The sequence below is a fragment of the Anomaloglossus baeobatrachus genome, chromosome 1 (genome assembly GCF_048569485.1).
Source record: "Anomaloglossus baeobatrachus isolate aAnoBae1 chromosome 1, aAnoBae1.hap1, whole genome shotgun sequence".
Lineage (NCBI taxonomy): Eukaryota > Metazoa > Chordata > Amphibia > Anura > Aromobatidae > Anomaloglossus > Anomaloglossus baeobatrachus.
The window spans coordinates 562,760,304-563,311,155 of NC_134353.1; the positions used below are offsets into that span (position 1 = coordinate 562,760,304).

The 550,852-nt window shown below is 45.8% G+C and overlaps 1 protein-coding gene across 5 annotated transcripts; it reads left to right on the plus strand.

Annotated features, from left to right (window-relative positions):
* The first annotated feature begins 118,992 nt into the window (after positions 1-118,992).
* Positions 118,993-387,406, plus strand: MPDZ (multiple PDZ domain crumbs cell polarity complex component). Of its 5 annotated transcripts, none has more exons than XM_075316964.1 (51): positions 118,993-119,126; positions 141,406-141,442; positions 152,350-152,516; positions 156,180-156,398; positions 159,159-159,298; positions 159,491-159,704; positions 162,514-162,642; positions 165,526-165,735; positions 168,789-168,903; positions 169,069-169,157; positions 172,689-172,878; positions 186,406-186,495; positions 201,065-201,150; positions 206,089-206,235; positions 214,661-214,831; positions 217,284-217,379; positions 219,250-219,438; positions 232,583-232,792; positions 235,580-235,696; positions 238,520-238,675; positions 239,038-239,370; positions 242,127-242,247; positions 261,056-261,254; positions 267,914-267,955; positions 272,505-272,609; positions 285,126-285,218; positions 285,364-285,541; positions 287,380-287,490; positions 288,679-288,762; positions 290,775-290,870; positions 291,762-291,833; positions 296,571-296,724; positions 300,155-300,351; positions 302,249-302,340; positions 305,793-305,883; positions 308,175-308,255; positions 311,325-311,417; positions 313,625-313,699; positions 313,914-314,094; positions 314,974-315,119; positions 319,170-319,253; positions 321,249-321,442; positions 322,887-323,034; positions 338,759-338,866; positions 345,482-345,578; positions 354,681-354,721; positions 363,072-363,194; positions 374,599-374,703; positions 376,217-376,329; positions 384,387-384,510; positions 386,701-387,406. In XM_075316964.1, exons 2-51 carry the CDS (start codon positions 141,427-141,429, stop codon positions 386,845-386,847), a joined length of 6,579 nt encoding a protein of 2,192 aa, XP_075173079.1. In that variant the 5' UTR covers positions 118,993-119,126; positions 141,406-141,426; the 3' UTR covers positions 386,848-387,406. The 5 variants fall into 5 exon arrangements, with proteins under 5 accessions (XP_075173079.1, XP_075173088.1, XP_075173098.1 ...); XM_075316973.1 differs by having other exon boundaries at positions 338,759-338,845; XM_075316983.1 differs by lacking the exon at positions 235,580-235,696.
* Positions 387,407-550,852: the final 163,446 nt, after the last annotated feature.

Genomic DNA, 550,852 nt, shown 5'->3' on the forward strand with positions numbered 1-550,852 from the left:
CTTGTCTGTACTGTAATTGTCGCTCCCCAAAAAAACCTGTTAGTAGGTTATTATTGCGTCCGTGCTTGGTTTTTAAAACCGCACGTGTGTGCCTGTTGGTGGCAGCGTACAGGTGCACTGGTGTGCGTTTACCAAACTATTATATAACGCACAAGTGTAGTGTATAATACACGTCAGTCAGCAGTGGCTGATAGTGTCAGAGTTCTTAATTTTTGCTCCTAAAACCTGTGTTAGGTTATTATTGCGTCCGTGCTTGGTTTTTAAAACCGCACGTGTGTGCCTGTTGGTGGCAGCGTACAGGTGCACTGGTGTGCGTTTACCAAACTATTATATAACGCACAAGTGTAGTGTATAATACACGTCAGTCAGCAGTGGCTGATAGTGTCAGAGTTCTTAATTTTTGCTCCTAAAACCTGTGTTAGGTTATTATTGCGTCCGTGCTTGGTTTTTAAAACCGCACGTGTGTGCCTGTTGGTGGCAGCGTACAGGTGCACTGGTGTGCGTTTACCAAACTATTATATAACGCACAAGTGTAGTGTATAATACACGTCAGTCAGCAGTGGCTGATAGTGTCAGAGTTCTTAATTTTTGCTCCTAAAACCTGTGTTAGGTTATTATTGCGTCCGTGCTTGGTTTTTAAAACCGCACGTGTGTGCCTGTTGGTGGCAGCGTACAGGTGCACTGGTGTGCGTTTACCAAACTATTATATAACGCACAAGTGTAGTGTATAATACACGTCAGTCAGCAGTGGCTGATAGTGTCAGAGTTCTTAATTTTTGCTCCTAAAACCTGTGTTAGGTTATTATTGCGTCCGTGCTTGGTTTTTAAAACCGCACGTGTGTGCCTGTTGGTGGCAGCGTACAGGTGCACTGGTGTGCGTTTACCAAACTATTATATAACGCACAAGTGTAGTGTATAATACACGTCAGTCAGCAGTGGCTGATAGTGTCAGAGTTCTTAATTTTTGCTCCTAAAACCTGTGTTAGGTTATTATTGCGTCCGTGCTTGGTTTTTAAAACCGCACGTGTGTGCCTGTTGGTGGCAGCGTACAGGTGCACTGGTGTGCGTTTACCAAACTATTATATAACGCACAAGTGTAGTGTATAATACACGTCAGTCAGCAGTGGCTGATAGTGTCAGAGTTCTTAATTTTTGCTCCTAAAACCTGTGTTAGGTTATTATTGCGTCCGTGCTTGGTTTTTAAAACCGCACGTGTGTGCCTGTTGGTGGCAGCGTACAGGTGCACTGGTGTGCGTTTACCAAACTATTATATAACGCACAAGTGTAGTGTATAATACACGTCAGTCAGCAGTGGCTGATAGTGTCAGAGTTCTTAATTTTTGCTCCTAAAACCTGTGTTAGGTTATTATTGCGTCCGTGCTTGGTTTTTAAAACCGCACGTGTGTGCCTGTTGGTGGCAGCGTACAGGTGCACTGGTGTGCAATTTCCAGAAACTTTGATATAACGCACAAGTAGTGAATATACACGTCAGCAGTGCACAGCATTGCAAAATGCGCAAGGGCATTGGCAAGGAACAAGGAAGTGGACGTGATGGTGGTGCAGGCAGAGGCCGAGGTCGTGGGCAAGCTCTAATTTCGCCACAACAAAGGGCCACATCTAGTCGCTCGCACGTCCTGTCCCAAATTCTTGGGGACCGCAGCAGTACACCGCTCTTGAACCAAGACCAGTGTCAACAGGTTGTTAGTTGGATAGCGGATAATGCTTCCAGTCAGATTGGCACCACCACAAACACTCTGTCTTCCACACGGTCAAGTGTCAGTAGCCGTGATACTGCACCGCACATTTCTGAACCTGATCCTCCTTCCTACCACCAGGCTGAGTACACGTCCTCCTCGGACATTAATGATCCCACACTTGGACACTCGGAAGAGCTGTTCACGTTTCCATTCACACATTCTGGCCTCTCGCCAGCTCATATTGAAGTGGGTCATGAGGAGATCGTCTGTACAGATAGCCAAATATTTGAGCAGCCACGTTCTCACGAAGTTGGCAACGTGTCTCAACAAGTGGTGGACGATGATGAGACACAATTGTCAGCAAGTCAGGAGGAGGAGCAGGGTGCGGAAGAGGAAGACGACGTGGTGGATGATCCAGTAACTGACCCAACCTGGCAGGAGGATATGCAGAGCGAGGACAGCAGTGCACAGGGGGAGGGAGGCGTAGCATCACAACAGGCAGTAAGAAGCAGGGTGGTGGTCCCAGGCAGAAGTCAGGCAACCGTTCCCCGTAACAACACGACGACACAAGGTGCCTGTACAAATGTTAGGTCTTCACGAGTCTGGCAGTTTTTTAAGTTGGATCCAGATGATTCAAAAAAGGCCATTTGCAACACCTGCCGTGCCAGCATCAGCAGGGGTACCAAAACTAGCAGCCTGACCACCACCAGCATGATCAGGCACATGTCAGCCAAGCACCCGACTTTGTGGGAAGTACAACAGAGTCGAGGAGCAGTGCTTGCTGATGTCACTGCTACGTCTTCGCTGGTTGTGCATGCGAGCCAATCCTCTGTCCATGCTGCCTGCGAACAAGCCTCCTCCACTCCTGCACCTGCAGTTGCCTACGCAGAAAGAACACCATCATCAAGCACGTCCTTGTCCCAGCGCAGCGTTCAGTTATCCATTCAGCAAACCTTTGAACGCAGGCGCAAATACACTGCCAACACCCCACATGCCACAGTTCTAAATGCTAACATTTCGCGACTGCTTGCGCTGGAAATGTTGCCTTTTAGGCTGGTGGAGACAGAAGCATTCCGTGACCTGATGGCGGCAGCTGTCCCACGTTACTCGGTCCCCAGCCGCCACTATTTCTCCCGGTGTGCCGTCCCCGCGTTGCATAACCACGTGTCACAAAACATCACACGTGCCCTGAACAACGCTGTTTCACCCAAAGTCCACCTAACCACAGACACGTGGACAAGTGCTTGTGGGCAAGGCCGCTACATCTCGTTGACGGCACACTGGGTTAATATTGTGGAAGCTGGGACCCAGTCTGAGCGAGGGACGGAACACGTCCTTCCCACACCAAGGTTTGCAGGCCCTACCTCAGTCAGTGTTTCACCCACACTCTACAGCTCCGGAATGTCATGCTCTTCAGCCTCCTCCTCCTCCTGCGCATCCTCATCCACTGTGCCCTCCACACCAGTCACAAGCTGGAAGCACTGCAGCACTGCCTCGGCGAAGCGGCAACAGGCTGTGCTGAAGCTAATCTGCATAGGTGACAAACCCCACAATGCAGAAGAGCTGTGGACAGCTCTGAAACAGCAGGCAGATCACTGGCTCACACCTCTGAACCTAAAGCCAGGAAAGGTCGTTTGTGACAATGGCCGGAACCTGGTGGCGGCTTTGAGGCGAGGCCAGCTGACACATGTTCCATGCGTGGCCCATGTGCTCAACCTCGTGGTTCAGCGGTTTATAAAGTCATACCCAGAGCTGTCTGATCTGCTGGTAAAAGTTCGCCGCCTGTCTGCACATTTTCGAAAGTCACCTACTGCTTCAGCCGGCCTTGCCGGCTTTCAGCGCCGTTTGCATCTTCCGGCTCACAGACTGGTGTGTGATGTCCCCACGCGTTGGAATTCAACTCTGCACATGTTGGTCAGGATATGTGAGCAGAAGAGGGCAGTTGTTGAGTACCTGCATCACCTAAGCCGTCGGGAAATGGGTCAAACTCCACACATAACACCTGAGGAGTGGAGATGGATGTCAGACCTATGTACCATCCTCCAAAACTTTGAGGACTCCACCAAGATGGTGAGTGGTGATGACGCCATTATTAGCGTCACCATACCGCTACTCTGCCTTCTAAAACGGTCCCTTTTGAAAAACAAACATGATGCATTGCAGGCGGAGCGCGATGAGTTGCAGCAAGAAACAGTAGTGGGTGTGGGTGATAACACACAGCCCAGCCTCGTCTCATCACAACGTGCAGTGGAGGACTATGACGAGGAGGAGGATGAAGACATGGAGCAACTCTCCGGCCAAATTGAGGATATGACATGCACACCAGTCATATCCTCGATTCAGCGTGGCTGGCCAGAGGACAGGGTAGATGAGGAGGAGGAGGAGGAGGAGGAGGAGGAGGACAGCATGTTCAGTCATCTTGTTGGTCAGGCTACTGAAGTCCTGGCTGTTAAGAGTCTGGCGCACATGGCTGACTTTATGGTAAGCTGCCTGTCTCGTGACCCTCGCGTTAAGAACATCTTGGCCGACAATCATTACTGGTTGGTAACACTGTTAGACCCACGCTACAAGGAGAACTTTTTGTCTCTTATTCCCGTGGATGAGAGGTCAACCAAAATGCAGCAGTTTCGGAAGGCCATACTCACGGAAGTAGGCAAAGCATTCCCCTCACAAAACGCTAGCGGCATAGGTCAGGAATCAGTGGACAACCGAGGCGTACAGCCGAGAGAGGCACAAGTCCAATCCGCCAGAGGTAGGGGAACAGTCTTTAAGATGTGGGACAGTTTTCTCAGCCCCTCACGTACCACAGCCCCTGAGGTGCGGGGTAGTGCCACAAGAAATCCTAAGTTTGCCCAGATGCTGAAGGAGTACCTTGCAGATCGAACAACTGTACTCCGACATTCCTCTGTGCCTTACAATTATTGGGTATCCAAGCTGGACACGTGGCATGAATTGGCTCTCTACGCCTTGGAAGTCCTGGCCTGCCCTGCTGCTAGCGTTTTGTCAGAGCGTGTTTTTAGTGCCGCAGGTGGAATCATTACAGATAAACGCACCCGCCTGTCAACTGAAAATGCTGACAGGCTGACTCTGATAAAGATGAACAAGGGTTGGATTGGGCCAGACTTCACCACACCACCAGCAAATGAGAGCGGAATTTAAAGTTTGCCATGTACCTCCACTCACCCATGGGTACACTTCTCGACTTTGGATAATCGCTGGACTGCTCCTCCTTCTCCTCATGCGCCATCATGATGACCGTTACAATAGTTAGGTCTTTGTTTCAGGTATACCCCCAGTGGTAAATTTTTTCGCCCATTCTTTGCAGAATGGACATTACAACGACAGGAGACCCGCTCCTTTGCAATGGGAACAATGTTTTGAGGCCCTCATGCACGTCTCTACCCAGGGACAACGTGGAGCCTCCCAATTTTTGGCTGCCCTGCCTAAGGGCTATACTGAAATACACCCACTTCCTTAAAATGGACACTTAATGTTTTGAGGCCCTCATGCACGTCTCTACCCAGGGACAATGTGGAGCCTCCCAATTTTTGGCTGCCCTGGCAAAGGGCTATACTGAAATAGACCCACTTCCTTACAATGGGCACTTCAGGTTTAAAGGCCATCATGCACGTCTCTACCCAGGGACAATGTGGAGCCTCCCAATTTTTGGCTGCCCTGCCTAAGGGCTATACTATAATACACCCACTTCCTGACAATGGACACTTAATGTTTTGAGGCCCTCATGCACGTCTCTACCCAGGGACAATGTGGAGCCTCCCAATTTTTGGCTGCCCTGGCAAAGGGCTATACTGAAATAGACCCACTTCCTTACAATGGGCACTTCAGGTTTAAAGGCCATCATGCACGTCTCTACCCAGGGACAATGTGGAGCCTCCCAATTTTTGGCTGCCCTGCCTAAGGGCTATACTATAATACACCCACTTCCTGACAATGGACACTTAATGTTTTGAGGCCCTCATGCACGTCTCTACCCAGGGACAATGTGGAGCCTCCCAATTTTTGGCTGCCCTGGCAAAGGGCTATACTGAAATAGACCCACTTCCTTACAATGGGCACTTCAGGTTTAAAGGCCATCATGCACGTCTCTACCCAGGGACAATGTGGAGCCTCCCAATTTTTGGCTGCCCTGCCTAAGGGCTATACTATAATACACCCACTTCCTGACAATGGACACTTAATGTTTTGAGGCCCTCATGCACGTCTGTATGCAGGGGCATTGGTGAACCTCACAATTTAGGACTGCCCTGGCAAAGGAAAATACTACAAAGACTCACTTCCTCAAAATGGGCACATTAGACTCAAGAGGCCTTCATGTACGTCTCTTCTCAGGGACATCGGAGTGCCACACAATGTTTTCACGTAAAATCTTTCATGTATTGATCTCAAAAAGTAACATACACCAGATCTATCTCACTATTGGGTATGTGCCCTTAACATTTCCGCCATGAAAAATCATTTTGGGGTCATTTTGGAAGGTTTTCTGGTGAGTCCGTAAAAATGGCGTAAAACGCGGACAAAATTGTTCACAGCTGTGACTTTTGAGTGATAAATGCTTCAAGGGGTCTTCCCCATGCTGTTGCCATGTCATTTGAGCACTCTTCTGAGACTTTTGTGACATTTTTAGGGTTTCTCCATGCTGCCGGGAGGTCATTTCACAAAAATACTCGGGTCTCCCATAGGATAACATTGGGCTCGTTGCTCGGGCCGAGTACACGAGTATCTTGGGAGGCTCGGCCCGAGCTTCGAGCACCCGAGCTTTTTAGTACTCGCTCATCACTACTCCTCATGCCTTTCTTCCCACACCAGTGAGGCTCCTAGGGGTTTACCACCTTTGGTCTGTCCCACGAGGAGGTCTTGCATGGGGGCAGCCATCTTCGTGTACCCCTTGATGAAGCGACGGTAATACCCCACCAGGCCCTGGAACTGCCTCACTTCCCTCACCGTGGTTGGCCTCGGCCAGTCCTGGATGGCGGTGATTTTCTCAGGGTCAGGGGCGACACCTTCTGCACCAACCACATGCCCTAGGTACTGCACTCTGGGTTTCAGCAGATGACACTTGGAGGGCTTCAACTTCATCCCATATTTAGCAAGGGACGCGAACACCTCGGCTAGGTGCTCCAGGTGGGCTTCATATGTCTGGGAGTACACAATCACATCATCCAGGTACAGCAAGACGGTCTCGAAATTTAGATGTCCCAGACAGCATTCCATCAGCCGTTGGAAGGTTCCAGGGGCATTGCACAGCCCGAACGGCATGCTATTAAACTCGCAGAGTCCCATAGGGGTGGCAAATGCAGTCTTCTCCAGGTCTTCTGGTGCCACAGCCACCTGCCAGTACCCACTGGTGAGGTCAAGGGTGGAAAAGTAGTTAGCGGTTCTCAGCGCAGCAGGGATTCCTCAATGCGGGGCAGAGGGTAAGCGTCCTTATGCGTTATCTGGTTAATTTTTCGGTAATCCATACACAACCGCATGGTGCCATCCTTCTTCTTAACCAGTACCAACGGGGCGGCCCAGGGACTACAGCTGTCCCTAATAACCCCTGCCTCCTTCATGTTCTTCAACATGTCCTTGGCACATTGGTAGTGTGCAGGGGGAATAGGCCTGTACCTCTCTTTGATAGGGGGGTGCCCAAAGGTGGGGATATGGTGTTGGACCCCTTTAATCTGCCCAAAGTCTAGGGGATGTTTGCTAAAAACTCGCTCAAACTCCCGTACCACCCGGTATACCCCTTCTTTGTGATGTGTAAGGGTATCATCAGTGCCTACGTGTAGCTGTCGGCACCACTCTTCTAACTCCCCAGGGGATGGGTGAGCGCTGGCAGCAGGTGGTGAGGTTGGGGGAACGGCCTTGCGGATGGTGTGGGGATCCAGAGTGAGTAACTTAGCAAGGGTAGCGTACCGGGGAAGCCTGACTTCTTCCTCCCCGCAGTTCAGCACCCTCACGGGCACTCTCCCCTTCTTTACATCTACCACCCCTCGGGCGGCCATTACCGTGGGCCAGTGTTCAGAGGGCATGGGTTCTATCATGGCGGGGTAGACTCGCCCCTGGGGCCCTACCGCTGCCCTGCACCAGATCATCATCTCACTCCTGGGAAGTACAATCAGAGGGGCAACATCCATCACTCTCACCCCACCAATCTCTCCTCCTGTCGAGTTCACATGTTGGCGGTACATCAGGGCTCGGATCTCACGCTGCACAGCTCTCTGTCGGCTCCCCGCTGCCGTGGCGGCCAGCTGCTGCAGTAGGGTCAGCACGTCACTCATACAGTGCTCCATCACGTTAGTCCCTAGCACTACCTTCAGGTTATGATCACTGGGTTCATTCATTATCACAATCATACCCTGGTGTTGCAGTTCAGCTCGCCCCACAGTCATGGCCACTTGTTTGTACCCCACTTGGGTCAATGGGAGTCCATCAGCAGCAATCAGTGTTATACTGGCGTCTGGGGGAGCCAGTTCGTCTTTTCCCCAGTACCGTTGATACAGTGTGTATGGTATAGTGGTTACCTGTGATCCAGTGTCCAGGAGAGCCATCACCGGTATGCCGTCCACGGCCACAGGGATGATGGGCCGGGCCCCGATGTACCGGTCCCGCCAGTCTGGGGGGCCATGGGGTTCTACTCCTGAGGATTGGCCCGTGGCCCCAGGGGTTGCTCGTTTAACGGACACCGTCGGGAGTAGTGACCGGGTTTGCTGCACCTGTAACAGATTGGGGGTCCATACCGTGAGTCATTGGCCCTTCTCCGCTGCATCCAGGGGACGTCCTCAGGGCTGTCGGCGAGTTGCATCTTCACCGGGGCCTGGGATCTGGTCAGAGGCTGGAGTACGGCGAGGATATTAGCGAGGTCCCCATCCATGCGGTGAACCTGAGCAGCGAGTTCTACCATCATTCCGCTTGGGGCTGCAGGTACTGGAGGTGCTGGTGGGGTAGGGGCCACCACGACGGGAGCAGTCTCAACCGGCCATGGGGCTGGCTCAGGGGCTTCAGATGCGGGGGGTTGCAGAGCTTTGATGGCCCGTTCCTTTAACACGGCAAAGTCCACATCAGGGTGTTCTAGGGCCCACAGCCGAAGTTGTTTGCAGTCCTCTGAGGACCTCATCCCCTGCACAAACTGCTCACTCAACATTTTGTTGCTGTCCGCACTGTTGATGGTGTCCACCCGCTTCAGTGTGCGGAGTGCGGCTTGCAGGCGCAAGGCATAGTCCCGAATGCTATCCGCGGGCCGTTGTCGGCATTGATAGAACGGCATCTGCAACTCTGCCTCGGTACGGGTCTCAAAGGCAGTCTGCAGCTTCTCAAAGATGGTGGCTACAGAGGACCGGTCCCGCTAGGCCCAGGTCTCCGCCTCTTGCTCAGCCGCGCCGGTTAGCTGCCCCAGCACTAGCGCCGCACATTGCTTATCAGTCAGGGGGTACAGTTCCAGTAGCGGACTAAGCTTCTTCCGGAAGACATGCAAGGCATCAGGTTTCCCATCGTACTGCGGTAGCCAGGCAGCTCCGGGCACATAGGGCAAGGAGAACGGCATCACCTGAGCGAGAGCTGGGGCCGCGGCACCCCCCGCCAGCGCGGCCGGGACCTGGGCAGGCCCATTCCCATCTACGGGTGCCCCCGCGACTGCGACAGCCGCGTCTCCAGCGGCTTCGTCGGGCACAGACATCTTGTTTCCGTCCCCCTTAGTCTCTTTCCGGCTCCTCCTCTACAGGGGCAGGGTTTGGGCCTTCGCGCCTCCACTGCTCGAGGAGACGCTCGAGCGGGAACTAGCGTTGCAAATAGTGAGCTAATAAAGTAATGGATTCCTGTAAAAGAACGTTTTGCGTTTTTTTTTTGTTTTTTTTTAATGTTTCGCCGGGAAAAGGAGATTTGCGGTCGGGAAGAAATAGAGAGAGAGGTGACCGCAAATCCCCTGAGTGACTTCAGTGAACCGCGTGATCAGCTGTGCCATCACTCAGGTGACCCACGGCCACAGCTGCAGTCCTCCACCTGAGAGCTGTGTCCGCGGGTCACCTGAATGAGGGAACAGCTGATCGCGTGGCTCACTTCAGTTGCTGCGTGGAGCTGATATCGAGCGGTCGTGTTCTACTGCCGCTCCTGTCAGCTTTGTGTAGCAGAGCTGAAAGCGTCGTGGGACCTCTGTGGATTACGTCGGACCTGGAGGGGTATTTGGGGGTTTAATAAAGTGATGAAAGAGAGGGGGTTTTTGTCATTTATTCCAAATAAATTATTTTTTCGGATGTATGTGTTTATTTTCTTTAACTTACAGGTTAATGATGGAAGGTATCTCGGGGAGACGCTTACCATGATTAACTTAGGATTTAGTGGCAGCTATGGGCTGCTGCTATTAACTGCTTATTACCTCGATTGCCACCGCACCAGGGCAATTCGGGATGAGCCGGGTACAGTCCTGCGACTGTCGCATCTAACGGATGCGGCAATTCCGGTCGGCTGCTGGCTGATATTGTTAGGCTGGGGGGCTCCCCATAATGTAGGGCTCCCCTTCCTGAGAATACCAACCTTCAGCTGTGTGGATTTATCTTGGCTGGTATCCAAATTGGGGGAGACCCCCCCCCCCCCCCCCCCCCCCCCCCCCCCCCCCCCCCCCCCCCCCCCCCCCCCCCCGTCATTCTTTTTAAAAAAATATTTGTATATATACTGCACGATATAGACCTGCCCCACCGGCAGCTGTGATTTGTCGCAGTGAGAGAGCTGTCACTCAGCATGGGGGCGGGTCTAACTGCAAGCAATCATAGGCGCTGGTGGGCGGGGGAAGCAGGGAATACGAGATTGAATAATGAGCGGCCGGCATTTTCAAAAGAGGAAAAGCCGCTGGAGCTTTGTGACAGCCGTGCAGTGCCGTGCCCGTGATTGGTGAGTATGAGAGAGGGGGGAACAGTGGTGAGAGAGACCAGGAGTGATTTTAAATGATTTTGATCATTCTGCTGGACATGCTGAGCATGCTCAGTAGAACGTGACGGAATTTGTCAGCAGATTCCGCTGCTTAGCGCATAGCGGTGGAATCCACCACCATAGACAATCATTAGACACCTTGGCGGATTCCAACGGAATCTGTCAATGTGCGTTATTTTAACGACACAAAAAACGCTACATTCCCTCCGCCCGACGCTGCGGCAAATTAACGACTTAGCGTCGTCCAGCGGATGCAACGCAGACACTTGTGTTACAGTACGTCGTCAATACAAGTCTATGGAGAATAGCGCTGTGCGTTAACGGACTGCGCTATTCTCCATAGTGGCAGATTGCGCTGAACGCAAGTGTGAAAGCGCCCTTACCCCGCATGGGGGCACATGTCAGGATGGTGGCTGCACCATGATGGGGGCACATTCCAGCATTGGGCCACATCACAGCATCAGCATATTTTTACTTAACTTTACACTGTTCATGGCCTTCTTTCATTACAAGCCATGGACATCATTAAACATTAGACTCATCTATTAAAACTGTTTCTTCTGTTGTTTCTCATTTTAAAACCAATAAACAATTATAAGAATACTAAATTAAACATAGCCCATCCAGTCCATTCATTACCTTATTATTCAATCTGCTAACCTACATACACATTCTAGACTACCCGATACGTTAGAATCGGGCCACCTTCTAGTATAAATAGAAAAGTAATATAAATGTAAAGAAAACTTTTTTGTAGAAAAACAGTCGTAAAAACAGTCAAATTAAAATAAATGTTAAAAAAAAATGTTTGTCAGTGTTCAAGTCCTGGAATTCCTTGTCAGATGACCTGATCTTTCAAGAACATTTGTGGGGTCGTTATTCTGCAGTATACAGACTTTTGATGTGAATGAGAATTTGTCTGAATAATAGTTTGGTATCTGAGTGATCAAGTCCTGGATTTAATTGTGAAACGGAGTAAAATGTGTTTTCTGATGAAAATATTCTCTATTAGTTGACCCATAAAAATTAATCTCTACTGGGCCCACTAGATAGAAAATATCAAAATAAATTATTTGAAAAAAAAGACCCTGCCACACAATTCAGTGTAATTCGTGTAAATTTAATAACTACGAGATGTGTGGTAGTTTTCAAAACATGAGGAAATACAAAGGCCTGGTGGGATGGGCACATTGGCAATAATACTGGGAATCACTCCTCCTGCCATGCTTCCTACAAACCCAGCATCTTTTGGGGGATACTTTTGGGTGGGATAGGAGGTACAGGGAGAATAAAACCAAACTCTGAAAGTCTCTGAACACTTTCAGACTTGAAGGCTGCCTCCTGTAGGAATCAAATAAGAAATGCTAAACAATTTTCTCCTGGTACTGGAGGAAAGTGAGCGCTCCTTGTGATCTTTAGAACAGGACAAAGCTGTGGATGGTAGCAATGTTGTAATGCTCACTGCTGGTGAGGGTACTGAGCAAGAGTGGACTAACTGGATCACAGGGGAAACCCTGGCTACCCTTTAGTGAGATGGGCTTAAGTAAGCACCCGTCACGATGCAGAATGCAAGGTGCCACTCACAGGGCAGTAACCGGGACTGTGGCAGCTGAGTGGAGCAGGGAGACTGCAGGAGAGGTAGAAGAGGCACAACAGGACAGAACAAGAGGCACAGTCTGGATGGAAAAAGACAGGACAGGTATAGGTAAGTACAACTTCCTGCATGGGTCATCAGGCTCAGGTCACCAGGCATGGAACATCAGGCTCAGGACATTGGACACAAGTGCAGCCAGGACAGGATCTCAGGAGGAACTTCGTTGATTAAGGTCCAGGTCATCAGGCACAGCACTTTGGTCATCTGGGTCCAAGTAATCAGACATGGATCACCAGGCATAGGACATCGGAGACAGGTGCAGGATAAAGGCAGCTACCAGGCAGACAAGACAGATCCAGGGAAACAGACAGGACAAAATCAGCATAGAAGAACTGGTTGCATGCAGGACTGGTGCTGCAGGCTGAAAGACCAGAGCAGATAGGCATGCCAATACATAGCTAGGATCACATCTTAACAAATTGCTCTGGCGCCTTCTGACAGAGGTGAGCCTTAAATATCTGGTGCCTCCCTGTGATAAGGTGGGGACACCATAGTAAGGTGTCCATGCCTCCTCTTAAAGGGACAGTAAGTGTGCACGCACACCGCCTAGGCTGAAGACCAGAAAACCCCATTTAGCGTGCCCAGGACCTGGGACCTAGGCAAAAGCTGGGGACCAACATACATATGGTCATCCACGGGTGTCGAGATGGGGGGCCTCCAGCCTAAAAATAGCAGCTCGCTACCACCCAGTATTGTTGCATCCTTTAGATGTGACAATCTCGGCACTTTATCCTACACATCCTGGTTGCCCTGGTGGGGTGGCAATTGGGGTAAATAAGTGCTGTGAGCAGTGATGTCACTCAGTTTATCTGTGGTCACAGCTGGAGGTTCCCATGATACTTAACCTGTGACTGCAGGTAATCTGACCTCAGTTGACCTCATCTAACTCAACCTCACCTCAGGTGAACTCATTCAGTTCAAAGAGACCTACATCTCCTGGCAAAAAAATGCATTTTTTTGTCAAGAGATGCAGGTATGTATACACCAAATTCCTGCACCAATACTGCATGTCCAGGCAAAAAATGCATCAAAACAATGCAGTGTTGATCCAATATTTTTCCAGGAGATGCAGATTTGGTCCTGAAATTTATATACTAATTCCTGCACCAAATCGGCATCCTCTGACAAAATAATGCATCTCAACACGATGCAATTTTGATGCAATATTGATGTGGGTTTTTTGCCAGGCGATGCAGATTTGGGACAGGAATATGGTGTGTAAATTTCAGCACCAAATCTGCATTTCTTGGCAAAAAAAAATGAATAAAAATGGTTTTAGCCTCGTTTCGGTGTAGTTTTCTGCCACAATATGCAAATTCGGTGTAGAAATCTGGTGCAGACATATCAGCACCAAATTTGCATCAATACCGCAACAAAATCGTATCGCATTTTCATGAGATTTTTTGCCAGAAGATGTAGATTTGGTGCAAGAATATTAGTGTATAAATTTCAGCATCAAATCTGCATCTCTTTTAAAAACTCAGCGGTTTTCTGCCAGGAGATGCAGGTCAGATTGAACTCAGTTCACCTAAGGTGAGGTAACTGAGATCAATCAGTTCACCTGAGGGGAGTTTTCTTATGGTCAAAAGTTGGGTACTGTGGGAACCTCCAGCTTTGACCGCACATAAACTCAGTGAAATCACCACGCACAGCTGCAGCTCAGTCTCTGCTTGCAGCTGCAGCAGGCAGTTATGTTCTGTGCCAGCATGCTGTGACTGCAAGAGGATGTAACAGAGCTCAGGATCATCGTGGGACCTTGAGTGGATTACATCGGACCTCGGTGTTTTAGAGGCTAATAAAAGGATGAAAGAGGGTGGGGTTTTTTGTATTTTATTTTAAATAAAGGATTTTTTTGGTGTTTGTGTTTGTTTCTTTTTGCTTACAGATTAGCAATGGAGGTGTCTCACAGATGCCTCCCATTACTAAGCTAGGCCTTAGTGGCAACTGTGAGCTGTCATTAACCTCTTGTATTACTCCGATTACCACCACACCAGGGATGAGCCGGGTAAAGTGTTGGGATTGTTGCATCTAATGGATGAGACAATTCTGGGTGTCTGTGGGCTGTTATTTTTAGGCAGGGAGGGCCTATAACCATGGGCCTCCCCAGCCTGCAGGCTTTATCATGGCTGAGTATCAGATTTGAAGTGGACTGCATGCCATTTTTTAAAATTATATATCTAAATGATTAGAAAAGCTGCATAGGATTCTTCTTATTTTGATACACAGCTAGGATAATGCCCATGGCTAGGGGCTGCAGTCTGTAGCCGTATGCTTTATTATGGCTGGGTATCATAATCTGGGGGGACCCTACGCCTATTTATTTATACACTATAGATAAGCACACATAGCACCTGTGATTGAAAGCAGACAGACACGCTGTCACACAGGGTGAGGGCGCAACTGACTGCAACGACTCAGATGCAGGGACTGCCGGTGGGCGGTGGAAGCAGTGCATATGCTTGAAGATAATAAGCAGCCCTGGAACTACAGTAGAGTGAGCGGGTATCAAAATTAAGGGGCCACATGCTGTTTTTTTAAATTATTTATATAAATAATTTTAAAAGAGCGTGGGATCCCTTGTATTTTGATACACAGTCAAGATAAGCACACGGCTGCGGGCTGCAGCCTGTAGCCATATGCTTTATCTGTGCTGGGTATCAGTATTTGGGAGACCCTTTGCAATGTTTTTTTATTTATATATTTTTACACTCCATTAGGGGACCCACACAGCGTGTGTGATTCATACCAATCAGAGATGCTATCACATAGGTTGGGGGCACAGCCTGAATGCAACCAATCGATGATCCATGGACTGTCGGTGGGCAGGGAAAGCAATAAATATGAATGAGGGTTAATGAGTGGACCCAGAAGCAATGTGAGAGTGGCGCAGGAGACTCGGTAAATATAACTGTCCTGCTTTATTACTTATTTTCTTTCTTTTGCAGCCTTCTTAGCCCTTACTTATACCAGACTCCCTACCCCTTACTGACACATACGTTTTACCGGTACCTCCCATTGACTTCAATGGTGTTCAGATATGTTGGTCAAGCTGTTGGCGAAAACTGGGATTGTCGGTGAACATAAACCGAACGGAATCTTGATAGATTCGATCATCTCTAGTTCTAAATGGTAACATGGAAGATTTGAAAAAGTTCCAGTGTTACAAGTTAGCAATGTAAACGCATAATATTACTGAATTTAGTATAGTTATTTACTTTAATACAATTTGAAACAGGCAGCTCTTCCGTAAACAAGTAATAGGGAGCCCCGCATCAAAAAATAACATGCTGCTTGTGGTTCCAACATTATACAAGCTCAGACACATGACTAAGTATAATGTTGGCTACAGCAACACTTAGAAGCATCTATTAATTTGAGTCAAAGTGTTTAATTAGATGTTCTAAACAATCGGAAAAATAAAATGTGTAGTCTGCTTCTCTGCTGCCAAAAACATTAGTAGACCATAAAATGGTTATTTTGTAAACAGGTTTCACCAATATTTCTCTAAAAAAAACAGACTGTAAAAATTACCAACAAAATCCCTTACACCCCTGCTGTGAACAAGGAATATTAATGTTTAAGCGGCAATAAAACTTTTCTAACACATCATTCACATTTTCCTGTGGGTGTGTTCAGATTTACGGCCATTCTATGTCTATTCATCTTCGCATAAGTGGCCAACTTCGCATTATTTCTGGGGAGTTGCTTAGTGACTGTACTTTAATCATTGCCCGAGTGGTGCTAAACACTTTTAGACAGGAACCTGGCGGGTAAAGGGTTGACTCAAAATGATGCGGATTTAGAAATATTATGATAGACAACAGAAAAGAATAAAAACATGTGCAGTAATGGAATACTATATGATATCATGCATTATGAGATCATTTTTCATTCTTTCTTTCCTATCATGTTTTTAGGCTAATTATGTTGTTTATTTTTCAGTTACTTTTGGAATATATTTAATTCTCATGAATATTCTCACAAATTCATATGAAAGTTTGTTGCAATCAATTTAATCAAAAGTGTTTGATAAAACTGCAACTGTGGAAAATCCTTAGTTATGACTATGGTTTGCCCATGTTGGTAGAGCCAATCTACTAGAACATCGATGGGCACAGCAGCCATTGCATGTTTGACCCCAGGGTTCTATTATTTATAGTCTACAAAATGGTAGAATTTACATAAAAACAATTGGTTTTCTTTCCATATAGTTAGCTTTCCAGTATCCAGTGGACACTGGCTCCCTAGTGATCACCATGCAGCTTTTATATTGGCTACTAGTATGGAAAGAATTCTAGGCTCTGGTAGTAGTAGTCACTAATTCCTTTATGACATGGAATTTGAGGATTAGTTTCTGTGCAAAATACCTTTCACCCTTCTGAGTGGGGCCAGCCTTTAGATCTGCATTCCTTTATAACATTCGCGCAGCAGCTCAATAGACCTGATCATGTTGGCACTCTACTGATTTCTATGATCTTGTATGCCATAGGGCAGTTTAGGTGCACAAAATGTCTGTACTCGAAGATGCAGGAAAATATATGTTATGGAATTTCACTATAATTAAGGAGAATCTGTCAATATGTTTTTGCTACCATCTGAGAGCAGCATGATGCAGACACAGAAACACTGAATCCAACAATGTATCACTTAGATTACTGGGTGCAGCAGTTCTGACAAAATCAGAGTTTTTAGATTTAGCAATGCAGCAGATCTGAGAAAGCTAAACCCGCCCACACAAGGCTTTCTATCTGCAAGGTCTTTAGACAATGAGCTGCTAAGTTCTCATGGACCAGCTGGTGTGACACTAGTCACTACTCATAGCCCAAGCCTTGAGGCTGGGTAGTCAAGAGGTCCAGGTCAAACACCAAGAAGGTACATAATACACAACCAGGTGAGACAGGTCAGGTCACGGCTCGAGGTCAAAATTCCAGGGAAAAACAGAGCTGTAAATTCCAATGGTAAACAGAGCCATATAACTACATGAGGTATTCAATAACTTTATAAATTGTGTTATTTATCTTAGATTTCTAAATTTAGAGTTATAGGATGTTTTTGAGCTCCCTTGTCTCTCTATGGCTGTCCACTTGCTCCCCTGCTGTCTCCTTCTACTGGGGTGTGCACACACCTCACAGGTCTCCTGGGAGTGCACTTACAGTGCACGCGCAGGTAAAACAGACAACTGTGGGCTACAATTATCAGCTGTCTCCTTTACCTTAGCTAGTTATCAAAATTAGAGGGGATCCCATGCCATTTTTTTAATTATTGAAATAAATTATTTTTTTCAAACTTTGTGGGGTCCCTATTATTTTTGATAACCAGCCAAGGTAAAGAAGCTGGTATTATTAGGGTGGGAATGCAAATGGCTATTTGGTCCATCCCAGCCAAAAAATAGCAGTCTACAGTCGCTCCAGGAGTGGCACATCCATTAGATGCGCCAATTTTGGTGTTTGCCTGTCTCTACCATATATTGGATGTGCCACTTCTGGGGCAACTGCGAGCTGCTATTTTTAGGTTGGGAGGGGCCCTTCCACCCCTATAATACCAGCCATCAGCTGTCTGCTTTACCTTTTTTAAAATTATTAATTTAAATTAAAAAAAATTGTGTGGAAACACCTCTATTTTTGATAACCAGCCAAGCTAAAGCTGACAGCTGAAGGTTGCAGCCCACAGCTGCTGCTTTATCTGTGCAAGTCATCAAAAACAGGGATTTTTTTTATTTGATGTCCGCATTTATTTGTAGGGCAATTTCCCTCATTTTCCTTCCTTTTCCTGACCCCTGGCCCTTACTACAACCATTTTACTTCACACAAGTTAGGACCTCTATTGACTTATATAGGGTTTGGGGTCTGGGGTCAAGTTCAGATCTAGTCGGAGTCCCGAACCAAACTTTTATTTAAAGTCTGGCTGAACCTGGAGGACTCAAACTTCCACAGGTTAGCGCATCTCAACTCAGGAGCTATTATTCATTTACAGGAGCATTATCAGTTTCCTATGCTACAGAATTGTAATGTATCTGTGGTGCCCCTGAGGCTTCAGTCGCCACAGGGTACTGCATCTCATTTAAGATGTAGTACTCCTTCCGGGTAAGAGGAGGTTAATCACTGGTGTTTTTTCACTTACACAACATCCAGTCAGTGAGTCAGCTAATTACACAATTCAGGAAGCAAGCCAGCCTGAGAAATTCCTGGTTGTTGGGACTGGTGAGTCATCAGAAAAGGTGTTGCACTGAGGGAATTGGAACACACAAACAGTTTTATTTTAGAATAGTCTGAGACTCTGAACAGCACGGTTGCAGGAGAAAGTGCTTGAGAGCTTCTCCTGCTTGAATCGGGCAGACTGGAAAAAGGCGAGAGGCAACTGGTGGAGCTAGTGAGACAGAGGAGAACATGATAGCTGAGGTCGAGCCTAACCGTTCCCACAGTGCCAGCGCAGTCAGGGTGCAGAGCCCTGAGGTAGGACATACTCCGTTAGACTACCAGAATCTGCAAAGGATGGGGATTTCAAGTCCCATCGCTCACCACCCATTTTCCCGGAGCACACATAGTATCCGGGGTTGGGATTGTATTTAGGCCTCAAGGCGAGGGTCCACGACACTTGCATACGGGATGGGACACTTTACAAGAACACCGGGGTCCCCAAGTTGCTTCAAGCCACAGGGATTCACAAGTAAACAAAGAGGAGGAAGGTTTCACACTCCACAGACACCGGAAATTGCTTCTGATTTACCCGGATCGGCTGGAGCCCATCGCGGCAGAGAGCAGCACCTCCGGGCCATCTTAATAACTGTGAGTAAAAGAACTTTGAACCGCAGCCCCGGTGTCGTCCTTGTCATTACCAACGCTGCCGCCCCATGCTTCGGAGCCACCGGCCGTTCCCACCACCCTCATTTCCCTGGGGCCCGCTCCACCTGCGGGGAGTGAAACCATCTTTGCTGCTACTACCATCCACCCAGGAGGACAGCGACAGCAGCGGCGGATAATCCTTGGCCGCGTACCGCAGGTGGTGTCTTGACAAACATCACCTTCTTAACCCCCCTTTTATTGTGGATACCTCGGGACACGAAACCAGGCCAGGCCACCCGTGACATCCCAGAGACCTGACACATCACCGGCCTGACGATGAGTACAAGGTAACAACCAAACCTCTTGCCCCTGGGTGCTACATATCCGTAAACATCGGATGCTATACTGTGGTTCTGCATGACATCTAATCTTATTCTTGCACCTATCTGATTTCGGAGTGAAACTGTGGCATGATGTGCTTTTTTTCTCAGACAGATTCTGATGGGTTCTATTGAATAGTACTCGTCCAATTTGTATGCTTGTGTGATCAGGCTCTCACTATGACATTCAGCAATGGAGGAGAGACAACAAGAAGACAGGAAAAAAGAGTTAAAAATCCAAAGGTGGAGTGGCGTTTAAGACACCACCATGTGAAAAAGACGTGAGAGACAGGTGGGTCCTGGAATTGGAAGACCTTACAGGGGTTACTTGTGAGTGAGAGTCCTGGAGGCTGTATTGTCTGAGAAATTGTTACAAAGGGGGTGGGAACTGTGTATTGGATCAGTATAGAAGCTCCAAAATAAGTTTAGCAAAATATTAACTGTTTGCCCAAAGGCCTTAACATAGGACGGAACAAGACTCAAATTAGCAAAAGAGAATATAGGATGTGTTAGTAGCACAGTGGCATGCGCTAAGAGTAACCAGTCTGTAGTAACAATTCACTTGGTAATAGTGATGAAAATAATTAAAGTGCTACTGTTCAGAAGGCTGTATGTTTATGGTACAAATTATAGTTAAAGAGGTTGTTACACTTTTAATCTTCACCACTCCTCTGCTTCCCAGCTTCCTGGTGGGCAGTGCACTCCTGAATGACAGTTGGCCCTAGCAGCATATGCTGAGCCAATGGCTCAAAGTGTGAGCATTCAAATGCTGCTAGCAGAGACAGTTCTTCCTCTACAGCATCGGTGAGGTGCGGAACTGAAGATGGCCAAAACACAGCTTTAGAAGAGTACTTGCAAACTGCATATGTGGCACCCCTGAGGCTTCAGTCGTCACAGGGTACTGCACCTTTGGCTGAGGTGCGGTATTCATCCCGGGTACGGAGGAGGTCATTGCCAGTAACCACCATAATCCACACAACACACAGTCAGTTCCCTCCCACTGAGACTGGGTTAGATTAGGGCCCTGGAGTTGGCCATCACAATGTATGGGACCTCCTGCCCACTAGTTAACTAACCTGGGGGGAGGAGCTTGATCAAGGGGGAGCAAGGCGACACACAAACACAGACAGAGAGATGCAGACAGACAAGGAATGTGGGAGGAGTGGAGAGAAGACAGTCGCTGAGGAGAGAGCTGCGCCATAGCTCCCCCAGGAAAGAGCAGGCAGCAGGATCCAGAGCCCTAGGCTGCGTGGGTACTGCATGTCCCACCAGCAGAATCCGTGGGGCATGAGATTGCAAGTCTCCTGGCCCACACAGTGCCCGGGTGACAGCAGCATATTAGAGCCAGGAGCCGTGACAAAAGAGCGGCACCAGTAAAGGACTCGTGCTGCCTGCTATACGGGCAAGAACCAGAGCCAATACAAGACAGAGGGTCTCAGCATAGCTTCAAGCCGCAGGGACCCACACATCACAGCGCAGGTAGGAAGGACTCACCGAGAGAGAAGCACCAGCTCTGACCCCCAAACTATTCGGGATCGGCTGAAGCCCATGACAGTGGGACCTGGCACTCCAGAGACGGTGATACTTGAGTGAGTAAAAGAACTTTGACTGCAACCCGTGTCCTCCATTCCTTCCTGCGCACTATCCTTGCATTAGCTGCACAGCAGCAGGAGACTACTACTCCCGACATCCCTAGGGCCTGAGCTCTGCCTGTGGAGAGCTGCACAAACTGAGCTGTGCTACCATCTGCCCCAGAGGACACCTCACACAGCGGCGGCTCCTATACAAGCCACAAACCACAGGTGGTGTCATGAATACAAATTCTATTTCCTTCATCCATCTTTATTGACAATGCCGGAGTCACGGAACTGGGTCAGGCTGCTGTGACATACTACTCCCTACACCGGCCCAGTGACGAGTAACTCCCCTAGACCCCGTGGGCGCATCACATAGCAAACAGCATGTAAGCGCACACTTCTTTTATAGGAAACAAACCAACTCTGAGGTGTGTGGTAACCTTGGCAATTTAGCAAACCCTTGACAATGATGCAAACTTGCTTGTTTTTATGACCACGTTTTAATTTTACCAACTTAATAAGATAAGACAACCCCTTTTAGTGCTATAACCAAATTAGAGACTAGATTTGACTGTATTACTAATGCTTTAGTGTATATATAGTGTGTCCACCAATATCCTGTCCACCACCATTAACTTGAGAACAGCAGCAGCTATAGGTATAGAAGTGATGTCTAGGTATAGTAAAGTAGCCATGCGCTACACAATGAAACCACCTATAGCGCCACCTGGTCGAAAACAACAGAGTTAGCATTTTTATCTAGAAAACGGAACGAGATAGAGAAAAAAAGTGAATTACAAAGTTGTAGGGCATCATCAATTCAATACGACTTGACACCTTGCATACAGAAAAGCTATGTTATGAAACCCATGACCCCCCCAAAATATTGAATGCTGTCACGCATATGGAGCTCATTTAGCTTTAATGCTGCAATACACATCTGGACTCTGGACAGCATACTGTATCTTGCTGCACGTTGTGCAATATGGTAGGTGACACGATTGCACAAGCATCTGTGATATGTCATCATAGGTCCTGCAATGTTGGTGGAGGGGTCGCATAAACCTGCTGTTTGATGTGACCTCACAGAAAGAAGTCCAATGAGGTCAGGTCAGGTGAGTGTGGAGGCCACTCCATGCAGCCACCATACCCAATGACTTATAGCAAGGTCTCCATGAGGTATCCCTTCACATCCACAGCCTTGTGAGTTTTCCACGTTCTAATCATAGCATTTCTGTATGCAAAGTGTCAATTCGTATTGAATTGTTGATGCCCTACAACTTTGTAATTCATTTTTTTCTCTATCTTGTTCCGTTTTCAAGATAAAAATGCTAACTCCGTTGTTTTAAACCAGGTGGCGCTATAGGTGGTTTCATTGCGTAGCACATGGCTACTTTACTATACCTAGACACCACTTCAATGCCTATAGGTGCCGCCATTCTCAAGTTAACGGTGCCGGACAGGATATGGTTGGACACACTGTATAAATAATTGTGCAATTTAAATATAGATTATTTTTGCAATGGGAATATTGAAAAAAGCAATTTTTGGCTTCATTTTTTTTTTATATTTTTTACTTTTCCTATTTCAAAATAACATGTCGAATGAATTCTCCCCCCATGCAGAGGAATGGGTTAGAAACTAAGGTAACAGGACCCAAAATGCACCGCTCCAGTGGGTTAGGTAACTAGCTCTGATGACCACTTCCACAAGAATTGTTAACTTTTTCAACAAAAAACAACATTTAGAAATGTCAGACCCAAGAATAGTCATGGAAACTAATATAGCTTAACTAGATTGTGGGTAATTTGGCTTAAATTAAGGTGTCCAACATCTGACATTTAACCTAATGGAAAGTAAAAAGACACTATTATAGATAAGATTATATGTCTGGTGGTTTTTGAGTCTGTCATGCAACAAACACAGCTTGCAACAAAACTGATGGTGTAGTGGCCCGGTCCAGATTGTGTCTGTTTCTTTAAGTACATTCACTTATATGTAATATTATGCTATATGTTATAAGTAAAGCATTTTTCATTTGTTGTGTTCTAGCACCATCTACTGGTGAAAACTGTAAGAATCTGAAGTGTGCATTGGGTGTTATCCTATTGGCCAGTTCTTGGTCACATGGCTCAATAGGTGGAGCTATTCTCCAGCCTCTGGCTAGCAAGAACTGGAATGTGCGGGTTCTGGCTGAGTCTCCTCTGAGGGCAGACATTATGTGGAGTTTCTCTTCACCACAAGACTCCTACTAGGCCTGAGGCCTAGAATTTCATCATTTCCTGACTTTTACAGCCAAAATACTGAAGGCTTCCTATCCTGAATCCTCACTGGCCAGATATACATTGTGCATCTCTTCAGGCAGTGGGGCTTTCTGATTATATACAAGACCCTACTGCACGCAGATTGGGGAAGTTTGAGGGTCTCCCACCCCACTGCAATATTAGTGGCTTGCATGCCATTGTCCACGCACCAGTCCCTGTAGCGCGCTGGCCAACTGTCTACATTTGCTTACAAGTACTGCTGTCACGCTCCCGGTGTCCCAGCAGCTCTCCTTACCTACTGAGCCGGTTTCACCATCCAGGCACCGCTCCGTACCCACTGATCCGGTCGCACCTGCATTGCACCGCTCCGTGCTCACTGATCCAGTCTCACCATCGCTCCTTGGTCACTGGTCTAGTCCATGCGTCCATCGGTCACGCTTGCCGCTCCCGCTCTTGCTCCCCTGAGTCCTGTTCCAGGTCTCAGGAGTCTGACTCTGACTGATGCCTCTGTATAGGACTGGGGCGCGCCCGCTCACCTGGTCTTATGGGCCCAGCACTGCTGCAACAGGAAATGACCTGAGGCTGTACTGGGCATATAAGACTGGCCTTTCCATGTGGGCGGGGCCTGATCATCGCTTGTGTTTCTTTGCTTTGTCTTGTGAGCTAGGTGCCCAGGTTCTTTTGTTCCTGTTTCCTGTATTACTGCCTTAAAGTACGCTGTGACCCTAGTGACCTGGTCCTGTCTTTGCTTCCTGATACCTGCACCTGTTCCTGTACTGTCCGATGGGACTCCATGACCCTGGTGACCTGGTTCTTCCCGTTCCTGCCATGCTAGTGCTCCAGCTACCGTGTACCCTGCGCTCCAGGTGGGGTGCTCGGCCCAGTGGATCCACCACCTGGGCCTACCAGTCCTCCCCTGCCCTCACAGTATGATCAGGCCATGGATTCCGCTGAAGCACAGAAATCAGAGCTGGCTGAGCTGCGCCAGGAGCTGGCGCAACAGCGCGAAACCCTGAACTGGATGCTGAAGTTCATGACGTCCGTGGACCACCGGTTATATGCGCTGCAGACCGCCGCCTCGTCTCAGTACACGCAGCAACCAGTCTCCAGGTCTGAACCAGTTGTCTCCACGGCCTCGTAACTTTGCCTTGCTGCTCTACCTCACTACGCAGGGGATCCAAAGTCCTGCCGAGGCTTCCTGAACCAGTGCTCCTTGCACTTCCAGTTGCTCCCGCACTTGTTCGCCTCAGACCAGGCCAAGGTGGCGTTCCTGATGTCACACCTGGAAGGTGAAGCACTGGCCTGGATTAACCCCCTGTGGGAGAACGAGGACCCCATGACCACCGATATCAAGGAGTTCCTACGAGCGTTCCGGGGCACCTTCGACGAACCCGGACGAACTACCGCAGTGACCTCTATGCTCCTCCAGCTACGCCAAGGGACCCAAACAGTCGGCCAGTATGCCATACAGTTCCGCACGCTCGCTTCGGAGCTGGGCTGGAACAATGAGGCCTTAACGGCGGCCTTTTGGGAGGGTCTCTCTGGTCGTATTAAAGACGAACTCGCCGGCCATGACGTTCCACGCACCTTGGACGCTTTGATTTCCCTGGCCACCCGGATTGACTTCCGTTTTCTGGAGCGTGCCAAGGAGGTAGTCCGGGAGAAGCGACCACCTCGCCACGTCTTGCCCCCGCAGAAACCTACCGCACCCTCGTCCAAGTGGACCGTCTGACCCAAGCCAAGCAACGCCGTGCAGAACGGCTCGCCCGGGGCCTGTGCTTCTATTGTGGAGACGGGTCACATATGCTTCGAACATGCCCTGAGAAACCTGGTAGACCCCAGGTCCAAGGGATGGTGGGAACCGCCATACTTGCCACCGGAATCCCTTCAGTCCCAGTTAAACAGACGGTTCAGGCGACGACAGAGGGGACCCGGTTTTCAGCAGAGGCCCACATCGATTCCGGGGCAGCAGGCAACTTTATCCACCAGAAACCCCTCTGATTCGCCTCCGTAGACGGCAAACCGCTCTACGAGCCTGTCCGGTATACCATCGAGCCCGTGAACCTCCAGGTTGGCACTTCGCATACAGAGACCATCGCCTTCTATGTGATCCCGAGATGGCTCCTGAGCTCCTGTTGGGCCTGCCCTGCCTGAAAATCCATGACCCTGTTATTAGTTGGCGCTCTGGTGCGATTACCCGCTGGAGTCCCTTGTGCCACAAAACCTGCTTGCAGCCTGTTCCTCAGCCCCTGGCACTTGACTCAGTCAAGCTGCAGGATCCTGGAGAAGAGACGACACTATCCAGAGATGTTCCACCGCCCCAGGCATCTGAGACTTTGATTCCACCGCCTTCTGGAGTTGAGACTTTGAATCCACTGGCTACTGAGGATGAGACACTGTCCTGTACCCGGTCCGAGACGCTCGATCCGGTCGTCCAAGATTCCAGACCTGCTTCTGACTGTCCTTCCCTTTCCGTTGCTTCCCTTGCCGCTGACATGGATTCCCCGATACGGGACATAGTGGCCATGAAAACGGTCCGGGGTAAGCAGTCCTTACTGGTCGATTGGGTAACTTGCGGTCCTGAGGCCCGATCCTGGTTGTCCCGGAAGTACGTTGTTGCCTCTCTTCGGTGCGCCTTCATGTCCCGGCCGCGGAGAATGGCTTCAAGGGGGGGACTGTCACGCTCCCGGTGTCCCAGCAGCGCTCCTTACCTACTGAGCCGGTTTCACCATCCAGGCACCGCTCCGTACCCACTGATCCGGTCGCACCTGCATTACATCGCTCCGTGCTCACTGATCCAGTCTCGCCATCGCACCATCGCTCCTTGCTCACTGGTCCAGTCCATGCGTCCACCGGTCACGCCTGCCACTCCCGCTCTTGCTCCCCTGAGTCCTGTTCCAGGTCTCAGGAGTCTGACTCTGACTGATGCCTCTGTATAGGACCGGGTCGCGCCCACTCACCTGGTCTTATGGGCCCAGCACTACTGCAACAGGAAATGACCTGAGGCTGTGCTGGGTATATAAGACTGGCCTTTCCATGTGAGCAGGGCGTGATCATCGCTTGTGTTTCTTTGCTTTGTCTTGTGAGCTAGGTGCTCAGGTTCTTTTGTTCCTGTTTCCTGTATTACTGCCTTAAAGTACGCTGTGACCCTAGTGACCTGGTCCTGTCTTTGCTTCCTGATACCTGCACCTGTTCCTGTACTGTCCTATGGGACTCCATGACCCTGGTGACCTGGTTCTTCCCGTTCCTGCCTCGCTAGTGCTCCAGCTACCATGTACCCTGCCCTCCAGGTTGGGGTGCTCGGCCCAGTGGCTCCACCTCCTGGGCCTACCAGTCCTCCCCTGCCCTCACAACTGCCCGTTTTTGAACTAGCAGTGAAATTAACCCCAGGACTCAAGGTCTGTACAATATTATTATATTTACCCTCAAGCTCCAAGAGACTCTGAACCTGCTTCTAAAAGCATACCAGTATTAAATCTGAAACAAACTGTGCTCTTAAAGCTCCAAAACCCTAATTGCACTTCAGCATTCAACTCCAAGCTGTATTTGCCGTGGCCTACCCACAAAAGACTGTGAAACATACTGTATATTCCGTGTTGTTTTCCTTTGTTCCGGCTGTATTAAAGCAACTGTTATCCCCAAGACCGTGTCTGTGGACTGTCCATTCGCTGTGGATACTGTGTGGGGGTTGATAGCAGGGAACATCAGGGCCTTGTAGACCACCCAGGGAACACGGCCCCTGCACCCTCGTGCCAGAACAGCAACTGTGACATATAGAACATTTGAGGTCCTCTGTCCCTGGGCCCTTACAAAGGTCGAATTTGGCGTCACGAACAGGATCATTTCTGTGTGCCTATCTTCTCTTACTGCACTACAAGTCTCAGCATTGCTCATTAACATCTATCTTGCCAGTGAAAACTGCCAAATACTGTTTCCTGTTATATGCTGGGGTTAACAGCTCCTGCACTAGCTCTTCTACTCTCCTGCCTTCCAAGTTACTCAAAGAAGTGCAAATCCTCATTCACAGCAGTGCTATATTTAAGAGGGGGAGCCTTCCATCTCAGAGACTGTGTTGGTGCATAATAGTGCATCCCTTAAAGCTACAATGTCATTATTATTCTTAAAGAGACAGTACTTGCATCATCACCAAAATGTCTCAACCTCTTCATAATGACCAGGCCGAGTCTGTTAACTCTGTATCATCATCATCAGCTAGTGCTCCAGTGGAACGGGCTAATGCCGCCAACCCAGTTCCAGCCCCTGTCATGGCTACCAATATGCCATTCTTCATTGGAACTTCTAGTCTCCCAAGCTACAGAAGAAATCCTCATACACTTGCTGGGTTCAAAGAAAAGATGATGTATACTCTTGAGCTTTTCTCACTTTCTCCCCATCAGCAGGTACAACTTCTCCTGGGACAGCTTGATGGACCAGCTGCTGAGGAAGTCCGTTCCTGGCCATCTACCGAGAAAACCAATGTAGAACAGATCCTCACCCGCCTGAGAAAAGAATTTGAACGCCAATCACCCACCGAGGTTCATCTCAAATCTTACAACAGACGTCAGGGACCAGGTGAGACTCTTAGGGACTACGCACTAGCCCTTCAGTCTTCCTACAGGGCTTTATAGCATATAGACACTATAGATACTGCTGCTGCAGAAAACATAATCACTGACAGATTCATAGAAGGTTTGGACTCCAGGCTAGTACAAAGTCAACTCCGCATGCTGGCAGCACAAAATCCAAACATGACTTTCTTAGACTTTAAAGCTCTAGCCCTGCGACTAGTGGCTACTGACTCACCTTGTACCAGCTATGCTTCTGCGCCTCGTTCCTCAGACCTTGCTGCTGGAATTTCTACTGTATCTCCTCTTTCACCTGTTTCCCCTATGCAGGCCACACAGTCTGTGCAAGCCCCTACTCTCATTCATGCACCTCCTACCACGGATGCACTTGTCCAAGTCCTTGTATCTGTATGCCAAGCCTTAAAGGAGCTAAAAGGCCAACCCCCTGCATCATGTGAATCATCTGTAAACCGGACATTGTCCCCAGAGCCATGTTCTAGTAGGCCAAGTCCTGATAGGCCCCCTCCTGGAAGGCCTCCATCTGGTGATTGTGTGTACTGTACTTATTGTGAGCGTCTTGAACACTACAAGTATCAATGTTATAAGTTAAATGGGCCACCCCCAAGGCCAAGGGCCGCCCCTCGGGAGGTGAATCCAAGGGCCCAAAGGGACCATGACAATGGATTTCCCGGTTCATCTCCAAATGCCCGTATATAACCATATGGATCGATGGTGTACCTCTAGAAGCTTTAGTGGACACTGGTTCACAAGTCACCACAAATGACCGACAAGCCTTTGAAAAGAATTGGGACTTTAATCTCCTGAATCCAGTGGGTAAAGCAAAGTTAGACTTAATTGCAAGTAATGGTCAACCTATTTTCCAGATAGGCTACTGGGAACCTACAATCCAACTTGGTGATCGCAAGTTACCAGGCCAAGGTGTAATTGTTACTGAGGCTGAGGGAGATACAACAGCAGTAGTGTTAGGCATGAATGTCATTCGCCATGTGTTTACTGAATTGCTCGCTGTCTTGCATGCTTCTCTCCCTTCTGCTTCTCCCCCTTACAGGCAAGCTGTTCAGCGGACTATCAAAGTGCTCTGTGCCCAACAGAAGTTTGCCAACAGTAAAGGTGAGATCTGAGATCACCGACGCACGACCAGTTACCCTGTCAGCCAACAGCGAGACTCTAGTCTGGTGTCGAACTCGATTAGGCATTGACAACGAGGACTATGTAGCTCTTCTTGATTCCATCCAGATTTAAAGCCAACCCCTGTTAAAAGCTGCCAGAAGTATTGTCACCGTCTCAAACAGTAGAGTACCAGTACGGCTAATCAACCTAACTGATGCGCCCATTGAGCTATACAAGTTTAATTCAGTTGCTCAACTGTATAGCCTTGATCCAGAAGACATCCTAGATGAAGAGACTCTTGCTCATGAAAAGTCGTTAAAAGCCACTCCCAAAGGCTCTAATACACCCACTACCTTCTGGTGGAATGAACTTAATGTTGGAGATGCTAACACTCCTAATGAATACATCAATGGCATAACTAAACTTGCTAAGCAACACAGCCAAGCTTTCAGCAAGCACCCTCTTGACTTCGGCAAGACTACTCTGATCCAGCACAGGTGATCATTCTCCTATCAAGGAAAGACATCGTCCTGTACCTCCTGCTAACTTTCAACAAGTAAAGAAGCTGTTAAAGGAGATGAAAGATTCTGAAGTCATCTGAGAAAGTCAAAGCCCGTGGGCTGCACCCATCGTTCTGGTGAAGAAGAAGGATGGTAACATCAGATTTTGTGTCGACTACCGAAAGTTGAATAACGTTACACACAAAGATGCCTATCCTCTTCCACGGATTGAAGAATCCATCACAGCTCTTGGCTCAGCTGCATACTTCTCCACTCTCGACTTAACCAGCGGTTACTGGCAAGTACCCGTGGCTCCTGAGGATAGAGAGAAGACAGCTTTTACCACCCCAATGGGACTCTTTGAGTTTAACGGTATGCTGTTTGGGTTATGCAACGCCCCTGCTACTTTTCAGCGACTCATAGAAAGATGTCTTGGTCACCTCAACTTCCAGAGCATTCTGTTATATCTTGATGATGTTGTCGTATACGCTCGCACTTATGAAGACCACCTATGCCACCTTGCAGAAGTATTCCAGGTACTCATTGAACATGGCCTGAAACTAAAACCTTCAAAGTGCCATCTGCTCAAGCTGAAGGTCAACTACCTTGGTCATGTTGTAAGTGCTGAAGGTATCCAGCCTGATCCTGAAAAGATCTCAGCTGTGAACAACTGGGACGCCCCAAGAACCGTCAAAGAAGTCAGAAGTTTTCTAGGTTTTGCGGGCTACTACCGCCGCTTCATACCTCATTTTGCGCAAATAGCATAACCCCTTACAGAGCTGCTACAGGGTTGCCCTAGATAAAACTACGACAGAAGACTTCCAATTAATTGGTCTGAGCGACAAGAAACTGCCTTTCAGATGTTGAAAAGTCTATTGACTTCACCTCCAATTCTGGCGTACCCTCACTAGTGCCTTCCTTTCCGTCTCTACACGGATGCCAGCTACCAAGGCCTTGGAGTGGTACTATCACAAGTCCAGGATGACAAAGAGAGAGTCATTGTATATGCCAGCCAAAGCTTGAGAGGTGCAGAGAAAAATGATAGCAATTACAGTTCGTTCAAGTTAGAGCTACTAGCTCTTGTGTGGGCAGTCACCGAGAAGTTCAAAGATTACCTCGCTGCTACACCCTTCACAGTTTACACGGACAATAATCCTCTCACTCATCTTAGTACTGCACGGCTAGGTGCTCTTGAACAGAGATGAGCTTCAAGATTGGCGAACTTCTGCTTCGATATTAAGTATTGCAGTGGCAAGATCAACATCAATGCTGATGTGTTATCCCGCTTGCCCGAAGGAGAAGAGCCTCCTGAGGAAGATCTGTGGGAAGATGTTGAGATGCCTCCCTTCTATCAAAGGTTTGCTACACAGAATGCTGTTGCTGCTACACAAACTGATGAAGTTCCTCAACAGAAACCTGTCCTATTCCAAGATCCATCGAGATGGCAAACTCTTCAAAATGAGTCTCGTGTCCTAGGTGAGATCTATGATTACCTGACTACTGGGAGAATACCTGTCAGACGACGCAGAAGATGTCTTGATGTTGAGCTTAATTGTCTCTGGAGAAAGCGCAAAAGACTCTTCATTCAAAAGGGCTTGATCCTGCACAATACCCTAGACCCGGTTTCAGGTGAAAGGCTACATCAGATTCTAATCCCACGGCGAGATGCCAGAATTGTTTTGGATGCCTACCACGACCAGTCTGGGCACTTTGGTGTGCACAAAACTGAAGCCACCATACGCAACGCTTCTATTGGATTGGGATGTGGTCAGACATAGAAAATTGGTGTAGTGAATGTCCAGCCTGCAACCTCACCAAAGTCGGTAAGAAAGATGCCAGAGCTCCTCTTCATCCAATCCATTCTCAGAAACCAAACGAGTTAGTCGCTCTTGATCATGTGACGCTAGCACCAACTCGTGCAGGCTACACGTATGCCTTAACCATCATGGATCACTATACTAAGTGGGTTGCTGTTGTGCCAGTAAAAGACCTTACAGCTCGGACTACAGCTATAACCTTCTACCATGAATATGTGAGACATTACGGTTGCCGTGAAGCAGTTCTCACAGATCGTGGATCTGCCTTTGTGTCACAATTATTTCAAGAACTCTGCCAATTCCATGAATGCAAAAAGCGGAGAACAACCGCCTATCATCCCCAAGGGAATGGACTCTGCGAGAAAGTCAACCAGACCTTCATCAATATGCTGCGAACAGCATCTGTTACCAAACAAGCTGAATGGCCTCAATTGCTTGACGAGTTAGTGGAAATCTACAACAATACTGTCCACTGTTCTACAGGCTACTCACCATATTATCTGATGTTTGGAAGATAAGGTCAGCTCCCAAAAGATCTATCTCTTGGAATCCAAGTCCCTGATGTGATTAATCCCCTGCCAAAAACTGATTGGGTCTCAGAGCATCAGCGAAGAATACATGAAGCCCAACAGATTGTTGATTACCGCATGGGTGAAGCTCACCGTCAACAAGAAGAGAGCTACAATCAAAGATCTAATGCTTCCCCACTTCAAGTTGGAAACAAGGTATGGCTAAAGAAGTACCACCGTACAGGAAAACTCGATTCACTCTGGGAAACAGAGCCATACACAGGTACAGCTATCCCATATCCTGAGTCAGATGTCTATGAAGTGAAGAAACCCGGAATGGCCTCTCAGACGGTGCACAGGAACCGCATGAAGCTATGTACCAAAGAGGATCTACTGGTGACGTCATCACCTCCTCCACAAGTCATGCCGGTCTACACACCAATTCCTGCAATGGAAACACCAGCCAGACAACCTACTGTGGAAGAGTAACTCTAGAACACTCAATTTATCCTTCCATGCTATCAATATGTCCCTGTCTCAGTTCCTGCTCCAGTTGCTGCTCCTCTGACAAATTCACCTGAGCCAGCAAACAATATCATTCCTGCTCAAGAGGAAGATCAAGTGTTGAGGCGTTCAGAGCGAAGCACAAAAGGAAAACTTCCAGCCCGCTACAGAGACTAAAAGGTCTTATCCTTTTCCATGAGTATATAATCTTGTGTTTGTTTATTTATTTAGCTGGATAGTCAGTTTAGTAATGTTTAAGCCTCTGCACCTGGGTAATACCAAGCACCTTGTATATTATTTGCACAATTTTCTGTATACAGCCATGGACTTATGGACTGTTTGTTACCACTAAAGTGCCTTTCCAGAGCCTTTCATATGGACGATAGCATATTGCGGAAAGAGACTATCTCATATTGGCACTACCACATTCATATTTTGCATTTGTTCATTGCCTATTGTTCTTCCGTCTGGCTGCATATTATTGCCTTATTGTTACTGTGCCTTACATATTTCCTTCGTTTCTTAGCAGTCCTCCACTCGCACAATCGCCGAGGACGGCTCACCTTCAGAAGGGGAGTATGTAGTGGCCCGGTCCAGATTGTGTCTGTTTCTTTAAATACATTTATGTCACGCTGTACTCTAAGATGTACAATAGCAGTACAGCGCAGTAATGTGGGACTGAGAGGATTCCTGAAACTATCTGAGAAGGTAGTTAGCTGGTAAACCACTAGGGGGCGTAAAAGTGGAGGAAACGTATGAGCAGGGAATTCAATAGCAGAGGTAATACTAGTCAAGCCCACCAGATGGCAGTAGAATCGTCAGAAAGCTGTGTCACAACATGAGGTCTTGTAAGTAAACAAGGGCAAAGTCTAAACGTAGTCAGAGGGAAGCAAATAGTCAGTAGCCGGGAAATCAGAGCCTAGAAGTGAGGGGGAGTGGGAACACAAGACAGATTTAAGGCAAACAGATAAGGAACGAACAGGGAGACAGCGGGAGAGACACTGATGGAAACAGACAACAGAGAAGGCTAACAGGTCAGGTGAATACAGAGGTCAGGAGGGGGGCAGGGCAGACAACAGGTCACTCAAGAGCAGAACACAGCAGAGCCAGAAGTATCACTGGCGAAGTCCAAGAGAAACAGTGCCCTAATAAAGCATCCTGACCTCCAGAACGAGGCAGAAAGGATTAACCCCTAACGTGACCTGCATCAGAAGTGAAACTAAAAAAAAGGCTCAGCTCCAGCTGAGCCAGGAGTCAATCATGACAATTTACTTATATGTAATATGTTATATGTTATAAGTAAAGCATTTTCCTTTGTTGTGTTCTTGCACCATCTACTGGTGAAAACTGTAAGAATCTGAAGTGTGCCTTGGGTGTTATCCTATTGGCCAGTTCTTGGTCACATGGCTCAATAGGTGGAGCTATTCTCCAGCCTCTGGCTAGCAAGAACTGGAATGTGCGGGTTCTGGCTGAGTCTCCTCTGAGGGCAGACATTATGTGGAGTTTCTCTTCACCACAAGACTCCTACCGTACTAGGCCCGAGGCCTAGAATTTCATAATTTCCTTACTTTTACAGCCAAAATACTGAAGGCTTCCTATTCTGAATCCTCACTGGCCAGATATACATTGTACATCTCTTCAGACAGTAGGGCATACTGATTATATATATATATATAAGACCCTACTGCACGCAGATTGGGGAAGTTTGAGGATCTCCCGACCCACTGCAATATTAGTGGCTTGCATGCCATTGTCCACACACCAGCCGTCCGGTCCCCGTAGCACTCTGGCCAACTGTCTACATTTGCTTAGAAGTACTGCACATGTCTGAACTAGCAGTGAAATTAACCCCAGGATTCAAGGTCTGTACAATCTTATTATTATATTTACCCTCAAGCTCCAAGAGACTCTGAACCTGCTTCTAAAAGCATACCAGTATTAAATCTGAAACAAATCGTGCTCTTAAAGCTCCAAAACCCTAATTGCACTTCAGCATTCAACTCCAAGCTATATTTACCGTGGCCTACCCACAAAATACTGTGAAACATACAGTATATTCCGTGTTGTTTTCCTTTGTTTCGGCTGTATTAAAGCAACTGTTATCCCCAAGACCGTGTCTGTGGACTGTCCATGAGCTGTGGATACTGTGTGGGGGTAGATAGCAGGGAACATCAGGGCCTTGTAGACGACCCAGGGAACACAGCCCCTGCACTCTCGTGTCAGAACAGCAACTGTGACATATAGAACATTTGAGGTCCTCTGTCCCTGGGCCCTTACAAAGGTGGTTCTGGTGCTCTATTCCTGTACTGATGGTTCTTGAGCCATATTCCTGTTCTGATAGTGTTTTTTGTGATCTATTCATATAGTGAAAGTTGTTCTTGAGTAATATTCATGTAATTCTGATGGCTCTTTTAAAGCTTCAGCTCATCTCTGCAGACTTCTCTCTGCTTCGGCCTTCTGCAACACATCCCGCCACAATGACCTGAAAAATAAGAGGATTATTAAAATGCCTTCTGCATAAAAATATCTGTCCATATTATTTATATAAATAACCTATCTGCCTTTCTGCCCTTATGAGCTAAACCAGCCCTGTCTGCCTTAATGAGCTATAAACAACACACTATCTTCCATTATAAGATATAATCATCACACCATCTGTCCTTATGAACAGTGGCCTACAGCATAGCTGGCTGTCCCCTCTTCACTGTTTTCCTTTTACATTTTATATTCTATATCTCCACACCGTTCAACCACCATACTAACCTCTTCCCATACTGTGCCCCCATTTCATGCTACCCTCTCTCTATGTCCATTCTGTGCCCTCTATTTGCCCTACTGCCCACCATGCTGTCTTCTTCAAACCGTACCCCCTCCTCACACTTCTCACTGCCTGCTGCCCAGTACTGTCATGTCCCTCCCTGTACATACAGGCATGGTCAAATGTGTCAGTCTAGGTTAGAGAGTGCTGAGAAGCCACTGGGCCCACCTGTCCAAACAGTCTGCCGTGCAGGTTGGTCACTAGTGGCTATAAAACCTTTTCCCCTGCAACTCCAAAACCACAGCATTTTAGAGTAAAACATACATGACTGAAATAGTACTGCTAGTGTGACGCCCTGGACTATTAGGTCGTCACAGGGTATTGTGCAATCTGCCCTTCTGTGCAATATCCACCTCCTCCTTGGTTATGGGTCCCCAACTATGGTGTTGCCAAAACCAGCTAATCAAAATCCTAGGAACACTCTGCACCACACCCACCAGACACGCCAGTGGATGGCCTGAGTGGAATAGGGCCGCCCACTTGGGGAGTTGGTAAGGAGAGGTCCGGAGTAGGCCTGTGTAGTGTTGGAGGTGAAGGAGAGAGGAGGTCAGGAGCTGGGCTCCTTGGAAGTAAATAGGTGGCAGACGGTGGTCTGGGCCTGGCAGGAGCTGGACTCCCGGTCGCAGGGGATCTTGACAAGGGGCACGGAACTGTCGAGGAGGACAGCTGGCGGCCTTGTACCATCACCAGGCTGGGACCAGGGCACAACGGGGTACGTGGACCCTAGGTCAGCGAGTATCTTCAGGCAACCTGACAATTCACCCGACAAGAATGGAGCCTTCAAGATCCGCTCTCCACCCGCTCCAAAATCGGGATACTAGCGCAACGAGGGTGATAGGACTTTCCACTCAAACGGTCCAGGAAATCCCAAGCGTGAACCCTGAGAGCAAGCTCCCACAGTTAGCCACACTGGGGAGCGGGAACCGATTAGTTTCAAGCTACCAGGGCCAACTAAGAAGTAGACTAAGTGCCAAGGAAAAGGTCACAGATCATCAGATGGCACCATTGAGGACGGGACCCAAAACAAGCTCCCCTTGACAGCAGCGGTGTCCAGAACTTTGGCTTCTCAAGTTGTCGGTGTCAGCTTTATGGACTAAGTGAGTACTCAATTGACCCTTTCACCCCAACGGCACTCCCCAACACCATCATCGAGTCCCGGGGCATCCCCCCTACTCGTAGAGGGGTTAAAACACCTAGCTGCCCACTCCATCGCCCCCGGGTACTCCCAGCTGCAGCGGTGGTACTCCACCTTACCACACACCACAGGGGGCGTCACGAACTTCAAATACACCATCCCCTGTAAATACCCCCTTTATTTGAGTGGCTGTACGACCCCCGGGTCTGGACGCCCCTCGAGCCACCGCGGATCCGGATCTGAGCAGCCCGGCTGCTGACGTGGGGATGGCACTCTAGTGTCTGGTACATGCAGCTTGTGGAAAGGCCAGCATGAATCAGCTGTCAGATTTTTCTTAAAACCTAGTACCAAAAGCCATAAATTTGCAGAATTTAGTCCAACAAGAGTTGGGGGTGTGAAAAGAACAAACATGCAACTATAAATCAGAGTAATTCTATAAATACAAGTGCATCTCAATAAATTAGAATATCATCAAAAGTTAATTTATTTCAGTAATTCAATACAAAAAGGGAAACACATGAATTATTTAGAATCACAAACAGAGTGATCTATTTCAAGTGTTTATGTCTGTCAATGTTGATGATTATGGCTTACAGCCAATAAAATCCAAAAGTCATTATCTCAAAAAATGTGAATAATTACCACAAAACACCTGCAAAGGCTTCCTAAGCATTTAAAACGGTCTCTTAGTCTGGTTAAGTAGGCTACACAATCATGGGGAAGACTGCTAACTTGACAGATATCCAGATGATAGTCATTGACACACTCCACAAGGAGGGTAAGCCACAAAAGATCATTGCTAAAGATGCTGGCTGTTCACATAGTGCTGTATCCAAGCATATTAATGATACAGGTAATTGGTTTTTTTTTCTTACTGCACTATTCTATGTCCTGTTGTGTATAAATATGTGACTCTTCAGATTTTGTGTTATACCATGCCTGATGAAGAGACCTGAGTAGTCTCGAAAGCTTGCTATTATTACCATCTTTTCAGTTAGCCATTAAAAGGTATCAACCACTGAGGACTTAAGTTCTTTTAAACAATTTTTTAGCATATTAATGGAAAGTTGAGAGGAAGGAAAAAGTTTAGGAGAGAAGAGTGCATAAGCAACCGAGATAACCGCAGCCTTGATAGGATTGTAAAAAAAAGATCATTAAAAATTTGGGGGAGATTCATAAGGAATGGACTGCTTCTGCAGTCAGATCTTTTAAAGTCACCACACACAGACGTATCCAGGAAATTGGCTACAAGTGTCGCATTCCTTGTGTGAAGCCACTCATGACCAATAGACAATGCCAGAAGAGTCTTACCTGGGCCAAGGAGAAAAAGAACTGGACTGTTGGTCAGTGATCCAAGGTGTTGGTTGTTTTCAGATGAAAGTAAATTTTGCATTTCATTTGGAAATCAAGATCCCAGAGTCTGGAGGAAGAGTGGAGAGGCCACAATCCAAGTTGCTTGAGGTCTAGTGTGAAGTTTCCACAATCAGTGACAGTTTGGCGAGCCATGTTATCAGCTGGTGTAGGTCTACTGTGTTTTATCAAGACCAAAGTCAGTGCAGCCGTCTACCAGGAAATTTAGAGCATTTCATGCTTCCCTCTGCCCACAAGCTTTTTGGAGATGGAAATTTCATTTTCCAGCAGGACTTGGCACCTGTCCACACAAGCCAAAAGTACCAATACCTGGTTTAATAACCACAGTATGACTGTGCTTAATTGGCCAGCAAACTCACCTGACCTAAACCCCATATGGAATCTATGGGGTTTTGTCAAGAGGAGGATGAGAGACACCAGACCCAACAATGCAGATGAGCTGAAGGCTTCTATCAAAGCAACCTGGGCTTCCATAACACCTCAGCAGTGCCACAGGCTGATCGCCTCCATGCCACGCCGCATTGATGCATTAATTCATGCAAAAGGAGCACCAACCAAATATTGAGTGCATTTACTGTACATACAGTACTTTTCAGTAGACCAACATTTCTAAGTTTCAAATAATTTTTCCAGTTGGTCTTAGATGCATTCTAATTTTCTGAGATAATGACTTTTGGGTTTTCATTGGCTGTAAGCCATAATCATCAACATTAACAGAAGCAAACACTGAAATAGATCACTCTGTTTGTTATGACTCTATATAATGTATGCATTTCACTTTTTATATGAAATTACTGAAATAAATTAACTTTTTGATGATATTCTAATTTATTGAGCTGTACCTGTATGTAGTGGCCTAATGGCTACAGTGACAGGAGTCACAAGGGCAAAATAATATAAGAGACTGTAGTAGCTTTTCTTAGACCCATAGTGACAAATGTTTGGAAAGAGCCATTAAAGCACCAGTCCAGCATTGTTGCTTTTTTTCAGTGCTGGTGTGGCGCTTCAAATTTAAGTCCCCTACCCTTTTTCTTATACTCACCTTCTGGCGGCTTCATCCCTTTTTGGCTGTGCGTGTAACTTCTGACAGGCCACAAGTCAGAAGTTACATTACAAGCTCTCATTGCAAGTCTATGAGAGCGAGAATGAGGCTCTAATAGGGTTAAATTGAGTTGTGACCTTTGGTGCGCTCCATGAAACACTGGAGCTGCGTGCAGGTCACAAATCTCAGGAGACCGACCAGAATGACACTGAAAAAAAGATGAAGACAGTGATAGGTGAGTATAAGACAAGGGATAGGGGACTTACATTTAAAGTACCACTCTCGTGTTCAAATAAAAAAAAAATTGAGTGGTGCTTTAAGCATTTTAGAAGCTACCTGACTTCCTGAAGGATTTGTGGTGTTATGTAGAGAAAGTCTGGTTCCTAAGAGACTGTTAATTTTGCTCTGACTATTGTTTACTCACAGTATTATCGACCAATTGTGAGAGCAACCATTAAAGAAGCACTCCTAGAAAAGTTTTTATCTTCTTAATATATTGAAGTAATCATATTATAAATCACTGTGATAAATTTGCCCTTCGACCCAATTAATGCATCTGTTTTACATTAGGTCTATGGCATCACAGGATTAAAAAAATGACTAGCTGAATCCTTCTAAGCACTATGTAGAAACAAAAAAATCAATTTTCCCGTCATGAGTTACTGTAAAACTCCCTGCCAGGTGGGAGAAGGGAGCAGATTGGTCAGGAGTTGAAGAGGGGAATGATTCATGCAGGGAAAAGAGATTTCCTGTTTCTACATAGAGCAGAGAAAAGAGAAGCATTTACTGGGTAGAAATGCAAAATAAGCAACTGTAAGCACACAGTGCAATATATTATGATGACTGCAATATATTAGAAGGAAAAAACTTTCATGAGAGTGCTTCTTTAAGCCTAAAATGCTAAAATAACAGTTACCATTATGATAATTGTGCATCTCTGTAAGAAAAAATGAAATTCTATATTTCTGCACCAACTCTTTACATTTTTGCAGAGCAAAACCCCCCTGACAAGTCTTTAAAGGGAACCTGTCATGTGGAAACATGTTATTAACCTGCAGATATGGGGTTAATTTGCAGGTTAATGACATTTTAAATGTGCCCTGCACCTACACATTAAATGTCGCTGCCAGGAGGAAAAGTACATTAATTTTCCTGGCAGCATTACGGTTTAAGTCATGGTGGTGGTGCCAGTGTGAGTTCAGTCGCTGCTCTGTGTGCTCAGAGCGATGGCTGTATCCATGGTTCCTGCACTGAGTGATGGCCACCTAGCATTAGAGGAAGTTGTCAGTCAGTGCAGGAGGTGCGGTTACATACTCAGAATGGTGACTGAATCCGTGCCGGTGCCACTTCCATGACTAAAACCAGGAGGACTAAAGTTCATTTCCTCCCGGCAGCAAGGTTTAAAGGGGTTTTCCACTAATTTTTCACCGCCTTGTCATATATCATAGCTCTTTAAAACAATACCTTTTGTAATATACTTGGATTAGATTATAGCTTCTATGCGCACATTTCCATTTCCATAGGGATCACATAGTACTGGATTGTTATGCAGATTCTTCTTCCTCCTCTGATACTTCCTTTTCTGGCATAGAAATCAGACTAGATGAAAGGAAGTTGTCACTGGGCTCCTGATGGTGGGTGTGGACATTTTTGAAGAATGACAGCTGCCTGAGCATGCATCCTGAAGACACAATTATTCTGCCTCACACAATTTGGGTTGAATGTTTCATTCAGCAGTACAGCAGAGGCCTACACTTTTGCTAGTAAAGTGATGTGATCCTCATTTCAAAAGCAAGGATTTAGGTAATCCAATCACTAATGTGGGCAGCTGAAGAGCACAGACATTTGCTTAACAAACATAGTGACAAGGCTGAACTTGCCATCTGGAAATTGCCAGATGGATTGATACCTATCCTGAGGCACTCTGACACTTGGTATCTCCCAATATCTTCAGCAGCGTAGGGTGGAGAATGGAGGAGGCATGCTAAGTGCTGGCTCACAGGCTACTGCAATGCATCATGGAACTTGTAGTAATAGAGCACAGTAAGCCTGTGGACAGGAAATGATCGATGTAAACATCAGAACAGCAGCTGACAAGACACCAAGTGATACTATCTGCATGATAAAAGGTTTATATTACTATAATAAGAATATGGATGCATTTAGGAGCACATAATAGCATGATTGATGAATAAAAAAATTAAATGAGTTAGGGTAGTGGATAACTTCTTTAACTCGTTAACAACCAAGACATAACTGTACGTCCTTTGTCACCTATCTCCCAATACCGCAGGCTCCAGCGGTAACCAAAGCCCGCGGTAATCCTCGCACATGTTTGCTGATGTGATCAGCAGACATGTGAGGCTAACAGGCGTAGGTAGATCGAAGATCTGCCTGTAGGTCTTAACCCTTTAGATCGCACTGTTCCCTGCTGCCATTTTTCCCTTTAATTATTTTAAAGTGGTTGTCTCACTTCTAATGTCAGAATCCAGAATGGTTAGTTTTTATTACCCTGCAGTGGTTCTTACTTGAAGATGATTTTCTAAGTTAGTTAAATTCAGCCCATAATCTCTGCTAAAATCTGGCAACTTTTATTTTGTATCAAACCCTGAGATTTTTATAAAATGTTTCCTCGGGTCTGAATTAACTGTTTTTCTCAAATCCGTAACATTGTTCAAATTGCCTTTTGTTACACATTTTCAGAACCTCTCCCCCTTGCATGGTTTCCCACCCTAATGCTTAACCATGGATGTTTGAACTTGGATTAATGTTTATACAAAATATTCCATTTTCTAATGTTTGATTCCGAATATAATATTGTTTGCAATACCCATGACTTTTAGAATATCTATTATATAAAACCATTAGATCTTTAAAATTCAGCTCATAAAATGCTTTTAAAAAAAAACCCTTAATATTGCTGAGGCACTGTAAATACTAACCAGCTGTAAGGAGACGTAACAAAATCCTTGAGGCCCTATATAGGGGTAACAGGAGCTGTGTGAGACTGATCCAACACATGCAGAACATCAAACTTTATCTTTGCAGCAAATGAGTAACGGATAGCAAAGGAAGGAACATGAACTTATCCTCAGGACAAAGTCTAGATTAAAAGCAGGCTCCTGAACAGACAGTATCGGAAACAATAAAGTTTCAATGCTTTGTGAGTAGAGTAATGCAAATGACATATTTATTACCTAATGTTGCTAAGTAAAGATACTTAAAACAAATATTAGGTACTGGATGCAATAACAGTGCCAGGTCTATACATTTCCTAGAGGATAAAACAATTATTTCTAAGTTATAGCTACATATCAGAAGCAAGTCTGTCACCATTCTCCGAGAATAAAGTGGAAATGTAAACGTAGATAACAAATTACAAAAATGTTAGCAAATGCTCATCATTTACATTGTTCAAAGTGGGAACTCCATTGAGAACATTTTTCATAATATTTTTTATTTATATAGCTACGACATATTATAAAGCACTTTACAAATTTGAGGATCTTTAAGAATAAAGGGGCTTTCCACTTTACAGTAGATTTCAAAAATGATTTTTCATATATAACATAACAAACAGAGGCGGGAACTCACCCTCCCAGGTCTGGTTTTTCGCTCTTGCTTTTGTTTCCATGTATTGGCTGCAGAGGTGATGCGCACTGTCGATGTGACATAGCTGCTGAGGCCAAAAAATTATCCACAAAAAAAGACTAGTGCAACAATGGAGAGCTGGCAATAGGACTGGAGAGGGTATGTACTTGCTCTGTTTGTTGTGTATATAAAAGCGCTTTGAATCAACTATTCTTAAAGTGTATACCCCTTTAAAGGAACACAGTGAAGCATTTATTTGGCATGTTATCTAATCTGACAAATGTGAAACTTAGAAAATTGATTTCTTCTCAAGGTTCCCAGTATTACTTTATATAGCAAACTGCAAAAAGACTAAAACGGGGTTTCTCATGTCTACCTTCAGCAGCAAACGTTCACTGGTCACTCTGCTTCCTGGGATGGGACTGAAGGGAAGGGCATTTGACAACACCCTTATAAAGAATCACAGTTTGGGCCAATGTCATAGATTTGTTACTGATCTGAACTCCACACCCTCCAATACAACTAACAGAAGAAGTATTTCTGCCTCAACAGTATCAGATGAGTGCCACATCACTAAAGCTGACTGGATGCAGCCAGTAGGGTGCAAAGAAAAGAGCAAAAAAATGCACCCCATGGTATTCTGAAAATTGCAACAAATACCTATACCTACAAAACCCCCATCTTTTTTGGATACTATTGTCCCAAAATGTTCTCCTCTGTTCCTTTTCTGGAGGAAGTTATACCAAAATTATTTGGCATGAACTTCTCTTTATGGCGGGGTGCACTTCATGCTTTTTTCTACACGTCAGTAGCTCCCCACCCTCTGTGTTGGCGTCTGTGATTAATAATAACCAAAAAGGAAAATATAGCCAAAAGGACACAAATTAATTTTCAAATGCAAAGATATTTATTGATTAGAATTTTTTTTTAAAATCGTAAAAGGCAAGGAGAAAAGTAATGAAAAAAGTGCCAAAGAAGCACCACAAAGCTCAGCAAGGTACTTGTAAGCAGACAACAAAAATTGATAATAAATGTGGGTATAAAGGTATAATATGAACCTCAACAGACTACTAGAGAATATTTGTCCCCAATCTGGGTATAATCAATATATTCCTATGGATGAAATACTGTATATATACAGTATCTCAAAAAGGTTGTATAGAGGGTAAAACCCACAATTAATTCAAATGAGCCAAAGATCTGCTAATATATAACTAATATAATATATAACTTACATGGCACAAAATACAGGCATCACAAAAACAGAGACTCAGAAATCCCACAGTGGGGGTAAATACCTAGGTGCCACTCCCAGGGTAGGAGACCGGGACAGTGGCAGCTGAGCAGGCCAGGGTGACAGCTGGACTAGGGAAGCAGAACACAGAGCAGGAATGAGCAAGATAAGTGTACCGCCCCTGTGTCAGTAGCTGGGCTGCTCGGCTCCGGATCCATGGTGGCTCGAGGGGCGTCCGGACCCGGGGGTCGTGCGGCCACTCGAATGAAGGGGGTATTTACAGGGGGTGGTGTATTGAGAGTTCGTGATGCCACCCGTGGTGTGTGGTAAGGTGGAGTGCCACCGCTGCAGCTGGTAGGGGGATGCCCCTCGACTCGGTGATGGTGGAGGGACATGCCGTTGGGGAGGAAAGGGTCACTTGCATACTCACTTAGTCCATGAAGTTGACACCGACAACTTAGTAAACCAAAGTGCTGGACACCGCTGCCGCTGAGCTGAGGGGGAGCACGTTTGGATCCCGTTTCTGCAGGTGTTGCCTGTTGATCTGTGACCTTTCCCTTGGCACCTTGTTCTCTTCTAGTTGGTCCCTATCGCTTGAAACTAATCGGGTCCCGCTCCCTAGTGTGGCTAACTGAGGGAGCTTGCTCTCAGGGTTCACGCTTGGAATTTCTTGGACCGTATTTGTGGAAAGTCCTATCCCCCTCATTGCGCTAGTACCCCAATTTTGGAACGAGTGGAGAGCGGATCTTGAAGGCTCTGTTCTCATCAGGCGAACTGTCAGGTTGCCTGTAGCTACTCCCTGACCTAGGGTCCACGTACCCCGTCGTACCCTCGTCCCAGCCTGGTGATGGTACAAGGCTGCCGGCTGTACCCCACGACAATACTGTGCCCCTTGTCACGATCCCCTGTGACCGGGAGTCCAGCTCCTACTAGGCCCAGACCACCGTCTGCTACCTAGTACTTCCAAGGAGCCCAGCTCCTGACCTCCTCTCTCCTTCACTTAAAACACTACTCTCTCCCTCTCCTGACACTCCTGACCTCCCCTTAACCAATTCCCCAAGTGGGCGACCCTATTCCACTCAGGCCGTTTACTGGTGTGTCTGGTGGGTGTGGTGCAGAGTGTTCCTAGAATTTTGATTAGCTGGTTTTTGACAACACCAATGGTTAGGGACCCATAACCAAGGAGGAGGTGGATATTGAACAGAAGGGCAGATTGCACAATACCCTGTGATGACTTGATAGGCCAGGGCGTTACATAAGCACCTGCAGACATCAGTCATGAGACACCAGGAGTTGGACTTCAGGCATGGGTCCACAGTCATAGGTCATGGACATCGGGTCAAGCTCCAGACATCGGGCAGAAGTCATCAAATATCGGACAATGAGTAAGGCTCCAGACACCAAGCAGAAGTCATCAAACACTGGACATTGGGTACAGCAAGAACGGACCACAACAAGGCAGTGCAGGCACGAGCATGGACTACAGCAGAGTGATGTCGGCACAGCAGGTACATCCAGACTTCAGGTTATTTAAAACACGACTTTATTCACAGGACACAGAAGGACTTTGAATACATAACACGGCAGGATAACAGGTAACACAGCAGGATATCAGGGTACATCACATGGCAGGAACACAAATACAGGACGTAGGACCAGGCTGGAGTACAAGGGGATTGCCAGTATACTGAACTGAGGAACAGAAGACCCCAGCCCTTCAGGAATACATGAAACAGGACCAGGCTAGAGTTAAGGGGGATTGCCAGCATACTGGCCTCAGGAACAGAAGACACTAGCCCTTCAGAAGGAACACAAACAAAATGATACAAAATGCTCTCTACCTCCTATCAGGGAGAGGAACCTTAAATAGCTGGTGCCTCCCAACAATAGGCTGGGTACACCTTAGCAAGGTGCGCACATCTCCCTATAAAATATGAGGAAGTGTGCACGCGCAGCCCCTAGGCTGGAGAGCAGGAAACCCCACACAATATGTGTAGAGCCTGCAGCCTAGGTGGAAGCAGAGCCGACCATCAGGTGGGCATCCACCAGCAAACACAGCCGGGGACTGCACTTATATGCGACGGAGGCAGAGAAGAGGGTAGCAGGTGCACTGCACAAGGTAAAGAGGGACACCAGCATCCCTAGTATGCTGGCATGACAGATAAGCACATGGCTGGGTGCTGCAGCCTGTACCCATATGCTTTATCTATACTGGGTATCATAATATGGAGGGACCCTATCAAATGTATTTATTTATTTATTTTTACACCACTATACATATGCAGACAGAGTGTGCGATTCCAAGTGGTAAGACATGCTGACACACAGGGTGGGGGCGCAGTCTGACTGCAGCCAATCACAGATGCCCGGACTGCTGTTGGGCAGGGGAAACATTGTATATGTATAAAGGATAATGAGCAGCCCCGGAAATACTGTTACAGCCACGCGGCTGGTAAGTATAATGCACTTCTAATCCCACTAGCCCTTTCTACCACCATTTTAAACCACATGATTCGGTTCTTCATAGACTTATATGAGGATCAGCTTCCGGTCAGATATCCAGGATTAATTATGGTCCCCAACCAAGTTTTTTTAAAAAAAAAAAATCTCGTTGTACCTGCCAATCCCAGATATCTGCAGGTTCGCCCATCACTAGTCATGACTATGGATACCTAAGCTGCAGTGCCTTGCACATGAGGCAAGAGTCATAGCTAATCAAAAGAACTATACTATATTTCTAATTGGAGGTATTTGCTAATATTATTAGTACACTTATTACATATTGGGATAGGATCCTGGAGATAGGAATACCTCTTTAAGCTCGATAGCCCAGTCAGCATTTTTCAGGGCTTCACATGAAAGGCCCAATAAAGCCGTATGGAAAAAATAAAAAGTAAACAAAGCCTAATATTGGCATATAAAATGGTAGTCCTACTAACTTGTGCATTGTGTGTTTCATGCAAACAGCTTAGCTCTTTTACACATGTGGAACTACCTTTCCATTTGAAGTAACAGAAGGTCATTGATGTCCAAATTGGTTTGAAAACTTGATTTTTTCTCAATAAGTGAGGATTTCAAACATGGTCTCCACCTATAGACATCCTGAGAATTTGACATACATAGAGGAAAATCCCTTTAAGTCTTGTTCTTGGATCCATGGAATCTTCGGACATAAAGGGTGCTTTACATGCTGCGACATCGCTAACGATATATCGTCGGGGTCACGTCGTTAATGACGCACGTCCAGTGCCGTTAGCGACATCGCAGCGTGTGACACCAAGGAGCGACGATCAACGATCGCACAAACGTCAAAAATCGTTGATCGTTGACACGTCGCTCCTTTTCATAATATCGTTGGTGGTGCATGCCGCTGGTTGTTCCTCGTTCCTGCGGCATCACACATTGCTATGTGTGACACCGCAGGAGCGACGAACATCACCTTACCTGCGTCCACCGGCAATGAGGAAGGAAGGAGGTGGGCGGGATGTTCCGGCCGCTGATCTCCGCCCCTCCTCTTCTATTGGACGGCCGTTTTGTAACGTCGCTGTGACGCCGAACGCAACTCCCTCTTGAAGGAGGGATTGTTCAGCATCAACAGCGACGTCGCAGAATAGGTATGTGCGTGTGACGCTGCCGTAGTGATAATGTTCGCTACGGCAGCGATCACCACATATCGCAACAACGACGGGCGCGGATGCTATCACTCACGACATCACTAGCAATCGCTAGCGATGTCGCAGCGTGTAAAGCACCCTTAAGATTTGAAGATTATGAACACCTTTCTAAATTGATTCAATCCAAAATCTCTTGCACAAATGTCCATTGGTTGAGTTAAGACACTATTGATTTAGAGTATATAAATAGTGAATAGATCAGTTTCAGCCTCTTGCTCTGTACAATATATTGAATAACAAATCTGGAATTAGCAAAATAAGTATACCATTAATATATTATTCATACAGTCATATTTCATCTTCGGGGCATATAAAACACAAATTTCCAATAATGTAATGTAAAATATTCGCTTCCAGACATATTTTTGTTTGAAAAGTCTATCAACTCATTTTTCTGCCAAATGTTTGTAGAAAAAAAAAATTGCTCTCTTTCCTTGAAAGCACCCGAGGGATGTGGCATTTAGAATTATTTGCATGCTAAATATTGAAATGAGCGATTTACATATCCAAACAAAAACTAAGGATCTTGATTCACAAGATCTGGTGACAGTAATGACATGACATGTTATGACAAGATTGTGCTCTCTCAAGCTCCATATATCTAATACGTGTAATATCTCACTCATGCCATCCAGCAGCGATCTTCTAAACATCAGTGCAATAGACTACTAACAATTAATATGTATAATTGAAAACATAAACGACTGTAATTTACATGTATGAGACACTGGATATAAAGATAAAAGGTAAAGTAACAAACATTAATATACTTGAATCCAATGTCTAATGTCTATCTTTATTGTCCTGAAGAGTGCCTAAAGAAACAGAGAAGGAGGGAGATTAGCTGAAGTGTCAACTTTGCGTGTCCTTGGGCAAATTGTATTGAGGAAATTGATGAAAACTACTGTGTAGGGAAAAGCTAGTTGTCACAAACCACCGGGGGGGTCACTCAGAAATCCCCCGCGCTGGCTACCAGTACGTCACAATCGGGGGGTAACAAGTGGGGGTCACCCCTCCTTTATACCTCCCGACCGACAGACAGAGCACGTGACGCGCTCTCTAGCGCCCCTCTTATAGTCAGGCCAATTATGGAATTGCCCGACAATAAGCAAGGAGGCCGCTATACTACTTATGCCGATTATTGAAGGGTCCCCGGTGAGAGTAGGGTATATATTCCCCCGACCTCCGCGGGCGGAATATATAAAATCTCCCCGAATCTCACTGGCCTCCCCACAATAATCCTTGGCACAACTCGCTGCCACCAACCGATTTACGGTAACTATTAGCCGAACACACAGACGTGGGATTCAAGATCGAGATAACAGAACAGCCCAAGATTAATTATATAATTTAATCAGCCTAAAGCACACTAGAAACTACAATATATACAATAGGGAATCTACAGAATATACATATGTCAGAGTACAGTTACAATCAAAGCATGGGTTACAAACAGGCATACACAGTTCCAGCAGTTACCTTGTTGCGTCTGGCCACAGGGGGGCGCTGTACCCAGGTTTCTAGGATCCTTCCCACAGATGTTTCCTACACGTGCCCCCAGCGAAAAGAACCTTGGAAAATGGCCGAAGTAGGGTTATCAACCTGGGCAAATCCAGGTCCCCTCCTACCTTCGTGACCTCAGAGGGAGCACTGCTCCACCCCTGGCTGGAGTTATGGACAATCCACAACATGGAATATGGGCCATAACTTTGCCTGGGAGCGTCGTAGGCGGACGCCAATGCTCTCATTGTGATAGTTATGAATTTAGCCACAGAACGAGGGGACTCATGACCTGTCTGCCAGTTCCCCATTGGCTGATATCACGCCTGGGGCATTTCCCAATGTCCTGCTCCCATAAAAAGGGTGTGCCAGCATCATCCGCATGCGGAGACACCATTTTTATGGTTGCCATATTTATCGGAAATATGGCTTGCGAGATATGAACCATTTTTTACTGGAGTCGTTCTGTCTGGCTAGTTCCATAGCCTTGCTAATGAGATACAACTCTTGTTACAGGGTGACGGCAGGGAGTCATCCTGTGTCCATTGTTCCCACACCACCTCATCTCCATATCACAGGAGATGGCCATGGGATTTGTTGCTAAACCAGTTGTGTGAAGGAAAGGGGGGGTGACACCAGGAGAGGGCTTCCTGACATACTTGAATATCATGATTTATCGTCATATCTCCGGATTTACCTCACACCTCCCCCCTTTTGAGGGCGCTAGGGGGCAGCACACTCCGGTGTTCCCCCGTGCGCCCGTCCGCGACCTCTCCTTGTCGGGACAGCCCGTCTGCGTTACCGTGGTCACGGCCCCTTTTGTGGCGAATGGTGAAGTTGTATTGCTGGAGCGCAAGGCTCCATCGCAACAATCGCCCATTCGTCCCAGAGACGGTGTGCAACCAGCTGAGGGGATTGTGGTCCGTCTCCACGATGAAGTGGCGCCCGTATAGATAGGGTTGCAGACGCTGCAGGGCCCACACTATGGCCAGGCACTCCTTCTCCATTGTGGAATAGGCCACTTCCCTCGGTAACAGCTTCCTGCTCAGGTACAAGACTGGGTGCTCTTGGCTCGCAGAGTCCACCTGGCTGAGCACCGCACCGAGGCCGAAGTCACTGGCGTCGGTCTGTACTACAAACGGCCGCGTGAAGTCGGCTGCCTGTAGCACGGGCGGGCTGGACAGGGCGTCCTTTAGGGCCCGGAAGGCTGTCTCGCAGTCCATTGTCCAATCGACTGCAGAGGGCAGCTTCTTCTTGGTGAGGTCCGTCAAGGGCTTTGCCAGGCTACTATAGCGTGGAACAAACCTCCTATAGTACCCGGCGGTCCCCAAGAAGGACATCACCTGCTTCTTGGTCCTGGGGGTGGGCCAGGATGCGATGGCCTCCACTTTCTCAGGCTCGGGCTTCAGTGTTCTCCCGCCTACCCGGTGACCGAGGTACTGGACCTCGCTCATGGCCAGCTGACACTTTCCCGGCTTGATGGTCAAACCTGCCCGGTGGATCCGCCTGAGCACCTGTGCTAGATGCTCTAGGTGGTCCTCCCAGGTGGGACTGAAGACGGCAATGTCATCTAGGTACGCGGCCGCGTACCCTTCAAGTCCCTTGAGCAGGGTGTTGACCATCCGCTGGAAAGTGGCAGGGGCATTCCTCATCCCGAATGGCATCACCGTGGACTCGTATAGTCCAAATGGGGTAATAAAGGCAGAGCGTTCCCTGGCCTTGCGAGTCAGGGGGATCTGCCAATATCCCCGGCTCAGATCCATGATGGTCAGGTACTGAGCCCCGGCCAACTGATCGAGCAGGTCATCGATGCGTGGCATTGGGTACGCATCGGCGACCGTGACAGCATTGAGCCCCCTGTAGTCCACGCAGAACCGAGTGGTTCGGTCCTTCTTAGGGACGAGGACTACAGGCGAGGCCCAAGCGCTGTTGGATGCCTGGATCACCCCCAGCTTCAGCATCTCGTCAATCTCCTGGCGCATGTGTTGCTGCACCTCCAGGGAGACCCGATATGCTGAACGCCGGATCGGGGGATGATCCCCAGTGTCCACGTGATGGACAGCCAAGTCAGTCCTTCCGGGCTGGTTGGTAAACAACCCCCGGAAGGGGTGTAGGGTGGCCCACAGCTGGGACCGTTGGTCCTCCAAGAGCTGGTGGCCAACCTCCACATCCTCAATGGATCCGCCTGCCCTAACCTGGGCTAGCATATCCAAGAGGGTTTCCGCTTCTCCCTCCTCGGGCAGGTTGCACACGGGGAGCGCACATGCCTCCCGCTCATGATGTGCCTTCATCATGTTCACATGGAAGGGCTTCCGCCTTCCACGGGCAGGGTCCAGGGTGACCAGGTACGTTACAGGGTTGAGCTGCTGGTACACGAGGTATGGGCCTTCCCAGGCTGCCTGAAGCTTGTCCTGTGGTACGGGGACCAGTACCCACACCTTTTGACCCACTTGGTAGGTCCTCTCACAAGCGTTCTGGTCGTACCAACGCTTCTGATCGGCCTGGGCTTGAGCCATATTGTCGTGTACCAGTTGCGTCAAGGCCTGCATTTTGTCCCGGAAGCGCATGACATACTCGATAACCGACACTCCAGGGGTGGCCAAATCCCCTTCCCAAGCCTCTTTCACCAGAGCCAGGGGGCCCCGCACACGTCGCCCGTACAGGAGCTCAAACGGTGAGAATCCTGTTGAGGCCTGTGGAACCTCCCGGTAAGCAAATAACAGGTGTGGGAGATACCGCTCCCAGTCACGCCCATGGGAGTCGACCAACATCTTAAGCATCTGCTTTAAGGTGCCATTGAACCGCTCGCACAGGCCATTAGTCTGTGGATGGTACGGGCTGGCCACCAGATGTCGCACCTGGACCTGCTTACAGAGGGCCTCCATCAGCTGGGACATGAATTGGGTCCCCCGGTCAGTGAGCATTTCCTGGGGAAAACCCACTCGGGAGAAAATCTCCAGCAATGCGGTGGCCACCTTGTCAGCCCGAATGGACGACAAGGCCACTGCTTCTGGGTACCGGGTGGCATAGTCCACTACCGTCAGTAGGAAGCGTTTCCCGGAGCTGCTGGGGATGGCCAGCGGGCCGACCAGATCCACAGCCACCCTCCTGAAAGGCTCATCGATGATTGGCAGAGATACTAGTGGGGCTTTGGGGCGTGGCCCCGCCTTCCCCACTCTCTGACAGGTTTCACACGAACGGCAGTAGGCAGCCACATCGGCCCCCATTTTTGGCCAGTAGAAATGCTGGTTTAACCTGGCCTTGGTCTTAGCGATCCCTAGGTGTCCGGCCATCGGAATCTCATGTGCGATCCGCAACAACTCCGTCCGGAACGGATAGGGTACCACCAACTGTCGGTCCCTGGGCCACGCCTCCGGTGAACCCTGCTGGACCGTGGCCCGGTACAGCCGTCCTTGGTCCCAGACCACTCGCTCCGGGTCCGAGTCCGAGGGAGGCTGTGCCGCCTGCTCCTTAAGAGCTTTCAGGCTGTCGTCAGCTTCTAACGCTGCCTGAAACCCCTGACTAGATGTGGCCAGAATCGACGAGACTGTCACATCTTCAGTCAGTACCCCGGGACCTGTGTCCTGGCCTCCACCTGACTCGGCTGCCACTTGGTCAGAAGGGGAAGAGCTATCGGACCTCCGGGAGGCCCCTTGGCTTCCAGCACTCCCACTGCGGGTGACAGCGGCCACAGCCGCTGCGACCGTGGGTCGTGCCTGCTCCTCCTCCGTTCCTGACCAAGTCGCCGGTTCAGGCAGACCTACCTGGCTTCCTGACACCCCGGTTGTGGGGGAACCATGCACCGAGATCTTACCTGGGAGCACTTCCGCTCCTGGACCGGCCCCAATCTCACCTGCCTGTTCCCCTCCTGCAGCAACAGAACCCCGCTGTGAAATCTCTGGGGACCCCACATTTGCTGTGGTAGCCCCCACCCCACACACTGGTCCTCCCCCTGCAGCACCCTGCTCTCTGCTTATCCCTGCAGAGGGCAACAGATCCCAGCTCACAGGCTGATTACTTGTAGAGGCATTGTCACACCTTTCTCTGACCCCCTCCCCTGTCACAGCTGCAGCTGAGTGTGTGTCTATGGTGTCTATGCAAGCAGAAATATCAGAGTTCACTCCCTCCTCCCTTACATCATTCATAGATAACACATTAACATTGTCCGGAGGCATGTCAGTACTGGCTGAAGGTTCAGCCCTTGGTTGGGGCCCAAACTGGGAGGTTATCTGCCCCAAATCTGTCCCCAGTAGCACGTTTGCAGGGATCCGATCAGTTACCCCCACCTCCCTCACCCCTCGCCCTGCGCCCCAGTCCACATAAATGTCAGCAACAGGCAGCGCCGGGTCAGTGCCTCCAATCCCGGAGACAGCGAGGGTTTTTCCAGGGATCAAGTCTTGGGGGGACACCATCTCAGGCCGCACCAGAGTCACCTCCGAGGCGCTGTCTCGCAGTCCTATGGTCACAGACCGGCCGACGGTGACAGGTTGGAAGCTGTCCAGGGACCTACCACCACCCCCACCCACACAATACACCTTGGGCGGCCCTTGGGACGGGGACGGAGCCGGGGCCTTGGGACGCTGAGGGCACATGGCCTTGAAGTGTCCAGGTAGGTTGCACTGGTGGCACCGTCTTGGCTCTGCCACGGGCCTGGAGAGGGGAGTTGAGGGGGACACCCCCTGCAGTCTAGGGGCAGGTGGGGCAGTCGCAGAGTTCATCTTACCCCCTCTCCAGGTGCTGCTGGTGGCCGCTCTCCTGGCCTCAGGGGCCCGGTTGTTGGTGTAGTCATCGGCAAGGGCAGCTGTAGCCGTGGACCCCTTTGGCTTCTGGTCTCGGATGAACTGGCGGAGATCCTCAGGGCAGTTCCACAAGAGTTGCTCCGTGATGAACAAGTCCAGGATCTCCGGTCCGGTGGAAAGCTGCAGGCCTTGGGTCCAGTGGTCGGCAGCTCGGGCAAGTGCCCGCCGGTGGTCAGCCCAGGAGTCCTTTGGTCCCTTCTGTAGGCTCCGGAACTTCTTGCGGTAGGACTCTGGAGTGAGGTTGTACTGTTGGATCAGGGCCCGCTTGATGGTGTCGTAGCCCTGATCTGCCTCAGCAGGCAAGTCCCCAAGGATATCCAGGGCCTTACCCCTTAAACGGGGGGTCAGGTATTTGGCCCACTGGTCCTTGTCCAGATGGTGCTGCAAGCAAGTCCGTTCAAAAGCAGTCAAGAAAGAGTCCAAGTCTCCATTCTTCTCCAGCACTGGGAAGTCCTCAACACGGACCTTTGGAAGTTTGGTGTCTCGAAGGTCACGTGTGGCTGATGAGGGCCGAAGCTGAGCTAGCTGCAGCTGGTAGTCACGGTCTGCCTGTCGCTCTCGCTCTCGCTCTTCACGCGCTGCCTGCCGCTCTCGCTCCGCAGCCTCACGCTCTGCGTGCCGCTCCGCAGCCTCAGCGTCACGCGCTGCCTGCCGCTCGGCCCTGCGCTCTGCCAGGAGTTCCTTGTAGCCCTTCTGGTCTCCAGCCTGGAGAAGGGCCATAGCCATTTGAAGAAGGCTATCCGAGCCTCCCAGGCTCGGTGGAATGGCACGTGGTGATCTGCGGCACGCTGCGGAGCCTGGTGATTCACTGTCCATTGCAGAGCGGAGGGCTGGCATCTGGCTCGTTGAGGACCCTTGGGTGAGCTGCTCCTCATCTTGTCCAGCAGTGCCAGGTTGTGCAATGTCCTCTGCAGAGCTGTTTTCTGGCGTCGAGCTCCTGGAGGACTCGTGGGCAACCTCCTCATTACTGTCCACAGCACCGTCCTCCCTCTCTTCGGCTCCTGCCTTAGCATTGGCCAGTTGCATAGCTCTGCTCCTGGTGCCATCAGCCATTCTTGCAGACTTTTGGTCACTGACACAGAACTGACACCTGATGCCTCCACACACCTTACAGTATCTGCACTCTGACACTCTAGTGTTGAGCTGGTCTGAAGACCCCAGCAGCCACAGCTGCTGCAGGCAGTCTTTAGTGTCTGGGAGTATGGGTCTCACACTCACACACACTATTATCTCGATCCCACCGCTTGCCACCAATATGTCACAAACCACCGGGGGGGTCACTCAGAAATCCCCCGCGCTGGCTACCAGTACGTCACAATCGGGGGGTAACAAGTGGGGGTCACCCCTCCTTTATACCTCCCGACCGACAGACAGAGCACGTGACGCGCTCTCTAGCGCCCCTCTTATAGTCAGGCCAATTATGGAATTGCCCGACAATAAGCAAGGAGGCCGCTATACTACTTATGCCGATTATTGAAGGGTCCCCGGTGAGAGTAGGGTATATATTCCCCCGACCTCCGCGGGCGGAATATATAAAATCTCCCCGAATCTCACTGGCCTCCCCACAATAATCCTTGGCACAACTCGCTGCCACCAACCGATTTACGGTAACTATTAGCCGAACACACAGACGTGGGATTCAAGATCGAGATAACAGAACAGCCCAAGATTAATTATATAATTTAATCAGCCTAAAGCACACTAGAAACTACAATATATACAATAGGGAATCTACAGAATATACATATGTCAGAGTACAGTTACAATCAAAGCATGGGTTACAAACAGGCATACACAGTTCCAGCAGTTACCTTGTTGCGTCTGGCCACAGGGGGGGCGCTGTACCCAGGTTTCTAGGATCCTTCCCACAGATGTTTCCTACACGTGCCCCCAGCGAAAAGAACCTTGGAAAATGGCCGAAGTAGGGTTATCAACCTGGGCAAATCCAGGTCCCCTCCTACCTTCGTGACCTCAGAGGGAGCACTGCTCCACCCCTGGCTGGAGTTATGGACAATCCACAACATGGAATATGGGCCATAATTTTGCCTGGGAGCGTCGTAGGCGGACGCCAATGCTCTCATTGTGATAGTTATGAATTTAGCCACAGAACGAGGGGACTCGTGACCTGTCTGCCAGTTCCCCATTGGCTGATATCACGCCTGGGGCATTTCCCAATGTCCTGCTCCCATAAAAAGGGTGTGCCAGCATCGTCCGCATGCGGAGACACCATTTTTATGGTTGCCATATTTATCGGAAATATGGCTTGCGAGATATGAACCATTTTTTACTGGAGTCGTTCTGTCTGGCTAGTTCCATAGCCTTGCTAATGAGATACAACTCTTGTTACAGGGTGACGGCAGGGAGTCATCCTGTGTCCATTGTTCCCACACCACCTCATCTCCATATCACAGGAGATGGCCATGGGATTTGTTGCTAAACCAGTTGTGTGAAGGAAAGGGGGGGTGACACCAGGAGAGGGCTTCCTGACATACTTGAATATCATGATTTATCGTCATATCTCCGGATTTACCTCACACTAGTGCTTCCCATAGCAATCAGATTCTGCTCGTTCAGCACTGGTTAGATTATGTAAGACCACAGAATCTACTAAAAACAACACCTTTCCTTTATTTCAGTCTTTAGAAATGTTCTTTTTTGTTACTGCTACTACAAGCTTTATTGAAGCTTGAAAAAGAAAGAACTTGTGTGTTTGAAGCAGGTACCACCTTGGCTAATAGTGCACACATCATATCAAAGTGTAAACAGCAGAAAATAAATACAAGTAGAATAGATATATTACAAGTAGAGTTGATCAAATCCGCCAAAATCCGGAACCGGCGTATCACTGCCGGATTGAAAAAAAAATCCGGATCTGCTTCAGATTCCGGTGCCCATATAAGTCTATAGCCTGCTTTACACGGTACGACCGATTGTGCGATTTCACAATCGATCGTACCCGCCCCCGTCCTTTTTGCGTCACGGGCAAATCGCTGCCCGTGTCGCACAAAGTTAGTAAACCCCGTCACACATACTTACCTCTCGTGCGACCTCGCTGTGGGCGGCGAACGTCCACTTCCTGGAGTGGGAGGGACGTTCGGCGTCACAGCGACGTCACACGGGCGCCGGCCAATAGAAGCGGAGGGGCGGAGATGAGCGGGACGTAAACATCCCGCCCACCTCCTTCCTTCCACATAGAGACGGCGGCGGCCGCGGGAGGCAGGTGAGCTGCTCATCGTTCCCGTGGTGTCACACGGAGCGACGTGTGCTACCACGGAAACGATGGTCAACTAAAGTAAACGATATTATGGAACCTAACGAGCAGTACCCGACTCACGATTTGTGAGCGATACTGCGTCGCTAGGAGGTGTCACACAGGCCGGCATCGCCAGCGATGCCGGATGTGCGTCACAAAAACCGTGACCCCGACGATCTATCGCACGATAGATTGCCTGGTGTAAAGCAGCCTTATGGGGATCAGAATCTGGAGATTAAAAATGTTTGTGGAGGGGATAGGAGGGTAGGAGTGTGCGTGGTGTACTCACCTGAGGCTGTGTCATGGCAGAAAACTCCTTTCGGGTCACGCTTTTCCCTTCTGGAGCCGACAATTCAATAGTCATTGTTTTGCCCGCCCACCAGCATGTGTAATTGGTTGCATTAGACACGACCCCACCCTGAGTGGCAGCGTGTCAGCTGACTGCAACCAATCACAGGCGCCAGAACGGCCGGTGGGCAGGGAAAGCAGTGCAAGTGTCTGCGGGTCAGTATTGTTAATGTGCATATCTTTCAGAAACACATGCACGCTCCTGTCAGAAGTGTGCGCGGCTATGCCGGTGATGCGGCTTTTTTTTTTAATTTAAATAAATTTAAAAAAAAAACGACGTGCGGTCCCCCCTAATTTTCATCTCCAGCTATGATAAAGCCGGCTGGGGGCCCGCAGCCGCCTGGTATTGCCGCATCTATTAGATGTGACAATCCCAGAGCCATACCGGCTCTTCTTGATTGCCCTTGAGCGGTGGCAATCTGTGTAATAGGGGGTTAATAGCAGCACACAGCTGCTACTAAGCCCTAGGTTAGTGATAGCACAGGCATCTATGAGATACCTGCATCACACTAACTTGTAACTGAATGTAAATAAACACAGACACAGAGAAAAATCCTTTATTTGGAAGGAAATACAAAACGCACACCCTCCTTCACCTCTTTATTAATCCCCAACACCCTGTAGGTCCAGCGTAATCCACACAAGGTCCCACGCCGCTTCAGCTCTGCTATATAACACAACCAGCGTCCAAAGAGCACGACCACAGGTTGTGCAGACAATGACTGAGCCGCGATGATTGCAGGGCAGGCAGATACTGTCACCGGCTAGGGGTGCATGTGCCTGCAACCAATCACAGACAAGAGGATGGCCGGTGGATGGGGAAAACACCGAAAGCTGTGTGTATACAATGCACAGTACAGGAAGTGAATGCGCGACCCGGAAGCAGTGTTCCGCCATGACACCGAGTCTCGGAAAGTATGAAACGTTGTTTTATTTCTGTTTTTCTTTATTTTTCAATTATTTTTGCCAGTGCCAGATCTGGATCATGCACCCAGAATCCTAAACCTGGAACTGGCACCCAGAAATCTTTGAAACCACACGGATCCGGATTTTTAGAGTTCGGATCCGCTCAGCCGTAATTAGAGAGAGCAAAAGAGAGGGGTGTTCAATACTGCGCCAAAAGATCACTGGGACAGATGTTTAGATTAATGTATCTTTATTTTCATCCAGGTCTACGCGTTTCAGGAGCCACTGCCCCCTTCCTCAGGACCGTCAGGAAAGACAAACATCAAATCTGTCCTGGTGGACACCAGCATACAGATAAATAGACAAGATGACATCATGATACCACCCCTTCTTAAAAAAATGAGCGGGAAAAGACAGTGCAGAAGCTGTCCAGAATGACGTAATCAATGTAACTTCAAAAGATAAAATTAAAACACAACTGGAATACTATGATCAGAAATGACAATAAAAATGCATATATTAAATAAAGGAAAAACAATAAAATTTGAAAAACAAAAAACACGTATATATATATATATATATGTCCATCCATATATACATTACAATGTGCATGTCTATCACTATGTGTACCTTTTACATATGAGTATACCATCAACAGGAGAGAGTCACGAACCCACTCCTGTCGGGTGTTCAGATAATCACTAGACATAGGCAAGATAAGTAGGAGGCTTAAACCAGTGTAGCCACCTCTGTGTGTTATATATTATTATCTGAACACCCGACAGGAGTGGGTTTGTGACTCTCTCCTGTTGATGGTATACTCATATATAAAAGGTACACATAGTGATAGACATACACATTGTAATGTATATATGGATATACATATATATATTTTTACACACATTATGGAACACACACGTGTTTTTTGTTCTTCAAATTTTATTGTTTTTCCTTTATTTAATATATGCATTTTTATTGTCATTTCTGATCATAGTATTCCAGTTGTGTTTTAATTTTATCTTTTGAAGTTACATTGATTACGTCATTCTGGACAGCTTCTGCACTGTCTTTTCCCGCTCATTTTTTTAAGAAGGGGTGGTATCATGATGTCATCTTGTCTATTTATCTGTATGCTGGTGTCCACCAGGACAGATTTGATGTTTGTCTTTCCTGACGGTCCTGAGGAAGGGGGCAGTGGCTCCTGAAACGCGTAGACCTGGATGAAAATAAAGATACATTAATCTAAACATCTGTCCCAGTGATCTTTTGGCGCAGTATTGAACACCCCTCTCTTTTGCTCTCTGTTATCTGCCGTTTTGGGTGGCTGCAGCCTTTGATCAAACTCTACATTCGATTACAGTGGTTGTGACTTTCACAACGATATATGGTGAGTAGTTTCACCCTCCTCCCACCCCTCACATACTGGGGTAAGACCCTATATGCGCTTTCTTTCCACAGCTTTCTCGTCTAAATCAGTTCTAATTACAAGAAATGATTATACAGGTGTGCAAAATCCGAATTTACAAAAATTGTTTCAAATTCACCGATTGCTATGTTTTCTTATGTCCTGATTTAAAAAAAAACACATCTGTTTTTAACCATCATGCATGGATCTTGCAAAAAAAAAAAGTGAAATGACATACAAGTGAGATTAAAAAATGTACACAATATTACATGTATCAATTTATCGAACAATCATTATTCAACTTCATTGGAAATTATTTTTTGAGCCTCTTCCTTTTCTCTTCAAAGCTTCTCTTGATACCTTTTCTCTTACAGAAGGCCTGTGGTTCTTCTCTGTGAAAGTTCCAGCAGTAGTCTTCCATCAACTTCACGTTCCATCTACTTTGGTATCCTTGTTCCATCTCCTTGATATCCTGATGAAATCTTTCTCCTTGCTTTTTGCTTACAACACTAAGGTTTTCAGGAAAGTAGTCCAAATGTGAATGTAAAAAATGTAACTTCAATTTCATCAGACAACCCAAGGATTTAAAACGTTTCAGCATGTTCTACATGATGGACTTAAATTTTGGATCTTTGTTGTTACCTAGAAATTTCTTCATAATTTCTTTGAGAAAATCCTAAGCCTTTTAATCACCAGCTTTCATTTTTGTTTTGAACACGTCATCTTTCATGAGTTTCCAAATATTCAAACCCACAAAAACGTCTTGTTGAAGTTTTGCTTCAGACAGTCCCTGAAATTTGGTACACAGGTACTTAAGTCTCTTATTCTTTCGATAGAGCTTTCACAAACTGATTCATCAGTCCAAGCTTAATGTGGAGCGGTGGCAGGAGAACTTTAGTGGCATAAGCTATACTTTTCCCAACTATGTTCTTAAGTCCAGGTTGCAAAGATGTAATCGCTGGCCAACAGAGTACATTTTAAGAAAAGTGTGGAAGGAATTCCTTTCTATTTTTTTGGAAGCCAATGGAGTCAGTGTTTATGGAAAAAAAGTAAAAGATGGCGTTTTTCAATATTTTTTACCGAGTTCAGCAATCAAAAGTATATAAAGATCATGTCTTACTTTTCAAACAACTTTACTCATGCAGACTTGTGTTAATATAAGCCAATAGAGGTGAATGAACCTTTCAAAATTCAAATTTGCCATGTTTGGTGACGTTTCGAAAGGCAATAGAGATGTAAGAAGGATTTGTAGTTGGAATAGAAATTTGAATTGTTTTATTATTAATATAGCTTTAGAAAAGGGAGAGAAACAAAATGTTTGTACTCCAAAAAAGATTAATACATTAACCCCTTCACAACCGAGGACGTACCGGTACGTCCTAAATCATGAAGGGGTGATCACCGCCAACTGCTGTGGTGAGCCGGCAGTGATCCCTGCACATGTCTGCTGATTTGAACAGCAGACATTTGCAACTATCAGGCGCAGGTGGATCCATGATCCACCCATGCCTGTAAACCCCTTAGATCGCACTGTCAAAATGTGACAGCGTGATGTAAATAGCCATGACAGGGAAATTGCCTTTCCTTGCTGGCATTGGAGGCCCAGTGACACGATCATGAAAGCCAATGGTTGCCATGGCAGCGATGGGTCATGTGATGGTTCCTGATGCAATCATGATGTAGTTACTGTTACAGACAGCAGAGCAGCAGCTGTAACAGGAAAGCAACATTTCTGCTGATCAGAGATGTGCAGCTCTGATCAGCAGAAATGACAGAAATGAGTAAGTGATCAGATTGATCCTTATTATAACCTAGGGGGACTAGTAAAAAAAAAAATTTTAAAAAGTTTTACGAAATTTAAAAAAAAGTTCAAATCATCCCCCATTTGTCCCATTGAAAATTAAAGGGTTAAAAAATTAAAAAATATACACTTATTTGGTATCGCCGCATTCTCAAATGCCCGATCTATCAAAATATAAAATTAGTTAATCTGATCAGTAAATGGTGTAGCGGCAAAAAAATTCCAAACACCAAAATTACGTTTTTTGGTTGTTGCAAATTGTGCACAAAATGCAATAACAGACAATCAAAATGTAGTATTTGCAGCAAAATAGTTCCATTAAAAATGTCAGCTCAAGATGCAAAAAATATGCCATCACTGAGCCTTGTATTCCAAAAAATGAGAACACTACAGGTCATGGAAAATGGCGCAAAAAGTGTGGACATTTTTTTGGACAAGCTTATGAATTTTTTTAACCCCTTAGAAAAAAGTAAACCTATACTTGTTTGGTATCTACAAACTCATACCAACCTGAGGCATCACACCGACACATACGTTTTACTGGACAGTGAACATGGTGAATAAAATACCCTAAAAACAATAGCAATCTTTTGCAATTTTTTCTTCATCTGGAATTTTTTTTGCTGTTTTCCAGTACACTCTATGGTAAAACTCATGGTTTCATTTAAAAGTAAAACTCATACTCCAATAAACAAGATGTCATGTGGCAAGATTGATGGAAAAATAAAAGTTACAGCTCTCGGAGGAAGGGGAGCAAAAAGCAAAATTGAAAAATGGAAAATCGCCCGGGGGTGAAGGGGTTTATTAGTTATAGATTCTCTGCTGCAGCCATCTACCCTTTCTCTCAATCCCTATGGATACAACTGAGTGTTCAATAATTTTCCCTTTTCTGTCCTTAGTAGTGATGCGCGGATCCATACGTTTTCTAAAGTATTTGAGTGCCGGACCTGGGCCCAAAGTTCTCAGGGTACCCTGGCTAATCATTGGGGTCCAGCAACTTGGGAAATAAAAAAAAATAAAGGAAAAATAAAAATAACATATTCACTGCTTTATCGGGCTTTATGATGGCTGGGTATCAAAATTGGGGGGACCGCACGCCTGTTTTTTAAATTATTTATTTCAATAATAATAAATAAATGCCTTATGTGGTTCCTCTTATTTTAATACACAACCAAGATAAGCGCATGGCAGGGGGCTGCAGCCTGTAGCCATATGCTTTATCTGTGCTGAGTATCATAATACGGAGTGACTGGATGGCAAATTATTTATTTATTTTTATTCCACAATAGTGACACGCAGACCGCGTCTGTAATTGAAAGCAGTCAGACACTGTCAAACAGGCTGGGGGCGCATCTGACTACAACCAATCAGGACTGTTGGTGGGTGGGGGAAGCAGTATATATGCGTGAAGGTAAATGAGTGGCATCAGAAGAAGAATAAATTGCCCAAAAGCAGTTACAGCCGCACCGGAGATTTAGTAAGTATAGCGTGCTTGTGCTAATCCTCCTATTTCTTCTACCACCATTTTTAAGACCTAGATTTTAGCCCCCATAGACTTATATGGGGATCATCGTACAGCCAGGTATCAATTCCGGGCAGGAACCATTTTTTTTTTTTGTTAAAGTCCGGTTTTCCCACCAATTTTGAATATCTGCGAGTTCTTCCATCACTAGTACCTATGTGAAATGAGCTGTGCACTCTGACATCCTATACCTATACTGTAAAAATATAAAATAGTGCTGCTGGGATGTCGGCTGGCAACTCATCTCAGGGAGAACATTGTGATCAGCAGTCCAAAATCGGACATGGGCGATTAACATCTCTTCCAACGAGGCGCACACATACACATTAACCTGTCAGACAAACCTGTCTTTATTGACAGGATACTGGCAGACAGGAGTCTAATATGTATGTAGACCTTCACTATCACACCTTAAGTTATTTATTGAACACATTGTGTGTGAACATTCTGGAAAATAGTTTCCGAGTTGGAGACTCAGCTTGTTTCCATATTTTGGAAGACATTCAGCAATAAGATGAAAGTAGAATTGTCTTTTACAACTGCTTACCATCCAGGAGACCAGTGGTCAAACCGATTGAGCTACTTAAGGCCGGTTTCACACATCCGGCTTTTCGCCGGTTTACCGGATCCGGCGCTCTCCCGTACAGACAATACAGTACAGTGACAGCGCTGTAACTTCCGGGTCACATGCGCCGGTCACATGACAGCATGTGACCGGCGCTTGTTGCGCTGTCACTGTACTGTAGTCACTGTATGGGAGAGCGCCGGATCCGGTAAACCGGCGAAAAGCCGGATGTGTGAAACCGGCCTAAGCAGTTTCTGCAGTATTATATCTCTGACCATCACTCTGATTGGTTGAAATATCTGAATTTGACATGAATAATTAGTATTAGGAATTCATTAAGACTTCTCTATTCTACTGTAGTCTTGGATATCGTCCTTGCTTTTGTTCTGATCCGGGCTGACAATTAGATACTCCAGAGGCCAGCAAACCTATTATTTATATTGGCTGTGTCATAACCCATATTGGTTAAGATAGTCCCCCATGATTGGCTCTGCTAGGCCACAAGACGGAGAGCTGCGGGGCTTGTTTTGTGATATGTGCAGAGGTCTTTGTGATTGTGTGCTATCAGCCTTCTGCTTTATCATGGTGTTACCCTTTATTGTGATAATTAAATGAACAATAAGTAATCTCTGCAAATCAAGAAATATTATTCTATGTGAGGGGGAACATAGTGGAGGGTGTGCACCACAAAAGTGGTGTGAGCCTGGATATCTACTCTAGCACTTGTAGTGCCACAAGGCTTATTAGGACATTCCAGGGACAGGTTTTACAGATAGCTGGAGAGCTGGGCAGGTCTGGCTATCCACATACCTCCACCTATGTGTATGTCTCAGGCCTTTAAAATGGTGTCAATCTGTTTGGAACATGGTCGGTGTGTGGAGGTGTTGTGATACCTCCAGGAATGAACCTCTGAGAGGAGGTTGGATATACTAACCGGGGTCAGTGTGAAGAGGTGAGAAGGCCTCCTGTGAGAAGTCTCTATGCTGGGACTTACTGGACTGTCACTGAAGTACTATATTTGGGAATGTGTCTATTTTCCTGCATTGAAATGCCGTTTGTTTTCTGTACCTGTGGCATGCAGCATGGGCGTTTTACACAAAGTGCCTCCTGTGCCTACCTCAATGCAACTAAGATGCAAGCACAGTGAGTACCCCCATCACAGGGGGAACATGGTGGCTCAGTGGTTAGCAGCTTTGCAGCACTCGGGTCCTGGGTTCAAATCCCACCATAGACCACATCTGTAAGGAGTTTGCTTGTTCTCCGTGTTTAATATTAGCTGCTCCAAAATATAACTGTTCATGAAATGTAGATATAACAAAATGTATGTTCTAAATTATTTTATTATTACATTATTGTATATTTTGTGAGTGGGGAATACCACTTAGCATACTGGTTATTAAAAAAAATTTACTTTTTGTATTGGCATAGCATTTTTCTATTTTATTTTGATAGTATGCTAAAAATTGTCTAGTATTGTAAAACAAGACACCATAATTCAGCAATTGAGTATGTTTATATAGTAAAATGTCATCTACTTATGCAGCTGTTTTACAGCTTTATACCATGTTGTACCACATTTACTTATTATAATATTTATCTAAAAATAGACATGGAATGGAAGCAGCACCCAAACATGGCATAATTCAGATGTGAATGTAAATGATATTAGTGTATTATAATTCTTTTATAATACGACATTATAATAAAATGTTTATTTAGCATAATGACTTAGGACATGTGTTTGATGTAAACAGAAACACAGCTGCTAAAAACAGCATGAAAGCAAGACTGGGTAAATCCTCAACATTACCAGGGTATGGAATGCATAGAATAGTGGAAACAAAATATCTGATATCAATCTATCTCACACTCTCAGACGTCAATTTTTCATACACTTCTTCTATCACATACTGTATATGTGACGCCCCTGGACTAATCAGGGCGTCACAGGGTACCGCACCCTCTTTATCTCTTAGTGCAACCCCCCATGGTTCTCGGTTCCCAACCTATAGTACTGCCTCCATCTGCATCCAAATCCCAACCACACCTCACAAAACACCCTGTCAGCCACACCAGTGGGCTGCTGAGCTGGAATCAGGCCACCCACCTAGGGGTCAGGCAGACTGGTGGGAGGGAAGTAGAACAGTTGAGTGTTAGCCCTTGAGTAGTGAGGAGCTAGGGGAGTGTGTGGCTCCCTGGGTGTTAGAGGTTGGGTTGCAGACGGTGGTCTGGACCCAGAGGAGTCAGAGACCTGGTCGCAGGGTATTGAGGCTGGGTGCCTAGACCTGGTCTTTGAGGACGGTCAGCAGCTCGAGTCTAATAACCGGTCCGGGACCGAAAGCACGGCGGGGTACTGGACCATAGGTCGGGGAGTAGCTTCAGGCAACCCGGCAATTAACCTGCTGGGGATAGTGACTTTATGGACTGTCCCCAAGAGGCTTAGAGATCAGGGGCACTAGCGCAATGAGTGGGATAGGGCTTTCCAACCCACGCAGCCCACAGAAATCCCAAGCGTGAGCCCTTGACAGCACAGCTCCACTACCAACAAGCGGGGCCTGGACAGCTATATGCCAACAGGCCACCAGAACACTTCTAATTTGTGCACAGAGGCAGGCTCCGGACCACCCAGCAGTACTATAGGGGATGGATACCCGGATGGGCTCACCCAAGAGGGCATCGGCACCCAGAGACTTGGTTTACCTTGTTGTCAGAGTCTGCTTTTCGGTCACATCATCAAAAACACAGCCTGAGTGAGTACATGGTCTTTCCCTGCTTCCAACCAGCCCTGCTCTCCCCTACACCACCATCCCACCATCCAGAGTCCCTGGACCTCCACTACCCATGGAGGGAACGTCACCTGGCTGCCCCGCTCCATCTCCCCTGGGTAATCCCATCGGCAGCGGCGGTACTCCCCTTACCCCAAACCACGGGTGGCGTTACAAACTCTTATCCCCTGTAAATACCCTCTTTACATTTGAGTGGCCGCGAGCCCCCGGGTCCGGAGACCCTCGAGCCATAGCAGCAACCCCCGGATCTGAGCGGCTCGACCGCTGCAGGGGCGACACATATATTCTGTATATTCCCATTTCCTATGACGCTGTACCTCCTGACAAAGTCGTTTACACAATGAAACGCACGTTGAGGCTGTATTTCTGTGTGTTTTTTTATAATAGGGCTAACTATAAATTTTCTGCATGATGATAGCAGGTAATTTATGAAGTGCAGTTATACATGTACAGTCAAGGACCATTTAACGGGTTATTTATACCTAATATATGATTCAGATATCCAGGGATGGTTTTAGACAAAGTGGGGCCCTGGGCAAATTTTTAAAGTGAGGCTCTAAATGCTCATATATTGCATATCACACTCAAACATTTAGGTTACATTTACATATACTGAGTTCAGACTGGTAAATGAGCGCAATCAAGAATGTTCAACTACGGTATATAAAGCTCTAGCAAAAATTAAGCGACAACTGCAAAATTGTCAGTTTTTCTGATTTTTCTCTTTATAGGTATATTTTTGAGTAAAATGTAAATTGTTCTTTTATTCTATAAACTACTGACAATATGTCTCCGAATTTCCAAGCAATAAATTTAGTATTTATTTTCTGAAAATGAGATATAGTCAAAATAACAAAAAACAATGCATTGCTTTCAGACACCTCAAATAATGCATTAAAACATGTTCATAATCATTTAGAAACAACAATACTAACAATGTTTTAACTCATGAAGAGTCCAGAAATCAATATTTTGTGGAATAACCATGATTTTTAATCCCAGCTTTCATGGTTCTTGGCATGCTTTCCACCAGTCTTTCATACAGGTTTTGATGTGATGGTCCTTCATCCACACATTGATTGACCTAGCTGTGTGGCATGGTGCATTGTCCTGCTGGAAAAAACAGTCCTCGGAGTTGGAGAACATTGCCTGAGCAGAAAGAAGCAACGTTTTTTCCAGTATGCGGTTGGATTTCATTTGTCCTTCGCAAAGTTTAATCTGCCCAATGTCTAGAGTAAGGTAATCTTCTCTAATGAGTCTAAGGGTACCGTCACACTTTAGCGACGCACCAGGGATCCCACCAGCGATCTGATCTGGTCAGGATAGCTGGTGCGTCGCTACATGGTCGCTGGTGAGCTGTCAAACAGGCAGATCTCACCAGCGACCAGTGACCAGCCCCCAGCCAGCAGCGACGTGGAAGCGATGCTGCGCTTGCAGGGAGCCGGCGTCTGGAAGCTGCGGACACTGGTAACCCGATATTTACCTTGGTAAACAGCGCACACCGCTTAGTGCTGGCTCCCTGCACTCATAGCCACAGTACACATCGGGTTAATAAGCAAACCTTTGCTTATTTACCCGATCTGTAATACGGCTACGTGTGCAGGGAGCAGGGAGCCGGCACTGGCAGCGTGAGAGCTGTGGATGCTAGTAACTAGGTAAATAAGGTGGTTACCCGATGTTTACCTTGGTTACAGCTTACCGCAGCTCTCATGCTGCCAGTGCCGGCTCCCTGCTCCCTGCATATTCAGATTGTTGCTCTCTCGCTGTCACACACAGCGATGTGTGCTTAACAGCGGGAGAGCAACAATAAAAAAATGAACCAGAACCAGCAGCGTGTGCATCGAGCAGCGATATCACAGCAGGGGCCAGATCGCTGCTCAGTGTCACACACAGCGAGATCGCTAACAAGGTCACTGCTGCGTCACAAAAAACTGTGACTCAGCAGCGATCTCGCTAGCAATCTCGCTATGTGAGAAGTACCCCTAATTTTCAGCTTTGCCCATCACCTGGTCGTCTGGTCGTGTAATGGTTGTGTTGTGTGCGTGTGCGTGTGTGTGTGTGTGTATATATATATATATATATATATATATATATATATATATATATTTATATATATATATATATGTATATATATGCACACACATATACAGTGCTGGCCAAAAGTATTGGCACCCCTGCAATTCTATCAGATAATACTCAGTTTCTTCTTGAAAATGACTGCAATCACAAATTCTTTGGTATTATCATCTTCATTTAATTTGTCTTCAATGAAAAAAAATAAAAAGATTTGTCATAAAGCAAAATTGGATATAATTCCATACCAAACATAAAAAAGGGGGTGGACAAAAGTATTGGCCCTGTTTGAAAAATCATGTGATGCTTCTCTAATTTGTGTAATTAACAGCACCTGTAACTTACCTGTGGCACCTAACAGGGGTTGGCAATAACTAAATCACACTTGCAGCCAGTTGACATGGATTAAAGTTGACTCAACCTCTGTCCTGTGTCCCACATTGAGCATGGAGAAAAGAAAGAAGACCAAAGAACTGTCTGAGGACTTGAAAATCCAAATTGTGAGGAAGCATGAGCAATCTCAAGGCTACAAGTCCATCTCCAAAGACCTGAAAGTTCCTGTGTCTACGGTGCGCAGTGTCATCAAGAAGTTTAAAGCCCATGACACTGTGGCTAACCTCCCTAGATGTGGAAGGAAAAGAAAAATTGACGGGAGATTTCAATGCAAGATTGTGCGGTTGGTGGATAAAGAACCTCGACTAACATCCAAACAAGTTCAAGCTGCCCTGCAGTCCGAGGGTACAACAGTGTCAACCCGTACTATCTGTCGGCGTCTGAATGAAAAGGGGCTGTATGGTAGGATACCCAGGAAGACCCCACTTCTTACCCCGAGACATAAAAAAGCCAGGCTGGAGTTCACATTCACATTCACATTTTCTGAATGTTCACATTCAGAAAAAAAATTCATATTACTAAATAGGATAACTGAAGTGAGCACTGATATATATTGAGTTCAAGCCAAAAAAATTATCTTATTTAGTAATATGAAGTTTTTTTCCGAATGTGAACACAGCTCCGCCCTTTTTTGCCATGTTTTTTCCATTTCCTATATAAGCAAGTCCTTGGTTACCCCTCTCCACCCACAGCAGTTTTTAATTGCAATGAGATGACACACAGTTAGGGTCACAGAGCTAGGGACCCCAATACAGAGATATACTTTGACAAGGTTTTGGGGCTCAGTTACATTGATCAATGCGATTGCTAAATATCTCCTTTTTCCTAATATTCATGGCAGGTATGCATTTCATTATTCACACTTTCAAGTTAGCAAGTGGCATTTTTCATTCTATGCTTCAATATTTTCGGTATGCTTATGGCATTATACTATTATCTAAGTTTGATGTGCAGCCTTATCCTTATGTATTTTTTTTGGCTTGCACTCATAATATATATTAGTGCTCACTTCAGTTATCCTATTTAGTAATGTCTCTCTATCTCTGTCTCTTTATCTCTGTCTGTCTCTCTAATCTCTGTCTCTCTCTCTTTCCCTGTCTCTCTCTCTCTTTCCATCTCTCTCTCTCTCTCTTTCCCTGTCTCTCTCTCTCTCTTTCCCTGTCTCTCTCTCTCTCTTTCCCTGTCTCTCTCTCTCTTTCCCTGTCTCTCTCTCTCTTTCTCTCTCTCTCTCTTTCCCTGTCTCTCTCTCTCTTTCCCTGTCTCTCTCTCTCTCTTTCCCTGTCTCTCTCTCTCTTTCCCTGTCTCTCTCTCTCTCTTTCTCTGTCTCTCTCTCTTTCCTTGTCTCTCTCTCTCTTTCCCTGTCTCTCTCTCTTTCTCTGTCTCTCTCTCTTTCTCTTTCCCTGTCTCTCTCGCTTTCTCTTTCCCTGTCTCTCTCTCTCTTTCCCTGTCTCTCTCTCTTTCCCTGTCTCTCTCTCTCTCTCTCTCTTTCCCTGTCTCTCTCTCTCTTTCTCTTTCCCTGTCTCTCTCTCTCTTTCTCTGTCTCTCTCTCTCTCTCTTTCCCTGTCTCTCTCTCTTTCCCTGTCTCTCTCTCTCTTTCCCTGTCTCTCTCTCTCTTTCTCTTTCCCTGTCTCTCTCTCTCTCTCTCTCTCTCTCTTTCCCTGTCTCTCTCTCTCTCTCTTTCTCTTTCCCTGTCTCTCTCTCTCTTTCCCTGTCTCTCTCTTTCCCTGTCTCTCTCTCTCTCTTTCCCTGTCTCTCTCTCTCTCTCTCTTTCCCTGTCTCTCTCTCTCTCTCTCTTTCCCTGTCTCTCTCTCTTTCCATGTCTCTCTCTCTCTCTTTCCTTGTCTCTCTCTCTCTTTCCCTCGGTCTCTCTGTCTCTTTTCTGGCTGCATTGTGACGCCAACATTCCATTTAAGGGCGTGGCTGCGCATTCTTCTGAAGTTCTTGTTGCACTGTGGCTCCCAGCTCCATTGACTTTAATGGAGGCAGGTTTTTTGGCGAATAACTGTAAAGTATGGGGTTAAAATTTCCCCTCAAAACATAGTTTATGACCTTCCCTGAGTCAAATGGAGTGTCTGTGCAAAATTTCGTGATTGTACTTGCGGCGGTGTGAATTCCTTTAGTGGACATGCATACATACATACATATACTCAGCTTTATATATTAGATAAAGGATTTTTTGGTGTTTGTGTTTATTTACTTTCACTTACAGATTAATGATGAGAGGTCTCTCACAGACTCCTGCCATGATTAATCTAGGACTTCGTGGCTGCTATGGCCTGCCATTAATTCCTTATTACCCCGATTGCCACCGCACCAGGGCATTCGGGATGAGCCAGGTAAAGTCCCGGGACTGTCGCATCTAATGGATGCTGCAATTCCGGGCGGCTACTGACTGATATTTTTAGGCTGGGGGGGTTCCCAAAATCTCAGCTTTGAGGCTTTATGTTGGCTGGGTATCATAACTGGGAGGGACCGAACCGTTTATTTAAATTATTTATATATTTTAGTGTACAATATAGACCCACACACTGGCGGCTGTGATTGGTTGCAGTCAGACAGCTGTCACTAAGCTTGTGGGTCAGTCTGCCTGCAACCAATCACAAGGAGAAGCAGTGAATATGAAATTAGGCTAATGAGCTGGTGCAGTTAATATGTATGTGTGCCGCCCCCGTGTCAGCAGCCGGGCTGCTCGGATCCGGATCCGCGGTGGCTCGAGGGGCGTCCGGACCCAATGGTCGTGCGGCCACTCAAATAAAGGGGGTATTTACAGGGGATTATGTATTTTTAAAGTTTGTGACGCCACTCGTGGTGTGTGGTAAGGTGGAGTACCACCACTGCGGCTGGGAGTACCTGGTGGCGATGTAGTGGGCAGCCAGGTGTTTAACCCCTCCACGGGTAGGGGGGATGCCCCGGGACTCGGTCATGGGAGACAGTTGGGGTGCCGTTGGGGAGATAAGGGTGACTTGCGTACTCAGTCAGTCCAATAATGCTGACACCGACAACTGTAGTAAACCAAAGTTCTGGACACGGCTGCCGCTGAGGGGGAGCACGCCTTTGTCCCGTTTCCGTTGATGTTGCCTGTTGATCTCTGACCTTTCCCTTGGCACCTTGTTTCTCTCTGGTTGGTCCCTGTAGCCTGAAACTAGTCGGGTCCCGCTCCCCAGTATGGTTAATTGAGGGAGCTTGCTCTCAGGGTTCACGCTTGGGATTTCTTGGACTGGGTGTGTGGAAAGTCCTATCCCTCTTGTTGCGCTAGTACCCCAATTTTGGAGTGGGTGGAGAGTGGATCTTCAAGGCTCCATTCTCGTCGGGTAAATTGTCAGGTTGCCTAAAGCTACTCCCTGACCTGGGGTCCACGTACCCCGTCGTGCCTTGGTCCCAGCCTGGTGATGGTACAAGGCCACCGGTTGTCCTCCACGACAGTGCCGTGCCCCTTGTCACGATCCCCTGCGACTGGGGATCCACCTCCTACCAGGCCCAGACCAACGTCTGCTACCTAGTAGTCTCAAGGAGCCCAGCTCCTGACCTCCTCTCTCTTTCACCTCCAACTCTACACTCTCTCTTTCTCTGACTGACTCCTGACACTCCTGACCTTACCTTAACCAACCCCCTAAGTGGGCGACCCTATTCCACTCAGGCCGTCCACTGAAGTGTCTGGTGGGTGTGGTGCAGAGTGTTCCTAGGATTTTGATTAGCTGGTCTTTGGCAACACCATTTGGTTAGGGACCAGTAACCAAGGAGGAGGTAGATATTGCACAGAAGGGCAGATTGCACAATACCCTGTGACGACCTGATAGGCCAGGGCGTCACATATGAGCCTAATGAGCAGGTAGGGAAGAAGAATGAGAGGCAGCGGGAGAAGTATGACAGCCGCGCTGTGATCGGTGAGTATGAAGCGAGAGAGAGAATAAGTGGCATAATACATTGACATCTTTGTTCCCAGAAACCAAATGTGAGTCAGAAATGCATGCAGACATATTCTCCAGGCTCTCCCCATTCTCTTTTATCACTTTCCCATCCATTTCAGCCTTTTCCTCAGGCCCCCAGAGCTGTCGGTTGAGTCCAGCAGAAAATTACTCGCATTTCCCATTGACTTGCATTGTACTCGCTATTTGGAATGAGTACACATATTACAAAGTACTCGTTACTAGTATAGCGATTATGAATATTATGGTACTCGCTCATCTCTAATAATAATACACCTTGTATTCTTTGCTCTTATGCCTTTCATACTCTCTATATGGATCAACATATACTCATTCCTTTCTGATTGTAATCTCCTCCTCTACAGCTTCATACACATGATTTTATATTATTATTCTAATATCACGTAAATATTTTGTATATAATCTTTTACTAATAAAGTGATTTAATATCACCCATTCCCTGTAGACTGTGAGCCCTCACGGGCAGGGTCCTCTCTCCTCCTTTACCAGTCTGTTATGTACTGTTAATGATTGTTGTACGTATACCCTCTTTCACTTGTAAAGCGCCATGGAATAAATGGCGCTATAAAAATAAATAATAATAATAATTATTTGGCTATATCTCTGATCTATTCTCTGAACGGTTCTACAACGTATTCTGTGTCTTTCACGAATGCAACGTGTAACCATTATTTTCCATGTACTCATGCGGACAGTGCATCCGCAAAAAAAATCAGGAAGACGTCCATTTTTTTTATATCACGGATATCAATAATCCATAGGCACAAATGTATTTTCTCCATCCAATCAGAGTTTCATCAGAATTTGTTCAGACCATTTTATAAGGATCTGGAAAAGAATAAAAAAAGGTTTCTCCATTCTTTCAGTCAGTGACAATTGATTGCACTAGGATGTCATCTGATTATTTTCACAGACCCATAGACTTGAATGGCGTAGTATAGTCCAATTGTTGGCGGCAAATTGTGAATACTGCAATTTTTTTTTTCTTGGTTCAAGGAAAATAAAATCTGACGTGCCCTGCCTCCTTGAATAACAATGGTCAGAGTGCGATATAAATGTTTTTTCTGCTCGAGCCCCTATAAGTCTATGGGTCATCCATCTGCAATCCATGTGCCATCCATTTTTAACACTGTAATGGATAGAAGTTTTGCTATAATTGGGTGCAGAAGAAAAAATCATTGATGGTAGAAAAATACACACTGACCAAATAGTGATGAAAATCTGATCCAAAAAACTGAATGCATTTTCTTCATGTTAGAGAAAAATCACTGAATGAGTCCTAACTCATATCTACCTATCTAGAGGCCATCTACAAACTTACCTGCCTTCTGGGGACCAACACATTAGCTTTTTTCTCTTTTAGCCTTTTTTCCCCCAATGATAAGTGGGACCAAGTGTGTTATACTGATCCCCCTGCTCTCCCGAGATAATAAAGCTTGCTCATGCATGTTAATAAGTGACTTGGGACTAAACACATCCAACTGAACAAAGTTTTGACCAACAGATATTGTGTTGCCCCCAAGTATTGCTATTCTTTCTTCATATTAAAAAAATAAAGTAAAAAATAAATATGTTCTATCCAGTTTTATTGACTTACAGAATGACTTGACCGTTTTGTTCAGCACTAATTTGCATTAAATTGTTATGACATTGATGTATTTATTTTATAATAATGATACTGTGAGGTTTTATTCCCGTTCAGAAGAAATTATTATTATAAACAAGTACAAAATGTTAGAAGAGGTCAAGTTCTTTGGAAAGTTTTTTTAGTGCACAGAAAGGTCTTGTGAGTGACAGTGCTGACACCTACTGGTACGGCAATAAGACTATACCATGTATTGTGCAGCATTTTATCAAATGGCAAGGTATGAAGGAACCAACATGGATTTCAGCTTTTATTTTACACAAGTTATATCATAAGCAGTTAACAAAAAACCCATAATATATTATTCTATTTTTAGGTATATTGTTGACTTTTCTACTTTGCTTTTTTTAATAGTAACTATTAGGCTATGTTCACACTAGAAAAATGATTTTTCTTAAGAAATTTCTTAAGAAATTTCTTAAGAGTGCACCTGTGTTAAAAAACGCACCAAAAACGCACCTGCGTTTTTGCCGCGTTTTCGGTGCGTTTTTGGTGCGTTTTCGGTGCGTTTTTGGTGCGTTTTTACCGCTGGTTGCTCCCTGCGTTATTGTGCCAATTATCTATGGCAAAAAACGCAGTTGGCTGCAGAAAAGAAGTGACATGCTCATTCTTTTTCTTAAGAAAATCTACTGAAAGAATTTTCTTAAGAAAAAAACGCAGTGTGTGCACAGCTAATTTTTTTTGCCATAGGTTTTGCTGGGGAATGTCTGCAGAAAGGTTACAAGAATTTCTCAAGAAATTTCTGCAGCAAAAACGGACCCAAAACGCAGGTAAAACGCAGGTAAAAAACGCAGTGTGTGAACATAGCCTTAGTGATGATCAAATATGCTGAACTAAATTCTTAAAAAAAATATAAATGTCTACTTATACTGTCAAGCAAAAGGGTAATAATTAGGGATGAGTGAACCTGAACTGTAAAGACTTTACCTGCATGTCTGGTTCCTGTTTAGGTTTCTCATCCGAATGAAAGCCTGCAGAGCAGCCAATCAGCATGCTTTTCTGATGTGGGCACTTCTGGCCCCATCACAGCCATGAGAAGTATTGGCATTAATGTGATTGGCAGGCGAACAACTGTAAAAAAAACAATGACGTGAGCTCACACCCTATTTTTGATAACCAGCACAGGTAGAGCTGCACTTACCGGCTGGAACTCCCAATGGTCTGCTTTACCGTGGCTGATTATTAAAAATACAGAAGATTCCACTCGTAGAGGAGGGAGTCCTGTCATGGGTGTGTCATGCTTGACAGACAGTCCTGTTGTTTCCAGCTGAAGAAGGTCACAGTGATTGGCTGCACAAGCTGCTCTCTGACATTCCAATTTTCCTTGCTTGTGACTTATCCCTTTCTCTTTAGGAACCTGAGGATTTTTTCACCTTTGCAGCTGTTAATCTTCAGCAATTCCCTTTGTCTTTAAATACCCTCATTCTCTTTACTCTGTGATGATAGGTCTAATACCCTTAACAAGTCTGTTGATGCTGCATTTCCTCTCCTTTAGTTATCTGGAGATAAGTAATTTGTTTACTTACCTCTGTGGGTATTCCCTGTGTGTTCTATTAGAGCTTAGTGAGGTTGACTAAAGCTGGTGTCACACATAACGACGACGACAACGACGTCGCTGCAACGTCACCATATTCTGTGACGTTGCAGCGACCTCAACAGCGACGTCGCTGTGTGTGACACATAACAACGATCAGACCCCTGCTGCGAAATCGTTGCTCGCTCCTGAATGCTCGAAGTCATTTTTTGATCGCTGCTATCCCGCTGCGCCATGCTGATAAGCTGATAATCCTTGTGTTTGACACCGCAGCAGCGACGCTACGCTACGTCTGAAACCACACAACGACCGTCGACGTCGCTATGATCGCTGCTCCGTCGCTGCTTTTTCTAACATGTTTGACAGCTTACTAACGATCATCTATGGTCGCTGCTACATCACAGAATATGGTGACGTTGCAGCGACGTCGTTGTCGTCGTCGTTATGTGTGACACTAGCTTAAGCGCTCATCTCATCTGTTCCCTACTTAAGGCCTATTTTAGGGTCGGCCAGGGTCAGGTGTCTGGCTCAGTGCATAGGTGCATTTTTTATCTAGGAAGGTAAGGCAGGCCAGGTCCAGTGGTAGGTTTGATCAGGGGTCACCATCTCCCCCTTCCCTAGAGACAGGGTTCCCCCTTCCCTTTTGCCAACCGCTTGGTACTTCCCCATATATAGCGTGACATTAATATCCTGGAGGGTCAGTTAAAAAAGCAGGTGATGCCATTTGGATTAACCAATGCGTCTGCAGTATTCCAGCATTTTGTTAATGATGTGTTTCTCATCTGTTAGGAAAATTTATAATTGTATACATTGATGAAATTCTCATAAACTTACAGGATTATGTGTCTCATTTGGAACATGTCAGACAAGTATTACAAATTCTCAGAGTGAATAAATTGTACACTACCGTGTTTCCCCGATAGTAAGACACCCCTGATAGTAAGACGTAGTGGGGGTTTTGGGGGGGTCGGCTAATGTAAGACGTACCCCGAAAGTAAGACGTAGTAAAAATGTATTTATTTTTTTTCCTCTTTACAGTACAGTTACAGCGGCCGAGCGCTCAGCTGAGCAACCTGACATGCCGGCGGCCGAGCGCTCAGCTGAGCACCCTGACATGCCGCCGGCATGTGACAGCTCTCAGCTGAGAGCCCTGACATGCCGCCGGCAAAACGCTCAGCTGAGCGCCCTAACATGCCGGCGGCCGAGCGCTCAGCTGAGCACCCTGACATGCCGCCGGCATGTGACAGCTCTCAGCTGAGAGCCCTGACATGCCGACGGCAAAGCGCTCAGCTGAGCGCCCTGACATGCCGCCGGCAAAGCGCTCAGCTGAGCGCCCTAACATGCCGGCGGCCGAGCACTCAGCTGAGCAACCTGACATGCCGCAGGCATGTGACAGCTCTCAGCTGAGAGCCCTGACATGCCGGCGGCAAAGCGCTCAGCTGAGCGCCCTAACATGCCGGCGGCCGAGCGCTCAGCTGAGCACCCTGACATGCCGCCGGCATGTGACAGCTCTCAGCTGAGAGCCCTGACATGCCGACGGCAAAGCGCTCAGCTGAGCGCCCTGACATGCCGCCGCAAAGCGCTCAGCTGAGCGCCCTAACATGCCGGCGGCCGAGCACTCAGCTGAGCACCTTTGACATGCCGCCGGCATGTGACAGCTCTCAGCTGAGAGCCCTGACATGCCGGCGGCAAAGCGCTCAGCTGAGCGCCCTAACATGCCGGCGGCCGAACGCTCAGCTGAGCACCCTGACATGCCGCCGGCATGTGACAGCTCTCAGCCGAAAGCCCTGACATGCCGACGGCAAAGCGCTCAGCTGAGCGCCCTGACATGCCGCCGGCAAAGCTCTCAGCTGAGTGCCCTAACATGCCGGCGGCCGAGCGCTCAGCTGAGCACCCTGACATGCCGCCGGCATGTGACAGCTCTCAGCTGAGCGCCCTAACATGCCGGCGGCCGAGCGCTCAGCTGAGAGCCCTGACATGCCGCCGGCAAAGCGCTCAGCTGAGCGCCCTAACATGCCAGCGGCCGAGCGCTCAGCTGAACGCCCTGACATGCCGCCGGCATGTGACAGCTCTCAGCTGAGAGCCCTGACATGCCGCCGGCAAAGCGCTCAGCTGAGAGCTGACACATGCCGGCGGTCTGGCGCTCAGCTGAAAGCCCTGACATGCCGGCGGCTTAGCACTCAGCTGAGAGATGACACATGCCGGCGGTCTGGCGCTCAGCTGAGCGCTCGGCTACCGAGAAATGTTGAAATGTTGCAGTAATGTTGTCCGTGGTCCATCAGGACCATGGACAACATACAAAATCACACAGCCTCAGTGCCCTCATGTGCAGCCGCTGGTGGTTAAGTTTCCTTAACTTGCGGTACACTTAGGGCGCAATCGCGGCAAGTCCCCATACGGTACATTGCATGGAGACTTGCTGCAATTGCTGTGGGATTTTTTCCAATATAAGACATACCCCGAAAGTAAGACATAGTGGCACTTTTGGGGGTAAAAAGAAAGTATGACACTGTCTTACTTTCGGGGAAACACGGTAAGCTAGAAAAATGTGTGTTTGCTGTTCAAGAACTTTTGGGTTACATTATCTCAGCTGCAAGTTTTCAGATGGATCCATGAAATTACAAGCTATTTTGAAAATGGAACTGTCCCGAGAACTTTGAACCCCTGGAACATTTGTTAGATTTTCATAATTATTACCGAACATTTATTAAGAATTTCTCTGCTTTAGCAAAACCACTTACTGACATGACTAAGAAGGGTACGGACTTCCCTAGATCGACTCAGGGTACTTTATATGGTTTTGACTGTTTTAATAAGTGCTTCACGACGGCACCCGTATTGATGCAGCCTAATGTATCTCAACCTCTTATGATGGATGTAGATGCGTCAGAAGTGGGAGTGGGAGCTGTTTTATCTCAAGAACCATATCTTGGTAAACTGAGTCCATACATCTTATTTTCTAAGAAATAATCTATGATGAAAGTTACGATATTTGTAACATGGAATTACTGGTGATTAAGTTAGCGTCACTTTTTGGGAGGAGCTACTCATCCTGATACAGTAACTACTGACCATAAAAACCTCCTTCACCTTGAGTCGGCTAAACGTCTTAAGGGTGCATTACATGCTGCGAAATCGCTGACGATATATCATCGGGGTCACGTCGTTAGTGACGCACATCCGGCGCCATTAGCGACATCGCAGCGTGTGACACCAAGGAGCGACGATCAATGATCGCAAAAACGTCAAAAATGTGTGACACCGCAGGAACGACGAACATCTCCTTACCTGCATCCACCGGCAATGAGGAAGGAAGGAGGTGGGCGGGATATTCTGCCTGCTCATCTCCGCCCCGCCTCTGCTATTGAGCGGCAGTTTTGTGACGCCGCTGTGACGTCACTATGACGCCGAATGCACCTCCCTCTTGAAGGAGAATTTGTTTGGAGGTCACAGCGACGTCGCTGAAAAAGTATATGCGTGTGACGCTGCCGTAGCAATAATGTTCGCTATGGCAGCGATCACCAAATGTCACACGAACGACGGGGCGGGTGTTATAGCGCACTACATCGCTAGCTATCGCTAGCGATGTCGCAGCGCGTAAAGCACCCTTAACACTGAGACAAGCTTGATGGCCTTTATTTTTTACTACATTTACTTTTTTGGTTACTTAGCGCCATGGTTGTAAAAGCATTAAAGTCAACGCTTTGTCAGGGAGTTTTCTGGAGGGAGGATTCCCCATCCTTCAGAAGGGAGTGGTGGTGTCAGCACTCAGTACTGATGTGCAATCTGACATTGCTAAGGCTCATGGTGATGTGCCATCTGGGTTTCCAGTGAGCAAGTGAACATGATTCTGTCCTGGCTGCCCACCCTGGGGTCAATGGTACTCTGGATCTCATATTGCATCGCTTTTGGTGGCCCAGACTCAGGAGGGATGTGGTATCTTATGTGTGTGCATGTGCTACCTGTGGGGATGTTTGTAGCCTTTGAGTGTCCACAGTCAACCTTTGACAGATATTACTATGGACTTTATTACGAATTTAACTTGCTCTGCTGGTAATACGGTTATTTTGGTGTTGGATAGGTTATCTAAGATGACAAATTTTATTGCCTTACTTTTGTTACCTAATGCTAAGACTTTAGCCCAGATATCTATTTGTTAGATTGTCAAACTCCAAGGAGTCCGCTCTAATATTGTCTCTGATAGAGGAACTCAGTATATTGCCTACTTTTGAGAGATTTCTGCTCCTGGTTAGGGATGAAACTATCTCATTCATCAGGGTTCCACCCTCAAGGCCCTGTCACACACAGAGATAAATCTGCGGCAGATCTGTGGTTGCAGTGAAATTGTGGACAATCAGTGCCAGATTTGTGGCTGTGTACAAATGGAACAATATGTCCATGATTTCACTGCAACCACAGATCTGCCAAAGATTTATCTCTGTGTGTGACGGGGCCTTCATTCTAATGGGCAAACTGAAAGCGTGAATCAGAATTCGGCGCAATATTTGCGTTGTTCTGATTCAGGTAATCAGAAGAGTGGTCCTTGTTCCTTCCTCTCACCGAATTTCCCAACAATAATCACCGCCAAGAATCTTCTAGTAGATCTCATTTTTTGTGTGTATGGTTGTCATCCTCAGTTTTGTATGTTTTAGGAGTGGCACTCTAAGGGGTAGCTGGGTAGGGAGGACCAATTGGTCTCAGCATAATTTGCTACCATGCGTGACATGGGTTCTAAGTGTAAACATACAGCTGACTTTAGACGTGTGCCTGGTCCGGACCTGTGTGTGGGTGATCTGGTGTGGTTATCTACAAGAAACATTAGGCTTAAGATACCTTCTCTGAAGTTAGGATCTCGGTTTATTGGAGAGTACAAAATCACAGCAGTCATTAATCCAGTTGCTTTCCACCTAGCGTTATTGGCATCTTACAAGATTCATAATGTTTTTCATAGATCCCTGTTAAAGACATATGTGGATTCGGGAACCCCTCTTCTCTTACCTCCGTCTCTGGTCTTAGTTGATGGGTCATTAGAATTTCAGGTGTCCAAAATCTTTGATTCTCGTTTTTTTCTGATCTTTTTAGTATTTGGCTCATTAGCAAGGTTATGGTCCTGAGGAGAAAACTTTATTGCCTGGGTACGATATTCCATCATCTCCATCCTGAGAGAACAGGACCTGAGGGTCCAGTGGCCCCTGTTTGAGGAATGGGTACTGTCACACGAAGTTAAGCACAAACTTCGTCGACTGTCATGGAGGCATTGGACTCTGTTCAGATTACAGATCCCGACACGCCACCTGATGGTTTCTTTGGTGTCTGGGATCAACAGGCAGACTCGGGTATCGACCTGTTGTGTGCTGATTAAATAGGCAGGCTAGCAAGAGTTAATCTGTTAGTCTGCTTGCTCCTTTAATCACATGTTGTGGGGAGACCTATCCAGGGTCGGCCTTAGCCTGAATGTTGCCCTGTGCAAAACTGCCCTTTGGTACCCCCACCCTACTAATTTTTTTTTACCAACTTTCCCAGGACACAAACGAGGGCAGGAGGCCATTTTTTTTTCATACCCTAAGAAAATTAATCTCTTCAAATGTACAATAAACTCCTCCAGATTTGTGCTGGAGAATTTGCATCTCAAATTCACATTAATGTAACCACGTCTGATCTCGTTCTTATAGGGGGTCTTTTGATTTCAAACATTTATGCCGTATCCTTGGATATTACATTATGGATGGTACATGCAGATATCACCAAAGGGGCCACATGTATCTGGGGAATGAGGCGTTGATGCTCTTCATGTAGAGATTGTGGACAATCAGTGCCAGATTTGTGGCTGTGTACAAATGGAACAATATGTCCATGATTTCACTGCAACCACAGATCTGCCAAAGATTTATCTCTTTGTGTGACGGGGCCTTCATTCTAATGGGCAAACTGAAAGCGTGAATCAGAATTCGGCGCAATATTTGCGTTGTTCTGATTCATGTAATCAGAAGAGTGGTCCTTGTTCCTTCCTCTCACCGAATTTCCCAACAATAATCACTGCCAAGAATCTTCTAGTAGATCTCATTTTTTGTGTGTATGGTTGTCATCCTCAGTTTTGTATGTTTTAGGAGTGGCACTCTAAAGGGGTAGCTGGGTAGGGAGGACCAATTGGTCTCAGCATAATTTGCTACCATGCGTGACATGGGTTCTAAGTGTAAACATACAGCTGACTTTAGACGTGTGCCTGGTCCGGACCTGTGTGTGGGTGATCTGGTGTGGTTATCTACAAGAAACATTAGGCTTAAGATACCTTCTCTGAAGTTAGGATCTCGGTTTATTGGCGAGTACAAAATCACAGCAGTCATTAATCCAGTTGCTTTCCGCCTAGCGTTATTGGCATCTTACAAGATTCATAATGTTTTTCATAGATCCCTGTTAAAGACATATGTGGATTCGGGAACCCCTCTTCTCTTACCTCCGTCTCTGGTCTTAGTTGATGGGTCATTAGAATTTCAGGTGTCCAAAATCTTTGATTCTCGTTTTTTTCTGATCTTTTTAGTATTTGGCTCATTAGCAAGATTATGGTCCTGAGGAGAAAACTTTATTGCCTGGGTACGATATTCCATCATCTCCATCCTGAGAGAACAGGACCTGAGGGTCCAGTGGCCCCTCTTTGAGGGATGGGTACTGTCACACGAAGTAAAGCACAAACTTCGTCGACTGTCATGGAGGCATTGGACTCTGTTCAGATTACAGATCCCGACACTCCACCTGATGGTTTCTTTGGTGTCTGGGATCAACAGGCAGACTCGGGTATCGACCTGTTGTGTGCTGATTAAATAGGCAGGCTAGCAAGAGTTAATCTGTTAGTCTGCTTGCTCCTTTAATCACATGTTGTGGGGAGACCTATCCAGGGCCAGCCTTAGCCTGAATGTTGCCCTGTGCAAAACTGCCCTTTGGTGCCCCCACCCTACTAATTTTTTTTTACCAACTTTCCCAGGACACAAACGAGGGCATGTAGAGATGTTATAAATTCCTAAATTCCTGTACACTTGTCATCTCTGGACTGAGAGTGGCACACGTCGTGGCCCCATTGGTGGGATCAGCATCTGCTATACCCCACACAGCCTTCTATGCACAACAGGAGCCCCCAAGACAGCCTCCTATGCACAACAGGAGCCTCCACACAGCCTCCTATGCACAGCAGGAGCCCCCACACAGCCTCCTACGCAGCCTCCTACGCACAGCTGGGGCCCCCACACAGCCTCCTACGCAAAGCAGGGGCTCCCACACAGCCTTTTATGCACAGCAGGAACCCCACACAGCCTCCTAGTGCCCACATAGGTCCGACGTGAAATTATTCTGGTTTCCCATAGAGTTACATTGGGGGTCGAATATTCGCGAGTACTCGAATAGCGGCGAGGTATTCGCCGGCTATTCGGCTAAGCAAATAATAGGGTATTCGATCATCCTTACTTATTATGATACCCAGCACAGATAAAGCATACGGCTACTGGCTGCAGCCCCTAGCCGTGCGCTTATGTTGGCTTTGTATAAAAATTGAAATAATTTAATAAACCAGAATGCAGTCCCCCCCAATTTACCCAGCCATGAAAAAGCCCGACACCTGGGGGCTGATATTCTCAGGCTGCAGAGACCCATGGTTATTGGGCCCCCAGCCTAAAAATAGCAGCCTGCAGCCACCCAAGATTGCTGCTTTTATTGGATGCAACAATCCCAGTACTTTACTTGGCTCTTCCCGATTGGTGCAGTGGCAATCAAGGCTCACAGCTGCCACTAAGCCCTAGATTAGTAGTGGGAGGCGTCTATGAGACCCCCCATTACTAATACTGTAAGTGAAAAGAAATAAACACAAACACCAAACAAATCTTTTATCTAATATATAAAACTGAGTGTATGTTCGCTATAGGAATCTGCACCGTCGCATTTACAATCACAAAATTTTGCACAGCTAACCCATTTGACTCAGGGAACATAATAGACTATGTTTTGAAGGGAGAATTTAACCCTGCGCTTTAGTTATTCACCAAAAAAATGGCTTACATTAAAGTCAATGGTGCTGGGCGTTACAGGTCATTAATAAGAGCTCTGTTTGGTTGCTATAGGTAACAAAGTACATGCATAGTATAAGACATCTTATATATCATTTAATATGATTTTGGTGGATAGAGACAGACAGAAAGAGAGACAGAGAGAGAAACAGAAAGAAACAGACAGAAAGAGATAAAGGAGGGAAAGACAGAAAGAGATGGCTAGAGAGAGAGAGAGAGACAGAGAGAGCTGGATAGAGAGACAGACAGAGACAGACAGAGAGACAAAGCGAGAGACAGAGAGACAAAGAGAGACAGAGAGAAACGGATAGATAGACAGAGAGAGAGACAAAAAAGACGGATTGAGAGAGAGAGAGGGAGACAGAGACAGACAGAGAGAGACAGACAGACAGAGAGACAGAGAGGAAGACAGACAGAGAAGGAGAGAGAGTGGGAGAGAAGGAGAGTCTCTACCTGAAGTCCGCAGCGGGCGGCAATGTACCATGATCGCGTACTGTGCCTTCAGTAATGTAGCAGAGCTGGAATCTTCGTGGGATCTCGTGTGGATTACGTTGGACCTGCAGGGATGTATTGGGGTTAATAAAGTGGTGAAAGAGGATGCTTTTTTGTTTTAATTTCAAATAAAGGATTTTTTGGTGTTTGTGTTTATTTACTTTCACTTACAGATTAGTAATGGGGGTCTCATGGATGCCTCCCATTACTTAGTGGCAGCTGTGAGCTGCGAGCAACCCCTTATGACCCCGATTACCACCGCACTAGTGCAATAGGGAAAAGCCGGATAAAGTGTTGGGATTGTCGCATCTAATGTATGAGACAATTCTGGGGGGCTGCAGGCTGCTATTTTTAGGCTGGGGGGACAAAAACCATGGGTTTCTCCAGCCTAAGAATACCACTCCCCAGCTGTCAGGATTCATCATGGTTGGGTGTCAAAATTGGGGGAGAACGCACATTTTTTAAAATTATTTATTAAAATATATATATTTTTTTTTAAAAGACACATACAATTCCTTTTATTTTGTTATACAGCCATGATAAGTGCACGGCTGGGGGATACAGTCTGTCGACGTATGCCTTGTCTGTGCTGGGTCTCATAATAAAGGGGTCCCTATGCAAAATTTTTTTATTTATTTTATACCATGATACACGCACATAGCATCTGTGATTGGAAGCAGTCAGCTCACCCGCTGATACTCAGGGTGGGGGCGCCTCTGACTCCAACCAATCACAAACACTGGTGGAGTGGGGAAAGCAGTGCATATGCAATGAAGGTAATGAGCGGCCCCGAAAGTGAGCAGCCGGGAAGCAGTTACAGACATGCCGGAGACTTTGTAAGTATGAAGTACTTGCTCCTATCCCCTTATCCTTTCCACTACCATTTTTAATTGCCGGATTCCGGTCCCTATAGACTTATATGGGGTCTGGCATCCGCCTAGATATCCAGGACCAATTCTGGGCAAGAACTGGGTTTTTTTATTCTTAACCCCGTTAGACCCACCCGTCTTGGTTATCTGCGAGTCTGCTCATCACTAGTTACTTACATTTTTTATTATTTTTTTTTAAATGTGTTTTTTACATGCGATTTTGAAGCAGCAAAAATATGCAGGAATACATTTTAGCTGGTAAAATCAAGCCGTCTATTAATTCATACATTTCCATTAGAAATACCAGAGATCTTAGGAGATGTGCTTGTGAATTGTTTTTTTCTTTGGAATACAAATATTTACGGAACAAACAGATTAGGAGTGCAGACGAGTCCTCTTTAATTAAAATACTTTTGTCTTTTGGCATCATTTAAAATTCTTTATATGTAAAAGCTATAAAAGATACGTCCCCTTTTGGTGTCTTTTATCCTTGGTCATAGCACACTTCATCTAAATATAACTAATGTCTTCATACCAAGCTATGCTAATAAATAAAAAGGTCAAGAATATGTGACAACTCATCATGTGCAACAGATGGTTAGAAATACATATAAAAACGGAGGCAATTAAAAAAGTAAGAAGGTTTGTGACAAACAGTACTAATAATGACATAGTAAATCATGATGTAAAATCATAATATGAAGAGAACACAGGTTCATAAAAACATCTTTCTCTAATCATTATTATCAAAAGATCTTATATTCTTGATTGTAGATTTGTCTATAGGGGTCCGGGTGACCATTTAATAGCATTTCAGAGATTTGCTTTGTAAGTCAGGCGGCCATAGTCTGGAGATGGCTCATTGACTCCTATAGGACAGCGATGAATAAAAAAAAATTGTATTAGCATACGAGGGGCTGCTGATAAGTCTTTGGCTTTGTGATTTTTTTTGTTTCTATGGTAACAAATGTTAGATCACATGAAAGCTTTATGTGTCTAACATATATTTTCAAAATTTTGTGTTTGTTACTTATGGCAACAGTGTTCTTCGCATGCGGGAAAACAAAATGGCAGAGTCTAATGCGATATTCACAGCAACTGAGAGCAGAGAAGTGATAAAAATCTTGTTTCTGCAAGGAAAGTCCGCAAAGGATATTCATGGTGATATATCACAGACATTGGGGAACAATGCTCTTCATATTCCACAGTTAAGAACCGGGTTGCCAAATTTAAAACGGGCCACTTCAGCACCAATGATGAGGAACATCGTGGACAACAGAGAGTGGTTGTTGTTCCGGGGATCATTGATGCTGTGCACAACCTCATACTGGAGAATCGACAAATTTCAGCTAAAGCAATAGCAGACAGCATAGGAATTTCCCATGAACGTGTTTGCGTCATTATCCATGAATGTTTGGACATGAGAAAGCTATCTGCAAAGTGGGTCCCCAAATGTTTGACAACAGATCAGAGAAGCATGCGAGTGAAAACTTCCCAGGTTCATTTGTCAGCGTTTCCGGACTGATAAGAACTTCCTGGATCGACTGGTCACTATGGATGAGATGTGGATTTATTTGTATGACCCTGAAAACAAGTAGCAGTCAAAAGAGTGGAGGCACAGTGGTTCTCCTCATCCAAATAAGTGCAGAGTGCAAAAATCAGCCACTAAAGGTGATGGCGTCTGTGTTCTGGGATAAGGAGGGCGTGCTGCTAGTGGACTACCTTCAAAAGGGTTCCACCATCAATGCAAGGTGTTATATTGAACTTTTGGACCAATTGAAGGCAGCTCTGAAGGCCAAAAGGCATGGCAAGCTAACCAAAGGAATCTTGTTCCTGCAAGACAATGCCTCCGCTCACACTTCAAAAGCGACCATGGCAAAATTAGCAGACCTGGGCTTCCAGTTGTTTGACCATCCACCTTATTCACCAGATCTAGCTCCCTCCGACTATTATCTGTTTCGAAACCTGAAGAACCAACTCAAAGGTACCAAATTTCACACCATTTCTGATGCCATGGCTGCTACGGATGCTTGGTTTGAGGCACAACCAAAATCCTTCTTTTTGCTAGGCTTACAGAACTTGGAATACCAATGTAAGAAGTGTGTTGACATTAGTAAAGAGTATGTTGAATAAATGTAAAATTTCAGCATCCTATCTCATTTCTTTTAGGGTAAAGTCAAAGACTTCTCAGCAGCCCCTAGTATAGATATAAAAACAGGTTCCAACAATTATTCAATCACAATAAAGTAGGACAAACTATCACAACAAACTAGGTTAAAACCAAGTTCAACTGACATGTTTAGGTCACATCCTATTATGACCAAGGGCTTCATACCAGAAACGTGTCAGCTGAACATGGTTTTAACCTAGTTTATTGTGGATATCTTATTTTCAAATGATGGAATAAAGTCTGGGAACCTGTTTTTATATTAATACACAGATCCAATTATCTTCTTTTCCTACATATATCAATGGTCAGTGGTATTGGATCGATGTATGCAAAGATGGGAGCAGCCACAATTTCTACAACACGATGAGGTGTTTCCTTTTTTTTCAATTTTATTGGAAAGAAGTCGTAAGTTTTAATTTACTCAGGTCAATGTTATACTAATATGTGAATTATCTGTGGGTTAAAAATGCTCAACACACCACTAAATTATCTCCTTAAGGGGTGAAAAATTTGGGACTAAAGCAACATTTTTGAGGGAAAAATGTATTTTTAATTTTCACAGCTCAACGTTATAAAAGTCTATGAAGCACCTGTGGGTTGAAGGTGATCACCACACACCTCTAAATTAATTCTGTGAAGGGTGTAGTTTCCAAAATCTGGTCACTTGTTTGGGGCTTTCCACTGTCCAGGCATATAAGGGGCTCTTCAAATGTGACATGGCGTGCACTATTTCAGCCAATTTTGCACTCCAAAAGTCAAATGGTGCTCATTCCCTTCGGAGCCCTGCCATGCACCCCCCAAACAGTAGTGTTCCATCACATATGGGGTATCGGCATACTCAGGAGAAATTGCACAACAAATTGTCTTGTCCATTTTCTCCCGTTTCCCTTGTGAAAATGCACAATTTGGGGCTAAAACAACATCTTTGTGGTAAAGATATGATTTTTTTTTTATTTTCATGGCTCACAGTTATAAAATTCTGTGAACCACCTGTGGGTTCAAGGTGCTCACCACACATTTAGATGAGTACCTTGAGGGGTCTCGTTTCCATGATGGAATGATTTGTGGGGGACTTCCACTGTTTAGGCACATCATAGGCTCTGCAAATGGTGTCCGCTATCTATTTCAGCCATTTTCCGTTCCAAAAGTCAAAAACTCATTAAAACCATAAAAAAAGAGCATATGGCACAATTTTTTAGATAAAATGAGGTAAATCATGCAAAATTGGGCTAGGTAGTGGTGTTACTAAACGGTCCCCATTATACTCAGGCATGAAGCATATTGCACAATTTTTTATGTAAAATGTCATACCCCTGAATAATTGGCCAAGTAGAGGGGATACTTAAAGGACCCCATTACACTTAGGTGTTGTTAAGATCCATCATTAACAGATCCATTAATACATTAATACAGCTTGGCATTTTGTTTCTGTAAACCTAAAATGTAACAGAAAAAGCGACCATATAGCGCTGATGTGAACAGAACCTAAGCATAGCTCACAGAGGAGATCAATGTAATACGATGCCATATGCACGGACCATATGTCAGTGCAGTAGACACCATGTGCTGCCCCTTTGTACAGCGCTCTGTCATGTGACAACCTATGTCCACTCATGTTCTATTTTTTCTCCATAGACAGACTATGATTGTTGCCGTTTTATTGAATGCAGCATATAATATAACTAAGACAAGACACACAGTTTATTATGGTAAAAATCTGTCCATGATTAAAGGGGTATTCCCATCTCCAAAATCCTATGGCAATATGTAACAAGTGTAATAATAATAATATTAGCAAATACCCCAATTAGAAATGTAGTATAGTTCTCCTGATTAGTCATGTCTCTTACCTCATGTTCAGGGCATTGCAGCTTAGGTATTCATGGTTATGACCACAAGCAGCTAACTATATGATTGGACACAACCATGGATACCTAAGCTAAAATGCCCTGCGCATGAGGTAAGGGACATGGCTATATCAGGAGAACTATAATACATTTCTCATTGGAGGTAATTGCTAATATTATTATTATTACCACTACTACATATTGGGATAGGATCTTGGAGATGAGAACACCCCTTTCAGAGACCGGGTGCTTTACATATGGAGGTCACTTGCGCATGCACTACTGTTCTTGGGTATGCTTGGCCCTCATCCCAACGTTTGCGGTGTTTGACCGGCTCGTACTGGGGGCAACAACAGTGTGATTAGATGTAGTGTGCAACCCCCCAAAAAAAACAGGAAAACCCTTCCCACTCTCCCCCGAAAGTGATCTGTTTATGGCTGGCTGCATGTGGGCAGACCCAAACTGCCCAATTAGTAACTTCCAATCTGGTTCAGGTTAAGTCCGGGTCCCAAACCAAACAGTCCGGCTGAATCTGCTGAACCAAATTTCCACGGGTCCAATCATCTCTACTTAAGAGCATTGTAAAAACTGCAAGTTCTATTCAAAAGTTATAGTCAGATGTGGCAGCTGCCTAAAAATGCTGAAAAGTACCCGATACTTATCCATTCTGCAGTACAACCAGGGAGGCGCCTGATTGGTCAAATTTATCAGGCAGCATGACAATGACCCCAAATACACAGCCAATGTCATTAAGATCTATCTTCAGCATAAGGAAAAACAAGGAGTCCAGAATGCGATAAAATGGTCCCCAAAAACACTGATCTCAGCATTAGGCCGAAGTGACACTTGCGAGCGACTCGTGCGAGTCTTGCATTGCAGCACCCAGCACGGCCTGCCGCTCTCCTAACAGAAGCGGGTCAGCTGCATGTATTTCAATGCAGGTGATATGCTCCTGTTCGAAGAGCAGTAGACAATGTCGGGTGATGTGATGCGAGACTTGTGCGAGTTAGGTGTGAGTCACTCGCAAGTGTAACTCTGACCTTATAAAGTCTGTCTAGGACTGCGTGAAAAGACAGAAGCATTTGCATAAGCCTACATCCACGGAAGATCTGAGGTTAGTTCTCTAAGATGTTTGGAACAATCTCCCTGCTGAGTTCCTTTAAAGACTGTTCAAAAGTGTACCCAGAAGAACCGATGCTGTTTTGGAGGCAAAGGGTGGTCACACTAAATGTGATTTCTCTTCTGTTCATGCGCTTTGCATTTTATTTGATAAAAATAAACTATTACTACTGCTACTTTTGAAAGCATTGCTTCTTAATATGGAAAAAGTTTAAAGCTCCCCTCAAGTTTCCTTTTTATTGCCCTGCAGGAGTGGTGCTTTAAATCTAAGTTCCTTGACCCCTGACAAAAGGCCCCGTCACACTAAGCAACATCGCTAGCAACATCGCTGCTAACGAACAACTTTTGTGATGTTGCTAGCGATGTTGCTGTGTGTGACATCCAGCAACAACCTGGCCCCTGCTGTGAGGTCGCTGGTTGTTGCTGAATGTCCTGGGCCATTTTTTAGTTGTTGCTGTCCCGCTGTGAAGCACAGATCGCTGTGTGTGACAGCGAGACAGCAACAACTGAATGTGCAGGCAGCAGGAGCCGGCTTCTGCGGAGGCTGGTAACCACAGTAAACATCGGGTAACCAAGAAGCCCTGTCCTTGGTTACCCGATATTTACCTTCGATACCAGCCTCCGCCGCTCTCACTGTCAGTGCCGGCTCCTGCTCTGTGCACATGTAGCTAGCTGCAGGACACATCGGGTAATTAACCCAATGTGTGCTGTAACTAGGAGAGCAGGGAGCCAGCGCTAAGCATTGTGCGCTGCTCCCTGCTCTGTGCACATTTAGCTGCAGCATACATCGGGTAATTAACCCGATGTGTGCTGTAACTAGGAGAGCAAGGAGCCAGCGCTCAGTGTGCGCTGCTCCCTGCTCTCTGCACGTGTAGCTCCGTGCGCTGGTAACCAAGGTAAATATCGGGTTGGTTACCGATATTTACCTTAGTTACCAAGCGCAGCATCTTCCACGCGGCGCTGGGGGCTGGTCACTGGTTGCTGGTGAGCTCACCAGCAACTCGTGTAGCCACGCTCCAGCGATCCCTGCCAGGTCAGGTTGCTGGTGGGATCGCTGGAGCGTCGCAGTGTGACATCTCACCAGCAACCTCCTAGCAACTTACCAGCGATCCCTATCGTTGTTGGGATTGCTGGTAAGTTGCTTAGTGTGACGGTACCTTTATACTTACCTTTCAGCAGCTTCAACTTCTATCACCGCCACTAGGGTCTGTCTCCGGTGATTTGTGACCTGTCGGGAGCTCCAGTGTTTCATGGAGCGAGCCAAATGTCAATCTTCAATGCAACTCTATGAGAGCCTCATTCTGGCTCTCATAGGGATGCATTGAGACCTTGAGATGTTAGCTCTGACTTCTGGCTAGTCAAACGTTATGGGCACAAGATGGAACTGTGAGACCAGAGCAGTGGCGATAGATGGTGAAACCGCCGGAAGGTGAGTATATGACAGGGCAGTTGACTTTGGGGGGGCTTTACATGTTGCGACCTCGCTTCCGAAACATCGTCGGGGTCACGTCGTTAGTGACGCACATCCGGCGCCGGTAGCAACATCGCAACGTGTAAATCCTATAAACGATCGCAAAAGCGTTGAAAATTGTTGATCTGTGTAACGTCGTTCATTTCCATAATGTCGGGTCGACCGCAGGTACGATGTTGTTTGTCGTTGCTGCAGCTCCACACATCGCTGTGTGTAAACCCGCAGGAGCGACAAACATCTCCTTACCTGCGTCCCGACGGCAATGCGGAAGGGAGAAGGTGGGTGGGATGTTATGTCCCGCTCATCTCTACCCCTCCGCTTCTATTGGGCGGCCACTTAGTGACATCGCGGTGACATCGCTGTGACGCCGAACGCACCTCCCCCTTGAAGGAGGGATATTTCGGCAGTCACAGTGACGTCGCCGAGCAGGTATGTGCGTGTGAAGCTGCCGTAGTGATAATGTTCGCTACGGCAGCAATCACCACATATCGCATGTGCGACGGGGGCGGGCACTATCACACTCGACATCGCTAGCCGATGCTAGCGATGTCGCAATGTGTAAAGTACCCCTTAGATTTAAAACTACAATCCAGAGCTGAAAAAACAACAACCATGCAGGAGTGGTGCTCTAAGTTTCAACATAAGGTAATTTTCTGGTGGCACATTCCCTTTGAAGGGGTTGTCTGAGAAATGTAAGACAAATTAATGAATAAAATATATAATACACATTTAAATATTACATATTTTCGTAAATACATATACAGTATATAGCAAAAAAAGGATTATTTATCTATTATACTCTGTCAAGATTTTAATGATGGCAACTGCTGACTTGAAGAAATAGGTGCACACACGGGGTATCTTCGCAGACAAATCTGGGTACATTTTTAGAAACTGCTGAACCACTAAGCTGATCATGTCGGCAAGGCCTAGTACATGTGCGAGCTTGCCAAACTTCTGAGACTCCTTTAGGTTACAGCCGTTATCACACACAATCTCTCTGGTCTGTTAGAGCTTTCCACAACTCTACGGCAGTGTGCAGTTTGTCACCTAAAGAAATTAGCTTCAGCACAGCCTGTTGCTGCTTCCCCGAGGCAGTGCTGCAGTGCTTTCAGCTTGAAACATGTGGACGATGTGCTCCGAGATGACAATTCGGAGATGGAGAAAGAAGACAGTGTGGAGGAACTGGTGTAGGAAACACTAATGGCACTAGGGCCCCCAATTCTCAGTAGCACGTGTGCCGTTCCAAAGTCTGACTTGCTCCAGGCCTCTACAAGGTTCACCCACTGTGCGTTCAGGAAAATGTAGCGTGTCTGGCCACAAGCACTTGTCAACATGTCGGTCATTGGATCTTCCCAGTAACTGCATTGGTCAGGGCATTTGTCAGGGATGTTAATGGACACTTAGGTGGGCTTTGCACGCTGCGACATCGCAAGCCGATGCTGCAATGCAGAGAGCAATAGTCCCCGCCCCCGTCGCAGCTGCGATATCCTTGTGATAGCTGCCGTAGCGATATTGTTCGCTACGGCAGCTATCACAAGGATATCTTCACATGGACTCACCTGTCCTGGGACGTCGCTCTGGCCGGCGACCCGCCTCCTTATTAAGGGGGCGGGTCGTACGGTGTCACTGCGACGTCACACGGCAGGCGGCCAGTAGGAGCGGAGGGGCGGAGATGAGCGGGATGTAAACATCCCGCCCACCTTCTCCCTTCCGCATATCCTACGGGAGCCGTGGTGACGCCGGTAGGAGATGTTCCTCGCTCCTGCGGCTTCACACACAGCGATGTGTGCTGCTGCTGGAGCGAGGAACAACATCGGACCATCGCGTCAGCGTAATTATGGATTACGCAGACGCTACACCGATGATCATCTAGGCTTTACACACTACGATGTCGCCTGCGATGCCGGATGTGCGTCACTTTCGATTTGACCCCACCGACATCGCACCTGCGATGTCATAGTGTGCAAAGTACCCCTTACTCGTGTAAGGTGGCGACGGCGCCATACTGTGAAAAATAGTGGCAGCTGAGGATTGAGTACCGAGGAAAGCCTCAAAGTGCACAAGCCTAAATGGCAACATTTCCGGGGGGCACACAGTCTGAAAATATGCCCATTTAGTATTTGGGCCTGTTGATGGGTGGCTGGGTAATTATGTTTGTGTTCCAAGGCCTATGGTAGGGACAGCTGAACGCTGTGCTGGGACAAAGAATAAGGCATGGTTGCTGATGGTAGTTGTGAATGTGCAAAGACAGATGAAGGGCAGTAGGCATTGGTGCCTGTGTTCTGGACAGAGGACTTGCCAAGCACATAGCACCGGGGCAGAGGGAGTGGTGTCACCTGCAGACACTGATTGTGCACGCAGGCGTTCAGCCCACTTAGTCTGGTGTTTTGATTACACGTGCCTATAAAGGCTGCATGAACCAGCCATGTAGGCACGTGTAATCAAAGCACCAGACCATTTTTTGGTCTTACGAACAGGGTTATCTTTATTTTGCTTTATTGTGAAATGTTTCCTCCCACACTCCAAAAAACATACTGATATGGAATTTAGATTGTGAGCCCCAATGGGGACAGTATTGCCAATGTATGTAAAGCACTGTGGAATTAATAGCACTATATAAATGAATAAATATTATTATTATTACATACACACACACATATACATATACACACACACACACACACACACACACATACACTCAGCTTACATAATACATTACAATCAATTCAAACAACCGTAAATAAAAACAAACACAATGGATCTGGTGGAATTAAAATTGGCCTCAGCCTTTTACTAAAATTTTAAAAACATAACAATATAATCAATATCAATTCAGATTAATTTGAACCTATAACCATACCAGAATAACTGAACACAGCTCAGCACAAACGCTCAAGCTCATTTTACCATTACATATGTCCCTTCATAATGAAGGACTTACCCTAAGGCCGTGACGAAAATTAAGTTAACGTGAAGGCAACTTCAGGTAAGTGGCGCTGACAGGCTGACACAGGCTGGCAGCGCCACTCACCTTTTAAACCCTTAGTGCCCATATTTACAAAATAGACATTACCAATCATAGCCTGTTGCTGGGGGAGATTAGAAAATCTCCCCCAGCTACACACTGCCAGTGCCCCACAGACAGCCAATCGCCATGTCCCAGGCAAATTACCCTAAGCATGGATGGTATTGCGGGAAAAAGAAGCGGAAAACCAAATACAGACCCAAGTACAAGAAATAAATTAAGCCTTTCAGTGGAGAAACACATAGCATATAGCAATGCCATGTGTTCCCCTCCTGAGGGTCGAGGAAAGCCATGGCACTACATAATACATTACAATCAATTCAAATAACCGTTAACTAAAACCAAGCACAATGGATCTGGTGTAAAAACCATTGTCCTCGGTCTTTTATTAAAATTTTATAAACATAGAATTAATCAATATCAATTTAAATTAATTTAAACCTATAACTATACCAGAATAATTGAACGCAGCACAGCACAAACACTCAAGCTCGGTTTACCAAAACATAGCGCACCCCACGCTGTTTTTTTTAAATTAAATAAATAATTTAAAACAAAAAACGTGGGGTCCCCCCAAATTAGATCACTAGCCAAGGTAAAGCGGACAGCTGTGGTTTAGTATTCTCAGACTAGGGAGATCCGTGGTTCTTGGACCCTCTCCAACCTAAAAATAGCAGGCCGCAGCTGCTCCAGAAGTGGCGCAGTCAATAGATGCGCGCCAATCCTGGTGCTTTGCCCGATGCCCTGGTGCGGTGACAAACGGGATAATATATAGGGTTGATACCAGCTGTGTAATGTCACCTGGCATGAAGCCCTGGGGTTAGTGATGTCATGGCGTCTATCAGATACCCGACAGCACAACCCAGTCAGTACTAACAATTTGTTTGTCGTCAATTTTTTTTTATTTGAAAAAACACTCCTCAACACATTCCCTCTTTCACCAATTTATTGGAAAGAAAAATCAAATCTGGGTCCGGCGTATACCAATAAGGGGGTCTCACGACGATCCATACTCAGTGTCCCAATCAATGAAGAACAGAATGTTCCCCATTGACTGGGAGAGCAGTGCAGTGACCTGAGCTAACATCAATAGGTCAGGCCAGGGCATGACCAGCGCTGACTTCAGGAGGTTAGCTAGGTACATTACCTGCTTTGATGGAAGCCGCTTCACACCTGACGTCAGCGCTCATCACTAAGTTGAATGACCGCCATAGTCACAGTCTCAGGCCTCCCGCGAGAGGTTTTTTGAGAACGTGGCGGGCATAGAAGTCAGTGACAAGCGCTGACGTCAGGAGTGCAAGAATTCATCATTGCAGGAAATTAACTTTACTAACCTCCTGACGGCAACGCTCATCATCCCCGCGGCTGCTTGCACTGCTGTGCGGGCAGCTGCTGACACACTGCAGTGCGGGCAACCGCAGGGCTGGCGCGATAGCAGGACATAGACAGAAAGGGGCACCTGACGGAAGTGCTTCTGTGTGGCTTCCGAGGATTTTGCAGACCCACTGACTTGTATTGACTCACGGTCCGTTATTACGGAACAGAATAGGACATGTTCCATAATAACGGAACGGACATATGGCATTCGATCTATTTTTTTGTAGGATTGGATGCACACGGAAGTGCTTCCATTCGCCATCTGATCCTACACAAAAGACATTGAAAAGATGGTCCTGTCAGTAGGTTCGCAAAAAAACAGGAACTGAACAGACGGAATAGTCGTCTGAATGAGCCCTAAATAATAAATTGGAGCATTCTCAGTTAAAAAAAAACGGAATCCGTCGCCGGATTCCGTCATTTGACAAATTACGACGGATACTGTGCCCATAGGCTTTCATTTTACCAAATGATAGACAGCGACGAATCCATCACTGTCCGATTTTTGGATGTAGACAAAAAAGTTACTTTGTCCATCGTCTCCGTCTGCCGAACAAACAATTTTGGACGGATCCGTCGAACGACGGGTGAAAACTGAGGCCATCCGTCACAAATAGAAGTCGATGAGAAAAAAACGGATCCAGCGGCATTAGTCGCCGGATCCGGTTTTTTTTTTTTTCAAAATTTGACGGATTGTGACTGATGACAAAAAACGGATGTGTGAAAGGGGCCTTAACAACAAAATAGCTATTCGAAGGCTGTTGCTCAAACAACTTAATAAAGAAAGAAACCCCAGCTAAAATCTAATCCACTGAAACATATGCCAGATTGCTTTCAAACAAACTTAGAAAATCAAAGCAATGTTCTCAGAGCTCTTAAATCTGTCCAAACTACACCAGCGCTCCCATGTAGACACATAAGCTTTCCAAGTGGCAGGAGCTACCGACCGTTGAAGCAGTTCAAAACCTAGGACCAGATTAAGCCCCATAAGTGCTCCGGGCAAACTTCTCTTAGCGGTGCGACTTGAGGCATGAAGCTGAATAACTTGTTGAACTGAAAACGAGAAAGGAGTCAGCTCCAGAATTATAGAGACCCGGAATATGAACAGCCTAAAGCCAAATATTTTGTTTCAAACAAACTAAGACTAAATGGCGCAGTAAATTAACAACCAAAGAGCATTTGGATGACAATGTATTAATTGCAAGAACTAAACTCCTATTGACTGACTTTAACATAATACACTTATTCTGAAAACAGTGACCCCATAAAACTACTGCTACCACCACAAGAAAAAGCTCAATCAACACCACATTCTTTACTACACCCATAGCAATACAAGAGTCATGCCATTTACCTGCACACCATCTGCCATCCCAAACTGCACTAAAACCTACAAAACCAGTCGAATCCGTAAACAACTTCAACATGTCAGATTCAACAGAAGAATGCTGCCATAAAGCCGTGCCATTAAAAGCATCCAACACTTCTAACCACACCTCCAAATCTAATTCCCGCAATCAGCAACGACAATCTCCTACGAAAAACCCTGCCCATTGGCATAACCCTAGAGGCAAAGGTAAGCAAACCCAATAAGAACTCAATCTCCTCAACAGTCCCTTTCCTCCTGACCCTCAGCGTAGCAAGCGCTTCTTTACGTTTCACAATTTTTGACATTGGTAACTGATACTCACCCTTAACTGTATCTATCACAATACCAAAATATTCAATACAACGAGGTAAAACAGTCTTATCTTTTGCCAGAGGAATGCCAAAATGCCGACAAACGCCCATAAACATTGTGAAAAGCTGACTACAAACGGCCGACTCGTTGGGACCCACAAACAGAAAATCATCTAAATAGCGGGCTATACCACCTTTCATACATTCTATTGCAACAACCCATTCAGCAAAAGAGGAAAACACTTCAAAATAAAAACAAGAAAGGGAACAACCCATTGGGAGGCATTTGTCTACATAGAGGAAACCATCAAACTGAAAACCCAAAGAATTAAATCCATGAGAATGATTCGGCAGCAGCCTAAATGCTGATTCTATATGTGCTGTCGCAGGAACAACGAACAACCTGCGTCCTGCAACGATAATCGGGAAAGGAACGATGTGTCAACAATCAACGATCAGGTGAGTAATTTTGATCGTTACCGGTCGTTCCTGCGTTTCACACGCAACGAAGTCGCTAAAGAGGCCGGATGTGCGTCACCAATTCCGTGACCCCAACGACATCTCGCTAGCGATGTCGTTGAGTGTAAAGCCCGATTAAAATCAATAGAACCCTTCAAAGAAGCAACATAGGGATAAGACAAATGGTGAATCAAACGAAAAGCATTAGGTTCCTTTTTTGGAAATACACAGAGTGGATAACCGAAAATTATCAAAATGTATTTCCGGCAACTCTCCCGGCGCTAATTTTTTTTTTTTATCTTTAACGCCACTAACTCTGGGTGCTGATCCACAGCTTTCAAATTATTAACCCATATGCAACCGGAACCAGAAAAAGTTGGAACAGCGAAGCCAAATGTAAAACCTGCGCTTCATTAAAAGCAAAGCATGTACCTTGCCTAAAGCTAACCTGAGGGGAAGGGCGTTGTATACTTGCTGCTCTAGACAGCAGCATCATATTTGTAAATGGGAAAATAGGGATGCACAGCACAAAATCAACACAGTTGAGTGCAGCCTATGTGTAAAACAATGATGCAAGCAAAAAGGAGAAAACAGTACACATAATAGAGGCGCACATCAAGATCATGCAATATTCAAATATAATAAATTTTTATTGGGTCAAAAAGAAAAGACAAGGACATCATAAAAACCTTTAAAATACACATATGACATATGACCTCACTGATACTCCAATTGAAATAAATTGCATTCCATGTGGATAACCAGATAGTAATTCAATCAACAATATATAACATGCAAAACACCTTCTTGATCAAAAGATGAGGACAAATACCTAGTAAAACAATTAATACTGAGGTCGTATATAACGTGAAGAGAGCCCTCAAATTGGTAGTTACACAGTTATAACATGACTGAGGACTGCGTCCATATTAATAGTATACACATCCGGCCCCTCCAATGCTACCCTAGTACTATAGCTATAGCAATATAGATTATATATGACAGTGTGAGACACAATGATCAGTCAAAGAGTGGCCAAATACTAGGTAAGCTGGATATAATTGCATGAAAAGAGAACGCATAGCATCAGATAAAATACGTGGAACAACAAGTCCCAGCCAGGGAATTTCACTATGCTCATGCAGCCAAGGACCGCAGATCACACTAGTTGTTTCAGTGATCTATGGCCAAAGTGCCAGAGATGCCTGGGCTGGCAAGATTGTGAATACAAGGAGAGTGCACGGCTCTCCACCCATACAAAGTGCAAGGAGAATCACAAAGACATATCCATTAATCATACAAGCAGTATGGGCGCAAAATAAGCGCATTTACCAGCCGGGCCCGGCGCAGTCAAAGAAAGGTATGCATGAATCGTGCAAGGAGTAAAAGTGGGGTCAGGGAACGGCCCAACGCGTTGCGCTGACTAGCAGCTTCGTCAGGGGAGGTGTAAGACAAAGGACCCACCACATATATATATATACACAGATAATGATTAGGTGATTACCTGCCAATTGCCGTTAAATTAATTACAGCTGCCTGAAGCCACTGGGCGCCCCAGCGGTCTGCTGATAGGGAAGCGAGCGATCGCACAGTGCATGATGGTGCCCGTGCAGACAAAACCGGAAGTCCAAGGGTGCACGTGACGACACAGTAGCCACGTGCACACAACCAGGAAATAGAGCATGTAAACAGATCGTAATGCGCATGCGCGAGCCGTGCATGGTAGAAGGCGTCCCTCCCAGCAGCACAGGCAGATCTAACGCAGCATATAGAGTCCAGGGAGATGGATATACACGAGCACAAGTGCCAGAGCAAACAATAATCTGCGTTCGAGTCCAGACATTATACAGATAAATATTCCTAAGGGTAAATAGAGATAGATCTGTAGGTACCAACTAAATCTATGATTAGGGAAGATAAGTAGATGAAAATAGGGATATATAGTTTTTGGAAAGACACCTCCGTGCCAGACTCAATGGTAAATATGGACAATCTATACTACAGGCATAATTGAAGAAAAAACAGTGATCTTCAGGTGGACATATAATAAGTGTCAACACGAGCTTAATAATACATATAAGATCAAAATTCAAGTGAACATAGTGTATTTAAGCTCAATAATAGAGTGCCACAGGACTAGATAAAATTTGACCATGGGTTGACTCATATCATATTTCTGAAATAATCAGAGACAGAAACGGACACTACAATCCACTCGCACTACCCTTTCTGATATATCAGGACAAAAAATAGAGGGCATAAATCGTGTATACCAGCATAATGTCCAGTCACAAATAATATATAGGTCCCGGTAGACGTCAACCCCCAAGGTTCATCACAGGTTCTATTGCTGGATTCACTCTTGATCTCTTCCCTCCACTTTTTCACTGATCATAGTTTGATCTCTTATTCTGTTGAATCATCCCTTGCCGTTATCTTCATGTTGTAGACAATACATAACGCCAGATCTTAATTCAATGCCATCAGAAGGTGAACTGCAAAGGAACAACAGTCAAGAACATAATGAGCCAATTCTCCAAGAATAAACACCAACAACCTAGCCCAGGAAACCAGTGTACAGCAGTTCCTCATTAAGCCCATGGGGGGCAAGTGAGTCAAGATGGAAGATCCATCTTGATTCTGCTCGAAGGAGCGCCTTATGAGGGGAACCACCTCTACCGGTTTCATGAATCTTTTCCAGACCCACTACCAACAAAGTTCTGCTGGAACCCAAATGGAACCTCAAAAAATGAGATGCTATCGAGGTAAGAGTCTTACCTTTCTTAAGGTCAGTTGCTGCTAGATTGATGGTAGAGGTGTGTTTTTGAATTCGCTTGCGGAGCTCCTGAGACGTCTGGCCCACATACACCTTTGGACAATCACAAACAATAGCATAAACGACATTAATCGTCTTGCAATTAATGTAAGAATGCAGGGTGTATTTTTTGGTGTCACAGGGATTCACAAAATGCTCCCTGGTGGGATGCATATGAGGACATACACTGCAGGCTCCACAAGGGAAAGAGCCCTTCAGAACAATGCCCCTCTGCAGTCTCACTGTGGGCCTACGGAAGTGGCTGCTAGTGAGCATATCTCTAAGCCGTGGTGCACGTCGTGCCGTAAGAAGCGGTGTGTCACTCACCAATGATGACACTTGGGGGTCCGAAGTGAGAATCGCCCAGTTCCTTGATAAGATCTGTTGTACCTGCTTCCATTGGTTGTTATAATCTGTTACCAGTCGGAGTGGTTGGTCTCCCTTCACAGGTTGCTTCTTGATGAGAGATTGTTGAGTTTCATTTTTCGCCCTCCTGTAAGCATTAGAAATAACGCTGCGAGGGTAACCTCGTTTCCTAAAACGATGGGTTAGATCGTTAGCTTGTGCGCAGAAATCTTCAGATAGAGTACAGTTTCTAAGTACCCTTAGAAACTGACCGATCGGCACTCCTCTTCTGGTATGAAAGGGATGGAAGCTGTCGAAGCTGAGCAAACTGTTCGTAGCCGTCGGTTTACGGTATAGCCCAGTTTCAAGGCGTCCATCCTTAATCCTGACTTGAAGATCCAAGAAGGTAGCTGTGGATGGTGAGATGGTATAGGTGAGGAAGATATTCATGCCATTATCATTTAAAGATCTCAAGAAATCGTGACATACCTCCTCAGGGCCAGACCAGATGAATATCACATCGTCGATAAATTTTCTCCAATGAGTGACAAATCGTTCAAAAAATTCCAAACGATAGACTACCGTTGCCTCCCACCATCCTAAAAATAAATTCGCATAAGAAGGTGCGAAGCGCACCCCCATGGCCACGCCAGATGTTTGTCCACAGCTACCTTCTTGGATCTTCAAGTCAGGATTAAGGATGGACGCCTTGAAACTGGGCTATACCGTAAACCGACGGCTACGAACAGTTTCCTCAGCTTCGACAGCTTCCATCCCTTTCATACCAGAAGAGGAGTGCCGATCGGTCAGTGTCTAAGGGTACGTAGAAACTGTACTCTATCTGAAGATTTCTGCGCACAAGCTAACGATCTAACCCATCGTTTTAGGAAACGAGGTTACCCTCGCAGCGTTATTTCTAATGCTTACAGGAGGGCGAAAAATGAAACTCAACAATCTCTCATCAAGAAGCAACCTGTGAAGGGAGACCAACCACTCCGACTGGTAACAGATTATAACAACCAATGGAAGCAGGTACAACAGATCTTATCAAGGAACTGGGCGATTCTCACTTCGGACCCCCAAGTGTCATCATTGGTGAGTGACACGCTGCTTCTTACGACACGACGTGCACCACGGCTTAGAGATATGCTCACTAGCAGCCACTTCCGTAGGCCCACAGTGAGACTGCAGAGGGGCCTTGTTCTGAAGGGCTCTTTCCCTTGTGGAGCCTGCAGTGTATGTCCTCATATGCATCCCACCAGGGAGCATTTTGTGAATCCCTGTGACACCAAAAAATACACCCTGCATTCTTACATTAATTGCAAGACGATTAATGTCGTTTATGCTATTGTTTGTGATTGTCCAAAGGTGTATGTGGGCCAGACGTCTCAGGAGCTCCGCAAGCGAATTCAAAAACACACCTCTACCATCAATCTAGCAGCAACTGACCTTAAGAAAGGTAAGACTCTTACCTCGATAGCATCTCATTTTTTGAGGTTCCATTTGGGTTCCAGCAGAAATTTGTTGGTAGTGGGTCTGGAAAAGATTCATGAAACCGGTAGAGGTGGTTCCCCTCATAAGGCGCTCCTCCGAGCAGAATCAAGATGGATCTTCCATCTTGACTCACTTGCCCCCCATGGGCTTAATGAGGAACTGCTGTACACTGGTTTCCTGGGCTAGGTTGTTGGTGTTCATTCTTGGAGAATTGGCTCATTATGTTCTTGACTGTTGTTCCTTTGCAGTTCACCTTCTGATGGCATTGAATTAAGATCTGGCGTTATGTATTGTCTACAACATGAAGATAACGGCAAGGGATGATTCAACAGAATAAGAGATCAAACTATGATCAGTGAAAAAGTGGAGGGAAGAGATCAAGAGTGAATCCAGCAATAGAACCTGTGATGAACCTTGGGGGTTGACGTCTACCGGGACCTATATATTATTTGTGACTGGACATTATGCTGGTATACACGATTTATGCCCTCTATTTTTTGTCCTGATATATCAGAAAGGGCAGTGCGAGTGGATTGTAGTGTCCGTTTCTGTCTCTGATTATTTCAGAAATATGATATGAGTCAACCCATGGTCAAATTTTATCTGGTCCTGTGGCACTCTATTATTGAGCTTAAATACACTATGTTCACTTGAATTTTGATCTTATATGTATTATTAAGCTCGTGTTGACACTTATTATATGTCCACCTGAAGATCACTGTTTTTTCTTCAATTATGCCTGTAGTATAGATTGTTCATATTTACCATTGAGTCTGGCACGGAGGTGTCTTTCCAAAAACTATATATCCCTATTTTCATCTACTTATCTTCCCTAATCATAGATTTCGTTGGTACCTACAGATCTATCTCTATTTACCCTTAGGAATATTTATCTGTATAATGTCTGGACTCGAACGCAGATTCTTGTTTGCTCTGGCACTTGTGCTCGTGTATATCCATCTCCCTGGACTCTATATGCTGCGTTAGATCTGCCTGTGCTGCTGGGAGGGACGCCTTCTACCATGCACGGCTCGCGCATGCGCATTACGATCTGTTTACATGCTCTATTTCCTGGTTGTGTGCACGTGGCTACTGTGTCGTCACGTGCACCCTTGGACTTCCGGTTTTGTCTGCACAGGCACCATCATGCACTGTGCGATCGCTCGCTTCCCTATCAGCAGACCGCTGGGGCGCCCAGTGGCTTCAGGCAGCTGTAATTAATTTAACGGCAATTGGCAGGTAATCACCTAATCATTATCTGTGTATATATATATATGTGGTGGGTCCTTTGTCTTACACCTCCCCTGACGAAGCTGCTAGTCAGCGCAACGCGTTGGGCCGTTCCCTGACCCCACTTTTACTCCTTGCACGATTCATGCATACCTTTCTTTGACTGCGCCGGGCCCAGCTGGTAAATGCGCTTATTTTGCGCCCATACTGCTTGTATGATTAATGGATATGTCTTTGTGATTCTGCTTGCACTTTGTATGGGTGGAGAGCCGTGCACTCTCCTTGTATTCACAATCTTGCCAGCCCAGGCATCTCTGGCACTTTGGCCATAGATCACTGAAACAACTAGTGTGATCTGCGGTCCTTGGCTGCATGAGCATAGTGAAATTCCCTGGCTGGGACTTGTTGTTCCACGTATTTTATCTGATGCTATGCATTCTCTTTTCATGCAATTATATCCAGCTTACCTAGTATTTGGCCACTCTTTGACTGATCATTGTGTCTCACACTGTCATATATAATCCATATTGCTATAGCTATAGTACTAGGGTAGCATTGGAGAGGCCGGATGTGCATACTATTAATATGGACGCAGTCCTCAGTCATGTTATAACTGTGTAACTACCAATTTGAGGGCTCTCTTCACGTTATATACTACCTCAGTATTAATTGTTTTACTAGGTATTTGTCCTCATCTTTTGATCAAGAAGGTGTTTTGCATGTTATATATTGTTGATTGAATTACTATCTGGTTATCCACATGGAATGCAATTTATTTCAATTGGAGTATCAGTGAGGTCATATGTCATATGTGTATTTTAAAGGTTTTTATGATGTCCTTGTCTTTTCTTTTTGACCCAATAAAAATTTATTATATTTGAATATTGCATGATCTTGATGTGCGCCTCTATTATGTGTACTGTTTTCTCCTTTTTGCTAGCAGCATCATATTTAGCCATAAACCAACGTCCTTAACCCCCCATTTAAGCAAAGAAAAAACAGCCAGTTTTTGTCTAAAATTTTCATCATAAGCAAACCAATTTAAACAAGCAAAGTTCTTGTATGCCTCTAAAATGATGTCCACAAGCTGAAAAAGACCTAAACATTTATCAGGGCACCTTTCACCAAGGACACTAGCAAAAATACAAAAGGCCTGCAGCCAATTATTAAACGATCTAGCGATTGGACGACGTCTATAATTGTCTGCTTCTTTCTTATCTAATTTCGCCAGGAAATCTTTAGAGGCAGGCAAGAGGGACAAGATATCAATGCATTCATTTTGCCAATTTTTTTTCCTTCACTGATGCAGACAAATGGAAACCAAGAAGCGAAATGGAGCATGTAAGTGCTTCTTTATAACAGGTCTCCCCTACACCCTTCGCCGTCACAGGGGTAATTACGGAATCCTGATCCCCTCCCCCCAGCCCATCTATCCAGGTGTCTCCACGCTTCTGACACCTCCGGGACCCGGGATGACTGGCTAGAGGCTAGTGACGGCTTGGGCCTAATAGCGAGTAGGTCTTGAAGGGAGGCTACACAAGATGACCGTTGGGACAGCACAGCAGGGAGATGGGAGCCCATAGCATTGTACTCATCACCTGCTGCCTGACTGTCCAGGAAGGGTGCACGTCCGATGGGCTGGTGACTCTCTCCTCCAGCAGCCAACGAAGCAGGGGCCTCGAGACCAGCGACAGCAGCCCCCCGCTGGTGGTCGACCGAGCCCTGTCTGGCAGGCACAGGGACCAAGGCGCCCCCAAATGACCGACCTCTTCTGCGTCGTCCCAGGACCCTAGAATTGCGGACTGGTGACAGGGAATACAGGATTCTCCTCTTCTTAGGCCGCGCTCCACTGCGCATGCCTGCGTATCCTGATGACGTCATCGCGACCTCCGGCGCTGCTCTCCCGAGATTTCCCACTGGATCCATTGTCCTGCCGCTTTCCCCTTCTTGCGTGCTGACATCCACCGCCGGGGAATCCAGGCATCTCCGCAGGCAGGAAATGGCACAGTCTTCTCCCCTCTGGATCCTCAGTTCCTCCAGCAGGCCTTCTATCTTCTTCCAGACGCGGCACAACTTCAGGTAAGTGGCGCTGAGAGACTGACCCAGGCTGCCAGCGCCACTCACCTTTTAACACCTTAGTGCCCATATTTACAAAATAGACATGACCAATCACAGTCAGTCACAGCAACGTACTGCCAGTGGCCCACAGATAGCCAATTGCCATGCTCCAGGCAACTTACCCTGGGCATGGAGAGTACTGCGGGAAAAAGAAGCAGAAAAACCAAATACAGACCTAAGTACAAGAAATAAATTAACCCTTTCAGTGGAGAAAAACATAGCATATAGTAATGCCATGTGTTCCCCTCCTGAGGGCTCGGGGAAAGCCATTATCTCACACATCCAAGCAGTAAGTAAGCATCTTTTTTTTGTCGGATAACTGTAAAGCGCGGGGTTAAAATTTCCCATGAAAATATGAGGTTCCTTGAGTCAAATTAAGTGGTGTGCAAAATTTCATGATTGTAAATGCGACGGTGCGGATTCCTTTAGCGGACATACAGTACCTTGCGAATGTATTTGGCCCCTTTTTTAACCTTTTAACCTTTTTTAACCTTTTCCCACACCTCAGGCTTCAAAAATAAAGATACAAATTTTTAATGTTATAGTGAAGAATCAACAACAAGTGGAACACAATTGTGAAGTTGAACGAAATTTATTGCGGATTTTAATCTTTTGTTAAAATTAAAAAACTCAAAATTGGAGCATGCAATATTATTCGGCCCCTTTAAGTTAATACTTTGTCGCGCCACCTTTTGCTGAGATTACAGTTGCAAGTCGCTTGGGGTATGTGTCTATCAGTTTTGCACATCGAGAGGCTGAAATTCTTGCCCATTCTTCCTTTGCAAACAGCTCGAGCTGAGTGAGGTTGGATGGAGAGCGTTTGTGAACAGCAGTTTTCAGCTCTTTCCACAGATGCTCGATTGGATTCAGGTCTGGACTTTGACTTTGCCATTCTAACACCTGGATACGTTTATTTGTGAACCATTCCATTGTAGATTTTACTTTATGTTTTGGATCATTGTCTTGTTGAAAGACAAATCTCCGTCCCAGTCTCAGGTCTTTTGCAGACTCCAACAGGTTTTCTTCAAGAATGGTCTTGTATTTGGCTCCATCCATCTTCCCATCAATTTTAACCATCTTCCCTGTCCCTGCTGAAGAAAAGCAGGCCAAAACCATGATGCTGCCACCACCATGTTTGACGGTGGGGGATGGTGTATTCAGGGTGATGAGCTGGGTTTCTTTTATGCCAAACATATCATTTGGCATTATTCCAAATAGTTCACTTTTGGTTTCATCTGACCAATGCACCTTCTTCCACATGTTTGTTGTGTCTCCCAGGTGGCTTGTGGCAAACTTAAAACAACACTTTTAAGGGATATCTTTGAGAAATGGCTTTCTTCGTGCCTCTCTTCCATAAAGGCCAGATTTGTGCAGTGTACCCACTGATTGTTGTCCTATGGACAGACTCTCCCCCTCAGCTGTTGATCTCTGCAGTTCATCCAGAGTGATCATGGGCCTCTTGGCTGCATTTCTGATCAGTCTTCTCCTTGTTTGAGATGAAATCTTTGAGGGACGGCCAAGTCTTGGTAGATTTCCAGTGGTGTGATACTCCTTCCATTTCAGTATGATCGCTTGCACAGTGCTCCTTGGGATGTTTAAAGTTGTGGAAATCTTTTTGTAACCAAATCCAGCTTTAAACTTCTTGTTACGCTCACCGAGGAGCGGCGAGCGTCCGGAGGTGGACTCACTGGACCGTGCCCCGGACTCCCCTGAGAACGCGACCAGCAGCGAACCCCTATACAGGGACTGTGCGGTGCCTCCCCAGAAGGCCTAGAAGCACGGCAGCCGGGGAACTGGTGGTAGGAATCTCTGTACGACCAGGCGTAGCTTGGGTACGACGTCCGCAGCAGGCAGAACACGGATGTGGCACCGGAGACGTTCACTGCGGGTATGGCTGTTGATGTCCACTGCGGGTATGGCCGGTGACGTCCACTGCGGGTATGGCTGGTGACGTCCACTGCGAATATGGCCGGTGACGTCTACTGCGGATATGGCCGGAAGGTACAGATGGCACTACGGTGAGACAGAGTATTAGTAACGGGCAGGTGACACACGGATAACAGCAGTACAAAGGGGCCTGAACACTAGCAGAGCTCTAGAGCTCTAGTAGGAGCGTTGCTCGGGCGCCTGCTGCCAGGGGAGGTGAACCTAGTTTTTAGGTAACAGGTGGCCTCTGAGGTCACTTCCAGAAAATGAGGCACTACTGCTTTAAGAAAGGGGGTGTGGCCTTGCACGCAGCCTAGAGTTGCTCACTGCAGAATTGTGTGTGGATGGGAGACAGCAAGAGACTGCAGCAGCTCCAGGAACAGGACGCCTGACCCGGGAGTGAGCAGAGCCTGCAGAGCCATGGGTCTGGTAAGAGGAAGCACGTCGCTGCCGGGGACTGGGACCGGGAGTGCACGTGGGGGCCATGCTGGGTTTGGGCAGATGTGAGGGAGAGCGCCCTCCTCGGGATCTGGCGGGACCAGGCGCTACACTTCTCCACAACAGTGTCACGGACCTGCCTGTTGTGTTTCTTGGTCTTCATGATGCTCTCTGTGCTTTATAGAGAACACTGAGACTATCACAGAGCAGGTGCATTTATACGGAGACTTGATTACACACAGGTGGATTGTATTTATCATCATCAGTCATTCAGGACAACATTGGATCATTCAGAGATCCTCAATGAACTTCTGAAGTGAGTTTGCTGCACTGAAAGTAAAGGGGCCAAATATTATTGCACGCCCCACTTTTCAGTTTATTCTTTTTTTTACAAAAGTTTAAAATAAGCAATAAATTTCGTTCACCTTCACAATTGTGTCCCAATTGTTAAGTCTTCACCATAACATTACAATTTTTAATCTTTATGTTTGAAGCCTGAAATGTGGAAAAAAGTTGAAAAATTCAAGGGGGCCGAATACTTTCGCAAGGCACTGTATATACATATGTTATATACTCTTAGCTTTTTATATTAGTCAATCAGAGCTCCTTGACCTGTAACAAAATAGAAGCAGAGTTGTGATTGGCTGCTATAGGCCACATGATAAATATCCAGGGTAACTGTCAAAACAGCCAATATATTGCCTCACACATCCAGTTTCTGTGTGTGTGTGTGTGTGTGTGTGTGTGTGTGTGTGTGTGTGTGTGTGTGTGTGTGTGTGTGTGTGTGTCTTTTTCTGTCTCTTTCTCTGTCCATAATAGGAGTCTACAATAACATATCTGTTCCCAGCTCCATTGACTTTAATGTAGGCACGTTTTTTTGGTGAATAACTGTAAAGCGCAGGGTTACATTTTCCCCTTAAAATATAGTCTATGACTTCCCTGAGTCAAATTAGGTGTATGTGCAAAATTTCGTGATTGTAAATGCGACGGTGCAGATTCTTTTAACGGACACACACACACACACACATACATACATACATACATACAGTACAGACCAAAAGTTTGGACACACCTCCTCATCTCTAGAACAACTATTAAGAGGAGACTTTGTGCAGCAGGCCTTCATGGTAAAATAGCTGCTAGGAAAATAGGAATTACTACCTACCAGTAATGATGTTTCCAGGATCCATCATGACAGCACCACAGGAGTTGCTTTCTCTGCCCTCCACAGGGAGAGGAACACAAGAGATTAAAAACCCCTCCCCCTCCCAACCTCTCCAGTGGCTTTTCAAGTACCACACCAGGATGGGTATAACACCACGTTTATTCATGCTTGAGCTACATACAATGTAAATGCACACGCAGTAGAAACAAAGGGAGGGAAATAAGGGTGCTGTCATGATGGATCCTGGAAACATCATTACCGGTAGGTAGTAATTTCTATTTTCCAGGACCACATGACAGCATCACAGGAGAATACCAAATTAATTCATCCTTAGGGGGGGACTACTGCCTGGAGCACCTTTCTACCGAACGAGGTCTGGTGGGAGGACAGAATATCCAACTTGTAGTGTCTACAAAAAGTGTTGGGACCTGACCAAGTGGCAGTTTTGCAAATCTGGTCTAAAGAAGCTCCCGCCCTTTCTGCCCATGTGGTAGATAGTGACCTAGTGGAGTGGGCTCTAAGGTGATCTGGCGGGGTCTTACCCGCCAATTGATAGGTTGAGGATATTGTAGACCGAACCCATCGAGACAGGACAGCCTTAGATGCCGATTTGCCTCGATATTTTCCCCTAAACTGAAGGAATAAGGTGGAGTCCAATCTCCAGTTCCGGGTGGCCTCCAAATAGCTCAGTACTGTCTGCCTCACATCCAAGGAATGCAGTCGCTGTTCCTTTTGGTTCGTGTAGTTGTGGCAAAAGGATGGCAAAACAACTTCTTGTTCTAGGGTAGCAGAGGAGACCACCTTGGGGCGAAACGTTGGATCAAGTTTCAGCACAATCCTGTCATCCAGGACTTGAAGATACGGCTCCCTGATAGACAAAGCTTGTAATTCACCAATCCGCTTAGCCGTGGTGATGGCCACTAAGAACACCGTCTTGAAGGACAAATGCTCCATCGAAATGGTAGATAAAAGCTCAAAGGGAGAATCACAAAGGCCATTGAGCACCAAGGTCAGATCCCAGGGAGGCACTGTGGGCCGAATTGTAGGGCGAAGGCGCTGAATCCCCTTCACGAATCTGGCAATCCAGGGATTGGACACCAGTGGCATGTCAAAAAAGACGCTGAGCGCTGATATTTGGACCTTCAAAGTGCTAGGCGTAAGACCCTTGCGGAATCCCAGTTGCAGGAAATCCAAGATTTTCGGAACATTAGGCCGAGAACTGTCAGCAGGTTCTTCACCCAAAAAGGAGCAGAATTTCTTCCAAATTTTACCGTAGATGGTCCGGGTAATCTGCTTACGACTTGCCTGGAGTGTAGAGATGACATCAAGCGACAAGCCTTTTCGACTCAGGAACCGCCCTTCAAGATCGAGGCTGACAGCTGAAGGTGAGCCAGGCCCGGGTGAAGCACTGGACCCTGGCTGAGGAGATCGCCCGTCAGGGGAAGGAGAACCGGATCTGCAACTGACAGGTTTCTGAGTAAAGAGAACCAGCTCCGTTTGGGCCAAAACGGGGCTATGAGAATCACATGAGCGCCGTCCTGTTGAATCTTCCAGAGTACCCTGGGGAGCAATGGCAGGGGTGGAAAGGCGTACACCAGTCCCATGGACCAAGGCTGGGCCATGGCGTCGATCGCAGCCGGAGCATCCCGGGGATTCAGAGAGAAGAAGAAGAAGATTTGTAGTTTGGCATTTGTCCTGGACGCGAACAAATCTACCTGGGGTGTACTCCATCTTTTGACCAGATCCTGAAAGACACTGTCCTTCAGCTCCCATTCCGATGGGTCGATCGTGCGTCTGCTCAGGAAGTCCGCGAGATGGTTGTCCGAGCCCCTGAGATGGAGAGAACCGTGCGTTCCGCCCACTGAAAGATCCGTGATGCCAGAGCCTGCAGGGGCGGGTGGCGAGAGCCCCCCTGATGACGAAGGAATGCCACCGCCGTAACATTGTCCGAGAGGACCCGAACATGGCGACCGTGGAACAAGGGAGGAGCCGCCTGTAGAGCCTGCCAGACCGCTTGCAGCTCCCTGAAATTGGACGACTGGGTTGACACCTCCAGGGGCCACCTGCCTTGAAAGTAAAGGGAGTTCACATGGGCGCCCCAGCCCGTCTGACTGGCATCGGTTGTGAGCGTGACGGAGGGCGAACAGTCCTACAGAACGCCCAATTGAAGATTTTTCCTGCACATTCACCATCTGAGACCTTGAACGACCTGAGGGGTCAGGGAAATCTTGCAATGGAGGGACCAGCGGGACCCCACAGTGTAAGACAGGATCAGCTTTTGGAGTGGCCTGGAGTGAAATTGACTCCAGTGAACACATTGGATGCAGGAAGTCATCATGCCCAGGATGCTCATGGCCTCTCTGACGGAGCACTGGTTCTTTTGGCCGAAGGTCCGGATTTTCGACCTGATGTCGACTAGTTTTTGAGATGGCAAAAAGGATGTTCGCGCATCGGATTCCAGAAGAATGCCCAGAAACACCTTTCTCGTCTCCGCCCTGAGATTGGACTTCTGATAGTTTATGATCCAGCCGAGGGACATCAGCAGAGTCAAGGTGGTGGCGATCGTCCGGGAGAGTTCCTCCGGGGAATCCGCCAACAGCAAAAGGTCGTCCAAGTAGGGATCTTCGCAGGTGCGCCACAACTTCCGTCATTATCTTCGTGAATACCCTGGGAGCAGAAGAGAGACCGAATGGAAGGCACCGGAACCGGAAATGATACATTACTCCGTCCCTCTCTAACGCAAACCTCAGGTATTTCTGGTAGTGTGGGTGAATGGCTATGTGGTAGTATGCATTTTTCAGATCTACCATGGCCATGACGGAATGAGTGTTGAGAAGAGGGATGGTGGATTTTATTGATTCCATCCGGAATCTTTTGTACTGGACCCACCGATTGAGGGGCTTCAAATTTATGATTGTCCGGAATTCTCCGGAGGGCTTGGGAACAGAGAATAGGCAAGAATAGTGGCCCTGGAACTGTTCTGAGATCGGAACCGGGAGGACTGCTCCGGTGTGTAGTAAGGTATGCACATCCGACCATAGGCGGTTGGCAAGGGACTGCGACTGTGGCTTCGTCAGGAGAAATCTGGTTGGGGGGGTCCCTGAAAATTCTATCCGTAGACCTTCCCCCACCACTTGAAGGACCCATGGGTTGGAGGTTATCTGTTGCCAGGTGCCCAAAAACTGGCTGAGCCTCCCTCGATAATGGCGTCAGGATCTATCCCGTTTCCTGCGGGGTTCGAAGTGGGGTTGCCTATCTGGGCCGCCCTTATGGAAACCCCACCTGCCCGTCTTACCCCTACCCTTATAGTCCTGCCTAGCGGGCCGAAACCTGCGGGAGGGAAGGGAACGTGGGGGTCTAACCTCTCCGGGAACCGCCCTTTTTATCGGAAGCCTTTTCTAAAATTTCATCTAGAGCAGGACCGAACACCCGGGCACCTGAAAAGGGGAGGGAGCACAGCATATTTTTGGACGCTCCGTCACCAGACCAGGTTTTCAACCATATGGCCCTGCGGGCAGAATTGGTAAGGGCCTCATTCCTGGCATAAAAACGCACAGACTCAGCGGAAGCATCTGCCATGAATCCTGTTGCCAGCTTTAGCATAGGAAGGGATTCCAAGATAGCGTCTCTAGGGACGTCATCCCGAACCTGAGTTTCAAGGTCCAATAACCAACGGGACATAGACTGAGCCACGGAAGTAGCGGCAATGTTGGCCTTAATGGTGGCTGCAGAAGCCTCCCAAGCTTTTTTAAGAAGGCCATCAGCCTTCCTATCCATGGGGTCCCGGAGACCCGAGGAGTCCTCAAACGGAATTGACGTCTTCCGTGTGACTTTTGCCATGGGAACATCAATTTTGGGAACATCCTCCCATTCCTTGATGTCGTCGGGTCAAACGGCAGTCTGGCTATGAAGTCCCTGGGAACAAGCAGTCTTTTCTCCGCCTCCTCCCACTCGGCCAGAATAATGGCACGCACATGGTGATTGACTGGAAAGACCCTGTGGTGCTGAGACCAAAGCCCCCCCAAACATTTCATCCTGTATGGTCCGTGGCTTTTCCGTATCCTCCACCATCATAGTTCTCCGTACGGCACGGAGTAACTCATCCGTGTCGCCTGCGGAAAATAAGTAACGTCGCTCTTCTTCAGGCGGGGGAGCCAGGACCTCATCTTCTCCTGGGGAGTCGGAGTTCCTGGACATCTCATCTTCATCTGAGGACTCTAACAGATGGCATAGACGTTTTTGTGCAGGAGGCGCCGGGGGCTCTGGTGGGGGGACGTGACTTGCAACGACAGCCTGAACCTCCTCCCGTATCATGGACCTCATGTCCGACAGGAGGGTAGTCTGCTCTTCAGAGATCAGTTTCGTAATACAGGTCTCGCAGAGCTTTTTTACACAGGTGTCAAGGAGTTTAACATCACACACCGCACAACGTTTAACTTTAGTGGTACATGTCTTTTTGGGGATGGTGCCAGAACCCACAGAAGAACCTCCACCCTGCAAAAAAGAACAAGGCTCAGACAAGTCTCCCGGCTACAGGGCAATGAAACCCTGAAGGGCTGACACTTACAGAGACCTGGGCATCCTTAGGGGTTTTAGTGTCTGAATCCTTTTCAGCCAACACAGGCAGTGCTGGAGTGCAGCCTAACTAAACACAATGTACCACCCCCCCACCCTTCCAGGTTTTTATTACCTGAGTGAAGGGGCCAGGTCGCAGTCCTGCCGTCCGAGTTCCGTTTTGAAATTCGCGCCAATTTCCCGGGGCCGCACTAACCCGGAAAACGGAAGTGCGGCGTCCGCGCATGCGCCGGCGTTCTTCACGCTGTGCCCGGAAGTCTCGCGTGGCTGAAGGCAGGAGGCCAAGAGCCCTCCCCTCGGAGGGAAGCGGCAGGCGCCGAGAGCTGCTTCTCGACCGGCGTGGCTGAGGGACCCCGGACAGCGAGGTGTCAGCCTGGGGCGTCTTAACAGGCCGGAAGGAGAGAGAGCGGAGCCCCCCCACGATCCACCTGGACCCCGTACATCCCGGTAAGTTCCTACATCCGTCCTGTACAGGGACAGGAAAAACACTGGAGAGGTTGGGAGGGGGAAGGGTTTTTAACCTCTTGTGTTCCTGTCCCTGTAGAGGGCGGAGGAAGCAACTCCTGTGGTGCTGTCATGTGGTCCTGGAAACCACTACAGGCAACAAGCAGAAGAGACTTGTTTGGGCTAAAGAACACAAGGAATAGACATTAGACCAGTGGAAATCTGTGCTTTGGTCTGATGAGTCCAAATTTGAGATCTTTGGATCCAACCACCGTGTCTTTGTAGAAAAGGTGACCGGATGGACTCTACATGCCTGGTTCCCACCGTGAAGCATGGAGGAGGAGGTGTGACAGTGTGGGGGTGCTTTGCTGGTGACACTGTTGGGGATTTATTCAAAATTGAAGGCATACTAAACCAGCATGCCTACCACAGCATCTGGCAGCGGCGTGCTATTCCATCCGGTTTGCGTTTAGTTAGACCATCATTTATTTTTCAACAGGACAATGACCCCAAACACACCTCCAGGCTGTGCAAGGGCTATTTGACCAAGAAGGAGAGTGATGGGGTGCTACGCCAGAGGACCTGGTCTCCACAGTCACCAGACCTGAACCCAATCGATATGGTTTGGGGTGAGCTGGGCCGCAGAGTGTAGGAAAAAGGGGCAACAAGTGCTAAGCATCTCTGGGAACTCCTTTAAGACTGTTGGAAGACCATTTCCGGTGACTACCTCTTGAAGCTCATCAAAAGAATGCCAAGAGTGTGCAAAGTAGTAAAGGAAGCAAAAGGTGGCTACTTTGAAGAACCTAGAATATAAGACATATTTTCAGTTGTTTCACACTTTTTTTTGTTAAGTATTTCATTCCACATGTTTTCATGTCTTCAATGTGAATCTACAAATTTTAGTCATGAAAATAAAGAAAACTCTTTGAATGAGAAGGTGTGTCCAAACGTTTGGTCTGTACTGTACATACACTCAGCTTTATGTATTAGATGTTTCTTTCATTATTCTATGTAATCTCGCCTTCTTTGACTCAATATTTGAACAAGCTTGAAATCCCTTTAAATACCATGGAGGGATAATGGTTTCCCAGGATGACCCCTTTAATCAGACGTGATTAGGGCTTACACCATGGGGAGGCGATGTTTGCCTGGAGGACCCCTTTAATCAGATGTTCTAGGGTTTACACCATGGGGAGGCGATGTTTCCCTGGATGACCTCTCTTTAATCAGATGTTCTAGGGCAGTGATGGCGAACCTATGGCACGCGTGCCAGACAGGGCACGCAGAGCCCTTTGTGCTGGCATGCGCGCTGTCGCCACACTGCGCCACTTTGAACTGTTGGTGTGATCGCGCCAACAGCTCAAAGTGGTGTTTAGCAGAGGAGATATTACTCCTCACTCTGACACGCCTCCTCTCCTGGGCTGCAGGCCTGTTGCCTAGGAAACGGAAGAGCGTCAGTAGGCGGCGCCGGTGTCTTGTGGCTGCGCGGGAACTGAAGTGACTGAGGACGCAGCAGCGGAGGAGTGGGGGCTAGAAGGTGAGGTTTTTTTTTTTTTTACTTTTAAACTTTGTGCGGCTGTGTCAAGGTGTGGGGGGGGACAGAGCCAGCACGGGGCAAACATGGAGAGCACGGGGCAAACATGGAGAGCACGGGGCAAACATGGAGAGCACGGGGCAAACATGGAGAGCACGGGGCAAACATGGAGAGCACGGGGCAAACATGGAGAGCACGGGGCATATACAAACAGAGCACGGGGCAAACATGGGAGGACGGGGCATATACAAACAGAGCACGGGGCAAACATAGGTGCACGGGGCAAACATGGGAGCACGGGGCAAACATGGGAGCACGGGGCAAACATGGGAGCACGGGGCAAACATGGGAGCACGGGGCAAACATGGGAGCACGGGGCATATACAAACAGAGCACGGGGCAAACATAGGAGCACGGGGCAAACATGGGAGCACGGGGCAAACATGGGAGCACGGGGCATATACAAACAGAGCACGGGGCATATACAAACAGAGCACGGGGCAAACATGGGAGCACGGGGCAAACATGGGAGCACGGGGCATATACAAACAGAGCACGGGGCAAACATGGGAGCACAGGGCATACATGGGAGCACGGGGCATGCAAACAGGGCACGGGGCATGCAAACAGGGCACGGGGCATGCAAACAGAGCACGGGGCATGCAAACAGAGCACGGGGCATGCAAACAGAGCACGGGGCATGCAAACAGAGCACGGGGCATGCAAACAGAGCACGGGGCATGCAAACAGAGCACGGGGCATGCAAACAGAGCACGGGGCATGCAAACAGAGCACGGGGCAAACATGAAGAGCACGGGGCATACAGAGCACGGGGAAACCATGGAGAGCACGGGGCATGGAGAGCACGGGGAAAACATGGCTGCAAGGATGGGGGCAACATGCAAAAATGGGAAACGTGCAAAGAGGGAGAGAAACATGCAAAGATGGGGGGAAACAAGGCTGCAAGGATGGGGGAAAAATGCAAGGATGGGGTAAACATGACTGCAAGGATGGGGGAAAACATGACTGCAAGGATTTTTCCCTGGATGACCCCCTTTAATCAGATGTTCTAGGGTTTACATCATGGGGAGGCGATGTTTCCCTGGATGACCCCCCTTTAATCAGATGATCTAGGGTTTACATCATGGGGAGGCGATGTTTCCCTGGATGACCCCCCTTTAATCAGATGTTCTAGGGTTTACATCATGGGGAGGCGATGTTTCCCTGGATGATCCCCCTTTAATCAGATGATCTAGGGTTTACATCATGGGGAGGCGATGTTTCCCTGGATGACCCCCCTTTAATCAGATGTTCTAGGGTTTACATCATGGGGAGGCGATGTTTCCCTGGAGGATCCCCCTTTAATCCGATGTTCTAGGGGTTTACACCATGGGGAGGCGATGTTTCCGGGTGGAGGACCCCTTAATCAGATGTTCTATGGCTTACACCATGGGGAGGCAGTGAATCCCCCTGGAGGACCCTCTCATCATCAGACTGCCTTGTCCGATCCATACATCCGTCCTTAGCAGAGCTCCTCTCGGCGGAGCCGTAATCCGCGGCAGCCCCCGCCTTATACCAGGAGTCTAGCTGCCCAGACATGGAGGTTAGTCCAGATAGTGGCATTTCAAGTTAGATTTTTTAGTCTAGCTGCCCAGACATGATGTTTTTAACCTAGATAGTGGCAGTTTAGTTAGGTACCCGGATAATTGAGATTTACCTTGCCGTTTGGTTTCCGGGCTTACATGCATTGGCCAATTCATAAACTAAAAATCTCATTTTTTCATATAGCAGTAATGCAGTACCAGAGTTCCCTTAGGCCGGTTTCACACATCCGGCTTTTCGCTTGTTTGCCGGATGCGGCGCTCTCCCGTACAGTTAATACAGTACAATGACAGCGCTGTAACTTCCGGGTCACATGCGCCGGTCACATGACAGCACGTGACCGGCGCTTGTTGCGCTGTCATTGTGCTGTATTAAGTGTACGGAAGAGCGCCGCATCCGGCAAACAAGCGAAAAGCCGGATGTGTGAAACCGGCCTTATACATTGATGGCATTTAGCGTGCGGCTGTATCCATTTTATATTTGCTAGGTTTTTTCAGCTGGCACCTATACACACTTGTGGGATGTGCGGGTCAGTCTTTTGAAATATTTGCATGTTTCCCTGGATGACCCCCCTTTAATCAGATGTTCTAGGGGTTTACACCATGGGGAGGCGATGTTTCCCTGGATGACCCCCCTTTAATCAGATGTTCTAGGGGCTTACAGCATGGGGAGGCGATGTTTGCCTGGAGGACCCCCCTTTAATCAGACGTGATTAGGGCTTACAGCATGGGGAGGCGATGTTTCCCTGGATGACCCCCCTTTAATCAGATGTTCTAGGGGCTTACAGCATGGGGAGGAGATGTTTCCAGCTGAAGGACCCCTTATGTCCTATGGCTTACACCATGGGGGAGGCGATGTTTCCCTGGGGGAACCCTTTAATCAGATGTTCTATGGCTTACACCATGGGGGAGGCGGTGAATCCCCCTGGAGGACCCTCTCATCATCAGGCTGCCTTGTCCGACCCATACATGCGTCCGTAGCCGAGCTCCTCTCGGCGGAGCCGTAATCCGCGGCAGCCCCCGCCTCCCGAGCAGACGGTCTCCCCTCCCCCTCCAGCCATTGTTCCGCCGCAGCCCACCGCATCTCCGGCGCTCCTGGCTCCAGCCGGCCGGCCCCCACTGCCCATGACGTCAGAGCGCTGCCAGCGAGGTGACGTCACGGAGCGTGGACCGCAAGCGGCCCCTGTCCGCGATCTCCCGGCAGCGGCAGGACCGGAGCGCTCATCTACAGGTGGCCATGCAGGGCTGTGTGCCGTTATGTGCTGGGGATGCCGCGGGGAATGGAGGGGCGGGCGGGGCGTGTGCTGTCTGTACCTGTGTGCTAATGATCCCAGGGCGCTTGTGTGGGCTGTGAGGGGTGCTGGCATCTGTGCCCACAGGACAGTGTCAGGTGCACAGAGGGTGACCAGTGCTGCACCACTGACACAAGGGCTCTGATGATTGGTGGCCGCTGCCCTATTAGTGTCAGTGATGGAGGGTGCTGGAGTCCCTGGAGGTGGGGGCACAAGGCTCCCTACAGACAGGGGGCGCTGGCTGCTCCCTACAGGCGGGGGGCGCTGGGCTGCTCCCTACAGGCGGGGGGCGCTGGGCTGCTCCCTACAGGCGGGGGGCGCTGGGCTGCTCCCTACAGGCGGGGGGCGCTGGGCTGCTCCCTACAGGCAGGGGGCGCTGGGCTGCTCCCTACAGGCGGGGGGCGCTGGGCTGCTCCCTACAGGCGGGGGGCGCTGGGCTGCTCCCTGCAGGCGGGGGGCTCTGGGCTGCTCCCTGCAGGCGGGGGGCGCTGGGCTGCTCCCTACAGACTGGGGGCGCTGGGCTGCTCCCTGCAGGCGGGGGGCGCTGGGCTGCTCCCTACAGGCGGGGGGCGCTGGGCTGCTCCCTACAGGCGGGGGGCGCTGGGCTGCTCCCTACAGGCGGGGGGCGCTGGGCTGCTCCCTACAGGCGGGGGGCGCTGGGCTGCTCCCTACAGGCGGGGGGCGCTGGGCTGCTCCCTGCAGGCGGGGGGCTCTGGGCTGCTCCCTGCAGGCGGGGGGCGCTGGGCTGCTCCCTACAGACTGGGGGCGCTGGGCTGCTCCCTGCAGGCGGGGGGCGCTGGGCTGCTCCCTGCAGGCGGGGGGCGCTGGGCTTCCTGGAGGTGGGGGCACATGGCTCCTTATAGGCAGGGGTCGCTGGAGTCCCTGGAGGCGGGGGCACAACACTCCCTATAGGCAGGGGGCTTCGGGCTCCCTGGAGGCGGATGCTTGCATTTTCCTGCTGTGGTCTGCTCCACATCCTTCTCACCCATCATTCGATCTGTAGTGCCCAATGGAACTGTACGTTTGACCATAAGTCAACAGTCGCCCTAATCGTCACATATTGCATCATCACGCAGAGACATTTACATTGCATTTGCGTGCGCGGAGTTCACACTGATAAATGAGCGTGATCGATAATATTAACGTCCTTCAACGCTTGTTTCCCAGGAAAATAAGTATTTGATACATTGCCGATTTTGCAAGTTTTCCCACCTACAAAGAATGGAGAGGTCTATAATTTTTATTGTAGATACATTTAAACTGTGACAGAATCGCCTCAAAAAGCCAGAAAATGACATTCTATGATTATTAAATAATTTTACATTTTATCGCATGAAATAAGTATTTGATACTATAGAAAAACAGCTTAATATTTGGTACAGAAACCTTTGTAATTACAGAGGTCAGACACTTCCTGTAGTTCTTGAACAAGTTTGTACATGCTGCAGGAGGGATTTTGGCCCACTCCTCCATACAGATCTTCTCCAGATGTTTCAGGTTTTGGGGCTGTCACTGGGCAACATTCAGTTTCAGCTCCCTCCAAAGATTTTCTGTTTGGTTCAGGTCTGAAGACTGGGAAGGCCATTTCAGGACCTTGAATTGCTTCTTACGGAGCCCCTCCTTAGTGGCCTTGGTTGTGTGTTTCAGGTCATTGTCATGCTGGAAGTCACACCAAAGACCCATCTTCATTGCTCTTACTGAGGGAAGGAGGTTGTTGGCCAAAATCTTGCGAGACATGACCATTTACAGCCTCCCTTCAATACGGTGCAGTCGTGTGGTCCCCTTTTTAGAAAGGCACAACAAAGTATGATGTCCCCCCCCCCCCTGGCTTCATGGTTGAGATAGTGTTTTTTTTTTTGAGGGGGGGGGGGGGGGATTGTACTCATCCTTTTTCCTCAAAACACAGCGAGTAGAGTTGATACCAAAATGTTCTATTTTGGTCTCATCTGCTCACATGACCTATGCCTCCTCTGGATCATCCAGATGGTCATTGGAGAACTTCTAACAGGCCTGAACATGTACTAGCATGAGCAGTGGGACCTTGCGTGCCCTGCAGGATTTTAATGCATGATGTAGTGTGTTACTAAAGCCAGAGTCACACTTGCTAGTGACTCACATCACGCCACTTGACATGGTCTGCCGCTCTCCAGACAGAAGCAGGTCAGCTGCATAGAAATACATGCAGCTGACCCGCACCTATTCGGTGAGCGGCAGGACGTGTCGAGTGGGGTGATGTGATGCTCGCACAAGTCACTTGTAAGTATGACTCTGGGTTAACTGTAATCTTTGAGACTGTGGTCACAGCTCTATTTAGGTTATTGACCAGGTACTCCCATGTTGTTCTGGGCACAGTCCTACCCTTTCTCAGAATTATCCTTAACCTGTGAGGCAAGATCTTGCATGGAGCTCCAGACTGAGCAAGATTGACAGTCATTTTGTGTTTCTTCCATTTTATAATAATTGCGCCAACAGTTGTTGCCTTCTTACCAAGCTGCTTGCCTATTGTCCTGAAGCCCATCCCAGCCTGTGCAGGTCTACAATTTTGTCCCTGGTGTCCTTAGTCATCTCTTTGGTCTTGGCCGTGGTGGAGAGGTTGGAGTGTGATTGATTGTGTGGATAGGTGTCTTTTATACAGGTAATGAGTTCAAACAGGTGTAATTAATACACGTAATGAGTGCAGAGTAAGAGGGCTTCTTAAAGGGAACCTGTCATGAGAAATGTCCCCTAAAACCTCACAGATTCCCCCTCTGCAGCTCCTGGGCTGCATTCTATAAAGGTCCCTGTTATGATTGTGGCCACTTTCTGACCTAAAAAAAGTGTTTATAAAGTTGTACCTTTTTTGCTTCTGATTCTGTAAATACGTCCCGGGGGCGGGCTGCCTGATGGCCGTTAGTCTGCCCCCTGGTCCTGTATGCCGCCCCCCTCGCTGATTACAATAATGCTGGACGCCGCCCCCTGCTACATCCATCGCCGCGCATGCCCAGTGCCCATCTGTCGGGGATGAGCACTGTGCCTAGCGTCACCGCTGGTGACGTGCACGCAGGGTTAAGATTATGGGCGGTGCTGTGATGTTTATTCCTAAGCAACCGCCCATAATCGCGGGGCCGCGCTTGCCCCCTCGGCCTGCTTCGTTCTGCGCAAGCGCGCTGCTGCTGACCCCCACGTCACCTCCTTCCCATCTTGCCCCGAGGCAGGAAATAGATGGGAGGAGCGGTGACTACACCGATCAGGAGGAGACGCGGAGATCAGATTACCAGCAGCGCGCTTGCGCAGAACGAAGCAGGCCGATAAACATCACAGCACCGCCCATAATCTTAACCCTGCGTGCACGTCACCAGCGGTGACGCTAGGCACAGTGCTCATCCCCGACAGATGGGCACTGGGCATGCGCGGCGATGGATGTAGCAGGGGGCGGCGTCCAGCATTATTGTAATCAGCGAGGGGGGCGGCATACAGGACCAGGGGGCAGACTAACGGCCATCAGGCAGCCCGCCCCCGGGACGTATTTACAGAATCAGAAGCAAAAAAGGTACAACTTTATAAACACTTTTTTTAGGTCAGAAAGTGGCCACAATCATAACAGGGACCTTTATAGAATGCAGCCCAGGAGCTGCAGAGGGGGAATCTGTGAGGTTTTAGGGGACATTTCTCATGACAGGTTCCCTTTAAAGAAAAAATAACAGGTCTGTGATAGAATTCTTACTGGTTGGTAGGTGATCAAATACTTATTTCATGCAATAAAATGCAAAAAATCAAATTAAATTAATTAAAAATCATACAATGTGGTGTTTCTAAATATTTTTAATGGATTCTTGCTCTCACAGCTGAAGTGTACCTACAATAAAAATTACAGATCTCTACATTCTTTGTAGGTGGGAAAACTTGCAAATTGGGCAGTGTATCAAATACTTATTTTCCTGACTGTATGTGTACACATATGTCTTCACACATAGATATATACACTACACACACGTATACAGAGCATGTACATACACATTTTTGTATTATACAGTATATACCACCAAGAGTCCATACATTCTAGGCTCCACCACACACGTATGTCTATTCCCATCATTGGGCTGTGTGTCATACAGGACGGTTCCTCTATGGAGAGACGATCTTTGTAACTTATATTCTGACCTATAGATGGGGATTCTGACACAGGACTTCTTATATTACTTAGGTTCACTTTAAACATTTTTAGGTAATTCCTGTCAGGTGTAATATACACCCAGAACCACGAGCAGTTCTGGGTGCATATTGCTAATCCCTGCCCAACCCTCCTTGTATACACTAGCATAAATAAAGAGATGTTTAGAAAAAGTATTTCTATAGACCCTTTATGAAATGAAAATGAGGGCTCCGACTAGTCACAAAGGCGTTATTTCCCCCGACTAGTCCGCCCTCTTAGCATGTTAGTCCGCCCACAGGGCACTCGTCCGTTTTATACGCCAGTGTGAGAGGACCCTAAATGGCTTCTATGTACTTCTTACCAAAGTCTATTTTTACACCTAAGAGTTACCGTACTTTTGAATTCTTAAAGGGAACCTGTCAGGTGCAATATGCACCCAGAATCACGAGCAGTTCTGGGTGCATATAAGTGATTCCTGCCTAACCCTCCCTATATACACTAGCATAGATAAAGAGATCTTCAGAAAAAGTATTTCTGAAGATCGTATATTATATGCTAATGAGCACTAGTCCCGAGGGCGTTTGTTCCCTTGGCTAGTCGGCCCACATAGTACATCCAGAGGTAGCGTGCTAACATGCTAATGAATACGCAGTGATGCGCACATACCTCACTGTTCATGGCGGCCGGCGGAGGATAGATGCGCTCTGAGTATGATCTGGAGTTCTCAGCACTTCTGGTCATGCGCACTGTACCTCACTGAAGCCAGAAGCTTACAGCCAGCATCAGTTTAGTTTGCTTGATTGAAAGTCCCGGGTTCTCCTGGATGCACTGCGCATCCATCCTCCACCGGCCGCCTTGAACACTGAGCATTCAGTGTGAACATGCGCCTTGAACATGCGCGTTCATTAGCATATTAGTACGTCCACGGGGGCGTGCTACCCATGTTATGTGGGCCGACTAGCCAAGGGATCTGTGGTTGTCTCCATTTTTGAGACTCGTAATGTTCCCATTTTTTGGATCTGTGGCTGTGTGACGGCTTGTTTTTTCACCCTGGGATGACATTTTAATGATACCATTTGGGGCACATATGATGTTTTGATCGACTCTTATTTCATTTTATTGCAGTGTTGCAGGAAATAAATAAAACATAATTTTGGTGGTTTTTAACTTTTTTCTCATTACACCGTTTACCTATCAGATTCATTTACCGTACCTTATATTTTGATAGATTGGATTTTTATGAATGCAGCCATTAACAAATATTTGTATTTTTATGTTTTTGAATTGCTTTACTACTATTATCAGTGTAGCTTCTGCTGTAGACCCCGGGGCCCAGGGCAATTGTCCGGTTTGCCCCCTCTAACGCTGACTCTGTTGTGACTTGCATCTGTAGCGGTTTTGGCATATGTGCTGACAGGGCCATTGAGTGAAATGATGTAGACAAGGTCACTGATTGCTTTTTTGGATATCATTTTCATCTGTATCCAACAAGTTGAAGCCGACACCAAAATGTACTAAACGTCATCTTGGAGTCCATCACAAATAGGCGTATATAGGTGAAATGAATATCCTTCAGAGCACACTATGACTCTCTGTATCCTTGTAGTCAATGGCTCCTTCAGCGCATGCGCGGAATCATATTTTTCAAGGCCACAGACATCCGCCCTGATGGAGCCACTGACCGTAGCCTAGAACGCAATGGGAACGGCCTTACGTTGCAGTTGTGGCAAAAAGTTTTAAAACTAAAAAAAAAATTGCTTTGATTTTCACCATGAGCTGCTTCTGTTTTTCTTTTTAGATCTTTTAGTCAGCTGTTTCTATGGTCACTAGAGTACAGTTATAAGCAGCTCATAATTTTTTTTTTTTTTATAGAATGTTGTTGACAAGTGCTGACCCTTATGCTATGTTCACATGTTGCTTTATTTTCTGCAGCCATCACCTGATCTCCTGGTAGTAACCAAGCTGCAGCCGAAACACAGGTTTTGCTGCTTTTCTTCCTACGTTTTTCAGGTTCTTTAAAGGGAACCTACCACCAGGTTTTTCTTTTGTGAACCCACCACCAGAGATTCCTTATATACAGCATTCCAGAATGCTGTATACAAGAGCCCATACTGCTGTGTAGAACATAAAAAACACCTTTATAATACTCACCTAGGGGTGGACCAATCCGATGGCTGTTGCTGCTCTCGGTCTGGTGCCCCCTCTCGTCTTGCTTTCTCCGTCATCCTCTTCAGCTCTGTGTGCATGACACATCCTGTCCTGCGTCATTCACAGAGAGGCCTCCATTGCGTTCCTGCACATGCGCACTTTGATTTGTCCCTGGCTGAGGGCAGAGCAAAGTACTGTAGTGCGCAGGAGTGAGAAAAGGTCAAACACCGCCCATGCATGCGCACTACAGTACTTTGCTCTTCTCTCCGATCAAAGCGCGCATGTGCAGGAGCAGGAGGCCTCTCTGTGAATGACGTAGGATGAGTCATGCACACAGGGCTGGGCAGGAGGACGGCGATCGCACAAGATGGAGGAGGTGCCGGACTTAGAGCAGCGACACCTATCGGATCAGACCGCCCCCTAGGTGAGTATAATAAAGGTGTTATTACATTATACACAGCGACCTGGGCTATTATATACAGCATTCTGGAATGCTGTATATAAGGGGTAACTAATGGTGGCCGCAGGTTATAAGGAAAAAACCTGGTGACAGATTTCTTTATAAGTTTTGCCCTGCAAGCATAAACTATACAAAGAGTTAAGGCCAGCAATGTAAGACATACAGTGCCTTGCGAAAGTATTCAGCCCCCTTGAATTTTTTAACCTTTTCCCTCACTTCAGGCTTCAAACATAAAGATCAAAATGTTACTCCTATGGTGAAGAATCAACAACAAGTGGGACACAATTGTTAAGTTGAAAAAAATGTATTGCTTATGTTAAACTTTTGTAAAAAGAATAAACAGAAAATTGGGGCGTGCAATATTATTCGTCCCCTTTACGTTCAGTGCAGCAAACTCACTCCAGAAGTTCATTGAGGATCTCTGAATGATCCAATGTTGTCCTAAATGACTGATGATGATAAATATAAGCCACCTGTGTGTAATCAAGTCTCCGTATAAATGCACCTGCTCTGTGATAGTTTCAGTGTTCTGTTTAAAGCACAGAAAGCATCATGAAGACCAAGGAACACAACAGGCAGGTCCGTGATACTGTTGTGGAGACATTTAAAGCCGGATTTGGTTACAAAAAGATTTCCAAAACTTTAAACATCCCAAGGACAACTTTGCAAGTGATCATATTGAAATGGAAGGAGTATCATACCACTGCAAATCTGCCAAGACCCGGACGTCCATCCAAACTTTCATCTCAAACAAGGAGAAGACTGATCAGAGATGCAGCCAAGAGGCCCATGATCACTCTGGATGAACTGCAGAGATCTACAGCTGAGGTGGGACAGTCTGTCTATAGGACAACAATCAGTCGTACACTGCACAAATCTGGCCTTTATGGAAGAGTGGCAAGAAGAAAGCCATTTCTCAAAGATATCCATAAAAGTGTAGTTTAAAGTTTGCCACAAGCCACCTGGGAGACACCAAACATATGGAAGAAGGTGCTCTGGTCAGATGAAACCAAAATCTAACTATTAGGACATAATGCCAAACGATATATTTGGCATAAAAGCAACACAGCTCATCACCCTGAACACACTATCCCCACTGTCAAACATGGAGGTGGCAGCATCATGGTTTGGGCCTGCTTTTCTTAAGCAGGGACAGGGAAGATAGTTAAAATTGATAGGAAGATGGATTGAGCCAAATACAGGACCATTCTTGAAGAAAACCTGTTGGAGTCTGCAAAAGACCTGAGACTGAGATGGAGATTTGTCTTTCAACAAGACAATGATCCCAAACATAAAGCAAAATCTACAATGAAATGTATTCAGGTGTTAGAATGGCCAAGTCAAAGTCCAGACCTGAATCCAATCGAGAATCTGTGGAAAAAGCTGAAAACTGCTGTTCACAAACGCTCTCCATCCAACCTCACTCAGCTCCAGCTATTTGCAAAGGAAGAATAGGCAAGAATTTCAGTTTCTCGATGTGCAAAACTGATAGACACATACCCCAAGCGACGTGCATCTGTAATCGCAGCAAAAGGTGGCGCTGCAAAGTATTAACTTAAAGGGGCCGAATAATATTGCACGACCCACTTTTCAGTTTATTATTTTTTTATAAAAGTTTAAAATAAGCAATAAATTTCATTCAACTTCACAATTGTGTCCCACTTGTTGTTGATTCTTCACCATAACATTAAAATTTTTCTCTTTATGTTTGAAGCCTGAAATGTGGGAAAAGGTTGAAAAATTCAAAGGGGCCAAATACTTTTGCAAGGCACTGTGTGTGAAATTGTAAAATATTTTTGCAAAAAAGGGCATTATGATCAAATTATTTAGGGAAAAAGAATTGTTTTTTTTTCTGTTTATTAGGTAAGGCGTTTTTTACCTTTAACGCCTGTCATTAATTATCACTAATTCAATTAAACTATGCTTGGACGGGGGGGAATACTGGTACAGCAAAAAAAGTACAAATATAAAACGTGACATTTAATAATAATCCTTAAAAGGACGTAAGGACTACACCTCACTTCTAATAAAACCTAATGCTCACTGTTAAGGATGCCTTTAAATAGCTGTTCACCTCGACAATGTTTATAGGGGAATAGCACACCTGACATCAACTGTTTTGCAAATCATTCAAAAAGCCCTATGAATATATAGAGTTGTTAGCAAAATTCACAGGATAGGGCCTCAAACGATCCCCCTTATCCAGGAAATGTATAGATTCAAGGATCAAATAGCACCCATTATAGAAAAAGGAACCATCTCACCCATTTCTCTGCAGTGGTGGTTCTCTTAGGCGTAATTTTCATTCTTATTGGCGTTTCAGTGGTCCCTCTGTACCTGGGCTCACGATCCCTTAGAATGATATCATTACTGTTTTCAATTCCCTTCTCCCAACGCGTTTCATGTAATCAATCATCAGGGGAGTGAAAGACAATAGCCACTAATCACATGGACCAGGCGTAAAAATGCTGTAAACATATCAGGCAAAATATAGAAAAGGGGTTCTTAGTCTACATAAACTTTAGTCCCTGATTCCCCAAAAGGATTATTATGAGCGACTTACCAGGTGGCGACAGCATGGCTCCTCTGTGCTGTGCACCGCTGCGCGATTCCCACCATGTTTAAATAGCCGCTCATGTGATACTGGTGTAGGACGTCACCACTACGTACTTTCCTATTCCGGATCCCGCAGTGGAACGTAGCTGTGGAGCGCATACGTCACTTCTGGGTGACGTCAAAACCACTAGTGCGTCCATTCCATAACGTCAATGAGACGCTTGAATGGAGGACGTCACTAACATCCGTCCCCTCTGGAACACTTAGCGCGATGAATATCCTCACGCATGCACGATTCCGTTTTTTTTATACTTAGAGACATTCTTATGTGTTCTCATCCTAATACGCTCACCATTTGCATAGAGAGGCCAGTCAGGGGATAAAAGAGACCGAGACCATATTATTAATCTCAGATCCCTTTATCAAATATAAACCAGATGCTATGTGCAGTTTTTAAACAAGCACAGGGACTCCTCAATAAATGGATTCAAAAAGTTAATCACTCGGAATGTATTAATTATTAGGAAAATGCTGGAGAAACTAAAGCTGGGTTCACACATAGCGACAACGACGTCGCTGTTTCGTCACCATTTTCTGTGACGCAACAGCGACCTTGTAAGTCGCTGTTATGATCGCTGCTTAGCTGTCAAACACAGCGACGCAGCAGCGATCATAACGACACACGTCGCTGTGGAAGCCATGCTGCACTTGGTAACTAAGGTAAATATCGGGTAACCATTACCCGATATTTACCTTGGTTACCAGCGCACACGCTTAGCGCTGGCTCCCTGCTCTCCTAGCCAGAGTACACATCGGGTTAATTACCCGATGTGTACTCCAGCTACATAAGCAGGGAGCCGGCACTGGCAGCGTGGCGCTGGCTCCCTGCACACGTAGCCGGAGCCGGAGTACACATCGGGTAATTAACCCGATGTGTACTCTGGCTAGGAGTGCATGGAGCAGGGAGCCAGCACTGGCAGCGTGAGAGCGGCGGATGCTGGTACCTAATGTAAATATCGGATAACCAGGGAAAGGGCTTCTTGGTTACCCGATGTTTACCTTGGTTACAGCTTACTGCAGGCTGCCAGACGCCGGCTCCTGCTCCCTGCTCGCTTCAGTTCGTCGCTCTCTCGTTGTCACACACAGCGATGTGTGCTTCACAGCGGGAGAGCGACGAGCAAAAAAGAAAGCAGGACATTCAGCAACGAGCGGCGACCTCACAGCAGGGGCCAGCTCGTTACTGGATGTCACACACAGCGACACGACGGGACGTCGCTGCCACGTCACAGAAAATGGTGACGTAGCAGCGACATCGTTGTCGCCGTCGCTGTGACACCACCTTTACCCTATTGAGGCATTGAAACCCTAAGCAAGGCCATTTTATTTAGATAAGAAGATGTTAGAGAATGGAAAATAAATAGGTTTTATTAGAAGTGAGGTGTGGTCCATACTAGGATTATTATTAAATGTTACGTTTTATATTTGTACTTTTTTTTTGCTGTATTTGTGTTGCTACCTCCAATAAGGTACTTTGACAGTGGCTATATTTAATTGGGGAAATACTGGCACAGCAAATCTCTGATTTTTGATGCAGGCTTCCATGCCAAATCGGCATCTTTGCCGGTAGATGGTGGTTGAAATATTCAGCTATCATCTACTAAGGCTGGTTTCACACTACGTCTTTTTAACATCCGTTGAAAACGTTATTTTAACGGAAGTACGGATCCTGTGCAAATCCGTTTTCACTTCAATGCATTTTCAATGGACTCGCGTCCACCTGCGTTCGCATGCGTTTGCGTCCGTTAGACGCAGGATCCGTCCTTTTGCGTTATTTTAACATGTTTCAAAAACGCAACATGTAGCGTTTTTTTGCTTTGTCAAAATAACGCATCTCACAGGATCCTTCACATTGCGCCGCGAGCTGCAATGCATTTCAATGAGTGCTGGATCCTGCCTAGCAGAATGCGTTCAGTTGCGTTGTAACAGGATCCTGCTTTTGTACTGAGCATGCCCAGAAAGTACTGAGCATGCCCAGAACCAGTCTCCAGTGATCTGTCTATCTCTCTACTCCCTCCCTCACCCCCTCTCTCTCTATCTCTGTCTTTCCCCCTTCCTCTCTCTCCCACCTGAGAGCTGCGGACACTCGTAACCAAGGTAAATATCGCGTAACCACTTCTCTTAGTTACCCGATGTTTACGTTGGTTACGCGTGCAGGCAGCCCGGCTCCTAGCAGCTGCAGACACTCGTAACCAAGATAAATATCGGGTATCCAAGGCCGATGTTTACCTTGGTTACCAGCGTCTGCAGCTGTCAGAAGCCTCCTCCCAGTCTAGCTCCCCTCACTCCCGATCACATGACTCCAATGCCCGCCCCTAAATATCCAGTGCAGGATCCTGCAAAATAACATATGCGTTTGCATACGTTATTTGCTGTAAAAGCAGGATCCGTACTTCCGCTAAAAAAACGTTTTCAGCGGATGTTAAAAAGACGTAGTGTGAAACTAGCCTTACAGCTGCAGGTGGAACAGAAATCTCCTAAAACCTCCTACTGAAACATCCTGGTATGAGATGTCCTGTGTGCATACATAGTCTACTGAAATATCCTGATATGAGATCAGTATATTCCAGCACAGGCTATCTCATATCAGGATATTTCAGTAGGCTATTTATGCACACAGGACATCTCATATCAGGATATTCCAGCACAGGGCATATGTGATGCCCGTGTGCACACAGCCTACTGGAATATCCTCATATGAGATGTCCTGTGTGCACGCGGCCCACTGAAATATCTTGTGTCCTGTGTGCACATGACCTATTGAAATATCCTGATATGTGATGTCCCATGTGCACACAGCCTACTGGAATATCTTGATATGAGATGTACGGAATATGAGATGTATGTATGAACCCATATGCTCTACATTCTTCCTGTTCTCCAAGATTTTAATTATTTTATAAATTTGGTTGTTTTTTCAGTATACTGAGGCTGGAGATAGTTCCAGGAGAGTTATCTAGAGAATATTCGTGATAAGGGTGTTGGCAGGTACAGAGGAGATTGTAGGGCTGACAGTAATTACTGAGCAATAATAATTACAAGCAGTCACAGCCTACTGGAATATCCTAGTATGTGATTCCCGTGTTCACACAGCCTACTGAAATATCCTGATATGAGATGTTCTGTGTGCATGCATAGCCTACTGAAATATCCTGATATGAGATGTTCTGTGTGCATGCATAGCCTACTGAAATATCCTGACATGAGATGTCCTGTGTGGTCACAGCCTACTGAAATATCCTGATATGAGATGTCCCGTGTGCACATGGCCTACTGAAATATCTTGATATGAGATGTCCTGTGTGCACCCGACTTGCTGATGATAGATGTCCTGTGTGCACATGGTCTACTGAAGTATACTGATGTGTGATGTCCTGTGTGGACACAGCCTACTGAAATATCCTGAAATGAGATGTCCCATGTGAACACGGCCTACTAAAATATCCTGATATGAGATATCCTGTGTGCACACGACTTGCTTATGTCCCGTGTGTACATGACCTACTGAAATATCTTGATATGAGATGTCTCGTGTACACATGGCCTACTGAAATATCCTGATATGAGAGGTCATGTGTGCACGTGGTCTACTGAAATATCTTGATATGAGATGTCCTGTGTGCACATAGCCTACTGAAATATCTTGATATGAGATGTCCTGTGTGCACCCGACTTGCTGATGATAGATGTCCTGTGTGCACATGAACTACTGAAGTATGCTGATCTGTGATGTCCTGTGTGGTCACAGCTAACTGAAATATCCTGATATTAGATGTCCTGTGTGCACACGGCCTACTAAAATATCCTGATATGAGATATCCTGTGTGGTCACAGCCTACTGAAATATCCTGATATGAGGTGTCCTGTGTGCACACACGGTCTACTGAAATATCCTGATATGAGATGTCCCGTGTGCACACAGCCTACTGAAATATCCTGATATGAGATGTCCCGTGTGCATACAGCCTACTGAAATATCCTGATATGAGATGTCCTGTGTGCACACAGCCTACTGAAATATCCTGATATGAGATGTCCTGTGTGCACACAGCCCACTGAAATGTCCTGATATGAGATGTCCTGTGTGCACACAGCCTACTGAAATATCCTGATATGAGATGTCCTGTGTGCACACAGCCTACTGAAATATCCTGATATGAGATGTCCTGTGTGCACACAGCCTACTGAAATATCCTGATATGTGATGTCCAGTGTGGTCACAGCCTACTGTAATATCCTGATATGAGATGTCCTGTGTGCACACACGGTCTACTGAAATATCCTGATATGTGATGTCCCGTGTGCACACAGCCTACTGAAATATCCTGATATGAGATGTACGGAATATGAGATGTATGTATGAACCCATATGCTCTACATTCTTCCTGTTCTCCATGATTTTAATTATTTTATAAAGTTGGTTGTTTGCTCATATACTGAGGCTGGAGATAGTTCCGGGAGTGTTATCTAGAGAATATTCGTGATAAGGGTGTTGGCAGGTACAGAGGAGATTGTAGGGCTGACAGTAATTACTGAGCAATAATAATTACAAGCAGTCAAACATAAGGTGGAGAGCACAGCTCCTGCAAAACCCCTCCAGAAGGTGATATCTGTACAGTATAATCACAATAGAACAGATTAATCACCTAATTAACTTTGTGACACCAGAAATGTTTCTTTAGGCCTTCAGTTTAACTCTGCAATGGCCTAATAAAGGCGGAAATCCTCTGAACGGTTAACTGGCTGCTGTTAATAAACCCACCTTCATATCCCATTTGCCAAGTGTTATCCAAGTGTGAGGTAAAGACATATGGCATTAAAGCCTATTACCGAATCAAGTGTGCTATGTTTAGAAGGACGTGTTTGTGCCGCTGTCTTCCCTACAACTTAGATGAAGGATTCTGTACCATCAGTGATTTTCTTATACACCAAAAACTCCCTCCTACCAAATACAATACTAAAAGTTGCTTTTCTCAAGAAACACATTGCTGGAATCAGGGTCTCTGTCCCTATATTATGCAGCTCCTATCTGGGGCACAAAAACCTGCTGACAGAATCCCTTTAAGTTCTGTTAAATATAATAAATGATGGAGCTAATTGTTTATTAAATGGAAATGTAAAGGCATTGCTTTAGCAGTGTTCTCAGGTTGACTGCCCATTGTCACGAGGACAGCATACCTCACAATTAGCTGTGTGCCTCAGGGGAACATTCATTGCTATTCTAAAGTATAGCTTTACTTCTGCCCAGGATAAAGTTAAAAGAAACAAACCTTACTATTGTTCCTAAAATAGTAGGTAGCGTTCTAATACTGTATGTGCCTATTCTATAATAAGCATTACGCAGTCAATTCAAAGTCATGAGTGTCCTCCAGAACAAGAGGGAGCATGTATTACACGGACCGTCTCTGTAGGCAGAGATCCGTCAGTCTAGGTGAGCAGGCGGGAAGAAGCGGTAGACATGCCTCCTGGACTAGTCCTGTTGTCCCTTGCTGCGCTTTTATTTGCATAACAGTGTGTAATTCAGGAGTTCGGCACTAGCGGTCCATAGTTTGGGCAACATGAATCAGCTGACGGGTTTCCTTTACCTTTTTGTTTTATGTTCTCAGTTTCTTGATTTAGTTAGGACATTTTTTTTAATTGGGTGTCCTAATGGCTTGTTCCACTACTTTTCTCAGATCCGTGAGAGGCCGACACAAGCCACCCCCAGTGTTCAGCTATTCTCGTTGTTGGTGAAGGCCCAATGTTACTTGTGGAGCTGTTGAATAGCACAGCTCTGTCAACTGCGTAGTGGGCTGGGTACTGCTGACCCCCTCTAATAGGGACTAATTAATAGAATAACCCTGTAAACCAGAAAGTCTGCTTAAAAGAAGTGGCAATTTTGGTATGAAAAAAAATCCTGTAACTTCATAAATAGTAGCATTATGTGGTAGTTTTTCAGATGTCTGCCAGAGCATGATCTACTACTAATGCGTGAGCGTTGTAGGCACTGTAAGGTACTTGATCAAGCATCAGGGTGCTCGGATACTCACAGTGCTCGGCCGAGTATCACGGGTGCTTGGATGTTTTCTGTATGAAACAACGACCATAAGGCCGGGGCCACACGGAGACTAATGCTATCCTCGCATGACACTTTGCTCACGCTGGCAGCACAGTGAGAGCCGAGTGTCATTGCGACTGAGGTCTGATCGTACCACAGTTGCAGCGGGTGGGCCGGCACTGAGGAGTGGAGGGCTGATGCTGAGGAGGAGAGAGAGATATCTATCTCCCTCTCTCCTTCGTAGCCGGCTATTGTCATTGTCGCACTGCACGCGCGGTACACCGGTATACTGCTAGTGCAGTGCGATATTTCTCTCGCCCCATAGACTTGAATGGGTGCAAGAAAAAAAGACTCGCATTGCACCCACAGCATACTGCGACTGTTTCCTCGGTCCGATTAGGGCGGAGAAAATAATCGCTCATGGGTGCTGGGACATAGGATAATATTGGTCCTAGTGGAATGCGATGTTTTATCGCATTCCGCTCACTGCGATTTTCATGTCGTGTGGCTTAGGCCTAACGCACAGGCTCTCTTCTCTGCATGATGTGAGCAGGCCACTCTGCAGTCTGATTCGCATCTCACTAGGGTTAAAATGTTTTTAGATGTAGTGCATCAAAAGAAAAAAAGGCAAAAAACCCTGCCCTCCCTCCACCTGCAAATGCTCTCTATATGGCTGGCTGTATGTGGACGGAGAGCCGAACTGCCCAATCATTGACTTCCATTATACACGTCACTTGAGTTGAGCCCTTTCAGAGCGCCTGACTTACTCAACTCAAGTACCGAGCATTTAATGTAGTGCTCGCCCATCTCTAGCTGCTACCTGTTAGCAATTCTTCTTTCTGCTTTATATTAGAGGGGCTCCTAAGAGGAGGATGCACTGCACTGAGGTCCATATAACCAACTTTTGTCGTATACTATGTATATGTTGTTAGACTTGACCGAGGAATACTTAGTTTGATTTGGTTGACAGCTGTGTCAGACCTGAAGACAATGCACAAGTGGATGGTTTGGGTTAAATAATGCATATTGCTCCATTTTATTCTCACTTTATCGAGAATCTGTCAAGAGGATTTCACACTCCAAACTATTTATATGCCCATGTAGCTCTTTCAAAGACAATTCCAGTAACACCTTCACATGGCCAATCCGCTCCTCTATTACTGAGAAATCAGCGTTTCAATTGATATGGAGATGAGACTGAAGAGCTACTTGTAGTTCTGAAACCTCTGTCACTCCAGCTCTATTCTCTGTCTCCTCCTGCTTAACTGATGCCTCCTTTACCTAAAATCACACAGCATAGAGACTCAGTCAACAAGAGGATGTGGCGCAGGGAATAGAGCTGGAGTGACAGAGGCTTCAGATATACAACAGCTCTTCAGCCTCATTTACATATCAATTCAAACACTGATTTCTCAGTAATTGTGAAGCCGACTGATCATGTAAAGGTATTGCTGGACTTGTCTTTAAAAGAGCTACATGTACATATAAATAGTTTAGGGCATCAAATCCTGCTTTTAAGCTAAAAATCCTGCAACAAAAGCTATATATTAGGAGGTCGACCAAATATTATTGCAGCCAAATTCCATTCATTCATTACCAGACTCAGAAATTTAGTAACATGTTACTGGTGTGATTGATGATCCACTGATGATATATCGGGGAGTGTTATGTTATCATATGAGGCCTAATAAGAAGTGAAAAAATAAGCCCTCGGAATTTACACAATCCTTTCTTATTAATCTAGAACCAGAGATATTTTTGCATTTTTCAGTACAATCATATATTACTACATAGAATAAGATAATAGAACATTGGGACAAATGTATTAATAATGTGTAATTCGTCAACACTACTTGCACTAGATAGTTTTAGTGTTATAATGCGCTAAACTTTTCTAAGGGGCTCATGCTGTTTGAGAAGTCTAGTGCTTCTTTAGTCTGGATAAGTCAACGTTTAGACAATCCATTGGTTAGGTAATTTGATCCAGACGTGCGCCAAAATTTGGCAGCTTTTAAATGGGGCACGGTGTTTCATATTAGGCCATGCCCCATTTTCTGTATAGAATACATAGTAAATGGGGCAAATTATTCCAAAATTCACCACATTTAGCTTAGTAAATCTCCCCCAAAAACTCTAGACTCTACAATGATCTGGATAAGGCCGATGTCACACTTGCGATTGCCTCGCGTGTATCTCGCACGTTTTGCGGTGCATCACCCAGCACGGACTCACAGGTGTGGGTCAGTTGCATGCACCTCTATACACCCGACCCGCTACTGTGAGTAGAGTGTGAGTCCGTGACGTGTGATGCATCGCGAAACTCGCGCAAGGTAATCGCAAGTGTGACATTGGCCTAAAAAGAAAACTCCTCTTGCAGCCAGGGACTACCAATGTGACAGCTGGACCAGGAACTGTGAAGCTTATTGGTCAACCCTTAAGTTATACATGATATGACCAGAAGGTCTTAAGCCCGCTTTACACGCTGCAATGTATCTTACAATGTGTCGGCGGGGCCACGTCGTAAGTGACGCACATCCTGCATTGTAAGTTACATTGCAGTGTGTAACTGCTACGTGCGATTGCGATTGAACGGTAAAACGTTCATCGCACGCACGTCGTACATTCCTCATGAATTGTACGTCAGAGTGTTCATCGTACCCGGGGTAGCACACATTGCAGTGTGTGACACCCCGGGAACGATGAACAGATCTTACCTGCGTCCCGCGGCTCCCGGCCGGTAATGCGGAAGGAAGGAGGTGGGCGGGATGTTTACGTCCCGCTCAGCTCCGCCCCTCCACTTCTGTTGGCCGGCTGCCGCGTGACGTCGATGTGACGCCAAACGTCCCTCCCACTCCAGGAAGTGGACGTTCGCCGCCCACATCAAGGTCGTATGGAAGGTAAGTATGTGTGACGGGGGTTAATCGTATGTGCGGCACGTTCAACAAATTGAACGTGCCGCACATACGATGGGGGCGTTGCAAATTGCATACGATATCGTATGCGAAATTGCAACGTGTAAAGCAGGCTTTAAGGAGAGTTCTACTTCTCTGCTAAACTATTGGGACATTCTGCGTTCTTGTGGGCCATCTCAATTCTTGTTACTTTCCAGCTGAAAAGCCAATATGCTGTGAGACCTGTTGAGCATCACTGCATGGTGCATTTTGCAGACCATACACATAGATGGCCAATAAATAATGCACATGACCACAATGAATAATATATAGACCTGCATTGTCAGCCACCAGACATCTAGACATTTATGGTGAAATGGCTCTAATTACATTGCTGAGAATGGAGGATACTCCATGAAGGGTATTTAGATTTTTTCACAGAAGTCCAGAAGTGTGGAAGGCGTAAAACAAAAGATTTTAAAGGGCATTCTCCAATTTCATAAATTTATGATTTATCACTAGTATGTGCCATCACTTTACACTTGATGGTTGTGCGACTCCTAGAACCCTCACCAATTCTGTAAAGGAAGGAGATAATGTGCTGCTTTAGCGCTGTTGGTCCTTCATTCTATATATTTTTTTTTTTTTAAGCTGAATTCTCAGTAGGCGACTGTCCTGGCACGTGCTGGACTTTCTTAATTGCACTCAAGCCCTCTTTACTGCATTTGAACCTCTTTTTGAAGTTCTTGATCCAATAAATGGTTTATTTAGTGGCAATATTATAAGCAGCAATGTCCTTGCTTGTAAATCTCTTTGGATTTAAAGCAGTGATGACTGCACATTTCTTTGGAGGTAACCATAACAGAAAAAGCTAATAATTTTATGCACTAGCCTCCTTTTAACCCCTTAAGTACATTTTTCGCTTTTGTACTTTTGATTTTTTTCCCATTTATTCCAAGAGCTATAACCTTTTTATTTCTCTGTCGATATAACTATGCAAGGGCTTGTTTTTTGAGGGATGAGTTGTACTTTTGACAGACACCATTCATTTTATCATGTTTTAGTGGTGAGTGGGAAAAAAAATTCCAAGTGTGGTGAAATTCTGCAATTCTTTATTTACAGATTTCATTTTGCCATAAAACTGACTACTGTAATTCTCCAGATCAGTACAATTACATTCGTACCAAACATAAATAGTTTTTGTTATACTTAAGTGGTTTAAAAAAATTCAGAAATTTTGAAAAACAAAAAATATTGTTTGAGTCACGACTTTCCGAGAGCCATAATATTTTTAATTTTTTGGATATGGAACTGTGTGAGGGCTTATTTTTTGCTACCTGAGCTGAAATAATTTTGGGGTATATACAATGTTTTGATTAACTGTTTTTACATTTTTGTTTCTATTTTTACAGTGGTCAACAAAACTGAAATCCTGGCATTTTTTTCTTTCCTCCTTGTTGCGCTGTTTTCCAATTAGATTAATTTTATTTTTTGATCAGACTTTTACAAATACAGTGATACCAGATGTGTATTTTTTTATTCATTTTTAATGTGGTAAAAAGAGAATGATTGGAACTTTATTTTTTTTGATTTTTTTTTTTATATTTTTTAAAATATTTTTTTATTTTTTATACAGTTCTTTATAGTCCCCTAAGGGGACTTAAACTTAACTTAGTTTGATCACTTGTTCTACGAGTATACAGCATTGCCAAAGTATTGCTGTATATGGAAGATTTCACAGTCTCCTATGAATGCCGGCCACAGCAAGGCTTTCATAGGAGTACTGAGATAACTCAGCTGACTCCTTGGCTGTCATGACAACACATCAGCATCACACGATGAGGAATCAGAAGAGCCCCCGCCTGCCAACACGTGTTAAATGCCGCTATCAGAGATTGACAGCGGCACTTAACAGGTTTATAGCCACAGGCCGAGTGCCGCTCCACCACCAGCTGTTAGACGCAGATGAAGGCTTCATCTGTAGGGAAAGATGCGGGCTCAGCATGCGAGCCCGCATCAAAGGCAGGGAGACGACTAATCACAGACATAGATAGTACATCATTAGTCGTAAAGGGATTAAATCAAGCAGTCTGCTGTAAAAATGTAATCAGGCTACTAGAGTAAAGGCCACGTCTCACTAAGCGACATCGCTGCTGAGTCACGGTTTTCGTGACGCAACAGCGATCTTGCTAGCGATGTCGCTGTGTGTGACATCCAGCAACGACCTGGCCCCTGCTGTGATATTGCTAGTCGTTGCTGAATGTCCTGGACCATTTTCTTCAAAGGCGATGTCCTGCTGGGCAGGACACATCGCTGTGTTTGACTCTGTATTGTTAATGAGTCGTTGGTAAGGTCTGACTGTGTGACATCTCACCAGCGACCTCCCAGCGACTTACCAGTGATCTTTATCAGGTCACATCGTTTTCGGGATCGCTGGTAAGTCGCTAAATGTGACAGGGGCTTTATGTCACATGCTTTGTTTTTTGTAACACTTTCTCCGTGGGCTGCTTTCACACATCATTTTTTTTTGCATCAGTCACAATCCGGCTCAAAAACCTATGCAACGGATGCGGCATAAAAACCGGATCCATTGCATAAGTTTTTCCATGCGGCCCATCCATTTTTTGACGGATGCGGCTTGATACTGAGCATGCACAGTTCAAAAAACCGTATCCAGCGGCCGGATGTGTTTTTTTGCCACAGGACACCGCATCCGGCGTCCATAGGCTTGCATTGTAAATCGCGCCGCATCCCGCCGGATCCGGCGCGATGCTGTTTTTTTTTCGCCGCACAAAAAAACATGCTAGGCAACGTTCCATCCGGCCGCCTCATGGGCTAAATATGCCGCATGCGGCAAAAACCGGACGCAATGCAAGGCCATGCTGAACAATACGGCGCTAATGCAAGTCTATGCGGAAAAAACGCAACCGGCGGCAAAAAAAAACTGGTTGCGTTTTTTTCTGCAAAGCGCCGTATTGTGCCGCTCAGCAAAAACTGAATGTGTGAAAGCAGCCTTGGCAAGCAAGAAAATCATTGAAATGACGTAAGCATGTCTTTTTGTTTCAGGGCTGAAATTCATTAGAAATAAGACTTGTTTGATTGTTAATTTTCATTGCACGGGATGTTTTTGCAATTTTTTTTCAATTTAAATTGTCACTTTTCATAATAATCTAGAGTTAATTACTCCTATAAAAACAGACGCAGCAAACCTTATGAAAACAATTGTAGCATAGCCCTATTCACTACAATCTTTTTCAGTTGGTGGCTCCTCTTCATCATTTTACCAGCACTATAGGTGCAAAAATGTTTTTTTTTTTTCCCCTCGCTTCCCAGCATGTATTCTTTCTACCATTGACTTGCTCTAAACTAAAAGTCTAGCTCTCTCTATTGCCTACATGGAGTTTGATAGGTGGTAGTGCAAGAGCAAAGACCCACTAGTTTGACAGAAGGGAGTGCAAGAGCTGACAAAGACCCACCATAACATCTTGTAATCGTGACATCTTGTAATCGGTGTTAGTGTCTTGGCTGCTAAAGACATATTAAACTTGACTCTTTGACTCTTTAGCAGGTTTTACGGGGTTGTCCAGGGCTAAACATTTGATAACCCATCCTTAGAATAGGTCATTAAAATGAGATCTGTGGTAGCTGAGCACTGATCTCTCGCGTTCAGATGAGAGAGAAACCTCAGTACTCTGCAGCCATAACTGTACCATGTACTCCTGTGTTTTCCCCCTACATCGTTTGCATCCGTTGGCTGATTGGTGGGAATGCCGGGCGTTGGACCCTCACTGATTTCACATAGTCATTCCCAGACTTAGGGTCAGGGATATTATTGCTTATGATTCTTTTACAAGTAACTTTTTACTATTTTTTTGTTTTGATTGGAAAAAAAAATAAGTATTTCAAAATTACTAATAAGGTTGCATTTTTTTTTTAGGAGGCACTTCATCTGAAAACCATGTTGGAAACTATTGGTACGTTCTATCTTTAATATTTTCTTGATTTATTAAACTGTGAAAGGAAATGATTTCTAAACAGCAAATTTGTCTTATGAGTTGATATTAAAAGCTGGATTTAATGTACTTGTATATTTTTTGTACAATACCAATGTATTTTACAGCTTTCTTCATTCTTATGGAACACATAAACTTCTCACAAAAAGTTAAGGTTTAGAGATGCACGAACCTGAAAAGTAGGGTTCGGAGACACAGAATTTACCAAAAAGCAGTGTTTGAGTTTGCGTGCCTTGTGTATGCTAATCTCTATTAGGGATATTTGGCTTCCTGTAATATTTCAGGTTGATCCTAAGTGCTCTCTAACCTTTTCAGGAGAACTTAATGTGACCTTCTCTAACCTTTTGAGTGCACATGTCCAACTGTTCAATGCTTCAGCATTTTTTGCACAACTTGCTGTTCTCTAACAAGGAGCTTAATGGCAAAATGCACAACAGGTGTTTAATCCATGAATTGCCCAATACAGTTTGAGGTTCAGATAGAATTGGTATTTAACCCCCTTAAGCCCCTGGGCGTTCTGCGTTTTTCCATATTTTTTCCCCTTTCTTTCTTCCGAGAGCCATAACTTTTTTTATTTTTGTGTCAATTTTGCCATATAAGGGCTTGTTTTTTGCGGGACGAGTTGTAGTTTTAAATTAAACCCTAAGTTTTACTATATGGTGTACTGGAAAACAGCAAAAAAATTTCAAGTGTGGAAAAACTGCAAAAAAAGTGAGATCGCACAATAGTTTTTGGGATATTTTATTCACCATTTTCACTATATGGTAAAACTGATGTCACCATGATGCCTGAGGTCAGTGCGAGTTTGTAGACACCAAACATAAATAAGTTTACTTGTGTCTAAGGGGTTAACAAAAATTCACAAGTTTGTCTAAAAAAAAGTGGCGCACGGTTTGCGCCATTTTCTGAAACCCACAGCGTTCTCATTTTTTGGGCTCTATGGCTCAGTGATGGCTTATTTTGTGCATCTCGAGCTGATGTTTTTAACGGTACCATGTTTGTGCTGATGCTACGTTTTGATCGCCTGTTAGTTCATTTTGAGCAAAATTTGCAGAGACCAAATAACTTAATTTTGGCGTTTGGAATTTTTTGCCGCTACACCATTTACCAATCAAATTAATTGATTTTATATATTGGGCATTTCTGAATGCGGCAATACCAAATATGTGTAGATTTTTTATTTTTTTAATCCTTTATTTTCAATGGGGCGAAAGGGGGCTGATTTAACTTGTTAGTTTTTTATTTTTTTTTAAATTTGTTAATACTTTTTTAACTTTTTTTTTTTACTAGGTCCGTTAGGGAGCTATATGGATCAGCGGTCTGATCGCTCTTCCATATCTTCAGATCACAGCTACAGAGCTGAGATCTGCAGATATGCTACTTTACTTTCAATGCCGTCACTATTCCGGCATTGAGAGAAAGTGACTCATGTTAGCTACAGGCGTCATCACATGACCCTGTGCTACCATGGCAACCACCGGAAGTCACATGATCATGTCACATGACTTCCGATGAGGGCGGGGGTAAGTTATCATAATGACGGCGCGCATATACATCTTGCTGCTAGATTTTGGCAGCGAGGTGTAAGAGGTTAATAGTCGCGGGTTGAACGCAATTCCACTGGCGACTAGCAGGCACACATGTCAGCTGTTAAAATCAGCTGATATATGTGCGGATCGCTGCGGCCTGCGCACGGTAGGGGGTGGGGATTAACCTCACACGATCCATGGCATACCCAGTACGTCATGGGTCGCTAAGGAGTTAAACAGTCCTCATCATTCTGTTCACATTTTAACATCATGAAACCAAGATAACACCTAACAATTGATGAACAGTACTTAGCTGTTGTGAGGCTTCAAGCGGGATGTTCTCAGACAAAATTGGCCACTAAGCTTAGAGTGTCACAGAGTGTCATCAGCAGGTTGTAACAGAGATACAGTGAGACTGGAAGAGTGACAGGCATAGAAGTGGATATCTTTTGGCCACATCCCACACGGATGATTGCTTCATTCTGAACAATGACCTTCGGAACAAGATGATGAAGGCCACACAACTCCAGGCTCATTTAAGGGAGGTTAGAGGCATCTAAGTGTCATGTAATGCTATTTGAAACGTCATCAGCGTGGTCTGCATGCTAGACGACCTGCAAGGGTATCTGATTACACTACCAGGCACAGGCGTCATCATCTTGCTGGACTAGGGACCAGTGAGCCTCAGTGCTATTCACTGATGAAAGTTGATTCACGCTGAGCAGAAATGATGGCCAACAACGATGTCGGAGACTTTCATCATTCACTGTTGTCACCAGACGAGCCTTTGGTAGTGTTGTTACAGTGTGGGCAGGTGTTTATAGTTAATACAGAACTGTCCTACAGTTTTATGAATGGTACAATGGTGACAAGCCCCTACTACTTCAATTACATCATTAATCCAGTCATTGTGCCTCTAAATGGACATCTCGGGCCTAATTTCATTTTCATGTTTGACAATGCTCCAACTCATCAAGGTCGTTTCATTAAGTAATGGCTGCTGGAGATTGGGATATCTCAAATGGAGTGACCTGCACTTTCTCCACACATGAATCCCATCAAAATCCTATGGGATCAGCTGAGTTACTCTTTAGAGGCTCGTAACTCTATACCCTAGATCCTAAATGACCTGAGGGCTTCCCTTCAATAGTGGGATGCCATGCCTCAGCAGACAGTAACTTCACTTGTGAACAGCATGAGACGTCGTTGTCAAGCTGTAACTTATGTTCGAGACCACATGAAAAGTTACTGAGACATTTGACTTTTTTATTTTTTTGCCGTGTGTATACCCTACACTGTTGTTGGCTTTTGTTTCAATAAATTGTTAGAGATGAGGGAATCACCATTACATGTTTCTGCTTAAATGCCCTATTTCCATGATAAAATGTCACTGTAGCGTAAACGTTTTATGTTTTACTTAAATTTTACCCGAAAACCAAATATCCCTAACTTTGTGTGAGTAGCGTGTATTGGAAAGAAGCAATATAGAAGAGTCAACATGAAGGCACAGCATTTCCCAGTTGTTAGAGTGAATCTGCTTTGAGCTATGTGAAGTAATGAGCTGAATGCCTAGCCTACATTCCTGAGTATGGGGGCAGCTCTGGAATGGTCTTGGAGATGCCAGAGGTTGTGATAAGGGTGACTGAAGCATGCAAATTATTGCCTACTAGTACACAGATTTCAGAGTATAAGACTTGCACATTATAGTTTGTCTGCTGAAGTTATACACACAAACGGCTCATTCAGGGCCAGTATTAGACAGTGTGGCCCTGGGAAATATGTATAGGTGGGGCCCCAAATGCTAACATATACTATAACATAGAAACATTTATGTTGCATTTACACAATCTCATTTCAGACCGTTAAGTGAACTATGATAGACAATATTCAAGGCATTCCGCACATGTTTACTGTTCTTTTACACCGGCTAGCAAAGAATGATAGAACAATCACTAATAGATCACTCTGTCCTCAATCCATATTGTTGTCAACAGCATATCACCTCTGTACATGTGTTGGGTCTCCTGCAAAGGACAAGGATTTTTATTCTGGCATAGATGATCCAAAAATCAGTGTGTTACGCATAGCACGCGCTGTGTGATTTATACACCATACTCACAAACACACTTTTCATACATACACACACGCATTAGTATATAACACACCTCCGTATATAATGCACATACACATAAGTATACAACATGTACGGATCAGTATAGAACACATGAGACTTCATTACCGTAGATCACACACGTACACATCAGTATATCATCATATTAAATATAGTCCCTATATAGAGACTTACATGAGATGTTCTTTTAGATTGAGTTGTTCACCTTTTTATCTGACCCAGACCACCATGACAAATTTTCCAAACACAATTCGTCGTTACAGTTTACAACAAGGACACACTTGACTTCCCACATTTCCAGGACTGTCCCCATAGATTTCCAGTCTGCACAAACTCTCTATCCTGCTCATACCCCAATGCTAAGCCTACTTGCTGTCATATTTGTCCCTATTACTGTAACTACTTTGTGGCACAATAACTGTGCTCCTTTTAGTGCCCCACATAATAATTCATCCAAAGAAAGGAAAGTCCGGTCACTGCTCCTCATTCATTTTTAAGTAATGCAATGCAACAAGTAGGTCACGACAGAGACTGAAAAACAGCACCTGTGGTGCAGCACTCTCCATTAGAACACATACATAATAATTCCGGAATAGAAGAAGAAAGGAGGTGGCACTCACCGAGTAAAAATCTTTGTTTATTCTTTAAAAATAAACATCAAAAAGCAGGGAGGGATGCGAGGGTCCGACAAAGCGCCCGTGAGCGCAAAACGGCCGCCGTTGTCTCTGACGCGCCCCGCATCACCCCCTTCTTTTTGATGTTTATTTTTAAAGAATAAACAAAGATTTTTACTCGGCGAGTGCCACCTTCTTTCTTCTTCTATCCCGGAGTCCCCACATAATAAAGACCACCACTGTGCCCCTTTGAGCCCTCAATATCGTAAAAGGGCTCTCTAGAAAATATTAATGAGTTCCCTAGAAAGTGCTCCTTAGAAAGTAATAATGCCTCCTGTTTACCCCTTTGACAGTGAAAGTACTCTAAATGCCCATGTACTATTGTCCCCTAATGCCTGAACAAGCCCCTCACACAGTATTATGTCCCCACATGGTATATTTTCCCCACATTTGCCCGTGCACTGTATGATGCCTCTACAGCTCCCAAACACAGTATGATGTTCCTATGGTTATTTTCAAACAATATTATGGATTCTGCAGTCCCTTCACAGCCCCTCTTTGACAGTATGATGGACCTCATAACCCCCCTCTTACAGTAGGATGGACCTCATAACTCCCCTCTCACAGTATGATAGACCTCATAACCCCCCCCACACACGGTATGATGAACCCTACAGCCTCCCTCAAACAGTACTATAGGCCTCACAGTGCTCCTCCCCCCATACACATTGTGATGTTCCCAAAATTTTCCACATACGCGGTAGTTTGCTGGCCTTCCTCAGTATACTGCAACACACAGTCCCCAACACGGCATTATGACCCCCACAACTCCCCAATACAGAATGATTGCCGCCCACACCACAGTATTATGAGCCCCTCAGTAGTCCCCTCACACAGTATAATGGCTTCATATTTTTCTACAAGTACTGTCTAAAAAAAAATACTGTATACTCACCCAACCCTCGATCCTGGAGAGTTTGCCGTTACAGTCTACATCCCAGTGCAGGTAGAGCAATACGTCATCATGCCACCTGCGCCAATTTACAGAAGTTCAGTACTTGCTCCTGCCGTTTTGTAGGCCACAGGCATAAAGTATTGTATCCAATACAGAAGAGAGTGCCGTAGGGCAGGGAGACTTTACTCTGCTGCAGACTTTAACTGCACCCACCATGCAAAGCATGCCGGTAAAGTTATAAGTGGCCTTCACTGCTCACGGCCCTTTTAGGTAGGGGGCTCACCCTGGGCCCATGGCCTACCTAGCCGAGTTAGAGGACTATATATGCTTGCTATTCACGGAGATTACAGGGCTTTTTTACAGAGTGCAATAGAATACAAGGTTTGGATCAGATTCTAAAATGGTTAAAAGCAATCTGTCACTGAAGACTGCTCTGAACAATTTGTGGCTAGCTGAAGAGACACAGATTCCAAGGATGTGCAGTTATTCTTATCTCTGAACAGTAAGCTGGCAAATACCCTGTGTCCTCTTTTACTAATGAAACTTTAAGCCCTGTGTGCACGCCGCGGATTTGCCGCGGTTTTGCTGCAGAAAATGTTCAGAACTTTTCTGCACTCATTCCCCAGCAAAACCTATGGTAAAAAAAATGGTGTGCGCACACTGCGTTTCTTTTCACCTACAGGTTTTGCTGCAAAAATAATGTGCATGTCATTTCTTTTCCGCAGATACCTGCAGTTTTTGCCATAGATAATGGTAAAAAATGCAGGGACCAACCCACGGCAAACCGCGGGTGCGGTGTTACCACGGTTTTTGCCGCAGGTGCGGTATTCTGACAGAGGGTGCAGAATGTTCTTAAGAAAAGAACATTTCCCAGTGCGCACAGAGGGGTCATATTGTTGTTTGTCAGAATTATTAGGATACGTTACAATGCCAAGCAAGGAATGTTTGCTGACTTACTATGGGGGAGTGAAAGTGAGTTCAGAGATAAAAATATATATACGCACCCACCAGTGGGCTTTCAGGTGTCTGTGCTCACATGTCACGTTTCTGAGCATGATTCTATTAGAACTTTTGTGACAAGAACAATGGTATCTGCTAATTCTACTTAATTGGGTTTAATAAATATGCCCTGTCTTCAGTTTCAGGAGAGAAGTGGCTGCAGGGTCATTTTGGACCATTTGTGCCTGGTTAAATATGGCACTTACTGTATAAGCAGTATATGGAATAAGGGGGGGCAGTCTACTGTTACCTGCAATTGTCCCAGACATTTTCAGGACATAGTTATCGTGCCCCACCTTTGGTGGTAACAGTTGTTAATTATGGGAGGGCCATAAATTGTATAAAATAAAAAAAAAAGCAATGAAGGCCTGTTCTGACCATTTGAAGAATACATTTTGCAGTTTTGGCTTATATTCTTGTCTAAGGACATTTTGATGATTTTTAGTAATGCTGTGTAGTCAGGCACTGAACAGCTGCGGAAAATGCTGGGATATAGATATTTTTTGATTGCTGGCAATTATATAACACTATAAATGGTGATATGAGTGGAAATAACGATTACTAACACGGCATGTTTTTTTCCCATTTTACCCTACACAGTAAACATTTGTGAAAAATCAGTCTGTGTACAGACTGCAATGCACAAACTTTCCACAAGTATCCCAACGTGAACTCGACAGCTTAACATATGCCAGACTGCATTGCACGGACTATCTGCGAGTCTCCTGACTCGAACTCCACAGCCTCATGTATGGTTATATGGCAGCCGAGTTCGGGTGAGAACACACGTGCATCACAGTATGACATATATTCGAGACTGTAGCGTTCCGGTCAGGAGACCTGCTGTTCGTGCATCATGGTATGACATATAAGAAGCTGTAGAGTTCCGGTTAGGAGACATGCTGTCCGTACATCAGGGTACGACATATAAGAGGCTGTAGCATTCCGGTCAGGAGACATGTTGTCCGTATATCACGGTATGACATATAAGAGGCTCTAGAGTTACGGTCAGGAGACATGCTGTCCATACATCACAGTATGAAATATAGGAGGCTGTAGCATTCCAGTCAGGAGACATGCTGTCTGTATATCACGGTGTGACATATAGGAGGCTGTAGCGTTACGGTCAGGAGACCTGCTGTTCGTGCATCACAGTATGACATATAGGAGGCTGTAGAGTTCCAGTCAGGAGACATGCTGTCCGTACATCACAGTATGACATATAAGAGGCTGTAGAGTTCCGGTCAGGAGACATGCTGTCTGTACATCACAGTATGAAATATAGGAGGCTGTAGAGTTCCGGTCAGGAGACCTGCTGTTTGTGCATCACAGTATGACATATAGGAGGCTGTAGAGTTCCAGTCAGGAGACATGCTGTCCGTACATCACAGTATGACATATAAGAGGCTGTAGAGTTCCGGTCAGGAGACATGTTGTCTGTACATCACAGTATGAAATATAGGAGGCTGTAGCGTTACGGTCAGGAGACCTGCTGTTTGTGCATCACAGTATGACATATAGGAGGCTGTAGAGTTCCAGTCAGGAGACATGCTGTCCGTACATCACAGTATGACATATAAGAGGCTGTAGAGTTCCGGTCAGGAGACATGCTGTCTGTACATCACAGTATGAAATATAGGAGGCTGTAGCGTTACGGTCAGGAGACCTGCTGTTTGTGCATCACAGTATGACATATAGGAGGCTGTAGAGTTCTGGTCAGGAGACATGCTGTCCGTACATCACAGTATGACATATAAGAGGCTGTAGAGTTCCGGTCAGGAGACATGCTGTCCGTGCATTATGGTATGACATATAAGAGGCTGTAGAGTTCCGGTCAGGAGACCTGCTGTTCGTACATCACAGTATGACATATAGGAGGCTGTAGCGTTACGGTCAGGAGACCTGCTGTTCGTGCATCACAGTATGACATATAGGAGGCTGTAGAGTTCCGGTCAGGAGACTTGCTGTTTGTACATCACAGTGTGACATACATGAGGCTGTAGAGTTCCGGTCAGGAGACATGCTGTCCGTACATCACAGTATGACATATAAGAGGCTGTAGAGTTCCAGTCAGGAGACTTACTGTCCATGCATCATGGTGTGACATACAGTATATGAGGCTGTAGAGATCTGGTCAGGAGACCTGCTGTCCATACATCACGGTGTGACATACATGAGTCTGTAAAGTTGCGGTTAGGGACTTGCTATCCGTCTTCGGGCCGAGTTTCATAGATTTCTTCATTGTTTATGTTTTTCTGAAGGTTTTTTTCTTTTTTCTTCCTGCACTCTGGCACCTATCAGGTTATGTTGTGCCAGATTAATGAGTTATCTAGTGTAGGGAACAGATGACACTTCTACAGATCATGCTGTTACTATTCCGTGATCTCATACTAATCGGTGTCATTTTTGTGTGTATTGAAATCTTTATGTCTCACTATGATTTACATTTTAGTTATTCCAATAATAATCATTTAGTAGGTGGGTGTAATTTGTTCAGATGCATACTGCCATCTTAATAATTGCCTGATGACTTAATGCGTAATCGCCAGTTTAATTATTATTTCATGAATCGGTAATACACGTGCAAAATAAGAAACTTAGTAATATTTCTTATCAGAGACTGGTACTTCTTTCTCCTCCTGGACTAATCCTTCCCCTCAATTCATGGGGAAAAAAATATTCAAAATATGTAGTCAGTCAAGGCAGACTTTCACATTACTGAGATAACAGTTGTCAATTGGTGCTTGTGAAATTCTATGTAGGATGGGCATGGGAAGAGTAAGGAGACAGAAATTCTGCTGCAAGTTCTCCTGAAATGACAGTTACAGTTCTTCATAGCTTCTTATCAGTACCAACTGACATCTATTTCAGTAATGTGAAAGACTGTATTCACTGAAGACAGATTTAACCCATAAATTGAAAATTTTGAGAATGAATGATCAGTCCAGGAGGAGAAAGAAGGGGAATTTGTAGCCATTTCTGTTGTCAGGACCAGACAAATCGAAAAAGGTCCATGGAGCCTCTGTTAGGAGTCTCGACACAGAAAATAGCCAGATATCCCTCCGGGAGCAATGGAGTGCACTTAGCAATGCTAAGTGGGAGCAAAGCCTAGTAGACCAGCAAGATCCATCCATCTTGCTGGTTTCCTAGGCATTGCTCCCACCTAGCCAGAATCCCACTCCACACTGATGAGGGTCAATACCCCGAAACAGCTGTCTGTGGATGGATACCTGGCCTTTGGTATTTCCCTTGTCATATCTTTAAACTTGTCAAAGAGTTGGATATTGACTAAAAGGCCACTTAAGGTGGTTATGGTGGTCTCCTAAAAAGAGCCACTCTTTGGCTAGGTCCTTCCCGGAGGCATATCTGGCTATTTTCTGTGTCGAGACTCCTAACAGAGGCTCCATGGACCTTTTTTGATTTACATACTTCCCAGGGAGCAATGCACCTAGGATTTTACTGTGTTGAGCGCCTCCGCTGGCTGCCAGCAGTGTTTTCTCTGGCTGGTCTCCCCGAGATCAGTGATTGTTTTGTGTCAGGAGCAGAGCAGAGAACACCAGTAAAATGCCTAAAAGGTTCTTGGAGATGTGGGGCATTAGGGGCTAGAAAAGGTAAGACTGATTATTTTTTATTAAATTATTTTTTTTAGACCAGGCTTAGACATTTAGTAAAGTAATACATCGGTAGAACAAGCAAATATAAGAAACTTTACAATATATGTTCTTATAGAGATGTGCATCATTCTTCACTTATGAGCCACTTCTTATCCCCCTGCCTCTTGAACTTATCATTCCTTCAGAAAGCTCTAACACTAGAAGTCCCAAAAATTTCGAGCTCCCCCCTGAAGTCCCGAAAGAGAGTCAAATGACCCTTAGCCCAAACTGTATAGAAGTAACTAGAAACTAAATGGCTAAACTCAATGGGAAACAACAACCTCCTGTGGTGAGACAGTAATGGCCTTAATTACAGAACAAACGGTGATTATAGGATGTTAGCTAAAATCCTTCAGGTCATTCGACCCGTCTCTGGGTTCCAAAGGTAGAAATGTTAAATGACCCCTCTCTGGGACTTCTAGTGCTAATCCATCTGGTTCAAAGCAAGATGGACTGTCAGCAGAGTGAGGTATTAGATTACGGTGCCTATTCAACTCTATGGAGGGTGTAGGCGGAGCAGGGAGAGGCACTGACACAGGCAGAGAAATCAATCCATGCCAAAGCTTCTTAGCATGTGACTTATCCCAATCCAGTGCAGGATTCACTGCCACACAGCTCAGTATGGCTGTATAATGTTTTGTATACTGCTTCTCATAGAAAAAGAAAATCAGGAATCGGATGTGCAGTGTATAGGAGACATCATACCATACCATACTATTCTCTACCAACTAGGTCAGAGACTACTAAAAGTTAGAGAGAATGCAGAGTGGGAAAACTGGTAATAAATGCCTTATAGCCATATAATGGCCAAAAATCATGTTATTCTTCATGTTCACACCTGAAATGACAGGTATGTTTTTAAGCCTAGAGACAGATGTTTTGTGGATTGGGAAGTTGTAGTTTTTAAGAGGCGATTAGGAATTATAATTAGCTTTGTACATTGATATAATGTTGATTTTTTTTTTTTTTTTTTTTTTCCTCTTGCAGATACTCACCGTGCCTTGCAGGCGGTAGACCGCCTGCAAACCAAAGTACGAGATCGCGGGGATTTAGCAAACGAGGAAAAGTTGTGTTTGTTAAAATCTGTTCTACAAAGTCCTCTCTTCAACCAAATTTTGAGCTTGCAGTCTTCAATCCACCATATAAGAGAACAGGTAAGACCACATATTTTTATATACATTAGTTTTATAGTTCATATATTTTCATTGGATGTGATGAAGTAAAATGTCACAAGGGTGTGGTTTCATTTATCAATAAAAAGTGCGATCTTGTTCCCAGTAGATGGGTATCCACAGTCTTTTCATAATAAAATAGATTAAAATATCTATTAAGATGCTTCTCATCTGAAGGTAACTCGGGTGCTTAGCTGCCAAACACCCATTGGTAACCCTTCTATGACGTGTCACTCAGAAATGTTACTTGATATCCCCCTTAATATATATTAAATAATTGCATTATGAGTAGTGATGAGTGAGCATTACCATGCTCAGGTGCTTGGCACTCATAGCGAGCAGTTAGACGCTCGGATGGGTCAACTCATGTACCGAGTATAATAGAAGTCAATGCGGGACTCAAGCATTTTTCTGGAAGATATGTCACACAGATTTTAACTAACTTCACCCACCGGCTGTCATGGTGGTGTCGGGATCTGTTCAGACTACTGATTCTGACACTCCGCCTGATTACTTTTCTGGTGTCTGTGATCACCACAGGCAGACTTGGGCGTCAACCGTCAGGGTGGTAGTTCATAAGCAGGCTAGCAAGAGTTAATCTCTGCTAGCCTGCTTGTTAGTCTCATTTGATCACATGTTGTAGGGAGCTAATCACATCTGCTCCACTTGTATATATGCTGGCTAGATCCTTCCTTCTATGCCAGCTGTAGTTTATCTAAGCTGCTCTGGTGAGGTGTTGTGATTCAGACTATCTGGTGATTTTGGTACTTGTTGTTGTGTGCGGTTGGGGAGTTAACCCTTATTGCTTTTTTTATTGCTACTTTCCTGCTCTTGCTTTTCTTTTGAGTCTCTCTTTGTCTATACCTGCATGTGTGCAGTGTGTCAGAGCTTTGGTTTTCCCTTCTCTGTCTTTATCTGTGTTACCATCTCACTTTTGCCCCTTCCTTCCCTGGTGGGAGGGAGAAATCAAATTTAGTTCTGGTCAGAAGCATAGCCTGGCATGGGACTCTGGCATCTTCACCATTAGGAGTAACCGCAAGGTTGGGATTTGCCTAGGGTTCCCTAGTTTGAGGACCAGCAAAGGAGCCCCTTTTCTGTTTACCAGAGAAATGTTCGAGACAGTCCCCTTTTGATTTTCATTATACTCGGGTGCTCTATTTGCACCCATTCGAGCATCCAACTGCTCGTTATGAGCACTGAGAACCCGAGCATGGTAGTACTCGCTCATCATCAGTAATCCTATGCTTTATTTATAGCATTTAATTGCTACTTTTAGCAATCCAATAATCAGATTGCTGGCAAATCGTTCTTGATTCAGCTTCTATGTACATCGGTCAGCAAAATCTAGGATGTCATTGACATATCTTGGTATTCTACTTATGTTATGATGCATCATTATATGGCTGATTTGTCTAATATGTAGACACTTCATGTTCTCCTGGTCACAATTGCCATTTACTCTATCAAATATGTAAACCCTGTTGATTCCTGTGTCCTTTAGAAGATATGCAGACTTCTTCTCTAATACCATGCTGGCCTTTTTCTCTTACTTTCCTAAATTTGAGACAAATGTTTCACCTTTGCTTAGAATTTTATAATGTTGATTGTTTTAGAATAGTATACAATAAAAAGTCAAATACTTGCATTTCCTTGGGATTGAAGTTCATAAAACCCATATTAATTATAATTGTTATATGGTGTGATCTATGTGAACCTGCCACTTTGCCTTTATGTATAATGTAGCTTTGTGCTGGAAGTAGGCAGCCTTTGAAATAATGTTGAAGGTTCTGAAGATCTTCTACAATTAGGTCCGGACTTCATGGTGACCAATGTCACTGCCATGGGTCACAGCATGCCCAATGCACAACTAATGCTGGCCTTACATGATAGATACAATTCAGCCAAACCCATTGTTTTTGGTTAAATTATCCCATAATTTTAATTGTTTTCTCAATTTTAGAAAATCTCAGACCTCCACCTGCAGTTTGTTTTAAATAAACTGTCCTTTACTCATCCTCCCCAGGTCCATCACTGAGTTTCTACAGTGCCTCCTAGTCTGTGCTTGTCTGCATTGTTAACTAAAATATCTAAAAGTATTGTTATAGTAAAGGGAAAGCTAGGAAAAAGCATAGGAGATAATAATAAGTTTTATTTCTATAGCACCAACATATTCCGCAGCGCTTTACAATTAAGAGGGGACATGTACAGACAATATGAGACATTACAAAACAACACAATTAAGATACCAGGAGGAGTGAGGGCCCTGCTCGTAAGCTTACAGTCTACGAGGAAATAGGGGAGGCACAAAAGGTGAATGGGGGGAGAAAAGCTTGTCATATATGGTCCAGCCATCGATTTAATAGGGTATTCAAAAGCAGCTGCATGAACTCGTTGGTGGGAATTTATACAGGTACAGGGGATGAGAACTGGAAGTAAATTTTTTGAAGGGTAAAAATGGACTAGATTAGATCAGGGCAGTGAGGTGATAGGCTAGTGTAAAGAAATGCGTTTTTAGGGCCCACTTAAAGGTGCGGATGTTGGGAATTAATCGGATTGCTCTTGGTAGTGAGTTCCAGAGCATAGGCGCAGCTTGTGAGAAATCTTGATGACGGGAGTGGGAGGTTCGAATTGTTGAGGATTTCAGTCTTAGGTCACTAGCAGAGCGGAGGGCATGGGTGGGGTGATAGACACAGATGAGGGAGGAGATGTAGGGTGGTGCAGAACCGTGGAGAGCTTTGTGAGTGAGCGTGATAAGTTGATGTTGGATTCTGTAGCGGATAGGCAACCAGTGCAATGACTGGCAAAGAGCAGAGGCATCAGTGAAGCGATTGCAGAGGAAAATGATCCTGGCTGCGGCATTCAGAATGCATTGGAGAGGGAAGAGTTTAGTAACAGGGAGACAAATTAGTAAAGAGTTACAATAATCCAGGCGAGAATGAATGAGAGCGACAGTAAGAGTTTTTGCAGAGTCAACGGTAAGAAAAGGTCGAATTCTTGAGATGTTTTTGAGGTGGAAGTGACAAGAACGAGCAAGTGAACGAATGTGGGGAGTGAAGGAGAGATCGAAGTCAAATATAACCCCAAGACAGCGGGCATGCTGCTGGGGCGTAATGGTCGAGCCACACACAGAAATAGTAATATTTGGTTTCGGAAAGTTAGGAGAGGGAGGAAACAGGAGTTCAGTTTTTGACAGTTTCAGTTTTAGATAGAGAGGAGGACATGATGTTGGAGACAGCGAACAGACAATCGGTAGTATTTTGTAATAGTGCAGGGGTGATGTCAGGAGAAGATGTGTACAGTTGGGTGTCATCAGCATAGAGATGGTACTGGAAACCAAATCTGCTGATCGTTTGTCCAATAGGGGCTGTGTCTAGAGAGAACAGGAGGCGACTACTATGTAGAAAAAATACCATGCAGTGTACGCTTCCTTGCAATGGGTTGTTATGGTGGGCCGATGCTGCAGCATTCATGTGCCACAAATGCTGTGTTTTTACGAGTTTTATTCCTCCACTTATTCCTGATAGATTATTTTCCAGCAGCTAACGTATCTATTTCCATGTTGAAAAGGAAGCAAAATCCAAAAGAAGCATAACAGGAAAGATGATAGAACAAAGTACTGAGGATCTGGTTTGATTTTAATTTCAGGTAAATTCGACACCTACTGGATCATTAGTAACAGAATTTGCACAGATTTCTCCATTTGGATCAAGCTCTCTTTCTACACAAACTGAGGCTTACCCATTAGGCCAACAGAATGGGAGCCAGTTTAACTCCGAGGAAACTTTTGTTATATCCTCATTTCCCCAGATCAATGGCAAACCAGCAAATGAAGAATTTGACCAAATCATCAAACGGATGGCTCAAGTATGTAATTATGGGGCTCTGATTTATTTATTTTTTTCTTTTAATGGGTATCTCCATCAAAATGTGAAATAATTGGTCATAAGCGACCACCCCATGCTTGGGTGCTCGGTAGTTGTAACCAGTAGTTGGTGCTCTAATGGCCACGACCGAATATAAAGTAAGTCAATGGGAAACGCAAGCATTTTTCTTGCTCATTTCTCGGAAAAATGCTTGAGTCCACCATTGACTCTCATTGTACTCTGGTACTTTAGTTGCTCCCATCCGAGCATCTAACTGTTGGTTATGAGTACTGAGCACCTGAGTATGGGGGTGCTCACTCATCACTAGATATCATGATTGTGTTTTAATAACTATATATGCATTCTCTGGTGTGGATCCACTGCACAGTCATTAAAATTTTTCCCTCGGGGCCGGATTAAGTTTGCATTAACTTCTGCATAGTCCTAATTTTACTCTTTTTAGTTAATTTGTCACCTCTTCCCCTCTCTGACTACAACATTCTCTCGTTTTACGCTCACAAATCTTCACCCATTCCAGCACGCTCCCACCTATCACACATTCAGGAATCTTCAGGCCATTGACCCCCATACATACTCATCACTGTCCCCTATCTCCTCACTTTCCTGTCCTGATCTGGCTGTAAATCACTACAATGGCGCTCTCAGAAGCACCCTAGACAAAGTAGTGCCCCTCACCTTCAAATCTCCAAACACAGAATATATCAGCCCTGGCTCACATCGCAAACTCGAGTTCTCCAGCGATGCTCTAGGAATGCTGAGTGCCTATAGAGGAAAACTTGCACATCACATAACATAAATTTATAGTGGATAAAGTTAAGAACCTATAACTATGCCTTTCACCTCACAACAGACCTACTTCACCACCCTGATCCCCCCACTATCCAACAATCCAAAAAAACTCTTCAACAACTTTCACTCTATCCTCAGCCCTAAAGTGCAGGCCTCTATCACAGATCTTTGTGCTGAAGATCTGGCCTCCTACTTCACAGAGAAAATAGAAAATATCCATCAGGAAATCAACTCCCAGCTGCGAAGCACTGTGATTCTCTTCCCTCCCCACATCTCATCTGTCTCTCCTCATTTGACCCAGTCACAGAGGAAGAAGTCTCCTGGCCCCTCTCTTCTTCTCAAGCTACTACTTGGACTACTGACCATTGCCTCATACTTACTCCAGTCCCTCTATCCTTACTCCATTGTTAAAAAAACCCTTCTCTTGACCCATCCTGCACCAATAGCTACAGACCTGCCTCCAATCTCCCTCTCATCTCTAAACTCTTGGAGCATCTGGTCTACTCCCGCCTTACCTGCTGCCTTTCTTCTCACTCTCTTTTAGATTCGTTACAGTCTGGCTTCAGCCCCCTACATTTTACAGAAACTGCCCTCATCAAAGTGTGCAATGACCTTTTTGACAGCAAAACTTAATGATGACTAATCCTCTGCTTATTCTTCTTGACCCCTCTGCAGCCTTCGACACTGTTGACGACCATCTCCTTTTCGCCATGCCCCACTCAATTTGCTTAAGGACAATGCTCTCTCCTGGTTCTCTTATCTCTATGACCACTCTTTGTGTATCATTCACTGCCTCCACTTCTCCTTTTCCTCTCACTATTGGGGTTCCTCAGGGTTCAGTCCTTGATCTTCTTCTCTTCTGTCTCTACACAGCCCCAATTGGACAGACCATCAGCAAATTTGGCATCCAGTACCATCTTTATGCTGATGACACAAAACTATACACTTCATCCCCTGACCTTACCCCTGCTGTACTACAAAAACCAGGGACTATCTGTCCGCAGTCTACCACATCATGTCCGCTCTCTATGTGAAACTCAACCTTTCCAAAACTGAACAACTTCTGCTCCCACCATCTATTAACCTCCCTAAAGCTGCCCTTTTTCTCTGTGTGTACCAATCTTTCCTCTTATATACAATCTCTCGCCCGCTGTTGTCCCCTGCACCTGAAGAACATCTCTAGATTCTAACCTATCTGGCTAATCGTTACTCGGTCACTTCCACTCTGTTCCAGTCATTGCATTGGCTGCCCATAGATTATAGGATCCAATTTAAATTGCTTGTTCTCACCCACAAAGCTCTCTACACTGCGGCACCCCTCTATATCTCCAACCTAACCTCTATCACCCTACCCGTTCTCTATGCTCTGCAAGCGACTTTCGACTAACAATCATACTAATCTGAACCTCCCACTCCCTGCTCCAAGATTTCTCCTGAGCTGCACCAATTCTCTGCAATACTCTATCCCAAATTAGGACTAACCACAACTTGCACAGTTTTAGACGCTACCTAAAAACACATCTTTTTAGGGCAGCCTACTACCTTCCCTAATCAAAGTCCTTTCATATACATACAGTCTTTCTCTGAACATAATTCTCCATCAAACTGTACCACACCCAAAAGCATCACAAAGAAGGGCTGGTGACTGGCTCATGCAGCCTTTATTTATCCCCTATTTCTTTAAGATGGATGGACCATCGTTCTAAATTAGCACATGTACTTTTGTGTCACCCCCACCTCATTGTAGATTGTAAGCTCTTACAAGCAGGGTTGTCATTATTTTTTCTTTAATTATTGTATTTTCTAAAACTGTTCCTTATGACTGTTTGTATATGAACATCAGAATTGTAAAGCGCTATGTTGGTGCTATATAAAGATTTTTATTATTATTAAATAGGTGTCTTTCCTATATATTTTATAATCTCTTTTAAAAGTTCTTGATGTTTTGTAGGGTCGTCAGATTGAAACAATGGACATGGTTAAGCCTGCGAGCGGTAGTCTTGGTTTTAGTGTTGTTGGCCTGAAGAGTGAGAACCGAGGAGAGCTTGGGATATTTGTTCAGGAAATACAGGAAGGAAGTGTTGCTCATAGGTGAGATCTTTCTTTTGACTTTAGGTTGATAGTATTCGCTTTTTTTTTTCCCAAGCCCTTGAGAGTTTTAGTATACCGGTGATATCTTGGATAAAATACAAGCTTCACATCTGTGAGCGCATAGATTGTAAACTCTATTAAAATGTCTTAGTAGGGCATGGTGCATGTTACTTATATGTTATTCCTTTTCAGGGATGGAAGGTTGAGAGAAGTAGATCAGATCCTCTCCATAAACGGTCAGCCCCTTGATCAGACTATTACCCATCACCAAGCCATTCATTTACTGCAGAGGGCAAAGGATTATGTGCAGCTGGTGATTGCCAGAGGACCACTACCCCAACTGGCTAGTCCTGTGGTATCTCGCACGCCCTCTGATGCCAGCACTGTGTCTGCACTTTCAAGCCCTGTGAGTATAACGTCTCTTGAAGGGTGTCTGTCAGTATAAAGTGACTGTGTAAGCCAACTATAGCTTTACAGGAACCTAAGAAAAGTGGAGATGGATGGAAAACAAGTAGGTGGGAAGGCTGATCTGTGAGTTTGGTGTGTGATAACCGCTCTAACAAAGTAATAAAAAAAAACTCTTCAAGCGTCACCTCAAACAGCATATATATTTTGTAGTATAGCCTATATTTTTAAGCTGGTGTATTTTTCAAATATTCCAGTTAGTTTTTAATAGTATTTCTACTAATTACTGTTTCATTATACATTTTATAGTACGTGGGAAGACACTGGAGATGTTTATGGAACCAAGTGGGATTAAGCTGCCTTAGCAAGCTCAGCCATTCCATAGGTCATCAAAGAGGGCCCAACTCCCCCATATAGGCGATCACTGTTTAAAGTGAATCTGTCAGGTTATATTCAGTGCTGTCACTAATGTATTCCTGGGCAGCCTTTTCTGAACATGTAATTGTTATTATTGCACTCGCTCAGTCCTTCGGGTTTCTGAAGATAGCGCATTGTAAATTTAACTAGTCTTCCCTTTATAAGTCACGTAGTCCACCTTATGCAAGATGCATGGCCATCCACGCCAATACTTTTTGTTACCACGTGTAGCATTGGCAAATCTCACGTTTGTGAGGTTACACATAACCACACACCACATGCGCTGTGCTTTCTTATGGAAATACCCACACTATATGACTGCACATGTGCCGTCCCTTCACCACATGCACCTGGAAGTGTTCAGGTGTACAGCATCGATGGGCGCCTTATGCGCAGCAACATGCTGAAAGTTAGTGTCCTCTGAAGGGAACATATGCGCAGCAGCATGCTCAAGGTTACTGTCCTCAGAAGGGCGGCCAGCATGCTGAAAGTACCCTCAGAAGGACAGCATATGCGCAACAGCATGCTGAATGTTAGTGTCATCACAAGGGCGGCATATGCGTAATAGCATGCTGAAAGTTAGTGTCATCAGAAGGGCGACATATGCGCAACAGCATGCTGAAAGTTAGTGTCATCAGAAGGGCGGTGTATGCACAGCAACATGCTGAATGTTAGTGTCATCAGAAGGGCGGTGTATGCGCAGCAACATGCTGAACGTTTGTGTCTTGAGAAGGGCATCTTACAACGCGTCCATGAGCACTGTGAGACAGACAGCTAATAATCAAAAGGTGGCAGCCATTAAGCATTTAAATGACCTTCGACCTAACTCTTTATTTTTGTAGTTACAAAATCTTGGATTTCTCCAGAACAATGCAAAAGGGGGCAAATGGAAAGATATCAATGCGTATCTTTGAGTTACATACGTGGGCATAGAAACAGTTAAGGAAGGTTAAATTGTCAGACAGATTCTTCTAAAGTTGTGGGAAAGCCCTTGAAATCTTTCAGATTATCAGTTTTACAATCTCTGTGGAAAAATACATACATTCACAGCTAAACCTACCCAGACAAGTAGCTTTACCTCAGTAGCAGGGCTTATGTCAGTTTGCATAAGAAAATTCCCATGGGTCCAATTCATTAACACTGGTGTTTTACATGCCAGTCTTAATTAAGGCAGTACTGGAGTAAGATGCACCGAATTCAAAAAAGACACATGCCACTTAAAGGGGTATTCCCATCTCCAACATCCTATCCCAATATGTAGTAGGTGTAATAATAATAATAGCAAATACCTCCAATTAGAAATGTAGTATAGTTCTTCTGATTAGCTATGATGCCGCTTGGTTACGACCACTCGTATAGTGACAGTTACTAGTGGTCATAACCATGGATACCTAAGCTGCTGCAATATCCTGCACATGAGGAATGCAACATAGCAAATCTAACTATACTACATTTCTAATTGAAAGTATTTCCTAATATTATTCATATTATGCCTGCTTTACACGAGTCGACCGATCGTGCGATTTCACGATCAATTGTACCCGCCCCCGTCATTTGTGCGTCACGGGCAAATCGCTGCCCGTGTTGCACAAAGTCGTGAAACCCCCGTCACGCGCACTTACCTGCTGAGCGACCTCGCTGTGGGCGGCGAACATCCTCTTCCTGAAGGGGGAGGGACGTTCGACATCACAGCGATGTCACACAGCCGCCGGCCAATAGAAGCAGAGGGGCGGAGATGAGCAGGACGTAAACATCCCGCCCACCTCCTTCCTTCCGCATAGCCGCTGGGAGCCGCAGGACGCAGGTACGCTGTGTTCATTGTTCCCGGTGTGTCACACGGAGCGATGTGTGCTACCCCGGGTACGATGAACAACCGACACCATTTTAATTAAACAATTTTTTGAAACTGAGCGACGAGTACACGACTCACGATTTGTGAGCGATTCTGCATCGCTCAGAGGTGTCACACGAGACGACGTCGTGAACGATGCCAGATGTGCGTCACGAAAACCGTGACCCCGACGATGCATCGCACGATAGATCGTCTCGTGTAAAGCACCCTTTACACTTACTACATATTGGGATAGGATCTTGCAGATAGGAATACCCCTTTTAATGAGGCGTATCTCTTCCAGAAATGTTACTCCAGTCAGAGACTGTAGTGCATTTCTGGCATGATGTACATTTTTGAAGAACTTGACAGGCAGGCTCCGTATGCCCTGTCCTGTAATGCCATAGCTCTGCCCAATTTGCTCGTGTGCCAGGGCAAACCTTAAAGAACGCCAAAAGTTGCAATAGTTTGGACAACTTCTATATTGTTTAAAGTGCTCAAGTAAAGATCATGGCATCTACAGTTTCTGCCTCTAGATGGTAATACGTCAATCTCTCATTAGATGCACTGGCAGCACGTGGAGACTATTGAACTGGTAAATGATGGCTCAGGGTTGGGCTTTGGAATTGTTGGAGGAAAATCAACTGGAGTTATAGTGAAAACCATACTACCAGGCGGAATAGCTGATCAGGTATGTGTTACTGTACAACCTGCTGTTACACATTTTATTTGTCACCCTCTTTGCTCCTATCCAGCTTATATTTCGTAACGGTCAAGTATGCCATAGATTAAAATCCAAGTTTATGTCTTCAGATGGTGCTTCATAGAGCATTGCCGCCAACAGCTATTGCTGCTGTTCACAAATTCTGGACTACATATGATTGATTTTATCCATTTTTTTATATAGTTGTTTTTTGGGGCATTGAGGCTACAAGCCATTGCAAGAAGTCCACGGTTGCATTCCGTGCACTATCTATACTATATACTATGGTTTCCAGGCCTTTAATAACTTCTAGGAAAACATATAGCATGCAGTAGTCCTGTAGTATGTGACTCACTAGTGCCCTGTGAAGCCCTAGCCTCAAAGGGATTGTCCAAAACTAACCATTTTAATCATAAATGTCAGTCTATTTAATGCAATTATCCCTTTTCTGGTAGGGAAAAGCAGAGACCAGTACTGTCCCTGAAAGTGATGTCATTTGGGGATCTGGGCTGGCCTCTGCTCTCCCTGTTTGCCACATTCTCTCCTTAGAATGTGCACTGCAAGTGTGCTCTCTTGCTGCCTCGTCATTTCTCATCAGAGACGGTGAAGGAGTGCACTGTCACTGTGCATTGAGAGTAATATCACACAGTGACGAGGCAACTCTACTGATAACAGAGAGTGATAGAAGAAGGGTCTTATTTCCGCGCCAAGGACTCAATGGATCCAGGAAGAGATTAATGCTTCTTTAATAACATGCACAAGTCTAAGCGTTTCTGGAGACACAGCTCCCTTCATCAGGACATTGGCAAGAGAACATCAAATTGATGTTCTCTTGCCAATGTCCTGATGAAGGGAGCTGTGTCTTCAGAAACGCATAGACTTGTGCATGTTATTAAAGAAGCATTAATCTCTTCCTGGATCCATTGAGTCCTTGGCGCGGAAATAAGACCCTTCTTCTATCACTCTCTGTTATCAGCCAACTTTGGGACTGCTGCCTGGACCTGGATCTTATATATGCCTGTATAGTGGTTGTGACTGGCACAACCATTATAGGTGAGTGTGTTTTTATTACATATCTTCCTCCCTTTTTGGGGTAAGACCCTATTGTGCTTTTCTTTCCACAGTTTCTCATCTACTGAGGCAACTCTACTGAGCACAGGTCAGAATTGAGAATAGAGCAGGGATTAGTCCAGCCCCTAAATGTATGTCACTGATGACGCTTCATATCAAGGTTGGGACAGTGGCTTTGGCAGCCTTTGCTCCCTGATGATGTCTTGTTTGAGTATTCCAGCATGGACTGGGAATCTCCCAAAGCTCCCAACAAAATGTCGTCATACAAAGTAAGCAAAAAAAAGCAGATAGGAAAGTGAGGAAAATGATAGTGACTTTTTAATGTATATTACAAAAGAGATTCAATTATTAGATTACATAAACACTTAGGATTAAAATAGATGTTAGATTCAGACCACCCTGTAAGGGCCTATGCACACGTTGCAGATTTGTCATGATTTTTTCATGATTGCGCAGGTTTGTCACAAACCCTAAAGGGTCTCAACAAAGTGAATGAGAATCCTGAAGTCTCATGCACACATTGCTTATTTTCTCCATGCATATTTGGTGCAGAGTTAATTCTGCAGCGTGTCAGTGCTTTTAAGCACTTTTTCTGCAGTTTTCACTTATACTAATGTGTGGGGAAAAATCTGCACCAAAAACTCATCTGAAAACAGATCAAAAATGCTCTTATTTTAGGCACCATTTTTCCTGTCAAGAGATGCATAAATGGTGCTGACATTCCTGCACCAAATACGTAAGGTGTGCACATATCCTTAAAGGGGTATTTCCAGCTCTAAAGGCCACTTTACATGCAACGACATCGCTAATGAGATGTCGTTGGGGTCATGGAATTTGTGACGCACATCCGGCCTCGTTAGCGACGTTGTTGCATGTGAAACGCAGGAACGACCGTTAACGATCAAAAATACTCACCATATCGTTGATTGTTGACACGTCGTTCTAATCTCAAATATCGTTGCTGCTTTTGGACGCAGGTTGTTCGTCATTCCTGCGGCAGCACACATCGCTATGTGTGACACCGCAGGAACGAGGAACAACATCGTAGCTGCGGCCGCCGGCAATGAGGAAGGGAGGAGGTGGGCGGGATGTTCCGGCCGGTCATCTCCGCCCCTCCGCTTCTATTGGGCGGTCGCTTAGTGACGCCGCTGTGACGCCGCACGAACCACCCCCTTAGAAAGGAGGCGGTTCGCCGGCCACAGTAACATCGCTAGGAAGGTAAGTATGTGTGATGGGTGTTAGCGATGTTGTGCGCCACGGGCAGCGACTTGTCTGTGACGCACAACCGACGAGGACGGGTGCTTTCACCAGCGACATCGCTAGCGATGTTGCTGTGTTTAAAGTGGCCTTTAGATCCTATCCCAATATGTAGTAGGTGTAATAATATTATTATTAGCAAATACCTCCAATTAGAAATGTAGTATAGTTCTTTTGATTAGCCATGTCTCTTACCTCATGTGCAGGGCATTGCAGCTTGGGTATCCATCATTACGTAAACTCATATAGTGAAAGTTAGTTAGTTGCTCGTGGTAGTAACCATAGATACCTAAGCTGCAATGCCCTGCATGTGAGGTAAGAGACATAGTGAATCAGGAGAACAGTGCTACATTTCTGATCTAGTAAGAATATATACTATATTAATTGCAAAATTGCACTGTGATTATATTATTGCACTAACCATTGGTATGTGGTCATAGTTTTACTGAATAAGTGTGCTTCATAGAGAGATCTGATTTCATGGAAAGCCACTTGTTATCTAAAGATTGGATTACAGTGATACTGACATGTTTTACTCATCAGCATGGCAGGCTGCGCAGTGGAGACCACATATTAAAAATCGGGGACACAGACCTTGCTGGAATGGGCAGTGAACAGGTTGCCCAAGTGTTGAGGCAGTGTGGAAACAGAGTGAAGTTGGTTGTTGCCAGAGGACCCGTGGGGGATTCGACCGCGGTGGTCTCTTCCCCAATTCAGATGCCACCATTGATACCTGCTGCACCTGAACTGCAGGTTAGATTACGTGCAGACTCTGTGAAATCTCTTTTGTATGATTTATTCATGTAATTATGTTCTAGTTGGTTATGGCTTCTTGAAAGAAACCGGTCACATTGCACATGTTGTCAGCATGATATGGAGGAGAAGCTGAGCAGAATGATATGCAAGCTAGCTGGAAGAGCTTCAGTATACTTACTGAAATCTCTGGTGTCTGAGTCCTTGAGGGGTCTACCAGCGACTGACCGCTATCTCTGCATGGTGACATAATGGAAGGACTGTCAGTCATTCAATAGGGACCGCCCACTGGACTTATATATACATTAATTTAATCAAATTCAACTTTTACTCAATCTTTGTCCACAAAAATATCCTTCCTGCTGGTCAGATACCATTCTCAACATAACAAGTTCCCTTTAAAACAAAAAGTTTCCATTTCTTCTACAGAAGCTTCTCATAGGTTTTGCAGTCATGCACTTTCTAGGATTTAGCTCCTGCTAATAGTATTTTCCCATTTGTGGTCTACTTTGTTTGTAAATTAAGTTTGCGGTAGATAGATCGTTCCAAAAAATACCTGACATTATGATCATTTTTATGGATATTTATATTAATTTTATGCTTCAATTTGATACCACAAGATGGCTTATATCATCATAGGTAGCCATTGTTAAAATGGGTATACATGTCCTTGTATTACTGAATGTTGCTGTTAGGAATATTATATTTTACAATGGGGGTGTCCAGTAAAAAAAAAACCTGCCATCAATTATGCATCCCTTTTTTTTTTTTACCATTCTACGAAATAAGCTTAAATCCCTAATTCTCCGATTCATAGACCAGCCAAAGAGAACCCCAGGGGATAAGGCCCATGGCTCCGAAACATAAGTTCATTTATATCAGTATATTTAATCATTGACAATACTACACAAAGGGAAAAATGTGCGAGGTTATTAGACATACAGTGCTGGCCAAAAGTATTGGCACCCCTGCAATTCTGTCAGATAATACTCAGTTTCTTCTTGAAAATGATTGCAATCACAAATTCTTTGGTATTATTATCTTCATTTATTTTGCTTGCAATGAAAAAACACAAAAGAGAATGAAACAAAAATTAAATCATTGATCATTTCACACAAAACTCCAAAAATGGGCCAGACAAAAGTATTGGCACCCTTAGCCTAATACTTGGTTGCACAATCTTTAGTCAAAATAACTGTGAACAACCGCTTCCGGTAACCATCAATGAGTTTCTTACAATGCTCTGCTGGAATTTTAGACCATTCTTCTTTGGCAAACTGCTCCAGGTCCCTGAGATTTGAAGGGTGCCTTCTCCAAACTGCCATTTTGAGATCTCTCCACAGGTGTTCTATGGGATTCAGGTCTGGACTCATTGTTGGCCACTTTAGTAGTCTCCAGTGCTTTCTATCAAACCATTTTCTAGTGCTTTTTGAAGTGTGTTTTGGGTCATTGTCCTGCTGGAAGACCCATGACCTCTGAGGGAGACCAAGCTTTCTCACACTGGGCCCTACATTATGCTGCAAAATTTGTTGGTAGTCTTCAGACTTCATAATGCCATGCACACAGTCAAGCAGTCCAGTGCCAGAGGCAGCAAAGCAACCCCAAAACATCAGGGAACCTCCGCCATGTTTGAATGTAGGGACCGTGTTCTTTTCTTTGAATGCCTCTTTTTTTTTCTGTAAACTCTATGTTGATGGCTTTTCCCAAAAAGCTCTACTTTTGTCTCATCTGACCAGAGAACATTCTTCCAAAACATTTTAGGCTTTCTCAGGTAAGTTTTGGCAAACTCCAGCCTGGCTTTTTTATGTCTCGGGGTAAGAAGTAGAGTGTTCCTGGGTATCCTACCATACAGTCCCTTTTCATTCAGATGCCGACGAATAGTACGGGTTGACACTGTTTTACTCTCGGACTGCAGGGCAGCTTGAACTTGTTTGGATGTTAGTCGAGGTTCTTTATCCACCATCCGCACAATCTTGTGTTGAAATCTCTCGTCAATTTTTCTTTTCCTTCCACATCTAGGGAGGTTAGCCACAGTGCCATGGGCTTTAAACTTCTTGACACTGCGCACAGTAGACACAGGAACTTTCAGGTCTTTGGAGATGGACTTATAGCCTTGAGATTGCTCATGCTTCCTCACAATTTGGATTCTCAAGTCCTCAGACAATTCTTTGGTCTTCTTTCTTTTCTCCATGCTCAATGTGGTACACACAAGGACACAGGACAGAGGTTGAGTAAACTTTAATCCATGTCAACTGGCTGCAAGTGTGATTTAGTTATTGCCAACACCTGTTAGGTGCCACAGGTAAGTTACAGGTGCTGTTAATTACACAAATTAGAGAAGCATCACATGATTTTTCAAAAAGTGCCAATACTTTTGTCCACCCCCTTTTTTATGTTTGGTGTGGAATTATATCCAATTTGTTTTAATGACGATTTTTTTTTTTTTCATTGACGACAAATTAAATGAAGATAATAACACCAAAGAATTTGTGATTGCAATCATTTTCAAGAAGAAACTGAGTATTATCTGACAGAATTGCAGGGGTGCCAATACTTTTGGCCAGCACTGTACATATGTATGTAGGCTCCATCTAAAGCATTCATTCAACATCTTCATTCACGTGTACACAGTACACAAATGCTTTAAGGCCGTGTGAACATAGTCTTAGGCCGATTTCACATTATGTTTTCACCTACAATCACTGGTTCCGTCAGGGCATCCCTCCGACCCCCTCCTTTCCCCCCACCGCAAAATGTGTTTTGGACACATGCGCCGACGGGGCCATTGACTATAATGTAGCAGACGGAGTGAGTGTGTGCAGGGAGGGGGGTTCGGAAGGATTTCCTGACTGGACCAGTGAACGTAGGTGAAAGCGGCCTTAGAGTTCTACAAGCTTTTGAGTTTTTCTGTAGTCGTTTTCTATCCTCCCTATATCTATGCACATATACAATGAAGTTGGGTAATGGATTTTGTATTTAATGTGTAAATGATAATTGCTCACTATTTTCTATATCATTATTTTTTTTTATCTCTTTCATTTGTACTTCTTAAGGGTAATGGTGAAATGAGAAGAGAAACAAGTGGTGATAGCTTTGACGTCAAGCTATCGAAGAACGCTCAAGGCTTGGGGATCACAATTGCTGGTTATGTTGGTGATAAAAATGCAGGCAAGTCTATTCTGTATATTAATGCCGCTCTACCTTCTCATCGTGGCTCTATGCTGGTTGGGACCCCTCTATGATATAGGGAGTAGAGAGTATGGGTATGCAGACAGTACAAGAAGAAAAGAGGACTAAGTTAAAATCCTTACTCAGTTGTTTGTGTATTTACAGAACCGTCGGGTATTTTTGTGAAAAGCATTACAAAAGGCAGTGCCGTGGAGCAGGATGGAAGGATTCATGTGGGCGATCAGATCATTGCTGTAAGTATAACTCACATATAGTGTTTAATTTAGTTAGGGACGAGGTTTAGACATTCTGAAGAAGAGACTGCAAGACGACTTCACTTCTTAGGGCTCCTGCAGACGACTATATTTTCAGTCCGTGTGCTATTTGTCAAAAAATTGGATTGCAGTTGGACCAATGATATTCAAGGAGGCAGTGCACATATCCGATATTTTTTTCCTAGGATGCCACTTGGCCATTCAAGTCTATGAGTCTGTGAAAAAAAACTGGACCCGCACGCTGATGAAATCCGAATGTGATCTGATTTTCACTGACAGAATATTTTTCTCTCCACCTCTGGCAGAAACGGATCCACTCTGATCAAATTCTGATCAGAGTTTGATTAGCATAATCGGATTGTTTTTCTCGGGTGGAGAAAATACGGTCAGGTGATCCCAGCCTTAATAGTAAATATCTCGGATAGAGAGTAGTTCTCAAAAAAGTTTCACACAGGTAACATGACATACACCATGATATTTGGTTTTTTTGAAAAACGTAGGCATCATTGCCAACTTTTCAGAAGCAAATTTTTATAGTCGACACTGTTGTTGTGTACCATTCTTCCTGCTTCAGGAGGGCCCACACATGGTTTAACAGGCTACTTAAGCTGACCATGCACATCAGATAGCTGTGGACCATCTCCTCCATACACAGGAATGCTTGGCTTGACCTAGGGTTCCTGTGTCCTCTACGAGAGACATTGCTAGAATAATTCAACAGCGGCTCCTCTCCCCACAGAGCAGGAGGATCAGGCGATTAAAATCCCAACCTCACAAACCTTATGTCACCAGAAGTAATGATTTTCCATATTTTACTGATTACCTTTTAGTTAAGACAATTGCATTGGCTTTTCCTGCTTCTCTCCTGCACTTTTTTTCATTCCTACTTTTTCTAGTCGTCCTCTTCCCTCCTTGAGAGTGTAGATAATGTACCCTTCTCTCCACATTGTGCAAATCTGTGTACAAATTTCATCTTCACCTTGCTGCTATCTCTAACATTGAACAGAGGGATAGAGCAAAAAAGTGTTTAAACAGTTCAGTAAAGACTTACCTGCACTCTACAATGGCAAACTAATAGGTGAAGATTTTAGAAAACTGCTTAAGGCTATGTGCGCACGTTGCGTACAAGCCCTGCAGAAATTTCTGCAGCGATCTGAAGAGCACATGTGCGCTTTAGATCGCTGCAGAAATGTCCGTAGTGAGCGCCGATTCCATGCGCTCTGCCTGCAGCTCCTGCCATAGACAGAGCAGGAGCTGCCGGCAAAGCGCAGGAAAGAAGTGACATGTCACTTCTTTTTGCGCAGCGCTTCGGCAGTAGCCGAAGCGCTGCGCTCTTAGACGCCACGTGCGCACGGCCCCTGCACAATCTCCATAGACTGTGCAGGGGCCGCAGGACGCATGCAGTTACGCTGCGCTACAAAGCGCAGCGTAACTGCATGTTTTTACGCAACGTGCGCACATAGCCTAACTGTGCATTTAGGAGAAAGATTAAAAATAAAAAAATCTTTGTGTAGTTGTATGTCAGCTTAAAGGGGAATTCCATTTAATAAAATTATTTTCACTTTTCTCCATATTTCTGCTGCTTATGTGTAAAGATAATCAATGTATTTTTTTTTATTCTTTTAAATCAAATATTTAAAAAAGAAAAGCATGTAATCCCTTCTATTTTTCATAACCAGGCAAAGTACAGCAGACAGATGAGGAGGGTTGCAGCCTGCAGCCGCTGCTGTTCCTGTGCCGAATATGAAAAAGGGAGGGACCCCACATCATTTTTTTTTACCCCCAAAAATTAAAAAAAAACAAAAAACAGCTAGCCAAGCTGGCTATCCCTCTATCAAGCTATTCTGTTATTTCTTTCTATGTAGTCTGTTCTTTCTTATTAGCTAATCTATATGTTCTTATTATCTATCTCACTAGCTATCTAGCTATTCTTTCTATTTTTTTATATCTATCATCTATTCTAGCTATCTATCCATTATCTTATCCTATCATATTTTGTTTCTCCTTTAAAAAAACGCAATAACAAAAATGCACCAAAAGCGCACTGAAAACGCATAAAAAATGCACTAAAAACGCATCAAAAACGCACCCACATTACAAGCATTGGTTTTTTTTTCACATTTACAGGCGTTACACGCTACGATTTATCTGACGATATGTCGTCGGGGACACGGATTCCGGCATCGTTAGCGACGTCGTTGCGTGTGACCCCTACGTGCGACTCAGAACGATCGCAAATAGGTTGAAAATCGTTGATCGTTGACACGTCGTTCACTTTCAAAATATTGTTCATCGTGTGGAACGCAGCTGGCATATTGGTACGTTTGACACGCTGGAAACGACGAACAACATCCACACGACCGCCTTGGTCAAACAATATATTGCTGAACGATTTTGCGTCGCTTGTGCGATCGTTACGTGTGACCGCTAATAAACGACCTATGTGTGATCTTGGCAAATCGTAACTACGATCTGGGAGTGTCACATCGCTAATGAGATCGTCAGATAAATCGTAGCGTGTAAAGCGGCCTTTAGGCTACATGTGCATTGTGCACGCTGCAGTTTTTTCTGCACCCAAACTGCAACCAAGACTGCACCTTGTCACAGAGAGCCTGGAAATGTAAAAACGCTTGTAATGATGGTGCATTTTTGTTGCTTTCTTTGATGCTTTTTTGGTGTTTTTTTGTCGCGTTTTGTCAATTCTGACTTCATGTGTTTGTCAGTATAGAAAGTGTGACAAAACGTTGACAAAAAAGCAAGAATCATGAACATGCTGCATTTTGTCAGAAGTTTGTGACAAACTGCAGGCAAAAAAAATGCAATGTACGCACAACAAATCTGAATTCTCATAGACTTTACTCACCTATAGACGTCAATTGCCCGATTTCACATTTTGACTTCCCAGCATTCTAAGCAAGCGTGAACTGATGTCATTGTGCAGGGAGGGAGAGGTGTGCTGTGACGTCATCATTTTGAATAATGGTGCATACTATGTTATCTACTATACATACCAGTGTTCTCTTATCCTGCCTGTGATGATAATGAGATGACTGCTGAAAAGTGTTCTGTACAAAACAATAAGTGTCAGCCTATTATGAGATTTGGAGGCCAGAGTGAAAATGACAATATTCAGGATATTTTTTAATATGGATAGTGATATGGCAATTTAAAAAAAAAAAAAAAAAATCAAATATTACATAAAAAGTTTGTTTATTTTATGTTACATAAATAATTCTTTACCTTTAAAGTAATGTTTTCTTTTTAGCAATTGAGAGTGTGTGAGGTAGCTTATTTTTCTTTTCTAGGGTCTTTTAGTCAGTGTCTCCTTCTCATTATGTGCCATGGAGAATAAAGCAGATGGTGTAATAGATTCTTAAGAGGGTGCGTTTTTTGTTTTTAAATAAACAAACATGATTCAAAATCAGATGAAAACCTGGACATCAATCTGTTCAATATATCCAACCTATATTAGAGGAACTGCTACTAACATTATTTTTCCAATATGTCTAGGTTGATGGAACCAATCTCCAGGGCTACACCAACCAGCAAGCTGTGGAAGTTCTGCGTCACACGGGGCAAACTGTCCATCTAACGCTGGTTAGGAGGGGACAAAAGCAAGACGTTGTCACACCACAACCCGAGGAAAGCGGCAGATCAGCCGAACAAACTGTGGCATTGGCAAATGTGGAGGATGACCCAGGTAAACGCTTTAGATAAATGATTTTTGAATATGGCTGGATAATATGATTAAGTCCTTGAGTTGTACTCGTACAGTATGTCAAGCTCTCAAAATAATTTTTTACCTGGTGTCTTGGTATAGTTTTTTTGAGAAATCTAAGTGACAGCCTATCTGATCATCCTAGATGTGTCACCTAGATATGGTGTGCTTTTTTTTAGATTTCTTGTGTCCTGGTTCAGAATCATGTGCCAGCTATGATGTGCCCACTTCATTATAAAGGATAGATAATAGATAGATATATATTATATTGGGGTACTTTCACACTTGCGTTGTTTTCCTTCAGTTGCAATCCGCCGTTTTGGAAAACAGCGGAATCTGTTAACGGATTCCGCTGTTTCTCAATTGACTTGTGTGGATGACGGATTGTGCCAAAAGTACCTGCTTTGCTTCCGCTGGCCGACGCTGCGTTGCTTCCGCCGAGCGGAAGGAACGCAGCATGTAACGTTAATTGCTTGCGTTAAAATGACGCCGAGCGGCGGATTCCGTTACATCTGTCAATAGTTATAATGGATCCCTATGGTGGTGGATTCTGTTGCAAAGTGCTTTACAATGGAATCCGCTGCTGGATTCTGCAAATTTCTAATGAGCATGCCCAGAATGAAAAAAATGGAAAAAGAAAAACAAAAACGGAGCCGACACATTCCGTTAGATGGACGCCATTTGGATGCAACGGGTCCGTTATTTCACAGGAATCGGCTAACGGATTCCTGTGAAATAACGGACCCGTTGCATCCGTTGACAACACAAAAATAACGGATGCGTCAAAACGACACAGCAACGGACCCAGCGGATTCAACCCAACGCAAGTGTGAAACTAGCCTTAGCAGTTCGTAAGATAAGCTCTTGAGTACCAAAACACTTCACAAAAAAAGTATATTAGGCTACATTCCCTCGAACAGTATTTGGTTGAGTTCTTGACTTTGCAGAGTTTCTGTTCCTTATTTTACTTGCGTTTTTGTGTGCGTTTTTTTTACATGCGTTTTTGTCGAGTTTTAGACTCTGCCTTTTTTGTCTTTGTTTTTGAAACTTCCTGGTATTGACCTCATTAGCTGCGAATTACATGCTTTTATGGTGCTTTTGTGCCACAAAAACGCACTAAAAAATGTGCGGTTTTTCACCTTTTGATTTTCCGCTTCTAATGCAAGTTTATGGGGAAATTCTGCACAGAAGACTCAGGGTATACACAAGAGAAATTATCATGCTGCGGAGTGGAAAAACTAACCCTAGGTGAGATTACACAGCGTAAAAAAGCAGCACAGTGGACATGAGGTTTCTATAAATCCCATTCACTGTGCTTGTACTGTACAACACTGTGTTTATGTGCAGCGAAAATAGGTAGCGGGGGAACGTACCCTTAGGGGTACTTTGCACACTATGACATCGCAAGTCGATGCTTGCGATGCCGAGCGCGATAGTCCCCGCCCCCGTTGCAGCAGCGATATCTTGTGATTGCTGCCGTAGCGAACATTATCGCTACGGCAGCTTCACATTCACTCACCTGCCCTGCGACTTCGCTATGGCCGGCGACCCGCCTCCTTCCTAAGAGGGCGGGTCGTGTGGCGTCACAGCGACGTCACACGGCAGGCGGCCAATAGGAGCGGAGGGGCGGAGATGAGCGGGACGTAAACATCCCTCCCACCTCCGTCCTTCCGCATTGCAGCTGGGACGCAGGTAAGGTGATGTTCCTCGCTCCTGCGGCTTCACACACAGCGATGTGTGGTGCCGCAGGAACGAGGAACAACATCATACCGCCACAGCTGTGAAATTATGGAAATGTCGGACCCTACACCGATCATACGATAACGACGCTTTTGCGCTCGTTAATTGTATGTAAAAGGATTTACACACTACGACAGCTATGCCAGATGTCCGTCACTTTCGATTTGACCCCACTGACATCGCACCTGCGATGTCGTAGTGTGTAAAGTATCCAAAGTACCCCTTAGGGTGAGTGCCCACAATCATTATTTGCAGCGTTTTGGCATCAGCGTGTTTTTGCTGTATGTACAAACACAGTGAATGGGTTTCGTAGATATCCCATGCCCACTGTGCTTGCTTTAGACACTGTGTAAACTGACCTGTGGCACAGCTTTCCGAGCCACAGCATGTCAATTTATCCTTGCAGTGATGCTAGTGCTCTGAGCGGGAGAACACGGCAAAAATACGCTGCTTCCAGAAGCCTGATCATGTGCACAGGCAGCACATTATCTCCCACCGGACTCTAGTGCCTCCAGAAGAGAAAACATGCTGCATCCAGAACACTGGCACTTTTGGGCATTTACCCTTAGAGTTTGTGCATATTGAATCACAGGTTTAAGAAAAAAAGAAGAAACCGCTCACTGCTTTGCAGGGATGCCAATGAATTGCTTGGTTGATGGTAAATCCAGGATCCAAGCTCGGACCAGCTGCAGCAAGCTGCACAATAGTAGATCACAATTCCAAAAATTGTCATGTATAACGGAGTTGGTGTAATTATACTGGCGATAAATAATGGCTCTGTGTCAGGACAACACGCCTTCCTTTTTTATTGCCATCTTTGGATGCCTAGCTGGACAATTTTTGTAATTGTGAACCCCAGGACCCGTTCCATCAGCCATGTCAGTAATCTATAATCTCGGATGGAAACTCCAAGAACCCCCTCTTACCAGATGGCTACCATGGCTTTGGTTTTGAGTACACCGCATGATGGGATGTCACATATTGTATGTGTCATGCCGTGACAATGACATTGCACCAAGCTGGTTATTCAATACTAGAAGGTGGCCCGATTCTACGCATCGGGTATTCTAGAATTTACGTATTGTGTAGTTCATGTATGATTTTTGTTATATATATATATATATATATATATATATATATATATATATATATATAGATATATATAGATATATATAGATATATATAGATAGATAGATATATAGATGTTGTTGTGTGTACTTACCAAGTTTTTGTGTAGGGCGCTGTACATGTTCTGGGTGTTGTCTGGGTGTGACGGGGGGTGAGAGCGGTGTTGTATGTGTGTTGCGTTGTTTGTGGAGCGCTGTGTGTCTGTAGCGTTGTGTGTGTGTGTGTTGCGCGGTTTGTGTGTGTGTGGTGTGTTTTGGGGGGAGGTATGTTTTGTGCAATGTGTGTGTTGTGCGGTATGTGCGTATATTTGTGTGTGCCGCGGTGTTTGTGTGTTGGGTGTTGTGTGTTTGCAGCGTTGTCTGTGTGTGTGGGTGTCTGTGTAGGGCAGTTGTTTGTGGTTCCCAGTGTGTGTGTGTGTGGTGTGTTGTGCAGTGCGCGCGTGTGTGTGTGTGTGTGTTGGGGGGAGGTGTGCACTTCCCATTGTGCTCCATCCCCCATGCAGCGCACTCCCCATCGTGCTCCATCCCCCATGGAGCGCACTCCCCATCGTGCTCCATCCCCTATGCTGTGCACCCCCCATCGTGCTCCATCTCCCATGCTGCGCACTCCCAAACGTGCTCCATCCGCCATGCTGCGCACTCCCAAACGTGCTCCATCCGCCATGCTGCGCACTCCCAAACGTGCTCCATCCGCCATGCTCCGCACTCCCCATCATTCTCCATCCCCCATGCAGCGCACTCCCCATCGTGCTCCATCCCCTATGCTGCGCACCCCCCATCGTGCTCCATCTCCCATGCTGCGCACTCCCAAACGTGCTCCATCTGCCATGCTGTGCACTCCCAAACGTGCTCCATCCGCCATGCTGCGCACTCCCAAACGTGGTCCATCCGCCATGCTGCGCACTCCCAAACGTGCTCCATCCGCCATACTCCGCACTCCCCATCGTGCTGCATCCCCTATGCTGCGCACTCCCAAACGTGCTCCACCCGCCATGCTGCGCACTCCCAAACGTGCTCCACCCGCCATGCTGCGCACTCCCAAACATGCTCCATCCGCCATGCTGCGCACTCCCAAACGTGGTCCATCCGCCATGCTGCGCACTCCCAAACGTGCTCCATCCGCCATGCTGCGTACTCCCAAACGTGCTCCATCCGCCATGCTGCGCACTCCCAAACGTGGTCCATCCGCCATGCTACACACTCCCAAATGTGGTCCATCCGCCATGCTGCGCACTCCCAAACGTGGTCCATCCGCCATGCTGCGCACTCCCAAACGTGCTCCATCCGCCATGCTGCGCACTCCCAAACGTGCTCCATCCGCCATGCTGCGCACTCCCAAACGTGCTCCATCCGCCATGCTGCGCACTCCCAAACGTGCTCCATCCCCCATGCTGCGCACCCCCCATCGTTCTCCATCCCCCATGCTGCACCAGCATCAGCCTCTCTACCCGCAGCATCAGCCTCTCTACCCGCAGCATCAGCCTCTCTCCTCCCAGCATCAGCCTCTCTACCCGCAGCATCAGCCTCTCTGTCCCCAGCATCAGCCTCTCTCCTCCCAGCATCAGCCTCTCTGTCCCCAGCATCACCCTCTCTCCTCCCAGCATCAGCCTCTCTCATCCCAGCATCAGCCTCTCTCATCCCAGCATCAGCCTCTCTCCTCCCAGCATCAGCCTTTTCTGTCCCCAGCATCAGCCTCTCTCCTCCCAGCATCAGCCTTTTCTGTCCCTAGCATCAGCCTCTCTCCGTCCCTAGCATCAGCCTCTCTCCTCCCAGCATCAGCCTCTCTCCTCCCAGCATCAGCCTCTCTCCTCCCAGCATCAGCCTCTCTCCTCCCAGCCTACCCCAGCCTCAGCCTACCCCAGCCTCAGCCTCAGCCTCCCCCAGCATCAGCCTCTCTCCTCCCAGCATCAGCCTCTCTCCTCCCAGCATCAGCCTTTTCTGTCCCCCGCATCAGCCTCTCTCCTCCCAGCCTACCCCAGCCTCAGCCTCCCCCAGCATCAGCCTCCCCCAGCATCAGCCTCTCTCCTCCCAGCATCAGCCTCTCTCTTCCCAGCATCAGCCTCTCTCCTCCCGGCCTACCCCAGCCTCAGCCTCCCCCAGCATCAGCCTCTCTCCTCCCAGCATCAGCCTCTCTCCTCCCAGCCTACCCCAGCCTCAGCCTCCCCCAGCATCAGCCTCTCTCCTCCCAGCATCAGCCTTTTCGGTCCCAGCATCAGCCTCTCTCCTCCCAGCCTACCCCAGCCTCAGCCTCCCCCAGCATCAGCCTCTCTTCTCTCAGCCTCCCCCTCCCAGCCTTCCCCAGGATCAGCCTCTCTCTTCCCAGCCTCCTCCAGCACGCCGTGCTCCTCTGCCGACACTCACAGATCCGATTGCATACACTCACACACTCTCACACACACACACACACACACACACACCCGATCGCATACACTCACACACACCCGATCGCATACACTCACGCACACACACATTGACGATATTACACATACGCGCTCATACTCACAACATCCGGAGATACCACATGCTTCTGGCCATGTGATCCTCCGGCAGGTCCTGGAAGCTCACAACACAGTATCGCTGCCGAGAAGCAAGCGATATCCCAGGATGTTGTGAGTATGTGGATGTGATGTGTGTGTGAGGTGTGTATGAGAGTGAGTGTGATCTGATGTGTGTGTGTGTGCTGTTATGTGTGTGCGTGTGTATGTTCCGCCGCTGCAGGACCTTGATGCGCTGGTAACTATGTTACCATGGTTACCAGCGTATCTCGTCCCCCGCTCGCACGGGAGCCCACACCAGCATACGCCGGCCAGCCCCAGCAATGCGAGGGTATGTGTCGGCTGGTTTGGCGGCGTACGCTGATGTGGGCTCCCGGGGGTACAGTACTCACCTGGTAGTCGTGGCTCCGTGACCGTGTCGGTTCGGGGAATGCGTGGGGGGGCGGGGCCAGAGGTAGCGTGCATTGCGTGAGGGGGGCGGGGCGTGGCCGAGTGGCCAATGCCTGCAGGGTGCCGGGGCGAGAGGCCAATCTGTGGGGGGGGCGGAGCCTGGGCGAGCGGCCGGCCAATCCGTGTGGGGGTGCAGCCTGGGCGAGTGGCCAATCCGTGCGGGGGGGCGGGGCCATGGCGAGCCCAGCGGCCAATCAGCTTTGTGTCACCGTAAGGACACAATTTTGGAGCAAGACAGACAGATAGACAGACACAATAAGGCAATTATATATATAGACTAGAAGGTGGCCCGATTCTACGCATCGGGTATTCTAGAATTTACGTATTGTGTAGTTCATGTATGATTTTTGTTTATATATATATATATATATATATATATATATATATATATATATATATAGATGTTGTTGTGTGTAGTTACCAAGTGTTTGTGTAGGGCGCTGTACATGTTCTGGGTGTTGTCTGGGTGTGGCGGGGGGTGAGAGCGGTGTTGTTTGTGTGTTGCGTTGTTTGTGGAGCGCTGTGTGTCTGTAGCGTTGTGTGTGTGTGTTGCGCGGTTTGTGTGTGTGTGGTGTGTTTTGGGGGGAGGTATGTTTTGTGCAATGTGTGTGTTGTGCGGTATGTGCGTTTATTTGTGTGTGCAGCGTTGTCTGTGTGTGGGTGTCTGTGTAGGGCAGTTGTTTGTGGTTCCCAGTGTGTGTGTGTGTGTGTGTGTGTGTGTGTGTGGTGTGTTGTGCAATGCGCGCGCGCGTGTGTGTGTGTTGGGGGGAGGTGTGCACTCCCCATCGTGCTCCATCCCCTATGCTGCGCACCCCCCATCGTGCTACATCTCCCATCCTGCGCACTCCCAAACGTGCTCCATCCGCCATGCTGCGCACTCCCAAACGTGCTCCATCCCCCATGCTGCGCACTCCCAAACGTGCTCCATCCGCCACGCTGCGCACTCCCCATCGTGCTCCATCTCCCATGCTGCGCACTCCCAAACGTGCTCCATCCGCCATGCTGCGCGCTCCCAAACGTGCTCCATCCACCATGCTGCACACTCCCAAACGTGCTCCATCTGCCATACTCCGCACTCCCCATCGTGCTCCATCCCCCATGCAGCGCACTCCCCATCGTGCTCTATCCCCTATGCTGCGCACCCCCCATCGTGCTCCATCTCCCATGCTGCGCACTCCCAAACGTGATCCATCCGCCATGCTGCGCACTCCCAAACGTGGTCCATCCGCCATGCTGCGCACTCCCAAACGTGCTCCATCCGCCATACTCCGCACTCCCCATCGTGCTGCATCCCCCATGCTGCGCACTCCCAAACGTGCTCCATCCGCCATGCTGCGCACTCCCAAACGTGCTCCATCCGCCATGCTGCGCACTCCCGATCGTGCTCCATCCGCCATGCTGCGCACTCCCCATCGTGCTCCATCCCCCATGCTGCGCACTCCCAAACGTGCTCCATCCGCCATGCTGCGCACTCCCCATCGTGCTCCATCTCCCATGCTGCGCACTCCCAAACGTGCTCCATCCGCCATGCTGCGCACTCCCAAACGTGCTCCATCCGCCATGCTGCGCACTCCCAAACGTGCTCCATCCGCCATGCTGCGCCAGCATCAGCCTCTCTACCCGCAGCATCAGCTTCTCTGCCCGCAGCATCAGCCTCTCTCCTCCCAGCATCAGCCTCTCTGTCCCCAGCATCAGCCTCTCTGTCCCCAGCATCAGCCTCTCTGTCCCCAGCATCAGCCTCTCTGTCCCCAGCATCAGCCTCTCTGTCCCCAGCATCAGCCTCTCTGTCCCCAGCATCAGCCTCTCTGTCCCCAGCATCAGCCTCTCTGTCCCCAGCATCAGCCTCTCTGTCCCCAGCATCAGCCTCTCTGTCCCCAGCATCAGCCTCTCTGTCCCCAGCATCAGCCTCTCTGTCCCCAGCATCAGCCTCTCTGTCCCCAGCATCAGCCTCTCTGTCCCCAGCATCAGCCTCTCTGTCCCCAGCATCAGCCTCTCTGTCCCCAGCATCAGCCTCTCTGTCCCCAGCATCAGCCTCTCTGTCCCCAGCATCAGCCTCTCTGTCCCCAGCATCAGCCTCTCTGTCCCCAGCATCAGCCTCTCTGTCCCCAGCATCAGCCTCTCTGTCCCCAGCATCAGCCTCTCTGTCCCCAGCATCAGCCTCTCTGTCCCCAGCATCAGCCTCTCTCATCCCAGCATCAGCCTCTCTCATCCCAGCATCAGCCTCTCTATCCCAGCCTTCCCCAGGATCAGCCTCTCTCCTCCCAGCCTCCTCCAGCACGCCATGCTCCTCTGCCGACACTCACACACCCGATCGCATACACTCACACACACCCACACACACCCGATCGCATACACTCACGCACACACACATTGACGATATTGCACATACGCGCTCATACTCACAACATCCGGAGATACCACATGCTTCTGGCCATGTGATCCTCCGACAGGTCCTGGAAGGTCACAACAGCACAGTATCGAGGCCGAGAAGCAAGCGATATCGCCGGATGCTGTGAGTGTGTGGATGCGATGTGAGGTGTGTGTGAGAGTGAGTGTGAGCCGGTGTACACTGTTAACTATGATACACATCGGGTAACCAAGGGACCTTAGTTACCCGATGTGTATAATGGTTAACAGCGTTCACGGGCTCCGTGAAGATCCCAGCATCGCAAGGTTATGTCTGGCGCTGCTGGGATCGTGACGGAGCCGGTGTAGAAGCAAGCGATATCCCAGGATGTTGTGAGTGTGTGGATGTGATGTGTGAGGTGTGTGTGAGAGTGAGTGTGATCTGATGTGTGTGTGTGTACTCACCTGGGAGTCGGAGCTACGTGTCAGTTGGGCAAGAGCGAGCGTGCATTGCGTGAGGTGGGCGGGGCCTGCAGAGAGACGGGGCGAGAGGCCAATCCGTGTGGGGGGGCGGGGCCATGGCGAGCCCAGCGGCCAATCAGCTTTGTGTCACCGTAAGGACACCATTTTGGAGCATGACAGACAGACAGACAGACAGACAGACAGAATAAGGCAATTATATATATAGATAAGACCAATGGATGCCGGGAGCTTTGTCAGAGTTCAGATCCAGCTGCCATAGCTTACCAATGTGTTTGATGGACTTGTTGCTGTAAATCGATTCACACCATCTGAAGTGAGTACATATCTTAGTGAGCCTTAAGGTCGCTTTTTCTCATTAGCGATGTGACACTCCCAGATCGTAGTTATGATTTGCTGAGATCACACATAGGTCGTTTATTAGCTGTCAAACGTAACGATCTCACAAGCGACGCAAAATCGTTCAGCGATATATTGTTTGACCAAGGCAGTCATGTGGATGTTATTCGTCGTTTGCATGGTGTCAAACGTACCAATAAGTCTGCTGCGTTCCAAATGATGAACAATATTTTGAAACTGAACAACGTATCAACGATTCTCAACCTATTTGCGGTCGTTCTGAGTCGCACGTCGGTGTCACACGCAATGACGTCGCTAACGATGCCGGATGTGTGCCACGGAATCCGTGACCCCGACGACATATCGTAAGATAAATCGTAGCGTATAACGTCGCCTTTTGTTGCTAAGTCCAGGAGCAGCACGTTAACACCTGGGCAGCAGCCGCCATAATGCTGGGGGGCCTTGAACTGTCGCTGTGTAAAGTAGTAAAGCAGAAAAGAAGATAGGATTGACAGCAGCTAGCAGAAAAAAACACTCCTGTCGTGTTGCCAAAAGGTAAATGGTAATTGAATTTAGAAATTCTCCAGAAAAATATTTGAGTTTAAAGTGACAAAGACCCAAACAACCTACAGGAGGCTATAAAAATATATAGTGGCATACAAAAGTTGTAGACTGGATGATCAGATCAGCCAGGTAATAGATCTAAAATAAGCTAAGAATGGTTACAGCGTACACCATACAGTCAGATAAAGGTGCAGGCTTACCACACATCATACCAGTCTACAGCATCATAGGACATCAACAATTCCCCAAATGGCTAATATGCTAATAGTATGACCCACTTTTAGGTTGTTTTGGGCCTTTGTGTCTTTAAACTCTAATATTTTTCTGGAGTGCTAAGCACAGCAGTAAATTTCTTTATTCAATTGCTGTGTGAATTGGGCTCAGCACCGGGCATGATGGGTTATGGCTGTGTTATACAGCCGGCACCCAGCAGTAACTGATGTGATCAGAGCTAGCTCAGAATGCATCAGTTTAATGTCTTAAATCTCTGTATCATACATTGCAGTGTCATTTAACAGACTTTCAGTATTGCGGCCATCACTTCTGACAGTGATCAGCACCCTAATGACTTAATACATGTGAAACATCGCTGGAATCAGGATCTCTGCCCCTACATTATGCTGCTCTCAGATTAGGTGGCAAAAACCTGGTGACAGATTCCCTTTAAATCGATTTGGCCACTTTACATTGTAGTGGACATTTTCTTTTAGCATGTGATAAAAATTGTGCAAGTCATATAAAACTTTTTTTTTGCCTAAACTTCACCAGAATTCTGACACATTTAGCTTTAGTAATCTTCAAGTCTGTGCTTTAGAAGTCTTATACTCTCCCCCTGCCCTGGGCTGCTCTAGCTAAGACACAATCTGTCTAGCATATGTACTGTTCTTTGGTCTGGGACTCTCCCCCTGCTCTTAGAGGCATAAGCCCAAGGCAAAGGGCAAGGGGCGTACATATAAACCATTGGGCCCTATAGCAGAAATCCTAATTTGGCACCAAACACCCCTAAAAAAATATTTGTCAAAGTAGCTGGGGTCAATGCCCATAGGCATAGTTACAGAAGGGCATATCTCACAAATAAGTAAAAGGGACATGTATTGCAGCACTTACAAAGTAATTTTGCCCCTATTGGAGCCCCTTAGTGTACTTGCTATGATACCCATTTCATGGCCCCCAAACAAAATGATACCCCCAAAGTTGCACAAAATCTGTAAATTTGCCACTCACCATCCCTGGTGCATATTATGCTCCCCAGCCCCAAAAAGCAGTATGATGGTTCCCCACAACCCTCCACACAGCATAATGCACCCACACAGTCTGCCACACTTTAAAATGGGCCCCACACGGTCCTCTGCACAGTATAATGGCCTGCCATAGCCCTCAACACAGCATACTGGTCCCCACATAGCCCTTCACACAGCATAATGTTTCCAACACCGCCCTCTACACAGTATAATGGCCTGCCACAGTCCTCCACACAGCACAATAATCCACCACACAGCCCTCCACACTACATAACTGTCTACACACAGTCTAATGGCTAGCCACAGCCCTCAACACTGCATAATAATCCACCACACAGCCCTCCACACTACATAACTGTCTCTACACAGTCTAATGGCTAGCCACAGCCCTCCACACAGCATAATGGTCCTTCACACAGTATAATGGCCAGCCACAGCCCTCAACACAGCATAATAATCCGCCACACAGCCCTCCACACTACATACCTGTCTCTACACAGTCTAATGGCCAGCCATAGCCCTCAACACTGCATAATAATCCGCCACACAGCCCTCCACACTACATAACTGTCTCCACACAGTCTAATGGCCAGCCATAGCCCTCAACACAGCATAATAATCCGCCACACAGCCCTCCACACTACATAACTGTCTCCACACAGTCTAATGGCCAGCCATAGCCCTCAACACTGCATAATAATCCGCCACACAGCCCTCCACACTACATAACTGTCTCCACACAGTCTAATGGCCAGCCATAGCCCTCAACACAGCATAATAATCCGCCACACAGCCCTCCACACTACAGAACTGTCTCCACACAGTCTAATGGCCAGCCATAGCCCTCAACACAGCATAATAATCCGCCACACAGCCCTCCACACTACATAACTGTCTCCACACAGTCTAATGGCCAGCCATAGCCCTCAACACAGCATAATAATCCGCCACACAGCCCTCCACACTACATAACTGTCTCCACACAGTCTAATGGCCAGCCATAGCCCTCAACACAGCATAATAATCCGCCACACAGCCCTCCACACTACAGAACTGTCTCCACACAGTCTAATGGCCAGCCATAGCCCTCAACACAGCATAATAATCCGCCACACAGCCCTCCACACTACATAACTGTCTCCACACAGTCTAATGGCCAGCCATAGCCCTCAACACAGCATAATAATCCGCCACACAGCCCTCCACACTACATAACTGTCTCCACACAGTCTAATGGCCAGCCATAGCCCTCAACACAGCATAATAATCCGCCACACAGCCCTCCACACTACATAACTGTCTCCACACAGTCTAATGGCCAGCCATAGCCCTCAACACTGCATAATAATCCGCCACACAGCCCTCCACACTACAGAACTGTCTCAACACAGTCTAATGGCCAGCCATAGCCCTCAACACTGCATAATAATCCGCCACACAGCCCTCCACACTACAGAACTGTCTCCACACAGTCTAGTGGCCAGCCACAGCCCTCAGCACTGCACAATAGTTTTTCACACAGTATAATGGCCTGCCACAGTCCTGCACACAGCATAATAATCCGCCACACAGCCCTCCACACTACATAACTGTCTCCACACAGTCTAATGGCCTGCCACAGTCATCCACACAGCATAATAATCCCCCACACAGCCCTCCACACTACATAACTGTCTCCACACAGTCTAATGGCCAGCCACATGCCGCAACACTGCATAATGGTCCTTCACACAGTATAATGGCCTGCCACAGTCCTCCACACAGCATAATAATCCGCCACGCAGCCCTCCACACTACATAACTGTCTCCACACAGTCTAGTGGCCAGCCACAGCCCTCAGCACTGCATAATAGTCCTTCACACAGTATAATGGCCTGCCACAGTCCGCCACACAGCATAATAATCCGCCACACAGCCCTCCACACTACATAACTGTCTCCACACAGTGTAATGGCCAGCCACAGTCCTCCAGACTGTATAATGGCCTGCCACATTCATCCACACAGCATAATAATCCCCCACACAGCCCTCCACACTACATAACTGTCTCTACACAGTCTAATGGCCAGCCACAGTCCTCCACACAGAATAATAGTCCCGCCACACATTATAATGGTCCCCATGCTGCTCTATACACAGTATAATGGCCCTCAAACAATGTCCCTAAAACAAAGCAAAAACTCCTCTCTCCGTTTTCCTGCTGCTCCTATCTCTGCAGTGCGTGGTGTGATGTAGCTACGTCATCGCTCCCGCTGCACTGAGACTGAGTTATGATGTATACAGTGAATGACTGAAGAAGGAGCTGATGTATTACTTTTATATCGTTACTTTCAAGGGTGTGCACATACCGTTGATAGTGAGACAACCGGTGGGGATGGAGAGGGATAGTGTCGGCATCACCTCCACCCATTCACGGGTCCTAAAGTGGCCACGTAGTCTGCTGCGATTGTAACGCCACTGCAAAGAGGTGTCTGAGTGTAGTCTGTACATTGCTCTTTGTTAGCCTGAAACTCTCTCCCTGTTCTTAGATGGATCAGCCAAGAGCAAGGGGCTATCTATTCTAGACTATGCACTGTCCTTTGGTAATCTGGGATTTACCCTGCTTATTGAGGGGTCAGTCGTTTGCAAGGGGAGTATCTCAGACCTCTCGGACTGTTGTGATTGTAATTTATATGCCATGATATGTTCTGTATCGCTTTCATGTGTGCTATATACTTTATTTTACAGAAAGTACTAAGAAAACTCAACTGCTATCATCCTCAGTGATCAGTACAACTGTCAAACAGCCGGCATCAAAAGGGAAAAGCATACAAACAGGTACAGGTTTCCATAGTGTGCTGCATGGGGAAAGCATTCTGCTGCAATCTGTCAGTGGTGGCGTTGGCCAGCTGTCCCTTAGATCTTTCTTCTAGCTATACTGTTGTATATCACAGTTGTAGTTTATTTCAAGAATATATTTAAAAAAGTTCAATTGACCCGAATGTTTAGTTGGAGCCATTTCAAAAAATTGCATATGCTGGTATTATTTCTTTGTGATGTAAAGTAAAGAATGACAATATGGGTATTATCACATTTTTTGTCATGTTTGAGTAAAGTATGGAATGAAGCAATAGAGAATTTTATTTTCTGAAGAAGTTTAGCAATCATTGCTAATCATTTTCATTCATTATTAATGGCTACATTTGCACTGTACAGTCTTTTTATGAGACAAAGAAACAGATCTGAGGGTATTCAGGGGAGATTCAATTCCATGCTTTTCTGCCCTTTAATTATTCTATATGTTTAAGATTTGCTATTTATTTATTAATTAACAATATAATAGATTTTAATATCATTTTAAGCATCTGGTCAGAATTTGCATTAGGTTGTGTTGTGAGATCATGAAGATTATTACTTTACTAGAAGGTGGCCCGATTCTACGCATCGGGTATTCTAGAATTTACGTATTGTGTAGTTCATGTATGATTTTTGTTATATATATATATATATATATAGAGAGATGTTGTTGTCTGTAGTTACCAAGTGTTTGTGTAGGCGCTGTACATGTTCTGGGTGTTGTCTGGGTGTGACGGGGGGTGAGAGCGGTGTTGTATGTGTGTTGCGTGTGTTGCGTTGTTTGTGGAGCGCTGTGTGTCTGTAGCGTTGTGTGTGTGTTGCGCGGTTTGTGTGTGTGTGGTGTGTTTTGGGGGGAGGTATGTTTTGAGCAATGTGTGTGTTGTGCGGTATGTGCGTATATTTGTGTGTGCCGCGGTGTTTGTGTGTTGGGTGTTGTGTGTGTGCAGCGTTGTCTGTGTGTGTGGGTGTCTGTGTAGGGCAGTTGTTTGTGGTTCCCAGTGTGTGTGTGTGTGTGTGGTGTGTTGTGCAGTGCGCGCGCGTGTGTGTGTGTGTGTGTGTGTGTGTATCAGCCTCTCTTCTCTCAGCCTACCTCTCCCAGCCTCCCTCCTCCCAGCCTCCCTCAGCATCAGCCTCCCTCTCCCAGCCTCCCCAGCATCAGCCTCCGCCAGCATCAGCCTCTCTCCTTCCAGCCTCCTACAGCATCAGCCTCCCTCTCCCAGCCTTCCCCAGGATCAGCCTCTCTCCTCCCAGCCTCCATCCTCCCAGCCTTCCCCAGCATCAGCTTTCCCCTCCCAGCCTCCCTCAGCATCAGCCTTCCCCAGCATCAGCCTCTCTCCTCCCAGCCTCAGCCTCTCTCCTTCCAGCCTCCCCCAGCATCAGCCTCTCTCCTTCCAGCTTCCCTCAGCATCAGCCTCCCCTTCCCAGCCTTCCCCAGGATCAGCCTCTCTCCTCCCAGCCTCCTTCCTCCCAGCCTCCCTCAGCATCAGCCTTCTGCTCCCAGTCTCCCCCAGCATCAGCCTCCCCATGCATCAGCCTCCACCAGCATCAGCCTCTCTCCTTCCAGCCTCCCCCAGCATCAGCCTCCCCTTCCCAGCCTTCCCCAGGATCAGCCTCTCTCCTCCCAGCCTCCTTCCTCCCAGCCTCCCTCTCCCAGCCTCCCTCAGCATCAGCCTTCCGCTCCCAGTCTCCCCCAGCATCAGCCTCCCCAAGCATCAGCCTCCACCAGCATCAGCCTCTCTCCTTCCAGCCTCCCCCAGCATCAGCCTCTCTCCTTCCAGCCTCCCTCAGCATCAGCCTCCCGTTCCCAGTCTTCCCCAGGATCAGCCTCTCTCCTCCCAGCCTCCTTCCTCCCAGCCTCCCTCAGCATCAGCCTTCCCCTCCCAGTCTCCCCCAGCATCAGCCTCCCCAAGCATCAGCCTCCCCCAGCATCAGCCTCCCCATGCATCAGCCTCTCTCCTTCCAGCCTCTCTCCTTCCAGCCTCCCCCAGCATCAGCCTCCCCTTCCCAGCCTTCCCCAGGATCAGCCTCTCTCCTCCCAGCCTCCTTCCTCTCAGCCTCCTTCTCCCAGCCTCCCTCAGCATCAGCCTTCCGCTCCCAGCCTCCCCAAGCATCAGCCTCCACCAGCATCAGCCTCCCTCGTCCCAGCCTCCCCCTCCCAGCCTCCCCCACCATCAGCCTCTCTGCTCCCAGCCTTCCCCATGATCAGCCTCTCTGCTCCCAGCCTCCTCCAGCACGCCGTGCTCCTCTGCCGACACTCACACACCCGATCGCATCCACTCACACACACCCGATCGCATCCACTCACACACACCCGATCGCATCCACTCACACACACCCGATCGCATCCACTCACACACACCCGATCGCATACACTCACACACACAGACACTGACGATATCGCACATACGCGCTTATACTCACAACATCCGGGGATATCACATGCTTCTGGCCATGTGATCCTCCGGCAGGTCCTGGAAGATCACAACAGCACAGTATCGAGGCCGAGAAGCAAGCGATATCCCAGGATGTTGTGAGTATGTGGATGCGATGTGATGTGTGTGTGTGAGTGAGTGTGATCTGATTTGTGTGTGTGTATGTGTGTGCTGTTATGTGTGTGTGCTGTTATGTGTCTGTATTTTCCGGCGCTGCAGGACCTTGATGTGTGGATGCGATGTGATGTGTGTGTGATGTGTGTGTGAGAGTGAGTGTGAGCCGGTGTACACTGGTAACTATGATACACATCGGGTAACTAAGGGACCTTAGTTACCCGATGTGTATAATGGTTACCAGCTTTCACGGCCTCCGTGAAGATCCCAGCATCGCAAGGTTATGTCTGGCGCTGCTGGGATCCTGACGGAGCCGGTGTAGAAGCAAGCGATATCCCAGCATGTTGTGATGTGTGAGGTGTGTGTGAGAGTGAGTGTGATCTGATGTGTGTGTGTGTGTACTCACCTGGGAATCGGGGCTCCGTGTCAGTTGGGCCAGAGGGAGCGTGCATTGCGTGAGGGGGGCGGGGCCTGCAGAGAGCCGGGGCGAGAGGCCAATCCGTGTGGGGGGGGCGGGGCCATGGCGAGCCCAGCGGCCAATCAGCTTTGTGTCACCGTAAGGACACAATTTCGGAGCATGACAGACAGATAGACAGACAGACAGACAGACAGACAGACAGACAGACAGACAGAATAAGGCAATTATATATATAGATAACCTATCCTCCGTAAAGGTGCAGTGGTTATCCCTGGTCTTTAAACCCCAGCCATAGTCATTATATGGTATGGGTTTAAAAGAGTTCTCTGGGCATTTAAAGGTAACCTGTCACCAGATTTGGCGACTATAAGGTGTGGCCACCACCAGTGAGCTCTTATATACAGCATTCTGGAATGCTGTTTATAAGAGCCCAAACCACGCTGTATAACGTAAAAAACAGCTTTAGAATACCGGTACTTACCTAGGGGGCGGTCCGATAGGTGTTGCTGCTCTCCGGTCCGGCGCCTCCTTTCTGCGGTGATCGCCATCCTCCTTCTACTCAGCCCAGTATGGAGGACATGTCTACGTCATCCACACAGGCCGACATTGCGGTCCTGCGCAGGCGCACTTTGATCTGCCCTGCTATAGCAGATCAAAGTACTGTAATGTGCAGGCACGAGGAAAGGTTAAAAACCGCCCATGCATGCACACTACAATACTTTGTTCTGCCCTGAGCTCAAAGTGTGCCTGCGCAGGACCTCAATGCCGGCCACTGTGCATGACGTAGGATGCGTCATGCATACAGGCCTCAGAAAAAGGAGGACGGCGATCGCCGCAGAGAGGGGGCACTGGATCCGAGAGCAGCGATGTCCATCGGTCCAGTCCGCCCCTTAAGTGAGTATTATAGAAGTGTTTTTTACATTCTACGTATTCTGTAATGCTGTATATAAGAGCTCACTAGTGGTGGCTACAGATTATAGTTGCCAAGTTGACAGGTTCCCTTTTTAAAAGGCAATGAGCTGGAAATTTATTAGCATAATCCTAGTCACTTGTTCAATCTGCCACTACTTCACCATTCATCTAAAGCGATCCAGTTTTGTCTTTCAGCAATCCCATACATCATTCTTGTGTCTGCCACAACCAATCATTAGCCTCAGTTTCCATAAGTCGCACATGCACGCATCACCGCTGAGACCAGTGATTGGCTGCAGCAGTCATGTGAACTATTTGTTTTCATCCTTTTATACACAAAGAATACATGGCTATAATACATTTATTACACCGAAGAGATAACTAAGTAGTATCCCTAGGGACAATACCAACTCCAAAATACATGTCAAAAAGGGAGAACAGAAGATAAGGCACCAAATATAGTACAAAATATAAATTTGATTAATATGAAATATGTAAAAATATGACAACAGTAGAAAAACACAAATTTAGAATGGGGCACAATTGGTGTAGAGTAAAACCTGATAAGAAGAAAATAAGATACATGTATGGGGATATTGCCCACCAGAACCAACCAGTGATCTACTTATAACACAGAATAACGTGTTAAAAAAAGCATATACACCAAATAAAAAAGTTGTGTATAGCAAAGGTAATGAAGTACAAATAATTTATAACTTGTGGAGAGCTGTTGGGGACATATAGCATAAATTGTGCATGTGCAGATACGAAGTTTATACAGTGTGTCCACCCATATCCTGTCCACCACCATTAACTTGAGAACGGCGGCAGCTATAGGCATAGAAGTGGTGTCTAGGTATAGTAAAGTAGCCATGCGCTACGCAATGAAACCACCTATAGCGCCACCTGGTGGAAAACAACGGAGTTAGCATTTTTAGCTCGAAAACGGAACGAGATAGAGAAAAAAAGGTAATTACAAAGTTGTTTGGCATCATCAATTCAATACGAATCGACATCTTGCATACAGAAATGCTATGATTAGAACGTGTAAAACTCAGAAGGCTGAGGACGTGAAGCGATACCTCATGGAGATCTTCCTACAAGTCATTGGGTATGGTGGCTGCGTGGAGTGGCTTCTACGCTCACCTGACCTGACCCCATTGGACTTCTTTCTGCAAGGTCACATCAAACAGCAGGTGTATGCGACCCCTCCACCAACATTGCAGGACCTACGACGACGTATCACAGATGCTTGTGCAAACGTTTCACCTACCATATTGCACAATGTCCAGCAAGTTACAGTATGTTGTCCAGAGTCCGGATGTGCATTGCAGCGGACTGTGGCCACTTTGAGCATCAAAGTTAAATGAGCGCCATATGCGTGACCAGCATTCAATGTTTTGGAGGAGTCATGGGTTTCGTATCATAGCATTTCTGAATGCAAGATGTTGATTCGTATTGAATTGATGATGCCCTACAACTTTATAATTCACTTTTTTTCTCTATCTTGTTCCGTTTTTGAGATAAAAATGCTTAGTCCATTGTTTTCCATCAGGTGGCGCAATAGGTGGTTTCATTGCATAGCGCATGGCTACTTTACTATACCTAGACACCACTTCTATGCCTATAGCTGCCGCCGTTCTCAAGTTAATGGTGGTGGACAGGATATGGGTGGACACACTGTATATTACGCCCCACAGCAGTGTTACACAATGCATATAAGGTTGAAAAATAGGAAAGCTCCTTCAATCACAAACAGCTAAATAGGAAAGGGTTCTTTACAGTTAGAGCAGTCAGACTGTGGAATGCCCTACCACAAGAGGTAGTAATGGCAGATACTATAACAGCTTTTAAAAAAAGGGCTGGATGATTTCCTCAGTACACAAAACATTGTTGGTTATAAATGACTTAGTGACTAAATGTAGAACTTGTGGAGGAAGGTTGAACTAGATGGACCTAGGTCTTTTTTCAACCTAAGTAACTATGTAACAAGTGCTTAAAAGTCTATTGCACTCATTAAAGTGGCCCAACTAACAGACACCACATAAAAAAGAATGAGGAGTACTAACATAGCCAAGAGGCTTTAAAAGCAATGAATGGTAGTCTGTGCAAGTCACAAATGATATAGTGCAAAAGGCAAGGAGCGCACATGAGATGCCAATGAACTGTTACATTACCTAATGGTGTAGAGACGGGCTGGTTCTGGTGGGAAGGAGGAATCCCCTCTTACCCACCAGAACCAGCCCATGTCTACACCAATTGTGATCTATTCTAAATTCGTGTTTTTCTACTGTTGTAATATTTTTACATATTTCATATTAATCAAATTAATATATTGTACTATATTTGGTGCCTTCTCTTCTCCCTTTTTGACATGTTTTCATCCTTGTCGAATATGACATTTTACCACTTCACTCAAGCCATTTAATTATTTAAAGGGGTAGTCTGACTTCTGGGACCTCAACTGATCTGGAGAATGGGGGTTAAAATTTCAAATGGAGCGGTGGTTGTATATTTACTCCCGTTTTTATGAGACTTCTCCTTTAAGCAACACATTAAGCGTCTAGATTTTTTATTATAGGCTGCATCTATCTAGCATATGTAATACTTGCACATTAGTTAAAACATTTTTTGACATCAAGTCTTATTTTCTTTATTTTTATGATTACCAGCAATTTGCTATTTCTTTGTCGCTCTATTGGGAGACCCAGACAATTGGGTGTATAGGCTATGCCTCCGGAGGCCGCACAAAGTATTACACTCAAAAGTGTTAAGCCCCTCCCCTTCTGCCTATACACCCCCCGTGCTCCCATGGGCTCCTCAGTTTTATTGCTTTGTGCGAAGGAGGCAGACCTGCACACATAGCTCCACAGATTGGTCAGCAGCAGCTGCTGACCAGGTCGGATGGAATAAAAAATGGGCCCATATAGGGCCCCCAGCATGCTCCCTTCTCACCCCACTCTTGTCGGCGGTGTTGTTAAGGTTGAGGTATCCATTGCGGGTACGGAGGCTGGAGCCCACATGCTGTTTTCCTTCCCCATCCCCCTCAGGGCTCTGGGCGAAGTGGGATCCTATCGGTCTCCAGGCACTGAGACCGTGCTTCATCCACAACTCCTGTGGAGCCTGCTGGATAGGAGCCGGGTACCGTTCAGGGACATGGCCCTGCTACTAGAAGGTACTCTGTATCCCTGTGGGGACCGCGCACGGCAACACCTCAGCTTTGCTGGGTGTGCTAGTGCACCGGGGACCGCGGCGCTGACCGGGTTAAACTGTGCCATTACACACTCAGCGTCGCTGAGTGTGTTTATATGTAGGGGCTACCGCGCTAACCGCCGCTGCCATGTGAAACTGCGGCGCGGCTGGGACTTGTAGTTCGCCGGGGACTTTGGCGCTGGCCGCGCTTTTACGGCGGCCACGCTTATACTCGAGTCCCCGGCTTTCTTGCGGCCTAGTTTCCTTTTCTCCCGCCCCCAGCCCTGACAGGCAGGGGAAGGGCGGGACGCTGCACGGAACGAGCAGCACTGAGGGCTGGAGTATGATTTCCATTCTCCACCCCCCTCACTGTGCACAGTGTGAGCACCAGTTCCCGCACTTTCTCGGCCACGCCCACGGCTCCCTCCTCTCGTCAGGACGCCGCAGCCATTCCTGTCAGCTCCTCCGACGCTGCAGAGAGGGACAAACCCTGGGAGACCCAGACACGGTCTCTGGTGGCCTCACAACCGCTTTAAAGCGGGTGGTAAGCAGCACCTGTTGGTGCTAGCCCCATGGTGCTGTAGTGTATTGATACATTATTTGTTTATAGTATACTCTTTCACTGTATGAGCACAGTTCATTCTGGCTATATACCCTATTGTGTTAATCAGGGAAAACAATAGCATGGCGCCCACAAAGGCAGGGGTGCCAAAACACAGGCTTATTATGCTGCCTGCGCCGCTTGTACGTCCCAGCTGCCGGCAGGTCCCACTGACCCTCATTGTGTGCAATGTTCGGTCCCTGTGTCACTTTTTCAGCAGAGCCTCTGCTAAGAGGGGCCCAGGGGGAGCCACCTGTTGACACTGTCCAGGTGACGGGGACTGAGTTTGCAAAACTCTCTGAGACTATGGCTAAGATACTAGAAGCCTTGCAGTCCAGGCCGGTATCTCAGCAAAGGGACTCTGTTGAATCATTGTTCCCTGGCCCCCCTCAGTTGGACCAACAATGTCCTCCCGGGGTATCTCATACATCCCAGGCTGAGGGTTCTGACTTAGACCCCAGTCCCAGACCGACTAAGCGGGCTCGCTTAGAATTTCCCTCGACATCTTCATATTGTTCAGGGTCGCAGCGGGGGGAATCTCTGGTTGATGATGCGGAGACAGCTGATCAGGATTCTGATCCTGAGGGCGCTCTCAATCTTAATACTCCAGACGGGGACACCATAGTGAACGATCTTATTGCGTCCATCAATCAAATGCTGGATATTTCTCCCTCAACTCCGGCGGAGGAGTCAGCTTCTCAGCAGGAGAAATTCCGTTTCGGGTTCCCCAAGCGTACACCGAGTATGTTTCTAGACCACTCTGATTTCAGAGAGGCAGTCCAGAATCACCATGCTTGTCCAGATAAGCGTTTTTCTAAGCGCCTTAAGGATACACGTTATCCTTTTCCCCCTGACGTGGTTAAAGGTTGGACTCAGTGTCCCAAAGTGGATCATCCAATCTCCAGACTGGCGGCTAGATCCATACTTGCAATGGAAGATGGGGCCTCGCTCGAAGATGCCACTGACAGGCAGATGGAGCTCTGGTTGAAATCCATCTATGAAGCTATCGGCGCTTCTTTTGCCCCAGCATTCGCAGCCGTATGGGCGCTACAAGCTATCTCAGCAGGTCAAGCGCAAATTGAAGCAGCCACATGCACGTCCGCGCCACAAGTGGCATCCATTACCACTCAGACCTCGGCATGTGCGTCTTACGCTATTAATGCTGTCCTGGACTCTGCGAGCCGTACGGCGGTTGCGGCCGCCAATTCGGTGGTACTCCGCAGGGCCTTGTGGCTACGGGAATGGAAGGCAGATTCTGCTTCCAAAAAGCACTTAACCAGTTTGCCAATTTCTGGCGACAGGCTGTTTGGCGAGCGTTTGGATGAAATCATCAAACAATCCAAGGGAAAGGATACATCCTTACCCCAGCCCAAACAGAACATACCCCAACAGAGGAGAGGGCAGTCGAGGTTTCGGTCCTTTCGGGGCGAGGGCAGGTCCCATTTCCTCGTCCAAAAAGGTCTCAGAAAGAACAAAGGAACTCTGATGCATGGCGGTCTAAGTCACGTCCTAAAAAGACCACCGGAGGCGCCGCTAACAAAGCGGTTTCCTCATGACTTTCGACCTCCTCTAGCAGCATCCTCGGTCGGTGGCAGGCTCTCCCGCTTTTGCGACGCCTGGCTGCCACAAATAAAAGACCGCTGGGTGAGAGACATTCTGTCTCACGGTTACAAGATAGAGTTCACCTCTCGTTCCCCGACTCGATTCTTCAGATCATCCCCGCCTCCCGAGCGAGCCGAGGCTCTTCTGCAGGTGCTGCGCACTCTGAAGGTAGAAGGAGTGGTGATCCCTGTTCCTCTCCAGCAACAGAGCCACGGTTTTTACTTCAACTTGTTTGTAGTTCCAAAGAAGGACGGGTCTTTCCGCCCGGTCCTGGACCTGAAACTGCTCAACAAACACGTAAAAGCCAGACGGTTCAGGATGGAATCCCTCCGCTCCGTCATCGCTTCAATGTCCCAAGGAGATTTCCTTGCATCGATCGATATCAAAGATGCTTATCTCCACGTACCGATTGCTCCAGAACACCAGCGCTTCTTGCGCTTCGCCATAGGAAACGAACAACTGCAATTCGTGGCACTGCCGTTCGGCCTGGCAACAACCCCACGGGTTTTTACCAAGGTTATGGCTACTGTAGTAGCGCTCCTACACTCGCAGGGTTACTCGGTGATCCCGTACTTGGACGATCTGCTAATCAAGGCACCTCTCAAGAGGCATGCCAACGCAGCCTCGACGCTACCCTGGAGACTCTCCAGGGTTTCGGGTGGATCATCAATTTTCCAAAGTCAAATCTGACACCGGCCCAATCACTGACGTATCTTGGCATGGAGTTTCATACCCTCTCAGCGATAGTGAAGCTTCCGCTGATCAAGCAGCAGTCACTACAGAAAGGGGTACAATCTCTCCTTCAAGGCCAGTCACACCTCTTGAGGCGCTTCATGCACTTCCTGGGGAAGATGGTGGCAGCAATGGAGGCAGTCCCTTTCGCGCAGTTTCACCTGCGTCCCTTTCAATGGGACATCCTACGCAAATGGGACAGGTAGTCGACGTCCCTCGACAGGACCGTCTCCCTCTCTCAGGCGACCAAAGCTTCATTTCGGTGGTGGCTTCTTCCCACTTCATTATCGAAGGGGAAATCCTTCCTACCCCCATCCTGGGAAGTAGTCACGATGGACGCGAGTCTGTCAGGGTGGGGAGCGGTTTTTTCTCCACCACAGGGCTCAGGGTACGTGGACCCAGCAAGAGTCCTCGCTTCAGATCAATGTTCTGGAAATACGGGCAGTGTATCTTGCCCTGAAAGCATTCCAGCAGTGGCTGGGAGGCAAGCAGATCCGAATTCGGTCGGACAATTCCACAGCGGTGGCATACATCAACCACCAAGGCGGCACACGCAGCCGGCAAGCCTTCCAGGAAGTCCGGCGGATTTTGATGTGGGTGGAAGCCACGGCCTCCACCATATCCGCAGTTCACATCCCAGGCGTGGAAAACTGGGAAGCAGATTATCTCAGTCGCCAGGGCATGGACGCAGGGGAATGGTCCCTTCACCCGGACGTGTTTCAGGAAATCTGTTGCCGCTGGGGGGTGCCGGACGTCGACCTCATGGCGTCCCGGCACAACAACAAGGTACCAATGTTCATGGCACGGTCTCAAGATCCCAGAGCGATGGCGGCAGACGCCTTAGTTCAGGATTGGTCGCAGTTTCAGCTCCCTTATGTGTTTCCTCCGCTGGCACTGTTGCCCAGAGTGTTACGCAAGATCAGGGCCGACTGCCGCCGCGCCATCCTCGTCGTTCCAGACTGGCCGAGGAAGTCGTGGTACCCGGATCTGTGGCATCTCACGGTCGGCCAACCGTGGGCACTACCAGACCGAACAGACTTGCTATCTCAAGGGCCGTTTTTCCATCTGAATTCTGCGGCCCTCAACCTGACTGTGTGGCCATTGAGTCCTGGATCCTAGCGTCTCCAGGGTTATCTCAAGACGTCATTGCCACTATGAGACAGGCTAGGAAACCAACGTCCGCCAAGATCTATCACAGGACGTGGAAAATTTTTCTGTCGTGGTGCTCTGCTCAGGGTTTTTCTCCCTGGCCATTTGCATTACCTACTTTTCTGTCCTTCCTTCAATCTGGACTGGAAAAGGGTTTGTCGCTCGGCTCCCTTAAGGGACAAGTTTCAGCGCTCTCTGTGTTTTTCCAGAAGCGCCTAGCCAGACTTCCACAGGTACGCACGTTCCTGCAGGGGGTTGGTCACATAGTTCCACCTTACAAGCGGCCGTTAGAACCCTGGGATCTAAACAGGGTGCTGATGGTTCTTCAGAAACCACCATTCGAGCCAATGAGAGATATTTCCCTCTCACGACTTTCGCAGAAAGTGGTTTTTCTAGTAGCAGTCACTTCCCTTCGGAGAGTGTCTGAGCTAGCAGCGTTGTCGTGCCAAGCCCCTTTCCTGGTGTTTCACCAGGACAAGGTGGTTCTACGTCCGGTTCCGGAATTTCTCCCTAAGGTGGTATCTCCCTTTCATCTCAATCAGGATATTTCCTTACCTTCTTTTTATCCTCATCCAGTTCACCAATGTGAAAAGGATTTGCACTTGTTAGATTTGGTGAGAGCATTCAGACTCTACAATTCTCGTACGGCGCACCTGCGCCGCTCGGATGCACTATTTGTCCTTGTCGCTGGCCAGCGTAAAGGGTCACAGGCTTCCAAATCAACCCTGGCTCGGTGGATCAAGGAGCCAATTATCGAAGCTTACTGTTCGGCTGGGCTTCCGGTTCCCTCAGGGCTGAAGGCCCATTCTACCAGAGCCGTGGGCGCGTCCTGGGCTTTGAGGCACCAGGCTACGGCTCAGCAGGTGTGTCAGGCGGCTACCTGGTCGAGCCTGCACGCTTTCACGAAGCACTATCAGGTGCATACCTATGCTTCGGCGGATGCCAGCCTAGGTAGACGAGTCCATCAGGCGGCGGTTGCCACCTGTAGGAAAGGGCCGTTTTACGGCTCTTTTACGAGGTATTATTTTACCCACCCAGGGACTGCTTTTGGACGTCCCAATTGTCTGGGTCTCCCAATAGAGCGACAAAGAAGAAGGGAATTTTGTTTACTTACCGTAAATTCCTTTTCTTCTAGCTCTAATTGGGAGACCCAGCACCCGCCCCTGTTTTTTTGTGTACACATGTTGTTCATGTTGAATGGTTTCAGTTCTCCGATATTCCTTCGGATTGAAGTTACTTTAAACCAGTTTTTAATTCTTTTTCCTCCTTCTTGCTTTTGCACCAAAACTGAGGAGCCCGTGGGAGCACGGGGGGTGTATAGGCAGAAGGGGAGGGGCTTAACACTTTTGAGTGTAATACTTTGTGCGGCCTCCGGAGGCATAGCCTATACACCCAATTGTCTGGGTCTCCCAATTAGAGCTAGAAGAAAAGGAATTTACGGTAAGTAAACAAAATTCCCTTCATTGTTAGAGATTGTATTGCAAGCATATCTTAGGTGTCAAAATGCTTATTAGGCATAGCTATTTTAACATCATGTCATTCAGAAAGGAAATAAGAATTACATTTGTTTCTTTTCACAAAAAGATCAGTTTAACCTAGGGTTGCACAACATCTTTATTCCAAGGGCCACATTGCTGTACTGATCTAATCCCAAAGACCGCACATTTTTTAAAGGGGTATTTACATGAAAACGTCACCAGAACCACCATAAGTACATTATTACTCGTAACAGAACCAAGTTTTACATATTTGAGGAGGATTTGGAGAGTTTCTGCTATTACAAAAAAAAAATAATCTGTGTGAACAAACGCTTCAGCCTAAACTAAGATTTTGGAGCAGAAACTCTACAAATCAACCTCCATAAGAATACTTAAAATTATTTGAAATTGAGTTTAGCATGTTATGGATTGCTACATGTGAAGAAGATCAAAACCACAGTTCATGAGTCCGATGTCAGAGCCAACTTCAGTAAAGAAATGCAGCACCAGAACCACAATCAATACATGATTGCATTTTCAGAACCACCATCCGTACATATATAGAGCATCGGGAAGCGATCAAATGTAATGTCAGGTCAGCCTTATAAAGCCTCCACAATTTATCCCCCACACTGCCCCTTTGCTTAATGTCCCCCCACCTCACAATACTACGGCTCTTTTCCCAATCTCTCCCATGCTGTGCCTTGGCAGTAATCACAATTTGCCCCTCCCCCGCCTCCTCATCTAAAACCATTACACATCTCATCTTCAGCACTTACTGAGGCCTGATGTCTCTACTGCCTTTGATGTCTCTGCTGTGGTGCTGGCTCCAGGAGCAGTGTGATGATGCCAGCAGTGTGCTGACCTCATCATGCCGCTGCACGTCGGGACAGAGGCTGACAGGCTCCCCTTTGCCCCAGTCTCAGTGCTCAAGTGTTTAAATGTATTTGCATCTGAAAGACGCAAATACATTTGAATATGGGATTAAGGAATCTGCGTCTCCCGGACAGATCTGCGAACTTGGAAGCTGTTACTATTTTATGCCTAGAATATAAGAAAAGAACACTGCTAGAAAATCCACTGCAAAAAACATCCAATAAAGAAGCTTCAGGTACAACAATGCTTGCATTTTCCTAAAGCTTTTTCCCATAGTGAAATTAATATACAAGTACACCTGGTTCTAAGGGTGCTTTGTGCACAAAACCTAAAAGTCGATGGCTTATTCTGAATACATAGAGATGGATCTCAAAAGCTGGCTGGTCTGCTTGACGTGTTACTTGATGACATGTTTCTGTTACAGGATGCCCTTTTAGATGCCCTCTTGTCTTTGGTGGTGATTCTCCAGATACTCTGACTATGTAAAGGAATGTGGAACAGAGCGGAATCCTAACATTGAGTACATTACACACTCATATGATTAGCCTCCCTCCGTATTTTTATATATTTTTTTTACCTGACCTGGAAGTCATTCTTTGAAAAGAAAAAAAAATGCACCAAAATATTTTGCATACATTGTGTCAATTGACAAAATACAGAAGATGTGGAGAAATTTCGTGTGGATATAGCACAGATCTACTGCAAAAGCCACATAAAGGTCTGTTTACACAGGACGTTTTTGCAGCTTTTCTTTTTTATACAAGAAATACACAGGTTCATTTTTAGTTGTGCTTGTTTTTAGGCGTCCATTTGAATAGGAGAAAACACTACAAAAACACTAAAGCAATTCACATGCTGCAATTTGGCAAAAACACAGCAGGATTCCAAATACACGTGGAATAAGGAGTGAGTGCATGAGATTTCAGAAATTCACTTTGCTGGTACTAGAAAACACTATTTTACACAGCAAAGCAACTGTTACTTTTAGGCTTTTAGGCGTAATCTATCATAAAGCTGGATTTATTTTATTTTTTGTCTCTTCCAGAAGATGAATGTAACCCAACCTTAAATGAGGAAGATGCTCTCCAAAGCAAGTGGCAGAGGATTATGGGGGACAGTTATGACATTGTGGTACGTTTAATCATTCCTGTAGGTAATTCTATCCATTGTAGTAAAATAAAAGAACCAGAAGAAAACTGAGGGTGATAGTATGGTCCCAAGAGCTGTGAAAAGGCACATCACTGTTATACAGCTTCACTTAGGCTACTTTCACACATCCGGTTTGAGCAGTGCGGCTCAATCCGGCTAGAAACCTATGCAACGGATGTGGCGAAAACACCGCATCCTTTGCATAAGTTTTTACATGCCGCCCATCCGTTTTTTTCCGGTTGCGGCACGCTACTGAGCATGGGCAGTGGAAGAAACCGCATGCGCCGGCCGGATGCATTTTTTTTCTGCATCGCGCCGCATCTGGCGTCCATAGGCATGCATTGAAAAAAGCGGCCGGATGCGTTTTTTTTGCCGGTCAAAAAAACGTTGCAAGATACGTTGCCTCCGGCCGCCGCTTTAATTAATTTTGCCACATCCGGATGCAACGCAAAGCCATCAGGCACAATCCGGTAGCAATGCAAATCTATGGGGATAAAACGGATGTGGTACCGGATCAGTTTTACCCGTTTTTTTCCGGATTGTGCCTGATGGAAAAAACCTGATGTGTGAAAGTAGCCTTAGGCTGCTTTCACACCTCCGGTTTTTGCTATGCGGCACACTCCGGCACTTTGCAGGAAAATCGCAACCGTTTTTTTTTGCTGCCGGTTGCGATTTTCCTGCATAGACTTTAATTAGTGCCGCATTGTGCCGCATGGCCTTGCGTTCCGTCCGTTTTTTGCCGCATGCGGCAGATTTAGCCGATGCGGCGGCCGGATGGAACGTTGCCTGGCACGTTTTTTCGTGCGGCAAAAAAAAACGCATCGCGCCGCATTCGGCCGATGCGGCGCATTTTTCAATGCATGCCTATGGCGGCCGGATGCGGCACGATGCGGCAATAACCGCATCCGGTTGCCGCATGCGGTTTTTGCCACTGCGCATGCTCAGTAGCATGCCGCAAGCGGCAAAAACCGGACGTGCCGCAAGGGAAAAACTTATGCAAAGGATGCGGTGTTTTCACCGCATCCGTTGCATAGCTTGCACAGCCGGATTGAGACGCAGAGCTTAGGCTATTTCACACATCAGTTTTTGGCATCAGGCACAATCCGGCGTGTGCCTGATGCAACGGATCCGGTGCAGAATATGCAAAAACTGATGTGCCTGATCCTTTTTTTTGACGGTTCCAATATACCTGATCCATCAGAAAACGGATCCGGCACATTCGTTTTTGCATCCTTTTTGTCCGTTTTTTTGCTGGATCCGTTTATTTCAATACATTGGAGCATGCTCAGTTTACAAAAACGGATCCGGCGGACGCATCCGTTTTTTACCGCATTGGCGTCCATAGGCTTCCATTGTAAAATACGCCGTGTCGCGCCGGATCCGGCGCAATGCGTTTTTTTTGCCGGACAAAAAAACGTTACAAGATACGTTCTCTCCGGCCGCCGCTTTAGGCAATTTTGCCGGATCCGGCAAAAGCCGGATGCAACGCAAGTCCATCAGGCACAATCCGGCGCTAATACAAATCAATGGGGATAAAATGGATCCGGCGCCGGATCCGTTTCACCCGTTTTTTTCCGGATTGTGCCTGATGGAAAAAAACTGATGTGTGAAATTAGCCTTATTGGTCTCTTTACACTGTGTATGGATACTGTGTACAATCTATATATATAATTGCCTTATTCTGTCTGTCTGTCTGTCTGTCTGTCTGTCTGTCATTCTCCAAAATTGTGTCCTTACGGTGACACTAAGTGTCCTTACGGTGACACAAAGCTGATTGGCCGCTGGGCTCGCCATGGCCCCGCCCCCCGCACGGATTGGCCGCTCGCCTTGCCTCGGCTCCTCCCCCGCATGGATTGGCCGCTCGCCTCGCCTCGGATCCGACCCCCCCGCACGGATTGGCCGCCACTCACACTCAGACTCACACTCAGACGCAGACTCAGACGCACACTCAGACGCAGACTCAGACGCACACTCAGACGCACACTCAGACACAGACTCAGACTCACACGCAGACTCAGACGCAGACTCAGACGCAGACTCAGACGCAGACTCAGACGCAGACGCAGACGCAGACGCACACTCAGACTCAGACTCAGACTCAGACGCACACTCAGACGCAGACGCACACTCAGACGCACACTCAGACGCACACTCAGACGCACACTCAGACGCACACTCAGACGCACACTCAGACGCAGACTCAGACTCAGACTCAGACTCAGACGCAGACTCAGACGCAGACTCAGACGCACACTCAGACGCACACTCAGACGCACACTCAGACTCAGACACAGACTCAGACACAGACTCACACTCAGACTCAGACACAGACACAGACACAGACTCACACTCAGACTCACACTCAGACTCACACTCAGACTCAGACTCAGACACAGACTCACACTCACACTCACACTCACACTCACACTCAGACTCAGACTCAGACTCAGACTCAGACTCAGACACAGACTCACACTCAGACTCAGACTCAGACACAGACTCAGACACAGACTCAGACTCAGACGCACACTCACACGCACACTCAGACTCACACGCACACTCACACGCACACTCAGACTCACACGCACATGCACACTCGGACTCACACGCACATTCACACTCACACGCACACTCACACTCAGACGCACACTCACACTCAGACTCAGACTTACACTCAGACTCACACAAACACTCACACTCAGACTCAAACGCACACTCACACTCAGACTCAAACGCACACTCACACTCAGACTTACACGCACACTCACACTCACTCACACTCAGACTCACGCACACTCACACTCAGACTCACACGCACACTCACACTCAGACGCACACTCACACTCAGACTCAGACTTACACTCAGACTCACACAAACACTCACACTCAGACTCAAACGCACACTCACACTCACTCAAACGCACACTCACACTCAGACTCACACGCACACTCACACGCACACTCAGACTCAGACTCAGACTCACTCGCACACTCAGACTCACACGCACACTCAACGCAGCAGACACACAACACCCAACACACAAACACCGCGGCACACACAAATATACGCACATACCGCACAACACACACATTGCACAAAACATACCTCCCCCCAAAACACACACACACACCCACACAAACCGCGCAACACACATACACAACGATACAGACACACAGCGCTCCACAAATAACGACACACAATGCAACACACAAACAACACCGCTCTCACCCCCCGCTACACCCAGACAACACCCAGAACATGTACAGCCCCTACACAAACACTTGGTAACTACACACAACAACATCTATATATATATATATATATATATATATATATATATAACAAAAATCATACATTAACTACACAATACGTAAATTCTATAATACCCGATGCGTAGAATCGGGCCACCTTCTAGTATGTATATAATTAGTTAGCGTGTGTGTGCGCGCGCATATATATAATACACACTTTCAGACACAAAGTTGCTTGGTGCAAGATTATTTCAAGTTCATAAATCTCCAACAAACAGAAACAAACAAAACAGCCTTTCTATGGCAAAACTCTATACTATAAAAATAAACAGTCCATATAGCAATACAGGTTGTGTATATTAAATGAGTGCACAGGTTTTCCCTCTGTCAGCCTCAGGACAAAGCTGACCAATACACACACAGGTCTTTTCTCTGTCCGCACTATTTCCCTTCTCAAAGAGCTTAGCTGCTTTAAATGACACCTAGACAGACTGACAAAACCCAGGGCTGAAGATATGAGTGATCAGTCCCACACTACACTCCTGGCCGCTACTAAAACCCGGACCCAAATTTGGGCCCATTAAAAACTATCAGCACTATAGATGCTGGAGCCTGCATTCTGGGTGTCACATCAGAGTCTAGGCACCTCCATGACACATACAGTATATAAACTCAATCCAGGACCTGAGATATGGATATAGCTATATAGATAGATGAGATGATAGATAGATGAGATGATAGATATATGAGTTAGATATATATATATATATATATATATATATATAATATATATATATATATATATATATATATATATATATCTATCTCTGTCATCATCTATCTCATCTATAGCTAATATATATATACACATCTTTTATCAGTCATAAAATGTTTTGCTCATTTTTATACACAATGAAATTTGCCAGTCTAGCATCGTGCATGCGGATTTACGGTTAGGGGAATAATTCTCTAACTCTACTACTGAAAATGTAGCAAGCCCTGGTTATTTAAAAGGAAGGTTTACTTTGAAACATTTCTCATGTGGGAAAATGCTAATGGTAGGATTGTGAACCCTGTGCCAACCACTGATCACTAGAAGTAGGGGGCACAATTCTTCCTTTACCCCTTCTTCTCCCAATGCAAAGTTCTTTGGATCTCGGTAGTCTGTAGTCCCAATCTACCTGTATTGTGGCTATATGCTTCAGCAGGATGTTAGATGAGGTTTCAGATTCAAATTCAGATGTAAGTCTGGTCTTTAAAGAGCACCCCATTATGGTTTATAGGTTGGGGTTCTGAGATCAGAAACTCTCAGTATAAAGCACATATGGTCCAGATCGGACGCCCCCTTTAATTATAAAGAGCTGTGATCAGTCCATAGCCTATTCTGTGGTTCTGTTTCTTGATAGGGTCTAGGTCTGTATGCGTTCTCACTCCTAGACGATGAGCCCAGCATTCTCCAGTCTGTTTCCTTCTTTATCCTTACATTCCAGAGCAGACAGTTGCAATGTGTTTAGGATTTTTTTTTCCTCCAAAATACAGTAAAGTCCTATACAGTTACTATGGAAACTTGAGTATTTCTATGTGTTTCTCCTGATGAATTCAGCTTGGATAGATAGTTGTTCATCATACCCACACTGACCGTTTTGTGCATTTTCTCTATATTTGCAGGTTGCCCAGGTTAACAAGTTCAGTGAGAGCAGTGGATTGGGCATAAGTCTGGAAGCTTCTGCTGGTCACCATTTCCTAAGGTCTATATTACCAGAAGGGGCTGTGGGCCGCAGTGGAAAACTGTACAGTGGGGATGAATTACTGGAAGTAAGACCTAGCTACAGCATTTACCGAGGACGCCTCTCATATTACTGCATCCGACTTTTCTATACTTTGTAATTGTAATTGTTTAGCTTGTATGTGTTGTGATTTTTTGGCCTTTTTTTTTCCCCCCCCCCCAGAAAATGCGTTATACCTAAGCATCTGCTTCCCTATCTGGCTGCAGTGTTTTTGCCCCCCAAAATCATCAAAAAATAGCAGTATAAACTCCACTAAAAAGTTGTTTGTTTTTCTTTATCGTTCCTTTGGGAGACCCAAACCTTGGGTGTATAGTTTCTGCCTCCGGAGGACACACAAAGTACTACACCTAAAAGGTGTGGCTCCTCCCTCTGAGCCTATACACCCCCTGGTCAACCAGTCCTAACCAGTTTTTCGCTTTGTGTTCAGGAGGCATACATGCACACATGCGTTCCCATATGATTTTTCCTTTTTTTCCTTTTTTTTTTGGAAGAAGATTGAAGAAATGCGGGTCCACGTCTGGACCCCCGGCATGTCCCTTCTCACCCCACTGTGTCGGCGGTGTTGTAAGGTTGATTATCCAAGGCTGGAGCCTTACATGCCGTGCTCCTTCACCATCCCCTCTGGGCTCTGGATTGAAGTGGGAGCCAGCACGGTCTCCATGCCTGGCAGGAGACCGGTCTCCATCCACAGCCCCTTGAGGACCCTGCTGGACCGGAGCACTCACTCTCAGGGACCGGGCCCTGCGTCTCAGAGCTAAGTACCTTGAGACGTTTATATTTTGGGGGTCCCTGTTCTTTATGTGTGGGTAGAGTGTGTTTACTGTGTCTTTACTGTGTTTTTGGACATTTCCGGCGGGTTTTCTGGCTTTTCGCCCGAGAACCGCGCCGATGGTGCCTGAGCGTCGGCCGCGCTGCTCAAATTTAGGCCCCGGCTTCGCCACAGGCCTAGTTTCGATTTCCTGCCCTCGCATGTCACTCATGCCGAGGGACAGGCATGGCCCCTCCCGGCGGCCGTCCTGCACAGGGGAGGGACTCTCTCCACTGCTTGGGTGCGACTCCCCCTCTGCAGGCCTCTATGGCCTTCCAGATCCGCCCTTTCATACAGGCACGCCCCTGTCCCGCCCCCTCTCTTCGCTCCGGCGGCCATTTTCTTCACTCTGTTCTGGCGTCCGGCACTCTGCACACCTGCCGAGGTGCTGTGCATTGGGGGTCCGGGTTTCAGGATCTGGAGGGCACACATCACCGCTCCAGCGGTCTGGTAAGCCGCAGCCGGTCTCCGGTTGTGGACCTCTGCTATATTCTCCCTGGGAATCACTCCTTTTGTAGAAGCCGTTTTTCCTCCACTCAGGCAGCATGTCTCACACAAGAAAGCAAGGCTCCAAAGCTTTATGCTGTATGTGCTACATGTAAGCTTCCGCTGCCTGAAGCAAGCACCTATCCACATTGTGAGGTTTGCTCTAACTTGGAGGTGCCACGGCCTGGGGTCTCGGCTCCAGTGGTCTCTCAGGCTGCTCCTGCACCTGTGGCTGAACTCCCGGCCTGGGTAGAGTCTTTTTCTAGGTCTATCTTCCAGTCATTTGCTGAGTCCATGGGACTTTTGTCCAGGACTTTGATGAATATGCATCAGCCCCCTTCACAGGGTGCCTCTAATGCTCTTGCTAAGGGGCCCTTAGGACTGGAGCTCACAGAGGATTCATCAGGGCACGGACCCCGTCCGTCTAAGAGGCGCCGCGGGGTTCCCTCTCCCTCCTCATCCCGTGGCTCTGATTCAAGGGCTGAGGACTCGCAGGACGAGGAGGATGCCTATACAGGGGGCTCGGAGGCTAACTCCATGTGCCCCATTGACCCTTCCGGGGGTGACTCAGAATTTAGTGACTTGATTGCTTCCATTAATTCTGTACTGGATCTCAATCCGCCAGTATCAGAAGAGCAGCCCTCTCTGGCAGAAAAGCACCAGTTTATCTCGCCGAAGAGAGTAAAGAGTGTGTTCTTTAACCACTCCAGTTTTCAGGCCGCTGTGACCAAACCCAGGGCCTGTCCTGACAAACGCTTCCCAAAGCGTGGTTCTGATGACCGGTTTCCATTTCCACCTGAGGTGGTCAAGGAGTGGGCTCACTCCCCAAAGGTAGACCCCCCCGGTGTCTAGGCTCTCAGCCCGGACCGTTGTGTTGGCTGATGGCACTTCCCTTAAGGATGCTGCCACTAAGGTAGCCTCCTCGTGACTCTCTGTCCGATCCAGCCACATCCTTAGTCGGTGGCAGGCTCTCCCACTTTGGCGACGCTTGGTTTCAACACGTCTCCGATCAGTGGGTGAGAGATATCATCTCCCACGGCTACAGGATAGAATTCTCTTCCAGCCCGCCAAACAGATTTTTTCTCTCAACTCCCCCTTGCTCCAAGGCCGCCGCCTTCTCACAGGCCGTGGCAGTCTTGCAGGCCAACGGAGTGATTGTGCCAGTTCCCGCCCGGGAACGGTTCAGAGGTTTTTACTCAAACCTTTTCCTAGTTCCCAAAAAGAACGGTACCTTCAGGCCCGTCCTGGATCTCAAGCTTCTCAACAAGCATGTTCGGGTGCGGCACTTTCGCATGGAGTCCCTGCGATCAGTCATTGCCTCGATGTCCCAAGGGGATTTCCTGGCATCCATCGACATCAGAGATGCCTATCTGCATGTGCCCATTGCAGTTTCTCACCAGCGTTGGCTACGCTTTGCAATAGGAGACGATCATTTCCAATTCGTGGCTCTCCCCTTCGGGTTAGCCACGGCCCCTCGGGTATTCACCAAGGTCATGGCAGCTGTGATTGCGGTTCTGCACCTTCAGGGGTTGGCAGTGCTCCCTTACCTGGACGACCTTCTAGTCAAATCGCCATCCAGCGCAGACTGTCAGCGGAGTGTCTCGCTCCCTCTCAGCACTCTAGCCCAATTCGGGTGGCTTGTCAATCTTCCCAAATCCACTCTGACTCCGACCCAGAGTCTCACGTACCTAGGGATGTAGTTCGAGACTTTGCCGGCACTTGTGAAGTTGCCCTTAGACAAGCAGCTGTCACTCCAGTTGGCGGTGCGCTCTCTCCTGAGGCTCCGCCGTCATACCCTCAGGCGTCTGATGCAGGTGCTGGGTCAGATGGTGGCGTCCATGGAGGCTGTTCCCTTTGCCCAGTTCCATCTGTGCCCCCTGCAGCTGGACATTCTCCGCTGTTGGGACAAGCGGCCTTCCTCCTTAAACAAGTCAGTGGCTCTGTCGCCACGGGCCAAGAGCTCTCTTCAGTAGTGGCTTCGGCCCCTCTCCCTGTCCCAAGGGCGCTCCTTCCTGGCCCCGTCCTGGGTGATTCTCACCACGGATGCCAGTCTCTCCGGCTGGGGAGCGCTGTGTCTCCACCACAGAGCACAGGGCACTTGGACTCCGTCCGAGTCAACCCTTTCAATCAATGTGCTGGAAATCAGAGCCGTACTTCTGGCTCTCCTAGCATTTCACCATCTGCTGGCGGGCAGGCACATTCGAGTCCAGTCAGACAACGCGACATCGGTTGCCTACATCAACCATCAAGGCGGGACACGCAGCCGCCGGGCAATGATGGAGGTACAACGCATTCTTCAATGGGCGGAGGACTCCAGGTCCACCATATCCGTAGTCCACATCCCAGGCGTGGACAACTGTGAGGCAGATTATCTCACCCGTCAAAGCGTGGACGGTGGCGAATGGTCCCTACATCCGGCAGTATTTCAGTCGATCTGCCGCAGATGGGGAATTCCGGACGTGGATCTAATGGCATCCCGTCACAACAACAAAGTTCCTGTCTACGTGGCTCGCTGCCACGATCCTCAGGCATTCGCCGCGGACGCTCTGGTTCAGGACAGGTCCCAGTTTCGTCTGTCCTACGTGTTTCCCCCTCTAGCTCTCTTGCCCAGAGTCCTGCGCAAGATCAGGATGGAGGGCCGTCGAGTCATCCTCTTTGCACCGGACTGGCCCAGGCGAGCTTGGTATCCGGATCTACTCCAACTATCCGTAGAGATGCCGTGGCCTCTCCCAGACCGTCCAGACCTACTCTCGCAAGGTCCGTTCTTCCGCCCGAATTCTGCGGCCCTCAAATTGACGGCGTGGCTCTTGAGTCCTGGATTTTGACGGCTTCTGGTATTCCTCCTGAAGTCATCTCAACTATGACTCGGGCCCGTAAGTCTTCGTCCGCTAAGATCTATCACAGGACTTGGAAGATTTTCCTGTCCTGGTGTCGTTCTACCGACCATCCTCCTTGGCCGTTCTCCTTGCCGACCCTTCTGTCTTTTCTACAGTCCGGTCTGCAGCTAGGACTGTCCCTCAACTCTCTCAAGGGACAGGTCTCGGCCCTGTCAGTTCTGTTCCAGCGGCGTCTCGCTCGGCTGGCTCAGGTCCGCACCTTCATGCAGGGCGCGTCTCACATCATCCCGCCTTACCGGCGGCCCTTGGACCCCTGGGACCTTAACTTGGTTCTCACGGTCTTGCAGAAACCCCCCTTTGAGCCCCTTAGGGAGGTTTCTTTGTACCGCCTCTCACAGAAAGTGGCCTTTCTGGTTGCTATAACTTCTCTCAGGAGAGTTTCTGATTTGGCGGCGCTCTCCTCGGAGTCACTTTTTTTGGTCTTTCATCAAGACAAGGTGGTTCTCCGTCCGACTCCGGACTTTCTTCCTAAGGTGGTCTCTCCCTTCCACCTTAACCAGGACATTACCTTACCTTCCTTCTGTCCGGCCCCTGTTCATCGCTTTGAAAAAGCTCTACATACTCTAGATCTGGTGCGTGCTCTCCGGATCTATGTGTCTCGCACCGCTGCGCTTAGACGGTGCACCTCTCTTTTTGTGCTAACCACAGGTCGGCGCAAGGGTCTCCCTGCTTCTAAGCCGACCTTAGCCCGTTGGATTCGGTCGGCCATTTCGGACGCCTACCAAATTTCGCAGGCTCCTCCCCCGCTGGGGATCAAAGCGCACTCGACCAGGGCTGTCGGTGCCTCTTGGGCTTTTCGGCACCAGGCTACGTCTCAGCAAGTCTGTCAGGCTGCCACTTGGGCTAGCCTGCATACCTTCTCGAAGCACTATCAAGTGCATGCTCATGCTTCGGCAGATGCGAGCTTGGGCAGACGCATCCTTCAGGCGGTGGTCGCCCATTTGTGAAAAGGAACGATAAAGAAAAAGAGAATTTTGTTTACTTACCGTAAATTCTTTTTCTTATAGTTCCGTCTTGGGAGACCCAGCACCCTCCCTGTTGCCTGTTGGCAATTTTCTTGTTCCGTGTGTTTTCACATGCTGTTGTCGTGAACAGAGTCTCCGGTTGTTCCGGTTCTTGCTCTGTTCTACTTTTGGGTGGCTATTCTCCTTCAGCTTTTGCACTAAACTGGTTAGGACTGGTTGACCAGGGGGTGTATAGGATCAGAGGGAGGAGCTACACCTTTTAGGTGTAGTACTTTGCGTGTCCTCCGGAGGCAGAAGCTATACGCCCAAGGTTTGGGTCTCCCAAGACGGAACTGTAAGAAAAAGAATTTACGGTAAGTAAACAAAATTCTCTTTTTTTTAAATGCTAGTGTGATTTACCTTATATGATATTTTTGTATGGATAGAGAGATGCTGGGTTTAATGCCATTTACTACTTTTTACATGGGAAAATACTTTCTTACACAAGTAAGGGTTTTGTTTTAGTTAATAAAACTGCACTAAACGTCATTACTTTTTTCATTTTGAGACCCGCTAATATGTAGTTTTCTCCCTGAACGAAGTTTCAGATTTTTCTTTGTGGCACTCTCTCTCCCAGAAATAGTGTCTTGAAAAAGCATTCATACCTCGTGATTTTTTTCCCATTACACCCACAGTCTTCAATGTATTTTATTAGGATTTTATATGATATACTAAACTAAGTAGCAGGAATTTGTGAAGCGTATAGGAAATGATAAACATTTTAAAACTTATAAATCTGAACATTGTGACGTGCATTTGTATTCATTCTGAGTCAATACTTTGTAGGACCACCCTTTGCTGCAATTACTGCTGCCAGTCTGTCTCTACCAGCTGTGCACATCTACTGGCTGACATTTTTGCCTATTCCTCTTTGCAAAATAGCTCTATCTCAGCGAGATGGATGGAGGCATCTATGAACAGCAATTTTCAAGTCTTACTACAGGTTCTCAATGGGATTTAGGTCTGGACTGTGACTGGGCCATTCACACCCATGAATTACTGGAAGGTGAACACCTCAGTCTCAAGTGTTTTGCAGCCTCTGACAGGCTTTCTTCCAGAATCGCCCTGTATTTAGCTCCATCCATCTTCCCATGAGCTCTGATCAGCTTCACTGGTGAAGAAAAGCATCTCTACAGCACGATTCTGCCACCACCATATTTGACTGGGGGAGTGGTGTTTTCAGAGTGTGCAGTGTTTGTTTTCCGGAACACACAGAGGTTTGCATAAATCCCAAAAAGTTGCACTTTGTTCACATCTGACCAGAGCACCTTGTTCCACATGCTAGCTTGGGATTTTTTTGTATTACCTAAACCTGCTTTATGCTTTTCTACAACTTTGTCCCTGACCTGTCTGGTGTGTTTTTTGGTTTCTATAATGCTGTTTGATGCCTAACGTTCTCAAACAAACCTCTGAGGCCTTCACAGAACAGCTGTAGTTATACTGAGAATACATTACACACAGGCGGACCCAATTTACTAACTAGGTGATTTCTGGAGGCAATTGGTCATGCCACATTTTATTTAGACATATAAGACTACAGGGGGATAAATAGAAATGCACGTCACAATTTAAGATATATATTTTATTAAATGTTTACGACGCTATGTATTATGTATTTTACACTTCAGTTACTTGCTACTTAGAGTGAGTATTTTACAAATAACCTCAATAAAATACCTTTAAGTGTAAAATGTGGATGGCACTATATATGCTGTGTTTATTCAGGCTAATACTGACTTTGTTAGCTTTATTACTTACGCTCTTGTTCTTTTCTATCCTATTTTGTCTGCCCTCCCTCAGATTATAAATGCTTTCTCTCCTCTCCACACTAGAGATCTGTGAATAATTTTCTCCCACTCTCTGCTGTTCTCTTTAATTGAAAGAAAAGTTAGTTAGCACTGTAATCTTGTAGCACTGGGGTCCTGGGTTCAAATCCCACCGATGAGAACATGTGCAAGGAGTTTGTATGTTCTTCCGGTGTTTGCGTGGGTTTTCTCCGTGTTCTCCGGTTTCCTCCCACACTCCAAAAGCATATTGATAGGGAATTTAGACCTTGAACCCCAATGGGGACAAAAATGATCACGTCTGTAAAGCTCTGTAGAATTAATAGCGCTATATAAATGAGCAAAATACAGAATGTAGTGGAAGAGCAGAGGCAGCTGCCAGTCGCAGGAGCTTTAGGAGGCTTGTATCAGTCTTGCAAATCACTCTGCCAGATATAGCCTAACTCTACAGTGTAAATTCTATGTGTGCATGCTGCGTTTTTTTGACGCTGCGTTTTTGTGCGTTTTTGGCCGCTAAAAATGCACAAAATCGCCTAAAAATGCACCTGCGGCAAAAACTCACAAAAAACCGCACCGGTAAAAGCGCAGGCGTTTTTACCGCGTTTTGGTGCATTTTTGGCTGCGTTTTTCTGCATTTTTCCAATGCATTGCATGGAGGGAAAACGCAGGAAAAAATTGACATGTCCATTTTTTTTTTTTAGCTCAAAAACACAGCTTAAAAAAAAAGTGCTGGGGAACCAAAGTCATGCAGTTTTAAGCCCAAAAACGCACAAAAACACACCCAAATAATGCACTGTGCGCACATAGCCTTATTGTGTATTCTGGATAAATGAGCAGCTTGCTGCACAAAAGATCATTGGTCTCGGCAGCTCATCATCTTGTGTAAACAGGACCGTGTGCTCCTGGGAACAATGGCTGCCACGGCATTTACCAAGCAAATGAACAATAAAAAAATGCTCTATTGGTACAGATAGTTTTTAAAGCAACTTCAGGCACCCACTAGCTTTCCAAATCTTTCGCTTATGAACCTCATTGGAATGTTATTTTAACTCTTTAATTTCCAAAGTGAGGATTAAAAGTAATAAGTAGTTCTCCCAATGAGGTCTTTACCATTTATAAGCGTAGAAATCGAATTTATAATGTAAGTACATGGACTGGTCATTCATAGTCTTTTACTTCCACAATATGGAGAATAGGTTATTTCCTTCCTTGTATATTAAAGGGTGCTTTACACGCTGCGACATCGCTAGTAATCTCGTTAGCGATATGACACGCCAGATCGCAGATAAGATTTGCCGAGATCGCACATAGGTCATTTTTGTAGCGCTGGTCACATGTGCGATCTCAGCAAATCGTATGTGCGATCTGGCGTGTTACATCGCTAACGAGATCGCTAGCGATGTCGCAGCACGTAAAGCACCCTTAATGCGCAAGACCTACGTAGCGTCACAGTGGAACTTTCCTTTCTTTGCAGGTAAATGACATAACTCTCCTGGGCGAAAATCATAAAGATGTGGTAAATATCTTGAAAGAGCTGCCAATCTGCGTAACTATGGTATGCTGCCGCCCGGTACAGCAAGATGCCAGCCCATTGAACGCTGAAGAACAATGCATTTCTGAACAAGACATTCATCTCATGGAAAAGGTGTGTGTTAGAAAAAAAAATCAGAACGCAAAACTCGCTGTCGACCTTGACAGGGGTGCATCTGCCAGTTACGTGTCATTGCTAATGGCAGCGTGCATATACCGATTTATATTACGATACATTACCTTAGCAATCTTAATTAAATCAGAACTTTGCAATGTTGTCTTCTCTCTGCAATGCCCACAATAAAGGGAGCGATTACATTATTTTATATTATATTACAATTCATCTATCAGAACTGTGAAAAAGTCAAACTTTGCTGAAGAATAAAATAGGATTAGAAAGTATTAGCATATAAAGTAGTTATATTTTCATATAAAGTATGGAAAGATACTGCGACAAGAGCTTTAAAAAAATAAGAGTTAATAGTTTTTTTTTGGTTTTTTTTTTATCAATGAGGAAAATGTAAATTGAATGAATAAATAAAGCTAAATAAATCAATATTTGATGTAACCACTAAAGATGGGCAAACAGCCAGATGTTCGGTTCTGCAGGTCTGGCCGGACTTTTTTTTTTCTTAATTTTTTTATTTTTAGAAATCCAATTCAGGACTGGACTTGAACCCAAACATCTGCCCAGATGCTGAACCCAATATAAGTCTAAATTTTGACACCTAGCCAATATAAAGCTGACAGTTGGGGGCTGGTATTCTCAGGCTGGAGAGGCGAATGGTCATTTGGCCCCCCTAGCCTAAAAATAGCAGCCAGCAACTGCCCAGAATTGTCACATCCATTAGAGGTGACAATCCCGGCACTTTACCCAGCTGATCCCGATTGCCCTGGTGTGGTGTCAATCAGGGTAATATAAGGGGTTAATGATAGCTTACAGCGGCCACTAAGCCCTAGATTAGTAATGGTTATTAGTCTGGGACCCCCCATTACTAATCCCATGAGTGAAAAGAAATAAACACCAAAAAAATCCTTTATTTGAAATAAAATAGAAAAAAAATCTCCCTCTTTCTCCAGTTTATTAACCCCCAAACACCCATGTCCGATGTAATCCGCAGGAGTTCCCACGACAATCCCGGCTCTGCTACATACTGAAGTTGCAAGGAGGCATATTAGAAAATATGACCACCTGCTGCGGCTTCAGGCAGACGCTGACTGAGCCGCAGTGAGCGGTGATGTCAGTGAGCTTACCTGAGTTTACAGCTGGATGTTCCCATGGTCCCCCACCTGTGACCACGGTTAAACTCCCCTCAAGTGAATTCATTGAACTCAGTGACCTAATCAGACCGGCATCTCCTGGCAGAAAACAGCGTTTTTTTGCTAAGAGATGCAGATTTGATGATGGAATTTATACAGCAAATTCCTGCACCAATATTATCTCCTGGCAAAAAAACACCTCAAATTGCAATGCATATTAATGCTATTTTTTTACCAGGAGATACAGATTTGTTGCAGGAATTTGGACATTTCAGCACCAAATTTGGCCGAAGCCACACCTAAACAGCAGTAAAACTGTTTTTGTGCGATATTCTGCAAGGAGATGCAGATTTGGTGCGTGAATTTATACACCAAATTCCTGCACCAAATCTATATCTCCTGGCAAAACAAAACTCATCGAAATGTGATGCAGTTTTGATGTGATTTTTTTTTTTTTTTTTTTTTTTTTGCTAGGCGATGCAGATTTGGTGCAGGAATTTGCTTATGCAGTTTTGATTAAAGAAATAGTTTTAACTTCTTCAGATTTACCAGTTCTCTGAATGGTGAGCTCTGTATAACCCCACTCACACCACTGATTGACAACTTTTTGCTTACACTCTACATAGGCAGAAAGCTGCCAATTGGTGATTGGAGTAGAGGTATACAGAGATCATGAATATGGAAGACTATTAGGCAGCAGGTTTAATAGTCTTCTAGTGATGAACTGCTGCTGATAAAACTTTGATTTTATAAAAACTACAGCAAGCAGCCCAGTAACTGACACATTGCTGGAATCATGGTCTCTATGTCTACATTATGCTGCTTTCAGATTAGTGATCTAAAACCAAGTGACAGATTCTCTTTAACCGGTACAAGATCAGAAAACATTTGTTAATCCTATTATTGGAGTTATATAAGAGTATATAACATTGTATAAGAAAAGATTTCCCTTCAGGAATATGTCTTAAACATATCACTTAGAACATGTGTGGGAAGCTCAGTGGTTAGCACTGCAGTTTTACAGCGCTGGGGTCCTGAGGTCAAATCCCACCAAGGACAACATTTGTAAGAAGATGGTATGTTCTCCCCGTGTTTGCGTGGGTTTCCTCTGGGTACTCCGCTCTCCTCACACACTCCAAAAACATACAGATAGGGAATTTAGATAGGCAACACTGTCCCCATTGAGATTCACAATGTATGTAAAGCACTGTGGAATTAATGGTGCTAGATAAGTGAATAAATATTATTATTATTTTGAACAGCAGTGTATTTGTACACTTCACTTTTTTCTTTTTTGTGCATCATAGGATGAGGAGTTTTCCAGTACCCAGTTATCTACACTGTGGAAAATACAAGATGATGATCCTTTACTTCCTGGTCTAATATGTAGTAAAGAGTCTCAGGTAATTGTACTTTTAAAACAATAAGGCATCTCTGAGCTCAAGTCTCAAAGATGTCCGTTATCTAAATCAGTGTCCCTGAAGAAGCAGCGTAAGGGCGAAACCAGTTGGGCAATATCCTTATAACTTTACTGTTGGAGTTTGTTTGATATGCTGTGAACAAAAGCTTGTCTTCTAAGCTGGGAACACAAATATTTGCATTTTTAAACCTAGCTTTACACACATACAGTATATAATATATATATATATATATATATTTTACAGTATATAGAGATATATGTGTGTGTGTGTGTGTATATATATATATATACACATATATCTCTAATAGATAGTTAGACAGATAGATAGTCAGACAGACAGACAGACAGACGGATAGATAGACGGATAGATAGACGGATAGATAGACGGATAGATAGACGGATAGATAGACGGATAGATAGACGGATAGATAGACGGATAGATAGACGGATAGATAGACGGATAGATAGACGGATAGATAGACGGATAGATAGATGGATAGATAGATAATAGAGGGATAGATAGACAGATAGATAGACGGATAGATAGATAGACAGACAAACAGATAGACAGGCAGATAGACAGGCAGACAGACAGATAGACGGACGGACGGACGGACGGACGGACGGACGGACGGACGGACGGACGGACGGACGGACGGATACTAGATGGATAGATAGATAGATAGATACTAGATGGATAGATAGATAGATAGATACTAGATGGATAGATAGATAGATAGATACTAGATGGATAGATAGATAGATAGATACTAGATGGATAGATAGATAGATAGATACTAGATGGATAGATAGATAGATACTAGATGGATAGATAGATAGATAGATACTAGATGGATAGATAGATAGATAGATACTAGAGGGATAGATAGATAGATAGATACTAGAGGGATAGATAGATAGATAGATACTAGAGGGATAGATAGATAGATAGATAGATACTAGAGGGATAGATAGATAGATAGATAGATAGATAGATACTAGAGGGATAGATAGATAGATAGATAGATACTAGAGGGATAGATAGATAGATAGATAATAGAGGGATAGATAGATAGATAGATAATAGAGGGATAGATAGATAGATAGATAATAGAGGGATAGATAGATAGATAGATAATAGAGGGATAGATAGATAGATAGATAATAGAGGGATAGATAGATAGATAAATAATAGAGGGATAGATAGACAGACAGACAGACAGACGGATAGACAGACGGATAGATAGATACTAGATGAATAGATAGATAGATAATAAAGGGATAGATAGACAGACAGACAGACAGACGGATAGATAGATACTAGATGGATAGATAGATAGGATAATAGAGGGATAGATAGATAATAGAGGGATAGATAGACAGACGGATAGACAGACAGACAGATAGATAGATATGTAGATAGATAGATATAAATATATGCAATATTCACGTGTTCAGGACAAACTATACAACACAAATGCATGGGGGTTTTCCATACCTCATCCATGTATAGCACAAAAATCTTCATGAAGTTTAAGGGAAAATAAATGTGTTCTGACAATGTAAAAGTATATATTTGTATGACTTACTAGTATGTGGACTTCTGTCATTTATTTAACAGCAGCATAAGTTAGAATAAATGTCCTGTGCATAGTAGGCAAATGTATGTGTAGCAGATATAAAAAGATTATCGGGGCAACCATCACTCACTTTATTGCTGACCAGAAAGTTCACTGAGCATATAAAAGTGAACAATTCCATACTCGTAGGACAATAAAAGCCAATACTTGATCATGTTAGGAAAGGCCGCATTGCTTAAGTGTGAATCTGTAACAAGGCTCTTGTGATTTTAGCATCAGATTGACTTTGGTGCTGCGGTTGGATCTTCGGAAACGGATGACTTGATTATGGCAGAAGATGACGATAGTCCTAGCGTTGAAGACACACAAGGATCCCCCTTGGCAATGTGGGAGCTTGACATTCAGCACATTGAACTAGAAAAAGGAAGCCTGGGGCTTGGCTTCAGTATATTAGATTATCAGGTATGTTTTTTCATTTTTTCTATTAAACTCCGTCTGTTTGCTTAGCTGGTAGTGCTTAGGGAATGGTGTGTAGGAGGTCATTTTAATTATTGGGGTTTTCTGATCCCCGAGCAGGAGCTCATTGTCTCTCCGACCTTCTCAGACCAGCATAGGGTGATCTCCAGACTATTCTGTTATTTCATTGCACACACTGCTGCAGGAAAAATGGAAGAACAACCAAAGTTCAAAAAAACAATAGCATTTTTTTTTTATACAGATTTTGCATTTTTTAATCTGTCCCCTTTTCTATATAGGACCTGGGTCCTCACAGCGAGGCCGTGTGGGGATCCATGACTTGACAGTTTTGCTATAACGTATGATAGAAATTGGCTTACTTTTTAGTAGAAATATACTCTAGCTCATAGCTAGCAAAGAGTTGTATGTATCACCATGGCAGCCCATAGATATGACAAATGTGTTAAATGGAATTTGTCCTCAGGTTTTTGCTATGCAATCTGATAGCACTATCATGATGGACTAAGACCCATATTTTAGTAATTTCACTCCTGACCTGTTTGCTGTCATTTTGATAAAATCCCTGTTTTCTCTGCTGCAGATCTACTAGTTATCTGAATGCTGAGTTCAGTATAACTCTGCCCACACCACTGATTCACATCTTTCTGTGCATAGGCAGAAAGCTGCTAATCAGTGGTGGGAGCCAAGTTACACAGAGCAGGAGAGCTAAATGGTAAAAGAAAACCAGTCCTCTAATGAAACTGCAAAAAAGAATATCATTACTTACAGCAAGATGGAATTGCAGCTGTATATTGCTCAGGCCAAAAGACTACTGCTACTCCAGCAGGATACAGCTAAACCCCCACTAAATGGAGGCATCACAGGTGCAGGAGGAGCAAATCACACTCCCTTCCAAATATGAAGGAGGTGATGGCTGGATGGTAAAACTGCACACTGGTGGCTTGCATAGAGCACTGTTCACACATGCAGATGCACAGTCACAAGCCCGTAGCTATTAGGTGATGCCCATACTATTACATCAGGCGGGCTGCCAAGCCGTTCCCCCACTGTTCTCTACATAGGGACAGAAATTCTAATAGCAAGGCCTAACAGAAAGGGGCCTGGCTGTATCCTGTACAAAAGCTGTATCCTGATGGAGTAGTAGTAGTCTTTTGGCCTGAGCAATATACAGCTCTAATGAAACTGCAACAAGAAGCACAGTAAGTGACACATCGCTGGAGTCATGGACTCAACCTCTACATCATGCTGCCCTCAGATTAATTAGCAAAAACCTTCAACAGGCATGTTCTTTCTTCATCGCTCCATTGGGAGACCCAGACGATTGGGTGTATAGCACTGCCTCCGGAGGCCACACAAAGCATTACACTAAAAAGTGTAAGGCCCCTCCCCTTCTGGCTATACACCCCCAGTGGGATCACTGGCTCACCAGTTTTCGGCTTTGTGCGAAGGAGGTCAGACATCCACGCATAGCTCCACTGTTTAGTCAGCAGTAGCTGCTGACTATATCGGATGGAAGAAAAGAGGGCCCATATAGGGCCCCCAGCATGCTCCCTTCTCACCCCACTGGTGGTTTGTAAGGTTGAGGTACCTATTGCTGGTACGGCGGCTGGAGCCCACATGCTGTTTTCCTTCCCCATCCCCCTGAGGGGCTCTGAGGAAGTGGGATCTTACCGGCCCCAAAGCCCTGAGGCCGGGCTCCATCCACAGACCCATTGAACCTGCTGGATGTGGAGCGGGAGTGCCGTTCAGGGACATGGCCCTGCACCATTCAGGTACTCTGTGTCCCCGTACACACAGGCACAGCACACTCCAGACTTGCTGGGTGTGCTAGTGCGCCGGGGACAGTAAAGGGTTACAGTCACTGCAGCCTAGCTGAGTGACTTTATTTATTGGGAACTACCGCGCCGGACGCTCCGGGAGCGGCGGCGCGGCTGGGACTTGTAGTGCGCCGGGGACTTAGCGCCGACCGCGCTTTTACGGCGGCGGCGCTCATAAATCCAGTCCCCGGCTTTTGCGGCCTAGCTCAGCTTCGTTCCCGCCCCCACCCTGTCAATCAGGGTAGGGGAGAGACGCTGTACAGCGCCGAGGGCTGGAGCCTTATTTACATGCTCCAGCCCTCTCACTAGACACTGTGGGACGCCGGTTTCCCGCTCTGACTTGGGGCACGCCCACGGCCCGCCCCTACTCACACGAGCTGGAGAAGGACGCCGGCAGCCATTCCTGCAGCCCGAGCTGAGAGAACGGACTCTGGGCAACCAACAGGAATAGGGCGACCACACACCCGCTTATAGGCGGGCGGTAAGCGGCACCTGGGGTGCTGACACTAAATACCGCAGTTTGTCTATTTGTATTTAAGTACACTGCATAGGTCGCTATTTCGGGCTATATGCCCTCTTAGATGGCGACACATCAGCAGCAGGAAAGCATGGGTGCTACGGCACAGGCTTTCTATGCTGCTTGTATTGCACGTACTGAAGTGTTCATGTGTATTTATGCTTGTCTGCTATACACTGCACTGTACGGTCACTAGTCTTGGCTATATTCGCCATAGAATGGCTAGACTACAGCAGCAGAAAAGCAAGGGTGCTGAGGCACAGGTTTTTTTCTATGCTGCTTGTATTGCAGGTGTTGCAGTGTTCATTTGTACTTATGCTTGTATGCTATACATTGCACTGTATGGTCGCTGTTCTGGGCTATATTCCCCTAGATGGCTAGTCTACAGCAGCAGAAAAGCAGGCTTTCTATGCTGCTTGTATTGCATGTGCTGCAGTGTTCATTTGTACTTTATGCTTGTATGATAAACATTGCACTGTACGGTCGCCATTCTTGGCTCTATAAGTCGGCAGCAGCATATAAGCAACACAGGCTTTCGATGCTGTTTTTGCTGCATGTGATACTGTTCCACGGCACTGCTCCCCATTGGGTGCAATGCTCCCCTGTAGCACTTGGTCAGCCGGGGTCTCTACTTGACGTGGCCAAAAGAACCACCTCTCAACCCTGTCCAAGGACAGGGACGGAGTTGCAATGGGATAGAGACTTGCAGTCCGGACAGGCCATGGGCAATCTGGATCATTGCTCCCTGGCCACCCTCACTTGGATTAAAAATCGGTGCTCCGGGGGGGGTCCCAGGAGGCTCTCTGTATGACGAGGTAGACGTAGCTCATCAGGACTTTGATCCTGACACCGCTCTCACTCCGGATACACCGGATGGTGACGCCATAAGGAATGATCCTATAGCGTCCATCAATGGAATGTTGGATCTTTTCTCCCTCAGCTCCCCCAGCGGAGGAGTCAGCTTCACAGCAGGAGAAGTCCCATTTCAAGCTCAAACGTATATTGAGTATTGTTCTGGCCACGCTGACTGCAGAGAAGCAGTCCAGGAACACCACGCTTCCCAGATAAGCGTTTTCTCCAAACGTATTAAGGATACACGTTATCACTTTCCCCCTGACGTGGTCAGGCGTTGGACCCAGGGTCCAAAGGTGGATTCTCCAATCTCCAGGCTTGCGGCTAGAGCCATAGTTGCAGTGGAGATGGGACTTCACTTACAGATGCCATTGACAGACAGATGGACTCTGGTTGAACTCTGTCTGTGAGGCTATCGGCGTGTCGGTTGCTCCGGCATTCACAGCCGTATAGGCACCCTAAGCTTTTCAGCTGTTCTTGCGCAGCTGGTCTTGAGCACAAGTACATCTGTGCCGCAGGGGCGTCCGTAAACTCGCAATGTCTGCATTGCGACTTACCCTATTAATGCTGTCCTGGAAGGACAGCCGAGGTTTCGGTCCTTCCCAGGCTCGGGCAGGTCCCAATTGTCCTCGTCCAAAAGGGCTGAAAAGCCTCAGAGGGGCTCAGCTGCCGGCCGGGCTCAATCACGCCCAAGGAAGGCAGCCGGAGGAACCGCTACCAAGGCGGTCTCCTCATGACTCTCAGCTCTCTCATCTTTCCGCATCCGCGGTTGATGGCAGACTCGCTCGCCTTTGGCGACATTTAGCTGCCACAGGTCACAGACCGGTGGGTGAGGGACAGTGTTCCCACGTGCACAGGACAGAGTTCTGTTCTCGTCCTCCGACTCGATTCTTCAGAACGTCCCCACCTCCCCACCGAGCAGATGCTCTTCTGCAGGCAGAAGGAGTGGTAATCCCGGTTCCTCTTCAGGAACAAGACACGGTTTTCCTCCAATCTGGTTGTGGTGCCAAAAAAGGATGGCTCTTTCCGTTCCGTTCTGGACCTAAAACTGCTCAACAAGCACGTGGAGGCCAGGCGGTTCCGGATGATACCCTCCGCTCCGTCATTGCCTCAATGTCTCAAGGAAATTTCCTAGCATCAATAGACATCTAAGATGCTTATCTCCACGTGCCGATTGCTACAGAGCACCAATGTTTTTCTACATTTCATGATAGGAAACGACCAGCTTCAGTTCGTAGCTCTGCCATTCGGGCTGGCGACAGCCCCACGGGTGTTCGCCAAGGTCATGACGGCAGTGGTAGCAGTCTTGCACTCACAGGGACACTCTGTGATCCCTTACTTGGACGATATACTTGTCAAGGCACCCTCTCAAGAGGCATGCCAACTCAGCCTGAATGTTGCGCTGGAGACTCTCCAGACGTTCGGGTGGATCATCAACTTCTCAAAGTCAAACCTGTCACGACCCAATCACTAACGTATCTTGGCATGGAGTTTCATACCCTCTCAGCGGTAGTGAAGCTTCCGCTGGACAAGCAGCGGTCACTACAGACTGGGGTGCAGACTCTCCTTCAAGGTCAGTCGCACTTCTTAAGACGCCTCATGCACTTCCTCGGGAAGATAGTGGCGGCAATGGAGCCGGTTCCGTTTGCGCAGTTTCATCTGCGTTCACTTCAATGGGACATTCTCCGCCAATGAGACGGGAAGTCGACATCCCTGTACAGGAAAGTATCCCTTTCACAGACGGCCAAGGACTCTCTGCAGTGGTGGCTTCTTCCCACCTCATTATCACAGGGAAGATCCTTCCTACCACCGTCTTGGGCGGTGGTCACGACAGACGCGAGTCTGTCAGGGTGGGGAGCGTTTTTCTCCACCACAGGGCTCAGGGTCCGTGGACTCAGCAGGAGTCCACCCTTCAGATCACTGTTCTGGTAATCAGAGCAGTGTATCTTGCCCTACTAGCCTTCCAGCAGTGGCTGGAAAGAAAGCAGATCCGAATTCAATCGGACAACTCCACAGCGGTGGCATACATCAATCACCAAGGGGGGACACGCAGTCGGCAAGCCTTCCAGGAAGTCCGGCGGATTCTGATGTGGGTGGATGCCACGGCCTCCACCATATCCGCAGTTCACATCCCCGGCGTAGAAAACTGGGAGGCAGACTTCCTCAGTCGCCAGGGCATGGACGCAGGGGAATGGTCCCTTCACCCGGACGTGTTTTCAGGAAATCTGTCGCCGCTGGGGAAGGCCGGACGTCGACCTAATGGCGTCCCGGCACAACAACAAGGTCCCAACCTTCATGGCACGGTCTCGCGATCAAAGAGCGCTGGCGGCAGACGCCCTAGCGCAAGATTGGTCGCAGTTCCGGCTCCCTTATGTGTTTCCACCTCTGGCACCCTTGCCCAGAGTGCTACACAAGATCAGATCCGATTGCAGCCGCGTCATACTCGTCGCCCCAGACTGGCCGAGGAGGGCGTGGTATCCGGATCTGTGGCAGCTCACGGTCGGCCAACCGTGGGCACTACCAGACCGACCAGACTTACTGTCCCAAGGGCCGTTTTTCCATCGGAATTCTGCGGCCCTGAACCTGACTGTGTGGCCATTGAGTCCTGGATCCTAGCGTCTTCAGGATTATTCCACGGGGTCGTTGCCACCATGAGACAGGCTAGGAAGCCCACGTCCGCTAAGAACCACAGAACGTGGAGGATATTCTTATCCTGGTGCTCTGCTCAGGGAGTGTCTCCCTGGCCATTTGCATTGCCTACCTTTCTTTCTTTCCTGCTATCTGGGTTAGAAAAAGGTTTGGCGCTCGGCTCCCTTAAAGGTCAGGTATCGGCGCTATCCGTCTTTTTTCAGAGGCGTTTGGCACGCCTTCCTATGGTGCGCACGTTCCTACAGGGGGTTTGCCATATCGTTCCCCTGTGCAAGCGGCCGTTAGATCCATGGGATCTGAACAGGGTACTAGTTGCCCTCCAGAAGCCGCCCTTCGAGCCTCTGAGGGAGGTTTTCACTTTCTAGACTATCCCAGAACGTGGCTTTTCTGGTAGCGGTCACATCTCTTCGGAGAGTGTCTGAGCTGGCAGCGCTGTCATCCAAGACTCCCTTCCTGGTCTTCCACCAGGACAAGGTAGTGCTGCGCCCCATTCAGGAGTTTCTCCCGAAGGTGGTATCCTCTTTTCATCTTAATCAGGATATCTCCTTGCCTTCGTTTTGTCCTCATGCAGTTCATCGGTATGAGAAGGATTTACATTTGTTAGATCTGGTGAGAGCACTCAGAATCTACATTTCCCGCACGGCGCCCTTGCGCCGTTCGGATGCACTCTTTGTCCTTGTCGCTGGTCAGCGCAAAGGGTCGCAGGCTTCTAAGGCCACCCTGGCTCGATGGATCAAAGAACCAATTCTTGAAGCCTACCGTTCTGCTGGGCTTCCGGTTCCTTCAGGGCTGAAGGCCCATTCTACCAGAGCCGTGGGTGCATCCTGGGCATTACGACACCAGGCTACGGCTCAACAGGTGTGCCAGGCAGCTACCTGGTCGAGTCTGCACACTTTCACCAAACATTATCAGGTGCATACCTATGCTTCGGCGGACGCCAGCCTAGGTAGAAGAGTCCTGCAGGCGGCAGTTGCCTCCTCGTAGGGGAGGGCTGTCTTGCAGCTCTAACATGAGGTATTTCTTTACCCACCCAGGGACTGCTTTTGGACGTCCCAATCGTCTGGGTCTCCCAATGGAGCGACGAAGAAGAAGGGAATTTTGTTACTTACCGTAAATTCCTTTTCTTCTAGCTCCTATTGGGAGACCCAGCACCCGCCCTGTTGTCCTTCGGGATTTTTGGGTTGTTTCGGGTACACATGTTGCTCATGTTGAACGGTTTTTCAGTTCTCCGATGTTACTCGGAGTGAATTTGTTTAAACCAGTTATTGGCTTTCCTCCTTCTTGCTTTTGCACTAAAACTGGTGAGCCAGTGATCCCACTGGGGGTGTATAGCCAGAAGGGGAGGGGCCTTACACTTTTTAGTGTAATGCTTTGTGTGGCCTCCGGAGGCAGTGCTATACACCCAATCGTCTGGGTCTCCCAATAGGAGCTAGAAGAAAAGGAATTTACGGTAAGTAACAAAATTCCCTTCTTTCTGGTCTTGTCAGTGAATGGGACTGCTCTCTCCTGGTCTTGTCAGTGAATGGGACTGCTCTCTCCTGGTCTTGTCAGTGAATGGGACTGCTCTCTCCTGGTCTTGTCAGTGAATGGGACTGCTCTCTCCTGGTCTTGTCAGTGAATGGGACTGCTCCCTCCTGGTCTTATCAGTGAATGGGACTGCTCTCTCCTAGTCTTGTCAGTGAATGGGACTGCTCTCTCCTGGTCTTGTCAGTGAATGGGACTGCTCTCTCCTGGTCTTGTCAGTGAATGGGACTGCTCTCTCCTGGTCTTGTCAGTGAATGGGACTGCTCTCTCCTGGTCTTGTCAGTGAATGGGACTGCTCTCTCCTGGTCTTGTCAGTGAATGGGACTGCTCCCTCCTGGTCTTATCAGTGAATGGGACTGCTCTCTCCTAGTCTTGTCAGTGAATGGGACTGCTCTCTCCTGGTCTTGTCAGTGAATGGGACTGCTCTCTCCTGGTCTTGTCAGTGAATGGGACTGCTCTCTCCTGGTCTTGTCAGTGAATGGGACTGCTCTCTCCTGGTCTTGTCAGTGAATGGGACTGCTCTCTCCTGGTCTTGTCAGTGAATGGGACTGCTCCCTCCTGGTCTTATCAGTGAATGGGACTGCTCTCTCCTGGTCTTGTCAGTGAATGGGACTGCTCTCTTCTGGTCTTGTCAGTGAATGGGACTGCTCTCTTCTGGTCTTGTCAGTGAATGGGACTGCTCTCTTCTGGTCTTGTCAGTGAATGGGACTGCTCTCTCCTAGTCTTGTCAGTAAATGGGACCGCTCTCTCCTGGTCTTGTCGTCAGTGAATGGGACTGCTCTCTTCTGGTCTTGCCAGTGAATGGGACTGCTCTCTTCTGGTCTTGTCAGTGAATGGGACTGCTCTCTCCTAGTCTTGTCAGTGAATGGGACTGCTCCCTCCTGGTTTTGTCAGTGAATGGGACCGCTCTCTCCTGGTCTTGTCAGTGAATGGGACTGCTCTCTTCTGGTCTTGTCAGTGAATGGGACTGCTCTCTCCTGGTCTTGTCAGTGAATGGGACTGCTCTCTCCTGGTCTTGTCAGTGAATGGGACTGCTCTCTCCTGGTCTTGTCAGTGAATGGGACTGCGCTCTCCTGGTCTTGTCAGTGAATGGGACTGCGCTCTCCTGGTCTTGTCAGTGAATGGGACTGTGCTCTCCTGGTCTTGTCAGTGAATGGGACTGGTCTCTCCTGGTCTTGTCAGTGAATGGGACTGCTCTCTCCTGGTCTTGTCAGTGAATGGGACTGCTCTCTCCTGGTCTTGTCAGTGAATGGGACTGCTCTCTCCTGGTCTTGTCAGTGAATGGGACTGCTCTCTCCTGGTCTTGTCAGTGAATGGGACTGCTCTCTCCTGGTCTTGTCAGTGAATGGGACTGCTCTCTCCTGGTCTTGTCAGTGAATGGGACTGCTCTCTCCTGGTCTTGTCAGTGAATGGGACTGCTCTCTCCTGGTCTTGTCAGTGAATGGGACTGCTCTCTCCTGGTCTTGTCAGTGAATGGGACTGCTCTCTCCTGGTCTTGTCAGTGAATGGGACTGCTCTCTCCTAGTCTTGTCAGTGAATGGGACTGCTCTCTCCTGGTCTTGTCAGTGAATGGGAATGCGCTCTCCTGGTCTTGTCAGTGAATGGGACTGCTCTCTCCTGGTCTTGTCAGTGAATGGGACTGCTCTCTCCTAGTCTTGTCAGTGAATGGGACTGCTCCCTCCTGGTCTTGTCAGTGAATGGGACTGCTCTCTCCTGGCCTTGTCAGTGAATGGGACTATAAGCAGTAACACGTAATGTCCACTTTTCTAAACCAGCTGCTGTGCTATATAAATGATGCAGGGGACATAAGTGTCAACTGACTAGGGTGCCAAAGGTTAAAGGGATTCTGTTACCAGGTTTTTTCTCACTCATCTTAGAGCAGCATAATGTGGAGAGGCCCTGATTCCAGCAATTTGTCACTTACTGAGCTGTTTGCTGTCATTTTGATAAGATCAATGTTTTCTTTGCTGCAGATCTAGCAGTTATACAAAGCTCACGAATATGCATTACGCCAATTAGTCCTCTAATGATAATCTATTGCTGATTAAACAGTGATTTTCTCAAAACTAAACTAGGCAGCCCAGTAAGGGACACATCACTGGATTCAGGATCTCTGCCCCTACGATATGCTGCTCTCAGATTGGATTGCAAAAACTTGCTGACAGATTCCCTTTAAGTCCCCATATTGATAGCTTTCAGTGTTCTCATCTCATTAAACCCCTTTAACCCTTTAGCAATTGCCCACAGTCTTTTAACAGCAGGCAATGCATGTGGAAGGTCAGCAGCAAAGTCCTTTGATATTGCTGCCTTAACGATCTTGTGCTTCTGCAATCAAGCAGGAGGTGGCCTTGAGCCATGGCTAGCCAGCACCCTAAAGGTCCAGTCACACTAAGCAACTTACCAGCGATCCCAACAACGATAGGGATCGCTGGTAAGTTGCTAGGAGGTTGCTGGTGAGCTGTCACACTGCGACGCTCCAGCGATCCCACCAGCAACCTGACCTGGCAGGGATCGCTGGAGCGTGGCTACACGAGTTGCTGGTGAGCTCACCAGCAACCAGTGACCAGCCCCCAGTCTCCTAGTTACAGCACACATCAGGTTAATTAACCCGATGTGTGCTGCAGCTAAATGTGCACAGAGCAGGGAGCAGCGCACACTGCTTAGTGCTGGCTCCTTGCTCTCCTAGTTACAGCACACATCGGGTTAATTGCCTGATGTGTGCTGCAGCTACATGTGCACAGAGCAGGAGCCGGCAGCACAGGCAGTGAGAGCGGAGGAGTCTGGTATCAAAGGTAAATATCGGGTAACCAAGGACAGGGCTTCTTGGTTACCCGATGTTTACATTAGTTACCAGCCTCAGCAGAAGCCGGCTCCTGCTCACTGCACATTAGTTGTTGCTGTCTCGCTGTCACACACAGCGATCTGTGCTTCACAGCAGGACAGCAACAACTAAAAAATGGCCCAGGACATTCAGCAACAACCAACGACCTCACAGCAGGGGCCAGGTTGTTGCTGGATGTCACACACAGCAACATCGCTAGCAACGTCACAAAAGTTGTTCGTTACCAGCGATGTTGCTAGCGATGTTGCTTAGTGTGACGGGGCCTTTAGGAGAGGATTCAAGTAGTATATAATCACTTATGTCTTTTAATTTTTAGCCTACATAGTGTTCAAAAATGATATGTTGCAAATGAAAATATTAGTAATGACATTATATAAATGCATTTTCTATACTACGATTCGCTACATAACTTGACCAAGTGACCGGCTGCAGTGGTCACATGCACCATAGTTGTGACATCACCGCTGAGGCCTGTCAAAGACTGAGGCAATAGTGGAAAGACTTTGCTGAAGTAGTTTGGACACACCTTCTCATTCAAAGAATTTTCTTTTCTTTCATGACTCTGAAATTTGTAGATTCACTATGAATTAAACACATGTGGAATGAAATACTTAAAAAACAAAAGTGTGAAACAACTGAAAATATGTCTTATATTCTAGGTTCTTCAAAGTAGCCACCTTTTGCTTTGATTACTGCTTTGCACACTCTTGGCATTCTTTTGATGAGCTTCAAGAGGTAGTCACCGGAAAAAATTTTCACTTCACAGGTGTGCCCTGTCAGGTTTAATAAGTGGGATTTCTTGCCTTATAAATGGGTTGGGACCTTTAGTTGTGTTGTGCAGAAGTCTGGTGGATACATAGCTGATAGTCCTATATACATAGTCCTGAATAGACTGATAGAATTTGTATTATGGCAAGAAAAAAGCAGCTAAGTAAACAAGTGGCCCTAATTACTTTAAGAAATGAAGGTCAGTAAGTCCGAAAAATTGGGAAAACTTTGAAAGTGTTCCCAAGTCCAGTGGCAAAAACCATCAAACGCTACAAAGAAACTGGCTTACATGAGGACCGCCCCAGGAAAGGAAGACCAAGAGTCACCTCTGCTGCGGAGGATAAGTTTATCCGAGTTACCAGCCTCAGAAATCGCAGGTTAACAGCAGCTCAGATTAGAGACCAGGTCAATGCCACACAGAGTTCTAGCAGCAGACGCATCTCTAGAACAACTGTTAAGAGGAGACTTTGTGCAGCAGGCCTTCATGGTAAAATAGCTGCTAGGAAACCACTGCTAAGGACAGGCAACAAGCAGAAGAGATTTATTTGGGCTAAAGAACACAAGGAATCTACATTAGACCAGTGGAAATCTGTGCCTTTGGTCTCATGAATCCAAATTTGAGATCTTTGGATCCAACCACTGTGTCTTTGTGCAACGCAGAAAAGGTGAAAGGATGGACTCTACATGCCTGGTTCCCACCGTGAAGCATGGAGGAGGAGGTGTGAGGGTGTGGGTGTGCTTTGCTGGTGACACTGTTGGGGATTTATTCAAAATTGAAGGCATACTGAACCAGCATGGCTACCACAGCATCTTGTAGCAGTGTGCTATTCCATCCGGTTTGCGTTTAGTTGGACTATCATTTATTTTTCAACAGGACAATGACCCCAAACACAACTCCAGGCTGTGTAAGGGCTATTTGACTAAGAAGGAGAGTGATGGGGTGCTACGCCAGAAGACCTGGTCTTCAGTCACCAGACCTGAACCCAATCGAGATGGTTTGGGGGTGAGCTGGACCGCAGAGTGAAGGCAAAAGGGCCAACAAGTGCTGAGCATCTCTGGGAACTCCTTCAAGACTGTTGGAAAACCATTTCCGGTGACTACTTCTTAAAGCTCATCAAGAGAATGCCAAGAGTGTGCAAAGCAGTAATCAAAGCAAAAGGTGGCTACCTTGAAGAATCAAGAATATAAGACATATTTTCAGTTGTTTCACACTTTTTTGTTAAGTATTTCATTCCACATGTGTTAATTCATAGTTTTGATGCCTTCAATGTGAATCTACAATTTTCAGAGTCATGAAAGAAAAAAAAACTCTTTGAATGAGAAGGTGTGTGCAAACATTTGGTCAGTACTGTACCAAGGCAACCATCGAATCCATGTGATCACATCATGTGACTCCCGATGGGGCCGGGTAAGTGAATTCTTACCACGGCCTGCTGTTACATCGTGCTGTGACATTTTCACAGCGCGCTGTAAGGGGTTAACTGGCACAAGTGGGTAGTGCATCCACTCGTGCTTGATAGCTGCACATGACAGCTGTTCAAATCAGTTAACGTGCAGCGATCGCTGCCAGCTGCCGGCGGCAGCAGGCAGGCTTTAGCCTGACACGATCAATGACGTACCCAGTACATCATGTGTCGGGAGAGGTTAATTTGTATATAACCCCAAACAATAATACAATTTCTCCCTTATAAAATTCTGCTTTTTACAGCAATGGCCATAAATAAAAATATGCCTAAAATGTAGAAAGGGGAAAAAAATCAATAAATTTGCCATACCTTAAGGACTTGTCTGGCCTAAACGTTAAGGGTTTACCATTCCGTCTCTGTTAATTAAAGATCTATGAATAAGGAGAATGTTTTTGCACATAGACGTCATGCCTTGTCAGACGCAGAAGTATTTGCTTTCAGCAATTAAAGCTGTGGCGATATCTTGTTATCTGGAGATTTCACGCTCCCTGTGGACTGTTCCTAATAAACGCTGAATTGATGACTGCTTTCCTCTTCTCTTGGGTAGAGTTGTACTTTGTTCACTACAGCCCTTTGTTCATAAAAGTGAAGCATAGACGCTGTGATTGTTTCTTTTACACTTAATTTATGCTTTTTCTCCGGCACTTAGCGACATGGCATGCATGCAAATTCACCCACTTAATTGTTCATTTAGGATCCCATTGACCCAGCAAGCACAGTGATAGTGATCCGATCTTTAGTGCCTGGAGGAGTCGCAGAACAAGATGGCCAACTTTTGCCTGGTGATCGTCTGATGTTTGTCAATGACATCAATTTGGAACATGCCAGCTTAGAGGAGGCTGTGCAGGCACTTAAGGGTGCACCAGCAGGAACAGTTAACATTGGAGTTGCCAAGCCTCTGCCAGTAAGAATATTATTGTGTACTATACTATACCTACCCAGTATGTAAAAGATATATCCCCCTCAATTATTCATGGCTGCGGGTGGTCAGGACTAAGGAAACCGCCAAGCTGGCTACACTATGTGTCCATAACTCCCATTCACTTCACTAACTGTAACTTAGTCCACCTGTCTTTGTCCATAGTGCTGGCGACTTGGGAAAATGCACGAATAGTTGAGTTGACAATGTTGCTTCAAGGTTTTTTTTTTGTTTTTTTTTCCCTAGTGCCACATACAGTGGCATGCAAAAGTTTGGGCACCCCTGATCAAAATTAGTGCAAATCGTTAAGCAAGTTGAAGATGAAATGTTCCCTAAAAGGCATAAAGTTAAAGATGACACATTTCCTTTGTATTTTAGCAAAATAAATAATTTATTTTCAACTTTTACATTCTTAACCAGAAAGGAAGAATAGACCAATGCAAAACTTTGGACACCCTGTATGATTAGTACCTTAGTAGCACCCCCTTTGGCAAGTATAACAGCTTATAAACACTTTTTGTAAGCCAGCTAAGAGTCTTTAAATTCTTGTTTGAGGGATTTTCATCCATTCTTCCTTGGAAAAGTCTTACAGTTCTGTGCAATTCCTGGTACGTCTTGCATGCACTGCTCTTCCTTGGAGACGTCTTCCAGTTCTGGGAGATTCCTGGCTCGTCTTGCATGCACTGCTCTTTTGAGGTCTAGCCACAGATTTTCAATGATGTTCAGATCAGGAGACTGAGAGTCATTGTAAAACCTTCTGCTTGCGCCTTTTAAGGTAGTCTGTTGTGGATTTTGACGTGTGTTTAGGAACATTATCCATTTCTAGAAGCCATCCATTTTTCAACTTCAGCTTTTTTACAGATGATGTTATGTTTCCATCAATAATTTGTTGAAATTTCATTCAATCCATTCATCTTTCTACCCGTGAAATGTTCCCCATGCCATTGGCTACAATACAACCCCAAAGCATGATTGATCTACTCCCAATGCTTAATGGTTGGTGAGATGTTCCTTTCCTGAAATTCTGTGCCCATTTTTTTTTTTCCACACATACCTTTGATCATTGTGGCCAAAGAGTTCTATTTTAACTTCATCAGTCCACAGGACCGTTTCCAAAATACATCAGGCTTGTTTAGAGGTTCTTTTGCATATTTCTGAAGCTGAATTTTATGGTGAGAATGCATGACTGAGTTTTTCTTCTAATGTCTGTTCCATGAAGGCCATATTTGTGCAGGTGTCTCTGAAAAGTAGAAGTAGAACAATGTACCACAACTTCACAGCCTGCTTAATCTTCCTAAAAGTCCTTTACAGTCACACAGGGGTTCTGATTTGCCTTCTTAGCAATCCTACTTGCAGCTCTCACAGAAATTTTGCTTGGTCTTCCAGACCTCATCATGACCTACACTGTGTTAACAGCCATTTCTTAATTACATTTTGAACTGAGGAAAGGGCACCTTGAAAACACTTTGCTATTTTCTTATCATTCACGTGCTTTGTGGGCCTCCACCATTTTCATTTTCAGAGTGCTAGGCAGCTGCTTAGAAAAACCCATAGCTGCTGTTTTTGGCACAAGGTTAGAGAAGGCTGGGTTTTTATAAAGCTGTGAAATTTGCATCATCTGGCCTTCTCTAATGATGATGATAGTGAACAATCCATAACCCTAACATGCTATCTAGGTCTCAAACCTTCGTCAAAGTTATCTGCGCACACAAAGCTCCAAAGGTGTCCAATCTTTTGTCCATTTTTCTTTTTGCAATTTTTAAAATGTAGAAGATGAAAATTTATTTTTTTCTGCCTAAAACAAAAAGTAAATGTGTAATCTTTAACTTTATGCTTTTAGGGATCATTTAATCTGCAATTTGCATAACAGTTCACAATTAGTCATTTTGACCAAGGAGTGCCCAAACGTTTGCATGCCACTGTATATAAAATGTAATTGAAATATATGTGCCTGCAAAGAGGTTTGGCACAGTACAGTTCCATTTTAATTCATGCTTGCAATGCTCTGAATTCATTACTTTCTGTGCCTGCGGTGGCCTGTGTTGTGGGACATAACTCTGTGCTCCCTCGAATTCTGTATAGAATGTATAACCTCTAGTATTTCCTATATTTACCTGGCTATACTGTGCAAAATATGACACAAAGTTTTGTAGCTCATTGCTTATGACTTAAAGGGGTTTTCTGGTTTTGTAAAATCCTTCTACCTTGTCTGCAGTTTAACAATAGGAAAAAAGGTTTCTTCTCACCATCCCCAGGTTCAGCACTGAATCTCCGCTCTTGCTCCCAGCTTCTGATATTGTCTGCAGTGCTGATGTCACGTTGACAGCACTGCAGCCCATCATTGAGCTTTTCTCGAGCAGACAGCACAAGCTGCTCGGTTATTGGCTGCAGCGCTATCAATGTAACATCAGTTCTGCAGGCAATAACAAACATCAGGAGCAGCTGTGAAGACTCTGTGCTGGACCCATGGAGGGCAAGAAAAGCACATTTAGTTTTAGCAACCTGCTGCAGGGAGCTAGGGGATTCCAAAACCGTAAAATCCGTTGTCAGCACAAAACTGATCACATCAAGTACAGGCGCTCGATGCATCAAGGTAGGGCCAAACAATTAGGTGCACCTTCCCACGTGTTAGCATAAAAAGCAAGAGGTGGGATGGTGCACCTAATTGTTTGACCACACCTTGATGCGCCGAGCGCCTGTACTGCCAAACTCCCTTTAATAACTTGCTCAACTTTCCACTTGCTGTCCTTTCCATTCATGGTGTTTCTGCAGCTCTCACCAGAAGAAGGCTATAGCTCTGCTAAGGATGACTCTGCTTTCTACACTGCACACTTATATGATGAGGAAGGGTCCATTGATGCTCCCATTTTCCATGCCGAACTAGCTCTGGTTAGTGCCAGAAACTGGATTTTAACATATTGTAGATAGATTAGATTAGAAAGATGAAATGTTATGTTTATGTTGATCCTTCAATAAAGTCACCATGGAAGGCTTTAACCCCCCCTGCGTGCTGTATCTATAATATAGAAATCTCTAAACTAAAACTATCTTTAAAAAAAATAACATTAGAAATTGTTTGTCTTTTCACTAGACTAGATTTAATAAATGACTCTTAAAAAGCACCTGTCTCAGGATCAAAAGTAGTTTATGCACTTATCTCGATTCCTCTCTTTCCTTGAGTATCCTTTTTTTGTTTTGTTTGCTTTTTTTAATCCCCTTAAGGCTATGTGTCCAGGGTAGAATGTACCTGCGGATTTTTCTGCATGAAAATCCGCGACTTTCGCGGCAAATCCGCACATTATTTTTGCCGCGGATTTACCGCGGATTACCACGAATTTGCCGCGGATTTTGATGCGGATTTTTTTTTTTCCCCCCATTCTATACCCAAAATCCGCACCAAAATCCGCAACAATAATTGACATGCTGCAGATTTTTCCGGATCAAAATCCGCGGCAAATCCGCCGCGGAAAAATCCGTAGCATGGACACAGCATTTCCAAAATGCCATTGAAATGGCTTGGAAGTGCCGCTGCTGCAGATTTTCGGAAAATCCGCGGTAAATCCGCGGCAAAATCCGCGGTAAATCCGCAGCGTGGGCACATAGCCTTAGGCTATGTGTGCATGCTGCGTTTTTGGTGACCACAAAGATGCAGCATTTTTGGCCCCAAAAAAACACACAAAAATGCACCCGTGGCAAAAACGCATCAAGAAAACGCATGCGGTTTGATGCGTTTTTTTGCTGCGTTTTTCTCCAATTCAACGGGTGAAAAACGCAGGGAAAAACACAAAAAGAATTGAAACCACAAAAATGGTCACCACAAAAACACAGCAAAAAAAAAAAACCTGCACTGTGCGGACAGCAAAAATAAAATCTCATAGACTTTGCTGGGGAAGGAGATGCATACAGTTTTTAGAGCAAAAACGCGGCAAAAAAAACGCAGCTTGCGCACATAGCCTTACAGATCTAGAGATATAAGCCTTTTTATAAGTACCTAGTTATAATTGTTATGGTCCTTCCCAAGGAAGTGTTGCTCACAAAATAATTTCACCTGAAACCTTAAGGGTATGTGTGCATGCTGCATCTTTGTGGTTACCACAAAAATGCATGTTTTTGCCACCCCGCCCCCCCAAAAAAAACCACCCGTGGCAAAAACGCATCCAAAAAAAATCACCACAAAGATGCAGCCAAAAAAGGCTGCAACGTGCGCACAGCAAAACTGAAATCTCATAGATTTTGCTGGGGAAGGAAATGCATGCAGTTTGGTGACAAAAACTGCACCCAAAAACGCTGCAAAAACGCAGTGTGCGCAAAGCCACGCTTTTAAAGAATCCTGAGAGCCACAATCCATTGATTTTTTTTATTTGATTTATTTATTTAGAATCCTATAGTGGATTTTAGTGATGAGCGAGCACTACCGTTACTTTAATAGTAGTTGGGTGCTCGGATAGGCATGAGTTGAGCACCCGAATATAATGGAAGTCAGTAAGAAACTCAAGCACTTTTCCAGGAAATCTTCCATAAAAATGCTTGGGTTTCCCTTTGACTTCCATTGTACTCGGGTACTCGCGTCGCACCCATCCAAGCACCTAACTGCTTGTTATGAGTACTGAGCACCCGAGCATGGTAATGCTCTCTCATCACTAGTGGATTTTAAAAAAGAAATAAAGCGGAATAGTCATGGGAGCAGCGGGATTAAAATAAGCCTACAAACTGGCCATTTTTGACCTGACAGGTCCTCTTTAAGGTTCTGGATTATGTATGAATTTATGGTATATGTCTTCATATTTGGCCATCCGGCATATTAAAAGCTTTAAAAATTATAGGGAGTTATTAACAAAAGAAGCTCTACCGTTTATGTTTTCATCAATCGATTGCTTGGTGACTTAACAGAGGCTATATAAGCATGATTCTGTCACATAAGCAATGCAGTCACATCCATTTTACTCATTTACATAGCTCCATCATCTGCCACAGTGCTTTACAGACGTGATCATCACTGTCCCCATTGGGGATCACAATCTAAATTCCCTATCAGTGTGTCTTTGGAGTGTGGGAAGGAACCATGGAACATGGAGGAACATACAAACGTCTATGGAGTTTTTTTTCCTTGTGCTTCTATAATTGAAAAGTGGGACTGGGATTTAAATATGATCTGTCATTTGCCATTGCTATATAATTTTTATTTTTTTTACTATTCTTTTCCATTTCTGAAAAATGAGCCTTTCTCCCTAGTATGTAAATTTATTTTAGTCAGCCAGGGGGGCATAGTCCTTAAGATAACACATACAGAGAAAAGTTGAAGCCACACCCCAATGGTTGATGAGACTAAATTGACATACAAGGAGGTGGAGCCATGTCTAAGGAATTGAAACTTGTAAGAAAAAATAACTCTTGTAATGCACACTTTTTTATTGGAAGAGTTTTTTCCACACAGCTTGTTGAGTGCCTTATTTTTTTTTATTTTTACCCACCCCCAATTTATGATCATATGCATCGACACCAGGTAAAGTGTCCTAATTATGGCAAGTGACAGGTCGTCTTTAATAGAGCGGTTGCGCTCCTAGAGACCGCTCTGATTGAGTATGTGTATCTTATGAATATCGCACTTCCGAAAGCTCTATACTTTTTCATTAGATGCAGAAAATATGTTTTTGAAGAATAAGTTGCTGTTTATTCCTTTTAAGTTATGTTGAGCTTCTTGTGACTGTGCAGGTAGAGGCCAATGATGCTGACCTGGCAGGAGAATGTAGTCTAGACTCTCGCTTTCCACCTGATAATGATGTCTCGCTTCAGGCATCTATGTTAGCTCTCCATGGCAGTGCCTGTAATGATGATCTCCTCAGTGACTTCACTGATCGTTCCATGCAGGTAAGTAGACTTCTACAAATTTACTTTTTGAATATATAATAGAAAAAACAAACTCCAAGATCCACAAGAGAAAGAGGTTTGATGAATAGGTCAATTGTCCCTACTAAGGTCCTAACAGCCGGTCAAATGGTACTATGTACCAGATCTTTGTATGACACCTCAGCTGTTTAGGACTTTCATTCTCATGGTTGACCACCACCATTTTGGCTAGTGATGGTACATCCTAGCAATGTAACATATAATATATAAAGTATGTAATGTTTTTAAATCCTTGATTAAACAAAGACGAAACTTGTCTCCAAATGCAAACTTTTTAGGCACTTTATGTATCTTTCATTATGCATTAATATGTCTCTAAATAGGATGTCTCTAAGGAAGATGACAGCTTTCATTCAGCATCTGAAGTCCAAACTGAAAAGATAGCTCTTCCAACATCTGTACTTTGGACTATGTCAACACCAGTTCTGGATTTTAGGCTGTCTGCTAAGGATTTATATAACCTCAGTATTAGCCCAACAGAAGAGGCAAAAGAATCTGGAATGACTAGTGATGGGTCCTCATCTTCTGAGTTTAAGGAACATTTAGGAGGTGCAGATGTTGACGAGAACTTCGAATGTTCATCATCTGGTTCATGGGTGCCATCGAAGACACATGGAACCACAACCATTGCTGACCTTCCCGACCCTCTTTTAAAGGTAACACTTTAAATTAGGGGGATGGGTGATTAAGATTGGGAATTGTTTTTCCAATAACAGCATTGTGGAGACTTTTTTGATATTAACATGATATATTGTCCCTAAAAGCAAAAAATATGGAGCAAGTTTTAAGTATGTAGATGTATGTTATATAATATAACATATCCACAATTAGAATACTTGTCAGTAGATATGCGTTTGGGGAAAATATATAGTTAAACAAGTTTGTTTGAGTTCAGCAACAAAGTTGGGGCAGCCAAGCAGCAGTACCAATTATAACCCATAGACAAGAGGGACTCAATAGAGATTAAATTTAATTTGGAGCCAATTTTCAGAATTATGTTACAACATGACCGATTGGTCATCCTGGAACATGTGTCATATTGGTACAAGCCCATTATCACTTAGCCATCACCTTTTTGTGTCCCCTGATAAAGGGTCTAACAGGCATCTCAGCCAGTGGCTAATCTCAGGGAGAATAAAGTTATCAGGAGTCCCAAAGTTGGACATGCCCGACTGACCTCTTCCTTGACAATTAGTTGTCCGCCACCCAATACATACAGTCATGTGAAAAAGTTTGGGCACCCCTATTAATGTTAACCTTTTTTTTTTATAACAATTTGGGTTTTTGCAACAGCTATTTCAGTTTCATATATCTAATAACTGATGGACTGAGTAATATTTCTGGATTGAAATGAGGTTTATTGTACTAATAGAAAATGTGCAATCCACATTTAAACAAAATTTGACCGGTGCAAAAGTATGGGTACCCTTATCAATTTCTTGATTTGAACACTCCTAACTACTTTTTACGGACTTACTAAAGCACTAAATTGGTTTTGTAACCTCATTGAGCTTTGAACATCATAGGCAGGTGTATCCAATCATGAGAAAATGTATTTAAGGTGGCCACTTGCAAGTTGTTCTCCTATTTGAATCTCCTATGAAGAGTGGCATCATGGGCTCCTCAAAACAACTCTCAAATGATCTGAAAACAAAGATTATTCAACATAGTTGTTCAGGGGAAGGATACAAAAAGTTGTCGCAGAGATTTAAACTGTCAGTTTCCACTGTGAGGAGCATAGTAAGGAAATGGAAGAACACAGGTACAGTTCTTGTTAAGCCCAGAAGTGACAGGCCAAGAAAAATATCAGAAAGGCAGAGAAGAAGAATGGTGAGAACAGTTAAGGACAATCCACAGACCACCTCCAAAGACCTGCAGCTTCATCTTGCTGCAGATGGTGTCAATATGCATCGGTCAACAATACAGCGCACGTTGCACAAGGAGAAGCTGTATGGGAGAGTGATGCGAAAGAAGACGTTTCTGCAGCACCCCACAAACAGAGCCGCCTGAGGTATGCAAAAGCACATTTGGACAAGCCAGTTACATTTTGGAAGAAGGTCCTGTGGACTGATGAAACAAAGATTGAGTTGTTTGGTCATACAAAAAGGCGTTATGCATGGAGGCAAAAAAACACGGCATTCCAAGAAAAGCACTTGCTACCCACAGTAAAATTTGGTGGAGGTTCCATCATGCTTTGGGGCTGTGTGGCCAATGCCGGCATCGGGAATCTTGTTAAAGTTGAGGGTCGCATGGATTCAACTCAGTATCAGCAGATTCTTGACAATAATGTGCAGGAATCAGTGATGAAGTTGAAGTTACGCAGGGGATGGATATTTCAGCAAGACAATGATCCAAAACACCTCTCCAAATCTACTCAGGCATTCATGCAGAGGAACAATTACAATGTTCTGGAATGGTCATCCCAGTCCCCAGACCTGAATATCATTGAACATCTGTGGGATGATTTGAAGCGTGCTGTCCATGATCGGCGACCATCAAACTTAACTGAACTGGAATTGTTTTGTAAACAGGAATGGTCAAACATACCTTCATCCAGGATCCAGGAACTCATTAAAAGCTACAGGAAGCGACTAGAGGCTGTTATTTTTGCAAAAGGAGGATCTACAAAATATTAATGTCACTTTTATGTTGAGGTGCCCATACTTTTGCACCGGTCAAATTTTGTTTAAATGCGGATTGCACATTTTTTGTTAGTACAATAAACCTCATTTCAATCCAGAAATATTACTCAGTCCATCAGTTATTAGATATATGAAACTGAAATAGCTGTTGCAAAAACCCAAATTGTTATAAAGAAAAAAGTTTAACATTAATAGGGGTGCCCAAACTTTTTCATATGACTGTATTAATATTGGCTGAACCCATCAATATTGGACTGAGCCAACATTAGTCTAATGTGTATTGTGGCCTCATAGGGAATCTGTCAGCAGGATTTTGCTATGTAATCTGAATACAACATGATGTAGGGACAGACTCCCTTATTCCAGTGATGTGTAACTTACTGGTCTACATGCTGTCATTTTGATACAATCACTGCTTACTGTGCTAAAGATCTAGCAGTGCTCAAAGTGCTGAGCTCTGTATCCCACCCAAACCACTGATTGGTAGCTTTTGTGTATACTGTACATTGACAGCTGCTAATCAGTGGTGGAGGCGAGGTTACACAGAAAAGTTGACTAGGAGGCTTTTTTCAAAGAATCCTCTTTTTCCTTCATGAAGTCAAACAAGTATTCTCTGACAACTTGTATCGACAATTATTTTGTGTAATATGAATATCAGCATGGCAGTTCTTCACTCAATATAAGCTTGTTTGAGCATCGGAAAATACTTTATTTTGACTTTAAATAATGTATTGTCCTGTATAACACAAAGCAGTGTCTTTCCACAATAGGCCGAAGAACATTCACCAGGAAGACAATGCATTAAAGCAAGCAAGGATTGTAATGCTAAGACTTTAATTAAAAACACAATCGACAGAACAATTACTGTAACCAGAGGAAACTGCAGCCTTGGTAAGTGTTTGTGCAAAAAAAAAATTGTTTTGTTACAGTTTTTTCCCTTTTGTTTTGTTTCTGCTTTATCCTTTTATAAGTGAGAGTGAATTATGATTGATGGCAGCTTTCCAGTCTTTGGTCATAATAGTTTCATTTTTCCTTACATTAAGTATTTTATTTTTTTTTGAAATCAGGCTCAGAACATCAATCTCCAGCTTTTAAAATGGCCAATGTTAGAACTGTAAATGACCTATTTACAATATGGGACCAATATTTCCTTCAAAATCTATCAGGAACATTCCCCCCTTCCCATCACACACACACACACACACACACACACACACACACACACACACACACACACACACACCTCTTGTGTTACAATACAACCTGTTTTTGAATATTTTTGAAATCCAATTTGTGTATGATACATCAGCACTAAATATTCTAAAGGGGGCTTTATACGCAGCGACATCGCTAGCAATGTCGCTGGTGAAAGCACCCGCCCCCATCGGTTCTGCGTCACAGTGGCGTCACTAAGGCTGCTTTCACACCTCCGGTTTCTGCAATGCAGCACAATCCGGCACTTTGCAGGAAAATCGCAACCATTTTTTTTTGCTTTCGGTTGCGTTTTTTCTGCATAGACTTTAATTAGTGCCGCATTGTGCCGCAAGGCCTTGCGTTCCATCCGGTTTTTGCCGCATGCGGCAGATTTAGCCGATGCGGCCGGATGGAACGTTGCCTGGCACGTTTTTTCGTGCGGCAAAAAAACCCCGCATCGCGCCGCATTCGGCCGATGCGGCGCATTTTTCAATGCATGCCTATGACGGCTGGATGCGGCGCGATGCGGCAAAAACCGCATCTGGCCGCCGCATGCGTTTTTTGCCACTGCGAATGCTCAGTAGCATGCCACATGCAGCAAAAACCGGACGGGCCGCATGGGAAAAACTTATGCAAAGGATGCAGTGTTTTCACCGCATCCGTTGCATAGCTTGCACAGCCGGATTGAGCCGCACAGCTCAAGCCGGATGTGTGAAAGCAGCCTAAGTGGCCGCCCAATAGAAGCGGAGGGGCGGAGATGAGCGGGCGGAATATCCCGCCCACCTCCTTCCTTCCTCAATGTGGGCGGCCGCAGGTATGGTGTTGTTCGTCGTTCCTGCGGTGTCACACATAGCGATGTGCGCTGCCGCAGGAACGATGAACAACCTGCGTCCTCAACAACTAACGATTTTTTGAAAATGAACGACGTGTCAACAATGGGCGATTTGGTGAGTATTTTCCATCGTTAACGTACGTTCATTGGTATCACACGCAACGACGTCGCTAACTATGCCGGATCTGCGTCACGGAATCTGTGACCCAGGCGATACATCGTTGCGTGTAACGGGGCCTTAAGTTAGGGAAGTGGCATGAGAAAAATCTAGGCAAAAATGTAATTTCTTTGTCGCTCCATTGGGAGACCCAGACAATTGGGTGTATAGCTATGCCTCCGGAGGCCACACAAAGTATTACACTAAAAGTGTAAAGCCCCTCCCCTTCTGCCTATACACCCCCCGTGCCTCACGGGCTCCTCAGTTTTTATGCTTTGTGCGAAGGAGGCAGACATCCACGCATAGCTCCACAGCTTGGTCAGCAGCAGCTGCTGACTAGGTCGGATGGAAGAAAAGAGGGCCCATAACAGGGCCCCCAGCATGCTCCCTTCTCACCCCACTTTGTCGGCGGTGTTGTTAAGGTTGAGGTACCCATTGCGGGTACACAGGCAGGAGCCACATGCTGTTTTCCTTCCCCATCCCTTAATGGGCCCTGGGTGAAGTGGGACCCGGATCGGTCTCCAGGCACTGGGACCGTGCTCCCTCCGTAGCCCCTGGGAATCTGCTGGATAGGAGCAGGGACAAGGCCCTGCTACTATGAGGTACTCTGTGTCCCTGTGGGGACCGCGCATGGAGCGCTTGTGCCATACACATTGCAGCACTGCTGGGTGTGTTAGTGCGCCGGGGACTACCGCGCATGGAGCGCTTGTGCCATACACACCGCAGCACTGCTGGGTGTGTTAGTGCGCCGGGGACTACCGCGCGGCCGCGCTTATTGCCGGCCGCGCTTATAACTTTAGTCCCCGGCTTCTGCGGCCTAGTGTCGTATATTCCCGCCCACAGGCCTGCCAGTCAGGGGAAGGGCGGGACGCTGCACAAATCGTCAGCGCTGAGGGCTGGAGCATACATTAGTATCCTCCTCCCTCCTCACTCAGTACACTGGGGCACTAGATTCCCGCACTTTTCTTGGGCACGCCCACGGTCCCCTCCTTCCCACAGAACGCCGGCAGCCATTCCTGTCAGCGATTCAGACGCTGGAGAGGAGAGACAACACAGGGAGACCCAGGCAGGGAATCTGGTGATCACACAACCGCTCTGAGCGGTCGGTAAGCAGCACCTGCGGTGCTGGCCCCACTGAGTGCCGAAGTGTATATATATATATATAGGCTTATAGGCTATACATTTGCACTGTACGGTCGCTCTGTTGATTTTTGGCTATATACCCTCCTGGTTGTTCTCAGAGGAGACAACATGTCATCCGCAAAAAGCAAGGGTGCCAAAGCACAGGCGTACTTTGCAACTTGTACCTCTTGTACAGCTGTACTACCGGCAGGTTCCACTGACCCTCATTGTGTGCAATGCTCGGCCCCTGTGGCACTTACTCAGCCGGAGCCTCTGCGACTGGTGGCCCAGGTGGAACCACCTGCTACCACTGTCCAGGTGACAGGGACGGAGTTTGCAGCCTTTGCTGACAAACTGTCTGAGACTATGGATAAATGGTCTGCTAAAATACTGGAAGCATTGCAGTCCAGACCGGTGATTCAGGCCCCGGGCACTGTCCAATCCTTGACCCCTGGTCCCCCTCAATCGGAACAGCAAAGTGCCCCTGGGGTAACCCATAGGTCCCAGGGTGAGGTCTCTGACACGGACCGCAGTCCCAGGCCGCCCAAGCGGGGTCGCTGGGAAATTCCCTCGACTTCATCACACTGCTCAGGGTCCCAGCAGGAGGACTCTCTGGAGGATGAAGCGGAGGTATCAGATCAGGATTCTGATCCTGAAGCCGCTCTCAACCTAGATACACCTGAAGGTGACGCAGTAGTGAATGACCTTATAGCGACCATCAATCAGGTGTTGGATATTTCTCCCCCAGCTCCTCCAATTGAGGAGTCTGCTTCTCAGGAGAAATTCCGTTTCAGGTTTCCCAAGCGTACATTAAATATGTTCCTGGATCACTCTGACTTCAGAGAGGCAATCCAGAAAAACCGAGACTGTCCAGACAAGCGTTTTTCCAAGCGCCTTAAGGACACACGTTATCCCTTCCCCCCGAGGTTGTCAAGGGCTGGACTCAGTGTCCTAAGGTGGATCCTCCAATCTCCAGACTGGCGGCTAGATCCATAGTTGCAGTGGAAGATGGGGCTTCACTCAAAGATGCCACTGACAGACAGATGGAACTATGGTTGAAATCCATCTATGAAGCTATCGGCACGTCTTTTGCTCCAGCATTCGCAGCCGTATGGGCACTCCAAGCTATCTCAGCTTGTCAGGCGCAGATTAATGCAGTAACACGTACATCTGCCCCGCAAGTGGTGTCCTTAACCACTCAGGCGTCGGCGTTTGCGTCCTACGCCATTAATGCTATCCTGGACTCGGCGAGCCGTACGGCGGTGGCATCCGCCAATTCGGTGGTACTCCGCAGGGCCATGTGGCTACGTGAATGGAAGGCAGACTCTGCTTCCAAAAAGTTCTTAACCGGTTTGCCATTGTCTGGCGACCGCTTGTTTGGTGAGCGATTGGATGAAATCATTAAACAATCCAAGGGAAAGGATTCATCCTTACCCCAGTCCAAACCAAACAGACCTCAACCACGGAAGGTACAATCGAGGTTTCGGTCCTTTCGGACCGCGGGCAGGTCTCAATTTTCCTCGTCCAAAAGGCCTCAAAAAGGTCAGGGGAACTCCGATGCATGGCGGTCTAAGTCACGTCCTAAAAAGACCGCCGGAGGAACCGCTCCCAAAGCGGCCTCCTCATGACTTTCGGCCTCCTCAACCCGCATCCTCGGTCGGTGGCAGGCTCTCCCGCTTTTGCGACGCCTGGCTGCCACAAGTAAAAGACCGATGGGTGAGAGACATTCTATCTCAAGGTTACAGGATAGAGTTCAGCTCTCGTCCTCCGACTCGTTTCTTCAGAACATCTCCGCCCCCCGACAGAGCCGAGGCTCTTCTGCAGGCGGTAGGCACTCTGAAGGCGGAAGGAGTGGTGATCCCTGTTCCTCTTCAGCAACGGGGTCACGGTTTTTACTCCAACTTGTTCGTGGTGCCAAAAAAGGACGGATCCTCCCGTCCCGTTCTGGACCTAAAACTGCTCAACAAGCATGTGAAAACCAGGCGGTTCCGGATGGAATCGCTCCGCTCCGTCATCGCCTCAATGTCCCAAGGAGATTTCCTGGCATCAATCGACATCAAAGATGCTTATCTCCACGTACCGATTGCACCAGAGCATCAGCGCTTCCTGCGTTTCGCCATAGGGGACGAACACCTTCAGTTCGTGGCACTGCCTTTCGGCCTGGCAACAGCCCCACGGGTCTTCACTAAGGTCATGGCAACAGTGGTGGCAATCCTACACTCTCAGGGACACTCGGTGATCCCTTACTTAGACGATCTACTTGTCAAGGCACCCTCTCTAGGGGCATGCCAACACAGCCTGAACATTGCTCTGGAAACTCTCCAGAGTTTCGGGTGGATCATCAATTTTCCAAAGTCAAATCTGACACCGGCCCAATCACTGACATATCTTGGCATGGAGTTTCATACTCTCTCAGCGATAGTGAAGCTTCCGCTGAACAAACAGCGTTCACTACAGACAGGGGTGCAATCTCTCCTTCAAGGTCAGTCACACCACCTGAGGCGCCTCATGCACTTCCTAGGGAAGATGGTGGCAGCAATGGAGGCAGTTCCTTTTGCGCAGTTTCATCTGCGCCCACTTCAATGGGACATTCTGCGCAAATGGGACAGGAAGTCGACGTCCCTCGACAGGAACGTCTCCCTTTCTCGGGCAGCCAAAGCTTCCCTTCAGTGGTGGCTTCTCCCCACTTCTCTGTCGAAGGGGAAATCCTTCCTGCCCCCATCCTGGGCGGTGGTCACGACGGACGCGAGCCTGTCAGGGTGGGGAGCGGTCTTTCTCCACCACAGGGCTCAGGGTACTTGGACTCAGACAGAGTCCTCCCTTCAGATCAATGTTCTGGAGATAAGGGCAGTGTATCTTGCCCTAAAGGCGTTCCAGCCGTGGCTGGAAGGCAAACAGATCCGAATTCAGTCGGACAACTCCACAGCGGTGGCATACATCAACCACCAAGGCGGGACACGCAGTCGGCAAGCCTTCCAGGAAGTCCGGCGGATTCTGCTGTGGGTGGAAGCCACAGCCTCCACCATATCCGCAGTTCACATCCCGGGCGTAGAAAACTGGGAAGCAGACTTTCTCAGTCGCCAGGGCATGGACGCAGGGGAATGGTCCCTTCACCCGGACGTGTTTCAGGAGATCTGTTGCCGCTGGGGCATGCCGGACGTCGACCTAATGGCGTCCCGGCACAACAACAAGGTCCCGACATTCATGGCACGGTCTCAAGATCACAGAGCTTTGGCGGCAGACGCCTTAGTTCAGGATTGGTCGCAGTTTCAACTCCCTTATGTGTTTCCTCCTCTGGCACTGTTGCCCAGAGTGTTACGCAAGATCAGGGCCGACTGCCGCCGCGCCATCCTCGTCGCTCCAGACTGGCCGAGGAGGTCGTGGTACCCGGATCTGTGGCATCTCATGGTCGGCCAACCGTGGGCACTACCAGACCGACCAGACTTGCTGTCTCAAGGGCCGTTTTTCCATCTGAATTCTGCGGCCCTCAACCTGACTGTGTGGCCATTGAGTCCTGGATCCTAGCGTCTTCAGGATTATCTCAAGAGGTCATTGCCACTATGAGACAGGCTAGGAAACCAGCGTCCGCCAAGATCTACCACAGGACGTGGAAAATATTCCTGTCGTGGTGCTCTGCTCAGGGTTTTTCTCCCTGGCCATTTACCTTGCCCACTTTTTTGTCCTTCCTTCAATCCGGATTGGAAAAGGGTTTGTCGCTCGGCTCCCTTAAGGGACAAGTCTCTGCGCTCTCTGTGTTTTTTCAGAAGCGCCTAGCCAGACTTCCACAGGTACGCACGTTCCTGCAGGGGGTTTGTCACATCGTCCCTCCTTACAAGCGTCCGTTAGAACCCTGGGATCTGAACAGGGTGCTGATGGTTCTTCAGAAACCACCGTTCGAGCCAATGAGGGATATTTCTCTCGCACGCCTTTCGCAGAAAGTGGTTTTCCTAGTAGCAGTCACTTCACTTCGGAGAGTGTCTGAGCTAGCAGCGTTGTCGTGCAAAGCCCCTTTCCTGGTGTTTCACCAGGACAAGGTGGTTCTGCGTCCGGTTCTGGAATTTCTCCCTAAGGTGGTATCCCCCTTTCATCTCAATCAGGATATCTCCTTACCCTCTTTTTGTCCTCATCCAGTTCACCAATGTGAAAAGGATTTGCACTTGTTAGATCTGGTGAGAGCACTCAGATTCTACATTTCTCGTACGGCGCCCCTGCGCCGCTCGGATGCACTCTTTGTCCTTGTCGCTGGCCAGCGTAAAGGGACACAAGCTTCCAAATCAACCCTGGCTCGGTGGATCAAGGAACCGATTCTCGAAGCTTATCATTCCTCGGGGCTTCCGGTTCCCTCAGGGCTGAAGGCCCATTCTACCAGGGCCGTGGGAGCGTCCTGGGCCTTGCGGCACCAGGCTACGGCTCAGCAGGTGTGTCAGGCAGCTACCTGGTCGAGCCTGCACACTTTCACGAAACACTATCAGGTGCATACCTATGCTTCGGCAGATGCCAGCCTAGGTAGGCGAGTCCTTCAGGCGGCGGTTGCCCACCTGTAGGACGGAGCCGTTACGGCTTTATTATGAGGTATTATTTACCCACCCAGGGACTGCTTTTGGACGTCCCAATTGTCTGGGTCTCCCAATGGAGCGACAAAGAAGAAGGGAATTTTGTTTACTTACCGTAAATTCCTTTTCTTCTAGCTCCAATTGGGAGACCCAGCACCCGCCCCTGTTTTTTGTGTACACATGTTGTTCATGTTGAATGGTTTCAGTTCTCCGATATTCCTTCGGATTCAATTTTCTTTAAACCAATTTATAATTTTTTCCTCCTTCTTGCTTTTGCACCAAAACTGAGGAGCCCGTAAGGCACGGGGGGTGTATAGGCAGAAGGGGAGGGGCTTTACACTTTTAGTGTAATACTTTGTGTGGCCTCCGGAGGCATAGCTATACACCCAATTGTCTGGGTCTCCCAATTGGAGCTAGAAGAAAAGGAATTTATGGTAAGTAAACAAAATTCCCTTCTTATGGGATAAAATAGATAAAATTGCCATATGCGTATGTATTCACCCCTTTTTGCAATGAAGCCCCTAAAAATTTCTTGTGCAAGCAATTATTTTCAAAAGTCACTGTTTAGCGAAAGGAAGTCCACATGTATGCAAGCTAAGTGTGACATGGTCTGTCGGTATATATACATCTTCTTGAAAGCCCACAGAGGCTGCAACACCATTAAATAAGATCTACCACTAAACAAAAAACACCATGAAGACCAAAGCTGTGGAAAAATACAAGTCAGGGTTGGGTTCTAAAAAAAAATACCACTCTCTAATGATCCCCATCAAATCCATTATCCTCAAATGGAAAGAACATGGTACCACAAAAAACTTGCCAAGAGAGGGACGCTCATTTGGGAGACTCCCCAAATGTATGTAGGAAGGTGCTTTGTTCAGATGAGACTAAAATCGAACGTTTTGGCCACCATGGTAAACACTATGTCTAGCTCCAAACCAACACAGCTCAACACATCAAGAACACCATCCCCACAAGGAAACATTGTGGTGGCAGCATCATGCTGTGTAAATGTTTTTTGGTAGCAGGATCAGGTAAAATGGTCCTAGTCCAGGGAAAGATGGATGGTGCGAAATACAGGGATATTTTTGACTAAAACCTGTTTATCAGTGATTTGAGACTGTGGTTCACCTTCCAACAAGACAATGACTCAAAGCATACTGCTAAAGCAACACTCGAGTGGTTTAAGGGAACCTGTCAACAGATTTTCCATGTGTAAACTATGACTACCACTTTCAACAGGACCAAAGGCTGCATTCCATAAAGGTGTATATTATCCGCTAACTCTCTGTATACCCCCAAAACCTTCTAATATTCGTCTGCGCTATAGGTAAATCTGGACGGTCTGGTCCTATGAGCGTCCTTGGTGCTCCGTTGATCCGTCCTCTCCGCCGCTGATTGACATCCTTTTCCTCTGATTGACGTCGATGACACCTCCTATATCATCCACACAGCCAGGGGAAATCTCACGCCTGTGTATACACATTGTCGGCTCACACATGCACTTTGCTCTGTCCTACTGTATGCAGAGCTTAAAACATAAGTGCGTATACACGAGGCGGGGTGTGTCTGCACAGGCGTGAAATTTCGCCCTGCTACGTTGTCATCCACATAGCCGGGGTAACCTGTGCTGCATGGCTAAATCTAAAAATTCTGATTGTGTTAGAACCTCTGCACGTAGTAATCTAAGTGATACATCGTTGGACTCAGGATCTCTTTTCCTACATCATGCTGCTCTCAGATGAGGTAGCAAAAACCTGCTGACAGATTCACTTTAAACCTGCCCAAATACTCAACTCCATTTGCTGAAATGCAGCTCGAAACTTGCAAGGAATCATCATTATTAGCGCTGGGCGGACCCAGACTGTAAAAGTCTGGATCTGCACAGTTTTAAAGTTTCCCGGGTGCCGGGCCCAGGCCCAGGTTTCCGGCTGTTTGGTCTGGATCAGGCACTCCAGAAGTTTTAAAAAAAAAAAGAAGGAAAATAAGAAGGAAGCAAACGCTTCATACTTACCTAGGCTCTGTCGCAGCTGTAAACTGCTCCTGGCCGGCTGTACTCTTCTCCTGCGGCCTCCGCTCATCATTGCTCGTCCATATGCACTCAACACTGCTTTCCCCGCCCACCGTCCGCCCTTATCTCTGTGATTGGTTGCAGTCAGACGTGGCCCCAGCCTGTGTGGCAGAGTCTGACAGCAGACAGTCATCGGGGCTCATTCATTCTCTGGAGTGCACATCGAGCAGTCGTGCTCTATGGCGCTCGTAATGACAGAGCTGTAGCAGAGCTGGAATCGTCATGAGACTTCGTGTGGCTTACGTCGGACCTGCAGGGGTGTGTTGGGATTAATAAAGTGGTGAAAGAGGGTGGTTTTTGTATTTTATTCCACATAAAGGTTTTTTTCGGTGTCTGTTTACTTACTGTCACTTACTATTTAGTAATGGGGTCTCAGACGCCTGCCATCACTAACCTAGGACTTAGTGGCTGCTGTGGGCTGCCATTAACGCCTTATTACCCCGATTGCCACTGCACCAGGGCAATCGGGAAGAGCGAAGTAAAGATGTTTGGCACAATCTCCCTGCTGAGTTCCTTGAAAAATGTGTGCAATGTATATAGAAGGAAAAAGTCACTCCAAATATTGATTAGAGTTAGATTTCTCTTTTGTTAATTTATTTTGCATGTTGTTAGTTGCTAAAAAAAAAAAAAAAATCCATGAACACTTTTCTTTCTTAAGCATTCTTTGCGGGGGAACTGCAATCACCTGATTGCTTGTGCCATATAGAGCAATGCCACCGCATCTGTAAATGTAGTAGGAATCACAGTCTCCTTTGAAGCCCAGCAGCAGACAAGGTTTCAAAGGAGCTCTATTATGACAAGTACGGAGGTTTTATAGAGTGAAAAATGATCCTTATAGATTTTAAGGAAATAATGGTCCAAATTGGTGACTTATTCTATACACTTTATTCACCCACTGTTTACAATCACCAGGGATTTCAAATAATGTACTGAAACTTTTCGCACAAAATGACTATCAATCTAATAGTCTCCTCCTCAGTGATCTCCTACCAGCAGGTTAGATGTCATTTCAACATGACCGGTTCCAATTAAATAATTCAACATCATTTTTGGGCCATAATGTCTTAAAGGAGTTATATGATGACGACCACCCCCACTTATAAATGACCAGTTTGTAGAGCACTGCAAAGAAAAGCTTGGTGGCCACTCCTTTGTCCCAAGGTAAACATTTCAGGTTTACATTGTAGAGGACCTCCGCTTCACAATACATAGAGGCCATTCGCAATGTAGCCGGTCACTACCTGACACCTGCAAGTAAACTATCAATCAACAGAATGTACCAGCAATAAACTGGTTAAAGTATTAATGGTAAGTAGTATAAGAAATATGGGGAAAAGTAGCTCAACACCAAAGTATGGCACTTTCAAAACTCTTTAAATTGTGAAATATACTGATATTTGCAAAGTGTCAGGTGATCATAGAACTGTGTTTTCCCACAAATAAGATAGTATTTTATATTATTTTTGGCTCCAAAAGATGAGCTAGGGCTTATTCTCTGGGAATGTGTTATATTTTGTATTGGTGTCATTGATTGGGTCCCCCGTTAATGAAAAATGAATATTCACCCCTTCCTCCACCCACCCCTCTGTGAGCATCAGTGATTGAAACTTTTGTTAATGAAATAAAAAATATTCTGCCCTTTCCCACGCCCACCCCCTTTGCCAGTGTCAGTGATTGGAACTTTTGTTGATGACATAATGAATATTCACCCTCTTTCTGACTTGGGTCAGAAGAGCTGCTGGCCAGTGCGAGCATTGTGCTGCAATCCTCGGGCAGTAATATGACAGTCTGCGTGAATCACTGAAGTCGCGCACGGGGTGGGTGGAGAAGGAGGTGAATATTCATTATTCTATTAACACAGGTTCCAATCACTAACGCCAGCATAGGGGTAGTTGGGGAAGGGGTTGAATATTTTTTTTCAAAAACACAAGTTCCAATTACTCATGTCGTCAGTGGGGTGGGCAGGATTATGGGCTGGAAGAAGGGTGAATATTTATTTCATTAACTTGCCGAACTGTGATTATAATCGTCTGGGGCTTATAGCAACAGAACAGGGCAATATACACCAATAAAAGTTACATATCCTTAAAGGGCTGCGTAAACTCTATTTCATGATACTAATATGCTATACCATATGATGATCCCAAGCTAGGGCTTATTTTTTGAGTAGAGCTTATATTTTAAGCATACTCAAAAAATGGCTGGAAAATCCTGCTAGGGCTTATTTTCGAGGAGATGCAGTATTTAAGCAGGAATATTTACTTGTAGGATAACGAGCCAGGGACCCACTACTCATGATGCGTTTCACAAAAAAAGTGCTTCTTCAGGGACTCAACAATATAGCAAAAATAAAAATGGGTAGGTCTCTAATATTAAAAAAAAGGTTTTTTTGTTTTTTGTATCCTTTTATTTACCCTTATCTGAGTAACATTTCAGTTCTAAACACATGAGCCTTTCTAATGCCTTCTCTCGTAGCTTGAAAAAATAAAGAAACCCTCACTTTTTTCATATTTGAGCGATACCTATATATTTTTTTGCCACAAGTACATAAATTATGTATGTGTGTGTATGCACCTGCTTGTGTCAGTCTTCACATACCCCTGGCATTCTATTCACAGGCCAGTGGGAACAGATGTAGTAGTAGAAGTAGTCTTATGATTTCCGGAATCAGGTGGGGATAGCCAGAAAAAAAAATCATAAGATAATTGAATTAGCTAAAATAAAGGCAAAGCGAATATCTAAGCAGTCCTGGAGGAAAGTTCCTGCAACAGAGCGTGGAAGAACTGGGGTGTGATTTCTGATGAATAGTGTCCAATTATCCAGTGCACATGGCAGATGAAAGGCACCAGCAGATGTTGCACTGTATCGGCGGCGTGAAGTGTGTTAATAATCAATGGAGTGGGCTCCTGTCCACATTTTATTATGTAAAATGTTATCGGAGCAGCTCATAGTGGATCCGTAATGAAGCTGTAACGTTCCTAGCCCTGCTATCTGACATCTAACCGCAATAGCTGCCATTGATGAAACGATGAGGCAATTTCACTTCTTATTCTCCCTGGCCATATACACCTTAGACTTTTTTTTCCTGAGATTTTCCTAATTGTGTCAAAATCAATCAAGTTTTTCCAAAAATGTTGAAATCGTGAGAGAAACAAAAACATACAGTATAACAAATAATCCAGTGTACATTCACTAATAAGCCAATCAGCAGTAAAATTGGGACTTTTGATGAAGACAATAAGTACCCAAATACTCGTTTTTCCAATTTCCTTTCCTAATTTTTCTATATTTACAATGCTTTCAGGGCTGCGTACAGCTTTTCACTGATTTTTAATTATTCTTCAATCACGGACTGGTCATTGATCTCCTGACCCAAATTCAATGGCCCCCTTTATGACCTTGAGGCTGTCCAGTTCCAGGTCAGGAGATCCAGATCTTGGGTCAAAATAAAAAAAACTGAGATGACCCCCCCCCCCCCCAAGAACATACTGGTCCTGACTGAGCATTGTTTTGCTGTTTCTCCAGTTTTCTGGGGTATTTTGTGGCATTAGTATTTGCGCCTTATTCTCTGCACGTTTTGCGTAAATTTTTAAGTTGCTTTCTCTTTTTTAAGTCTTTGTTTGTTAATTCCTTCTCAACAATTTTGCTTAGCCAGACTTGTGAAATGTGTTTTTAATCAAATGTCATTTTTTTTGGGTGAATCTCACTCCAGCCCCTTCCTGAAATAATGTTTCTGTAGAATTTTTTTCAGTTTGGCCCATTTTTGTGACTTTTTTAAAGGTTTTACGACTTTTGATGCCCAAACAATAAAAAGACAAAAAAAGAGTGTTTCTTTTTCCACCAATTTCATAAACCCTGTGCACTATTTTGAAGAATTTGTCTCAGAAATATCAATGAATATAGTTGTCCTGCCTCTGCACTGAGAGCCCCACTGCTGGGAGGAAAGAAGCTTTATTCCCCCTGCAGCCTCAGGCTTTTAGTAATGAGTCGCAGATGGCATGGGCTTCAGTCACCGTTCAGTGGCTGTAATTGCCCGACGCTGACTGACAGCCAACTCAGCAGTGAGTGCATCAGTACAAAGCTGGCTTTCAGTGAGTGTTGGAAAGTCCGAGACTGCCTGGAGGAATAAAGTAATGTTCCTTTTCTCTCGATAGTTGGTATTTTATTTTGGTAGCCGCACAGCTTTACAACGATGTAAACCTGCTGATCAACCCCAGATTTGCAGGTTAATAGCATTTTGGGACGTGACAGGTTCCATAGTTACATAGTTACTTAGGTTGAAAAAAAGACCTTGGTCCATCTAGTTCAACCTTCCTCCACCAGTTCTACATTTAGTCACTAAGTCCTTTATAACCAACAATGTTTTGTGTACTGAGGAAATCATCCAGCCCTTTTTTAAAAGCTGTTATAGTATCTGCCATTACTACCTCTTGTGGTAGTGTATTCCACAGTCTGACCGCTGTAACTGTAAAGAACCCTTTCCTATTTAGCTGTTGGAATCGCTTTTCTTCCACTCGCAGTGAGTGCCCCCTGGTCCTTAGTATTGTCTTTGGAAGAAATAAGTCATGTGCCAGTCCTTTATATTGACCACACATGTATTTATACATATAAATGAGATCTCCTCTGAGACGTCTTTTTTCTAAGCTAAACATATCTAACTTTTTCAACCTGTCATCATATGGGAGGCCTTCCATTCCTTGTAATAGTCTAGTTGCCCGCCTTTGAACTGACTCTAACTTCTGAATGTCCTTTTTAAAATGTGGTGCCCAAAACTGGATCCCGTATTCCAGATGTGGCCTTACAAGTGATTTATAGAGGGGTAATAATACGTTGGGATCGCGGGATCTAATCTCTCTTTTTATACACCCTAAAATCTTGTTTGCTTTAGCAGCTGCTGCTTGACATTGAGTGCTGCTGCTCAGCTTATTTGTAATGAGAATACCCAAGTCCTTCTCCTGTTCTGTAGTCCCGAGTTTACTTCCATTTAATGTATACGCAGCTATAGGATTACTCCGTCCTAGGTGCATTACTTTACATTTATCAACATTAAATCTCATTTGCCAAGTATCTGCCCATTCTGACATCTTATCCAGATCTTTTTGTAATATTGTACTATCCAGGTCAGTTTTTAATATCCTACATAGTTTGGTGTCATCGGCAAAGACTGACACTGTACTATCAATCCCATCCACAAGGTCATTAATAAAGAGATTAAAAAGAATCGGTCCAAGCATAGATCCCTGCGGCACCCCACTGCTGACTATAGCCCATTTAGAGAATGTACCATTTATGACTACTCTTTGTTTCCTATCTTTTAGCCAATTCCTTACCCAGTTGCATATTGTGTCCCCTAGTCCTTGCTTTTGGAGCTTTAGTATAAGGCTATTATGTGGTACAGCATCAAATGCCTTTGCAAAGTCCAAATAAATCACATCAGCTGCATTACCAATATCCAGGTTTGCACTTACCCCCTCATAGAACCCCAACAGATTGGTTAGACACGACTTATCTTGCATGAATCCATGCTGTTTGTCAGTTATCATATTATTTTCTGCAATATATTTTTGCATGTCATCCCTTAAAATGCCCTCAAAAACTTTGCATACTACTGATGTCAGGCTTACTGGACGGTAGTTGCCTGGATCTACCCTCTTACCTTTCTTAAATATATTATATTATATTAATACCACATCAGCCATCCTCCAATCCTGAGGCACCAACCCTGTTACAAGTGAGTCTAAAAAGATGAGATACAGCGGTCTGTCGATTACGGAGCTCAATTCCCTCAATATTCGTGGATGAATGCCATCTGGCCCTGGGGATTTGTCAATGTTTAATTTACTCAGACGTAGGCGTACTTCATCTTGTGTTAAATTAATTATATCGGGTGGTGCACTTTGATTTTTCACTTTAAGTCTCATTTATATTTTGTGTTTCACATGTCTTCTACATGTGTGCCATCTGATGACTGAAAATATTTTTTGTATACGAGGAAAATGAATCCCACATTGATTATAGAAACACACTCATTGAAACATGGATGAAGATTGGATCTGGCAAACTGATGAAAATGGTCCTTTTTTTTTCATACATAAACAAAATAAGTGTCTGAATAATAATATTAATAATAATAGTTATTCACTTATGTAGCGCTATTAATTACATAGCACTTTACATACATCAGCAACACTGTCGCCATTGGGGCTCACAATCTAAGGTCCCTATCTGTATGTCTTGGGAGTGTGGGAGGAAACCGGAAAACCCGGAGGAAGCACATGCAAACACAGGGAGAACATACAAACTCCTTGCAGATGTTGTCCTTGGTGGGATTTGAACTCAGGTCTCCAGTACTGTAAGATTGCAGTGCTAACGACTGAGCCACCGTGCTGCCCTGAATCCAGCAGGGAGGTAGAGGAGGGCCGGGCCATGGATATACAGGCTATGTATTACTGGATGGGACACTAGGGTCAGTAGGGTGTGTCTTAAAATGACGGATTCAAGACTGAAGCCTGTAAATCAATGGTTAATGAATCGTCTCCAGAAAATAGCTCCATTTTCTCATCTCCTTTTCTAGATTATGCTGCCTGCACATTGAACTGTGTTTTCAAAGCTTGGCAGATGTCACATTTATTGTGTTAACACTTTTTATGCCTTCATCCACCTTCTAAAATATGCCTTCTAGAATACAGTTACTTTGCCTTGAAAAAAAAAATGTACTAACATTTGTAATAATCATTGTTTCCATGTGAAAGATGTCCAAAGCTTTTAGAATTTCCTTTCAGTGACAATGTACGGGAAAATTATTGGGCATAATTTCATTCTGGGACACTTTTTCTGTTCAAATCATGGCAAAAAATTGCGGTGTGACCATGACCCCAACATGTGACTATACCTAAAGAAAAATTGCGGTGTGACCATGACCCCAACATGTGACTATACCTAAAGAAAAATTGTGGTGTGACCATGACCCCAACATGTGACTATACCTAAAGAAAAATTGTGGTGTGACCATGACCCCAACATGTGACTATACCTAAAGAAAAATTGCGGTGTGACCATGACCCCAACATGTGACTATACCTAAAGAAAAATTGCGGTGTGACCATGACCCCAACATGTGACTATACCTAAAGAAAAATTGCAGTGTGACCGTGACCCCAACATGTGACTATACCTAAAGAAAAATTGCAGTGTGACCATGACCCCAACATGGGACTATACCTAAAGAAAAAATACGGTGTGACCATGATCCCAACATGTGACTATACCTAACGAAAAATTGTGGTGTGACCATGACCCAAACATGTGACTATACCTAAAGAAAAATTGCAGTGTGACCATGACCCCAACATGGGACTATGCCCTAATTTTGTGACCACTTCCCTAAAAATACTAGTTCATTAAATGTAATGTAAATACCCACATCCAAGTGGTTCAGTGGGTATGGAAAGTATTCAGACACCTTTAAAATTTTCACTCTGTTTCATTGCAGCCATTTGGTAAATTCAAAAAAGTTCATTTTTTTTTCCTCAATAATGTACACTCTGAACCTTGTCTTGACAGAAAAAAAACAGAAATGTAGACATTTTTGCAAATTTATTAAACAAGAAAAACTGATATATCACATGGTCATAAGTATTCCAGACCCTTTGCTCAGTATTGAGTAGAAGCACCCCTTTGAGCTAGTACAGTCATGAGTCTTCTTGGGAATGATGCAACAAGTTTTAAACACCTGGATTTGGGGATCCTCTGCCATTCTTCCTTGCAGTTCCGTCAGGTTTGATGGTGAATGTTGGTGGACAGCCATTTTCAGGTCTATCCAGAGATGCTCAATTGGGTTTAGGTCAGGGCTCTGACTGGGCCAGTCAATAATGGTCACAGAGTTGTTCTGAAGCCACTCCTATGATATCTTAGTTGTGGGCTTAGGGTCATTGTCTTGTTGGAAGGTGAACCATTGGCTAAGTCTAAGGTCTAGAGCACTCTGGAAGAAGTTTTCTTCCAGAATATCTCTGTACTTGGCTGCATTCATCTTTCCTTTAATTGTAACCAATTGTACTGTGCCTGCAGCTGATAAACACCCCCATAGCATCATGATGCCACCACCATATGCAGGTGATGAGTAGACCCTGGCTTTCTCCAAACATACCCCTTAGAATTATCACCAAAAAGTTCTATCTTCGTCTCATGAGACCAGAGAATCTAATTTCTCATAGTCTGAGAGTCCTTCATGTGTTTTTTTGCAAACTCTATGCGGGTTTTCATATGTCTTGTACTGAGGAGAGGCTTCCGTTGGGCCACTCTGCCATAAAGGTATGACTGTTGGAGGGCTGCAGTGATAGTTGTCTTTGTGGAACTTTCTCACATTTCCCTACTGCATCTCTGGAGCTCAGCCACAGTGATCTTGGGGTTCTTCTTTACCTCTCCCACGATTGCTCAGTTTGGCTGGACGGCCAGGTCTAGGAAGAGTTCTGTTGGTCCCAAACTTTTTACATTTAAGGATTATAGAGGCCACTGTGCTCTTAGGAACCTTGAGTACTGCAGAAATTATTTTGTAACCTTGGCCAGATCTGTGCCTTGCCACAATTCTGTCTCTGAGCTCCTTGGGCAGTTCCTTTGAACTCATGATTCTCATTTGGTCTGTCATCTATGCACTATGAGATGCAAGGTCTTATATAGACAGGTTTGTGCCTTTCCAAATCAAGTCCTATCAATTTAATTAAACACAGCTGGACTCCAATGAAGGCGTAGAACCATCTCAAGGAGGATCACAAGGAAATGGACAGCATGTGACTTAAATATGAGCAAAGGGTCTGAATACTTATGACCATGTGTTATTTCAGTTTTTCTTGTTTAATAAATTTGCAAACATTTCTAAATTTCATTTTTTTTTCTGACAAGATGGGGTGCAGAGTGTACATTAAGGAGAAAAAAAATGAACTTTTTTGAATTTACCATATGGCTGCAATGAAACAAAGATTGAAAAATTTAAAGGGGTCTGAATACTTTCCATACCCACTGTACATTTTTTAATCTGTTTTTTTTCTGAAAAGGGTGACAACCTCATTTTTTTTTTAAAGAAATAATATGTAATATTGAATGCATCTGCTATAACAGGGTGGTAAATGTGACAGGGGTCTTTCATCAGATTCGCAAATTTACTGGTATTAGGTTGAAGGGCTGTTCCAGTTTAAAAAAAGATCACTATCCTCTGGCAGGTCTAATTGGTGGTATGTGCATTGATTTCCAGAACTGGTAACTTTTTATCCCTGTTAGATTGGAACAGCAGTGCATATGCGTGACTTCTCCATTCATCCATATGCCAAATGCTGCACTGTCATTTTTCCGGTAGCCCCATTATTAATGAATGGCATCATGGTCTGGCATCCCACCTGCCTCTCCACTTTGACCCGGGGATAAAAATTCTCTGATCCCCGACTTGGTGCAGATTCCACCGTTGGGACAACTACCGATCAGTAAATTGTCACCTATCCTGCTGACTAGTGATGATGTGTTTTACCCAGACAACCCCTGTAAGGTACAGGTGATGCCAGTGGTAACGTGTGCATGAACAATCTGTCTAACAAGCCTGCTGGTCTTATAATGGTGTACGAGTAATTACATATATACGGTATATTGAATCTTTGGTAGTGAGCTACTGTAAAGAGTACATCGTAAGTTTTACACATTTATTGTTTATTTAATTTTGAAAATGTGTTTGATTTAATAGGTTAATGAATTGATAAAATCTTGTGTGTATTTCTATTGTTTAGGTATGACAGTAAGTGCTGATAAAGATGGCTCCGGTATGATTGTCCGCAGTATTATAAATGGAGGCTCAATAAGTCGTGATGGTAGAATTAATGTTGGAGATTGCATTTTGGCAATCAACAATGAGTCTACTGCAAACCTAACCAATGCCCAAGCCCGGGCTATGCTGAGAAGACATTCGTTATTGGGACCTGACCTAAGGTAGGGACCACTATCTTCTACTATATTCAGTAGGCTGATTAACATTGGGTCACGTAATCATGTAGGCATCTTATTTCAATTTCAGTACTGGTTGTTGATTATTTATGGTGTATAGATGTAGCAGAGTTTAGGCTGCCAGATGTAGCAGAGCTGAATTTATTTGATCCAATTCTTTGCATTACTGTGAAAGATATTTAAAGAAGACCTGTAACCCTGAAAATGCAGTCATACAGGCAGGATGGTATTTAACCGGAGTCCCCAACCTGTGGCTCATGGGCCAGTAATGTGTGGCTCATGTCTGTCTGTCAGCTTGGTGCTTTAGCACCAGGACTAGCAAACCGCTAGGAAGAGAAGGTCTCCAGATGGTGACTGTCGTGAGTATCCCCGAACAGAAGATCACATTTTGGATGTGGATGCGAATACTAGCCTTGAGAGTCGAAATATAAATTAGAGGTTAGCCACTACTTTATCATTTATGGCCTATGCTTAAGATAGGTTATCAATTTCTCATCATCAGGGGTCTAGCACCCCACACCGTCGATCAGCTGTTCAGTTCCAGAGCTGCCCTGTACACTAATAGTGGCGGTCTGGTACTGCATATCCACCTCCCATTAAAATCAATAGGAGGAGGATGTTCAGTACCTGGCTGTGGCCGCTATCAGAAGACGGCGCAGCTCCGGAACTGGGCATCTCCGGCTGCCTGACATCACTGCCGACACCGAGAACAGCTGATCAGTGGTTGTCCCGAGTGTTGGACCCCAGACGATCAGACATTGATGATCAATCGTAAGGGTAGGCCATCATTGTTAAAGTAATGAATAACCTCTTTAAGTATGATAAGCTGGATGTAGGCTGATACTACCTCTCAGAAGATGGGCTTGAAGCTAAATGTGGGACTGTGGTGTGGGTATATAATGTGAGAATACTGAATGGGGGTAAGGTGGGAACCCGTTAAAGGTTTGTCTATCATTATACTGATAATGAGGGCTCTGTGTGTCACTACTGTAATATGTTAATACTTTGAAGGAAGAGTTCGGGATGTGACTCCATGACATTCTCTAAGCAGAATGTGGCTCTCACAGTCGGACAGGTTAGGTACCACTGTTATAGATCAAGAGGATCTGAACTGGTTGAGAGAAAATGCATAGGTCAGGTCATGTCATTCTGGGATTTTTAGTCAAGTGGGCCATCCTAATAAGTGATTGTCGGCTATCTCCATATGCACACTTATAAGAGGAAGGTCATTAATCACTGAATAAGTCCACCCACTTGAACAAAAAGCTCAGAATGAGCAAATATATAAATTATTGAAATTGGGTATACTAAATCTGTTCCCACAATTATTACAGTGAAGGAAATAATTGATTGATTTTGTAAGTTTGCCCACTGACATAGACATGAACAGTCTATAATTTTAAGAGTAGGTTAATTTTAACAGCGAGAGACAGAATATCCAAAATATAATCCAGAAAATCACATTGTATTAATTATAAACATTTATTTGCATTTTGCAGAGAGAAATAAGTATTTGATCCCCTACCAACCATTAAGAGTTCTGGCTCCTACAGACCACTTAGACTCTCCTAATCAACTTGTTACCTACATTAAAGACAACTGACTTATATTGTCACCTGTATAAAAGACTCCTGTCCACAGATTCAATTAATCAGTCAGACTCTAACCTCTACAACATTGACAAGACCAAATAGCTCTATAAGGATGTCAGGGACAAGATCATAGACCTGCACAAGGATGGAATGGGCTACACATCTATAAGTAAGACGCGGGGTGAGAAGATGACAACTGTTGGTGCAATAGTAAAAAAATGGAAGACATACAAAATATGTATCAATCGACATCAATCAGGGGCACGATGCAAAATCTCTTACCTTCTTCATGATCCTGGAAATCCCACGAGGTGAGATCAGCCGAAAACTATATGGGGGGAACTTGTTAACGATCTCAAGGCAGCTGGGACCACTGTTTTCAAGAAAACCATTGGTAACACATTACGCGATAATGGCTTAAAATCCTGCAGTGCTCGCAAAGTCCCACTGCTCAGGAAGGCACGTGTGCAGGCCCATTTGAAGTTTGCCAATGAACACCTGGATGATTCTGAGAGTGATTGGGAGAAGGTGCTGTGGTCAGATGAGACAAAAATTGAACTCTTTGGCCTTAACTCGCCATGTTTGGAGGAAGAGAAATGTTGCCTATAAACCAAAGAATATTGTCCCCACTGTCAAGCTTGGAGGTGGAAACATGTTTTGGGGGTGTTTCTCTGCTAAGGGTACAGGACTATTTCACCGCATCAATGGGACAATGGTTGGAGCCATGTACCGCAAAATCCTGAGTGACAACCTCCTTCCCTCAGCCAAAATGGGTCGTGGCTGGGTCTTTCAGCACAACAATGACCCAAAATATACAGCCAAGGCGACAAAGGAGTGGCTCAAAAATAAGCACATTAAGGTCATGGAGTGGCCTAGCCAGTCTTCAGACCTTAATCCCTTTGAAAACTTATGGATGGCGCTGAAGCTCCAAGTTGCCAAGCGACAGCCTCAAAATCTTAATAATTTAGAGATGATTTGCAAATAGGAGTGGACCAAAATTTCTCCTGACATGTGCGCAAAAAATGTCTGACTGTTGTGCTTGCCAACAAGGGTTTTGCCACCACATATTAAGTCTTGTTTGCCAGAGGGATCAAATACTTATTTCTATGTGCAAAATGCAAATAAACATATAATATTTATAAAATGTGATTTTTTTTTTTTTGATTTTTTTTTTTATCTTGGACATTCTATCTCTCACTGTTAGAAATTACCCTTAAAATTTTAGTAGGTTCATGTCATTGTCAGTAGGCAAACTTACAAAATCAGCAACGGGTCAAATAATTATTTCTTTCACTGTATGTATCAGTCTTCTCCGTTTCTCCTTTTCTGTATTATACTGCCGACAGACTGGACTGAGACCCCGTCCAAAATACAGTGGAACCTTGGTTTACGAGAACAATTCGTTCTGGGAGTGTGCTTGTAAACCAAGGTACTCGTCTAGCAAAGCAAAATTTCCCCTAGGAAATAATGCAAGCTCAGACAATTTGTGCCACAACTTGTTCAATGTCTCATCCTGGTCCCCTATTGTGCCATTCCACACATGCACAAACACACAAACACGCACGCGCACACACATATACACATATTATGTTCACCTCACCTTCCGTTCCATCGCCGGCCTCATGATTCTTGTAGTTCGCCGGTACAGGATGTGTATCGGGTAACCATCACGACGATGGAGGAACGTCCGCTGCCAGAGTGATGACGTCAAAGGCAGGAGACGCTTGCCTCTGATTGGCCAGCGCGCTACCTTTGAGTATCGGCTGAGAGCAGAAGTTCCTCCACCATTGCGATAGTTACCCGATACACATCCTGTACCGGCGAACTACAAGAACCATGAGACCGGCGATGGAACGGAAGGTGAGGTCAGCATAATATGTGTGTGTTTGAGTGTGTGTTTATGTGTGTTTGTGCGGAATGCAAGAGCGTGTCAGAGTGCGGTTAAAGTACAGAACCGGAAGTGTGTACGGTGAGTATTTGCTCGTACAGCAAAGCTTGCTCGTAAACTGAGTTACAAATTTACAGCAAGCTTTGCTCGTATATCGAAATGCTCGCAAACCGGATTACTCATAAACCGAGGTTCCACTGTATGCCTTTTATAATACTGGAACTTTCTCATGAAAGTACGTGTAATAGAAAAAAAATCATAAAAAAATAATACGACTACTTTGTAACTCATGGGTAGCGGCATCTCGTCAGGCTTCCGCAACTGCATGTCAGCACTTGCAGCCAAAACCCAACATCTCACAGGTTATCACAGAATCTTGCAGTTTTGACTAAACTAGCACTGCCTGTTCTTAGTGATGGAGGTCTGTCTGGTTGGACCATCACAGATCATACGTTATAACCTATGTACTTGGTACAACCCCTTTCATGGTACAATGGAAGCAAAATTAAACTTTCATCACTTTTTAATTGAACATATGTAGAAAAATATTTTTGTATCTAGCTATGCAGTCTTTATATAAAAGTTCTATTTTTTTAATAATCGGTGTGCTCTAAATGGACTGTAGCCTCTCCAGGGACCCTGACTTTCTACATTGTTAAATGGAAACTGTACTTTCTTTGCAGACAACAATATGAGAGAAATCTGCTTCCTTTTCCACTTATAAGACCACTTTTCTTCTCATAAATCATGAATTTCTCACCCACACAAATATAATTTGCTCAGAAAAGGACTCTTAGTTCTCGGTGATGCCATGTTACACAGCCTATTAGACTCTATAGAGAAGGCAAGAGGGAGTAGATCCGTAGAGTGAGGAAATGGTCAGAGGAGACGCATAAAGGCCCCATTACACGCTACGATTCATCTGACGATCTCAGTAACGATGTGACACGCCCAGATCGTAGTTACGATTTGCCGAAATCGCACATAGGTCATTTATTAGCGGTCACATGTAACAATCTCACATGCGACGCAAAATCGTTCAACGATATATTGTTGAAGGTGAGTCGTGTGGATGTTCGTCGTTTGCAGGGTGTCAAACGTACCAATATGTCTGCTGCGTTCCAAACGATAAACAAAATTTTGAAACTGAACGACGTGTCAACGATCAACGATTTCAACCTATTTGTGATCTCTCGGAGTCGCACGTAGGTGTCACACGCAACGACGATGCTAATGATGCCGGATGTGCGCCACGGAATCCGTGACCCCAAAGACATATCGTCAGATAAATCGTAGCGTGTAACGCCGCCTTGTGCTGAGCTTTCTAGCAAGTATTTTACCTCACCCCAGAGCTGGATACACATATACACTGCTCAGTGCTTCTGTATATCATCCTCCATACTGCTATCTCTCTGTGCTAAAAAATGAATGTAGAGCATGAATATCTCTCTGTGTGTGCTATGAATTGGAATCATCGTAGCAGCTATATTGGTGAAAATATATATCTGGAATGACACACACTCGCAGAGGGTTGGACCCGATAGCCCTTGAGGTCCCTTCCAACTTTACCATTCTATGATTCTAGTCTCCTTCCACCAGCTCAGAGTGGATTGCAAATTGAAGACAGTGGCTGTAAAGTGGTGAAAATGTTCGGAACAAGTGATCTAATGCCTAGAAATAGTGTTATACTTCATGTACACTCGACAGGTTATTCTGAAACGTTACGTGAAAGTACAGTTATTCTTTAACAATAGTTCTGCACAGGACGGGGTGTAAATTCGACTGTAGATCAGTCAGAAAGAGCTCTGCTACATCTGTATAGCATGTGTTAGGCTGGGTTCACATCATGTTTGGTGATATACATTTAACCCATACTAGAAAAGCACTTGACGCTAATTCTAAATGTGTTCATAAGGTTACATTGACTACACGGAGGCTGAATGAGTCTTTTTGGCTATATTCAGTTGAACAAGTCCATGTGCTCAGTATATATATTATTCATAATGGGACTCTATGGGTAACTGATGCTCCTGTATATATTGGAGGAAACCATTTAGGCTATATCCGTAGGCTGTGTTTTTGTGCCTTTTTGGCCGCTAAAAACGCATAAATGCACCCACGGCAAAAACGCATGCGTTTTTACCGCGTTGGTGCGTTTTTGGCTGCATTTTGCTGCGTTTTTGATCCGTGTTTTTCTGCGTTTTTACAATGCATTGCATGGGGGTAAAACGCAGGAAAGAATTGACATGTCCATTTTTTTTAAGCTCAAAAACGCAGCTTAAAGAAAAAGTTGTGTGCGGACAGCAAAAATGAAAACTCATAGACTTTGCTGGGGAAGCAAAGTCATGCAGTTTTCAGCCCAAAAACGCCACGAAAAACGCAGCGCACATAGCCTTAATGCATATTTTTCACCATACACATTTGCCTTTATGCATGATGTGAACAGCGCCTTAAACATTTTCCAATCTGCATGTCTTACTGTGTTATTCTTCTAAAGTATTTGGATCTTAGATACGTGAAGCTATATAGAATAGAAATGTAGCCTTGCGAATCTGTACTCAAACACGCTTTGGATGGTGCAGCCACCTTGCTGGGGAGCAGAGTGAGGATGGGGAAATTTCCAAGATGAACATATTGTATATTTTTTTTCTCTTTTTGTAAAAGGATGGAATGATTTCGGTTTGACAAGCTTTAAAACAGCTGGTTGGGGTTGCAGGTTTGCGTTGTTTTGCACAGGGAAGCAGCTGTGCGGCCACTCGCAGAATGCATGTCGTCCCACTTCACAATCCACCTTGCCAGAAGCTTCTGCTATCTGCGCTGTTCTAAGAGCCGGGGCTTTGCATACCGCAGCAGCTGCTTTCAACATCTGTCAGATAATTACCAGACTGAAATGGAATTCACCTGCCCTCACCTAAAGAATAAATTCCTGATCAAGGGAGAGAGACGGATGGCGCGAACATTTCCTCATCCTTGTTAATAATCACGGCTATAGACACACAGAATGAGCAGATGCTTTCTGGGGGAGGTGTTGATAAAAGGGAGATGGGATTTATATAGAAGAAAAAAAAAAATTGCACATACTTTTAAGTACATATGTGTGCTTGGCGCGTGCATTTGTTATCACCATTGTAAAAAGATGCTGCATTATATGCTTCCCATTCTAGATCTTCTCCCGCACCTGCTGATGATCAGGCCCCCTTTTATGTGTGAGTATCGGTGATCCGAAAGCTCGGCATGGCTTCATTCTTCACCTTTTCTTACCACTCCAGACATTGACCGCATTCATTCATTACTTTGTATCTTTTATGTCTTCACTTTCTCTCACTTTTTTCATCACACATGGGAGTTTTTAAAAAGGAAAAAAAAAAATCTTTGTGTAACCCAGCATTAACCACTTCCGAGTCTTTTTAATTTGTTGCATGCACTTTCTGCTTGGTCTCTAGCCTTCCACATGGATTATTGTCGGATTTCTCTCTCCTAACCCTTTCCTCCCCGCTATGAACTGTTTTCCTTGAAGAAAGCAGTGACTGCATTCCTTGTCGAGTAGTTGCAGCTGGAAAGATCAAATTGTGGAGAACAAGCATAGGAAAGTTTTTAGGTTTTTCACAGAGAAGGTCAGAAAATGTGTGCTGCATTGTGATTCAGCAAAGCGACCTCATTGTGTATTTTTATGTTTTTTGTTCTAAAATATTTAAATCGTTTTGTGTTTTTATTGTTTAAGGGGGTATTCCCATCTCCAAGAGCCTATCCCAATATGTAGTAGATATAATAATAATAATAATTAATAATAATAATATTAGCAAACACCTCCAATTAGAAATTTAGGATCAGCACACATGGCGAGTAATACGGAGCAAGTGGAATGCGATAAAACATCGGATTCCAGTCGGACCACTCTTACTCTATGGGGCAGCTCCCATGAGCCCTAATCGGACCAAGAAAACAGTTGCAGCATGTTGCGATTGGAGTGCGATTTTCTTCCATTCGCACACATTCAAGTCTATGGGGCGAGAGAAACATCGCATTGCTCTCGCGTTACACTGGTGTAACGCGAGCGCAGTGCGATTCTCACATCAACCAGCAATGAAGGAGATAGGGAGATAAATCCCTCCCTCTCCTCCGCAGCGCCGCCTCCCCTCCGCAACTGTGGTCTGATCTCATGATCAGACTAAAGTCGCATGAAACTCTGCTCCCGCTTTGCTGCGAGCGTGAGCCGAGTGTCATGCGAGGATTCACAGTAATCGCCGTGTGGCCTCAGCCTTAGTATAGTTCTACTGATTCACTATCTCACTTAACTCAAGTGCAGGGCAGTGCAGGACCTTAGGTATCCATGGTTATGACCACCAGCAACTAGCTAACTTTGATTATATGCGTGATCGTAACCATGGATTCCTAAGCTGCAATGCCCTGCATATGAGGCAAGAGACATGACTAATCAGGAGAACTATACTACATTTCCAATTGTTAATATTATTATTACACCTACTACATATTCGGATAGGATCTTTGATATGGGAATAACCCTTTAAGCTAACATATATGAATCATTGCATTTTTTTGTAATCTGTTAAAAACCTGTCATTTGGAAACTAGCAATCGCTAGAGGAAAGTCAAATATCTGCCATCACTGAGCTGTGTGGTGGGAGAATTACTTATGCTGCTGTCACTAGTCTTAAGGCCACTTCACACATAACGAGATCGTTGCTACGTCACAGTTTCTGTGACGCAACAACGATTTCACTAGCGATCTCGTCATGTTTGACACGTACCAACGATCCGCCCCCTGCTGTGAAATCGTTGGTCGATGCTGAACAGCCTGGGCCATTTTTGGCTCGTTGGAGTCATGCTGGGCAGGATGGATCTGTATGTTTGACATAATCTGACTTTTCATGGCAGGTGGTACGTTTCCCTCATGGGTTGCAGCACAGTGACCTCTAAATCATCTGCTCAGTGTGAGGACTTTTTCTGCCCACTTAGGTTGGGACAAAAGGAATAATTCCATTGGCATCTGAGTTTTTGTTAAGGAAGGCTACTCAGAATATTGCAGCTTTTCAAATGGTTCAGTAGATGTTTGACAAGTTCTGGACAGAGGGTATATTGTGGGCTACCTAAATCAGCACCAATTCAGAGAACGTCTGCAACACATCACAATCGTGGGGACTTGGGATAGTGGACAACCCCTTTAAGAATTATAAAATGTATGTGCTGAAGCATGCTTCATTTCGTTCCAAATTGACCCATGTAATGTAAGTTAAAGGCCCCTGGACCAGAACATTAGCCAAGTAGTCAGTGAATTGTACTTAAAAGGAAAATGCAATTAATAAAAACATGTTTTACCATAAAACTATTTACACTGAAATTATATTAAGAATAAATGGCAGTTCATTACTTTTTATGGATTCAGCCAGAATTGATTATTATTAAGCAAAATTCTGAAGAAATAAAGAATTTCTCCCCTCCTCCTATAGACAACACATTTTGTATTGAAAGCACAATCTTGATCATGCATTCATGAGTTGTTTATCTGACTCCTACTCATTGGATGTCAGTCAAAAAACCCAGGTGCCAGGCAGTGGATCAAATTCATTTTAGCTGTGATATCGTCATGTTTATTGGCTAATTCCCAAAGCACTTGTGTTGGTAGCCACCAGCTGTGATGCTTGATTAAGGTGCTGGTGGGCTTCATGATATTTTTATCTCCCTTGATTCAATTTAGCGCATAATGCGAAATCAAATGAAAATTACGTATATTCTTCTGTTAGAGCAACGCTCGTCAGGTCTTTATTAGGGCGAATGTATTATTGGCAATTTGTAACTCATTCCTTGCCATGTAAATCCTATAAAACACGCTTTTTCCCTAGAAATCTGATAATTCATTAAGGATGCAATCGTCCAAATGTACACAACAACATAATCTAGAAATGATATCCCATTACACAGACCTTATACATGTTTTTCTAGGGCATGGATCATTTGCATCTGATGCTTAGCCTCATGCCGCAGATCACATTGTAAGCCTCTCAATAACGGATTGTAAGCTTTCGATAATCTCATTTCTACTAGTCCGCTTCAGGTGACTTGTCTCTGGTTGGGACTCATCAGAGATTTAAAGTGAACCTGTCATTCGATTCATGCTCCATAATCCTTTCGGAACATGAATCGAAGCCTGGCTACTGAATTGCAGACAGATATATTTTTTGTTTTCTCCTGCTCCGCCCCGACCAGCTTCTCCCTTTCCTACTAAAGTGATTGACAGGTCTCTCTTTTTGTACACGCAAGGAAATCTGTCAGCAGGTTTTTGCTACCCCATCTGAGAGCAGCATGATTTTGGCAATGCGCACCTGAATCCAACCATGTATCACTTTGATTACTGGGGCAGCGGTTCTGACACACACAGTTCTTAGATGTAGCATGCAGAAGAGTGCAGAAAGCTGCCTACACCAAGCTCTGTATGTACAATGTCTATAGACCATGAGCTGTTTATCACACGAGGGGGCCAAACAATAATTAGCTCCTATTGTTAAAACAACCTATTAAGTAAACAGCACACAGCTTGATAAGAGTTGCCTCTCTGAAATCTATATGTTAACCCGTAGAGCATGCTATCTTAAGATTCCATAGCAAAATCCTGCTGACAGATTCCATTTAAAACTCAAAAAATTAGGCAAAAAAATAAGCACAATTGCAAAAATTAATCTAGCTGATGTTTTTTATTCATTATATAGAGATTTCTTCTGTCTTCTACGTAGTGCTTTCTTTTTGAACCATCACCTTCATGGCATTAGTAAAAATATAGGCATTATATGATAATGGTTATATTTCGGAGTGCTAACAAATTGAGGCTAAGGCTACATGGTGACCTGTGCCAAGCGGCATCGAGATTGTGGTGTTACTGATTACTTATCGTGACACGTTGTGATTTACTGCAACAGAAAAAATATTTTCAAACGTGTTGGATTTTGACGATATTTGCACGTGGCTCATTTACCATAGACTTCATTTCAAGCGTATGCGACTACAACTTGTGTGCGACATGTCTGCAATTTGGCCATTTTTTTAACAGCAAAATTAAATAAAAAAAATTGGTCACACATACTAGTTGCCTAGATGTTTTTTGATTGTGTGGCGTGTCTGAAACTATTGGTGCCATGCGGTGTATGTCGCTTGTGGCCCTAGCCTGAATCTATCCTATGCAAAAATCAAATTCTAACGAGCAACATTCACGGTCCAAAAGCGAACAGCATTGACCGGACCAATTTCGGGTCTCTTGACCCGAACGCAACAACCTCGTATGCATTTATGATGCAATTGAGTTCAGGTGAAGAGACCCAAGGGTGGTCTGAATATTGGGGTCTGTACTTGGACCATGACTTCCTGACTTGTGAAACTGGCCTAATATAGATGTTATTTTACATATAATAACCCTGTAATAATCACCATGCAGTCACCCTCTGTATTCATAACCATGTGCTGTTTTTGTCACCATCTTGCTTCTACAATTTTTTCTTTTTTTTTCAAACATATCAGTAAGTATATTTTTACTGTAATTTCATCTAAATAACTAATGCAAATGCAGGAAAAAGAAATGCTTGTTTGATTACAGCGTATGTCATTGGTGTTCTTCCATTTTTTTGTTCGCCTATATTGCCCCTGTACTTGTAAGTTAACCAGCACATACTTCTTATTAATCCACTATTATGATACACCCAATTACTTGGTAGCACTAATGTTCATTGCTGGACATTTCTCTTATAGCATTACATATGTTCCAAGTGAGAATTTGGAAGACTTTCGGGCAAGTTTGGGGCAGCTGAGTGACGCAACTGTGCCAGTAGATCTATTTCCTACACAGAGCCATAGGTAAGCACCATATGGAACCCAATAATAAAAACAATGTGTGTATACATGTGTTTTGTGTGTGAATATGTATATTAGATAGGTAGATAACTAAGATGAAATTAAAGTATATTGCTGGTCCTCTACCTCCCTCCCCCAGCTACTTTATCTATTCTGCATGTGGCTGCCAAATTTTCACCTCCGTTCCCGCAAGCTATCACTTTTTGTATGGGTGACTTCAATCTGATCAATAACCCTGAATTAGACAGATTTGAGTTTCAACCATCCGCAATACCTCAGATAGTCCACACCAGGCTTAATGATGTTCTATAGAAGTTCGGTTGGTGTGACATGTGGCGCCTTCATAATCAAATTCTAAAGGAATTCACCTGTCATACTGCAGGGAGGAATTCCCTCTCAAGGATTGACAATATACTCTATGTGGTAATGCTAAGGCGTGCTCTCAAATATCAGTAGGAGAGAACTCCGGCACTCTTAGTTACCCCAGTAAGAGACTCAAACGTATATAATAAGAACATTATATACGTTTGAGTCTCTTACTGGGGTAACTAAGAGTGCCGGAGTTCTCTCCTACTTATAACTATTTTTCTCCAGAGCACCAAGTTGGTGAAGCAGGGTCCTACTTCTGCTCTCAAATATCTTCTGTTTGTCACTTGTTGAGATCCGTTTCAAATCACTCGCCAGTATTTGTACGAATCTGGTGGGGTAAAGCCGGCTCTCACAGGTCCATGCGTAAAATTAACCCGTGGTGGCTATCTTTATTTGGACCATGTGATTATATTCCGGATCAAATTAGGGTCCTTTTGGCCGAGAATGAGATAGACAACCATTCTGCTTTTTGGGATGCATTTAAGGCATATCTGAGGGGTTGTTGTCATTTATCTATTTCATATATAAAGAAGCAATCGGCTAAAGAGGAGGCGACTCTATCCTCTAGATGTAAATCTTTAGAGCAGGAATTTGTTACTGACCTGACAGTTGAGAATAGACCCTTCTGGTTGCAGGCGAGAAGACAATACCTATTATATTTACAGGATAAAGCTAAGAGGCACATATTCTTTACTAATCAGAGTTATCATCCTCGTCGCATTTTCAAATCTTCGGCCTGTGCAGTTAGGTCGGCTCGCGCAGGCGCCGTTCGCTTTGCCATATTGTGGGCAAAGCAGAAAACATAGCTGCCCTCGCTCGCGCCGGTGAGCTAAATGCGCAGGCGCGAGATTATGGGCGGATACGAGCATGGCGCTGGTTTGGTCATGCACAGCGCCGACCTCACCAGGCGGCGAATTTTCAAATCTTGCGCCTTGCATTTAATTACCGGCGTGAGCGAAGCAGCTATGTTTTCTGCTCTGCCCGCGATATGGCAGAGCGAACTGCGCCTGCGCGAGCTGACCTAACTACACAGGCGCGAGATTTGAAAATGCAACGAGGATGATGACTGAGGGCGTCATCTCGTCAATCAAGAAAGGAGGACGGTGATCAGTGGCAGGAGGGGGGAATGGAGCAGAAAATGAGCCCGCCCATCTGGCCAACACAGGTAATTAGCATACCTAATGGACGAGTTTTATAAAGTTATTTTTGAGGTCTGGAAGAGGAGTCAGGGCCAAGGTGCACCTTCATAGAATGCAGCCGAGGAGCTGCAGAAGGTGATTCTTTTAGTTTAATAGGGAAAAATATGGTGACAGGTTCCCTTTAAGACCTTCTCCAAGTTCTATAGCAATTTATACAAGTCCAAATTGAATTACACTGGTGAGGAGATCCAGACTTATCTGCGGAATCTCACGTTTCCCAAACTATCCCATGAGCAAGAGAGGGCTCTGGACGCTGAACTTAGCATGGAAGAGTTGGAGGCTTTAACGGACATGAACAAAGGGAGGGCGTCGGGACCTGATGGGTTGCCTATTGAATTGTATATTCAATACAAGGAGGTAGTTCTCCCTGCTTTGCTTAATATATTTAATACTTCGTTTCAAGCTGGGCGATTGCCTGACTCCTCCTATGAAGCGTCCATTGTACGGATATTGAAACCGGACAAAGATCCGTTTGACTGTGGGTCATATACACCCATATCATTGTCGAACTCCGATTATAAGCTACTCAATAAAATTCTAGCAAATAGGCTAAACAAAGTAATATCTACCATTATCCACAGAGACCAGCCTGGCTTTATTCCGGGCAGGAGTAAATCGGCAATCTGAGAAGGGCGCAGGTGATTCTGCAGGCTGAGGAGAGGTCTGCGGAGGATTGGGCCTTGGTCTCACTAGATGCGGCCAAGGCCTTAGACTCTATAGAGTGGCCTTTTCTCTTGGAGGTGATTCGAGAGTTTGGTTTTGGCAATAAATTAAATGGATAGAAATATTGTACAGATCCCCCAGTGCCAACATTCAACTTAATGGCGGTATGTCATAGAGCTTTTCTTTGGGTGGGGCACCCAACAGGGGTCCTCTCTGTTTTCCTTATTATTTGCGCTGGCAATGGAGCTGCTGGCATTGCGTCTCAGGGAGGATGTGCTGTACACAGTGGTGAAGCACAAAAGTGCGGAGGGGTGTCTGGCGCTGTATCCGGACTGCTGTTAATGTTGCGACTGGCCATTCCTAGAGCCATGGAGCTGATTGACCAGTTTGGGGGTTTCTCAGGCCTAGTGATAAATTGGTCTAAGTCCTTCCTATTATTCCTATTCTGACACAGATCGGGCCTAACTGGCACCAGTCTGCATGGCATTCAGGTTGTAAACCAATTTAAATATCTGGCAATTATCTTTTCTAAGAGTCCAGTAGAGATGATTGCCTGTAACCTCTCACCACTATTACCAGCATTTAAGGATAAATTTAGGCACTGGAGTAATCTTCCACTATCCGTGGCAGGTAGAATTAGTTTAATAAAAACGATAATCCAACTTAAATGCTTATATGTAACCCAGCACATTTTCGTACCGATTCCCCGTTCCTTTTTTAAATTTTTGGACTCTTTGTTGATCTCCTTTATATGGGGAGTGTCTAGATCTAAGCTCCAGCTGGCTAAATTGCAGAGACCTAAAGAACTGGGAGGTATGGCTCACCCTGATATGTATTTATATTATTTGGCCGGTCAGTTGAAGTATTTGGGCCCATGGATGCAGATTGGGTTGCCTCATCCCTCAGAATATTACCTGGCAGACTATGCGGGTCTGGACCTCCTGTGGCCTCTACTGGTCGACCCCCAAGTATGTCCCATCCTATAAGTTGCTGCCGATACATAAACTAGGTACTAAAATATGGAAGGAGGCTAAAAATGTGTTTGGTTATGTTAAGACTCCTTTGGAGACCCCATTATGGTGCAATCTGGACCTCCTCATTGTTTGGAATTCCATGGCTTTGGAGAGTGGCAAAATAAGGGAAGAACTTCTATGGGCTCTTTGGTACACAGTAATGTGTTGGACTCCTTTGCACAGTTATAGTCGATGTTTGACTTCCCAGACCCCCATTTTTTTTATACATTTCTACAGATTAGACAGGCGTTTCAGTGCCAGTTCCCCAGGAAAAATGTTAGATTGTTATTGTTCCCAATTATTGGAATTATCAGATCCCATGGTCCCGATGGTCTTATCTCGAGGTTGTACTCCTCCCTTATTCGTGCCAAAGCACTAAACAACCCACTGCCTGTCTTGGATAAGTGGCGGTTGAACATTTCAGAGCTGGATGATATAATTTGGGATGATGTTGTTGAATCTCATACTCTTGTATCCCCGGCCATTAACAACAAACTCATCCAATTATACGTTATTCATCAATGCTATATTACTCCTGTAAAATTGAGTAAGATGGGGGGCTCTCAGAGCGACTGCTGCTCGAGGTGTGGGAAGGCTGAAGCAGACTTCTGGCATCTGATTTGGGACGGTCATATTATCAGGGCATATTGGAGGGATGTAGTGCAATTACTCTCGTCGATCCTGGATTTAGAGGTTCTGCTTGACCCTATACTGTACTTTTTCGGAGTATTAAACGCAGAAGATTGGACATGGCATGACAACACTTTTCTGAAGAAAAAGCTGTTTCTTGCGCGTAAAGGCATAATTCTTGGATGGATTGTCGGCCCCCTACTCGCTCAATGTAGATTAGGCTGGTAAATGCTACCTCTTTGTTTGAATTCTTTGTTTTTAAGAATAGGGGGTGTCCACAAAAATTTGAAATGGTCTGGGGTGGCTGGCTGGACTCCCCGTTGACAGGGGGGGTCTGAGCAGGTCCTCAGATCTGGTATTTGGTAGGTGCCTAACTTTGCTTCCTAGCACTGTCTCGATGGGGCTGCAACCCTTGTGTCTTTCCTTCCCTCTGACAGTACTTCTGAATAAGTCAAAGAGCTAGTTCCTTCCCTAGTTCTGATTTGTTTATATTTTGTACTATTGATTGTATTATGAATAATAATAATTCATTGTATATTATACACCTGAAATCTCATAATTGCTAATATAAGTGTTAAGATATGTATGGGCTATATGATCTATTCTGATGTATACTACTGTTGCCAGTTTTATGTTATAAACATCCTTCAATAAAACGAGTTTAAAAAAAAAAAAGATGAAAAGTGTAAACGTTTAGATTTAATTAAAGGGGCTGGACACACATATCATATAAACCATTTAGGAATTGCAACGTTTTATCTACACAGCCTCTTCATTTCAGGAGCTCAGAAGAAATTTGACTAATTTACTTTACCATAAATAAAATGTCCATTTTTAAATGTAGAGAATCCTTTGCAGGCAATGACTGCCTGAAGTCCGGGAGACATGGACATCACCAAACGCTGGGTTTTCTCCCTTGAGATTCTTCGCCAGGCCTTTACTGCAGTTGACTTCAGTTGTTGCTTGTTTGTGGGTCTTTCTGCCTTCAATTTTCTTTTAAGCATGCAAAATGCATGCTCGATGGGGCGGAGTTCTGGTGACTGACTCAACGATTGCATAATATTCCACTTCTTTGCTTTGAAAACTCCGGGTTTGCTTTCATAGTATATTTTGGGTAGTTGACCTTCTGTATTGTGAAGCACCATCCTATCAACCATACTGCATTTGATTGAATCTGAGCAGAAAATTGTTGGAGATGACAGCTTCAAGATACCTCCTGTATGGATAAACTTGTCACATGCATTGCATGGGTGTGATTTTGGCCCATTCTTCCACAAAAACACTCTTCAAATCTTAAAGGTTCTGTGAGCTCCATCTATGAACTCTGAACTTTAGTTCCTTCCATATATTTTCTATTGGATTGAGGTCAAGTGAGGCCATTAAAGCAGCTTTATTTTCTTTCTCTGAAACCAATTGAGTGTTTCCTTGGCTGTGTGTTTGGGATCATTGCCTTGCTGAAATGTCCATTCTTGTTTCATCTTCATCACCCTGTTATATGGAAGCAGATTTTTGGCATCCAAAGAGTTCAGTTTTGGTCTCACCTGACCAGACTATTTTCCTCCAGTATTACAAAAGCTTGTCTAAATGTTGTTTCGAAAACTTTAAACGCACTTGAACATGCTTTTTGTTCTACAATGGAGTCTTGGTGGTGAGCGTGCATACATGGCATGGAGGTTGAATGCATAGCTCATTGTTTTCTTTGAAATAATTGTACCTGCAGCTTCCATTTCTTTCTTTAGCTCTCCACAGGTGGTCCTTGGCGCTTGGACATCTCTTCTGATAATTCTTTTTATTCCTCTATCTGAAATCTTACAGGGAGAACCTTTATGGTGGCATGATGTTCTTTCCACTTACGGATTATGGCTTCAACAGTGCTCACTGGAACATTCAGTAGTTTAGAAATTCTTCTGTAATGCCATCAGTATGTTGTGCAACAATAAGGTCACGAAGGTCTTAAGACAACTCACTGGTTTTATTCATCATATGTTTTTTCTGTGGCATCTTGGTACTGAGACACCTATTTATAGGCCATCAGTTGAACCAGCTGATATTATTTTTCACTAAGTGGCAGGATTGCTTTCTAATTACTGCTAGATTTTGGCTGGTGTCATGACTTTCCACGGCTTTTTCCAGCTCTTTCTTCATGTGTTCAATACTTTTTCCATGTGTCATTTCTCATTATTATGCATAACTTAATTTATGGATATCTATTGCTTGATTTCCTTGCCTGTGTAGATTATATGGGTTTTTTCCAACATCTGGTGAGAAATTGAAACAATTAATGTCAATAGAACTTTAAGGAATTTTTAGGAATATAATTACTTAGAAAATTGGTGATGTGTTAAATTCTAATTTCACTTGCTGAATATACATACATGAATATATATACAGTGCTGCTCACCATTATTGGCAACCCTTATTTTTTTTAATGAACCAAAGGTACTGTATATCCTAAGGATTTTTTAATTAATGGTCCAAAGTAAAACAACAATAAAACATTGCCATGTCAAAGAAGAAACGGAATAAACAGCATGTGCATCATTAAAGGCACGCCTAATTAATACTTGACTGCACACCCTTTGGCAATAGTTTGCATTGCCAAAAAAGTATATTTTTATCTCTCCACAGAACATTTTCCCAGAAGGATTGTGGTTTGTCAAGGTTCTCTTTGGCAAATATCAGTCGTTACTTTTTATATCATTTTTTCAGCAATGGCTTCTTTTTTGGCCTTTGCCTATAACGCTCTGCTTGGTTTAGTGTACGGTGTATGGTACTTGTTGAAACCATGACACCAGACTGTTCCTGGTTGGCTTTCAGGTCTTTGGATGTTTGACTTGGTGTTTTTTTACACCATTCGCACCAACCTTCGAAGACATCTCTTGTCCTCTTTCATCTTTCCCTATGTCCAGCGAGGTTCTTAGAAACATTGCGCACTGTTGAAACTTGGAAACAAAGGTCTTTTGAAATGGCCTTATACTCTTTGGAACTCTTATGTTTGCTAATAATAGCAGTTCAGATGTCCTCAGACAGCTTCTTTGTCTTCACCATTGTGACAAAGGAATGGGGCCTACCATGTGGCTTTTTCAAACACTGAAGTCTTCATTCATTGGCTAATCCATGTCATCATGTCAAATGGGCACCTACAATTTATCACAGATGATTCTCATTTGTGATTTACCACTGCGGAGTCAAAATGTGTTTCCATACTAATTTAATGTAAAGGATGCCAATACCAGTGTCACAGCAAGCTTTAGGTTTTTTTTTAAGGGACAGTGAAGCTGGCGCTGATTGAGCGTGAGGCTCATGTGACGTAACAACCTCACTCGAGTCTTGGGAGCGCGAGTACCGACACTGCTGGAACGATGCTGGCAGCGGAGGTGAGTATAAGCTTTTTTATTTTAACAGATCAAACATGGGGAATAAGAATAGCTTGTCTAAGTTGTGGACAACCCCTTGAAATATATTTTATGGGATATACCAACGCAAAGTAGCAAGGAAATGATACATGATTTTCGAAATATTTTACAAATATAGATCAGAAAATTTTGTATTCAGCCCCCTAAATCAATCAATACTTTGGAGAACCACCTTTTGCTGCAATTACTTTTGCAAGTCTTTTGTGGTATATCTAATCCCTGAAAAGTGAGTCCTCTGTACAGTAATCAGACAGGCTAATGATACTGCTTTATGGACTTAAAGTGGTAGCTCTCTGACACTTATAAAGGTTGGAAGCCATGGGTGAAGGAGTTTACAATGCTGGAGGCCCAGCCATCATAAAGGGAACAGGCGCCATTTTCTGTACACAGAGACATTGCCTCTGAGTAGTCAAGCCTCAGGCGGCGTAGCAATCATCCTTTGCACACTTAGTGCGCTGAAGTACACAAACCCTAGCCACGTACCCTACGTAGACAGAGGGTAGAGGAGATGCTGTAGTGTGGTGTAATCTTGATAGATAATCTGAGGGCTCTACCATATAGTCTTCTCCAAGGTACGCTCAAGTGTCTGCTATGATGAGCAGGAATAACTGCTCTACTGCAGCGGATAAACTCAAGGAATTAGCTAGGGGTAACAGCCGGACAACACACAAACATTAAGGTGTGGTGCTTCAGCCGCAAAAACTTAGAGCACTGTAGAAGGCAAATGTCAGAGTATGAGATGGAAAAAGGGCTGGAAGACCTAAGTCTATACCAGGTCTCAGAGCAGTTACTACATGCCATCTCAGTTTGTAAGTGTTCATTCACGGAGAAAAAATCAAGGAGGCACGGTCGGATATGGGACTTGTACGTCAAGTTATGCAGGCTTTAAGTAGTTGCATCTCTGAAGTAGAATTCGGGTTATCATATTTGGAGGACGAACTTCCCCTTATGGTGAACAAAACTAAACAAGGAGGCTGGGTCAGCCAATGCATGGCGTAAAAAAAATGGATGATCTTGAAAGCTGACTTTGCCAAAATATTATTAGGGTTTTAGGTAGAAATGAGTGAACTCAAGGGTCAGTGTTTGTACAAAACACAGACTTTACAAAAAAAAAATGAGTTTGGGTGCTTTACATAATCAAACCACTCATGCGAGCCTTGCTGTGCTTGGGTACGCTCAGTGCTGAGCACGGTGCGAGCCGCTTGCAGTGTTTGAACGGTTTGCAATGGGGGTAACAACAGCGTGATCAGATGTAGTGTGCACCAAACAAAAAAAAAAATAAGGAAAATCCCCACCAACCCTTCCCCGGAAGTGTTTTGCTATTGTCCGGCTGCATGGTGGCAGAAACCCGAGCTGCTCAATTAGAGTCCCAGTTAAACCCCCTCCAGTCAGGAGCCCATCCTGCACCATTCTTAGCTTTGGTTTTGAATTGCAAGTACAGAGATGTCTCAAAAACAGAGAGCCCTGTTTATGGATGTCATGAGGAAGTTTAAAGATTTAAACGTTTCCTTTTCTATGATTTATCCTGCTCGCCTCTGACCCCAGCGACGCTTTGGAATGGCTACAGCTTCATCCTTTTCCGAGATAGGAGAAATGCTGATCTCTTTCAACACTGGACACCCCGATTCTTCATTTGTGAGCCTGATGAAGGAGAGGGGGGAAATCTGATTTAGTTCACAACAATAAGAGCTCTGGTATCCTACATCATTGGTAACACATCTTTCAATGTTTAGTGTGGGTATCCCCAAAATTGTAAACATTACAAGGTATCAACATCCTTCTCTTTCCACAGTTAAGTTGATATTGTTTTTTTTTATTGCTTGCTGCCAAGACATGTTTGTTCCACTGCCCTACTTCCTTTTTATGACTCAGCTTAGACAAGTAACTTTTTGTGGAAAGTACAAAATACTGTAATACATGGGGAAAGGTCATTAAATTCACTCGCATGCGCACCACTATACTTTGATCTGCACTCAGCAGGACAGAGCGAAGTGCTCGGCCACAGGGGTGCAATGAGGGACTCTGGATGACGTAGCATGCATCATCCACACAAAGTAGGGCAGGATCACAGCGATACTCTGGATGACGTAGGATGCATCATCCACACAAAGTAGGGAAGGATCACGGCGATTGCAAGCTGAGAGGAGGCGCCGAATAAAGATCATCGATGCCCATCAGACCAGACCACCCCACAGATAAGTATAATAAAAGGTCTTTTTTTATGTTATATAGATCGGCTTGGGGACTTGTATACACTATTCTAGAATACTCTATCTAAGGGCTTACTGGTGGTGGCTGCAGTTTATTTAGGAAAAATCTGGTGACAGGTTTCCTTTAACTTGCTAATGTCATTTGTGTGTGGTAGTTCTCTACCCAAACTTAAGTTATCTAGCCTTCAAAGACCCATAAGTTCGGGACTACAGATTTTTTTCTTTATTACATAGCAAGCTAGCTAAAGGCGCTAAGCAGTCATATGCTGGGTTCTCAACTGCAAATTTTGTAGAGTCACTTGGTGGAAGCAGCAGACACTAGCTGTCTACTTGGATTTTTGGAGCTTGATAAACCGGACAATCGCATAATGTTGCCTATTCTCAAGTTGGCGCAGTTAGTCTAGAGAAATGCGAAACGAATGTCAAATGTTACTCATATTTTAGCGGACATGTCTCTATGGAAGGACCCTTATTTTCCATCCCTGATATCTCACCCATCCTCAGTTTTGGAAAACTCAAAACGTCCTTTTACTTGGCGACCTGTATGACCAAAATATACTGTTATCTGTCGATCAGTTGAGAAATAAGTATGATATACCGAGATCCCAATTTTTTTTTAGATATCTTCAATTAAAGTCCGCTCATCATAATCATAATCATAATTGCATTCACAAAATCTAATGCTGACCATATCTACCTTTCCATTGATAGACATTCTTACATCACAAGGCCCGCAGGGTCTCATTTCAGCCCTGTAGACATACATGCTATCAATAGGTATTGGCTCTACTTCCTTTGAAATGAAAGGCAAGTAGGAGCTGCTTATTCCCTCTATTAGTAGAGAGCACTGGGAGGAGATCTTGGAATCACCTCTTTATGTCTTCCCTTCAGTTAACAATATAATGAATCAGTTATACATTATTCACCAAGCCTACCTAACCACATCAAGGTCATTCTGAATGGGTAGATTACCGTCTTTGGAATGTCTGCGGTGCCACACCTTAAACGCAGATTTCTGGCACATGGTTTGGGCTTGTCCAATTATTCTATCCTTCTGGCAAAGTATAGTCACCTTTCTATCCTCCTTGATATCCATTTTCATCCTTCTAGGTCCTAAAATATGTTTATTTGGGTTACTGGAGGAGGAAATAGGAAGTCATCATACCAAAATCTTTGTTAGAGAAACTTTATTTCTTGCCAGGAAATGGATAGCTACAAGATGGATGGGTAACTCTCCCCCAATGTTAAGGGCCTGGGTTGTTTCCGTAAACACAATAATCACATATGAGAAAACAGCATATTATAGTATAGGATGCTCTCAGACATTTGATAAGGTGTACGGAACATATGGAACTCATCGGCGTAGACGATCTTCTGCAATTGAGGTATCTTTTACAGTATACTACCAAGGTTACATGTAGTTGCGAGATGTAGGTCGGAATCTTCCAGGGGGCAGAAATTATTGTTATTGTTAGATCTGAGCAGTTTAAATTCTGAGGTTGTGCATCAGGTTTGACAACAGAGGAGTAACATGTATATTGTTTCTATGCTTCTTCAACATAACTTAGGTTTTAATTGACTTGTTAATTTCAATCTATGTAATGATACGTCTACCTGAGCAGCTGCTTTATATTTACCTTTTGAAGAACAATGCACATTGTTGAGCTTTTGTTTCCTAGTTATGAAGACGTCTTTTGGAATTCTTGTATTGTTATCTATTTTCAATAAAATAAAAAATAAAAGATCCTCATGGGCACAGTAATGGTTTAGTTCGCAGATATACTAATTCTATATACATAATACATTTAGTGCAAATTCTTAAATGTCATAGCGGTATATGTAAAGTTTTAGGTATTTAGATCCTCCCCCTTTTCCTGAACTATACCACCTCAGCTGTTTTTTGGTTTTTTTTTGCTTGGGTTTCTGCTGCAGGGAGATGTGTGGACTCCTTATACCGTTTTTTCCTGAAAATAAATCTACCCCATAAATAAGCCTTAGTAGGGTTTTTGGGGCTTTCTTGGGTATGTTTAAAATATAAGCGCTACTCCAAAAATAAGCCCTAGTTGCAGTTCAATAACTAAGTGTCCAAGCAGGAAAAATGTAAAGAAACCGCAGGACTCTTCATCAAAGAAAGCAGACAACCCCCAAAAGCAAGCAGACACCTTATATAACTCCATAAGAAATCAGATGCCTGCCCACCCCCTCCCAAAAAAAAAATTTGCACTCACCAGACCCCAAACAATTACAGTTGGCAAGTGCTGATGGTGGATGGGCTCTCACACAGAGATCTACATTGCAGTCAGGTCCCTCGCCGTTCCAGCTGCATTGCACTGCAACTCTCAAACTGGTCAGGTACCAGTATACTACACTTTCAGTCACCAGGAAGCACCAATCATTGTAGAATGCAGGGGGACCTGACAATGATGCAGATTTGTAGGTAAGAGCCCATTCACTTGACAACTCTAATTGTTTGGGGTCTGGTAAGTGTATTTCTTTTAGGGGGTATCTGCTTTCTTTTGGTGATAAACTTTGCAGTACATAGAGAATCCTAAATTTAAGCAGGTAATTTAACCCTTTGTAAATATGGTATGTACTCACCACTATAGGATTGGTTTTGCACCATGAGAATAGAAAATAAGAAAATGTGCATCTAAACCAGTAATAGGATTCACACAAATGTTGATGTTCCACAATGTGATGACGATTGTATTTGAATAAATGTTGATTTATTTATTTATTTATTTTTTATTCAAGAATAAATGTGGATTGTTGTTCATGGGAAAATATAAGACATCCCCTGAAAATAAGTCTTAGCACATTTTTCATAGCAAAAACTAATAGAAGACCCTGTCTTCTTTTCTGGGAAACATGGTACTTTAAATGATCTGGTGTACTGCTAACCCCCAAGATGATCAGACAGAAATGAACCCAGCCGAGGGAGGAATAGCTACTGACCCTTAGATTCAGTATTCAATAGAGCTCTCAGCTCTTGGAACATTATTTTTTTTTCTTTTTTTAGTGATGCTCCAGACCTGCCCGAGCGAGAAGAAGGGGAAGGAGAGGAAAGTGAACTGGAACACGCTGCATTTAGCAACTGGAACAATCCAAGAAGGTTTGCCCAAATGTGTTTTACTCTACACCACCAAAACTGAATGAATGCCTGGAGCATCTTTGCCGGATAATTCACAATACTACTATGTGTCTATGTGTGTGTAATATTCATGAGCTAATTTCTGTTCTTTATCTATATCCTCCAGGGTAGAGCTTTGGAGAGAGCCTGGGAAATCACTGGGGATCAGCATTGTTGGTGGCAGAGGCATGGGGAGCCGTTTAAGCAATGGGGAAGTAATGAGAGGAATCTTCATTAAACATATTCTAGAAGACAGTCCGGCAGGGAAGAATGGAACACTGAAAACTGGAGATAGGATTGTGGAGGTACAATTGGGCGAAGAGGTTTAAGTCTGTTTTGTAGACTCTTTGAAGACGAAAATGTTAAGCATTGTTCTCCTGGCTGCAGAAATATTACATTTCACTATCAATGTGAATTCTATACTTTTCTCTTAAGAGTTTACTCGCAATGTGGTTCCACTTCTTGCCTTGGGATGCTGACTTTGGAAAGTGATGGCTACATAGAATTATGCTCATTATCTAAAGATGTGTAAGGGCTCAACACAGTCTTCTGGTGTTTCCTTTTGAAGGCATCTTAAGATATTAACTTGCAAAAAGTATCAGGAATTGTCTTAGGGGTGCTTCACACATAGCGACAGCGACAACAACGTCGCTGTTACGTCACCATTTTCTGTGACGTAACAGCGACCTGGTAAGTTGCTGTTATGATCGCTGCTTAGCTGTCAAACACAGCGACGCAGCAGCGATCATAACATCGCTACATGTGCAGAGAGCAGGGAGCCGCGCACACTGCTTAGCGCTGGCTCCTTGCTCTCCTAGCTACAGTACACATCGGGTTAATTAACCCGATGTGTACTGCAGCTACATGTGCAGAGAGCAGGGAGCCGCGCACACTGCTTAGCGCTGGCTCCTTGCTCTCCTAGCTACAGTACACATCGGGTTAATTACCCGCTGTGTACTGCAGCTACATGTGCAGAGAGCCGGCGCCGGCAGCACAGGCAGCGTGAGAGCTGCGGAGGCTGGTAACTAAGGTAAATATCGGGTAACCACCTTGGCTACCCGATGTTTACCCTGGTTACAGCTTACCACAGCTGCCAGATGCCGGCTCCTGCTCCCTGCTCGCTTCATTTCGTCGCTCTCTCGCTGTCACACACAGCGATCTGTGTGTCACAGCGGGAGAGCGCCTTTGAAGAAAACGAACCAGGGCTGTGTGTAACGAGCAGCGATCTCGCAGCAGGGGCCAGATCGCTGCTCAGTGTCACACACAGCGAGATCGCTAATGAGGTCACTGTTGCGTCACCAAAACCGTGCCGTAGCAGCGATTTCGGTAGCGATCTCGCTACGTGTGAAGCACCCCTTAGTGAAACTTGGAATGATAAACCGAGACAACAATGGAGCAAGTTGTGCCAAATTCTGTAAAAGACATACCTGTCTTAATGAATTTGGGACATCTTTTGGCTGCTGTGCGCCACAGCAAGTAATGTCACCAGTCAGGAAAGGAGCGGTGTAGATTTATGATAACGAATTTGTCGGCAGAGTTCAACCACTCTCCCTCTTGGCTAAGCTTCACCCAGTTTTAAACAGTGGCTAGTACAGGCATAAAAACACCGAAAGTCACAACATTTATGCAGCATTTTAAATTGCCTCAAATTTTGTGCCATTTGAAAGTGTTTTGCATCATAAATCTGGTGAATCGGTAAGTTTTTTTTGGGCTGAAGAAGTAAGACTTGTCACAGGGTTGTGGATTTTCCCTCAACTAGATTACCATCTTCAACCTTAAACTGTCTCTTTCTGTTTGCTTTAACGAGTCGACTGTCAGCGGTAAGCTTTAGATTAACTTCAGAGATCCCAGTTGTCACTTGTGATCCTTGCAGTAAAGCCTTTTAGAACATCACTTACAGCATAAAGCTGTTGTACCAAGGCATTTTACACAATAAAGCCTATTACTGACATCTATTTATAACACTTCTCTAATGCTTACATGCATCAGTGCCGTAGCCATAGGAGGAGACTTTTTACTTCTTTTTTTATTTTTACTGCTTTTAGCTTTATCTTTTAGCACAAAACCCTAGGTGGAACTCCTAAAGTACTGAATTTATCCAACTTTTTAGGTCATCTTTGCTAGTAAATCAATTGTGTTTTAGGTGGATGGCATTGATCTGCGAGATGCCAGTCATGAGCAGGCGGTGGAAGCCATAAGAAGAGCTGGAAATCCTGTTGTCTTTCTGGTTCAGAGTATCGTCAACAGACCACGGGTAAGCACATGAAACCTTGCTGATTAGGTGTTGGCGGTGCCTTATTGTTACGTACAAGGCCTTATTCAGATGTCCATGATTTTTCTTATACGTAAAAACACAGATCGGATTTTCATCAGTGTTTAGTTAGTATTTTAGTTTTTACAATGAGTGATTTTTACTGATGAAAAAATAAAATACATTAGAAAGCTTCTCATCACACGGACTAATCATCAATGCCATCCGTGTGCTGTCACTGATTTTTCACAGACATGTAGACTTAAATGGGTAAATTTGATTCGTCACTTGACTCAAAAATGGACATCTTCATGATTTTTTGCCGACCATTCCGGCAAAAAACAAAAACAGGTGAACGGCTCCATATACTATAATTGTTGTGTTCTCTCCTTGAAAAACACAGAAGCCATAGAACTCATGGACGTCTGAATGACTCCTATGTTGTACAAATCATATATTAGTTGGTGATACCCTCTAAATGTGTATAAAAAAGGTTCAAATAGCAGCAGGAATTTTATATAGCAGTGTAGCGGTATGTTCACACGTCTGATATGTAGTGGGTCTTCCTAAAGGAAGACTTCTGCTTATTGAAGTAGCAGCAATGTGGGTAAGATTTTCCAAAATGTCATCCACGTGATGAACGGCACTGCAGAATTGTCATCAGCAGCCTTTCAATTTATGCTGTGGATTTATACTTCTATGCGGATTTCTACTCTTTGTAATGCAGAGTCGATAGCATTTCTGCACCCAAATCTGCAAGCAAATCTGACAGTTTAGTGCTGATTGCAGACATCTTAGCAGATTGTTCCTTGAGGACGTATTCTAAAACTTTGAGAGTACTCCTGACTCCATATATATCCACTTATGGACAGACATTAATACATTGCCCCTCCAGTCTGTGCAGATCCTTATCTGTATTGTGAAGTTCATTCCAACTTTGCAGCTTTTTTAGCGCTCTATCATGACCGTTAGGAACCACTTACATATAGGCTCCTATGGTGACTCCAGTGTATGTTTCTGATCAGTTCTGTGCTGTAATCATATTTTACTATGGCATTAAAATAGGAATTTCCCATCGAAATGTTCATGATCAGTAATTGATATAAGCAAACATCTTTCATATAGTTGTTAGACTACTAGAATTCTCCTAACTCCAATAATTGTTTCTGTGTCCCTAATTTTCTTCTCCAGCCTGAATCTTTGTATTGCTCTTCACCTGCCTCTGCTTTCAGGGGACAGTCACATACTAACCCCTTCTCTCACAACTCACCCAAGGTAATTATTCTACTTGCTTGACATTCGCTTTGTTTGCTTTGCATCTTGATTTACTTACTCTACTTACATTTTAGGCCCCCGATGAGACTATGTATATAGATCTAACTATTGACTGGATGTTTTTTTTTAGAGATGTATTCTTTTAATTTCAGGTAATACTGGTCAGTAATAGATTGCGAGAAATTTTTTAGAAAACATTATGATTTGGGGTTAATATGGTCAATGTTCCAATAAAAAAGCCCTAGATTAGGCCACATTTGTAGAGTTACTTGTTCTTTTTTCTTTTTTTTTTCCAGATGCACTGACAAGCAAAAGGGTAACAATATTTTGAACTTTTGATGTTCAGGCTCCATATCTCACCATCCACTACAGCTTTAAGGGACTACCTTCATTTTATAGATAGTCATCTTGGCTATCTTCATACATAAATTGATTAAAATCATATGCTAAATAGTTGCCATTCAAATTCATGTATAAGATAGCCAAGATGATTGTCCATAAAATGATGGTAGTCTCACGTTCAAAGCTGTAGTGGATGGTGAGATATGGAGACTGAAAGTCAAAAGTTCAAAACATTGTTACCCTATTGCTCGTCAGTGTGTATCAGCTTTGAAGTAATATGGATCCATCATTTGAATGCAAATATGTGTGATTTTATTCCAGGCTGTCTTTATCTGTAAAAATAGAATTCATTGGGACAGTTGATTAAAGGGGTTGCGTCACTAAACACAATGTTGGCATATATTATCAAGATGCTTGTTTTTTGGTGGGGGTCTCACTGATCACTACTTAGCAGCAGTCATAATAGGAATTCACTGCCCCACTGTTGGCTTACGCCCCTTTCACACGTCCTTTTTTTGACATCAGTCACAATCTGTCGAATTTTGAAAAAAACAGATCTAGCGCTGGATCCATCGATGTCTCTCTCCCCCTCTCTCCCTCTCCCCTTCTCTCTCTCTATCCCTCTCTCCCTTTCTCCCCCTCTCCCCCTATCCCCCTATCCCTCTCTCCTTCTCTCCCTCTCTCTTTCTCTCTTTCTTTCTCCCTCTCTCCCCCTCTCCCCCACTCTCTCCCTCCCTTCTCCCTCTCTCTTTCTCTCTCTTTCTCCCTCTTTCTCTCTCTCTTCCTCTCTCTCTATCTCTTTCTTTCTCTTTCTCTCTCCCTTTCCCCCTTTCTCCCTCTCCCCCCTCTCCCTCTTTCTCTCTCTTTCTCCCTCTTTCTCTCTTTCTCTTTCTCTTTCTCTTTCTTTCTCTTTCTCCCTCTTTCTCTTTCTTTCTCTCTCTTTCTCTCTCTCTTTCTCTCTTTTCTTTCTCTTTCTCTCTCTTTCTCTTTCTCTCTCTTTCTCTCTCTTTCTCTCTCTTTCTCTCTCTTTCTCTTTCTCTCTCTTTCTCTCTCTTTCTTTCTCTCTCTCTTTTTCTCTTTCTCTTTCTCTCTCTTTCTCTCTTTCTCTCTTCTCTCTTTCTCTCTCTGTCTCTCTCTTTCTCTCTTTCTCTCTCTCTTTCTCTCTCTTGCTCTCTCTCGCTCTCTTTCACTGATGGCAAAAAACTGATGTGTGAAAGGGGCCTTATGCTCAGCTTTTTGAAGCAGCCACATGGTCACCCATTAACTACAAGTGATTGGTACCTGTTCAACACCAATTCTTAGATTTTCTTTTATTTTCTGTGAATGGGCTACAAGTAGAAGGCTGGAAAAGACAAAATTGTGGGAGTGGTACCAGGCATTTGTACAAACATACATTTTTAGGCCAGATTAGCAGACTTCAGAGATTAGACACTTCAGATATTCTGGTGAGATGGAGATCATTTCTGAAGGCCTCCGGGTTTCTACTGGGCTGACAACTTCTCACGATCATCAATATGAAAGATTTTATGTAAGTGTCTCCCAAATGATGAATCCTCTCCACCCATAATTGTCTTTAGTGACACAGCCCCTTTCTTAGCTCTAATTGTTTTGTTTTGGGGATTACAGTAGTAATAATAATAATGTTTTTCTTTTTTGCCTTTTTTTTTTAGAAGCAAACCTTGCCTTTACAGAGCACCTTTGGTACTAAACCTCTCTTCAGATGCACTAACCCTTTTGCTGATTCCTCCCAGTTCACCACTAACAAGGTTGGATGTTTTTAACTTGTTTGCCTGTTCCCCAGATTTGCTCTTCTTGCCTTGCTTGCTTATTAGTATATAATAACAGGTGCAGTGTTTGGATGCATATGTAGAAATAGAGAGGTATAGAAGCCTAAAGAACTCCACATCCACCACTGAAGATCATTTTTATTTGAGAAAGTAATTGTTAATGGCAATTAAATAGGTCTGGAGGTAGCCATCCATTGTACTGGGATAACTTATACATATTCAGCCATTGTCTAAAACCATGTGGGTCAAACTTATGCAGTCAAGGACTGACTGTATATGGCTAACTTATTTTTTACATTTTATTTGTTGGCTATGAATTTTCCCAGTCCATATGCAATACAAATCCATACATAGCCATCTACCACTTCCAATCCCTCCAGATCAGTGGCTCACTGGGTCACCTGCGTGCTCAACAGGGCATGACAGTATTTGTAATATGAACAGTATATCACTCCTATGGCAAACATTTGCCATGTGGTATACCATGAGAATGGATGACTTAAATAATTGTAGTATTGTATACTGAGGAATGGCTTAAGACCCAATGGACATCTATGTAGAGATGTCCAGAAAACCCTGCAATTAGTATATATGAAAGATTATTCATTTTTCATTTTTCACCCCTACGTATGTTTTAAGAACTCTACTATGTACTTTCATTAATCCTATCTGCTGTTCCTCTTGTTATCTCCCTATATCTGAAGTGTCATATCCCCCATGTTTGTGTCCTATGCCTCTCTAAATACTTAGTGCACTTTAGTATTACCATTACAGTGACACCAAGTACACAATTTAGCATCCTCCATATTCTGTATTGTTTCTAAGGTTGTGACTTCTATCATTTAAGACTCTGTTCTCTTGTCACTGTAGGCTACAATGAATCCGGTTAGAATTGCTTTCCGTTGTTCCCCAACTAACCCCTTTGCCCCCACGCCATTTAAGGTTTGTCGGAGTGCTGACGTTTAGTAACTGGGCATACTTCTCCATTGTTAGTGTGCACTTGTTTGTGGTCCATTTATGATGTGGTGCTGTGTGTGTCATTTTTAGATTGTGAAGCACTTGTTGACTATCCAATGGAAAGTATGAGATAGTAACCTATGTACCTACTGTGTCCATCATTGTTTTTACTCTCATCCATGGAGCATGGCCATCAAGTGGTGATTGTTTTGTACATTGGTTTGCATTTTTTGCATGATTATCTAAAGGTGGTCATACACATTAGACTGAAGTTGGTCAAACCCTCTGAATTTCATTGGTACGAACTAACCATCTAATAGTTGTCAACAGATCACAAGGAGAAGAGCTATTAGACATGTTGAATTTCAATATACGTAATCCTTTGTTTTCAAGGAAGGTGCCAATGAAGGTGTCTTGGAGCTGCCAATAAAGGTGTCTGGAAGCAGCCTGTTCTCTGTCCATTGTGAACAAACGCTCTGCTGAACTGAGCAAGCATATATGTAGGGAGATTGGGAAGACTAACTGATTTTTTTTTGACCAACAGGTCTTGAAACTTCATGGTCACCTTTTAAAGGGAATCTGTCAGCAGGTTTTTGCTACCTCATTTGAGAGCAGCATAATGTAGGCAAAGAGATTCTGAATCCAACAATGTATCACTTAGATTACTGGATGCAGCCGTTTTGATTTAATCAGAGGTTTTACATTGAGCAAATCACCAGAGCTGAGAGATGTCCCTGCCCACACCAGGCTCTCAATAGAGATTGTACATTGACAGGTGTCAAACAGGGCAGGAGGCATGTCGGACTGACAGGTCTCAAACAGGGCAGGAGGCATGTCGAACTGACAGGTCTCAAACAGGGCAGGAGGCATGTCGGACTGCTCTGTGTGCCAGCTAGACCTAACAATTATCATCACCAAGTGATAAATCCTTTAGTTTAAGTAAACAACCACACACAGCCTGATAAGAGAGCATAGTTGTATTTTGTTTTTTTACCCCCTACAGCATGCTGTCCTCAGATTACATATCAAAAACCTGCTGACCTATTCGCTTTAATGCTAGTTTTACTTACAAATTGTATTGCATGTGTGTCTTTATTTTCATGCTAATCTCCTCGCATTGATCAACATGACTTTTCTCACTTCTGCATTCTGGATGGGATTAAGTTGTACCTGCTCTTATCATGGCTATTGGTATGGAACTGCTGTTAAGACCTGGGTATAACCAGCTGGCCTCATTGCTGTTCATTGGAGAACCCTTGGCCACCTGATCGATGACATTAGATTATGTAGCTGGAAAGCTTTAGGCTCTTCACCCCCTGTATACAAATTCTTCCTGTCACATTGACTTGAAAAAGTCTTCATACTCCATGAACTTTTTCATATTTTTCTCACAGATCCAAGGACCAAAATGTATTTTATTGGGATTTTATGTAATATACCAACACTAAATAGCAAGTATTAGTGAAGTGTAAAAGAAATAATTCATGGTTTTTAAAATGTTTTAGAAATATATATCTGAAAATTGTAGCGTGCACTTGTATTCAGCCCCTTGCAGTTTGATACCGCTTAATAAAATCCAGAGTGACCAATTGCCTCCAGAAGTCACCTGTGTTTAATTTATTTTCAGTATAATGACAGATTTTTTGTGAGGGTCTCAGAGGTTTGTTTGAAAACATTAGGGCTCAATTAGCATCATGAAAACCAAGGCACTCACCAGACAGGTCAAGGCTATAGTTGAGGATAAGAGTAAAGCTGGTTAGGTTATTTAAAAAAAAAAAAAAAGCCCATGCTGTGAATATCTTACAGAGCACTGTTCAATCCATCATCCAAAGATGGAAGGAGTATAGCACAATTGCAAACTTATCAATACATGGCCATCCACTTAAACTGACATTCCAAGCAAGGACAGCGCTAGAGAAACAGCCAAGAGGCTCATGGTCACTCTGGAGGAGCTGCAGAGACACACCGATAAGGTGGGATTCTGTGTACAGGACAACTATTAGTCATACACTCCACAAATTTGGGCTTTTTGGAAGAGTGGCAAGAAGAAAGCCATGTTGCAAAACCGCTCATAAAAACTCTTAGGTTGGAGTCATACTTGCGATTGACTCGCTGAGTCTCGCATCGCATCACCTGGCATGGCCACACACTCTGCTAGCAGGAGCGGTCGGTTACATGTATCTCTATGCAGCTGAGATGCTCCTGTCCGGAGAGCTTCAGGCCATGTCAGGTGATTCGATGTGAGACTCGCAGGAGTTACACGCGAGACACTCGCAAGTGTGACTCCGGCCTTATTTTTGGTTTGCAAATAGCCATGTAAGTGACACAGTTAACATGTGGAAGAATATGCTCTGATCTGGACAAAAGTAGAACTTTTTGGGCCAAATGAAACCTATGTGTGGTGGAAAACTAACTTCACAATACCCTGAAAACACCATTCCCACCATCACACATTGTGGTGGCAACATCATTCTGTGAAAATGCTTTTTCTTCAGCAGGGACATTGAAGATGGTAAGAGCTGATTGGAAGCTGGTCAAATACAGTGTAGTCCTGGAAGAAAACCTGTTAGAGGCTGCAAAAGACTTGAGACTGGGGTGTAGGTTCAACTTACAACAGGACAATGACCCTAAACATACTGCCAGAGCTACAATGGATGGTTTAGATTAAAGCATATTCATGTGTGTGAATGGCCCAGTCACAGACCAGACCTAATTCCCATTGAGAACCTGTAGTAAAGGGTGCTTTACACGCTGCGAGATCGCTAGCAATTGCTAGCGATGTCGCGAGTGATAGCACCCGCCCCCGTCGTTGGTGCGATATGTGGTGATCGCTGGCGTAGTGAACATTATCGCTACGGCAGCGTCACACGCACATACCTGTTCTATACCTTACTATTTTGTGTTGGTATATCACATAAATTCCCATTAAAATGCATTGAAGTTTGTGGGTGTAATGTGGAGAATGTCAAGTATTTTGATTCCCGGGAATGAATACATGAGCAGCACAGTACAGACTGGTTATTATAAGCTGTAGAGACAGTGGCCATTTGTCTGACTCTTGTAGGGCCTTGCACATTAGGAAGGGTATGTCGTAGACCACTTCTCAACTCTTTTATGCTTAGTGTGATGCTTTTCTTTGCTTTTTATTGTGGTACTTTGAAAACAGTACAATTTCAGGCTTTCAAGAAGAAACCTATATACTAGTGTATGTTGATCACACATTTGGAAGATCTGATTTTGGCTAAGAATGCTGCATGAATTGTTTTTCTGGAAATCATTGTAGCTTTTTTCCTGTTGTTTATGCAGGACAAACATTGAAAATTACGGTTACTACTGATTAAAGGGAATCTGTCAGCAGGTTTTTGCTATGTAAGCTGAAGACAGCATGCTGCAAGGGTTAAAATATTGAATTCAGGAATTACTGTCTTGTCAAGGTCCGATCTCTTTCATATTTGGTTTGTTTATATAACCAGCAGAAGTTATCATTGCACAGACTACAATGCCACGCACACGGCAGTCCGACACACCCCCTTATCAGATTGACACCTCACTGTCAATGTTCATTCTCTATTGAGAGCCTGGTTTAGGTGAGACAGCTCTCTCAGATCTGCTACATGGCTAAATCTAAAAATTCTGATTTTGTCAGAACGGCTGCACCCAGTAATCTAAGTGTTACATAGTTGGAATCAGGATCTCTTTACCTACATCATGCTGCTCTCAGTTGAGGAAGCAAAAAACAGCTGACAGATTCCCTGTAAAAGGATCCTGACAGCAGGTTTTTGCAATGGAATCTGATAGCAGCATAATATAGAGACAGAGACCATGATTCTGGTGATGTATCACTTACTGGACTGCTTAGTGTGCAGTTTTGATAAAATCCCTGTTTTGTCTGATGAAGATGTAGCAGAGCTAATACTTATGGGCTGTGTATAATCCCACCTACACCCATCTGTCAGCCTCTTGTATATACTGTACATTGTCAACAAGCTACTAATAAGTGGTTACACATATTAGCCTGACAGGACTACACAAGACATGTAGTCCAGAAGTGATAGTCTCTGGCTGATAAAACATTGATTGTATTGAAACTAAAGCACACAGCCTAATAAGTGACACACTGCTATAATCAGGGTCTCTGTCTCTACATTCTGTTGCTCCCACATGAAATAGCAAAAACCTGCTGACAGATTTTCTTTAAAGGAGCAGTACAGGTTGCCAAGACTTTTGAGACTTTTGACAATTGCTGATGACTAGACGTCCAGCAATGTGCCAGATGACTTCCAAAAATTCGACATCTATAGTTCAGGATTTGACTACAGATGTGTATGAGCAGAGTCTGAGTTACAAATTTCAGGGGTTTGCATGTCATATTGCACCTCTTGGCATCAGTGAGTCTTCTTAAGAGGGTGGGGGAAGGGGATGCATCTGATCTGGCTGAATAATAGAACCAATGACTTTGTGTGCATGTGTTCTAAATATACAGTGACGTTCCTTTAATCCAGCATTATTAAGACCTGGTCACCTTTTCATGAAATATTAGAAGGGTACATATAATTCACTTGTATAGCATAATTTTCAGATTTGGTAAAGTTCCCATTATGCCATAGATTTCTGTGCGATAACTAGACATTCAGATCATTGGATGCCAGATTAAAGGAATTGCTCTGTATACCTATATTAATTTTACCAACATTGCCTAATGATTGATTTATTTTTTTAAAGGCTTCTAGTAATTCTGATTCAGACTCAGAAAAAACAACTTTTTCCAATCTCCTCCCTGCACCGGTGACCTCAATGAGTTCTGACAACGCTCAGCTAGGCACTGCCACGTTCAGCGGAGACCCCGAGAAAGAGGACGAGTTTGGCTACAGTTGGCGTAAGTTGTCAGTTTTGCCTAAAATAAATACTTTAAACTAATTCAAAGTATGACTTGAAAAAATAAAAACTTCAGATGATGATGCAGACATTTCATAAGCTGCTTAACCCAATGCTATACGTTTCTAGGAAATTATTTAAGGGGGTTTCTGAGATTTAACAAAAAGAGTAAGGGATGTTATTGAATAAATATATCATGCTTTGACCTTTTTGAATACCCCGTAGTCCCGTCCTACACTGGTCCTATTGTGATGAGGGCCTCTCTGTCAGTCATTGCTGCACCATAATGAACTGCAAGAGCAATGGGGATCATTACTTCCCTACTGTGGGTTAGATTTTGTAGGAAAATCCTTTTAAACGGTCTGCTGTTTCAGAAAACTTTGGGTGAATCAATAATAAAGGCAAATAAAAAAAAGTATATATACCTTATGACAAAATTTTGTTTGTTTCTCCACTGTTGAGCCACTTTCCTTCCTGCCTTCTGAACTCACCACTCCACTTTTGAGCTATTTCTCTTCCTGCCTTCTGAACTCACCACTCCACTTTTGAGCTATTTCTCTTCCTGCCTTCTGAACTCACCACTCCACTTTTGAGCTATTTCTCTTCCTGCCTTCTGAACTCACCACTCCGCTTTTGAGCTATTTCTCTTCCTGCCTTCTGAACTCACCACTCCGCTTTTGAGCTATTACTTTTTGCCTTCTGAACTCACCACTTCTCTTCCTGTGTTCTGAACTCGCCACTCCACTTTTCAGTCACTCCTCTTCCTGCCTTCTGAACTCACCACTTCTTTTCCTGTCTTCTGAACTTACCACTCCACTTTTGGAGCCACTTCTCTTCCTGCCTTCTGAACTCGCCACTTTCCTTCCTGTGTTCTGAACTCGCCACTCCACTATTGAGCCACTTCCCTTCCTGTGTTCTGAACTCGCCACTCCACTTTTGAGCCACTTCTCTTCCTGCCTTCTGAACTCGCGACTTCTCTTCCTGTCTTCTGAACTTATCACTCCACTTTTGAGCCACTTCTCTTCCTGCATTCTGAACTTGCCACTCCACTTTTGAGCCACTTCTCTTCCTGCCTTCTGAACTCGCCACTTCTTTTCCTGTCTTCTGAACTTACCACTCCACTTTTGAGCCACTTCTCTTTCTGCCTTCTGAACTCGCCACTCCACTTTTGAGCCACTTCTCTTCCTGCCTGCTTAACTTACCAGCCACACAAAAAAAAAAACTTCAAATCAGTGTTTGTCACAGTGATACAGACTTTTGGGACAATGAGATGTCAGCATACGCAACCTCTTATACTTTATGGAGAGGCGAGGGGGAGGAGGAGGAGTGAGAAGCAGAGTGATATGCAGGCAGGGAAGCACACATAAAACAGCCACTTTTTAGCAAATGATTTAACCTCTACCAGGGCTGTATCACAGCTGCACTACTTAGTACTGTTGTATAATAACCATTATGATGCTGATGACCATAAGAAAATCTGAGCAAGAAGCCATTTGTTTTTATGCACTGCGTATGGGAGAGATCATAGCTGCTGATCTTCTCCCAGTGGGTCAGCTACTGAAAAGTAGAGGGCCTGAAGATGAGAAAATTGGAGAAAACTGCAGAATACGAGTCATGCAATGGCCAGAAATGGTGCTATTCTGAAAAGTCACCTGTACTGATAGCTTTGCTTTAATTTAACAGTTTAGATATGTTCACACAGCATCTTTTTCCACTGGATTTTGCCTAAAAAAAAACAAAACACCACAAAAAATGAATACAATGCACTGGAATGTAAAAACGCCCTTGCTGTGCACATGATCAATTTTTTTGGTTGCTTTTAACAGCTTCAGTGTTCAAAAGTTATTAAAAGAAGTAACATTCATTCTTTGGGCAGCTTCGTTTTGGAAGCCACCTGTTCTTTATAGTTGAAAATATAGGGAAAAGTAGTCCGCTGCATTTCCTAAAGCAGCTTCACCTAGGAAAACTCAGTCATCCTGAAGATGTGTGCACATGCTCTTAAAACATCACCAGGTTTTACTACCTCCTCTGAGAACATCATGTTGTAGGGACAGAGACCCTGATTCCAGAGGTGTGTCACTTACTTTGTGGCTTATTGTCATTTTGATAAAATCAGTGTTTTATTGTCTGCAGATCTCCCAGTTTCCTGATTGTGGAGCTATGATAACCCCTCCCACACCACTGATTGGCAGCTTTTTAGGCCGCTTTACATGCTGCGACATCGCTCAAGCGATCTGGTTGGGGTCACGGAATTTGTGACGCACATCCGGTCGCTTTAGCGATGCCGTTGCGTGTGACACCTTTTGAGCGGTTTTACATCGTCTCAAAAACGTGCAAAATCGCTCATCGGTGACATGGGGGTCCATTCTCGAATATGTTGCTGCAGCAGTAACGAAGTTGTTCTTCGTTCCTGCGGCAGCACACATCGCTCTGTGTGACACCGCAGGAACGAGGAAGCTCTCCTTACCTGCCTCCCGGCCGCAATGTGGAAGGAAGGAGGTGGGCGGGATGTTACGTCCCGCTCATTTCCGCCCCTCCGCTTCTATTGGGCGGCGGTTCAGTGACGCAGCTGTGACGTTGCTCTGACGCTGAACGAACCGCCCCCTTAGAAAGGAGGCGGTTCGCCGGTCACAGCAACGTCGCAGGGCAGGTGAGTAGTGTGACGGGTCTGGGCGATGTGCGCCACGGGCAGTGATTTGCCCGTGTCGCACAACCGATGGGGGCGGGTACCCAGGCTAGCAATATCGGTCACGATATCGCAGCATGTAAAGCGGCCTTTGGTGTACATAAGCAGAAAGCTACCAATCAGTGTAGTGGGCGGGGTTATACAGAGCTCCTGAATGTGAAGAACTATGTGGCAGCAGAATTAATAGCCCTGTAGTGATAAAATCCGGTTGATAAAACTGTGATTTTATCAAAACAACAGCAAGCAGCCAGTAACTAACACACGACTGGAATCAGGGTCTCTGTCTCTAAGTCATGTTGTCCTCATGTTAGGGGATAAAACTTGGTAATAGATTTCTTTTCAGTAAATCCTTTTGTACATCAGCTATGTAAGTTACCATTTTCCATCACTGTATTTTTTAGGATAACTTTTTATCATGGAGGTTAAGGATTGATGGTAAGTGTGAATATTCCAGTCGGAGAATATTGAGAATATTTTTCTATTTCTTGCGATTCTCACATTTTCCCTCCACAATCACTCTTGAATGTTGGGTGAATCCTGTATCCGCTCACAAATGACAGATATTACTGGGTTATCTAAAGATAGCTTTGAGCCTCTCTCTATGGTGAACTGTTGGTAATAATGTGTTGTCGTTGCTAGGGGACCTCTGCACGTTTTTCTCCCAATTTTGCAGCAAAGAGCTAATTACTCATGTCTGTTCTTAGCATGATGGACTTGTTAATTAGTGCTTCTTCCTCCCATTTAGGAAAGATATCACAGCGGTATGGAAACCTGCCAGGAGAGTTGCATATGATAGAGTTGGAGAAAGGGAAGACTGGATTGGGCCTGAGCCTTGCTGGAAACAAAGACCGATCACGAATGAGCGTCTTCATCGTGGGGATTGATCCAAATGGAGCAGCTGGCAAAGATGGCCGGCTGCAGATTGCCGATGAGTTATTAGAGGCAAGTATATGTCAATAAGCCGCCAGTGAATACATCCATTGTCGTTGGAAATGAAGATTCTGAATTCTATTTAGCAGCCGATGGAGATAAATATTCCCTTTCAATGAGAATTCTGATATCTCGTTAAGTGGAAGCCAAGGTATCTTCCTGGATCTTTTATTATTAATGTGGCATTCAGCGCAAAATAAAATGACATTTTTGTATCATAAGTCCACAAAAAAAACAAAGAATAGAACTTCACAAAGAGCAGAATCCTCGTTTTATTGCAGGTCTGATTTGTGATGGCAATGACGGCTCATTGGACCATGATGTGCCTAGATACCTACAGTAAGGGCATGTACACACAGTGTGGTTTTGCCACCCAAAAAGTGTTAAGCTCAAGAGTCTGATGTTTAGGCATATTTTCTACGGACCAATTATAACCAAACATGAGTATATTTCCCATGGTCCACTTAGATGAAAAAAACCACAGCGGCGATGGGCAATGCAGACAAGCACACTGGGCTGACCGCAAAGCTCAAAGCACCCGTGATTTGCATGGTTATTAATACAGCCTTCTGCTGCAGATAAGCCAGCGGATCAGTATGTGGAGCACCCCAAATATCATTCCATAGAGCCAAGGCTTGGGTTTACATCACTTTTCGAATTCTTTTTTGTAGTGCGGAGTACCCCGAATGTCATTCCATAGAGCCAAGGCTTGGGTTTACACCACTTTTCGAATTCTTTTCTGTAATGCGGAGTACCCCGAATGTCATTCCACAGAGCCAAGGCTTGGATTTACATCTATTTTCGAATTCTTTTCTGTAATGCGGAGTACCCCGAATGTCATTCCATAGAGCCAAGGCTTGGGTTTACATCACTTTTCGAATTCTTTTCTGTAATGCGGAGTACCCCGAATGTCTTTCCATAGAGCCAAGGCTTGGGTTTACACCACTTTTCGAATTCTTTTCTGTAATGCAGAGTACCCCGAATGTCATTCCATAGAGCCAAGGCTTGGGTTTACATCACTTTTCGAATTCTTTTCTGTAATGCGGAGTACCCCGAATGTCTTTCCATAGAGCCAAGGCTTGGGTTTACACCACTTTTCGAATTCTTTTCTGTAATGCGGAGTTCCCCGAGTGTCTTTCCATAGAGCCAAGGCTTGGGTTTACATCACTTTTCTAATTCTTTTCTGTAATGCGGAGCACCCCGAATGTCATTCCATAGAGCCAAGGCTTGGGTTTACCCCACTTTTCTAATTCTTTTCTGTAATGCGGAGCACCCCGAATGTCATTCCATAGAGCCAAGGCTTGGGTTTACACCACTTTTCGAATTCTTTTCTGTAATGCAAAGTACCCCGAATGTCATTACATAGAGCCAAGGCTTGGGTTTACACCACTTTTCGAATTCTTTTCTGTAATGCAAAGTACCCCGAATGTTATTCCATAGAGCCAAGGCTTGGGTTTACATCACTTTTCGAATTCTTTTCTGTAATGCAGAGCACCCCAAATGTCTTTCCATAGAGCCAAGGCTTGGGTTTACACCACTTTTCGAATTCTTTTCTGTAATGCAGAGCACCCTGAATGTCATTCCATAGAGCCAAGGCTTGGGTTTACATCACTTTTCAAATTCTTTTTTGTAATGTGGAGTACCCCCAATGTCATTCCATAGAGCCAAGGCTTGGGTTTACACCGCTTTTCGAATTCTTTTCTGTATTAGGAATTCATAGCAAATACAGATCCTTCACGTGGCGCTCACCAGCATCGTCAAACAAACCCTACTGGTCGGCAATGGGCTTCTTGTAGATTTCTTTCTTGGTGCTCGGCATTTTTCTAGATGAAGATGGGAACCTGGCCTAATCTTTGGTTTTATTTTTAATAATTTAGTGTCTAATTTTGCCTACATTTTTATTTCATAGATAAATGGCCAAATATTATATGGAAGAAGTCATCAGAATGCCTCATCCATTATCAAATGTGCACCATCCAAAGTAAAAATCATTTTTATCAGGTAAAAGAAAAATGTTCATACCAAAGTATATACAGCAATATAGCACTGATGGAATTTAGGTTTCTTAAAATATATACAGGCAATATAGAGAAGATCAAGTGCGACACTAACCCGAATAAAAAGATCAATAGAATTTATTCCAAATTTTCAAACATCATGTTAACAGTGGAAAGTTAAAAAGTACGGGCAGCTGATTTTTTTTGCTCTCAACAGATCCGGAATATGGCACCAAAGAGTTTATTTGTTACATACAAACTAAAAGGTAAGGCACTCCACCACCATTAACACAAGGGCAAGACATACTCAAAACTACCTACAGACTAATAATCTTATTTTGGGTGATAAAACGCAATAAGCACAATACACATATTTCATCAAATCATTTTTCCGAAGGGTAAAATACATTATAAAAATGCACTCATGTAGTTCCGCTCATTTATCGCTAGAGCTCTAAGTGCATCCGTGCCTCTTTTTCCAAAAGTATTGTGTCTGTCCACTCTTTGTTTTCCCTCATTATATGTTCAATGACTGCAAATCGTTTTATCACTAACATGACATTCCTGGAGGTGTTTAAATTTGGACTATCAAGGCCCTTATCAAGAGGGCACTTGACAGAGGGCGTTTTCTTATGTGTTTTACCTTTGGCAATATGATGCTCTGAAATATGTGTATCTTCTCTATTACCCTCCAGCACCCATAAAAAGATTATTACTCTTCAGATAGCCTTTAGAAATATGTATTCTCTTGTGTTTTTAAAGATGGTAGTGAGTCCTGCCTTTTAGATTTGTATATAACAGATGCCCTGCTTGGGCTTGTACTCGGGACCAGGATGAAGCGCTTGGGTGCGAAACGGCCGTTTGTACTCTTAAGCAATGCACTGGCTACTATCCTGTATTTTTTTTTTTAATTTGGAGTAAAGTCTATTAATATGTTCATTTAGGTGAGTGCCACAGTTATTCTCTACATTTCCTATATTGTGCGTGTGTATATGTGTGTGTGTGTATATGTATATGTATATGTATATATATATATATATATATATATATATATCAGTGTGTGTGTGTCTATATAATATATGTTAAATACAGTATATATGTAGCTTTTAATTTGTATTTTCATTGTTAACTACAAGTATTTCATTTTTTTTAGGTTACAAGCTGCTTTTTGGCAAATATTGTTTAGAATATCTGCCAGGAAGGAATTGGCATCTCACAGTTACAGCTTGATTACATTACAATATACTGTTGATTTGACAATACTTGCGTTGAAAGAAAAAAAAAAAAAAACAGAGATGCTAATGATACATTACCTAGCCTTCTAATCAGATCAATCTTTCCCGGTAATTACACTATGTCTGACTGTGGGCAGGTTGATCTTCTTTAATTAATTAATCTAAAGAGGAGTTTTGTGAATTGAATTTGGACTGAAGATAGATGCACATATCTTTGGACTCCATCTAAAACTAATTAACAGTATTGTTTCCATTATTTGCTTACATGTCATTCATAGACCCCGTTCACACTTTGTATGCAGGGAAGGAACTTATAAGTAGGCTTCATTTTGGTTCTTACATAACAAAACTTGCATAAAAACGTCTTCATGGTACACCAAGTCAGGCATTTTTTGATACCACCACATATAACCTCTCCTAACAGACTAAACAAGGAAATCAGTTGTGCTCCCCTGGCCGTAATGGTAATGTTAAGGCATTCCTCAAATGCACCCCAACATTTGCCGTTCCACAGTCAGTAATAGGGTTATACCCCTGTGAGCGTTACAGTAATCCCTTATGAGTGTGCAAGAATTCTTCACTACACGGCTGAAAAAATTACTGCTACCTGTAACTACAGTGCCTTGCGAAAGTATTCAGCTCCCTTAAATTTTTAAACCTTTTCCCACATTTTAGGCTTCAAACATACACATAAAGATAAAACTTTTAGTGCTCTTTGGGATGTTTAAAGTTTTGTAAATCTTTTTTTAACCAAATTCGGCTTTAAACTTCTCCACAACAGTATCACGGACCTGCCTGTTGTGTTCCTTGGTCTTCATGATGCTCTCTGTGCTTTAAACAGAACACTGAGACTATCACAGAGCAGGTGCATTTATATGGAGACTAGATTACACACAGGTGGATTATATTTATCTTTATGTTTGAAGCCTGAAATGTGGGAAAAGGTTAAAAAATTCAAGAGGGTCGAATACTTTCACAAGGCACTGTACATGAGCAAACATAAAGGCTATAAAAGCTGAACATCCACTGTTATGGGGGCTTACCAGCTCTCCCCTGATGAAGCATTGTTCCCCTAGGAGGTAAGCAATACTTGAACTTTTTAGGCCGCTTTCACACATCCGGTTTTTGCAGTGCAGCACAATCCGGCTCAAAAACCTATGCAACGGATGCGGTGAAAAAAACGGATCCGTTGCATAAGTTTTTCCATGCAGCCCGTCCATGCGGCTTGATACTGAGCATGTGCAGTTCAAAAAACCGCAGGACGCAGCATCCGGCGTCCATAGGCTTGCATTGTAAATCGCGCCGGATCCGGCGCAATGCGTTTTTTTCGCCGCAGACAAAAACCTTCACTTAAATGTTTCATCCGGCCGCCGCATCGGCTAAATATGCCGCATCCTGCAAAAAACGGGCGCAACGCAAGGCCATGCAGCACAATCGGCGCTAATAAAAGTCTGTGGAAAAACCGCAACCGGCGGCAAAAAAAAACCCGATGCGGTTTTCCCGCAAAGCGCCGTATTGTGCCGCACAGCAAAAACCGGATGTGTGAAAGCAGCCTTACGGAGACATGTACTTGGAGAAAAAGTCTTTGCCACACCCTTATTAAATAGAGGAGGATCACCAGAATAGAAAGCTATTCTCTCTGTACTGACAAGCTGCATGAGCGCACACCCAATTCTTCATCATCTTTTGGCATAGTGCACAATAGTGGGTGCTGAGGCTTTTTTTTCCCCATATGGGGCCATCACATTTAGACCTGAGCATTTCTGAAATCCTTCTCTTTCTACTTGCTGTAAAGTTCATATTGTACTGCTGCATGTTTAGCTGTAAATCACTGGCACTGTGGAGAGGCTGGTAGCGATGTGTTTTTCTCTGCGATGAAATGCTATTTTGTGTGACATGCTTGTCATCTGCTCAGCCATTTGGTAGAGCGTTATTCCTGTAGGCGTGTTGATTAGCTGATGTTTGTTTAGAGCATCCCCGTGACACACACATGCCTTGGCAATAATGCGGCAGGATTTAGAGCGGTTTCTGCTCTCGTCGATGTGTGCTCGGTTGCTTTCCAGAATAAATGAAGCCTACAAAACTTTTTTCCCATTTTTTTTTTTTTAGGACAGGTGCCCATGCCAGCATATAAATTGTTAACATTTACATATATGTCAACGTTTTACAGGCTGCTTGGGAAAAGCATTGCTGATTTTTGACTTTTTGTGTTCTCTAAAAGGAATAAAGATGCCGTAAGCCAAATGGCGGTGTGCCCGGTGAAAACGACGGAGTTGTGCCCTTCCAACTCTTCCGCCTATCCAAGTCAAGAGGTAGACAGCACGCTGACACATTTACATAATAGTGTCTGTATCTTTAACAGGGAAACTTCTGGACAGAACCTATAAGGTAGCCCAGGCTGGCGACGTGCACGATATGTTGTGTAGGAGTGCAGCGGGGACCCATGCTGAGCGCCACACTCTCGGCTATAGTGATTAATTGGCCAAAGTTGTATTGCCAGATCTGTCATATTCCCACTCAACTATGCAGCTACAAATGGCATAGGGAAGTATCTTAATACACACCTCTACGTTACATACTGCTGGGGTCATATATCAAGTCATTTTACTAATTACCGGGACAGAAAAATGGGGGAAAATTACCTATACTATAAGCAAAAAGGCTCTATGCAAAAGAACTATATCTCACATAAAGGAATGTATTCAGTTTTTTGCTGCCATTCAAGCTTGACTGTGTTTGCTCTGTTAAATGAAAAGAATCTACTACTCCCCTTTAAAGCGGACCTTTCACCATATTTTACATCATGTTGAAGAAGCTGAAGATCTGAATTCAATATATTTTATATTTGTTTTTTATTTCTCGTTCCTGTTTCTGAAATATTAGCTTAAAAAATATATTTGCTAATTTCCACTAAAATCTAGGGGGTGTTAGCAGAGATTCTTTGCGACCCCCAGAGAATGTCAGAACCAGCTTTTTCTGTGTTGAAATGCTAACTCATGTCTATCCAGGCCACACTCATCTTACTGCCAGTGATAACTGTACAGAGGAGCACGGTATGTGTCCTTACAAACACCACTCTGCATCTTTCCCAGGAATTGGCGAATAATGCATCAATACCTTGGATAGATGCTGACCGCAAACTACAGCTCTCATCTAAAGTCATGTTGTGGATGAAAGCTGTAGTGTGTGAGAAGCGCTTTTCACAAACATCTATCCAAAGAACTAGGACATTATTTTCCCAGATCTGACCAATAATTCTCCCACACTATAATTCTCACATCAGCGTCATTTTGGGAGATGAGAGCTGTAGTGTGCAATCAACGTTTGTCACTTACAGTGCTTGGCATCGATTCTAGGTACCAGCACATTATTCCCTCAGTGCCTGGGATAGATGCATAGTGGTGTTTGTAATGACACAAAGCACTGCTCTCCTTCTCCTGTACAGTAAGGGTACCGTCTCACTAAACGACGTACCAGCGATTTTGACCACAATATGACCTGGTCAGGATCGCTGGTGCGTCGCTACATGGTCGCTGGTGAGCTGTCAATCAGGCAGATCTCACCAGTGACCAGCCACCAGCGACTCGTGGAAACGCTGCTGCGCTTGGTAGCAAGGTAAATACCGGGTAACTAAGCAAAATGCTTTGCTTGGTTACCTGATTTTTACCCTGGTTACCAGCGCACACTGCTTAGCGCTGGCTCCCTGCACTCGTAGCTAGGGTACACATCGGGTTATTAAGCAAAGCGCTTCGCTTAGTTACCCGATGTGTACTCTGGCTACGTGTGCAGGGAGCCAGCACTGGCAGCCTGAGAGCGGCGTACGCTAGTAACCAAGGTAAATATTGGGTAACCAAGCAAAGCGCTTTGCTTAGTTACCCAATGTGTACCTTGGTTACCAGCGTCCGCAGCTTCCAGACGCCGGCTCCCTGCACATTCAGATTGTTGCTCTCTCGCTGTCAAACACAGCGATGTGTGCTTCACAGCGGGAGAGCAACGAGCAAAAAATGAACCAGCACTGTGAAATGAGCAGCGATTTCACAGCAGGGGCCGCATCGCTGTTTAGTGTCACACACAGCGAGATCGCTGATGAGGTCACTGGTATGTCACAAAACCTGTGACTCGGCAGCGATCTCGCTATGTGAGAAGTACCCCTAATTGCTGGCAGTTAGATCTGTGTGACCTGGCTAGACATGAATCTTACCAAATCACACAAAAAGAGCCTGTTCTGTCATTTCCTGGGGGTGTCGTCTTTGTGTCTCCCGCATGATGTCTTTTGTTTGATTGGACACTGTCACACAGAGAAAAAGTAAACGCCCCGAGTGAAGAATCTCTAAAATTGCTCCCTTAGTTTTAGTGGAAATTTTCACATAAAGCTTACAAGCTAAAATCTCTGCAACAAAGATAAGAAATAAAAAATAAAGTAAAAATTATTCAGATCTTTGGCCGCTTCAACCTAAGACTGCAAAACTGTTCAGGCCTATGGGAAAGTGACATATACTCCTATGAAATGCCATGATTTGCATGTACGTACTCTTTTTATACACTCTTTTATGACCATTTGCTTTGCTGTTCAATATAGATATTTATATTGTTTTCCCTTCAGAATGATGAGAACAGTCTCAGCGTGGAGCCTCCAGCGAATTTCAGCTCCTTTAAAAATGTCATTCATGTGAATTTACCAAAGGTAATAGCCTTTCTCCTTCAGGTTATAATAACCATAATCTTCATTTCATCTTCACTGTGTAAATATGAGCAGTAGGATATCATTACTTTTATCTTTACAGCACTAGCAAATCTGCACTGGGAGTAATTACTCTCACACTTCCATAGCACATTCCTCCTATGGGATGGCAAGGCTTTACAGTAGGAAAGCTGTTGCATAAATGGCTATAAGAGTGAACATATTTGTAGAAATGTGAGATGTATTTAAGTAGTTTCAAAATGTGTTTATTACTGAAAACAAGAGCAACAGAGAAACACGGTTCAGCCTGAAGAGGATACGGAAATACTAACAGCAGATCAGCATTTGATGACACAGCACTCCTATGTTTTATGTAGTCACATACTGACAGCATTATTCTGGCATTTGGCAAATATTAATAATTTTGGTTCCTAATTGACCTAAAATGGAAAGTTTCATTCTGATTTCATGTCAGATAGTGAGAAAAACATGCATATGTGTCTTTATAGAGAGTGGATGTAAACTTCTTGTTTCAACTGTACATCTCTTTTGATTTCCTTCTCCGTGTGGTGCTCTCTTCTCCCTGTGTGGTGCACTCTTCTCTGTGTGGCGCTCTCTCTCTGTGTGGCGCTCTCTCTCTGTGTGGCGCTCTCTCTCTGTGTGGCGCTCTCTCTCTGTGTGGCGCTCTCTCTCTGTGTGGCGCTCTCTCTCTGTGTGGCGCTCTCTCTCTGTGTGGCGCTCTCTTCTCTGTGTGGTGCACTCTTCTCTGTGTGGCGCTCTCTCTCTGTGTGGCGCTCTCTCTCTGTGTGGTGCTCTCTTCTCCCTGTGTGGTGCTCTCTTCTCTGTGTGGCGCTCTCTCTCTGTGTGGCGCTCTCTCTCTGTGTGGCGCTCTCTCTCTGTGTGGCGCTCTCTCTCTGTGTGGTGCTCTCTTATCTGTGTGGTGCTCTCTTATCTGTGTGGTGCACTCTTCTCTGTGTGGTGCACTCTTCTCTGTGTGGCGCTCTCTCTCTGTGTGGCGCTCTCTCTCTGTGTGGTGCTCTCTTCTCCCTGTGTGGTGCTCTCTCTCTGTGTGGCGCTCTCTCTCTATGTGGCGCTCTCTCTGTGTGGCGCTCTCTCTCTCTGTGGTGCTCTCTTCTCTGTGTGGTGCACTCTTCTCTGTGTGGTGCACTCTTCTCTGTGTGGTGCACTCTTCTCTGTGTGGCGCTCTCTCTCTGTGTGGTGCTCTCTTCTCCCTGTGTGGTGCACTCTTCTCTGTGTGGCGCTCTCTCTGTGTGGCGCTCTCTCTCTGTGTGGTGCTCTCTTCTCCCTGTGTGGTGCTCTCTTCTGTGGCGCTCTCTCTGTGTGTGGCGCTCTCTTCTCTGTGTGGTGCTCTCTTCTCTGTGTGGCGCTCTCTCTCTGTGTGGCGCTCTCTCTCTGTGTGGCGCTCTCTCTCTGTGTGGCGCTCTCTCTCTGTGTGGCGCTCTCTCTGTGTGGCGCTCTCTGTGTGGCGCTCTCTCTCTGTGTGGCGCTCTCTTCTCTGTGTGGCGCTCTCTGTGTGGCGCTCTTTTTCTGTGTTGCATACTCTCTGTGTGGTGCGCTCTCTGTGGCTCGCGCTCTGTCTCTATGGCTCGCACGCTGTCTCTGTGGCTTGCACGCTCTCTGTGGCTCTTTGGTTCTTTCTCTCGCTCTGTGTGTCTCTCTCTCTGTGGCTCTCTCTCTCTGTCTCTCTCTTTCGCTTTCCAAAACTCATGCTTTTTTGTGACTCTCCTGCACATTCTACCTATATATATATATATATAGGTGGTTTTGGATATTGCCTCTTTCTTGGTGGTCTAGGTTGAAAAGGATATTTGTTATACACTGCTTGCAAAAAGTTAGGGATTTTTGGCTTTCACGTGCAATTTCTGGACGATTTCAAAATGCATTCTAACCTTTTCAGGTGAATTGAATGTGATCTCTTAACTTTTGAATGTACATGTCCAACTGTTCAATGTTTTAGTACTTTTGCTGAAGCACACAACTTGCTGTTCTCTCACAAGGAGTTAAGTGGCAAAATTCACTACAGGTGTTTGATCTATAAATCGCCCAATACGTTTCGGGGTTCAATTAGAATTGGTATTCAAAGCGTCCTGCTCATTATGCTGTTCACATTGTGACATGAGACCAAGACGATACTGAACAGTTGATCAATAGTACTTTGCTTTTGTGAGGCTTGAAGCAGGATGTTCTCAGATTAAAGTGGCCACTGGGCTTAGAGGGTCAGAGTTTCATCAGCAGGTTGCAAGAGATTCAGACTGGAGGAGTCACAAAACGGCATAGAAGTGGACGTTCTTTGGCCACAACTCATACTAATGATCGCTTCATTGTGAACAATGCCCTTCAGAACTGGATAACGAATGCCACACAACTCCAGGCACATTTAAGGGAAGTGAGAGGCACCCAAGTGTCACAACAGACAATTCGAAACATTTTACATCAGTGTAGCTTGCATGGTAGACAACCTGCAAGGGTACCAGACCACACAACCAGGCACAGACGTCATGGTCTTGCTGGACGAGGGATCATTGGGCCTTTATTTAACTGATTGTAGCCACCAGGGAGAAAGAGGACTTTGTAGCTGAGCAAAAGCACAGTGGTCTGAATGACATTGAGAGGCTCAATATAATTTGCCGTGGTAATGCTCCGTTCTCTGTATGGCCAGGCAATGAGAGCCCCCTCTGACTGTAAGAGCCATCAGTCCCCCTGACAGCAGTCACTTTTTCTAATAAGATTTTTTTCTTGTTGAAGAAAAACTGTCATAGTCTAAAAGGACAGTAGTATGGCAGAATTCTCCTAGGTTGTATCTCTACTCATATTAGTTTTGGCACACTATATCAGTATAGCAACATTTTGATAACGTTTGGGACAGGGCATGTTATTAGTAAATGAATAAAAAAGCAGTCATATGTGGGTGGGGAGAGGCTACTATGTGGTTTTGTTCTTCAGTGAATTACTAGAATGATGTCCAGAAAAATGTCTGCTCACAGGACTACTCGTGATGGAAATCGCCCAAGTTATAAACCTATAACCCCCAATATGCTATATCTCACATAGGACCAAGGAGGCTTGGGTATTGCCATCAGTGAAGAAGATACTATTAATGGAGTAGCTATTAAGAGTTTAACGGATTATGGTGCAGCAGCAAAGGTGAGTAGTAACACACACATATATATATATATATATATATATATATATATATATATATTTTCAATGGAGAAACTATGTATTTGATACACTGACACTTTTACAAGTTTTCCCACCGACAAAGAATGGAGAGGTCTGAAATTTTTATAATAGTGTAATATAAAAAGAATCCAGAAAATCACATTGTATGATTTTTAAGTAATTAATTTACATTTTATTGCATGAAATAATTATTTGATACAATAAAAAAACAGAACTTAATATTTGGTACAGAAACCTTTGTTTGCAATTACAGAGATCAAATGTTTCCTGTAGTTCTTGGCCAAGTTTGCACACACTGGGATTTTTGCCCACTCCTCCATACAGATTTTCTCAAGATCTTTCAAGTATCGGGGCTGTCACTGGGCAACATAGAGTTTCAGTTCCATCCAAAGATTTTCTATTATATTCAGATCTGAAGACTGGCTAGGCCTCTCCAAGACTTTTAAATGCTTCTGACGGAGCCACTCCTTAGTTGCCCTGACTATGTGTTTTGGGTCATTGTCATGCTGTAAGACCCAGCCAATACTCATCTTCAATGCTCTTACTAAGGGAATGAGGTTATTTTCCATCCATCCTCCTTTCAATATCGTGCAGTTGTCCTGTCCCCTTTGCAGAAAAACACCCCCAAAGTATGATGTTTCCATGCCCATTCGTTATGGTTCGGATTGTGTTCTTGGAATTGTACTGATCCTCCTTCCTCCAAACACGGAGAGTGGAGTTGATACCAAAAAGTTCTGTTTTGGTCTCCTCTGTCCACATGACCTTCTGGATCATCCAGGTGGTCATTGACAAACTTCAAACAAGCCTGGACATGTGCTGGCATGAGCAGGGGGACCTAGCGTGCCCTTCAGGGTTTTAATCCATGTCTGTGAAGTGTGTTACTAAAGGTAATCTTTGAGACTGTGGTCCCAGCTCTATTCAGGTTATTGACCAAGGCGGGCTTTGCACACTACGACATCGCAGGTGCGATGTCGGTGGGGTCAAATTGAAAGTGACGCACATCCGGCATCGCATGCGACATCGTAGTGTGTAAAGGCTAGATGATACGATTAACGAACGCAAAATCGTCGTAATCGTATCATCGGTGCAGCGTCGGCGTAATCCATAATTACGCTGACGCGACGGTCCAATGTTGTTCCTCGTTCCTGCGGCAGCACACATCGCTGTGTGTGAAGTCGCAGGAGCGAGGAACATCTACTACCGGCGTCACCGCGGCTTCCGTATGATATGTGGAAGGAAGGAGGTGGGCGGGATGTTTACATCCTGCTCATCTCCGCCCCTCCGCCGCTATTGGCCGCCTGACGTGTGATGTCACTATGACGCCGCACGACCCGCCCCCTTAGGAAGGAGGCAGGTCGCCGGCCAGAGCGACGGTCGCAGGGCAGGTCAGTGCATGTGAAGCTGGCATAGAGATAATTTTCGCTATGCCAGCTATCACACGATATAGTACCTGCGACGGGGGCGGGGACTATCGCGTGCGACATCGCAGCATCGGCTTGCGATGTCGCAACGTGCAAAGACCGCCTAAGTCCTCTGTTCTGTAGTACTGGGCTCATTCCTTCCCTTTTTCAGAATCCTCCTTACCCCACAAGGCGAAATCTTGCATTGAGTCCCAGACTGAGTAAGATTGACAGTCATTTTCTAATTATTGCACAACAGTTGTTGCCTTCTCGCCAAGCTGCTTGTAGCCCATCCTAGCTTGTGCAGGTCTACAGTTTTGTCCCCATTTTGGATAGCCAAATCTTTGGTCTTGGCCATGGTAGAGAGGTTGGAGTGTGATTGATTGTGTGGTCAGGAGTCTCTTATACAGATAACGAGCTCAAACAGGTGCAATTAATACAGATAATGAGTGCAGAAAAGGAGGCCTTCTTAAAGAAAAAAGAACAGGTCTGAGAGCTAGAATTCTTGCTGGTTAGTAGTTGATCAAATACTCATTCCATGCAATAAAATGCAAATTAATTATTTAAAAGTCATACAATGTGATTTTTTTTTGATTTTTCTTATACTCTATCTGTGACAGTTGAACTTACGATAAAAATTACAGACCTCTCCATTCTTTGAAGGTGGAAAAAGTTATGAAATATGCAGTGTATCAAGAACTTATTTTCCCTACTGTACATATACGGTATATAATTGATTTTTTTTATACACCTGTTCCTTGCTTATAGGATGGGCGAATTAATGTTGGTGACTGTATCTTGGCAGTAGATGATGAACCGGTGGTGGGTCACCCTTTAGAAAAGGTAGGTGTTATTATTTACTGCTAACATTATATAGAAAATAACAAATGTAGATATACTATTGAATATATTATATGCCTATTGAAATCACATTTGGTCCTGATTTTCAGTAATTTTTGTGAGAAAAAAATATTTGAACATTTTAAACCACGCACACTTGCCTATCACTTCAATCAGTGTATCGTATTCAATGACTTGATTTATTTCTTTCCTCTAGGTTGTCAATCTCCTTAAAAAATCAAAAGCGACTGTGAAGTTGACAATAAGTTGTGAGGAAAAAGACCCTCAGCAAAACCATATTCTACCACTGTCAACATTTACCCCCAGTGCTTCGGAGAATAGAAGCAGCCAGCAGTGTCTCCCACATGTCAGCCTTCCAGAGCCAGAACCTGTCCATAGTAAGGATCAGCCCTATTACTGTAATCATGGCCTAGCAATGTTGGGGACGTTTACGGTGTAAGCGTGTTGAAGGCAGTATATGTGTATATACTGTATACATTTGTGTTTCTATGTGTGTACACAGCTCGTATGCTTGATTGTAATTTATACTGGCTAATGTGCATGTGATTTACCTGAAACAAAGTTTGAGTCTAAACTTTGACTCCGTGAGTAGTGTAAAATTGCAATATTTCCTTTTTTTAATAATAATTATGAAAGGAAAAAGAAAACAATGCTCACATTTAAAAAAAAAAAAAATAAATATATATATATATATATATATATATATAATTTGACACACAAGCCTGAAGTCCATTGCTTCATGTTGCTTTTCGTGCAGGGAGAGAAATCTTTGCAAGTGAGACATTACGAAGCGCCAACTCTGCTTTAGCCGATTCTAGACACCCTTCCCCTATTAAACATTACAATATCCATTTATAAATGGAATTCCAGTATTTTAGTAGCATTTTTTTCTTTTTCTGAATCTGCTTGCTCGGTTGGTACAGTGAAATTAAGTTATCACCAACGAAGCTTGGTATCTGCCCAATTATTAGATATTCATGGACATGAGTAGTATTTCTGCCATACAGAAGTCGGCACTTTGGATGAATTGGATGGGCATTGACTCCTGCATTGACTCCATCAATTGTGACTGGCACACAACTTTTGCGCAACTCAACGTTGAACTCAGTTAACAAATTATCAAAGATTTAAAGCAAATTTTTTTTGGCTTTACAGCTTTGATGAATCACAGCCCCTTAGTTATTCTTGTAGAGTGATCACAATAGGTGCAGAATATGTAGAAAAAATGTTATCTATTCCCTTTGTGATATGTGCAGGTGCTAGTCGGTCATCTACTCCAGCTACATTTCCATCTGATCCAACTACCTGTCCAATTATACCGGGATGTGAAACGACTATTGAAATATCTAAAGGGAGAACAGGTCTGGGACTTAGCATTGTTGGGGGTGCGGACACTTTGCTGGTAAGTCCCACTTTGATTTCCAGTTAGTGTTGAGCGAGTAGTTAACGATTTGTACTCGCTATGCTGTTAGCGAGTTCTGTCCACTACTCTCATATTTGTTACGAGTAGCAGGCGCAATCTAAGTCAATGGGAAATACTTGCTAAGTGGCGAGTAACCGGTAAGCCGTACTTTTCGTGCGAGTAGCGAATGGTACGGCTTTCAGGTTACTCGCTACTTAGCGAGTATTTCCCATTGACTTAGATTGCGCCTGCTACTCGTAACGAATATGCGAGTAGCGGACAGTACTCACTAACAGCATAGCGAGTACGGATAGTCAACTACTCGCTCAACACTAATACAAATCTTAAGGCTTAGTCCTACTTTATCGTTGTGATATTTCCTGTATACATAATGTATTCCTCTAATGACAGTGACAAAAAAGGTTTTTAGACTCGGCTCAGCCACAACACTCCTGTATTAAACATGTTTATCTACCAGCATTTTTGCATGATACACTAATGGATGTTTTTAACCTTTGTTGGACTAAGTCTTTGATTGTATTGATTTTATTTATTTTTTGATCATGAAAACAGCATTAATTCTTCTAGGTAGAGATGTACATAATTTTTGAAGAAACTCAGCAGGGAGGTTGTTCCAAACATCTTGAAGAACTGTCCACAGATCTTCTGTCTCTTCATGTAATCCCAGTCAGACTTGATGATGTTGTGATCAAGGCTCTTTGGGAGTCATATCATCACTTCCAGGACTCCTTGTTCTTCTTTAGGCTGAAGATAATTCCTACTGGCATTGCCTGTGTGTTTGGGGTCATTTCCCTGCTTCAAAGTAAATTTATAGCCAGTCAATCACCTCTCTAATTGAGCATTGAGGACCCCAAGAAGTGGGCAATGTTGAGGACCAAAGATTCAGTGGTCTGCCAGGGAAACTTAGTGCAGCAGTTGAATGATGCATCATACGTCTCTTCAGAATTGGAAGGCGTCCAGCAGTGCCATCAGCTCAAAATTGGCACCGGCGAGACCCAGCTACACCCAACTACTGTTTAGTGGAGTCTAGAGAAAAATAATCTTCATGGAAGAATTGGAGACAAAAAAGCATAGCTTGTACATGGAAACAATGTCACGCGACTCAGCTATGCTTGAAAACATAGGACTTGGGTGCAGAAAAATGGCAGCAGGTGCTCTGGACTGATGAGTCAAAATGTAAAATATTTGGCTTTGCCAGAAGACAGTTTGTTCACCAAAAGGCAGGAGAGTGGTACAATAATGAATGTCTGCAGGCAACAGTAAAGCATGGTGGAGGTTCTGGGCAAGTTTTGGGCTTCATTTCTGCAAAAGGAAATTGATATTTGGTTAGAAATAATGGTGTTTGCAATGCTGAGGCAGATACTTTTCCATCATGCAATACCATTAGGGAGGCATCTTATAGACTCCAAATGTATTCTGCAGAAGAACAACAACCTGCATATCTTTATGTAATCTGACCGCACTATGAGCTAGGGACACAGAACCCTGACTCCAGAAATATATAAATGCATATACTGGGTGCAGCAGTTATGAAAGAATCACAGTTTTCCCTTCACCCATGACAGCACCACGTGATTATATGGGTGCTGTAATGGGTTCTGGAAAAAACGGCTACCGGTAAGTAACCTTGGTGTTTCTCTACTGCAGAGCTCAATTACTGAGCTGTATATGACCCCCATCTACAACCCAACTTTATCTGTACATTGTATGGAGACAGTAAGCTGCTAAGGTTGGACCTACCAGGAGGCTCAAGCCCAGTTATCCTATAATGATAATCTTCTGCTGGTAAAACACTGATTGTTTTGAAACCACAAAACCCAGCCTAGTAAGTGACACATTGTTGTAATCCAGGTCTCTGCTCCTACATTATACTGCTCTCATGTGATGACGCACGGGCGGACGCAGCAGATGTTGCAGAGGGGACAGATGGGATGTGTAGTTCCACTGGCAGTAGATGGTATTGTCACTGTAGCTGAAGTGGGTCGTTGGACCCCTAAATGCTTCCCTCGTCTCCACAACAATTGCCAATAGTGGGAGGTGGCACTTATAGAGATGGTATAGGACCCCCCGCGGGCGCTCCTATGGAGGTGATGTCTGGATGCAGGTGATGTTTGTGCAGTTACAAGCAGCCAGACATACGGGTGAACTTGCAAACATAACATTTTACTGCAGTGAATAATAGCGCACAGTCTGTTTCTTAAAGGCAAAGTGGTTCACTGTATGGGGTACACATAGTATTTTGCCTATGAAAGTAGGTGTCATCTCCTTATGAAACAAGCAAGCTTAGGCCTCTCAGGGCGGCTGGAGCACAGTTCTCCTCACTTGCTGTAGGAGGTAATATAATGCCTAGTCCAGGTAATGCTTTGCTGATGGAGGGACCTTCACAGGTGGGCTCCTCATGGTAGCACAATAGTGGCATGGAGCTACTCACGGTTTTAGCTCTACCATTCTCTATTGCAGGGGGTAGAGTAGACAGAGTTTGTGGCATAGAAATCACGTTACACTGGTTCTGGCTGGTAGCGCATAGGAAACCAGTATACAGGAGGGCCCATATTCAGCCTTATCTCTCCTGGCTGTACGAAGCTTCACTCCTTTGTAGAGGTGATAATATGAAGAAAAAGATGTCTCCTCAGTATGGACTGTGATAGAGATTCTGGGAGATTCTTCTCTATCTCCTGACTAGATTTGTTTTATCCAGTTTACTGGACGTGTCAGCTCTGAGGTGGGAGGCTCCTCACAGCCATTTCCATGGCAGCTTGTTGTGAGGAGAGCAAACACCTAACTTTCATACGCATACATTGACCAGTAGATGGCAGCAAAGTACATTTAACAATCCCCAGTGTATGCACAGCATAACACAATGCAATTCATACAGCCTGACACTCAGTGCACTAAGTAATTCTCGCACACCGGAACAGATCTACTGCCACGCGACAACTGTTTAACTAAGCAGCAGTAGAACGGGTACAGGGATACCACACTCCTATAACATAGCAAAAACCTGCTGACAGAGTCCCTTTTAGAAATTCTTTTCAACATATAGAAGAATAAAGGGTCCTGGAAGTGCTTTCAGGTTGGTGAATTCTGACCTGAAATTTTGACAAAGTAATTGCCTCTAATTGGTTAATATTGGAAATATTTTTCCCACATCTGCCTAAGACTTTTGCACTGTAGTGTACATGGATTTCAGAATTGGTAATCAAATACTAGTAGCCAAGTATTGTTTGTAAGGGATTATTACCTTATATTATAAGAATTGTCTCAAATATAGGATTAAACCTGTGTGATAGTTAATAGACATACAGTAGTCATGCAACTTCCTCATCACTGTTCAAGATCTCTATTTGCTGTAAGTGAATAAAAACACTAATGCTTATATTTATCAGTGAAAGCTGTCCTATTTAGCCCTAATATTGGTAAATTTACTGCTGTAAGTAAGAGATCAGCCTGGAGAGCAGAATGGTAGGGACATTTATAAAGCTACTGTGAACAGATTACATGGAGTGACATCAGAACAAACTCTGAAAGTATGACTGCCAAGACAATTATCCAAGATCTTACAATGGGGAGCAATTAAAGCACACCAGTCAACAGAAAACTGCATTACCTTTCATTGTGCTACAGGTCTGATGCGCAGGCGATCTTTGAGCTATCCCCACGCAGGCGCATTATAATACTTTGCTTTTGCTGAGGACAGAAGAAAGCGCTCATGCGCAGGAGCGCAATGGAGGACTCTGGATGACATAGGATGCGTCATCCACAAGGAGCTGGGAAGGTGGAAATCGATCACAAGAAGATAGAAGGCGCCGGACAGAGATCAGCGACGCCTATCGGACCAGGCCACACCTTCTAGAATGCTTTATATAAGGGCTTACTGGTGGTGGCTGCAGCTTATAGTGGACAAATCAGTTGACAGGTTCCCTTTAAGGACAAGTGCAATGTACCATTATTTGTCTATTGCACTATTGTTTATGGAGGAATTTTTACTGTCCCCTGTACTCTTGTAAAATGAACTATTTTGTTTTTCAGGGTGCCATTATTATTCATGAAGTTTATGAAGAAGGGGCAGCTTCCAAAGATGGCAGATTATGGGCTGGAGATCAAATTTTAGAGGTAAGTGAAGAAAGAAATATAAACACATTGACATCAATTCATCAAAGCTTGTGGGATAAAAAGCGTTGAAACGTCACAAAATTTTGGTTTTGTGTTGAAATTTTGCGACTTTTTAGTGGTGTCACACAATTTTCGACCAGCACTGACAAAGTGGATGGGGCTAGAGTGGGACAGGACGTGGCAACCCACGCTCATTAAATTCATGGCTGCAATATTCCTTACACCACAGATCTTACTCCAGTCCCCAACTAATGGAAGATTTATGGTGAGACGCACGCCACTTCTCAGACACTCCAGATTCATTAAGGGAATCTGTCAGCAGGTGTTTGCTACCTCATCTGACAGCAACATAATGTAGGCAAGGAGATTCTGAATCTAATAGTGTATCACGTAGATTATTGGGTGCAGCTGTTCTCACATAAGCAAAGAATTAAGTATGTAGCTGAGCGATGACGGCTGTCCCGCTCACATCAGGCTCTCAGTAGAGATTGTGCATTGAGACAGTAAGGTGTCAATCAGGACAGGAGGCGTGTCGGACTAGACCCAACAATGTTAACCATAGGGTAATAAAGCCATTAGTTTAAGTAAACAATAGCTCACACACAGATAAGAGAGTATAGTTGCCTTTTGTTTCTCAGCTCTTAAGCTATGTGCATACGTTGCGTTTTTTCCCGCGTTAATGCTGCGTTTTGAACTGCAGCGTTTCAGTGCCTAATTGCATGCGTTCTGCTTCCCCAGCAAAGTATGAGAAGTCTGAAAACTCAATGCGCACGCTGCGTTTTTAAACACAGCGTATTGGATGCCAAAAATTGCTGCGGAAAAAAAAGCAGCAGGTCACTTCTTTTGTGCGTTGTAGCTGCGTTTTCCACCCATTGAAATCAATGATGTGGGTCAAAACGCAACCAAAATGCACTTGGACTGCATTTTTGTTGCGTTCTGCATGCTTTTTTGACAAGCAAAACGCAGGTCTTCAATCTCTGTCTGTGGATGTCGGTCATTCTCTGTCTGTGGATGTCGGGCAATCTCCCTCTGTCTGTCGGTCGGTCTCTTTCTCTGTCTCTCTCTCTCTGTCTGTCTGAAAATAAACACATACACCCAAAAAAATCCTTTATTTGGAATAAAAGACAAAAAAACCCCACCCTCTTTCACCACTTTAATAACCCCCAAATACCCATCCAGGTCCGGCGTAATCCACACGACGTCCCACGACGCTCTCACCTCTGCTACATGAAGCTGACAGGAGCGGTCACAGACCAGACCGCTCTCTTTCAGCTCCACGCAGCAACTGAAGTGAGCCGCACGATCAGTGATGACGTCACTCAGGTTATCCGCGGCCACCGCTGGATCCTCCATCTGTGACAGCAACTCGCCCTAGTGACCGAAGTGAGCTGCGCGATAAGCGATGACGTCACAGGTGAGTTGCAGTCTCGGGTGGAGGACTCCAGCTGGCTGTGGGTAACCTGAGTGACGGCAGCGCTGATCGCGCTGTTCACTTCAGTCACTCAGGGGATTAGCGGTCACCCGTGAATCCTTCACGGGTGACCGCTAATCAGGACGCGACACACAGAGCCGCGGTATGACAATGAAGTCGGATGAAGTTCATCAGAGTTCATTCTCATTGCGCGACTCTGTCTGCTGTCAGCAGGCATTACAGAGCTCAATTGCCATGGGACCGCACTGCAAAAAATGCATCCAAAATGTATGCAAAATGCATCCAAAATGCATGCGTTTTGGATGCATATTTTTTTTTTACAAACGCAGTGTTTACAGTTAAGAGGGCGCGTTCTTTTCCGCACTGTTATGAACGCAACGTGCGCACATACCCTTATGGCATGGTGTTCTCAGCTTACGTAGCAAAAACCTGCTGACAGATTCCCTTTAAGAGGTATGTGCCTTTTAATGAACCTTACTCTGGCATGCCGTTCTGGATTGATAATGTCCCTATTTAGTTTTCTTTTGATGTTTTACCCATTGACTTTTGTTTCTAAATTTTAGGTCAATTGTATTGATCTAAGAAATGCCACACATGATGAAGCCATAAATGTGCTGAGGCAAACGCCACAAAAGGTCCGCTTGGCTGTATACCGGGATGAGGCACAGTACAAGGAAGAAGATATGTATGATCTCATAATCGTAGAGCTCCAGAAGAAGCCAGGGAAAGGTCTCGGGTTAAGCATCGTAGGGAAGAGGTGAAGTATGCTGAGCTGGCAACATTCATTCTGACTTTTATATGCTTTGTACAGTAATAATGTAATATCCATTGAGGCCCAATTACCTGTGCCAGGGGTGTATGGTTTTCAGCCATGTGGTCCATGACATTTATTGGAAATTTGTAATGTGACATTATTGGACTTTTTTTTTTTTTTAGATAATTCCAGGTATCCTCATTGATAGTATCGGAAAGCTACACAGAAAAAATGCATCTGAAGAATAATAAAACAATACAAAAAAAAATTGTCCCCATTAAAGGGGTTTACCTTCTTCAGTACCTATCGCTTATACACCGGACAGGTGACAAGTATCTGTTTAAAATGAATCTGTCATCAGGTGTTTGTTACTGATTACTGTTACTGATTCCAGCAATGTGTCACTGACTGGGCTTCTTGCTTCAGTTTTGATAAATCCCTGTTTTATTTGCTGCAAATGTACCAGTTCTATGAATGTTGAGCTCTGTATAACACTACCCACACCACTGATTGACAGTGTTCTGTACACACTGTATGTAGATAAAAAGTTGCCAATCCGTGGTGGGGGTGGGATTATACAGAGCTCATAAATATGGAAGACTACATGGCAGTAGGTTTACTAGTCCTTTAGTGATAATCTCCTGCTGGAAAAAAAAAATATTGATTTTATGAAAACTACGGCAAGCAGCGCAGTAAGTGACACAATACTGCAATCAAGGACTCTGTCTATATTATGCTGCTCTCAGATTTTGCAGCAGAAATTTGAGGATAGACTCCGCTTAATTTGCATCACAATGCTGGCATCCCAACCAATCTGTGTACCCTTTTTCAATTTTTAATGGAGCAGTGGTTGTGCTTGTGCACTACCACACTATTATAGGACTCCCTAAATAGTATATAGATGCAGTCCCATAAACGGTGAATGGAGCTGTGATCACACATGTACCCTACTGCTTCATTCACATAGGGAACTCCGAGACCCGCTTCCTCATGGGGATTCCAGCCGTCAGATCCCCGCTGATTGGACACTTCTCACCTATACTATTGATGATGGGTTTTGAGTAAGGGGCAACACATTTAAGAGCTTCTGGTTGAATATCAGTAATTTCCTCTATTTCAATTCTTCACTGTTGCTTCACTTAGGCATAGGCAAATGCCAGGCTTTAGTAAGGCTGTGCCTATAGTGGTGGAGCATGGCACACAATATGCATTAGCGGAGGACATTGTAATTTTCAGCCTCAAGATCTGGTCTCGGGGTCCATATTCCAGAAGTGTACATGGGAGCATTAAGAACATGAGGACATAAGTCACTCTGGATCTGTAGCCTCCCAACTGTTACACTACCTCCTGAAGAATATGAAGCGATGGAATAGGCGTTTTGGTATTGCACATTATATGCTGTTATATGTGCAGAGCTTATTTTACCATTACCTTTTTTGCTCCCCAGAAATGATACTGGAGTATTCGTCTCTGATATTGTGAAAGGAGGAATAACTGAGACCGATGGAAGGCTGATGCAGGGAGATCAGATTTTAACAGTAAATGGAGAGGATGTGAGGAACGCCACACAGGAGTCTGTGGCTGCACTCTTAAAGGTAAGTGTTCCATATGGATTGACCTATGGGTCAATGTTCCTCTTAGTAACCTAAATGGACACCATCTCACTTAAGGTACATGCACCTTCAATAAGTGTCAGCTCAGAATGTTTTTTCCGATCCCTTCATACACATGCACCCTCAGGTTGGCTAAGCGTGCATGAGTGCAGGGTGGTAGAATGGCTGTATGTAGGCTCCTTCCAGACACCTCTGGTGGCTGCTAATCCCCTGAGCTAAGGTGAGGCCAGGAGATGATTTTGAGATACTTAACATCACATTTACATGCAAGCTTATATGGGATAACAGGCTTGTAAATTGCCTTTATAGGGAATTGTTCCGCGGGAACTCACACCCCAAACTATTTATATGCCCATGTAGCTCTTCAAAGACAAGTCCAGCAATATCTTTACATGGCCAGTCCATTCCTCCATTACTGAGAAATCAGTGTTTCTATTGATATGGAGATGAGACTGAAGAGCTACTTGTAGATCTGTCACTCCAGCTCTATTCTCTGTCTCCTCCTGCTTAACTGATGGCTCATTTACCTAAAATCACACAGCATAGAGACTCAGTCAACAAGAGGATGTGGCGCTAGGCAGGGAATAGAGCTGGAGTGACAGAGGCTTCAGATATACAACAGCTCTTCAGCCTCATTTACATACATATGATTTCTAAGTAATGGATGAGCGAACTTGTCATGTAAAGATATTGCAGGAGTTTAAAAGGACTGCATGCACATATAAATAGTTTGGGGGGGGGGCAAAATCCTGCTGACAGATTCCCATTAAGTAATTCAATCAAAGACCTTAAAGGGATTGTCCGCTACTTGACAACGCATTTTTAAGCCCGAAGAACAAAACAAAAAATATATAATTCCTATTGGTTTTGATCCTGCAACCTCTCTGTTGTGACTGTCAGGAGACCTAGCAGAGACATTTCCAGGGATGCCACTGTTTCAGAGGTAAGAATGCATTGTTTTCCCTTTTGTTCTGCAGTTTGGTGCTATTAGAGGATTATTCCCATCCTCTCTGATAGTACTTGTGGAAACTAGCCTTTTGCAGTTTACGGCTAATTAAAATTTGCAGACATTTTTGATATATTAACACTTTATATATGTGCTCGTTGCCTGTGGGACTGACCACCACTGCTCTAGCTTGTAAGCTCTGCGCTACACCTAGCCAGGATTAGGAGGTAGCAGTGCATTCCAGCGATCCTTGCCAGCTTTAACCCCTTCACGACTTTTGATGTATATGTACGTCAAAAGTCGTGTCTGTACCTTTATACCTTTGATGCAGGCTTGCACACCGATCCCTCATCTTTCCATGCACATCGATCCCTCATCTTTCCATGCACATCGATCCCTCATCTTTCCATGCACATGAAGACTGATTTAATCAGCCGTCATGTGCCTCAAACAGCTGCAGGTGGATTGGAGATCCGCCCGCTGCGGTTGTTAACCTATTAAATCCCACTGTCAATCTTTGACAGCGGGATTTAACATGTGTTGATGCACTGCTCTGTGTAGCACAAGCAATCAGACAATCTCAGCTTCAAGTCCTCTAATGGGACTATTAAATATAATGGTTAAATAAATGGTTTTGTTCAAAAGTACAACTTGTCCCACAAAAAATAAGCCCTCATATGGCTATATTGACAGAAAAATAAAAATGTCTCTTGGCTCTTGGAAGAAAGGGAGGAAAAAACTAAAAACAAAAAAAAAAAAAGGAAAATTGCATGGGAGTAAAGTGGTAAAACAGTGCTTACCAACTCAATAGAAAAGAGCTTGTAAGAACATGTTCTTCTGCCTAGCAGTGATGGTTGGTCTCCTAAGCAATGATCTGTAAAGAATTGTCTTACTATTTCAAGAATGGCTGGAAATTTTTTTTAATGAGCAGTAAATGGTAACATTGCTTATATTTGATGGGAATAACTATTAGGCTAGTTTCACACTTGCGTTTTTTTCCTTCAGTCGCAATCCGCTGTTTTGGAAAACAGCGGAATCCGTTAACGGATTCCGCTGCTTTCCATAGACTTGTATGGACGATGCATTGCAACTGATGGTCCTGCGTTGCATCCGCCGGCCGACGCTGTGTTGCATCCACCGGGCGGAAAGAACGCAGCATGTAGAGTTTTTCTGCGCTTCCCTGAGCGTCAAAAAAAACGCAATGGGCTGGATTCCATCGGCGTGTGTCATTTTGATAATGGAAGCCTCTGGTGGCGGAATCCGTCATTTGACGGATTCCTGTGACGAGTCGTTTTCTTTATCGTTCCTTTGGGAGACCCAGACCATGGGTGTTTAGCTTCTGCCTCCGGAGGACACACAAAGTACTACACTTAAAAGTGTACCTCCTCCCTCTGAGCTTATACACCCCCTGGTAGCCAGTCCTAGGCAGTTTATTGCTTTGTGTCAGGAGGCATACATCCACACATGCATTCTCATCTGATTTGTTTGACTTTTGGAAAGAGTTTGAAGAAAAGCGGGTCCATGTCTGGACTCCCGGCATGTCCCTTCTCACCCCACTGTGTCGGCAGTGTTGTTAAGGTTGATTTACAAGGCTGCAGCCTTACATGCCGCGCTCCTTCACCATCCCTTCTGTGCTCTGGCTTGAAGTGGGAGCCAGCACGGTCTCCATGCCTGGCAGGAGTCCGGTCTCCATCCACAGCCCCTTGAGGATTCTGTTGGACCGGAGCACTCATCCCCAGGGACTTGGCCCTGCGTTTCAGCAGCTAAGTACCTGAGACGTTTATGTTGGGGGTCCCTGTGCTTTATTGTAAGGGGAGAGTATGCTGTATGTGATTGTTTTAACTTTTCCGGCGGGTTCTCTAGCTTTTGCCTGAGAACCGCGCCGATGGCGCCTGCTTGTCGGCTTCGCCGCTTAAATTTAGGCCCTGGCTTCGCCGGAGGCCTAGTTTCATTTTCCTGCCCTCGCATGTCACTCATGCAGAGGGACAGGTTCGGCTCCTCCCGGCGGCCGTTCTACACAGGGGAGGGACACTCCCCACTGCTGGGGCGTCCCTCCTTCCCTGCAGGTCTCTATAGCCTTCCAGTTCCCGCTCTTTTATAGGAACGCCCTCTTCTCAGGCAGAAATCACTCTGCTCTGGGACATCCTGCATTCTGCATCTCTGCTGAGGTGCTGCGACTGGGGGACCGGGCTTCGGGATCTGGAGGGCACACAACACCGCCCTCAGCGGTCTGGTAAGCCACAGCCGGTCTCCGGTTGTGGACCTCTGTATATTCTCCCTGGGGTTCATTCTCTGCAAAGCCCCCATTCCAGCAGCATGGTCTCTCAGGCTGCTGATGCACCTGTGATTGAACCCCCGGCCTGGGTAGAGTCCTTTTCTAGGTCCATATCCCAGTCATTTGCTGAGTCCATGGGGCTTTTGTCCAGGACTTTGATGAATATGCACCAGCCCCCCTCACAGGGTGCCTCTAATACTCTTGACAGAGGACTCCTATCCTCTGACCTCCGTCCATCGGAGCTCACGGAGGATTCATCATCTGATCCCAGACCCCGTCCTTCTAAGAGAAGGCGCAGGGTTTCCTCCCCCTCCCCATCCCACGGCTCTGTCTCAAGAGCTGACTCTCTAGATGAGGAGGATGCCCTCACTGGGGGCTCGGAGGCTATGTATCCCATCGAGTTCTCTGAGGGTGACTCAGATCTTAGTGATTTGATTGCTTCTATTAATTCTGTACTGGATCTCAATCCGCCAGTGTCAGAGGAGCAACCCTCTCTGGCAGAAAAACATCAGTTTACCTCGCCTAAGAGAGTGAAGAGTGTGTTCTTTAACCACTCCAGTTTTCAGACCGCTGTGACCAAACCCAGGGCCTGCCCTGACAAACGCTTTCCAAAGCGTGGTTCTGATGACCGGTTTCCATTTCCACCTGAGGTGGTCAAGGAGTGGTCTCACTCCCCAAAGGTGGACCCTCCGGTGTCTAGGCTATCAGCCCGGACCGTTGTGTTGGTGGCTGACGGCACCTCACTTAAGGATTCCACTGACCGTCAGATTGACCTTTTGGCCAAATCTGTGTATGAAGCTGCGGGGGCCGTGTTTTCCCCGACTTTTGCAGCAGTGTGGGCTCTCAAAGCCATCTCTGCTTCTCTAGAGGAGATGCATTCCCTCACCAAGGAATCTATGCCTGAGATGGTTACCTTAACTGCTCAGGCTTCAGCTTTTTCATCCTATGCCATGTCTGCCATGCTAGAGGCTGCTCACCGCACTGCGGTGGCTTCAGCTAATTCTCTTGTTATCCGCAGGATTTTGTGGCTTCGAGAGTGGAAGGCAGATGCTTCGTCCAAGAAGTTTCTTGCTGGGCTCCCTTTTGCTGGTTCACGGCTGTTTGGTGAACAGCTGGATGAAATCATTAAAGAAGCTACTGGCGGGAAGAGTACTTCCATGCCACAAACCAAGACCAGGAAACCCGCCCCGGGTAGGAATCAATCGAGGTTTCGTTCCTTTCGTTCCTCCAACTGGTCATCCTCTAAGCCTTCCGCCTCGTCCGCTAACTCAGCCAAGGATCAGAAATCCAACTGGCGCCCAAAAGCGCGTCCGCCGAAGACCGCAGGAGGTTCTGCCACTAAGGCAGCTTCCTCATGACTCTCGGCCCGCTCCAGCCACGTCCTTAGTCGGTGGCAGGCTCTCCCACTTTGGCGACGCTTGGTTAAAGCAAGTCTCCGATCAGTGGGTGAGAGACATCATAACTCACAGCTACAGGATAGAATTCTCTTCCAGCCCTCCAAACAGATTTTTTCTCTCAACTCCCCCCTGCTCCAAGGCCGCCGCCTTCTCGCAGGCCGTGGTGTCCTTGCAGGCAAACGGAGTGATTGTCCCAGTTCCCGCTCAGGAACGGTTCAGAGGTTTTTACTCAAATCTCTTCCTAGTTCCGAAAAAGGACGGTACCTTCCGGCCCATCCTGGATCTCAAGCTTCTCAACAAGCATGTCCGGGTGCGGCATTTTCGCATGGAGTCTCTGCGATCAGTCATTGCCTCTATGACCCAAGGGGAGTTCCTGGCGTCCATCGACATCAGAGATGCCTATCTACATGTGCCAATCGCAGTGTCACATCAGCGTTGGTTACGTTTTGCGATAGGAGAGGATCATTTCCAATTCGTGGCTCTCCCCTTCGGGTTAGCCACGGCCCCTCGGGTATTCACCAAGGTCATGGCGGCAGTGATTGCGGTCCTGCACCTCCAGGGGTTAGCAGTGCTTCCTTATCTGGACGACCTTCTGGTCAAGGGTACATCCAGCGCAGACTGTCAGCGGAGTGTTTCGCTCACTCTCGCCACCCTAGCCCAATTCGGGTGGATTGTCAATCTTCCCAAATCCACTCTGACTCCGACCCAGAGTCTCACGTACCTAGGGATGCAGTTCGAGACTTTGCCGGCACTTTGCCGGCACTTGTGAAGTTGCCCTTAGACAAACAGCTGTCACTCCGGTTGGCGGTGCGCTCTCTCCTGAGGCCCCGCCGTTATACCCTCAGGCGTCTAATGCAGGTGCTGGGTCAAATGGTGGCCTCCATGGAGGCGGTTCCCTTTGCCCAGTTCCATCTGCGTCCTCTGCAGCTGGACATTCTCCGCTGTTGGGACAAGCGGCCTTCCTCCTTACAGAGGTTAGTGGCTCTGTCGCCACGGACCAGGAGCTCTCTTCAGTGGTGGCTTCGACCCCTCTCCCTGTCCCAAGGGCACTCCTTCTTGACGCCTATCTGGCTGGGGAGCGGTACATCTCCACCACAGAGCACAGGGCACTTGGACTCCGTCCGAGTCAGCCCTTTCAATCAATGTGCTGGAAACCAGAGCTGTGCTTCTAGCTCTCCTAGCCTTTCACCACCTGTTGGCGGGCAGGCACATTCGAGTCCAGTCAGACACTGCGACAGCGGTTGCCTACATCAATCACCAAGGCGGGACACGCAGCTGCCTGGCAATGTTGGAGGTCCAACACATTCTTTAATGGGCAGAGGACTCCAAGTCCTCCATATCCGCAGTCCACATCCCTGGCGTAGAAAACTGGGAGGCAGATTATCTTAGCCGTCAATCCGTGGACGGTGGCGAGTGGTCCCTGCACCCGGCAGTGTTTCACTCAATCTGCCGCAAGTGGGGCACTCCGGACGTGGACCTGATGGCATCCCGTCATAACAACAAGGTTCCGGTTTACGTGGCTCGCTCCCACGATCCTCAGGCCTTCGCCGCGGACGCTCTGGTTCAAGACTGGTCCCAGTTTCGTCTGTCCTACGTGTTTTCCCCTCTAGCTCTCTTGCCCAGAGTCCTGCGCAAGATCAGAATGGAGGGCCGTCGAGTCATTCTCATTGCACCGGACTGGCCCAAGCGAGCTTGGTATCCGGACCTGCTCCAACTGTCCGTGGAGATGCCGTGGCATCTTCTGGACCGTCCAGACCTGCTCTCGCAAGGTCCGTTTTTCCGCCCGAATTCTGCGGCACTCAAATTGACGGCGTGGCTCTTGAGTCCTGGATTTTGACGGCTTCTGGTATTCCTCCTGAAGTCATCTCCACTATGACTCGGGCCCGTAAGTCTTCCTCCGTCAAGATCTACAGTTAGGTCCAGAAATATTTGGACAGTGACACAATTTTCGCGAGTTGGGCTCTGCATGCCACCACATTGGATTTGAAATGAAACCTCTATAACAGAATTCAAGTGCATATTGTAACGTTTAATTTGAAGGTTTGAACAAAAATATCTGATAGAAATTGTAGGAATTGTACACATTTCTTTACAAACACTCCACATTTTAGGAGGTCAAAAGTAATTGGACAAATAAACCAAACCCAAACAAAATATTTTTATTTTCAATATTTTGTTGCGAATCCTTTGGAGGCAATCACTGCCTTAAGTCTGGAACCCATGGACATCACCAAACGCTGGGTTTCCTCCTTCTTAATGCTTTGCCAGGCCTTTACAGCCGCAGCCTTCAAGTCTTGCTTGTTTGTGGGTCTTTCCGTCTTAAGTCTGGATTTGAGCAAGTGAAATGCTTGCTCAATTGGGTTAAGATCTGGTGATTGACTTGACCATTGCAGAATGTTCCACTTTTTTTCACTCATGAACTCCTGGGTAGCTTTGGCTGTATTCTTGGGGTCATTGTCCATCTGTACTATGAAGCGCCGTCCGATCAACTTTGCGGCATTTGGCTGAATCTGGGCTGAAAGTATATCCCGGTACACTTCAGAATTCATCCGGCTACTCTTGTCTGCTGTTATGTCATCAATAAACACAAGTGACCCAGTGCCATTGAAAGCCATGCATGCCCATGCCATCACGTTGCCTCCACCATGTTTTACAGAGGATGTGGTGTGCCTTGGATCATGTGCCGTTCCCTTTCTTCTCCAAACTTTTTTCTTCCCATCATTCTGGTACAGGTTGATCTTTGTCTCATCTGTCCATAGAATACTTTTCCAGAACTGAGCTGGCTTCATGAGGTGTTTTTCAGCAAATTTAACTCTGGCCTGTCTATTTTTGGAATTGATGAATGGTTTGCATCTAGATGTGAACCCTTTGTATTTACTTTCATGGAGTCTTCTCTTTACTGTTGACTTAGAGACAGATACACCTACTTCACTGAGAGTGTTCTGGACTTCAGTTGATGTTGTGAACGGGTTCTTCTTCACCAAAGAAAGTATGCGGCGATCATCCACCACTGTTGTCATCCGTGGACGCCCAGGCCTTTTTGAGTTCCCAAGCTCACCAGTCAATTCCTTTTTTCTCAGAATGTACCCGACTGTTGATTTTGCTACTCCAAGCATGTCTGCTATCTCTCTGATGGATTTTTTCTTTTTTTTCAGCCTCAGGATGTTCTGCTTCAGATCAATTGAGAGTTCCTTAGACCGCATGTTGTATTGTCACAGCATCAGCTTCCAAATGCAAAACCACACACCTGTAATCAACCCCAGACCTTTTAACTACTTCATTGATTACAGGTTAACGAGGGAGACGCCTTCAGAGTTAATTGCAGCCCTTAGAGTCCCTTGTCCAATTACTTTTGGTCCCTTTAAAAAGAGGAGGCTATGCATTACAGAGCTATGATTCCTAAACCCTTTCTCCGATTTGGATGTGAAAACTCTCCTATTGCAGCTGGGAGTTTGCACTTTCAGCCCATATTATATATATAATTGTATTTCTGAACATGTTTTTGTAAACAGCTAAAATAACAAAACTTGTGTCACTGTCCAAATATTTCTGGCCCTGACTGTATCACAGGACTTGGAAAATTTTCCTGTCCTGGTGTCGCTCTTCCGGCCATTCTCCTTGGCCATTCTCGTTGCTGACCCTTCTGTCTTTTTTACAGTCCGGTCTGCAGCTAGGACTGTCCCTCAACTCTCTCAAGGGACAAGTCTCAGCTCTATCAGTGCTGTTCCAGCGGCGTCTCGCCCGGCTGGCTCAGGTCCGCACCTTCATGCAAGGTGCGTCTCACATCATTCCGCCTTATCGGCGGCCCTTGGATCCCTGGGACCTTAACTTGGTCCTCACGGTATTGCAGAAACCCCCTTTCGAGCCCCTTAGGGAGGTTTCTTTGTATCGTCTTTCTCAAAAGGTGGCCTTTCTAGTTGCCATAACTTCTCTCAGGAGAGTCTCTGATTTGGCTGCGCTCTCCTCGGAGTCACCTTTTTTTGTTTTTTCACCAAGACAAGGTAGTTCTCCGTCCGACCCCGGACTTTCTTCCTAAGGTGGTCTCTCCCTTCCACCTTAACCAGGATATTTCCTTGCCTTCCTTCTGTCCGGCCCCTGTCCATCGCTTTGAGAAAGCGCTGCATACTCTAGATCTGGTGCGTGCTCTCCGGATCTATGTGTCTCGCACCGCTGCGCTTAGGCGGTGCACCTCTCTTTTTGTGCTAACCACAGGGCGGCGCAAGGGTCTCTCTGCTTCTAAGCCGACCTTGGCCCGTTGGATTAGATCGACCATTTCGGACGCCTACCAGAGTGCTCAGGTGCCTCCCCCGCCAGGGATCAAAGCACACTCGACCAGAGCTGTCGGTGCCTCTTGGGCTTTTAGGCACCAGGCTACGGCTCAACAAGTCTGTCAGGCTGCCACTTGGGCTAGCCTGCATACCTTTTCGAAGCACTACCAAGTGCATGCTCATGCTTCGGCAGATGCGAGCTTGGGCAGACGCATCCTTCAGGCGGCTGTCGCCCACTTGTGAAGTTAGGCTCCGCCTACTTCTTAGTTTTTTCTGTTTATTCCCACCCAGGGACAGCTTTGGAACGTCTTATGGTCTGGGTCTCCCAAAGGAACGATAAAGAAAAAGAGAATTTTGTTACTTACCGTAAATTCTTTTTCTTATAGTTCCGTATTGGGAGACCCAGCTCCCTCCCTGTTGCCTGTTGGCAATTTTCTTGTTCCGTGTGTTATCACCGGCTGTTGTCGTGGACAGAGTCTCCGGTTGTTCCGGTTCTTACTCGGTTCTACTTGTGGGTGGCTATTCTCCTTCAGCTTTTGCACTAAACTGGCTAGGACTGGCTACCAGGGGGTGTATAAGCTCAGAGGGAGGAGCTACACTTTTAAGTGTAGTACTTTGTGTGTCCTCCGGAGGCAGAAGCTAAACACCCATGGTCTGGGTCACCCAATACGGAACTATAAGAAAAAGAATTTACGGTAAGTAACAAAATTCTCTTTTTTACACAACTGCGCATGCTCAGTTGAGTAATTGTTGAAAATAAAAGCTATAACGGATTCCGTTGTTTTGCAGTATCCGTTGCATCAGTTGTGCCATTATATGTAATGCATCCGTTACATCCGTCACGCAACGCAATGCGACGGATGCTGCACAACGCAAGTGTGAAACTAGTCTTAAAGGGAACCTGTCAGCAGATTTGGGCCTATAACCTGCGCCCACCACCAATGGGCTCTTATATACAGCATTCTAACATGCTGTATATAAGAGCCCTGGCCGCTGTGTAAAACGTAAAAATCACTTTATAATACTTAAACGGTCGCCTCGCTGGAGTTGGGTCATATGTGCATCTCCGTTCTCTGGTGCTGACACCTCCTCTTTCGGCCATCTTTGTCGTCCTTTTTCTGAAGCGGGGGTGCATGACGCGTCTTTCCCTTTTAAAGATGAGTGTGTCCAGTAGTGGACAAGTCCTTTTAAAGAAGTACTTCGGGGAGAACTCATACACTATAAAGTTGAGATGCCTAGTACATTTCTATTATCTTTAGAACACTTGTACTTCAGTTATATAGTAACTGCTCCTCACTTCTCACTTCTGTATCTGACGTTACGTTACACATCATTGTGCAGCTCTGTGCTGTATCAGTCAGCCTCATATAATAGCTGCTTTCACAGCTCAAGAAGAGTGGGCGTGACATCCTAGACGCTCTGTGCTGTGAACATCTCAGTCTCCTGATGCTTCCACAATCTGAGAAGAGGGGGCGTGACGTCCTAGAAGCTCTGTGCTGTGAGTATCTCAGTCTCCTCATGCTTCCACATTCTGAGAAGAGGGGGCGTGACATCTTAGACGCTCTGTGCCATGAGTATCTCAGTCTCCTGATGCTTCCGCATTCTGAGAAGAGGGGGCGTGACATCCTAGACGCTCTGTGCTGTGAGTATCTCAGTCTCCTGATGCTTCCGCATTCTGAGAAGAGGGGGCGTGACATCCTAGACGCTCTGCTCTGTGCTGTGAGTATCTCAGTCTCCTGATGCTTCCGCATTCTGAGAAGAGGGGGCGTGACATCCTAGACGCTCTGTGCTGTGAGTATCTCAGTCTCCTGATGCTTCCGCATTCTGAGAAGAGGGGGCGTGACATCCTAGACGCTCTGTGCTGTGAGTATCTCAGTCTCCTGATGCTTCCGCATTCTGAGAAGAGGGGGCGTGACATCCTAGACGCTCTGTGCCGTGAGTATCTCAGTCTCCTGATGCTTCCGCATTCTGAGAAGAGGGGGCGTGACATCCTAGACGCTCTGTGCCATGAGTATCTCAGTCTCCTGATGCTTCCGCATTCTGAGAAGAGGGGGCGTGACATCCTAGACGCTCTGTGCCGTGAGTATCTCAGTCTCCTGATGCTTCCGCATTCTGAGAAGAGGGGGCGTGACATCCTAGACGCTCTGTGCCATGAGTATCTCAGTCTCCTGATGCTTCCGCATTCTGAGAAGAGGGGGCGTGACATCCTAGACGCTCTGTGCTGTGAGTATCTCAGTCTCCTGATTCTTCTTTACAGAGAACAGAAGGTGTGGCCACACCCTTCTCAGACTGCGGAAGCAATAGGAGACTGATTCTCACAGCACGGAGCTTCTGGGACGCCATTTCCCACCTCTTAAACTGCGAAAGTATCAGGAGACTGATAGATACTCACAGCACAGAGTTTTTGGGACATCATGCTCCCACTTCTAAGATTGCGGAAGCATCCGGAGACTGACAGATGCTCACAGCACGGAGCTTCTAGGACGTCACGCCCCCTCTTCTCAGAATGAGGAATCATCAGAAGTCTGATACAGCACAGAGCTGCACATCGATGTGTGACGTAACGTCCCATACGAGAGGAGTGAGGAGCAGCTAGTGTATAATTCAATTACAAGCACAGTGGAACCTTGGATTAAGAGTAACTTGGTTTGAGAGTGTTTTGTAAGACAAGCAAAGCTTTTTAAAAATGTGTAACTTAGTTTAAGAGCAATGATTTGCAATAAGAGCAAATACTCACTGTGCACACTTCTGGTTTCATCCTTTTACCGCACTCTGACCCACTCTGGAGGTAACTTTCTGTCTATATGTACTGTATACTGTATACAGTATACCATTGTACAGTACAGTATATACTATATAGCATGTCTATCAATTTGCATTTGTGAATACAGTATTACTTTCTTATTGATAACCAGTGCAGCACATTGCATTTATTGTACATCCCGCACACAAACAATTCTATTGTAAGCTAATGTGCAGTTTAATTTGTTTTATATGTTTTTACTCTACTGTACATTATTTTATATTAGTATATTGTAATAATTATATATGATTACAGTACATTATTTTGTATTACTGTAATACGTTTGTATAAATACAGTAACTATTGTTGGGTTGTGGAACGAATTGTCTGTGTTTCAATTATTTCCTATTGGAAAATTCGCTTTGATATGAGAGTAACCTGGTTTAAGAGCACACTCCCGAATTATTCTCGTAATCCAAAGTTCCACTGTAATCTAAAGATAATAGAAGTGCCCTAAGCATCTCAGCTTCACAGTATATTAGTGCAGGGACAGTATGAAAATTCTTTATCTCCCCAGAGTACCCCTTTAAGGTTATTTCATATATTTTGCATACAGGTCTCCCTCCATGCCGCTCTGAACTGTATTTTCCCGTAGCGTCTTGCTAACATGTGTAATGTAATGTGCTGCTTATTGTATACATCAGATTGATGAGCGCTGTAGAGATTTCTTCTGTTCTAGGAGGGAAGCTGCACCATTAGTAGAGGTTAGGATTCCCGTCTTTCGATGGCACTACTTATGACATGACGATATTGATTTAAATGTCCTACCGTGATCAGCTCAAGAGCTCTGCAAATATGTTTTCCTCCCAATAACGGGCACTAGATTGGCATTCACTTTGAGAATGTTTCTGTAAAACTCTCTGCGCTGGAGCTGGCATGTAACGGCGAAAAGCTTTTTATGGGATCGGAGAGGTTTGTAATCCCAGTAAACAATAATCAAGATGAAATCTGGCTATTGGTTACTGTTCCGTTTGCACTTAAATGTCTGGCACCTTTTTGTCTTTACCCCCCCCAAAGTGTGCCATCAACTGCAATCTCTGTCCATTAGGCCCTATTGTTAAATCATGAAATTAAGGGAGGAGGCTTATTAAAACAAAAATGACTCCAATAGAATGGCTGTAATCATATACTCAATGACTCAGGAGATCCATAACTGGATAATAATAGCAAGTTACATCTGATGACTCCAGATGGCAGAACATAAAATAAAGAGCAGCAATAACTAGAATCTCCGAAGGCCCTGGTTAATAATCCTATTGATTCCCCTTGTGATTGTTGCAGGAGCCTGCAGCCGCGGCTGAACCACAACTTGATCTTGGAATCTTTCACAATTTAACATGAGCTGAAAGAAGCCGGATTTTGTGATCTTTATACCCCAGCCAATGCTCTATTGCTTCCCCCCATTTATATACGTAGCCGTTCACACTGGAAAGGGGATATATATCGGCACGGCGCACATGTAGTCATTGCTTCTTGTTGCACCCGGACTACGGAGCCAGCCAAAAGGCCCATGGGGAGAATATCATTATGGAACACTAGGATTTTATGTACAATGTCTTTAATGATGCAAGTTCTTAGCAGTTTGGAATTCATTTCTGGAAGCCTCCTCTTTAGTTATTATTTTGGCTGTATGACATAGGACATGTAGAGGTAACAGAGCGATTCATTGTTTAATGTGCGCAGATGTACAGAGACACTCCCTAAATATATTTGCTCTATTCAGTGAAGATTTTTTGCCTCTAGTAACCTAAATTCTTTACTTTGTAATAGCAAATATTCAGCTATGCCATTTTTAGGTACAAAAATCATTGCGGAATATTATTTTTTAATTAGATTTATTTTGATCAATGCTTAGTTTTCCCCCTGCACAGACGTAGATATAAAACACGTCATGCTGCCTGCCTGGAGCAACCTTTAGAGAACATAGAATCTCTGTGGATATGGAATGAAATTCTACAGTATGGCATAAGCTCTTGGGCTTGCTCTAGTGGTAACTTCAGATTACTATCATGTTCTAAAGGGATTCTGTTAGCAGGTTATTGCTATGTAAGCTGAAGACCGCATGCTGCAAGGGTTAACACAGAGAATTCAGGGATGCCTGTCTTGTCCTGGTCCAATCTGTTGTTTAACCAGCAGGACACAAGCGGGACTCATCATTGCTTTGACTATAGTGTCAGGAGCATGGCAATCCGTCATGCCCTCTCCTGTGATTGACATCTCACTGTCAATGTAGAATCTCTGGTAAAGGGATAGCTTTCTCAGCTCTGCTATATGACTAAATCTAAACATTCTGATTGTGTCAGAATGGCTGCACCCAGTAATCTAAGGGAGACATCATTGGATTCAGATTCTCTTTGTCTACATCATGCTGCTTACAGATAAGGAAGAAAAAACCTGCTGACAGATTCCCTTTAAACCTTTAAAGAGATTTATTAAATAAATCTGTCACCAGATTTTTCCTACCCCATCTGAGAGAAGCTGTGAGAATTAAAATATTTTAATTCTCACAACATTTGCTTTTTTCTATTGGATTTGGTGAGTCTTAGATTGGTCATTATACAAGTCTCTCTTTGTGCTTTATATTTCTACCCAATCTGAGAGAAACATAGTGTAGAGATAGTGACCCTGATTCCAGTGATGTGTCACTTACTGATCTGTTTGCTGTCATTTTCATAAAATCAATGCTTTCTCTGCTGCAGGTCTAGCAGTTATACAGCGGTCACGAATATGCTGGACTACCTGCAGCACACCAAGTAGTCCTCTAATGATAATCTACTGCTGATTAAACTGGTTTTATGAAAACTACATTAAACAGCTCAGTAAGTAACACATCGCTGGACTCAGTATCTCTGCCCCTATGTTATGCTGCTCTCGGATTAGGTGGCAAAAACTTAGTGACAGATTTTCTTTAAAAAAATAAAATCAGCAGCAAATGTAATAAAAAAACAAATGTAGTGTAAAACAAGATAAAGCGACTTCCACCTCTTCCTGAGGTAGCACTGGTGCTTTATTAGTCCTCATAGTTTTTACTTAGAAGCAGCTGGCACATTACCACTGCAGCCAATCACTGGTTGTGACAGTAGCGTAACAAATTTATTTACGTTAGTTCTCAGCATAGATGTATGGCAGCTAACTGCTAAGGGCATTGCTTGGCTTTAAAGGGAGCATGTCACCTACTTACCTGTGGGACGGTCCTGTCCAATGGGTGTCGCTGGCCTCGGTCTGGCGCCTCCTATCTTCTTATGATCGCCGTCCCCCTTTTTGTTTCAGGTGAATGACGCATCCTACGACATCCATACAGTGTCCCTCCATTGTTCTCCTGCACATGTGCACTTGTGTCTGCCCTCCTGCGGGCAGAGCAAATTAACGTAATGCACAGGCGCTGGGAAAGGTCAAAGAACGCAAGCGCACTACAATACTTTGATCTGCCCTTAGCAGGGCAGAAAGAAATGCGTGTGCGCATGGGTGCAATGGAGGACACTGGATGACGTAGGACACATCCACATAGAGCAAGGAAAGAGGACAGCCATCACAACAAGATGGGAGATGCCGGTTCAGGACCAGCAGATAAGAAGGTGGCGGGTTCCCTTTAATTACATACAAACAGCCAGCATGTGACCACCGCAGCCAATCACTGGCTGTGACAGTCACATGACAAACGTTTACTGATTTTACTGCTCAGCACAAAAGTATGGCAAATTACTGCTGGGGGAAGAGTTGAATGGGATTTGTTTTTTGTGCATTTTTGTTGTTTATTTTTTTGCCTCCTTCCTAGGCATACATACATGATAATGTTGCCTCATATCTGTGCTTTTCATCTTCCTTTGTATACATGTGCGTGCTCTTCTATAGATGACATAGATTGTACATTTATGTATCAGTTGGACCCACATCATCACATTTCTAAATGGTTATTACTCAGAAATAGGGCGAGTGCCCAGTGTCAGGCAAATAGTGTGGAAGGTAATGGTAAGCGATCAGTGTGCACACGGTTTACATTAATACGTGTATGTCTAGTGCTCCTTAGGTGCAGTGAAGCTGGAGGTCGGAAGAATAAAAGCGGGACCATTCCATTCTGAAAGAAGGACTTCACAAGGCAGTCATGTGAGCATTAGTGAGAACATGGTAAATGACCCTGAGGTCTCCACGTCATATGCCAAGTAGCTGAATGCAGGCTCGTGTTCTCTGTGAGCCACCATTTAGGTCGAGGGGCGGCACAAGTCAAGTAAAATGTCTGCTCTCATGACTTATGAGACCCTACAACCATGTGCATTTGTGCTTGTGATTACTATTAACCCCATATTGGCCACCAATACAACTTAAAACTGACCCGAGATATATGTGAATAGGTGAAAATACAGCAGCTGTCGGCAGTATACTATAGCCGACACCCTGCTGCATCAGTCAGAATTGGTGTTGGCACCAAGCATGGCCGGATAACACCTTAGATGCTGCTTTCAATGGTAACTACGGCATCTACATGGTAAACAGAGTAGGAAGAAAAGAACAAAAAGAACGATCAAACGTCCATAAGGTGAAAAAAGATTTTTTATTGATCAGTGTAAAGGTGGACACACAGATAAAAATACCATTAAAACACCAAAAAAGGAACAACCGGCAGTAAGAATATTCACAGGATTTAGTAAATGCCAGACTTGAAAAAGCACCAGAAGGTCACAATGGTAAGAAGTGCATAATTATGCCTATAGATTCATAAAGTGCATAGCCACATATGTTTATTAGTAATACTGCATTATATACCCATATCAAATCATTAATGCTGTCCAAACCGTATATATTGCATAATGCGCAATCAAATCAGTCATGGGTATGATGCTGCACTATAGAGCTACATTACATCAGTGCAATCAAATATAATGCTGCACTGTAAGACTTATGTCACATCAGTATAGTTGATGTAATGCTGCTCCACAGGGCAATCTCATAGGACTATGCCACAAAGCTATATTTGAGTGTATATTGCACTATAAGACTATACCACAGACATTGGTGCAGTCAAGAGAGGCAGAGATCACATGACATTATATCAAAATACACATGCAATCCGCTGCATAGGAGGCAGAGGTTCACCGTAAAGTGAGGATAGGGTGATAAGCCCCATAGAGTGATTTCACCTATAATAACCGCGGACATGGCATTGATTATAGAAGCGGCGATGAAGCTTACCACATGTGCAGCAGGATAGGATGTGACCTGGCCGGAAGATCCGCCTACCCGACGGCCGTTTCGGCTACCGCCTTCGTCAGGGGGGGTGGAGCTATGCTGTCAGGCCAGTTCTAATAAAGGGGGCATGCACCAATCCCAATCTGCCATCACTTACGTGACGCATGCGTTGCCGCGGCAACCCGCGACGCCAGCCGAACATCGCGTCAAGAGCCGGTGACGTCAGATCACATCATGTGATCCGACGAAACCCGCCCCTATAGACACAATAGTTCGGGAGACGCCGCGTGCAGAGAGGCACGCATGCGTACAAGTGATGTGCATGGAGATGGATGATAATGCGGTAGTAAAATACTGATGAAAGACTCTCATAAATTCTCAATCTATACATGGCATAACACCATATATCATAAGTTGCAGCCTAGATTTGCTTACAAAACTTAGGAAAGCGATTCGAGGTATACAACCAACAACATATTATTTTGAAAAAACCTATATACATACACATCAGAAACTGTGAGGCCCTAATAATATTGAAGATATACATAACGCGATAATGGATAGAAATGTGGTTACAAAGGGAGAGACTCGTATGCCTATAAACACATGTACCACTTATGTACAACCACAGATTTCACATTTGTAAGTATACACGGTCATAGTGACAAGTAGATACTGTGAGGAGAGGGCAGGGAGGGAAAAGGGGGACGGAAAGGAAGGGGAAGGTGGGGGGAGGGGGGGGGGGAAGGGGGGGTAAAGGGAGGTATTGATATGATCAAGAAATCTCAATTCTATATATATATATATATATATATATACATATACATATATATATACATACATATACATACATATATATGTACACACTCTTTTACATATACATAACATAGGAAGGGCAGGAGAAGGAAGGGGCTGCATGGGCATATATGCTAATGACACATAGTGCCATTTATATAGTATGTAATTGTACTCAAATTGGATTAAGCCACGGATGGGCAAAAGTATATTACTAATAATATCAATTGCTATAGTATATAGCTATCTAATAGCTGCCCATACAATCCCTAAACTCACCACTGCCCGAATCCATGACGTCAGCACAGGAGGATAATAATTGTACAAATTGGCCTTCTTTTGATATTCTATCTGCTTATTTTTCCTTATTATATCAAGAATTTTTTGTGATCCATTTGTACAATTATTATCCTCCTGTGCTGACGTCATGGATTCGGGCAGTGGTGAGTTTAGGGATTGTATGGGCAGCTATTAGATAGCTATATACTATAGCAATTGATATTATTAGTAATATACTTTTGCCCATCCGTGGCTTAATCCAATTTGAGTACAATTACATACTATATAAATGGCACTATGTGTCATTAGCATATATGCCCATGCAGCCCCTTCCTTCTCCTGCCCTTCCTATGTTATGTATATGTAAAAGAGTGTGTACATATATATGTATGTATATGTATGTATATATATATGTATATGTATATATATATATATATATATATATAGAATTGAGATTTCTTGATCATATCAATACCTCCCTTTACCCCCCCTTTCCCCCCCCCCCTCCCCCCACCTTCCCCTTCCTTTCCGTCCCCCTTTTCCCTCCCTGCCCTCTCCTCACAGTATCTACTTGTCACTATGACCGTGTATACTTACAAATGTGAAATCTGTGGTTGTACATAAGTGGTACATGTGTTTATAGGCATACGAGTCTCTCCCTTTGTAACCACATTTCTATCCATTATCGCGTTATGTATATCTTCAATATTATTAGGGCCTCACAGTTTCTGATGTGTATGTATATAGGTTTTTTCAAAATAATATGTTGTTGGTTGTATACCTCGAATCGCTTTCCTAAGTTTTGTAAGCAAATCTAGGCTGCAACTTATGATATATGGTGTTATGCCATGTATAGATTGAGAATTTATGAGAGTCTTTCATCAGTATTTTACTACCGCATTATCATCCATCTCCATGCACATCACTTGTACGCATGCGTGCCTCTCTGCACGCGGCGTCTCCCGAACTATTGTGTCTATAGGGGCGGGTTTCGTCGGATCACATGATGTGATCTGACGTCACCGGCTCTTGACGCGATGTTCGGCTGGCGTCGCGGGTTGCCGCGGCAACGCATGCGTCACGTAAGTGATGGCAGATTGGGATTGGTGCATGCCCCCTTTATTAGAACTGGCCTGACAGCATAGCTCCACCCCCCCTGACGAAGGCGGTAGCCGAAACGGCCGTCGGGTAGGCGGATCTTCCGGCCAGGTCACATCCTATCCTGCTGCACATGTGGTAAGCTTCATCGCCGCTTCTATAATCAATGCCATGTCCGCGGTTATTATAGGTGAAATCACTCTATGGGGCTTATCACCCTATCCTCACTTTACGGTGAACCTCTGCCTCCTATGCAGCGGATTGCATGTGTATTTTGATATAATGTCATGTGATCTCTACCTCTCTTGACTGCACCAATGTCTGTGGTATAGTCTTATAGTGCAATATACACTCAAATATAGCTTTGTGGCATAGTCCTATGAGATTGCCCTGTGGAGCAGCATTACATCAACTATACTGATGTGACATAAGTCTTACAGTGCAGCATTATATTTGATTGCACTGATGTAATGTAGCTCTATAGTGCAGCATCATACCCATGACTGATTTGATTGCGCATTATGCAATATATACGGTTTGGACAGCATTAATGATTTGATATGGGTATATAATGCAGTATTACTAATAAACATATGTGGCTATGCACTTTATGAATCTATAGGCATAATTATGCACTTCTTACCATTGTGACCTTCTGGTGCTTTTTCAAGTCTGGCATTTACTAAATCCTGTGAATATTCTTACTGCCGGTTGTTCCTTTTTTGGTGTTTTAATGGTATTTTTATCTGTGTGTCCACCTTTACACTGATCAATAAAAAATCTTTTTTCACCTTATGGACGTTTGATCGTTCTTTTTGTTCTTTTCTTCCTAATCTTCATGCGATTTGTCCAGTATGGATATGTAGCCTATGGTTGCACTATATAGGAGTTTTCCTTGTATATATATGATAACAATCATGCAACCTTTTTTCCTGTGTGTTCTCTTTGTTTACAATGGTAAACAGAGTGTAGAGGCTTCCTCTTTAAGCCCATCAGCACCTTGTGTGGGCTTGATGGTTCTCATGGCAATTCATGAACAAATAATAGACTTACAGTCTGCCAGCCATAGTGACCTGTTCAGAAGTTAGTAACGTTTAGGTTGTAAAAATAACATTTTTATTTCCTGTCCTGGCACTTTGCATTAATTGCTGAAAAGCACCTGAAGTCTTAATAATTGACCTCACTGTCGTTGCTGTTTTTAAGTTACTTTAAAATTGAATAGGTGCCTAAAAAAATACGTGTTATATATTTCCTTGAAAAAATAAAACATTACTGGTAAAATATAACGCACCACTGCAGCGTTTGTTTTTGTTTTTTTTCTTTTTTTTTCTTTCCCCACAGCTGGAGTGGTGCTTTAATGCCTAAGACACACTGGCATTAATGCGAGTCAATCGCATGACACTCGGCTCCCACTCTGTTGTAGTGTACCTGAGTGTCATGCTACTGTGATGCGATTCTGCGATCACAGCACAGCCGCAGAGGACAGGGCGGGCGCTGCAGAGGGGAGGGAGGGATTAATCTCCCCATTTCCTCCATTGTCAGCTGATGTGACTCTCACACTGCATTCGCAGTACACTGGTGTAATGCATGTACAATGCATGTTTCCCTCTCACCCATAGACTTGTATGGGTGCAAGTGAAAATGAAGCGAATTCCACCCACAGCATTCTGCGATTGTTTTCTTGGTCCGACTAGGGTGGAGAAAAAAATTGCTCATGGGAGCGGACCCATAGAGTAACATGGGTGCGGGTGTAATGTGATTTTTTTTTTATAGCATTCCACTCGCTCCATTTTTCTCGTCGTGTGTGCTTATCCTAAATGTAAAGGCCCAGTCACACACAACGACTTACTAGCGATCCCGAAAACGATGCGACCTGATAGGGATCGCTGTTAAGTCGCTGGGAGGTCCCAGGTGAGATGTCACACAGTCAGATCTTACCAGCGATGCAGGAACGATACAGGTCGCAGTAGCGATCTGTATAACGATCTCAGCAGTCACTGTGACCCTGTCACACAGTGTCAAACACAGCGATGTGTCCTGCTCAGCAGGACATCGCCTTTGAAGAAAATGGCCTGGACCATTCTGCAACGACCGGCGACCTTACAGCAGGGGCCTGATCGCTGGTAGGTGTCACACATAACAAGATCGCTAACGGGATCGCTACTGTGTCACAGAAACCGTGACTCAGCTGCGATCTCGCTAGCGATCTCGTTCTGTGTGACGGTACCTTTAGCCAATCCTGCCCCTCATCTTATACTCACCTGTTGCTTTCTTCGTCTTTTTCCATAGAATTGCTCCGGACGGTCTCCCGTGATTTGTGACCTGCCGGCAGCTCCAGTGTTTCTAGGAGCACGCTGGAGGTCACAAATCAATGCAAATCTATTACAGCCTCATTCTAGCTTCATTCTAGATCTCATAGAGATGAATTGGGAGGTTGTGACGTGATTTCTGATTTTCAGAAGTTACTGTTACAAGATGGTGGTGCGGGACAAGTTAGGTACCAAAAATGGATGAAAACGCCAGAGGGTGGGTATAAGGCAGGGTTGAAAAGTCTTAGATTTAAAGCACCACTCCAGCGCTGAAAAAAAACAACAACCATGCTGGAGCGGAGCTTTAAAGCTTCTAACATTCTAACAAAATAAAAGATCATTTTACAGATGATGTTGATGATGTTATTTATTAATTATTTTCGGCGGTATGACTATCTGAATTAAAGTGATAAACATTCACAGTTTAAAAATTACTAGAAACATTACAGAGTTATTGCCACATAAAGTGACACGTCAGCTATGATAAATTTGGCCTGATCACTAAGAGGTTATTTAACACACGGCGAGAAAAACTGTGCAAGTGGAATGCAGTAAAAAAATCGCATTCCACTCGGACCAATATTACTCTATATGCCAGCTCCCTTGAGCGATTATTTTCTCAGCCCATATTCGGACCGAGAAAACAGTCACAGCATGCTGCGGGGGGAATGCGATCTTGTTCCACTCGCACCCATACAAGTCTATGGAGCGAGAGAAACATCGCATTGTTCTCGTGGTACACCGGTGTAACGCAAGAGCAGTGCGATTGTTGCATCAGCCGGCAACGAAGGAGATAGGGAGATAAATCCCTCCCTCCCCTCCGCAGCACTGACCCTCCCCTCTGCAGCACCGACCCGACCCCCGCAGCTGTAGTCTGATCGCACGATCGGACCATAGTCGCAATGACCCTCGCATGACACTCTGCTCCCGCCGAGTGTCATGCTAGGATCGCACATAGCCCCTTATGGCCCCAGCCTAATCTATATTATACCATTCCTATAAGATGCTCTTTTATTAGCTGCTGACAATGTGGATGAATGAAATATCACCAAGCATCTTTTTTTTTGTATTGCAGGTCAGTGATGGCAGTAATAGTCTTACGTCATTCAATTTTCCACCATCCGGTTCTTTCGCAGCAGAGACAGTTGAGAGTGCCTCCAAAAAGAATGAAGGTGAGGCACGCCAGTCAGTGTTGCTCCATTTTACGAAGACTTTTTATTTCTAACAGATTTCAGTCACTTTCTTTCTGTGATTTATTTTTTTTTTTTAGGCATGTTCTTATTTATTTTATTATTCTGATAATATTGGCTCAGGCCCTGATCATTAATCTTAGGGCGGCTTTGCACGTTGCGACATCGCAAGCCGATGCTGCGATGTCGCACGCGATAGTCCCCGCCCCCATCGCAGGTACGATATCGTGTGATAGCTGGCGTAGCGAACATTATCTCTACGCCAGCTTCACATGCACTCACCTGCCCTGCGACCGACGCTCTGGCCGGCGACCCTCCTCCTTGTTAAGGGGGCGGGTCGTGCGGCGTCACAGCGACGTCACACGGCAGGCGGCGGAGCGGAGGGGCGGAGATGAGCAGGATGTAAACATCCCGCCCACATCCTTCCTTCCGCATATCCTACGGAAGCCGCGGTGACGCCGGTAGGAGATGTTCCTCGCTCCTGCGACTTCACACACTGTGATGTGTGCTGCCGCAGGAGCGAGGAACAACATCGTACCGTCGCGTCAGCGTAATTATGGATTACGCCGACGCTGCACTGATGATACGATTACGACGATTTTGCGCTCATTAATCGTATCATCTAGGCTTTACACACTACGATGTCGCATGCGATGCCGGATGTGCGTCACTTTCAATTTGACCCCACCGACATCTCACCTGCGATGTCGTAGTGTGCAAAGCCCGCCTAAGACTCACAGAGGAATTGATTGTTTGCATGATTTTTCTTGGTAGGCGACATATCACAAAAGTGAGTACACCCCTCACATTTTTGTAAATATTTTATTAAATCATTTCATGGACAACCCTGAAGATATGACACGTTGATACAAGCTGTACACTGACTACTTTACATTGTATTACAGTGTAAATTTGGTGTGACCGTTAAATAACTCAACAGAAATCCATTCATGTCTTAACCACTGGCAACAAAAGTGAGTACACCTCTAAGTGAAAATGGCAAAACAGTGCTTAAACTGTCAATATTTTGTGCGACCACCACAATTTTCAAGCACTGCCTTAACTCTCTTGGCCACTGAGTTCACTGGAGCTTCACAGGAGCCACTGGAATCTTCTTCCATCCTCCATGATGACATTGCAGAGCTATTGGATGTTAGAGACCTTGTGCTCCTCCACCTTCAATTTGACGATGCCTCACAGACGCTCAATAGGGTTTAGGCCTGGAGACATACTTGACCAGTCTAGCACCTTTTACCCACAGTTTCTTTGGCAAGGCAGTGGTTGTGGTCATTCTAATTGTATGTTTAGGGTCGTTATCATGTTGGAATACTGCCCTCCGGCCCAGTTTCTTAAGGGAGAGGATCATGCTCTGCTTCAATATGTTACAGTACATGTTGGGATTCCTAGTTCTCTCAATAAACTGTAACTCCCCACACCCGGCAGCACTCATGCAGCCCCAAACCATGAACCTCCCACCACCATGATTCACTGTAGGCAAGACACACATGTCTTTATACTCCCCACCTGGTTGTCGCCACAAACAGTTGACACCACCTGAACCAGCTAAGTTTATCTTTTCATTATAAGACCACATGACATAGTTCCAGTAATCGGTCCTTAATCTGCTTGTCTTCAGCAAACTATTTTCGGGCTTTCTTGTGCATCATCTTTAAAAGAGGCTTGCATCTGTTTAAGCACTGACAGGCTGACCCCCACCCCTTTCACCTCTGCAGCAATGCTGACAGCACTCATACATCTGTTTCACAAAGACAACCTCTGGATATAATGGTGAGCACGTGCACTCAACTTTTTTGGTTGACCATGGCAAGGCCTGTACTGAGTGGAACCTACCTTGTTAGACTGCTGTATGGTCTTGTCCACTGTGCTGCAGCTCAGTGTCAGGGTGTTGACAGTCTTCCTATAGCCGTGACCTTATTTCTGTAGAGCAACAATTATTTTTTTCAGATCCTCAGAGAATTCTTTGCCAGGAGGAGCCATGTTGGACTTCCAGTGACCAGTGTGAAAGGATGTGTGAGCGATAACCTCATATATAACACTCCTGGTCCTCATTCACACCCAATACTTTGTAACATTACAAATGAGTCACAGGAAGGAAAAATGGTTGATTAGGCACAATTTGGCGATTTTCACTTAGGGGTGTACTCACTTTTGTTGCCAGTGGTTTTGACATTAATGGTTGTGTGTTGAGTATTTAGAGGGCACACTAAATTTACACTGTTATACAAGCTGTACACTGACTACTTTACATTGTATCAGAGTGTCATATTTTCATTGTTGTCCCATGAAAAGACCTAAAATAGTTACAAAACTGTGAGGGGTGTACTCACTGTAGGTTTTCAGCATGCCATGTGCACAGAGTGCCTGTAGTACTGATGGCATTACTCTGTGTGCCCCCTAGTGGTGGCTCAGTGCAGCATTGTCTCCTATCAGCAGTGAATTTTCTATGCCAGTTAATAATTTTCTTTTTTTTTTTTCTTCTTAACCTGTCCCTAAGTAAGTTGGATCCTGAATATAGTGTAACTTGAGACTCAGTGGTGACTGATTGTTACCCAGCTTTTCAGAGGTAGGACTCACTCTTCATGTTATCTCCTAGCATCTGAAGACACAGCAATAACTAGGGGCCTATTTCTTCAGCGCTCTATTGGGAGACCCAGACGATTGGGGTATAGCTACTGCCTCCGGAGGCCACACAAAGCACTACACTAAAAAGTGCAAGGCCCCTCCCCTTCTGGCTATACCCCCCCGTGGTATCACGGGTTCTCCAGTTTTCAAGCTTTGTGCGAAGGAGGTCAGACATCCATGCATAGCTCCACAGATTTTAGTCAGCAGTAGCTGCTGACTATTTCGGATGGAAGAAAAGAGGGCCCATATAGGGCCCCCAGCATGCTCCCTTCTCACCCGTTGATGGTGTTGTAAGGTTGAGGTACCTATTGCTGGTACGGAGGCTGGAGCCCACATGCTGCTTTCCTTCCACATCCCCCTGGGGGGCTCTGAGGAAGTGGGATCCTGCCGGCCTCAAAGCTCTGACGCCGGGCTCCATCCACAGACCCATTTGAACCTGCTGGATACGGAGCTGGAGTACCGTTCAGGGACATGGCCCTGCACCATTACAGGTACTCTGTGTCCCCGTACACACAGGCACAGCACACTCCAGACTTGCTGGGTGTGCTAGTGCGCCGGGGACAGTAAAGGGTTACAGTCACTGCAGCTTTGCTGAGTGACTTTGTGTATTGGGAACTACCGCGCCGGACGCTCCGGGAGCGGCGGCGCGGCTGGGACTTGTAGTTCGCCGGGGACTGGGCGCCGACCGCGCTTTTACGGCGGCGGCGCTTATAAATCCAGTCCCCGGCTTCTGCGGCCTAGTGCCGCTTCGTTCCCGCCCCCTCCCTGTCACTCAGGGAAGGGGACAGACGCTGAGCAATCAGCAGCGCCGAGGGCTGGAGCCTTATTTACATGCTCCAGCCCTCTCACTGCACACTGTCGGACGCCGGATTCCCGCTCTGACTTGGGGCACGCCCACGGCCCGCCCCTCCTCACACGAGCTGGGGAAGACGCCGGCAGCCATTACTGCAGTCCGAGCTCGGACTTTCGGCAACCAGGCAGGACGGTGGCGACCATACACCCGCTTATAGGCGGGCGGTAAGCGGCACACATAGTGCTGACCCCAATATATACTGCAGTGTGTACATGTGTATTTTAACTGCATAGGTCGCTATATGCCCGCTTGGAGAGCGACGCATCAGCAGCAGGAAAGCAGGTGTGCTAAGGCACAGGCTTTCTAGGCTGCTTGTATTGCACGTACTGAAGTGTTCATTTGTGTTTATGCTTGTATGCTATACACTGCACTGTACAGTCGCTAGTCTTAGCTATATTCTCCTGGAATGGCTAGACTACAGCAGCAGAAAACCAAGGGTGCTGGGGCACAGGTTTCTATGCTGCTTGTATTGCATGGGCTGCAGTGTGCATTTGTACTTGTGCTTGTATGCTATACATTGCACTGTGGTCACTCTTCTGGGCTATATTCCCCTAGATGACTAGTCTACAGCAGCAGAAGAGCAGAGGTGCCAGGGCACAGGCTTCTATGCTGCTTGTATTGCTTGTGCTGCAGTGTTCATTTGTACTTTATGCTTGTATGCTATACATTGCACTGTACGGTCACCAATCTTGGCTATATACTTCTAGATGGCTAGTCGGCAGCGGCAAAAAAGCAACACAGATTTTCAGTGCTGTTTTTACTACATGGGATGCTGTTCATGACACCGTCCCATTGTGTGCATGCTCCCCTGTAGCACTTCGTCTGCCGGGGTCTCTAGCACTTCGTCTACCGGGGTCTCTACTAGTCGTGGCCAAAGAAACCACCTGTCATCCCTGTCCAAGGACAGGGACGGAGTTGCAGTTTCGACAGATATATTGTCATAAGATAGAGACTTGCAGTCCAGACAGGCCATGGGCAATCTTCCTGACCAACCTCATTTGGAACGGGGGGGTCCCAGGAGGACTCTCTGTATGATAAGGCAGCTCTCCAGGACTTTGATCCTGACATCGCTATCAATCCGGATACACCGGATGGTAACGCCATACGGAATGATCCTATAGCGTCCATCAATGGAAGGTTGGATCTTTCTCCCTCAGCTCCCCCAGTGGAGGAGTCAGCTTCACAGCAGGAGAAGTCCCTTTTCAGTATCTCAAACGGATATTGAGTATTTTTCTGGCCACGCTGACTTCAGAGAAGCAGTCCAGAAACACCACGCTTACCAGATAAGCGTCTTCTCCAAACGTTTTTAAGATACACGTTATCCCTTTTCCCCTGACGTGGTCAAGCGCTGGACCCAGGGTCCAAAGGTGGATTCTCCAATCTCCAGGCTTGCGTCTAGAGCCATAGTTGCACTGGAGATGGGGCTTCACTTAAAGATGCCATTCACAGACAGATGGACTCTGGTTGAAATCTGTCTAGGAGGCTATCGGCGTGTCGGTTGCTCCGGCATTCACAGCCGTATAGGCAACCTAACCTTTTCAGCTGTTCTTGCGCAGCTGGCCTTGAGCACATGTACATCTGTACCGCAGAGGCGTCCGTAACTCCGCAATGTCTGCACTGCGACTTACCCTATTAATGCTGTCCTAAAAGTACAGTCGAGGTTTCGGTCCTTCCCAAGCTCGGGCAGGTCCCAATTGTCCTCGTGCAAAAGGGCTACAAAACCTCAGACGGGCTCAGATTCCGGCCGGGCTCAATCACGCCCAAGGAAGGCAGCCGGAGGAACCGCTACCAAGGCGGTCTCCTCATGACTCTCAGCTCTCTCTCTCTCTCCGCATCCGCGGTTGATGGCAGACTTCCCCGCCTTTGGCGACATTTAGCTGCCACAGGTCACAGACCGGTGGGTGACGGACATTGTGCTCACGTGCACAGGACAGTGTTCTGTTCTCGTCCTCCGACTCCATTCTTCAGAACGGCCCCACCTCCCCACCGAGCAGATGCCCTGCTGCAGGCGGTGGACGCTCTAAGAGCAGAAGGAGTGGTGATCCCTGTCCCCCCTCAGGAACGAGGGCGAGGGTTTGTACTCCAATCTCTTTGTGGCTCCAAAAAAGGACGGCTCCTTCCGTCCTGTTCTGGACCTAAAACTGCTCAATAAGCATGCGAACGCCAGGCGGTTCCGGATGGAATCCCTCCGATCCGTCATTACCTCAATGTCTCGAGGAGACTTCCTTGCCTCAACAGACATCAAAGATGCCTATCTCCACATGCCAATTGCTACGGAGCACCAACGTTTTCTACGTTTTGTGATAGGAGACGACCATCTTCAGTTCGTAGCTCTGCCATTCGGTCTGGCGACAGCCCCACGGGTGTTCACCAAGGTCATGGCAGCAGTGGTAGCAGTCTTGCACTCTCAGGGACACCCGGTGATCCCTTACTTGGACGATCTACTCGTCAAAGCACCCCCCCTCAAGGCATGACAACGCAGCCTGAATGTTACGCTGGAGACTCTCCAGACTTTCGGGTGGATCATCAATTTGGCAAGGTCAAATCGGTCACCGACTCAATCACTAACGTATCTCGGCATGGAGTTCACACTCTATCAGCGATAGTGAAGCTTCCGCTGAACAAGCAGCGTTCACTGCAAACAGAGGTGCAGTCTCTCCTTCAAGGCCAGTCGCACCCCTTAAGGCGCCTCATGCACTTCCTAGGGAAGATGGTGGCAGCCATGGAGGCAGTTCCCTTTGCGCAGTTTCATCTGCGCCAACTGCAAGGGGACATTCTCCGCCAATGGGACGGGCAGTCAACCTCCCTGGACAGGAAAGTCTCCCTTTCCCAGACGGCCAAGGACTCTCTGCAATGGTGGCTTATTCCCACCTCATTGTCACAGTGAAGATCCTTCCTACCCCCATCCTGGGCAGTGGTCACGACAGATACGAGTCTGTCAGGGTGGGGAGCAGTTTGTCTCCGCCACAGGGCTCAGGGGACGTGGACTCAGCAGGAGTCCACCCTTCAGATCAATGTTCTGGAAATCGGGGCAGGGTATCTTACCCTACTAGCTTTCCAGCAGTGGCTAGAAAGAGAGCAGATCCGAATCCAGTCGGACAACTCCACAGCGGTGGCATACATCAACCACCAAGGAGGGACGCGCAGTCGGCAAGCCTTCCAGGAAGTCCGGCGAATCCTCATGTGGGTGGAGGACACAGCATCCACCATATCCGCAGTTCACATCCCGGGCGTAGAAAACTGGGAAGCAGACTTCCTCAGTCGCCAGGGTATGGACGCAGGGGAATGGTCCCTTCACCCGGACGTGTTTCAGGAAATCTGTCGCCGCTGGGGGGTGCCGGACGTCGACCTAATGGCGTCTCGGCACAACAACAAGGTCCCGGCATTTATGGCACGATCGCGCGATCACAGAGCTCTGGCGGCAGACGCCTTAGTGCAAGATTGGTCGCAGTTCCGGCTCACATATGTGTTTCCACCTCTGGCAATCTTGCCCAGAGTACTGCGCAAAAAATCAGATCCGATTGCAGCCGCGTCATACTCGTCGCCCCAGACTGGCCGAGGAGATCGTGGTACCCGGATCTGTGGCATCTCACGGTCGGCCGACCGTGGTCACTACCAGGCTGGCCAGACTTACTGTCCCAAGGGCCGTTTTTCCATCGGAATTCTGCGGCCCTGAACCTGACTGTGTGGCCATTGAGTCCTGGATCCTAGCGTCTTCAGGATTATCCCAAGGGGTTGTTGCCACCATGAAACAGGCTAGGAAGTCCACCTCTGCTAAGATCTACCACAGAACGTGGAAGATTTTCTTAACCTGGTGCTCGGCTCAGGGAGTGTCTCCCTGGCCATTTGCATTGCCTACTTTTCTTTCCTTCCTGCAATCGGGGTTAGAAAAGGGCTTGTCGCTCGGCTTCCTTAAGGGGGAAGTCTCGGCACTATCCGTGTTTTTTCAGAAGCGTCTAGCACGTCTTTCTAAGGTGCGCACGTTCCTACAGGGGGTCTGTCATATCGTACCCCCGTACAAGCGGCCGTTAGATCCATGGGATCTCAACAGGGTATTAGTTGCTCTCCAGAAGCCGCCTTTCGAGCCTCTGAAGGAAGTTTCCTTTCTCGCCTGTCACAGAAGGTGGCGTTTCTCGTTGCGATCACATCGCTTCGGCGAGTGTCTGAGCTGGCAGCTCTGTCATCCAAGGCTCCCTTCCTGGTGTTCCACCAGGACAAGGTAGTGCTGCGCCCCATTCCGGAGTTTCTCCCTAAGGTCGTATCCTCATTTCATCTTAATCAGGATATATCCTTGCCTTCCTTTTGTCCTCATCCGGTTCACCGGTATGAAAAGGACTTACGTTTGTTAGATCTGGTGAGAGCACTCAGACTCTACATTTACCGCACGGCGCCCATGCGCCGTTCCGATGCATTTTTTGTCCTTGTCGCTGGTCCGCGCAAGGGGTTGCAGGCTTCTAAAGCCACCCTGGCTCGATGGATCAAAGAACCAATTCTAGAGGCCTACCGTTCTGCGGGGCTTCCGGTTCCTTCAGGGCTAAAAGCCCACTCAACCAGAGCCGTGGGTGCGTCCTGGGCATTACGACACCAGGCTTCGGCTCAACAAGTGTACCAGGCAGCTACCTGGTCCAGTCTGCACACTTTCACCAAGCATTATCAGGTGCATACCTATGCTTCGGCGGATGCCAGCTTAGGTAGAAGAGTCCTGCAGGCGGCAGTGACACCCCCGTAGGGGAGGGCTGTTTTGCAGCCCTAACATGAGGTATTTCTTTACCCACCCAGGGACAGCTTTTGGACGTCCCAATCGTCTGGGTCTCCCAATAGAGCGCTGAAGAAGAAGGGAATTTTGTTACTTACCGTAAATTCCTTTTCTTCTAGCTCTTATTGGGAGACCCAGCACCCGCCCTGTTGTCCTTCGGGATGTTTTTGTTGTTTGCGGGTACACATGTTGTTCATGTTGAACGGTTTTTCAGTTCTCCGATGTTACTCGGAGTTAATTTGTTTAAACCAGTTATTGGCTTTCCTCCTTCTTGCTTTGGCACTAAAACTGGAGAACCCGTGATACCACGGGGGGGTATAGCCAGAAGGGGAGGGGCCTTGCACTTTTTAGTGTAGTGCTTTGTGTGGCCTCCGGAGGCAGTAGCTATACCCCAATCGTCTGGGTCTCCCAATAAGAGCTAGAAGAAAAGGAATTTACGGTAAGTAACAAAATTCCCTTCTTTTGGCTGATAGAAGGTGACATGGAATGTTATGTCCGTGTCATTTATTAGCACTAGTTATGCTGTCGTGGTATATATAGAAAGACTTTTTTCTTATTCAGCGCTATAAGCTGGGGTTTTACTTTTTCAGGTTAATGTGACTTTATTGTGGCCTTGTAAACTTGTCGAAGGCAACAATGCGTTAAGTGCTGATTGTATGACACACAAAAACTAAAAAATGAGCTGACCGTTTCTCCCAGCCCCAGCGCCTGGTTGTGCTATTCGTCTAACCTTGTTCTCCCAATGTTTAGCAGCCTAGCTCTCATTCATGGGCAATGTGTCCATTGTGCATGTTACATCAACTTTAAGGGTTTTCTTTCTTTTCAACCACAGCTCCTGACATCCAAGGACTAAGAACCGTTGAAATCATAAAGGTATGTTGTATATGTAAATGGCTCTATCTTAGAATTATATATACCTTGTGTTATGATTGGGATCGCTCTTAGTACAGATGGTAGTAGTGTGATGATGTGCTGCCAATCCATTCCAGAGTGGCAACTACTGTAATAATGATGGCTGTTGTCAGAGAACTCTTCACTAGTGATGGGCGAGTGTTCGGTGCTCGTTATAATGAGTGTACACTACGATGCTCTTTACTGAACTCGAGCAGGTTAGACGCTCTGAAAGTGCTCAACTCGAGTATAATGGAAGTCACTGATTGACCAGTTTGGCTTTCCACCCACGTAAAGCCACCCAAAAACAAAGCATTTCCCAAGGAGGATGTGCGTGTTTTGGGGTTTTTTTGGGACACACTACATCTGAAAACATTGTTTCTACCCACAGTGAGAGCCATTCAGAGACTGCAAATTACTTTCACAGGGGTGACAGATCGTATTATGCAGGGAAGCAAGACTGTGCTTTGTGTTCGTTCTTTTACGGTCAAGTACCCGAACACCCCGATGCCCGATCGAGTACCAAACAGTGCCGGGCACGCTCATCATTACTCTTTATATATCCGCCATGCATGTGCATTTACTGTATAGAGTAGACTAGGCGCTCAGATAGGATCACAACTGTCTTTCTTCTTAGTTGCTCCTGTCAGTCGTCACTTTGACAATTGAGAGGTCAAGATTGCGGTTTACACAACAGTAATCAGCCTAACAAAGGCTCCTGTATTTACCTTATCACTCCAGTACACCTACAGCTGGGCTTCTTAAGGCCCCTTTACACACTGCAACATCGCTAGCGATATCGCTGTAACGTCACATTAGCGACATTGCAGTGTGTGACACGCATCAGCGACCTGGCCCCGCTGTGAGGTCGCTGATCGCTACAAATCTTTCAGGACCATTTTTTGGTCCTTTGTTTCCCGCTGCGCAGCATGCATCGGTGTGTTTGACACCGTTACGACATCGTTAGCGACTTAGAACCCAGCCCGTAGTCGTGCTATAGCGTTCCCTTTTCCGCCCCCTTACCTCTGATTGGTGGTCGCTGTTGCGTTCTGATTGGGTGTCTTTCACTGAAAAGAAGGCAACTTTAGCGCTTCCGTCCTTTGTTTCAAAGCTACCTTGTTCCTGAGCTTGCTGGTTTGCGGATCATTAGAGAGTTCTCCAGTCTTCAATACTATAAAGCTTATACTGTAAGCATCATTTGATTAAAGCTGTATTGATGCTGTATAGCTAAACCAGTCTGGAGTCGCCGCACAGAGAACTCTACAAAGATCCGCTAAGCAACAGAAGCTCAGGAACAAAGGATATACAAGCGCAACTTTTGCCAATCTTTCCAAGCTCGGGGTCGCCAATAAGAACGCACTAGCGATCACCAATCGGAGCTGAGGGGGGCGCGTAAAAAGGACACCTAGGTGGCTTCAGCGCCAAACACCACACCCCTAACATAGGTGTGAGTCGTCAAATAGCTGCTGTGTGACTAGCGAGGTCGTTCTGCAGGTCCGTATCGCTGCTGTGTCGTTGGCCAGATCTGCCTGTTTGACAGCTCACCAACGACTGTTTAGATGGTGTACAATAATTACACCACTTATAAAAAGCGCCTAATTCTTTAAGTAGCATGCACTTCTTTATGACTCAGACACCTCTTACCCACCATGCCCCTTCTTTAAGGCTGACCTACACGCCAGTGTTAATAAATCAGGGTCTATGGGTCATTTTTACAACAAAGTAAACATTGGAAAACGCAAAAAACTTTGAAGTTTTATTAATTTATTTTTCTTTGTCGCTCCATTGGGAGACCCAGACAATTGGGTGTATAGCTTCTGCCTCCGGAGGCCACACAAAGTATTACACTTTAAAAAGTGTAACCCCTCCCCTCTGCCTATACACCCTCCCGTGCATCACGGGCTCCTCAGTTTTATGCTTTGTGTTGAAGGAGGCACACATTCACTCAAGCTCCCATTTTAGTCAGAAGCAGCTGCTGATTGTATCGGATGGAAGAAAAGAGGGCCCCCACAGGGCCCCCGGCATGCTCCCTTCTCACCCCACTAAGTCGGCGGTGCTGTTAAGGTTGAGGTACCCATTGCGGGTACAAAGGCTGGAGCCACATGCCGTTTTCCTTCCCCATCCCTTAGAGGCTCTGGGAGAAGTGGGATCCTAACCGGTCATCCATTCACTGGGACCGGGCTCCCTCCGCAGCCCCTGGGGGAATCTGCCGGACAGGAGACTTGGTATCATCAGGGACAGGGCCCTGCATCTAAAGGTACTCTGTGTCCCCATGGGGACGGTGCATGGAGCGCTTGTGTCACAGACGCTGCAGCGGCTGCTGTTTTTTTGTGACGACCGGGACTACCGCGCCGACCGCGCCTGTTTGCCGGCCGCGGTATTAAATTTAGTCCCCGGCTTCTTCGGCCTAGTACTATAACTCCCGCCCCCGGGCCTGCCAGTCAGGGGTAAGGGCGGGACGGTCGACCTGACGTCGACAGTGAGGGCTGGAGCATACTTTAGGTGTCCTCCTCCCCCCTCACTAATCACTGAGGGGCACCAGATTCCCGCACTTTATTAGTCGCCGCCCACGGCTCCCTCCTCCCCTGAGAGCTCCGGCAGCCATTTTTACAATCACATTCTGCCAGTGGAGGATTTCATGAACGAGCTCTACAGCTCTGGGAGGCCCAAGGCAGGGAATCTGGTGGACACACAACCGCTTTGGGCGGTCGGTAAGCCACACCGGTCACCCGGTGCTGGTCCCCCTAGGGTGCCGAAGTGTATATATATATATATATATTTGTATACATTTTCTCTGTTCGGCCGCATTGTTTTGCTTTTGGCTATATACCCTCAGTGATCACTCTCCTAGGAGACAACAGCATGTCGTCCACAAGGAGCAAGGGTGCCAAGACACAGGGTTATTTTGCAACCTGTACCTCTTGTGCGGCTATGTTACCTGCAGGTTCCACCTACCCTCACTGTGAGCAATGCTCGGCCCCTGTTGCACTCGCTCAGCCGGAGCCTCGGGCACTGGTGGGACCCTCGGCTCAGGTAGAACCGCCGGCTTCCCCTGTCCAGGTGGCAGGGACAGAGTTTGCAGTTTTGGCTGAGAAACTCTCTGAGTCGCTTTCACAATCCATGGCTCAGTCTATGGACAGATGGTCTGCTAAGCTACTAGAAGCCTTGCAGTCCAGACCGGTCCTTACACAGGCCCCGGGCACTGTGGGATCATCGCCCCCAGGCCCCTCTCGGTCTGCGCCGCAGCGTGCTCCCGGGCTGGCACCTAGATCTCACGGGGAGGACTCCGGCACGGACCGCAGTCCCAGACCGGCTAAGCGAGCTCGCTGGGAATCTTCCCCGACTTCATCACGCTGTTCAGGGTCTCAGCTTGAGGACTCTCTGGAGGATGAAGCGGATGTCGCAGCTCAGGGCTCTGACCCTGACGTTGCTCTCAATCTGGATACACCTGAAGGGGACGCCATAGTAAATGACCTTATAGCGTCCATCAACCAGGTGCTAGATCTTTCTCCCCCAACTCCACCTATAGAGGAGTCGGATTCGCAGCAGGAGAAACACCAGTTTAGGTTTCCCAAACGTACACGGAGTGCGTTTTTCGATCACTCTAACTTCAGAGATGCTGTCCAGAAGCACAGAGCATTTCCGGAAAAGCACTTTACTAAGCGCCTTATTGACACACGTTACCCCTTCCCCTCTGACGTAGTTAAGGGTTGGGCTCAATGTCCCAAGGTGGATCCTCCAGTCTCTAGACTGGCGGCTAGATCTGTAGTATCAGTGGCAGATGGTTCATCGCTCAAGGATGCCACTGACAGGCAGATAGAGCTCCTGATGAAATCCATCTATGAAGCCACAGGCGCGTCTTTTGCCCCGGCCTTTGCAGCCGTGTGGGCACTCCAAGCTATCTCAGCTTGTCTGTCTGAGATTAATGCGGTCACACGTACCTCTGCTCCGCAAGTTGCGTCTTTGACTTCTCAGGCGTCGGTATTTTCATCCTACGCCATGAATGCCGTCCTGGACTCTGCTAGCCGTACAGCGGTAGCGTCCGCCAACTCGGTGGCAGTCCGCAGGGCCATGTGGCTACGCGAATGGAAGGCAGACTCTGCTTCCAAGAAGTTCTTAACCGGTTTGCCATTTTCTGGCGACCGATTGTTTGGCGAGCGATTGGATGAAATTATTAAGCAATCCAAGGGAAAGGACTCGTCCTTACCCCAGTCTAAACCAAACAGACCTCAGCAACGGAAAATTCAATCGAGGTTTCGGTCCTTTCGGCCCTCAGCTAGGTCCCAATCCTCCTCGTCCAACAGGCCACAGAAGGGCCAGAGGAACTCCTATGCATGGCGGTCTAAGTCACGTCCTCCAAAGACCGCCGTAGGCACTGTCTCCAAGGCGGCCTCCTCATGACTTTCGGCCTCCCCAAACCGCATCCTCGGTCGGTGGCAGGCTCTCCCGCTTTTGCGACGCCTGGTGGCCACATGTCCAAGACCGATGGGTGAGAGACATTCTGTCTCACGGTTACAGGATAGAGTTCAGCTCTCGTCCTCCGACTCGTTTCTTCAGAACATCTCCGCCCCCCGAGCGAGCCAATGCACTTTTTCAGGCGGTGAACACTCTGAAGACAGAAGGAGTTGTGATCCCCGTTCCCCTTCAGGAACGTGGTCGCGGTTTTTACTCCAACTTGTTCGTGGTGCCAAAAAAGGACGGATCATTCCGTCCCGTTCTGGACCTCAAACTGCTCAACAGACACGTGAGAACCAGGCGGTTTCGGATGGAATCTCTCCGCTCAGTCACCGCTTCGATGTCCCAGGGAGACTTCCTAGCATCAATCGACATCAGGGATACTTATCTCCATGTGCCGATCGCACCAGAGCATCAACGCTTCCTGCGTTTCGCCATCGGGGACGAACACCTTCAGTTTGTGGCACTGCCTTTCGGCCTGGCGACAGCCCCTCGGGTCTTCACCAAGGTCATGGCATCCGTTGTGGCGGTCCTACACTCTCAGGGCCACTCGGTGATCCCTTACTTAGACGATCTCCTAGTCAAGGCACCCTCCTGGGTGGCATGTCAACACAGCCTGACTGTTGCTCTGGAGACTCTCCAGAGGTTCGGGTGGATCATCAATTTCCCAAAGTCAAAATTGACACCGACCCAATCACTGACTTACCTCGGGATGGAGTTTCATACTCTCTCAGCGATAGTCAAGCTACCGCTGGACAAACAGCGTTCGCTGCAGACAGGGGTGCACTCTCTTCTTCGGGGCCAGTCACACCCCTTGAGGCGCCTCATGCACTTCCTGGGGAAGATGGTGGCAGCAATGGAGGCAGTCCCCTTTGCGCAGTTTCATCTGCGTCCACTCCAATGGGACATTCTCCGCAAATGGGACAGGAGGTCGACGTCCCTAGACAGGAACGTCTCTCTTTCCCTGGCAGCCAAAACCTCTCTTCAGTGGTGGCTTCTTCCCACTTCTCTGTCGAAGGGAAAATCCTTCCTGCCCCCATCCTGGGCTGTGGTCACGACGGACGCGAGTCTGTCAGGGTGGGGAGCGGTTTTTCTCCACCACAGGGCTCAGGGAACCTGGACTCCGACAGAGTCCTCCCTTCAGATCAATGTTCTGGAGATAAGGGCAGTGTATCTAGCCCTAAAGGCGTTCCATCGGTGGCTGGAGGGCAGGAAGATCCGCATACAGTCGGACAACGCCACGGCGGTCGCGTACATCAACCACCAGGGCGGCACGCGCAGCCGTCAAGCCTTCCAGGAAGTTCGGCGGATTCTGCTGTGGGCGGAGGCCACAGCCTCCACCATCTCCGCAGTTCACATCCCGGGCGTAGAAAACTGGGAAGCAGACCTTCTCAGTCGCCAGGGCATGGACGCAGGGGAATGGTCTCTTCACCCGGACGTGTTTCGAGAGATCTGTTGCCGCTGGGGAACGCCGGACGTCGATCTCATGGCGTCCCGGCACAACAACAAAGTCCCGGCATTCATGGCACGGTCTCAAGATCACAGAGCTATGGCGGCGGACGCATTAGTTCAGGATTGGTCGCAGTTTCGACTGCCTTATGTATTTCCTCCTCTGGCGATGCTGCCCAGAGTGTTACGCAAGATCAGGTCCGACTGCCGCCGCGCCATCCTCGTCGCTCCAGACTGGCCGAGGAGGTCGTGGTATCTGGATCTGTGGCACCTCACGGTGGGTCAACCGTGGGCACTCCCAGACCGACCAGACTTGCTGTCTCAAGGGCCATTTTTCCATCTGAATTCTGCGGCCCTCAACCTGACTGTGTGGCCATTGAGTCCTGGCTCCTAGCGTCCTCAGGGTTATCTCAAGATGTCATTGCCACTATGAGACAGGCCAGGAAACCAACGTCTGCCAAGATCTATCACAGGGCTTGGAGGATCTTCTTATCCTGGTGCTCTGATAAGGGTTTTACCCCCTGGCCGTTTGCCTTACCCACTTTTCTTTCCTTCCTTCAATCCGGAATGGACAAGGGTTTGTCTCTCGGCTCTCTCAAGGGACAAGTATCGGCGCTTTCCGTGTTTTTTCAAAAGCGTCTAGCCAGGCTTCCGCAGGTCCGCACGTTCCTGCAGGGAGTTTGCCACATAGTCCCACCTTACAAGCGGCCGCTGGAACCCTGGGATCTTAACAGGGTGCTAAGGGCTCTTCAGAAACCACCTTTCGAGCCGCTGCGGGATGTCTCTCTATCACGTCTTTTGCAGAAGGTGGCTTTTCTAGTGGCAGTTACATCGCTCCGTAGAGTGTCGGAGCTAACAGCGTTGTCATGCAAAGCCCCCTTCCTGGTTTATCACCAGGATAAGGTGGTTCTGCGTCCGGTCCCGGAATTTCTCCCTAAGGTGGTATCCCCTTTTCATCTCAATCAGGATATCTCCTTACCTTCATTTTGCCCTCATCCAGTTCACCAATGTGAAAAGGATTTGCACTTGTTAGATCTAGTGAGAGCACTCCGGCTCTACGTCTCTCGCACGGCGCCCCTGCGCCGTTCTGATGCGCTCTTTGTCCTTGTCGCTGGCCAGCGTAAGGGGTCGCAAGCTTCCAAGTCAACCTTGGCTCGGTGGATCAAGGAACCGATTCTTGAAGCCTACCGTTCTTCTGGGCTTTCGATTCCTTCAGGGCTGAAAGCCCATTCTACCAGAGCCGTGGGTGCGTCCTGGGCTTTGCGGCACCGGGCTACGGCTCAGCAGGTGTGTCAGGCGGCTACCTGGTCTAGTCTGCACACTTTCACGAAACACTATCAGGTGCATACCTATGCTTCGGCAGATGCCAGTCTAGGTAGGCGAGTCCTTCAGGCGGCGGTTGCCCACCTGTAAGAGGGGGCCGTTTTCGGCTCTTTTTATCGAGGTATTCTTTTACCCACCCAGGGACTGCTTTTGGACGTCCCAATTGTCTGGGTCTCCCAATGGAGCGACAAAGAAGAAGGGAATTTTGTTTACTTACCGTAAATTCCTTTTCTTCTAGCTCCTATTGGGAGACCCAGCACCCGCCCCTGTTCCCTTCGGGCTGTTGTTCTTTTGTGTACACATGTTGTTCATGTTGAATTGTTCCTTTGGTTCATGGTTTCAGTTCTCCGAACATCCTTCGGATTGATTTTACTTTAGACCAATTTATAAGTTTCCTCCTTCCTGCTTTTGCACCAAAACTGAGGAGCCCGTGATGCACGGGAGGGTGTATAGGCAGAGGGGAGGGGTTACACTTTTTAAAGTGTAATACTTTGTGTGGCCTCCGGAGGCAGAAGCTATACACCCAATTGTCTGGGTCTCCCAATAGGAGCTAGAAGAAAAGGAATTTACGGTAAGTAAACAAAATTCCCTTCATTATCAATTCCACCCACTTTCAATTTTTTCTTCACATTTTTCCACACATTATATGCTAAAATTAATGGAGTCACTCAAAACTACAACTTGCCACACAAAAACAAGCCCTCATACCACTGCGTTTACGGAAAGACAAAGTTATTGACCTGGAAAAGTCCAATGAGGAGAAAATTAAAAAAATGGCTGAAATGGATTGAAATCAGATCTTAATTTGTCCTATTCTATGGAACTACAGCACTATTTAGACAAGTTCCCAAAACATGATAGTAGCAGAAGCTTGGGTATATAGGGTGTTGAGGTAGCCATTGTACATTAGAGGGTCTACAGATGCGCCTGCCACAGACGGTACTATGGATGGTACGTCAGAACCCACTTCTCTAGACTACGTCCACCAGTGTCCACTACCCAAGTTAAGGAAATCTTGTTTTACGCTGACTTCGGGCACAGAAAAGTCTCAGATGGCTAATTCTTAAACATAATGTTATTCATGTTTCTTGTCTCCTCCTTACAGGGCCCCTCAGACTCACTAGGTATCAGCATTGCTGGTGGAGTTGGAAGCCCTCTTGGAGATGTACCAATCTTTATAGCCATGATGCATGCAAATGGAGTTGTAGCCCAGACTCAGAAACTAAGGGTAAGGATATTATCTGACTAGTTTGTCATTTAGTGACTGGTTAGGTCTCATCTACACTAATCTCCATTCTTTGATCCAATACATGCTTCTTATCCAAAAATATTACCAATCTATTAGCCAATGGAGAACAGACAGAGTCTCGGTCTTTCTTAAAACAGTGCATTGCAAAATAAATGAAGGCGGCAAAGAACCAGCTCACCCACTTGGAGAACCACAACGTCCAAGATGGTGCAAGGATCCAGGCAGCCAGACCCAGCTGCAGATAACAACGTGGCCAGAGAAGAAAAAATCCAGCATCCAGTTCCAGAATATATTAAAATGGATTTTCTTTATTATTCAAAAGATAAAAACCATCTTACAAAATGTTCCTCCATATTCATAAAAACCTTGACATGGCAGAGTGAACAAAGGAACGCGTTTCGGAGTAAAAACTCCTTACTCTGAACAGTACCTTGCAAAAGTATTCGGCTCCCTTGATTTTTTTCAACCTTTTCCCACATTTCAGGCTTCAAACATAAAGATAAAAAAAAAAAAATTTATGGTGAAGAATCAACAACAAGTGGGACACAAGTGTAAAGTTGAGTGAAATTTATTGCTTATTTTAAACTTTTTTTAAAAAATAAATAACTGAAAAGTGGGGCGTGCAATATTATTTGTCCCCTTTAAGTTAATACTTTGTAGCGCCACCTTTTGCTGCGATTACATCTGCAAGTCGCTTGGGGTATGTGTCTAACAGTTTTGCACATGGAGAGGCTGAAATTCTTGTCCATTCTTCCTTTGGAAACAGCTGGAGCTCAGTGAGGGTGGATGGAGAGCGTTTGTGAACAGCAGTTTTCAGCTCTTTCCACAGATTCTCGATTGGATTCAGGTCAGGACTATGACTTGGCCATTCTAAAGCTGGTGTCACACACAGCGACAACGACAACGACGTCGCTGCTACGTCACAATTTTCTGTGACGTTGCAGCGACGTCCCGTCGCTGTCGCTGTGTGTGACATCCAGCAACGACTTGGCCCCTGCTGTGAGGTCGCCGGTCGTTGCTGAATGTCCAGCTTCATTTTTTGGTCGTCACTCTCCTGCTGTGACACACACATCGCTGTGTGTGACAGCGAGAGAGCGACGAAATGAAGCGAGCAGGAGCCGGCACTGGCAGCTGCGGTAAGCTGTAACCAGCGTAAACATCGGGTAACCAAGGGAAGACCTTTCCCTGGTTACCCGATATTTACCTTCGTTACCAGCCTCCGCTCTTGCTGCCAGTGCCGGCTCCTGCACTGTGACATGTGGCTGCAGTACGCGTCGGGTAATTAACCCGATGTATACTGTAGCAAGGAGAGCAAGGAGCCAGCGCTAAGCAGTGTGCGCGGCTCCCTGCTCTCTGCACTGTGACATGTAGCTGCAGCACACATCGGGTTAATTAACCCGATGTGTACTGTACCTAGGAGAGCAAGGAGCCAGCGCTAAGCGCGGCTCCCTGCTCTCTGCACATGTAGCACAGCGACGATATGATCGCTGCTTCTGCTGTGTTTGACAGCTAAGCAGCGATCATAACAGCGACTTACAAGGTCGCTGTTACGTCACCGAAAATGGTGACGTAACAGCGACGTCGCTGTCTCTTAGTGTGAACCCAGCTTAACACCTGGATACGTTTATTTTTTAACCATTCCATTGCAGATTTTGCTTTATGTTTTGATCATTGTCTTGTTGAAAGACAAATCTCCATCCCAGCCTCAGGTCTTTTTCAGACTCCAACAGGTTTTCTTCAAGAATGGTCCTGTATTTGGCTCCATCCATCTTCCCATCAATTTTACCCATCTTCCCTGTCCCTGCTGAAGAAAAGCAGGCCCAAACCATGATGCTGCCACCACCATGTTTGACAGTGGGGATGGTGTGTTCAGGGTGATGAGCTGTGTTGCTTTTATGCCAAATATATCGTTTGCATTGTGCCCACATAGTTTGATTTTGGTTTCATCTGACCAGAGCACCTTCTTCCACATGTTTGGTATGTCTCCCAGGTGGCCTGTGGCAAACTTTAAACGACACTTTTTATGGATATCTTTGAGAAATGGCTTTCTTCTTGCCACTGTTCCATAAAGGCCAGATTTGTGCAGTGTACGACTGGTTGTTGTCTTATGGACAGGCTCTCCCACCTCAGCTGTAGATCTAGAATGAATAATACTGCATGCCCTTTTCAGTTATTTATTTTTTAATAAAGTTTAAAATAAGGAATACATTTTGTTCACCTTCACAATTGTGTCCCACTTGTTGTTGATTCTTCACCATAACATTAAAATTTTTATCTTTATGTTTGAAGCCTGAAATGTGGGAAAAGGTTGAAAAAATCAAGGGAGACAAATACTTTTGCAAGGCACTGTATTTAGATAAATACATGTTATTAAGATCCAAAAAGGCAACATAATCATCAATATTGTATAAATATTTAGCAATTAATATGTCCCAAATAGTCAAAGTTCTTATAGCTAAAGAGCTGTTTAATTGGAGTGACCACACAAAATAGAGTTTATTAGTTAATTTTGCAATGCCGATGTTACGCATAGAAATAACGAGATCTGAAATCAGTCTGAACGCCAAGGATTTTTGTGCCACTTCAGTCAGTGAAGTCCAACGGTGGAGAACACTTTAGTGAACAATTACCAAAAAAATGTATTTTTTTTATAATCTTAATTTTATAACTTAACATGGTCAAAACAGAGTTCATTGTGTTTCCCCCTCCTCACTCATCTCCTCCAACAAGCCTTTCCATCAAACTTGATGGTTGCTCACTCTCCCCAGTCTCACAAGCTCGTTGCCTTGGAGTAACCCTCGACTCTGCTCTATCCTTCAAACCACACATCCAAGCCCTCTTCAACTCATGCCGATTACAACTCAAAAACATCTCCCGGATCCGTGCTTTCCTTAACCAAGAATCAGCAAAAACATTAGTGCATGCCCTCATCATCTCCTGCCTCGACTACTGCAACCTCCTGCTCTCTGGCCTCCCTTCCAACACTCTTGCACCCCTCCAATCTATCCTAAACTCTGCGGCTCGCCTAATCCACCTCTCCCCCCGCTATTTCCCAGCCTCGCCACTCTGCCAATCCCTTCACTGGCTTCCCATCGCCCAACGACTCCAGTTCAAAACATTAACCATGACATACAAAGCCATGCACAACCTGTCTCCCCCCTACATCTGTGACCTAGTCTCCCGGTACCTACCTGCACGCAACCTCAGATCCTCACAAGATCTCCTTCTCTGCTCCTCTCTTATCTCCTCTTCCCACAATCGCGTACAATACTTCTCCCGTGCATCCCCCATACTCTGGAATGCTCTACCTCAGCACATCAGACTCTCACCTACCGTGGAAAGCTTCAAGAGGAACCTCAAGACCCACCTCTTCCACCAGGCCTATAACCTATCATAGCCCTCAGTCCAGTAGACCACTGCGCAACCAGCTCTGTCCTCACCTATCGTACCATCACCCATTCCCTGTAGACTGTGAGCCCTCGCAGGCAGGGTCCTCTCTCCTATACCAGTCTGTTTTGTACTGTGAATGATTGTTGTACGTATACCCTCTTTCACATGGAATAAATGGCGCTATAATAATAAATAATAATAATAATCTCTTCTCCATTGTGAGGAATCTAATTTAGGAATAACCTTATAGTAAAAGCTATTTTGCAAACTGTAATTTGGCCACCAGATGGCAGCACATACTCAGATTTCAGCAGAACGCTCTTGACTTACATTTTTACAATGGCTTTCCCAAACTGAAACGCTGATGAATTGTTTGTGGGTTTCTTTGAAGTTCTGAGTTTACTAGCTTGGGGAGGATCCTCCAGCCATTGCATCGCGAAACTTGAAATCGCTTCTTATTTGTGTATTATGTTTCAGAATTTTGACACCTTCTTAAGATCTTTAAAAGTGGCTCTCCGAAAACAATGCATTGGAAGGAAATATTCAGGAAAACTTAAATTGTATACTTAACTTATCTGAAAGTGATATCTAGAAACCTGTAAGACAAGTGGATGTAGACAGGCAGTATTGTTATGGTTAGGAGTATGCTGTATAGTATGTCACATGTAGAGTTCTTCATTTGTTTAAAATTAGCTGTTCTATGAAAGTGGTCCCATATTTTCAATTATGGGCTTTTCCCCCAATTTTCTGATCAACATCTATATTGCAAAAGTGCAATACATACTGTTGATCCACGTCAAGCCCCTCTAACTTTACTGTTTTTCTTGAGTGCCTAATCCGGACATCTGATAATCTGGGCAGTTGATAATCTGGGCACCTGAACAGGTGCTGAACTCAAACCTTAAAGGGGTGGTTCATCCATTTTTTTTATTTTCTGTCGAAGTTCTACTTACAATTCTAGGTATTTTCTCCATTGGCTTGTATTTCCATTTCTGGCACTGAGCGGCGCTATGCTGCACGCTCAGTGCCTGTCACATGACCCCCCTGGAGCTGTGGCCGCCAGCATCCTCTGACGTCCCGGCATTTCCGGGCTCTCAAACAAGACGGGTACGTCACAGGATGCCGGCGCCACTCAGATTGAGTGACAGGGCTGTGGGCGGTGACTACCGCACGTCACAGCTCATCATCGAGGAGAGGATCCGGAGGACGTCAGTGTGGAGCCGGAAGCGTCCTGCAGATGGTGAGGCACGGGGCGCCAGTGTGCAGTACAGGGGGGGGGTTCTTCAGCTGAATCCCCCCCTGCACGTAAGTATGTGATCACACTGTCCACCCGCCCGCTCTGCTGCGATGTCAGGAGAGCGGCCGGTGTCGGGCAGTGTGATCTTCTGCTCCTCCCAGCAGCAAGACGCTGACAGGCATGTCACCGCTGTGCTCTGCCACCTGTCCTGCTGCATGGGACCAACTGTCTGCACTCTGTCACCTGCACCACAAGTCACAGAGTGGAGACAGTTGGTGACAGAGCACCTCTGCCCCCCCCCTCTTCTTTCCCCCCTCTCTTCTCCCCCCTCTCTCTCTCTCTTCTCCCCCCTCTCTATCTTCTCCCCCCCCTCTCTCTCTTCTCCCCCCTCTCTCTTCTCCCCCCCTCTTCTCCCCCCTCTCTTCTCCCCCCTCTCTTCCCCGCCCTCTCTTCTCCCCCCCCTCTCTTCTCCCCCACCTCTCTTCTCCCCCACCTCTCTTCTCCCCCACCTCTCTTCTCCCCCCTCTCTCTCCCCCCCCCTCTCTCTTCTCCCCCCCTCGCTCTCTTCTCCCCCCTCGCTCTCTTCTCCCCCCCTCGCTCTCTTCTCCCCCCCTCGCTCTCTTCTCCCCCCCTCGCTCTCTTCTCCCCCCTCGCTCTCTTCTCCCCCCCTCGCTCTCTTCTCCCCCCTCGCTCTCTTCTCCCCCCCCTCGCTCTCTTCTCCCCCCCTCTCTCTTCTCCCCCCCTCTCTCTCTTCTCCCCCCCTCTCTCTCTTCTCCCCCCCTCTCTCTCTTCTCCCCCCTTCTCTCTCTCCCCCCTCTCTCTTCTCCCCCCCTCTCTCTCTTCTCCCCCCCTCTCTCTCTTCTCCCCCCCTCTCTCTCTTCTCCCCCCCTCTCTCTCTCCCCCCCCTCTCTCTTTGCCCCCCCTCTCTCTCTTCTCCCCCTCTCTCTCTTCTCCCCCCTCTTTCTTCTCCCCCCCTCTCTCTTCTCCCCCCCTCTCTCTCTTCTCCCCCCCTCTCTCTCTTCTCCCCCCCTTTCTCTCTTCTTACCCCCCTCTCTCTCTTCTCACCCCCCTCTCTCTCTTCTCACCCCCTCTCTCTCTTCTCACCCCCTCTCTCTCTTCTCACCCCCTCGCTCTCTTCTCACCCCCTCTCTCTATTCTCACCCCCTCTCTCTATTCTCACCCCCTCTCTCTATTCTCACCCCCTCTCTCTATTCTCACCCCCCTCTCTATTCTCCCCCCCCCGCTCTCTCTTCTCCCCCCCCGCTCTCTCTTCTCCCCCCCCGCTCTCTCTTCTCCCCCCCTCTCTCTTCTCCCCCCCCGCTTGCTCTCTTCTCCCCCCCCGCTCGCTCTCTTCTCCCCCCCGCTCGCTCTCTTCTCCCCCCCCGCTCGCTCTCTTCTCCCGCCCCGCTCGCTCTCTTCTCCCCCCCCGCTCGCTCTCTTCTCCCCCCCCCGCTCGCTCTCTTCTCCCCCCCGCTCGCTCTCTTCTCCCCCCCCCCCGCTCGCTCTCTTCTCCTCCCCCCGCTCGCTCTCTTTTCCCCCCCCCCCCGCTCGCTCTCTTCTCCTCCCCCCACTCGCTCTCTTTTCCTCGCTCTCTCCTGGCATGGTCAGTACAGAAATCTCTCCATCGTGGAGGGATGAGAGGGAGTAATAAACATGGAGTCCCTACTGTGTCTGTGTATTTATTTCTAATAAAGTATTTTTCTCTGTGTGATGTCTTTTTTTTTTTTTTTTTTTTTTTAAACCCTTTGTTGGAGATTCTTAATGGCCAGGTTAAACTTGGCCTGACATTAAGAATCTCGGGCTTTATACCAGCTGGTAAAACATAGCTGGTATTAACCCCTTATTACCCAGCGTGCCACCTGCCACCAGGGCCACTGGCAGAGTTGGATACAGCGCCTGAAGATGGCGCTTCTATGAAAGCGCCATTTTCTGGGGCAGCTGTGGACTGCAATTCGCAGTGGGGGGCCCAGAAAGTTTGTGCACCCTGCACTGTGGATTCCAATCCCCAGCTGCCTAGTTGTACCTGGCTGGACTCAAAAATTTGGTGAAGCCCACATCATTTTTTTTTTTTTTTTTTTTTAATTATTTCATGAAATTCATGAAAAAAAAGGGCTTCTCTATATTTTTGGTTCCCAGCCGGGTACAACTAGGCAGCTGGGGGTTGGGGGCAGCCCGTAGCTGCCTGCTGTACCTGGCTAGCATACAAAAATATGGCGAAGCCCACGTCATTTTCTTAAAAACGTTTTCAGGGAAAAACCTTTTATAAAAAAAAAAAATGCTTCCCTGCATTTCTATTGCCAGTGAAAGTAACACCAAGCAGCGGGGGCTAGCAGCCAGTAGCTGCTTTGGTTACCCTTAGCAATAGAAAATGCAGCGGGAGCCCACAAACAATGTGATTTTTTTGGTTTTTTATTTTTAAAGAATTTTTTTTAAAAAAAAATCAACATGGGCTTCGCCCATCGAGCACCAGAGCATTTTACTGCTCAATTCATCCCAAGTAATCAGATGACTCCAGTGTCGGACGATTACATGTTCTGTGTCCCCCTGCATCCATCGCAGCGTGTACGGGCTGTGAGGTCAGCGGAGTGGAGACAGTGACATGCTCTGCTCTGACACATAGTGTGCTGCATGTCACTATCTTTCTCCACTCTGGTACTTGTTGTGCAGGTGACCGCATGCTACATGTCACTAACTGTCTCCACTATGGGACTTGTTGTGCAGGTGAGAGTGTATACAGTTGGTACTATGCAGCAGAAATCACAGAGTGGGGCAGTTAGGGACATGTATCATCCGGTCACCTGCACAACAAGTCCCAGAGTGGATACAGTGACATGCAGCATACTATGTGTCAGAGCAGAGCATGTCACCAACTTGCTCTGCTCTGTCACCTGCGGTGCTGCATGTCATGTTTTTGCCGCGATTTGGTGCCTTTTTTGCTGCGTTTTTGCTCACTGCGTTTTTAATCAGTGCACAATGCCATTAAAGATTGTTGATGGAAAAAAAGAAAAGGTCTGATGTCATTTCCTTATTCAAAATGTTCATTGTATGCAGGAGAGCAGACAGCAGCTGCAGAACTACAAGGCTCAGCATCCTCCATCCAGGACTGTATGCAGTTTTTTACCCAAAAAGAAAAAAAAAATGACATGGGCTTCGCCATATTTTTGTATGCTAGCCGGGTACAGCAGGCAGGTACGGGCTGCCCCCAACCCCCAGCTGCCTAATTGTACCCGGCTGGGAACTAAAAATATAGAGAAGCCCTTTTTTTTTTAATTATTTCATGAATTTCATGAAATAATTTAAAAAAAAAAAATGACGTGAGCTTCGCCTAATTTTAGTGTTTAGCCGGGTACAACTAGGCAGCTGGGGATTGGAATCCACAGTGAAGGGTGCCCAAGCTTTCTGGGCACCCCCACTGCGAATTTCAGTCCGCAGCCACCCCAGAAAATGGCGCTTTCATAGAAGCGCCATCTTCTGGAGCTGTATCCAACTCTTCCAGCTGCCCTGATGCCGGGTGGCTAGCTAGGTAATAATGGAGTTAGGGCTAGCTGTATATTATCAGCTAGCCCTAAGCCCGAAATTCATGGTGTCACGCCAATATTAGACATGGCCACCATGAATTTCTAGTAATGATAAAAAAAAAACACAACACACAGAAAAATATTTTTATTAGAAATAAAACACAACACAATTAGTGACTCCATCTTTATTGAAATAAACCCCCCTCCGCAGTAATCTTGGGTTAGGGTCCCGCGCCGTCCAATCCGGATCCAATATCATCTGATCGGTTTGCTGGAAGGCAAAGCGATCAGATGATATGTCAGGTTAAACTACGTGAATCACATGACACATCAGCTGATTGTATAAAAGCCGGTTATACAATCAGCTGAAGCATCAGTGCAAAAAAAAAAAAAAAATACTCACGTCTGTGCTGATTACCGGTAGCTCCTGCAGCGGAGTCTGATCCTGGCCCATCACTGCAGGAGCTGCCGGTAATCAGCTGATGAAGTCCCCTGACGGCAGGATCAGCTGATAGCCGGCCGGGCGCGAAAAAGCCGGCGAGACTACGATCAGCTGATGCGTCAGGTGACTGCATCAGGTGATCCACCGCCAGGTCCTGCAAGCTTCGTACGTGCCCCGGGGAGACTGCACACAGCCGAAGCGGCGGTACCGGGACAGGGGCTGGAAGCAGGCATGGCACCGGGACCCTGCAGACAGGTGAGTATGACATACACACACACATACACACTGTATATACACACACACACTGTATATACACATACACTGTATATACGCGCACACACTTTCTTCCCCTGGTTGTGCAGAGCTGCTGCTGTCTCTGTATGATTGAGCTCAGTGCATCCGCAGGGAGGAGGGTTTGGGTGGGAGCAGAGTGGGTGTATTAGACACAATGGGTGTGTTAGATAAGCTAGACACCGCCCTAGAGCCACAAAGAATTCTGGGACTTGTAGGAACTGAACACAGGAAGTCAGAGGAGAGATTAACCCCATCAGAGCTGGAGCCAGCAATGACAGTGTTCTGCTAGTGCACAATAAAAGGTAATTTTGCTGAAAAAACATAATAGATGTGTTGAGGGGCACATATTAGCAAGATTTATCAGAAAAAAAAAAATCAGTTTTGGTAACTGGACAACTTCTTTAAAGAGCTTGTCTCATCTTCTGAAGTATTGCAGCACTCCCCCTGCTTCCTGCTGGTTTGGTGGGCAATACAGTACTACATGATTGACACTTCGGACTAGCAGCATTGTGGATGGCCACCTGAACTGTGCACTTTCCAATGCTGCAAACAGGCAGCTCTGCTTCTGTAGCATCCAAGGAGCACACGCTCACTGAAGCTGGCTGGTATTAGGCACTAACTGTGCTCAAGCGATGCACTGCAGCTTCAGAGCAGCGCCTACAAGCTCTATATGAAGGTGCTGGTAAGTGCACTATTGGCCACTTCTGGCCTGCAATAGTAGCTGGTTCATAAGCTACAAGCAGTCAACAAAACAAAATCCTCTGTACTTGAAAATGTAGAGGAAGTTGTAAAGTTGTTTCTGCAGTCACTTTGCAATTTCCCCCATTAATGAGAATCACTCCTGAAATGGGTTTTCTAATCAGAGATCTCTTTAAGTTGAAATCATATTAAACTGAGTGTGAATATCCATGGCAGATGTACAAGATAATAGTATGTTGCAATGTGTAAAATTTCACAATGTGCCCTGATTTTTTTTTTTTCCTCTGCTGAACCGACACGGCACATACACAACAAATTTGCCACATCTCTACATGTATGTGCGCTGAGAGTGGTAGAACAGGGTAGAGGGGTTATCTTATAGTTAGATTGCTTGGGTCTTCTGCTGACCGGCCCCAGGAATGTGTTATATGTGACCGCTGCAGCCCAACACTGAGCTCAGCTGCTCTGGACATTGCGAATAGGCTTCAGGGATTACTTCAGAAATTCCTTATTCGTGACCGCTGCAGCCCACCACTGAGCTCAGCTGCTCCAGTCATTGCTAATAGGCTTCAGGGATTACTTATATGTGACCGCTGCAGCCCACCACTGAGCTCAGCTGCTCCAGTCATTGCTAATAGGCTTCAGGGATTAATTCAGGAATTCATTATACGGGACGGCTGCAGCCCACAAATGAGCTTAGCTGCTCCAGTCATTGTGAATAAGTTTCAGGGATTACTTCAGGAAATCCTTATGTGACCGCTACAGCCCACCACTGAGCTCAGCTGCTCCAGTCATTGCCAATAGGCTTCAGGGATTACTTCAGGAATTCCTTATACGTGACCACTGCAGCCCACCTCTGAGTTCAGCTGCTCCAGTCATTGCTAATAGGCTTCAGGGATTACTTCAGGAATTCCTTATACGTGACCACTGCAGCCCACCACTGAGTTCAGTTGCTCCAGTCATTTCTAATAGGCTTCAGGGATTACTTATATGTGACCGCTGCACCCACCACTGAGCTCAGCTGCTCCAGTCATTGCTAATGGGCTTCAGGGATTACCTCAGGAATTCCTTATACGTGACCACTGTAGCCAACCACTGAGTTCAGCTGCTCCAGTCATTGCTAATAGGCTTCAGGGATTACTTATATGTGACCGCTGCAGCCCACCACTGAGCTCAGCTGCTTCAGTCACTGCTAATATTCTTCAGGGATTAATTCAGGAATTTCTTATATGGAACTGCTGCAGCCCATCACTGAGCTCAGCTGCTCCAGTCCTTGCTAATAGGCTTCAGGGATTACTTCAGGAATTCCTTATACGTGACCGCTGCAGCCCACCACTGAGCTTAGGTTCTCTGGTCATTGCTGACAGGCTCCAGTGATTACTTCAGGGATTCCTTATACATGACCACTGCAGCCCACCATGGAGCTCAGCTGCTCCAGTGATTACTTCAGGGATTCCTTATACGTGACTACTGCAGCCCATCACTGAGCTTAGCTGCTCTTGTCCTTGCTGACAGGCTCCAGGGATTACTTTAGGAATTCCTTATATGTGACCGCTGCAGCCCATCACTGAGCTCAGCTGCCCTGTTGACTTAGGCAGACAATGAGGAGAAAAAAGTTATTACCAGAAAACCCTGTATATGAAAATCTACAGGAAAAGTTACAATTGAGAAAACAGGTGAAGCCATATGTTCTCTTCACTATATTTGTCCGGTGCTCTTGTAATAATAAAGCATATTTTGTTGCTATGATATGCTACTGTGAGTGACTCTTTGTCTTTCTTTTTTCTTCCTTCTCACTCACAGGTTGGCGACAGGATTGTTAGTATTTGTGGGACACCGACTGAAGGAATGACTCACTCTCAGGCTGTCAGCCTCCTGAAGAATGCCACGGGCACAATGGAGCTGCAGGTAACACTGCGCAGCATTGTTCAGTGCCATTCATGCAGCTCATGTTAATCCACTGTCAAAATAAGCCCTGCTTCCCCCTGGATTAACAATGGAGCTACATAAACCTTCATTTTTTTACATATTTAGAAAGACCAGGCATGATTTCTGTAACTTCCTTTACGGTTGTAAGGTTAAAAGTGCAGGGTTTTCTGTAAAAAAAAAACAAAAAACTTGTGTAGAGGGGGGGGGGGGGAGATGAGGTTAAAATTTCAGAACTCCATTGGGCACCTTGGTTTTGACGGTATGACCCTTGGATGCCTTTCCCAGGTTGTGTTCTCCAAGCCGTAACAGCAGTCAGGATCCAACAGGTGACCTTCCATCTGCTGCCTATGACATCAGTCTTTTGGCAGTTGGGGACAAGATGAGCTCCCTTAAAGAGAACATGGTGCTTTTGCTAAAAATATATATATTTATGTTTATATCTATATATATATAGATATATATATATATATATAGATAGATAGATAGATATATTGTAAAAATATCCCCGAGGTTCCCTGATTCTGCTGTTCTTTTCTGTTTTGTGCTGCGCCACTCCATTGTAGAGATATTCATGCTTGTTTTATCTGGAGCAGTGTGTGAAATCTTTGCTTGGTTTCTAATTGGGCATTTCTTCAGTCTTCTCTGGGGGCATGCACATTCATCACTCCCTCCCATACGCTGCCATTCACAGCTCAGCAGTGTCTGTCACTGATAGACAACTAGGTCTATGATTGGTAGCATCTGCGAGTGATGGATAAAGGCGCAAACCGCCACAGAAGAGCCTGAGGGAATGCCACATTGGACTGCAAGAAGAGATTTCACATAGTGCACTCCAGATAAAGAAATGTGAATATTTCTGCAATGCAGTGTAGCACAACAAAAAGGAAAAGAGCTGCAAAATCAGTGGAGCGCAGGGATTTTTCCATGGTATTTAACAACTTTTTTTGAGCAAGTGATTAGTCCTGTTTAAAGGGAACCTTCCAGCTGTTTTATGCTGGCAAAACAAGAGCCAACATGAAATTCAGACAAGGTTCCACATGAAAAAACTATAGTTTCCTAATACATAGTTTGTGAAATATGTTTGCTATGTGTGTATTGGAAAAAATGTGTCGAACAAGCCGACCAAGACAGAAGGAAGCAACTTCGCAAATGCCATAGCCGGAGTTTACAGCGAGAGCTTTGCCTGTATTTACCACACTCAGTAGTCTCATTCTGTATATTGTTGAGTCACACTATTGGCTGCAGCCATCACATGGGACTTATGGGAAGTCATCACTGGCGCCAGGTAAGAGACCTGCAAAGAGATACTGAAAAACAAAGGGATTTTATGGGTTAATACCCCTTTTATTATTTTATTACCATTTCTGGTTTTGGACAATTTTTATCAAAGCCTCCTTAAATTTCTGAAAGGTCCTAAGTAAAATTCAGTAAAAAATAAAACTAATAACGTAAACAGTAGAGAATGCAGTAATGTTCGTATTTTACATTTCAGGTTGTGGCAGGAGGGGATGTGAGTGTGGTCACCGGTCATCAGCAGGAACACGTGGGCACTGCAGTCAGCTTCTCTGGCCTGGCCTCCAGCAGTATATTGCAGGATGACTTAGGGTAGGTATTGTCACGTATTCTGCATCCATACACCAGGCTGCACAAGAGCGTATGATCTTATCCATTAGGGTTTTGAATTTACAAATGCTAAATCACATCAAATTAAAAAACTCAGCACTTTTGTTATAAAAAAAAAAAAAGTGAAAAAATAAATAAATTGTAATCTAGAATCTTTAAAACCTTCTTGACACCTACTTAACCCCTTCATCCCCGGGGCACTTTCCGTTTTTGTTTTTTGCTCCCCTTCTTCCGAGAGCCATAACTTTTTTATTTTTCCGTCAATCTTGCCATATGAGAGCTTGTTTTTTGCGGGACAAGTTGTACTTTTAAATGAAACCATAAGTTTTACCATATGGTGTACTGGAAAACAGCAAAAAAAATTCAATTGTGTGGAAAAACTGCAAAAAAGGTATGATGGCACAATAGTTTTTGGGATGTTTTATTCACGGTGTTCACTATATGGTAAATCTGATGTGTTTGTATGATGCCTGAGGTCGGTGCGAGTTTGTAGACACCAAACATGTATAGGTTTACTTTTATCTAAGGGGTTAAAAAAAATTCACAAGCTTGTCCAATAAAAGTGGCACACGTTTTGCGCCATTTTCCGAAAGCCGTAGAGTTCTCATTTTTTGGGATCTATGGCTCAGTGATGGATTATTTTTTGCGTCTCGAGCTGTCGTTTCTAATGGTACCATTTTTGCACAGATGCTATGTTTTGATCGCCTGATATTGCATTTTGTGTAAAACCTGCGGCGACCAAAAAACGTAATTTTGGCGTTTGGAATTTTTTGCCACTACGCCATTTACCAATCAGATTAATTGATTTTATATTTTGATATATCGGGCATTTCTGAACGCGGCGATACCAAATATGTGTATATATATTTATTTTTTAACCCTTTAATTTTCAATGGTGGGAAAGGGGGGTGATTTGAACTTTTAGGTTTTTTTTTTTGTTTTTTTTTTTAATTTTACTAGTCCCCCTAGGGCAATCAGCAATCCGATCGCTCTTATCTATCTGCTGATCACAGTTATACAGCTATAAACAGCAGATTCACTCACTTCCTGTCTCTCTCTGCTCCCGGCTGAGGGAAAACGAAAGTGAAACTTTATAGCTGCAGGCGTCATCACATGACCCTGTGCTACGATGGCAACCACCGAAAGTCACGTGATCACTCACGTGGCTTCCGGTGGGGGCAGCGGTAAGTGAAAATCTTCACCGCGCGTATATACATCTCCCTGCCAGACTTTGGCAGCGAGATGTAACTGGTTAATGTTACGGGTGGAATGCGATTCCACTCGTAACATGTAGGCACACATGTCAGCTGTTGAAAACAGCTGATATGTGTTCCAATCGCCGCCACCTGCAGGGGACGGGGCTTAACGGGACACGCTCCATGACGGATATATCTGTCCATGGTTGTGAAGGGGTTAAAGAGATGGTGCAATATGTAATATAGCAATCATTACCGCTATGTAAAAATGAAATGACCATTGTGATAAGCCAGAAAACCTTCTAAGGTTCATATCCACCTTATTGAGTGTAAGAAAACCCCTGGAATCTTGCAGTGTCACAGTTTCTTTGTTTGGCACCAGGTACATCTCATATATTGAAAGAATGATATAATTATGGAGTAACAAACTACACTGATTGCCTTTACAGTCTATTGAGATGTTCTAGTTATACTTGAATCTGAGGCAACCTCCTTACATACCTTATTGTCTACGTGGCTCAGATTTTTACTTTTTTTTTTCCATCTCTACATAGAGTTGTACATTACTAAACCATTGTTGATACAAGGTTTAGATGAAGCTGCTTCAGGAATTTGAGCTGTTAGTTGGAATCAGATTTTCGTACATAAAAATTATTTCCATTATTTACTAGAACATTAAAAGTTCAGTAATTAAATTAGTGCAGAAGAGAGAGACCAGCCCTAATGAAACCCACTTTGCTTAGTGGCACTTAGCACAATGTTAAATCACAATTGCAGCAAACTTGTGCATTAGTCCTTATATTTGGTGATGTTTTTCTAAGTCTCCATGTCACCATTAGTGACGGGCGGAATCGCAGATAACCAGGACCGGTGAATCCCGGTGATCCGGTTTTTAAAATCCAGTTCTAGGCTGGATTCCGGCCACCATACAAGTCTGGCGATTAATAAATGTTGGTAGAAGGAATAGGTGGATAGGAGCAGGCACGCTATACTTATCAAGGTTCCGGCACAGCTGTACATTGCACCCACGGCTGCCCATTCCCCCTTCCGGAGCCACACATTAGGCTCATGCATATACACTGCTTTCCCCGCCCACCGGCATCTGTGATTGGTTGCAGTCAGAAGCGCCCCCACTTTGAGTGGCAGATTGTCTGATGCTTCCAAACACAGATGCTACGTGCATCTATCGTGGTATAAAAATAAATAAAACAATTGGCTTAGAGTCCCCCCATATCATGATACCCAGCACAGATAAAGCATACAGCTACAGGCTGCAGCCCCCAGCTGTGTGCTTTTCTTGGCTGTGTATCAAAATGGGAGGAACCACATGCAGCTTTTTTAAAATTATTTAAATAATTTTTATAAAACGGGGTACGGTGCCCCCAATTTCAATACCCAGCTAAAATAAAGCCCGACAGCTGGGGGATTGTATTCTCAGACTGGAAGGCCCATGGTTATTGGGCCACCACCCAGCCTAAAAATAGCAGCCTGCAACCACCCAGGATTGTCGCATTCATTAGATGTGACAAGCCCGGCGCTTTACCCAGCTCTTCCTCTTGGTGCGGTGGCAATCGGGGTAATATAAGAGGTTAATGGCAGTCCACAGCTGCCACTAAGCCCTAGATAAGTAATGGCAGGCATCTGAGACCCCCCATTACTAATCGATAAGTGAAAAGAAAAAACACAATGAAAAATCCTTTATTTAAAATAAAATACAAAAAAAACACCCTGAGGTTAGGTTACCTGTGGTCACAGATGGAGGACCATGGGAACCTCCCGCCGTGACCACAAATAACCTGAGTGACGTCACCGCTAATTGCACAGCTCATTCATTTTCTGCCTGATTCTCACAGCATTCGATCATATACTATGATCGTATGCTGAGACTTTCAGATATGTAGCAGAGCTGGAATTGTCGTGGGACCTCATGTGGATTACGTTGGACCTGCACAAGTGTTTTGGGGGGGTTAATAAATTGTTGAAATTTGTATTTCAAAAAAAGGATTTTTTCTTTGTGTTTATGTAGTGTCACTTACAGATTAGTAATGGAGGGTCTTATAGACTCTCCCCATTACTAATCTAGGGCTTAGTGGCAAATATGAGCTGATATTAAGCCCTTACATTACCCCGATTGCCAGCACACCAGGGCAACCGGGAAGAGCCGGGTAATGATCCGGTACTGTCACATCTAATGGATGCGACAATTCCGACCAGCTGCAGGCTGCTTTTTTTAGGTTGGGGGTGGCCCAATAAGAATCGGTCTCCCCAGCCTGAGAATACAAGCCCCCAGCTGATAGGCTTTATCATGACTGAGTATCCAAATTGTGAGGACCCCATGCTGTTTTTTAAAAAAGCCGCATGTGGTTCCTTTTATTTTGATACACAGCCAAGCTAAGGGCATGGCTGGGTGCTGCAGCCTGTAGACATATGCTTTATCTGTGCTGGGTATCATAATACGGGAGGACCCTACGCCATATGTTTTATTTATTTTTATACCACCATAGTGACCTGCAGACAGCGCTTGTGATTGGTTGCAGTCAGACTCTGTGACACAGGTTTGGGGGCGTGCCTGACTGCAACCACTCATGGACGCCAGTGGGTGGGGAAAGCCGTGCATATGAATGAGCTGCCCAGGAAGTGTAGGAGAGGCCAAGGGTGCAGTATACACCTGCATAGGAGCCTCAGTAAGTATGATGTGCTTGCTTCATTCTTATTTTCTTTATTTTTCCTTTATTTATTTTTTTTTATTTCCCCAAGTGTTGGATTCGGAACAATACCCAGAATCCCGGAACTGGGTCCAGCACCCGGGTACATTTGAAACTGCATGGATCTGGACTTTTACAGTCTGGGTTTGCCCATCACTAGTCACCATCTATATTTAAAAAAAATCTTGAAATGACCACATGGCAGACACAATCAGCGATTGGCCCCATTGTCTACAATGAGCCTGTTTGATTTCTCTTACGGTATTCAACATATTAAAGGGAACCTGTCAGTAAGATCCACCTTCCTGAGTCTATATGGAAATGTAGGTCAGTGGAAGCTGAATAAAGTGATAACTTGATATCTAAAATCCAATCGCTTACTCCAGAAAAATACAGACTATATATACAGTGCCTACAAGTAGTATTCAACCCCCTGCAGATTTGGCAGGTGTACACATTTGGAATTAACTTGGCATTGTGACATTTGGACTGTAGATCAGCCTGGAAGTGTGAAATGCACTGCAGCAAAAAAGAATGTTATTTCTTTTTTTGTTTTTTTTTTTTTTTAAATTGTGAAAAGTTTATTCAGAGGGTCATTTATTATTCAACCCCTCAAACCACCAGAATTCTGTTTGGTTCCCCTAAAGTATTAAGAAGTATTTCAGGCACAAAGAACAATGAGCTTCACATGTTTGGATTAATTATCTCTTTTTCCAGCCTTTTCTGACTAATTAAGACCCTCCCCAAATTTGTGAACACCACTCATACTTGGTCAACATGGGAAAGACAAAGGAGCATTCCAAGGCCATCAGAGACAAGATCGTGGAGGGTCACAAGGCTGGCAAGGGGTACAAAACCCTTTCCAAGGAGTTGGGCCTACCTGTCTCCACTGTTGGGAGCATCATCCGGAAGTGGAAGGCTTATGGAACTACTGTTAGCCTTCCACGGCCTGGACAGCCTTTGAAAGTTTCCACCCGTGCCGAGGCCAGGCTTGTCTGAAGAGTCAAGGCTAACCCAAGGACAACAAGGAAGGAGCTCCGGGAAGATCTCATGGCAGTGGGGACATTGGTTTCAGTCAATACCATAAGTAACGTACTCCACCGCAATGGTCTCCGTTCCAGATGAGCCCGTAAGGTACCTTTACTTTCAAAGCGTCATGTCAAGGCTCGTCTACAGTTTGCTCATGATCACTTGGAGGACTCTGAGACAGACTGGTTCAAGGTTCTCTGGTCTGATGAGACCAAGATCGAGATCTTTGGTGCCAACCACACACGTGACGTTTGGAGACTGGATGGCACTGCATACGACCCCAAGAATACCATCCCTACAGTCAAGCATGGTGGTGGCAGCATCATGCTGTGGGGCTGTTTCTCAGCCATGGGGCCTGGCCATCTGGTCCGCATCCATGGGAAGATGGATAGCACGGCCTACCTGGAGATTTTGGCCAAGAACCTCCGCTCCTCCATCAAGGATCTTAAGATGGGTCGTCATTTCATCTTCCAACAAGAGAACGACCCAAAGCACACAGCCAAGAAAACCAAGGCCTGGTTCAAGAGGGAAAATATCAAGGTGTTGCAGTGGCCTAGTCAGTCTCCTGACCTTAACCCAATTGAAAACTTGTGGAAGGAGCTCAAGATTAAAGTCCACATGAGACACCCAAATAACTTGGAGAAGATCTGCATGGAGGAGTGGGCCAAGATAACTCCAGAGACCTGTGCCGGCCTGATCAGGTCTTATAAAAGACGATTATTAGCTGTAATTGCAAACAAGGGTTATTCCACAAAATATTAAACCTAGGGGTTGAATAATAATTGACCCACACTTTTATGTTGAAAATTTATTAAAATTTAACTGAGCAACAGAACTTGTTGTTTTGTAAGATTTATGCATCTGTTAATAAATCCTGCTCTTGCTTGAAGTTTGCAGGCTCTAACTTATTTGCATCTTATCAAACCTGCTAAATCTGCAGGGGGTTGAATACTACTTGTAGGCACTGTATATGGTTATTCACAGGTCACCTCCTTCTCTCCATGCAGTACACTTCCTAGATCATGCCTACAACACTCCCTCATAACTGTAAGAGAGTCAGATTCTATCTTTTGCTGTTATGGTCCATTTTGAGGCTGTTTAAACATATCCCACACAGCAACTTAAACCAGATATACTGTATATACACCGAACATTGAAATTTACATCACCAAGAAGGAAAAGTTGTGGCATCGTGGAAATCACAGGATTGAGAGACATGTTAATGATATGTAATTGATAACAAAATGGTAACAGAAGTTTCAAAACTTGTGAATTTATTCAGTGTTGAGTTAGGAGCATAATGCGCAAACATATACAAACTTACACACCTTATCTTAACAATGAGATTATTCATGGTTGTCTAAGATTTGTTCTGCCACGCTGAATGCACTTGGGCACATAAATCATCAAGATTCGCTGCCGACAGCTCTCTTTACAATTGCCAACCAATGACCTCCCAGATATGCTTGATGGCAGACAAATCCAAAGAAACTGCAGGCCAAGGTAAAAGTGTAGGCAGGCCCTCACAGTAGCACTAGCATCATGCAGCATGTCATGTTGAAAAATCGCTCCTGGTACACTTTGAAGAAATGGCCGTATTACTGGTTGCAACACTAAATCTATGTAACACCAAGCTGTTAGTGTGCCTAAAATGGGGAGTAGAAGGGTCCGGCTATTGTATATTATGCCACCCCACACCAGAATCATGGGAGCAGGTCCTTATGAAGGCCTCTTCTTGTTATTGCCCATGTGGTCTCCAAACCAATCTCCAGCATTTATTGCATCCAAGACAAAAGCGGGACTCATTGCGGAAGAAGATTCAGCCTCCATTGCCATGTTCATCTGCACCAAAGTGTCCCAAGAGCCATTTTTCTTCAGAATGTCAAGCCACATGTAGCTTGTGCTACTGTAAACCACCTACATGATGTAAATGTACTACCGTGGTCTGCAGTGTTTCCAGATTTGCCACACATCGAGCATATCTAAGACACCATTGGTTAGCATTATCAAAGACAGCTGAAAGCAGCGGATCTTGATGATTTGCATGCTTAACTGCATTCAATGTGGTCAAATATTTTTCAGACAGCCATTAAAAACCTGATTGAGAGCAGATAAGGCATGTAAGTGCGGGGATTTCTGTACATGGTGCTCCTACTTCACACTGAATAAAAATAGATGTTTTCAAAATTTTGTATTTGTATATGAGTCTTATTTGCGGTTCTATTCAGTGAGTGATAGTCTTCCTTGTAGAACTCTGCATGCAGAGATAGCTGTCAATCATTAGTAGAACCACCCACTGGACTCAAACACCAGGGATTTTAATGAATAGAATACAAGTTATACTGAATCTTTTCCAACAAACCTACATATCATTCTGCTTCGCTTCTCTAAGGGCCACTTTATACACAGCGACATCGCTAACGATGTCGCTGGTGAAAGCACCCGCCCCCGTCGGTTGTGCGTCATGGGCAAATCGCTGCCCGTGGCGCACAACATCGCTAGGACCCGTCACACGTACTTACCTGCCTAGCGACGTCGCTGTGGCCGGTGAACCACCTCCTTTCTAAGGAGGAGATTCGTTCGGCGTCACTAAGCGGCCGCCCAATAGAAGCGGAGGGGCGGAGATGAGTGGCCGGAATATCCCGCCCACCTCCTTCCTTCCTCATTGCCGGTGGCCGCAGGTACGATGTTGTTCCTCGTTCCTGCGGTGTCACACATAGCGATGTGTGCTGCCGCAGGAACGACGAACAAGCTGCGTCCTGCAACAGCAACAATATTTGGGATTAGAATGACGTGTCAACGATCTACGATTAGGTGAGTTATTTTACACGCAACGACGTCGCTAACAAGGCCGAATGTGCGTCACGAATTTCGTGACCCCAACGACATCTCGTTAGTGATGTCGTTGCATGTAAAGCCCCCTTAAGTCTATTATATGGAGTCCACATATTGGTCTGCATGACAGATTCCTTTTAACCTCTTAAATGTTAATTTGCCTAAGGAATCTTGCAATGTAAATGTTCTATCCTATTCGTGTATACTGTATATAGGGTATGAGAGATGTATTGACCCTAAACTTTCTAATACTAATTTTGCATTTTCATTTTAGACCGCCTCAATATAAAACAATCATTCTTGACAGAGGACCAGATGGTCTAGGCTTCAGTATTGTTGGGGGCTATGGGAGTCCACATGGTGATCTCCCCATCTATGTGAAGACTGTTTTTAGCAAGGTAAACTGAAAACTGATAGGTTCACATTAGCATCATGGTGTTTATATCTGACTCGGTTTAATAGAGGACTCTTTAGTGTGGAGACCTGATTCCATTTACAGGGTCCATAAGCCATGGGTACAGTGGGATCAACATGCACACCTAATCTATCATATCATTGATTCACTTCCATATGTAATTCTTGGTATATATTCTCCAAACCCCTGCTTCTTTAGATGTCTTCGTCAGGTGCCATTTTTAATGACTCAGTACTCTAAATTACTATGCATTTGATACTTAAGCATTCTGTTTGACCTCTTATTAGATTGGCTTCAAGCTCCAAGTCAGGAAACTGTCTATAAACAAATTTTGTCTGAAGGTTTACCTCTGAATAAGGATACTAGATATTTGGCGATAACATCACCAGATGATTAAGGAGTGCTCATATTGTACATTTGCAATGGGATGCATGTCCCATATTGACTATAGTTTTGGGAACGCCTCCCTATTAGGTGATATACATTATGTCCAAAAGGGTAGTTCTGATCTCTCACCATTAATCATTGAATTAACACATGAAAGGCCATCTGCAGTTACAAATCTGTGTATTCATCACTTCTAGCTGTCATTAATAGGGGAGAAAAATCGCTTCCCTGATCAGTTGGAAACCTTTTTACAAGATCATGATGCTTTGGCGATGAACTAGAGTTAAACTTAAGACCTGTTTAAGGTGATGAATTAAATCTACCATATCCTTTATTAAAAGGGACTCTTCGAAAAGAAAAGGAATTAGTTTCCATTTGTAGAAATCTTGAGGCTGTTTTTGCTTGAACCCTGAAGATGCCTCACAGTAGACAACTTTGTATGTTGACAAAGATTACTTCATCTCACAGAAAAGGCCCAAAAACATCTATTCTTCGTTAAACAGATGTAATTTTTGATAGGTAACCAAATAAGCAAGTTCCTTGCTGATGTAATTTAACTGAATCGAGCCTCTTCAGACATTATTGGTACCAATATATGATTGGGTTTTCCTAGAGCTCCTCATCAGATGGAAGGTTATTTCTATACATTGGATAGGAGATAGATCTCTCTATATCTCAGTGGGAAAACTGATAAATAATGCAGTATCATATGAAAATAATTTCCTTGATCCATCAAAAGTGTATTTCACACCAGTCTTGGTGAGGGGACATGCTAAAGCTTCTTAATGTAGTGTTCCCCCCAACTCCAGTCCTCAAGGACCACCAACAGTGCATGTTTTCAGGATTGCCTTAGTGTTGCACAGGTATTTTAATCATCACCTGTGCAGATGATTAAATGATCCAAGAGGTAGAGGAGGAAGCAGGTTTAAAATACCGCGCCAAACCACAGAAAATCCAGATGCTGTTAGTAAATCCCTTTATTTTTTACACAGGTCTACACGTTTCGAGGACATATCCGTTCCCGTCCTCAGGACAATGTACATAGAAAAGCTAATAGAAAGTTTTTCTCTGTACATTGTCCTGAGGACAGGGACGGATATGTCCTCGAAACGCGTAGACCTGTGTAAAAAAATAAAGAAAAAAGGGATTTACTAACAGCATCTGGATTTTCTGTGGTTTGGCGCGGTATTTTAAACCTGCTTCCTCCTCTACCTCTTGGATTATCTCTACACTGCGGGACCGCTGCCTTCCACGTTCACTATGTGCCTTCATAGGGGTTGTGACTTGCACAACTTCCCCAGGTGAGTGTTCTAATCCACACTTACCCCCACGTGTCATACCGGGTAAGACCCTATTTGCGCCTTATTTTCTCCACAGCATTTCTCAGATGATTAAATTATCACCTATGCAATTCTAAGGAAATCCTGAAAACATTATCTGTTGGTGGGCCTTGAGGACTGGAGTTGGGGGAACACTGTCTTAATGAATCCAGTGTGTCTGATAATTGATGACCTCCTTGCCATAAATCTTACTCCTGTCAGGGACTAGAGGAACGTTGCTGAACATCATGAAGTTGAGGGTTGCCCTGTCCCTGTCCAGCTCTGCTCACTTTATCATACCTGGGCAACAATGGTGTGAGAATGCCAAAAATCGTAATGTTTTAGCACTGCCAAAACTTTGCAGCTTTTGAACATTTTTTACTCTAATGTTCTGGAGTAAAAGCTATGATGCTTCGGAACCATATTGTATTAAAATAATGACTGCTCTCCAAAATTTCTTGTTGCAGGGAGCAGCATCTGAAGATGGTCGCTTAAACAGAGGGGACCAGATCATTGCTGTGAATGGACAGAGTTTGGAAGGCGTGACTCACGAGGAAGCAGTCGCTATTCTGAAGAGGACAAAAGGAACGGTTACACTTACTGTGCTGTCTTGACCACCAGCTTTCAGCGTCCATTTGTGTCCCCCGCACTTTCCCCTGTGAAAGTACATAAAGCAGTGGAGCTCATACTGTAGGTCAGCTGTGTGTCTGGGAGAATGTTTACCTAGCTGCTGTCATTTAACACCCACCGATTTACATTGTAGGGACAACAATCTGTTACAGCTTATTCAGCTGACTTCTGTGCTCCTCTCCCGAATAATTCCTGGAGGCCAGGTCCCAATAGCTCTTTCTTTAACCACAAAGGAAGTATTTTAATGGTATAGATCTACTATACTTAGCACAAATGTGTGAAGAGCAGGGAACTTGGCAACACAAGAGGTCAAGAAAGTGTTTTTCTCTTGAAAAACCAACATTTTGTAGGTCACTTCTATTTTTATTGTTGCCGTGTTTTTACGACGCTTTCATGTCTTTTGTATCACCGCTTTGCTGCTACTTAGCCTATGAACAAATGAATGTTCTGTGTTTGCGTCTGTCCTTACAAGTACACTGGACAAATTAAGAATTATTTTAGCATAGTTTCATTATAAAATATATATGTTTTTACATAGTTAAAGGGCAAATGTTGCTCAAATTTGTATTGTTTTGGTATAAAATTGTATTTCATTCGGAAACTATCAAAGGTAGAAATATGTTCTATTGACCAGAATAGTTTTATATTTTTCATTGGGTAGTAACGATTCCAACTTCTCCAACACAAATATATAATTCTGCTATTTCCACTATACTAGCAGTCTAATGTGCCGATGATGGTAATATAAGCAGAATTCAATGGCCTCTCTCAAACCTAACTGGTCTTCTGTGATAGCTCTGGTTTTTGCTCATTTCTGGGAAACCCTTGACTAGGCTCCTAGGTAGGCTGTTTGGGAAACTGTGTTCTACAGCAGAGTTCCCCAACTCCAGTCCTCAAGGCCCACCAACAGGTCATGTTTTCAGGATTTCCTTAGCATTGCACTGGTATTGGAATCACCTATGCAGGTGATTTAATTATCACCTGTGTAATACTAAGGAAATCATGAAAACATAGCCTGTTGATGGGTCTTGAGAGCTGGAGTTGGGGAACTCTGGTCTACAGTATGACATTTGTTCTCGAAGGTCTGTGCATCAGAAATACAAAAACAATGGGTCAAATGAACTAGAAATATGAAATTAGGAGAAAAACATCTGGTTAAATTTGTCAAACAGGCTAGAAACATAAACATCTCAACTATTATTACATGAAAAATAACATGTAGTCCATTCTTGGGGTAAAATGTCATATAAGGGACAATGAGTTTCTGACCATATATGCCACTACGGACATAATGTGACTAAGCAATGGAAATGTTATACATTGTTAAATATGTTTTTTATTCATAAAGATCCAAAAAAAAAAACAATACAAAAAAGCCTTTCAGTATTAATAATGGAAGTCAGTTTAAGACGACAGAAGAATGTCAGCACCTACACACAATGTAGTTATGCAGCAGACAACATTTCGAGCCGTCCTGCCTGGCGATGTCAAATCACCAGTGTCATTTGTTAACGGAGTCAGATTTCTTCGAGAAACAATCACCATCTTTGTTTGTACTGTACGTTGGGGAATGTCAAGGATTTATACATATCTTATCGGAAACGCCTAACACTAATCTTCATTCTCTGAATGTCTCAGCCTGTGGGATCTCAGCAGCGTGTTTTCCTTTTCTATATCTATATACAATAACCCGTACTAGCCTGTAACAGTCTAAATATATACGCATTATAGGTACGCCTTTGTGTACTTTATACTTTTTATTATGTGTTTAAAACAATCCATATTTTAAGAAAAAAGTAAGAAATTACTCCCCTCCCAAAAATATACAGCACAGTATTAAACCCATTTCACATATTACAGTACCCTCTAATGATGTTAAATTCACCCTTTACCTTTTAATTCTCTTTCTCAAGCTTATCCTATCAAATAGTCCATGAAAAATGGATGTTAATCTGACTGCTTACTGATTTTTTACTTTTTTTTTTAACTGACTTATTGACTTGCTTTTATGAGTTTGCCTCAACATTCGAATCAGAATGTTTTTGGAGTGTAGGAGGAAACTGGAAAACCTGGAGAAAACCCATGCAAACATGGGAATAACATACAAACTCCTTTCAGATGTTATCCTATCTACTGCTACAAATTATAATAATAATATTTATTTACTTATATAGTGCTATTAATTCCATAGCGCTTTACATACATTGGCAACATTGTCCCCATTGGGGCTCACAATCTAAATTCCCTATCAGTATGTTTTTGGAGTGTGGGAGGAAACCGGAGAACCTGGAGGAAACCCACACAAACACAGGGAGAACATACAAACTCCTTGGAGATAGTGTCCTTGGTGGGAGTTGAACCCAGAACCCCAGCACTGCAAGGCTGCAGTGCTAACCACTGAGCCACTGTGCCACCCGTACTAACCACTGAGCCACCTGTCACTTGTATAAGAAAATCTGACATCTGAATGAGCCATTAAGCGCGTCTTTTTCTTGATTTTACAGCTTCAGTTTTCCTGCATATAGTTCTATGTATGGAATATATGCAGTCATCTATGCTTGAGCTGACTACTTAGTGACTGGGCTGTATAATACGGGCAGAAGATTGTTTTCAAGTGAAACATTAGTTTAGGCTATATTGTCAAGACTTCTAGCTACTTTGAAGGGATGGTCTGACACTAAAGTTGATTTTAATCTTAAATATCTAATGTAATATTCTAACCACTTTTCTAATATATGTTAATTTAAAAAGTTACTACTATTTCTTCTTTCTCTCTTACCGCTTTACTTTTATTTACTTCCATTTTGATGACATTTCATTTCCGTTCCGAATCCCAAATGCTTGCTGGGATACTCCACCGGGATGTCTTCAGGGAGCTGGGGTTGTGGTCACTGAGACAGCTGCTTTCTCCACCCCGATATGAAGTGTCATCAGTGACATACTATTCAGGGGGTTGGCTAGTCCCTGCTCTGCTGAGCATGGATAGGTTGTCAATAGCAAATCATGCCCAATATGAGCTCTCTGATCAGTGTACAATATTCCTTTCACTCTTACGTCTGTTTTGGTAGCTGGACTGGTTTCTGCTCTCCCTGCTCTTCACATTCTCTCCTTTACAATGTGCGCTGACAGAGCACTTTCTTGCCGATTCATCACTTCTCATTAGAGCCGGTGACAAAGCGCACTGTCATTGTTTATTGCAAAGGAATATCAAAGTGTGAGTATATAGTGAGCATGCATTGGAATTGACAACCAATGCATTCGCAGTAGAAAATGGTCTAGTCCGGCCCCAGAATTGGACATCACTAATGACGCTTAGTTCCACGGTAAGGACAGAGGCTGAGGCATTGACCGCACTCACAACCCCTTGGTGACGTCCTGTTTGAGTATCTCAGCTTATACTGGGGATTCTCATATTAAATGTTGTCAAAATCGAAGTATAAAAAAATAACAAGTTAGACTAAAGAGTAAACGATAGGGAGGTTTTTTTGTTATGGTATATTAGTAGAGACATTTGGGATTAAAAACAATTTTAGTTTCGGACCACCGCTTTTAAGGGTTTTACCAAAATGCTAGGATTATAGACTGTTTACTGACGTATTAGCCTGGCTCCATAGTGGCCAGGGAATTATATTCATGTTGCTTAAAACCAGTCAAAGCTCTTTCACTGCACTATTTACTGTACTACATTCATTTCTACTTTATAACTGTAGCTGAAACCTGTCAAGTATTATCTAAATAAGGAAAAGCTGAAGAAATGTACATGGAATCTTCTAGAAAGTCTCAAGATTATTCAAAGAGATTGTTGAAGTGTTGAACGTTACATCATAAACGTATGTGCAGGTGACTCTAAAGCATTTTTTTTCCTGTCTAAGTATTAGCTGGGTTAAATAGGTTTCTGAGATTTAAGGACATATCCATCGATCAGCTGATTGAGTGGGACCATGGTTTACCATTAATGGGTAGATCATAAGAAAGACTCGGAATCCTTACAGGAAAATGAGCAAAAGTGGCCCTTAAATGTTATAATTTAGCTACACACCTTTCCTTGAACTTAGTATTGGAGGCCAGCCTCAACTGTTTTCTCTTTCTATTGCCACAAAGTAGCTCTGGGAAATGTGTATACACGTGAGTTCAGCTATTTCAAATATTAAATCCACACAATAAGGCTGTGTGCCCACGATCAGTGTTTGCAGCGTTTTGGACGCAGCATGCTTCAACTGCTTCCAAAACGCTGCGGTGTACATTACAAGCATAGTGGATGGGATTTATAGACATCCCGTGCCCACTGTGCTTGTTTTTTCCACAGCAAACACTGACCTGCGGTGCGTCTTTCCAGACCGCAGCATGTCAATCGTTTGCTGCGGATTCGCATGCATCCTCTGTATGGAGAATACAGCGAGAGACTGCAGCTCACTGAACCCTGATTGTGAGTACAGGCAGCTGTGGTCTCCTGTGGAGGAGACTCGCGGCCCCGCAGGTCAGGCCCCACTGCGTCCAGGATACAGTGAGTCCTGATCGTGGGCACATACCATAACACTAAATATTTCCCGCTATTAACTGCCTAAGCCATAGTTTACAAATCTTGTCAGTGTTTGGATTGGACTCTATTTTGGTTTTTGTTTGTTTTTTTTCTCTTGTGTATGTGTATATACTGTATAATATATACATACACATATGAAGCGAGAGCCACAATATAATTGTCCTGGAATATCAAGTGTTTTTAGTAAGTTTGACTTTGGATGGTTTAAGCAAAAAAAATACTGTACATGAGTGTTGATGAGTGTTGATGTTGACTTGTCATCATCATGTCATTTTTGGGCCCCAGATTTTGTGTGGGTTAATTTCTTAATAAATCGTTATAGTGGTCTGAGCTTTCTTTTGCTCATATAGAGCTCCAACCCCATGCAGAGACTGAATTGAAGGGAACCTTTACCTTCTCCCTAAACCATTTTATATTTTGAAGAATTACACTGCCAAATAAGAATATTTGCTTTTATGTCCCCGAAACGACGCTCCGAAGATGAGAAATTGTGTTTTGAAAGTATGGAAGTACATGCATTTCTAGCCCTTCCCTATTTATTCCCACCTTGCCCAACCCTCTTCTGATTGATTTGACAGGTCATTAACTCATTTACTAGACACGACGTAATGCTCAAAAGCCTGCCAGTCAACCAAAGGAGGGTGGCACTAGATGGAAGGCTAAATAGATGGAGAGGAATCATCACACCCCAATGCACTTCTTGTGTAATTTACATATACTTTTTTATAGTGTGATTTCTTGGCCTGGAGCAAAGCTTTGGTGACATTAAAATGTAGGACAGTCTATACTTTCAAAAGCTACCCAGCCATATAAAGGGTTTGGGTGGTAGGAGGTTCCCTTTAAAACACAAAATGCTGACTGCTTACAGCTGGCACTAGAGGGAGCTAGGGAGGTTACTGCGTACTTTATCATTGATCTGTATGTATATGTTATCCGTAAGCTCCCAATCATCCTTTAGTAGTGGCCACTGAGAAAACTAAGCACCGTATGCTATAAATACATGAAATGACATTAACTAACACAGAATGTTGAACATATTTAGATCAATAAAATGAAAATGGGGAGGAATTACAATTTAAGGTTATACACAGCTTTTGTATGTCATGTTCTGGTAGGTTGTTGTTTTTTTTTAGAGATCCAGAACAATGCCTGCCCTTTACTGTTATCCAATCAAACCCAGTTCTTCCATTACGCATCTCAAATTTAAAGGAAGCTTCATCTTAAAGTATTTTCCTTCTGTAATCCTTCACTGTGGAGGTTTTCCGACTCCCAGATGAATATAACTTTGTATATGTACCTTGCTTAGTAACAGTGGTTGGCGATGCCAGATCTCCTGACGTGTGGAGATACAGCATTGGCACATCATGATGACTTGAGGCACGTATTTATACACACTGCCAGCCAGGAAGAGGAGGATGGCAGCTCAGAAATGAATCTATTTTTCCAGAGGGGGCCAGTAGGGAAACCAGCAGGGATTTTATGTCTCCCTAGTGGATGTGGAGATTTTCCATTTGACATTAATACCCTTGTCACTTTTTTTTCCTACTGAAAGTTATTTTAATAGTTCACATTGATCTGTCTTGTTTATTCTGTATAACATCACACACATTCTTTAGTTGTCACTTTAAGCATTTGTAGAAATGAAAAATGATTGTAAAGATATTTTCTTACTACTGTCAAGTTAAACACATGTTCAGACCACTGCTTTATTTAGATAACAATAAAGATATTTAGACCTCACGTTTCTGTGATTTCTGATAAAAGCTTAATCTATTATGTCCAGTTCAGTGCTCTGTAGACTTTTGCTTCACGGAATCCTTTTAGTGCTCAGAAAAGGACGATGTTATTAGATTGACAGAAAACAATTGTTTAATTTTTTTAGATCTGTACATAGCCACATTTAAAGATTTCTTACAAGTGTATCAAAAGTTAGGGCACACCACGAACGGAGGAGTTGATCAATGGTGGAAGTTGATTGCCCAATGTAAAATGAGTAGCGATCATTGTGAATGTGCAAACTGTATGGGGTGAACGGTTGTCTCTTCGATTGTTCATTCACATAACATTTGCATTATTATCGGTAGCACAACACCATTTTCACAAACAAACGTGCTGATTTTTATGCCTGCATAAAAGATGCGATCAGTCCACAAAATGATGTTTGTTTGATTAGCTTCTGATCGGTGGCATGCCTACATCAGGAATGATCATTGTTCTAAACATCATCCTGAGCACCTTAAAGGGAACCAACCAGCAGGATTTTCAAATATAAAGTAAAGCCAATGCTTTGATGCTGAATGTAAGCATACCTTTGTTCTGAGATTGGCGGTTTTATTTCAGACATATGTGCAAATAAAGTTCCAGCAATGCACTGTTTTTTGATTGACAGGTGCAATAGGGGCAGGAATATGTGGGAAGGGTCTTGCTTATGTTTTCCTGCCCCTGTCTGTCTGCGTGCGCTGGAATTAATGGCTATGATGGCAACAGGGGGAGGAAGCCCAGGCAGGCAGACAGGTGCTCAGTGATGCAATGCAAGACTGCATCATCATACCCTCACTGTCAGCCTGCTTAATGTAGCAGAGCTGACATGGCTTTCTATGCTTCTAACTGTGTATAGACGCTGTCTGTACAGAATGATGAAGCTGACAATGCTCTAACTGTGGATTACGTCGGGCTAAGGATTTTTTTATAATAAAGATGGAGTCTCTAAATGTTTTTTTTGTTTTATTTCTAATAAAAAAAAAAGTGTTTTTTTTTGTTTTTTTACTGCTTACTAGAAATTCATGGTGGCCACGTCTAAATTGGCGTGACACCATGAATTTCGGGCTTAGTACCATCTGAGAATACAAAGCTGGTATTAACTCTTTTATTATCCAGTGTGCCACCTGGCACTAGAGCCGCTGGAGGTGCCGGGTAAAGCGCCTGGAAATGGCGCTAAGAATCCCAGCCCCCAGCTGCCTGGTTTTACCTGTCTGGCGATTAAAATAAGTGGGAGTCCACGCATTTTTTTTAATTAGGTGATCGGACGCAAGATCATGTTATCTCGATCCCGATCTGTACAAAACGATTGGGCGAGGCTCCGCGAACCCGACCATCTGGGAGATCGCCCATTACTAGTTACCACTAACTGGAATGCTACCCATGCAGCCTTTTCTTTGCCACACAGTAAACGGTGAAACTTCTCATCTCGCAGAAGCACACGAATCTGAGAACCAATGAAGACTCCTTGCTTTATCTTTGCTTCACTCAACCTTGGAAATTTACAAATGAGATACTTGAATGCTTTTGCATTTTTGTCAATTGCCATTACAAAGATCTTTATTAGACCCAACTTGATATGCAATGGAGGTAACAGAATTTTCTGTGGTTCGACAAGTGCTGGATGAAGAACATTTTTAGTCCCCGGCTGCACTGCATTTCTGAGGGGCCAGTCTCTTTTCTTGTAGTGTTCTTGTCTTGCTAGACTGTCCCATTCACATAGGAAACAACAGTACTTTGTGAAACCAAACTGGAGACCATGCACGAGGGCAACCACTTTTAAGTCACCAGAGGAACTGAACCTGACCCTTGTTTTGATTTAATTTAAGCATAATTTTCATTTTCAGTACCCCAAAATTAGTTAAGTCCAACTGTTTTCATGTCTGAACCAATTTTGCTGTTGACTAGTGTAATTAGAGTTACTATATACTGTATATCTGATTAAAATAAATATATAATTACTAGAAGGTGGCCCGATTCTACGCATCGGGTATTCTAGAATTTACGTATTGTGTAGTTAATGTATGATTTTTGTTATATATATCTATATATATATATATATATATATATATAGATGTTGTTGTGTGTAGTTACCAAGTGTTTGTGTAGGAGCTGTACATGTTCTGGGTGTTGTCTGGGTGTGGCGGGGGGTGAGAGCGGTGTTGTGTGTGTGTTGCGTGTGTTGCGTTGTTTGTGGAGCGCTGTGTGTCTGTAGCGTTGTGTGTGTATGTGTTGCGCGGTTTGTGTGGGTGTGGTGTGTTTTGGGGGGAGGTATGTTTTGTGCAATGTGTGTGTTGCATGATATGTGCGTATATTTATGTATGCCGCGGTGTTTGTGTGTTGGGTGTTGTGTGTGTGCAGCGTTGTCTGTGTGTGTGGGTGTCTGTGTGTGTCTGTGTAGGGCGGTGTTTGTGGTTCCCAGTGTGTGTGTTGTGTGTGTTGGGGGAGGTGTGCACCTCTCATCGTGCTCCATCCGCCATGCTGCGCACCCCTCATCGTGCTCCATCCGCCATGCTGCGCACTCCCAAACGTGCTCCATCCGCCATGCTGCGCACTCCCAAACGTGCTCCATCCGCCATGCTGCGCACTCCCAAACGTGCTCCATCCGCCATGCTGCGCACTCCCAAACGTGCTCCATCCGCCATGCTGCGCACTCCCAAACGTGCTCCATCCGCCATGCTGCGCACTCCCAAACGTGGTCCATCCGCCATGCTGCGCACTCCCAAACGTGGTCCATCCGCCATGCTGCGCACTCCCAAACGTGGTCCATCCGCCATGCTGCGCACTCCCAAACGTGGTCCATCCCCCATGCTGCGCACTCCCAAACGTGCTCCATCCCCCATGCTGCGCACTCCTCATCGTGCTCCATCCCCCATGCTGCGCACCCCCCATCGTGCACCATCCCCCATGCTGCACCAGCATCAGCCTCTCTGCCCCCAGCATCAGCCTCTCTCCTCCCAGCATCAGCCTCTCTCCTCCCAGCATCAGCCTCTCTCCTCCCAGCATCAGCCTCTCTCCTCCCAGCATCAGCCTCTCTCCTCCCAGCCTCAGCCTCCCCCAGCATCAGCCTCCCTCTCCCAGCCTTCCCCAGGATCAGCCTCTCTCCTCCCAGCCTCCGTCCTCCCAGCCTTCCCCAGCATCAGCTTTCCCCTCCCAGCCTCCCTCAGCATCAGCCTTCCCCAGCATCAGCCTCTCTCCTCCCAGCCTCAGCCTCTCTCCTTCCAGTCTCCCCCAGCATCAGCCTCTCTTCTTCCAGCCTCCCTCAGCATCAGCCTCCCCTTCCCAGCCTTCCCCAGGATCAGCCTCTCTCCTCCTAGCCTCCTTCCTCCCAGCCTCCCCCTCCCAGCCTCCCTCAGCATCAGCCTTCCCCTCCCAGTCTCCCCCAGCATCAGCCTCCCCAAGCATCAGCCTCCACCAGCATCAGCCTCCCTCGTCCCAGCCTCCCCCAGCATCAGCCTCCCCCTCCCAGCCTCCCCCAGCATCAGCCTCTCTCCTCCCAGCATCAGCCTCTCTCATCCCAGCATCAGCCTCTCTCCTCCCAGCATCAGCCTCTCCTCTCTGTCCCCAGCATCAGCCTCTCTCCTCCCAGCCTTCCCCAGCATCAGCCTCTCTCCTCCCAGCCTCCCCCAGCATCAGCCTCCCCCAGCATCAGCCTCTCTTCTTCCAGCCTCCCCCAGCATCAGCCTCTCTCCTTCCAGCCTCCCCCAGCATCAGCCTCCCTCTCCCAGCCTTCCCCAGGATCAGCCTCTCTCCTCCCAGCCTCCGTCCTCCCAGCCTTCCCCAGCATCAGCTTTCCCCTCCCAGCCTCCCTCAGCATCAGCCTTCCCCAGCATCAGCCTCTCTCCTCCCAGCCTCAGCCTCTCTCCTCCCAGCCTCAGCCTCTCTCCTTCCAGCCTCCCGCAGCATCAGCCTCTCTCCTTCCAGCCTCCCTCAGCATCAGCCTCCCCTTCCCAGCCTTCCCCAGGATCAGCCTCTCTCCTCCCAGCCTCCTTCCTCCCAGCCTCCCCCTCCCAGCCTCCTTCAGCATCAGCCTTCCCCTCCCAGTCTCCCCCAGCATCAGCCTCCCCCTCCCAGCCTTCCCCAAGATCAGCCTCTCTGCTCCCAGCCTCCTCCAGCACGCCGTGCTCCTCTGCCGACACTCACACACCTGATCGCATACACTCACACACACCCGATCGCATACACTCACACACACAGACACTGACGATATTGCACATACGCGCTCACACTCACAACATCCGGAGATACCACATGCTTCTGGCCATGTGTTCCTCCGTCAGGTCCTGGAAGGTCACAACAGCACAGCATCGAGGCCGAGAAGCAAGCGATATCGCCGGATGCTGTGAGTGTGTGGATGCGATGTGATGTGTGTGTGAGGTGTGTGTGAGCGTGAGTGTGATCTGATGTGTGTGTACGTGTGTGTGTGTGCTGTTATGTGTGTGCGTGTGGATCTTCCGCCGCTGCAGGACCTTGATGCGCTTGTAACCATGCCAGCATGGTTACCAACGTATCCACACCACTCCCGTGCGAGCGGGGGACGGGGGGGGGGGAGTACAGTACTCACCTCTGTGACAGCCGTGTCAGTTCGGGGAATGCGCGGGGGAGTACAGTACTCACCTCCGTGACAGCCGTGTCAGTTCAGGGAATGCGCGGGGGGGAGGGGGCGGGGCCAGAGCTAGCGTGCATTGCGTGAGGGGGGCGTGGCGTGGCCGAATTGCCAATGCCTGCAGGGTGCCGGGGCGAGAGGCCAATCTGTGGGGGGGCGGAGCCTGGGCGAGCGGCTGGCCAATCCGTGTGGGGGCGCAGCCTGGGCGAGCGGCCAATCCGTGTGGGGGGGCGGGGCCATGGCGAGCCCAGCGGCCAATCAGCTTTGTGTCACCGTAAGGACACAATTTTGGAGCAAGACAGACAGACAGACAGAATAAGGCAATTATATATATATAGATACAGATTTTTTTCTTCTCTTGGCATTTTGTTTGAGGAGATTATCAAACGGGATATCACTGGAGGATGACCCTGCAGGTCACTTTCCCGCAGCTTCGATCACTCCTAGAACAAGACGTCATCAGGGGGTGATGCAGCAGTCACTTACCACAGCTTCTTTCACTTCAGTCAACTGATGACAATCCAGAATCAATCACGGTGTTAGAGACAAGGAGAAATGACCACAGTGCCATAGCTTCTTTCACCAACACCGGTCTTCTGAAATTCCTAATAACAGGAGCATTACAAAGTGGAAAGAATCTTATTCAACATTCACCATCTAGATTCATTGGGAATCTGATATATAAACCATTCCTGGGATAATAAAATGCAACCAGCTTGTAAAAACGAATATTCATTGTATGAAGCCTGCATATCTATTATTGCAGTTACCTCTTTTAACCCCTTAACGACCGCGGGCCGTAAAATTACGTCCTAAATGACATAATCTTACTGCCCGCGGTCCTCCGGCGGCAGCATGCCGCGATCGGCACACATCTCAGCTGATTTTCACAGCTGAGATGTGTGCCTGCTAGGCACGAGCAGAATCGTTATCCGCTCGTGCCGATTAACCCCTTATATGGCGCTGTCAATACATGACAGCGCCATTATAAGCGCAATCGCGGTAAAGTTTTTACTTACCGCCGAAACCGGAAGTCACGTGACGCGATCACGTGACTCCCGATAGTTGTCATGGTAGTACAGGGTCATGTGATGACTCCTGTACTACACATGAATTGGTTTCACTTTCGCTGTGCCCGGGGCACAGCAAAAGAGAAAGACAGCGTATCTGCTGTTTACAGCCTTCCAGCTGTGATCAGCAGATACTGCAGAGCGATCGGAATGCTGATCGCAATAGCCCCCTAGGGGGACTAGTAAAATAAAAAAAAAAAGTAAAAAAATAAGTTTTAAAAAATTAAAAAAAAACAAAAAAACCTAAAAGTTCAAATCACCCCCCATTCGCCCCATTGAAAATTAAAGGGTTAAAAAAATAAAAAATATACACACATTTGGTATCGCCGCGTTCAGAAACGCCCGATCTATCAAAATATAAAATCAATTAATCTGATCAGTAAACGGCGTAGCGGCAAAAAAATTCCAAACGCCAAAACGACGTTTTTTTGTCGCCACAACTTTTGCGCAAAATGCAATAAGAGGCGATCAAAACGTAGCATCTGCGCAAAAATGGTACCGTTAAAAACGTCAGCTCGAGACGCAAAAAATAAGCCGTCATTGAGCCTAAGATCCCGAAAAATGAGAACGCTACGGGTCACGGAATATGGCGTAAAACGTGCGCCACTTTTTTCGGACAAACTTCCGATTTTTTTTTAACCCCTTATATAAAAGTAAATCTATACATGTTTGGTGTCTACGAACTCGCACTGACCTGAGGCATCACACCCACACATCAGTTTTACCATATAGTGAACACAGTGAATAAAATATCTCAAAAACCATAGTGTTATCGCACTTTTTTTGCAATTTTTCAGCATTTGGAATTTTTTTGCCATTTTCTAGTACACAATATGGTAAAACTGATGGTTTCATTTAAAAGTACAGCTTGTTCCGCAAAAAATGAGCCCTCACATGACCATATTGACTGAAAAATAAAAAAGTTACGTCTCTCAGAAAAAGAATGGCGAAAAAAAAAAACGGAAAGCGAAAAATCGGCCGGTCGTGAAAGGGTTAAGGGTCAAAATGATGTATTTTAAAATTAAGTGAATATTCACATTCACATTTTCTCGCCTGTATGTACTTCGTGAAACCATGTTCTTGTGATCTGGAAATAATAAAAAAAACTATATGACAATGATGCTGTTTGTTCAAGTCACAAGACCCATTGTCAAGCAGAGAATTGCGGTCATAATACATACAGGAATTATAACACTGGGATTCTTGCTGTAGACTGTAGAACAGCTATCAAGTCTTGAGCTGGTTTCTGTCAGCACAAAATAACTGTTCAAATCAAGCATCGGCGTCTGATGCATTCTTGGTGTTGCTAAATAGTTTAATTTGCTAGTTTCCACCTAACTCCGCTTCCATCTTCCTTGATTGACAACTCTCACTGCATGGGGCAGAATAGGAAGGAAAAGAAGTGGGAAAGTACACTGATCTCGGCAGCCACTCAAAAAGTGCACTTGTGCGCATGTGCTTGGTTTGAACAGTCATTTTGACTTCCTTTATAGCTCCTCCATTTCATTTTCTTCTTTCATTTTCCCGAGTGTATCATTCAATGTATTGCATGTGAAAGAAGTGTAGGAAATAAAACCGTCCATGAAATATACGGTACATTTCTGCTACGAAATTTATATTCATGTAATAGTATTGTACTGAGGAGCATAGTGACTTTAAAGGTAGACACCGTCTACCACAGTTCCTCCTTTCTGATGAGTTTTTTCGCCATGCCTGATTTGCTGTGGACAGTTGTGGTGAAATGGAAAATCTTGCGTTCATTGTACACAGCCGGCAACGAGTAGACGCTGATAATCTGAAAACAGGCTGCCCTCTCTTTTGTGGCATCCACTACTGCCTCTGATAGCAATGTATGTTTTTTATATCCATCTATGATCTTAAGTCAGATGTCCAATTTTTAACAGTAAATTTATCACCCAACACATTAAAATGTATTCAGTTGGAATTTAAAAAAAAATGCTGGCGTCTACACATTTTTGATCTCCCTATCGGAATGTCCACCTAATATGCCGATTGCTGTTTAAATGAAACCTCTTATATTTCGCAGAAGATACTAACTCTCTGGCCTGCATACTATCAGAAATCACTCTGCCGCCCAAGTAGAAGAAAGTCTGGTCGGTGATACTGAGCATATACCACCAGCAAAAGAAGATCTGGGGATTAACACACATTTGTAACAGCTGTAATAATCTTTGGAAAAGGAAATAAAGAAAAACTGTATTTGACTAGGATTGTGGTCATACTACTTTTATCAATCATTTATTCCAAATGTATAAAACACAAAAAGAAAAACCTTTACAGAGAATATAAATTACAGTATGTGTTCCTTTACCAGAGTAGTCAGCCACCTACCAATAAATGGTGGAGCTTTGGTTCCTCGCTCACTTGGTATTGCTTGGGCATGAAGAAATTTTGGTTGCTGTTATAAACTATTACAGTGCTTGGAAACTATTTTTATGTTGTGTTGCAAAGTTGTCCATTATGGGTAATATTAATTAAAAAAATCAAAAACTGTGTGTTTGTTGAAAAATATGAATAACTTACCTGATTTTCCTTTTTTTTTTTTTTCCTTACCCCCCATTGCTTCAAACTTAAAGGGATTCTGTTATTTTTTTTTTATTTTTTTTAAATATGGGCCTAAGTACTAACAGGCATCTAGTTTCTAACTACCTGCCTGTTCTGCCCGTCGCCTATCTCTGCTGGCACAGATGGGGTCACAGACCATTCTTGCCAGTGATTCTGGAGCTTCTAGTCCACTTTTCTCTGTTGACGTGGTGTAACTGCAGATGTCAGGTTGATTGACTGATTGCAGAAAGTATGCTGTCAATCAGAATGATGCTGGCAGTCAAGACCTATTGCCAGAACAGCCGGGAAGAGCTGTTTTGTTCACGTGAAGCAGCAGGAGAGGACCATGACTGCTCTAAGCCAGCGCCAAGTAGAATAGGAAAGTAATTATCAACTACCTGACTTTTATTTCTTAAGTCCATAGTAAAAAAAAAAGGTAAAATCGTCCCAGGCAACCCCTTTAAAGGGGTTGTCCAGTCTAAATTCACAAGTCTGTGGTCACTTTGTGACCATAGACTTGTGAATCCTACCATCCCACGCACTGTTCGCTGTGAGAATTCTCTGGTGGTAGAGTTGGGAATGGCAGTCATGTAGCCACGAGTATGTGATATGAATACGCCATTCCAAAATCCGAATAGATGGGCACACCCTCACTCACTACATTTGTGTTGTGCGAGGCCACGCCAATCTAGTCAAATTCTGTCCGGGAGTATACATATCACATACTTATGGCCACGTGACCGCCGTTCCCAGTTCTGCCACTCCCGAATCACACAAGTCTGCAGTTACGTAGAGTGACTGTATACTTGTGAATTTAGCCTTGACAACCCCTTTAACTCACTGTACTGATTTAGTGTAAAATCTAAGTAGGAGTTACAGAGGTAGAATAAAGGAAATAGCAGGGGCAATATATTTCTATGAATACGCCAACCCTCTGATAACCTACCTGGTAAAACGGCGACCATAGTTTATATATTGTTTCCCTCTACAAAAGGATGAATAAGAGCTCTGGAGCATAACTGGATGACAAAAGAAGTAAACAGTGTAATGATAGGAGAAATATCAGAATAGCCAAGGGTTAACTTTTAAGCAAAAATGTTCTCTATTCAATTTAACCAGGAGGCACCTTCTGCTTCTATCTAAATTGCTATGAGATCACTGTGTCCTCTTAGAATTCCTGCCTTATTATGCCCGTCTAATCATCAATTAATAATGAATAGTCCATGAACTCGGCTGATTCATTCCTAAGATTAGAAGACATTTCAGACGTATTTGCCAGCGTTTTTGAAGTCCAGTGAAAAAAATAAACTTCAAATAATAGCTCTGAAATATTTCTGGAAAGAGATCAACTTCTCTTGGAGCAGAAGAAAAGACAACAATCTGGAATCTCATTTGCTCTTCGGCAAAAGTAATTCTTTAATATATGGTTGAGTGTTCCACATTAAGTCATCTGTTTTACATTTGCACTACAGAAGCTGATGACTTCTAGTATGTGATTACTCACCCGAGCACTTCACCTATGTAATAAGTGTTACAGGTTAGGCAGGGTTCACACCTGCATTTCTTCATTCCATTTCTCTGTTCTTCCATGCAGTAGGTGTGGGTGATCCATCACATGAAGAAAACCAGTGGAGGCCGATGAACCAGAGTGACATTCGGGGTTTATTGGTCTTCTCCTATGGCACTACTTAATCCAGCATTTTTGGCCTAAGGCCAAGTGCGCACCTTGCGTTTTGGTTGCGTTTTAAATCAGAAATTCCATGCGCATGTTGCTTTTTTTTCGGCAAGATTTTGTTTGACAAATATTTCTTAAATCGTTGCTTAAAAAAAGCAGCATGTCACTTCTTCATTGCATTTTGGGAACATTTTCCACCCATTGAAATGAATGAGGTGTGTCAAAATTTTGGTTGCGTTTCGGATGCATTTTTGTCAACAAAAACGCAGGTCACCAACTTTTCTCCATTTTCTCTCTCTCTCTGCTTCATACTCACCGTTCATGGGCAAGGCTGTCACACTGCTCCTGCGGCCTCTCCTGCTTCTGAAAGTGCCGACCGCTCATTAGGCTCATCTCATATTCACTTTATCCTCTCATTAGGATCATCTCATATTCACTGCTTCCCTCGCCCACCGGCGCCTAAGATTGGGCACAGTCAGACACGCCCCCACGCTGAGTGACAGCTGTCAGACTGCAACAAATCACAGCCACCGGTGGGTGGGTCTATATCGTATAGTACAATAAATAATTTTAAAAAATGGTGTACGGTCTCCCCCAATTTTGATACCTAGCCAAGATAAAGCCTCACAGCTGGGGCCTGGTATTCTCAGACTGGGGAGACCCATGTTATTAGGAGCACCCAGCCTAAAAATATCAGCCAGCAGCTGCCCAGAATTTCCGCATCCATTAGATGCGACAGGCCCAGGACTTTACCCGATTGTCCTGGTGCGGTGGCAATCGGAGTAATAAGGAGTTAATGGCAGCCCTCAGCGGCCACTTAGTCTTAGTTTAGTGATGACAGGCGTCTGAGACACCCCCTCATCACTAATCTGTAAGTGAAAGTAAATAAACACGAACACCGAAAATGCTTTATTTGAAATAAAAGACAAAAAAAGCCAACCTCTTTCACCACTTTATTAACCCCCCAAATACTCCTCCAGGTCCGACATAATCTACACAAGGTCCCATGACGCTTCCAGCACTGCTACATCTGACACCGTGAGCACCATAGAACAGGACTGCTTGCTGTGAGGTCCATGCAGCAACAGAAGTGAGTTGCGCTATCAGCGGTGATGTCACTAAGGTTAGCCGCTGCCACAGCTGGAGTACTCCTCCTGTGACAGCAAATTACACGAGTGACTGAAGTGAGTAGCGCGATCAGCGGGTGATTTCCGGTCACAGCTGGAGTCCTCTGCTGTGACAGGACAGGTATATAGTAGAGCTGAATCACCGTGGGACCTCGTGTGGATTATTTTGGACTTGCAGTGGTATTTAGGGGTTAATAAAGTGGTGAAAGAGGGTATTTTTGTATTTTATTTCAAATAAAGGATTTTGGGGGTGTATGTGTTTATTTACTTTCACTTACAGCTTAGTGATGGGAGCGGGGTCTCATAGACAACTACCATAACTAATCTAGGACTTAGTGGCTGCTGTGAGCTGCCATTAACTCCTTATTACCCTGATTACCACCGCATCAGGGCAATGGCAAGAGCTGGGTCCAGCGCCAGAATTGGAGCACTTATGGATGTGCCACTTCTGGGGTGGCTGTGGGCTGCTATTGTTAGGCTGGAAAGGGCCAAATAACGATGGGCATTCCCACCCTAATAATATTATCCCCCAGTTGTCTGCTGCACCTTGGATGGTTTTAGAAAAGTGGGGGGACCCACGTCTTTTTTTTATTATTTAATAAAAAAAAGTGTGGGATCCCCTCTATTTTTCATAACCAGCCAAAGTACAGCAGACAGCTGAGGGTTGCAGCCTGCAGCTGCTGTTCCTGTGCTGATATGAAAAATGGGGGGACCCCACATCATTTTTTACATCAACAAATTAAAAAAACAGCTGTCCAAGCTAGCTACCCCTCTATCAAGCTATTCTGTTATTTCTTTCGATCTATTCTATATGTTCTTTCTTATCTATTCTATATGTTCTTTCTATCTATCCTTTCTATTTCTTCTATTATCTATTTTAGCTATCAATTATCCTATCATATTTTATTTCTCCTTTAAAAAAACGAACTGACAAAAACGCATTGTAAACGCATAAAAATGCATTGAAAATGCATGCGTTTTTACTGCGTTTATTTGTCAAACGCAGTGTTTACAGTTGTCAGGTCTGCCAGAGGGAGCATTTTTTTTTGACAAATCAAGAATGCAGCATGCGAACATACCCTAGTACTGCTGCTTAGCCACACACAATTGTGACTTTGTTCAGCAAATGAGCTGCTATACTTAACAGCAACAATAAAATGTATGTCACTGTGCCATGTACTGCTGTGAATGGCCTAATGGCACCCATTAAGTGGCACTACCTTATTTTTTTTTCTGATCAGTAGGTGTCCAGGGAGTGGGGCCCTAATATTCATCTATTGATGGCCTGACCTAAAAATTAACCATTATATGTATTTTTTAAAAAGAAATAGACTTGTCAACAGGCTAAAAGTGGCCAATTTTTGCTCTTATTTCACTAGTGATTCTCTCCAAAGTATTCGGCTGTTTTTCTTTCTAAAATTTTCCATATGATTCCAGAGATATAGGCCTTTTTATTAAGTGCTAATTTTTATGGTCTTTACAAGAGGCGGTGCTTACAGGGTAAATTATGCAGAGCTGTTTTAAAGACACGCCCCCAAAGAATCCAGAAATCCACTCCCCCTTAGTAAAGACCATTGAATTAGCAGTAAATAAAAAAACCCATCTCTGGAACCGGTGGATTTAAAAAATAATTGTGACCCCCGATTTATCATTTGCTGACTTTTTAAATCACTTTACTTTTTTGCCTTGTGGTATTCATTTGTGTTTTTTTTATAACAAATTCTTCAAAATGATGCACCCAGTTCATGAATTTGGTGCAAAGTGAAAAATGTTTTTTGTTTTGTTCAACCATTTTTGAGGATTCTATGCTCAAAAAGTTGAAGGTTTCGCAAAATGGGTCCAAATTTTGCGCCTCTTTAAAAAAATTACAATTGATAAATCAGGTGAAAACATCTAGAATTGATGAGCTCTAATTTTAAAGCGGAAAGCCAAAAAAAAGATGAACACATAAAATAGACTTCAAAAAAGGAAAAAATAGAATAATGAATTTGGTGTAAACTTAAACAAAAAAGAAAAGTTGCAAAACTCAAAAAGGCGCAAAGGTAATGATGAATCAAGGCCTGTATGCTAATAGAGACAGGCATTTCTGAAAAATCAGTATCAACAATGCAAATAAAAATCATTTTTAAATTATTCTCTTCTTTCTTTCTCTTTCCTTCTTTCTCTTTCTTTCTTTCTCTTTCTTTCTTTCTCTTTCTTTATCTTTCTTTCTCTCTCTCTCTTTCTCTCTCTTTCTCTCTCTCTCTTTTTCTCTTTCTCTTTTTCTCTCTTTCTCTCTCTGTCTTTCTCTCTTTCTCTCTCTTTCTCTCTCTTTCTCTCTCTTTCTCTCTCTTTCTCTCTCTCTCTTTCTCTCTTTCTCTCTCTCTCTTTCTCTCTCTCTCTTTCTCTCTCTCTCTTCTCTCTCTCTCTCTTTCTCTCTCTCTCTCTTTCTCTCTCTCTTTCTCTCTCTCTTTCTCTCTCTTTCTCTCTCTTTCTCTCTCTCTCTTTCTCTCTTTCTCTCTCTCTTTCTCTCTCTCTCTTTCTCTCTCTCTCTTTCTCTCTCCCCTTTCTCTCTCCCCTTTCTCTCTCCCCTTTCTCTCTCCCCTTTCTCTCTCCCCTTTCTCTCTCCCCTTTTCTCTCTCCCCTTTTCTCTCTCCCCTTTTCTCTCTCCCCTTTTCTCTCTCCCCTTTTCTCTCTCCCCTTTTCTCTCTCCCCTTTTCTCTCTCCCCTTTTCTCTCTCCCCTTTTCTCTCTCCCCTTTTCTCTCTCCCCTTTTCTCTCTCCCCTTTTCTCTCTCCCCTTTTCTCTCTCCCCTTTTCTCTCTCCCCTTTTCTCTCTCCCCTTTTCTCTCTCCCCTTTTCTCTCTCCCCTTTTCTCTCTCCCCTTTTCTCTCTCCCCTTTTCTCTCTCCCCTTTTCTCTCTCCCCTTTTCTCTCTCCCCTTTTCTCTCTCCCCTTTTCTCTCTCCCCTTTTCTCTCTCCCCTTTTCTCTCTCCCCTTTTCTCTCTCCCCTTTTCTCTCTCCCCTTTTCTCTCTCCCCTTTTCTCTCTCCCCTTTTCTCTCTCCCCTTTTCTCTCTCCCCTTTTCTCTCTCCCCTTTTCTCTCTCCCCTTTTCTCTCTCCCCTTTTCTCTCTCCCCTTTTCTCTCTCCCCTTTTCTCTCTCCCCTTTTCTCTCTCCCCTTTTCTCTCTCCCCTTTTCTCTCTCCCCTTTTCTCTCTCCCCTTTTCTCTCTCCCCTTTTCTCTCTCCCCTTTTCTCTCTCCCCTTTTCTCTCTCCCCTTTTCTCTCTCCCCTTTTCTCTCTCCCCTTTTCTCTCTCCCCTTTTCTCTCTCCCCTTTCTCTCTCCCCTTTCTCTCATGGCACATCATCAAGCTCAGCAATAGTATCTACCAGTGGGCAGCATGGTTCTATACTTCGATCCTCTAGTTGACTACCTGCCTACATGTTGACCCACTGAACCAGTTTTTGTATTGCACTATTTGAGCAAGAACTTTTATAGCTATGTATTTTCATGCTATTCAGACACAATATGACTTTCTGCATTTACGATCATGCGCAGTGCGCTTCTCTGAATTTGGGACGCATACACTCTGCTTCAGAAGAGCAGTGAGTCTGCCAATGAGCCGAGCACATACGCATGATTTCCAGGAGCTGTGCTGAAACCATTTCTTGGAAATTGTTATCACGCCCACAGTGACGTGATCACATGGAAGAGGGGCTGACTAGTCTTGAGAAATAATGTGAGTTTGACTAGTCACAGGCTTAATTAGCATATGAAAAGCGGAGCTTATAAATCCTTTTTTTAAAACATTGATATTAGTGAATAATACAGGGTTGCTTAGGCAGGGATTTTTGGCATACACATGTGAATACTGCTTGGTCGGAGGACATAGGGGACCTGACAGGTTCTCTTCAACTCTGTTTATACTGTAATTAACCATTGCTCTACTAGGAGATGCTGGACTGCATTTACTTCTTTGTTATTCCTATGATTCACCATTGCCCTTCTAGAAGATAACACTCTGCATTTGCTTCCCTGTTATTCTTGTGATTAACCATTGCACAGCTTATAGATATCTGTTTCTTACAGTCACTGTTCCCATATGTAACGGCACACCTTTCTCTGCTTTAACTGTGCTACCTGCTCCAATTGTTTCTCTGCCGTTCTGCATACCTAGCAAAAACTGTGGAAAGAAAGCGCACATAGGGTTTTAACCGATAGATATAGGTGCAGGGAATAGGACAGGTACTCACTTGCTTCAGTTGTGACAGGCACAACTCCTTGTCAGCATGGAATAAATGAATACAAAAGTGGTCGGCTGCAGCCCCGATGTTGCAACAAGATGGGGGATGATCAAAAGAAATCGGGTTAAATGCTGCGCTAAAAAACACAATCCAAAGATATATCGTGAATTCCTTTTCTTTATTTTCACAGGTCAACGCGTTTCAAAGGCATCTCCACCTTCTTCATCAGGACAAAAGTCAGAAAGGAATAGCATCAATGCTATTCCTTTCTGACTTTTGTCCTGATGAAGAAGGTGGAGATGCCTTTGAAACGCGTTGACCTGTGAAAATAAAGAAAAGGAATTCACGATATATCTTTGGATTGTGGTTTTTAGCGCAGCATTTAACCCGATTCTTTTGATCATCCCCCATCTCGTTCTGCATACCTTGCTGTCCTGGTCACCATTAATCCACTCGTCCTCCATCAAGACCCACGACAATACACCATTGGATCTGGACCAAGCTGCTCACCCAGACCTACAGCTTAGAGATCCCATCTCATCAGGAAATGGCAGAAGACCTCCTATAATTATGGAGATTTATTTTTTAAAGGAACTTTTGTTTTGTTTGTGTTTTTAAAGCACCATTTTTGTATTCATACTAAATTTATTACTACGTTTTATTATGGATTAGATCCAAAATAAACAATTGTTACTATTATTTTCTTCTTGTGTTCACTGTATTGTAGTTCTAGTTATGAAGAAACTAAGTATGTCAATGTAATTTACTCTTTGTGATTTTTTTTTAAATAAGATTTGTTTTAAAATGTGTTTATTGCAATTGTTTCCTCTCATCAACAACAACTTGTGGCTCACTGCTAGTGTTTGTCATTCATACAGCAGGTCATGAGTTTGAGATAAAAGCCCCTCTTCCAATGTCCAAGACCACTGCAGATCTGTATAGTTTCTCTCACAGTGGTGCCATCATGTCCACAACTCACATCACTGTGACAGACAATGACTGAGCTCAGCAGCTTTCCTGATGCCTCCAAAATAATGAGGCTGAAGTAGCGGCAAAGAGGTGGTACTGGACCCAGGGAGGATGAGTACTATCTAATTTTGTTATTTCATATTGCAGGACACTTTTGAAAAGTGAAAAACTGCTAGAAAATGAAAAATAGAAAAACTTTGCAAACTGGCTTGATGACAAATGTATGTTGATACCGACTTGTTGAGACTCTTAGTCTACAAGGGTAGTTTCTAAACAAAACCATAGTACATTTTTAATCAAGATTAGTTGAAATGTGTCTGAATTAAAGTTGCCAATAGCGATGTGAAAATATATGTAAATATATACAGTGATTGTGCCAAATATTACAAAAAAAGAGGTTACCACCATTTGTATAACAAAAAAATGTTTACTCACGTCTGTGACGACATGGACTCTCATGGGTTAACGTTTCTTAAAATCCAGCCAGACAGCATGATAGATTGTCTATAGATGGGGGAGAAGTCCCTCACTGTTTTTACAAGACTCTTGTTGACTCAATGTAAATGTGTTGGCCACTGAAAGCTAGACTATTGTTCTCCAGACATTTCCAGTAACCATTGTATTGTAGTTGTGTATTGATAATGTAATTACCTTAGTAGCCATTGTCTAGTGGCTCCCAGTTTACATGTACACCCTCAGCCTTTCTAAGCACATCATTTGAATGAGCATTGTCCATGTAGCTTGAAATTCGTCCAATGGGAGAAGCAATCTTGTCCAACCAATGGATGAGGACGCAGTGTGTCCAGGGGGAGGGCTGTGGCTATAAGAGAGGACTTCTTTAAGCCACCAGGGGTTGTTGATGGTTGATGGATTCAGTCTAAGCTCTTTGGAGCTGACTGGAGGATCAGGACATCTTATGGCTTCAATCTAGGGACTCCGGATCCGGTTGGAGACCATATCCACAGCCTAGGGATTTCGACTCCGGCTGCCAGGATTGTAACATCAAACCAGGACTACCTAAGGAGGACACGCAGGTTGGGACAGTTCAGTCACCTGTTGCAGACTTTGCAGACCTCAGACAGCTTGGAACCTGTGAGGCATGGACATTCTAAATCCCTTGTGAGCCAGCGGAAGGGTGAGACTCTGTTGCCTGTTACATTTGTGTGTTTTGCTGGTTCTGTGTTATGTGCTGTTAATTGTTTGGGGATCCAATAAAGTCTAATTATTGTGGTTCCCTCATCCTGTGTTGTCTGAGTAGTGTTACGCCCACGGTTAAGGAGGCCGGCGTTCAGTTGGGATGAGCCCTGAGCCACGCTGTCTTTCTAAAGGCGGCGGGTTTTAGTGGACGAGAGCACCCACTGAGCCCCGTGTCTCCACAATTGGTGGCAGCAGTGGGATACTACTCAGCCTGGTTTACCCAGGGGAGCTGCAGTGGACTGGTGTTTTCGGACACCGTCCAGGGCTCAACAACCAGGGAGGCACATAAGCATACCCAGCAGGCCATAGGGGAGGCATTCAGGTTTCGGACGCTGCCATGTCCAACCCCACCAGATCAGCCATGGGACAAGGACAAGAGAGGAGTTACGACCGCTGCAGTAAATGGATGCTACAGGATATGTGCCAGAGGCGAAAGATTATCTACTGGAATGCTGAGACTCGGTCAGCCTTGATCCAGAAATTAGTCCGTTGGGATGCCCAGAATGATGCAGAGGACGATGAGGATCCCGCCGATATTGACCCTGAGGATTTAAACTATGTGCCACATCATGGATCTAGTGACAATCAGAAATCAACTTTGTCCAAATTAGCCCAAGCCACAGCGTTGTTGGATGCATTGGGGCCTAGATCCTCAAGAGAAGAGAGGGCTTGGGTTATGGAATATGTTTATGGGATTCCAGCTGCCGTACTGCTAGCACCAGCCGGTCGAGAAGGATGGTCCCACTACCCAGCAGAAGCTGAACCAAAACAAAGAGGCCGCATGCTTGGAGCCCATCTGCCAGTCCAACCAGTCAACATATGCCGAGATGAACCAACGAGACCTGAGGAATGCTACTCCCAAGAAACACCAATAGCTGAGGAAGTGGTTTATCCAGTCCACACCCTACGGCAGGCCGGACACTGTACACCAGCCAACCTCCATCCCCACATCCAGACGGTCAAGGTCGGTGATATACAGGCTCAGGGACTTCGAGACATTGGATCTTCCATCACTCTGGTTAGCCCAGTTATTGTTTCCCCAGAAGACCCTTTACCAGATTCCCAATTATCCATCACCCTGGCTGAGGGCCAGCGCTTAGACGTCCCTCTGGCATGTGTGCAGTTGGACCTAAGGACCGACCAGTGAGAGGTCGAGGTGGAGCTTGAGGACAGCCTCCCCACACCTGGTATTTTGGGGATCAACCAGGAAGTGATCGATGTGGAGATTGTGAACAGCCTCCCCATACCTGTCATTGTGGAGACTGACCAGAGCAAGGCTGATGTAGAGCTTATGGACACCGTCCCCACACCAGTTATTTCGGGAAAGGACCAGGGAGAGGTTTATGTGAGACTTGTGAACAGCCTCCCCACACCTGTCATTGTGGAGACTGACCAGAGCAAGGCTGATGTGGAGCTTATGGACACCGTCCCCACACCAGTTATTTCGGGAAAGGACCAGGGAGAGGTTGATGTGAGACTTGTGAACAGCCTCCCCACACCTGTCATTGTGGAGATTAATCAGAGCAAGGCTGATGTGGAGCTTATGGATACCATCCCCACACCAGTTACTTTGGGGTCTGACCAGGAAGAGGTCCATATGGAGTTTATGGACAGCCTCCCCACACCTGTTGTTTTGGGGTCTAGCCAGGAGGAAGTTGAAGTGGGGTTCATAGATGGCCCCACAAAGCCTGTTGTTTCGGATACCACTCAAAGGGAAGTGAAAGTAAGGATTGTGAATTACCTGCTCACACCAGTCATTTTGGAGAATGACCTAGGACAAGGACTATCCAGTCAGTTTGAAGCAGCCATCACCCACCTCCAAGCCAAGCAGGACCCTGATGTGGATCTTTCTAACATCTTTTCCAGGGATGGTTTGCATTCCCGGTCTCCATCATCCACTTCTGAGCCAAGAACCGTGAGTAAGCCTAACCACACTGTGGCTATTGACTGGGGGAAGATTGATAGTGGGACATTTGTGCAGGCCCAACTCATGGACCCCACCTTAGTGCTTGTCCACAATATGGCTGCTCAACTTGGGGGAGGTAATCAGGGGGAGGTGTATGGATGCGAGCCTCTGTTGCTGACCTCACCATTAAAAAGGACAATGCCGTCAAGAGGAGAAGGATGATCGGAAGCCTATCATGTCTGGCTAATATTAAGAAGGGGGAGGAATGTGACGACATGGACTCTCATGGGTTAACGTTTCTTAAAATCCAGCCAGACAGCATGATAGATTGTCTATAGATGGGGGAGAAGTCCCTCATTGTTTTTACAAGACTCTTGTTGACTCAATGTAAATGTGTTGGCCACTGAAAGCTAGACTATTGTTCTCCAGACATTTCCAGTAACCATTGTATTGTATTTGTGTATTGATAATGTAATTACCTTAGTAGCCATTGTCTAGTGGCTGCCAGTTTACATGTACACCCTCAGCCTTTCTAAGCACATCATTTGAATGAGCATTGTCCATGTAGCTTGAAATTCGTCCAATGGGAGAAGCAATCTTGTCCAACCAATGGATGAGGACGCAGTGTGTCCAGGGGGAGGGCTGTGGCTATAAGAGAGGACTTCTTTAAGCCACCAGGGGTTGTTGATGGTTGATGGATTCAGTCTAAGCTCTTTGGAGCTGACTGGAGGATCAGGACATCTTATGGCTTCAATCTAGGGACTCCGGATCCGGTTGGAGACCATATCCACAGCCTAGGGATTTCGACTCCGGCTGCCAGGATTGTAACATCAAACCAGGACTACCTAAGGAGGACACGCAGGTTGGGACAGTTCAGTCACCTGTTGCAGACTTTGCAGACCTCAGACAGCTTGGAACCTGTGAGGCATGGACATTCTAAATCCCTGGTGAGCCAGCGGAAGGGTGAGACTCTGTTGCCTGTTACATTTGTGTGTTTTGCTGGTTCTGTGTTATGTGCTGTTAATTGTTTGGGGATCCAATAAAGTCTAATTATTGTGGTTCCCTCATCCTGTGTTGTCTGAGTAGTGTTACGCCCACGGTTAAGGAGGCCGGCGTTCAGTTGGGATGAGCCCTGAGCCACGCTGTCTTTCTAAAGGCGGCGGGTTTTAGTGGACGAGAGCACCCACTGAGCCCCGTGTCTCCACAACGTCCATTGATATTTAAAGAGAAACTGTCACATCCAAAAATGTTCAAGCTAGTTATGAAATCTAGTGATGAGAGAGCACTACCATGCTTGAGTACTCGGTACTCTTAATGAGCAGTTGGGTGCTTGGATGGCTAAGATTCGAGTACCTGAGTATAATGGAAGTCAAAGGGAGATTCAAGCATTTTTCCAGAAGATTTACAAGTATCAAACACATGAGCATAGTAGTGTTCATTCATCGCTATTCCAACCATGCTTTCATATTAATGTCAAATGCTGATATACAATTGTTGATGCGACTGAATACAGCATCACTGGCACTGATCTATTTTAAACAATATTAAAGTAGGCAAAACTGGGCTTGTGGATGCTGAAATGCCGTGACTGTATTCGGGGCTGGCCTTAGGCTGAATGGTCCTTGTGCCAAAATGCCCTTCGGTGCCTCCCCACCTCATTTTTTATTTACTTAGAGTACATGAGTGGGGATGTTCCTATATACAGTAAGAGGAACCCCTACACAATGAACGGAGCTGTGATCTGCTTCACTTCTGGCTGCAGAGAGGCCAGTGCACAGCGGAACATGGGGGTGACAGGTGGCAGAATCCAAACGATTTAGTATGGATGAGTCATCCAAAAGATTAGGATACGCGTTTGCAGAGCTCATAAGCTGAATGGGATGGATGTTTTGAGGAAGCATTGTTTGGCTGACTACCATGTAATGCGTATGGGGCCTTTACTGTTCAGTTGGAGTGATAGCGTTTATTGTTACTCAGGAAGCATTAAAAGTGTTGCACCAAGTTTACCTATTCACAGAATAAGGGATAATTTTCCAATTTCTTGGGGGCTAACAACTGAGAACTCCATCAATCCCGAGAAGAGGGTTTTGAAGGGAGAAAAGGTCATACATTTGCACCTCCACTAGATTTACTCTTAATGGAAGTGCTAAAAAGAGTTGAGTGCATCACTCTGTTATCTTCTGCACAACCATTGGAAATGGATGGATTGCAGGTGCTAATGCTCAACCTCAGCTCCATTCACACTGGTCTCTTCAGAGCCCCATTCTCATGACCAGTGGAAGCCCCAGTGGTCAGTCAATCAACAATCAGCAAGTCATTCCATATGATCTGGTAGAGGATATCTTGCAAGCTTACTAAAATCCCTGTAGTTCCCCCATTAGACAATGCGCTGCTGACAGATAAGATTGTTTGACCAAGCACTACATCGGTTCTCTGAGACAGCCACTTCCAGAGAACCCTCCAGACTCTTCCGGCTGCGGCTTATCACCTGGAGAATAAAAGGATCAACTGTTGAAAATCTGACTTGTCCGATCCCTCTCAGGGAGGCTCCAATTGACAATTGATTTTTGGCTGATCTAAATTATAAGGAATCTTTTACGGATCTAAGAAAATGAAGACAGAAATAAAGTTTTATTTTTTACAATGTTCTGATTTTGTTAACCACTAAAATATATATATATATATATATATATATATATATATATATATATATATATATATATATATATATATATATATATACACAGTATATATAAAAAATAACTTATGTTTGTTATCACCACAATCATACTGACCTGAAGAATCAAGTTGTTGGTGTTTTTTTCACCACACAAGAAACTGATCAACCCCTATACATATTAGATTACTGGACGATCCGGTCAATATCTGCGGGTTCATCTGACTGTAGTCTAATGTGTATGGGTGCCTTAAATATGAAAACAGGCAGTCTCTGCGCTATAGGATGTGTAGATTGATACAGATTAGGTCTTGCAATGTTATGAGGATCTTACCGCAGCAGCGCTGGTGAGAGATCTCATTATGAGAGAAGGTCACTGAAATAAGACTGTCCTTTAAGCCAGACACAGGAGGCGGCAGGGGACAGGGAGCTTGGGTGGAAAACTGAAAGTGCAATGTCCCACTCCAAACCACTTGTGGCTCATTTGCATACGATTTCCATGCTGGATTTCTCAAACTGCAAAATGGATTTATACAATCAAGGTAAGATTTAATCAATATGAAAGCCTGTGCTCATACATGTCATTAGTTTCTAGTATAAATATCTCCTGGCAGGTTCCCTTTAACCCCTTTCCAACGTGGCCAATTTCCTCTTTTCTGTTTTTTCCTCTCCTTCCAAGAGCCATAATGTTTTCATTTTTCTGTCATCATAGATGTATGAGGGCTTGTTTTCTGAAGTAACGTGACCCCTACATCCAATCCATTCCAGCTTTTATCTCCCCACATTTGGAGAAACAAGTTAATTTAGGATAGGTTCACATTTCCGTTCTTTTAAATCAGTCAGGTCCATCAGCGACGGATCAGTTGTTTTTTAGATGTCAACTGACGCAACGGATGTGTTTTTCACAGGATTCCTTTCACAGGAATCCTGTGAAAAAACTGATTCGTCACGTCCGTTATATCTGCTGTGCGTCCGTTTTTTGACGGATCAGTCATGTGTTTGGGACAGCCCAGTGGGAGTGCCAAACATTCTGGGCATGCTCAGTAGAGCATGACGGAATCCAGCGCTGGATTCCGTCGTAAGACGGATTACGACAGAATCCTGCACCGTAGACAAACATTACAAGCTTGACGGATTGCGACGGATTCCTGCGCGGTGCGTTAATTTTGACGGCCCGAAAAAAGTTACATTCTGCATTGTTTCCGCCTGGCGGTCAGTCCAAAAACGACTGACCGCGGCGCAGCGGATGCAACGCAAGGTAATCAGTCACAATCCGCCACTAATACAAGTCTATGGGACACAACAGAATCCGCTAAACGGATTCCGTTGTTTACCAGAGCCGTGGATTGTGACTGATACAATTTAACGGAAATGTGAACCTAGCCTAACAGGAAATGATGATTGCTGCTATGTTTGAAGGCAGGGACAGAAAAGCCGGTGCAGATTGGATGTGGGGCTTGCATGACGTCAAAACATCATGTGAGGCCCCCAGGAACGCGAGCTCAGTCACCGCTGGACCTGTACCGGCTGCCGAGATGAGTATAGACTTTTTTCTATTTAACCTGGGGGAAAGATATGGAATCAGAAGGTGTTGTCTTAGTAGTGGAAAACCCCTTTAAGTGCATAGCCAACAAGCTAGTAATAAAGCCTATAGTACCATGCATATTTATAGAGCATCCTGCAATATTATGAAGATCCATAGAACTAAATGATCATGTGCTTCACGACACACTACTGAATGCAAATATATGCTCATATGTTCATGAGTTTAGATCTTTAAAATAGTGGCAGTAGGAAAATGTGCATACTGATATGCTCTGCCAAAAGCTATACATTTTAGAAATTGTAAGTAAATATGTGCCAAAATTTCAAATCCAGTAGAAAATTGATTCCTTACATTAGCTGATTCTTTCCATTTCCTAGACTTTTATGACTTTATTCCATTTCATCACCATTCTGCTATAATATGGTTGTGTGCCATTTGGCACTAAAGTATGAATACGGTCATGTAAGCCCGGTCTGCTCATGAGAAGAGAGATTTTTTTCACTTCACATTCTCGTGGTTGCATTTTAATGGAACAAATTGATTTTATGATATTTGAAATGGACCAAATGTCATTGTCTGACAATCAGTTCTGATATAGCTAAGTGTTTATCAGAATACAAATTACTCATCTATGATCTATGGATCATTGGCAGCAAAAATGTACGTGCCCAGCTAATTTAGCAAACGGAGTCCATTTTTTTGTCTCAAGCACTAATTAGCTATGTTCCTACATAATGAGTGTAGGTGGATATTCTGAATAATACTTATACATTAAGGTAGTCATAAATTTAGAGATGACATAGTGTGGGGAGGCACGTATGCAATAAATACAATAAAAGAATGCTATTATTAAAATTACACAAAATCCAAACTAATATAAGGCTCTCTGACACAATTATTTTTGCTTTATTAATTTTAAAACCTCTGTGAGTCATCATTGCGCTTGTATGTTTCCTAGTTTTGTGTGTTTTGCACCTTTTTCTGTTTGGAGCCAATTCATTATTCTATTTGTGTTTTTTAAGTCTATTTTATATCTACTCATCTGTTTTTTGTTTTGTTTTTTTTTTCCATTTCTGCTTTTGTTGGGGAGTTTAGCGATTCCAGATCTTTTTGACTGATTCATCAACTACGACTTTTTAAAAAGTTGCAAAATATGACACATTTTCACTCCAGTACCCCTAATATATTTTCTAGTACGGTGGCAATTTCATGAATTTTTACTATTTTTTCTGTGCCAAAATGTGCCTTTTTGCTCCAAAAAGTTATGAAAGCTGTTTAAGACAGGACAAAGTTCATTTTTTTATTTTGCACCAAATTAATGAATTATGTTTGCCATTTTAATTAGTTTGCCAAAATGGCAACTAACACCACAAGTCATAAAAGGAGATTGACGGGAATCTGTCAGGTGCAATATGCACCAAAAACCACGAGCAGTTCTGGATGCATATTTCTAATCCCTGCCTAACTGTTCCTGTATACACTAGCATAGATAAAGGGATCTTTATAAAGAGTATCTTTATGATCTGCTAATGAGCGCAGGGACTAGTTGTAAGGACGTTAGTTCCCACGCTCATTCCGCCCTCTTAGCATGCACCTGTGGGCGTACTAAAATGCTATCATGCTATTCAATGCCAGCGTCCTCAGGTACGCACGTCTCTGCTGATTACGCTAGGCAATGGGCATTGAATAGCATGTTAGTGCGCTCCTGTGGGCGTGCTAAAATGCTAAGAGGGCGGAATGAGCGCAGGAACTAACGCCCTTGTGACTATTCACTGCGCTTATTAGCATATCATAGAGGATATTTAGAAATACTTTTTTCTAAAAATCTCTATCTATGCTACTAGATACAAGGAGGGTTAGGCAGGGATTAGCAATATACACCCAGAACTGCTCGTGGTTCTGGGTGCATATTGCACCTGACAGGTTTACTTTAAGAAAATTCAAATGATGAATCTTTGCTATGGGCTGAAAGTTACAGAAATATTTTGAAGAGGAAGTTACAGTGCCTTGAAAAAGTATTCATACTCAGGAACTTTCTCACATTTTTTTCACTTTACACCCACAAACTTAAATGTATTTTATTGGGATTTTATGTGATATACCAACACTAAAGCGGGCTTTACACGCAACGACATCGCTAACAAGATGTCGTTAGGGTCACGGAATTCGTGACGCACATCTGGCCTCGTTAGCGACATCGTTGCGTGTGAAACGCACGAACGACCATTAACGATCAAAATTACTCACCTAATCGTTTATCGTTGACACGTCGTTCTAATCCCGATTATCGTTGCTATTGCAGGATGCAGATTTTTCGTCGTTCCTGCGGCAGCACACATCGCTGTGTGTGACACCGCAGGAACGAGGAACATCACCGTACCTGTGGCCGCCCGCACTGAGGAAGGAAGGAGGTGGGCGGGATGTTCGGCCCACTCATCTCCGCCCCTGCGCTTCTATTGGGTGGCCGCTTAGTGACGCTGCTGTGACGCCGAACAAACCGCGCCCTTAGAAAGGAGGCGGTTCGCTGGCCACAGCGACGTCGCTAGGCAGGTAAGTATGTGTGACGGCTCCTAGCGATGTTGTGCGCCACAGGCAGCGATTTGCCCATGACGCACAACCGACGGGGAGGGTGCTTTCACCAGCGACATCGCTAGCGATGTTGTGGTGTGTAAAGCCCGCTTTAGGAGCAAGTATTTGTGAAGTGTAAAGGAAGTGATGGATGGTTTTCTAAATATTAAATATAAATCTGAAAATTGCGATGCTGAATACCAGAGAAGACTGGGACAGATGAGTATATTAACGCACTGACACTATACAGTATATACACATATACACAGTTTTAAGGGGAAAAAAAAGTTAATGGGAGTGATTCTTTACGTAAATCAACTTTGGTATAGACTAGATTTTGAAAGAATTTAACCAAAAATGTTCATTTGCTGCAAATAAATTTGCCATTAATCGCAATACTAAAATGCTTCGAATTGACTGCAAATGACATGTATAACATTATGAGATTTCCTAGGAGTGTCATGAACTTTTTTTTAACTGTTTAACGCAAACAGTGTTAGGCCCCTTTCACACATCAGTGATTCTGGTACATTTGTGCTTTTTTTTAAACGTACCAGAGTCACTGACATACGCAGACCCATTATAATCAATGGGTCTGCTCACACGTCAGTGATTTTTCACTGCACGTGTCTCCGTGCAGCGTACCCGCGCGTGCGCCGCACGGAGACATGTCCATTTTTTTCTGGCATCACTGATGTCCCACGGACCACGCAGTGGTGTGGTCCGTGAAACACGTGCCAGAAAAAAACGTGCATTTAAAATAATAAACATTTTTACTCACCCGGCTTCAGCCGCGCTCTCTGCAGTCCGTGCAGCCTGCTGCTTCTAAGCCGGCTGATTACTGTCGCGCATATTCATTATGCGCGACACAGCCGACCCGGAAGCAGCTGCTGGGGGGGTCACCGCCGGCCGGATGCTGCACCGCGGGAGCGATCAGCACCATGGACAACGGGAGCGCGCACAGGTGAGTAGTTTTCTAAGTGCAATCACGGGCCATGGAGAACGGAGCCCGGATTGCACTTAGAAAACCCACGTGTGCCGTGATTCACGGCACACGCAGGGACATGTGCGTGTTTTACACGCCAGTGAAAAACGTCTGTGTTTTTCACTGACGTGTGAAACGGGCCTTATAAGGGTGCTGTCAGATATAATATAGATGTTAAATATTCAGACAGCCAGGCTCCACCGTGCAGTGATATTAGACCGCTGCCAGCAATAAACAGAACTAAAGTAGTCACTGTTAGTTCACAGAGATAAGCAAATTAGAATATATGTTAAATAAGGTAGTACGCTATTAAACTTATAGCGACTACCGGACATGTGGGTATAAAAGGAAGTGAACCTCTTGTTATGTCACAGAGGACACCTATGAGTAAAAGGAGAAGGACCCCGTTAAGTCACGGAGGTCCTAACAATGCTGCCTCTGTTGCCTCACACAGGCAAAGTGTAAAGAATAGAACACTGTGTGTTCAAACACACACACACACACACAGTATAAGATGGATAACAGCAGCACTAACCGTACCCGCTGTGTATTGGTTCAGTGTTAACCACACTGATCTGTGTGTACCAGGTGCTAACCACACCATATGTTGGTACGCTGACTACTTACACCTGCCTGACAGCCTGTGTGCAACTGACAACCAGACCCCACTCCCAAAGGAATGTGCCTAACCGGCCAATGCAGAGAAGAGGGAATGATAGCTGCTGAGCGGCAGTACAGTATCGCTAGTGTATTGGTAGTGATTCACTATGGTAATACACCAGGAGAGCACATACATGGGCGGCTACCTCTTGCATGGACAAGAACGACTGAGCACCATACGGCGTGCTCCAGGGTCTTTTATTAACTAAGAATCACCCACAAGATAGTGACGCTCAGGGCAAGACCGAACCTGGACCAATAGGATGAGAGAGCGTCATCACTGACATCACCATAACCAATCAGACGCCAGCGCATCATCGGTGATGTCACCCACGGCCAATCATTCAATGCCACATCACACGCCGAGAACCATGTGATCCCCGCATCATCTGGGATGTTACCCACAGCCAAAGAACTGGTGCCACGTGGCAGGCATGCTCAGAACGGATTAAACCACACTTAATGCAAAACTCCGTTACTTTACTTAACGCATGCGCAGTTGCCCTGTTCTTTGGACTTAGTCCCAAAAGCACACAGAATTCAGCCCAAAGACTGAGAAGCAGACCGACGAGTGGCACGCCGCGACCGGAAAGCAGATGGGGTGGAATCCGGCTGAGGCAAGCCAGGATCTCGGCCCGTAACACACAGCCTTATTAATGGATATATCCAGAACTAAAAAAAAGCCTAAGTATTAATAGGCAGGTAGTCGCTACCAACCTTCCTGTTGTGCTCTATCTCATTTTTTACTAGCACAAAGCAGTCACAGACCACTCCTGCCTGAGATACAAATGTCATCGGGTGGCAGGGAATAACAGAGGACCGGGGTTCCTAAACTGGCCCTCAGGCTAGGGGGGCCCTAGCTGTCCTTCATCTCGGAGATACGTCTGTGACTGTCTTGGCTGCCTTCCTTTCCCTGTTCCTGACCAACGCTGATCTAGTATCCCCTCCCTGCCTACATGGGGGTGGGAGGGCCGGGATAGGAGCGTGTAACACCAACAGTGATAGCGTTTTGGTTCCCCTGTTTGTCTATTACACAGCACGCTCACATAGAGTTATCAGACAACAAATAATGAGGAAAACTAAAGCAGGGATGAAATAACCAGATGACAGGAGGAAGTTCACTGCACAACAAAACACTTAGTACATCAACAGACTGGAAACCAACAGCACACAGATCAGTTTAGCAGACCGCTTATAGCCGGTACAGGAAGACAAATTTCTCCCTCTTAAAAAGGCAGGAAGTATCTGTGATAGTTCTCCCACAACATGTGATCCAAAAGGTAACCAGCAGGCTAGCAGAAATTAACTCCAGCTAGTCCAATCACTGTGTACACAGCTGGTCGACACCCGGGCCTGCCTGTGGAACTCAGAAGCACTAGAGAAAGTATAGTGAGGAGTGTCAGAGTCTGTGGTCTGAACAGCATCTGATGCCGTCATGACATTCGGCAAGTTCAGAGCAAAACATTTTGTGACAACAATGGCTTCATCAACAAAGGGGTGGCTTCTTCGCTCCACTCTGTAGAAGGGGCGTGCCAGCCAATGTCATGTTGAGGGACAACTGGCTGCCCACTAACTAACTGGAGGAGCCGACTGTCAATCGCATGATGTCGGCTGTCCCACCTTGTCTACAGAACAGAGTGCATGAGATGTCGCTGCTTTATTGTCACAATGTAAGTAGCAGTAGCTGAATCTGTTAGTGCTTTTTAATATCCAAGAGACCTCAACCTATAGAAATGCTAGTGAAACATGGACAGTAACCAGTGGTAACCAACACTGGTATTTGGGTGGAATCTACAGGTATAATATTGGATTATTACAAAACGAAAGTGTGCAAAACAATTTAATTTTCTTTTCCAACAGTTTGTGAGGTTGTGTTTAACTTTCTGAATTTTCTTGCTTTAAAAAACAAAATGAAAAATAAATGGCTTGCCCATCTCCCAATGTAGGAAACACACTTTCTGTGATATACAAGCCTTACTTTTTAGGATGTTGATTCAGTAAAAAATTAGCACTGAGGGGTTTACTATTCCTCTCCTTGCTACCAGTGTTTGAAGAATACCAAAAAAGCTGCTAATAAGGTGTAGTATATCACAAATTATTCAGTTCACAGTTGCACAGAATATGTAGGTAAAGCACATCTCTATATCACTTGAATCTTTGGATTATTATTCAGATTCAGACTTCCATTCCCATTATAAATGTGATTCAACACTGAAATAGGACAACACAATCATATTAATTTTTTTCTATCCCAGGAAAATGAGCTCGGTGCTCTGACCTCCTATCCCTATGCTGTAAAATTCTAAAATTGCGCTGGTTAGCTTACTTCCATCTTTTATACTGGCTGTAATAATCTCCCCTGATTGACTGAGGTAGATCATGTATTAGTGATGGGTGGACTTGCAGATGACGTCTCCATATAAGTATTTGGGTACCCGAATCAGTCACTTAAAAATGGTGATAGAAGGGATATGGGGATTTGAACAAGTGCTTTAGACTTATCAGTCTCCGCACTTCTTCAGGGGCCGCTCATTATCCCTCATGCATATACACTGCTTCTCCCACCCACCGGCAGTCCTTGTACTGTGTCTCTTGTTGCAGTCAAACACGCCCCCACTCTGTCTGATAGCGTGCCTGCCTGCTTTCAAATGAGACGCTTTCTGTGTGTCTATATTGGTGTAAAAATAAATAAAAAATATTGATGCAGGGTCCCCTCATATTATGATATTCAGTACAGATAAAGCATACCCTACAGGCTGCAGCTCCCAGCCGTGTGATTATCTTGGCTGTGTATCAAAATAAGAGGAACTGCATGCAGCTTTTTAAAATTATTTAAATAAATAATTTTTAAAATGACGTTTAGTCCCACCCAATTTTGATACCCAACCTTGATAAAGCCAACAGGTGGGGGCTGGTATTCTCAGGCTGGGGAGACACATGCTTATTGGGCCCCCAGCCCTAAAAGAGCAGCCTGCAGCTGCCCAGGATGATCTCATCTGTTGGATTCGATAATCCTCTAACTTTACACGGCTCATCCTATTGCCCTGGTGCCATGGCAATTGGGGTAATAAGGGGTTAATAACAGCTCACAACTTCCACTGAGCCCTAGATTAGTAATGGTAGGTGTCTATGAGACCCTCCCATTACTAATCTGTAAGTAAAAAGAAACAAACACCAAAACAATCCTTTATGTGAAATAAAATACAGATACCTTCTTTCACACTTTATTAACCCCCAAACACCCAGGTCCAACGTAAACCACACAAGGTTCCAGATCTGCTACATTTTAAGTGACAGCACGCGGGCATAGAATGTGGCCACCCACTGAGGGCTTCAAGCAGAGAATGACTTAGTCACAGCAATGAGTGGTGACGTCACTCATGTTATTTGCGGTCACAGCTGGAGGTTCAAACGGTCCTCCATCTGTGATCGCAGGTAACCTGACCTCAGGTGACTTCATTGAACTGAGCGACCTCACCTCAGGTGAGGTCACTGAGTTCACAGACCTGCATTTCCTGGTAGAAAACTACGTTTTGGTTTTTTTTTGCCAAGAGATGCAGGTTGGTGCTGACATTTCTACACGATATTCCTGCACCCAATCTACACTTCCTGGTGCGACCCAATCTACACCTCCTGGTGCTGCGTTATTGTGCATATTTGGGCCAAGAGATGCAGATTTGGTGGTGAAATTTTTACACCATAAACCTGCACCCAATCTACACCTCCTGGCAAAAATAAAAAAAAATCACATCACTAGCAAATTAAAACCACAAGGTGATTTGATGCATTTTTTAACATGATGTGTCGATTAGGTGCAGAAATATGGTGTAGAAATTTCAGCACCAAATCTGCATCTCTTGGCAAAAAAAAAAACAAAACATGAGGTGAGGTTACTCAGTTCAATGAGATTACTTGAGGATAGGTTACCTGTGGTCACAGGTGGAGGACCATGGGAACCTCCAGCTGTGACCGCAAATAACCTGAGTGATGTCACCGCTCATCGCTGCAGCTCAGTCTGTGCCTGAAGTTACAGCTAGTGGTCATGTTCTATGGCCACACACTGTCAGTTCACATGTAGCAGGCTGGAATTGTTGTGGGACCTCATGTGCATAACTTCGGACCTGGGTGTTTTGGGTGATAATAAAGTTATGAAAGAGTGTTTTTTTGTATTTTATTTCAAATAAAGGATTTTTTCAGTGTTTTGGGTTTATTTCTTTTCACTTGCAGATTAGTAATGGGGTGGTCTCATAATCAGCTCCCATTACTAATCCAGGGCTTAGAGGCACCTGTGAGCTGAAATTAACCCCTTATTGCCCAATTGCCCTGGTATGGTGGCAATGGGGATGAACTGGGTAAAGTTCTGGATTGTCACATCTAATGGATGCGGCAGGCTGCTATTTTTAGGCTGGGGGGCAACCAGTCAGAGATGCAAGGACCGCTGGTGGGCAGGGGAAGCAGTGCATACGCATGAAGGATGTATGTATGTAACCCCCTCATGTACAGCACCATGGAATCAATGGTGCTCTATAAATAAACAATAATAATAATAATAATAATAAAGGATGATGAGTGGCCCCGAAAGTAGTATGAGTGGCCCAGAAGCAGTGTACAGCAACATAATAGACTCGGTAAGTATAACGCACCTGCTTTCTTCTTTTTTTTCCTTTATTTTTCCTTTATTTTTTTGAATCACCTGAGTTGCTGGACATGGATCATTACCTGGAGTTCTCTGAGAACTTCAGACCAGGGGTCATGAGCGAGTATTTTTGATCCCACACGGATCCAGACTTTTACAGTCCAGGTCCGCCCATCACTAAATAGGATATCTGAAAGTCGTTATGCAAACTCCATTGATATCTTTAGCCTGTTCTCTGATTCTTCAGCAGTGTATGAAATGGCTCAGAGCATTTTTTGTTTCTCAATCCTCACGAATCGAACATGAAAATGTTCAAAATTGTGGCGAACTGCTAATTTCAGGAAATGTAAGTGGATCCTCTGCAGATCATTTCACTCATCTCTTTTGTTAACCCATGGGATACCATCACAGGTAGTGAGGGAGGCACACATCTGATTATGACATCCTTCATTCTAATAATTCCAAAAATAACAGTACTATCAAAGAAAAATAAATAGTTATTAAAACTTTCCAAAATCATAACTATCCTAGATATGCCTGGCTACAGCTTATTTCGGTGGAAAACCAAATGATTGGGAGTTTGAATTTCATTTTCTTAATCCTTCTCTTCACTAGAATGATATGTTGGGAGGCCCTAAAACACGTAATGGTCACCTAATGTATTTGGGGACCTTTTCTTTAAGAAGTCCGAGGCATAGAAGAGATAATGATCAGTTTGGGGCACTCCTTTCTATTTTAAATGACTTTCTAGATAAAAGTGGCCCTACATCTGGTCCTTCTTGGTTTTGTAGCTCATCAATATTAAGATGTATTATATTGTATACATTTAACAGGGAAAAAACGGTATCCTGATCTAAAGGGTATCCTATTTTTGTAGTGGAATTAAACTTTAAAGGGGTTCTCTAGAAGACTGATTGTGTTTTGGTAGTTGGTTTCCCACCAATCAAACATTGCTGAGCTTAAAGTCTACATTTTCATCTTTATTTGTCATATATTGCAGACAATTTAATTGCTTGAGACCACTACAGATGGCGTAAAACACCTCAGGGAAGTGTGCACCTCAGGAGACCGTTCCCTGTATATTGGGTTAGGACCAGGACAAAGTGGCATAGCGTAAGTTGCCAGCTCCCGCAGCAAGTAAAGCACTGGATTCGCCTACCACCTGGACCATTAGAACCCTATGAATTCCGTCCCCCAGTCCAGTGTTGAATCCCATTTTTTCCAAGCATGTGTACTTAAGAAAATATTCATGTCGTTATAGTTTTCTCTTTGACCATCAAGTTATTTTCTGCTTTTCATGAAATCTGACTTAAATTTTAAAAACAAAACTATACATTGTTATATTTTTTAACTGTTTATCTTTTTTTTATTACATTTCTGGGGGGGGGGGTTCTGTAACTATTTTATTAATCCAGCTCTAGCGCAATTCCTAGTTCTGACTCAAATCCCAGTCCTAGCCCTAACGTAAGTCCTATTCCTTGTCCCAATCCTAACCCTAGTTCTGACCTAAATCTTTATCCTAGTCCTAACATAAGTCCCAATCCTAAGCCTAGTTTAAGCAGATTTTAATTGAAAACTTAAAGTTTATTATAACATTAGTAATTTTCTTTTAAAAGGGACACTTTTTGTAAATCTGAGATAGCACCCAAAGCAGCACTCTGTCTCTCCTCTCACAATATTACAAGTAAGATTAGAGTTGCAGAGCTGTGATAAACACAGTGCAGCCATTGTCTTCTTAGTTGCTGCCTATGCAGAGCGTATGTCATTATTATGTTCAGAGAAATGTTAATGGTGGCTTCAGTCATTTTGTTATTGGGATTGGTCAGACCCCATCCAACAACGAAATGGTAATGGAACCTAATAATGCGCTTTCAATTTTAAGGACTGGAATGAGCAGATATTGCTTTTCATAATTTCTGTTATTCCCATAATGGCAGATATACAGTATAAGAAAAGTAAAACTATATTAGCAGAGTAGAGGATGAGTATTTCTAGAGTCTGAATAAGCAGATATAATATCATAGTTTGTCAACAAAATCTGTCAATCACAATAGATTAAAGTAATTCTAATCCTCTAATTGTTTACCGCAGCTGAACCAACGAAATGAAGGGCCACATTGCAGGCAGTTGTGTGTATGAGCTGAGCTCATTTTATTAGACTGGTCTTATTCCAGCTGTGTCAATAATAAAAGTAAAGCCTATGAGAATGAAAAGCAATAAACAAGTATTACCCATTAATAGCTAACCTCCAGCTGATAGCTTGGAAATCATAAATATACTGGGGAGAGAAAATTGCTTGTAGGATGTTAAATTATTAAACTACTTATATTCATAAACTAGAAATGTGAAAACTCTTATGTTTATGGGCCATTTCCATACAGATCAACCTCATTTTATAACAGATAATCACAGTAAGGGTTCGCTAACACTGACGTATAACTCGATCGAGTGCAATGTGATAAAAAAGGACTCAGACCAAAGTTATTCAATGGTGCAGTGCAGATCTGCGATTTTTTTTCTCAGCTGTATTCAAGGAAAAAAATCGCAGCATGCCACGTGTGGATGTGTAAATCCAACCACACTCACCTATTCAAGTCTATGGCTGTGAAAAAAAAAACAATGGTGCACGGCCCATTCTAGTGGCATCTGTTTTTTACACAAGCATTAGCTTTCTGTAGGATAAGACACTATAAATGATCCTGTAAATGATTGTAAATGAATAATAGCTGCTGAGAAAAAAAAGCGGATGGCATATGGATGATAAGTGAGAATAAAAATCAACCTGTTTCATAGGGAATGACATATGCATGACATTCGTCCAACTTTTCTGGATCAAAATGGGACCTGTTTTCTTTCACACCAGTGTATGCGAACCCTTAGGGTTCACTCACACTACCGTATGAAACTGACAACTGCAATGAAAAAAAATTGGATTGCACTCATATCAATGTTATTCAATGAGTCAGTGTTGATCTGCAATTTTTTCCTCAGGTGTTTTCGGCCTAAGGAAAAAAATCGCAGCATGGTGCCAATGTGGCGCCCCTGACCTGGTCAGGCATCACTGAGTACTGCACCCATGCTGGGGACAGTACAAAACAGGTAATCCAGAAGGCTGACCGAGGTGTGACTACACAGGCGCATAGTGATCAGGTCTCACACATGTACCTATGAGAGGACCCCTGGGGATCCCAGGAGGGGGAAAAGCCTTCACCTTCACTGGAATAGTGGAGGGGGCCAAAAGCCTCCATCTCCTCTCAAGGGGTGTGGTAAGAGAATCTGGTTGCTAGGTGGCGTAGGCAGGCACAAAAGGGAAAAGAGAAAGAGGAGTAAAGAGTCTGCAGCAGAGTGTGGAGGAGTGAGGAGCAGGAAAGTAAAGCTCTGACAGGAGCAGGAGTGAAGGTCCCAGCAGTGAGCCGGTTCAGGGCAGAGTCCAGGGAGCTCCGAGGAGAGCTGACCCCTTCCCCTGGGGCTGTTGCAGTCTGACAGCGCCCGCGCAGTGGCTACCGACGGGGGAGAACGGTCACCTAGGAGGGCTACCCGAAACCCATCTCCAGCTAGAGAGAGAGCACAGAGTGGGAAGTAAGGAGACTGCTAGGGAGAACCAGGCCCAAACGGGCGGCAGATCCCGGAGCGGGGATAGATCCACCTTTCCCTGCTAAACCTGCCGGTGTGGGGCCCTCAAAGCCCACACCACAACAACTAAAAGCCGCAGCCACGTAGCCACAGTTAGGGCCCACAGTTCACAGGAGGCAAGCAGCTGGAGTGATCTGGCCCAGGCAACAAGTAAACGGCAAACGAAGGGGAGAGAGGCTTCAGCAACTTCCCTGGGTGACCCCCATAGGGACTAAAAGTCGGGGTTACCCCAAACCACCAAGGGCTAAGGAAGGCGAGTTGGTAGTCACCATCAGAAGTCAGCCTGAAGGATACCTGGTTCCAGCCTGGTTCATCCCAGCTACGCCCGGGTTACTCACCCTGCCACCTGAAGTGAGTAAAATCCCTGAAAGACATCCTGCGTGTGTGGAGTTATTCTGCGCCTTGTGGTACTACGCACCTACACAGGGCCCTGGGGCTTGCCTCACTCTCAGGAGGCTATTCCAACTAACTGCACTCACCATCAGCCCCAGGCGTCCCCTAATCTGCAGTGGCGGTCCCCACTGACCGCAATTCTGAGAGTGGCGTCACGACAAATAGAAGATTTCCTACCTGTGACGAGATCCAGCCGAGTGGAGTCCCTGAAGGTAATGCACCGACACTACACCTGTGGGGCTTCACACCTGTAGACATATAAATCGGATGAGACAAACCAATGCAAGTCAATGGGTGGGAGAAAAAAAACTGGATGTCACATGGATCATCCGTATGCTGTCCAATTTTTACAGATACAGTACCATTCTGTAGCATAGAACACTGTAAATGCTCCTGTAAATGATTGTTGAATAATCGCTGCTGAGAAAAAAAACGCATTGCATATGGATGGCATATGGATGTTAGGCAAGAAATAAAATCTTACACATGCATAGCAGTTGTGTAAGGGGATGTAGAAGTAATTGAAAGTAAACATCGCCATCTGCTAGCCCAAAGTAATAAGAGCAGACGATAATGCCAGTAAACAGGAATTAAACAGTAACGTGTGTGTTTACTGGAGGGAAGAATTTAGAAGACACACTGGTTACAGTAGATGTAAAGGAATCCCCAACCAGCAGGGTACAACAGGGTACACCGGGGGACAAAAACAATGGTGGGCCCTGGTGTTAAGGAGAGGAGACCGTGGTCACTAGAGATGAGCCACCCCCCTAGAGTTCGAGTTCGGTTCGTCAAACGGAGGACAAGTTCATCGAACGTTCGACGAACCAACTCGAACCCCATTGAAAACAATGGGAGGCAAACACAAACACATAAAAACACATTATACATGTACACATACAGTTAATAAACATTGCCATAACACTTACAGGTCCCCACGACACGTCCTGCACTCTGTCTCCCGCCGCTTTTTCTTCCGATAATCGCTGTGTCCTCCCAGTAACCAGCACTGATGATAGGACCTTCCGTGACGTCAAAAAAAGCATGTGACCAGTCATGTGTCTATTATCTCATTGGCTACAGACTGGTCACATGGCTCGACGTCATGCTAGGTCCTGTCAGTGCATCTCTCTGGTATGCAGTGCTCATTTGTGCATCTCCGTGTACCGGCGAGATGCTCTGGCACATGGTCGGCTTCCCCATTCCTGCATGTGGGCGCTCTTTACAGAGTCAGCCCACATGGAAGGACTGGCTGCCACATCTGGTGAATTGCAGCATCGGGAATCACGTGATCGGAACACCGTTGCTATAGTAACCGCCTGTCAGATTACTTTAGCAACGGTGGCAGTGGTGACGTCACCGCTTACAACCCGCAGCCTCTGCTCACTCTAACTGAGTGATTAGACTGCACGGGGAGCAGCAGCATCTTCCTCCCATGCAGTGGAGTTGGATACAGCGCCAGATGATGGTGCATCTATGAAAGCGCCATTTTCTGGGGCGGCTGTAGACTGCAATGCACAGCAGAGGGGCCCAGAAAGCTCGGGCCAACCTGTGCTGTGGATTCCAATCCCCAGCTGCCTAGTTATACCTGGCTGGACACAAAAATGGGGCAAAGCCCATGTCGATTTTTTTTTTAATTATTTCATGAAATTCATGAAATAATTAAAAAAGGGGCTTCCCTATATTTTTAGTTCCCAGCCGGGTACAAATAGGCAGCAGGGGGTTGGGGGCAGCAGTACCTGGCTAGCATACAAAAATATGGCAAAGGGGACGTCATTTTTTGGGGGGGCAAAAAACTCTTGCATACAGTCCTGGAAGGAAAATGCTGAGCTTTGTAGTTCTGCAGCTGCTGTCTGCTTTCCTGCATACACTTGTGAATGAAGCATGCTGAGCCTTGTAGTTCTGCAGCTGCTGTCTGCTCTCCTCCATACAGACAGACAGCAGACAGCAGCTGAAGAACTACAAAGCTCAGCATACTCCATCCAGGACTGTATGCAGGAGGTTTTTGCCCCCCAAAAATATTACGTGGGCTTCGGCATGTTTTTGTATGCTAGCCAGGTACAGCAGGCAGCTACAGGCTGCCCCCAACCTCCAGCTGCCTATTTGTACCCGGCTGAAAAACAAAAATATAGGGAAGCCCTTTTTTTTTTTTTAAATTATTTCATGAATTTCATGAAATAATTAAAAAAAAAATGACGTGGGCTTCGCCCAATTTTTGTGTCCAGCCAGGTACAACTAGGCAGCTGGGGATTGGAATCCGCAGTGCAGGGTGCCCAAGCTTTCTGGGCACCCCTGCTGAAAATTGCAGTCCACAGCCGCCCCAGGAAATGGCATAGAAGCACCATCTTCTGGCGCTTAATCCAACTCTTCCAGCTGCTCTGGTGATGGGTGGCTCGCTGGGTAATAATGGGGTTAGGGCTAGCTATATATTATCAACTGACCCTAAGCCCAAAATTCATGGTGTCACACCAATATTAGACATGGCCACCATGAATTTCTAGTACAGTTAAAAAAAAACACAACACAGAAAAATATTTTTATTAGAAATAAAATACAACACAATTAGTGACTCCATCTTTATTGAAATAAAGAACCCCCCTCCGCAGTAATCGTGGGTCAAGGGTCCTGCGCCGTCCAATCCGGATCCAATATCATCTGATCAGTTTGCTGGAAGGCAAAGCGATCAGATGATGTGTCAGGTTAAACGGCTTTTATACAATCAGCTGATGCATCAGTGCAAAAAAAAAAACACAAACAAACTACACACTTCTGTGCAGACTCCTGTCCGACAGCAGCAGCAGCGGTAAAAAGCCGGCCTCACCGCTCGACTTTTAGTGTCAGCTGATGCCGTCAGGTGACCGCATCAGCTGATCATCGCCAGGTCTGAGAGAGAGAAAAAAGAGTGAAAAGAGAAGAGGGAGAGAGAAGAGAGAGAGAATGAGAGCGAGAGAGAGAGAGAGGGAACAAGAGAGAGAGAGAACAAGAGAGAGAACAAGAGAGAGAAAGAGAAAGAAAGAGAGAGAGGAGAGAGCAATGCAGCCTCATTCCGTGAACTGCTCCGATTTTAGAGGTGCGGCCCGCGGCTCACAGCTGATGTCCGGCTCCTCCCCTCAGTGCATAATTAAATTAAATGAAATTATAAATAAATAATTTAAAATTAAAAATAAATTAAATTTTTTACTGGGGCGGCTGGGACTTGAACTCATAAACTAATGCTTCTTAGGCAGGAGCTCTACCCATTGAGACACTGCCTTTAATGAGAAACATAGGCAGATTTTCTTGACGTCTGCATTGCAGAGTGAAGCCTCTGTTGACAGGGCGGCTCACTTCAGGTGCTACGTGAAGAGGACACAGAGCGCTCCCTGTCATCTTCATGTAGCAGAGCTGACAGTGTCGTGTGGGTTACTTCGGACCTGGATTGTTGTTTGGGGATTAATAAAGAGTTAAATGAGGGGTTTTTTTTGTCTTTTATTCCAAATAAAGGATTTTTCGCTGTGTGGTTTTCTTTGCTTTCACTTACAGGTTAATAATGGAGGGTGTCTCGGGGAGACGCTTGTCATGATTAACACATTATTACCTCGATTGCCACCGCACCAGGGCAATTCGGGATGAGCTGGGTAGAGGACTGCCGCATCTAATGGATGCGGCAATTCCAGGCGGCTGCTGGGTGATAGTTAGGGTGGTGGGCTCCCATAACGTGGCGCTTTCCATCCTGACAATACCAGCCTCCAGCCGTGTGGCTTTATCCTGGCTGGTATCAAAATTGGGGGAACCGAATTTTTTTTTTTAATTATTTATTTATTTATTTTACTGCACGATATAGACCCGCCCACCAGTGGCTGTGATTTGTTGCAGTGAGACAGCTGTCACTCATCGTGGGGCGTGTCTAACTGCAACCAATCATGGGCGCCGGTGGGCGGGGAAGGCACGGAATACCTGATTGAATAATGAAGCAGCAGCCATTTTCAAAAGAGGAAAAGCCGCCGGAGATTTGTGACAGCCATGCAGCTAGGCGCCCGTGATCGGTGAGTAGGAAAGAGAGGGATTGTGCTGGGGACGCAGGACGCATGCAGATACGCAATGTGCGCACATAGTTACTGTGAAAAGCCACGCTTTTGGTGATCGAACCATTCTCGAACGTAACTCGAACTGCCGAACTTTTAGCAAATCGTTCGAGTTTGTCGAACGACTCGAACACCCCCAAAATCACTCAAATATGAAATTGGCGAACCGTTCGACTCGAACATCGCTCATCTATAGTGGTCACCACCTGCACTCACCTGCGGATAATACCTACACTCCCTAACGTCTCTTAATGGGTTATTTCACCGCATTGCAGATCACATACCATGGCCCCCACTTGTCCTAAACTCACCCTGACTAGTGAGAAGGCCAAATATGACGCCCCTGACTATCAGGGTGTCACAGGGAACTGCACCCCTGTCTCTCATGGTGCAGAACTCACCCTCCATGGTTCTGGGTTCTTACACACTGGTATTGCTTCCATCAGCACTAAAATCCTAACAACACCTCACACCAAACCCTTTCAGGCACACCAGTGGGTGGTCTAGCTGGAAAAGGGCCACCTGCCTAGGGGTCAGGCAAACTGGTGGGAGGGAGGAAGTCAGTTGAGAGTAGTAGCCCTCAGAGAGTGAGGCGCTGAGGGAGTTGTAGCTCCCTGTGTGACCTTGGTTGGGTTGTAGACGGTGGTCTGGGACCAGAGGAGTCGGAGACCCGGTCGCAGGGTAGTGCGAAAGGGTGTACTGACTTAGTTTTGGAGAACAGTCGGCACCAGAAAGTCCAGTAACCGGACTAGTACTGAGCACGGTGGGGTACAGGACCCTAGATCCTGTGAAGGATAGTCTCTTTATGAACTTTCCCCAAGAGCTCAGAGATCGAAGGCACCAACACAATGAGGGGGATAGGGCTTTCCAGCTTATGTAGCCCACTAAAATCCCAAGTGTCAACCATCGAGAGCACAGCTCCATTATTTCAATATAGGGAGCGGGACCCTGACAGCTTCAGGCCGAAGGGTCACTCAGGAACATCTACACAATTGTGCATGGAGCAGGCTCCGGACCACTAAGCAATAACAGTGGGGACAGACACCCGGACGGCCTCCCCAGAGTGGCAGCGGCACTCAGGGACTTGGTTTACTCCTGTGTCAGAGTCTGCTTAATGATTGCACCAACATCTTCACAGCCTGAGTGAGTACACTGCCCTCCCTGTGTCCTGCCTCCCCGCATAGCCTGCACAACACTATCCGCCACCCATCTCCAGAGTCCCGGGGTCTCCCCTACCCATGGAGGGATCACCATCTGGCTGCCCCACTCCATCTCCCCCGGGTACTCCCATCGGCAGCGGCGGTACTCCCCTTACCACGAACCACAGGTGGCGTTACGAACTTTCCCTTATAAAAAAAAACCCTTTTAATTGAGGGGCCGCTGAGCCCTGGGTCCAGGGACCCTCGAGCCACAGCAAATCCCGGATCCGAGCAGTTCGCCTGCTCCTGGGGGCGGCACACAACAAGAGGACTAGTCTCACAACTGTAATAATAAAACACAGGGGTAAATAGATAGACAGGAGGAAATAGACAAAAGGATGGAACAAAATTACATGGCTGCAGCCAGACACCAAGTCTGCAAGCAATATGGCTCCAAGGAGCAAAACTACTGCAGCAAAAGCTCCAACAGCTCCAAAAGGCTTATTTCTATTTCTGGCCTCAGGTGATAGATCATGGGACTAGTTAAAGGAGATAGGTGTGCTCACAATCTGGCTGCATGTGAGGTGAATTAACTAGGAGCTGATAGCAGGGAGAATGACAATAATCCTTGCTGCACCAAAAGAAAGCAAATACATTTTATATATAGCCACACAAATTAATGGAGCTCAAATCCCAGAAACATCACAAATATCACAAGGATGGAAGACACCCGTGACAGTACCTCCCTTTCAAGGAGGTGTCTCAGGACCCTCAAAACCAGACTTGTCCAGATATGACCTATTGAGGAGATGCACAAACACACTAGTATTCCCCTCTGCTGTCACCTTACCCTTAATATCATTACAAACACAAACCGGAGGTGGCAGTAATAAACTTGGCTCCAGAGAAACAACAAATCTCCTGAGCGATGACTTGTGGAAAACATCATGGGTATTTAGTATTCAGTGTAACTCCAGCCAAATGCCCGAACGGTTAATAATGTGTGCTACTCTATACGTACCGATAAACCTTAAGCCCGGAGCCCCAGATGCACACTTCCACCTCCTGTTTTAACGGACACCCATATGTACTCATTCACACAAAGGTCTGGACCTGGATGTTTATTACTATGCATGCATTTGTTAGTAAAAGAAAAACCCCTTGAAGGGTAGACAACAGAGGCCTCTTAGTGTGAACGACCACCCGTCCTTGACTCCTTCTCCCAGGGGGAACATTGAGGTAGACTATCACTTCTTTGCTCTGGCAACACCTTAGTCACATTAGCAGAATAAGAGGGTGTGTTTTTAATAAAAAATAGCGAAGATGTTAGCATTCAGTCAATTGTTTTCAGAAAAACCGCCCCAACTGATCACTTCTCCTGACTGCTAATCAATCACTGGATTGTGTATTTTCAGCTAGGGAAGGCCCAAAATGATGGGAGTGGGCAAAGCCTTCAAGACGTAGCAGGACAGGCGCCCCTTATGGAGAGTCCCTATCTGCAAGTTAATAATATGTACGGCTTAGGAAAACTCTTTCTGTCTGAGAGGAGTAGAATCAATGGCCGGTATCGGGATAAATCTCGCTAACGCACTACAGGACAGACCCTGGGTCTGATCAAAGTGAGAGTCCACCATGTTAGCTTCTGCTCCACTCTCCACAAGAACAGAGATCATCTCATTGGAGTAAGAGTTTAGGAATTACAGCTTTTTAATATGTAACTGCATCTTTTTCATGGGACCAATAATTGGACAATGATCTCAAAAGTTCTTTAATGGCCTATATGGAATAGTCCCTCATTAATTAATCATCTATTAAGCAGGTAAAATGTCTGAAGCTGATTTCAGGAGTGGCATTTGCATTTGGAAGCTGATGCTTTTGCTGAGAACCCACAACATGTGGTCAAAGAAACTCGCAGTGGAAGAGAAACAGACCATCATTGAAAAAAAGAAGAAATCCATCAGAGAGCTTAAATATGAGAAGTGAATAGTGATGGTCGAATTCAGGATCGGCAGGCCCAACCGAATTTTTGAAAAAAAAAAACACGGTTTAGGACTGGAATTAATCTGAAATATTTCCTCGGATTCTGATCTCCATTTAAATCAATTGGGACCCAAATATTGTGCTTTAAAATGGTGGTAGAAAGGGCTAAAGGGATCAGAGCAGGTGCGTTATACTTACCGAGTCTCCCACACGGCAGTAACACTACTTCCAGGGCCGCTTATTACCTCATACATATTTACTGCTTCCGCCCACAGGCAGTCCCGGCATCTCTGGTTGCAGTCAGACCAGACACCCACCTTGTGTGACAGCGAATGTGATTGCTTGGAAACACACATGCTGTCTGTGTCTCTATAGTGGTGTAAAAATAAATATATATATTTTTTTTAAATTGGCGTAGCGTGCACCCATATTATGATATCCAGCCCAAATAAAGCATACGGCTACAGGCTTCAGGCCACAGCCGTGTGCTTATTTTGGCTGCGTATAAAAATAAGAGGGACCCCATGAGGCAATTTTTTTTTTAAATTATTTAAGTAAATAATTTTAAAAAACGGCATACGGTCGCCCCCAATTTTGATACCTAGCCATGATAAAGCCGACAGCTGTGGGCTGGTATTATCAGGCTGGAGAGAGCCATGGTCATTAGGCCCCCCAGCCTAAAAATAGCAGCCTGCAGCCACCCAGAATTATTACATCCATTAGATGTGCCAATCCTGACACTTTACCCTGCTCATGCCGATTGCCTAAGTGGCAATTGGAGTAATATAACATAATGACAGCTCGCAGCTGCCACTAAGCCCTAGATTAGTAATGGGAGACATCTATGAGCCTACCCCCATTACTAATCTGTAAGTGAAAAGAAATAAACATAAATGCCTAAAAAATCTTTTATTTGTAATAAAGTACAAAATACTCAAATTTATTAACCCCAAACAACCAGGTCTGATGTAATCCACACGAGGTCCCATGATGATTCCTGTTCTGCTACATACTGAAGTTACAGAAAGCAGGCACATAACATGACTGCACACTGTGGCTTCAGACAGTGACTGACTGAGCCGCAGCTGTGAGCAGTAAGGTCACCTAGTTTATCTGTGGTCACAGCTGGAGGTTCCAACGGTTGCCCACAGCAGGTAAAATGACCTCTGGTGGCCTCAATGAACTCAGTGACCTTGCCTCAGATGAACTGAGTTCACAAACCTGCATCTCCTGGCAGAAAACAGCATTTGTTTTGCCAAGAGATGCAGATTTTGTGCTGAAGTGTGTACACCATATTCCTGCACCAAATCTGCATCTTCTTGCAAAAAAATTTATCAAAACACGATGCGGTTTTCATGCAATATTGATGCAATTTTTTTGCCAGGAGATGCAGTTTTGGTGGAGGAATATTGTGTATAAATTTTAGCATCAAATCTGCATCTCTTTGAAAAAAAATGGACAAAAATGGTTTTGATACTGTTTTGGTGTGGTTTTTCTGTCAACTGGTGCAAATTTGGTGCAGAAGTCTATTGCAGATATTTCAGCATCAAATTTACATTTCCTGGCAGAAAACTGGACAGAAACAACATCAAAACTATTTTTTGACTGAGAATGCCACCCACAGCTGTCGGTTTTATCAGTATGAAAATTTGGGAGACCACACGCCGTTTTTTAAAATTATTTATTTTAAAACAAAGCCGCATGGAGTCCCCCTTATTTTGATACACAGCCAAGATAAGCACATGTATGTTTCATCTGTGCTGAGTATCATAATATGGGGGAACCCTACGCCAGTGTTTTTAATAATTTATTTATTTTTACACCACTATAGAGACGCAAACAGCATGTGTGATTCCAAGCAACCAAACCAAAATTAATTAAATAGCAAAAGAGGGGTTTTTTTTTTTTTTTTTTTTTTTTTTACCAAAAACCAGCTAATTCCTCTAAAATTTGATACTTTATTAAAAATCATTAAAAACAGTCGATATAGTCAGAACAGATCAAAAAACAAAAAAAGGTGAAGCGTACACAAACAGGATACCTGGTAAATAAGCAGTGAGGGATGTGGCAGCCCAAAAGCTAATTTTGCAGGAAATGCACTGCAGGGACCGCAAATATGCTAGGGAAGGTATGAAACCTGATTTTCCCTGCTCTGTTTCTTGCCTGAAAACAGAGGTAACACTTTGAATTTTTGGGTGCCCGGCTCCTCGTCGACTTCCCCTCGTCTGCCCCTGTTAACCATGGAGATTGGTATCCCCCAAAATAAAGAACCAAACTGCAAAAAGTGATTAAAGAACACCAAATAGTCACAGTCTCAGGTCACATCTCATGGACAATACAATAAATACAATACACCCAGAATTATTAAACACAGTGACTACAAGTACTATACATTTAATAACAAGATCCATTAGGGCCCTCCCAAAATCATAGACCAGATGCAACTATACATCTAATAAGATTTTGGGCCTAAAAAGATCATCCCCAAAGTACTTATCCATTGGAGATCTCCCAAAATCATTTACCTGATCCACGACGTGTTTCCCACCCTTAATTTTTGGGGTTCATCAGGGGATACCAAGTGGCTCCAAAATGTCTGCTGGTGTCCGCAGAGATGTCAGGGAAGCGATATCCCTGTGGGGAATGTGCCCACAGCTGTGCCTCAGATGAGGGAGAAAGGAGCAGGGAACTTATGCCTGGTTGCAAATACCATGTGGAGGAACCGATCCTGTCCCCCACATGGATGTGTGCAAATGTGCATGGAGTCCCTGGGGTCAGTGCATGAAAACTAGGTATTTTACAGTCCGGGTTAACCCACCTCTAGAAGTGAACAATTCAACAGTTTGGTGCAATCTGCAAAAAAGAGCTCACTCTGGGCTTGGATGCTCAAAAAGGCCTGGATGTCCATATGAGACAACAGTGGTGGATGTGTAGTGGGTGGGCCTACCCCCTACTAGTCTAGCATAGATAACCCGGCACTGTTGTTATTAAAAATGTTTTACTATTGTTATATGATGTGTTAGGGCACCCCCTAGTGGCCGGGTGGGACGGCTGTTGCCACCGGGGAGGAGGAGTCGGCCGGATATCTAGGCAAGGTCTGAATGTGTGTGAGGGAGAGAGGATCCGGGTCAGCGGAGAGTGCACATCTGCAGCGGCAAGTGCGATTGTGTGAGCGGACCATCAAGGGACACCGGAGATCAGGAGGTGGACGTAACCTCAGAGCCTATTCTGCCGGTGTGGGTCCGGTGTATGCTTGGCTGAAGAGTGGGAGCCCGGAGGAAGTAGAGTACTTTGGGCATATCCCCACCAGAGGGTGCGTTTGGGCAGGTTGTCCCCAGCTCCACTAATATTGCCGGAATCCGCTGACCGGAGTGTTTTATCTTTGAGAATAAATGTCGTTTTTATTGCATCTGGACTTTTGCCTGCAGCCTTTTTGTGCATCGGCCGATGAAGACACCGACATACACTCTCTCCACATTAAAGAAGTGATGAAGCCAGGGATGTGCCTTGAATACAGTGCTGCCACGACTACACAGCCAGAGGCCTCCCTGTCCTGTCACTTCAAGTGGCGTAGTCGGCAGGATCCGAGTCCCTTGCCGGAGAACCAGGAGTCTGAAGACCAAGTAGTGCCTGAAGCACGGAATTCGGACTATGAAAGAAGATTCCCAGTCCCATGGTGGGAGGAAGAAGTGCCCAAGGCGTTGGACCGGGCACAAGATGGCGGCAAGATGGCCGACGTCTGTGAAGAAACAGAAAAGGCGCGGAAAATTGGCGCCGAAAGAAGAGCCTGGGGCTGGCCGGTGCTGAAGAGAAAGCATGGAGTACTCCGCCCAAAGAGGGGAGGCGCCAGCTCCAGGGCACGGAAGAAGAAAAGGAAAAAGAAGTACCTCAGCGGAGGAGTCAAGATGATGCGTGAGGCTGGGGGTGGAGTCCGTTTAAGAGCGGGAAACGAAGACCCGCCTCCACTTCCTCCAGCCTCAGCGTCGACACCACCGCCATTAATAGCGATTCTGTCGGAAACCGAGATGGAGAACTTTGGGCAACCTGCGGAGTTGGCGACGACGATGGCCCTCATCAGCCTCGGTCGAGGCCGACCTCGGTTCGCCCCTGCTAGCGAGGCCGCGATAGCGGACCTTCCCATTGGACCGGGAGGTTCTACGAGGCCAGACAAAGTTTCCTGGAAGACCTCATGGGATGCTCAAACCGGGAGCACCATCACAGAGGTGAAGGCGACCTATGCTACCCCGCCCATGCCAAGCCGTCCGGGGGTTGCTGTTTTCCCATGGGAGACCCCGCAGCTTAACGCCGCCGCTTCACCATTTGTGCCGGAGCCGGCTGAGGAGTTTGCTGAGCGCTTGGAGAAAGATCACCTGGGCTTCTTCTGGGATCCAGTCATCGTCTCACCGGAGGAGTCGCGCCCCAGTGTTCCGCCCCCGAAGCCTGACCCCGTCCAAGAACGGCTCCTGGCTGAGACTGTTGCCCGGGAAATGCTGTTCGGTTCCGGTGGCGAGAAGTTCCCAGCCGTGGTAGCGGTGACCCAAAACGTGACTAATAAGCCGGTCATTATGCTGGATGCACCACCACCATCCCGGGCAGGAACACCGTCACCGCCAAGAGGAGCTGCAGCAGCTGTGCCGGAGGAACCGTCCTACGCCCCGGTGTCTTTCAGGCGAATCCGCCGCCAACCGGGACAAACTCTGGGGGCCTACATCCAGGCTCAAGCGGAAGAATGGAAGAGAGCCTGGCCCCCAGAGTAAGTTGTTGCCTCCAGCACTTGCCGAGACCGGTGTTGTTCCAGACCGGCAGTAAGTTCCTCTGTTGTTGTAAAGTTTTACGGGCCTGTTGCCCCCAGCAAAGACCGGGAGCGCTCTTGAAGCCTCCGGGCACCTCCAGCGAAGACCGGGAGCGCTACTGAAGCCTCCGGGCGCTATCCAGAGACCGGGAGCGCTGTTGCGCCATCAAGCGCCCCTCAAGACCGGGAGCGCCGCTGAACTGGTGCCGCTGTTGAGGACTGAACCGAAAGGTTTTTATGTGTTTATGTTTTTATGTGTTTAAGAGCCTTGCCGGGAGGCTCGGATTTTAAGAGGGGAGGCATGTAGTTGGTGGGCCTACCCCCTACTAGTCTAGCATAGATAACCCGGCACTGTTGTTATTAAAAATGTTTTACTATTGTTATATGATGTGTTAGGGCACCCCCTAGTGGCCGGGTGGGACGGCTGTTGCCACCGGGGAGGAGGAGTCGGCCGGATATCTAGGCAAGGTCTGAATGTGTGTGAGGGAGAGAGGATCCGGGTCAGCGGAGAGTGCACATCTGCAGCGGCAAGTGCGATTGTGTGAGCGGACCATCAAGGGACACCGGAGATCAGGAGGTGGACGTAACCTCAGAGCCTATTCTGCCGGTGTGGGTCCGGTGTATGCTTGGCTGAAGAGTGGGAGCCCGGAGGAAGTAGAGTACTTTGGGCATATCCCCACCAGAGGGTGCGTTTGGGCAGGTTGTCCCCAGCTCCACTAATATTGCCGGAATCCGCTGACCGGAGTGTTTTATCTTTGAGAATAAATGTCGTTTTTATTGCATCTGGACTTTTGCCTGCAGCCTTTTTGTGCATCGGCCGATGAAGACACCGACATACACTCTCTCCACATTAAAGAAGTGATGAAGCCAGGGATGTGCCTTGAATACAGTGCTGCCACGACTACACAGCCAGAGGCCTCCCTGTCCTGTCACTTCAGATGATCACCGAATCCTTTCCATAGTGAAGAAAAAACATTTCCCAACATTCCTCAAGTCTCCAGGAAGTAGTTCTTCCAGTATCTAAGTCTACCATAAAGAGAAAACTTCATGAGAGCAAATACAGATGATTCACCATGAGGTGTAAACAATTAATCAGCTTTAAAAATAGAAAGACTTAGACTTTTTTTTTTTTAATAAAAAATCTAAAGAAGCCAGCAATCTGTACCAGAATATCATTAGTGATACTCGTTTCAGGGGCTGCTGTCCCCCCTGATCACTGTGCACTGTGAAATCTGCACACTGACAGAGTCTGCTCTGTTGTTAGTCCAGATCAGTAATCAGTAGGGATGAGCGAATTTATTCGAGGTATTCGCTATCCGACGGCTAATATGGTATTCGCTCTGATACTTTCATTTTCATTTCTGACTTCCTGGCGCCTGTTTTCCAGCCTATGAACACATCTGATGTTGCTTGCCCTCACAGTAACGCCGCAGCCATCTTTGTTATGGTCTTACTGTAATTGGCTTGGCCGCACAGCGTCATAGGCGCTATATAAGTTAGCGGCCATTTTGTGACTACGGCATACACAGTGCTATGGAGCTGGCAGTGTAGATAGACTGTATTGTGTGCGGGAGAGTGTTCTTAGATCCAACTAATATATAGTCCTTGTAAGGGCTGATCACAGTGTCCAGTAGCTGGTAGAAGCTCCATAAATCGTTTTTTGACAAACAGAATGCAGGTCTTTTGGTTTCTCTCTCTGTCTGTTGGTCTCTCGCTCTCCCCCCCTCGTACTCTCCGATCACTGTCCGATCACCGGCGTGGTGCTGCACGGCAGTCACACTGCTCTAGTGGCGTCCCCTCTTTTGAAAATGCTGGCCACTCATTATTCCATCTCGTATTCCCTGCTTCCCCCGCCCACTGGTGCCTATGATCGGTTGCATTCAGACGTGCCCCCACGCTGAGTGACACACTGCAACCAATCACAGCCACCGCTGGGTGGGTCTATGTAGTGCAGTAAAATAAATAATTAATTAAAAAAAACGGCATGTGGTTCCCCCCCCCCCCCCCAATTTTAATACCAGCCAGGGTAAAGCCACATGGGTGAAGGCTGGTATTTTCAGGATGGGGAGCCCCACGTTATGGGGAGCCCCCCAGCCTAAAAATATCAGCCAGCAGCCGTCCGGAATTGCCGCATCTATTAGATGGGACAGTCCCGGGACTCTACCCGACTCATCCTGAATTGCCCTGGTGCGGTGGCAATCGGGGTAATAAGGAGTTAACGGCAGCCCATAGCTGCCACTAAGTCCTAGGATAATCATGGCGGGCGTCTATGAGACACCCCGATTAACCTGTAAGTGAAAGTAAATAAACACATACACCCGAAAAATCCTTTATTTAGAATAAAAAACAAAAAAACACCCTCTTTCACCACTATTAAAATCCTCAAATACCCCTCCAGGTCCGGCGTAATCCACACAGGTCCCACAACGCATCCAGCTCTGCTACATGGAGCTGATAGGAGCGACTGTAGAATACCACCTTTCCTGTGAGCTCCAAGGAGCAACTGAAGGGAGTCGCGTTGTCAGTGGTGACATCACTCAGATTTCCCGCGGCCAGGGAGGACTGCAGCTAGCCGCGGGTAACCTGAGTGACGGCACCGCTGATCGTACAGCTCACTTCAGTCACTCAGGGGATTTGCTGTCACTGGTGAGTCCTTCAGCTGTGATCGCAAATCACGCACACATACAGAGTTCATTCTGATCGGGCAGCTCTGTCTCGCAGCCAGCCATGCTCTATGCTCTGCTTGCTGTCAATAGAAATATTCCCCATCATCTCTGCTTGCTGTCATTGAATGAAAACATTTCCCAACACGTCTGCTTGCTGTCATTGAATGGAAACATTCCCCAACACGTCTGCTTGCTGTCATTGACTGGAAACATTTCCCAACACGTCTGCTTGCTGTCAGTGAGTGGAAACTTTCCCCATCATCTCTGCTTGCTGTCAGTGAGTGGAACATTCCCCATCATCACTGCTTGCTGTCATTGAATGGAAACATTCCCCAACACGTCAGCTTGCTCTCAGTGAATGGAAATATTTCCCACCATCTCTGCTTGCTGTCAGTGAATGGAAACATTCCCCAACATCTCTGCTTGCTGTCAGTGAATTGAAACATTCCCCACCATCTCTGCTTGCTGTCATTGAATGGAAACATTCCCCAACACGTCTGCTTGCTGTCAGTGATTGGAAACATTCCCTACCATCTCTGCTTGCTGTCAGTGAGTGGAATCATTCCCCATCATCTCTGCTTGCTGTCATTGAATGGAAAAATTCCCCAACACGTCTGCTTGCGGTCATTGAATGGAAACTTTCCCCACCATCTCTGCTTCCTGTAAGTGAGTGGAAACTTTCCCCATCAGCGTTTTGGATGCATTTTTGACACTGCGGTCCCACTCGGCTCTGCTACATCCCCATAGAACATGGCTGGCTGCAAGACAGCCGCGCGATCAGAATGAACTCAGATGAATTTCACCCGGCTTCATTGTCATCGCGCAGCTCTGTGTGTGTGCTGCGGCCTGATTTGCGATCACGGGTGAATACTCACCGGTGACCGCAAATCCCTTGAGTGACTGAAGTGAGCTACGCGATCAGCGGTGCTGTCACTCAGGTTACCCACGGCTAGCTGCAATCGTCCATGGCCTCGGGTAACCTGAGTGACGTCACCGCTGACAGTGCGACTTACTTCAGTTGCTCTGTAGAGCTCACAGGAGCGGCGGTGTTCTACAAGTTAATCATTGGGGGTGTCTCATAGATGCCTGCCATGATTATCCTATAGGCTGCCATTAACTCCTTATTACCCCGATTACCACCGCACTAGGGCAATTCGGGATGAGTCTGGCAGAGTCCCGGGACTGTCACATCTAATGGATGCGGCAAGTCCGGGCGGCTGCTGGCTGATATTTTTATGCTGGGGGGCTCCCCATAACGTGGGGCTCCCCATCCTGAGAATACCAGCTTTCAGCCATGTGGCTTTATCTTGGCTGGTATCAAAATCGGGGGGGGGGGGGGGACCGCACGCTGTTATTTTTTAATTATTTATTTACTTTACTGCACTACATAGACCCCCACACCGGCGGCTGTGATTGGTTGCAGTGTGACAGCTGTCACTCAGCGTGGAGGCGCGTCTAAATGCAACCAATCATAGGCACCAGTGGGCGGGGGAAGCAGGGAATATGAGGTGGAATAATGAGTGGCTGGCATTTTCAAAAGCTGGAGAAGCTGCCAGAGCAGTGTGACTGCCGTGCAGTGCCGCGCCAGTGATCGGTGAGTATGGGAGAGGGGGGAGATGGAGAGACCAAAAGACAGAGAGAGAAACCGAAAGACCTGCTTTCTATTTGTCAAAAAAGCGATTTGGTTTGAGAGCTGTTCTGGTGACTACGTAAAAGCCGCGTGCTGCTCTGAGCACGTTATTCCAAGACACCAGAAATGCAGTCACACACCTTCTACAGGCTGTGCCCATACTGTTTCAGCATTTTCCAATCCATTTTAGCCTTTTCGTCAGTCACCACAGGTTACTGTTGGGTCCAACGTAAAATTTTTCTGGTTTCACATAGACTTACATTGGGCGTTGAATATTCGCGAATAGTCGAATAGCAGCGATGTATTCGCCGGATATTCGGCGAAGTGAATATTAGGGTATTCGATCATCCCTAGTAATCAGTTAGCAACAAAGCAGTGTCACTTCCGAGCATGTAGGAGACTAGTGCTGACCCATTAGAGATGTCACTGGTCTGCATGCGGTTTATTGAAACCGCTCTGTTGCTGTCAGATTACATCGGTATGCAAAAGTTAGGTTTATGCAAATTGTTTCAAATCCAATGACTGATTCTCATGTTTTCTTATGCACTAATTGAAAAAAACCACTTCTATTTTTAACCATCATGTATGGATTTTAGACAAAATGTGAATGAAATGACGTACAAGAGAGATGAACAAGAAAAATCTTTATTATGGAAAAAGGTACACAATTATATTTATATATATATATATATATATATATATATATATACATATATATATATATATATATATATATATATATATATTTTCATTGCACATTCATTCTGCATTCAAACATTCAAAAAACATATCTTCAAATTCATCAGACAACCCAGAGTTTTGAAACATTTCAGCAAGTTCTTCATGATGGACTTAAATTTTGGATATTATTTGTTACCTAAAATCTTCACAACTTCTCCAAAGGAATCCCAAACCTTATTCGCAACAGATTTCATTTTTGTTTCAAACACGTCGTGTTTCATGAGTTTACGAATGTCCAGACCTGCAAAAATGCCTTCCTTCAGTTTTTCTTCTGCCAGTCTCTGAAACTTGGTACACTCGTACTTAAGTCTCTCCTTTTGGTAGATCTTTCACACACTGCTTCATAAGTCTAAGCTTAATGTGGCGCTGTGGCAAGACAACTTTAGTGGGATCAACTAAACTTTCCACAACTATTTTCTTGTGTCTAGGTTGTAAAGATGTTCTCCTTGGCCAACTTTTTTGGCTTCAATGATGAATGTTATCCCGCCTGTCCTATTCACACAAAAAGAATAGGTACTTTGTGTATCGTAATTTGAGATCATCAAAAATTGACCATCCTTGACCCTCATAGTTAAGTTTCTTGCATATAAAATCTAAATTCTCACAGGTACTAAAGCGTACTTGCTGCCATTGTGCAGTATCACAGCTTTCACACTTTTTTTGGATGAATCACTGAAGAGTCTCCACTCGATCATATTGTACTCAGTGTTATATTTTTTCATCAGCCCAGGAATATCACTGCAATATCCTACAGCACCGTCTTGAGAAAAGTATGGAAGGAATTAATTTTTAAACACTACGGAATTTTACTCTTTTGGAAGCCTATGGAGTCATTGTGTTTGTGAAAAAACTGTAATTGATGGATATTTTTTATATATTTTTTACTGAGTTAAGTGATCAGCAGTATATAAAAAAACACCTTTTACTTTTAAAACAATTTTACACTGTGTAAAAGAGCTGTGTTATTACTGATATGAGCCGACAACAGAGCGGAGGGATAGATATATGAGAAGTGAATGTTGAGACATAAATGAGTATTGTTTCCAACATTCACTTTTGATATATCTTTTTATCTTTACACACCCATTTTTATTATTCCTTGTAGGTTTCCCATATAATCGCTTTTCCTTCCCCTCTTATTTTATCTACATTTATACACTTTCATTCACATAATAGTTTATTGTCTATGTACACCACATACTTCCTTCATGTAAATATGACTTTTTGTGTCCCTCTTTGTTTATTCTATGGATTTTTAAGATTGTACACTGTCGCCTTATGTGTATGGTGAAATTAGTTTTTTCTTTTTGACTGGCTTTTCAGTTCTTTAACATCATAGCATATATTTATGCATTGTGTATTACATTCCTTATACTATAACTATTGTATGGTTTTATTCATCTATCAATATGTTATTTTCTATTAATATTATCAATACATTGTATTGCCTCTGTCACCATATACATCTGGTGACACGTACATAAATTTATGTCATCTCTTAAATAATTTAATCAGCTTGACCATTCATATATTTACCCCTGATATAGTGGGAGGCGTAGTGGTAGCGCTAGCTATATGCTCTAGCATCCAGTCTTTAAGAAGGTGGTGCTGTCACCATGGTCATGAATGTGTGACTATACATACACGCCTGCTTTCTGTTTATGGCTTTTATCATGTGAATGGAATGGCGTGGTATGAATACAACAATCATCCGATCATATGACATGCTTTGTTACGTGTTTGGTTCAAACTTCTGCCCCGTGGTATACATCACCTGGAAATCCATGTCCGGTAAGGCGGGACCCTGCATCCTTATCATCTATAGCTGACTTGCTTTATTTTTCTTTACAGATATCTCACTAACACTGTGGTTGTGTAACTCATAAAATTTACTTGCAGACAGTACTGATCTACCTACATATATTTACTATTTCTGCGTAGCTATATCCCTACTCCTACAGGTCTTATTTACAGTGCCTACAAGTAGTATTCAACCCCCTGCAGATTTAGCAGGTTTAAGGTCCAGTCACACTAAGCAACTTACCAGCGATCCCAACAACGATAGGGATCGCTGGTAAGTTGCTAGGAGGTTGCTGGTGAGATGTCGCACTGCGACGCTCCAGCGATCCCACCAGCAACCTGACCTGGCAGGGATCGCTGGAGCGTGGGTACACGAGTTGCTGGTGAGCTCACCAGCAACCAGTGACCAGCCCCCAGCGCGGCGTGGAAGATGCTGCGCTTGGTAACTAAGGTAAATATCGGGTAACCAACCCGATATTTACCTTGGTTACCAGTGCACGGAGCTACATGTGCAGAGAACAGGGAGCAGCGCACACTGAGCGCTGGCTCCCTGCTCTCCTAGTTACAGCACACATCGGGTTAATTACCCGATGTGTGCTGCAGCTAAATGTGCACAGAGCAGGGAGCAGCGCACAATGCTTAGCGCTGGCTCCCTGCTCTCCTAGCTACAGACACATCGGGTTAATTAACCCGATGTGTCCTGCAGCTACATGTGCACAGAGCAGGAGCCGGCACTGACAGTGAGAGCGGCGGAGGCTGGTAACAAAGGTAAATATCGGGTAACCAAGGACAGGGCTTCTTGGTTACCCGATGTTTACATTGGTTACCAGCCTCCGCAGAAGCCGGCTCCTGCTGCCTGCACATTTAGTTGTTGCTGTCTCGCTGTCACACACAGCGATCTGTGCTTCACAGCAGGACAGCAACAACTAAAAAATGGCCCAGGACATTCAGCAACAACCAACGACCTCACAGCAGGGGCCAGGTTGTTGCTGGATGTCACACACAGCAACATCGCTAGCAACGTCACAAAAGTTGTTCGTTAGCAGCGATGTTGCTAGCGATGTTGCTTAGTGTGACGGGGCCTTTACACATTCGGAATTAACTTGGCATTGTGACATTTGGACTGTAGATCAGCCTGGAAGTGTGAAATGCACTGCAGCAAAAAAGAATGTTATTTCTTTTTTTATTTTTTTTTTAAATTGTGAAAAGTTTATTCAGAGGGTCATTTATTATTCAACCCCTCAAACCACAAGAATTCTGTTTGGTTCCCCTAAAGTATTAAGAAGTATTTCAGGCACAAAGAACAATGAGCTTCACATGTTTAGATTAATTATCTCTTTTTCCAGCCTTTTCTGACTAATTAAGACCCTCCCCAAACTTGTGAACACCACTCATACTTGGTCAACATGGGAAAGACAAAGGAGCATTCCAAGGCCATCAGAGACAAGATCGTGGAGGGTCACAAGGCTGTCTCCACTGTTGGGAGCATCATCCGGAAGTGGAAGGCTTATTGAACTACTGTTAGCCTTCCACGGCCTGGACAGCCTTTGAAAGTTTCCACCCGTGCCGAGGCCAGGCTTGTCCGAAGAGTCAAGGCTAACCCAAGGACAACAAGGAAGGAGCTCCGGGAAGATCTCATGGCAGTGGTGACATTGGTTTCAGTCAATACCATAAGTAACGTACTCCACCGCAATGGTCTCCGTTCCAGACGAGCCCGTAAGGCACCTTTACTTTCAAAGCGTCATATCAAGGCTTGTCTACAGTTTGCTTATGATCACTTGGAGGACTCTGAGACAGACTGGTTCAAGGTTCTCTGGTCTGATGAGACCAAGATCGAGATCTTTGGTGCCAACCACACATGTGACGTTTGGAGACTGGATGGCACTGCATACGACCCCAAGAATACCATCCCTACAGTCAAGCATGGTGGTGGCAGCATCATGCTGTGGGGCTGTTTCTCAGCCAAGGGGCCTGGCCATCTGGTCCGCATCCATGGGAAGATGGATAGCACGGCCTACCTGGAGATTTTGGCCAAGAACCTCCGCTCCTCCATCAAGGATCTTAAGATGGGTCGTCATTTCATCTTCCAACAAGACAACGACCCAAAGCACACAGCCAAGAAAAGCAAGGCCTGGTTCAAGAGGGAAAAAATCAAGGTGTTGCAGTGGCCTAGTCAGTCTCCTGACCTTAACCCAATTGAAAACTTGTGGAAGGAGCTCAAGATTAAAGTCCACATGAGACACCCAAAGAACCTAGATAACTTGGAGAAGATCTGCATGGAGGAGTGGGCCAAGATAACTCCAGAGACCTGTGCCGGCCTGATCAGGTCTTATAAAAGACGATTATTAGCTGTAATTGCAAACAAGGGTTATTCCACAAAATATTAAACCTAGGGGTTGAATAATAATTGACCCACACTTTTATGTTGAAAATTTATTAAAATTTAACTGAGCAACATAACTTGTTGGTTTGTAAGATTTATGTATCTGTTAATAAATCCTGCTCTTGTTTGAAGTTTGCAGGCTCTAACTTATTTGCATCTTATCAAACCTGCTAAATCTGCAGGGGGTTGAATACTACTTGTAGGCACTGTAAATACTTTAACGTTATACTTATTCTAGAATGGCATTACCCCCCTTCATTTTGTCATTATATATATATATATATATATATATATATATATATATATATATATATATAATATTATACAAATATACTCTCTTTTTCACCCATATGAGTTTTGACTAACCTTAGCTCTATTACACTTGTCTCATGTGAATTGTTAAAGGGAACCTGTCACCACATTTTTCCCTATGCAACTAAAAGTACCACCTTCTGTAGCTCCTGGGCTGCATTCTATGAAGGTGCACCTTGTTTCTGGCCCTCTTTTCAGACCGCCAAAACAACTTTATAAAATATTACCTTTTCGCATGAAATTTTTTTTGGTGGGCCTTATGGGCGGGCTCTATTGCTCCTTCGTTCCCCCTCCTGCCGCTGAACGCCGTCTCCTGTGTTGATTTGAATTTATGACGATGGTCCCGTCATCCTCCACACTGTGCCATGTGTCATGCACAACGCTGCCCATAATCTCGTGCCTGAGCAAATACATTACCGGCGCACGCGAGACTTCGGCACAGCATGGAGGATGACGAAGTCCGCGCATGAGCAGTTATCATAGGCTGCTATTGCGGGCCTGTGCAGAAACTATCTCTCGCTTGCGCCGGGGATGTATTTGCTTAGGCACAAGATTATGGGCCCTGGAGCTGCAGAAGGTGGTATTTTTAGTTGCATAGGGAAAAATCTGGTGACAGGTTCCCTTTAACCCCTTAAGGACGAAGCCAGTTTTGTACTTAATGCCCAGGCCATTTTTTGCAATTTTGACCAGTGTCACTTTATAAGGCTATAACTCTGGAACGCTTCAATGGATCCCGGTGATTCTGAGATTGTTTTTTCGTGACATATTGGGCTTCATGTTAGAGGTAAATTTAGGATGATATTTTTTTATTTTATTTGTGAAAAAATCTGAAATTTGACAAAAAAATTAAAAATTTTGCAAGTTTCAAACTTTTAATTTTTATGCCCATAAACCGGAGAGTTATGTCACACAAAATAGTTAATAAATAACATTTCCCACTTGTCTACTTTAGATCAGCGCAATTTTTGAAACAAAATTTTTTGGGGTTAGGAAGTTAGAAGGGTTCAAAGTTCATCAGCAATTTCCCATTTTTTCAACAAAATTTACAAAACCATTTTTTTAGGGACCACATCCCATTTGATGTGACTTTGAGAGGCCTGGGTGACAGAAAATACCCAAAAGTGACACCATTCTAAAACCTGCACCCCTCAAGGTACTCAAAACCACATTCAAGAAGTTTATTAACCCTTCAGGTACTTCACAGGAACTAAAGTAATGTAGAATGAAAAAAAATAAAAATTAACATTTTACCTAAAAATGTTGCTTTAGCACTAATTTTCTTACTTTTTCAAGAGGTAACACCAAAAATTGGACCTCACACTTTGTTACCCACTTTCTTATGAGCGCGCCGATACCCCACATGTGGTCAGAAACCTTTGTTTGGGTAAATGGGAGAGCTCGGAATGAAAGGAGCAATATTTGAATTTTGGAAAGCAAAGTTGGCTGAAACAGATTGCGGGCACCATGTTGCTTTTACAGATCCCCTAAGGTACCTAAACAGCAGGAACCCCCCTCAAGTGACCACATTTTGGAAACTAGACCCCTTAAGGCTTCTATCGAGGGGTATACTGAGCATTTTGGACCCACAGGTACTTCACAGATTTTGATAACGTTACTTTGTCATATTGAAAATTGTAATTTTTTTCTCAAAAATGTTGCTTTAGCATCAATTCTCTCACTTTTTCAAGAGGTAATTCCAAAACTTTGACCCAAATGTTTGTTACCCACTTTTTTATGAGCGCGGTGATACCTCACATGTGGTCTGAAACCTTTGTTTGGACAAATGGGAGGGCTTGGAACGAAAGGAGCAATATTTGAATTTTGGAAAGGAAATTTGGCTGAAAAAGATTGCGGGCACCATGTTGCATTTGGAGGACCCCTAAGGTACGTAAACAGCAAAAAACCACCACAATTGACCCCATATTGGAAACTAGGCCCCTCAAGGAATTTATCTAGATGTTTGGTGAGTACCCTGAACCCCCAGGTGCTTCACAGAAGTTTATAACGTTGAGCCATGAAAATAAATAAATAAAATTTTACCACAAAATTGTTACTTCAACCAGGTAGCTTTTTTTTTCACAAGGGTAACAGGAAAAAAATCACCATGAAATGTATTCTGCAATTTCTCCTGAGTTTGGTGATATCTTATATGTGGTGGAAATCAACTGTCTGGGCACACGGCAGGTCTTGGAAGGGAAGGAGTGCAATTTGACTGAACATTTGGCTGGAATAATTAGAGGACGCTATGTCGCATTTGGAAAGCCCCCTAAAGTGCCTAAACAGTGGAGGCCCCCCACAAGTGACCCCATTCTGGAATCAAGACACCTCAAGGCTTTTATCTAGGTGTATATTGAGCATTTTGAATCCACGAATACTTCACAGAATTTGATAAGCTTAGGTTGCCATATTGAAAATTTTCATTTTTTTCACAAAAATGTTTCTTTAGCATCACATTTCTCACTTTTTCAAGAGGCAACAACAAAACGTGGACCCCACAGGTTGTTATCCAATTTCTTGTGATCGCAGGGATACCCCATATGTGGCCAAAAACCTCTGTTTGGATATATGGGAGGGCTTGGAATGGAAGGAGCACCATTTGAATTTTGGAAAAGTTGAAATAAATTGCGCGCACCATGTCACATTAGCAGGGCCTCTTGGGTACCTATACATTAGAAACCCCCACAAGTGACTCCATTTTGGAAACTGGACCCCTCAAGGATTTTATTCAGGAGTATACTAAGCATTTTGAATCCACAGGTACTTCACAAAAATGTTGCTGTAGCAACAAATTTCTCACTTTTAGGCTATGTGGCCATGATCCAGCGACACGGCGTCCAGTACACAGTGTCAGCCTTCCTGCAGAGATGTGAGTGTTGTCCACGGGAGAACGCAGCTGCCCATGCCCACGATTTGGGTTCAGGCTGCTGTGGACTTTAGTTCTATGCTACCTGCAGAGCAAACTCATCTCCGCAGCATAAATTGACATGCTGAGGCTCGGGAAGCTGCGCCACAGGTCAGTGTATGCTGCGGAGAAAAGAAACACAGTGGGCACGGGATTTCTAAAAATCCTTCCACTGTGCTTCTACTGCACAACGCAGCGTTATGGACGCAGGGAAAACACTCTGCGCCCAAAACGCTGCAAACCCTGATTGTGGGCACATAGCCTAAAATGCTACAATGGATGAATGGATAGATGTCAAACATATATAACGTCCCACCCCCCTGCATATTCTAAGCTGGCGCCCTTTAGTGCCTTTCATGTGGCACTAAAGGGTGCCTAGCCTTGTATTTAGCCCAAAAAGAAAAAAAATAATTAAAATAAATGACGTGGGGTCCCCCCTATTTTTGATAGCCAGCTAGGGTAAAGCAGACAGCTGTAGCCTGCAAACCACAGCTGACAGCTTCACCTTGGCTGGTGATCAATTTGGAGGGCTCCCCAAACTGTTTTTTTTTTTAATTATTTATAAATAAATAATTAAAAAAAAAAAAACAAACGTAGGGTCCCCCCAAATTAGATCACCAGTCAAGGTGAAGCTGACAGCTGGGGTCTGGTATTCTCAGGGTGGGAAGAGCCATGGTTATTGGACTCTTCCCAGCCTAAAAATAGCAGGCCGCAGCCGCCCCAGAAGTGGCGCATCCATCAGATGCGCCAATCCTGGCGCTTCACCCCAACTCATCCCGCGCCCTGGTGCGGTGGCTAACGGGGTAATAAATGGGGTTGATACCAGATGTGTAATGTTACCTGGCATCAAGCCCAGCAATTAGTTATGTCACAGCGTCTATTTGATACCAGACATAACTAATTGACAGTAATAATAAAAAAAATTGACAACAAAAAAAAAAATTTATTTGAAAAAACACTCCCCAAAAACATTCCCTCTTTGGCCAATTTATTGAAAAGAAAAAAAAAAATCAAGTCCCTGCTGTAATCCATTGTGAAGTCCCGCGGCGATTCTGGACCTTCTAGAATATGGGGGGCACGTTCAGGGAACGTATCCCCCATTTTCTAGGAGTGCAGACCATCCATTTGAGGAGAGTGGGTGCAAAGAATTCGCACCCACCCTCCCCAGGTCACAGCTACAGACTGTGCAAGCAGCAGCAGCCAGCGTCTCACAACACAGGAAGCTGACAGCCGCGCTCTGCAGTGTGACCGGAGTCTGCTGTGAAGGAGGAGGGGGCCGCGGGGGATCAGAGCTAACAGGTATGTATGACACCGGGGGACACCGGGGGGGATAGGGGGTGACTTGGCAGGGCCTGGGGAGCAGGTTTCTGTCGTATGTGTCATAGCACATGCGACAGAAACCATAGGAAAGGGGGAAATGCGGCCGGCGCGCGCTGCTGTGCGCGCCGGTATGTACAGCGCCATGTTGGATTTTCGGGAGGAAGGGGGGGTGGGGGGACACTTTAGCGACACCGGGGGACCGGAGAGGACCGGGGGAGGACATTTATCTCCCATCTGACATGTTTGTTTATGCCAGATGGGAGATAAATGATTTTTTACTGGCGCGGTCATTTACTGTAACCTGATCATCGGTATACGGTGTATACCAGTCATCAGGTGAGCGGGGACCGGAAAAACCGGCCAGAATCATGATCTCCAGGGTCTCAGCTACCCCCGGCAGCTGAGACCCCGGAAATTTTCTGACTCTGGGGGGCGCTAGACCCTTTTTTCCGACCGCCGTTAAAAAGCGGCGGATCGGAAGAAGTACCCTAATTTGCCGCCGTTAAAAGGCGTATCGGCGGTCGTTAAGGGGTTAAATATGCTACATACGTATTGTGTACCTATTTTTTGTATCTATTGTTCACCTTCTTACTACGTGCCAGGTGTGCCTCATTTTTTCTTCTTTGTTTTTACTTACCTGTTTTAGGGGCTTTTCTCTTATCCTTTTTATTGTAAATGGCCTAAATAAAATGTATAGTTTTTCATTATGTGGTTGCATTTTTTTCTTTGGGGTAATCAGTTTATTAATTGACGCGTTTAGCCCCTAAATATGGATTGTAGCTATCGATGTATTCATACATTGTATATACTATATAGGAATTTAGAGAATTCATGACATTCAGAGTTTATGAGACAGTTGTTTAACATCATATGGTATGCAGTTGAAGAAAAGTTCAGCATTAAGAAAGGAAATTAGCCTCCATGGTTTACGTTCAGACTAAATGTTGTATATATTATGCTTATATTCGTTTATGCGATGGTGCAGCTGAAAATTAGGGGCTTGGGGGTGCATGCTGAAATGTTAAAGCCTAGAAATACTATAAAGATTTTAATATGTTCTACACATTTCATTCTAAACCACAATAAAGCACCCATATGCATGGCACAAGATGGAGAGTTTATAGCAGTGTACGGCCATTGTGTCGCTCCATACTTAGGAGTTGTACGTCCTCAATGAACTTCTATAAAGAAGCATCCCAATTTTTTTCACCCCATTGGCTTGTCTCATGTAAAATTAATAAAATTTTGCCTTGCTTCAGTATTGGCTTACAGTGTTTGTCTACAGACTGCAGACATCATATATTAACTGAAGTATACCTCCCCGACAACAGTGGCACTCATCTAGCCCCACATAAATACATTGCTACCCCCATACACTGCTGGGCAAAAGGGTAAAAATGTTTTGAGCTTTTGACTTTCAGGCTCCATATCTCACCATCCACTACAGCTTTGAATGTGAGACTACCTTCATGTTATAGACAATCATTATTGCTATCTCATACATAAACTTGACTTTTCAACATTGGTTTGCACCAAAGCTTTAGAAATGGCTTTATAGGCTTTTCCAGACTAATAAATCTCAATTACTTTGTTTCTCATTTGTTCCTGAATTTCTTTGGATTACGACATGATTTTGAGAATCTTTTGGTGTACTTCACTTTGTCAGGCAGGTCTTTTTAAGTGATTTTTTGATTGAGAACAGGTGTTCCTCACCTGGGTCTCATTGCTGTGTCATGGAGGGAGTGCTTCTTCCCTGATTGGAACGGCTTCTGTCAGGAGTGTCATCTGTTGCTGCTAGTGTTGTTGCTGTTCATATATCTTATGCTGCTGCAGCTTGACCTGTTGCATCAGAAGTTTATTAGTCTCCTGTTGGGCTTGCTGTTGCACCATGTTGGCCTGAACTAGCTGCTTAATTAGCTCCTCCATGGCTTCAGACCGTGCTTTAACTGCCGAGGCTGCCTTCACCCAGGACATATAGCCATATACAACAGTCAAGTGTGCTCCTTGGGATCTTCTTTGGCAGTGGTTGAGGTAGGCACTGGGAGAAAAGTACTTAGTCAAAGAGGAAAATGTATTTAACTTCATAAATCTTCACAGGAAAACGAATGGCATCTCACTGGCAAGATGGTAGAACATAAAAAATCTGGGATTCTCCCAGAAACAGAAGTTTGCCCTTGCTCCAGTGCTGATGTGACGCCCCTGGACTATCAGGTCGTCACAGGGTACTGCACAAGCTGCCCTTCCATGCGGTATTCCACCTCCCTCTTGGTTCTGGGTCCCTATCCAACGGTGTTACCTCCAACAGAAAATCAAATCCCAGATACACCCTGCACCACACCCACCAGACACACCTGTGGACGGCTTGAGTGGAATAGAGGCGCCCACCTGGGGGGTCAGGGAAGGGAGGTGAAGTGTGTAGTCAGTCAGTCAGTGAGTTGAAGGAGAGTATTTGGCAAGTAGCCCTTGAGCTGTGAGGACCTCAGAGGAAGTCGGGAGTGGTGGCTCCTGGAGAAACTGTCTATGTTGCAGATGGTGGTCTGGGCCTAGAAGAGTTGGACCCCCCCGGTCGCAGGGAATTGTGGCAAGGTGTCTGGACTTGTCGAGGAGGACAGCCGGCAGCCTAGCACTGTCACCTGTCTGGGACCAAAGGCACGACGGGGTACACGGACCCTAGGTCAGGGAGTAGCTTCAGGCAACCCGACAATTCACCCTAGGAGAACAGAGCCTTTATGATCTGTTCCCAACTGCTCCAAAATTTGGGCATTAGCGCAAGGAGGGGGATAGGACTTTCCAATCCAAATGGTCCAGAAAATCCCAAGCATGAGCCCTGAAAGCAAGCTCCCACACTTAGCCACAGTAGGGAGTGGGGCCTGGCCAGTTCCATACTACTGGTCTGCCAAGTTGAAGTTAAACTTAGTGCCAGGAGGCAGTTCACGGATCACCAGGCAACACTGTAGGGGACGGGATCCGGACGAGCTCCCCTCAACAGTAGTGGTGTCCAGAGACTTGGTTTACCCGGTTGTCAGTGTCTGCTTATGAACTGAGTGAGTGCAAGAGTGACCCCTGCACCCCACGGCACTAACACACCGAGTTCCGGGGCATCCCCCATACCTGTGGAGAGCTACGACACCTTGCTGCCCCACTTCATCAGCACGGGTACTCCCAACGGCAGCGGCGGTGCTCCCTAAATTACCGTGCACTACGGGTGACGTCACAAACTATACATCAACTCCCCTGTAAATACCCCCTTTCATTTGAGTGGCCGCACGACCCCGGGTTCGGAGACCCTCGAGCCACAGTGAACCCGGATCCGAGCAGCTCGGCTGCTCCCACGGGGGCGGCACACTAACAGATTGTCCAGCACATAGCAGAGGTGATTTCAACTCTACCCTCAGTAAATGACGCATTTTAGCTGCTTTTTATAATGTGCAATACAGGGTAATATTGTGGTACTGTGTTAGCCAGAAAAAGCAATTGAAATACTATGTCCCAAAAATGACAAAGTATTTTAGGAGTGATACCTTTATAGGCTAACCAGAAAAATCATATTAGCAAGCTTTCAGAGCATCAAGGCTCCTTCATCAGGCAAAATTACAAATTACAAATGAATTACTAAGACAAAATCACATTATTTAAATGAATGTTACACCAGGACATGGGAAAGATGATGCCTACTAAAACAAGCCAAGGAAATCAAATTAAGGTTTTTGTTAGTAATGCAGATGAGTTGGAAGATCACTTCTGAAGTTCTTCTGGTGTAGGTGTGAAGTGTGGCAATGTCCTGTTGTAACATTCATTTAAATGTTGTGATTATGTCTTAGTAATTCATTTTTAATATAGCCTGAAGAAGGAGCCTTGATGAGCCTTTCTCCGGGTCCTATATCCATGAGGCTTGCCACCTCATTAAACGAAAAACTGAAGGGGGAAAAAGCGCAATAGGGTCTTATGCAGCTTACATGCAAAAAGTGATAAGGGAATGTGCTCACCTTATGGGGTTGTGTGTCACACAACCTGATTCAAAGCATGTAATCAGCTGCTGCAGATTCCACGCGCTTAACAAGCCGAAGCTTGTTAACCACCTTCATTCAATCTTCCTTGGATTGATGTCATATCTTTGACAGCGCAGTAATATCTCCACATCTCTTTTGTTCATGATCTGCTTTTGCCACCTCATTGACACACATATACCCCAAGTCAAGAACCTATCTAGCTACCACCTTACTGTATATACAAATGTAGGCTGGTTTCAGACGTCCGTGTTTAATCAGGTACCAGTCACACGCATGGTTATGGTCATACGTGTGTCATACGTGTGTCTCACATGTGGCACACATGTGGCACAGACCTGTGTTTTCTCCGGTACCTGTCAAACGCATGAAAACACATGTGGCACACGTGTGGCACATGTGTTTTCATGCGTGTGACAGGTACCGGAGAAAACACGGGTCTGTGAAATAAAAAGATTTTTCATATTTACCTGCTGTCTCCGACTCTGCTGCCTCCCGCTCATGACCGCCACTCATTATATTCATCGATTATTCACCGCACTCAGGAAGTAGGAGCATCGCGGGTACAGCACCGCCGAGGAAAGCACCGCGGGGACAGCATCGCGGGGACAGGTGAGTATTCACAAAGCACAGTGACATCCAGGAGGTCATTGGAGTTCCCAATGAACTCTGATGACATCCTGATGACCCCCGCGACACCCGCGCTACAGCTTCACTGGTTCATCAGAGTTCATTGGGAACTGTGATGAGTCCCCGATGCTGTCCCCGCAATGTTCCAGCTTCTAGGTTCACAACACACACACACACACACACACAAATACACTCTGCTGTAAACTCACCCAGCGATGCAGTCCCTGGCACTGAAGTCCCCAGAGCTGTCCCCGCTTCCAGCTCCACAGGGCACTGAATATTTAGTGAGTATAATGAGCGGCGATAAGGAGCGGGAGGCAGCAGAGCTGGAGACAGCATCGCTGGAGAGAGGTAAATATAGAAAATCTTTTTATTAAAAAGACCCATATTTTCTCCGGTATGTTTTCCACTGATGTCACACGGATCACAGTGTGCGATCGGTGTGACATCCGTGCTGCCGGAGATGCCTTCGTGTGTGCGTGCAGGGTCATGAAAAGTCACACGGTCCGTGTGCAAACACGGACGTGTGAGGCACATCATAGAATAACATGGGTACGAGTGACATCCATGTTAAAAACGGATGTCACACGTACCTAAAACACAGGCGTCTGAAACCAGCCGTACAGTGTGTCCTGTTGATGGAGAGGCAGCATTGGATCAGTATTGATGGGTTTATTATTTTCAATGTCTGTAATCCTACGGTCAAATAAAAAATAATCCTGAACAACCTGAAAAAAGGGGTTATCTCCAATCATTGGAATAGCGGATAACTTTCAGGTCACTGGCAGTCTGACAGCTGGGGCCATCACTGATCATGAGAAACAGGCACTAAAGTGCCCTCTCTGCAGCTCCATTCACTCGTGGGTCTTCAAACAACCCTTTAGGGAGTGGTGAGGGACATGACCAAATAATGAAAAATTCGCCGAACCTTGCATTGCTCATATGAGGGTGCTATAGCATGTAGGCCAGGACTGCTTTTTCTTTCCAGTCCATGCCTGAGGCAAAATGATATTGCACTACCAACTGCAATAGCTTAAGCCTGCTTTACATGCTTCGATTTCTCGTGCGATCGCATTTGCGATCACACCCGCCCCCATCATTTGTGCGGCACGGGCAATTTGTTGCCCGTGTTGCACAAACTCGGTAGCCCCCGTCACATGTATTTACCTCCCGAATGACCTCGCTGTGGGTGGTGAACATCCTCTTCCTGAAGGGGGAGGGACGTTCGGCGTCACAGCGACGTCACACAGCGGCCGGCCAATAGAAGCGGAGGGGCGGAGATGAGCGGGACATAAACATCCCACCCACCTCCTTCCTTCCTTGGTGTCGGCCGCAGGTAAGCTGCAGTTCATCGTTCCCAGGGTGTCACACGTAGCGGTGTGTGCTTCCTCGGGAACGATGAACAACCGGAGCACAGAGGGACGTTCGATTTTTTGAAAATGAGCGACGTGTCAACAAGCAACGAAAAGGTGAGTATTTTTGCTCATTAACAGATGCCCGTAGCTGTCACACACTACAATATGTCAAATGGTGCCGGATGTGCATCACGACGTGACCCCGACGACATATCGTTTGATATATCGTAGCGTGTAAAGCCCGCTTTAGATATCCAAAGCTATATAGATGAAGCCAAAATCTGTTGCCTGAGAGGGGCCCTTGGTACAGATTTACACTAGGGCCTTAGAGCTTCAAATGATAGTTGAGTCAAATAACAAATTGCCTTCATCCTGAAGAGAATACAAGAATTGCACGATCCATCCTCCAATTGAAAAAAAAGCAGTTTTAGTTTAACCCTGTCTGGGGTCAAAGAGCCATACATTAAAACTGACCCCCTTATGAGCAAGTCAGCTGTGCTACAATAGCAGCAAAAAGAAATAAGGATAACAACAAAAAGTTATTATTGTCATTTCACAACAGAGCACAGCGGTCTGATAAACAGGTGGTAAAATCGTTTGCAGAAAACAATAAAAGCACTGTCTTCACTAAGAAAAAAAACTCCCATTGAAACAAAATTATTATGCACCAAAACAGGTGTCAAATCCTTAAAGAGCAGACAGTATTTAACAGTGAATAGACCTCCCAGTAACAAGCTAACTGCTCAATGACCATGACGGAGAAGAATCAAACACAAGCCAAATCCCAGCCAGACCCACTCTGATCGATAGTCTCAGCTGTTTGACCCCTTTTAACTCATATGGTCCAAGGAAAACATATGTGCACAGCCGAATGGCTAAGCGAATAGTGTTCAACACTCAGACCACTGGCGAGATTCTATGTGACTACATGATGGTCTTGCAGATAACATTGCGTTGCATACTTAGTGCACTTACATTTTGACACACTGCTGTACGCCTTTGGGAATGAGTATGGTGTCCCAATATTTATCAGAAACATTCTAATCAAAGAATTTATATCGATTCTCATCAGGGATTTGGATTCAACGTTCATCAAAGGTTAATCAGTTTCTGATTTTTTACCATCAGTGATTTTCTCTTTGGCAAAATATACTAGTAATTGCCCATGTGCAAACCACTTCTTGCAAAAGGCTGACGACCTCTTCCCAGAATGCGAATACCTCACTTTTGGAGGGGACTCAGGAGCATAACCTCCCTCTATATGCGCCAGATACCACCTATTTTATATAGCTGGCTTCCTACTTTAAGAGCCACAGTTGGCGCCAAATTCTGGCTGTGGATTATAAACATTTCAAATCTTCTGTTAATTTAAATTGTGCTGCTGTGATACCATAATTTGCCACGGGATCAATAAAGTGTATCGTATCGTATCGTATCTGGCAGCGACATTTATATAGGATGTGCACCAGTTCCCATCAGCACCCCGCAACCCTATCGCAAGGGACCGACAAGTTACTGTGACAGGTGGGGTTCTGCTTAAAACCCCCGTTATCTCAGTCTACCTAAAATGCTCAGCCGTAGACTAAGCTCCATTAGAAACCAAGATTTTTCATCTTTTAATCCCAGGCTAAAGTCCCATAAGGCAAGTGAAAAGTACACTTTTTTAAGACATTTTTTTTAAATATAAAAAACATATAAAAGTTCAAATCAGACTCAAATTCGGACTCTCCAACTGTATCTGGAACTGTCAGTACTGGAGATGAGCAGATGTTATTTGCTGATTTAGGATGTTTATTATTTTTAAAAAATCACATTAAAAATTACATTATTGCAATTGTTTTTAATAATTTTTTTTGTCATTTTATAGGAAGAATATAATATGCCAGTGATGTTGGAGCCTGCCATGCAGCTTCAAATATAAAAAAAATTCTTCCACACTGATGAGTGCAGGTTGTTGCTCCCAGCTTTTGCTGCTGCCTTCAATGATACAGGTTGTAGGTTCAATACACAGAGACCAAACAGAACCATGTTATTTGCTATTTTCTGATTTGTGATATTTATTTTAAAAAGTGCATTCAAAATATTATTATTTTTCATTATTTTTAGTAATTTTATAGGAAGAAAATAAATCTTTTTTTTTTCCCTCTGGAATCCAGGTACATACCTTGCAAAAGTATTCACCCCTTAAGCATTTTTTGGCTTTTGCTACCTCACAACCTGGAATTTCACAGATTTTTTTTTGGGGGGTTTGCATCAGTTCATGTAAAGGACATTCCTATATCGTTGAACATTTGGTTTTCATTTTATTGTGACTCAAACAACAAAAGAAAATAACTGAAAACTTTTATTAGAACCCAACCCTGACTTGCACTTCTCAATAACTTGGTCTCTGACTTATTTGGGGATCTCTTTGGTCTTCATAGTGTTGTTTGATCAGTGGTGCATCTTGCTCAATGGTGTTGCAGCCAATGCAGCCTTTCAGAAAAGGTGTGTAAATACTGACAGACCATGAGACATTTAGATTGCACATAGGTGGACATCAGTGAACTAATGATTTGACTTATTAAGGTAATCACTTGTACCAAAAATTTTTAGGGGTATCATAGCAAAAGAGGTGAATACATATGCACATGACAATTTTTATTTATTTTATCCCATAAATTAAATTTTTGCCCATATGTTTCTCACTTCACTTCCTCAGCTTAAACTACGGTATTTAGTTCTGATGCATCACAGACAAATACTTTCACAAGGCACTGTAGAAAAACAATGCCGTATATTATTATTATTTATTATCATAGCGCCATGTATTCCATGGCGCTTTACAGTGAAAGAGGGTATACATACAGCAATCATTAACAGTACAAAACAGACTGGTGTAGGAGGAGAGAGAACCCTGCCCGCGAGGGCTCAGTCTACAGAATATACAAATGTATCTCTATAGATGTTTGGATTCAGCAGGTCCGGACAGACATTTAAAAATGTCCGGTTCAGGACTGGACATTACTCGAACTTGAGCCTGGACACCAAAATCCATATAATTCTACGGGGTAACTGAACATAACTACTATAAAATGGTTGTAGTAAGGGCTAGGAGGCTGCAAAAGGAAGCAAAATGGATGTTAAAGCAGGACAATTATACTTACCTAGTGTTCACGTGGCTGTCACACTGCTTCCGGGTCTGCTCATTAAATCTTATGAATATTCACTTGTTTCCCCACCCACCCTCTGTGACAGCATCTGTGAATGGTTTCCCTGACACTAGCTGTCTGGGTCCCCGAAGTGAAGTGTTTAAATAAATAAATAACTGAAAAAAATGGCATAGGGTCCCACGTATTTTGATACCCTGCACAGATAAAGCAAAAAGCTGGAGGTTGCAGCCCCAACTGTGTGCTTTATCTTGGCTGTGTATCAAAATAAGAGGGACCCCAAGTTGCTTTTTTTTTTTTTTAATTATTGAAATAAATAATTAAAAAAACCGACATGGGATGCTCTATAATTTTGATACTCAGCCAAGATAAAGCACAGAGCTGGGGGCTGGTATTCTCAGGCTGGCGAGGCATATGGTTATTGGGTCCTCCCCAGCCTAAAAATAGCAGCCCACAGCCACCCTACAATTGGTGCATCAATTAGATGTGCCAGTTTTGGCACTTAACCAGCTCATCCTCATTGCCTTGGTGCAGTGGCAATTGAGCTGATATAAGGGGTTAATGACAGCTGTGATTTGTTAATGGGTAGAGGTCTATGAGTCCCTCCCCATTACTAATCATGTAAGTGTGATGCCCTGACAAAATCGGGTTGTCACAGAAGACTGCTTCCATCTTCCAGATGCAGGATTCTCTCCTCTTTGGCCTTCCAACACAACCTCACACACAGGTACACAACACTAGCCACAAAAGCCTGGTCACCCCCTCAGGACAATAGGGACACACCAGTGGGCGGGGGCCAGGCAGATGGTGACGCCCACCTAGGGGTTCTGAGGTGTTAATGGGAGGGAACAAATGAGTCAAGCTGGGGAGTTGTGAAGAGACAGTGGAAGTGAGAAGAATGAAGTAGTAGTCGGGGGTCGTAGCTCCCAGACTACCGGACTACCTGTGCTGACTAGGTGGCAGACGGCAGAGCAGGGCCACAGGTGATGGAGATCCGGTCGCGGGAGACCTTAAGTTGACCGGGGCAGGGTTGTAGCCCGCCGGTACCGACAGCGGGAAGTCAGTCCGGAGACCGTGCACAGTCAGGGTACCTGGACCCTAGGGTGAGGACAGCTGCAAGCACCTTTCCAATTAACCAGCAGGGGACAAGATTCCAAGTCTTGTCCAACTAATAGCCCAGATGGAGCGAGACGGAAGCCCAATGAGGGGGATAGGGCGTCTGCAAGTGCCTGCTAAGATCCCATGGGTCGGTTCTCGCAGGCCACAGCTCCCACAGAAAAGACACCGTGGGTGGACTTTCTACATTTCATGTGGACTAGTCAACACAAAAGACACCAACCTAAAAATGCAGGAGGAAGGGCCCCTGTTCTGTCCACCGGTATGCGGGACCCGAGCACACCCCTCCGGAGACTACCGGTTACCGGCAGTCAGTTTACTTTCTGGACTCTGTGTGACTTTATTCAAAACAGTGAGTACACCGGTATCATCTGGTCCATCACCGCAGACTGCGCCCCATCACTCTATCTCACCGACACCTGGGGCCTGGGACAATACCTCCACTACCCGTGGAGGGGATACCATCTTGCTGCCCCGCTCCATCAGCCCCGGCCACCCCATACCAGCGGCAGCGGCCGTGCCACCAAAATCACCGCACCCCACGGGTGGCGTCACTGACAAAACCTTCCTCTATATAATAACCCCCTTTTCACTTGCGGGCGACGGACAGGTGCTCAGGCCCGGGTCCAGTTGCCACTCGAGCCGCAGCAATGACCCCAGATCCGAGCATCTCGAGCAGCCCCCCTGCCGTGGTCTGTCCCCTGCCCGCAACATAAGTAAGAATAAATAATCACACTTACCTTGGCTGTAACTGCTTCCAAGCAACTCACTCATTTTCTGGGGCCGCTCATTATTGCTTTTTCATCTTCATTATTTCCCCCACTCACTGGCAGCCCTGTCAGGCTGCATCATGGCTGGGTATCAAAATTGAGGGGGGTGGATGCTGTTTTATTAAATTATATATGTAAATCAAAAAAGCTGCATGCAGTTCCTCTTATGTTGATACACAGCCAAGATAAACGCATGGCTGGGGGCTGCAGCCTGTAGCCATATGCTTTATCTGTGCTTGGTATCATAATACAGGGGGGCCCTACACCAATTTTTTTAAATTTATTTTTATATCACAATAGTGACCAACAGGCAGGATCTGTGAACTCAAGCAGTCAGACACTGTCTCACAGGCTGGGGCACGTCTGACTGCAACCAATCACAGATGCCTGGACTGCTGGTGGGCAGGGGAAGCAGCCTGAAAGCAGTTACAGTCACACCGGAGACTCGGTAAGTATAGTGCGCTTGCTCTAATCCACTATCCCCTCTACCATAATTTTTAAGTGCCGGATTCTGGTCCCCGGATATCTGAGATTAATTCCGGGCCAATTTTTTTTTTTTTGAGTCCAGTTAGTCCCTTCGATTTCAGATATGGGTTTGCCCATCACTAGTGTTGAGATAATCTTATAAATGTGCCCCTGCCAGGGCCGGCTCCAGGTTTTTGTGGGCTCCGGACAGAAGAGTCCCAGTGGGCCCCATAAACACGCAGACACACACACACAGATACGTACATATACATATTTAAAGACAAACTCACAAAATACATATAAACAGACAAATCTATACAGTCATATACACTGACATACATAGATACACATCATACATGCCTACAGACAGACACACACAGCTCTGCTGCATACAGACACACACACTGCTCTGCTGCATACATACAGAGACACACACACTGCTCTGCTGCATACATACGGACAGACACACACTGCTGCTGCATACGTGATGTCAGGATGTGTGCGGTAATGTCGGGATGTGTGCAGTGATGTCGGGATGTGTGCGGTAATGTCGGGATGTGGGCGGTGATGTCGGGATGGGGGCGGTGATGTCGGGATGGGGGCGGTAATGTCGGGATGTGTGCGGTGATGTCGGGATGTGTGCGGTGATGTCGGGATGTGTGCAGTAATGTCGGGATGTGTGCGGGGATAATGAGGGCTCTCTCTCGGCTAAAGAAAACTTAACGCAACGTGACCTTTATTATCACAGTTATTTACCACAGGATGGCAGCCACAGTTTCCTGCCGAGGACTGCGGTCCCCAGAACTCGGCCCGGGGGCAGCAGAACTGAAGGAGAGTGGGCAGGGCCCGGGGGCAGCTGAAGTGACGAGGCCGAGTGGGCCCCCCAGCTCTCCAGGGCCCCGGCATTTGCCCGGGTATGCCGGGTGCTGACGCCGGCCCTGGCCCCTGCTATGTACTGTGTAATGGCTCTTTCTAACCATGCAATAACATGGTCTGCTGATACCAAATCTCCTGGGCAGGGAAGGAAGCAAACTAGTAAACAGACTGCACAACATGGAATCACAACTGATTCTTTGACATAAAGTACTGTTTAAAAACAGGCAGAAGATGTTTTACCCCACAGGAAAAATCATATGGTTCACTTGCTATCCTGCCCTCTTTTGCTTCCTGTCTTGGCCAGGAGATGTATGATCAGACCATGCTCCTGTACGGTCAAACACGGACATTACACATTACATAGCAGAGGCATATTTATAAGACAGGAACATCCAATTGTAAAATCATTATTATTCTAAGATCTATTGATTAAAATTAAATTTGTTTGTGGGAAAGTCCCTTTAATATGTATGGAGACCTTTAGTCTAGTTAAGTCTTAACGAGTAACTGACATTTTAATTTTTATTTCATAAATTAATAGTACACATGAAAATAAGCACCTTTGTGATATATCTTATCAGACAAATTTGCTTCTTTCTCTGATAGAATTGATCAGTCATTATGGAAATTCTCAGATAAATCTGTATTCAGAGAAGACTTTGCCATTACTGAGATCAGAGATGGCAGTTGTTACATATGAGATTCTATAATGATGGGAGGAGCTAGATGCAGAGGGAGGAGCTAGATGGAAAGCTCAATCCCTCCTCCATCTTTTAACTACATAGAATCTCATCAGTAATAACTGCCATCTCCTACCTCAGAAATGGGAAAATCTTCACTGAATACAAATGTCACGATGACTATAGGGATAGTGGGGAACTGGGGCTCCTAGGCTGTCCCTCAAGCTAGGGGACCCTATTTAGATGCCCCTGCGGTAACCAGGTGTCACAAAAACAAGGTAACAGCTCGAGTTCTACATGACTGTGCCAGTCAGTACACACACACACACACACACACCAGCACACCAGAACATTCACACTCACAACCAGGGCGGGAGACCCCCCTTAGAGCCAGGTGACAGGGCTGGGCACTGTGAGCTAACAGGCAGCCAACTGGGAAGGGAGGGACCAGACCTGGGGGAGGAGAGAATGACTGGGGAATTGTGGTATGACGGTGGGAGGTCAGTTCGGAGTAGAGAGTTCTGAGTTGAGGAGTGGAGAGAGAAAGTAAAAGCAGGAGGGTGGAAGTTGGAGAGCTGACAGGAAAAGTGTCTAGACAGACAAGAACTCTTGAGACACAGTGAAAGCAGAAAGGAACCACCAAGACCTGTGTAGAAACAGCAGCCACTCAGAGGAGAAAGTAGCTTGAGAGTAAGTGATTGAGCTCCAGGGACAGACATCTCCTGCGGAGTAGAAATCCAGGGCTCCCAGTACTTTGCAAGCACGGGTTGCAGATCCCAGAACAGACCAGGACTTCAAGCCTTCTGTTAACTCTGCCAGGCGAGTGGGTTTTCAGGACTCATCTGCCACCACTAACGTCCGAGGCATCAGCAGTGAAGAGGGGACCGGGACATATTCCCTTAAATAGTCCAAACTGCCTGCGGCAGAACCTAGACACCAGACGGACCACCAGGAGCTCCACGCCAGGGAGGACCGACAAATACACCAGGGTGCATTGGTGGGAGAGTGGCACCAGGTTGGCTGGCACAGCTATAGTGGACTCGAGCGCACCTGGGATCCAGCCCGTCTCAAGGGTGTGAACCCAGTAAGTAAAGATTATCAAACTGCACTCTTTGTCTGGACGGCTTCTTTGCTCTGTGCCTCCACATTAACCCTTCACCTACCCCTGGGGAAAAGCCCTGCTCATGGAGGGCTCCATCATCCACACTGCCCCCATCCATCATCCCCAGTGGGAACCCGCAACGGCGCACCTACTATCCCTGGCCACACACCGTGAGTGGCGTAGTCAGACTATTTTTATTGTTTTTACTTTTTATTTTAAACTGCCGCCAGTGCCTCCGGGTCCGGGACCCCTCGAGCCACGGACCGCCCGGATCCGAGCAACTCAGCTGCCCCAGGGCGCAACACTATGCTATCCCTAGCCTCAGGGATACTGCTGATGGTGGAGAAGCCTGAGTCTCCTTCTTAGCCTCACTCCTGACCAGTCCTGATTGCATTCCCCTCCTCACCCCAGGGAGGGACAAAACAGGAGTGTGATGAAACCCACAGAAAAAGACAGGAGAAAACCAAAACTCTGTCACACCGCATGCACACACAAAGGTAAAGATGATAAGGGGTTCAGGAGGAAAACCAAGAGCAAGAAGGAAACTACAAATCAACAGGGGTAAACTCCACAACTTCTCCATATAATGAGCACAACTTTCACCAGAATTTCTGGGACATCACACCTCCCAGACCAACAAAGAATAAACTTTATCTGGCATGGGTGGGAGGTTTCAACCAGCTTAAATAAGAGGGAAGCAGATGTGATAGGCCTCTCCACATGTGACCAAAGGAGCAAGCAGAGCAGCAGAGATTAACTCTTTATAGCCTACCTATGAATCAGCACACAGCAGGTCGAAGCCTGAGTCTGCCTGTGTTGATCCCAAACATCAGAGAAATCATCGGACAGAGTGTCAGAATGTGCAATCTGAACAGCGCCCGATGCCGTCATGACAGTTGGTGAAGTTTGTGCAAAACTCCGTGTGACAACAGATTTTACCTCAGAATTGAGAATCTTGATAATGACTTGATAATGACTGATCAATTATGGCAGAGAAAGAAGCAGATTTATCTGATAAGATACATTACAAAGTTGCTTATTTTCATATGTACTATTAATTTTGGAAATAAATTTTTAAACAACGGTTACACTTTAAATGTTAAATGTATTTTGGATCTGAAAACTTTTTATGATATTCCATGCAAGAATTATGCTTGTGTGAAAAAACATTGCTTGTGTTGCCAGCAACGGAGTGAACCACTCGGATCCATGGGTAGTGTCCGTTCGTGGCTCAGGTCTCTGGACCCGGGGGCTTAGGTGCCACACTCTAAAGTAAAAAGGGGGATATTTACAGGGGAGTTATAGTTCGTGACGCCACCCGTAGTGTGCGGTAACTGGGAGTACCGCCGCTGCCGGTGGGAGTACCCTGGATGATGGAATGGGGCAGCAAGGTGTCATTACCCTCCACGGGTAGGGGTATGTCCCGGGACTCTGGATTATGATACTGGGTGCCCTGACGGGGAGATCACTCATGTACTCACTCAGCCAGTAAGCAGACGCTGACAACTGGGCAAACCAAGTCTCTGGGTGCCTCTGTCGCTCAAAGGGGAGCTCGTACGGGTCCCGTCCCCTTCAGTGCTGCCTGATGATCCGTGACCTGCCTCCTGGCACAAAGTTTAAATTCACCGTAGTGGCCCGGTAGTCTTAAACTTGCCGGGCCCCGCTCCCCACTATGGCTAAGTGTGGGAGCCTGTTCTCAGGGCTCACACTTGGGATTTTAGTGGGCTGCTTGTATGGAAGGCCCTATCCCTCTCGTTGCGCTAGTGCCCCGATTCTGGAGCTAGTGGGAACAGTCCATGAAGGCTCCGTTCTCCACAGATTAATTGCCGGGTTGCCAAAAGCTTCTCCCCGACCTAGGGTCCATGTACCCCGCCGTGCCTTCGGTCCCGGACCGGTGATCGGACCAGGCTGCTGACCGTCCTTCTTGACAGGTCCAGGCACCTTGCCTCAATCCCCTGTGACCGGGGGTCCGACTCCTCTAGGTCCAGACCACCGTCTGCTACCTAAACAGCTACTCTCGGGAGCCACCGCTCCCTGCCTCCTCCACTTCACAACTCTCCTTCACTTCTCCTTCACTTCTTCTGTCACTCCTCACCTCCCCTTCCTGACCCCTAGGTGGGCGACCCTATTACGCTCAAGCCGCCAACTGGTGTGTCTGGTGGGTGTGGTGCAGGGTGTATCTAGGTTTTGATTTGCTGTTGGGGGCAGCACTGCAACATGGGGACCCAGAACCATGAGCGATTTGAATACTGCACTAAAGAGAAAGAGCGTGCAGTACCCAGTGATGACCTGATAGTCCAGGGGTGTCACACTTGTGTAAGTGAATATTGTTTTGATTGCCCTTTTTTAGCTTTAAATAGAAGGATTAATTATTTAACTGAAACTCTATACATACACTGAACCAATTTATTAAATGGCTTTTCTACACATCCTTGTGAATTGTCTATTCAAAGGGAACCAGATCTTACTACACTAAATTAATTATTTGAGACAGTTAAATATAGATGACTACAAGAAAATATTAGGTCTGGCTGCAAGATGGCATTTACCAACCTAACTCATTGTAGTATTGTAGAATAAGATATAACAGTTAAGTATGACTGTAATAAATTACTGTACAACCTAAATTAATTAAATAATGTTAAGTTCCCATGATGAGCGTTTGGTGAGCTTTTAACGCAGTGTGTTCTCGCTGCACCAGAAGCACAGCGTCTTATAGTTCCAGCAAAGTGGATGGGATTATTAGAAATCTCCTGCCCACTGTTCTCTTTTACTTAGTGTAAACTGATCTGCTGTGTATATTTGAAATCCGCAGCATGTCAATTTCTTCTGCAGGTATGCTGAGTTATATGTGCAGATTTTTTCCATAAAATTGGATTAGGTGCGTCTTCAGAGCATTTCAGCTGTGGAAACACAGTAAAAACCCGTTATCCGTATATTACTGTATCAATACATTTTTGTCAAAGCCAAATTCCAGGAAAATAAAGCAGTTTTATTTAAAATGATATATCAAAAAAGGGAAAAAACTACAACATAAAAAACACAGTGACAAAAACACACACACACACACACACACACTTAAAATGCAATGAAAAAACACAACAAGTAACAATATCGGTGTAGAAATGCTGCAGACAGAATATCTGCAACATCAAAAATTTACCAAATACTCATGATGGAAATGTAGCCTAAGATTTCTCAAGAAATATAAAAATATCAATCCATCCATCTACCAGCATTTTTTTTCTTCCTCCAGAATGATCTACGGTATGCTTTGTCCTTCTTGGGTTTGGACATACCCTTCTATAATTCAGATGGTGGGTGTAATCCCAGCTGCTGAAAACCTTGACTCCTCACATGATTATTTTTGGTTGACTGTGCCCAAAATTAGTTATAGTGAAATACATCTTTTTGTCCCATGACAATATCTTTGGTTTGCTTTAAAAACACTTTCTTGGCGCTAATATAAGTCTACTAATTGCTCTATATTAATTATATTACTGTTGCTGGGCAATGTCCCTCAGAACCACCTCCTACTTCCAAGCATCAACTCCTCTTCTTTTGATTAGCCAGTTCGGCTTGTGTAATGCCATAATGATAATATCATGCCAGTCCGGCTAATCAAAAGAATTGCGGATGACGGGAGGTAGGAGGAGGTTCTTAGTGCTTCCATCCGCAACCACAGATCATTGATGTGGCCATGGACTGGGTTCTGCAAATCAATATGCACCAACTCTAGTGCTGAGTTATTCATTGCAAAAGGATGTTATAAAAATAAGTATGGCTAGATGATTTACATCTGCCCCAAGACAATGTTAGTGTTACGGGGGGACCGGCAGATTGAGACCAGGGGTATATATCCCAATCGCCAGTCGGGCCCACCGTGCTCCAGATGGTAATGGAGCTGCTGGCACCCTGTGGGTTAGGCGGAGACTATAGAGCTGAATGGCTCTGAGATAACTCAAGGAACCGGTCACGTGTGTAGGGACACGTCAGACCGGACGACAACCCAGTTAGCGTTTCGGTGGAGCGGACGCTACTCCGACCATGTGTGTAACAACACGTCAGGCCGGATGGTAACCAGTTAGCGTTGACCGAGAAGACCGCTGCGACAGCGCCCTGTCGGCCACGTGTGTAAGACACGTCAGGCTGAGCGGTCCTCCGATTAGCGTTTCTGGCCACCACTCGACTGGCCACGTGTGTAAAGGACACGTCAGACCAGGTAGTCACACCAGTAGCATTTAACTGGGAAGCCGAGGAGGATAATAGGGTTCCCACACCCAATTCAGGAACACCCTGTTAACTTCACAGGGGTTCTGGGGTGCGTTGTCCGTGCGCATAGAGGGCACAACCGGACAGGTGGCACAGCAGGTACACTGTCCGTGTGCGTAGAGGGCACTCTCAGACAGGTGACGCAACAGGTATTCTGTCTGTGTGCGTAGGAGGCACAACTGAACAGGTTATGCAGCAGCCGCAGCCCAGTTAACGCCACTGGACTTCTCTAGCACAACAGGAACGGTAGCAGGTAAGCACGGCGCCTGACCCTCATGTGCTGAGCCACGAATCTTGGCGTGACAGGCACCGTTCGCCTAGCCCTACCTACCGCTTTCAACAAGGCTTATGCCACCAAGAACTCTAAATGAAGACTGCGCACCTCCATGTTGTCTCCAGCCCCTTTTATAACCTGGGTCCGCCCCAAACCCAGGGTGGAACCACCAAGGTCCAATAGCAGAGTGCCATGTCATCAGTGACCTCACATGCGACCTATCCGGAACCGCCACGCCCCAAACACTTCACCAGTCATCGTCTGACGACCAATGGTGAGGTGCCAGATCATAGGGGCAGGCCTCTGCGAGCCAGTCTGGAGTTGCCACGTCATCAGGACACCTGACACCCTCTGCCCTATCAGGGCCTGCCACCTCACGGACATGCTCAGTGAGGTCCTTACCGGACCTAGCCTCTGATGCACTAAGTGCCTGAGCATGCTCAGTAGCCTGAGCAACAAGCTCAGAAAGAAGACTATCAGTTTGAGCATGCTCAGAGGGCACATCCCAGAACTTAGACACAGCACGAAGTCCAAGTACCTGTGCAAAGAGGCTGTTAGGGTTAATTGTGTGAGCATCCTCAGTAGCCTGAACTGAAGACTTAGTCTCAGACATAACACAATCAGGCTGAGCATGCTCACTAGGCAAAACACCGGGCTTAGACTCTGGCTGGGGTAAATCGGCGCACGCATGCGCACTAGCCGCCTCTCCACACTTAGACATGGTGGAAGGAGCAGCCAACTGGACGACCCGAGGCATGGCCAAGAATGGCAGCCAGCGCCTGGGCGCAACAGGAACCGCAGCAGGCTGCTTGCGGCTATGGCGGCGCAGGTTCGTAACAGTTAGTGGTAAGTACTGTCACAGATATCAACATCTTTAGCTGAGCAAAAAGCGCATGAAATCTGATAGAAATTATTTAAGTCAGTAGAGGCTGTCATGTGGCAAATCCATCCCTTCAAGTTCTTGTGTTCCTATTACAGAAAAGAAGAATGGAATTCAGAGCAATAATGGACGCACAGCCTATCTTACCTGCAATTAGCACAATGGAAAAAATAGTACCAATATGGGTTTTGGTTTAGTATTAGTTCATCATCAGAAGCTGTTGTAGGCTTTTTGATAATATCAATGGCCGAACAATGTACTGATGTGCTTGTATCTGAATCCAGAGTAGTGTCAAGGTTACAAAAATAAATTAGAATGATATCACTTATTTGGAAAAGATCTATTAAAAGAGCCTACATTTCATTTTCATACCTAGAACTGACTGGGACACTAGCATTTTTACATTAGTTTTTTTCTCCCTTTTAGGCCTCTGCCACACTCACGTGAATTTCACGCACGTGCCGAGAGACACGTATTTCCCCTGCGTGTTGCGTGCAGGTAAGTACGTGTCTCTGGTACGTGCGTGACACGTGTGTTCTACGTGTGCTATCCGCGATAGCACACGTAGAACCGGTAATTATTATACTCACCTGGTCCTTCCTGATGTCCGCGCTGCTGTCCGTGGTGCTGATCCTCGGTCTCCAGCCCTCCCGTCTCCCCGCTGCTGCTGCTGCCAGGCAGTGAAGTGAATATTCTATGAGATTAATGAGCGGCGGTCGGCAGCAAGAGGCAGCAGCGGCAGAGACAGGAGGGCTGGAGAAGGTGAGTTAATGTTTTGTTTTTTTTTCAATGACATGTGTGTTTTCTCCGGCGCGTGTCACACGGGACCGCATCCACACTACACCCGTGTGGTGCGGGTGCGGGCCGTGTGACACCCGTGCTGCCGGTGAAAAAACGGACATGTCAGCGCTTTCAAAAACGCACACACGTACAAACGCACACGGACACACGTGTGGTTTTACGTGTGTGTGCCTGCTACAATAGGGTAGCATTGGTTAAAGTGTCTCCGTGCCGCCGGTACGTGTAAAAAATGACAAACACGTGCCGGAGGCACGGATGTGTGCCGCAGGCCTTAGAAGCAGAAAAATGAAATTAACTGATCAGTGGGAGAGTCCATGGAGTTGAATGGGTGGTTGAAATGTTCCTTTTTTTGTCATTTCAGCTTCATTCCATCCAATCTCTGTTTTAGGCCACAGTCACACTTGCGAGTCTCGCATCAGCATCACCCGGCAGGCCCGCACACTCTCCGGACAGGAACGTCTCAGCTGCAAAGAAATACATGCAGCCAACCCGCTCCTTTCAGGAGAGTGTACGGCCGTGCTGGGTGATGCTGATGCGAGACTCACAAGTGTGACTCTGGCCTTACTAAACAGTAAAATAGTGTCGACAATGGGACTCCAATTGTAATGTCTCTATATTAGATACAAAAAAAATGATGGGATCCACTCTCAGATTTGCTGTAAATTGAATTATTTCCATGTGTTTATAATTTTGAAGTATTGCCCTCTTACTTATGGCATGGCGTTTCAGTCCGAAACATGGCTACTGCTCTTGGAACATGTGAGCGGACTTGTCTATCAGTAGACCTCATCAAAGCATTCTACATATGGAAGACTTGAGCAGCATAGTGTTTTGCAATTGAGGCTGCTGATGGACACAGCTGTAATTAGGACTGGATTGCTGTGCAGTTGATGAAGAACATTGTATAATATAATGGGCAGAGAGCACAGTCAGAATAGGACACTGTCTTTACCTCCAATATACAGTACACTGCAGAAATAAATGTATCTCCAAATAGAGAAAGTGTGAACAGATTGCCAACTGCTAAAAATTAGCAGTTGTTCACACTTACTATATTTGGAGATGCAGTTTTTTTTTCTATATAGCATTAATGCAGTTTAAAGGGAACCTGTCAGCAGAAATTTTGCACTAAACCTAAAAGATTTCCCTTCTGCAGCTCCTGGGCTGCATTCTAGCAAGGTTCCAATTGTTATTGTACCTCCTTTTAGACCAAAATAAATACTTTATAAAGAGGTACCTTTTCCTATGCAAATCTTGTTAATCGTACACAGGGGCGGGCTGTCTGGTGTCCGTTATTCTGCCTCCTGCTGCTTTACGCCGTCCCCCATCGCTCAATTTCATACTTCAGGACGCCGCCCAGTGCGCCCGAGGTCTCGCGCATGCGCCGTGCCACTCTAGCGGGATTGTGCACTGTGCACAGTGTGACCGCTGGTGACGTGTTGCGCAGGAGTGAGATTATGAACGGTGCTGTGATTTTCATCAGCAAGTACCCGCCCATTATCTTGTGCCCGCGCTTTCCCCTCTGCCTCCACCGTTCTGCGCAAGCGCTGGCCAGATGACCCCACATCACCTCTTTGCCATCTTGGAAAGAGGTGACGTGGATTCATCTGGCCAGCGCTTGTGCAGAATGGTGGAGGCAGAGGGGAAAGCGTGGGCATGAGATTATGGGCGGGTACTTGCTGATGAAAATCATAGCGCCGCCCATAATCTCACGCCTGCACAACACGTCACCAGCGGTCACACTGTGCAGTCCCGCTAGAGTGGCACAGCGCATGCGCGAGACCTCAGGCACACTGGGCGGCATCCTGAAGTATGAAATTGAGCGATGGGGGAGGGCGTAAAGCAGCAGGAGGCAGAATAACGGACACAAGACAGCCCGCCCCTGTGTACGATCAACAAAATTTGCATTGGAAAAGGTACCTCTTTATAAAGTATTTATTTTGGTCTAAAAGGAGGCACAATAACAATTGGAACCTTGCTAGAATGCAGCCCAGGAGCTGCAGAAGGGAAATCTTTTAGGTTTAGTGCAAAATTTCTGCTGACAGGTTCCCTTTAAATTTCATATATTACATTTTTGCATATGTCATGGTGCTAACAGAGTGGTGCTGTATCTCTTTGTTTGTGTTTCATTGTATTATACAACGAGGTACATGTTATGTCTCTACTTTTTAGTTGTCTCTGAGCTAGTGGGTGGAGTCTAGCTGCTATGTTGTCTCTCATACACTACACACAGATATCTGTGCATACTGCTTTTCTGAGCCCATGTAACACACAGTCAGAGGATACAGCAGGATGGAGAGAATTATACAGCAGAACTAAACACTGTGGTATGGAATTCAGCATTGGGGTGAGATAAAACACTTACTAGAAATCAACTGCACCCTGTATGTGTACCTTTATGCTTCTCTCTCCTGCTCTCTTACTCTGTTCCTCCCTTGTACACTATATATACAAGTTTTCTTAGAGATAGCTATTTCTTCCATAGATTGTAGGGCATTCATGGCATTATCTAAATATTTTACCTCATATAATGGCTTTTTATCTTATATCATAATACTTGTCTATATTTTCCCAGAGAATCTAGAAACTATTTTCCATCGAATGTGCAGCACAAAGAAACAGTAAAATGGTCTCTTTATCTTAGCAATAGATTAAATGTTTCAGCATCAGATATCCTAGTTTTGATGGATTTGAGTATTCTCTATCCAAAGTTTTTCGTGAGAAATCTTAGAGCAGAAAGCCATGTGCTGACCCATAACAAGGTGGAATCTTTCCAACAATATGTCCACTCTTTTGTATGAAGGTTCTCCTTTACTGTAAGCAGCAACCTGAACAATAATTTAGATCTTATTAAAAGATATAATGATCCTTATTATCAAAATGATACATAGTTGTAGATAGTCATGAACATACAATACCAGTGAAAAGTACATCTGAAGGTTTTCTTTGTTGTTATTGGAATGTACACATATTAGGTTCAGACTGAAGGCAGCATAGCCATAAAGGGACACACACGGAAACAAGGAGTAAAGAAATGCATGAGAAATAATCCAGAATATGTACCAAAAACTAACATTTTGACAGTATAGATTTACACTGAGCTAATGTCCAGTCTTTGTGTTTCTTGGCTCCAACAAGTCTCTTCTTCTCTGCAGTCTGCATTCGAGGCTTCTCTGCAGCTATTGCTTCTTGCAGTCTCCTCTAGATAGTTGATTTTGAGGTGTGTCTGCTAAAGTATGTGAACCTTTGCTTTCAGTATCTGGTGTGACCCCTTTTGCACAGCAATAACTGCATCTAAACATTTTGGTAATCATTGATTAGTCCTGCACACCGGCTTGGGGGAATTTTAGCCATTTACTCCTTACAAAACAGTTTCAACTGTTATGTTGTTACGTTTTCTTCCATTGCCTGCTCACTTCAGCTCCTTCCAGGAGGAGCCCACAGGGCTGAGGGGCCCGGCCTACAGTGAAGCAGCCAGCACCTCTCAATCTGAGAAGAGCTGTGCTGTTCCTGCATTGTCAGAGGGAGCTGACGGGAAACACTGGGCTCCTCCCCCTCCATCCTCTCCGTGTGTGACAGTGTGCTGGCTGTCAGTCTGGAGTGCGCCTCGTCCCAGCACTGCTATATAGTTACTCTGGCTTCCAGCTTTCTTCAGTAAGTTTATGTAGTAATGTCCAGTGGATGAAAAGATGTTTTGTTGACAAGGAGAACAGAAGTATAAGATATATTGCAGGAGAGTACAGCCGGCATTGCAGCCTGTGCTGCTGTGGCCTTTTCTGCCATAAATCTTATTATCTTAACTAAACTGTGTGGCGCCTTTGCAGCTTCAGGTGCCTCAGGGTACTGCACCTCACTTAATGTGCAGTAGTCATCTTGGATGCGGAGGAGGTCATCCCCAGTAACAATCACAATCAACACATAACACGGGGGTTCTGTAACTGGGACCTGGCTAGGGTAGGAGCTGGGGTATCACGAAGTATGGGACCTCATGCCCACTAGTCAGGAACCCGGGAGGTGGGGCTTCCACAAGGGGAAGTTAGGAGCCATCCGACCCACCCAATAGGCAGTCAGCACCAGACAGTGTCCGTGTGAGGTCGCACTTGGGAGAAGCAGCAGACAACAAACAGTTCGGGGCCCGTGTTATGGAGCTGGAGGCTCGACCTGGGTTCTTAGGAAAAGAAGGGGAATTCCAGGGTTCACGGGGAGTGTTGCAGGCACCCGTGACCCGTTTCATGGCCCAGGAGCTGGGGTGGAGGGAGACCATTGAAAGGAGACTAACAGAAGGAACCGCCGGTCATGACCTCCAAAGTATCCGGGATCGGCTGGAGCCCATCACAGTGGGGATCAGCACTTTCAACGGCTGCATGTGTGAGAAGTGAGTAAAGAGCTCTTGAACTGCACCGCTTGTGTTGATCCATTTTTGCCGGGCGCCCACGCCATCACGCCCCCAGCGCTATCAGCGTCTGAGAGACTACCACCACCACCATCCTCCGTGGGGAACAACTCTGCCTGTGGAGACTTGAACCATCTGAGCTACATTGTCATCCGCCTCAGCAGAGACGTCCCACAGCGGTGGCTGATATTGACCGCACAGCACTGGTGGAGTCATGAACAACTACCCCCATCGGCCCCATCACCAGCCATTTTATTGACACATGGGGTCATGGAACCGGGCAAGGCCACAGTGGCATCCTAGGAGAAGCACCACGGCCCGACAACGGTGTCGATTCGTATTGAATTGATGATGCCCTACAACTTTGTAATTCCCTTTTTTTCTCTATCTCATTTCGTTTTCAAGATAAAAATGCTAACTCCGTTTTCGACCAGGTGGCGCTATACGTGGTTTCATTGCGTAGCACATGGCTACTTTACTATACCTAGACACTTCTATGCCTATAGCTGCCACCGTTCTCAAGTTAATGGCGGTGGACAGGATATGAGTGGACACACTGTATACATATACATACATCTGACCAACATGCAGGGATGGGAGGGCCCAAATACAAATTTTGCATTGGGGCCCATTGAAGTCTAGTTACGCCATTGGCTTTTTCCACAACATTTCTATTGGTTTACGATTACAACTGGCACCTAGGTTATTTGTGGTTCTCTTGTTTAGTGATGGGCAATCCCGATCTGTAAAGATCGGGGATCGTACCGATCACATGATGATCGTGTACACGAAACTGATCACAAGCTTTCCTGGGAAACTCGTGTTACAGGTCAGGTCCAGATCAGGCCCAGGGGCTGTAAAAAAAGCACATTATTAAAAAACATTATGATCATATACTTACAGGTCCCGCGACGCGTCCTGCAGACTGTGTCTCCCGGCTGCTTCTGCGTCCTATCATTGCTGTCCCCTAACGGTAACCACCAGTGACTAAAGGACCTTCCGTGATGTCATAGCCATATGACCAGTTAGGTGTGAATGTTGTATTACCTCATTGGCTACAGACTAGTCACAAGACTGACGTCATCAAAGGTCCTGTAACTGAATTTTGATTGTCATCACGGCCCACAATCTCCCGACAGGAGTGAGTCAACTGCATGTGTTTCCATGCAGCTGAGGCGCTCCTGTCTGGAGAGCGTCAGGTGCGGGTTGATGCAATGCGAGACGCAAGTGCAATCATACCCTGTCAGCCTGCTTCTTGCTCTGTACAGAGCGATGTAGCAGAGCTGACAATGCTCTCTGCTTTTCACTTTGTATAGACTGTGTCTGTGCAGAGTGATGAAGCAGAGCTGACTGTGCTCTACCTGTGGATTACTTCGGACTAAGGAGTTTTTTTTATAATAAAGATGGAGTCTCTAAATTTTTTTTTGTTTTATTTCTAATAAGAAAATGTTTTCTCTGTGTTGTGTTTTTTTTTTTATATATATATTATATGTATATATATTTTTTATATATATATACTGTATATATTGTAGCGATTTGCTCATGTCGGGATGCAGTAAAGAGGCTCACACAGGCGTATTGTGTAAAAACGTGAGGGTTTTATTCACACTTACGGTGACAGTCAGCAGTTACAAAGGAAAAACAACAATAAAATCTATTCCCTCATTCCTGTTTGTACCACAGGACTGGAGCACACGCTTTCCCAGGTAGGTTGCCAGTCACACCGCAGTAATCACGTACAGACACTGTCCGGCAGTGTGATATAGTACTTCCTCCTTCAAATCCTTGTGACCCACTGTTTTACCAGCCCCAGCTCTATACCTACTATCCACTAAACACAGAGCACCTTATTCCTCTGTGGCGCCCTGGACAAGCCAGGGGCCACAGAGAACAACACCCACAACACCCCACACTCCCAGCAGGCACACCGAAGTCAGAACACAAAACCCTTGTTGCCTTCCTCCAGGGGCTGATGTCCACACCAGGGGGTGGGCCAGGCGGTTGGCCCCACCCACCGAGGAGTTCACAGTCCTGGAGGTGGGAAAACCAGGCAGATCAGTTTGAGGAGTGGAGAGACCAGTCTTGGTAGTGAAAGTGGAAGGAGGGAAAGTAGTGAGAGAGGAGAAAAGTGAGAGCTAAGCAGCCTGAAGTTGGTCCGGGTGTGTGGCCCGGACAGATCAGCAAGGTTGGCAGACGGTGGTGACCGTCTGCAGGAGTGGCCGATTGGAGTCTACTGTAAGGACCGTGGACGGGCGGTGGCCCGGCGGTACCGGACCGGTACACGAAGAGAAGTTAGCACCTGGCAGGGGCTTACGGACCCTGGCAAGGCTAGGAGTCGCCGTGAATTTGCCAAATTCGTTAGTGAAGGGAACCTCCTGGGTTTCCCAACAGCCAAGTCCCGACAGAAGGCAACAGTCCAACCAAGTGAGAGAGACACCGCCACCGCCAAGGCAACCGTTTCTCAGGGCCAGCGCCTGTGGGCAAAAGGGGCTCCTCCGGCCGATATCCAAGCCGGGGAGCGGGTTACCGGTGGGAACCCATTGGAACCGTACAAATTACTTAGGTGCAGGGAAAGGCAGTCACCACCAACCTGCCAGGAGAAACAACACCGCAGCCGTTTGTGGGACCCGTCCATCCAGCTGTGCCGTGTGTTTTACCGAGAACTGTGTCCTCATCATTGGCTGACTGAGTACCACCATGCCTTGCGGCACAGCGCTGCCCCTGCGACCCTGCACCTCGCCAGGCCCCGTAACCCGCCTGCCCTTCACTCCTACCCCATCACCAGGCCCCGGGACAACCAACCCCCTACCCACGTGGGGAGAACTAACAACAAAGCTGCTCCCTGTCACCACTCCCAGGATCCCCGTCCAGAGCAGCGGTGGTGTCACCAATATCACCACAACCGTGGGTGGCGTCACGGACAATAATCAAACCCCCACAATCAAAATCCCCTTTTCACTCACGGGCAAGGAGCGCCGCTCGAGTCCCCGGGATCCAGCCCACCGCTCGAGCCACCACCGAGCAGCAGCGGCAGCCGCAGCAACAGCAGCGGCCGGACCCGAGCAGTGGGAGAGCGCAGCGTCCCCTCCTCCGCCCGCGACACCTCCCTAATTGTGGCAGCTGTGTTTTCGGGCGTTGCCCCGAAAACCTGTATAATCAAAAAGCTTCCAAGCCAGAGTTCTGCTTTCTCCAGCCCGAGCTCTAGCAAAACCGTATTTTTCCAGGATAAATATACCTAACATCTAGTACCGCACGACATACCTCCCCCCTTTGTTCAACCCCGTGGGGGTGGACCCATGACAGACAATGAACCCTGGAGAGAGCATTCGCATTACCCTGTAGCTTACCAGCCCGATGTTCAACCATGAAGTTCAAATTTTGTAATGACAGAAACCATCTAGTGACACGAGTGTTCCTCTTCTTTGCTTGGCTCATCATAGTAGCGGAGTGACTCCAACGCCTAATTAATGGCCAGGCACTCTCTCTCCACTATGCTATACCTGGTTTCAGCAGGGGACAGTTTCCGGCTCAGATAACATACTGGATGTTCCTCCCCATTTACCTCTTGTGACAGGACAGCTCCCAGACACACCTCTCATGCATTTGTCTGCACCACAAACTCCTTGGTAAAGTTGGGAGTAACAAGAACTGGCATCTCAGACAGTATCCCCTTTAACATCACAAAAACGTCCTCTAACTGATCACTCCAGTGGACCATCACGGACTTCTTTTCCTTTAAACAGTCGGTTAATGGGGCTGATAGCGTGGCGAAATTAGGGATGAACCGCCTATAAATCCCAACTAACCCCAGAAATGCTGTCACCTGCTTGGTTGTGAGGGCACTTGGCCAGTTCTGAATAGCCTCTACTTAGTTAATTTGCGGTTTCAGGACCCTTCTCCCAATGACATACCCCAGGTACCAGACCTCCTCTAACCCGATGGAGCATTTCTTTGGGTTGGCTGTCAACCTGGCCTGTTGGAGGGAGTCTACAACCGCCTGAACCTTCGGTAAGTGACTTTCCCAATCCGCACTGTATATAACAATGTTGTCGAGATAGGCCGCCGCGAATTGCCGATGAGGATGAAGGACTATGTCCATAAAGTGCTGGAATGTCGCTGGTGTGTCATGCAAACCAAAGGGTAACACAAAGGCTGTTTTTTCTTTAGCCGCATCTGTCAGGGCCAAATGAAGTAATAAAGCTGGGCTCTACTGCCTTAAGAGGGAGGTGCTTAATGGAAAGGTAACACTCAACTATATCATGAATCCCAAGCACTCAAATAGGACACGAAGAATAAATGCAAAAGTGTTATTTATTAGACTATTTGCAAAAAGAAAACGCCACCGCAATAGAGCAAAGCCAACGTTTCGGCCTGTGTTAGGCCTTTGTCAAGGTTTTGCGTATGATAGATTGGCGGATGGGACGACTTAAACGTCAAACAATTGTACCATACGGCGTTTACTTTTCAGAAGTAGATTGCAGAGGCCAGGGAGGCCCAGAAGAGAGGTGGGGGAAGAGAGAGGATGCCTGGCCTGGGGCTCCGTGACAATGTCATGCCAGATGACTTGGGTATGACCAGGGAGTTCAGAAAACACATCCGTATTCCTACTAACGAACTCCCAAACTTCCTGAGCCTGTTTTGGTGACAGGGTATCTGCTATCTTCACTGTGGTAGAGGCTCCCTCCGACACCCTTGAAGATGATGGAGCAGTCTCCAAAGGGAATGCTAGCAGCGGATTATTCCCATCAGTAACATCCCTATCTTTCCATAGCTTTAGAAGGTTCACATGTTATACCTGCTCAGGTTTTCTCCATCCAGGTTGATGAACCTTGTAGTTCACCAGCCCTACTTGTTCTATAACCTCATAGGGACCCTGCCATTTGGCGAGAAACTTGCTTTCTAGTGTGGTTACTAGAACCAATACCCGGTCTCCTGGACTAAAGGTTCTAACCCATGCGTCTCGATTATAGACTCGACCTTGAGCCTGCTGTGCCGCCTCCATGTGTTCCCGGACCAGTGGAAGGACTGTTTTCATTCTTTCCTGCATTTTTGCAATGTGCTCGATAACACTTTTGTGTGGAGTGGGCTGCTGTTCCCATGCCTCCTTGGCGATGTCCAGCAAGCCCCTGGGATGTCTGCCATACAAACGTTTGAAGGGTGAGAACCCTGTGGAGGTCTGTGGCACCTCATGCACTGCGAACAATAGGTAAGGCAGTAAAATATCCCAGTCTTTCCCATCTTGAGACACAGCCTTCTTTAGCATATTTTTGAGAGTTTTATTGAACCTTTCTACTAGACCATCTGTTTGGGGATGATACACGGAGGTGCGCAACTGCTTTACACTTAGTAACCGGCATAGTTCCTTCATATTCTTGGACATAAACGGAGTCCCCTGTTCTGTCAAAATCTCTTTCGGAATTCTCACCCGAGAAAATATATTCATCAATTCTATGGGAATGAGTTTGGTGGAAGTATGTCGCAGGGGTACTGCTTCCAGGTACCGAGTTGCATAATCCAGGCTCACCAGAATGTGTTGGTGTCCACGGGCACACCTGTTCAGAGAGACAGTCAGCAGTTCCAAAGGAAAAAACAACAAGAAAGTCCATTCCCTCAGTCATGTTTATTCCACAGGACTGGATCATACCCTTTCCTAGGTAGGTTGCCAGTCACACCGCAGTAATCACGTACAGACACTGCCCGGCAGTGTTAGATAGTAGTTCCTCCTTGAAATCCTTGTGACCTACTGAGCTGTTTTACCAGCCCCATCTCTCTACACTCTATCCACTAAACACAGAGCACCTTATGCCTCCCTAATTGTGGCAGCTGTGTTTTCAGGCATATTTTGCCAGGAGAAATATACATACCATCTAGTACCGCACCCCAATATACTGTATATAACACAATATATAGTTGTATAAAAATGACGTCGGTGTTTTTGATTCTCAGTACAGATAAAGCGGACGGCTACGTGTTGCCACTTCCATCTGCCTGGCTTTACCTTGGCTCACAATCAAAATACAGGGAAGCTCATTAATTTTTTTTAAAATTATTTAAAAAAAATAATTAAAAAAAAAAGGCGTGGGCTCCCACCGTATTTTGATCGCCAGACAGATAAAGCCAGGCAGCTGGGGAGCCAGGATTCTCGGTAGCCCACAGTCGCCCCTAGAAATGGCGCATTATTTCTTCGTGCCATTTCCAGGCGCTTTACCCGGCTCATCAGTGGCCCTGGTGTCGGGTGGCAGGCTGGGTAATAAAGGGGTTAATACCAGCTTTGTATTCTCACATAGTACTAAGCCTGAAATTCATGGTGTCACGCCAAATTAGACATGGCCACCATGAATTTCTAGTAAACAGTAAAAAAAAACACCACAAAGAGAATTTTTTTTATTAGAAATAAAACAAAAAAAACAATTAGAGACTCCATCTTTATTATAAAAATAATCCTTAGTCCGACGTAATCCACAGGGACAGCAATGTCAGCTCTGGTTAATCACTTTGTACAGACACAGTCTATACAAAGTGAGAAGCACAGAGAGCCATGTCAGCTCTGTTACATCAAGCAGGCTGACAGTGAGGGAATGATTCGAGCAGTCTCGCTTTGAATCACCCTGCACCTGACGCTCTCTGGGCAGGAGCATATCAGCTGCATGGAAACACATGCAGCTGATCCGCTGCTGTCAGGAGATTGTGTGCCATGATGCGATGCGACACTCGTACAGTGACAATCCAAGTTCAGTTAACAGAATCTGCGAGACGTCATAGCCATGTGACCAGTCTGTATCCGATGAGGTAATACAACATTCACACCTGACTGGTCACATGGTTATGACATCACGGAAGGTCCTTTTAGTCACCGGTGGTTACCGGGTGGCACAGCAATGATTGGACCCGGAAGCAGAAGCGGCCGGGACACAGAGCCTGCAGGACACGTCGTGGGACCTGTAAGTATAATGACAATGTTTATCATTAACTATATTCTTTACTAGCTGTACTAACCGGCTTCGCCCGAGTTAATAACTGTTGTTAACAAAATAGAATGTATTAACAAAAATGTATAATGCACCCAAAAACCACAAAACAAATAGATAGAAATGCAATTATTAAAAGGCAAAACCTAAGCTAATAGAAGCATTTCACAACATATATTTTAACACCACAGATATTCCACACAGATTTAACTAAATTGGCCAAGTAATGTGCTCCGTCTGTCTCTTTCCAGGTCTGTCTCTTTCCAGGTCTGTCTCTTTCCCCATCTGTCTCTTTCCCCATCTGTCTCTTTCCCCATCTGTCTCTTTCCCTGTCTGTTTCTTTCCCTGTCTGTCTCTTTCTCCGTCTGCCTGTCTCTGTTTGTCTCTTTTTTGTCGGTCTCTATCTCTCTGTTTCTTTCCCCATCTGTCTGTTTCTAGGTCTGTCTCTTTCCCAGGTCTGTCTCTTTCCCCATCTGTCTCCCCGTCTCTTTGTCTATGTCTTTTCCTGTCTGTCTCTTTCCCTGTCTGCCTGTCTCTGTCTCTCTCTTTCCTTGTCTGTCTCTATTTCTCTGTCTCTTTGCCCGTCTATCTCTATCAAGGTCTGTGTCTTTCCCTATCTATCTTTGTCTGTCTCTCTGGCTGTCACCTCCTTCCCTGTCTGTCTGTCTCTTTCCCCATCTGTCTCTTTCCAGGTCTGTCTCTTTCCAGGTCTGTCTCTTTCCAGGTCTGTCTCTTTCCAGGTCTGTCTCTTTCCAGGTCAGTCTCTTTCCAGGTCTGTCTCTGTCTGTCTCTTTTCCCGTCTGTATCTGTCTGTCTCTTTCCCTGTCTGTCTCTGTCTGTCTCTTTCACCGTCTGTCTCTGTCTGTCTCTTTCACCGTTTGTCTCGGTCTGTCTCTTTCACCGTTTGTCTCGGTCTGTCTCTTTCCCTGTCTGTCTCTCTGTCTGTCTCTCTGTCTGTCTTTCTGTCTGTCTCTCTGTCTATTTGTCTCCCCACCGACATCTTATTACCTCACATATAAGCTTCTTATACTATGAATGTCTTTTGTTCCTATAGCAACCAATCACAGCTCCTACTAATAACCTGTAGTTCCAGGCTCCATTTACTTTAATGGAGGCATGTTTTTTGGAGAGTAACTGTAAAGCGCGGGGTTAAATTTTCCTGTCAAAACATAGTCTATGACGTTCCCTGGGTCACATGAGGTGTCTCTGCAAAATTTCGTGATTGTAAATGCGACGGTGCGGATACACTTTTCGTTTCATTTTTTCCCCATTATGTAGATAGGGGCAAAATTTATTGGTATATTGGAACGTGCGGGTTTAAAATTTCACCTCACAGCATAGCCTATGACGCTCTCGGAGTCCAGACGTGTGAGTGTGCAAAATTTTGTGGCTGTAGCTGCTACGGTGCAGATACCAATCCCGGACACTCGTACATACTTCCACACATTCAGCTTTATATATTAGATTTTACAGCCCCCTCCCGCCCCATCACATAACTGTAAAGTTCAAGATCGGTGATTTACAAAATGATCGGGCGAGGCTCTTCGATCCCGACCAATGGGGGGATCGCCCATCACTACTCTTGTTTGTTTCTTGATATAACAAAAACAGTGCTGCAGATTGTGCCATTCTTGCTGTCAGTAATACTCGAAACCTTCAAAGAAATTATTATTATTATTATTTATTATTATAGCGCCATCAATTCCATGGCGCTTTATATGTGAAAGGGGTATACATAATAGGGACAAGTACATTAATTATAAACAGTACAAGACATAGACAGGTACAGGAGGTCCCTGCCCACGAGGGCTCACAGTCTACAAGGGATAGGTGAGGATACAGTAGGTTAGGGTAGAGCCGATTGTGCGTCGCTGTATCAGACTGAGGATTACGGCAGGTTGTAGGCTTGTCGGAAGAGGTGGATCTTCAGGTTCCTTTTGAAGCTTGCCAAGGTAGGCGAGAGTCTGATGTGTTGTGGCAGAGCATTCCAGAGTATGGGGGAGGCACAGGAGAAATCTTGCATGCGGTGGTGGGAAGAGGAGATGAGAGGGGAGCAGAGGAGGAGATCTTGTGAGGATCTGAGGTTACGTGCAGGTAAGTACCGGGAGATTAGGTCACAGATGTAGGGAGGAGAGAGGTTGTGGATGGCTTTGTATGTCATGGTTAGTGTTTTGAACTGGAGTCGTTGGGCAATGGGAAGCCAGTGAAGGGATTGGCAGAGAGGAGAAGTTGGGCAGTAGCGGGGAGACAGGTGGATTAGGCGGGCAGCATAGTTTAGAATAGATTGTAGGGGTGCGAGACTGTTCGAAGGGAGGCCACAGAGCAGGACGTTGCAATAATCCAGGCGGGAGATAATAAGGGCATGTACTAGGGTTTTTGCAGCTTTTTGGGAAAGGAATGTACGGATCCGGGAAATATTTTTGAGTTGGAGGCGGCAGGAGGTGAAGTGGGCTTGGATGTGTGGCTTGAAAGAGAGATCAGAGTCTAGGATTACTCCCAGGCAGCGAGCGCGTGGCACTGGGGAAAGTGAGCAGCCATTGACATTCATGGATATGTCAGGTGGGGGGGTTGAGTGAGGATGAGGAAAGACAATGAATTCTGTTTTGTCCATGTTAAGCTTTAGGAATCGCGCAGAGAAGAAGGATGAAATAGCAGACAGACATTGTGGGATTCTGGTTAGTTGTTAGGGCCAGGTGGACGTGCAGACCCAGGAGGTGGATCCACTGGGCCGAACTCCTTGATGAAGGCAAGGGGTCCGGTAGCCGGAGCACTACGGGTAGCAGGACAGTCCGTGCACAAGAGTGGAATGGAGAAGTCGCTGGGACCACGGAGTCACTGATGGTAGTCCGGGTGACGGAGCTCAGGTTCGGAGGCCGAGATGTTGTCAGGCAGAGTCCGGAACCGATGGAGCGAGAGTACGGGTCACCACAGGGATCAGAGATGGTACGGACTGACGGGATGGCAGATAGTCAGCGTTCGGGAATCGGCAGGACCGGATGGCGAGGCAGGAGCGGCTCTAGAAGAGAGATAGGTAAGTATGGCACAGAGACACAAGGAGACCTGACTCCTAGCTTAGGAAACACGAAGAACAGGCCCCGCCCACTTGGACACTAAACCCCTTTATACCCTGTACCTGTGTGTTCACTTTCCTGTCAGTGGACGCTGGCCCTTTAAGAAAGGGTCAATGACCGCGCGCGCGCCCTAATGCGCATGCGCGAGGCCCAGGTGCCAGAAGCCAGGGCAGGGAGCGGTGAGAAGGACGCAGGAGAGCCGGGCTGGGGCTGAGTAGCCGACGGGCGCCGGGAGCGGGGACCGGGCCGCCTGGAGACCGCAGGCAATGGAGGCTGGAGACCGGGGAGAGAAGCAGGGAAGCCGGGGAGCATGGCAGGTGAGCCGGGGAGCAGAGCAGGGGACCCGGAGAGCGTGACAGTACCCCCCCCACGCCCCCCTCCCCGCAACCGGGACAGGAAGGCACGGATCAGAGGAGTACCCACATTCTCCCGGGGCTCCCAGGACCTATCCTCAGGACCATACCCTGCCCAGTCTACCAGGAAGAACTGTCGGCCCCGTACGGTTTTCATGGTCACGATATCCCTTACCGCATAGATGTCATCATCGGCAATAGGAGGAGGAGCCGAACTGGCAGCAGCGGAGAAGGGACCAAGGACAACCGGCTTGAGCAGGGAGACGTGGAAGGAGTTGGGTATCCTCATCGTGGCCGGGAGCTGCAGTTTGTAGGAGACCTCATTGATTTTGCTGAGGACTTTAAACGGCCCGATGTAGCGAGGACCCAGCTTGTAGGATGGTAGCTTCAATCGGACGTACTTGGAAGCAAGCCAGACGAGATCTCCTGGAGAGAAACACGGAGGGTCCAGACGCCTCTTGTCTGCGTGTCTCTTCATCCGCAGGGAAGCACGTCCAAGGGACGCCTTGACAGAGTCCCAAATTGTTGCAAAGTCACGGGCTACAGCATCAGCAGCAGGGACATCCGAGGAAGAGGATATAGGTAATGGGACGGAAGGCTGAAGTCCGTAAACGACATGGGAGAGCTGGAGGAGGACTCACTGACGTGGTGGTTATGGGAGAATTCAGCCCAAGGAAGAAGCGTGGACCAGTCGTCATGATGGGCGTTGACGTAGTGACATAAGAAGGAGGTCAAGATCTGATTGACTCGTTCCACTTGGCCATTCGACTGAGGATGATAGGCTGAAGAAAAGTCCAGAGTCACTCCCAGATGTTTGCAGAGGGCCCTCCAGAAGCGGGAGGTGAACTGAGTTCCTCTGTCGGACACAATGTGTGATGGAAAGCCATGCAAGCGGAAGATGTGTTGTATATAGGCATCAGCGAGTTCGTGGGCAGAGGGCAGTCCAGCCATAGGGACGAAATGAGCCATTTTGGAGAACCGATCCACCACGACCCATATGACTGTGTGTCCGGAGGACAGTGGCAAGTCCGTAATAAAGTCCATCGCAATGTGTTGCCACGGAACTGAGGGTATAGGCAGAGGCAGAAGACGGCCATATGGCAGATGTTTGGGCGTCTTGTTCCTGGCACAAGAGGAGCAGGCTGAGACAAAAGAAGCGACATCCGTGCGAAGGGATGGCCACCAGTAATGACGTACGATCGTACTCCATGTTCTCTTCTGACCAGCATGGCCGGCTGTTTTCGAGGCATGGCCCCAGTGCAACACTTTTTGCCTGTCAGTCTCAGAGACATAGGTCTTCCCGGGCGGTATCTGGGCCAGGGTGACAGGGGCCACCGGAATGATCTTACTAGGACAGATGATGGGCTGGGATGTCTCCTCCTCCTGTTCCATGGGCAGGAATGACCTGGACAAAGCATCTGCGCGTACATTCTTGTCCGCAGGTCGGAAATGGAGCTGGAAATCGAACCTGGCAAAGAATAAGGACCACCTGGCTTGCCGTGGGTTCAGTCGCTGAGCGGACCGCAGGTATTCCAGGTTCTTGTGTTCCGTGTAAATGATCACGGGGTACACTGCTCCCTCTAGAAGGTAGCGCCATTCCTCCAGAGCCAGTTTGACTGCCAATAGCTCTCGGTCACCGATGGTGTAGTTGCGTTCAGGCGCTGAGAAGCTCTTGGACAAGAAACCGCAAGTCACCATCTTCCCGGAGGAGGACTTCTGCATGAGCACTGCTCCGGCTCCCGAGGAGGAGGCATCCACCTCCAAGGTGAACTGTCGGTTTAACTCCGGACGGTGGAGCACAGGGGAGGAGGCAAATGCCCGCTTCAGAGAGCCAAACGCGGCGTCGGCCGCAGGTGACCAGTCCTTTGGATTAGCCCCCTTCTTGGTCAAGGCGGAGAGAGGAGCAGTCAGAGCCGAGAAGTGAGGGATGAACTGGCGGTAATAGTTTGCGAATCCCAGAAAGCGTTGGATTGCCTTCAGTCCAGCAGGAGGGGGCCAGTTGAGAATGGAAGAGACCTTCTGCGGATCCATCTGCAGTCCGGTATCGGAGATTACGTAACCCAGGAAGGGCAGAGAAGACTGCTCGAAGACACACTTTTCGTACTTGGCATACAGACGATTTTCCCTCAGTCGTTGTAGTACCAGCTGCACGTTCTCTCTGTGGGTTTGGAGGTCTGGAGAAAAGACCAGGATGTCATCAAGATACACCACCACACAGATGTAGAGAAGGTCCCGGAACACGTCGTTCACCAATTCTTGAAAGACTGCTGGTGCGTTACACAAGCCGAAGGGCATCACACAGTATTCATAGTGCCCATCACGGGTATTGAACGCGGTCTTCCATTTGTCCCCAGAGCGGATGCGGACCAAGTTGTAGGCACCCCGAAGATCCAACTTGGTAAACACACGAGCTCCTCTAAGCCGATCAAACAATTCGGGGATGAGCAGCAGGGGGTATTTATTTTTCACGGTGATTTGGTTCAATCCCCGGTAGTCAATGCATGGGCGTAGGTCGCCCTCTTTCTTCTTAACGAAGAAGAAGCCTGCTCCAGCAGGAGAGGAGGATCTCCGAATGAATCCCCTTGCCAGGTTCTCTGTGATGTAGGTAGACATGGCCCTTGTTTCGGCAGGAGACAGCGGATATATCCGTCCTCGAGGTGGTGTAGTTCCCGGGAGCAGGTCGATGGCACAATCGTAAGGACGATGTGGCGGCAGTACCTCTGACTCCTTTTTATCAAAGACGTCCGCGGAGGACCAATAGGCCGAGGGCAGTCCCGGTAGGGACTCTGGAACCGGAGGTCGTCGGATGGGTTGTATAGTCTTCAGACAGTTCTCGTGGCAAGAGGAGCCCCATCGGGTGATTTCACCAGTACCCCAGCTGACTGAGGGTTCGTGTGTCCGTAACCAGGGGAGTCCCAGCAGAATTTGATGGGACATGTGTGGGAGGACATAGAGAGCGATGTTCTCGGTGTGCAGGGCACCGATACGCAGTTCCACCGGCTTGGTGATCCACGAGATGGTGTCAGAGAGGGGTCTCCCATCCACAGAGGCAATCACTAGGGGTTTGTCGAGTGGAGTAACAGGCACCTGGTACTTGTTCACCGTGGCCTGCAGGATGAAATTGCCTGCTGCCCCGGAATCGAGGTATGCCTCGGCCGTGAACCGCGTCTCTCCCGTTGTCACTTGAACTGTCCACGTAACCGGGTCTGAGAGAGTCCCAGCACCTAGGGTGGCCTCTCCTACCAACCCTAGGCTTTGGAGTTTCCCGGCCTCTCTGGACAGGAGCGTAGAAGGTGTGTGCCCTCTCCGCAGTAGAAGCAGAGACCCTTGGCGAGCCGTTCTGCTCGGCGTTGTTCAGACTGCCGCAAACGGTCGATCTGCATGGGCTCGTGGACGGAGAGACCAGATGACGTTGACTGAAGTACGGCAGGCTTCTGCGGAGGAGAGGAATGCCGTATCGGACGTCTCTCACGGGACACCTCTTTGGATCGTTCCTGAAAACGAAGATCCACTCGAGTTGCTAGCGTAATCAGGGCATCCAGGGTAGACGGCACGTCACGACCAGCCAGCTCGTCTTTAATTCGACCCGAGAGGCCTTCCCAGAAGGCGGCGGTTAGAGCCTCATTGTTCCACCCGAGTTCCGAAGCCAAGGTGCGAAAACGGATGGCATATTGACCCACCGTCAGAGTCCCCTGACGTAACCGGAGGAGAGATGAGGCAGACGCGGAGGCGCGTCCGGGCTCATCAAAGGTGCCACGAAATGCCTGCAGGAACTCCTGGATGTTAGTGGTCACAGGGTCCTCCTTCTCCCACAAGGGGTTCATCCACGCCAGTGCCTCACCCTCTAGATGGGACATCATGAACGCGACCTTGGCTTGGTCGGAGGCAAACAAATGCGGCAGTTGCGTGAAATGGAGGGAGCATTGGTTTATGAATCCCCTGCAGGTCTTGGGATCTCCGGCGTACCGGGGTGGTGAGGCCAGACGAAGCCTGGAAGCATCCGAGGAGGCTGCCATGGGAGCTGGGGCCGTGGATCGTCCAGTGGAAGCTCGAGATGCCGAAGATGTAACCGACGCTTGTAGCGTGTTCAGGCGGGCGTCCACGGAAGACATGAAGTTCAGCATGCGGGTCTGGGTCTCACGCTGGCGTGTGAGTTCCTCCTGCAAGGCCGCTAGTGCTTCGGCGGAATCCATGCCCTGTTCTTACTGTTAGGGCCAGGTGGACGGGCAGACCCAGGAGGTGGATCCACTGGGCCGAACTCCTTGATGAAGGCAAGGGGTCCGGTAGCCGGAGCACTACGGGTAGCAGGACAGTCCGTGCACAAGAGTGGAATGGAGAAGTCCCTGGGATCACGGAGTCACTGATGGTAGTCCGGGTGACGGAGCTCAGGTTCGGAGGCCGAGATGTTGTCAGGCAGAGTCCGGAACCGATGGAGCGAGAGGACGGGTCACCACAGGGATCAGAGATGGTACGGACTGACGGGATGGCAGATAGTCAGCGTTCGGGAATCGGCAGGACTGGATGGCGAGGCAGGAGCGGCTCTAGAAGAGAGATAGGTAAGTATGGCACAGAGACACAAGGAGACCTGACTCCTAGCTTAGGAAACACGAAGAACAGGCCCCGCCCACTTGGACACTAAACCCCTTTATACCCTGTACCTGTGTGTTCACTTTCCTGTCAGTGGACGCTGGCCCTTTAAGAAAGGGTCAATGACCGCGCGCGCGCCCTAATGCGCATGCGCGAGGCCCGGGTGCCAGAAGCCAGGGCAGGGAGCGGTGAGAAGGACGCAGGAGAGCCGGGCTGGGGCTGAGTAGCCGACGGGCGCCGGGAGCGGGGACCGGGCCGCCTGGAGACCGCAGGCAATGGAGGCTGGAGACCGGGGAGAGAAGCAGGGAAGCCGGGGAGCGTGGCAGGTGAGCCGGGGAGCAGAGCAGGGGACCCGGAGAGCGTGACATTAGTAGGGAGGTGATGTCCGGTCCAGAGAGGTAGATCTGCGTATCATTAGCATAGAGATGATACTGAAAGCCGTGGGACTCTATGAGCTGTCCCAGACCGAAGGTGTATGCATAGGACAAATGTGAACACTGCCTTAAGGCTCATTCAGATGTCCATTTTTTTGCTTATGAGTGGCTTTCACAAATAATACTCATACTTGTGATAGTATATGGGGCTATTCACATATAGTCCAAGTAGTCCCTGGAAAATTGCAGAGGCATGTCCAATTTTAATCCAAATGTTAAATCAAAATCATTAATGTAAGTTTATGAGTCAGTGAAAAAATCAGACCGCACTCAGATGACATTCGAGGTTTGTCCAAATTTCACAGTCTTTCAGAAGAAAGACTTATTTTTTCTCCCATGACCCCTTAAACTTGTACAACATACAGTTAGGTCCAGAAATATTTGGACAGTGACACAATTTTCGCGAGTTGGGCTCTGCATGCCACCACATTGGATTTGAAATGAAACCTCTACAACAGAATTCAAGTGCAGATTGTAACGTTTAATTTGAAGGTTTGAACAAAAATATCTGATAGAAATTGTAGGAATTGTACACATTTCTTTACAAACACTCCACATTTTAGGAGGTCAAAAGTAATTGGACAAATAAACCAAACCCAAACAAAATATTTTTATTTTCAATATTTTGTTGCGAATCCTTTGGAGGCAATCACAGCCTTAAGTCTGGAACCTATGGACATCACCAAACGCTGGGTTTCCTCCTTCTTAATGCTTTGCCAGGCCTTTACAGCCGCAGCCTTCAGGTCTTGCTTGTTTGTGGGTCTTTCCGTCTTAAGTCTGGATTTGAGCAAGTGAAATGCATGCTCAATTGGGTTAAGATCTGGTGATTGACTTGGCCATTGCAGAATGTTCCACTTTTTTACACTCATGAACTCCTGGGTAGCTTTGGCTGTATGCTTGGGGTCATTGTCCATCTGTACTATGAAGCGCCGTCCGATCAACTTTGCGGCATTTGGCTGAATCTGGGCTGAAAGTATATCCCGGTACACTTCAGAATTCATCCGGCTACTCTTGTCTGCTGTTATGTCATCAATAAACACAAGTGACCCAGTGCCATTGAAAGCCATGCATGCCCATGCCATCACGTTGCCTCCACCAAGCTTTACAGAGGATGTGGTGTGCCTTGGATCATGTGCCGTTCCCTTTCTTCTCCAAACTTTTTTCTTCCCATCATTCTGGTACAGGTTGATCTTTGTCTCATCTGTTCATAGAATACTTTTCCAGAACTGAGCTGGCTTCATGAGGTGTTTTTCAGCAAATTTAACTCTGGCCTGTCTATTTTTGGAATTGATGAATGGTTTGCATCTAGATGTGAACCCTTTGTATTTACTTTCATGGAGTCTTCTCTTTACTGTTGACTTAGAGACAGATACACCTACTTCACTGAGAGTGTTCTGGACTTCAGTTGATGTTGTGAACGGGTTCTTCTTCACCAAAGAAAGTATGCGGCGATCATCCACCACTGTTGTCATCCGTGGACGCCCAGGCCTTTTTGAGTTCCCAAGCTCACCAGTCAATTCCTTGTTTCTCAGAATGTACCCGACTGTTGATTTTGCTACTCCAAGCATGTGTGCTATCTCTCTGATGGATTTTTTCTTTTTTTTCAGCCTCAGGATGTTCTGCTTCACCTCAATTGAGAGTTCCTTAGACCGCATGTTGTCTGGTCACAGCAACAGCTTCCAAATGCAAAACCACACACCTGTAATCAACCCCAGACCTTTTAACTACTTCATTGATTACAGGTTAACGAGGGAGACGCCTTCAGAGTTAATTGCAGCCCTTAGAGTCCCTTGTCCAATTACTTTTGGTCCCTTTAAAAAGAGGAGGCTATGCATTACAGAGCTATGATTCCTAAACCCTTTCTCCGATTTGGATGTGAAAACTCTCATATTGCAGCTGGGAGTGTGCACTTTCCTCCCATATTATATATATAATTGTATTTCTGAACATGTTTTTGTAAGCAGCTAAAATAACAAAACTTGTGTCACTGTCCAAATATTTCTGGACCTAACTGTATACAAGTTTTAAAGCTCTCCAACCCTGCCTTTTTAATCCTGTCTATCACAATGAAATCTCAGCTGTCCATAGATATAACTATCGTAATTATTATCTCGTATCATCCAACAAACAATAATTTTTCGTCTACGGTAATAAAACAATAAATTCTAATTGACAAGTAAAAGAGTTTAAACTCCCAATTTTTTGTAAAAGTTGAACTCTACAATTGTATTGTTTAATTTGCTATGGCTCAAGTCTATGAATGAGTAATTTTGAATGAGTATGTGGAGTGAGCCCTCATGCGGCTCTTGTGCCTGTGCTGTATGGGTCGTGGCTGTTTGCAAGCTTTGTACATTAGCTCCAGGGAAGTAGTCTTGCGAGGATAATTTGCATATTCCCAGTGCCTTCTGGGATAAGTGAAGAGTCACCGCGAGCTCAAGGAGAACCGGGTTTTGGCCGTTACAGCCGGAAGGAAGACTTCTGAAAGCCAGGGAAGGAGTCTTGCGAGGATAATTTGCATATTCCCAGTGCCTTCTGGGATAAGTGAAGAGTCACCGCGAGCTCAAGGAGAACCGGGTTTTGGCCGTTACAGCCGGAAGGAAGACTTCTGAAAGCCAGGGAAGGAGTCTTGCGAGGATAATTTGCATATTCCCAGTGCCTTCTGGGATAAGTGAAGAGTCACCGCGAGCTCAAGGAGAACCGGGTTTTGGCCGTTACAGCCGGAAGGAAGACTTCTGAAAGCCAGGGAAGGAGTCTTGCGAGGATAATTTGCATATTCCCAGTGCCTTCTGGGATAAGTGAAGAGTCACCGCGAGCTCAAGGAGAACCGGGTTTTGGCCGTTACAGCCGGAAGGAAGACTTCTGAAAGCCAGGGAAGGAGTCTTGCGAGGATAATTTGCATATTCCCAGTGCCTTCTGGGATAAGTGAAGAGTCACCGCGAGCTCAAGGAGAACCGGGTTTTGGCCGTTACAGCCGGAAGGAAGACTTCTGAAAGCCAGGGAAGGAGTCTTGCGAGGATAATTTGCATATTCCCAGTGCCTTCTGGGATAAGTGAAGAGTCACCGCGAGCTCAAGGAGAACCGGGTTTTGGCCGTTACAGCCGGAAGGAAGACTTCTGAAAGCCAGGGAAGGAGTCTTGCGAGGATAATTTGCATATTCCCAGTGCCTTCTGGGATAAGTGAAGAGTCACCGCGAGCTCAAGGAGAACCGGGTTTTGGCCGTTACAGCCGGAAGGAAGACTTCTGAAAGCCAGGGAAGGAGTCTTGCGAGGATAATTTGCATATTCCCAGTGCCTTCTGGGATAAGTGAAGAGTCACCGCGAGCTCAAGGAGAACCGGGTTTTGGCCGTTACAGCCGGAAGGAAGACTTCTGAAAACTGCGCGCTTTGCGGCGCGCGAATTTTAGCCTGTCTTCTTCATTGTGAGTGTGAGTGAGCAAAGTGTGAGCAAAAGTAGGTGTGAGTAGAATTGTTTGTATTTAGTTGTTTAATTACTTAACATTTGTTTAGTGCTATCCCCATTAGAAAATGTGCTCCACTATTGCTAATGTGATCCAGTGTACATCTTGTCTCATGTATGCAGTCCTTGAAAAGCCGTTCGAGGGTGTATACTGTTGTTGGAGGGTGCATACTGCTGTTGGAGGGTGCATACTGCTGTTCGAGATGTGAGCAAGTTGCACATTTGGAAGCCCAGATACTGGATGTAAATGAGCAGCTGGCAACTCTGAGATGCATTAGCAATATGGAAAGGAGTGTGCTGCTCACTGAGCAGCAGCTTGCTGGGTCAGATGTGGGGGAGGATCGTAGTAGGGAGCAGCAGGACGGTGAGGTAGGTAGCTGGGTGACAGTTAGAAAGGGGGGTAAAGGGAAAAGTGCTAGGAAGGCTAGTCCTGAACTGACACACCCCAATAGGTTTGCAAACTTGGCAGATGAGGGGGATGTCATTACAGGGGTAGCATTGCTGCAGCAAGGCATGACCTCTGAACGCCAGAGGAGTGTCTGCTCCAGTAAGGGGGGGAATAGGAGTGCAGGGCAGGCAAGACAGGTACTGGTAGTGGGGGACTCAATTATTAGGGGGACAGATAGGGCAATCTGTCACAAAGGCAGGGATCGCCGAACAGTGTGTTGTCTTCCTGGCGCTCGAGTTCGGCACATCGCTGATTGGGGTGACAGATTACTGGGAGGGGCTGGGGAGGACCCAGCGGTCATTGTACACATTGGCACAAATGACAAAGTTAGAGGCAGGTGGAAGGTCCTTAAAGATGATTTCAGGGAATTAGGTTGTAAGCTTAAAGCATGGACCTCAAAGGTGGTATTTTCGGAAATACTACCTGTGCCACGAGCCACACCAGAGAGGCAAAGATAGATCAGGGAGGTTAACAGGTGGCTCAGGAATTGGTGTAGGAAAGAGGGTTTTGGGTTCCTGGAGAATTGGGCCGACTTTTCAGTTGGCTACAGATTCTATGCTAGGGATGGGCTGCATCTTAATGGGGAAGGTGCAGCTCTGCTGGGGCAGAAAATGGCTAGAAGGTTGGAGGAGTGTTTAAACTAGGAATGGGGGGCGAGGGTATTCACTTTATAGAAGGGGAATGTAGTGCAGATAGTGACCAGGGCACAGGGCCGGCGTCAGCACCCGGCAAACCCGGGCAAATGCCGGGGCCCTGGAGAGCCGGGGGGGCCCACTCGGCCTCGTCAGTTCTCCTGTCCCTTGGCCGGGGCCCACTCGCCTTTACAGTTCTGCGGTCCCCGGCCGAGTTCCGGGGACCGCAGTCCTCGGCAGCAATCTGCGGCGCCGTCACTTTAAGGCGCGCAGACATCCTCGTTTGAATTTCATCTGTGGGCGGAGCTACCGCCTTCTCAGTCCCACAGATGAAGGAGGCGAGCTTCTGTCCGGCGCTGTGTGGGCCCCCTCTCCACCGTGACCTAATCGGGTAAGTGCCCTCCCCGCCTCCCCATTATAGGCCCCGGTGAGCTGCTTCTACCCCCTGGATGTATGCCCTGGCCCCTGCCAATGCCCCCACCCGCCGATTCCGCGGGTGTGGGCCCCGCCGAGCCGCGGGTGCTGGCCCCGCCGAGCCGCGGGTGCGGGCCCCGCCGAGCCGCGGGTGCGGGCCCCGCCGAGCCGCGGGTGCGGGCCCCGCCGAGCCGCGGGTGCTGCCAGTGCCGCGGGTGTTGTACCCGCCGAGCCGCGGGTGTGGGCCCTGCCGAGCCGCGGGTGCTGCCAGTGCCGCTGGTGCTGTCCCCGCCAAGCCGCGGGTGTGGGCCCCACAGAGCAGCAGAGTTGTGTGCATTTGTCTGAATGTAGCAGAGTTGTATGTGTTTGTCTGTATGTAGCAGAGTTGTATGTGTTTGTCTGCATGTAGCAGAGTTGTATGTGTTTGTCTGTATGTAGCAGAGTTGTGTGTGTTTGTCTGTATGTAGCAGAGTTGTATGTGTTTGTATGTAGCAGAGTTGTATGTGTTTGTCTGTATGTAGCAGAGTTGTGTTTGTCTGAATGTAGCAGAGTTGTGTGCATTTGTCTGAATGTAGCAGAGTTGTATGTGTTTGTATGTAGCAGAGTTGTATGTGTTTGTCTGTATGTAGCAGAGTTGTATGTGTTTGTCTGTATGTAGCAGAGTTGTATGTGTTTGTCTGTATGTAGCAGAGTTGTATGTGTTTGTCTGTATGTAGCAGAGTTGTATGTGTTTGTCTGTATGTAGCAGACTTGTATGTGTTTGTCTGTATGTAGCAGAGTTGTATGTGTTTGTCTGTATGTAGCAGAGTTGTATGTGTTTGTATGTAGCAGAGTTGTATGTGTTTGTCTGTATGTAGCAGAGTTGTGTGTGTTTGTCTGTATGTAGCAGAGTTGTATGTGTTTGTCTGTATGTAGCAGAGTTGTATGTGTTTGTCTGTATGTAGCAGAGTTGTATGTGTTTGTATGTAGCAGAGTTGTATGTGTTTATCTGTATGTAGCAGAGTTGTATGTGTTTGTATGTAGCAGAGTTGTATGTGTTTGTCTGTATGTAGCAGAGTTGTGTGTGTTTGTCTGTATGTAGCAGAGTTGTATGTGTTTCTATGTAGCAGAGTTGTATGTGTTTGTCTGTATGTAGCAGAGTTGTATGTGTTTCTATGTAGCAGAGTTGTATGTGTTTGTCTGTATGTAGCAGAGTTGTGTTTGTCTGAATGTAGCAGAGTTGTGTGCATTTGTCTGAATGTAGCAGAGTTGTATGTGTTTGTATGTAGCAGAGTTGTATGTGTTTGTCTGTATGTAGCAGAGTTGTATGTGTTTGTCTGTATGTAGCAGAGTTGTATGTGTTTGTCTGTATGTAGCAGAGTTGTATGTGTTTGTCTGTATGTAGCAGAGTTGTATGTGTTTGTCTGTATGTAGCAGAGTTGTATGTGTTTGTCTGTATGTAGCAGAGTTGTATGTGTTTGTCTGTATGTAGCAGACTTGTATGTGTTTGTCTGTATGTAGCAGAGTTGTATGTGTTTGTCTGTATGTAGCAGAGTTGTATGTGTTTGTCTGTATGTAGCAGAGTTGTATGTGTTTGTCTGTATGTAGCAGAGTTGTATGTGTTTGTCTGTATGTAGCAGAGTTGTATGTGTTTGTCTGTATGTAGCAGACTTGTATGTGTTTGTCTGTATGTAGCAGAGTTGTATGTGTTTGTATGTAGCAGAGTTGTATGTGTTTGTCTGTATGTAGCAGAGTTGTGTGTGTTTGTCTGTATGTAGCAGAGTTGTATGTGTTTGTCTGTATGTAGCAGAGTTGTATGTGTTTGTATGTAGCAGAGTTGTATGTGTTTGTCTGTATGTAGCAGAGTTGTATGTGTTTGTCTGTATGTAGCAGACTTGTATGTGTTTGTCTGTATGTAGCAGAGTTGTATGTGTTTGTCTGTATGTAGCAGAGTTGTATGTGTTTGTATGTAGCAGAGTTGTATGTGTTTGTCTGTATGTAGCAGAGTTGTGTGTGTTTGTCTGTATGTAGCAGAGTTGTATGTGTTTGTCTGTATGTAGCAGAGTTGTATGTGTTTGTCTGTATGTAGCAGAGTTGTATGTGTTTGTATGTAGCAGAGTTGTATGTGTTTATCTGTATGTAGCAGAGTTGTATGTGTTTGTATGTAGCAGAGTTGTATGTGTTTGTCTGTATGTAGCAGAGTTGTGTGTGTTTGTCTGTATGTAGCAGAGTTGTATGTGTTTGTCTGTATGTAGCAGAGTTGTATGTGTTTCTATGTAGCAGAGTTGTATGTGTTTGTCTGTATGTAGCAGAGTTGTATGTGTTTCTATGTAGCAGAGTTGTATGTGTTTGTCTGTATGTAGCAGAGTTGTGTTTGTCTGAATGTAGCAGAGTTGTGTGCATTTGTCTGAATGTAGCAGAGTTGTATGTGTTTGTATGTAGCAGAGTTGTATGTGTTTGTCTGTATGTAGCAGAGTTGTATGTGTTTGTCTGTATGTAGCAGAGTTGTATGTGTTTGTCTGTATGTAGCAGAGTTGTATGTGTTTGTCTGTATGTAGCAGAGTTGTATGTGTTTGTCTGTATGTAGCAGACTTGTATGTGTTTGTCTGTATGTAGCAGAGTTTGTGTGTGTGTTTGTCTGTATGTAGCAGAGCTGTATGTGTTTGTATGTAGCAGAGTTGTATGTGTCTGTCTGTATGCAGCAGACTTGTGTGTGCGTGTGTGTCTGTAAGTGTATATGACTGTATATATTTGTCTGTTTATATGTATTTTTGTGAGTTTGTCTTTAAATATGTATATGTTCGTATCGGTGTCTGTGTGTGGATGGGGCCCACTGGGACTCTTCCGCCCGGGGCCCACAAAAACCTGGAGCCGGCCCTGCCAGGGCACAAGTAATGAAATTGGGGGTGGTACGGGGGGAAGGGTTAGGACAGTTAATACAGTAAGCAGGAATACAGGTACAGAGTCATACGTAACGTGCATGTACACTAATGCCCGAAGCCTCACAAATAAGGTGGAGGAATTAGAATTAATATTGTTGGAAGAAAATGATGATATAGTGGGGATATCAGAGACATGGCTGGATGAGAGCTATGACTGGGCTGTTAATTTACAGGGTTATAGCCTATTCAGGAATGACCGTACAAATAAGCGAGGGGGAGGTGTGTGTCTATATGTAAAATCATCCTTAAAACCCATCCTGCGTGACAACATATGTGAGGGTACTGAGAATGTAGAGTCCCTATGGGTGGAGATAAGGGGGGGGAGAATGAATAATAAAATACTGATAGGGGTGTGTTATAAGACGCCGAATATTATGGAAGAGGTAGAGAATCTCCGCATAAAGCAAATTGATAAAGCAGCGAGTCTCGGAGAGGTAATAATTATTATGGGGGACTTTAACTATCCTGATATAAATTGGGGAACAGAAACTTGCAGTTCCAGCAAAGGAAATAGATTTTTGATAACAATGAAAGATAATTACCTTTCACAAATGGTACAGGACCCCACAAGAGGGGGAGCACTACTAGACCTTGTACTAACCAATAGGCCAGACCGCATATCAAATATACAAGTTGGGGGTTACTTGGGGAATAGTGATCACAAAATAATAAGTTTTCATGTATTCTTTAGTAAGATGTCTAGTAGAGGGGCTACAAGGACACTAAACTTCAGGAAAGCAAATTTTAAACGGTTGAGAGATGATCTTAGTGCAATAAACTGGGATGATGTACTAAGTAATAAAAGTACACAAAGCAAATGGGAGACTTTTATGAGCATCCTGAATAGGGCTTGTGCAGAAAATATACCCTATGGGAACAAGCATGCTAGAAATAGGAGGAAACCCCTATGGCTAAATAGAGCTGTAAGGGAAGCAATAAAAGAAAAACAGAAAGCCTTAAAAGAATTAAAGAGGGTAGGTAGTGATGAGGCATTATATAATTATAGAAAATTAAATAAAATATGTAAAAAGCAAATTAAGTTAGCTAAGTTTGAGACAGAGAGACTCATTGCGAGAGAAAGTAAAAATAATCCTAAAATATTCTTTAACTACATAAACAGTAAAAAACTGAAAAGCGATAGTGGTGGCCCCCTTATAAATAGTCTTGGTGAACTGGTGGAAGGGGATGAGGGTAAAGCCAACCTGCTGAATGACTTTTTTTCTACGGTTTTTATACAAGAAAATGCCATGGCAGATAACATGACCAGTGGTACCATAAATTCACCCTTGAATATTACCTGCTTAACCCAGCAGGAAGTACGCCGCCGCCTCGAAATCACTAAGGTTGACAAATCTCCGGGCCCGGATGGCATACACCCCAGAGTACTACAGGAATTGAGTTCTGTGATAGATAGACCATTATTTTTAATCTTCTCAGATTCCTTAATAACAGGGTCGGTACCGCAGGACTGGCGCATAGCAAATGTGGTGCCAATATTCAAAAAGGGGACAAAAACTGAGCCGGGAAATTATAGGCCGGTAAGTTTAACCTCTACGGTTGGTAAAATCCTTGAGGGTTTCTTGAGAGATGCTATACTGGAGTATCTCAAGAAAAATAACCTTATGACAGAGTATCAACATGGGTTTATGAGGGATCGATCCTGTCAAACTAATTTGATCGGCTTCTATGAAGAGGTAAGTTCAAGCCTGGACCAGGGAAATGCAGTGGATGTTGTGCATATGGACTTTTCAAAAGCTTTTGATACGGTGCCACACAAAAGGTTGGTACATAAAATGAGAATAATGGGGATAGGGGAAAATATGTGTAACTGGGTTAAAAACTGGCTCAGTGATAGGAAACAAAGGGTGGTTATTAATGGTACGTACTCGGACTGGGTCTCAGTTCATAGTGGGGTACCACAGGGGTCAGTATTGGGCCCGCTTCTTTTCAACATATTTATAAATGACCTTATTGGGGGCATGCGGAGTAGAATTTCAATATTTGCAGATGATACTAAACTCGGCAGGGTAATCAATACACAGGAGGATAATTTTATATTACAGGGAGATTTATGTAAATTGGAGGATTGGGCTGAGAAGTGGCAATTGAAGTTTAATGTAGATAAATGTAAGGTCATGCACTTGGGTAGAGGAAATAACATTTATGATTATGTACTTAATTGTAGAACACTGGGTAAAACAGACACAGAAAAAGACTTGGGTGGATGGTAAACTTCACTTTAGTGGCCAGTGTCAGGCAGCTGCTGCCAGGGCTAATAAAATAATGGGATGTATTAAAAGAGGCATAAGTGTTCATGAAAAAAATATAGTTCTACCTCTGTACAAGTCACTAGTGCGACCGCACTTAGAATACTGTGTACAATTCTGGTCACCGATATATAAGAAGGACATAGCTGAACTGGAGAGGGTGCAGAGAAGAGCGACCAAGATTATTAGAGGAATGGGGGGGCTGCAATACCAAGACAGGAAAAACGAAGGCTTAGGGGGGATCTAATCACAATGTATAAATATATGAGGGGACAGTACAGAGACCTTTCCAAAGATCTTTTTACACCTAGGCCTGCAACTGGAACACGGGGGCATCCGCTACGTCTTGAGGAAAGAAGGTTTAATCATAATCACAGACGAGGATTCTTTACTGTACGAGCAGTGAGACTATGGAACTCTCTGCCGCATGATGTTGTAATGAGTGATTCACTACTAACATTTAAGCAGAGCCTGGATGCCTTTCTTGAAAAATTTAATATTACCAGTTATGTATATTAGATTTTATGACAGGGTATTGATCCAGGGAACTAGTCTGATTGCCGGATGTGGAGTAAGGAAGGAAATTTTTTCCCCATTGGAACTTGTTTGCCACATTGGTTTTTTTTTTTGCCTTCCTCTGGATCAACATGTTAGGCTACGGGTTGAACTAGATGGACTTAGAGTCTCCCTTCAACCTTAAAAACTATGATACTATGATAAATAGATATAGCTCCGGCACTCCTTAGAGAATAAAATGCGAAAAAGTCTTGGGTGGTGCTGAATAAGTTTTTATCAAACCAAAAAATAAAGTCTGTCCCAACGTTTTGGTCCACATCAGACCTTTTTCAAGGGATCTATCAGACTGACAAGAAAAACAAAAAAACAAAAACAGAAAGGAAAATGAATATACAATAAAGAAAAATATATCATCATGAAGGAAACTTTACAATAATGGATAAGGGGAAACATAACATGGTATAATGCAGCATTATAGTCAAAAAGTAACATCTTATGGTACAAAAGTTTGCAACCGCACATAATACCCTCGAGAAAAAGGATAAAGACAACACGAAATTACGGTGAATGTATGAACATGTGATACCATGGATAGATGCCGTAACTAGTAAATAATGCATATGAACATACCTAGAGTATTGCAGAAAATAAATATGCACCAACGGACAACATGTGTAATCGTCAACAGCGTCTAACAGTAGGGTTGGGTGCTATATGAGAAAATGAAAAAACTCTTAGGTACGCAAAAAGATACATGATAAACAGTGTGATCACTGACATATGATAAGTACCTGTGACCGTATAACCCAGGTTACGTGCCACGCTAATTACACAAAAAATGGGAGGAGTCTTGTTAGCAAAACCTTAGGAGGCGAGATACTGTTTGTGTTCTAAATAAAGAAATGGTAAGAGTCAAGGGAGAAACGTACAGAATCGTACCACGGAATAAACGTGGACTATCCAAGACCATACCTGTGCATGTACTGCCGGGCAAAAAAAAGGGAAAGAGCCCAATGAAATGTACAGGGTGTTATGCCCAGAAACGCGTCCTGATGGGAGAAAAAGAGGTGGTGAAATGTACTAGTGTCAATCTCCATACCTAGTCATGATGGATGATTATGTCCCAGAAATAAGATACTGAAATACCTGAAAGATCAGGGTTGAAGTCGCAATCACAGTGGATCACGGTCAGAGGAATGGACCGTGTATTTCCAATCAAGGTAGTGAGAGTATAATATGTTAATAGAACCAAGGATGAGTGGTAAAAACCATGTGACAAATTAGCAGTTACACATAAGGAAACTGAAATGGTAACACATACCGTCAGGAAGAGGACAGGGGGCATGTGACAAGCGCTGGACTGTGCCTATAGTAATGGAAACAGACATTCACATAGGGCTATGGTGCAAAGCTGGAGATAGGGAGTAGGCATGGTACAGACCTGTGTCCGGGTGAGTGCGTGTAGACCGGATGCTCTGTCAGAGGTGGAAGGGCCGGACCTGAAATAGGTGCCGTGAATCAGGAAGGTGGAATCAGGTGAGACCACTTCCTGATTTGGTGGAACGCAGCGTGGTGACGCGATGCGTTCGGCGGCGCATGCGCAGACCGTATCTCGGCCCACGCATGCGCACCGTGCATCACGTAGTGGAGAGGTCGGTGGTGGCTAGTGGTATTGCGGCGCTGTGTCGCGCCTGCGCGGTGGCATAGGGGGACCAGAGGACATTGGTGGCTAATGGTATTGCAATACCATTAACCACCAACGTCCTCTGGTCCCCCTATGCCACCGCGCAGGCGCGACACAGCGCCGCAATACCACTAGTCACCACCGACCTCTCCACTACGTGATGCACGGTGCGCATGCGCGGGCCGAGATACGGTCTGCGCATGCGCCGCCGAACGCATCGCATCACCACGCTGCGTTCCACCAAATCAGGAAGTGGTCTCACCTGATTCCACCTTCCTGATTCACGGCACCTATTTCAGGTCCGGCCCTTCCACCTCTGACAGAGCATCCGGTCTACACGCACCCACCCGGACACAGGTCTGTACCATGCCTACTCCCTATCTCCAGCTTTGCACCATAGCCCTATGTAAATGTCTGTTTCCATTACCATAGGCACAGTCCAGCGCTTGTCACATGCCCCCTGTCCTCCTCCTGACGTTATGTGTTACCATTTCAGTTTCCTTATGTGTAACTGCTAATTTGTCACATGGTTTTTACCACTCATCCTTGGTTCTATTAACATATTATGCTCTCACTACCTCTCTCATAGATCTCTCTCAGGTTTTGCCCTGTAATGCTTGCAGCTGTTACTGTCACTTAGCAACCAGATCATATGGTAATCCACCACAATGATGCTCCAACCCCCTTTCCTCCCATGGTTCCCATTCACTTAATTGATATACACATATAATCTCTTTTTTTCTGCTAGATCCTTTCTCCTGATCCCACTGAAGACTTGTCACTGGGGTATCTCACAACATACATGTTTATGTATTCAACATGACAGGTACATTACTGATTGCCCTTGTCATCACAGTGTACGGCAGGTACATTTGAGGGTACACAGACACACCAGTATCCCTCTGGGACATGTCGATTCCTTCTCTAGACATGTTATCCTCTTACACTGCTATTACCTCATCTCTTTTTTACTTTTTTTCTTTTTTTCTCTCTTGCCTTAAGATTAGTCATATGACACCCCTTACTGCTTGATTGGAAATACACGGTCCATTCCTCCGACCATGATCCACTGTGATTGCGATTTCAACCCTGATCTTTCAGGTATTTCAGTATCTTATTTCTGGGACATAATCATCCATCATGACTAGGTATGGAGATTGACACTAGTACATTTCACCACCTCTTTTTCTCCCATCAGGACGCGTTTCTGGGCATAACACCCTGTACATTTCATTGGGCTCTTTCCCTTTTTTTTGCCCGGCAGTACATGCACAGGTATGGTCTTGGATAGTCCACGTTTATTCTGTGGTATGATTCTGTACGTTTCTCCCTTGACTCTTACCATTTCTTTATTTAGAACACAAACAGTATCTCGCCTCCTAAGGTTTTGCTAACAAGACTCCTCCCATTTTTTGTGTAATTAGCGTGGCACATAACCTGGGTTATACGGTCACAGGTACTTATCATATGTCAGTGATCACACTGTTTATCATGTATCTTTTTGCGTACCTAAGAGTTTTTTCATTTTCTCATATAGCACCCAACCCTACTGTTAGACGCTGTTGACGATTACACATGTTGTCCGTTGGTGCATATTTATTTTCTGAAATACTCTAGGTATGTTCATATGCATTATTTACTAGTTACGGCATCTATCCATGGTATCACATGTTCATACATTCACCGTAATTTCGTGTTGTCTTTATCCTTTTTCTCGAGGGTATTATGTGCGGTTGCAAACTTTTGTACCATAAGATGTTACTTTTTGACTATAATGCTGCATTATACCATGTTATGTTTCCCCTTATCCATTATTGTAAAGTTTCCTTCATGATGATATATTTTTCTTTATTGTATATTCATTTTCCTTTCTGTTTTTGTTTTTCTTGTCAGTCTGATAGATGCCTTGAAAAAGGTCTGATGTGGACCGAAACGTTGGGACAGACTTTATTTTTTGGTTTAATAAAAACTTATTCAGCACCACCCAAGACTTTTTCGCATTTTATTCTCTAAGGAGTGCCGAAGCTATATCTATTTACCAGTGAAGGACTCACCGGTGACCGCTAAACTCCTGAGTAACTGAATTGAGCGGCCACCGTTGTATCCAGTGACATTGGGTAACCTCAGTGACAGCTTAGCTGATCGCGCTATTCCCTTCATTAGCTGCGTGGAGCTGACAGGAGCGGCAGTGTATTCTGCAGCTCTGGTCACCTTCATGCAGCAGAGCTGGAAGCGACGCTGGACCATTCTGGATTACGCCGGACATGGAGGGCTTTTTTGGGTTTATTAAAGTGGTGAACGAGGGTATATGTTTGTGTTTTTTATTTCTAATAAAGGATTTTTTCGTGTGTGTGTGTTTATTTACTGTCACATACAGATTAATCATGGAAGGTATCTCGGGGAGATGCCTGACATGATTAATCTAAGAGTTATTGGCAGCTATGGGCTGCTAATAACTCCTTATTACCCCGATTGCCAACGCACCAGGGCAAATTGGGAAGAGCCGGGTACAGTCCCAGAACTGTCGCATCTAATGTATGCGGCAATTCTGGGCGGCTGCTGGTTGATATTGTTAGGCTGGAGGGCTCCCCATAACGTGGAGCTCCCCATCCTGAGAATAGCAGCCTTCAGCCGTATGGCTTTATCTTGCTGGTTTTAAAATTGGGAGGACCGCACGCCGTTTTTTAAAATTATTTAATTATTTATTTCACTGCACAGTATAGACACGCCCACCGGCTGCTGTGATTGGGTGCAGCGAGACACCTGTCACTCAGCGTGGGGGCGTCTCACTGCAACCAATCATAGGCGCCGGTGGGCGGGGAAAGCAGGGAATACGAGATTGTTTAATGAGCGGCCGGCTTTTTCAAAATAGTAAAAGCCGCCGGAGCAGTGTGAACGCCGTGCAGCGCCGCGCCGGTGATCGGGCATTGGTGAGTATGAGAGAGGGGGTAAGAGGGATAGACTGACATGGACAGAGAGAGAGGGACAGAGATAGTGACCGACTGACAGAGATTACTGAATGACAGACATTGTGAGGCGCTTTAGAACGCAGCTTGTCAGCTGCGCTCTGAAGCGGACCTTTTTTAAGCTGCGGTGCAGAGCGCACACCTGCGCACATAGCCTCAGACATCAAAATCATATGAGGGATGTCACACGTTTCAATTGACTAGGTTCGTGCAACAAAACGTTCAATTCTAGACAAAGATACGATGTGTTTGCGATCAACGGTTTTGCGTTCAATCCTGATCGCACGTAGGTGTCACACGCAGATACTTCACAAACGATGCCGGATGTGCGTCACTTACAACTTGACCCCAACGACGGATTGTGAGATATATTGAAGCGTGTAAAGCGGGCTTAAGATTTGAATGTGACTCTCAAGGTAAAAAAAAGGTTGGGGTCTACCGGCTAAAGTGTAACTGTTGTTTAAGGAGCATTTGCTGTATGTGTATGTTTATCTTCCATTGTTCATAGAACTTTATGAGGCGCACCTATCATTTCCTATCTCAGTAATTTAAAATTCTGTATTGACAGAAAACAGAATTTATAATTCCCATGAATTGAAAGTGAAAGATGAACCCATTAGAGAAAGAATATTTCCCTGTAATACATATTACAAATGTTTTTATCTTCATTTATTCTTTTCATTTATGAAAAAAATATAATGTCAGTTTCACTTTAAATATAGAGGAAATTTTGTCTTATTGATTTATAACATCTTTCTAATAAAACATTACAGATTTTTCTGTGGCTATCTATTACATCCTAATTAGGCATGCAGAAATACATTCCTAGGTTTCTTTTCTAACCAAGTACAATAATTCATAATTTTCCATTTTTTTTTTATTCATTTATTGCAAACTTGAGGATTCGATATATAAACTGAAACTTGATATAAACTCAACTGGATAGTTATAAATAGTGGTTAATAAAGAGACAAATGTGTGTACTCATTTCATTTAGAAGGCAGTTTTCCACGGGTACTTCGCAGTGAAATGGGGAAGGAACAGTTGAAAGGATTATGTGAAATGGAATCCACTCCAGATGTTATATACATGTCATTAGAACGTGAAGCTACTGACATGGAAATAACCAGGTGGAAATGCGATTGAGATGTTAATTATTATGTGGGAGATGAATGTCATTCGGCACATAAATGCAGCTTGCACTAAAGTAACCCATTGTGCAGTTCACAATGAATACATATTGTGTATCAGCATATTACTCTAATAAGATTATTTCTTTATAGTAGATGCTCTTAGAGGGATATTACTAGAGAGGAGCGAACCTCTGAAGGCTCGAGTTCGGTTTGCTTCGTCGAACGAAAGCCCTGTTCGACGAACCATTCGACGAACCTCTTGAACCCCATTGAAAACAATGGGAGGCAAACACAAACACATAGAAAACACCTTCAAAGGTGTCCAAAAGGTGACAAACAACTCCCAAGATACCACAAACACATTGGAAAGTGACAAGGACATATAGTCATGTGAAAACAATACAGCTGGACTAGGAAAAAGAGGAGGAGACACAGATATATGAGTATATGCAAGTGAACATCGATGCCATTACTGTGCAACTTGAGCCTTGCTCATTTTAGGCTTCCAATCTAGAAAAATTGCCTGAGCTCGCCACTTACGCCTTGGGGATCTTGTCGTGTCCCGCAGCCAGCGTTCTCTCGGAACGTGTATTCAGTGCTGCTGGGGGTGTGCTGACAGATAAGCGCACGCGTCTGTCCGCTGACAATGTGGACAGACTAACGTTCATCAAGATGAGGTAGTCATGGATCACAGAGGACTTTTCTACCCCTGGGTCATCCAGGGGAGGTGAAAGTCTGGTGTATTTTTGAGAGTGCTTCATGCAAAGCATCTTTTTAAGATTGCAACTGGGGGACAACTGATGCCAGTGAAGTGGTGTGTGTGTGGCCCAATTTTTGGAAACGAGGGAGACTGTGGTTGGAGTCCCCCTTTTTTTTTTTAAAAAAAATGAACCAAGATGAAGAAGTCATTGATCAGAGAGGACTTTTCTACCCCTGTGTCATCCAGGGGAGGCGAGAGGCTGGTGCATTTTTTTGAGTGCTTCATGCAAAGCATCTTTTTAAGAATGCAACTGGGGGACAACTGATGCCAGTGAAGTGGTGTATGTGGCCCAATTTTTGGAAACGAGAGAGACTGTGATTGGAGTCCCCTTGCTGTGTTTTACATGATTTTCGAAGGGCATGACATTGCTTAGAGGTTGACTTTCAGCATCTGCAAACTGTTGGCTACAGAAATGCTGCCTTTCCAACCTTTTGAACAGAAGATTTTTGGGACCTTATGCCCATTGCAGTGCCCCAAGAGCCGATGCCCAGTCGCCACTCCTTCTCCAAGAAAAGCGTGCCCGCGCTACACCAGCAGGTCGCACACAACCTCACCGATTCCTTGAGAAACTCTGCGTGCGGCAGGGTGCATTTCACTACAGATACTTGGACCGGTAAGCATGGACAGGGGCGTTACATGTTGCTGACTGGGCACTGGCTAACTATGGTTAAGAGATGATGAGAGATGGAGAAGGGTCTGCTGTACAAGTCTTTCCGTCCCCACGAGTTGTGTGTCAATCCTTCCTCTGTATGTAGAAGTTCCTCCACTGCGTCTGCCTCCTCAACCTCCGCTCAAAACCTGTATTGTAAGACCACCAGCGTTGTAACTGTGCACAAGGAGTCCCGCACACCTCCTTACTATGCTAGCAGCAGAGCTCAACGCCATCAGGTAGTCGACTCTTTACTTTGGAATGTCTGGGAAATGTGAGTCACACCGCTGAGGAGTTGTGGACAGTAAGCTCTGGAGAGTGAGACCGAGTTTCATCAATGGTTGTCTCCATTCAACCAGCAGCCAGGTAAGGCCGGGTGCGACAATGATGCAAACCTGGGTGCGGCCCTTCGTCGTGACAATGTGACACACGTGCCTTCATGGCTCACGTGTTGAACCTGGTTATCCAGCAAGTTTTAAACCACTATCCCGGCCTACATGGCCTTCTGCAGCGGGCACAGTGTAACACCTGCCTGGATCCACACACTCAGACGGGCTGTTAAGGATCGGCTAGAGGGAAGCCACTCACCAAGCAGGACCCCCAGAACCCTGAAACCCTTTAACCCCTATACAGGGATTTTGAATTACACAGGGCCCAAGGTGATCAATACCTGTGGAAGGCTGCAGTCTGAGAGAGTAATAGTCAGGCAGGGTCAAACCATGAATTGAGGAACATGAACAGAATGGGACGGCCAGGATTTAATCAGAAAACAAGCAGAGGTCAAATGCGGATTTGGCAACGAGGTACATAAATAGCAGGCAGGAGACGTAGTCAGGAAACAAGCCATAGTCAGCACACAAAATCACAAAACAGAACTGGGTGGAACAGGAACCACAGGTTCAGAGCTATGTCTGGCAGTGGTCAGCACACAGGATGGGCCTAAAAAAGGGTGTGGTGTCTTCCCATTGGTTGTAGCTGAATGATGGTACTTCAGCTGTGAGACACCCACCACCTACAGTCAGCCAGTGGTTCTGCTTTTCTCAAGGTATCCCAGCCCAGTGGCTGAGCGGAACCTGTGGCCACCGGCGCCGCTGGCATCGACTCCTCTCCCATCATCAGCACTATCTACGAAAGGAACACGGTGTCACCTGGCGATCGGAGTGCAAGTTGATGGAGCGGACTCCGGTGGTGACTTAACAGCCGCGTGCGACAATGATGCAAACCTTGGTGCGGCCCTTCGTCAGGGCATTGTGACACACGTGCCTTGTATGGCTCAAGTGTTGAACCTGGTTGTCCAGCAATTTTTAAAACACCATCCCGGCCTACATGGCCTTCTGCAGCGGGCACGCTCGCTATGTGCTCACTTCCACCGTTCACACCCAGCAGCTCAACAACTTGGATCGCTCCAGAAGTCTTTCGGTCTGGCGGTTCACCGCCTGAAATGCGATGTGCCGACACACTGGAATTTGAATCTCCACATGTTGCAGCATCTGTGGCAGCAACGGCGAGCCCTGCTGCAATACGTTCTGACGTATAGCCTGGGCTAAAGAGATCCAGAGGTGGGGCAGATCACACTGATGGAGTGGTCTCAAGATCAAGTACCTATGCACCCTTCTTCGAAGTTTAAAAATGTCGACGAAGATGTTTAGCGCTGTCGTTGCCATTATTGGCATGACAATTTCGGTCATCTTCATGCTGGAGAACACTCTAAACAGCATTCATAGTCAGGTGGTGGGACAAGAGGAATGGGAGGAAGTACAGGAGGAGTCATATACGGAAGGGATAACAACATCTACAAGGTCCAGACGGTCAGCAGCACCAAGGCGGCAGGCATGGGACAGTGGGGGAGAGTGATTAACAAGGGTGCATAGTATCAGCCAAACTGTTGAGGAAGGTGCAGGAGCCCAGTAAGAAATGGAGGACGAACTGTCGATGGGCATGGAAAACTGAGCAGATGAGGGAGAGCTTGCTCACATTTCGGTTGTGCGAGGTTGGGGGGAGAGGGCAGAGGAAGGAGGCATGATTCTCACCTCTCCGCCACCAACACATCAAGGACTTGGTCCTCCTGGATGCGCAAGACACATGAGCGCCTTCTTGCTGGACTACCTACAACATGACCCTCGGATTGTCCGAATTAGAAGTAATGCTGACTAGTGGGTTGCCACACTTTTACATCCCTGGTACAAGACAAAATTTGGCAAAATAAATCCTGCCATAGAAAGGGACGCATGTATGCAGGAGTATTAGCAGAAGCTGGTACGCAATCTTAGCTTGGTTTTTCCACTAAACACCAGTGCTGCACAGAGTGAATCTCAACGCTTTGTCATGGCTAGTATGAAATGGTCTTTTACTTGTCCACATCTGAGGGACCAAGGGCTGGCTGCTGTGCTGAGATGGCGTTGACTATGGTGTCCCTGCAGAGTTGAAAATTTGTAAATATACAAAATTAGTGGCAAAAGGCCATATGCTGGTGGAACATGGAACAGGTGTGTTGGAAAGGAGAAAAACGGATTTTTGTGTACTCACCGTAAAATCGTTTTCTCTTAGCCATCATTGGGGGACACAGGACCATGGGTATTATGCTGCTTATCCATAGGAGGACACTCAGTAGATGCAAAAGCATAGCTCCTCCTCTGCAGTATACACCCCCTGGCCGGGCCAGGCAAGCTCAGTTTTAGTACACAAGCAGTAGGAGAAAAAAACAGTAAAAACTTCTCAACAGAGGAACATGAGAAAAAAAGAGTCATAACCAAATAAGGTACTGAGAGAACCAAGGCCCAACAGGGCAACAGGGTGGGTGCTGTGTCCCCCAATGATGGCTAAGAGAAAACGATTTTACGGTGAGTACACAAAAATTCGTTTTTCTCTGACGCCTCATTGGGGGACACAGGACCATGGGACGTCCTAAAGCAGTCCATGGGTGGGAAACATAAAAGAAGACAACACAACCCAAGGACCAGTCCTGGACAGCCTGGAGCGCCTACTGAGAGAGGTGCTCTACTGCCGTTTGCAGAATTTTCCTACCCAGATTTGCCTCAGCTGAAGCCTGGGTATGGACTCTGTAATGCTTTGAAAATGTATGTAGGCTAGACCAGGTCATAGCCTTACACACCTGTTCCACTGAAGCCTGATGCCGAATGGCCCACGAAGCACCAACTGCTCGCGTGGAATGAGCCCGCAGCCCACTAGGAATGGGCTTGAGTTGCAAGTGGTAGACTTCCTGGATCGCAGAGCGAATCCAGCGAGCCAGCGTTGCCTTTGAAGCTGCCTGTCCCTTCTTAGGCCCCTCAGGAATGACGAACAAAGAGTCAGTTTTCCTAAATGGGGCTATCCTAGATATGTAATATCTGAGAGCTCTGACGAGGTCTAACGAATGCAGAGACCTTTCCACCCTATGAACTGGGTGTGGACAAAAGGAAGGCAGGACAATGTCCTCGTTCAAATGAAACGGGGTAAGAACCTTTGGAAGGAAATCCGGGAGAGGGCGCAGAACCACCTTGTCCTGGTGAAAGATCAGAAAAGGCTCGCGGCAAGAGAGTGCTGCCAGCTCCGACCCGTCTGATGGACGTAATTGCCACTAAGAATGTTACCTTCCAGGACAGAAGAGCAAGGGAGGATTCCTTGAGAGGTTCAAAGGGAGACCTCTGGAGACCGTCCAGAATGAGGTTGAGGTCCCATGGTTCCAGCGGCCGTTTGTACTAGGGAACTAGATGGGAAACGCCCTGGAGAAAGGTCTTGACTTGCGGTTTTTGAGCCAGGCGGCATTGGTAGAAGATTGAGAGCGCTGAGACCTTCCCTTTAAGGGAACTGAGAGCCAACCCCGCTTGCAAGCCAGACTGTAGAAAATCGAGAATTCTGGGGATGGCCAGAGGCATAGGCTGGACGTTAGTTTCCCTGCACCATGAAAGGAAGATTTTCCACGTACGGTGGTAAATGCGGGCTGAAGCAGGCTTTCGGGCGCTGATCATGGTGGCAATAACCGCGGGGGAGAATCCCGCTCTTGTTAATATCCAGGTCTCAATGGCCATGTCATCAGCTTCAGGGCTCTGGAGTTCTGATGGGAAATGGGCCCTTGGGTCAGCAAGTCTGGGATGTCTGGAAGGCGCCACGGTGCGTCTGTGAGCATTTGTACTAATTTGGCGTACCAGGCGCGCCTGGGCCAGTCCGGTGCTATCAGTATCACCGGGACTCCCTCTGCCTTGATCTTCCTGATTACCCGCGGAAGCAGGGGTAGAGGTGGAAATATGTAAGGCAGGCAGACGTGGTGCCAGGAGCAGACTAGAGCATCCGCGCCGATGGACTGCGGTTCGCGTGACCTGGCTATGAACGTGGGTACCTTTGCATTCAACCTTGAGGCCATTAGGTGCACATCTGGTGTGCCCCAGCAAGTGCAGATGTGTAGAAACACATCTGGGTGGAGGGACCATTCTCCGGCAGCCAGGCCTTGGCGACTCAGAAAGTCTGCTGCCCAGTTCTCTACCCCCGGTATGTGTACCGCTGATATCACTGATCCCGTCGATTCGGCCTAGCTGAGGATCTTGTGGGCCTCGAGATAAGCCGCTTTGCTGCGGGTGCGCCCCTGCCGATTGATATAGGCTACAGCTGTCGCATTATCCGATTGGACTCGAATCTGACGACCCGCTAGCAGAGGGCTGAACGCTCTGAGCGCGAGGAAGATCGCGCGGAGTTCCAGGATGTTGATGGGGAGGAAAGACTCCTGGGGCGTCCAATGTCCTTGAGCAGTGTGGCGCAGGTACACTGCTCCCCAGGCTAGGAGGCTGGCGTCCGTGGTCAGGACCATACAGTTCACTGGGAGAAAAGATCTCCCCTTCGATAGGGATGAGGACCAAAGCTACCAGCGGAGTGCGTACCTGACTGAAGGCGTCAGGTGAAGATGTCTGTCCAGGGAGAAGGAGCTCTTGTCCCAGGCCGCTGGAAGGGCTAGCTGCAGTGGGCGGAGGTGCAGTTGAGCAAAGGGTACTGCTTCCATAGCCGCCACCATCCTGCCAAGCACTTTCATGCTGAATCGAATGGAGCGAGACGAAGGACGTAGAAGGCAGCGTACCGCTCGTAGAAGAGCGAACGCCTTGTCCTGAGGGAGAAGGATCAAGCACTGACGGGTGTCCAGGGACATGCCCAGGAAGGTGATGGATCGTGATGGGATCGGGGATGATTTGTTCGGATTCACTAGCCACCCTAAGCGGCATAGGGTGTCCACAGTATGCTGGTTGAGCAGTCGCGGAAGGAGGGGGCCTTGATGAGGAGGTTGTCCAAGTAAGGGAGAACGACTACTGCCCTGGCGTGAAGGACGCTCATGGTGGCCGCCATGACTTTGGTGAAGACCCTTGGTGCGGTGGCAAGGCCGAAGGGTAGAGCTACGAATTGAAAGTGTGAGTCCTGAATTGCGAAGCGTAGGAACTTTTGGTGATCTGGGGCGATGGATATGTGCAGGTACGCGTCCTTGATGTATATGTAGGTGAGGAATTCCCCTTCGACCATGGATGCAATAATGGACCTTAGGGACTCAATTCTGAATCTCCGTACATGCACATGTTTGTTTAGGTGTTTGAGGTCCAGGATGGGTCGAACTGACCCATCCTTTTTGGGGACCACAAAGAGGTTGGAATAAAAACCCCCGAACTTCTCGTCGTCTGGGACAGGTATTATCACTCCTGCTGTTTGGAGCGAGTGGATTGCTGAGAAAACAGCTTTGCATCGTTTTTGAGTCTTTGGGGGGTTTGAGAGAAAGAACCGACTCGGGGGTCGGGTCCGAAATTCTATGTGGTAACCGGAAGACACAAGGTCTCGCACTCATTTGTCGTCTGAGGCAGCAGCCCAGATGTGTTGAAAGAGCCGCAGTCGACCTCCTACAATGAGTGCGTCTTCAGGGGCGCCGAAGGAGTCATGAGGGGGGAAAACGTCGTGGCCGAGTCTCCCTAGTCCTGGACTGTTTCGGTCTAGGCTGCCATGACGAAGTGGGTTTTGGGGAGGGCTGAGAAGGTCGGTCCCTGCGTAGTCCGCGGCTGGTGGCGGGGACAGCACGGGATGTCGACCAACCAAATGAAATCCGAAAGGAGCGGAACGAGGACTGTGGACGTCTGGTGAAGGACGTCCTGGGCTTCAGCTGGGGGAGGGAGGTACTCTTTCCTCCCGTGGCGTCAGAAATGAGCTTGTCCAGACGTTCGCCAAACAATCGGTCTGGAAAAAAAGGAAGGCCCGTGAGAGATTTCTTGGAGGCAGAGTCTGTTCGCCATTGTCGGAGCCAGAGAGCTCTACGGATGGCTATGGTATTTGAGGCGGCAAACGCTGCGCAGGTAGCAGCATCCATGGAGGCCTGGATGAGGTACTCCGCCGCAGCGGCAATTTGAGCTGTTACCTCTGTGAAGGTCTGAGTGAACTGGGATTCCTCAAGCGAAGTGTTCAGGGATTCTGCCCAGACCGAGATCGCCTTTGCGACCCACACAGAGGCAAAGGAGGGCGAGAGGGAGGAACCCGCAGCCTCAAAAGCAGAGCGGGCGAGGTGCTCCACCTGTCTGTCTGTCGGGTCCTTAATGGAAGAACCATCGGGTAAAGACAGGAGTGTCTTTTTGGTAAGGCAGGAGACCGGGGGGTCGACCCAGCCCTTAGGGGCAGGTGAGGCAAAAGGGTACCGAGACTCCATGAGTTTTTGGTTACCGAAGCGTCTGTCAGGCTTCTCCCTTTGCTTTGTGAGGATATCCTGAAACTCTGGGTGATCAGCGAAAACCTTTTGGGGTTTCCTTGCCCTCTTAAAGGAGACAGCATGGTCAGTGGTAGTGGATGGGGGATCCTCCACATGCAGGGTTTGGTTGATTGCTGCTATGATGAAACCCAGGAATCATCCTGGTACAAACAGCATTCTCCCTCCTCCAGCTCTTCAGAAGCCGTGGAGCGTGTGGGAGAGCCTGCCCTGTGTGCTCCGCAGGGAGAGCCCGCTGGAGACACCCGGCCGTGTGCCCTTTCCCTGATCCCTGCAACCGGTGAAGCATGTGCCCGGATTACATCAGAAGGATCCTCCATAGGGGTATCCTCAGGCTGCGTTCTGTCCAGGGACCCAGAAGGGTGTGGAAGACGACATTGCATAGTCAGAACTGCGACAGTTTTTCCATGGATTGGGACAGAAACTGTGCCCATTCTGGTGGGCTGGGGGCCCTAGGCTCTGGGCTACCGGTTGCGGCGGTGGTGACAGGGGGGTCTTGGGGGGCTATAGGGGCACAGGACTCACAGAGAGAAGAGGTGTGTTTACGTGGTAGCTCAACGTGGCAGGCAGTGCAGGCTGAATAATAGACTATGTGGGCCTTAGCCCTCTTAGTGCCTTTTGAATTCTGCATGTTCCTAATAGGAGTATGCCAGGAGGGGGAGCAATGCTCAGCAGAGCTACAATTGATAGCATGCACCTCACCAGAATCAGCCGATGACCCTGTCCTCAGGAAGGCTTAAGCTCTATGAAGATCTTGCACGCTTCCCTGGAAGGGCGGGGCTTAGCGCGGCCGTGGGGGGCGGGCGCGGGGCTTAGCGCTAAAAGAGCGGGAAGATGAGTCAGTGTGCCCCCCCTTCTGTGGGTAGTAAAAAACGGCGGGAGGGGAACTTCTGAGTTTTCCTCCCTCTCTCTACAGTCAGCACACAGCTTGTCGGGGGGGGGGGGGGAGGTAGGTGGTTATCAGCCGGCAAGACTTTCTGCAAATAGCAGAACTTCCCCCCAGTCAGCAAGCTAGAGAAAGTTAACACTGTGTGTGCAGGATCCTTGCTCCTTGCACATAAATACTGTAAATGGCCTGGGAGCCTTCTGCACCGTCCTTTCTCCCTTTGTCTGGGAAACCAGTCAGAGGGGATCTCACCTGCTTTCCAGGCAGTGAAAATAGCAGAGCCAGCTTGCTGTGGCGTTGTCATCTTCATCTCAGAGCCTGCGAAGAGGGGCTGAGGAATCAGTGCCATCTTCATCTCAGAGCCTGTGGAGAGGGGCTGAGGAATCAGTGCCATCTTCGTCTCAGAGCCTGCAGAGAGGGGCTGAGGAATTGGGCTATAGGGCACAGGCCTCTACCCTGGGCTTTGGAAAATCGGTGTCTGCGGAACCCGTCGTCCAGCCCAGGATCCAGCGTCGCGGGAGGGGGTACGTGTAGGCAACGCTTCACGTTTCCGCCCGTTGATAGTAGTGGGAGATCGGTCCCAAAAGGAAACCGTCGACCTCAAAAAATAACAAACCTTGAAAGGAAGTGTCTCCTACAGACACTAAGCTAAAACTGAGCTTGCCTGGCCCGGCCAGGGGGTGTATACTGCAGAGGAGGAGCTATGCTTTTGCATCTACTTAGTGTCCTCCTATGGATAGGCAGCATAACACCCATGGTCCTGTGTCCCCCAATGAGGCGTCAGAGAAAAAAGTTTTTGTCCGTGGGTTTGGTGGTGAAGCAACAGTAACATGTGCTGAAGAAACACCATCTGTTACGGGGGGACTGGCAGATTAGGATGAGGTGGTATATATCCCAATTGCCAGTCGGGGTCCAACGTGCTCCCAGATGGAAAAGGAGATGCTGGCAACACGAAGGTTAGACGGAGGATACAGAGCTGGGTGGCTCTGAAACTAATAATAGCCTGAGCCGAGTTAGACGACACTCGGATCTGGAGAATGGGAACCCTGTTAGCATTACAGGGTCCACACACCCAGTCCAGGAACTTCCTGTTAACGACACAGGGCCCATTGGGTACGCTGTCCGCAGGGTCGGACTGGCCATAGGGCAGTTCTGGCAAATGCCAGATAGGCCGGTGCCTGCAGTGGGCCGCTCACTCACTCACTCCAAGGATGCAGCTCTTTTATCAGAGGTGGGCTTGGCCAGCATGGCATTTTCCTCCGGAGCCGGTCCTCCAGCAGCTATTTAAGACTGCAGGGCCGCCGGCTTCTTTAGTTGTAGTCCACCTGCACTGTGATTTTGTGAGGCTGCAGCTGCTGATGTCACTATGCAGCTTGCAAGCTGGAACAGGGGAAGATGGCATCTGATGTGTGCCTCAAGTCCTGCCACCGGGTTGCTCACAGAGAGCTGCCCTTTCTATTCCTGCACTGATCTATGTGATCGGCGCAGAGCGGTGGAGGAAATTTACTGGACTAGAACTGAGGCTGAGGTGAAGGACCTGTCAGGTCATCTGACTAATCATGTGCCTGATCACATGACCGGTGAAGTATGCAAATCAAAAAAGGTCCGTGGAGCCTCTGTTGGGAGTCTCGACACAGAAAATAGCCAGATTCCTCCAGGAAGGACCTAGCCAAGGAGTGGCTCTTTTTAAGGAGACCACCATAACCACCATATTAAGTGGCCCTTTTAGTCAATATTCAACTCTTTGACGACTTTAAGGCTATGTGCACACGTTGCTTTTTTTTCAGCGCGGAAAAACGCATCGAAAACGCATGCGTTTTTTTAGGTGCGTTTTTTAAGACTTGTCAGTGTTAATAAAGTTGGTTGAACACAGACCTTTGGAAAAAAAAACCTGTGATGTCATTTCCTTCTCCACATTCTGTTTGGATATATGGGAGGGCTTGGAATGGAAGGAGCACCATTTGAATTTTGGAAAAGTTGAAATAAACTTCGCGCACCATGTCACATTAGCAGGGCCCCTTGGCTACCTATACGTCAGAAAACCCCCACAAGTGACCCTATTTTGGAATCTGCACCCCTCAATGATTTTATTCAGGAGTATATTAAGCATTTTGAATCCACAGAAACTTCACCCAAAATGTTGCTGTAGCAACAATATTCTCACTTTTAGGCTATGTGGCCGTGATCCAGCGACACGGCGTCTATTACACAGTGTCAGCCTTCCTCCAGAGATGTGAGTGTTGTCCACGGGAGAACGCAGCTGCCCATGCCCACGATTTGGGTTCAGGCTGCTGTGGACTTTAGCTCTATTCTACCTGCAGAGAGCACTCTCGTCTCCACAGCATAAATTGACATGCTGAGGCTCGGGAAGCCACGCCACCGGTCAGTTTATGCTGCGGAGACAAGAAGGACAGTGGGCATGGGATCTCCAAAAATCCTTCCACTGTGCTTCTACTGCACAACGCAGCGTTATGGACGCAGGGAAAACACTCAGCGCCCAAACCCCTGCAAAACCTGATTGTGGGCACACAGCCAAAAAAGCGTCAATGAATGAATGGATGTCAAATATATATAACGTCCCACCCCCGCCTGCATATTCTAAGCTGGCACCTTTAGTACCTTTCATGTGGCACTAAAAGGTGCCTAGCTTAGTATTTATCCAAAAAAAAAAAAAAATGGCGTGGGGTCCCCCCTAGTTTTGATAGCCAGTCAGGGTAAAGCAGACAGCTGTAGCCTGCAAACCACAGCTGGCAGCTTCATCTTGTCTGGTGATCGATTTGGAGGGCTCCCCAGGCTTATTTTTTTTTATTTATAAATAAAGAATTAAAAAAAAAATAATGTGGGGTCCCCCCAAATTAGATCACCAGCCAAGGTGAAGCTGACAGCTGGGGTCTGGTATTCTCAGGGTGGGAAGAGCCATGGTTATTGGACTCTTCCAAACCTAAAAATAGCAGGCCGCAGCCGCCCCAATCCTTGCGCTTCGCCACAACTCATCCGCGCCCTGGTGCATTGGCAAACGGGGTAATAAATGGGGTTGATACCAGATGTGTAATGTCACCTGGCATCAAGCCCAGCAATTAGTGATGTCACGGCATCTATCAGATACCAGACATAACTAATTGACAGTAAACAAAAGCAAAAAAAAATGACAAAAAATTTTTATTAGAAAAAACACTCCCCAAATCATACCCTCGTTCACCAATTTAATCAAAAAATTTGAAAAAATGGGTCCGCAGAAATCCATTTGGACGTCCCACGTCGGCTCTGGACCTTCTAGAATATGGGGGCACGTTCAGGGAACGTATCCCCCATTTTCTAGGAGGGCAGACCCTCCATTTGAGGAGAGGGGGTGCCAAAAATCTGCACCCACTCTCCCCGGGTCACAGCTGCAGAGTGCGAGCAGCCAGCACAGCTCTCTGAACAAAGTGCTGGCTGTCAGCTGCTCTGCTCATGTGACCGCACTGACCGGCATCTGCTGTGAAGGAGGAGGGGGCCGTGGGGGATCAGCGCTGCGACCGGACAGGTAAGGGGGAATAGGGGGTGACCTGGCAGGGCCTGGGGGGCATTTTTCTGTCGCATGTCTCAAGGCACATGCGACAGAAATTGTAGGAGTAGGTTGCGGCTGGTGCGCTACTGTTCGCGCAGCCATTTTGGATTTTCGGGAGGGGGGTCGGGGCGGGCACTTTGGTGACATCGGGGGCTTTCCAGGACTTTGCCAGGAAGTGAGGTCAACAGGAAACCTCTTGACCTCACTTCCAGGTAAAATGCCTGCGTTCTGTATGCCGACAAAGCCCGCGGACCGCAACAAAAAAGCAACTCACTGCGGTGTAGCTGCGTTCTGACCCACATCATTGATTCAATAGGGGAGAGAACGCAGCCACAACGCACAAAAGAAGTGACATGCTGCTTTTCTTTCGCAACCGATTTTTGGCATCCAAAACGCTGCGTTTAGAAACGCAGCGTGTGCACTGATTTTTCGGCTTTCTCATACACTTTGCTGGGAAAGCTGAACGCATGCAATTTGCCACTGAAACGCTGCTTTTCTAAACGCAGCGTTTCCGCGGAAAAAAACGCAACGTGTGCACACAGCCTAAAGATATGACAAGGGAAATACCAAGGCCAGGTATCCATCCACAGACAGCTGTTTCGGGGTATTGCCCCTTATCAGTGTAGAGTAGGATTCTGGCTAGGTGGGAGTAATGCCTAGTAGACCAGCAAGACAACAAAACAATCACTGATCTCGGGAAGACCAGCCAGAGAAATCACTTCCGGCCGCCAGCAAAGGCGCACAACACAGTGAAATACTATGTGCATTGACTAGGCAGAGGCGTAGCTAGGGGTTCAGCTCAGAGGGGTCGAAACTATTTAAAACGATGGTGTCGCAGCCTAATAGCTTGTGTAGACAATCGAATTTTTGGTCCAAATGCGATACAACAAAATATTAGATCGCACTCGGACCAACGTTATCCAATGAGACAGTGCACATCTTGGATTTTCTCCTTGGACCGAGTGGTCTGTGAGAAAAAATAATTGCACTATGCATGCGAAGACTGGTACTGTTAAGTGAGTGGCAGGGCCGTAGTTGGAGTTCATGCTGTTGTAAGCAGTTAAATTGATCACATATGATACCAATAAGTCAGACTAAAGCCCGCTACACACGCTTCAATATATCTCACAATCCGTCGTTGGGGTCAAGTTGTAAGTGACGCACATCCGGCATCGTTTGTGAGGTATCTGCGTGTGACAGCTACATGCGATCAGGATTGAACGCAAAACCGTTGATCGCAAACACATCGTATCATTCTCTAGAATTGAGCGTTTTGTTGCACGAACCTAGTCAATTGTAACGTGTGACATCCCTCATACGATTTTGATGTCTGATGCTATGTGCGCAGGTGTGCGCTCTGCACCGCAGCTTAAAAAAGGTCTGCTTCAGAGCGCAGCTGAAAAGCTGCGTTCTGAAGCGCCTCACAATGTCTGTCATGCACTAATCTCTGTCAGTCCGTCACTATCTCTGTCCCTCACTCTCTGTCCATGTCAGTCTATCCCCCTCTCTCATATACTCACCAATCCCCGATCCCCGGCGCTGCACAGCATTCACACTGCTCCGGCGGCTTTTACTGTTTTGAAAAAGCCGGCCGCCCATTAAACAATTTCGTATTCCCTGCTTTCCCCGCCCACCAGCGCCTATGATTGGTTACAGTGAGACACGCCCCCACTCTGAGTGACAGGTGTCACACTGCACCCAATCACAGCAGCCGGTGGGCGTGTCTATACTGTGTAGTGAAATAAATAATTAAATAATTAAAAAAAACGGCGTGCGGTTCCCCCCATTTTTAAAACCAGCCAGATAAAGCCATACGGCTGAAGGCTGGTATTCTCAGGATGGGGAGCTCCACGTTATGGGGAGCCCCCCACCCTAACAATATCAGCCAACAGCCGCCCAGAATTGCCGCATACATTATATGCGACAGTTCTGGGACTGTACCCGGCTCTTCCCGATTTGCCCTGGTGCGTTGGCAAATCGGGGTAATAAGGAGTTATTGGCAGCCCATAGCTGCCAATAAGTCCTAGATTAATCATGTCAGGCGTCTATGAGACACCCTCCATGATTAATCTGTAAGTTACAGTAAATAAACACACACACCAGAAAAAATCCTTTATTAGAAATAAAAACACACACATATACCCTGGTTCACCACTTTAATCAGCCCCAAAAAGCCCTCCTTGTCCGGCGTAATCCAGGATGATCCAGCGTCGCATCCAGCGCTGCTGCATGGAGGTGACCGGAGCCGCAGCAGACACAGCCGCTCCGGTCACCTCCACACAGCAAATGAAGACAGCCGCGCGATCAGCTGCTGTCACTGAGGTTACCCGCGGCCACCGCTGCATCCACCGGTGGCCGCGGGTAACCTCAGTGACAGCAGCTGATCGCGCGGCTGTCTTCATTTGCTGTGTGGAGGTGACCGGAGCGGCTGTGTCTGCTGCGGCTCCGGTCACCTCCATGCAGCAGCGCTGGATGCGACGCTGGATCATCCTGGATTACGCCGGACAAGGAGGGCTTTTTGGGGCTGATTAAAGTGGTGAACCAGGGTATATGTGTGTGTTTTTATTTCTAATAAAGGATTTTTTCGGGTGTGTGTGTTTATTTACTGTAACTTACAGATTAATCATGGAGGGTGTCTCATAGACGCCTGACATGATTAATCTAGGACTTATTGGCAGCTATGGGCTGCCAATAACTCCTTATTACCCCGATTTGCCAACGCACCAGGGCAAATCGGGAAGAGCCGGGTACAGTCCCAGAACTGTCGCATATAATGTATGCGGCAATTCTGGGCGGCTGTTGGCTGATATTGTTAGGGTGGGGGGCTCCCCATAACGTGGAGCTCCCCATCCTGAGAATACCAGCCTTCAGCCGTATGGCTTTATCTGGCTGGTTTTAAAAATGGGGGGAACCGCACGCCGTTTTTTTTAATTATTTAATTATTTATTTCACTACACAGTATAGACACGCCCACCGGCTGCTGTGATTGGGTGCAGTGTGACACCTGTCACTCAGAGTGGGGGCGTGTCTCACTGTAACCAATCATAGGCGCTGGTGGGCGGGGAAAGCAGGGAATACGAAATTGTTTAATGGGCGGCCGGCTTTTTCAAAACAGTAAAAGCCGCCGGAGCAGTGAGAAAGCCGTGCAGCGCCGGGGATCGGGGATTGGTGAGTATGAGAGAGGGCTGCTAACTTCAGTTACTCAGGAGATTAGCGGTCACCGGTGAGTCTTCACTGGTGACCACTAATCAGGGCGCGACACAGACAGAGCCGCAGCATGACCATGAAGTCGGGTGAAGTTCACCCGAGTTCATTCTGACAGTGCGGCTCTTTCTGTGTCTGCTGTCATCTGCCATTCAGCTCTGCTACATGGCTGTCTGTGTCTGCTGTTAGCGGCCATGTAGCAGAGCTGAATGGCAGATGACATAGTAAAAACGCATCCCTACACATTACACATGCTTGTCAAGTCAATAAATAAAAAAAAAAAAAAGGTGCCCAATGCATACGTCACAGAACACATGATCTAAAGGATCGCACATAACATTGATCAATTTAACATTAACTACTAACGCTCGTGTGACAGCAAATGAACGACCTACGTGTAATCTCATAAGATCCCGTATGCAACCTGGGCGTGTCACATCGCAAATGCGATTGTACAACTAATTGCAACGTGTAAAGTGGGCTTAAAGCCTCATGCAGATGTGGCTAGAAGTATGCAAATCGTACACTTGTGGTCACATGAAAACTATGACAGTGCACTGTGTGCATACTATGAGGATTCACAAGTGTGCAGTCACAGGCCATTAAACAGCTGCCGATCGGCTTCATATAACCAAACAATCGACTATCAGTTAAAGGGAATCTGTCACCAGGTTTCTGCCCTCTAATCTGACAGCAGCATAATATAGGGGCACAGACCCTGACTCCAGCGAAGTGTCACTTACTGACCTGCTTAGTGTAGTTTTGATAAAATGACTTATTAATCAGCAGTAGATTATCATTACAGTACTACTTGGCGTGCTCACGGGTAGTCCAGCATATTCATAAGCTCTGTATGATGCAGAGAAAACATTGATTTTATCAAAGTGACAGCAAACAGCTCATTAAGTGACACACGGCTGTAATTTGGGTCTCTGTCCTTACATTATGCTGCTCTCAGATGGGGGAGCAAAAACCTGCTGACAGATTCCCTTTAAATACAAAGATTGTCAAGTATAAATACTCCCTTAGGCCTGAAACACACATCCGTGAAACACGTGCGTGTTTGGTCCGTTTCCGTGTATACTGGAGACACGGCCAAACGTGCACCAATGTTATTGTATGATAAAAGCTCCACGTGCGTTTTTGATGCATGTCCGTTTGTCCGTGTCCGTGATCTGTACCTGTGTGCGTTTTGCAGGCAGCATGTCCGTCTTCTGCACGCAACACGCAGCTCGGACCCAATGAAAGTCAATGGGTCTGTGCGCACGTCCGAGTGACACGGACGCATCTCTGTTTGCTCCCTGTACGTTTTGTGCTTTTTTCATGTGATGTCGGTCTTTTTTCTTTTTCTGTTTCGTTCTCTCCCTCAGTCCGTCGGTCGGTCTCTATGTCTGTCGGTCGGTCTCTCTGTCTTATCTGTCCCTCTAGCTGTCTGTCGGTCAGTTCCCCCCCTCTCTCATACTTACCGTTGCCCGATCTCCGGCGCGGCGCTGCACGGCTGTTATAAAAACTTCGGCGGCTTTTACTATTTTGAAAAAGCCGGCCGCCCATTAATCAATCTTGTATTCCCTGCTTTACCCGCCCACCGGCGTCTGTGATTGGTTGCAGTCACACACGCCCACCACGCTGAGTGACAGCTGTCTCACTGCAGCCAATCACAACAGCCGGTGGGCGTGTCTATACTGTGCAGTAAAATGACAGAATACACAGCCGCTCCTGTCAGCGCCACGCAGCAACTGAGGTGAGTAGCGTGATCAGCTGCTGTCAGTCAGGTAACTCGCGGCCACCGCTGGATCCAGCGGTGGCCGCGGGTAACCTCAGTGTCAGCTCAGCTGATCGCGCTACTCACCTAATTTGTTGCGTGGAGCTGACAGGAGCGGCGGTGTATTCTGCAGCTCCTGTCACCTGCATGTAGCAGAGCTGGAAGCGACGTTGGAGGTCCGTGGATTACGCCGGACATGGAGGGCTTTGTCGGGGTTAATAAATTGGTGATGAGGGACTTTGTTAGTGTTTTTTATTTAATAATAATAATAATTTAATAATAAAATAAATTATTTTTTCGGGTGTGTGTGTGTTTTTTAAATGTCACTTACAGATTAATCAAGGAAGGTATCTCGGGGAGACGCCTGACATGATTAATCTAGGATTTAGTGGCAGCTATGGGCTGCCAATAACTCCTTATTACCCCGATTTGCCAACGCACCAGGGCAAATCGGGAAGAGCCGGGTACAGTCCCAGAACTGTCGCATATAATGTACGCGGCAATTCTGGGCGGCTGCTGACTGATATTGTTAGGCTGGGGGGCTCCCCATAACGTGGGGCTCACCATCCTGAGAATACCAGCCTTCAGCCGTATGGCTTTATCTGGCTGGTATTAAAATGGGGGGGACCACACGCCGTTTTTTTTTAATTATTTATTTTACTGCACAGTATAGACACGCCCACCGGCTGCTGTGATTGGCTGCAGTGAGACAGCTGTCACTCAGCGTGGTGGGCGTGTGTGACTGCAACCAATCACAGGCGCCTGTGGGCGGGTAAAGCAGGGAATACGAGATTGATTAATGGGCGGCTGGCTTTTTCAAAATAGTAAAAGCCGCCGACGTTTTTATAACAGCCGTGCAGCACCACGCCGGAGATCGGGGAACGGTAAGTATGAGAGACGGCTGCTCAATTCAGTCAGGGGATTAGCGGTCACCGGTGAGTCCTTCACAGGTGACCGCTGATCAGTACGCGGCACACAGACAGAGCTGCGGCATGACAATGAAGTCGGGTGAAGTTCACCTGAGTTCATTCTCATCGCACAACTCTGTCTGCTGTCTGCCGACATGTATCAACGACATTATACATCACACACACACACGGAACATTTTACACGGACAACACACACACATGTCAGTTATTTCACTCACGCACACACGGACATTCCACACGCACATACGGTTAGCATACGGGATACACACGCTGGCCACACATACCATAAAAACGGACCTAAAAAACGCAAAACGGACCCGAAAAACGGCCCGTTTTACACGGACGTGGTTTTCACGGATGTGGGTTTTAGGCCTTAGATCCAGGTACCGTATTGGCGACTTCTTCTCTGATTGGTTTTGTCTCACCCCAATTCTTCTTCATCTGATCCAGACGACATGATGACTTTGGACGCACACAGCTTCTTTCCACAGACTTCCATATTCTCTGGTTTTACACAACATATCCCAACATGATGCCCTAAAAATATGAGTGTCATTATTACATCTAAATAAAAAATATCTGCACATGCTGTGTGTGGCGCCCCTGAGGCTTTGGTCGCCACAGGGTACTGCACCTCAGTTAAGGTGCGGTACTCATCTCGGGTAAGTGGGGGTTAACTACCGGTGTTCTCCACATTCCATCTTACACAACAGTTAGGAGCCATCTCCACGGGGGGTTGGACTAGGGTGGCCATCACGATGCATGGGACTTTCCGGTCACTAGGACAACAACCTAGGGGGGGGGGAGGCGGCACCACATGGGATGAAGTAGGCGCAACCATCACACTGTAGTCAGTTGAGTCAGGACCACAGTTCTGGCAACAGGACACCAGCTCTTCTACTTCTTCATGGGGCCTGTGGCTTAGAGCAGGAGGCTAAGCCCAAGTTCCTTCACTACTACAAGGGGCCACTCTTAGGAAAGGACTCTGCTCTCTGCACTTGAACACCGGTAGCGACCTTTACTTATCCGGGTTCGGCCAAAGCCCATCATGGCAGGTTACCGGGACTCTGCGGGCTGCATACTGACTGTGAGTAAAAGACCTGGAACCGCAGCGGCTGACTGAGTCTCTTCTTTATCTGCGCTGCCACCCTGCGCTTCGGCGCTAACGGCCGAGTCCCCTGACGACCACTACCTCCATCATCCTCCCTTGGGCCCGCTCCACCTGCAGGGAGTGAAACCATCTCGGCTGCGACATCAACATCCACTCCAGAGGGCAGCGACAGCTAAATCCCTGGCCGCATACCGTAGGTGGCGTCACGAGACAACAACCCCCACCATCCATCCCGTCCTTCCATCATCGTCCCCTTTATTGTATGTCTCGGGGCCACGGAAGCGGGCAGGGCACCCGTGACACCCCTGACCCGCAACAGGCTGGCGCCGAGTATTTAACCCCTGCCCCGTGGGTGCTACACTGGCACTAAATTGCACTAAATAACTCTTATACTGTGCACCCGAAAAATTGTTTGAACCAGTATGCTCTCTGACCAAAAAGTGACCCCCTACACTGCCCCCCTAATGATACATGGTCTTCACATTGTGCCTCTCATATACTACAACCACTTCACCTTCCCTCCACCATGAATTATGGCCACCACACTGTCTTTCTTTATGGAAAATATCCGTAAAACCATCCCCCCCATTAACCATGTCCTATACATACATGTGTGGTCACTCTGTATACTGAGTGAATGCTCCTATTCCCCCTCCCACACTTTACAGTAAAAGTTCCTTGCATCTATGCCCCATGGTGGAGCACTTACCTTGTCCCTCATCTTTACCTCCTTTGTGGTGCTCTATCTCACACACCCTACACCCCCATATCCCACACACATCCTGCACCCCCGTATACCACACACATCCTGCACCCCCGTATCCCACACACATCCTGCACCCCCGTATCCCACACAGCCTGCACCTCATATTTCACAAACCCTTTACCTCCATATCACACACTGTGCGCGTCCATGTCTGTTAGTGATGGCCATCAGGCAGTGCGGCCTGCACAGCCACATGCCCAGGAGGAGCTGGACAGAAATAAGCAAGGGAGGTAAGTGAGGCTGCTGCCGGCTTCCCCATATTAATTATATCTCTAATGTGTCTGTGTGTGCATGTATGATGTGTATCTATGTATGTCAGGGTATATGATTGTGTATAGATTTATGTCTGTTTACATGTATTTTTCTTCATTTCTCTTTAAATACCGTATTTTTCGTTTGATAGCACGCACCGGATTATAAGACGCTCCCCAAATTTGGAGAAAAAAAATAAAAATATGGGGTCTGTATTAGAATCCAGTGGTGTCTTACCAGGGAGGGGGGCTGGTAGAGGAGCGGGGGTCACAGGAGGCAGGGGCGGTACTGGAGTACGGCGATGCTGTGAGTGGTACAGATGGGGGCCCAGATACTCACTGCATGGCTTCTCTGTGTGGGGCTCCTCTGCATGGAGCGGGCCTGCTCTGTTCGGCTGGTGGTAAGGCATCGGCCATCCTGAAGATGTTGGCGGTGAGGGCTTCCTCAAATAATGGCGGGCGGAGTCCGCGTGTGCGCAGATGAAAGCTTGAGCCGAGAGCTCCATCTGCTCACAAGCCGACTCTAGGCTCCATTATTTGAAGAAGCCCTCACTGCCAACATCTTTACAATGTCCGGCACCTTACCACCCGCCACACAGCCAGCCCCACGCCATGCAGAGTAGCCCCGCACAGAGCAGAGCTGCTCCGCACAGAAAAGAGCCTCTCCGCACAGAGCAGAGCCACCCCAAACAGAGCAGAGGCGCACAGAGAAGAGCTCCGCCGCGCCGCACAATGCAGAGCGAGCAGCACAGAGCAGAGCTGCACCACCCGATGCACAGAGCAACGCCAGCAGCACACCGCATAGCATTGCCTCTGCCTTCTTTGACCCCTCTCCACCTCCCGGTAAGCTACATTCGGATTTTAAGACGCACCCCTCATTTTCCTCCTAAATTTGTGGGAGGAAAAGTGTGTCTTATAATACGGAAAACACGGTACGTATATGTACGTATGCCTGTATGTGTATGCATCTGTATGTGCGTGTCTGCGTGTGGATGGGGCCCACTGAGACTCCTTCACCCAGGGCCCACAAATACCTGCATCCCTATATGTCACATAGCCTGTACCCCAACTTACCCCTCTCTCAAACACCCTGCACCCCTACACACCATTTTGACACCGTCTACACCCCTCATATGCCATTCACTCTGCACCCCTCATATGCCTCTCACCCTGCACCCCTCATATGCCTCTCACCCTGCACCCCTCATATGCCACTCACCCTGCACCCCTCATATGCCTCTCACCCTGCACCCCTCATATGCCACTCACCCTGCACCCCTCATATGCACTCACCCTGCACCCCTCATATGCCACTCACCCTGCACCCCTCATATGCCCTCACCCTGCACCCCTTATATGCCTCTCACCCTGCACCCCTCATATGCCACTCACCCTGCACCCCTCATATGCCACTCACCCTGCACCCCTCATATGCACTCATTCTGCACCCCTCATATGCCTCTCACCCTGCACCCCTCATATGCCACTCACCCTGCATGCCTCATGTGCACTCACCCTGCACCCCTCATATGCACTCACCCTGCACCCCTCATATGCCTCTCATCCTGCACCCCTCATATGCTACTCACCCTGCACCCCTCATCCCTCATATGCACTCACCCTGCACCCCATCTTCTCTCCTTACTGGTCATGTATTCCCATCCCGTTCAGGAATCAGTAGCTTCTTGCTTTCTGAAAGGCAAAACTGTGGCTCCTCCCACTAGGTCACATGGGCATGACATCATCGCAGGTCCTATCTACCCTATCTGCTCTGCCCCTGCAGCACTGACAGGTGAAAGCTCCTAGTGGCTCCTCTGAGCACAGGGTAACTACGCTTCTGTATAGGAGTCATATATCTGCTCCATCTGTGGTGGAAAGTGCGGAGCAGCGCGCACTGCACGGCAATACTGCCTGCTCTAACCCCGCCCATCACCAGTATAGCCACGCCCATCACCAGGATCGCTCCGCCCATCTCACAGACTCCGCCCCTGCTTGAGAGCTCCATGACAATCCCTGTTTGGCTCAACAGTGACAAGCCCCGCCCCTGTGCCCAGGATTCCATTCTGTGCAGATGTCTCCATATGCCTGAGGACGGTGAAGAGACCCAAGGGGCGGAGCCAGCAGCGATCTGAGCCCTCAGCGGGTCACAGAGGTCGGAGTGTGTGCAGCCAGGTGAGCACTGCGTGTGGAGCCCAGCGGAGGCCGGAGGAGGAGTATGATTCCCGGCCGCTGTCTACAGTGTAGATGAGGGTCTATCTATCTACAGGTGACAGGGGGCAGTGCAGTCCTGGAGGGAATATATCACCATGGTAACAGAGCGACATCCAGCGATCACATCACCGAGGGGGAGGGGCCCGAACAGTGTAAAACATAACAACCCCTCCCCCATGCCAGTGCCCATTATTCTGTAAGGAGGGCTATGTGGACCCCATTATTCTGTATGGAGGGCTATGTGGACCCCATTATTCTGTATGGAGGGCTATGGGGACCCCATGATTCTGTTTGTAGGGCTATGTGGACCCCATTATTCTGTATGGAGGGCTATGTGGACCCCATTATTCTGTATGGAGGACTATGTGAGACCCATTATTCTGTATGGAGGGCTATGTGGGGCCCATTATTCTGTATGGAGGACTATGTGGGGCCATTATTCTGTATGGAGGGCTATGTGGGGCCCATTATTCTGTATGGAGGACTATGTGGGGCCATTATTCTGTATGGAGGGCTATGTGGGGCCCATTATTCTGTATGGAGGGCTATGTGGACCCCATTATTCTGTATGGAGGGCTATGTGGACCCCATTATTCTGTATGGAGGACTATGTGGACCCCATTATTCTGTATGGAGGGCTATGTGGACCCCATTATTCTGTATGGAGGAGTATGTGGACCCCATTATTCTGTATGGAGGACTATGTGGACCCCATTATTCTGTATGGAGGGCTATGTGGACCCCATTATTCTGTATGGAGGACTATGTGGACCCCATTATTCTGTATGGAGGGCTATGTGGACCCCATTATTCTGTATGGAGGAGTATGTGGACCCCATTATTCTGTATGGAGGGCTATGTGGACCCAATTATTCTGTATGGAGGGCTATGTGGCGCCCATTATTCTGTATGGAGGGCTATGTGGGGCCCATTATTCTGTATGGAGGGCTATGTGGCGCCAATTATTCTGTATGGAGGGCTATGTGAGGTCCATTATTCTGTATGGAGGGCTATGTGGGGCCATTATTCTGTATGGAGGGCTGTGTGGGGCCCATTTTTCTGTATGGAGGGCTGTGTGGGGCCCATTTTTCTGTATGGACGGCTGTGTGGGGCCATTATTCTGTATGGAGGGCTATGTGGACCCCATTATTCTGTATGGAGGGCCATGTGGGGCCATTATTCTGTATGGAGGGCTATGCGTGGGCCCATTATTCTGTATAGAGGGCTATGTGGGGCCCTTTATTCTGTATGGAGGGCTATGTGGGGCCCATTATTCTGTATGGAGGGCTATGTGGGGCCCATTATTCTGTATGGAGGGCTATGTGGGGCCCATTATTCTGTATGGAGGGCTATGTTGGGCCCATTATTCTGTATGGAAGTCTATGTGGGGCCCATTATTCTGTATGGAGGGCTATGCGGGGCCCATTATTCTGTATGGAGGGCTATGCGGGGCCCATTATTCTGTGTGGAGGGCTATGTGGGGCCCATTATTCTGTATGGAGGGCTATGTGGGGCCCATTATTCTGTATGGAGGGCTATGTGGGGCCCATTATTCTGTATGGAGTGCTATGTGGGGTCCATTATTCTGTATGGATGGCTATGTGGGGCCCCTAATTCTGTATAGAGGGCTATGTGGGGCCCATTATTCTGTATGGAGGACTTTGTGGGGTCCATTTTTCTGTATGGAGGACTATGTGAGGCCCATTATTCTGTATGGAGGGCTATGTGGGGCCCATTATTCTGTATGGAGAGCTATGTGGGGCCCATTATTTTGTATGGAGGGCTATGTGGGGCCCATTACTCTGTATGGAGGGCTATATAGGGCCCATTATTCTGTATGGAGGGCTATGTGGACCCCATTATTCTGTATGGAGGGCTATGTGGGGTAGGTTTTTTGGGTCCTTGCATAATTTTTATGGTTTTTTTTTATTCCATTTTTCTTGTGCATGAGATTTACAGAAAGCAGCATTGAATGGGAGAACCAATGGAATTGTTGTTTTTTTCCCAGCGTTTATCGTGTGTATAGTTAATACTTTCTGTTATGTAGGAGGCATCATGAACAAAACTAGAATTATCTCTGCCCGGGGCTCGCGCTGATCTCTGTCCGGGGCCCGCTCTGATCTCTGTCCGGGGCCCTCGCTGATCTCTGATGAAGGGTGGGGGGGGTGCTATTCTCTGACCATTGCCACCCGCCAACCCCTGCCCCTGTCTTTCTTCAGCTAGATCAGGGGTGGGGAACCTCTGGCCTGTGGCCTCCTGGCCTCTCTACTGTGAGCCTCCCGGCCTCTCTGCTGTGAGCCTCCCGGCCTCTCTGATGTGAGCGTCCCGGCCTCTCTGCTGTGAGAGTCCTGGCCTTTCTCTTGTGAGCATCCCAGCCTCTCTACTGTGAGAGTCCCGGCCTCTCTACTGTGAGCCTCCTGGCCTCTCTACTGTGAGCCTTCCTCTGCGGTGAGCCTCCTGGTCTCTCTACTTTGAGCCTCTCTCTGCTGTGAGCCTCCCGGCCTCTCTGCTTTGAGCCTCCCTCTACATTAAGCCTCCTGGCCTCTCTGCTTTGAGCCTCCCTCTGCTGTGAGCCTCCTGGCCTCTCTGTATTGAGCCTCCCTCTGCTGTGAGCCTCCTGCCTCTTTGCTGTGAGCCTCCCTCTGCTATGAGCCTCCTGTCTCTCTGCTGTGAGCCTCCCTCTGCTGTGAGCCTCGCGCCTCTCTGCTTTGAGCCTCCCACCTCTCTGCTTTGAGCCTCTCGCCTCTCTGCTGTGAGTATCCTGCCTCTCTGCTGTGAGCCTCCCGCCTCTCTGCTGTGAGCCTCCTGGCCTCTCTACTGTGATCCTCCTGGCCTCTCTACTGTGAGCCTCCTGGCCTCTCTGCTGTGAGCCTCCCTCTGCTGTGAGCCTCTTGGCCTCTCTGATGTGAGCCTCTCTCTGCTGTGAGCCTCCTGCCTCTCTGCTTTGAGCCTCCCTCTGCTGTGAGCCTCCTGGCCTCTCTGCTGTGAGCCTCCTGGCCTCTCTGCTGTGAGCCTCCTGGCCTCTCTGCTGTGAGCCTCCTGCCTCCCGCTGCTGTGTGCCACCCTCCCAGTGCTGTGTGCCACCCTCCCTCCAGTGCTGTCTGTGCTCCTTCAGTCCTGTTCATGTCTCCAGTCCTGTTTGTGCCCCTCTAGTGTTGTCCGTGCCACCGCCAGTACTGTCCAAGCCCCAGCCCCTTTTGTGATGTGTATATGCCCCCAGTCCCTCCTGTGATGTTTATACAGTGCCTTGCGAAAGTATTCGGCCCCCTTGAATTTTTAAACCTTTTCCACATTTCAGGCTTTAAACATAAAGATAAAAAAATTAAATTTTATGGTGAAGAATCATCAACAAGTGGGGCACAATTGTGAAGTTGAACGATATTTATTGATTATTTTAATTTTTTGTAAAAAATAGATAACTGAAAATTGGGGTGTGCAATATTATTCATCCCCTTTACTTTCAGTGCAGCAAACTCACTCCAGAAGTTCATTGAGGATCTCTGAATAATCCAATGTTGTCCTAAATGACTGATGATGATAAATAGAAGCCACCTGTGTGTAATCAAGTCTCCGTAGAAATGCACCTGCTCTGTGATAGTCTCAGTTTTCTGTATAAAGCGCAAATAGCACCATGAAGACCAAGGAACACAACAGGCAAACCCTGATACTGTTGTGGAGAAGTTTAAAGCCGGATTTGGTAACAAAAAGATTTCTACAACTTTAAACATCCCAAGAAGCACTGTGTAAGCGATCATATTGAAATGGAAGGAGTATCATACCACTGCAAATCTACCAAGACCCGGCCGTCCATCAAAACTTTCCTCTCAAACAAGGAGAAGACTGATCAGAGAAGCAGCCAAGAGGCACATGATCACACTGGATGAACTGCAAAGATCTACAGCTGAGGTGGGAGAGTCTGTCCGTAAGACAACAATCAGTCGTACACTGCATAAATATGGCCTTTATGTAAGAGTGGCAAGAAGAAAGCCATTTCTCAAAGATATCCATAAAAAGTGTTGTTTAAAGTTTGACACAAGCCACCTGGGAGACACCAAACATGTGGAAGAAGGTGCTCTGGTCAGATGAAACCAAAATCCAACTATTGGGCACAATGCTAAACGATATGTTTGGTGTAAAAGCAACACAGCTCATCACCCTGAACACACCATCCCCACTGTCAAACATGGTGGTGGCAGCATCATGGTTTGGGCCTGCTTTTCTTCAGCAGGGACAGGGAAGATGGTTAAAATTGATGGGAAGATGGATGGAGCCAAATACAGGACCATTCTTCAAGAAAACCTGTTGGAGTCTGCAAAAGACCTAAGACTGGGACGGAGATTTGTCTTCCAACAAGACAATGATCCCAAACATAAAGCAAAATCTACAATGGAATGGTTCACAAATAAACGTATCCAGGTGTTAGAATGGCCAAGTCACAGTCCAGACCTGAATCCAATCGAGAATCTGTGGAAAGAGCAGAAAACTGCTGTTCACAAACGCTCTCCATCCAACCTCACTCAGCTCCAGCTGTTTACAAAGGAAGAATGGGTGAGAATTTCAGCCTCTCCATGTGCAAAACTGATAGACACATGCCCCAAGCGACTTGCAGATGTAATCACAGCAAAAGGTGGCGCTACAAAGTATTAATTTACAGGGGAAGAATAATATTGCATGCCCCATTTTCAGTTATTTATTTTTTATAAAAAGTTTAAAATAAACAATACATTTTGTCCATCTTCACAATTGTGTCCCACTTGTTGATTCTTCACCAGAACATTAACATTTTTAGCTTTATGTTTGAAGCCTCAAATGTGGGAAAAGGTTGAAAAAATCAAAGGGGCAGAATACTTTTGCAAGGCACTGTATATACCAGAATGTGCCCAGGAGGGGGATGTATATAGCAGAAGGGGCCCAGGATGGGACATATATACCTAAACGGGGACATATCTACAAAAAAAGAGACATATATTTCAGGAGGGGGACATATATATATATATATTACAGATGTTTTTGTAAGAGGGGCAGTGAGACTGTAGGAGGTTTGAGGGGTGGAGGCGGAGCTGGGGTGGAGCCTGTGCGGAGTCCCAAGGGGGCCCGAAAATTTTGCCAGTATTGGGCCCTGAAATTCCTAGTGGCGGCCCTGGCCCCTCACTGGCCCCAGTAATGTGTGTGCACCCCAACGGCCACAGTATTGTTTATGCCCCCCACTGGCCCCAGTATTGTGTATGCCCACCACTAACCCCGGTACTGTGTATGCCCACCACTGGCCCCAGTAACATGTGACATGGTTCCAGTAACGTGTCCTGTAACCCTATGTCCTCTCTAATGTCTATGCCCCCTGTAACGTGTATGCCCCCCCAGTAAGCTCACTTTGAGCTGTTACTTATAACTAACAATAGCTTTTTTCATTACTTTTCACCCTCATATTCATGTCTTTCCCCATATTTTGAACCATACATTTTATTTATTTTTAACAATAAAAATTGTCTTTCTTCCGATCAGCTGGTGCCAGTAGCACATGCGGGAATCTTTTATGTTTTAATCTACTCGTATCTTCACTGTTTAAGTGAGTCTCCTGAACACACAATATGTCTGCATTGTTCTTCAATGCTTCTTTCCATAATGTTGACCTCTTGTATGGGGAATTTAGAACTTTGGCATTAATAGATATGAATTTAACCCCCATCTAAATGTTTTGTCTTGTTTGCTAAATGTCTCTGCTGTGTATATTTTGTCCCTTTTCTCTTATGTGAACTGATGGGGCACACTGTTACACTCTCAATTTCATACTCATCTACATTACTGATGCCCACGTCCATCGTATGACCACGTCGCTTCATACCCCCCTCTTTCTTTCCCGCAACTCCGACTAGAAGTTTCTTCAGCTGTAAATAAAAAAAAACCAAACACAAGTAACTGTTGCACAAGTAACCTTGCTCTCAAGAGCGAAAACATAGGGTGCCCTTATGGGCTTCCCATATCGGGTATCAAGAGCCAAACTTAGGCCTATCAAACAAAATTTGGCCTGGGCTCTGACATATTCCCCAGGAGTAGACCAGGAAAAAGAAAAATGCCTGTTCAAAAGAGAAACAGAAAAATAAAACAAAGAGAATAAAAAAGAAAAAATTTAGGAAAAAATTCAGGTAAATTCTCAGTGTAGAGAAAAGAAAAAAAAGGAGAAAAAACAGAAAAACAAGATCTCCAAGAAATCCAGGAAAAGGGTCCATGTCCAAGTCCCGATATCGTATGGGGTCCATGCCATAAGTGACCCCCGGCTTCTTCAGACCCGAATTTTCTTCCCAAAGAGGGGCCTTACTGCTCTCAGTCTGTTTATCCAAATGGCGAATCCCAAAGAACTCTTCTGTAAAGGATCAATAAGCAGAGTTCAATTCCGGTTTTTCAATCTCTGTTCCTGGCGGCTTAAACACTTTCTCTACATGCAGAATTCATGCTTTGGACCATTCCTCCGCGATTTGTCGTGGTAGTGGGTTTCTTTCCAGGCCTTCCCTGGCTGTAGAGGGTAGATTCCACTCCTTGCAGAGTCGTAAGGCTTGTTCCGGGCTACTTGCCACATGCTTGTGCCCATCTTTAGTTATTATGAGCTTTACTGGGAAACCCCATTTGTATGGGATGTTGTGTTCCCTTAGTGCATGATGCATGCATGATGAGAATGCCTTTCTGCGTGTTAAAGTGAATGCCGATAAGTCTGCATATATGGATATATCTATAAAACGATCAGGCAGAGATGGCGGGTTTTGAGCTGCTTCCATCACTTTTTCTTTGATGTGAAAGAAATGTATTCTAACTATTACATCTCTGGTTATTGAGGCTGGGAGATGCTTAGGCTTAGGAAGCCTGTGGGCTCTGTCCAGAACCAGATCCATCTGCGTAGAGTCCGGCATCAGGCATGATAAATAATCAGTGAGAAATTCTTTGAGAGTATCTATTTTAACCGTCTCTGAAATACCTCTCAGTCTGACGTTGTTGCGGCGTGATCTGTCCTCCATATCCGCTATTTTGAGCTTTAGTGCGTCTACGTCTTCATCTATAGACACAACTGAATCCACCACCTCATTGTGCACCGTTGTTAGCTCCGCCATCTTATCTTCTATGTGAGATGTGCGTTCTCCTATGGCATTAATGTATGCATAGAGCTAAGCATATTTTGCATATCTTTTTTAAATGTGGACATTATTTCAGACATAAGCTGTCTCCTAGTATGCTCATTGAGTGGCTCTGCAGCTGTATTGCATTTGTATTGCGATGCCTGTACTCTGTAATGCTGCTGGTATCTTTCAGGCCTCTTCCAGGAAAGGAAGCCTGGGGCTGGATTACTGGGTCCTTCCCCTGGTCCCTCTCCTCCTGGCCCGTGTGCTCCCTGAGTGAATCCCAGTCCTGTTCTTCTTCCCTACGGTTATAGGGGCTGCTCCCTCCATGTTTCCCTTCTGCTGTCCCCTGCATGATGTCTCCTACCTCTCCCAGCCCGCATGGAGTTGTGGATTTCAGCGCTGCCACGCCGTGCTTGTGCTTTCCGGCACCATTTTGAGTGCCCTCTGCTGCAGGGTAAAAGTGGGTGAGTTTGATGGAGCTTTTCCTTCCTTTGCCCCTGCCGCTCCGCTGCTCTTTCATGGCTCCTCATTTTTTACTTCTTCCGCTGACAATCCGGTCTTGAGCTGCTGCTAAAAAACGCTGTGTGCCGCTGTATGGGGTTAGTATGCACCGGAGACTCACTACTGTGTTTTCTTCTCCATGTGCTGCTGGCCACGCCCCCCGGCCCCTATGTTTTATACACCATGTGATTGGATTGGTGGAGAGCATAATAGGAAAGTCCATGCTCCATGCTAGACACCATTAGCCCGCTCACTGAGTGTAAAGCATGCGAAGAATGGTGCTGGGTATTTTTTTTTATAATTGCAAACTGAGAAACCTATAACAGATTATTTGATTTCACCATGTTTTTTTGGGGGGGGGGTTTATTTACCATGTTCACTATATGATAAAACTGATACAGCAGTATGATTCCAAAGGTCAGTATAAGTTCGTAGATACCAGACATGTATAGTTTTATTTTTATCTAAGAGGTGAAAAAATTCTAAAGTTTGTAAAAAAAAAAAAAAAAGAATAGCACTTTTGTTGCCATTTTCCGAGACCCATAGCGTTCTCATTTTCCAGGATCTGGGGCTCAGTGATGGCTTATTATTTAAGTCATTTTTAATTATACGATTTTGTGTAGCTGCGCTGTTTTGAACGCACTAGGGGACTTAATGATTACACAGTCCGATAATTTCTCCTGATTAGACTGATGCTTCAGTATCACTCTGATCAGGAGAAATGTTGTGTTACTGTCAGTGCATAAATCTTTCAGCAGGTAGTTGCAGGATCGGCTCCAGGTTTTGTGGGCCCCAGGCAAAAGAGTCTCAATGGGCCCCATCCAAACGCAGATATGCACATACACAGCTACATACACATACAGGCATACGTACATATACATATTTAAAGGCAAATTCACAAAAATACATCTAAATAGACATAAATATATACACAGTCATATACACTGACATACATAGCTATGCACATCATATATACAGACACATTAGAGATATTTCAAATCTGAGGAAGCTGGCAGCAGCCTCACTCACCTCCCCTGCTTGTCACCTATCTAGCTTCTCCTGGGCATGTGGATGTGCCGCACTTATTGGTATCCATGACTAACAGACATGGCCATGCATAGTGCACACTGACACTGCTGCATATACATTACAGAAGACGCTGGGGATATACAGCATTAGAGGGACATACAGCTCTAGAGGGGGACACTGAGCTCTTGAGGGGGTATACAGCACTAGGATGGAGAGGAAATACAGCTCTGGGGTGGTATACAGCACTGGGGTGGGAGGAAATATAGCTCTGGGGGTTATAGAGCACTGGAGTGGGGGGACAAAGCTCTGGAGGGTATACAGCACTGTAGGTGGGGGAAATATAGCTCTGGGGGTTATAGAGCACTGGGGTGGGAGGACATACAGCTCTGGGGGTATAGAGCACTGGAGTGGGGGGACAAAGCTCTGGAGGGTATACAGCACTGGAATGGGGGACATACAGCTCTGGGGAGTATATCACACTATGGTGGGGGGAGATATAGCTCTGGGGGTATACAGTACTGGGGTGGGTGGACATACAGCTCTGGTGGGTATACTGCACTGGGGTGGGGGGACATACAGCTCTTGGGGGTATACAGCACTGTGGTGGGGGACATACAGTTGTGGGGTGTACACAGCACTGGGGTCAGGGGACAGACAGTTCTGGGGAGGGTATACAGCACTGTGCTGGTGGGCAGCCAGTTCTGGGGGTATACAGCACTGGGGTCAGGGGAAAGACAGTTCTGGGGGGTATACAGCACTGAGGGTCATGGGGCAGACAGTTCTGGGAGGGTATACAGGACTGTGGTGGGGAAGACAGTTCTGGGAGAATATACAGCACTATGGTGGGGCCAGACAGTTGTGTGGAGGGTATACAGCACTGAGGGTCAGGGGACAGAGTTCTGGAGGGTATACAGCACTGATGGTCAGGGGACAGAGTTTTGGAAGGTATACAGCACTGTAGTCAGGGGACAGACAGTTCTGGAGGTTATACAGCATGGATCAGGGGATAGAGTTCTGAAGGGTATACAGCAAAGGGGGTCAAGAGACAGTTGTGGGAGGGTTTTCAGCATTGGGGGTAAGGGGAAACAGTTCTGGGGGGTATAGAGCACTGGGGGTCAGGGGACAGACAGTTCTGGGAGGGTATACAGCACTGGGGTAAGGGGACAGAGTTCTGGGAAGGTATACAGCACTGGGCTCAGGGGACAGACAGTTCTGGGAGGGTATACTGTATTGGGATCAAGTGACACACAGGTCTGGAGATTATACAGCACTGGGGGTCAGGGGACAGACAGTTCTAAGGGGGACATACATCTCAGTGGGATCTTGGTGCTCTGGCTCCTGTCTTCATTGTAGACGAAAGGGTAGACGCTAGAGTGTATAGGCTACTTCCAGATACCTTCTCTTAACCTGTGGGATGGGAGTTCAGCACATGGTGCGCTAGCTCCACCCACAGATGAACTTCAATGCCCCTGCCACTGTACAAAACGCTCAGCAGTGCCATGCTACGTGCAGGAAAATGCAGCTGCTGCCCAAGCACTGCGGTCCCTGGAATTCGGTCCGTGGGCCGCAGGATACATCACCGCCCCTGCCAATAGCGAGTAGGCCCCCCCTCGGATGTCCAGGGCACCGGCACTTGCCCTAGTGTGCCGGGTGCTGACTCCAGCCCTCGGTAGTTGCTACCTCATCTGAGAGTGCAAAATGTAGGAAGTGGGAAAAGAGAACCTGATTCATACGATGTATCACTTAGGCCCCCTTCACACATCAGTGAAAAACACTGACGTTCTTCACTGACGTGTAAAATACGCACATGTCCCTCCGTGTTCCATGATTCACGGCACACGTGGGTTATCCATGTGCAATCCGTGATCCGTCACCTGCCTTCGCTCCTGCAGACCATGGTGCTGAACTCCTCGGCTCTGTAGCGTCCACTCACCGCTCTCTGCTGCTACTTCCGGGTCAGCTGTTCCTGCTTTCATGAATATTCATGAGCCGGGCAGGATCTGCAGAGAGCGGAGGCTGCACAGCGAATCGCTGGAAAGGTTAGTTGAAAATGTTTATTATTTAATATGTCAGTGTTTTTCCGGTACGTGTTTCACAGATCACACACGGATCACACCATAGTGTGGTCTGTGGGTCATCAGTGATGCCAGAAAAAAATGGACTTGTCTCCGTGCAGAATCACGGACACGCGTGTACGCTGCACGGAGGCACTTTCAGCGAAAAATCACTGATGTGTGAGCAGACCCATTGATTATAATGGGTCTGCGTATGTCAGTGATTCTGGTACGTACAAAAAAAAAAGCACATGTGTACCAAAATCACTGACGTGTGAAGGGGGCCTTAAGGGGGCTTTACACGCTATGACATCGCTAATGCGAAGTCGTTGGCGTAACGGAATTGGTGACGCACATCCGGCCGCATTAGCGATGCCGTTTCGTGTTACACCTATGAGCGATTTTGCATCGTCGTGCAAAATTGCTCATCGGTGACATGGGGGTCCATTCTCAAATATCGTTACTGCAGCAGTAACAAAGTTGTTGCTCGTTCTTGCGGCAGCACACATCGGTACGCGTGACACCGCAGGAACGAGGAAGCTCTCCTTACCTGCCTCCCGGCCGCTATGCTGAAGGAATGAGGTGGGAGGGATGTTACGTCCCGCTCATCTCCGCCCCTCCGCTTCTATTGGGCGGCGGTTCAGTGACGCAGCTGTGACGTCGCTGTGACGCTGAACGAACCGCCCCCTTAGAAAGGAGGCGGTTCACCGGTCACAGCGACATTGCCGGGCAGGTAAGTACGTGTGACGGGTCTGGGCGATGTTGTGCGGCAGGGGCAGCGATTTGCCCGTGTCGCACAACAGATGGGGGCGGTTACACACACATCAGTACCGATATCGCAGCGTGTAAAGCCTGCTTTAGAGTGATAATCAACATGTTGGCACCTTAGAAATTGTTCCAGAAAATCAAGTATTTCTCCCTGAAAATTATAGCAATTTTAAATGTTTTATTATGCATGTTTATTTCCTTTGTGTGTATTGGAACAAAACAAAAAAAAACTGAGAAAAAAAGGCAAATTGGACATAATTTCACAAAAAAACCCCCCAAAATTGGCAGGACAAAATTGGCACCCTCAACTTAATATTTGGTTGCACACCCTTTGGAAAAAATAACAGCAATCAATCACTTCCTTTAACCATCGACAAGCTTCTTACACTTCTCATCTGTAGTTTTGGACCACTCTTCTTTTGCAAACTGCTCCACATCAGAAGGATTTTGGCTTACTCATGTACATTTTGGAAAACTGCAAATTAGCTTTTTTAGGTCTCTGTGTCAGCATTGGGGTCCTCCTAAATCTTTTGCCATAGTGTTTAATTTAATTCAAATGTTGACAGAGTTTACGCTGACACTGATGCAGCCTGAACCTGCAGGACAGCTTGAATTTTTTTGAAAATTGATTGGGGCTGCCTATCCACCATCCTGCGTTGCAATGTTTAATCAACATTATTCTGATGTCCACGTCCAGGGAGGGACGTGGACACCAGAACACAGTGCCATGGGATGTACAGTTAGGTGCAGAAATATTTGGACAGTGACACAATTTTCGCGAGTTGGACTCTGCATGCCACCACATTGGATTTGAAATGAAACCTCTACAACAGAATTCAAGTGCAGATTGTAACGCTTAATTTGAAGGTTTGAACAAAAATATCTGATAGAAATTGTAGGAATTGTACACATTTCTTTACAAACACTCCACATTTTAGGAGGTCAAAAGTAATTGGACAAATACACCAAACAAAAAATTTTTATTTTCAATATTTTGTTGCGAATCCTTTGGAGGCAATCACTGCCTTAAGTCTGGAACCCATGGACATACCAAACGCTGGGTTTCCTCCTTCTTAATGCTTTGCCAGGCCTTTACAGCCGCAGCCTTCAGGTCTTGCTTGTTTGTGGGTCTTTCCGTCTTAAGTCTGGATTTGAGCAAGTGAAATGCATGCTCAATTGGGTTAAGATCTGGTGATTGACTTGGCCATTGCAGAATGTTCCACTTTTTTGCACTCATGAACTCCTGGGTAGCTTTGGCTGTATGCTTGGGGTCATTGTCCATCTGTACTATGAAGCGCCGTCCGATCAACTTTGCGGCATTTGGCTGAATCTGGGCTGAAAGTATATCCCGGTACACTTCAGAATTCATCCGGCTACTCTTGTCTGCTGTTATGTCATCAATAAACACAAGTGACCCAGTGCAATTGAAAGCCATGCATGCCCATGCCATCACGTTGCCTCCACCATGTTTTACAGAGGATGTGGTGTGCCTTGGATCATGTGCCGTTCCCTTTCTTCTCCAAACTTTTTTCTTCCCATCATTCTGGTACAGGTTGATCTTTGTCTCATCTGTCCATAGAATACTTTTCCAGAACTGAGCTGGCTTCATGAGGTGTTTTTCAGCCAATTTAACTCTGGCCTGTCTATTTTTGGAATTGATGAATTGTTTGCATCTAGATGTGAACCCTTTGTATTTACTTTCATGGAGTCTTCTCTTTACTGTTGACTTAGAGACAGATACACCTACTTCACTGAGAGTGTTCTGGACTTCAGTTGATGTTGTGAATGGGTTCTTCTTCACCAAAGAAAGTATGCGGCGATCATCCACCACTGTTGTCATCCGTGGACGCCCAGGCCTTTTTGAGTTCCCAAGCTCACCAGTCAATTCCTTTTTTCTCAGAATGTACCCGACTGTTGATTTTGCTACTCCAAGCATGTCTGCTATCTCTCTGATGGATTTTTTCTTTTTTTTCAGCCTCAGGATGTTCTGCTTCACCTCAATTGAGAGTTCCTTAGACCGCATGTTGTCTGGTCACAGCAACAGCTTCCAAATGCAAAACCACACACCTGTAATCAAACCCAGACCTTTTCACTACTTCATTGATTACAGGTTAACGAGGGAGACACCTTCAGAGTTAATTGCATCCCTTAGAGTCCCTTGTCCAATTACTTTTGGTCCCTTGAAAAAGAGGAGGCTATGCATTACAGAGCTATGATTCCTAAACCCTTTCTCCGATTTGGATGTGAAAACTCTCATATTGCAGCTGGGAGTGTGCACTTTCAGCCCATATTATATATATAATTGTTAGTGATGAGCGAGCATGCTTGTAACTACTCGGTACTCGCACGAGTATCGCTGTACTCGGGCTGCTCGGCGGGGACCGAGTAATCTCGCGATACTCGTGCTGTACTCGTGGTCTTCATTTCTGCATGTTGGCGCTCTTTTGAGAGCCAGCCCTCATGCAGGGATTGGCTGGCAGACCACTGCAATGCCACAGCCCTGTTAGTTGTGGAATTGCAGTGATTGGCCGGCCTGCACAGCGTGACCGAGCCTTTATACCGGCCGGCGCGCTGTGCTCTGCTCACAGCTATCCAGACAGTCAGTGCAGGGAGAGTGTCGCTGATTCAGGGAAAGCTTTGCGGCCCTTTATAGCTTTTTCAGTTGCAGGGCTGCAAACAGTGTGACCAAAAGTCCTTCTCAGGACTATTCTAGTTGTATACAGGCAGGCAGGGTATAGCCAGGTCGGAGTACAGTAGCAGAGTCCTTCTCAGGACTATTGTTGCTATATACAGGCAGGGTATAGCCAGGTCTGAATACAGGCTAGTGACCAGAAGAGTCCTTGTCAGGACTATTGTACCAGTATACAGGCAGGCAGGCAGGCAGGGTAGTGGTGACCGTATACCAGCCTTCATCATATCTGGGGCTGGTGTACACAGTGTAAAACAGTCCAGATAGTGTCTGACTTGTCTGTAATTGTCGCTCCCCAAAAAAACCTGTTAGGTTCTTATTGCGTCCGTGCTTGGTTTTTAAAACCGCACGTGTGTGCCTGTTGGTGGCAGCGTACAGGTGCACTTGTGTGCAATTTCCACAAACTTTGATATAACGCACAAGTAGTGAATATACACGTCAGCAGTGCACAGCATTGCAAAATGCGCAAGGGCATTGGCAAGGAACAAGGAAGTGGACGTGATGGTGGTGCAGGCAGAGGCCGAGGTCGTGGGCAAGCTCTAATTTCGCCACAACAAAGGGCCACATCTAGTCGCTCGCACGTCCTGTCCCAAATTCTTGGGGACCGCAGCAGTACACCGCTCTTGAACCAAGACCAGTGTCAACAGGTTGTTAGTTGGATAGCAGATAATGCTTCCAGTCAGATTGGCACCACCACAAACACTCTGTCTTCCACACGGTCAAGTGTCAGTAGCCGTGATACTGCACCGCACATTTCTGAACCTGATCCTCCTTCCTACCACCAGGCTGAGTACACGTCCTTCTCGGACATTAATGATCCCACACTTGGACACTCGGAAGAGCTGTTCACGTTTCCATTCACACATTCTGGCCTCTCGCCAGCTCATATTGAAGTGGGTCATGAGGAGATCGTCTGTACAGATGGCCAAATATTTGAGCAGCCACGTTCTCACGAAGTTGGCAACGTGTCTCAACAAGTGGTGGACGATGATGAGACACAATTGTCAGGAAGTCAGGAGGAGGAGCAGGGTGCGGAAGAGGAAGACGACGTGGTGGATGATCCAGTAACTGACCCAACCTGGCAGGAGGATATGCAGAGCGAGGACAGCAGTGCACAGGGGGAGGGAGGCGTAGCATCACAACAGGCAGTAAGAAGCAGGGTGGTGGCCCCAGGCAGAAGTCAGGCAACCGTTCCCCGGAACAACACGACGACACAAGGTGCCTGTACAAATGTTAGGTCTTCCCGAGTCTGGCAGTTTTTTAAGTTGGATCCAGATGATTCAAAAAAGGCCATTTGCAACACCTGCCGTGCCAGCATCAGCAGGGGTACCAAAACTAGCAGCCTGACCACCACCAGCATGATCAGGCACATGTCAGCCAAGCACCCGACTTTGTGGGAAGTACAACAGAGTCGAGGAGCAGTGCTTGCTGATGTCACTGCTACGTCTTCGCTGGTTGTGCATGCGAGCCAATCCCCTGTCCATGCTGCCTGCGAACAAGCCTCCTCCACTCCTGCACCTGCAGTTGCCTACGCAGAAAGAACACCATCATCAAGCACGTCCTTGTCCCAGCGCAGCGTTCAGTTATCCATTCAGCAAACCTTTGAACGCAGGCGCAAATACACTGCCAACACCCCACATGCCACAGTTCTAAATGCTAACATTTCGCGACTGCTTGCGCTGGAAATGTTGCCTTTTAGGCTGGTGGAGACAGAAGCATTCCGTGACCTGATGGCGGCAGCTGTCCCACGTTACTCGGTCCCCAGCCGCCACTATTTCTCCCGGTGTGCCGTCCCCGCGTTGCATAACCACGTGTCACAAAACATCACACGTGCCCTGAACAACGCTGTTTCACCCAAGGTCCACCTAACCACAGACACGTGGACAAGTGCTTGTGGGCAAGGCCGCTACATCTCGTTGACGGCACACTGGGTTAATATTGTGGAAGCTGGGACCCAGTCTGAGCGAG

Excerpts from the sequence above, each read along its gene's own strand:
- MPDZ (XM_075316964.1), top strand. Across the intron at positions 288,763-290,774 it reads TCTCTCACAACTCACCCAAG|AAGCAAACCTTGCCTTTACA; the intron begins GTAATTATTCTA and ends TTTTTTTTTTAG. Across the intron at positions 345,579-354,680 it reads TGCCTCCAAAAAGAATGAAG|CTCCTGACATCCAAGGACTA; the intron begins GTGAGGCACGCC and ends TTTCAACCACAG.